Source organism: Marmota monax, unplaced genomic scaffold, assembly GCF_021218885.2.
Source record: "Marmota monax isolate L192 unplaced genomic scaffold, Marmota_monax_Labrador192_F-V1.1 WCK01_AAM20220418_F8-fsc00014, whole genome shotgun sequence".
NCBI classification, from domain to species: domain Eukaryota; kingdom Metazoa; phylum Chordata; class Mammalia; order Rodentia; family Sciuridae; genus Marmota; species Marmota monax.
In genome coordinates, this window is record NW_026695222.1 from 9327662 (window position 1) to 9783620 (window position 455959).

The 455959-nt window shown below is 42.7% G+C and overlaps 11 protein-coding genes, 1 long non-coding RNA gene, 1 other non-coding gene and 1 pseudogene across 33 annotated transcripts; 10 read left to right on the forward strand and 4 right to left on the reverse strand.

The window, feature by feature from the left end:
* Positions 1-471: 471 nt before the first annotated feature.
* Positions 472-4529, reverse strand: Ap5s1 (adaptor related protein complex 5 subunit sigma 1). Of its 2 annotated transcripts, none has more exons than XM_046433680.2 (3): positions 4313-4529; positions 2974-3165; positions 472-1568 (listed from the first exon to the last, which is right to left on the reverse strand). In XM_046433680.2, exons 2-3 carry the CDS (start codon positions 3147-3149, stop codon positions 1142-1144), a joined length of 603 nt encoding a protein of 200 aa, XP_046289636.1. In that variant the 5' UTR covers positions 3150-3165; positions 4313-4529; the 3' UTR covers positions 472-1141. The 2 variants fall into 2 exon arrangements, with proteins under 2 accessions (XP_046289636.1, XP_058431310.1); XM_058575327.1 differs by lacking the exon at positions 4313-4529 and adding an exon at positions 3848-4294.
* A 6674-nt stretch (positions 4530-11203) lies between these two features.
* On the reverse strand, positions 11204-33978 carry Cdc25b (cell division cycle 25B). Of its 4 annotated transcripts, XM_046433830.2 has the most exons (17): positions 25953-26275; positions 24954-25063; positions 24277-24328; positions 22487-22528; positions 22309-22345; positions 21969-22091; positions 21732-21854; positions 21437-21568; positions 20927-21007; positions 20663-20839; positions 20400-20495; positions 19811-19873; positions 19565-19663; positions 19223-19356; positions 18460-18571; positions 15019-18316; positions 11204-12096 (listed from the first exon to the last, which is right to left on the reverse strand). In XM_046433830.2, exons 1-16 carry the CDS (start codon positions 26150-26152, stop codon positions 18176-18178), a joined length of 1722 nt encoding a protein of 573 aa, XP_046289786.1. In that variant the 5' UTR covers positions 26153-26275; the 3' UTR covers positions 11204-12096; positions 15019-18175. The 4 variants fall into 4 exon arrangements, with proteins under 4 accessions (XP_046289786.1, XP_058431306.1, XP_046289785.1 ...); XM_058575323.1 differs by lacking the exon at positions 25953-26275 and adding an exon at positions 33791-33978 and having other exon boundaries at positions 21732-22091; XM_046433829.2 differs by having other exon boundaries at positions 21732-22091; positions 25953-26277.
* A 411-nt stretch (positions 33979-34389) lies between these two features.
* Positions 34390-37072, forward strand: Cenpb (centromere protein B). Its single transcript, XM_046433533.1, has one exon. The coding sequence runs from the start codon at positions 34440-34442 to the stop codon at positions 36264-36266; it is 1827 nt and encodes a 608-aa protein (XP_046289489.1). The 5' UTR covers positions 34390-34439; the 3' UTR covers positions 36267-37072.
* Positions 37073-37201: 129 nt separating this feature from the next.
* Spef1 (sperm flagellar 1) lies at positions 37202-43443 on the forward strand. Of its 3 annotated transcripts, XM_058575324.1 has the most exons (8): positions 37202-39757; positions 40928-41039; positions 41630-41786; positions 41986-42025; positions 42152-42207; positions 42404-42532; positions 42651-42754; positions 42979-43443. In XM_058575324.1, exons 1-8 carry the CDS (start codon positions 39649-39651, stop codon positions 43301-43303), a joined length of 1032 nt encoding a protein of 343 aa, XP_058431307.1. In that variant the 5' UTR covers positions 37202-39648; the 3' UTR covers positions 43304-43443. The 3 variants fall into 3 exon arrangements, with proteins under 3 accessions (XP_058431307.1, XP_058431309.1, XP_058431308.1); XM_058575326.1 differs by having other exon boundaries at positions 42651-43121; XM_058575325.1 differs by lacking the exon at positions 37202-39757 and having other exon boundaries at positions 40996-41133.
* A 7407-nt stretch (positions 43444-50850) lies between these two features.
* Adissp (adipose secreted signaling protein) lies at positions 50851-63337 on the forward strand. Its single transcript, XM_046433106.2, has 6 exons — positions 50851-51006; positions 56835-56951; positions 58308-58450; positions 61284-61422; positions 62360-62482; positions 62679-63337. Exons 2-6 carry the CDS (start codon positions 56933-56935, stop codon positions 62777-62779), a joined length of 525 nt encoding a protein of 174 aa, XP_046289062.1. The 5' UTR covers positions 50851-51006; positions 56835-56932; the 3' UTR covers positions 62780-63337.
* Positions 63338-63713: 376 nt separating this feature from the next.
* On the reverse strand, positions 63714-82356 carry Hspa12b (heat shock protein family A (Hsp70) member 12B). Of its 2 annotated transcripts, none has more exons than XM_046433104.2 (13): positions 82221-82356; positions 77114-77173; positions 75239-75336; positions 74104-74228; positions 71161-71347; positions 70740-70844; positions 70333-70449; positions 68264-68438; positions 67354-67440; positions 66872-66976; positions 66502-66760; positions 65878-65981; positions 63714-65271 (listed from the first exon to the last, which is right to left on the reverse strand). In XM_046433104.2, the coding sequence occupies exons 2-13, from the start codon at positions 77154-77156 to the stop codon at positions 64616-64618; spliced, it is 2061 nt and encodes a 686-aa protein (XP_046289060.1). In that variant the 5' UTR covers positions 77157-77173; positions 82221-82356; the 3' UTR covers positions 63714-64615. The 2 variants fall into 2 exon arrangements, with proteins under 2 accessions (XP_046289060.1, XP_046289061.1); XM_046433105.2 differs by lacking the exon at positions 82221-82356 and adding an exon at positions 82113-82195.
* Positions 69995-70101, forward strand: LOC124085984 (U6 spliceosomal RNA). The gene has a single exon (XR_006849660.1). It is a non-coding gene; the product is annotated as a U6 spliceosomal RNA (small nuclear RNA).
* An 11983-nt stretch (positions 82357-94339) lies between the features above and the next one.
* On the forward strand, positions 94340-120068 carry Siglec1 (sialic acid binding Ig like lectin 1). Of its 7 annotated transcripts, none has more exons than XM_046433584.2 (22): positions 94340-94494; positions 99698-99772; positions 100137-100496; positions 100814-101110; positions 102379-102645; positions 103000-103254; positions 106921-107220; positions 107839-108096; positions 109132-109467; positions 109982-110239; positions 110440-110742; positions 112267-112527; positions 112655-112966; positions 113401-113652; positions 113958-114227; positions 114317-114568; positions 114882-115184; positions 115738-115998; positions 116766-117068; positions 117328-117430; positions 117790-117862; positions 118516-120068. In XM_046433584.2, the coding sequence occupies exons 2-22, from the start codon at positions 99724-99726 to the stop codon at positions 118621-118623; spliced, it is 5181 nt and encodes a 1726-aa protein (XP_046289540.1). In that variant the 5' UTR covers positions 94340-94494; positions 99698-99723; the 3' UTR covers positions 118624-120068. The 7 variants fall into 7 exon arrangements, 4 of the variants coding, with proteins under 4 accessions (XP_046289540.1, XP_046289542.1, XP_046289543.1 ...); XM_046433586.2 differs by lacking the exon at positions 94340-94494 and adding an exon at positions 99449-99594 and having other exon boundaries at positions 118433-120068; XM_046433587.2 differs by lacking the exon at positions 94340-94494 and adding an exon at positions 99449-99594 and having other exon boundaries at positions 118452-120068.
* A 4895-nt stretch (positions 120069-124963) lies between these two features.
* On the forward strand, positions 124964-152298 carry Adam33 (ADAM metallopeptidase domain 33). 7 transcript variants are annotated; one of them, XM_058575317.1, is made up of 22 exons: positions 124964-125288; positions 127518-127597; positions 130017-130093; positions 131673-131751; positions 131949-132025; positions 132110-132299; positions 132540-132605; positions 132688-132759; positions 132896-133062; positions 133149-133233; positions 133318-133460; positions 133911-134088; positions 134202-134291; positions 134522-134717; positions 134865-134973; positions 135063-135261; positions 135371-135448; positions 135529-135637; positions 135723-135870; positions 137273-137364; positions 137465-137620; positions 152188-152298. In XM_058575317.1, exons 1-22 carry the CDS (start codon positions 125183-125185, stop codon positions 152226-152228), a joined length of 2538 nt encoding a protein of 845 aa, XP_058431300.1. In that variant the 5' UTR covers positions 124964-125182; the 3' UTR covers positions 152229-152298. The 7 variants fall into 7 exon arrangements, with proteins under 7 accessions (XP_058431300.1, XP_058431302.1, XP_058431301.1 ...); XM_058575319.1 differs by having other exon boundaries at positions 137547-137620; XM_058575318.1 differs by having other exon boundaries at positions 135529-135604.
* Positions 152299-152640: 342 nt separating this feature from the next.
* LOC124085356 (attractin-like) lies at positions 152641-236021 on the forward strand. Its single transcript, XM_058575329.1, is given in 25 exon segments — positions 152641-153005; positions 163905-163988; positions 165613-165726; positions 171362-171440; positions 171442-171491; positions 172544-172749; positions 173838-174006; positions 181578-181668; positions 182494-182737; positions 184252-184435; positions 185571-185725; positions 187610-187694; positions 195856-196076; positions 198393-198514; positions 199429-199567; positions 200972-201162; positions 203583-203814; positions 204929-205114; positions 205675-205908; positions 222917-223054; positions 224106-224199; positions 227456-227508; positions 228579-228673; positions 230760-230838; positions 232493-236021. Coding segments are annotated over 25 exon segments (3885 nt in total). The 5' UTR covers positions 152641-152643; the 3' UTR covers positions 232771-236021.
* Positions 210331-212236, forward strand: LOC124085875 (N-alpha-acetyltransferase 10-like; annotated as a pseudogene).
* Positions 236022-237891: 1870 nt separating the features above from the next.
* Positions 237892-251191, forward strand: LOC131423754 (uncharacterized). Its single transcript, XR_009225763.1, has 3 exons — positions 237892-238738; positions 246425-246487; positions 250360-251191. It is a non-coding gene; the product is annotated as an uncharacterized LOC131423754 (long non-coding RNA).
* A 1093-nt stretch (positions 251192-252284) lies between these two features.
* Positions 252285-417870, reverse strand: LOC124085877 (attractin). Of its 2 annotated transcripts, none has more exons than XM_058575316.1 (29): positions 417393-417870; positions 378914-378997; positions 377126-377239; positions 371583-371711; positions 370329-370534; positions 369083-369251; positions 353796-353886; positions 352454-352697; positions 351556-351739; positions 350312-350466; positions 346870-346954; positions 328906-329126; positions 326496-326617; positions 325439-325577; positions 323719-323909; positions 319774-319993; positions 318453-318638; positions 317630-317863; positions 313241-313378; positions 308488-308581; positions 306632-306684; positions 302388-302482; positions 299224-299302; positions 297420-297577; positions 286886-286947; positions 282226-282304; positions 277867-277974; positions 272624-272738; positions 252285-252539 (listed from the first exon to the last, which is right to left on the reverse strand). In XM_058575316.1, the coding sequence occupies exons 1-29, from the start codon at positions 417782-417784 to the stop codon at positions 252481-252483; spliced, it is 4206 nt and encodes a 1401-aa protein (XP_058431299.1). In that variant the 5' UTR covers positions 417785-417870; the 3' UTR covers positions 252285-252480. The 2 variants fall into 2 exon arrangements, with proteins under 2 accessions (XP_058431299.1, XP_046289851.1); XM_046433895.2 differs by lacking the exon at positions 252285-252539 and adding an exon at positions 265786-270160.
* Gfra4 (GDNF family receptor alpha 4) lies at positions 254471-258877 on the forward strand. Its single transcript, XM_046432981.1, has 7 exons — positions 254471-254531; positions 256476-256821; positions 256926-257035; positions 257129-257263; positions 257916-258007; positions 258175-258261; positions 258457-258877. The coding sequence occupies exons 1-7, from the start codon at positions 254471-254473 to the stop codon at positions 258577-258579; spliced, it is 954 nt and encodes a 317-aa protein (XP_046288937.1). The 3' UTR covers positions 258580-258877.
* Positions 417871-455959: the final 38089 nt, after the last annotated feature.

A 455959-nucleotide genomic window follows, 5' to 3' on the forward strand; every position in this document is an offset into this window, starting at 1 on the left:
CAGTCCATATATTTTTGGCAGGCAGGCTCAGCTTCACTCTCTGAGAGCAGAAAGAGCCGAGGAATTTACACACCCTGCGACAACAAGCAAAGACTAAAGCAAGTGGGCAAACACCCACGGCCCCCAACCCTCAGGTGAGGTAATTCAGAGGTGACTTACACACTGGCCCCCAGACTGAGCATGAAACTCCCCATCAAGTCACACCTGATCGGCTGCCTCTCCTTCCTATTGCCTAGGATTACCTCTCACATAAGCCACCTGCACATACTTGTCTCAGGCTCTGCTTCCCGGAGGCCCACACTGACCTGCCACCAGTGGAGGTTGCAGGCAAGGAGGCGGGCAAGATATAGAGACTGCCCAAGAAACCTCTTGGGAGACCCTTGAGCAGGAAGTAGACACCTAGCTCACAGGCCATCTGAAGAGGCACTCACTTGTAGAAGAATGTGTCTATCAAACTCACAAAGGGCGAGGTCACACAACCAGCACTTTTAATACAAAATGAGAAAGACAAGGTCAACCAGCGCAGACTTCCCAAATGCTGCATCTTAACCCTACCTGATCTGCTAGGGCTTGGCACACAAGGGGCTACAGGATGCCCTGCTGAACAGTGTTTCTGAACTGAGGTGGAGCTAGCTGGAGAGGATGCCCTTGCTAACAAAATCTCCAATGATGTTGCTTAAGTATTTGCAAAGGTAGGGGCCAGGGCCTGCCAGGTTGTGGGCCTAGCCGCCCCCACCATGAAGGGAGTCTGCAATGACTGAGGCTTTGGAAGGAGAAGGTGTGCTGTTTTAGGCAGCGCCCCCTAACCCCCCAGCACTAGTGGCTAGTGGGGCTTTAGGAAGGCAGAGTCTAGGTTAGGTCTGACATACATAATGCAGTGGTCTGAGTAAGTCACATGCTGGCAGTTCTAGGCTCAGGATGTTCTGTGATTCTGGTGACCTGAGAATAGACACAGTCCCACTTCTACCCTCACACTGGTCCCCTTGCTGCCAGCTTGTCCCATTCATGTGTCCTGGATATGGCAGCACATCAGAGCAAGAAACAGGTCAGGCAGGAGGCAAATGCCAAGCTTCCCCTGGCTGTGTGTGGAATCTCTATATTCCTTCCCTATCCCCTCAGCGAGCCCCATTCCAGTGAGGGGTCAGCGGGGCCAGGCAGCACTGAATTCCTTCTCCAGACCCTGGACAAAGTGGTCATTGAGGAAAAGCAGCTGACCATGGGGCAGAAAGCGGGTAAGGATGCCTTCAATGCGGTCAGCTCGCAGCAGGAGGTTGGAGCCAGGGGTCAGCAGGCGAAGGTGGTCCAGGAGCAGGCGGGCCAGAAGCCGGATGGTACTCTCGGCCAGCAGCAAGTTCTCATGGGCATCCAGCACCAGGGCAAAGCCCAACGAGAGCGCTCCCAGCCACACTACAGTTCTTGGCTCCTGGAAAGGGTCTCCTGCTGCCAGGCGGAAAGCACCTCGTGGAGCCTCCTGCAGGGGCACAGGCTCGTCTGAGGATGGAGACTGCAGGTCCGTTGGGGGTCGGCCAGATGCCTGCTGCTGCAGCTGGCACATTGACTCCACCTGCCTGGGAAGAAGTGACAGGTCTGGTGAGGCCCAACTTCTGTCATCCTCATGACTACTCTGGGAGCTACCATTAACCCCATATCTCAAGTGAGGAAACAGGTTCAGAGAGACTAAGTGACCTCCCCAGTGCCACAGAGCAAGGAAGTATGACGTCATCTTGGAATCCAGGCCTGGCCTTTGGGCCCTAGACCACTTTACTACATGTGGCCAAGAGAAGGCAGGTTCTAAAAACAGCTTTTTCAGCTAAAAAAGGGCCCCAGGGGAAGAAGAGGCTGTCCCACCCGCTTCATAGAGGCCTTGCTAAAGAAAATTAATGCCATCGCCCAACCTGGGCTACCCAACCTCTCTACCTTCATCCCATCGTGCAACCTTCTCCAAGTAAAAATAAAGTTTTCCATCTTTCCATTGAAAACTCCCTGTGATCCTTCCTAAATTGCCTTCTAATTTGAGTCATGCACAGCCTGGTTTTAAAGCATTTGTTGGGGCTGGGATATATCTAAGTGGCAAAGTATGTGCTTAACATGTGCAAGGCCCTGGGTTCAATCCCCAGCACCAAAATAATAAAATAGTGAAGATATTTGTTTGGTTTTCTGTGCTACAGGGAGGGAGGGGAAGTCAAGAACAAGAGGCTGGCAGGAATCAGTAAAAGTTGCCCAGAGTAATTTCCTACCCAGAATGCAGAGGGGGAAAACTCTGGTAACTAAGTCTGGGATGGGAAGGTTCAAGGATAGCCACTTTGGAACAGTGTTTTCCAAATTGTGCTCTGAATCCAAACATTCCGAAGGACCTTAGTATAAAGATGGCTGGGGTATACATATTCTTTCTTTCTTAGAGATACAGAAAGCCTACAGCACAATAAAAGCCCTGAGAAGTCCTGCACTACAAAGTATGTTGAATCTACACTCCAATCTCAGCTGTGTCACTTTCTAGCTGTATAACCCTGGCAGGTTAAGTTCCTTAAACACTGTGCACCTCATTGCCTCGTATGTAAGGGGGGGATAACTGTAGCTACCTCAAAAAACTATTATGACAATTAAATGAATTAATAATAAATGTGAAATGCTCAAAACATAAATGCTTAGCACATACAGACTCGATGAGTGCTCACTATAATCATGATTATAAAAGCATTAACATTATTTCCTTAAACTTTTCTTGCAGTGATGAGGTTTGAAGTCAGGGCTTTGAGCATGCCAGGCAAATGCTCTATGGCTGAGCTACAGTCCCCAGCCCTCTTCAACCCTCTTTCATATTAACACTATTAACACCTGTGGAAGACTCTGTAGGAAAAACCACTCCAAGATATCCTCCCTGCTTCTTAGTCCTCCTGTGTTGCTGCATGCCCCCAGAGCGCCTATCACAATCGGCCGCGTGCTCATTGAAGCCTGGAGTTGGACTGTGGTTACCTGGCTACCGCCAAAATCTGCTCCTTGCGGAGAAGCCTATCCCTCTCTGCACCATGTGGTCGAGGATCATCAGTTGACTTCTCAGCACCAAAGACACAGGAGTACAGCACTCGACAAAGGCCTGTGTCCTCCGCATTTGGGGCCCTCAAGGTGTGGATGAGGAAAGCGTGGACCATGGCTCTGAGGTGGGTGCTACAGAAAAGCCAAAGACCTGGGTGAGAGTGAAACCCCAGCTTGGGAAGCACCTGTGGGTGTGGCCCAGCAGCATCTGGGGTGGGTCCAGAGGCCAATGTGGCCGGACACTGAACCCCCTCACCCAGCCAACACCCACCCCAGCCTCTGTGATGCCTAGTCAGAGCATCTAGTGGTGAAGAAATCACAGACACCCTAAACCTAATTCTTCAAAACAACTGGCCAAGAATCTCCAAAAAAGTCAAGGTCTCAAGAGTCCAGGAAAACCTGAGGAGCCACTCTAGACTGAAGAAAACTAAAGAAACCTGACAGCTAAATGCAACATGGGCTCCTGAACTGGATCCTAGGCCAGGAAAAAGACAATTTCCACATAGGGAATTACTAGGACAACTGGAAACATTTAAATATGGACTATGGGTTAGAAGATAGTCTTGGTCAATGTTACCTGGTTTTGAATGTAGGAATATGTCCCTGTTTTCAGGGAAAAAAAAAATACATAGAGACATACCTTTAAGTACAGAGATAAAGAGGCACCAAATGCAGCTAAATCAAACCGGGAGGGGTGTGTGTGTGGCAGAATAGGTATACGGAGAAAAGAAGAAATGATAAAGGGGATAAAAGATGTGAAGACTGCCTAGTCTTATCAATGAATATACAGGAAACTGTGTGAGGTGGTACACACCTATAATCCCAGCAACTCAGGAGGCTGAGACAAGAGGATCACAAAGTCAAGGCCAACCTCAGCAATTTAGGGGGACCCTATCAAAATAAAAAATAAAAAGGGCTGGGGCTGTAACTCAGTAGTAGAGCGCCGCTGGGTTAAATCCCCAGTACCAAAACAAACAAACAAAAGTATATGGGAGTTGATTATTTCAAAATAAGTAATAATAATAATAATATCTGGTTAGTTCAGTGGCTGGCCTGAGGGTTGAAAGGCAACGTACAGTCAGCAGGTAGCCATCCTTAAGGCTAAATAGAAAGTCAGTTTGATGGCTGGAACTGTATATATCCCGAAGGCACTTGGAGACCCGAGCCCTTATTCCCTAGCGCTGACCTCGGGTGACCCGCCAGAGGCAACCAGAGCGCGTCATCAGCCGGCGTCCCCCAGCCCCCCACCAGAATAATGGTAGCTGCCGAGGAGCCTTACGTCACTACTTCCCGCAACCCTGCAGTGCAATGCACTTTGGGAATTGTAGTTTCTTATTCCGATCAGCCTGGCGTTGAGAGGGTTTTCAGTTCTGAACGTGCTGCCCCTGCAGCACTAGGACGCTGTTATCGAGGCGTAGCATTCAGCCTTCCCTCAGGGCGGCGGCCTTCGAAATGGGAGCCCAACACGGCAGTGAGCAAGCAATGGCGGCCTCACGATTCATGGGCGCCTGCGCACGCCGGCGGCAGGCACGCGCAAGAGCGCCGCGGGTCGGAGTAGGCGGGGCCCTTGCGTAGCGTGCGTTGCTCTGCGTTCCAGGTACTTTCCGACACTCAGGCCCGGGGCGCAAGCGGGCTTCAGTGTTCTCCACACGGGGATCTGAGTTCTCCGTGGAAGCCGTGCGGGTATGTGCTGCCAGGCTGGAAGCCCTGACCTAGCCCCGCCCCTGGCCACCGACCCGGGCGGCCGCGAGGGGGCGCGTCGCCCTGACGGCCACCAGTGCGCGTGCTTTCCCAGGAGGCGGAGAGTAGCCCGAGCGCGGAGTGCAGGCTCCCTGGCTGCCTGACAACCTAGTGCGGCTCGTGGCTATGCCTCAGGGCCTCGAGGTGGCTGGTTTACTTCCTAGACTGACCATTGTGTGAGGATCAAAGGCCCTGAAAAATTATGAATTTGCAGGGAAATAGGTATATATAGGCAATTTTGCCCATATATAGGGTTCCCTCAGCCGGCTAAGACTGGGGCTGAGTTTGGCATAGAAAGATTTGAACTTTGATCCCAATCCTGTTACAGCTGCGTGTTCCTGGCAGATCAACTTCCGCTGAGCCCCAGTGAAATCCCATAATATAATGACAGCAGGGGCCAGCGCTTAGTAGGGCTGACCTTTTTTTTTTCTTTCTTTCTTTCCATGTCCCACCTCTAGCAGGATCCCTGCTTGACTCCTTGGAGGGAGGCCATCATGAAGAGATTTATACATTAAACTTGAAATGGGCACTGTCAGGTACCAGCCTCCAGAGCCTTGTAAAGACCTCAACCTAGAGACATGGCCCAGAAATATTTGGGGTCTGCCTGGGCCTTACCGTCTGCCCTGCACTGTTCCCCGCAACTGAAGGTGTATACTCCTTCACTTCTTGGCAAGTGAACGGCTTGAGCCTCCCCAGGTATGTCCCAGTGTTCTATGCTGCAGAGCCCCTCTGTACTGGCTGTAGATACCCTTAGTCTGGAATCACCTCCCCTCCCCCTTCCAAATGTACTCAGACCCAAACTTTGGGGAAGGCTTCCTTCTCAGACTGCCCATTGGCCTCTTGAACCATTATGAAGGTCTCCCAGCAGCAGTGGTGTACACCTGTTCCCATGGAGTACACCTGGGTTGTGGCTTCCATCTTCACTTTCCAGGAGCAGACACAAGGCAGGACTGAAGGGACCTGAACACCCTTCCTGTGATAAGAAATGAAGGGCCAGGTGCAGTAACAGACCCCTATAATTCTAGCAGCTTTGGAGGCTGAGGCAGGAGGATCTTTAGTTCAAAGCCAGCCTCAGAAACTGCTAAGTGCTAAGCAACTCAGTGAGACCTTGTCTCTAAATAAAATACAAAATAGGGCTGGGGAGGTGGCTCAATGGTTGAGTGCCCCCAAGTTCGATCCCTGGTACCAAAAAAAAAAAAAAAGAAAAAGAAAAAGAAAAATGAAATGAGGATAGGGCACAGTGGCCCAAGCAGGGGTCCTGGAGTCAGAATCCCCTGAGAAAGTACACTCTGGGCCCTTTGGCCTAGGACCCTGGGGAGCAGTGCTGGCTAAGGTATGTGAGCATTTTGACCACAGGTATAACATTTAAATGTATTTGTAGGTGGAGGGATAGGCCCAAAGATAGTGCAGGGCCTCAGCCACTGAGCTGGTGAGTGATGTGGACTGATGTTGGCTGAGTTCCTGGTCCTCAGTTCTTATCACTCTCAGTCAGGCCTCATGTTTGCCAGCTGATTACAGCAACGAACTGGCAGAGGGCTTTATTTGGGGGCCCATCTAGCATCTGGAACACAGGTTTCTGACCTCTGTCTTCTCCTTAGGCAGTGAGTCTACACTAAGTTGCAGATCATAACAGGACTGACCTTGTATAGAGTTCATGGAGGAGACAGGCTGGCCTGAACCACTATTCTGGAGGACTGTGGAGAACCCAGAGGAGTGATATCATGGAGGGTTTCCTCAGCCTTCTGGGGAGTGGCCGTGGGGGTGGAAAGCAGCAGAGTGGGAAGTCTCACCTGATGGTTTTGCTGAGGGCTGCTTATGGGAGAGCCCTTCTCCTTGGCCACTGGCCTCTTCTATATCCAGGACACACTTCAGGACACACTTGGGCACCATGGAAATATCTACCCAGCCAGCAATACTTACTCAGCCAACCACACTGCTTTGTGATCTAGCAGTTCTACTCTTGATACATACCTGGGTGAAGTGGGAGTCATTAGTCACCAAAAGACATGTGAAATGTTCTCAGTAGCTTTATTCTTAATTGTTTCAAGCTGGAAACTATCCAAATACTTGTCAGTTATGAAATGAATAAATACATGTGTATTCTTGTTTGGTAGAATACTATATGACAATGAAATAAAACTACTGATATACATATGGATAACCTCACAGACATAATGTTGAGTGAAAAAAAAAAAACTAGTCACAAAAATGTAGACACAAGCAAGGTGCCACATGCTGCATGCCTGTAATCCCAGCAGCTTGGAAGGCTGACGCAGGAGGATCACAAGTTTGAGGCCAGTCTTAGCAATTTAGCAAGGCCCTAAGCAACTTAACAAGACTCTGTCTCAAAATAAAAAAAATAAATAAATAAAAAGGACTGGGGATATGGCTCCATCCGTGGTAAAGGGCCCTGGGTTCAATTACTGGTATAAAAAAAATAAGTAGACCCCATGTGATTTCTTTAGTAGAAAGGGTGTAAATTGGCCAGGTATGGTGGCATACAACTCTAATCCCAGCACTTTGGGAGACTGAGGCAGGAGGATGGCAAGATAGAGGCTAGCCTCAGCAACTTAGCAAGACCCTGTCTCAAAGCAAAAAAAAAAAGTGGGTGGCTGGGATGTAACTCAGTGGTAGAATGCCCCTGGTTTTAATCACCAGCAACACACACAAAAGAAAAAAGATAAAGGGAAAGTGTACAAATCTAAGCAAGCTGTTCTGCACAATTACAAGTCAGAATGGCAGTTATCCTTGAGAGATAAAGACTGGAAGGACATGAGGGAGCTTTGGGAGACAGTCACATTCTGTGCCTCAATCTGGGTGATGATTATATTGGCACATTCACCTTGCAAATATTAACCAAATTGGACACTTAAGATATGAACACTTTCCCATATATTTAATTCAACAGAAACTTCAGTAAAAATGAAAATTTCAGCCAGGTCCACTTCCCTCATACAGTCCTCATTTTTATGTGACTCATAGATGGTGACAATTTCATTAAAATATCTTCTTTGAAGTCTGATAGAATCCTTCCTCTGCACTAGAAGAATGCAGGCTTGAGTTAGGAATAGTGGAGATTTAAAATACGAATTTGTTTTTTCCATGTACTGGGGATAGAGCATGCTGGGCAAGAGCACTATCACTGAAGTGCATCTCCAGCACAATGAAAAGAAACTTTTAAGTACAGCCTCTCATTTAGCAGATGACTAAATGGCTCCTTGATGTGGCCCCCATCACACAGCAGAGTGCCCAGTGGAAAGCATTTATTTTAAGGCATGAACTCTGCTTCCCACAACAGCCAGCCTGCAGAAGAGAGGAAGAATTTGACCAAGATTGCAAAGGATAGTCATGGTCTGAAATAAAAGGAAGACATACATTTTATTCATTCGTGTGCTCATTTGCTCTTTCTGCTGGGTACATTGTCTGGGTACTCAAAGAGTTTCCAGGGCAGGCTCTGGGCAGACAGGTGGGACAGATAAAACGGAGACAGAGAGGTCCAAGAGGCTCAAGAATGGGAAGAAGCCTGGAGGAGCAGTCTGGGAATATTACTCAAAGGTAACATCTAAACTGGGCTTTCTGAAGAGGTAGGAAGGAGTTCAGAAGCTGCACCTGGCAGGAAGGGCATTTTGGACAAGAGGAGTAGGTCAGAACAAACCCAAAGTGGACCAGAGGTCAGTCAGAAATGCCTCCCAGAATTTTCCAGATAAGGAAGGAATATAATTTTGTGTGGGCTGGATTGTTTGTTTTGGGTTTTTTTTTTTAATGTGGTGGTATGAGGGATTAAACCAGGGACTGTCTACCACTGAACTGCATCCTCAGCCCTTTTTTATTTATTTATTTATTATTTTTTGGAAACAGGGTCTTGATAAGTTGCAGAATCTTGCTAAATTGCTAAGGATAACCTTGAACTTTCGATCTTCCTGCCTCATCTTCCCGAGTACCTGGAATTATATGCATGCGCCATCACACCCAGTTCATATGATACCATTCCTTGACCTTTTGTAGCACACAGTCAACTTGTGGCCCCTGAAGTCAAAAACACTATGCTGCAGGGCATGGTGGCACACACCTGTAATCCCAGTGGTTTAGGAGGCTGAGACAGGAGGATTGTGAGTTCAAAGCCAGCCTCAGCAATGGTGAGGCACTAAGCAACTCAGTGAGTCCTTGTCTCTAAATAAAATACATAAATAGGGCTGGAGATGTGGCTAAGTGGTCTAGTGCCCCTGAGTTCAATCGCCAGTAATAAAAAATAACATAAAAAACCCACTATGCTGAGGATAGTAAGGCAGGAAGGAACACGGGCCCCAGAGGTGCCACAGTCTTCTTGCTGAGCACACATATTTATGTAATGAAGCCACTGGTCTTAATGGGTACTCAGTAGATCAGTACATATTGACAACCCTTAATCCAGAGGCAGATAAGGGCATTGATTAGCATTGGAAAGACAGGTAGGCTTTTCTGGGTCTGGTAGCAGCTCAGAAGCAGGGGGCAGGAGAAGGATACAGGCTGGGAGTCCTGGGGTTACAAGACCCATCCTGAGGACAACACAGTGGAGACTGAGGGTCGTAGCAGTGGGCTACAGGTTCCTTTTAGAGTGGTTAGCCTAGAATCTGAGGCAAAGCCAGTATACAGGATCAGGTATACAGAGACAGAGAAGGTGAGAAGGAACAAAAGTACAATTTAATAAAGCATGCTGAGAAAAGAGGAGCTTGAAGGAAACAACCCCTCTGGGGCCCTTCCCTCCCTTGACAGTGAGCAGAGGCACCCACAACTTAGGTGCTCCCTTACCCAGCCCTGCTCTCTCAGTGGTTCTCTGAGTTGGGGAATTGCCTCAAGCCCCGCTCTTCCCCCAACCCCTTTCTCTATTCCCACACTCCACTGCCCTTCACCCATGTAGGGGTGAGACCGCAGGTGGCCTGGGGCTTTCCTATTTGAATCATACTTGGCACCCACTACTGAGCTGCTAGGATACCTATGCAGGGACTGAATTGACTCAATTGGGAAAATGAATTCTACTCTTCACCTACTCAAGCTAGGTCCTGATTAGCTGATAGACAGTCAGGCTTGATAATCTCTGCTGCCTTTCTCAGACATCAGAACCAACTTCCAGGTCCAGTTGGCTCATTTCTTTTTCTTTCTTTCTTTTTTTTTTTTTAGAGAGAGAGAGAGAGAACTTTTCAATATTTTTTTTTTTAGTTTTTGGTGGACACAATATCTTTATTTGCATGTGGTGCTGAGGATCGAACCCGGGCCGCATGCATGCCAGGCGAGCGCGCTACCGCTTGAGCCACATCCTCAGCCCCCAGTTGGCTCATTTCTACTCCCTCCTTTTTTTTTTTCCTAGTATTGAGAATTGAACCCAGGGGTACTTTTACCACTGAGTTACATCTCCCACCCTTTTTTATCTTTTATTTTGATTTTTTGGTTTGTTTTGGTACTGGGGATTGAATCCAAGGGTGCTTAATCACTAAGCCACATGCCTAACCCTTTTTATTTTTTATCTTGAGACAGGGTCTTGCTAAGTTGCCTAGGGGCTTTGCCAAGTTGGTGGGACTAGTTTTGAACTTGTGATCCTCCTGCCTTGGCTTCCCGAGTTGCTGCAATTACAGGTGTGCACCCCCACCTGGCAGCCCTGTTAGTTCTTTTTCTTTTTCTTTTTTTTGGTACTGGGGGTTGCACCCTGGCACTTGGCCACTGAGCCACATCCCCAGCCCTATTTTGTATTTTATTTAGAGACAGGGTTTCATTGAGTTGCTTAGCACCTTGCTGTTGCTAAAGCTGGCTTTGAACTTGCCATCCTCCTGTCTCAGCCTCCCGAGCCACTGGGACTACAAGTGTGCGCTGTCGTGCCTGGCCAGGCAGTAGACTTTTTGACTGACTCCGTGTTAAAGGTGACTAGCATTTCTCAAAGAGCAAGGCAGAAACTATGAGAAACTAAGAGGAGGAGGGGTGCTTTTTTGAGAATCAAGACAGGCTGAATATTGGGTGGATTTTGGCTGCCCAAAAGTCAGACAAGACTTGTCCCTCCCTCTACCCCACCTCCTTGAGCCATCTCAGAGTTGGCACCACCATGTGCTAAGAGCCTCCTACAGGTCTCTCACACAGTTTTCCCATCCTCTGTCTCCCCCAAACATCCATCCGTAGCTTCTACCCAGACTGGAGCCCACGCTGCCTGCCTCCTGCACACTATAGGTGGGCTTTCTCCTATAACCCATACCCAGGGACCTGTTCATGTGCAGGAAGGGGAGGGACCCTCCACAACAGCCCCTTTAATTAAATTAATTAGGCTGTTCCTTTTAACCATCCTGATTTCCTTTTAGTTTCTACACTGGCCCTTCGTGCGTAGTAACAGCTGTAGCAGACTCTCCTGTGGCACTTGTCGGCAGGCCCTGTTCTGAGTGCTTTACTTACACCAAATCATTAGATCCAGTTTGCAACCCTTTGAAATACAGTCTTTATTATCCCCATTTTACAGATGAGGAAGTAGGGGCCCAGTGAGATTAAGTAACTTTCCTGATATTGCACGTGGTATGTGGGACGTGTACATATCAATAGATTTCAGCCTGCCCCTTGCACTTCCCTTGTGTGTCTCCTTCTCCCATATCCGGTCATGGTTACCACAAATCTGACTCAGTCCCTTTCCCACAGATCTCTGGAAGGTCATTAACCCTTCCCCAACCCCAACTCAGCTAATTCTCTACAACTCAACCCTGGGAGCTGCCTTCCACTCCAGGATTGGATTGGATGGCCTTCTTTCCTGGTACTCCCATTTTCAACACAGGAACACCCCTCCTCCCCCATGCATCCCTCCTTTCAGGGAAGTGGCCTTGGCTGGGCCCCAGGAGGACTAGGCTATATGTGATTCGTCCTTTCAAACAGCCACGCTTCCTGCAGGGCTGACAGCCAGAGGCTCCACAAGGCAGTGTGGGCCCAGCCACGTGAGGCCCCTTTCCCTCCCCGCTGCCCCAGGCCCCACTGACTCAGAGCCTGGCAGCTGTGGTCACCCCCCTTGGGGGGTGCATGCCAATGCGGGTGGGGTGGGGCTGCCCTCCCTACACTCCTTGGCAGCCACACAGACTCCTGTGTGGGGAGGGTGGGGATGCTTCTTACCTTCTGTCCCATAATCAACTGTCTTCTTTGAGCACTACATTGTGAATACTCTCACATCATCCAACATTCTCTCCAGGCATGACTTTGACAGCTGCAAAGCAGCCACTTCTCCATCATTACTCAATTGTCCTTTCCTGATTAATTCCAGATTCTACGTGTCCATGGACCTTCCCATCTAAACTTCTTTCTTCACCACACCAACAGCTTTATTGCCTGTGGAAAGAAGGATGTCCTTCTGTTCAGTTTCAGGGATCAGGGATGAAGACCTTATAGAAATCATACTTTCTAGATTGTCATGGGCTGTTGTCAACAGAGGACTCAAGCCAGTTAACACAGAGCTAATTAACTCTAAAGAGTCACTGATTTTTTTTTCCTTTTTGTTGGAAAAAAATTTTTTTTGAAAAAAAAAAAACCAACATACTGAGCACATCCCCAGCCCTTTTAAAATTTTATTTAGCGACAGGGTCTCACTAAATTGCTTGGGGCCTTGCTAAATGGCTGAGGCTGGCTTTGAACTTGTGATTCTCTCAGCCTTCCAAGTTGCTGGAATTATAGGCATGTGCCACCACACCTGGCTAAGTCACTGATTCGGGTGTTTTTGTTTGTTTGTCTTTGCTTTTGTTTTTTGGTACTAGGGATTGAGCTCAGGGGCACTCAACCCCTGAGCTACATTCCCAGTTCTATTTTATATTTTATTTAGAGACAGGGACTCACGGAGTTGCTTAGTGCCTTACTTTTGCTGAGGCTGGCTTTGAACCCACCATCCTCCTGCCTCAGCCTCCTGAGCACCTGGGATTCCAGGCATGTACTACCATGTTCGGCTTAAATCACTGATGTTTAAAGAATCTGAATTGACAGAAAAAAATCAAAGCAAGTCATGGTGGCATAGGCCTGTAATCCCAGTTACTAGAGAGGCTGAGGCAGGAGGATTGCAAATTTGTGGCTAACTTCAGAAATTTAGTGAGACTCTGTCTTAAAAAAATAAAAAGGGGGCTTGGAATGTCACTCAGAGATAGAGCACCCTTGGATTCCATCCTCAGTATCTTCCAAAAAAAAAAAAAAAATCAAGACTACGGCAAATATTGTCTCATTTTTCAATATAGGAGTCAGAAAAAGACTGAATCTGCATCACTCAAACACCTGCTGAGGCCACATGATAGTATATGGGTTCAGCACTCAACATTTGCCAGAGTTCTTTGCTATATACAGAATCCACATTCTCTGTTAAGAGATAGAAATTACAATTTGCCAATTTTAAAATTTTTTTCTTTCTTTTTAAAATTTGTTTTTAAAAAAATTTGGTACCAGGGATTGAAACCAGGAACATTTAACCACTGAGCCACATTCCCAGCCCATTTTAATTTTTTATTTTGAAACAGGGTCTTGCTAAGTTGCTTAGAGCCTTACTAGGTTGCTGAGGCTGGCTTTGAACTTGTGATCATCCTACCTCAGCTTCCCAGGTCGCTGGGATTATAGGCATGCACCACTGTGCCCAGCTACAATTTGCCAATTTTGACAAGAATGTGGAACAAGATTCTTAGACATTGTTGGTGGGAAGGTGAGTTGGTGTAAGGACCTTGGAGAACTGTGTGGAAAGTACTGAAGCTGAACACCCTGTACTTCTTGGTATGCTCCCGGCACTATTTTCAATTTCCAATAGGGTAGGATGAATATGTTCCATATCTTTTTTTTTCCTCCCCCAAGTACTGGGGCGTTCTACATCTGCAGGGCTTTTTATTTTTAGTTTTGAGACAAGGATCCTCACTAAGTTGCCAAGGATCCTTCTGCCTCAGCCACCCAAATTGCTGGGATTACAGGAGTGCCCCACTGTGTTCTGTATATCCTGATTGTGGTAGTGAATACAGAACTGTATGGACTGGTCAAAACTTACAGAACTATCTGGGCACAGTGGCACACACCTGTAATCCCTATGACTCAGGAGGCTGAGGCAAGAGGATCACAAGTTTGAGGCCAGCCTCAGCAATTTAGCAAGGCTCTAAGCAACTTAGCAAAATCTCATTTCAAAATCAAATAAAAAGGACTGCAGATGTAGCTCAGTGGTAAATCACCTCTGGGTTTAATCCCCACTACCAAACAAACAAAAATACAAAAACAAACCTCACAGAACTATATGCTCAAAAGGGTGAATTTTACTACATATTAATCACTTTTTTTTCCCCCAGTACTGGGAATTGAACCTAGATGTTCTCTACCTCTGAGCTACATTTCAACTCTTTTTATTTTTCATTTTGTAACAAACTCATCCCTAAATTGCCAAGGGTAGCCTCAAACTGCCCATTGTCCTGTCTCAGCCTCCCAAATCACTGTGATTACTGATTATGGAGTGTGCCACTGTGCCCAGCTAATTTTTTTTTCTTTTTTTTTTTTTTAAGTTTATTTTGTTCATGGTTCTGGTCCAAGGTCAGTGGCCACATCTGGTGACAGTCTTCTTATTAGCAGAGTCCTGAGGCAGTGCTGGGCATCACATGGCAAAAGACAGGGAGTGTATGTGTGTGTTTGTGTTTCCTCCTCCTTCTCCTCCCCACTCCTCCTCCCTATTCTCTTTCCCCTCCTTCTCCTCCTCCTCTTCCTTTTTTTTAAATATTTGCTTTCTTTGAGATATGTCTATGTTGCCCAGGCCAGCCTTGAAACACTGGGCTCCAGCAATCCTTCCGCCTCAGCCTCCTGAGTAGCTTGGACTACAGGTACATGCCACTACATCAAGCTATACTCTAATTAAAAAAAAAAAAAAAAAAAAAAAAATTCAAAACAGAAGAGGTCTTGGGATATAGTTCAGTTGGTAGAGCACTTATCCAGCATGTGTGAGACCCTGGGTTGGATCCCCAGCCCCATAAATAAATAAATACAAAAGAAAAAAGAGTAGAATGAATTAATCCAATTAAAGGATACATATCCATATCATGAACTACTTACTCAGCAACAAATTCTCACTAAATGAGAACATGACGAACATCAAAATCATTAGGCCAAATGAAAAAAAAATCAGAAGAATACTAACTCTATGATTTCATTAAACCAAACTACCATGATAGAGGTCACAATAGGAATTACCTGTGGAGTGGGAGTCATGGGAAGAACATGAGGGACCTCCTAAAATTCTAGAAATAACCTTACCCCACATGGTGGTTGGTTCTTCAGGTCCAGAGTCTATGCTGATGATGTGTTATTTTGAGGAAATGCTGGATATTCTTCCTTTAAAAAAAAAAAAAAAGTGTCCTTAAACATTGTCATTGCAAAAAAAGTGACTGAGTGTGCAACTCAGACCATGAATCAGATGGAAATTCTTTCCCCCATGCCCACCCCCCTAGACCCCACTGGTGCCTGCTGCCTTGTCTGGGCCAGCACCGCCCAGCTCCCTGTGCTAGTGCCCAACTCCACACAGCTCTTTAACCCTGTGAATGCACAGCACGTGGCTGCTCCTGGGCTCCTGGCAGGCTGGAATTCCTGCCCCGCCCTGGCCCCAGCAAAACAACCTTCAAAACTGGCTGGCAGCCCAGGATTTTAAAGGCCTCCCTGCCTGATCTGTTTCTCTTTAAGAGCATCCAGGAAGAAAGTTAAAGCTTCCCTGCTGGGGGAAGGGGAGAAGGGGCACTCTTCCTGGTGTCCTGAAGTTTCCATAGGAAGCAGGTCCTGGCCTGAGTCAAAAGCCAAGAGGCAAACCCACAGCATCCTTTGCCCAGATCCAGGTCCCTGCCTCCCTCAAGGTGGATGCCAGAACTCACTTTGGCCTTCTCTTGGGGGACTTTTTCTCCTGACTTGACTAAGTGTCTCTCTGAGGCCACCTCCCACCTCTTTGGCAAAATGAGCTAAATGTCCTCTAGGGAGGCTGAAGAGGCTATAAGTCTAAAAGCGTTTGCATCATACTAAGTGTCTCATGACTGCCACTATGACTCTGTTGGTGGGACAGAAGTGGCACGGACATCAGCACCTGGCACAGGCCTGGGTGCTGTAGATATTGGGTCCATGCTCCATCCTGTTCAGGTGTCCTGATCTGGATAATGCAGGAAGAGGACATTCACAAGTGACACAGGTCAGGTCAGCCCTCCAGCCCCATTGGCTGCTAGGACCAAGGTGGGAGGTGAAGGGTGAGAATCCAGGGCAGGCTGGAATGCCTGCTCTGCTTATCTGCTATGCGACCTGCTTCCAGCTGCCTTCCTATGAAACCAGGGGGGAGGGTGGAGCAGGCAAGTCTCAGTATGATGATGCCCAGAGCTCTCAGCTTTTCATCTTGAGACAGGGTCTCACTTAGTTGCCCAGATTGGCCTCGAGTTTGGCAATCCTGCCACCACTTCTGAAGTCACTGGGATTACAGGTGTATGTCACTGTACCTGGTCCTGCTGACGATTTCTTTTTTTTTCCTCTGTACTGGGAATTGAATTTAGGGGTGCTTTACCAGAGCTACATCCCCAGCCCTTTTTGAGAAAGGGCCTCACTAAATTGCTGAAGCTGCTCTTAAACTTGTGATCCTCCTGCCTCTGCCTCTGGAGTAGCCAGGATTTCAGGTGTGTACCACCACGGACAATTTTTTTCTTGATATCAGGGATTGAACCAAGGGGTGTTTAACCACTGAACCCATCCCAGCCTTTTTTATTTTTAGACAGGATCTCATTGAATTGCTTAGGACCTCACTAAATTGCAGAGGCTGGCTTTGAATTTATGATCCTCCTGCCTTAGACTTCTAAGTCGCTGGGATTACAGGCATGCCCCATTGCACCTGGCTCCCATTGACAATGATTTTTTAAATTTTTATTTAGTTGTAGATGGACACAATACCTTTATTTCATCCACTTATTTTTTATGTGGCGCTGAGGATTGAACCCAGTACCTCACACATGCTAGGCAAGTGCTCCACCACTGAGCCACAACTCCAGCCCATCCCACTGACAGTTCTTGAGGCATGCTGGGGTCACTTACTCTTGCCATTGAGTGTAGGGTTTAGGGAAGGTAAGCTCGGAAATGCTTGGGTAGTCAGATGAGGGGAAAGTCCTGGCAGGAGTGTCTTTGATACAAGAAATGGAAGACTTCAAGAGAAGATGGAAAGGGAACCTGAGATACCTTAATAGAAAGCCTTCCAGCCTCTGCTGGCCTGCTCCCTGCCCCAGTCCCACCACTGTGGTCAGCTTTGGTTTTGTCAAGGGCTTCAGAGATCACAGTGCTGCTTTCTTAACTTGCTTAGTGCTTTATTGAACCAAGGCCTTAACAGATGTCTCATGGGGCCTTCAAGCACAACCCTTCCCCCACTTTGAGATTCAGAATCCAGAGGTTGCTCAGTCCTTGGTTTAGCTGCTTCCACATTTTTTCCTTGAACAATTTTTTTCTTGAATATTTCCAAACGAAGTGTAAAGACTTTTTGTTCACATATACATTCCTGCCACAGGCTAGCATGTTCACCAAAATGCTTCCACTCAATTTATATGCACATGTGTGTGCAAGGCACCATGCATCCATGGCCATCCACCCGCCCACGGTCCGTCCGTCCGTCCATCCATCCATCCATCCATCCATCCATCCGTGACAGGACAGCAGCAAGTTCTGACCAGTCAGGCCCTAGGATTCACAGCATTGGGGCCTCCAGTAGGCTCCTGATTCAGGCCTTAGCCCCTTCCTCAGGGACTTCCAAAGATAATAACATCCCTTTCTGGGGCAACAAAAGCCAGGACCAGGGAGTAACTGCTGTTTGAATCTCTAACCCCAACTGGACAGGGGGAGACTACAACCAGTGATTGTGTCCTGAGACAGGTAAAAGTTAGACAAACAAATCAAGCACGCAGGTAATACTGCAACAGGAAAGAGTAAGAGCTTATGTTTATACTGGAGGTGCTTGGACAGAGGGACAGGAAAAAGAAAGGGACAACATGCAGACACACCCATGATTCTTGCAGAGGCAGGGGCAGCCCTGGCCCATCCTCGTCCTCAGGGGCAAGGCTCTCCCAACAGCCTCAGCTGAAACATACATAAAGGGACTTTTCTGGACCAGAAAGACAAAAGAGTTGACCCAAACAGGAAGGAAGAAAAGCAAAAAGGTTCCTGCTGAACACAAAATATTTCCTCTGACCTGGTTTTAACCCACCAGGCTGGGGTCTTCCAGGGGTGGTGTTAGCACCAGGGTATGGAAAATGACTGGAGTGAGACAAGGGAAATCAGGGACAGGGGCGACAGACAGGACACCCATGCTGTCTTTCCCCTGGATAGCACCTGAGGCCTCTAGAAGGCCCATGGTACAATAGGCACCAGGACCTCACAGGGCCAGGATGGTGGCAGGACTGGCTCCTCACTGATCTTGTAGCCGGCTACAGAGCTCCCTCCGGCTTCGCTCCCCAGCCCAGCTGCGTGTCTTCAGGCGGAAGGTCCTCAGCTCCTCCTTGAAGGCCTCGTGATTCATGGGCCGGTAGTTCTGGGGTTCGCAGAAGTTCTAGGGCAGGATGGAAGGGGTCTGTCAATTTGGAGGAAAGGGGAAGCCAGCCCTTCCTTCTCCTTCTCTTAGGACTATGACCTGGCTAAGCCTTTTCCCTGCAGTCTGTCACCCAGAGGATGTAGCCACCCCCATTCATGTACCGGGTGCTGTGGGAAAAATTCCTTGTAGCCGCCTTTGAGGATATACATCTCCGGGTAGTACAGGCTGGGGTAGTCGTTGGCTGCGCGGTCTCGTTCCCTGATAAATCGGCACCTGGAACATTACAGTGGGGGGTGGGGGGATCAGAGCTGGCCATGTGGTGGGGTCTAGATGAGGACTTATTCCCTCATCTTTACACTTTGTTTGGAAATATTCAAGAAAAAATTGTTCCTTTGAAGGCCTTGGGAAAGCCACAGAAGGTTTTGTTTTTAAATTTTTGTAACCTTTATTTTATTTTTATGTGGTGCTAAGACTTGAACCCAGTGCCTCACACATGCTAGGCAAGTGGTCTGCCACTGAGCCCAAGCCCCAGCCCCATCCCCAGCCCCAGCCCACACACAAGTTTTTGAGCACAGGAATATCAGCCAGTAGAGGATAAGTCTGCTGGTCTTTACTGGGCAAAGAAGAGGCTGGGGTGATGGCAGGAGGGAGGTGCTGAGCTCTATTTCCAGAGAGCAGTTGCACAATATTCAGTAGAGAAATCTGTGGCCTAGCCTAGGAAAGAGGAAGCAGAGAGGTGATGAGTGGACATAATTCAAGAGATATATTCAGGGCTCCTGAAACAGACTAGCTAAGGACCAGAGACACAGCTGAAAGGCTTGGCTCACCGCTCTGGCCATTCCAACAGCTCCAGCAACTACAAGCCTGTGCAGGAAAGGCCAAGGGCAGGCACTAGCAGGCTGGGCAGACAAAGCTGGGACTCACATGCGGGGCCCACGCTCAGATGAGAATTCACAGTGGAAAATGAGGATGATTCTCTTGTCCAGGTTACAGGGCATGATGGGGTGTTGCAGCAGAAAGGTCTCAGCATCCCGTTCCAGAGGCAAATTCACAGCAGTCTGTCAAGAGATGCTAGAGGTGAGGCCACAGCCCTGCACCTGGGAGGCAGACCCCTCCCCCTCTTGTTCCCAGAGAGGTGACCCCATCTTTCTTGGGCAAGTTCCCTACCATGAGAAGGCACACATGGGCCCTCTACTGGTTGAGCCTTGCAGCAGGGTGCCTGAGCCACGTGGGGTCCTCAGGCCTTTGCCCAGTGTCCCACCTCACCTTGATGTGCCCTCCTTCATATTCATAGGGATATCTGCAGTCCACAATCACAAACTTCTCCACAATGTTGCTGAATTTTCCGGTCAACAGGGCTACCATCTGCAGGTGGCGCCATCAGAAGGTCAGGCTGGCAGCCAGGGACTGGCCTCTCCCTTTTGTTGGTCCATACATGTAGCCCAACCCCAGAGGTGGTCACAGCCAACAGTAGTCCAAAAGGCCCCTGGAAAATGACTCAACCCTGCTTACCGTTTCGGGTGAGATGTATTTGAGGTCTTGGTGTTTGCCATCCACAGTCTGTAGAAGGAAAGCCTAAAGGGAAGGGATAAAAGAAAAGAGAAAGTAAAATTGGTAAGAGCAGGAGCCTGAAAAGGAAGGAGCTTTGTTCCCAAGTCCAGAGGTCACACCTGCTTTGGCCTTCAAATTCAGCTCTGGTTCCCATAGCCACCAAGAGGCACCTCCTGGGGCTGATAACCAGGGAACAACCTTCCAAGGGGAAGTGAAGGAGGGAATAGAAAACATGAACTTTCTGCTTCCTGCCCCATAGGCCTACCATGTCCAGGAGTGAGGCAGGAGGAGGGGCGACATGGATATAAGGTGGGAAATGTTCTCCAAGGCTGAGGTACAATGAATGGATGCCTAGACAGATCTGGGTAAAGTCAGGAGACCAAGAAAAGCCAAAGGGAGAAGTCTGCATGGGAACATAGGATGCAAAGATAACAAAGGACAAAGAAAAAGAGTCCCTGGGGAGAGAGGAGGAACAGAAGTAGCTACAGGGGCAGGGGTCCCCAATTAGTAATAGGGTAAGTCTCCTGAGGGCCCCATGCTGTGCTGGTACCTTGGAGTAATCTCCGATTAGCCCACGATGGTCACTGTCCAGGATGTTTTCAATCTCATCATGGCACAGGGACTTTGAGCGGAGGACACGGGCTTTCTAAGAGGAAAGGCAGAAGGATGCAGGGGTCAAGGGTGAGGCTATCTGTTCTCTCAGTACTACCATGCCCAGAATACCAGCTGTACCCTCCCCTCTGCCATGAATGACCAAGTGAGTGGAACATCAAGGTGATAGTGACAGCCCAGTCTCAGGAGAAAGGCACTCACAGGTTCCTCAGGCTGCTGCTGCTCCTCCAGGGGGGTCACACTCCTCCTCCGCTTATTTTGGACAGGCATGTCCCTGTCCTGGGGCCGCTCTAGCCTCTTGAGGATGGGTCGGATCACACTGCAGGGCATGGATGGAGAGCGGAAGAGCCGCTGGCACTTGCTGAACATGATGAGGTCCTGGCAAGGGTGGCAGGTCAGGGGTCAGAACACTCAATCCCTAATCCCAAATTCTACCCAGAGGGCAGGGCCACCCCAGAGGCATACCTGTTCTTCTTCCTTATCCAAGGTCTTGACCAATGGGGCACTAATGAGGCTCTCCATGCCTGGGGGAACTGCTTCATCATCCTAAGGTCAAATCGGCAAGGACATGGTCATAACCACAGGCACAAGTCAAACCCCTCAGGCCTGAATCCTCCAGCACAGCTTTCTCTGTCCCCTCAGCAAACACCAGGCCAGCAGCCCTCCCAGACCCTGCTAAGCTTCTCTACCCAGAGCAGCGCCCCCACCCCAAACCCCCAGAACTGCAGGGACCTACTTGCTGTTGGGGCTTGTACTGAGCTGTGCACGTCCCTTCACCCTGCCCAGCTTCCCCTCCACTGTGGCACCAGTCACTTGCCCTTCTCTGATTGGCCAGAGATCAGACTGTGACTCAGTTACCTCAAATACTTCTTCTGACATTGAAATGAAGTCATGTCTTGCTGCTGGGGCTCAGAGCCTCTCTTTTGGGCCATCCCAGGGAGAGAGGTAGGGACCTAACTGGCCAAGACTGTTTACCTTTAAGTCACTCTCCAGAATGTCCACAAATCCATCATCTTCCTCAGTAGTTGCCTCAGCAGGGGTCAGAGAGCAGGACTGAGCCAAGGGGCTGGGCTCCTCTACTTCCATCTTATGCTCAGGGGTAAGACACTGCCAGAGTGACAAACACACACAGGCTACTCAGTGGTGGGGAGGACCAGAGTCAGTCCTCAACCCCTTCCTTCTCAGTGCCTAGGGGGGGTCCCACGCTACCCTTTCCTTCCCCCAAGCTACATCCTAAGGTCCCTCTAAAGGGTCAGCTCTCCTTATGTACCATCAGGTCAGGGGCTGAGCTTGGCCTCTGGGTAAAGGCCTCTCTGCGGCTGGCCCACTGTGTCAGAGTATGGGGAGGGCTGGGATGTGTGGGCTTCCATGGCATCTTGAAGACAAATCCATTCTGTGGGCGAGATGCAAGAGGAGGGGCATCACCGGATGCCAGTGAACCACCAGGCATGCATGCCCCCTTCTTTCCCTGGAGATTTCCCACTTGGGCCTTCCAGAAGCAGCTCACATTTTCTTTGTCTTCCCCAGGACTGCCGGCAGCTCTATCACCTGCCTCACTCTTCCTCCAGATTTCCAGTGTTTGGGAGTTGGTGATGTTCCGTAACACAGGGCTGTGGCCCAGCAGCCGTACCTAGGAAGCCAGGAAGGGCAGCAGATACTGAAGGCTGCATTTCTTGGCTACCAGCCTAGACTCTATTCTCTTCTGCCCCTCCTCCAACTCCCCTGGCCTGCTCAGCCACATATGAAACCCCATGTTCCCCAACCAACTGGGAGGTAGCCCTGGGATGCCTGTGCCCCTACCCAGTCAGCACCCCTATGTTTTCTGTTGGGTCTCAGAGGACACTTACCGGCAAGGACTGGAAACGCCTGATAGAAAACTGCTCACTGCAGAAGGAAACAGGGAAAGATCAGAGCTAAAAGTCCCTGGGGACAGGGACTAAAGGCAGGGAAGATATCCCTCCCCTAGATCCCTTGACATGCCTGGGGGCCAGCCTGTCATGGGCAGAGAGGGTCAGGGACACTTACTTTCGAATAACCCGGCTGGCTGCCTGGATGGCCTGCTCAAACCTAGAAGACAGAAGATGTGGCCCATCTTCCTCTACATCCCATCACCTACGCCCAGCACTAGGCCACAAATCATAAGACCCAAGGACCAGGGCTCAGGCCAGAGCAAAGGGAGGGGGAGGAAGAGGCTCCCTGTCAGTGGGGCCCAGGTATTGAGGAAGGGGAGATGAGAGGCAGCCTGGAATTTTAAAGGCTTCCCTGAATGGAAGAGGGCCCAAAGACAAGCAGTGAAGGAGACAGCTGGGGCAGGTCACAGGGTCATTGAGATATCACCAAGGCAACAGTCTCGCCAGCCTGCATGCAAGCCTTCCACCTGTATGCAAATCACCTAAGTGGGGCCATATGGCTGCCAGGGAAGGCATCCATCCACCCTGTGATGACGGCCATGGGCATCCAGCAATGTGAGTTTATTCAGGGGTGGATGCCAGCAAGGCTGGGCTCTCCTCCCCAAGTGAGGAGCTGATCTGGCTCCTTCCATGACAGGGGCCTGCTTTAATGGCCCCCTGGACCAGCCCCAGTCTGCCACAGCAGACCCCCTAGTGACAAATGTACAGGGTCACATCCTTTCCTCCCTCCTATGGAATTTTCCAGGACCCAGCCTCTGTTCCACCCCCTCCTCCTGCCTTAGAAGAGGCCAGCAGGCAAGGAATTCCAACAGATGTTCCTTTTGAAGCTAAAGCATAAGCTTCTGTATATAGGCCCCGCCCCCCAGCTATGTTACTGAAGACCACCTGCCATGGGGAACTCTTTGTGCATCTGTGCGTACACACTCACACACACACCAGCTTCTTTCTGAGAAACTATAACTGTCAAGGCAGGTGCGGGGGGTGGGGGGGTTGACTGGGCCAAAGTATCAAGGGGTGTCCCTGTCCCCTCAAGAGAGGGCTGTGCTCAGCCAAGTTGGCATCAGGATGACCAATTAATCGGCTTCATTTCCAATTTGCACCTAGTCCTTAGGGGTAAGGCAAGGGCAGCTCTGTGTTGCCCTCCACCCCCACTCAATTCTGTTTCCTGTTTGTGAACAAACCCTGTACCCCGCCCAGTCGGATCAAAAGCTAAGGGAGGAAACAGTCACTGCCCTAAACACAAAGCCACAGTCCCCCAGCTCAGGCTGGGGATACCCAGCTGCCCCTACTAATGGTTGGCAGCTGCTCCACCTGCCTGGGCCTTAACAGCTGGATGGGAACAGCTGTCCTCTGGAAGGCACTACTCACACCCCCTAACAAAGGGAGAGGTATTTGTCCAGAGCAGAGACCACCAGCTCTCTTGACTACCAGGGGTTGGCCAGAGAGTAAAGTGTGTCATGAAACTAGAGATTGCTAATGGGCCAAGGGCCAAATCAGTCTGTAGCCAACAGTGTGCAACTTGGCCTAAAGCAAATCAAAGTTTTGAATTAGTGGGACCATACTTTTAGGTTGGTATTTCTCAAACACACACATATAATATGTATGGGCAAACAAAGGGGACATATGGGCTTGGACTGAAAAACAGACTTGGCTAGTGGGAGCCATCCTCTGCTCCCAGGGAATGCTTTCCCTACCATTCCTGAGCCCACTCTCATCTGGTTTCCATAAGAGCAGACCCTTCCCTGAGACAGGGAGCAAGGTCTGGGAAGGTCAACTAGCCCCAGACAAATGTTGAGGGATCTGACTACTTTCCCTGGCCTCTCCACTGAGTTTAGTAGAACTAGGATTCCCAAAAGTAAGTGGTGAGTCCTTGGTAGTAGGGATCCACCCCCCTTCTCTACTCACGTCTGTTCTGCCATCTGGGGGTCCATAGGGCTGGGGGAATCCATGCAGAGACCTAAGGGGACAGAACACCTTGATCTGAAAGTAGTATTTTCTGTATACTTTCCCCACAGCATCCAAAGAAGAGAAAAAGAAACGTGTTTCTATTTTAAATCTGGACACATTTATTTTAAACAATGAAACAAAAACCTAGGCTCCGGAGGGTGACACACTATCTATCAAAAGGCACAGGGCTTGGCTCCCTGTTCGCTATGGAAACTCCTCTATGTATATTTTTCTAAGCATTTTTCTTAAATTGGTTTAAAATAATTTGGAAGACACAATAGCTTTTTAGAAAAACATTCCAGACTATAAGAGAATGCTCTAAAAGACCAACTTTCAACTGTAAATGCCTTCCAGGTGGGGCTGCGGTTTAGAGACTTTGGCGCCTTGTTTTAAATAGGTAAGATCTCACCTTCCGCAGAGGGCCCCACCCTCTTACCCTCTCCACAGAATGGATTGGGTGTGGTGAGCCTCATCAGAGGTATGTCTTCCAACTTTGTGGGCAGGTTAGGGGAGGCTGCTAAGCCTTTCAGGTTGTAGGAAGGATGTTAATCTGAAGGGCAGGGAAGTCAAGAGGCCCAAGCAGTTCCCCCACTCTCCTGGCACTTGGGGACCTCCCCAGGGACCCTGGGTCTCACCTGCGTCAGAAAATTCAGAGGACTCTGATGACAGGGAAGATTCAGATGCCCGCCTTGACAGGGATAGGTGTGTCAGCCGGCTTCGAAAGGGCAGACTCTTTGGGTTCTCGCTGGGGAGGGAGAAGGGACCCAGGAAAGGAGAAAGATAAATATGTAGAACTCAAGGGCTGGTCCGCCCCTGTTCCTGCATTCCACCACCTCTGAAGGGCCCATCCAGCCTCTACAATGTCCCACGGAGCCCCTTCACTGAGAGAACTTGTGGGAGGTGATCCCATCAGGTCTACCCCTCCTCTCAGATCAGCAAGGCTCAATCTATTAATTGTCTTGTCTGGATTGATTGTTTTAGGAAAAATTCTCCAAGGTGCAGGGAGAGATGAATCAATCCAGGGACAAGAGCAAGGAGGCTGGGCTTGGGGCCCAGAGGGGTCCGCAAAGTAGCTCCAGAGTAGCTTCCTCAGCTCTCAGACCCACACCCATTCATGCTCCTTCCAGGAAGAAGGGCCAAGACCTAGATCTCTATTGCTGCCGGCATCCCAACCAGCACCCTCCTGCCTCCCTACACACTGTCTTAGGGAGCAGGATCCTTCTTTAATCACTAACCCTGGGGGCAGAATGGGGTGGTGCAGGGAGCAGAGGGTCCAACCGGTGAGAACCTCAGCTAAGCCACCCTCAGGTTCCCCCTCTAGGCCCGGAATTAGATTCCCTGCCTGGGGCAAAATGGTGGCTGTTGGGGCAGTGATTAGGGAGACAGCGTGGTAGAGACGAAACGAGGGAGGGGGAGGGGAAAAGGGGTCCACATCAGGTCACCTGGAGGGTGTAAGCCACAGTCTCTGTCTCAATGCCCTTGCCCTGGACTCCTGAAGCAGGGGCAAGGGTGCCTCTGCTCTGTCGGGAAGCCTCCCCGCTCCACCTTTTAGATTCGGCTCCCGTGCCCAGTGTCCCAGGATCCTAGTCCTGGCCTCCTTCATTTCCACGCCCGGCTTTCTCAGGGCGTCCTACCTGCCGAGCCCGGCGAGATTGTGCATGGTCTGGGTCAGGGTGGTGACTGGAGACTTAGAGACCGCAAGCTCCGGGGACTCCAGGAGACCATGAGTCCCCAGCCAGAGGCCCGGGAGGTGGCCTGGACGCTGGGCGCTCTCGCGTACGCCGGCAGGATTGGGAGCCGAGCTTGGCGCAGGCTCGGGCTGGGGCACCTCCATCGCGGCAGGGCGGGCAAAAGGCTGGCTGCTGGGCCCGGCGCAAGGCGGCCAACAGAAGCCCAGCACAGCTGGCCGGGGCCAGGGAGGGAGCGGGCCGGGGTGGGAGTGAGGGAGGGAGGGAGGGAAGGAGGAAGAGCAACGGGACCGGGAGCGAGGGAGCCCAAGGGGAAAGGGATGCGGGGAGGGTGGGGAGGGGTGGAGGGACGCGGGACTCAGGCTGCAGCCGGGGAAACCTCTAGTTGCAGCTGCCACTTCCACCTCCTTATATATTCGAAAAATAACAGCGGCCGCGCCGCCCGACGCCACCAATGGGGGCGCCGGTCAGAGGAAGGCGGGACCGAGGGCGGGGCCCGCCGGGTGAGCATTGCCTAGACTGGTCAAGCCCAGCCCGCCCACTTTCCAGGCACAGGAATTGGGGGTTATGCCACGCCCACTCATCCCCAATCCCGGGCACCAGGATTCTAATTTCCAGAATTCCACCTCTTGGGACTTGGTTTGGAGCAACATACCCCAGAGGAAGCCAAGACCTCCTAAGGGGGGGCATCAGAAAGACCCCCAGAGGTGTAACATTGCCACGACCACCCGGTAGGGACCTTGAGATGCTCCACCTGGCTCCAGGAAGTTTGCCAAACACAGCTGTGCTGCGCGTCCGCGTTCCCTGAACTATTTTACCGACAGAAGCGTTGAGATATGGAGAAATTCATTAATTTTTTCAAGGTCACACGGTTGGGCAGGTGGAGCCAGGATATGCTCCCTTCCAGGAGCCTCTGACCCCAGTAATCTACCTGTCTACGCAACGCTCAGCTCAGCGCCAAGCAGCCGCAGAACGTAATTCACAGGCCCTGCCCCCTTTCCCCTGAGTTCTATTCCCGGTACCCGCCCCCCCTCCCCCCGCAAATGGTTACTTGGCACCACAAATTCCAGCGGAACTGAGGAGGGGAGGCCGCCAGGTTGGATGTGACCCAAGTTTTTCCTGGCAACGCCACAGATCGCCTAGGCATGGATTTCTTTCATTTTTTAAAATTTATTTATTTATTTCTTACATACATGACAGTAGTGGAGTGCATTACATTCATAAATACCAATCACAGTTTTCTTTTTTAAAAAAATATTTTGTATTTTAATTGTAGTTGGGCATAATACCTTTATTTTATTTATTTTTAGGTGGTGCTGAGGATTGAACCCAAGGCCTCACACGTGCTAGGCGAGTGCTCTACCTCTGAGCCACAGCCCCAGCCCCACAGTTTTTTGGGTTTTTTTGTTTGTTTGTTTGTTTGTTTGTTTTTCTTTATTGGTTTTGGTACCGGGGATTTAATCTAGGGACGCTTAATCATTGAACCACAACCCCAGCCCTTTTTATTTTTTTATTTTGAGGCAAGATCTCGCTATGTAGCTGAGGCTGGCTTTGAACTCACTATCCTCCTGCCTCAGCCTCCCCAGTAGCTGGGATTACAGGCGTGTGCAACCGAGCCAGTTTCGGCCTGGATTTCTGCATCTGGAATTTGGGGGGTTGTCAGCGACCAAAGAACTATCTCATTCCCACTGATGGCTTAGCTAATTTGGTGTCAATGACACCATATTGTTTAATTGGAGTTTCTTTGATGAGGAGGGAGGCTGAATTTGTCATTAGTTTACAATGATCATCTTCTAATTATCTAATCACCTTCCAGCTAAGCCTATTTCCCTGGAAGGAGCTGGGAGGGCTGCACCCAAAAGCTAGATTTTGCATCCCATGTCCCCAGGGAAGAGAGGCTCCTGGCTGGGAGGGGGCACAGCTCAGGAAAGCAGGAAAGCACTTTCCCTAGTAATCCCAACTGTTTGTCCTAGGACACTGGGTGGGGGTGACAAAAGGGAGGGCAGGCACCAGGTGGTCAGCAAATATGAGAGGAAAAGAGAAAGAACCTAGCCTGTGAGAGGAGCAACCGAGGTGGGAACTGGGAACTTCTCAATATCTTGCCCAGTTCCTATGCTGTGCCAGGAGCTATACTTTTGAGGCAGGCAGGGATAGCTGCCCCGGCCCCCTTCATTCTCCCTGGGTCTCAAGCTAGAAACCTAGCTTCTAGAAGCTAGCTCCTATCTACATTAATGGCCTTAGTTCCCCAAGTGGAGGGGAATGTGCCACTCTCTCAGACAGCTTCTACTCCAAAGACTTGCAGTATAACAGTTCTGAGGGTTGCAATTATAGAGTCAACACAGCAGGTCTCCACCTCCCCACCCCCTCCCACACAAATCCCCACAGGGTATTTGAGGAGGAAACCACCTGCTGTGTGGATTCTGAAAATCTCAGGAATCCTTTGCTATCCCACAGGTGGAGGTCCACACATCAGCTCTGTGTGTCCAGCTGAATCTCCTTTTGCCAATTAGATCATGGAGTATGTGCTCAGTTAAAACAAAAACCAGTCCATAAAATTAAGTTAAAAGAAATATTTTCAACCAGCATAGTAACAGGACCAAATCTAGCCATATTCTGTTCAGGACACCTGTGGACTATGGAAGGCTCCATCTCCCCATGGAAGCAAAAACCCTGGCACTAAGCACATCAAACTCTATACTCATTCAAGAGCATCTGATGTGACCCCTGGGGCCTGGGCAGAAGAGGAGCAAACATACTTCTTTTGTTGTTGTTTTAATTTGTAATGAATACTTTAATGCTATTAAATAAAGCATTTTTAAGCTTCACCTTTGTGGGACTTCCCCTCCCTGTCGATATTCTGTCATGGCTCATGGCATGTTTAATGTTTTGTTGTTGTTGTTGTTGTTGTGTGTGTTGGAGATCAAACCCAGGGTCTCCCACATGCTAGACAAGTGCTCTACCATCAAGTTACACCTCCAGCACTTCTTTTAATTAATTAATTAATTATTTTGGTACTGGAGATTGAACCCAGAGGGGATTTTACCACTGAGCCACATTCCCAGAGCTTTTTATTTATTTAATTTTTTTGAGACAGGGTCTTACTAAGTTACTTAAGGCCTTGCTAAGTTACTGAGGCTGGCCTCAAACTTGTGATCCTCCTTTCTCAGCCTCCTGAGTCACTTTTATTTTTAGACAGTCTTGCCAGTCCGGCCTCCCACTTGTGATATTTCTTCCTCAGGTTTCTGAGTTGCTGGGATTACAGGCATGGGCAGCCACACCCAGCTATGTTAATGGGTTTTAGGTAATCCTAGAGGCTCAGGAGACTGAGGCAGGAGGATTGAAAGTTCAAAGCCAGCCTCAGCAATGGGGAGGGGCTAAGCAACTCAGTGAGACTCTGTCTCTAAATAAAATACATAATAAGACTGAGAATACAGCTCAGTGGCTGAGAGCCCTTGAGTTCAATCCTGGGTATCCCTGCCCCTCCAAAATGATTACCATGGCACCACAAATTCAAACAAAGTTGAATATTTAAATGTTACAAAAAGGCAGTGAAGCAGGACCAATGTTCAGGACCCCTCCCCACAGGCAGCTACTATTATAAATGTGTTACATATTTTACAGAAGATAGTTTATAGCCAGTAGAAATGTAACAGCAGGCATGAATGTTAGCCACATATAGGATTTAAAATTTTCTAGTAATAACAACATTTAAAAAAAATAAAATAAAATGCTGGGCATGGTAGCCCATGCCTGTAATCCCAGCAGCTTGGGAGGCAGAGGTAGGAGGATCGAAAGTTCCAGGCCAGCTTCAGCAACTTAGAGAGGTCCTGTCTCAACATAAAATATAAAAAGGGTTGGGGAGGTAACTTAGTGCTTGAGTGCCCTGGGTCAATCCCTGCTACAAAACAAAAACAAACAAACAAAAAAAGGAAATAGGAGATATGGTTCAGTGGTAAAGTGCTTACCTAGCATGCCCAAGGCCTTGGGGTCAATCCTCAACATTGCAAAAAAATTAAATAAATAAAAAATAAAAAGAAACACAGGAGACAACTCTGAACATGGCAACATGTCAATAAAATTATTAATGAGATATTTTACATACTTTTTGACAGTTTCAAAATCCAATGGATAGCTTTAAAACCTGGATATCTTCAAAATCCAATGTGCATTTTACACTCACAGCATATCTCAACTTGAACTTGCCACATTTCAAGGACTTCATAGCCACATGGGTTAGTGAACAATGCAGGAATATACATTTACAAGCATGTGTACGCCTGTATTTTTAAAACTACAAAAACAATATATGAAACATTGTTCCATACATTTCTTTCTTCACTTTACTTAGAGATGGATCCATATTAGTACCATATGGCCTATGCTTACTCAAGTCCCTAATGCTGAACATTTAGGTTATTGGCTTTGACAATGATTAACAGCAAGTACATCTGTTGATGACTGGGTGTTGCCTATCTATAGAATAAATTCCTAAGATGGGGCTACTACTGAGAGAAACAGCATATGTATTAAAATCTCCTTTTCCATTTTCCTGCATCTTACTTATCTCCTTAAACTGAGTGAGCTACTGAAGAATAGGGACCAAGTCATTCACCTATTCCAGTCTCCAGGCATCTTGCATAGGTCAAGATCAAGGTTGGTCTCTGACCTTAATAATCCATTTGTAAAGATTTCATTTCAGAAGAGGATAAAAGTATACATGGAAGTATGTGTATTGAGTCATTGTGTTTCAATATGGAAGGTAGGTTCTCTGTATTTTCAATATCTGCAGGCTTTAAAGAGAATGGGCACTTCCAAGACTGAGGCAGGAGGATTGAAGTTCAAGGCCAGCCTTAGCAACTTAGAAAGACCCTAAAATAAAAATAACTGGAGGGGGTGCTGGGAATACAGCTTGGTTGGTAGAGTGCTTGTCTTGTATGCACAGGCCATGGGTTCAATCCCTAGTACAAAACAAAACAAAACAAAAAACAAAACAAAACAAAACAAAAAACAAAACAAAACAAAAAACAAAACAAAACAAAACAAAAAATCCACAAACAACTGAACAACTGAACTGGGGCTGTAGCTCAGTGGTAGAGCACCTCTGGGTTCAATCCTCAGTACTTAAAAGGCAGTTGAGCAGGGATGCTTGATGCGAGACATCTGATGGGCTCAATATGCAAAATGACAATTATTGGATGATTACATATTCGGCTCCTGAAAACGGCATTTAAAAAATTTTGAGGTTTTATTTATTCGGTACTGAGGATTGAACCTAAGGATGATCTACCACTGAACCACATCCCCAGCCCTTTTTAATTTTTTGGTACCGGGGATTAAACTCAGGGGCACTTGACCTCTGAGTCACGTCCCCAGCCCTATCATGCATTTTATTTAGAGACAGGGTATCACTGAGTTGCTTAGCACTTAGCAGTTGCTGAGGCTGGCTTTGAATCTGAGTTTCTCCTGCTCCAGCCTCCGAAACTGCTGGGATTACAGGCATGGTCTACCACTCCCAGCTTTACTTTTAATTTTAAGATAAGGTCTCACTAAGTCGCTTAGGGCCTTGCTAAATTGCTGAGGTTAGCCTCAAATTTGTGATCCTCCTTCCTCAGCCTCCCAAGTCGCTGAGACTACAGGCATGTGCCACCATACCTAGTTTGGAAAATGGTATTTTAAACAAAGTTTTCCTAGAGTAAAAGAAGCATGAAATTCACCTATGTTGATATTTGTTAACATGCAAATATGTTCACAATATGAGCTACAAAGTATTATACCAAATGTGTCCCATTAATAATAATATACAGCTGGGCACGGTGGCACACGCCTGTAATCCCAGTGGATCAGGAGGCTACGGCAGGAGCATCCCAAGTTCAAAACCAGCCTCTGCAACTGCAAAGTACTAAGCAACTCAGTGGGACCCTGTCTCTAAATAAAACACAAAATAGGGCTGGGGATGTGGCTCAGTGGCTGAGTGCCTGAGTTCAGTCCCCACTATCCCCCCAAACAAACAAACAAACAAACAAAACTACAAAACAATATACATAAACCAGGTGTGGTGACATAAACCTATAATCCCAGCAATTTAAGAGGCTGAGGCAGGAGGATCACAAATTCCAGGCCAGACAGACACTGTTTTACTATAAAAAATAAAAAGGGCTCTAAATATAGCCCAGTAGTAGAGTACTCCTGGATTTAATCCCAGGAGGGGAAAACAACAACAACTTATGTCAGAACATATGAAGAGCTCCTAAAAGTAAAGAAAAATGGCTGGGAGCATAGTTCAGTGGTACAATATGGGCTTAGCAATGCACAAGGCTCTGGGTTTAATTACTAGCACACACATGTACCTGCACACATAAAGAAAGAAGAAAAAGAAAAGAAAGATTGGGGGGCTGGGGATGTGGCTCAGCAGTAGAGTGATTGCCTAGCACATGCGAGGCCCTGGGTTCAATCCTCAGCACCACATAAAAATAATTAAACAAAATAAAGGTATTGTGTCGAACTACAACTAAAAAATAAAAAAGATTGGGGCTGGGATTACGGCTCAGAGGTAGAGTGCTTGCTTAGCATTCGTGAGGCACTGGGTTCAATTCTCAGCACCATATAAAAATAATAAAATAAAGTTATGTACACCTATAACTAAAAACTAAATGTTAAAAAAAGAAAAAGACAAACATAAGAAATATAGGCAAAGGATAGAACTAGAAAATTCACAGCTAGGCATGGTGGTGCACACCTATAATCCCAATAATTTGGGAAGCTGAGGCAGGATAATCATCAAGTTCAAGGCCAGTCTCAGCAATTTAGCAAGGCTCTGTCTCAAAATAAAAAATAAAAAAAGAAGGCTGGGGATATAGCTCAGTTGGTAGAGTGAGTGCTTGCTCTGCATGCACAAGGCCCTGGGTTCAATCCCCCCCACACACACACACAAAGGGGGGGCACAGCTGGGGATCCCTGGGTTAAATCCTCAGTTAAAAAAATTAAATTAAATTTTAAAAAATAAATTAATAAAAAAATTCACAAGACTCAAATCCTAATGAGTTGTATTTTCTTCCCTTGGTTTTCAGACCATTTCCCCCTGTGGCTTCAATGGCTCCTTATGCTTCTGTTGATGGTCCTTTCTTGCACCCCCTTAACCTTGTAGCACCCAGGGCACTGTCTTTGGTCCTCTTTTCTTCTTGTCTACACCCACTCACTGGAACCTTCATCCAGTCTCAGGTTCTCAACCTGTCTCCTTGGGTTCATGTTCTACCCCAGATTTTAAAACACTGCAATGAACTTGTTTTAAGAACTCATCATTTTTATGTATTTTGGTGCTGGAGGAGGAGGTTTCATGGATTTATGTGTGTAAATGCTTATGTATATTCAAGACATTATTTCTATAGGTGCAAAGGTACATGTATGGCTATATGCGTGGAAAAGCCCAGGCAGTGAAACACTGAGTTATTATCAGTATTTATCTTTACAGTGTGGGATTACTAGAACTTTTAAAATATCATTAGGCTCATCAAACAAAACTGTGGTGTTGTCTATACATATAACCTAAGTGTGTAACAATGGGTTACGTGTGTTAGTGCTCGTCCACACTTAGAACTATATACAACCGTTAGAAAAGCATGTTCGATATGGTAAAATTATCATCATTAGATTCTAGATAAAACAGTATGAGATGCCAGATATACGTTCTAGATAGCATGATGCGTTTTATCCATTAAAACAAAACAAAACAAACAAAAAAACTGTGCCTAGAGAAAAGATTTCAAGGAAATGTATCAAAATGTTACCTGCGCATCTCTCCAGGTGCTGGTGTGAAAAGAGATTTTAGCGATTTTTAGCTTCGCGTATTTTTCAATTTCCGAAAAAAAAAAATGAGGGTCATTTTCACCCTAAACCTAAGGCGACGGGAGGAGTTATTTTGCTTTTTATGCAGCAAATCGCTCTCCACCGAGAGCAGTGGCAGCGCAGAGCGTCACCGCCTGTGCGGTTACCGGCGGGTCACCCGGAGGCCCGAGCACTGGCCGGTCCCGCAGGCCGCAGCGCCCCCGGTGGCAGGTCCGGGGCGGCGGGAAGGGGATGGGCACGGAGGACCGGGAGGCGGCGCCGGGCGTCCCCGCGCTTCCCGCGAGATCCCGCTCCGTGTGCTCCGCCCCGATCGCCGCGCTCTCAGATCCCCGCGCCGCGGCACTTCCTGCCTTCCGCGCCCGCGCCTCCCACTCTCACCCGTGCCCGTCGCCTGCCACCAGCCGCCCGGCGCCGCCCCAGGAGGTGCCCCCGGCCCGGCCGGGTCACCGCCCCGCCCGCCGCCCCGCGAGCCGCTTTGTCTCGGGCGGGGCGCGCGGGAGAGGCCGCCAAGTGCCCCCCGCCGCGGGCCCGGGCCCCCCGCCCCGGGGCGGCTGCGGCGGTGCCGGGCCCCGGGGCGGGGGGCGCGCCGGGATGGGCCCCAAGCGGCGGCAGCTGACGTTCCGGGAGAAGTCGCGGATCATCCAGGAGGTGGAGGAGAACCCGGACCTGCGCAAGGGCGAGATCGCGCGGCGCTTCAACATCCCGCCGTCCACGCTGAGCACCATCCTGAAGAACAAGCGCGCCATCCTGGCGTCGGAGCGCAAGTACGGTGTGGCCTCCACCTGCCGCAAGACCAACAAGCTGTCCCCCTATGACAAGCTGGAGGGATTGCTCATAGCCTGGTTCCAGCAGATCCGCGCCGCTGGCCTGCCCGTCAAGGGCATCATCCTCAAGGAGAAGGCTCTGCGTATAGCCGAGGAGCTGGGCATGGACGACTTCACTGCCTCCAACGGTTGGCTGGACCGCTTCCGCCGGCGCCATGGTGTGGTGTCCTGCAGTGGTGTGGCCCGTGCCCGGGGACGAAACAGTGCTCCCCGGACCCCAGCAGCACCTGCCAGCCCTGCTGCTGTGCCCTCGGAGGGCAGCGGTGGGAGTACGCCTGGCTGGCGCGCCCGGGAGGAGCAACCGCCGTCTGTGGCCGAGGGATACGCCTCCCAGGACGTGTTCAGCGCCACCGAGACCAGTCTTTGGTATGACTTTCTGCCCGACCAGGCGGCGGGGCTGTGCGGAGGCGATGGAAGGGCGCGCCAAGCCACCCAGCGCTTAAGCGTCTTGCTGTGCGCCAATGCCGATGGCAGCGAGAAGCTACCCCCTTTGGTGGCCGGCAAATCAGCTAAGCCTCGTGCGGGACAAGGTGGCCTGCCCTGCGACTACACCGCCAACTCTAAGGGTGGTGTCACCACCCAGGCACTGGCCAAATACTTGAAAGCCCTGGACACCCGAATGGCTGCAGAGTCTCGCCGGGTCCTGCTGCTGGCAGGCCGCTTGGCTGCCCAGTCCCTGGACACTTCAGGCCTGAGGCACGTGCAGTTGGCCTTCTTTCCTCCGGGCACTGTGCATCCCTTGGAGCGAGGAGTGGTCCAACAGGTGAAAGGCCACTATCGCCAGGCTATGCTGCTGAAGGCCATGGCCGCCCTAGAGGGCCAGGATCGCTCAGGCCTGCAGCTGGGCCTCATGGAGGCCCTGCACTTTGTGGCTGCAGCGTGGCAGGCAGTGGAGCCTTCGGACATAGCCACCTGTTTTCGGGAGGCTGGTTTTGGAGGTGGCCCTAATGCCACCATCACCACTTCCCTCAAGAGTGAGGGAGAAGAAGAGGAAGAGGAGGAGGAGGAAGAAGAAGAGGAGGAAGAAGAAGAGGAGGAGGGTGAAGGGGAAGAGGAGGAGGAGGAAGAAGAAGAAGGGGAGGAGGAGGAGGAAGGAGGAGAAGGAGAGGAGTTGGGGGAGGAAGAGGAGGTGGAGGAGGAGGGTGATGTTGATGACAGTGATGAAGAAGAGGAGGAAGAGGAGGAAAGCTCTTCTGAGGGCTTGGAGGCCGAGGACTGGGCCCAGGGAGTAGTGGAGGCTGGAGGCAGCTTTGGGGGTTACAGCGCCCAGGAGGAGGCACAGTGCCCTACCCTCCATTTCTTGGAAGGTGGGGAGGACTCAGAGTCAGACAGTGAGGAAGAGGAGGAAGATGAGGATGAGGATGAGGATGATGAAGATGACGAAGATGATGATGAGGATAGTGATGAGGTGCCTGTACCCAGCTTTGGGGAGGCCATGGCTTACTTTGCCATGGTCAAGAGGTACCTGACCTCCTTCCCCATTGATGACCGTGTGCAGAGCCACATCCTCCACTTGGAACATGATCTGGTGCACGTGACTAGGAAGAACCACGCCAGGCAGGCGGGAGTTCGGGGTCTTGGACATCAAAGCTGAGCCCCTGGGCATAGCCATTGCCTGACCCAGAAGGGCAGCACCAGCCCTGGGGCAGAGAACTCTGTGCAACCACTGTGGATGGAGCCAGAAGGGGGGAGCCCCAGGGCCTTTAGTAATGTTTCCCTGGCCCTGAGATAGGCCCAGGGGCTGAGGTCTGCCTCACTGCCTGCTTATTGCCTCTTTCTCAAAATCCTTTCCTCCCCATTTGCCCCTGGGCTAGGGGACCAGGTGGGGTGAGTGGGGAGCTGTCCGGTGCTACCATACCGTGCCATCAGTGGACTAGACCATAGTGGCAGCCAGGGATGGGCCCTGGAAGCTCCCGGCCGGAGAGTGCCTCTCCCCCTGCCGTCCATACCAGGTCTTCGGTGGGGGGGACCTCAAAGCCATTCTGGGAAGGGCTCCAGAGGAAGGTCCAGCCTGGGTCCCCACAAGGCTGGCAGCCCCACCCCCACCCCTGGGCCGCCTCAAGAAGCACAGTCTAACTCATGGCAGGCTCCTAAGCTTGCCTCTGCCTGCTTTCCACCTCCCTAATCCCTTCCTTTGGCCCAGTCCTTGTGACTTTGGCCCTTGGTTTTCTTTTCAGATTGGAGGTTTCCAAGAGGCCCTTCAGGGGAGTGATACTGGGTACCTCCCCTGTGGGCAGCTGCAGGCCCTGTGCCTCTCATCCCTCTCTGGCAGGGCCCCATCCTGGGCAGAGGGGCCTGGGGCTGGGCCCAGAGTCCAGCCATCCAGCTGCTCCTTTCCCAGTTTGAATTCAATAAATCTGTCCACTCCCCTTTTGTGGGGGTGAACGTTTTAACAGCCAAGGGTGCATCCTTCATGGTCTGGGCTTGCGTCTGTCTTGGGGGACACATGCTTTCCCTCTTCCCTTTGGTCCTTGCTCTGGTGGGACATAGAAGCAAGGGTTGAGAGGGTGGGTGGCCCTGATTGGGGTGAGGGGCAGCAGGAGCTGTCAACATCCATGTCTAAGAGTTATTTATAGAGACTTGGGAAAGAAGGGGTCTTCAGTGTACCCATCTAAGGGTAGATTTGAGGAAGCCTACACCTGCACTGCTTTGGGGTTACAGAGAAGCTCTTGGTCACTTGGCTGGGGGCAGGAAAGAGGGAGCCAATAGTCTGTCGGGCTAAATCAGACAATATGCACCTGAGGGCTAGACCTACCAAGGCTGGTTAAAGAAGATCCTTGCAAGAATTGGACTAGAACAGAAAGTTTGTTGGGACAGCTCTTGTGGGTCAAATTGGAGTTTGGAGGAGCATATGGAGAACCCTTTGATTTGCCTTTGGTGCCTTAGAGAGATGTTTTTGTTTTTTGAGGTCTTTCTCAGGCTGCTCTCAAACTCCTGGTTCAAATGATCCTACTGCTATACTCTCCTGAGTAGTTGGGATATAGGCATGCTGGTGGTACCTGGTTAAGGCCTTTCATTGATGGCCCTCTGCAAACCTGGTGGCCACCTTTGCAGACAGTGGTAGGAGGAAGGTGAAATTTTCTAGGAGCAAATTGTACCACCAAGAAGTTGATGCAGTGCCCTCCAGGGGCTCCCCTGTCCAAAAGTGAGAACAAGCCCTTTTCTGTCCTACGCCTCCTGTTTTCAGGGCCCAGTACTTTTCTCCATAACCCTCCCTCATTGAAGCCCTCAGGCCCCAGAGGTTCCAGCCAGGGGAGGGCCTGAGCCTGAGTAGGGCAGGCAGCTCTGGGGCTCAAACCGGTTTTCCCACCCTGCCTGGGACTGGCACTTCACCTCTGGTTTCCTCCCAACCCCTCACCACCCTTTTGCTACCAAGTTCCTCTTCTCTCTACCCTGGAATGTTGGGTGGGGGATATTCTTTGCCTGCACTGGGTGTGGTTCCTCCCGGAAAGGCAAGGCCATTGTGCATCACTTTAAAACAAGAAGGTGGGGTGACTTCCACTTTTGGCCTTCTGCACTTTTGGCCTTCTGCACTTTTGGCACTCCCCTCCAGGCCTTGAAGGCTTTGAAACAAAGTGACAACAAAAAGGACTTGAGATTATCCGTTGGCATCACCCCCATTCCTTTATCTGAACTCTGGAGGAGGAGACCAGGGAGCCAAAATCAAGCCCAACCTACCCCCCCCACATCCCATGTGCTCTGGAGTGAGTAGGAGGGAACAGTGGTGTTCTCCCCAAGTGACCCTGGCCAACTCAGGTCCCTTACTTCAAGTACTAACTAGGCAAATCACTTCCAGCTGTTTTTTGTCAACAAGAACACCTCTTGCTGGAACTGAGATGATCTCATTAGTGATCATACTGCTGATACTAATAGGGCCTTACAGTGTATCAGGCTTTAAACACTTTCCAAAGTGCCCACAAGATAGGAAAAACCATGACAAATAGGCATAGAGAGGTTTGGTGATGTACCCAAAGCCACACTTGTGTTAGAAGGAAGCTTTATCCCCAGGCTGACCCTAGAAGTACTCCTTTACTGCTACCCTGTACCTATTAATTAATGAGGGATCCAGAAGTGGAGCTGTTTACTAAAATCAATTGCTAATGCAGATAGATTTAGCTCTTGCTTCTGTACCTATAACCAACTCCCATTACCCCCAATTACCATACAAATACAGGTCTTTTGTAAATGTTAACATCTTTCCATTTTGTAAGTTCTTTCCTATTTATTACCCCACGGGGACAAGTAGGTGAGAACTGTCCCCATTTCACAAAGGAGCAAATAGGGTGATGGAGTTGAATGACTTGCTTAAGGTACTGACTTTGAACTCTGTGCTTTCTCTGGGAGTTTTGGTTACCTATTAAATGTCCCTCCAGAACACTGGTGGGATGAGGAAGTGGCAGTGGCCCTTTGAGTACAGAACTTTGGGAGGGAGCCAGCAAGGAAGCACTGTCACACAGAAGCCAATCGCACAGCTCAGATGGGTAGCAGATTATTAACAGTACTCCCAAATGGAGGTGATTATTATTATGGCAATGCTTTCCTTCATTTAGGACTGACAGCTAAAGGGCACAGAAGGAGGATCCCAGCCCTGGGGATACTGGTGCCAGGGTTCTGGGGGCCTGTTCGGCTTTGGCAGATCTCAGAGTGGGTCAGCAGGTGGTATGGGTGTAGAGGTGATGCCTTTTTGGAGAAAAGGGAAGATAAGGACACCTAACGCTTTCCAACTCTGGAGCCCAGGAAAGGGTAGCTGCAAAAAACTACAACTCCCAGAAGGCCATGCTTCAAGGCCAGTCGGCAATGGTTGCCATGGTTTCAGAAAACAATATGGCTGCTCCCAGATGGGACGTAAGTTTTTGGGTTAGGGAGGCAGAGGCAGGTCTGGACGCCCGCAGTGGCGAGAGAGAAAGCGTTTGAGGGGTCGTGAGGCTGGGTCTGGACGCTGCACGATTGGAACGGCTTGACCTTGCTGGGCCCCAATGGCGAGCAGTGTGGATGAGGAAGCGCTACACCAGCTGTACCTATGGGTAGACAACATCCCTCTGTCCAGGCCCAAGAGAAACCTCTCCCGGGACTTCAGTGATGGAGGTGTGCGCTCCTGTGTGTTTCTGCATATTCTGACCTGTATGGACGTGTGTAAGGGATCTGTGTGCTTACTGTATTTTTGGTATTTGGGTAACTGTGGTGTGTGTGTGTGTGTGTGTATGGGTGAGATCTACCTCCTAGGACTTCAACTGTGGAAGAGTACCCTTGTGTGTGTTTTCTATTTATTTCTATATGTGAACAATGTGTGTCTATGTGTATGTCCACCTGTTCTATCTGGTGTGCACATAGTGTGTGTGTGTGTGTGTGTGTGAGTGTGTGTGTGACTCCCTCCAGGGACTTTGATGACTAAGATACGTATCTATGTATGTATTTGTGCAGTGTATGTGTTTCCATGAGACTATGTAGTCACAGTCACAGACATTATTAATCCCAGTAATGTCTTCTGGGGTTTCAGGATGGAATATGCATTTTATATGTACATATTTGAGGAGGCCATGTATATATGTGACTCTGTACTTACATGTATATTCTACATGTGCACCTATGTGTATCTGGCTTGTAGGGTTTTTGTTTTTGTTTTTTGCTTGTTTTTGGTTTTGTTTTGTTTTGTTCTGAGGGTTGAATCCAGAGGCACTTAACCACTGAGCCACATCCCTAGCCCTTTTTAATATTTTACTTAGAGATAGGGTCTCACTGAGTTGCTGAGGTTGGCTTTAACTCGTGATCCTCCTGCCTCAGCCTCCCAAGCTGCTAGAATTACAGGCGTGTGCCACTGCACTAGGCTGACTTGTGTTTTTGTCTTGCATGTCTATACATTCTGCCCTACATATATATCTGTAGTGGGATCTTATCATGTCTCTGCTTGTATGAGTCTGTGATTCTCTCTGGAACTTTGGTGTTACAGTATGTGTGTCCATGTGAATTCCTAGGATAAGGCGCCATCCTCCTTAAGAGCTCTTAAGAGACTTAGATTCTGAGTTTTCCTATGCCCTGAGTTAACGGAGAAGGAATGCAGCTGAATCTTAAGTCTGACTGATGATCTTTGTCTCTTCTTTGTTTCCCTCCCTATTATCCTTCCCTTTTCTGCATCTTCCTCCCCACTGGGCTCAATCACTCTGCTCTTTTTTCTGTCCCTCCCTTCTCTTCTCCCACCCTCTTCTCCCTTATTCATCCCCCCATCTTCCATGTCTGCTTTCACGGTTACTCCCACAGTCCTGGTGGCAGAGGTCATCAAATTTTATTTCCCAAAGATGGTGGAGATGCACAATTATGTCCCTGCAAACTCTCTCCAGCAGAAGCTCAGCAACTGGGGTCACCTGAACAGGTAAAACAATACTTGGATGCAGGAGTGGAACTCTTCAGCCCCAACCTGCCTGAGTTCCCAGGAAAGCTGCCCCAGCCTCTTCATCTCCTATGGGGTTTGTTGTTGTTGTTATTGTTTATGATCTCTGCACTTTTAATTTCTTTTAAAAATATATTTTAGTTGTTGATGGACCTTTATTTCGTTTGTTTGTTTGTTTATATGCGGTTCTAAGAATCGAACCCAGTGCCTCACACAAATGCTCTACCACTGAGCCACAAACCCAACCCTCACTTTTAATATCTTAAGAAGAATGTTCACTTACTATGGTCTTAACTGTCCAGGCTGGGACTGTTTTGACGGTAGGGTGGTGAGGGCCAACACGACAGAATTCATCTGATAATAAAATCAAGGAACTTTTCTAATGGGAAGGAGACAAAGAACCTCGGGACACCCAATCTCGGGCAGGGGAGGGTGAGGCTCAGATGGCAAGCCCTTCTACTCCCCCTGGGCTGCACACTCAGGACTAAGACAACCGTGCCCCGCCCCTTCTCCCCTACTTTGATTTCATTCCCCACAGGACCCAGTCCACCATCCCTATGTCTATCCTGTAGGAAGGTGCTAAACAAACTGAACTTTTCGGTACCAGACGAGGTAATGCGCAAGATTGCTCAGTGTGCCCCGGGTGTGGTGGAGTTGGTACTCATCCCGCTGAAGCAGCGACTGGAGGAGCGGCAAAGGCGCAGGAAGCAGGGCTCTGGTTCCTTACAGGTGGCACCCAGCTCAAATCTCTCCAAATGCTTTGGGGAGGAGAGGTTCCCAGGCAGGGAGAAGCATCGCCTTTGCGATGAGTGTGGGGGAGGGGTGCCTGGCTAAAAGACCCTGATCTGGGGAACTGCGGAAGGGCCTAGGGGGGCTTTTGGGGGATGGGTGAGCTGAGACTCACAGTGGACCACTGGGATTCTTTCAGGAGCTGCCTCCCGCTGATGGCAGTGGCTACTTGGATGTGGGTAAGGTGGCCTTTCCTCCTTTCTTCTCAGGAGGGCTTTCTTCCTGACCTTCCTATGGCTTGCAGAATCGGAGGGGAAACAAAATAGAGCTACAGCAATGTCACTCCTCCATTTGCCTTGTCTCAGATGTGTCCCAGAAGACACGAGGGGAAGGTGCACCAGAACCCCAAGGAGGAGAGCAGCTCAGGTAAAGAAGCTGGAAGCAGTGTGATCTCAACAGGCTGGGTAATCTCCCCAGTCGGGCTGGGGGAGGTGATTGGGTGTGGAAAGGTGGGGAGGGGGAAAAGAGGAGAAGGGGAATAGTGAACGCCCGGCCCAATACACTGGAAGGGTGAGGGTGGAGCCCGAGGTCCAGGCCTCCGCTAAAATGCTTCCTACCTCAGGGCGGGGCGGCTGCCGGCGCCCCGGCCTCCTGGGTATAGCCAGGCGCTGCAGGGCGACCCAAGCTTCGTCCTTCAGATTGCTGAAAAGGAGCAGGAGCTGTTGGCCTCGCAAGAGACTGTGCAGGTGAGGGCAGGAGACCGTGTAGGTGAGGGCGCACTGGGAAGCCTTAGGGGGTTAGGGGCTGCAGAGTCGGGGCAGGACAGCCAGTGGCTAGGTTTGATTTGTGTGCGACGCCGCTCAGGTCCTGCAGATGAAGGTGAGGCGCCTGGAGCACCTGCTTCAGCTCAAGAACGTGCGCATCGAGGACCTTTCCCGGAGGCTCCAGCAGGCGGAGCGCAAGCAGCGGTGAGCGGCGCCTGAATGTCCCACTACATCCCACTACGGGGCTGAGCCCAGACGTCGCGACCCACCCACCCAACAGCAGATGCAAGATTGGGAGGGCGGAGCCAGCTGCTCGGCCCCTGTGCCTCTCTCCCTGGGGATGGGAGTGAGCATAGGGGCGTTAGGACTGGAGCCCTAGGAACCAAAGTTCGCGACTGAGCCGCCTCCTTACACTCCACCCGGGCCAGGAGAATGGACCGCTTTCCAGAGCCCAGAAGCCATGTGCGGAGACCCAGCGTGCCCACAAAAGCAGTGCCCAACACCTGGGGTCCCGCCTTGGAACTCCAGGTGTTGGGCCCCAAGAAGCCGTCTCTTGGTTCAGTCCACACCCCCAGACCCAGGTCACCGCCCAGCTCTGAGGCCAGCGACATCTTCATCCAGACTAGTTCTCCATGGCCTCAGACACGCGGGAAATTGCCCCTGGAAACCGAGTGGCTCCCATGCCCCTCCTGGGTGCTCACCTGGGACCCATCTCGAGGCTGGAGACCGAAGCACCTGGAGAGGAAGGCGTGATGAGTGGGAATAGCCAGAAATAGGAGACACATCCGTGGGTGCCTATAGCAGTCTCCCTCCCAGCCCATTGGGTACTGTCGGGTGTGCCTGGGGTGTGTCTGTGACAGGGCTGCCCTCATTAAAGGTGATGTTGTGCTTTCTTTCCTGTGCCTGCTTTCTCTTTCTGCCTGGATCCCTGAAGGCAGCAAATCTCCGCCCCCACCTTGTCCTCCACTCTGCCACCCTCTATCCCCCTTCAGTGAAAGAGTGTCATGAACCCAGAATGGGTCTCATGGGTGGTGGATCCTGTGTACTCACTGCTTGGTATATTGAAGAGATCACCAAGGGTCAGTTTTTTTTTTTTTAAGAGAAAAATTTTTAATATTTATTTTTTAGTTTCGGTGGACTCAACATCTTTATTTTTGTGTGGTGCTGAGGATCGAACCCAGCGCCCTGCACATGCCAGGCGAGCACACTACCACTTGAGCCACATCCCCAGCCCAAGGGTCAGTTTTTGTGAACTATGACAGCCTGACTTCTAATCCTGGCTTAAATGGACCCCCAAATGTATACCTTCACAGTATCCTGCAACTTTGTCTAAACCCAACCCTAAACCCAAGCCTCAGATTCTCCCCAACTGTGGCCACACCCTTACCCTCAACTGCCCATGGACTGACCCTTATCTTGGCTTTCTGTATGATTCCTGACTGTGCACACACTGCTCAAGTTCTATGGACTGAGGCCAACTTTATTCCCAACACTGACCAAGACATCAGGGCCTTGGTATGACCTTAACTCTGATGATTTGCTGACTACGAATAATGTGGAACATTTGTAAATCCTGAGTTATAGCAATTCCATTCCTAGGCGCATCCCCAGGGGAAACTTAAAACTGTTGTGTTCTGTGTTCTGAGAGATAAGTTACAGCAATATTCATAGCAATGCTCCAATGGCAACAACAAAAAATAACCTGTATTAGTTATCACCATATAACAAATTGCCACTAAATTAGAGATTTAAAACAACACATTTATTTATTTTTTAAAGAGAGAAAATTTTTAAATATTTTTCTTTAATTTTTGGCGGACACAACATCTTTATTTGTATGTGAGCTAAGTATCAAACCCAGCGCCACGCACATGCCAGGCAAACGCACTACCGCTTGAGCCACATCTCCAGCCCAAAACAACACATTTATTATCTCACATTTTTCTGTGGGTTAAGAGTCTAGGCACAGCTTTGCTGGGTCCTCTGCTTCAGAGTTTCTTACAAGACTGTACTCCAGGTGTCAGACAGAAGTTTCAACTGGGGAAGGAGCCATGCTGTCTTGATTGTGGACAGAATCCAGTTCCTTGTAGGCTATTGGACTGAGCTTTTCAGTGTTTTGCTGGTTGCTGGTGGGTGGCTGCCCCCATTTCCTTGCCATGTGGCCATCTCTGGCATACTAGCTTACTTCATCAAAGCCAATAAGGGAGAGAGTAAAGAGTGAGCTAGTGGGATGGAAGTTACAATGTTATCTGATGTAACCAAGGGAGTGACACCTCATCATATTTTTTGCCTGACATCTGTTTATTAGATGCAAGACACTGGGTCCAGCTAACATTCAAGGGGAAGGGTACATATGGGTATGAACACCAGGCAGGGATCATTGGGAGCCAGATTTCCTCCTTGTGGTAATGAAGGGACAAAAATCAAGGATAGTGGTTCCCTCTAAGAGGAAGCAAAGGGAAGAGATGAAGCATAGGCATTGGTATAAGTTATTTGTAATAGTTTAACTCTTAGAGCAGGTTGATAGGTATTCACAGTTATTTATGGACAAACAGGAAGAATTTCATGAATCAGGATTATATTTAGCCAAATTCAGTAATATTAAGAACATTTAGGGCTGAAGTATAACTCAGTGGTAGAGCACTTCCCTGGCATGGGCAAGGCCCTAGGTTCCCCTCGCACTGAAAAAAAAAAATCAATGAATGAATGAAAATCAAAATTGGTGACTACTCCTTTGGTCTGAGCCCCATCCCTAAGCTCAGCAGGGACTTGGGTTCAAACACTGATTTTCTACCTAATCAAACCACTAGCTTCTCCCACACACTGACCACAGTTCTAACACTCTTTTTAGTCAACATTAGATTTCCAGAGTTCTATTCTCTAAAACTTCCATTCACTTAACCATATTATAGGCTCCTATATGTGATACTAGTAGTCATAGCTTATATGAAGAATCTGAGGAAACATCAGTTGGGCAGATTATGGTTCTGCCTAGCAGGAGCACAGTGGCCCTAGAATACAAGTTCGGTGACTGGGTTGTGCCCTAAAGAATCTGTTGGCCTCTCCATGATAAAGGTTGGGCTGGGTCTAGGAGGCTCTTCTTCCTTGAGACCACTCCACCCCTGTTATCAGATATACCAGAGACTGTACCAACCCACAGGCATATCTCCATGACCCACAAATCAAATCCCAGAAGCAATTGGAGGATTTTGCTAAATGTCTCTTGGGGATATTAAAGTAGATTACATCTTACATTATAGCTCTATAACTCTTCTTTAAATATCTCTCTCATTCTCAAAATTCCCTTTGACAGCCAATGCTCTCTCCCATTTCTGACCCCCAATAATTCTAATTTCCCTGGTTAATTCATTGATTGATTCACCAAATGTTTATTGAGTGCATATCATGTGCCAAATGCCAGGAACACCAAGAAAAGTATAAAATAGTGTTCACAATCCTGTGGGAGAGAAAGGCATGAAAAGAGTATCCAGAATTTGTTATTTAAGTTGAATGCAGTGGTACACACCTATAACCCCAATGACTCAGGAGGCTGAGACAGGAGGATTGCAGGTTTGAGGCTAGCAAGACCCTATCTCACGTGTCAAAATGCACGTATAACCAATCAGAACAAATTTTAAAAACAAAAAAAAGATTGTATCTCAAAATAAAAAAAATAAAAATGGCTGTGGTTGTAGGTCAGTGGTAGAGCATCCCCCTGGGTTGGGTTCAATCCTCAGTACCAAAAAAAAAAAAAAAAGTTCTATTGTCTATCCTAAATTTACTTTGTCAGTCCTCTACTTCAGAAAGCATTTATTTCCAGGCTTTTGTTATTAATAATAATGCAACAATGAATAATCTTATATATTAGTATATTTAGTATTGTACATGAGTATATATGTATGATAAATTCTAGAAACAGGATTGGTTGGTTAAAAATATATGCATTTGTAATCTTGATACTATGAGATTGTCCTGCAGAAGGACATGGCTCATAGTAGAGGCTGAAGACTGGTGGCCTGTTGCCATGCTTTGACTTGCATGGTGTAGTATTTTTATAAAATTAAATGCTAATTTTTATGTTGATGAAGATGTGAAGCAACTAGAACTCTCACACTCTTCTAATGGGAGTGTCAAGAATTACATTTCAGAAATGTTTGGCAGTTTCTACAGATGCCTATGCTATCATTTATGGTTTAATCAGTAGTAGAAGGGATTTCTTATAGGGATTTGACTAGATAATTGTGGAAGTTGTTTAAGAGTCTCCAATCTCTGTAACACTTTTGTTTTTGCACCTAATTCTGGAGCTTAAAGTCTACAAGAAGGCCGATGGGAAGATGAATATAATGCAGGGGACAGAAAGAACACACTGGAATCCACGAGCATAAGCTGGAAGGCTTGAGGACAAACTGGAACTCATGTCAGTTCTCACTGCCTCTAATCTGGATGTGAATAAACTGCAGAAGCAGCTGGCCCAGGAGTCAGAGAAGTGAAAGAGGACCCAGGGAAGGTGTAAGTTGCAGGCCTAACTGCTATCCCATGTCAATGAGGTAAGCTGCAGATCAGCAACAATGTGTGTGGGCTACAAAGCCCCAGCCTGGAGCTTGCAAATGTCAAATTCGGTATTTTTTTTTAATAAAAAATTTTTCAGTTTTTGGTGGACACAACATCTTTATTTTATTTTTATGTGGTGCTGAGGATCGAACCCAGCACCCTGCGCATGCCTGGCTAGCGGGTTACCGCTTGAGCCACATCCCCAGCCCCTCAAATTCGGTATTGTTGCTGCTTTCCTTTCATTCTTCAAATCTCATGCAAAAATGTCTGTCATGGCCCACATGGCCCACCTTAATTGGAAACATATATTAAAGAGAATTTCTGAAACAGTTTACTCTAGCTAAATTGACATATTATAAAACAACACAGTTATGTCCCAGCAATTCCATTTCTAGATAAATACGCAAGAGAAATGCACACATACATTCACTAAAAGACATGTACTAGGCTATACATTATTATTTTTTTTAACTTTTTAAAAAATATTTATTTTCTAGCTTTCGGTGGACACAACATCTTTATTTTATTTTTATGTGGTGCTGAGGATCAAACCCAGTGCCCCGCGCATGCCAGGCAAGCACGCTACCGCTTGAGCTATATCCCCAGCCCCATTATATTATTTTTTGTTCTTTTGTTCAATATTGTGAGAATTATCCCTGTTGTTGCACGTATTCAGTATGATGTTGTCACTGATAGGTAATATATCATTGTACAAATATAGTGCAATTTATCTATTCATTTTATTATTGATATATATTTGGTTATTTCTAGTCTGGGGCTATTATAAATGCAACCATATACATGTATTCTGGTATATAATTGAGAGGAATTACTGTGTAAAAGTGGGCATATATCAATTTTATTAGAATCTGCCAAGTAGCTTTCAAAAGAGGACACAGTTTTTTATTAAAAATAATAAGAGTCAGGCTGGGTATAAAGCTTAGTGATTGTTTTAGTCAGCTTTTTTGTTCTGTGACCAAAAGACCTGACAAGAACAATTTTAGAGGAGGAAAATTTATTTGATGCTCACAGTTTCAGAGGTCTTAGTCCATAGATGATTTATTCAATTCTTCAGAGCTTGGGATGAGGCAGAACACCGTGATGGAAGTGTGTGGCAAAGGAAAGCAGCTGGGAACATGGCACCAGGAAGCAGAGATAAAATTACAAAGGCACATCCCCAGGGGCCCACCTCCTTAAGCCACAACCTATCTGCCTACAGTCACCCCCAAGTTAATCCTATCAGGGGATTAATTAACTGATTAGGTTAAACCTCACATGTTCCAACCATTTAATCTCTAAATTCTCTTGCATTGTCTCACACATGAGCTTTTGGAGGATACCTAATATCTAAACCATAACAGTGAACAGTGATAGAATACTTGTCTAGCATGTGTGAGGCCCTGGGTTTGATTCCCCCCTCCCATAATCCAGAATTACTATTTGGAGCTGGAGTGGGTGTTTTCCATGTTCTTCATCTGTTCTTCTAACCTGGAGTTACTCCTAGTTCCTTCCCATACTGTCTCCATCTCCAGGGAGCCTGGTAGGGGCCTGTGGCTTTCCTTTTCAGAGTCATTTAGCTCAGTTAAGACTCTATGCACAGGAAGCCCTCAGACCTGGATACCACTCTGTTGGCAGGGCCTCTTTTGGTACACAGGCTCATTGGGCAGAGATGGTGCAGCCATGTAACTTCTACCCTAACTTCCTTCTGGCACCAAAAGTTTTGCTTTCTTCTGAAGACTTTCTGGAACTGTATGGCCTTCCCCAGGAGCATGTAGTATCTCCAGCATGGGCAAATCTGTATTGTAGATCCTCCAAGTTATCCAGACAGTTCAGGGTCTGGAAGTATGAGGATTGTTTGGCAGGAAAAGGAGACCACAGTTGTTTTTATGTGGTGTCCCTCCCCACTAAGCTGGGGATACCTTCCATTTCACAGAAGCTGGCACAGTAACTTGCCCATCATACATTCAGTAAATATTTGTTGAAAGGAGTTGACAATTAGGAAATGGCCCCAGGCAGTAGGGAGCAGCTAGTCTGTGTTTGAGAGAGTCTATACTAGATATGACTTTTCAGGTGGGAGAGTACCATAGGAGGGGAAGGATTCATGAAATCAAATGTCGGCACAGACCCAGGAGTTAAAATAAACATGAGAAATAGAGATTGATAGGATTTATGGTAAATTGATGTGTCCTAAAGTGGTAACTACCACTCAGCATCAGAATTTGGTGCCAGGCTGTAATGACTCCATATTATTATTTCAAAAAGAAGTCTGGAAATCAGATTCTTTTGCAAGAAAGGGAAGGAGGAAGGGGGAGGGGAGGAAGAATTATTTTTAAAGCCTCATGTAGGTTAAACAAAATACATCTGCAGACTACTCTGGGCCCACTGTCTGCCAAGTTGAAAAAAAAAAAAAAGAATACATTGCAGGGATGGGTGGGGGGTAGGTATTGGGAAGGAAGGGTGGGAATTGGTAGCGAGTGGGAAGGAATGGATGAGCTGAGATCACAATGTGGAAAACTCCCAAAGTCTGCGCTGGAAGACTGTGTTCTCAAAGGCCAGAAAGCTCACCCACGAAATCACCCAAAATGCTGAAGTTTGAAGCTCAGCTGGAGACAGTCCCGGAGGACGCAGCATTTTAGAGGAATGGGAGGACTCGATGGAAACAATAGTTCAGAAAGATTATTTTTCAAAAGTGTACGGATCAGAGACCAGGAAAGTTAGGGGCCACAGGGATCCAGCGGGAAGTGGCTTCTTTAAGATTCTTCAAAGGCCTTAGCCCTTCAGAAAGGAAGCTGGCCCTCAGTTGTTAAAGCCCTCTCCCCTAGTTACTTTGGAAGGAAAAGGCTGCGTGCTTTAGATGGTTCATTCACTGGTACTTTAGGGAACTTATTCACGTCAGCGGAAATGGGAATAGGGTGTTCAGAGATACGGCTAGAACCTCTGAGGACCCGGGGGCCACGCCTCCGGTTCCCCAGCGCTGTGGAGTCGCCCACATGCTACCCCCGCCAGGCTAAGCGAGGCGCATCCCGCTGCTATGGCGACCGCCTCCATGGAGACCGGGAGCAGAGGCTGCGGTCCCCGGGGGCGCCCGCAAAATCTCCCAACCCCCCATGCCGCGTGCCTTTGTTCTGAAGCTTATCTGGGCTGGGCCGGGCTCTCGGGACGCGTCTCCAGTCAGCTCGGGCGCGCTTCCTCCGAGGCAGGGGATGGGGTAGAAAGGGAAAAGCAGAAGCCTGGGGGTCGCAGAGCCGGACAGACGGCTGCTTAGCTACTAGAGAGCACTAGCGTGGGTCGTAACGGCTGATGGTGAGGACGTGGAAACTTGGAGGGAGAAAGGCCGCCTTTGGGCGCTCCACCTAGCAGGCAGCCCCGCCTTACGGTCACCAGAGGGAGCAAAGCCCAGGGGAAGCCCCGCCCAAGTCGAGGCCAAAGTGGGAAATACAAACCCCCACGCAGGGACGTGGGACAAAGGCGGAGTCTCTGAGGCGCCCCTCCTACCCTCTCTCCCTCGGGTCGCTTTCCAGTTCCCGGCTACGACCGGCGGCTTGGCAGCCTGGCAGTCTTCATCGCGAGAACTCGCCGGGTCCTGGGGCAACCGCTTTATCACAGGGCGCAGGCGCAGCGCCCCCTTCACGTGACGCTGGTGGCTAATCGCTCTTTGGCGGTTCCCTGAAGCTAGTTCATTGGTCTGAAGCGGCCCTCGCCCCACCCCCCAGCCAGCCAATGGGCGGAGGCGGGGGCGTGCCGTGAGGCGGGCGGCAGTGGCGCGGGGCTCTCTTCCTCGTGCTCAGCGTTGTGGCCCGGCTGCAGCCGCCGCTTGCTGCTGTCGCCACCGCCTGCTGCTGTCGCCACCGCAGCCACCACCGCGGTTGTCCCTGCCTGGCCCATCCCAGAGGTGCGCTTGCAAGGTGAGACTGTTCCTCCTCTCACAGCCTCCGGGGTCCGCCCATCTTGCCGAGGTTCTGCTCCCGGCAGGGTCCCTGACCTAGACAGTTGGTGCCTGGACCCCGCTCGGGGTGATAGGAGGGGTGGGGCCGGGGGACTCCGCTGACGGGGCCGGGCCTGGAGGACTTCCCAATACCTGAGTGGGGAGATGTTAGGTCTTCGGGTTGCGGGTGACCGTTAGCTGGTGGAGCAGGAATGTTTTCCCCGGGGCGCTGTCGCGGGGCACGAGTGACACAGTGAGGGCGGGGGCGTAATGAGGGGGTTGGTTAGCATCGCTTTCTGCCGCGTCCTCGCTGTCGCTACCATCTCGTAGTTTGACCTTGGGCGGGTAGCCTGTCTGCCTTCGGTGCTCTGAACCCTCGGGCAAGAGGCGGTAATGTCTGGGAGTGCGGACTCCGGAGACTCCTGCGTCAGCCGAGGTGAGGGCAAGGAGCACAGGCGATTATCTTGGTCACAACCGCTGCCTTGATGCTCGGGAAGGATATGATGGGGTACGTTCAGCTGCATTTGTTTCCCAAGAAGATGAGAATGGTGTGGGGCTGAGGGTGCCACACCCACAGGGATGGCGATAAGAAAGGAAACAAGAGTCCCACACTTGGTCCCCTAGCACCTTGGAGACTTAGTTTGGCCTCCCTGATATCATGTAGCTAGAGTGATTTGATTTAGATTTTGGATCAACGTTCCCAGGACCCTGTCAGACTGAAAAGGGCTTCTCAGCCTGTCTTTCCTGTTGAGTCTTGGCCTTGGGAAGTGGGGATAGGACATTATTCTACTCTAGGGAGCTGAGAAAGGTCAGAAGTATCTGTCATCCCCTGAATGCAGACTGGTCTCTGCTTCTTGGGTCTTTTAGGTCTCTAGGGCCAGGTCAGGGTGGGTCAGGCAGTCTGTAGACTAGAGGAGTCTCAGCACCCTCTAGCTGAGGGCAGGGGGAATGAGGAGAGAGAAAGCTGGGCAGGGGAGGGGAGCACTTGTCTGGGAAACAGGAAGGAGGGTGGGAGTCCCTTCCCAAATTCAACTCCTGCTTCACTGTGAGAGAAAACAAACAAACAAAAAATCCTTACTTAACCCTCACATCTTTGGCCTTCTGGAGGGAGGAGGAAATGAAGTTAGGTCAAGGCCGAGCTGATGGCTTCCTCCAGCATTGCCTTGCTGTAATGTAAGTATGTGGCCCTGCTATGTGCTCAGTCCTGGGTCACGTTCTAGGAAGTTGGCATTCATTCATTGTTGCCCAATTTCAAGGCCTTATTGTGTGTTCAGTTTACAGACTTGAGCTTTAATGGGAGGCTACCCTGAGTGCTTCAACCAGTACTGAGCCCCAGGATGGGTGTAGTGGAGGAAATGGTAGTAAGAGTGGAAGGTTGTTTGTCTCGCCTGGCACAGAGAAAGACCTTGGACCAGGTTGAGATTAGGGATTGAAGAGTTATTGAGAAACAAGGTCCTGAGAGATTGGGGACATACCCCTAGCCACACAGCAAAGATCTAGTTGGAGCTGGCCCTGTGATACCTGGGAGTTTGGGGGCTGCTTCTGGGGCAGGGAGGTTGCATGTATTGGGGACAAAAGGGTGCTGGGTTCAGGAGTTCTACTTTGCTACCAATAGACTGGTCTTTGGCCCTTTCTCCAGTTTGAAGCTTGGGCCATTGCATGGGACACCCTGAAGTGACAGCCAGCACTCTGTGGGGCAGAACTGGGTTCCTGAGTAACTGTCCAGCTGTCTGGTTACTTGCTAGTCCCTAGTAGCCTTAAAATAGCCTTTCTTTCCAAAACCAAGAGGGATCTGGGCTAGCAGCTCTCTGTCCCCCAATGGAAGTTTCCCCTGTTTGCCTGAGAACAACTGAAAGCCAAAGAAGCCCCAAAGGCCTTGTCCCATCTTTTCAGCCCTTCCCATCCTGTGACTGTCCAGAGTCTTACCCCTGACTTGCTGACAGCACCCAAGGTAGAGGCTGGGTCATTTGTTTTGCCATGGAAGGAGGGCAAAGATACACATTGTTCACATCTTTCTGAGCTCCTGTGATTTTTGGTGAGGGGTGGATAGGGGGCTTTCAGCCGCTTTCTTTCCATCCTTCCCTGGGGGCCTGACTGCCCTGGGAATAGAAGAAGGGAGGGGGGAGGTCCCCTTAACCCTTGAGCTGTTTTCCGAGAAGCTGAATTCCCTGGGGTCCTCTTGAAGGGCCACTCCTGGCTCCTCCAGGATTGACCTGAAGTGCCTCTCCTCCAAGTGCTTTTTTTTTTTTTTCCTAGTGAAATTGCTATTGCTTTAGAAACCAGGCCTTTGGGGTTTTACAGAGGTCCAGGGTGGGTGCATTTTCACAGATCTTAGGCACAGCTGTACCATACCCTGGGAGGAAGAGGCCACTCCTTATTCCTGCCTATTAGAGAAGTGATAGGAATATCCCATGCAGCCAGAAAGGGCAGAACCTCAATTTAAACCTGGACTGCTGTCTCTAGGAGACTGTGTGTCTTAGACCATAGTGAGGAATTGGCACAGGAGGAGACTGGAGGCAGGGCCACCCTAGGGGTTGCAAGGTGGCCTAGCACTTCTCTGTGAACATGGCTGCATCAGGGGAGGTCTGTTGCCCTCATTTCCTGATTCTAATGAGGAAATGGTGTGGATAAGAGTCTAGCTTCAAGGACAGCTGCTGGCAGGTTCTCTGTTGTGAAAGATGGTTTGGCTTTTCCAACCTTCTTTGGGCCCCTGAAGTCACTTGCCTCCCTGTTCTGTATTCTCACGGAGGGTTACAGGCAGTTGCCCAGTGACTGTCATGAGTTCTGGCACTGAAGATGTGGGTCCTGCCCTGAGCAGTCTTTCCATCTCAAGGTAGGCATGGGCAGGTAACCAGCCCACTGTGGCAAGGCCAGAGGAAGTCCAGGGGAGTGATGCCCTCAGGGTAGAGGTTTGCTCTGAGAGTTGAGAAGGGAGATACTGAGAGTTGCTGTCCCTGACCACACCATGTCTGCTTAGAGGGTCCAGCCAAGGCCTATACTTGGGCTCCCCTTAGAGATGTCATTCATTCATTCAACAAATATGAACTGAAGTCAGCAGCTCCCTGTCAGGTGCTGTGCTGGGGGCTCAGGACAAAACCACAGTCACTGCCCTTTTAAGGTGGAGAAGATAGATAACTTATGATCCCAGAAGTGAAAAGGGTGGGTCCTGCAAAAGGAGGCGGGGACCAGGCAGTGGGGTAGGGGAAGACAGGGAGGGGCCCTGCATATACTGGGTCTGTGTGTTTTGTGAAGAGGGCCTCTAGGAGCTTCTCATGAGCCATTGGTTAAGAGTTTTAGCAGGGTACTTGGGGGGCGGGGTAGGGGAGGCTTGTGGATATTGGGCTGTCACTACTTTATGGCTATAGAAGCATGGTTGGAGCAGCCTCTTTTAGGAAGGAAGGAGGCCTGGCACCCTTGCATTTGGCTATTTGTCACATGTTCTGAGTTATAGCTTCGGGGGTGGCTGGAGTAGGTGGGTTGGGACAGACTGCTTTTCAGGGCCAGGCTCCTTGGAGGAAAGCTGTCTCCAGAGCAGCCCTGGCTAGAGGTGAGTAGGGTATAGTTTGCCTCCTTGCAAGTTAGCCTGGGAGTTAGCCTCCAAGGAAGGGGCTGTTGCTGCTTTGACCTACCTTGCATTCCACAGGCCTGAACCTTGCCCTTCCCTGCATCTCTAGGCCTCCTACCACGGGACTCCTGGGACCCAAGCTGTGAAAACACAGCTTGGACCTGGGTGGACTTGTCTGGCTTAGCCCCCGAGGGATCTCAAAAGTCATGCCCTCAATAGGCCCAGCCCCTGACGTGGGGCCACCCCATGGTTTTTCTTCATTCTCTGGACTACCCAAGGTCATTCATGGGTCACTCATCTCTCAGCACTTCAGTGTGTTTCTCTGAGAAAATAAAGCCGTATACTTCTTTATGGAGTACAATTCTGATATCTCACCTAACAAAGTCATCTAATTTCTTAGTGTCTTCTACTATCCTATTCACTTACATTCCCCACTTAGCCCCCAAATGTCTTTTTATAGGGAGTTAAAAACCCCCTCCCCCATGTCCTTTTCTTTTTGTAGCTGATTCAGTGAAAAAACCAGGTCAGTTGTCCTGTAGATTTTTCTGTCCCTTAAGTGTGAGTTAATCTAGAACAGGGGTTGGCAAAACATTTCTATGAAGGGCTAGATGGTGAATATTTTAGACTTTGCGGCCATATGGTCTCTGTCACAACTGCTTGAAGTAGTTTTGTTTTAGTTCGAAAGCTGCCACAAACAATATGTAAATGAATGAGAACAGTTACATTCCAGTAAAACTTTATTTACAAAAGACAGGTGGTGGCCCAAGAGGCTGTAACTTGCCAATTCCCTATCTAGAACAATCTTTCTGTTTCTTTCTTCTTGCACCTTGAAAAAAACAGGTCAGTCATCCTGTGGAATACTTGGCCTTCTGGGTTTGTCTCATTGTCTGCTCAGGGCATCGTTTAATTTGTTCTGCTGTCCTCTGGTTTTTAGTAATTGAGGAGTTGGGGCTAGAGGCCCTGTCAGATCCAGGTTAAGCATCTTTGGCAGGGATCCCTTGTCAGTGGTGCTGTGACTTTTGGCTGCCTCACATCAGGAGGCATCAGTGTGTCAAGGCCATCTGTCCTGTGGTTAGTGAGGGGGACAGACCCATGTGTGGCCTTGTGATGTCACATCCCCCTATTGCAAACTTGTGTTAATCCCCATTAAGAACACTAGGTCATCCATTGGTGGCACTTGGGCATCTGTGTGTATCTACTTCCACCCGCCTTTCCTTGGTGGTTCAGCATCTTCTCACTGTTGTTGCCTCTGGCATTTGTTTCTTTAGGTGCTGCAGAATTACTTGACATTTGGTTGTTCCTTTGTTATTTATTAGTAAGGAATCTGTAGTGAAAAGGAGCTTTCCATTAACCACCAGGGCAGTTTGCTTACAAGAAAGGCTGAGGGACAGGTAGAATTATTTCTCTTTAAGGGGCACTGCTGCCATCAGTGGTGATACATGAGGGTTTGTGTTTGTTTTGCTTTCCTTGTTCTTCTTTTTTTGTAATCTCTGTGAATGCTCTGATTTTACGTATTCCATCTGTTTCCATCAGTTGTGCTTCTTATTCTTTTTGATGCTTAGATAGGACCAGCTCAGCCCATCAGAGGTATCCTTAGGGCACCTCACACTTGCTTCTGCACTGAGGCAGCCTTTGGAGAGCTGAGCCAGTGCAGGGTCTGGATGGTGGGTTCAGATGGGGTAACATCCTCTCCATGGGCCTCTGTTCTGTATGTGGCTCTGACTGACCACTAGGGGGAAAGCTCTAAGGATAGAGTTATCTCCTGTGGTCCCCTATTCTTTCCTATCTCCAAGCATGCTGTTGACTGACCAGCACACAGCTGCACTGGGTTTGTGACCTGAATAATATGTATGATCCCCTGGGTCTACCCTTCAAGGTCAGCAATGCCAGAACTGGCCCCTAAAAATTAATAAAGTTCCCTTTCTCTCCAGGCTGTTTCCTGCCAGTCTCAAGTGGGTTGGGCACTTGACCTATGTTGGCACTTTGGCACCAGAAACTTAGCATGTGCTGGCAGGACCCTGGGTTCAGTAGGGGGTCAGGAAGGGGTGAGGGCTCTTGATGTCTGTGGTCAGTGGCTGAAGGGGTCAGGCAGACAGACCCCTGTGCTAGGGGATGCAGGCCCCATTTGGGCTGCTGAAAGCAGCAGCAGTTTGAGTCTTTCCTAAGCAAAGCCCTCTGCTCTCTCCCAGTCATGGGCTCATGGGTGATCCTGACCACTGCCCTCTCCATCCCCCATCCTTCAGGTTCCTGCTTGTGTCCCTGGAGCATGGGAGGCTGCTGAGCTGGAGCGGAGGTATACAGCAGGAGCTGTGTGTTTCACTTGGTGGCAGGGAGGGCGTCCATGGCTGCAGCCAACAAGGGTGAGTGTCCTCCTGGCCTGTGGGTGTGCATGAGCTTTTAGATGGGCCCTGGGGTATGGGGCATTTTTGCTTGGGGGGCCTGCTTCAGCTGTGTGTGTGTGTTTATATGCATGGTGTATGAATTCCGAACATGTGAGTTGTGTGTGCCTGGTCCTGCGGGTCACCCAAGCCCTAGCAGAGGCCCCTGCTAGTTCCTTGGTTTGCTGTTTTCTGGAGGTGTGTGCTCCTATGTCTTGTGTGAGATAACCTATTGTGCTGCTAGTGGTCCAGCAACATGCAGGGCTTGTGTAAGTACTGAAACTGGGGAGATGGGCAGGGCCACAGCAGGCCATCTGGATTTCACTGAATCCAGAGGGCTATTGGAGAGTTTTAGGCAAGGGAGTTCTGGTAAAATCTTACAATCAGGTTAATGAAGTTCAACAAGGATTGTGGATATACCAGGCTGGCCCCCAGGGCTTTTGCTGAATGTCAAAGAACCCAGGCCAAGGCTGGCCCAGGCCTTCCCACCAAAAGGACTCCAGACAGGTTTCTTGGGAGGCCTAGGGCTGAAGTGTCAGAGAGGACTGGATTCATGCTCTTGGGGTCCCTCAGCCTGAGCGACCATTCAGACCAGCCACTTGGCTCCCCACCACTCTTCCCCTCTCAATCCCCTGATCTTTCAGGCCTCGGAGAACCAGACCCAGCTCAGGGACAGCCAAGGGCCTTGATGGGGGCTAAGCAGAGAGGAAAGGGCATGGGGAGGACGAGAAGGCTCCCCAGCTTCTTTCTTCTTGAACCTGCCAGTGATCAGTGAGCATTAATGACAGCTGCAGTCTCTCCTAAGTGGACGGAGTATGGTTTTTTAACCCTCTTCATTTCTCCCACCTCCAAGAAGGGCACCTCCTTCTATCTCTGGCCCCCAGGTTGGCTGAGGTCATCACAGGGAGTAGACTGGGGCCTCATGTACTGACAGACCTGTGAGAGAAGATGCCAGGGTTGGGGAGCTTGGCACTGTGAAGGAGAGTATGGGGCCAGGTGTGCCGAGACCTGGGCCAAGCCCTACAATGCTGTGTCTTCCTGTCTCTGGTGCCAGCCTTCTCCCTTCCAAGTAAGGGGGTAGTCGTATCAGCCAGTCCTGAGGGGTCCCATGACCATGTTGTGGGGATGACTTTTGTGGGACGACTGGGCAGGTAGGAGTGAGGTAGATAACCTCAAGCTTCTTGATTGCCAGTGGACTTAGTCCTGAAATTGGCCTGGCCAAGGGGGTGCTGGGTGATGTCAAGGGAAGTCTGGGGATGGGGAAGGAATAAGGGGGACATAGTTTTCTGGGGGTAGGAGAACGTAGCCACCCCTGGATTCTTCTCCCACTCTTCTTAGGCAATAAGCCCAGAGTCCGGAGTATCCGCTTTGCAGCAGGCCATGATGTCGAAGGCTCCCAGAGCCATGTCCACTTTGATGAGAAGCTACATGACTCAGTGGTCATGGTCACCCAGGAGGGTGACAGCAGCTTTCTGGTCAAGGTATGTTCATATTTCTCCAAGAATCAGCTTTATCTCCTCTCTGGCTCTACCTGGCTTTCTGGGACTGTCTTTCCTCTTTCCTCAGTGGCATTCACAGGCATGTCTTTGCCCCTCCTTGAACCTTGGTTTCCCATCTATAAAATGGTGGTGGTGGTGGGGGTCAATGAGATGAATGCATCACCAGGTGAGTAGAGCTGGTGTCATTGGCCTTACCCAGCCAGTAGCAGTGGAAGGCTGGTGTCAAGGCAGCTGTAGTGCTACAAGCCTGGATTCAGGTCTAGGCCTGCTATTTTGGCTCTATGACCTAAGGCAGGTCATCTCCATTTGTTTTCTCTCCAGTGGAGACAATTCACACCTTATAGAGTTGGTGAGAATGGAAGATGTAGGTATGTGATGCAGATATATGGTGATAACAAAGTGTGACTTTTTACCATGTTTTGGGCTCTTTGTAATGGTATTTATTACTCCATTTTTTTTTTTCTTTTTGCCCCTGGGGATGGATCCTAGGGCTTTGTGCATGCTAAACATACACTCTATTACTGAACTACATATCCTGCTTCACCCCACATTTTCTACTTGGTAGAGTACCCCTTTCTCATGGCCATACCTCACACATGGCTCCTCTAACTACCAGGAGACTGATAGGTCCCCTATTCACTTGGAAAGGCAGGAGGGAGTCTCTGCAGGGGCCAGATTGAGGACTTCAGGTTGGTCAATAAGCCCAGGATCCAGAGTTGAGCAGAAATGCCCTGTGGTGGGGGGCAGAGGTTTGGTTCCCTGGAGACTGCCCTGAAAAGGGGCTGCTCTTTTCAGAAGGGGCCCAGGTTTATATCCATTTCTGTCTAACCCTAATGTCTTCCTTCTTTCTCTTACAGCTGACAGTTTTCCCCTGGGGAAAAAAAGGAATGAACTAAAGCTTAAAAATCAAAAAAACATCAACAATGATGAGGAAAAAAAAAAAAAAAACAACCTAGTTAACAAAACCCAGTTCCCTTCCCTCATTGCAAAATCCATTCATATCTATGAGAAAAATATAAGGGGCTAGGGATATAGCTCAGCAGAAGAGCACTTGTCTAGTGTGCATGAGACACAGGGTTCACTCCCCAGCACTGCAAAAAATAAAAAGAAATTTAAAAGTAGCCACAGTTATATTATCCAGAAATAACCATGGTTAATATTTGGATATCTATCAGTCCAGGTTTCATTTTTTTAAGCTTTGTTTTTTTTTTGTTTTGTTTTTTTTTTAAAAGCCCAAAACCAAAAAACTGGCATCACAGTGGACAGGGTATATTTGCTTGCTTTTTTTGTGAACTGGCTCCTGCCTGTATCAGGAAATAATCTTCCATGAGATTTTATACCTGCCTGGTGTTTCATCATGTGTATCATCATTGATTTTGCTGCTTCCCTGTGCCTAGGTGCTACAGTTGTTTCTTTTCCTGTTATAAATAGGGTATCAATGACTATTGTTTTGCATATCTCTGAGCATTTCTCCTGGAAAATTCTGCAAGTGGTGCAGCTGGATCACAGAGTCACAGCAAGCAGGTACAGCCAGAAAGGCTTCTTGAGAAGTATGCCCACTACCAGCAGAGTGTGAGGGGATCACCTGGATTGAGCTTTATCATGTGGTGATGTAAGGCTGGTCCCATTGAAAGGCTAAAAGCTCCACACAACCATTTCCAAACTGCCCTGTATAACTGTGACCAGGATTCTCTGCCCACATGAGCTGGGGGTACTGCATCCCTCCTGTGTTTACTGGACTGGCACTTCCATCGGCCACTGTGCCCAACTGCCACTCTGGCTTGTAATTCTTCACATCACTGAGTTTCCAAGGATGGCATCTGTCCCAAAGGGACAATGTTGGTTGTCAAGCACTATGTATAAACAATGGATATTCAAGCAGGTGTGATGGCCCATACCTGTCATTCCATACAAGTAGGAGGCTGAGGCAGGAGGATTGCAAGTTGGAAGCCAGCCTCAGTACCTTATCAAGGTCCTAAGTAACTTGGTGAAACTCTGTCTCAAAATAAAAAAACAAAAAGTGCCAGGAATGTATTTCAGTGGTAGAGCACCCCTGGGTTTAATTCTTGGTACTAAACAACAACAAATTCCATGGGCCATGAATAGGGGCCTCTGAGTGAGCAGGTGGGTGTATCTGATGCCAGCGAGACAGGCAGAAGTCAGGTCTGTGGGCCAGCTGTGGACTTACACAGCTGGTCTAGAGTTTATTTTGGGTTTTAATTGGTGCTGTGGATCAAACCCAAAGCCTCACACATGCTAGGCATGAACTAACACTGAACTATACCCCTACTCCGTGATGTCCACTTACCTAATTTCATTCTATCCCTCATCCATAGTTTTGTGTTACCTGGTGTCTCCTTATTAGGGATTGGAGGACCCTGGGCTACTGGTTCTGAATAGGTGCTGGTAGTAGTGGGGACAGGTGGATGGTCTGTGTTGTGGGACTTGGAACCTCCATATGGCTCAAAGTAGTGGCTAGTGCCTTATGTGCCAATATGGCAAGAGTGGCCAAGAGATCTAGGGAAGACTTTTCCCTGGTCACATAATGTCATTTTCTGACTTCAATCTTCTTTATAAAATAGGCCACTAAGGAATGTGGGGTCCTTGACAGATGATGAGGATTGTGCTGGCCTTTAGGGGAAGGGATTCTGCCAGAGGGCCTGAAGCCACTGGACTAGGGGTCTAGCTAAAGTGATGGAAGGAGTTAGGCTTCCAGAGAAGCAGGATCCACAAGGATCATAGGCAGCATGGCCTGGATGGACTCTTAGGGAAGCAGTAACTGGAGGTGCCTGTCTTCTCACCCTTTCTGCTGCAGGTTGGCTTCCTGAAGATCCTGCACAGGTATGAGATTACCTTCACTCTGCCCCCAGTGCGCAGGCTGAGCAAGGACATCCGGGAGGCACCTGTTCCCAGCCTTCACCTCAAGCTCCTCAGCGTCATGCCCATCCCTGAAGGTGGGTCCCTTCCTGGGGTTCTGGAGGCTTGCCCTCCTCCAGTAGGTCCCAGATATGAGTGAGAGTGAGAATATGGGGTACTTCAAGTCAGTGACACATACCTCTTAAGAGCTTGCAGTGATAACTTGGTAGTTCGCATGTCCCAGGCCTCCCTTCTTCGACTGAAGCCAATGAACTCACACTGCAGGCCTGCATCTGCCCATTGCCTGATGGTTTCCTTACTGGGGGAGTTATCAAGATGGGAACCACCGGCTTTGGGTCTCCAACCCTCCCTCCTGCCTGCTCTAGAGAAAAACCTGCTGGAGCCTCAGAACTTTGTGTGGCCAACTTCTAGCACCCACCAGTCCCAGGCTCTGGGTTTTACACTGCTTCTCCCAACCCTGCTGGCCTCAGGCCCTGCTCCACCCGCTACCTTCAGCTTGGAAGAGGCTAGGATGTCAGTTTCTCCATGTGCTGCCCATAGACCCCAGCTTCAGTGTCATGTCCCCCTTTCTCTACCTTTTCATGACCTTGTCCTCCACTGGACTCCAAGCAACATGCCTTAGGCATTTGCCTTGCTCTTGCCACAGTCTGCTCACATTCCACCCTGCCTGCCTCCCTTGTTCTCCATCACCCCCTCACTGCCTGCCTTTGTGTTGAATACACAGGTCCTTCTTTTGGAAGCCTGAGTTTGAGTCTGCCTCACCTTGAGAGCCATGCTGGGGATGGCCTGCAGGCCAGAGGCACATTGAGCTCATTGAAGAAAGGGAAGCTTCCTAGGCCTGTAGGCACATCTTACCAATAGGGATGTGTGTCTGGGCTCTGAAGGGGCCATTCTTGCCCCATTCTCTGGGAGGCTTAGCATGTCATGTGGTAGGTGATAGCCATAAGTGTTGGGGACAGGATTGGGAAGCTGTGGGAGGTGGTGATGGCACACCTGTCCCCTGTCTCTGGGCAGGTTACAGCATCAAGTGCGAGTACTCTGCACACAAGGAGGGCGTCCTCAAAGAGGAGATGCTCCTAGCCTGCGAGGGTGGCACTGGTGCCTGTGTGCGGGTGACGGTACAGGCACGTGTCATGGGTGAGTGTGAGGCATAGATCTGGCTGGAAGGGAGCAGATGCAAGATTGGCCTCGGGGATCCTTATCCAATGGGGTCCCAACTTTTTAGCCCAGGTCCTCCCAGTGGCCCCCACTACCTGATCTCTAGGGGAGAGAGGACGCTTTGGGGTGGGGCCAGGGCACAGTGGACACACCAGCTTGCATGCCTGCTTTGCAGACCGACACCACGGCACACCCATGCTACTGGACGGTGTCAAGTGTGTGGGTGCAGAGCTGGAGTACGACTCTGAGCACAGTGACTGGCATGGCTTCGACTGAGGCCCGCACCCGGCCGACCTGTCTTGGGGCCCCTCAGCCTTAAACCCCACCTGGTCTCCCAACATGCTGCGTGATGATGTGGCTTCCTCACCCCATCCCCAGGTGGGCGAAGGGGTGGTGTTGGGGCCTCGCCCGCACCTTTCACCTCTGCCTTCATTCTGCCACTACCCTGCCTCTCCTGTGTTCTATTCTCCCACTTCCTCCTCTCCGTGTGCCTCAGTCTCCTGCCAGAAGAAATGGGTTGAGCCCCCAAGGAGGCTTTCTAAGGAGGGGAAGGGGAGATTCTGGGGTGGGTTCTACCCACTCTCCATCCCAAGCCATGTGGGCTCCAGTCAGGGTCTGGGAGAGGACTGAGTGGCTCTGTGACGCCAACACCCCATTACTGCTGCTGCTGCCTGGATGCCTCAGCCACCTCTCCCACCCCTGCCTCTTCCCCACTGCTACCCATGTGAGTAGGAGGGAGGCGCAGTTCCCAGATCCTACCCCTCAGGTCTGTGTTACTTGGTTTTTAAATGACTGGTTGGGTTAGAACCCATAAGAAATAAAGACTTAAATGGATACATGGCCATGGGTTTTTTGTTCTCTCTGGTCTCAAGATTGTCTAATGCCTCACAGATGGGCCAGGCAAGGACTTGGGTAACTCATCCTTTCAGGAGGCAAGAACAGCCAGTGGTATTGTAGCACCTTGGCCTCAGAAGAGCTATGCACAGGTGGTGGCATTTTAGGCCTGGGGCTAACTGGGGATGGGTATCTGCCCTGGCCAGGGAGAGGTCTTCAGGAGTGGGGAAGTATTTGGGATGTCTGACAGCAGCACCCCCTTATGGCCGGTTCCCTGCCTTGTGCACAGCTGAAAACTTCTTTCTCTATAACTCATGCTTTCTACAGTACTACCACTATTAGGGTCCCCACTTGTGTGGTACCAGCAGGCTGTGGCTTGCCCTTAAGCATAAATGCTTTATTGTCATCTTAGTGTAAGCTGCAGGGTGGGTGTTGCATGTCATGATTGAGAGAGATGCCTGACATTTCACATTTGGGGAAGCAGGCCTGTGGGTGCTCCGGGAATGTCCTAATGGCACATGGAGTCAGTGGCAGAGCTGGGACCATCCCTCAGTGCTCCCTCTGTCCTTCTTACCCTCCCTCAACTGCCCATCCAAGCAGGTGGTGGGGATGAAAGTGGGGTGGATCATTCACAAGCTGTCTTTAGGCTCCAGAGCATGTCGTCTCCACACCCCCCAAAGCTGCCTTCACTATAATAATGTGCCCTCCTCCCCACTAGTCAGCTACTGCCCTTTCTGTGGGTAAGAGTCATATTTAGGTGGTCAGCATATCCAGGAAGGTGTTATTAACACCTGTCCCTCCAATGTCCATTTGTCATTTTCCTGTGGTTTGGGGTTGCTCTGCCTGGCTCTCCCCTATGGCAGCAGCCCATCAATTAGTGAACTCTGGCCCTTCAGGCCCAGGCCCTGCACAACCTCCCTCCTGCAGTGGCACCTGGCAACCTATCTTGCTGCTGCTTCTCCCCCAACCCATGTTCAGGCCAGGGCTTAGTCTTCTGTTGCATTCTCTAAGGGATCACACACACCCTGCCAGTCTGGGCCCTCCCTCTTGCAAACCTTTCAGAAGTTCTTGGTTCTTGGCGGGGCCCTTCAGCCTTCCAATCAGCGGACCAAAGCCCAATCCCAAAGCGAGTCTTCATATGTCCCCTCCCTCCCTCCAGACTTCACCTCTCCAGGATGGAGGGCAGGGAAGGGGCGCTGACATCGGAACTGGCCAGTTCCTCAGCTCCCACCCCGCTCTCCAGACCCAGGGACCGAAAGAGCGCGGGGCTAGTAGCCCTCAGTTGGAAAGAAAGTCGATGGCGGCGCGCACGGAACGATTGGTGCTGACGTCCACAGCAGTGACCTTAATCTCGGTGTCGCCAAACTGCATGGCAGCGCGGATCTCGCGGCGGCCTGGGGCTGCGCCGGTGCTATCCCGGCCGCCGTCGGCCGGCTCGAGCTCGAGGCTGAGCGCGCCGCATTTGCGCACGCCGGGGTCCGTGATGAAGCGCGCGTCCTCGGCGGCGCAGCAGTACAGATTGATGAGCACGCGCCGTTGGCCAGGGCGCGCTGGACAATAACTACGCCGCACCTCCTCGCCAAGGGCCACCGACTGCTCTGCCGCAACGAAGCGCTCGAAGACATCGGTGCACCAGCGGCGACCGTCGCGCACTAGCAACTTGTCAGGAGGGTGGCGCCCATCCACAAAGCGATTGAGCACGCCCACACCGTAGGTGAGCGGCGAGCGGCGCACCCGCACCACGCCTGGGGCCTGGCCGAAGAGCACAGCGCCCTTGAGGATGGTGAGGCCCACGTCGTGCGGGACCACAACGCGCAGGCCACGGGCGCCCAGCGCTGCCTGCACTGCATGCTGTAGCACCGCAGACTCGGCAAAGCCGCCCACCAAAAACAGCAGTTTCACACCCTGCACCTCTGGCCGCGCCAGCAACGCCTCTGTGGGGCAGAACCAAGATGATGGATGAGGAAGAGGAAAGGGAAGGGGAGAGAAAGAGCCACTGAGGCCACAACTTCGTGCCAACTTGGTGCTTCCCCTCCCCTCCCCACCTGTACACTTTAGGCAATAAAAAACTAGCCATTTGAACTACATCCTGATAAAAACACTGAGCACTTTCACTGAGAGCTCTTGGCAGTCCTCATGGGCTTTGCCTCCCCAACACTCTATCTTCACCCCCTTCTTTCCCACCACCCCGTGGAGGGCAAGGGACCAGGACCTCTATTTACAGTATCAAATACCTATACTATGCAAGACCGTGTACCCACTCTCTAGACACTTCAGTTCATTTAATCCTTGTGATAGCATCTGGGGGAACTCAGTACTATCACCCCATTTTATAAATGGGGAAGCCAGGGTACCAGAGGTTCTTTAACCTGCTAGAGCTACACATCATCCGCCTAGTTCTTAATCACTGCCTCACTGCATGCTCCAGGTGTTTCAGATGATTCTGGGTCTCATCCCAGTGTATGGATGTGTGGTGGCTTCCAGGCACTGGTGAGGGGAATTATTCTCTAATGAGGGTGGAACAGAGACCAGGCACTCACCTATGTGCTGGATGATACCATTGACTGTGGGCTGAAAAAGCTCATTCATGGCCTCACAAGACATCCGGAGCATCCCCTGAGAGGACCACTTCACGAAGTTCACACTGTAAGCATGGGCACAGGCCCATGAGTCAGGGTCAGGCTGCTTGCCACAGTTTGGAATCTGTGGTCTTCACTCCCTACCCTTGCCGCCAGGGGGGATGTACCCGGCGCTGACTATGGGTCAAGGGTGAACCAGCTAGAAGTTGGCTTTTAATCCCCACCCCACTCTTCAGCCTTCTCCAGTCCTAGGCAAGAGCATCCCCTAGCCTAGGTGCAGAGAAGCCAAGGAACGGTACATTGGTTGGCTGCGAGGTGGGAGGTGGGCGGGAGAAGATACACATCCGACCCCCGCCCACCACCACCACCGCCCGCCCTTGATTCTCCCTCTTGACCAGTTTGGGCTGCGGATTCCTGGGCTGCTCCACTGGGTTCTCACGCCCCTCGCCCCTCGCCCCGTCGACATTTCCGTAATGCAACAGTCCACGCGGACAGCGACAGTCCTGTGGGGCCCACGACCGTCCCTTGAAGTGGCATTCCATTCCTCAACAGCAAATCCTGCCTGAGCCGGGGCCCTGGACCTACCTGCTTCTGCGCAGGGCCGTCTCCACGTTGTGGCCTCGCTGCTTGCGATAGAAGTCAATGAAGGAGAAGGGCAGTGAAATGTTGAGCGCCCCTGCACGGTGCGGACCCGCCGTGCGTTTGCGGGCCTCAAAGGCGATGGTGAGATCCACCCAGGCCGCTGGCCGTTGCCTTTTGAAGGTCGCAATGAAGTCCTCACCGAAGATGCGACAAAGCAGCTGCTCGAAGGCCAAGTCTACGCCCACAGCGCCATAGGGGCCGCCTACAGTGAGCCAGAGAGTGGAAGGGGTGTCAGCGCCCACCTGGCCACCAAGTACTATTGGCGGGCTATAGGTCCTGCGCTATGTAGCAAGGGTGCTGCCTGGCTACTCACCAGATGCCTTGTAGAGCTCCTTGAGGGTGCCATGGGGCTGCTCCAGTTGGTGCACCGTCAGGTCCACAGTGCCTCCCCCGCAATCGGCCACCATATAGCGGTCTCCTGTGACAGTCGGCAAAGGCAAACAGCATGGCCTGCCTTGAACCCTCAGTCCTGCATCCCCTCCAGCCTGTCCAGTCTCCAACCCTGCCCAAGGTCCCAAGCCTGCCACCCCAGGGTGTGGGGAGGGATGTGAGGAGCTTCAAGTACTTGAACTTCAGGCCACCAAATATGGGCACAGGGTATGGGAGAGAAATGGTTCCAGAAGTTCTGCAACTCCACTGACTCCTCCACACAGAACTCTGAAGAAGTGGGAGTTAGGGGCACAGCTGTGAGAGGGAAGGTGCTGGTGACTGAGGGGACTGCCAGGTTAGGTATGTCCTTCCTCCCATCAGTATATGGTTCCCTGAAAGATGTCCCTCCATCCCCCTCCATTGCACCTGCTTGCATTTCTGCCCACAGCTCTCCCACTCCTGACTCCACCAGAAATGTGCGGCTGTGGCGTGACCTTCGCAGCTGCTCACGGGCTAGGGGTTGTGGACAGCAGGAGAATGAGATCAGACTGTGCTACCATGTTCACCACCCCAACGCCCCTCCCCTCATCTTCCCAGCCAGGACCCTCCAGACCAGGAGCAGCCAGTGCTCCTGAAACTCCCACCCACCCCCAGTGGGAGAGTGCAATGCTGATCCCCTAAACCTAGGCACTGTATCCGAAACCGGGGAGGGGTGTAATATCTGGACACAGGACCTTTCTTTAATCCAGGAAGGGCCAGACCAGGCACAATCATACTTAGAAGAGTTTGGAGGAGCTGGGGTGGGGGGATCTGGGGATATCCTAGGGGAGCTCAAAACTTGGGGCCTCTTCCTATTGTGAGAGATGACATTTGGGAAGATGATCAATGTTATCCATAGCTGTCCTTGGCCTCAGTGCCTGGTTCTGGCAGCAGAAGCTTGGGGCGTGGGCAGTGGCTGTTTAAGGGAAAGCTCCTGAAGACAAGAGTGGGGGCAGACTTTGTTTTTGGCAGTGCCCACCTGAGCAGCTTGCCCCAGGGCAGGCTGTGCCTCCCCCAACCTCAGTCTCAGGCCTGAATGAGTCCTGCCCTCTTCAGACTATGTGCCCCTAGGCAAGGTGAAATCTCAATTCCCCCCACCTCCCAGACTAGGGGCCCCAAGAGCAGGGCTGCACTTCTCTCCATCAATTGAACTTCATCAGGGATGTTCCTGCTACCTCAAGATTAGAGCTCCTTCCGCTTCATCTTGAACATTCTGAGCCTGTGGCCTCAGTGACCTCAACACTCCAAGGGCAACTGCATCTTACCAGTCTTGGGCAAGGTCCCTGAGGCAGCTCACCATGACGGAAGCTGGAGTCAATGGAGCGGCGCTCACCCAAGCGCCCACCCCCCGGGGTCCGGCCACTAAGGTCCATGAGCTGGTGCAGGCGCAGCTTTCTGCAGTAGACAGAGGCAGCCTCAGGCTCCAGGGCAATGAGCAGTTGCTCTGCATCCTCTCGAGATACCAGGCCAGCCTGGATGGAAAGTGGGCAGGACCAGACAGTGCTATGGGCTGTCATATCTAGGATGACACCAGGGGGCTCCCACCTCCTCCCTGGTCACATCCCACCCATGCTAGGCCTCTCAGGCCCCTTCATGCTACATAAATGTGGAGCTCATGGCCACTTTATGACCAGGCCGGAGGCCATGGCCACGGCCAAAGGGACACAGGGGTGGCCCAGCAGGAAGATGACAGAACTGTAGCAAGGTTCCCCTTCGCAGGTGTAGCTGACCAGCTGAGCACTGGCTGGGGTGTTGGCAGAGACTATCTAGCACAGTATTTGGAGTGTGGTGGTGCAGAGGAAGTGGTAGGGGCTCCCTTGGGCTCACCGGGCTGGTGTCAGACACTTGGCCACAGGCTGCCCCACTCCCAGGAGAACTTTGTTCCCAGAGAATCTGATATAGCAGGAAGGAAACAGTGAAATTCCAGGCACCAAGATAGGCCAGTGGGGGGGGGGGGAGAAAAACACTTGAAATCTGTTATTTCCTGCATTAGGACAGGAGATTCCTTTGGGAAATACTGGATTTTGTAGGGGCTTTGGGGCTCCCCAGAATTCTGATCAGAAGGGGGGAGGAGGATACAGGTGGGGATGGAGACTTCCTGCCCAGAGCCAGCCCTTCCTGAGCTGGCAGCAGGGAACACTATGGGAGGAAGCAGGGTGATTAAATGGGCAGGGAGGCACTAAGGTGGGGAGTATTCTTTCAGGAGACAGCTTTGCTTCTGTCCTGATCCCTGTGGGGAGATGCCCCTTGTTCAGGGTTGACTTCCAGTGAGAAGCATAGATAGCTATAAACCTGGCCCCTGGGTCATGCCTGGCCCACAGGTATGGAGGTATTGGGGGCACTGATATCCCAGGGAGCCAATAGGCAAGATCCCTTTTTGGTGTCCTAGGGTCTGTCCCCCAAGACCCCAGGGGCAAGACCAAGCAATGAGTTTTGCTTTGTGAGGTTGGGGGTACCCTCTGTGTCCTCCCTGGAGAGAGTAGAGCCTCTGCACCCTCTTCTTTCTCCAGACCTTTGGACATCTCTGTGTATGAAGACTGGCATACATTGGGCAGAATCTCCTCCCTTCCTAGTTTCATAGTCCTTTCTCCTCTGCTCAAGAACCTACAGTGGCTGGGGCAGAGGCAGGGGTATTCCTGAAAGTACTGATGCCAGCTGAAGTGGATGTCTGTGGTTCCCTGTCTGCTGCTGTTGGCCTACAACTGCTACTTCTATGGACAGCTGTCCTCAACTGAATGGGAACAGCCTCCCTTGGACAGGAGTCCCTCCCATTTTCCCAGCAACATGTCACTGACGGACATGGACCCTTTCCTCACGGTGGCCAACTCAGTGCTATAATTCTCCCTCTGGAGCTCCCTGGGAGACCAAGCTGAGGCGGGGCTCCTGCAGGATCACATCCCTGTTCAGCTTTCTCCTGTCCTGCTTCCTCCCTTCCCTTTCTCCTGAGAGCCTGTTTTCAGTAGACAACAACATGAGACTCCCCATTTTGGGCTCTGCTTCTAGGAAACATGACTTAAGATGCTGTCTGGTGCTCACTTTGGCAGCACATATACTAAAATTGGACTGATACAGAGAAGATTAGCATGGACCCTGCGCAAGAGTGACATACAAAGTCGTGAAGCATTACATATTAAAAAAAAAAATGTTGTCTCTACTGGCCTGAGCTGTGCTTCTTGTCATTCTACTTCCTGTTTCCTCAGGCCCTTCCTTTCCTGGTGGCAATGGCCCTCCAAAATTCCCATTAGGGGAAGGTTGAGGTCTTTGAACAGTAACTCTGTGATCCCAGGGGTGGTGAGGAGATGAGGATATGGGGCCAACCCCCAGGCCTTCCCAAGCATTGTTCTCTGTTCTGCCTGCATTCCTCACCAGGTAGGCAGCCTCCCGCATGAACTGCTTGGCCGGCTGTTTCCAGATGGCAGGCACCGTCAACACCCAGCGCACAGTGTCCCTCTCTGGCAGAGACGGGCACTGCTCCCTCAGCTCCTGGAGGAATAGGGAGTGGAGAGGGGAACAGTTGGCTTGGGAGCATCTTCAGCCCTGTATGGGAGCTGGGGGAACTAACCAAATCTCAGGAAGGACTTCCAAGTTGAGTTGGAAGAATCTCCCTCTTCCACCTGTCTGATCAGATAGAAAGACAGGGGACTGGAGAAGATGGTCTATAATATCCGGCAATAACTTCACATCTGATGGATGGGGTGGGATTAAGGGAAAGGAAGGAATAGAAGAGCCTGGGAGTCCCTTCCCCAGTTGTCTGGAACGGGGCGGCAGCACACCTGAAGGGCGTGCTCCTTGAAAAAGCGAAGGGCATGGGCGAACACCTCCAGGGCTGGCATCTTCTTTCCGTTTACCGCCTCTAGCTGGGTCTTCAAGGTGAGATCCTGGCAGAGATACACAGAGGCTCTTGCCAGAGGCCAAAGCTCTGTCACCATTCCCTGATGACCTCTTTGACCTTCGCCTCACTCCCCCTCTAACTCCTCTTCATCCTCAGTCCCAGCTCACCTTGGCCCCGCCCGACCACCTACGAGCTCCGCCCACCTCCTGGACCAACTCTCTTCAGCCCCGCCCCTTAGTCATCCTTCCACCACTCTTCCTCATCTCTTTTAGTTGTGCCCCACCCTCCACTTATGCAGTCTTTTCCCCTCCTGGCCCCGCCTCCCTGGTCCCAGCCCTGCCCAGAGCCAGAACGTGGCTCACAGTGGTGCTGTGGATCTTCATCTTGAACTTCTCGAAGTAGAGCCAGTCCCGTGCCTCCTCAGGGTCTAGGTCGTGGTAGTAATCACGGGCAGTGTAGCCAAAACTGTGAAAGGCTCCCTCTGGGGTCAGCAGCAGGCAGGTAGGGGTCTTCTGGTGGGCCACGCCTGGATCCCCACCCTCCCATTTCCTGTGGAGGCACAGGGTGGTTATCAGTGGGTTCAGCGGCAACCCACCATTCATGGGGTTGGGTGCTGGCTCCGGGGCCAGCAGTGTGACCCCAGGCAGGACAAACTCTAAGCCTCAGTTTCTGTAAAATGGGAATAATGATGGTATCTACCTCTTAGGGTTCTTATGAAGAGGAAATGAGGGAAGATTTGTTCTTGGGAAGTACAGATGGCACACAATTAAATCTCCTTAAATGCTACCTATAGGTTCCACTGGTCCCATCTGACTCCTGTTTCTTCCATTAAGTCACACCCTTTGACCTCTCCTCTTTATATCCCTTACAAGCAGCAAAAAGCCACCATCTGTTGGGGTGGGTCTGATTTCCTGATGTGTTCTCTCTGGGACCCTGGAAGAAACCCAGGTCCCAGCCAGGGACCTTGCCCTCTTGAAGGCCATTCTCCAAGGCCAGGCTCCTTCCAAGTCTTTCAAGACCATTTCTATCTGACCCACCTCCACAGTCACACCTTAGGAGACTGCAACTCTGGCAGTTCCCAAAAACCTGAATGAGATTCTGAAACCCCCTGTCTACAAGGGCTTCTGGACCTCCACCCAGAACTACCCACTTTTTTGCCTGGCAAATCCTTTCCTCCCCCTCCTCTTCCTTCTCTGACATCCTGACTCCTTCAGGCCAACTTCGCCATTGCAGTCCTTTGTGGGAAGGAACTGGGAATCCAGGCAGAGAAGTATGCAAAAGGTTAGAGGTATGAAGAGCAGGGGAACCAATTCTAGATTGGCTCAATGTGCAGCAGGGAAAAAGAAATTACAGGAATTCTAGATAATGAAGAACTTTAAATGTCATACCAGAATTCTCTCTTGGTGGATTTTAAGTAGGGCAGCGAACAGACATGACTACATTTACCTTTGGAAAGGGAGGTCGCTGGTCTCCATGAAGAACAGATTGGAGGCAAGAGAAGATGCAGAAGCTACACCAGGAAGGAGGATGTTGCAGCAGTGCAAGTGAGAGAGGATGGAGGGTAAACTTAGGCTGGAGTGGTGGCCATGGAGAGAAGTGGATGGGTATACTAGAGATATTAGGGAGACATAGAAATGATGGGGCTTGGTGGTTGGTGGTGGTGAGAAGAGAAGGCTTGGGGAGGTCAAGATGTTCCTCAGTTTCTGTGACCATCACTTTCATGAGACAGTGTCTTTCATGTGTTCATGAAACCTGGTATAGCCTTAGCTGTGTATGCTGATCAGCTGGTATGCCCTATAGCTCCTAGAGGGCTCTAAGTGCCTTTGTGGCCTCCTATCATGGGGAGGGAGCAGAGATAGGGGAAAACCAGTCCAGGTTCACAGGAAGCTCATGTCTCATGTATCTTTGGGTCAGTTGCTTCTGTCTCTCCATTCACCCTTCCCAGGTCCTTAGGAAGCTCCCCTGTATCTCCCATACCCTTCTGGGTTGAGAGTTGTGGAGTCTTCTGTAGCTTCACCTACTGGCTGTGGCCCTAGTAAGATACATTCAAAGGATCAGGATCTTGAGATACAGAGGGAAGTTGCTATGGCTTGGTTATGATTTGAGTGTCCCCTAAGGTTTCATCTGTTGAAATGTAATCCCCATTGTGAGGTCCTAGGAGAGTGGAGATCCATTTATGGTGTTTAGAGGTGAGGCCTTTGGGAAGAGAGCATGACTAAAATAAGGTTTTTAGGGTGAAGAAACCATGACTGAATCCCAGCAGCTTTATAAGAAAGAGAGAACTGGCATCATAGCACATACCTATAATCCCAGAGACTCAGGAGGCTGAGGCAGGAGGATTGCAAGTTCAAAGCCAGCCTCAGCAACTTAGCAAGACCCTGACTCAAAAGGAAATTAAAAGGGTTGGATATGGCAGAGCACCCCTGGGTTCAATCCCCAGTACCACAAAAATAAATAAATACATAAATAAAATAAAGCAAGTTTTATTATAGATCACTTTTATCTTTAAAACACATATATTCAGGGCTGGGGTTGTAGCTCAGTGGTAGAGCGCTTGCCTTGCACGTAAGAGGAACTGAGTTCGATCCTTAGCACCACATGAAGATAAATAAATAAAATAAAGGTATTGTGTCTATCTACAACTAAAAATATTTTTAAAAAACACATATATGCATATATATATGTTTGTGTATAACCCAATAAAAAGGTATGTATGTTTTATTGCAAGTTTGTTATATCTCCACAAAAAATGTTAAATTAAAAATAAATTCCCCAGGGCTGGGGATGTGGCTCAAGCGGTAACGCGCTTGCCTGGCATGCACGGGGCGCTGGGTTTGATCCTCAGCACCACATAACATAAAAATAAAGACGTTGTGTCCACTGAAAACTGAAAAATAAATATTTTAAAAAATCTCTCTCTCTCTCTTAAAAAAAAACATCTAGTACTGCCCAAAACACACAAATAAACCCCTGAGCTGGGAGATGTTGCTCAGTTGTAGAGCACCTCGCATGTGCAAGGAAGGCCCTAGGCTCCATCACCAGCAGTGAAAAAGTAAATAAATACATAACAACTTAAAATAAAACTAAAGTTCCACATTTTAGGCAGAGGGTGAGAGTGCTCCACTTGAGGCCTGGACCCCAGATGTGAGGCCATCTTCCAACCTTTTGTCCCCACGGCGTGCCTAGACTAGGGATGGAAGCGGCTCTGAGATGACCCCATGTCTCAGTGACCATTTCTAGGATCAGGCCCATCCCAGAATTTGGGGATCCCCCTCCCCGCAATCTCCCATCCCAGCCACCATCACCTCATCATGTGGATGGCCTCAGGGTCACTGGCAAAGCTGAAGGCATAGCCACTGGATGTGGTGCCGAAGTCAATGGCCACCACCACTGAGAAGGAGGCCTGCTGGGGGGCTCGGGCCTCCGGCTTCTGTAAATCCAAGATTCAGAGTCAGCAACCAGCAGGGAAGTGCTCCCCTCTGCTAGCTGTGGTACAGAGCAGACCTGGCCCAGCTCCACCTGCCCACCTGCTGGCCAGGGCTCCCCTCTCCTCCCTGGCTCCAGGCTAAGACCTGGGCATACCAACTACTCAGAAAGTCTGAGGTTTTTCAGGTAGCCCTGTGGTTTTGGGCGACAGCAGCTGCTTTGCCACTTCCAATTCTTCACCCAGCTACTGCCTTGGTCCACCCCCATCTCGCACCATCTTCTCTCCCCACACCAGTCTCGGAATGGCTGGGAGCAATTTTGCTCCTCTGGGCAGTTTTATAGCTTTATATGGACCTGTGCATATTTTATTCCTTTACTCTTTTTTGTGGCCACAGTGACTCAAACCAGATTCTTTCCAATTCTGTGGCATAGAGGAGAGGCCCCATGCACATGCAGACTTGTCCCTGCCTTCTCCCAGTCCAAGCCTGGGGTCTCTGAGAACAAGAGGGTCCCCAGGCTGGATCATCAGGACAAGACTCTCAGGGAACTGGGGGTGAGAAGGCTATGTCCTGGAAACTTCAAGCTAGTAGTTTCCAAACTACTTTTTTGACAACACACACTTCCTCTCCTCCAGATATGTCTTGAAATAAGGTGGGACTGTGGTTGGCAGGAGGTGGAGCAACTCTGAGAGGCCCTAGTGCTGGGAGAACCTATAAAAACCACAGGCCTGCCCCACCACCTGCTGCAGCCAGCCCAGTGGCCCCTAGGTATCATCCTATAGCAGGGAAGGCTGGGAGTTAGTTATGTGGGGCTTACCTGCTTAGTAGCCCAAGGCCACCCAAGGCTAATCCTCCTGGGGGTGTGTGACTAGGGTGTACAGGGACAGGAGGCATGGCGGTATGCCCCTGCCCCTTCTTTCTTCCCAGCACAGGCCCTGCCATGGCTCTGCCAGGTTCCATCTCCTTCCACACCAACCCAGGCCTCCCATAACCCCAGACCCTGATCTGGGCTTACTGGAGACTGTGAGGGTGTGAGGGGGGCAATGCCACAGCTCTCCTGGGTCCTTGGGGAGCCAGGTGGGCTAGGTACTGGTGATCGCTCTGGGCTGGAACCTGCAGGGAAGAGAGAGCAGGTCATTCTGGCATGATCAGGACAGCAGGATCCCAGGTCTGGCACCAGGAGGTTCTCTATCAGTTCTACTGGGGAAGAGGGACTGGAAGGGAAGATCAGGAAGGACAGTCTTGAGGCGGGTGCAGAGGCTAAGGGCCTGTTATCAGTTAGAGGCAACCTTTCCCTGGAGGGTGATCTATGTATCACCTGGGCTCATTGACTCCCCCGGCACCCATCCGGCACACCCAGCTAGGGAGGAGGGGAGACAGAGATGCATCATATGGTGGGGAGAGAGTCCAGAAGTAGAAGGGGAGGAGAAGTGGGGCAGACGAGCTACTGGGGTAGGGGTGGAGGGTAGAGAAATCACAAAAGGAGGGGGAATAGCAGATTTAAGTGGCTGGGAGGTAGCCCCGCTGGCCCAGAAGTGGGACTGCTCCCCTCTGCAGTAACTTGGGCCACCTGTTTCTAATCAGGACTTGAGGAGCTCTCCCTCCCCCATCCTCAGGGCCACAGACAGCCCAACTGGCTGCCTAGGGAGGATCAGGAAGCGGGAGGCCAGCATCTCCCTCCAGTCCAGCTTTGAGCTTAGGCATGTCCACAGCACTGGGAAGTCAGATCACCCAACCCTTTAAACACACACCCCCATACACAAATGTACACCCCAGCTAGCATTTAGGGGCAGGAGATCTTGTTATCTTCTTTCTGAAACCCCTTTGCAGGCTCACGACTGAGCTGGATCTTAGGTAAGAGGTCACAGAGTAGCCCCCAGGAGGCAGCCCAAGGCTTTGCCTGAAGGATCAGGCAGCTCACTGGGCAAGAGGTCCTGCCTGGCTGAACACTCCCAGGTATGGGCTGGCAGCTGGTCACCATCAGACAGAGCTTTGCTAAGGGTCATGTGGGAGGTACTGGGGCCGTCCTGAGATCCATGGGTGGGGAAAAGGAGGTTGTCTAGAGAGGCAAAGAGGGACCTGGCATGAAGATTCATGGACAAATAGGCAGGTCTGTCATGCTGCATGCTGAGCGAGGGGAGGGACCTGTTCCTTCAACCACAGCCTTGCTATGTGACCCAAGAGAGGCCCCAGCCTTCATTGGCCTGGGGTAACCCAGGAACATGTGAGGGGTTGGGAATAAATGGAATTCTGGGAAATGCCTGAACAGGGCTGTAGTCTCTTTGGGTGCCAGAGGGGCAGGGACATGGTATTCACATTCTGAGGGCTCCCCTTTCTCAGGCATCCAAGCATAGGCTTAGCCCTGCCACCAGCTCCAGCTTGAGAGGCCAAGTTGCTGTGCTTTGAGCCTGGGAAGGGAGGCAGGAAGGAAGGGCCCAGCCCGCCAGGTCTTTGTGAATGGATTTCCTGAGGAGTGTCCCTTCTGCCTGCTGGCCTCCCACCCCTGCAGAGAGCCCAGAGTCTGCCTCCAGACCAGGCCACTTACATAGGCATGCACAGACTTCTGTATTCACATGCCCATCTTAGACTATACCCTACCCCCCACAGGTCCCATGCAGAGATCGACCCACAGACAGACGCACACTAACTCATACTCACACAAAGTCCTATGCACACACTATCTGAACAAAACACTTGCACATGCATATACCTGTGTGTGCACACACCCTCTCTGCACTCACACCCATATATACACAGAGGGGTTCTGTGACCAGATGGGTCATATGTATACACACACACAATGTGGACAACCTGCGGGTGAAGGGGTCTCAAGGCAGGGGTGAGTGGAGTGGTGGTCAAGGAAGAGGAGCCAGCAGTCGGGGGGTCTTACCAATGTACAGCCCCGGCAGGCCCATCTCCGGGACAGCCAGCATCCTTGAGGGACTTGTAGCTGTCAACAGGAACAGACAAGCAGAATGGGATTTACTTGTTCTTTTGTTCCTTCACTGACTGCTTATTTATTGTATTTATTTACTTTTGGCTGGAGTCCTTTGAAGCAAATCCCAGTCATCATGTTGCTTCACCTATAAACACTTCAACATGTCTCTCCAAAAGATAAAGACATTTTGAAAAACACCATTACAACACCATTATCATGTCTAACCAGATTTACAGCAATTCCTTCATCTCATGTAAAGCTCAGTCTCACAGGCCCCGTTTGTCTCAAAATGGCTTTGCTTTAAAGGGCTTGGGATCCTTCTCAGTGTTTCCTGGTGCCCACCTCTGTGCCAGGTGCTGGGGGCACATCAGTGATCTAGAGAGACTCCATCCCTAGGGATTCACAGCTTGGTGAGGGAGATGATCATAATCCGATAATCAGCATAAGTAATTTTGAGATTATAAACAATACTGGGCTGTGAATGTGGCAGCTGAACACAGCGAATGGGGGAGGGGTGGGCTTGCAGGCAGGCCCCTGTGGACCTTCCTTTAGGTTGAAAGATTTGAAGAGGCGTGATTTAGTTTGCATTTTGAGATGTCCCTCTGACTGCTTGGGGAGGTGGATTGCAGGAGACCATGGAAGCAGGAAATTAGCTGGGCTTGCAGCCTTCCAGGCTTTAGATGGTGGTGTCTGTGTGCCTTGAGACAGGTGGAGACATATAAAAGACAGTGGATGTCAAGGTGGCAGTGCCTGGCTCAAGCTAAGACAGATGATAAGCTAGGTAGTGAAGGGGCAGGATGGCAGGGAGAAGGGGCAGAATTTGGAACTAAGAGAACATGCCAACAAGCCAGATGATATGTGATCGGGAGGTCAGGAAGAAATCCAAGTTAGATACATGTGTTTGGGAGTCATGGTCATGGGAGGCCTGGCGGAAAGCAGAGGGAAGAGAGGAGAAGTGACTTAAAGTCTGAATAGGGGAAGATGGGCTGCCCGAGATATGGAGAAGCTTTCTGTGGTTTCATGAAGACTATGATGAGAAGAGGGTGAAGCTAGATGCCTTTAAGAGATCCTGAGACTCACTGGGCACGGTGACACATGTCTGTAATTCCAGCTACTTGGGTGGTTGAGGCAGGAAGATCTAAGTTCCAAGCAAGCTTGGATAATTTAGCAAGACCCTGTCTCCGAATAAAATAAAAAGGGCCAGGGATGTAGCTCAGAGGTAGAAGCCTCCCGTGTTCAATCCCTGGTGTAAAACAAAACAAAATAAAACAAAAATAAAAGAGTTGTAGCCCTAGAGAAGACTGTAAACACCTATCTTAATGGTTCATGACAGGTAAGTCCAAATATGGCCAACAGTGGAAGGTAACTGGGCTAAACCTCCTTAGAAGGCTGGCTGAGACCAGGAACAGCATAGTAGCTGGAGGGAGGTGAGGAAGAATATTTACTTTATTTTTTAAGATGGGAAGAACTTGGGCTGGGGTTGTGACTCAGTGGTAGAGCACTTGCCTAGCATGTGTGAGGCACTGGGTTCGATCCTCAGCACCGCATATGAAAAATAAAAGGTCCATCAATAACAACAACAACAACAACAGCAACAAAAGATGGGAAGAACTTGAGTTTGTGTCTGTGAAGTTCTGGGGGCCAGATTATAGGCACGACCCTCCAAATTCTCAACAGCATTGCTACTCAAAACATGGCAGCTTGGGCATCTTCCTGGGATCTCCAGGAGGCTTGTTAGAAATGTAGAAACTCAGGCCTCATCCCTGACCTGCTGAATCAGGACTTGTATGTTAAGGAGAGATGCCCAGGTGACTTTGAGAAGTGCTGCTAAGTGTCCCTGCAGTTCAACAGCAGGTCTTGGATGCTATTGGCTTTATCTGTGAGCCTGGTTCTCCCTCTAACAAAGGTGGGGGCTGCCCAGGGCCTACTCCCTCTCTGTACCCATTAACAGGATCAGGAAGTTTTGCTAACAGAACACAAGCCAACACAGAGCTGGCACTGGCACGCCCTTACACACATGTACACACCCTCGTTCATGCAGGGTTTACACAAACCCAGCCTAATTGTGGAGAGACACCCAGACTTCTACACCCTTTTGCATGTCAAGGATACTCCTACATGGCTAGCACTATGCAGTCTTGCTGTCCTCCATGTCACTGGAGGTACACAATTGGATACACAGGAATCTGAATCAGGAGAAGGACTGGGCTGGCTGTGGACACTTGCAAAGTAGTGGCCAGATGATGCCCAGAAAAGAGAAACCAATAAATGAGGTTGATAGGAATCTTGGTCACCAGGGACAGGAGCCCAGCTCAGAGTGACAGAGTGACATCCTAGAGCTGGGTCCCACAAGCTTTTCAGAGCTGAAACTGCGTCTCTTTTCTCAATTCTGCATTCATTGACATCATGGTAGTAGCTTGAAATCAGTTGTGGTGGGAATATTTACACTGTGGGAATTGGCAAACACTACAAAATCAGATTTTTCTCCCTCCCAGAGACTTGACTATAAAACATTTACGAGCATTCCACTGGATCCAGCTGCAATAAAGAAGCTGGCAGTCCTATTTGTATGTTCTTTGTTGTCACTGTTTGCAGTAGTAGGGATTAAACCCTGGGGTTTTCTACTACTGAGTTACATTTCTCAGCCATTTTTATTTATTATTTTGAGACAGAGTCTTGCTGAGTTGCCGAGGCTAGCCTTGAACTTGCCATCCTTCTGCATTAGTCTGGAGTTGCTGGGATTACAGACATGCACCATCATGTTTGGTTCTTCAACAAACACATATTAGTAATTTCTTTGTACCAGTCTCTGTGCTAAGTGTTGGGAACCACTTTCTTAGATGGATAGATGGGTGGATGGATGGATTAATGCTATTGGGTCTATAGAAACAACCAAAAACTTGGGAAAAAACACACTGAGTTGTCCATCACTCTAAACTGAATTTCATGCCCCAACCATGTGCCTATAATCTCTGTTCTGAAGCTTGTTATCTTCTTTCTTTGAGTGTGTCATACATGGAGTGCCCCTGCCCTGGGTTCTCAGGGATGGCAGGAGTTTGAGTACCTGAAGTGAGTATATCATGGCACCTGGCATGAGTCTATCATGTCACCTCTCTGCACCTCAATGTCCTTTCCTATAAAATGGGTGTCACAAGGAACTTCCGAGGATCAATAAATCCAGGTATGAAAGGTGTTGATAAAGGCAGAGAGTCAGGCATGTATGAGCAGTGTTCTTTCCTTCATAGTTTCATTTAAATTCTGAATTTTGGCTTTTTAGAAGTTTCTGGTCTTTCTGAGAATTTTATTTAGCCATCCTGAGTTTTTTGTCAAGGAGGTAGGAATCAAATCAATTTGTGCTAAAGGAGTTTCCTGCTGATTCCCTGAGAGTTGTAGGTAGAAGCAGGTAGCAGCTACAAAACACTCACACATGCCCCATGTCTTTGGAAACTCCCACCACCATGCAAATGCACCCAAAGACATTTAAGTGCAATGCTGACCAGGGAGCTCAAGACAACCTAGTTCCCCAAAGTTAGGTCTGGACAGAATTTACAGCTGAAAATGAGGGAGGCAGACCCCTATCGCAGGGGCCCACTAATTTCAAAGAGTGACATCTATGGGTTAGGGAATATTTTCCTGGGACAGTTTGATTTTATGCAAAAAGTAACTCCATTTCCTGGCTGACAGCATGTGTCAAATTCTGGCCCCAGCATGATCCCTACCCTACCCATAAGTAGATCCTTAACTCTGCCCATGGATTGACTCCTAACTTTTGGCCTCATATTGACCTCTAATCTTATGATTCTCCCTTACCCCTGGTCCTTATTTCTACCCAATAGGCATGCCCTATCAGTTCCTGGGAACCAGGACAGGGTGTGGCCAAGAAGGGACTTACACCAGAGACTTCCTAGAGAATGTTCCCGAACTTTTTTACTTAATGGAGAGAATTCTCTCAAGATCTCTTCCTATGTCAGGGGTGTTTGGGCTGGGCACTTATGGCCCTCGGAGCTCTGCAAGTGTGTGGTGCTACTAGATTTCAGGACTCCACACAATGTCCATGAGGACAACCACATCTTTACAGTTCCCCTCCTCCCTGGGACCCTGCCTCTCCTATCCACTGCTGCCTACTCAGCATACTGCAGGCCTTTCTAATGGAACAGGACTCTGTCAGCAAGCTAAGTGAGGCCACAAGCGTTTCTTCCAAGCCACAGAATGGGCCAACCAACCAGGGTCCAAGGGTCAGATCAGAAATGGCACCCAAAAGTCTGCCCCACCCTGAATCTGGAGAGAAGCCAGAAGGGAACTAGGGGGAGGCTGTGGGTGAAGGGGCTGCCCCCTCTTGTGCTGGGGCAAGGGTGACAGAAATGGTCTCCTATGGAGCCTTTCTGTCCTCATCTTTGCTTTCCATACATCCTGCCCCACGCCCTTAGATCCTCATCATGGGAGCAGCCAGTTCACAAACAACCTCTGTCCCCCAAGACCCATCAGTCTCCAATACCTCCCTCTCTTTCCATAACTCCTGGGTGGATCTGCTCCCTGGAGTCCTGGTTGAGAACTCCTTTCTTCCCATCTGTCCCCAGCACAAGTTTGCTCCACAGGCAGCTCCAGGACCCCTATGGGAGCCCAGATGCCGCCTCAGTAGAGAAACCAGAGGCCAGGACACCAGGACCCTGGCCACCCAACCACTCTCTTGCATCCCAGACCACAGGACCTGGGGCCTCTGAGGCAGCTCCCAAAACGCACATCTATTCAGCCTCCAGTCTCCATCCCAGGCACTGTGTCTCCACAACCACTTCCCCGAAGCAGGCCCCAACCCACACTGGCTCTCCTGCCAGCCCCCAGGCACAGGCAGCCAGGTGGAGCCTTAGCGCAACGGGTGTAGGGCCCCATAGCCCAAGTAGGAGTCCGCTCCCACGGCCTGGCTAAAGAGAGGGGCTTGCAGAACTGCCCTCACCAGAGTCAGGAGCGTTCTCGTGGGGTCTCCGCAGAGAGCCCGGGACGGCCAACCTCTGTGCCTCTCTCCGCTCCCAGAGTCCAGCAGCCCCCGCCCTAGAGAGCTCACCTCCGCCCTCCCGACAGCTCGACCCAGGTCCGGCCGCCTGGATCCCGGCCCGCAGCGGGCGGCGGTGCCTGCCGCAGCCCTCGACGTGCGCCCGGCCGGCGGCCTCCGACTCTGCTCTGGCCCGCGCCCCCTCCCCCAGGCCGGATGGCCGCGCTCCCGGCCCAGATGTGCGAGGCCGGGGCGGGGCCTGCCTGCGCGGGCCTCTGCGAGGGGCCCAGCCCCGCGGCGTCCAGGGCCCCTCCCTGCGCCCCTCCTGCGCTTAGCCGGCGGGGCGGAGGGGCCCCGGCGCCTCCCCTGCTCCCCCCGCAGCCCAGGGGGTGGGAGAAGGCCGAGGCGGGCGGAGGAGGGAGGCGAAGAGGAATTCCAGACCCCTCGTCGGCCTCCTGCGGCTCCCCCGCCCCGCCCCAACAGTCCACCTTGGGGCTCTGGCTTGGCCCGCCTTTCTGCATCTGCCAGGGCCTAGTCACCGCGGGAGGGAGTACCGCGCCCCAGACCCCTCCAGTCCCAGGACCCAGAACCCGACCCACTTTCACCTCCCCTTACTCTAGTTCCCTAGCTGGCTCTCCAATGTCAGAAGAGGCAGAATTGAGGGTGAGGGCAGGCCCTCAGGTCCCTGACTGGGACCCAACCCTGTCATTGCTCAAATCTGGGTCTTCAAGGCAGGGCTTCTCACCGACCAGAGCCCCACTCCTGGTCAGAGGACCGCTCAGAACTCAACCTGTCCTAGCAACCCTCAACACTCAGTCTCGAAATTTCAAGTGGGGCTCACAGCGGCCTTCTTGTCTTAACCCAGGTGTAAGGATACCAGAATGTGGTTTCTGAATAATGAGAACTGGTTCTGCTAGCCTTATAAGCAGCTGACTTACCCCTGCCCTACCCTCCTAGACCTGGCAGAGCCTAGACCCCTTGCCTCTTCCCGCTGGTGCCTGGCAGCCTCTCCACCCATGTCTCTTTGTGTCTGCTTCTCCTGTTCCATCAGCAAGGCCCCCACACTTCTGGGAACACCACTTGTGCTCTCCTCCACCCCAAACTTTGTCAGGGGCCATTTCACTTCCTGGATTGCTTTCCCTGGGCCTGCCCTAGCTACAGTATCACCTCCCCTAGCCTTTTTTACCTGATGGAGAGAATCCTTGCTGCCCTTATTATCAGGGCTACTGTTCCAGAGGACCTATATTTCCCCCTGGTAAAGGGGATCAAACCTAGGGCTTGACACATGCTAGGTAAGCACTATTCCACTGAGCTATATTCCCAGCCTTATTTATCTATCTATCTATCTATTTATTTATCTATTTATTTATTTGTTTGTTTGTTTTTGAGACAAGATCTCACTAAGTTGCCCAGGCTGGCCTCAAACTTGAGGTCCTCCTGCCTCAGCATCCTGAGTAGCTGGGATTACAAGCAGGCACCACAGCCCTCCCCCACATCTGAGGACCTTTGTCATGAAGTCAGGCTGGGGGTTGCTATGCACCCACAGTTCTGGATGTCAGACCTTGTCAGTGAGGCCAACAAAGTATCTAAAGAGCATCCTCCGCTGGCTGCCTGTGTGTATGTGTGTCACTGTGCTTTGTGTCTCTGTGTGTGCGTGTTTGTGAGTGTGTAACAGGAGTCCTTGATCAGGGGCTGGCAGGCCTTCATCTCATTTGAGACTGAGTCAAGCCAGAGAGGATTGAAGTCTGAGTGTATGGTCAGGGGATAAAGAGGATGGGCTCACATGTGTGCTCCCTGTTATTATTTTTCCCTTCCACTTCCATTCATTCCTCTTCTTGCATCCCAACCCTGAACTCCAAAGATAGGCTTGTCATTGTCAGCCGCAGCAGCAAGCTCCAAGCAGAACTTGAGGGTGCCCTCTTATTTGGAAGCTTCCTGCTTCCCCCAACTTCAGATTCCCTCAGTCTGATTTGGGAGCCACAGGCTCCACCCTTGGGCATCCTCCAATCTGACACAGAGAAGAAGGACAACAAATGACCCCAGTGAAACCTTGATCCATGTTAGAGGAAGTTCAATTGCCATAGAAAGTTTGGGCCTCACAGGGTCCTGCAGATCCCCTGCCCTTCACCTCTCTGTGGTCTCATGTCTCCCATTGTGGGCCCACCCACTGACCTCACCGAGCTTCCTCCCTCTATCCGGGTGGGGACAGCACAAACAAAGATCAGCCTGAGTGTGTTCTCCCAGCAGCAGCCTCTTGCCAGGCTGAACCTCCCTTCTCTGGGCCTCTGCCTAGGGCTTACTCCTCCCAGGGGATGCCCCAGCCCCAGCCCTGCCCCTTCAGGCTGTCTCTAGTGTGTAACTGGAGGAGGTTTTCAAAGGTGAAATCTGGCCCGTCATTTCACCACTCCAACACTTTCCCTGACTGCCCAGGACCTACAAGAGAAGATCCAAAAGATTCAGGGAATGGACTGTCCTTGGCTGACCCCTCAAACTCCCTTTCCCAGCCCTAACCATCAGTGTCCCTCCTGCCTTTCTGGCACAGCTTCTCTTCTGACCTTCTGAACTTTTTTCTACCTTGGCCAGTCCCCAGCTCTGTCCTGCTAGTCAGCATCCTTCCTTCTCTCAGGCCCTTGGGAGAAACTTGTTCCTTGAACCCTATTGTGGGTGCTGTGTCTGCTCAGAAAGTCCCTACCCTAGGAACTGTCAGCTGGGGATCCAAGGAGACCCTGGGTTTGGATGGCAGGAAGGCGTAGGCTCCCCTTTCCTGGTACCCATGACATGGCAGAGCAGCAGGTGGCTTTAGAGCAGAGGATGTAGTTAGTAGGACATGCCGTCCCACCTTCTAAGCCTTCTAAGCCTGTTGATGCTGGGGGGCTGTGGAGGGGACTTCAAAGTCTCCCATCCACCTCCTGCCTAAGGCTGGCAGCTTGTTGTGGCCCAGAACTTGGGACAGACACACACACACAAAGGGTGGGCAAGGCTTTCTTCACCAGTGGACCATATCAGCTGAACCTCATGGTGTGCCGGTGCCTCGCTGGAGACCTTCCTCTGCAGCCTCAGTTATCTTCACCGCACCCGTAGAAAGAAGGCCTCCGTGCTTCTCTCTCTCTGGATGAGAAAGCTGAGCGATAATGGGAAATCGCCCAGCCTTACTCAATAGGCCACCTCATGGCCTGTGCTCTTGCTGTGCCACAGTTGTAGGGGCTTGGTGATGGGATCTGGTACCTCAGCACCCCAGCTCAGGTGATGTACTCCCTAGCTGGCTGCCCAGCCCTGCCTGCTTGGTCCTGGATGGGACGTGGGCAGCTTCTGGGACAGAGACCTCTAGAATGTTCCTCTCCCAGATTCCTGAGGTATGAGCTTCCTTCCAGGAATTACTCTGCCTGCTCCCACCCAAATGGACTTCCTCTCCCTGGCCCACAGCCTCAGACCTCGGACAGCATCATTTTCCTCACTAGAAGTGGACTGTGGGAGACCCAATCCCTCCTCCATTGCTTGTGGTAGCCTGGTGGCCAGGAGATCTAGGCTAACCTTAGTGACTTCTGTTGTCATTGCTCTGTGGGCAGCCGACGCCTCCTTCTTTATAAAAAGAAAGACTTGGGGGTCCCAGCTTCCAGCTGCGCCTCCAATGCCCTGCCCCAAATGGTACCCAAAGGACCAGGATTGGCCTTTCCTCCAAAACTCTATACTGACACCTCCCACTTGCATACCCTTCTCTCAGTGCTTTGCCATAGGGACATTGAAAAGGCTTCTTGGAGGAGGTGGCCCTTGATCTGAGCCCCCCAAGGGTGACAAGAGTGAACCACATGGAGAAACAGAAAGGAGAACCATTCCAAGTGGAAGAAGCAGGCAGTGCAGAGGCGTGAGGGGCGGTGCCAGTCGAGGCAGAATGGAATCTAGGTAGTTGGCAGCCAGCCCAATGAAGGGCTGGGCTGTTTGTCCCTGCTGCTTTTGATGACAGACCCACCCTTGTTTCCAACCCCACAGGCTTGCTGGTCCTTTGCACAGAACCCCCCAATCCTACTTGCTCCACTTGGGTGTCTTCTGTTTGGGGTCTTCAGTCTCTGTTTGTGACCCTTGGAGTTTGTTTTCTGTGCCCAATTCTTAGATTAGGTGAGACTGTCCCCTTCCAGCCCCCGCCTCATAGAATTGCCCTTCTGTGAGGCTGGTGGTGGAGGAGGTACAAAAAGGAGCAAGACTAAGGGAAAAGGAAATACTAGAGAGGACAAGATTTTTCATGAGGAGATTGTAGGGCTGCGGGGTGGACAATGTTGGTGGCTTTCTACCCCAATATCAACTCTCTCTCTTTTTTTTTCCTTTTCTATTTTTCTCTTATAGCTGTGCTGGGAACAAACCCAGGGCTTTGCACATGGTAGGCAAGAGCTCTACCATTGAGCTGCATCTCCAGCTCTTCTCTCATTTTCGTTTTTGTCATGGTCACTCAGCATACAGAATATGCCCCCCAGCCTCCCTTGCTGCAAACCATGGCTACATGACTAAGTCTGGCTAATGAGATGTAAGCAGAACTATTTTGTGGCCTCTTCCAGAATCCTTCCTTGAAAATACTGGTGGGTGTCCATTGTTCCTTGTTCTTCCTCTGCTCCATCCTGTGGCCTGGAATGTCAATGGGATGACTGGAGCTTTAACCTCCACTTTGGATTATGAGGTTACAGGACAAACCAGAGCAACAGCAAAGCAGTGACCTTCAAGGAGACTGATCCCTGGAGCAGTATCCCTATGCTAGCCTCAGGCTGGGTACTTCCAGACTTTTAAATGTAAGAGAAACTCTTTTTGTTTAGGACACTGCATTTTGGTCTCTATTACTCACAGTGGAATGTAATCCTATCTAATTCAACACCACAGGGAAAATGTTGACTAGGCAGTTGGTACATGGAGCTGGAGCTTAAAGCAGAGTTTTGGGTTGTGGGTAGAAATTTGGCAGTCCTTCTCAAGGAGGTGGAAATTGAAGACATAAGGACAGATGAGCTCACTCAGACAGAGTGTGTAGTGTGAAAGAGAAAGGATGTGGGCTGTCCAGGAGGCCAGCCTGCTCCCCTCTGCCTGCTGCTCCATCTCTTTTTACCCATGAAAGAGGATTCTGGCTTTGTCCATTCAATGTCATCCACCAGCTTCTAATATTGCACAAGGAGGGTTTTGCCAGCTAGCGCTGGTAGTGCACACCTATAATTCCAGCTACTGGGGAGGCTGAGGCAGGAGAATTGCAAGTTCAATGCCAGCCTGGATACCTTAGCAAGACCTGGGGATGTGGCTCAGTGGTAGAGTACCCCTGGGTTCAATCCATAGTTTAAAAAGAAAAAAAAGTTTCTGTCTTCTCCAGAACATTTTTTTTTTTCATTTGGGATTAAATGGAGGGGATGGTATTGGGAGAACAAGAAGTGTATGAACTGGGTTGTATAAGGTGTTTTTTTTTTTGTTTTGTTTTTTTGGTATAGGATTAAACCCAGAGGCACTTTACCACTGAGCCACATCTCCAATCCTTCTCATTTTTTATTTGGGGACAGGATCTCACAAAGTTGCTTAGGGCCTTGCTAAGTTGTTGAAGCTGGCCTCAAACTTGAGATCCTCCTGCCTCCGCCTCCTGAGCTGCTGGGATTATAGGTGTGAACCACCACAACAGGTTCTAGACTTTATTTTAAAAAATAATTTTAGATATACAAAATTATGGAGTGTAGCATGTACAGTTTCCATAGATCTCTTCCCTCACAGTTTTCCCCTATTATTAACATCTTGGATTAATATGATACATATGTTACAATTAGTAAACCAATATTGATACATTGTTAACTGAAGTCTATAGCTTTTATTAATGACGTTCTCTCTCTCTTTTTAATACCTTTATTTATTTATTTTTGTTGGACACAATACCTTTATTTTATTTTTTTATTTTTATGTGGTACTGAGGATTAAACCCAGCACCTCACACATGCTAGGCGAGCGCTCTACCGCTGAGCCACAACCCCAACCCCAATACCTTTATTTTATTTGTTTATTTTTATATGATGCTGGGGATCAAACCCAGTGCCTCACCCATGCTAGGCAAGCGCTCTATCACTGAGCCACAACTCCAACTCTTGAATATCTTTTTTTAAAAAATTTTTTACATGCTGATGGACCTTTATTTTATTCATGTATTTTATTTTTGGTGCTGAGAATCAAACCCAGTGCCTCACACATGCTAGGCAAATGCTCTACCACTGAGCTGCAAACAAGCCCCTGAACATCTTTTTTAATGCTAATCTGCCACTTTCATATTTTCATTGGTAAGGTGTTGGTTCACATATTTTGCCCAGTTTTAAAACTATTATTATTGTTATCATCATCATCATCATTAGGTACTGGGGTTGAACTCAGGGGTGCTTTACCTCTGAGCTATTTCTCCAGCCCTTTTATAATTTTTATTTTGAAGCAGGGTCTCACTAAGTTGCCCAGGCTGACCTTGAACTTGAGTTCCTCCTGCCTTGGCCTCCTGAGTTGCTGGAAATACAGTCACTTGCCACCAAGCCTGGCTTTTGCCCAGTTTTAATAGTGGTTTTTGGATTTATTTGAGTTCTTTGTCTATTTTAGATAACGGTTCTTCGTCAGAGTTGTGTTTTGCAAATATGCCCTCCCCAAGTGTGACTGGTCCTCTCATTTTCTTAACAGATTTCATTTTTAAAAATTTATTTATTTTTTTCTTCTCTTTGAATAGAATCACTCCACATCTCCTGAATCAATTTGCCTGATTACAGCTACTCCCAGATCCCAAATACTGTCTCTTTGTCTCCAAAATTTCTGGGAGACTGTTTTTTGATTAGTTTGGTGAAGTGGGAAATGAGTTATGGCTGGATAGTGTGATGACATTATGCAGCTGGAAGAGAGTCTGGGAAATGGAAATCTAGTTTTCCAGCCTGTGCAGTACTGGAAGACAAACTAGAAGGAGGGGGAATGGGTCCTAAGTGTCTTTTTTGTTTTATTTATTTTCATTTTTCACTTACCAGTGCACATCCTTTATTACAATAAAGTTTTTCATATAAACAGAAGGGGTAGAGCCCTGTGGATGTGGTGTGCGATGGACGTAAAGACATTTAGCCAGTACAAAATGGGATGAAATGAAGAGCAAAATTTCCTACCCACAGCCTTACTCATCAGAACTCTGTCCTGGACTTTTAACATCATGGTTTTAAATATGCTTTCCTTCTGTTTCTTGATTTAGTATCTCAATTTGTGATACCTCATTATTTAAGCAAGAAATTTATTATTATTTTTTAAGAGACGGGTTTGCTTGTTGCCTAGGCTGGCCTTGAATCCCTGGATTCAAGTGATTCTCCTTCCTCAACCTCCCAAGTAGCAAGAACTACAGGTGAACACCCTCCAGTATGCCTGGAATTTAAATCACATCATTTCTCATCTCCCCGCAGGTCTACCTTCTCAGTTCTGTTTGCTGTATTATTGCAGTCCTATGTTGGTGCTATGTACAGTTTTAAACAATCTATAAAATTTAAAATTTGGTTCCTTGTCCTTCAACGTCAGATGGGAGTTACTTATTTATTTGTTTTTGCACCATTGGGGATTGAACTCAGGGCCTTACGCATGCTAGGCAGGTGCTCTGCCCCAGCCCTTCAGACAGAATTTCTTGAGCTTGATTGCTATGTAAGGAAAACAAACTCCCCATTTACCACCTGACACCCCTTTTCCCACCTCCTTCTAATTTCGGTTGGTTTTCTCTTTACATTGCCATGGTCAACATTTATAACATTTACATTCTATTCTGGAATTATAATGAAATTCTTCATGCTTCATCTTCAGATTGATTTGGAAAATTGAAAACCAACCAAAGCTGTGATTATATAACCATTATTTACCGCAGAACCAAGTAATGAGAGAGCTCCTTCGAGAAGGAAATCTAATTCCCTTTCTTCCACCCTGTGCTGCTTGGAGGAGAATATTTGCTGTTCCAAAGTCAAGGTCAATCAGATTCTCTTTTCTTATACTCCACTAATTGCTCAAAATCATGCCTCACATGTGTTGCTTCTTATTCGGTTCTTGGAATAGATTTTGTTGTTTCTGGTTTTCTAATTGCCTTTCATATATATATATATTTTTTTTCCTGAGAGAAGAAACAGATGTCATCTCATTGTGTCGCCAGAGAGCCTACTTGGCATGTGCACCTTCTCATGCCTGGGTCCTTTGTAAGTGAAGTGAGATGATGGAGCTGTTGTTGGGTTTACGCAGCATTCCGGACCCCCCCACCCCACCCCCACTTTTTTTTTTTTTTTTGGTGCTGGGAACCCAGGGTGCGGCTGTGCTGAGCACACACTGTACCACTGAGCTACACCTCCAGCCTTCTCTTCCCCTTTCTTTTGATGAACTGTCTAATAGTGTGATTTAGATATTTTTCTAGTCTAATAGTGTGATTTAGATATTTTTCACCAGTTGCAAATTTCCCCTCAATGGGGATTTTTTAACCAAGATCTGGCGGTTTATCTTGACGGTGGTTCCTCTGAGGGCTAGACACACAACTGAGGCAAGGACAATTTGAGTCCTTCTAATGGGATTTAATCAGTGGATATTAAGAGAAGCACTCACTCTTGTAGCTTCAGGTAAGGCTTGATCCAGGGACTCAATGATATTATTAAGAATCCAGGGTCCCTATGTACCTTTCTTCTGCCTTGTGTTGTCTTTGTCCCCTGCTCCTCCTAGTGGACTATCAGAGCAGCATGCTCCTTTTGTGTAGTAAATGGGGCAGGGGTTAATCCCACCCATCCCGAGGTTTGAGAATACAGGCGAGAAATCAGGTATTTTTTTTTTTTAACATTTTTGTTTTTCAGATCGGAAAAGAGTGAATTTATTTTGGAAACCCAAACCACGGATGTTCACACCCTTTTCTATTAAATTTCTTTTTATGTTATCAATTTTATTTTAAATTTCCAAGAAGTTTTTTGTTTTCTTTCATAACTGTCTCTTTTTGTTCTATGAATGTAATAGCATTAGAATCTTCCTATATAGTTCTCATATTTTCTCTAGGACTGGTTTGCTCACCTTTCTTCTAGTTATTAAGAAGATAGTAGGATTGAACATGAGAAGCCCTGGGTTCAATCCCTAGTACTACACAAACAAACAAGCAACAAGAAGGAGCAGCATAGTTGACTGATTCAGAGCACATCTCAGGAAACAGGCTTCCACATTCAAATTTGACCATCTCTTTGACCCTTAATAGTTGTGTAAACCTTGCTCAAGTTACTTTACCTACCTGTGACTCATTTTACTATAAATGGAACAGCCTTTCGTAAGTCCTTAATAGCTATCTGCTCTTCATTCTTAATCAATCTTTTGTTTTATTTTCTTTTTGCATCACCAGGAATGAATCCAGGAGAGTTCTACTACTGATCTTAGCCACGTGACTTACTCTGGTTACATCTCCAGCCATTTTTATTTTTTATTTTGAGACAGAGTCTTGCTAAATTGTGTAGGGCCTTGCTAAGTTGCTGAGGTTGACCTCAAACTTGTGATCCTCCTGCCTTAGTCTCCTGAGTTGTTGCAATTAAAGGTGTGTGCCACGCCCGCCCGGCTAGGACTGATGCTCTTAACCATCAAGCTATATGATCCCAGGCTGACTGGAGCATAGTCCTGAAGGACTCCCTAGGGCTACCATAGACTGAGCTTCACACATCAGTTACAAAGTGTGTGTGTGTGTGTGTGTGTGTGTGTGTGTCTGAAGACAGAGGAAGTAGAGGACTTTGACTCCCTCTGGAGGAAATAGGAGGTTCTGCAGTGATAATAGCAATGTTGGTGAGCAGAAACCTGGAACTGAACTCCAGGTAGGTTCAAGAAATGAATGACTTACGGGGTAAAAATGGGAGTCCATAATCCACTTGAATCAAATGTATGAAATATGATATGTTTTGTAATGTTCTGAACAACTAACGATAAAAAAAATTAAAAAGAAAAAGAAATGAATGACTTAGGATCCTTGTTGTTCCATATGACGCCAGGCCTTCATCTTCCCCAACTTCTCAATAATGAGTCCACAATACTTACCAGTGCACATCCTTTATTACAATAAAGTCATAAGACCTTGTGACGTAACTTCTGGTTGGTAGGATATAAACAAAAACGAAGCATACAATTTAACGAGTTATTGTAAGCAGGAAGCATGACCTCCTTTCCCCCTTTCTCTATCCTGCTGGAATGTAGATATAATGGCTGGAGCTCAAGCATCCATCTTGGATGAGTAGAAGCAGTCTACTGATAATGGCTCTCAAAAAGAAGGGGTCTAGTTTCATAATGATCATGAATTTGCCATATCAATATTTGATGTCAACATTAACTGGAGGGAAATGGAGGTATACTACTCTTTTATTTACACCACTGTTATTTTGGGGTTTTGGTACTTGTTGTCAAACTTATTTAGTTATTTATTTTGCCGTGTCTTGTGCATGCGAGGTAAGCACTACCAACTGAGCCCAAACTTTTTTTTTTTTTGCATCCAAAAAGTTTTGCCTTGGGCAAATTTCTTGACCTCCCTATATCTTGTCTTCAAATCTAGCATGAGAATAATAGTACCCACCTCACAGAGTGTGCTCATGAGGGGTGTGTATGTGTATATGTGAAATGTATGGTGTAGTAGTGTTATGGAGAAATCACCCTGTACTTAAAAAAATTTATTATTTATTGAGGTTGCTGCAGACTGAAAGACATTAGGAAAAGCAGTGGTCCCTGATTGGGCAAGGAGACAAGTCTCTTCACCCTACAGGAAGATAAGCAGTTTCTGTGCCTGTTGTTCTGGGACCATAAATTTGCTGATGCAGCTAAACGAGGGACCCAAAATTCCCAGGGGCACCCAACACTAAGCCCACACACATCTATAGGGTGGCTCAGGTCTGCTGACATAGACGGGGCCCAGCAGGGCTTCGTTCCAGGCCAGAGGTTTGGTTCTGGTCATCTTTGTGTGTCTGTCATCCTCTTGGGACCAGCCGGCTAGCTGGAGTCTGCCACATGCAGAGATGCACGTGCATCTCAAGACCTTGCTTATGTCTTGTCCACTTACCTCCTGTGGCCAGAGTAAGTCACATGGCTAAGACCAAAATCCAGGACCAGGGGAATATGCTTTCTCCATCATGAAGCAGTGGGGTAGATGTACCTATAGCCTCTGGAGGACTGAAGGATTAGTACCAATAGGTCACCATCCCATAGGCCTAGAGCTGGGGTCCCTGGACCAGCTGTTGAGGAAGGAAGCAATGGCATGAACCCCTGGGGTTCTGGTCAAAAGAGGAAATGACCCAAGTTTAGGAGTAGATGGAGGAACTGTAATGAAGGAAACAGTGACAGAAAATGACTCTCTGAGGATTTCAGTACAGAACATCACCAGACCTCGGCTCTGCACTTCCGTGGCCTGGAGTTCTGAATCCACTCTGACTTAGGGTTTCCTCTCCTTTTCTGCACATGCAAGTTCATGTCTCTGGACTGGGGCCCCATCTGCTATAGCTGGGCTTCCCACCAAGACAGGCAGGGGCTGAGTTGAATTGATTTTGAGAAATGAAAAAAAAAAGTATTGTCACTTGTATCTGAGATTGCTTGAAGGATTTAGCATTGATCCCATATTTCAGGTGTGCATAGTAAGCCCTCAAAAGAAAAATGGACTCATGTATTAGAACCAGCTGTGGAGAGGTCTTTCCTTGTCTGCATTCATGGAGTGAGGGTAAAAACCAGTAAAGGAGAGAGAGGAATCAGCCTATGCAGGGTCCTGGATGTTGGAGTCATCCGTGTCCGCCACAACCAGGGCCTGCTTTTTGGGAAGCTCTGAGAGGATCCAGGTGGCAGTGGGGTACACAGAGTCTCCCAAAGGGCTTGGAGAATAAATGCTCTGGTCTCGGTATCCTGTGATGCTCTCCAACCCCAGGCCAGGCTCGCTTCCTTCCCAGTCATCAGGGAAGAGCACTGTGCAGAGTGCTCCCCTTGGCCCCCTTCAAAGGCTCAATGACCCAGAGAGAGGGGTGTGGGCATGGCTGGTGAACAGGAAACACTACCCCCATTTTTTACTTTGCCTGGGAGGAGTCACCATGTGGCCCACAGTCCCCACTTCTGCTTGCTTATGTTTCTAGGTCCTGGGCCTAGGTCTTTCCTGTCCTGGTATTGTGCAAGGCCTGCAGCTGCCTCCCTGGCCAAACTCTGGGCTGGGGCGAAGAGCTGAGGCTTTGAGAAAGAGGAAGCAGCACCAGAGACTGGATCTTCCTCTCTTGGGGTGGCAGAACCCAGGGGAACCAGCTGCACCAAGAGCTCCTGGCTTTTCTTCCGTTTCTTCTTGGCAGGTCTGCTAGCCCCGCAGCCACTTCCTCCTGTGGAGCAGGTACTCCCCAACCCTGGGCCTGGAGGGCGGGGTGAGGGGAAGAGCGGAAGGTGGGGAGTAGGGGGAGGCTGAGACTTGCTGGGGGTCATCTGAGTGTGAGAGCTAGATCCCCAAACAACCCAAACCCAAGACACCAACCAGAGCTGTAATCAGAGCCTAAATTCCTCTACCACCCTAAATCTTCCCCAGTGCAGAGCACAGTCCCAATCGTAACCCTACCCTGTGTGGGCCCCAGTTCCTGTTCCAACCTGATCTCACTTGCGTGGTCACCCCAACCATCATAATCCCAGCCCCAACCCCGTCACCCTCATCCTAACCCAGTTCTGCCTTATCCTAACCTCACCTGCACCTTACCTGTCACCCTTGACCCAGACACCTTTCTCACTTCCATGGCAAACCCAATCCCAGCCCAGATTCCATTCCAAATCCCAACCATCACCCCCCATCTCAGTCCAAGCTCAGCCCAGCCTTAATCTCCTCTGTTCTCCCACTCCATCCATCCATCACTTTATCTGCCTGTGAGAGGGACCCTCAGTACTGTCTGTCGCAGCTCAGGGAGGGGTGGCTCCAGCTGGGGGCATTTAGAGCCAGTTTAAGGAATGAAACGTGAAATTTCTAATGTTGCCGTCAAAAGCCCCTCTATATTATACATGAATTCTGTGGCTTGCAGAATTAATGTTGGACCTGTGTTTGGGGCTTTCCTTTATTTTGAAAATAAGCTACTCCTGGAACTGCCCGCCTGTACCCTGACTTCCTTTATTAAGCCAGGGCCCTCCAGCTGGCCTTATCACCCTGTGTCCCTCCTTTTACAGCTCAAGAGGGAAGTTGGGGAGAAGCCCTGGTGTCAGGAAAGAGAAACCGAATCCTGCCTCTAGCAAAACTTCCTGGCCCTTTCTTCCTGGTCAGACTTGGCCTCTGGGATCAGAGGTCAGGGCTTTGGGGTCCCAGTCTGCCCTTCCCAAGATGTCCCAAGGCATTTGATCTTACATGCAGCAAACTTGGGTGCCATCCAACCTGCCACATGACAGTTCTGGGGATTTAAAACCCTGCCTTGGGACCACCCAAGACTTGGAGACACAGGATGAAGGCAGTGCTGTCCAAAAGAGTCATTGTCCAAGGGAAGGTTTTCTTCAGAGTGGCAGAGCTCTTTGTCCTCTAGTACATTCATGGCCCCCTGTCCAGGACTGAAAAGGTTCCTCCACCACCAGGGGCACTAGATGCTCACCAGCCCCAACCCAAGCTCAGGGAGTTCCTTCCCCTCCATACCAACCTTTCAAACAGGGATGAGGGTCTCTCTTTCTGGGGTTGTCCCTGCTCTCCCCCCTACCCTGGGACAGTTTTCTGGGTCAAGGCTGGTTTTGGGGATGGACCAGCTGATCTGGTCTTCAATGGGAATGATCCCTTTAGGGCTAAGCTAAGCACTGGTGACATCTGCAGAATGTGATCTAGGTGGGTCTAGAAAGGTCCTCCTACATGCTCCATATGTCCAAACCCACCATTCCTCTGTGAAGTTCAGTGTTATCCATTTTAGGACCCCAAATGGAAAGAACTAGGCAGCTGGGGATGTTACCTGCAGCAAGCCAAGGAATCTGCCCTGATTTCAGCTGACTAGACTCAGCCATCCACCTGCATAAGAATAAGCTGCTTCTCCGCAGTTTGATGAAACATCATTAAATTCATTTTTCATTTTTATATCATGTGCTGTTTTCCTATGTGGGCAGATGGCCAAGTCCAACCTGCTGGATCCAGGTAGCTTCCTTGGCTCGGCTGCCAGTAACAGGAACAACATGGACAAAGTTTGCTAATGTCCCCTGCTGCAGAGAAATGCCCCGACACTCTGCATAGGTCTGGGCCCCAAGGCCACACATACCCCAGGTTGCCTTTTCAACTTTGGGCCTCAGAGTCCCACTGGGGCCCATCTCCAATACAGGCTGTAGGGTTGTCTTCCCAGAAGGGAAGCAGGCCTAGGAGTGCCAAAAACTGAGGACGAGCTGCTAGGCCAGTGCAAATGACCAGATCTGTCTGCTGGAGCAACCCCAGGAAAGGCCTGGGTCCCTGGGGGAGCAGAGTTCCTGACCTGCCCATGCCCTTTGCTGTGCTCCCTTCCAGGACATCCCTTCTGCCTTCTGCACTGAGCTGAGTACTGCTTGGGCATCCTGATGGCAGCTCAGGTCTGGTCCAGGCCTGGTCCAAGCCTGGGTATCTGCTCAGCCCTCCCCAGGTGTGCCCCTGGACATAGCAGAGTCAGCAGCACACAACCCATGAGGCAGATGGGCTCGGGGGCTGGGAGAGGTCATGAGCTTCCTGTCCCCATGTCCAGCCTCCTCAGGCTCTTCTGTCACTTTGCAGAGTCAGCAGGAACCAGGGAGGATTGCAAAGTTGACAGCAGTGTATATGATAAAATATACATAATATAAAACTTAGTCATTGAGTGTACAATTCAGTGGCATTAAGTACAATGTTGTGTAACTATCACAACTATCTCTTTCTAGAACTTTCTCATCATCCACAAGAGAGACTCATTACCCATTAAATACTAACTACCCATTCCTTCCTCCCCTTAGTCTCTGGTAAACTCTATTTCATTTTCTACCTCTAGGAATTTATGTTTTCTAGAAGATTCATGTAAGCAGAACTATATAATATTTGTCCTTTAGTGTCTGGTTGATTTCACGCAACATAACGATTTCAAGTTTCACATGTGTTATAACAAATGTCAGAATTTCATTCCTTCTTACGATAGATTAATATTTCATTGTATGCACACACCACATTTTGTTTATGCATTCTTCTGTTGATGGGCACTTGGGAAGTTTCCACCTTTCGACTCTTGTACATAATGCCACTATAAACTTTGGTGTACAAGTACTGATTTGAGCCTCTGTTTTTAATACTTTTTTGGATACATGCCTAGGAATGGAGTTTCTGGGCCACATCATAACTCCAAACTGTTTTCCATACCATTAAATTCCCATCAAACAATAACGCACAAGGGGCCTGGCCCTTTGGTGCGCCCCTATAATCCCAGCAGCTTGGGAAGCTGAGGCAGGAGGATCGCAAATTCAAAGCCAGCCTCAGCAAATTAGTGAGACACTTAGCAATTCAGGGAGACCCTGTCTCTAAATAAAATATAAAAAGGGCTGGGGATGTGGCTCAGTGGTTAAATACCCCTGGGTTCAATCTCTGGTACCAAAAAAAAAAAAGCACGAGCGTACCAACTTCTTCACATCTTCACATACTCATCAACATTTTTCATTTTCTACTTTCTTTCTTTGTTCATTGATAGCCATTCTAAATGGATGTGAAGTGATAGCTCATTGTGGTTTTGGTTTGCATTTCTTTAATGGCTAATGATGAACATTTTTCCCTGTGTTTATTGACAGTGTGCTTATTTTCATTAGAGAAATGTCTATTCAAGTCATTTGTCTATTTTCTGAGGTAGTTTTTTTTCTTTTGGGTTGTAAGAATTCCTTATGTAGTCTGGATATTAATCCCTGAAATGATTTGCAAATATTTTCTCCCAATCTTTTTTTTTTGTTTTTACTTCATGGATATGCCTTTTGATACACAGAATTTTTTCTTTTTCTTTATTTTTTTCTTCTTTTTGTCTTTTTTGAGACAGAATCTTGCTATGTTGTCTAGGTTGAGCTCAAACTCCTCAGCTCAAGTGATCTTCCTGCCTCAGCCTCCCAGGTATCGGGGACAATAGCCACGATGCCCACCTCAAAATTTTTTCATTTTGATAAGGGTCAAGTTGTCCATTTTTTTCTATCTTCCTCTCTCTCTCTCTTCTTCCTCCTTCCCTTTCTTCCTTTCTCTCTTTTTCTTTTGAGATGGAGGTCTTGCTATGTTGCCCTGGCTGGCCTTGAACTCATGATCCTCTTGCCTCAGCCTCCAGAGGAACTTGGGATTAAAGGCACATACCATTATACCAGTTTCTGTTTCACTTTCCTGTGTTTTTCTGACATGCTCAAGGAAGCATTGCCTGATCTAAAGCCATGAAGATTTTCACCCATGTTATCCTCTAAGAGTTTTAGAGCTTCAGTAATTTCTGCTCTCTCTCCCCTTTGGATTTAACATCCATTGTACTCCATGGCGTTCCTTCCCCACCGAAGGCACTCCATGGCATGGGGTGCCTTCTTGTGCACAGTATACAGTAGGCATTTAACTCATACTTATGGGATATGTTGTAGGCCTTTGTACAACCTGTCACACCTAGACTTGCTCTGTCACCTCCCTGCCTCTACTCTGACCCACAGCCCTCTCTCACCAACTGAGGGGGACCCTGGTGTGCCTGGGGAGCTCTGTACTGCTGGGGCTCATATAGCCTCAGTCCTAGGCTTTCCAAAATGGAGGCCACCAAGAACAAGGCAAACACAGAGAGAGCGCTGGGGAGACTCCAAAGGAGAAGTTCCAGTGTAAAGTCCCACGTGCGCTGCACCTTGAAGGCAGAATAAGGTTTCAGCAGGCAAAGACCATTTATGGTAGAGACAGAGCTGGGTAGCTAGGGAGTGCTGAGCAGAAAGACTGGCCCCACAGTGGGTTGGTGGGGACAGGGAATGGGATGGAGCAGGGAGCAAGAAAGGGGTCCTTTCACATCTCACTGACAGTTGGGAGCCATAGAAGGGTTTTGAACAGAGGAGTGATTCTTAAAGGCAGCATTTAGGCTAAATTTAATCAAACCCCATTATGGCCTGTAGCTGGTAAGGCTGGTGACAGGGAGAAAACTCTCAAGTGGAAAAAACGAAAAAACAAAAAAACAAAACAAAAAAAAACAAACAAACAAAAAAAACCCACTGTCATTCTCACTGGGTGCCCTGGACCTCTCTGGGCTCCAGTTCCTGTTAATTTGGGTAGCAGGGATGGGGCAGGGGAGTAGGGGAGGAGGGAGAAACAGCTGCTCAGTTGCCAGTGACTGCCTTGGTTCTTGAGGGGCGGGGAAAAGCAGAACTTGAGTTTGGGCCAAGGGGAGCAGAAAGTTTTCTTGGACACGCCACCCAGTGAGGGCATTTCTGTGCAGAGCCTGGACAGGAAACGTGGGCTCCTGGCTCCCTGCTGGCGGCCACCCTAGACATCCTTAGGAACACGGTCCTCTCCTAGGTTGGCCAGAACAGCGGGTGGAGACACAGGGCTGGACCCTCAGTGCCTGGGGTAGCCCTAGGAGGCTCCTGCACGCTCAGCCACTCTGTGTACCACCTCTTAGGACTGGAACCCACCTGAGGACCTGCTATGGGCTTCCTGTTCTGGCTGCTCCTTCTGGCCTCATTCTTCCCACCAGGTAAACTTGTGTCACAGGACCCAGCCTCAGAAGATCCAGCTTTCTGCAGACTGGATATGCCTTGGTCAGGTTTGGCTGCTGTGGTCAAGGGGGGGTCAGAGGCAGACAGTGGCAGGATGCTGAGCAGGAGGCCAAGTTTCCTCTTGAAGCCACCCTGCCAGGCCTCTGAGCAGCCCCCAAGGGACATCCATACCGTACCGCTAGGACATCGAGCTAGCCTGAGCTAGGGGTGCGCTGTGAGGGTAGGGCAGGGCATGGTTTTTGGGATTTACCTGAGGCACCTTTTCTGGGGTGAATGGCAGGGTATGTGGTATCCCAAGGCTGTATCACCCTCCTGTATATCTCTCTCCCACCCTCTCACCAGGCCACACCTCATGGGGTGTCTCTAGTCCCAAGACTGTGCAGGGAGTGAAGGGGTCTTGCCTGCTCATCCCCTGCATCTTCAGCTTCCCTGCCAACGTGGAAGTGCCCGATGGCATCACAGCCATCTGGTACTATGAATACTCGGGCCAGCGGCAGGTGGTGACCCACTCTGAGAATCCCACACTGGTGGAGGCACGGTTCCGCGGCCGCGCCCAGCTGCTGGGGAATGTGCAACACAAAGTCTGCAACCTTTTGCTGAAGGACCTGCGGCCTGAGGACTCAGGCACCTACAACTTCCGCTTTGAGATCAGTGATACCAACCGCTGGGTTGATGTCAGAGGCACCTCCGTCTCTGTGACAGGTGAGGAATGGGGAGTCTCGCTACTGCCTGGAAAGAACTTCCAAGCTGCTTCTAGACCCACTGGCTGATAGCATCAGACTTTGTCCTAAACCTCACCCTGGTCCCTTCTCAACCTCAATTCCAGCCCCCCGCCACCCTCCCCCACTCTGAGCCCCAGCAAACCTGTGCATTCACCAAAGTGGGGCTGGAGGTTGAAAGTAGCCTCGCTTTGCCATTAAGTCCCCTGATCAGGTCTCCCCTTTCAGCTGGGGCTTCCAGGGCAAGAGGTCTCAGGTGTGGCAAAGGGCAGTCCTGAGCACACCTGTCTTTGTCCTCAGAGAAGCCCAGTGAGCCCATCATTGCCTCCCCCATGGAGCTGCGAGAGGGCATGGAAGTGAACTTCAACTGCTCCACACCCTACTCGTGCCTGGAGAAGCCAGTCAGCCTGACATGGCAGGGCCAGGACCCCACTCGCTCTGTCACCTCCAGCTTCCAGAAGCTTGAGCCCACCGGCGTCGGCCACCTGGAGACCCTTCACACGGTCCTGTCATGGCAGGACCATGACCGGACACTGCTCTGCGAGGTCTCAGTGTCCAGTTTCAGGAGTCAGCGCAAGATTCACCTCCAAGTCCAGTGTGAGTGTGCGAGGGGTCCTGCCCTCATTACTGAGCACCATGTCCGTGGCTCCCCAGTGGAGAGAGGGGAACAGAGACTATGTCCCTTAGGCAAAACCAGGCATACAGTCAGGGCAGTGCCGATGAAGAGGGAGTGTTATGCTCTAGGAGCCAAGTTGAATGGCTCTGTTCCAACTCTGTTGGCTTTAAAGGGTCAATCCTCAAGGCCAGAGAAGGAGAGACACAAAAGGTCAAGGAATAGGTAAGCCTCCAAGTAGCTTTGGGGGTTGGTGACAAGTGCCCTCTCCCTAGGTTGGTGACAAGTGCCCTCTCTGGAGGAGCTGGTGAGATGGAGTCTACCCCTTTTCTGCTTTAAGCTGCACATGGTCATAATGAACAGGGTATCACTGGGGCCTGGCCAAGTCAATGGGGAGAAAGCCCACTGGTTATGGGTTTCCATTGGTTATGCTTCATCCCATCTCAATAAAATGGGGCAGCTGTTCTAGAACAATTACTATCTACAGGCACCAGTCTGCTGGCCTCCATCCACTAGATGAATAAACACTGGGCTAGCCACTTGTTTCCCATCTGTTTTCTCATCTGCTTAGTAGAGCTAATGATTTCTCATTCCTATCTCAGAATTGAATGGAAATAAGGGGCTGGGGGTGTGGCTCCGTGGTAGAGCGCTTGCTTAGCACGATTGAGGCCCTAGGTTCGATTCTCAGCACCACATATAAAAAAAAAAAAAAAAAGGTACAATACCTTTGTGTCCAACTACAACTAAAAAAAATTTTTTTTTTAAATGAAAGGAATTGACACAGGTAAGGTAGTTAGAAGAGTGCTGGACACTTGGAAATATTAGCTTTTATTAGCATGTTTGTGTAGAAAGAGGCCTTGGAACAAGATTTAAAGAAATGTAGTTTCTTAGTATTGCCAGTTCCTTCCTTACAAACCCTTTGGCCCCTGCCATTAAGTGGCTGGTCCCTCACCAACAACCACCACAGGCCACTAAAGCAAGCAAAGTGGTGCCTGTGACCTTGTTCATGCAACTCACCCCCTGAAGCAGAAAACCACAGAAGGCTGCACAAGCTGGACGCCAGGCCAAGCATCGCATTATCAGAGCCTCAGTGGAAAAGGAAGGGGGCAGGAACGTGTCTGGGGTAGAGGAGGACAGGACAGAGGAACTCTTGGGACTGATGTTTGCTCTGAGTGCAAAGAGCAGAGTTTTGAAAGGAAATGAGAGGTGTGCTACCCCCTCCCTTACCCCACACCTGCATCATGACTTGCAGATGCCCCTAAAGGTGTGGAGGTCCTCCTCAGCCCCGAGGGGCGGAACATCCTTCCAGGTGATCTGGTCACATTCACCTGCCAAGTGAACAGCAGCTACCCTGGGATCAGTTCCGTGCAGTGGTTCAAGGACGGGGAGCTCCTGAAAGCCACTGGTCGTGTGCTACAGTTGTCCCAGGCAGCCTGGAGCGACGCGGGAGTCTACACCTGCCAAGCGGAGAATAGCGTTGGTTCTTCAGTCTCACCCCCAGTCAGCCTGCATGTGTTCAGTGAGTCCTGGGTGAGGCTGGATCTAGCCAGAGGGTGGGGTGGGGTCCAGGCCATGGGACTGAGGAGATCCGAGCCAGGGCAGAGCCAGAGGCTGGCATAGCTCTGTGCCTCTGGGATGCAGGTGTGGATCCCAGCTCTGCCTCACTGGGGGACACATGACAGAGTGGGATGTCCAGAGGACCCCTGTCAATAAGACAGAGATGCAGGGCAATTCCAAGAGCTTCCCTACATGGGGAGGGGTGCAGTAGAATTGAATAGAGATTGAAGCTGATTGGCTGCCATTTGGAACTCTGAGGGGTTGGGGCTCAAGTTGTCTGGGAGTCCCTCTAGTGTGCCCTATGCTTCCCTCATAGTGGCCGAGGTCAAGGTGAACCCAGCAGGCCCCATCCTGGAGAATCAGACTGTGACACTGTCCTGCGGCACTCCTAAAGAGGCGCCCAGTGAGCTCCGCTACAGCTGGTACAAGAACAATGTCCTGTTGGAGGAAGTGCACACCCCCACCCTTCAGCTGCCCTCAGCTACCAGGGCCGACACTGGCTTCTACTTCTGCGAGGTGCAGAACCCCCAGGGCAGCGAGCGCTCTGGCCCTGTCAGTGTGGTGGTCAAACGTAAGTGGCCAGGGTGGGGTGGCACTGGTACTGCCAGAGCAGAGCCTGAGGGTGGAGCCCCTGAGGGAGGCTTGGGGTTGCTGGCATGGGGCTGTGAGGCCACAGCTCACATCCCAGTTCTGCACACCTTGACTTTGGAAAGGCTTGGACCTCTCTGGGCCTCAGTTTCCTCCTACTTTTAAAAAGTCTTATTTGGAAATAAGTTCAAATTTATGAAGAGTAGCAAAAATGGTAGAAAGAATTATATATCTTTAACTTAGCGTCCCCACTTACTAACATTTTAGATGTTACTTTATCTTTTCTCTCTCTCTATGTGCATGCGCACACACACTTTCACATATGTTCATATGTATACACACATTTACTCTCTATGTAAACACATATGCCCTCCCCATGTACATGCACAGTGCACATATGTGTTATTTATCCACCTTCATACAAGTGCTCCTCAATTTATGATGGGGCTACATCTCAAACCTTTCGTCAATTGAAAATATCAAAATCAAGAATCTACTGAACAGTGTAGCTTAGCTTCACCAACCTTCAACCTACATGCTCAAAACAAATTAAACTACAGGTGGGCAAATGCATCTAACACAAAGCCTACTTTATAATATAAAGTGTTGACTAGTTCTTGGGAGTTATGGAATGCTGAATCACCAAAATGCTGGCCGCAAGGCATATGGTAGGGTGTCAGTAGCTTCCCCACATGGTCTGGGGGCTGCACTGCCCAACAACACGTGTGAGAAAGAATCATACCACGAAATTGCTAGCCTGGGAATGGATCAAAATTCAAAATTCAAAGCACAGTTTCTAATGAATGTGTATCATTTTCACACTGTTATAAAGTTGGACTAATTGTAAATTGAGGATCATCTTGATTCACATCGTTACAGTTGCAGACATGATGTCTCTTTACCCCTAACTTCCTCAAGTGAGTATTTCCTAAGATCAATCCCTTACATAGCCCCAGTACAAAGATCACACTCAGGATGTGTGACATTGATCCAAGATGATTATTTAACCTATATTCCGTATCCAAATTTTAGCAATTGACTCCACAATGTCTTTTAGAACAAATTTTTTTTGGGGGGAGGGTGGGTTCTGGGGATTGAACTCAGAGGCACTTAACCACTGAGCCACATCCTCAGCCCTATTTTGTATTTTATTTAGAGACGGGGTCTCACTGAGTTGCTTAGCACCTCACTGTTGCTGAGGCTGGCTTTTCTTTCTTTTTATTTGTTTGTTTGTTTGTTTAAGTTTTTTTAGTTGTAGATGGACCATGACTTTATTTTATTTATTTATTTTTATGTGGATTGAACCCAGTGCCCCACATGTGCCAGGTAAGTGCTCTACCATTGAGCTACAACCCCAGCCCTGGCTTTGTTTTTATTTTTAATTTTTATTTATTTGTTCTTTTTAGTTATACATGACAGCAGAATGTATTTTGACATATCATACATCCATGGAATATAACTTCCCATTCTTTTTTAAAAATTTTATTTACTTATTCATTTTATAGTAGAATGCATTTTGACATACTGTACACATATGGAGCACAACTTTTCATTCCTCTGGTGGTACGTGGTGTAATCATACATGTATTTTGGGTAATAATGTCACTACAGTAGTGTAATCATACATGTATATAGGGTAATAATGTCTCTCATTCTCACTCCCCTCTACCCAAACCAAAGTTCCTTCATTCTTCCCTATCCCCCCACCTCACTATGGATCAGCATCTGCTTATCAGAGAAAACATTTGGCTTTTGTTTTTTTGGAATTGGCTTTTTTCATTTAGCATGATATTCTCTAGTTTCATTCATTTACCTGCAAATGCCATAATTTCATTCTTCTTTGAGGCTGAGTAATGTTTTATTGTGTAACTTTACCACATTTTCTTCATCCATTCATCTGTTGAAGGGCATTTAGATTGGTTCCATAGTTTAGCTATTGTGAATTGAGGTGCTATAAACAATGATGTGGCTATGTCGCTGTAGTAGGCTGATTTTAAGTCCTTTAGGTATAACCTGAGGAGTGGGATAGCTGGGTCAAATGGTGGTTCCATTTAAATTCTTCTGAGGAATCTCCATTCTGCTTTCCATATTGGTTGTACCACTTTGCAGTCCCACCAGCAATGTATGAGTGTGCCTTTTCCCCACATCCTTGCCAACATTTATTATTGCTTGTATTCTTGATAACTGCCATTCTGGCTGGAGTGAGATGAAATCTCAGTGTAGTTTTGATTTGCATTTCTCTAATTGCTAGAGATGATGAACATTTTTTCATGTTTGCTGATTGATTGTATTTCTTCTTCTGTGAAGTGTCAGTTCAGTTCAGTTCCTTAGCCCATTTATTGATTGGGTTATTTGTTTTGTTTTGTTTTGTTTTGGTGTTAAGTTTTTTGAGTTCTTTACGTATCCTGGAGATTAGTACTTTATCTGATGTGTGTGTGGTAAAGATTTTTTCCCATTCTGTAGGCTCTCTCATCATGTTAGTGATTGTTTCCTTTGCTGAGAAGAAGCTTTTTAGTTTGAATCCATCCCATTTATTGATTCTTGATTTTACTTTTTGCACTTTAGGAGTCTTGTTCAGGAAGTCAGGTCCTAAGCCAACATGATGAAGATTTGGGCCTACTTTTTCTTCTTATTACGTGTAGGGTCTCTGTTGTAGTGTCTAAGTCTTCGATCCACTTTGAGTTGATTTTGTGCAGGGTGAGAGATAGGGGTTTAATTTCATTTTGCTACATATAGATTTCCAGTTTTCCCAGCACCATTTGTTGAATAGGCTGTCTTTTCTCCAATTTATGTTTTTGGCGCCTTTGTCTAGTATGAGATAACCATATTTATGTGGGTTTGTATCTGTGTCTTGTATTTTGTGGTCGACATGTCTAGTTTGGTACTAATGCCATGTTGTTGTTTTGTTATTATTGCTCTGTAGCATAGTTTAAGGTCTGGTATTGCAATGTTTCCTGCTTCAGTCTTCTTGCTAAGGACTCCTGAGGCTGGCTTTGAACTCATGATCCTCCTGCCTCAGCCTCCTGAGCTGCTGAGATTACAGGTGTGCATTATTGTGCTCAGCAGCACATTTTTTTCTGGTCCAAGATCTGGGCACACACATTGCATTTGGTTGTCATACATATCTCTTTATTCTTCTGTCTTCTGGGACAGTTCCTCAGTCTTTCTTAATTTTTCATGACATTGAAGCTTAAAGAGCATAGGTCAGTTGTTCTGTGCTATCCCTCAATTTACATTTATGAGACTCAAATAGCCTAAGACTCTGAGCTTGGGCAGGAAGGTTGCAGGTGTGATGCTGTGTCAACCCTGGTGCATCCTATTGGGAGGCATCTGGTGTCAGTTTGTTCCGTGGTGGTAATGTCCCTGTTGATGGCTTGGTTAAGGTGCTGTCCACCATCTGGTCTTTACCATTTTTTTTTCATCTTTAATGTGGGGCCCCATCCCTACTTGTAATTTTGCCATGAGGACCGACTGGGACAACAGAGTGATTTGCCTGGCCCAGGAGCAAAAGTGCATTTGACAGGTGCTCAGGAGCTTCTGGGGTTGCCCTCTGTCCCTGGGCACTATGGGGCAACAGGGTGCAGGGTCATAGGTTATAACAGGGCATCTCCATCTGAGGGTGACCGGTCCTCCTCTGGTCTCCACACAGACCCACCCCTTGCTCCAGACCTGACCGCCTTCCTAGAGACACAGTCCGGGCTCATGGGCATCCTTCACTGCTCCGTGGTCAGTGAGCCTGTGGCCACACTGGTGCTGTCACACGGTGGCCTCATCTTGGCCTCCAGCTCTGAGGAGAGGGATTACAGCCCACGCTTCAGTATCTCCTCTGCTCCTAACTCCCTGCGCCTGGAGATCCGAGACCTGCAACAAGCTGACAGTGGAGAGTATGAGTGCTCAGCCACCAACTCTCTTGGAAATTCGACCTCCACCTTGGACTTCCATGCCAATGGTAACACGGGCACAGATTGCAGGGGAGTGGATAGGGGAAACCCCCCCAAAGGAGGCATGCTCTGACCTCTTCCCTTTAAAAGTCCAGATGACTCAATGGAGAGGCTGAACTAGTTGGTTAGGTCATATTAAAGATCTGAGCTATCTGGTCATTCTAACCTCAGAAGTTCCTAGAAGCCAAGGCAAAAAGGGAAGTGTGGCAATGCACATCATTATTTTTGCAGATTATACTCGGACTCTGAACTTGGAGGGTCCTTTATAGACATTCGTTTATTTTTTATTTGTTAAACTTTTGGGCCAGCCTCTCTGCTAAGAGTCAGATGCAGGAAGTAAGGTCTTCCAACTGCTGCCCTTCCCTTCTGAGGCTATGGAAGATGTAGCTAATCCATCCAGCTAAGCTTTTGACAGGAACCTGGGCTCTGGCTCAGAGACCTTCTCAACTGTGCTGCAGTGGATCTGAATTAGCATCAAGGCCAAATCCTCCTGATCCACCATAAAGCTCAGACCTGCCCACAGTCATGTGGGGAGAGGAGAAACCTACAGGGTTTCCTTTGGCAGGTGACATGGAGGGTGGGGACTTCGCAGCCTCTTCAAGCCTCCTTTCTCCCCCTCCTGCCAGCGGCCCGCCTCATCATCAGTCCAGCAGCCAAGGTGGTGGAGGGGCAGGAGGTGACTCTGAGCTGCAGGAGCGGCCTGAGTTCGACTCTGGACACCCGTGTCTCCTGGTACCTCAATGGAGTCCTGTTTCACGAGGGACCCAGCAGCAACTTCCTGCTTCCTGCTGCCTCCAGCAGCAATGCCGGCTCTTACCACTGTCGGGCCCAGGACAGCCACAGCGCCAGCAGCCCCTCCTTGCCAGTCGTCCTCACCGTGCTCTGTGAGCAGCCTTGCCACCAGCCACTGCCTACTGGGGGAGGGTCAGCCCACTGGGACTGCCAGCTGTCCTCACTTCCTGCAGGCTCTCCTGGCCCAGTCCTCCTCTGGGGTCTACATCAGGAGGGTGGTCACAGGCCTGGCCACAGTGGCCCTGGCCACCCAGGGCTGGGGAAATGAGCCAGGGCTTCCTCTGCTCCCTGAGTTCTGCCCTCCAATCCCAGTCCCTCTGCCCCTAAGTCTCAGTGCCACCATGGCCCCATATCCAAACTGCCTGCAGGTGACTCAGGGATGCCGAACTCCTATACATGTGCACATACTCCAGAGGCTGAGCCCTCCCCAGATTCCTGGAGAGTCTAAGTCAGAACCTCTCAGTGCTCCTCAACAGCCCCTCTGCACTTTCCCAAGGGAGCATGCTCCATATTATCCAGAGGGGCTGAGTCATGTGTAGAGCATGCTTAAGTTCCAGAAAGTCTCCCCTGACAGTGTGCACAGGGGCATTGTCTCAGGGCTTGTGGTGAGGGCAGCTGCCTCATCTGGGGTTTTCTGAGTGAGATCATGTGGTGGACTTGACTGCTAGGTGCCTTTTGACCATCTCTCTTGAGAAACCTTTAGAAAGAGGCTTTTGAAGGCATTATTCAGTATCACAGGAGCTGGCTTTGAGGTCAGAGAGACAGGCAGGTAGGGCCCTGGGGCAAGCTCAATGGAACTGAGAGCAAGGCTCCAAGGGACTGCTATGAGGGTGCTGGGCTCAGGAGCAGATGGGATTTCTGTAGAGTGGCCTTTAGCTCATGTGGCATCTTTGCTGCAACTAGCAAATTGCTCTCCTTCTAGGAAGACTCAATGCAGTACCCGGGCACAGGTGAGAGCCAGGAGCATGGGCTGAATCCCACCCACCCTGGTCTGGTTACCCTTGTGCAGTGCACAAACTGCACAGCCGTTTGTGGTCAATCTAGGGACATGCCTTTTTTCAGTGTGTCCTGGGAGCCTAGCCAGCCTGTGGCCCTGGGATGAGTGGCCATGTTCTTCCTCCCCACAGACCCCCCACGCCAGCCCCTGTTCACCGCCCAGCTGGATCTCAATGCTGCCGGAGCTGAGGCTGAACGGCTTGGTGTCCTCCTGTGCCGGGTGGAAAGTGATCCTCCTGCTCAGCTAAGGCTGCTCCACAAGGACCATGTTATGGCTAGTTCTCTGTCACCAGCCAGTGGCTGCAGCACCTGTGGGGGCTGCTCCCAGCGTGCAAAAGTCACCAAAGCCCCCAACTCGCTACGTGTGGAGATTCGCAATCCAGTGGTGGAGGACGAGGGCTTGTACCTGTGTGAGGCCAGCAATGCCCTGGGCAACTCCTCAGCCTCGGCCATCTTCAATGCCCAGGGTGAGTGGGTGCAGGGGACCGGTGGGCTGGGGGCTAGGGGCTGGAGCTCCCGCCTCTGTCTCTCCTGTTCTGGGGAGGGCTGATCAGGCAAAAATACCCCTGTTCAGCAGTGGGAGGCAAAGCTGCTCCCAGTGACAGAGTGGGGTCCCCCTGGGTGACTTTTGACTATCTGTCTTGGGAAACCTCCACACTGAGGGAAGCCAAAGCTTCAGATCCTTCCTATGCTCAGTTTTGGTCAGGGACAGGCTTGGAACTGTGAGGCTGATCTCTGAGCAAAGGACAGTAGGGCTGTCTTGTCCTCTTTCTCCTTTACTATGCCCCCTCTCTGGCCTGGGTCTCCATGTCCTCTAGTACCCACTTCTCATGGGCTCTCCCATGAGCTCGTCTGCTGTCTTCCCTACATTGCGGGCAGCCCAAGGGGTCTCCTTCCCTCCCTGCTCCAGGCCCCTGGGTTGGGCAGGGGGTAGTCATAGTGGGGTCTGTCTCTCATGAGCCCATGCTGCCTGCTGTCCAGCCACAGTCCTGGTCATCACACCATCCAACACACTTTGGGAGGGCTCAGAGGCCAACCTGACTTGCAATGTGAGCCAGGAAGCCACAGGCAGCCCTGCCAACTTCTCCTGGTTCCGGAATGGGGCACTGTGGGCCCAGGGCCCCCTGGAAACTATGAGATTGCTGCCCGTGGCCAGAACCGATGCTGCCCTCTACGCCTGTCGCCTCCTCATGGAGGATGGTGCCCAGCTCTCTGCTCCTGTGATCCTGAGTGTGCTCTGTGAGTTCTGGCCAAGGGCAGCTGGGGATTGGAGGGTGGAGGGGCTCAGGGGCACAAAGGGCTCGGGAGGTAAGAGCCTGGACTGGTCATGGGCTACCTTGGGCTTGGGCTGTGCGTGTGCAGTGAGAAGGGGCCATGGCGTGGCACTTGGAATGTGGTGAGATGGGCTGCAGTATCCTGAGTTCTCCCTGTTCTTGCAGATCCTCCAGACCCACCAAAGCTGTCGGCCCTCCTGGACGTGGGCCAGGGCCACATGGCTCTGTTTGTTTGCACTGTGGACAGTCATCCCCTGGCTCAGTTAGCCCTATTCCATGAAGAGCGCCTCTTGGCTAGCAGTCTGGGACCCCAGCTCCCATCCCATGGCAGGCTGCAGGCCAAGGCCATGGCCAACTCCCTTCAGCTAGAGATTCGAGAACTGGGTCTTCGAGATTCTGGAAGCTACCGCTGTGAGGCCACAAATATTCTTGGATCAGCCAACACCTCGCTCTTCTTCCAGGCCCGAGGTGAGTGTCAGTGCTCTCATGGTGTGAAAGACACTGAAGCCCAGGGAGGCTACTTAGGTCAGACTTGGGGCTGGGGTGCCATCAATTTTGTGCAGAAATGTGAGTCTTTTAACATTGGTTAGGGGACAGTTTCCAACCAGTCAGCAGAATGCCTCCTGCTAGATTTTTGTTGTTTGTACAAAGGATTGAACTCAAGGCTGTACCCCCAGTTCTTTTTGAGACAGAATCTTGCTAAGTTGCTGAGGCTGGTGTCAAATTGCAATCCTCCTACCTCAATCTCCTTAATAGCTGGGATTGCGGGTATGTGCCTCCATGCCTGACTTCCACTAGATATTTTCACTTGTAATAACTATAGCAACCACTAAGAGGCAGCAGCAATTACACGAGATGTTTTGCTTGGTTCCAGCACTTTGTGGCATAACTTATTTTATAACACTATAATTCTGTTACATAGTAGGTATTCTCATACAAAACTGAATGTGTATGTATATTATGTATATATGCACATATACATATGTGTATATTCTTTCTTATTCATATTCTTCATTCATATTCATATATACATATTTATATAATATGTATGCATATGCATATATGTATATATTCTCTACAAAAATTATCCCTAAACAAATAAACAAAAAAGGAAAGATAATGTCTGCAAAGCAAAGGCCAAAGAAAAATAAACTTTTCTTTTCCCACAGTGACAAGCAACAGCAATTTGGGGCTTACTTTGGATTTTGGTTCTGTGTATATTTTCTTACTTATTATACCCATTTCACAGGCAGAGAAATTGAGGGTCAGAGTTTTAGGAGCTTGCTCATGGGCACATGATTCTGCTAACTCTGGATCAACTTGGTTCTGGTCCTGGTATGGCCTGTGCTCTCAGTTACCATCCCAGCTGTGCCTCCTCCCCACCTCCACCCTGGTCTCCTGCTCCAGAGCCAGGGGGTGGTATCAAGAAGCTGACCTTTGCTCACTGCCCAATACCTGGACTCTTTTGCCTGGAGCCTGAGTGCAGGACTGGGCTGGAGAGGGCTAGAAAGTACTCGAGGTCACACAGCTGCCAACCTCCCTTCAAGTCCTGGGCCACCCACATAGTCCCATTCACAGTCAACCAATAGCCCTCGCCATGACCTAACCCCCTCCTATTTCAGTGCTTCATGGGTCAATCCAACATTTGTCAAGAGCTAACACATGCAGGTGCTATACCTGGTGATGGGGCTACAGGTCACACAAGCCTGGTTCCCATAAAGCCTACCCACTGGTAGGCAAGATTGATTGACAGAGCAAAACCATAACTCCAGGTGGTGGGTGGTGAAAAACCAGGGTGGAGTCTATGCAGGCAAGTTGGGCAGGAAAGGCAGAGATGGAGCTAAAAGTGGATCCTGGGAAATGCTCTGGAGGAAAGCTGTGGCTCCTGGATATAGGGGCGGGGTTTTGCAGTCCTGGGCAGAGACACGTACAGTCCCAGACTGCAGGAGGGATGTTGGCAAGCCCCCACCTGCCCTTGGTTTCTCTTTGCAGGAGCCTGGGTCCAGGTCTCACCATCACCTGAGCTCCAGGAGGGCCAGGCTGTGGTCCTGAGCTGCCAGGTGCCCACGGGGGTCCCTGAAGGGACCTTATACCACTGGTATCGAGATGGCCAGCTCCTCCCGGAGTCGAACTCTGCCACACTCCGTTTTGCAGCCATAACTCTGAAGCAAGCTGGGGCCTACCATTGCCAAGCTCAGGCCCCAGGCTCAGCAACCACCAGCCTGGCAGCTCCAGTCAGCCTCCATGTGTCCTGTAAGAGTGTTTTCCCATTCACATGTGGGGGAGAGGATGTATTTCCTGGTCCTGGACTCTGCCACCATGACAGAGCCCTGGATGAGGGACCCTGGGCCACACCCTGACCATTCCCCACCTGGTGTAGACACTCCACGCCAAGTGACACTTACCACCCTGATGGACACAGGCCCAGGGCGACTGGGTCTCCTCCTATGCCGTGTGGACAGTGACCCTCCAGCACAGCTTCGGCTGCTTCATGGGGACCGCCTTGTGGCCTCCACCCTACAAGGTGTGACAGAACCTGCAAGCAACTCTCCTCGGCTGCAGGTAGCTGTGGCCCCCAATACACTGCGCCTGGAGATTCACAACGCAGTGCTGGAGGATGAGGGTGTCTACACCTGTGAGGCCACCAACACTCTAGGCCGGGCCTCTGCCTCAGCCAACTTCGATGCCCAGGGTCAGTGTGTGTGTGTGTGTGTGTGTGTGTGTGTGTGCGTGCGCACGCACACATGTGTCTCATAGAAGAGGGGAGAGAAGGTGGGAGAGGACCCTAGAAGCCTGGAAGCATAAGGACAGTCTCCATTCCCATGCTACCTTAGCCCAGTGGTCTTCAGGCTTAGGTTTCCCAGAAGAGCCTTTTTAAAACAGAATTTTTCTTGGATGTCCCAGTAGATAAAACTAATCAGGGGAAACCACCATAGTGTAGGGTTCATGGTGTTCACCCCATTTGCCTTCCACCAGGGGCAGGGAGGGGCTTGGAACCTTCTAGGACTCTGCAGAGCTCCATTTGGGACCATCCAAGAAACAGTGAGCCATTTCCTAAGCTCAGCCTCAAGACCTGCACAGCCTCAAGATGCTCACTGGTGTCCTCTGCCCTCCCTCTCTCCCCAGCTGTGAGTGTGCAGGTGTGGCCCAAGGCCGTGGTGCAGGAGGGGCAGCAGGTGAACCTGACCTGCCTTGTATGGGCCGCCAGCCTGGCCCAGCTCACCTACACGTGGTACCAGGATGGACAGCAGCGCCACGGTGCCCGCTCCATCTCCTTGCCCAATGTCACGGTCACAGATGCTGCCTCCTATCGCTGTGGTGTAGGGCTCCCTGGCCAGCCACCCCACCTCTCCAGACCTGCCACCCTGGACATCCTCTGTGAGTCTGGTTGGGTGCAGGATGGGGTTGAAAGGAATGACAGCAGCTCACAGGAATCAGGGAATGGCCAGAGTGTCACAGGCATTTAGCCCAAGGACTCAGCACCCAGCCAGCTGATGGAGCACTGGACAAGGGGCATTAGAGCTGGGGGCAATAGAGATAGATCTTTTCAGGGCAGAGGAGTAGTGCCCAAATTGGATAATTAGAGGGCCCATGGGGTGGGGAGCCAGTGCCCTCCTCAGTCCCTATGCACTGGCCTCTGCAAGACTTTCATCTAAATTTGTATGCCCTCCGGGTCTCCACAGATGCGCCCCGCAGCCTGCGTCTGACCTACCTCCTAGAGAGCCGCGGTGGGCAGCTGGCTCTGATACTGTGCACTGTGGACAGCCGCCCACCTGCCCAAATGATCCTCAGCCACGCTGGTCGCCTCCTGGCCTCTTCAACTGCTACCTCTGTCCCAAACACTTTGCGCCTGGAACTACAGGAGCCACAGCTGAGTGATGAGGGGCTCTACAGCTGCTCTGCCCACAGCCCCCTTGGCCAGGCCAACACATCCCTGGAGCTGAGGCTAGAGGGTGGGTGGGGGCCAGGTGGGGGGCCACAGGGGTGGGAATCAGCTGTGGTGTCTGGCTGGCCCCAGCAGACCCTGACCTTCTTGTCTCAGGTGTACGGGTGACACTCACTCCCTCGGCTACTGTATCTGAGGGGGACCCTATCACAGTGACATGTGAGGACACCGCAGCCCGCCCACCCAGCCTCTATACCTGGTACCACAATGGCCGTTGGCTGCAGGAGGGGCCAGGCACCTCACTTGAGTTCCCGGTGGCCACAAGGGCTCACGCAGGTGCCTACTCCTGCCAGGTGCAGGATGCCCAGGGCACACGCAGCTCCCGGCCTGCAGCCTTGAAAGTCCTCTGTGAGTGAGGGAGGCTGGTTGGGGCTGCTTGGGATGAGGGTGGTGGGAGGTGCTTCTGGGCTCAGTGAGGGAGGGCACGGGACTGCAATGGGCTCAGGAATGGGCATTTGGAGAAACAAGGACATAGGTTATGAGAAAAGACATCCTATGGCCTTACAAACCCTGCCTGGAGGACTCTGCCTACAGGACTCCTGAGATGTTTCTTCTAGAAAGTGACCATTTGTCCAGAGACTTTGGCCTCAACAGCATCAGGCAAGTGGTCAATGGGCAGTGCATAGGCAACACTCCCATCTGTGCCCTGCCCCACCCCTAGATGCCCCTCGAGATGCCGTCCTGTCCTCCTTCCGTGACTCGAGGGCCAGACCCATGACCGTGATGCAGTGCACTGTGGACAGCGAACCTCCTGCCGAGCTGACCCTGTCCCACAATGGCAAGGTGTTAGCTACCAGCAATCGGCTCCATGACTCAGCACCGAGGCAGGGCCATGTGCAGGTGGCCCGCAATGTGCTACGGCTGCAGGTGCAAGATGTGCATGCAGGTGATGACGACACCTATGTTTGCACAGCCCGCAACTTGCTGGGCTCCGTCAGCACTAGTGGGAAGTTGCAGGCAGAAGGTGAGTGAAAAAGGAGAGGCAAGAAGGGAGCTTGGGTTTGGGGTTCAGACACTGAGGCCAGAGTCCATGTGAGGGGCTGGGATTTCCACTAGAGGGGACTGTCTGTTCTGAAGGTGTATGAGAGAGCCCTGTCCTGAGAAGTCTATTCTGATGGAGAAGGTTGCCCATTCTGGTGGTGAACAGCAAGGGGGAGGTGTTGCGATGCCCAAGGGAAGTGGCGATGGAGAGGAGATAACCCCACCCTCATAGAGCCCAATCTGGGGTGGGGGTCCCAGACCTGCCCTGGAAAAGCCTGGAGCAGGGAGAGAGACAGCCTTACTCTCAGATTGGGGTGGAGATCCTCATCTCTCAGACGGCCTGTCTGTAAGGGAGGCATATTCCTGTCCTGGGAGCTCCAGAGTATGGATGTGGGACAGCCCTCTTCTTGCCCTCAATGTGAAGGGAGAGGCAGTCCCATCTTGCAAGGCACAGATCCCAAGACAGATTGAGACCTCCCTGCAATGCCCAGAGGCAGGTACAACTCACTGACCACCTTCCCATCCTTGGCCTGCAGGCATGCGTGTGGTAGCTGAGCCAGGCTTGGATGTGCCTGAGGGTGCAGCACTGAACTTGAGCTGCCACCTCCCTGGCGGCCCTGGGCTTGTGAGCAACGCCACCTTCACATGGTTCTGGAATGGCCGACCACTACACATGGAGCCTGTGTCCACTCTCACTTTCACGCACGTGGCCCGTGCCCAGGCTGGGCTATACCACTGCTTGGCCGACCTCCCCTCTGGGGCCACCACCTCTGCTCCAGTCATGCTCCGTGTGCTCTGTAAGTGTGAACCCTCTTCCACCAGCCTTGGTCTCCCCACATCCTCCATGACCCTCAGGTCTTCCTCCTCTGCTGTCTGCCAAGAGTAAAGGCTTTACAGGAATGGAATCCTGGGTTCTGCTGTCAACTGGTTGTATGCTCTTGTGCATCTGTCATGGTTTCCTCTTTTGTAAAATGGGGAATACATCTTCTTGGGAGAAATACAGGAGATAAAGCATTCTGAGTGCCTGGCATACAGGAGGCCTTTGTCAGCCTTGGTCTTCTGCTCCAGTCTTCCCTAGCACCCATGCTGCAGCAGTCAGCTATCGCTATGTAACAAGTTACCTCTGCAGCAGTCAGCTATTATTATGTAACAAGCTACCCCAAACTCACAATTCTATGGGTCAAAAATTTGGGCTAGGCTCAGTTGGGATCTCACTGCATGTGGCTGCCATTGTTTAGTGGCTCCACTGAGGCTGGATTGTCCAAGATGGTCTCATTCTTATGGCTGTGATTGGGCTACATGTGTTCAGCAGGCTGGCCTGGGCTTCCCACATGGTTGCATTTCAGGAAGCAGAGTGGAAGTTTCAAGACTTCTTGAGGTCTATCTCTGAAGTCCCTCAATGTCATTTTTGCCTTTAATTGGTTGAAGTGAATTACAGAGTCAAAAAGTGAGGAAATAGGCTTTATCCCTTCATGGGAGGGGTACCAGACAAGCTGCATGGGTGCAGGAAGGGTGGAATTTGTAGTCATTTCCTACAATCACCATACTCTTTTTCTCCCTACAGACCCTCCCAAGGTGCCCACCATGACAGTCTTTGTGGAGCCTGAGGGTGGCCTCCAGGGTATCCTGGACTGCCAAGTGGACAGTGAGCCCTTTGCCAGCCTGACCCTTCACCTTGGCAGCCGACTGGTGGCCTCCAGCAAGTCTCAGGGAGCTCCCACTGAGCCACACATCCATGTCTCGGCCTCCCCCAATGCCCTGAGGGTGGACATCAAGGAGCTGCGGCCCAGTGACCAGGGAGAATACGTGTGCTCTGCCTCCAATGCCTTGGGTTCTGCCTCTGCCTCCACCTACTTTGGGGTCAGAGGTGAGGAGAGGGGGCTCCCAGGCCACTCTGCACAAAGGCACAGATCTCAGGTCCAAAGGTTGTCTTCCCTGAGTCTGTTTGACTGTCTTTGTAGTCTAAAAGATTGCTTAGAGTGCTCTTGCATCGCGGGGGCCGGGGGTTTGGAAATGAAGGGAAAGTTAGAATAGAAGTCTTCATCTTGGGTGGGCCAAGGTGTTGGGGAGGGAGCACTGGGGGCCATGAGCCACAGCTGTCCCCTAAGCACTCCTCCATGTTCCAGCCCTGCACCGGCTACATGTGTTCCAGTGGCTCCTGTGGGTCCTGGGGCTGCTATTGGGCTGCCTGTGCCTGCTGTTGGGCCTGGGGGCCTGCTACAACTGGAGGTGGGCTGCCTTTCTATGCCCTTTTCCTCCAACATTGCCCCATATCCTTTAGGGGAACCTTCCTCTTCCCAAATTCACAAGCCACATACTTCCCAGCCCACCTCTTCCAAATTTGGGAATCCCTTCCAGAGTTGCCTCTCCATCCATCTTTCTGTAGCTTTCTTACTTTTCTTTTCCCTTCCCTGTTTGGGCTACAGAACGGGCCAGGGAGGAAAAAAAAAGATAAGGTATCCCATGGTGCACAGGGCTTCCCCTGCTCTGTATAGGGGGCAGTCTTGGGCCAGCATGTGGGTGGGGAGGGAGGTTGAGGGCAGGTGGTAGGGAGCAGGGAACCTCTCTGACTCCATTCCTGCATGTAGGAGGAGGCGTTTTCATAAACTGAATGTGGGCGAGAATTCTGTGGAGATGGCTCCTCAGAAAGACGCTACGCAGGTAATCACTCAGTCAACACACAGCCACATGCAGACATGAGGCCTGGCTACCCATAATGCCTGGCTGGCATCTAGAGGCCGCACTCATTGATAAGATGGTGCCTGGGACCAGGGGGTGGAATTTGTGGTCATTTCCTACAATCACAGGGAGTTGGGAAGGGAACTGGCATCACTTGGAAGATTGGGAGAGCAAGATTCTGAGACTGAGAGCAGCCACTGGGTGTTTGCTGGGGGACTGGCTCCCTGACTGTGGTAGATTTTTTGGTCTTAGCATCACCCGCACTTTCGAGATGTTTTGACTTTTATTTTGAGGTCTCTCTTCCCCTTTCCTGAGCCTGCCTGTCACCTAATCAAGGGTGAAAGTCTGTTACCCCTCCACTGGGATGTGCCTCTTCTCCTGATCACCCATCTGGTGTCAGTTTTAGTCATTCAAAACTCCTACCAATTCCCTTGGGACTCTTACCAAGGGCTGGGGGCTGGGGGCTGGGGGCTGGGGGCTGAGGGCTGGAGGTAGGGGGATGGCCCTCCTGTGCACCCAGAGTCCTGTGACCAGGATTTTCTTTGTGAGAAGCTCATTGATCCTGATGCAGCCACACGTGGAACTTCATCCTGTGCTCTGCCCCTGAGCTGACCAGTGGCATTACCTGCCCTCAGGAAGAGGAGGTTGCTGGCATCTGTGATGACTCTGGAAATGTGAAGGAGGCGGCGTTGGGTCTTACCTACCTCTGTGCAAGCAGCGCAGTGACATCTGACTTTCTATGACTGGCTCCAAGCCTCTCACCCCCAAGAAAAATGGGTGGTAAGAGGAGATGGTGAAACCCAGTCTACCCCGGGAGGGTGTGGCCTCTGCGGGATCCTGAAAAGAACTGAGCTGGTCCTGTTGTCCCCTTCTCTCTCTGTCTCTACCTTTTCTCTGGGTCTCTTCTTGTCTCTCCATTTCTCTTCCAAAGGAGGTACTGTTCCTTCATATCTTTCTTCTCAAAGCCCACCCTGGACTTTTTGGATGGATCAGAATAGTATCTGAGAACTCATAGAGTTGCCAAGAAACTTTGTACCAGGCAGAATACAACTCAAGCTGCTCTTATAAGAGATCAAATACAATGACATCAACATGATAGAATTTTGTTTTTCTCTTGCCTGCTAATCTGGGTATGCTATGGTGGTATAAAGTGTTGGGGCTCAAGATCCTTCTATTTTACTTTCCTCCATCCCAAAAAGGTGGTCTTTGATTGTGAGATTTAATATGGCTCCACCATGTCTGCAGCCCTCCAGTGAGAAGAGAAAGAGTGGAAATGGAAAGCACTTGTCAATCGAAACCAGAAGTAGCATATGTCAGTTGCCCTCCCTTCCCATTGGCTGGAATTTAGTCATATGGTCACTCCAAGTTGCAAGAAAGGTTGGGCAATGGAGTTTTTATTCTGAGTCCAAAATACATTTGGAACTTCTATTTCCAAAGAACTCCCAACTAATGACACATTCCTGGAACTTTTGACATTGATGGGAATGCCGGCAGCAGACTAGTTCTGTCTTGGTGACCCCAGCCATTCTGGTTATGGGCTTCCTGAAGGAGGTTGTCCCTCTCAGGACTTAGGACTGAGGAAATCAAGGTTTGGTGGTCCCTATGGTGAGGGCATGCCAGGCTGTGAGGGTGCCTGAGCAGACATCTTTGTATCAGATCTAGCCCCTGGAAAAGAGGTGCCTCCATTCCCACGTTTCCCCACCCAACCAGGCCCTGCTTAACTGGCTCTCTCAAGCACCAGGAGCAGACACAGATGTCATCAGCGTCATTGTTGCTGGCATCCCTCTCCTTGACTGAGTGAGCCCCTGTCCTTTTCCTGCAGGCCTGTGTACCACGTTGAAGGGAATGAGGGTTGCCAAGAAGGAATAAAGTGCTCCTGGGAAATTAGGAACTGAGGGGAGCCAGTTCTCAGGTGACTAGTGACCCCCCCCCGTAGCCTGGTAGCCCAGAGTGGGAGAAGTAAAGGGACTGATCTGGGCCTATGACTTGGGATAGGAAGCATGGTAAATAGGGGGGCATCAGCATAGGGGTTAACAGTTGAGAAGAAATTGGGTGCTAGGCAAGCTTTGTGCAGCTGATGTTTCACGCACCCTTATTCCAGACCCCATTTCTTTGTGCCCGATTGTCACACTCTTCCTGGGAGCCTGTCCAGCACGTCCTTTTGATAAACTTCCATCCCATGATGCAACTGGAGTGAGTTTCTTATAACTCAAAACTTCTGGGCTAGAACACAGAGGATTCCAATGTTGGTGGGTTTTATTCCTGGAGAATATTTGCAGAGGTGGCCAGGGAGTACACATCACATGACACTAACTGCCTTCTGCTGAAGTGATCTGTGTCCCTCCCTGCTCCTTGTGGCTCTGATTATGTGTTCACCCCCAGTGACCAGCACAGTGACTGGCATAATTTCTTCTGAATTGTTGTCAAGTAGGAGGGTGGAAAGAATGGGCTAAATCCAGAGGTGGGAGAGGAAGAGATAAAGCCAAATGCTGCCAGATGTTTGTGGGCTGTCTTAGGGGAGAGAGAGAGAGAGAGAGAGAGAGAGAGAGAGAGAGAGGAGAACCATAGATGGCAGCAGGAGGGGTGCCTACTGGGGTGTTTTGGGACATGTAACATGTCTTCATTTGCTTCTGTGTCCCTCCAAGAGGTGGACGTCCACCTTGGATTGGAAAGTGCTCAGAGGGTTCAGTTGGTTCCATCCAGGGATCTGAAGCCCCTCTTAGTGTTTTGAAATAAACTTGTAATTGAAGTGTAACATATACATGGAAAAATGCACACAGTATCAGTGCATACAGCTCCACGACTTTTCCAAAAGTGGACACACCCATGCCACCAATGTCAGATCAAGAAACAGAACATCACCCACACCACAGAGTCCTTCCACAGCCCCTCCCAATTGTACTCCCCAGGGGCAGCTACTATCTTGATTTCTACCACCATAAATTTGATTTGCCTATTTTTGAACTTTATATAAATGATATCATAGAGTGTGTACGACAACTTTGGAAAACAGTTTGAAAATATCTATTTAGGCTAATCCTATCCCTCCCATGACCTTAGCATTTCTCCCCTGGGTATTTACTCAAGAAAACGAGGGCTTATGTGACCATGAGACTTGTACTAGAATGTTCACAGAAACGCTACTCTCCGCCAGAAATTAAAAACAGTGAATGCACAACAGCTAAAAACATTGTGCTTTGTTCACACAATAGAATATTATAACAGTGAGCAGGAGCTACAGCTGCAGAAAACAAATGGGAGACGCTCTCAAACAAGGTTCAGTGGAAGGAGCCAGATGCTACTGTATGTACTAAACAGTATAGTCTCTGTGACCAAAATACCTGAGAAAAACAATTTAGATCCCAGTGGCTCAGGAGGCTGAGGCAGGAGGATTGCAAGTTCAAAGCCAGCCTCGGTAATTTAGCAAGGCCCTAAGAAACTTAGCGAGACCCTGTCTCAAAATAAAAAATAAAAAAAGGGCTGGGGATGTGGCTCAGTGGTTAAATGCCCCTGGATTAAATCCCCAGTATAAACAAAACAAAACAAACAGACAAACAAACATAAAAAGAACAAAACAAAACTTAGAGGAGGAAAGATTTATTTTGGCTCATGGTTTCAGAGTTTCAGTCCATGGTTGGTATTATGGTGTCCCCCTAAAGCTCAGATGTGAGACAATGCAAGAATTTTCAGAGGTGAAGTGATAAGATTATGAAAGGTATAACTGGATGAACCGGGCAGTCATTGTAGGTAAGTGAGGGCAGCAGGAGGGAATAGGTCATTGAGGGAGTGCCTTTGGGGTTCGTATTTTGGCCTTGGTGAGCAGAGCTCTCTCTGCTTCCTGGTTGCCACATCCTGAGCTGCTCTCCTTGCCATGCCCTTTCATCAAGGTGTTCTGCCTCCACCTCTGGCTCAGAGGTACACAGTCAACCATGAACCGAACCTCGGAAACCATGAGCCAAAATAAACTTTTCCTCCTTTAAGGTTGTTCTTGCTAAGTCTTTTGGTCACAACGATGCAAAACTAGAACATCACTAGATGTTCTGGTCACTAGAACAGCTGGCTAGCTCCATTGCTTTGGCCCTGAGGCAAAGTGGACATCATGACAAAAGGGTGTGGACGAGGAAAGCTGCTCAGCTCCTGGCCGACAGGAAGCAGAGAGAGGGCAAGGAGCCAGGGACAAGATAGTCTCCCAGGGCACACCCTCAAGGACTCACTGCTTCAACTATGTCCCCCTCCTGATAGTGTCTCCAATTATAAATCCTTAGATGAGGTTAGAGCTTTTGTGATCCAATCACTTCCCAGAAGCCCCACCTCTGAACAATACTGCACTGGGGACCAAGCCTTCAATACACAAATCTTTTTAAAAAAATATTTATTTTTTAGTGTTGTTGGACACAATACCTTTATTTTATTGATTTATATGTGGTGCTGAGCATTGAACCCAGGGCCCTGCAAGTGCCAGGCAAGCACTCTACCGCTGAGCCACAACCCCAGCCCCCATACATGAATCTTTGGAGCAGACATTGAAGATCTAAATCATAACACCATGTGATTCCATTTTTGTGAAATTAAATTAATGGTGATATAAGTCAAAATAGTGGTAAACAATGGGGAAAATGATTGAAATGGGCCATGAAAGAGCTTTTAGGGGGGCTGGGAATGTGCTCTGTCTTGGTCGGGATGCAGGTTATATGGGGGTATTCATTTTGTGAAAATTCATTGAGTTGCTTACTTTTCTGAATGTGTATTTCAGAAAGAAAGTATTTAAAAACTCTTCCACTTAGCTGGGCATGGTGGTGTGTACCTGTAGTTTCAGTTATTTGGGAGGCTAAGGTTGGAGGACTACTTGGACCCAGGAGTTTAAGGCCAGCCTGGGCAACACAGTGAGATCCCATTTTTTTCCTTTCTTTCTTTCTTTTTCTTTTCTTTTTTCTTTCTTGCTTTTCTTTTCTTTTCTTTTTTTTTTTTTGGTACTGGGGATTGAACCCAGGGGCACTTAAACAGTGAGCTACATCCCCAGAACTTCTTTATATTTTATTTAGAGACAAGGTCTCACTGAATTACTTAGGCCTTGCTAAGTTGCTGAGGCTGGCTTTGAACTTGCAATCCTTCTGTCTCATCCTCTGGAGTTGCTGGGATTACAGGCTTATGCTACCATGCCAGGAGAGACCCCATTTTTTAAAAAATATATTTTTAGTTATCAATGGACCTTTATTTTATTCATTTATTTATACTACTGAAAATCAAACCTACTTCCTCACACATGTGAGGCAAGTGCTCTGCCACTGTGCCACAACCCCAACCCCAAGACCCCATTTCTTAAAACAACAACAAAACCAACAACAACAAAAACCCCCACCACTACCACCACCGGAAACTTCCCATCTTTTATGCTTAATAATCAGAACCGTTTACCCAAATCAAAACCTGGCTGATGAAGGGTTCTAAGCAAACCCTTCACCTTATCAAGGGGCAACATGTTGCCCTTTGGATGTACCAGGCTGTCAGGGAGGGAGCCTTGACTGTGACTTTGAGATCCTCCATTCACACACATTACTTTTTTTGATCCACTCAACCACTGGCCTGGGATCTCCAGGTGCCATCCAGGACATGTGGGTAAGCTGGAGTTGGCAGTGACACCCTCTTCTGGATCACTCCTCAGGCTGAGTCCTGTTTAGTTGGTGAACATTGCACTTGATCTGTCTTATTTCCAGGACATTTCCCCATGCTGCTCAGAGAGAAATAACAATAAACCATTTGATAAATCATCTTTCCCTTAATATTACCTGACATGAATACTGGACTGATTGGTGACTTTCTAGGATCTATCACCCTCAACTTTGATCCAAAGGCTCCATTCCTTCCTCTACAAACTCAAAAGTAAATTAACAGTTGCTCAGAGATTTTGGCAGAAAAGTCCTCTGATGCCCTTGGACATAGCTCTTCTCAAAGCTCTGACATAAAAGTTGTACTAAGAAAATAAAACAAAATAAAACCAAGGTGAAGAAAAATATTAAGAAAAAATGTCTTTACTTCTTGGGTATGTATAAAAATAATCTAAAACCTGTGTAAGAAACTAACAGTAGCAGCTTCCTGTTGGGTGAGGAGGGTTGAAAGAATGGAGACTGAAGAGGTAGAAAGACTTTTTCTTAAGCATTTTATCATTCCTTAATTTTTATGTTTATTTATTGAGTTTTTTGAAACGGGTCTTGTTGTGTGTCCAGGCTGGCCCTGAACTCCTGGACTCAAGCAACCTCCTAAGTAGCTGCGACTACAGGTGGGAATCACTGAGTCAGGATCCATCATAATTTTTAATGCTGTAAATGTAGGTTGCTCTCGCAGCTGGAATTTTTACTACCCACATTCCTAATCCCAAATTCTCGGAAACAGATTCGCTTAAAAGTTAACATCCTTCGCTTTCTGAATATATACCTAATTCTCAAACCAACAAATCTTTCTATTAGAGCTACTGACACCAAAAGGACCGCCCCCCCCGCCAACACACACACACACACACACACACACACATTACTGACACCCCTCCTCCCCGCAGCCTGGGAGGTATAGCTTTGTACAATTCTGCCGTCTAGCCATGGCCTGAGACAAAGGACTGGGCCCCACCCAGCGCCTGTGCCATACGTCGCCTTTGCTCCGCACCATGGCACCCAAGACCACAGCCTCTGCACACTCCCCATCACCATCACCACCACCTGGGTGTGCGTCCTCGGCAGAGGCTGGCGGCCACTACGGTTCAGAGGCAGCTACACCTGACTGTCCCTCTCCTCTGGGAGGCACCCGGTGTGGATAGATGAACCCTCCTTCGGGTTCTCGCCTAGGCGCCTCTGGGCAGGACCCGTGTCTAACCACCGAGACCCGAGACGGGGACTGAGCAGCTACTGGCAGCCCGCATTCGCGGCCCCTGTTTACCACCCCACCCCGCTTTGGCCTCGAAGAACATTTCCCGCATTCCCGCCCCGTCCCCATCCTCCGCCCCCACGGGTAGGGATGCGGAGGGACCTCGCGGGCTGGATTCCTGCCTCCGCCCCGCGCCGCCCGGCTCTTGTCCCTCGACGGCCGCTGCTGCTTCCCCGGGTTGGTCGTCCGGGCTCCCCGGCACGCACGAGGTCGAGTCCTCGGGGCCTGCGTGGGGACGGATCCGCCGCGGTGGCTGTTCCCAGCCGGGTTGCGCCGGAGGGTGGGGAGGCGGCGGCCCGGCTGCGCGGGGCGTGGGTCGGCCTCTATCCAGCCGGGGCGGAGCCCGCAGCTGGCTGCCAGAGCTTAGAGGCCCAGACGTTCTCAGCCATGGGCAGGGGGTCTCCGAGAAAGCAGGGGTCGCTGCGGCTGCTGCTGCTTCTGCTGGTGCTGCTGCTGTCGCCTTGGCCAGTGCCCTGTGCCTTCGTGCTTCCAGGTGAGGATGTGGGCGCGGGTATGCCCCGAGGGCAGATGAGGTGATTGGTGGTTGAGGGGTCCAGCCCTGGTCAGCAGATGGAGGGTCTGAAACACTGGGACCACCTGGCCAAGAGGACAACGCAGGGTTTAGGCAGGTGTCTGTGAGACCTGTCTAGGGGGTTTGACTGCTTGGGGTGGCCTCAGGGCCTGAATTGCCCGCACATGGTGCCTTGCAAAGCAGAGGGGCAAGACACTTTCCTGCCTGTGCAGCTAGCTGCCAAGCCCCTCGACCCCGGTCGCCTGTATTTTCTTCTCTCAAAACCTTCCAGTCCCTAGCTGCTAGGGTGAACTGAGCGGCTTCTGTACCTCAGGGTCAGCAGGTCTCACTCCTCCAAGAAGCCTCCAGGCCCACGGGTCCCTAAAGTCCTGCTCTGCCCTTAGGACTAGCCATCTCATTGCACACCACCCTCCCCTTCCCCCTCCAGTCCCCGGCAGTGTGTATATTGTTGATGGAGTTGCCTTGTTTGGTTAGACAGGCAGGGACTTCTTCAAACAGAAGGTGTCTGACAGTGCCTAAGGAAGACTTCAGCTCTCTCTTCCCCGTGACCTCTGCAAGCTCCTTGTATGGCTGGGCTGTTAACAACAGCCCCTCCAAGAAGATGGACTTTTCAGAGCCTGTATAAGAGACTGAAAGGGCAACTGGAGCCGATGGGGGCACCAGGGTCTGGGCTGGGAAGCCTAGGAGTTTCAGACTCTACAGCTCTGTACTGAGGGACCCCAGATATATTGGCTCCTGCCCTGTTCCTGCCAGAAAGTAAGGGAACAACAGCTGTCATACCTTTGGGAACAAGCCCTAGGTATTGCACTATTGTCCACCTCCAGAGCTGTAGCCTGGGGCCAGGGGATGGTGATGGGACGAGAGAGAGAGAGAGAGAGAGAGAGAGAGAGAGAGAGAGAGAGAGAGAGAGAGAGAGACTGTATTCCTCAGCCCAGACATGATCCCTTGGTTTCTATTCCCATGCACCCAGGCACCCAGCTCCATCTTTGCTTCCTTTGCCAATGTGCCAGTGACCAGCAAGTATATACAGGCCATGCGGATAACACACCCATTTCCATCCATTGCATCTTCTGAGGCCTGGGACCAGAAGGCTTGGTTCTCCATACCCAGTTAAGCTCTCTCTGGGCTGAAAGATGGTCCCTCCCACTCAATGTCTCCCTACAGTTAGCTCCTTTAACCTCAGTTCTGAAATGGTCCTTCCCCAAACCTGCCATCTGCCTGATGGCAACTAGGTCATCAATTAAAGAAGTTTTCTTGAGAAAAGGTGACTCCTAGAGCTGCTGTCATTCCAGGTCTTTGATGAGGAAATGGAGACGAAGAAGTTGGGGTGGCCTGGGAGTAGCTGAGCCACCTACACAAACAACCATCAGCCTGAGAAGCAGGACTATGGCCAGGGCTGGGTGGTGAATTGGGTGCTGCTTTTCTGGGAGATGGGCTTGCCCTAGGGACTGAGGATCAGAGGGCTGGCTGCAGGCTCTGGGTGGAGCCTGGCTCCTGCAGGGTAGGTTGGGTGAGATTTGCTGTGGCCAGTTAGGGGGAGGAGAAGGAACATTCCAGGGGAGAATTCCAGGCACCCTTTGAGTAATGCTTGGCTCTGGGATTCCTCCTAGAGCCCCCTTAGGCACGCCGGCACAGGAGCACAGAGGTTCTGTTTCCTGGATTTCCACTTGAAAACAAAAACAGGGGGCTTCCGGGCCAGGGTCCTTGAGCCTGCCACCAGCACCAAGCCCCCAAAAGAACACTGGGCATGGTGGACCTTGCCAGACAACATCTGGATGTTGTTTTTCTCAGATGGTGGGGAGACACAGGCAGCCTCTTCTCATAGATCTCTCATACTAAAGGCATCTGCTGCCCAGTCTAAAAATACAGAGGCTGCCTCCTCCTCTTTTTTTCCCTTCCCCTCTATACTTCAAGCCTGAGCCTCTTCCTTGTGACCTCTGACCCAACCCCATCCCCAGGTCAGGCAGCTCCCAAATCCCCAGCTGAGCTGTTTCTTCCCAGGCTCCTCTGTCTCTCTCCTGCCATCTCCCTGGTGGCTCCTCAGTTCCAGGGTTGCCCCATGAGTGCCCACCATCCTTCTCTAGGCTGAGCTCAGGAGCATTGAAGATGGAGCCTGCCCCCTAGAACCTCCTCTCCCTCCTTCCCAGCCCCCCAAGGTCCCCCTCACTCTGTGCTCTGTCTTCATCCTAGGAAACACTCCTGGAGAGCCTGTTACTCCCCAGTGGGTCTTGGGTGGACGACCCTGGAGCAGAGTTACCCTGGAAGAGCCGGTCAGTGCTACAATACCCCATGCTCAGCATGGGCCCCTGTCTCCCAGCTCTTTGCCCTCCCCCCAGTTGCAGCTTGGCAGGTTTTCTGGGGTCCTCAGAACCACCAACTCACTGCTTTCTTAGCCCCTCCCCACCAGGCAGGCGGGGTGGGAGACATCTAGATGGCTGAGCCTGCACACATGGAAGTCATTTTCAGCTTTCTCCCCCGATCTTCCCCCTTCCCTCCCTCCTTGTATTATCCAGGCTACCCCCACCCCCACCCCCACCAGGCAGAGATGGGTCCAGAGTTTGTGGGGCCTGAAGCTTTTCAGGAACCTCTTTAAGAAGAAACCAAAATATCTTCCTTTGGCCAAATTTACCAGAACCTGTAACTCTGTAGACACACTGTTGTTTCTCCCAAGACCCTGCCATTGAGTGTCTGAAACTGTGGCCAAGGAGCAGTGGTCACTCTCCTGATACCCCCAGATGCAAGCCCATCCCATTTTACTTCTCTGGAACACTGTGTCCAGCCTCTTCCCAACTCCTGTCCATCATACTCTTCCAGAGTAACCATCTCCCATCTATTGCCACAATATCTGTATCACAAACAGGTTAGTAGCCTCAATATGCCCATTTTACAGAAGGGTAAAGTTAGAAAAGAGAAGTTAAAAAGTTACCCATGGTCAGACAGACCTTAGAACCTCAGAACAGCTAAGTTCTGAAAGACCTCAGAACACTGGTCACCCCCACCCAATCCTAGAGAGCACTGAGGTCTGAATTTCCAGGTAAGAAAGGTCAGCTCCACTGTGCAAGGAGAGAACTACCATGAGGGTTGGGGTTACCTGGAGGCCCATTGACTCCCAACTTAGGGTCTTCACTTGGGTCCCACAGACCTCTAGGGCCACCATTCAACTGGTTAAGCACAGTGCTGGCCTGCACTTTGGGATTGTTCTTGACAATACCAATACCTGGTGAAGGTGAAGGCTGGACACGTGCTGGGGTCACACCAACTGTGGGCTTCCTTCTCTGTCTGGTCTGGGCTATGACTAAGAGGAGGATCCCATAGGGGCCCTGCTTCAGCCACTTCTGGCCTCTGCCCCCAGGAAAGCCTAGGACAGGAGACTAAGCTTTGGCAGGATGTCCTCTCCAACAGTCAGGGTATACTCACGTTTTGGGGTGTAGATGGGGTGCATGGTGGGTGGGCAGTATCACCAGGAAGGCAACAAGCAAAGGCAGCAGGGGCTGTAGAGGGGCAGGGACCTCCAGTGTGTTCTTCCACATGGGCCACGGCCTTTCTCCCAGTGCAAACCTTTCCCCAATAAAGCAAGTGGCATTCCAGGCACATGAGCTCACGCTTGGGGCCTTGTGGAGCCTGTGGCTGGGGAAGTGAGGGCCGTCTGCTCCCCACCTGCAGGGAAAGAGCCCCCCTCCAAGACTCTGAGCTCCTTGGCCAGGGCCCCAGCCCAGTACATTTTAGGATAAAGGGGAGGGCCAGCAAGGGTGAGGGAACACTCTGAAAATACAACCCCCCAGGAATCTCCTGGGCTGCTTCCAACTCTGGGCCCCCAGCCAGGCTGAGCAGACAAGGGAGGGAATATGGGGTATTCCCAGGGGGTTCAAGAGGCAAAGAAGGTGAGGGGAAAGGGAGGAGGGCTAGCTGGCTGAGACCAGCCTCCCTGACATCTAGCTGAGAAAGTCAGAATTCTCTCTGCCTGGATGGAGTCCATGTTTACTTTGTGAGCTCAGGTGTGGGGCAGGCCTGCTGGAAGCCATGGAAAACTTTGGAAGGTAGGGCAGTTTGCCAGAGTTGGGGGTGGAGGAATAAAGTCTGAATTCTACAGAGAATGAGGGGCAGCCAGTCACAGAAACAAGGGACTGGGGGTGTAGGTTCTAGCATGCATAGAGTCCTAGGTTGAATATCCAGCATCCCCCCAAATTTACACACACACACACACACACACACACACACATATATATATATATATATATATTTTTTAAGAGACAGAAACAAACTCCCAGATAACACAGGGATCATGAGAAAGCTCAGTGACTGTGGCTACCCAATGCCTCTCATCTTCTTCCCCCACTGTCTTTCTTTGCTTTTCATGCTTCCTGGGAATGAAAGAGGGAAGACCAAGGGAAAGGCCCAATGACTGTGGGAAAAGCAGGGTACCCTTCTGGGATCCCTCATCTCTAGGGATGACATGGTATGCCCTGGAAGGTTTATGCACCTTTGAGTGGCTATTGTCACATCAAAAAACATCCGAGTTTGAGAATATCTTTGCATGTTCTCACTTCCATACCTTCCACACTGTCCATGATCCATGGGGCTCTACTGAACCCATGAGCTTGCTCACCAGCCAGCTCTACATCCTAACTGCTTCTTGGCAGGCAGGTGACCCAGAGGCATTCATCACAACCTGAACTCCTTTTTGTTCAGATCTTGAAACTCAACTCGGGGTTGGTGGTCTTGGAGGCTGAAGGCCAGGAGCTCCTGCTTGAGCTGGAGAAAAACCAGTGAGTACCTGACAGGGGTATGTGGGAGCCAGGAACACATCTGTCTCTGGAGGGGATCAGTCCTGGGGATAGAAACTAACTTGGAGGCTAGTTAGGGAGAGGGCCTCAGAAAGGGTACAGGTGATAGGGAGAGACTGAAGTGGACTGTTGAAGCTGAGTCAGTCCTGCTGTGGGCTTGCTGTGTGTCCCAACCTCAGGAGCTGCTGGTGATGGGTGAGCACCACCTAGTGGGCATTCCCAGGACATGGTGAGCTGGAGGAATCTTAGAATTCCACAAATGGACAGCATTCCAGGTAGAAGGGATGGCAGGAACAAAGGCACAATGGCTACAGGAGTCAAAGCACATTCAGGGGTGACAATTTGTCTGGATTCTCTGGAAGGCCTCCATCTATAAAGAAGAAAGCAGGGGGAAATGATGTGGGGAGTCTCAAGAGGGCCAATCACCAAAGGCAATTTCCTGCTGTGTTCTGGATATGTAGAGCCAAAAAATGGAAGCCGTTGAATGAGAAGGCGGAGAGAGGCTCAGGATGGTGCCCTTGGCTGAGTAGTGTGGGTATGCAAGATGGAGTACAGAATCTTGGACCCCCCATGTCTACACTATCAATAGGCATCACTTAGTGTGTAGTAGTTTCATTGCATGGTTTGTTCTGAGCACTCTACACATATTTTATTTTTCCCAATGGAGTCAGATGGACTGGGAACAAACTCTAGTTCCACCATGCCAAACCGCAGTTACCCTGGGGTTTAATGTCCCTACCCACTAAATGGTATGTGTGTGCACATGTGTGTGCTCATGTAATGGGTGAGCAAAGCTGGAAAATGTAGAGGAATGACTGGGAGCAGGAAAAGCAGGAATCACAGGTGTTTGGAGATGTCTGGAGGTAAAGAGGCTGGATGAGTCAAGGGTGTTCTTTAGAGAAGAATGATTGGTTATAGTTGATTTTTCCTCATGGAGTAGGGTCTGGAGAAGGTGGGGATGGGGATCCCTACTCAGGTGGTCAGGGCAGAAGCAGGTATAGACAGGTGGAATTTTGTTTTCTCTGGAAGCAGGGAGTGAGCATCACTGAGGGACAGATGGGAGACATGTGGAGTCTGGAGGCCTTTTGAGGAGAAGATTTGAAGGATTTAGGGTAGAGGGAGGCAAGAGGGCTGACTAGATTCCCAACAAGGTAGGCAGGGGCAGGGGCACTCAGGGGGGTTACCACATTTCTTTGGCTCCCAGTCCTACCTCTCAGCAGTGTCCCCAGAATTCTCCCCTTCTGACCTGAAGACCCAGCTGCCTGCTGCAGGCCCCACAGGACCACGAACCCTTCACCTTTGCTTGTCCCCCGCTGGTGCTTTCTATACTCTCACCTCCCACTTCTAAGCCACCGTGAAGCCTCTTTCCTGACTTTCACCTTTCTCCCTCTTGTTCAATGTTTTTCTGAGAGAGACAATGCACAACCTCTCCTGTGCCTTCCCTAAGACACACACTAGGTGCCCCCTGTAGAGCTGGTTAATTAGCATTCAGGGAGGATGGTGGAGGGCAACCTAGAAGAGGTGGGCTAATTTCCATGATTCCTAAAACATCCCCTCCCAGCAGGCTGTTGGCCCCGGGATACACAGAAACCCACTACAGCCCAGATGGGCAGCCAGTGGTGCTGGTCCCCAACCACACGGTGAGATGCTTCCAGGGGCTCTGAAGACAGGGTGCTGGGTGCTGGGGATGCACCCTGAAGGTAGCCCTCCTATGCCTACCTCATTCCCCAATTCCCATTCCTAAGGAAGATTGGAGCCAGTTTTCCTCTCTTCCCTCCCTTTGCTCCTCCTGCTTCAGCCCTGGCTGAAGTTTGGGGCTGGGTTCTTTCCTCTCCAGGATCATTGTCACTACCATGGGCATGTGAGAGGCTTCCCTCATTCTTGGGTAGTCCTCAGCACCTGCTCTGGGATGAGGTGAGCGGTACTGGGGAAGGGGTCTGGGATGGGGCTTAAGCAAGAGCTCCCTCATATCCCCCTCTGCACTTCTCTGTTTCCTAGGGGCCTAATCAGGCTCAGCAGCAATGCCAGCTATTATCTGCATCCTTGGCCATCTGAGGATTCTGAGGACCTCTCAACCCACAAGATCTTCCGCATGGATCAACTGCTCACTTGGAAAGGGGCCTGTGGCTACAGGGACCTCAAGGACAAACCAGAAATGGCCAGCCTTCTTCCTGCCCTCCAGAGCAGGGTCAGGGACACAGACATAGTTGGGAGTGGAAATGCAGTATCTGTAGTGCTCCAATTCAGAGGAGACAGGAATGAAGGCCCAGACCAGGACCACCTTTTAACTCAGATTTTAACTCATAGGCTGAAGAAACAAATTCTAGTGAATTTTAAAAACTCTTCTTTCTGGAAATTGGGGTTGGTGGTAAAAACTCAAGCCCAGCATCCTTTCTGTCACTTAGCTTCATTATTTGTACCTCTATAGGAGAGGCGAGAGTCCCACAGGAGTCCGAGGTACCTGGAGCTGTACATAGTGGCTGACCACACCCTGGTGAGGGGAGACCCAAGGATTTGGCAGGATCTGGGATGAGGCCAGCTCAGCCCCTCACTCCGGGGCAATTCTGTCCTTCCAGTTCTTGATCCAGCACCGGAACTTGAACCACACCAAACAGCGTCTTTTAGAGGTTGCCAGTTATGTGGAACAGGTTGGAGACTGCGGGGAGAGGGCAGGTTCTAGCATGGTAGAGGGGGAGGAGAAGGTCTCGGCCACCAAGAAACACTGGCACCGGTTCTGTGGGGCTCCTGGTTCACGGCCTCAGTCCCACCGCGTTCTGCCCTCAGATTCTTAGGACTCTGGACATTCAGTTGGTGCTGACTGGCCTGGAGGTGTGGACTGAGCAGGACCGCAGCAGCGTCACGCCTGATGCGAATGCCACGCTCTGGGCCTTCCTGCAGTGGCGCCGGGGGGTGTGGACTCGGCGGCCACACGACTCAGCACAGTTGCTCACGTGGGTGCCTTGGACCCTAATGCGGATCGCGGGCAGGAAGGTCCTGACTCACAGTCCCGCAGGGTCACGCCGCATTCCACCCCCAGGGGCCGCACCTTCCAGGGCACCACTGTGGGCCTGGCGCCAGTTAACGGCATGTGCCGCGTCGACAGCTCTGGAGGCGTGACCATGGTGAGCTCTGCCAGAGACGTGGGAGCAGAGTGGCTGGGAGAGGGGCTCGCGGTCCGCAATGACATCCCCATGCCCACCTCCCAGGACCACTCGGAGCTCCCCATTGGCCCTGCGGCCACCATGGCCCACGAGATAGGGCACAGCCTTGGCCTCAGCCATGACCCAGACGGCTGCTGCGTGGAGGCCATGGCAGACGAGGGCGGCTGCGTGATGGCGGAGGCCACTGGGTACGTGCGCAGGGCAGGGGCCACTGGACCTAGGCACGTTTCTCTCTGAGTTTCTGTGTTTATTCCTCAGTTTCCTCTGCTGTATAATGGGGATGATGATAACTACCTGCCCGTAGAGGTTATGAGGCCTAAGTGAAAAGCGGTTTCTCAAGAGTATATAAAGATCAATTTCGGAACAACCGAGCAAGGCTACTCCAACTCTGGAATAGCAACGCTGGCTCGCCATTCCACCTTGGGTCCTTGGCTTACCCACTCTTGGCGTCACATCCTCCAGAGTTGGGCTCCGGAATGGCTCAGGTGGCTTCCGTTCTCTGAGCTCAGCCTCTGGAGGATTCAGGCATCCCATTGATCAGGAGATGCTCTGGTGGCTGTGTGGCTAACTTCAGGGGTGAGAATCCAACACCAGCCGGGTTTTGGGGGTGATCCTCGAATGTCCTCCTCCGGCCGTAGGCACCCGTTCCCGCGCGTGTTCAGCGCCTGCAGCCGCCGCCAGCTGCGCGCCTTCTTCCGAAAGGGAGGTGGCGCGTGCCTTTCAAATGCCCCGGACCCTAGGCTCCTGTTGCCATCGGCGCGCTGCGGGAACGGCTTCGTGGAGGCCGGCGAAGAGTGCGACTGTGGCTCCAGCCAGGTGAAGTCCTCTTGCCCCACCTCTGGGGACCAAGGCTGGGCCCCGCTCGTCCCCTCCCCCGAGGTATGGAGCGCTGCGCCCTCACTGTTCCACTCTTGCCTTTCTGATGCCAGAAGTGCCCTGACCCCTGCTGCATCGCCCATGTCTGTTCACTGCGTGCGGGGGCCCAGTGCGCTCACGGGGGCTGTTGCTCCGGCTGCCTGGTGAGAGAATGGGAAGCCCAGGAATGACCACTTGGGGCGCTGGGGAGCGGGCCAGTAGATCTTGGCTAATTGGTGCCCTCTGCTTCCTCTACTGCGTGCAGAGGCCTTGGCTCTCTGTGTGGGTCCACTTGGATCTCCTGCTGGGTCCTCCACTCTAAGCCGAGCTCTTGGCGTGGACCTCTCACTGTCTAGTGTCTCTCTGCCCTTCCCTAACCGGGTTATCTACGCAGCTGAAGCCGGCAGGCACGCCATGTCGCCGGGCTGCAGGCGACTGTGACCTTCCCGAATTCTGCACGGGCACCTCCCCACACTGTCCCCCAGACATTTACCTACTGGATGGTTCGCCCTGCGCCAACGGCAGAGGCTACTGCCGGGACGGCGCATGTCCCACCCTGGAACAGCAGTGCCAGCAGCTCTGGGGGCCTGGTGAGACCACTGTGCGCCCTTTACCCTGACCCCTCCTTGTCTCTGCCTAGTTTTCTACTGTGGGGGAAGATACAGGGTTGGGGTTACTGGGGCCACCAAATTGCAGGCCCTGTCCTGGCTGCCCCAGTCCCGCCCATTCTTCTTCAGGGTCCCGCCCAGCCCCAGAGGCCTGTTTCCAGGTGGTGAACTCTGCTGGAGATGCCCATGGGAACTGTGGCCAGGACAGCGAGGGCGGCTTCCTGCCTTGTGCACAGAAGTGAGGAGTGGGATGGAGGAACCAAAGATGTGTAAATTGAGGGAAGAGGGACACTCCACGCTGCTGACCCTCCTCCACTTTCTCCCCAGGGATGCTCAGTGTGGGAAGCTGCAGTGCCAAGGTGGGGAGCCGAGTCCTTGGGTGCCATACATGGTGCCAGTGGACTCCATGGTTCCCTTAGAGGGTGGTGAGGTGGCCTGTCGTGGAGCCTTGGCGCTTCCAGAAGCCCAGCTGGATCTACTTGACTTGGGCCTGGTAGAGGCGGGGACCCAATGTGGACCTAAAATGGTGAGCCCTGTCCATTCCACCCCTTTTGGGCACATGAGTCCTGTAGCCCAAAGTCCCGTCCTGTATCCCCCCAATCTCCGTCACTGCCCAGCTGGTACACTGCCCATAGGTGTGCCAGGACAGGCGCTGCCAGAATGCTACCTTCCAGGAACTGGAGGGCTGCCTGACTGCCTGCCACAACCGGGGGGTGAGTAGCATGAGGGGTGGGGATGACCTGGGGGTCCCTGATCCCTGATGACCTTCCTTCATTCTTCTTCTCCTTTGCAGGTTTGCAATAGCAACCATAATTGCCACTGTGCTCCGGGCTGGGCCCCACCCTTCTGCGACAAGCCTGGTTTCGGTGGTAGTGTAGACAGTGGCCCTGTGCAGCCTGAAAGTGGGCCATTGGGATTGGGTGGGGCATCTAGACAGGGCCAGGAGTGGTGTACCTGCTCAGGACTCAGTGCCCTTGTCCTCTGCAGAGAAGGATGCCTTCCTGCTAGCCATGCTCTTCAGCTTTCTACTGCCTCTGCTCCCTGGGGCAGGCCTGGCCTGGTGCTGCTACCGGCTCCCAGGATTCCATCTCCAGCAATGCCCTTGGGGCTGCAGAAGGGATCTCTTGTTCAGTAGGTAGGCTCTTGAGTACCCAGCTCCTAAGGGTTCGATTCTTCCTCCTGAGCTTACTTCAGTGGTTCCTGCTCCTCAGAGTTCTGCTGGACCTATGGGTTGTTGGGGGCTGTGGGGAATTGGGCAGGGGCCTCAGCCTTGCCCACAGGTGCAGAGAGATACCTGAGGCAGTTGGAAAGAAATCTTGGCCTCCCAGGCAAGACCAGGGTGTGAATCCTTGCTCTCACCGGCACTCAGGGCATGACCCTCCCCATCCTCCCTCCATAGCAGCCTCTCTTGGTCACATCAGCTTCTCCCACCAGGTGGTTACCTTACCTTTGACTTTGTCCTGATGTGTCACCAGCTCCCACAGTTCATGCTCCCTTGTTTCCCTGGAGGCCTCTCCAGTTTCTCTGACCCCTGAGTTTTCAGCCCTCTACTCCTTCCTCTGCCCATATCACTTCTGTTACCCCCTTCAAATTCCCCAATGCTGGGCTAAGCACATGTTTGCACTCCATTCCACTGGTCAGCTATGGTGATGACTGCTCTTATGTCAGGAGACTGCCCCAAGCTCAGTTCTCTGTGATGTGGGAGGAGGGTCACATAACACTAAGCATGGTCCTCCTAGGGATGCCCATTTGCTGGGACCCAGTGTCATGTTGGATATAGCTTGGCCTTGAAATACTTTGGACCAGCAGAAGGAGAGAGCAGGATTTGACCTGGAGATAGGGGCAGAGGGCATCCCCAGCAGGGGCAGGGCACTAACTATGCCCCAGGTGCCAGTAGGGAGGGCCTTGGCACAAGGAGTAGTGATAGGGAGTCTGTGGAAGAGGAGAAATGTAGGCCAAGCTTGGCATGTCAGGAGCACTGCATAGGGGTGGCAGCTGCAGCTCATTGCCAGGGTAGAGTCTTGAGGGCAGTGGCTGACTATTCAGATGAGACATTAAAGGAAGTGGCAAGGGCTGGTGGTATAGCTCATCAGTAGAACACTTGCCTAGAACCACAAACAAAGTGGAAAGACCCTGGGAGATGGCTTAGGGTCATAAAGGCAGCAAGACCCTCAACAGTAAGGAGTGCAGGCACAGCTTCAACTGGGCAGGGGCAGGGAACATCCAGCCCTCAATGGAACATGAATGTTGCCAACATCTAGAAGGTGCCAGGAGGCTGGTATGGCACCAGAGCTTGGAAGAAACATCAGGACTGGAGGGAAGGGTCCCTGGAGAACATGGATCTCAAGTGAATCCTGGGGCCCAAGGGCTCCTCTCAGGAGTGGGCAAGAAGGAGCCAGAGAGAGTGACTTGGAGCAGAAGGGTGAACACAGTCAATGTGGAACTACAGCTGGGCACCATGCTGTGGGGAAGCAGTCCCTGGGACCCTTGCTTGGGGTCACTCTTCCAACCCCCTGGCTTCTGATTCTGGTGCTCAGGCCCAAAGATGGCTCATGCAAGGACAACCCCTTGGGCAGTGTTTACTCCATGGAGTTGGGCCCCACAGCCACTGGAGAGTCTCAGGCCCTGGGTGAGTGAGGCAGCAGAGGACGTGGGGAGGGAAGTGAAAGAGTGGGCTCCTGCTCTCTGCTTCTGTCTAGATGGGTCACCTCCTTCCATTTAATCCCCAGCCACCTTGAGTCCCTACCCCCCAAGCCACAGGGGCTCCTGCCAACTGTGCTCACAGCATTCATCCTCCACTATTGCTCCCAGACCCTGTGAACTCTGCCAGAGCCCAACAGCCACCCTGAGAAGCCTGTGCCCTATAGCTCTGCCTGATCCCCAAGGTAGGTGGGAATCCTGATGCTGAGCCCTCCCTTTCCCGTTGCTCAGCCACCTCCCTTTTTCTCCCCTTAGCTTGATGTTCCCTACTCAGGTTTTTGGGCTTGGGTTAACATGGAAAAGGGACAGATCTCTCAGAAAAGCTGCTGGCATGGATACCAGGATGCTGAAAGCCCCTGGGGTGGGGGAGGGAGAAGTTGTGGTTCTTCCTGGGTCAGGGGTCCTTACTGAGAGAGGACAAGGGTGTCTGTTTCATGATTTGCAGCCTGGGACCCCAGCCTTCAGGGAATAACCCCTAGTTCTTCCATTCCATTCTCGCAGGTTAAGTCTAGAAACCAAGTCCCTGTCTCTGGGGAGAGGTGGCATTCTGCTGTGATGAGAATTAAAGACAAGTGACCATTGACTCCAGAAACTTGGACTAAGGGCAGAGCCAGCACCTTCTGGCTGGCTCAGAGTGACTTGCTTTACCTTCTGCAGCTTTTTAGTTTCTTCCACCAGATGAGCTCTGCCCCTCCTACTCCAGGACCCTAAAGCCTTATCAGAAGTTACCTCTGCCATGTTGTCCCCAGCCCTGAAGACTAGGGTATCCTGGGTACATCCTCCACTCCAAGAATCCATCAGCAAAAGAGTAAAGGTCCTGCAGTCCCCAACCTCTCCCACATTGGGTACCCAGAGACTGTTGTCCTGGGAGCCTGACTGTGTCTCCCATTTTCCCCAGATGCAGCTCTGGGGAGGGCAGAAATTCCTCGAGCCCTGCCTTTCAGATTTTAGTCCACACTTTCCTAAAGCTTGGCCCTGCAAGAAAAGCAAGCAAACAAACAAGCACAATCGTTGGGACCTTCTTTCCTGTCTTCTCTGCCCTGTCTTATGCCCTGGACATTTCCTCAGTCCCCAACCCCATTTCTAGCTCACCACCAGAGGTTGTGGTGGGGTGTAAGACATGTAAGACATGCTGTCCTGAGGCCTTTTCAAAAGGTGACAAATGGTGGGTGGAACATTTGATGGCAGCCAATACCATAGGCACATATCTGAGCCTAGGAGTGTGTTGCCCGGCTTGAAGAACCCTTTTGGCCTGCCATTTTCTGCCCCCTCCAATGTCCTCATTCTTTTGTTATTTCTTTCAAGAATTGGCTTCTATATCAGGCAGCTGTTGCTACATAATAAAACTACCCCAAACTGAGGGTCTTAAAACAATAAGCAGCAAAAACAGATTTCAGAAGGAAATGAATTGGGAAAATTTTGCAACCTACCATCCCTTCAGTTAGAAGCTAAAAAAGTGACAGCCCCAGCCTATCTATAGATCTGTAATCATTCCAATAAACCACATAGTTCTTTTTATTTTTTGAAGAGTTTCACACAGGGTGATATGCAACTCTTCCCTACTTTGGGGTTCTTGACATGCTACAAGTGAAGGCAAGAACCACTTTGCCTTAATGAAGCCTGTATTGTTACCAGTGGCTTCTTGGATAATAAGAGTTGGTGTCAATGGCTTTGGCAGCAACCTAAGATGGGGACCTCTGTATAGGCATCAGAGGCCTTCATCATAACTCCAGCCATGGTCTGTGTTATGGGGTTAACACTAGGGTTAACACTAGAAAGAGTGCTTCTGGTGGTGCCAGGACAATGGGCTTTTGATGGGAATCATCTTAGAGAAAGGAAGGCTTTTCAGTGAGCCAAAGCAGAAAATGAGAGAATGAACCTCTTCCATGGGGTTGCCATATTGTCTCAGTGGTACTATCTCCTGCTAGGGTTTTGAGGTATAGGTAGGGACGCTTCCAAACTCTTGGTGCCTATATTAGTTTTCTTTCACTCTGAGACATCAAAATTTAGTGGTTTACAACAAAGACCTTCTATTATTCCCACATTTTCTGTGGTCCAGGAATTCATGTGTGACTTGACTAGGTGATTCCAGCTTAGGGTCTTTCCTGAGGTTGCTATCAAAATGTCAGCCCGGGCTGTACTCTTCTGAAGGCTTGACAGGGGCTGGAGGATCCACTTCCAAGTTGGTTCACACACATGCTTGGCAAGTTGGTTCTGACTCTTGGTAGGGGGCCTAGTTTCTCCCCACCCAAGCCTCTCCACTGGCTGTGTTGAGTGTCCTCATGTTATGGTGGCCTATTTCCCCCAAAGAAAGTGATGGGGAAGAAAAAAAAAAGTAGAAGTTATCCTTTGTAGGACCGTACTTCAGATGTCACACAGCAGAATGCCATCACATTGTATTTGTTAGACTGAGTTGATAATTCTGATATTACAGGGTGGGGGAATTAAACTCCAACTTCTAACGGGAGTGTCAAAGAATTTGAGAACTTGAAAAAAACCCCACAGTGCCTTTAGTTTAATAGCCAGCTATCACTTAGATTATGAAGTCTTTTCCAGCTTCCTTTCTATCCAACTTGCTCAATTTTCTTCTCATGTTAGAATATTTTAAAAAATGTATTGGTTATCTTTGGTTATATATGACAGCAGAATCCATTTGATATAATTATACAAGCATGGAATATATCTGATTCTAGTTAGGATTCCATTCTTATGGATGTACATGATGGTGCAATTCACTGTGATGTATTCATATATATAAGTGGGAAAATTACCTCAGATTCATCCCACTGTCTCTCCTTTTCCTAATTTCTTATATAATCAAATAAACAATTGGGATAGGAGAGTACTTTCCTAGCAGGTTTGAGCCCCTAGGTTTGACAGCCAGTACTAAATAAATAAATAGAAATAAGATAGAAATAGTCAATTATGGATAGAAGTAATTGGGATAAATATATATATATACACACACACACATATATATATGTATACGTGTGTATATATATATATCCCAACTGATTATTTTATATAGATAGATATAGATAGATAGATATAGATATATATAAAATCATGCACAATGGTGGTCCATAAACTTATATCATCTTGTGATGTAGCCATTTGAGTTGCTTTATGCCCAAAAGGACAGTAGCCACCACTAATTGGGTACATTCAGGCCATGCCCTTTTGGTCAGAAAAGTAAAAAGTAACCTTTGGGGGAGCAAATCCCATCAGGTCAGAACTTCCTCCACCTAAGAGCGGGGAGATGGTTAGCTGATTCTAGTATTCTAAAATATGAGGCTGTTCTCCTGGAGAGAGATGACTTTGTTGTGGGATTCTCACACAGAGAAACAGGGCACTGGGGGCATTCAGCATAAAGCAGCATTTATTAATGCTGGCACTGGCCTGGCAGATTTGTATCCAAAGACTGAACCCCAAGTGCAGCAGTGCATTGTTTTAATCCCCCTCCCATTGCATGTTAGTTCCTTTGTCTTCCTTATCTATTAACTTGCATGTTAATTACATATTCTGTGCATTAAAATTTCAACAAAATGGCAACAGTGTTATGCATAACAGAGTTTCCCCGGAGTCTGCCTGTGCACTGAATGTTCCATGCTGTCTCTCTTTGTTCTGAGGGTGCATGTGCACATAGCTATTCAGCATGTAATGTCGCTCTCTCCCTGTCCCTGAAGAACCCTTACCACAACTTAACACTCATAACTGATGCTGCCTAAACCCAGCTGAATTCTTAATTTGGGGAAAAACGCACAAACTCTACTGAGCACCACTGCATGGATCTAAGAGAATACCAAGCCAAGATCAGGCCCAACCTTAGGAAAATTCCCTTCTCAACAGGCCTTATAATCTTTGTAGATGGGTCCTCCTGAATTACTCAAGGAAAAAGACATAATGGATATTGTGTAGTAGATGGAATATAATAATTATTATAATAGAGTCAGGAAGGCTACCCAACAGGTGGTTCACCCAGACCTGTGAAGTACTTGCTCTTATCAAGCCCTAAAATTTCTGAAAGGAAAGAGGGAACTATCTACACAGATTTGAAATATGCCTTTGGAGTTGTCCACACTTTTGTAAAAATTTGGATTGAACACAGCTTAATTAATAGTAAGGGAAAAGATTTAATAAATAAAGAATTAGTTACTCAAGTATTGGAAAGCCTATTATTACCAGAAAAGATAGCTATTGAACTTATGCCAAGACATCAAAGGAGCTATAACATAGAGGCCAAGACTAGCAGATGAAGCAGTTAAAGAGGCTGCCCTCCAATCAGACACCTGTATTTTTCATTTCACCTGTGGACAGCACTGATTTGAATCATGGTCTGAGTTGTGCTTGGAAATGCCTGTGCAAAGGTGCAGGTCAAGATGGCCCAGTTGCTTGCTCAAGGAAACTCTTTGCAAAGGCTCAGAGTTATCAGTTAGAACTTTGAGTTCACCAACTCCCAGGGATAGAGGATTCTGAGAAAACAAGATGACCCTAATGTATCACCAGTCCTGCATCCTTCAGATTGCCTGCTTTGCTGAAACTTTCCCACAAATTACCTGTCAAGGAAACCTATACAATAAACGTGCTGAGCTAGTTCTGGGTCATTTATCCCTCATCAAGGGATGATGAAGCTGGCCCTACCCTTTTGTCTCTATGTGTGTCTGTTTGTCTTTTCTTCATCCCCCATTGACTCTCATCCGATATCTCCTTAATTAATGACTGCGACTAAGAGAGAGAGATGAGAGGGCTAATGCATTTACCCCTGTTTTATCCCCTTTCCCAATTATCCCAATATTCAGCCCACAGGAGGAGAAACAAAATAAAGCTGGGAGCCCCCAAAGCCCCCAAGGAAAATGGCTTTTATTCAATGGTAGAGAGATGCTCATAAAGCCTCTTATGAGGGAAATGATGCGTACCTTTTGATGCATAAAGGTAGTTCCTGAGACCTACAAGCCATGTTTGATGCTATATTAAGAATATATGGCTTCTTGGACCCTGCTAATATCAGAGCAAACACGAAACACCAAGAAGCCGAATTCCAGCTCCCGGAACTGAGCCCGCGGGGACTGCTTCTTGGAGCTTACACTTATAGGAGCTTACACCGAGCACAGAGCGGCCGAGTTCCGGCTCCCGGAACCGTCCCGGAACCGCCCTGGCTCAGGGCTGCGGAGCCCGCGGAGGCTGCTTCTTGGACCCTGCTACTATCAGAGCATACACCAAACACTAAGCGGCCGAATTCCGGCTCCCGGAACTGAGCCCGCGGGGGCTGCTTCTTGGAGCCTACACTTATAGGAGCTTACACCGAGCACGGAGCGGCCGAGTTCCGGCTCCCGGAACTTCCCTGGACCGGGGCTAGGAGCCCGCGGAAACTGTGTCTCGGTCCGGGTCCTGCTGAGGGCAGGTCAGGACTCACCCATTGCTTGGGTTGCCTGGCAAGGGGAACGAAATGCTGCCATTCGCATAGGATACCAACATGGCAGAGATCTGATGTCAGCAGAAAGCGGTGGAGGAGAGATCTTCATCAATACCAGCGGTGACATAAGCAGTTGGTCTTCTGGTAAGGGGGGTGAGGCTCAGTCACCCGAGTCTCCTCAATTTGTCCTCGAGCCGGAGGGAAGGAGCCGGGCCGCCGCCAGCCCCCGGAGCAGGCCCAGCGGCTCGCCAGCGTGGTGACCGCGTGACCCCAATTGGAGAGGGGGCGGAGCGGAGCCGCCACCCACACCCGCCAGGTGGGCAGACCCACGACCCAGTAGTACATGGGCGTGGTAGGAGGGGCAGGGCAGAGCCGCCCTTCGCGCTTGCAAGGTAAACAGACCTGTGACAGCCTGGCGGGTCAGGCCCAGTGGCCTGCCAGTGTGGTACACACGTCACCCCAACTCGAGTAGGGGCAGAGCAGATCCTTATCCCACGCCCGGATCAGGCCCTGCCGGTGTGGTGGTCACGTGACCCCAATTGGAGTGGGGGTGGAGCGGAACCGCCACCCGTGCCCGCAGGGTGAGCAGACCAGTGATCAACCTGCAGATCAGGCCCAGGGGTCCGCAGGCGTGGTAGGAGGGGCAGGGCAGATCCGCCGCCCGCGCCTTCAAGGTAGGCAGACCTACAACAGACCGGCGGATCAGGCCCAGGAGCCTGCCGGCGGGGTACAAACACCACCCTAATTGGAGTAGTGACAGAGCAGAGTCGCCTCCCTTGCCAGGAACAGACCCAGCATCCTGCAGGCGGGGTAGTCACGACACCCCAATTGGAGTAGGGGCAAAGCAGAGCCTCCACTCGTGCCCGAAAGGTGGGCAGATCTGCGACCGACCAGCAGGACAGGCCCAGTGGCCTGCTGGTACGACAGACACGTCACCCCAATTGGAGTAGGGGCAGAACAGAGCCGCCACCAGCTCCCAGAACAGGCCCAGTGACCTGCCGGCGTGGTAGCCACGACACCCCAGTTGGAATAAGGAGAGAGCAGAGCCGCCGCCCGCACCTGCAGGAAAGATACGCAAGCAGTATGAAAAAACAAGGAAAGAAAGGACCACAAGCAATGCAGGTCAACGCAACTTTAGAAGAGGTAACAGCTGCAGCAGATGGAATGTCAGATAAAGAATTCAGGATATACATGCTTCAGATGATCTGGAGTATCAAGGAAGACATTAAACAGCAAAATCAGACAATGAAAGATCACTTCGACAACGAATTACGCAAACAAATCCAGGAAGCAAAGGATCAACTATACAGGGAGATAGAGGTTATAAAAAACAAGCAATCAGAAATCCTAGAAATGCAGGAAGCAATAAACCAACTTAAAAACTCAATGGAGAATACTACCAACAGAGTAGAACACTTAGAAGATAGAACATCAGACAATGAAGACAAAGTATTTCAACTGGAAAAGAACATAGCTCAGCAAGACTGTTAAGAAACCATGAGCAGAACATCCAAGAAATATGGGATAACATTAAGAGACCAAACTTAAGAGTCATTGGGATACAGGAAGGTACAGAGCTCCAAACCAAAGGAATGAGCAGTCTATTCCATGAAATAATACAAGAAAACTTCCCAGACTTGAAGAATGAGACAGAATCCCAAATCCTAGAAGCCTACAGGACGCCGAATGTGCAAAATCATAAGAGATCCACACCTAGACACATTATAATGAAGATGCCCAACATACAGAATAAGGAGAGAATTTTAAAAGCTACAAGAGAAAGGAAGCAGATTACATTTAGGGGCAAGCCAATCAGGATAACAGCTGATCTTTCAACACAGACTCTGAAAGCTAGAAGATCCTGGAATAACATATTTCAAACACTGAAAGATAATGGGTTCCAACCAAGAATTGTGTATCCAGCGAAATTAAGCTTCAGGATGGAGAATGAAATTAAAACCTTCCACGATAAACAAAAGTTTAAAGAATTCGCAGCTAGAAAACCATCTCTTCAAAACATCCTAGCCAAAGTATTACAGGAAGAGGAAATGGAAAATAACAATGAAAACCAACAGTGGGAGGTAGGACAGTAAAGGGGGGGGGGAAACAATCAAAGAGGAAAACAAACAATGTTTAGTAACAGAAATAAACAAATATGGCTGGAAGAACAACCCATATCTCAATAATAACCCTAAATGTTAATGGCTTAAACTCACCAATTAAGAGACACAGGCTAGTAGAATGGATCACAAAACAAGACCCAACAATATGCTGCCTACAGGAGACGCATTTGATAGGAAAAGACATACATAGGCTGAAGGTGAAAGGTTGGGAAAAATCATATCACTCATATGGACTTCGGAAACAAGCAGGCGTGTCCATACTCATATCAAATAAAATAGATTTCAAGCCAAAGTTAATCAAAAGAGATAAAGAGGGACACTACATACTGCTTAAGGGAACCATACACCAACAAGACATAACAATCATAAATATTTATGCCCCAAACAATGGTGCAGCTATGTTCGTCAAACAAACTCTTCTCAAGTTCAAGAGTCTAATAGACCACCACACCATAATCATGGGAGACTTCAACACACCTCTCTCGCCACTGGACAGATCTTCCAAACAAAAGTTGAATAAGGAAACTATAGAACTCAATAACACTATTAATAACCTAGACCTAATTGACATATATAGAGTATACCACCCAACATCAAGCAGTTACACTTTTTTCTCAGCAGCACATGGATCCTTCTCAAAAATAGATCATATATTATGTCACAGGGCAACTCTTAGACAATATAAAGGAGTAGAGATATTACCATGCATCTTATCTGATCATAATGGAATGAAACTGAAAATCAACGATAAAAGAAGGAAGGAAAAAGCATACATCAATTGGAGAATGAACAATAGGTTACTGAATGATCAATGGGTTATAGAAGACATCAAGGAGGAAATTAAAAAATTCTTAGAGATAAATGAAAACACAGACACAACATATCGGAATCTATGGGACACATTGAAAGCAGTTCTAAGAGGAAAATTCATTGCTTGGAGTTCATTCCTTAAAAAAAGAAAAAACCAACAAATAAATGATCTCATACTTCATCTCAAAATCCTTGAAAAAGAAGAGCAAAACAACAGCAAAAGAAGTAGAAGGCAAGAAATAATTAAAATCAGAGCTGAAATTAATGAAATCGAAACAAAAGAAACAATTGAAAAAATTGACAAAACTAAAAGTTGGTTCTTTGAAAAAATAAACAAAATCGACAGACCCTTAGCGATGCTAGTGAAGAGAAGAAGAGAGAGAACTCAAATTACTAGCATACGGGATGAAAAAGGCAATATCACAACAGACACTTCAGAAATACAGAAGATAATCAAAAACTATTTTGAATCCTTATACTCCAATAAATTAGAAGATAGTGAAGGCATAGATAAATTTCTTAAGTCATATGATCTGCCCAGATTGAGTCAGGAGGATATAGACAACCTAAACAGACCAATATCAATTGAGGAGATAGAAGAAACCATAAAAAGACTACCAACTAAGAAAAGCCCAGGTCCCGATGGGTATACAGCAGAATTTTACAAAACCTTTAAAGAAGAACTAATACCAATACTTTTCAAGCTACTTCAGGAAATAGAAAAGGAGGGAGAACTTCCAAATTCATTCTATGAGGCCAACATCACCCTGATACCTAAACCAGACAAAGACACTTCAAAGAAAGAAAACTACAGACCAATATCTCTAATGAACCTAGATGCAAAAATCCTCAATAAAATTCTGGCGAATCGGATACAAAAACATATAAAAAAAATTGTACACCATGATCAAGTAGGATTCATCCCTGGGATGCAAGGCTGGTTCAATATACGGAAATCAATAAATGTTATTCACCACATCAATAGACTTAAAAATAAGAACCATATGATCATCTCGATAGATGCGGAAAAAGCATTTGACAAAGTACAGCATCCCTTTATGTTCAAAACTCTAGAAAAACTAGGGATAACAGGAACATACCTCAATATTGTAAAAGCAATCTATGCTAAGCCTCAGGCTAGCATTATTCTGAATGGAGAAAAACTGAAGGCATTCCCTCTAAAATCTGGAACAAGACAGGGATGCCCTCTCTCTCCACTTCTCTTCAACATAGTTCTCGAAACACTGGCCAGAGCAATTAGACAGACGAAAGAAATTAAAGGCATAAAAATAGGAAAAGAAGAAATTAAATTATCACTATTTGCAGATGATATGATTCTATATCTAGCAGACCCAAAAGGCTCTACAAAGAAACTATTAGAGCTAATAAATGAATTCAGCAAAGTGGCAGGATTTAAAATCAACACGCATAAATCAAAGGCATTCCTGTATATCAGCGACAAATCCTCTGAAATGGAAATGAGGACAACCACTCCATTCAAAATATCTTCAAAAAAATAAAATACTTGGGAATCAACCTAACAAAAGAGGTGAAAGACTTATACAATGAAAACTACAGAACCCTAAAGAGAGAAATAGAAGAAGATCTTAGAAGATGGAAAAATATACCCTGTTCATGGATAGGCAGAACTAACATCATCAAAATGGCGATATTACCAAAAGTTCTCTATAGGTTTAATGCAATGCCAATCAAAATCCCAATGGCATTTCTTGTAGAAATAGAGAAAGCAATCATGAAATTCATATGGAAAAATAAAAGACCCAGAATAGCAAAAACAATGCTAAGCAAGAAGTGTGAATCAGGCGGTATAGCGATACCAGACTTCAAACTATACTACAGAGCAATAGTAACAAAAACAGCATGGTACTGGTACCAAAACAGGCGTGTGGACCAATGGTACAGAATAGAGGACACAGAAACCAATCCACAAAACTACAACTATCTTATATTTGATAAAGGGGCTAAAAGCATGCAATGGAGGAAGGATAGCATCTTCAACAAATGGTGCTGGGAAAACTGGAAATCCTTATGCAACAAAATGAAACTGAATCCCTTTCTCTCGCCATGCACAAAAGTGAATTCAAAATGGATCAAGGAACTTGATATCAAATCAGAGACGCGCCGTCTGATAGAAGAAAAAGTTGGCTACGATCTACAGTCGGTGGGGTCGGGCTCCAAATTCCTCAATAGGACACCCATAGCACAAAAGTTAATAACTAGAATCAACAAATGGGACTTACTCAAACTAAGAAGTTTTTTCTCAGCAAAAGAAACAATAAGAGAGGTAAATAGGGAGCCTACATCCTGGGAACAAATCTTTACTCCTCACACTTCAGATAGAGCCCTAATATCCAGAGTATACAAAGAACTCAAAAAATTAGATAATAAGAGAACAAACAACCCAATCAACAAATGGGCCAAGGACCTGAACAGACACTTCACAGAGGAGGACATACAGTCAATCAACAAGTACATGAAAAAATGCTCAACATCTCTAGCTGTCAGAGAAATGCAAATCAAAACCACCCTAAGATACCATCTCACTCCAGTAAGATTGGCAGCCATTAGGAAGTCAAACAACAACAAGTGCTGGCGAGGATGTGGGGAAAAGGGTACACTTGTACATTGCTGGTGGGACTGCAGATTGGTGCAGCCAATTTGGAAAGCAGTATGGAGATTTCTTGGAAAGCTGGGAATGGAGCCACCATTTGACCCAGCTATTCCCCTTCTTGGTCTATTCCCTAAAGACCTAAAAAGAGCATGCTACAGGGACACTGTTACATCGATGTTCATAGCAGCACAGTTCACAATAGCAAGACTGTGGAACCAACCTAGATGCCCTTCATTAGACGAATGGATAAAAAAAATGTGGCATTTATACACAATGGAGTATTACTCTGCATTAAAAAATGACAAAATCATAGAATTTACAGGGAAATGGATGGCATTAGAGCAGATTATGCTAAGTGAAGCTAGCCAATCCCTAAAAAACAAATGCCAAATGTCTTCTTTGATATAAGGAAAGTAACTAAGAACAGAGTAGGGACGAAGAACAGGAGAAGAAGATTAACATTTAACAGGGATGAGAGGTGGGAGGGAAAGGGAGAGAGAAGGTAAATTGCACGGTAATGGAAGGAGACCCTCAGGGTTATACAGTGGAGGGGGTAGAGAGAGAGGAGGGGAGGGGAGGGGAGAGGTGGGGAGGGGGGAGGGTGGATGATGGGAAAGGCAGCGGAGCACAACAGACACTAGTATGGCAATTTGTAAATCAATGGATGTGTAACTGATGTGAATCTGCAATCTGTGTATGGGGTGAAGGTGGGAGTTCATAACCCACTAGAATCAAAGTGTGGAATATGATATGTCAAGAAATTTGTAATGTTTTGAACAACCCACAATAAAAAATTAAAAAAAAAAAAAAAAAAAAAAAGAATATATGGGGCTGAGACTGTGGCTCAGAGGTAGAACGCTTCCCTAGCATGTGTGAGGCACTGGGTTCAATCCTTAGCACCACATAAAAATAAATAAATAAAATAAAGGCATTCTGTCCATCTATAACTACACAAAACTTAAAATAAAAGAATATATGGGTGCATGGAATTTATTCTGTAGCCAAGTAAGTCAACAAAAGCTATATTACTTATATAAGAGCTAATGAACAGGCTTTGAGAAAACAGCCCCTAGGAGGGAGGAACCCTGGATTAAGACCTTTCCAAAGCATCCACATTGACTATACTGAAATGCCCAAAATAGACCATTTAAAATCCTTGTTGATAATAGTGGATCATTTTACCAATTGGGTAGAAGCTATCCCCCTGCCCAGTACTAATGCCAACAATGTGACCAAGGTCTTATCGGAATCTATAATCCCTCAGTTTGGTTTGATAGAAAAAATTGATTCAGATAATGGAAGCCACTTTAGGGTAACCATTATTAAAGAACGCATGACAATATTAAACATAAAATGGGAATATCACATTCGCTGGTACCCACCTTACTCAGGAAAGGTGGAAAAAATGATCCAAACTCTAAAGAGACAAATCACTAAGTTAATATTAGGAACAAAACTCCCCTGGACTAAGTGCCTCCCCATTGCTCTTCTTCAAATTAGAATGGCTCCATGAAAAGATGTAGGGTTAACCCCATATGAAGTGTTGTATGGGTTACCATATTTAGGAAAAACAATGGGTTTCCCCACCTTTGAAACAAAGGATCAATTTCTGAAAAATTGTATATTAGGTCTGTCTTCTACTTTATCATCCCTGCAATAACAGAGCCTCCTGGCATAGATACCACTTCTGGAATTCCCTGTACACCCACATTGACCAGGTGACTACATCCTGATCCAAGTTTAGATGGAAAACAAACTGGTCCCTGCTTGGGATGGGCCCTAGGAAGTCCTGCTCACGACTGATCCAGCTCTTCAGACCACAGAGCCAGGTTGTCCTCACTACACATGAGTAAAGGGAGCCTCCTCACCTTTTAATAGGGAGGAACACTGGTCCTCAGTCCAATATCTAGATTCCACCAAATTTGCTGTGAAAAGACTCTAATAATGTCCATAGTGATATGGAAAATGGCATCCTATAACTTGATCATTAATGTAATCCAGACTACCTCCCCTCTGGTTGTTACATTGGATGCCTGTGGAGATTTACACATTCAGGGGCAATTATCTGGGACAAACAGATACTGTTATTCAGCATATTCTAGAGAAATAAATCTCTGGAAATATGTTACCAAGGTTATTTTAGAAGTAAAGGATTTACAACAAACTCTTAAAATAGATTTTGAGTACCCTGAGACCAATGCCTGGGTGGAAGGGTTTAAATATTCTGTTTACACATTAAATAAAAGCAAATTTTAACGCTTGTGCAAGTTAACACAAGCTCAAGTGGTCCCATTCCCACTTGGCTGGACCTCAGACCTCTGGCCATGAGTTGTATGATATCCCTCTTTCAGGAAAAAGAGGGGAAACAGCTTGGGGAAATAACTCTTGCAAGACCTTGTGGTTGTTGTTCTCAGCAGTTAAGGGCTAAAGATTCCAACTTCTTTCCCTTGGAACCACTCATACCTCTTGTCTCTCTTGGGGGCACAGAGGGAGGAACAATTTGCCTTCTTGGGAAATACATCTGGATGCAATTAAAGTTGGTCCTTTGAGGAGATATCTAATCAAAAAGCACTTGCTATAGGCACAGCCAGTGTCTGGTGGTATTGTGGAGGGCTGTTACTTGAGACCTTATCTATCTGACAATTGGAATAGAACCTGAACTTTTATTCAATTGGCTATCCCTTTCCCCCAGCATTTCTCAGATCAAAGCAATCCCAGTTCTTTGAGAAGAAGAGAGATCTCTCTTCCCTGGGGTCACTTCCTTGAGAGGTTGGTTCCTAATGAGTTCAAAGACGGAAATCAGACAACAGCAAGTTTTGAAACAATTTTCTTTTGGTGGTCTTCTATAAATAAGAGGGTAAATTGGATTAATTACATTGATTATTATCAACAAAGGGTTATTATACAAGAGAATTTCTCAAAGAAATTACAAAAAATAGATGCTACTAATAGGATGATATGGAAAGAACTAATCACATTTATTATTATTGCATTGATTGTTGAATTGGGAGTAATGACTTACGGTTAGATATTGCCCAATTCCATGTATGGGAGGACTTGTTCAACCATTGACAGAGTTCTCACCAAACAAAGTCTAGTCATATATCAAAATAACCTTCCTATGTTAGATACAGTTCAACATGAAAGTCAAAAGATGTCATCCAAATTTGAAGAAAAGGATTTAGATGGATCATATAAGAGGGGGAAACTGTAAGATTTATGTTTTCTTTTCTATCAAAGTTAAACCTGTAATGCAACACAGGCGTGTTTACAGTAACTTGGAGGTTTCAAGGGTATGAAAGAGCCATCTTAAGTTAGAGAACCATGTGGTCAAAATGGAGCCATCTTAAATGAGAGAATCATGTAAGCAGAAGAGAGTCATCTTAAATTTGGGGATCATATGACCAGAATGGAGCCATTTTTAAAATTTTCTAACAGGTGCCCGATCACACTGTAGCCCTTTTCAGTGCCACCTATTTTTAAAATTAGCTAATCGAGTAATTGTATACTCCCACCCCAACTCTTCCCATCCGTTGCCAGGGGCAGCACCTCTGCTGCCCGCCCAGGGGTTGCATTGCGGGTTGGATCCCCTTTGGAGCGCACCCTTCTGCAGAAGTGCATTTGCGCCTTTTGGACCCACTTACGATTGATTGATTTCTTGTGGTTGTTATTTCTAACATTACCAAGGGCGAACAGGCTGTGTGTTTTCAGTCTGTTAGGTATTTATTGATATGCCAAGGTCTTAACCCACGCGTTATTTTGTCCCAATTTTAGAGACTCATATGCAGCACACTCTTCTACAGGACCGCACCTAGCACCACACCACGAAGCAGCCTTCCCGGGTACTTCTCGCCCGGCAACTGCAGTGGGTGCAGAGCGCTGATGGGCGCGGAGTGTCCACAAGGACAAAACTCAAAGAGGCTGACGTGGCTTCGGAGCAGACACGCGAAGGGGACACTTTGGGCCCCGTTTCCCCGCTTCTACCTGGTGCTATAGGCAAAGAGTCCAGAGGCAGGTAGCCTCAACAGCGAAGGGAGGGTCTCAACTATTTCTAGACTCTGGGTAGAGACCACTCACACTATCAGCCTCCTTTATCGCGCTTCCCGGGTCCCGCCCTCGGGATGGATCGCAAGAGCCACAGTCCGCACAGTCCCGCCCGCACCTCGTCCCCGCCCGGCCCGGGCGGTTGTTGTGTACAAGTTCTCCGGGTGCGGTCTCCAGCCCGGGAAGATGTTGGCTGCGGCTGCAGCAGCTGAGACGATGGCAGCGCCTGCGGGCAGCAAGAGATGGAGGCAGCGGGACCCGGACGTAACCGGGACCGGGAGACTGAGGTCTGGGTTCGGTCTCCCAAGGCTCCTGGTGGTGCTCCCGCCGCTGCTGCTGCTCCTGCTGCTCCCGCTGTTGCTACTCTTGCTGCTGCCCCGAGAGGCTGGGGCGGCGGCGGCGACAGGATCAGGCTCACTTGTATCCGAGGCCAAGAAATGTGATCAGCCCTGTGTCAACCGCGGCCGCTGTGACCCTGGCACCGGCCAGTGCATCTGCCCCGCCGGCTGGGTGGGCGAGCAATGCCAGCACTGCGGGGGCCGCCTCAAGTGAGTGGGGATGGTGTTGGAGGGTGGGGCGTGGTGGGGAGACTGGGGGCGAGAGGTGCTTAAGACTCCTACAGCCCAGAGGTGGATGCGGGACAGAAAGTCGGGAGAGGGGGTGCCCCAGCTCCATTTGATGGTCATTTGCTTCCGGGAAGATCACTATCTCTGGCTTGTTTTTTTCCTGTGGCGGAAGGTGAAAAGGTGCAAGGCAGTAGTGGTGGTGCCCCCAAAGTTTTTGGGTGCTGTGGGTTAAATTGGAAGAATGCTTTGGATTCCAAAGACTATCAGAGCTAGTTTTGGAAACAGCCTATTTTTTAAAAAATTTCTTTGGTTAGAGGTGGACACAACGTCATTATTTTACTTTATGTGGTGCTGAGGATCGAACCCAGTGCCCCACGCATGCTAGGCGAGTGCTTTGCCTCTGAGCCCCAGCCCCAGCCCAACAGCCTATTTTTGATAAATGAGATATCAAGAAAAAGGTGAGTGAGCCAGTTCTTAACCAAATACTTCATTTGAACCTTCCCTTTTTCTCTAGATCCTAATAAGTTCCCCAACTGCGGAGGTGTGGGATGCTCTGAGGAAGCGAGGCCCCTGGAGTGATGTATTGGTGGAGATATAAAGGAAAGGGTAGGCGTGAGATTTTAGGGATAGAAGACTAAGTGGTTGTTGACTGAAGGAAAGTGAAGAAGCTAGCCTTTGGAAGCTCACTGGCCAATGGCATATTAGAACAGGGTCTGTCCTGGAGAGGGGATGGAAAGCTGTTCCTGTTTACTTTGGTTTCTGAACATATGGAGTTCCTGCTGCCGCAGTCTGGCTGGGCACAAATGCCGCAGTCTGGCTGGGCACACAATCACGAGCCACCACACAGCTTGTAGATTCAAACAGCAACTCTTTATTCCCGAACTCACACCAGCCGTCTACAATCACGTTTTGGGGAAATCCACGTTCTCTGCCCAAATCCACCTCCACTGGGCTTCTATCTCCAAAATATACTGTCTGAATCCCGTGAGAACTCAAGGGGAACTCAGGCAGCAGGATACGCCCTATTCCCAGCAGGAATAATCTTAAACCTTAAACCTGGAACCTAAACTGGGAACGCCCTAAACAAGATTATCTTAAAACCGGGAACACCCTAATCTGCCTTGGTCCTTGAGCAAGGTTAAGTACATTCAATGTCACTGCAACATGGGGTACGCTGGCAAGGAAATTGTCATACTTACTTGGCTAATGGCTCCCAGCATCTCCCCCCTTCTGATTAATTAAACAACAAGCAATGTGGCTTAAGGACCGTGCCTGGTAGGTTGTCCAATTCAACATATGGTTCTTACCCGTCATCGGAAAACTGACCTTTAGGCGTCAGCCTCCTGTCTTAGGTTGATACCACTGCAATTGAATCATACCCGTCACTGACTACCGGTCCAGCATAAGCCATTGGCCCCCAAATTTTAGACCATCACTAGCAGAAGGGAGGAGGATACAGAAATGCCACGACACCAAGCCAATTGACGGCTCCTTGGGAAAAATTGCATCACTAGTGACACCATCAGCAAAGATATGCCAGCATTACCACAATTCACTGCACCAAACGATAGTTACATAGTCCAGGCAAGTTCTGCAAGCAGTTCAAAGCAGAGGAATCTATCAATATGTCCATTTCCTCCCCAAAATCTGTCTCCTCCCAAAGTAAGTTGACTCTTTGATTGAGCATTACTTGTTGAGTTTTTCACCGGCACTGGGATGGAGATAGGAATTCTGGCAATGATGCTAAAGAGACATTATCCTGAAAAGAATTATTAAATATAATGAAAAGGAAAGGTGAAAGTAAACAAACAGATCTGTTAACCTACTTTAAAAACAATCCTTAACAGCTTTTTACCTAATTTAAATTAGTAAACAAACAGATCTGTTAACCACCTTTAAAAACAATCCTTAACAGCTGTTTACATAATTTAAATTAAACCATTTAAATCACGTGAATAAAAAATAATAATAATTCGGATCCATTTTTTCATGAGCGCTCCTCATATAAGAAATATGGCCATACGCACATACAGACATACAACACAAAACACAAGAGTGTACACAAACGTACAACACATAAGAAAATAGTAAAGGCCTTGTAGCTTTACCTAGGTGAAATCTCCATTGCAATGTTTAAAAACTCCACAGTCAAAAAATAAAACTGATCAGAAAAACATTAACCTAGGTTTGTATGAGCTCAAAAAATAAAAATAGAACTTCATGTTATGGGGAAAACCAATAATAAAATAGCTATTGAAAAAAGCATCCTGGTTAATCACTGTCGCAGATGTAAGAATGGCCAAGCTGGAGTTCTGGATATCAGCTGTTATGGATTTGAGTCAAATCATCTTCTTTTCGATCTGTAGAAACTGTTTTAGTTAATCTCTCTGGAATCCAAATGGGCTGCTGTTCTCCCTGTGGAAAAACACAAACAGACCCCTGACTCCAGACAATCACTGGGTCAGGACCTTTCCATTGTCCTGTTAGAATATCTTTCCAAAGTACTTTAGGCTTATGTACATTTTTTGGATACATGTGTCTTTCCGCAGCACTAAGTTCTGAAGAATCCAAATTTAAAAAGTTTAGAGTAAAAAGGGTTATTTTAAGTTTATCTTTGGGGCATATATACCCCTTAAAGATCATCTTCTAGTTTTCCTTTAAGGTTAGTACATTCACCCTTAGTTGCTTTTTTTCCTCCTAGTTTTTTTTCTTCCTATTTTGTGGGTTTAAAATTCTTATCTTCCTACATCTTTTCTATCTTCCTACATCTTCTTTATCTTTTTTCTTTTTAACTTTCTATACTTCTGTGTTTAAAGTTTTTCACTTTAAATTTTTGATCTTTATCTAAATATCTTTTATCCTATTATCTTCCCATTTTTTTTAAGTAATGCTTTTAAGATTAACTAGGCTTTAAATGATGCAATAAAGCAATCTTTTTTCCGCCATGAAGGTATCTCGACCACCTTCAATTTAACCTTTTAAAGCCTTTTAATTATCATCTATACTGTACTTTTAAATGTACTTTTTCACCACCTACAGCTTCACTCTTTTAAACGAGGCTTAGATTCTGTTTAAATCGCTTCAATGTTAGTTTACATGGCTGCCCTTCAACCAAAGGCTTTTTTTTTTAACTCCATAGAGAAGCTCTGTCTCAATCTGCCATGTACAAATACCTTTTTCTTCTTTCTTCCTTTCTCAAGCTTTTAAAGTAAGTCTAGTTTCCTCAAAATCTTTTTAAATGGCATTTTACAACTTTTTACTTTACCACACAGAGATTATCTTATCTAGAAACATTTCTTTTTCCTTTAACCTTTTATATTAAAATATATTTCCACATCTTGAATCTTTTTCTATTTTTAACCGTTAACCCTTTTTATAAATTCACATTTTGAGACAACTCTTATAAAATTTCTGATTTGGACAAATTACTCCACTTTAATAAGATGAAAGACTTTCATGTTTTTTATGATACTATAACACTATAATTGAAACCCAACTGAAAATTTTTCTACTCTTTGTATATAAATTACACATGATAGAATCTTAACTCTTAGTAACCTTGTTTTAGCAAAGACACAGACACAAAGCAATATTAAACATTTTTCCATTTACCAATTTATGAAAACACACATAATGTTTAAATATATTACCTTATGGGACTTAATAAGTAAAGAGTGGTTGCTGTTTCAACATTTTAGCTTTGTAAATTAATCAGATGTCTGTAAAAACCAAGATCTTAGACAAATGTAGTAAACAGAACTAGTCATCTCTTTCTTGAAGAAAAATCCTTCTACAGGATACCATGATGGTCCCATTGATATACTTAATAACTTGTCTTTAAAAAGCCATGGGCTACATTTTTGTATTGTATCAACATATGCCCTAATTGTTCTTGGTCTCACTGGGGTGCCTCCTTCCTCTAACAATTTATCTTGCTCGGAGGCGAACAACTTCAAACCTTGAGTCAACCATTTTCCCCAGTTTGCCTGAGAAAGTTCTAAGAACAGGCAACTTGAAATAAAAACAAAATAAATCAAAACAATAACACATTGTTTTTTGAAATGTTCACCCATTCTTTCTCTCTTCCTCAAGGGTGAGAAATTTCACTTACCTCCAAGCTTCAGAAGTTCCCCGTACGGGCCACCAAATGCCGCAGTCTGGCTGGGCACAAATGCCGCAGTCTGGCTGGGCACACAATCACGAGCCACCACACAGCTTGTAGATTCAAACAGCAACTCTTTATTCCCGAACTCACACCAGCCGTCTACAATCACGTTTTGGGGAAATCCACGTTCTCTGCCCAAATCCACCTCCACTGGGCTTCTATCTCCAAAATATACTGTCTGAATCCCGTGAGAACTCAAGGGGAACTCAGGCAGCAGGATACGCCCTATTCCCAGCAGGAATAATCTTAAACCTTAAACCTGGAACCTAAACTGGGAACGCCCTAAACAAGATTATCTTAAAACCGGGAACACCCTAATCTGCCTTGGTCCTTGAGCAAGGTTAAGTACATTCAATGTCACTGCAACATGGGGTACGCTGGCAAGGAAATTGTCATACTTACTTGGCTAATGGCTCCCAGCACCTGCATTGGCTTGGATCGAGGCAGTACCCCTTGAAAGATCACTCACTAATTAATTAACAGTTGTGTATTATTTGTTTCAGTTGTGCAAGGATTTCTGGATATGACACACAAATAGAGTAGTCAGACTTTGGCCTAGTCCCCAAGGAGTTTGGAAATAGAAAGAGGAAGATCCATACATAAAAGTCATGAGAACTATAGTCATTCAAGCTTTTGGCAGCTATTTACTGAATACTTTCCCCATCTGACCTGAGGGAGTAAAGAACTGTGGTGAGCAAGACAGGGTTCTGCTCTCAAGGACCTTCCATTTTAATATGGATGACAAGCAGTTAACAAGTAAATAAACAAGTGAAAGAAATGACAAGGTTATTTCAGCTCCTGGTGAATGTTGTCACCAAAATAAAAACAGGTCGGTCTGATAGAGAATTATAACCATCCAGTGAGTTTAGAGGCTGCTCATTTGATATGCCATTTGATCTGAGACCTGAATGAGGCACTGGAGAACCTGTGAAAATTCAGGGGTGGAGGGGTTGTGACTAGCTGGGGCCTATAAGGAAGAGAGTCTTGAAGGAGGAGGTAATACTGGATTTGAGCATTTGAGGCTAAGTAGGATTTGGAAATGTGGAGCTAGGGGAAAAATTCCTAAATGAAAGGAAGGATGAAGACAGAGTTGTGGAGGCAAGATTTGCTGGTGCCTCTGTAGAAGAGAATCGTGAGGGAGAACTTTGGAATGATAAAATCATGGAATAACATCTTCTAGGGAACTCAGAGAATATGGAGCAGATGAGATCTTCAGTTTAATGGATACAGAAACCAAGTGACTTCAGGACCAGTGTGTAGTGGGCTGCTTTTATAACTTATTTAGGATGTTCTGATTTATGAATTCTGTTAATCTGCACATATTTGTTGAGGGCTCCTCCGTTTTCTCTCTCTCTCTCTCTCTCTCTCTCTCTCTCTCTCTCTCTCTCTCTCTTTCACCCAGGGGTACTTTACCACTGAGCTACATCCCCAGCCCTTTCTATTTTATTCTTTAATTTTGAGACAGTATCTTGCTGAGTTGCTTAGGTTGGCCCCTTAAATTTGGGATTGTCCTGCCTCAGCCTCCCAAGTAGCTGGGATTACAGGTATGTGCCACTACACCTGGTGGCTCCTCTGTTTTAGGTTGTGAGATAGAGTGGCAAACAAGTCAGATACAGTTCTGCTCTTGTGGAGCTTACCTTCCAGTTTGGGAATAAAAAAATTCAACAGTTAATCTATAGTAATTTTGCTTAAGGCTGTGGAGGTGAAGAGCAGGGGACCTCTGAGTTAGTTGGAAGGGGGTGAGGTTAGTCGCTGGGTAAATGAGAGTTGAAGGGTGAGGTGGTCCTACTACCTGAAGGGTGGGGTGCTGAGAGGTCACCATGTCCAGAGTCTTGGGGATGAGTGGGATCATGGCAATGTGACAAGATGACTGGAGCAGAGAGAGCAGAGGGGAGCATGACAAGACTAGACAGACTGCAGAGCCAGGCCTAGTGGAGACCTGTTAGTCAGGTTGAGAATTTTGACCTTTAGCTCCAGAACTGTGTGATGGCATAGTTCACTTTTGTTTTTGTGATATTATGGGCTATTAGATTATAGTTAGAGCAGGAATAGCTTTGAAGGTGAGGCCAGGGCATTTTGAATATGAGGTACTTCCAAGATCAAGTGAATGGTTGATTGAGTTCAATGAGGATCCTTAGAGTTCTGAAAATTTGGGACACTGTGGTAGGCAGTGGGATCCCCAGAGTGGGAAGGGACATTTGTAGCAAAGTCAATCTGTCTGTAATATTCAGAGTAGGTGGACTTACTGGGCATAAGAGGCTAAGTGGGTTTCTAAGTAGAGTCTGTTAGCATGAATCGGGACATCAGTATGAAAGACTGAGGTAGGCAGTCTGATTAGAGGCAGGGCTAGATGCTGTGTGGTGTTGCAGAGGTAAAATGGACAGGTCTTTTTTTGAAACTGGTTTTCTCTTGGGAAGAGGGAGGATTATGGTGAGGGAAACAAAACTAGATCCTTATCTTGAGTGATTCAGTGATATTATTAACAGACCTGGGGACCCAGGAGAGGCTGATTTTGAGATAAGTTAAATTTTGTACATACTGAGTTTGATGTACTCTCAGAATATGTACATGGCACACATAAGCATTGGAGTCATCTACCTATGAGGGGTATTACCAGGGAAAGAGACCCGTCTAGTGTCTACATGGACAGTCCAGAGGATTAGAGAAGAACTGCTTATAATGTGGAATAGACACTCTTGATGTTATTGTCTCAAATGGTATCAATGTAAGTGAAGGGCTTCCCTAGCTCCCTAGCTCTCCTTCGAGCTGGTTCTAGCTGATGTGAGTGCTTTTTCATGGGCAAATAATTTCAACTGGTCCTGATGATACCATTATATTAAATGCTTTCTGGAATTTACATTTTTAAAAATGAAAGCAGGAGGGATTTAAGTCTTAAGTCTTTAAAAAAGATCTTTTACTTGATATTTTGGAGTGGAGAGTTAAGTGTTGGTTTTGATTTAACTTATAAATTTCTTTGTTATTAAACTAACAGATGTTAAATGAATACACTTCTGGTTTACAATAGCATCAAGTCATTTTTCCAAAAATTTTTTTTAGTTGTAGATGGACACAATACCTTTTTTAAAAAAATTATTTAGTTTTATGTGGTGCTGAGAATTGAACTCAGTGCCTCACACAATCCCAGCCCAAGTCATTTGTCTTTTAAACTTTTAATTTGTATATATCCTGTGTTATAATTTCTGTTATAGCTGTTTCTTTTTTTTCCTCTTTTTTTTTTTTTTTTTTTTGTGGCACTGCAGATTGACCTGGGGGTTTCTCTACCCCTGAGTTACGTTCCCAGCTTCCCATTTTATTGTTGAACTTTAAGACTGGCCTTGAACTTGTGATCCTTTGACCTCAGGCTCTGAATAGCTGGGATTATAGGCATGTGCCAGATTTGGCAAGAGAAGTGAACCTACGGATTCAATAGTGTAGGTGAACCCCAAATAGTATAAATGCAAAGAAACAAATGCCAAGACACACCAGAGTCCCACTTCTGAAGACTAATGACAAAAAAAGTTTTGAAGTCAGTGAGAAAATACTGACACATTAATTACATGGACAAAGTGATTCAAATGACAACAGATTTCTCACACCAAACTATGGTTGCTAGAAGGAAGTGGCACAGCCTTCTTCAAACGCTGAAAGAAAAGAACAGTGTTTACGTCACGTTAGAATTCTGTGTCCAATGAAAATATCTTTAAATTTTTTTTTTAGTTGTAGATGGACACATACCTTTATTTTGTTTATTTATTTTTATGTGGTGCTGAGGATTGAACCCAGTGCCTCACACATGCGAGGCAAGTGCTCTACCACTGCGCCACAACCTCAGCCCCCTGAAAATATTTTTTAAGAAAGAAGATATTGGTGGCTCAAGCTTGCAATCCTAACTACTAGAGAGACTAAGGCAGGAGGATCATAAGTTTAAGACCAGTCTGGGCAATGTAGTGAGATCCTGTATCAAAATAAAATGAAAAAGCACTGTATATAGTTCAGTGGAAGTGCTTGCCTAGCACACGAAGAGGCATTGAGTGCAATCCCTTGTCCTGAAACAACAACAACAACAAAAAAAAAAAAGAAAGAAAAAAAAAAGAAAAGAAAAGAAAAAGAAAGAAAGAAAAGAAAAGAAAAAGAAAAAAGGAGCAAATATTCATATAATTAGAATTTTAGAGGAAAAGGAGAATGAGTATTTGAAAGAAATAATGGCAAAAGAAACCAACCTGAAGACATAAGGAGCTGTGAAAGCCCCATAAACGATAAAGCTCAGTGAAATCCATGCTAAGATGCATCATAATTAAACTATTAAATTATAAAGGCAAAGAAACTATCTTAAAAGCAGGCAGAAAGAAATGAAGCATTGCCTATAGGGAATACCAATTCAGATGACAGTAAATTTCTCATCTGAAATCAGGGGAGCCAGAAGGATGTGGGATAAGAGGTCAATCTCAAATTCTGTTTCTGTTGAAACTGTTGCTTAGGAGGTAAAGGGAAATAAAACATTCTTAGATGACGGAAAGGTAAAAGATTCGTTGCTAGCATACTCAACCATTAAAGATTACTAAAGGAAGTTTTTTAATCAGAAAGAAAATGATAAAGGAAGGAACAATGGAACAACCGAAAGGAAGATAGAACAATGGGGGAACAGAAATAAGAGTTTATTTAATAATAACAATAGGTTCTCCTTTCCTTCTAAGTCTTAGCAATCATATTTGATGATTGAATAAAAATACAAGACTATCGGGTACTAAAGATGATATTTATATGAAGACAAAGCACCTAAATAGAAGTTAAGTTTCCATACTTCACTCAAAGTGGTGAAATGTTACTAGTAAATAGATTATTATAAAGCACATGTTTACATTATAGTAATGATCTAAACAACTATGAAAAGAAGATAAAAACAATAAAAATAAATCAATATGGAATCTGTGATGGTTAGTTGTAATCAACCCAGAACATGACTGGGTTAAGTGATACCCAGAAGATATGATGATATAGTTCAGTGGTTGAGCTAGACTAAATAACGAAAATCTGACCTCACCTAGTGCAAGGGGAATTTTAATGCTTCCCTGGAGCTGGAAATCCATCTTCTTCTGCTCTTGAACATAGAACTCCAGATTCTCTGATCTTCAGATTCTAGGACTTGACAAGTTCCCCACCAGGTTTTCAGGTCTTTGGCCTTTGAGAGTTATTCCATCAGCTTTTCTGCTTTTCAGTTCTTTGGAGTTGAACTGAGCTATGCCACTGCTTCCCTGATTATCTAGCTTGTAGATAGCTTATCATGGCACTTCGCAGTTTCCATAGTTGCAAGAGCTAATTTCCCTAGAAAACTTATATTGGCACCCCGTTCTCCACAGAAAATCTTAACTAAGCTTCTCCAGAAATCTTCACCATAATTGGTTTTAGGACTATCAGCAAAAGGGTCTGTACAAAAGAGTTCAGTGTAGTTAAACTTCCTATTTCCTATTGCTCTGTCTTACTTGGCTACCAGTCTGGAAGAGTTCAGCACCTGGAGTGCTGAACGCCCCTTTACTAGTTTTTTACAGATATTTATCCAGTACAATAGTATGTAGAAGTGTGTTTGCAAATGCAAAGTGGGATTTTAAAAAAAGATCCTTTAACAAGGTCTCTGGCCTTGAGCTGGGCTTCACAGAGATGTCTACATTTCTAATATAAGAGAAGTTACCAATTGGGCTTCATGGTAACAGCTGGCAGGGGGAGGAAAGAAAGGGGAGAAAAAGCTCTCCTCTTCTCAGGCTATGTCCTTGAAGGGTTAACTTGCCCAGAACAGTGAAAGAAAAAGCTGCTTTTGTGTGAACTTCTGCAGACTGTGAACTTCGGAGCCCCTCCCTTACATGAAGGGTATAAAGTTCTGAAACTGCCTGAATTCAGGGTTCAGGGGGATTGATTGATTACAGAGAAAGCTTTGCCCACTGAACCTGGCTAGAGCTAAATAAACCTGCTTCCTGTTCCTATTTGGTGTCTTGCCTCGTCTGTCCCCTGCAACAGACTCACTCCACATATCCTATTGGTTCTATTTCTCTGTAGAACCCCAGTACAGAATCCTAAAAAAAATGTTCACATGATCTGTACAAAGGCAAAGAGAAACAGGAGGAGAATTTAAATTTTGACATTATAAATAGCTAACTAAATGTAAAAGAGCAAAATACAATAAACAAAAGAGATTGACCAGACCCCATGATACACACCTATAATACCAGCTACTTGGATGGCTGAGGTAGGAAGATTGCAAGTTTGAGACTAGCCTTGGTAAGTAAGTGAGACCCTTTCTCAAAATAAAGAAGATTTGGGAAGTAAGACATGTAGATCTCTGTATCAGACAGACAAGCATAGCAGAGGGAGAAAAGGGCAAGGAAGTTGAGAGATTTGGAGGATATGATTCTTGTGATGGACCATGGAATCTTAACAAGGTAAGTAAGAAAGTGAAATGTGTTCATGGTGAATGATTAACAGTGAAGAAGTGGTAGTTCCATGTATTGACAGTCCCTATGAGCTGAAGACACATTGGAAAGAGGAACTAAGACACATTTGAGGAACTAAGTAAATGAACTGGAGAGATAAGAGACAGTGCTTAAAATGCATATATAGTATGTATTAATGTACCCAGTCTGCTCAATTTGCATTGTATTGAGAATTAAGAAAGATATTAGTGTCTGAATTCCTGATAGATTGATTTTTTAAAATTTAAATTACAGGCTAACTGGAGCTTCTGGGTTTATAACAGATGGACCTGGTTATTATAAATATAAAATGAAGTGCACGTGGCTCATTGAAGGACAGTAAGTAGTAATGGCTGACTTCATTTTTTATTTTTATTTTTTAGAATAGAGCTCAGTGTGGCATTACTTTTCCAACAAACGACATTAACAAATTGTTGCTATTCTTTTTTCTTTTGTGGTGCTGGGGATTGAACCCAGGGCCTTGTGCATGCAAAGCAAGCACTCTACCAACTGAGCTATATCCCGAGACCCAGTAGCATAAATATTTAAAATATGTTTAATAGTTTTCATTTGGCAAATGATTCTGATTCTGATTTTTAAATTTTCTTTCTCTTGCACTAGGATTTAACCCAGGGCCTTGTATTGCTAGGCAAGCACTCTCTCAGCACCTTAATTTTTATCATTATTTTTTTTTTTAAATTTCAGATTGATTTAAATTGCTGCAAATAAATTGTATGCACTATAAAATTGTATATTTTCAACTGTAATAGTTAAAAACCTGTTAAACTATTTTTAACAGTTTGCTTAAAACTTTATAAATTATAATATTTTGTAATTTTTCTAAATATCTGTTTTTATCATGGCAGAAAAATCAGAATAACCACTCTTGCCTTATTGTCCCTTCTCTGGACTTCTGGGTCTCTCCAGCTTTTCCTTCCTTTTTCTCCTTTCCTTCATGCAAAGGAGTATTTATCATGGAAGAAGTATTTCTCCTGGGAAGCAGTATTTCTCAAACTTTTAGTCGCAGGATCTCCTGACACTTTTCAACTTTGAGGATTCCAAATAAATGTCACTTTTAAGGGGGAAAAATCTTTATATTTAAAGGAATTTTTGTGAAAAGAGTGGCATTTTTTCCCATTTTACAAATCTCTTCAATGGGTACATCAGGACTTTTATGTTTTGCTTTGTCAAATATGGGATACTAAGCAGATTTAAATGTGGATGGGAAAGTCCCATATAAGAGGGAAATATTAAATATTTGAGAGATGTAAGGAGAAATAGGTTTATCTGTTTTGGGAAATGGTAATTTCATGGATTTTTGTCTAGGTGCAAAGCATAAACAGGAAGGTGAAATTGGAAGGTTTGAAATAGTCCCTGAAAATTAGTGATTGTGGAGAGGGAGAGGGAGATAGTGGTAGGACTGCTGGCAGAATCCAAGTGTCACGTGAAGTGCTGAGCAGAGATGGGTACTGGAAGCAGTCGGCCTGGTGGCAGGACTTCTTCAGTACAGCTCAGTTTTCTTTGGATTCAATCTAAGTCAAAGTTGATAAATGTTTTCCTGTAGACTTTTGCCAGGCAGTGCCACGAAGAGGCAGAGGGCAGGCAAGTTTAGAGAACTGACAGGGGTGTTTGTGAAATGAAGAGTGTGGAATCTGAAGTTGAATAAGAAAGGAAGTGCGAAGTGGAAGGGCTAATGCATTGGTCAGAGGCTGTTAAACACTGGCTGTCCCAGACTGCTAAATGGACTGCAAAGCCCCAGGCGTCATGGATCACATCTGTTTTGTTTCCCATTGCATGTTTAATGCCCTCTTGGACATAGCAAGTACTAAGTGAGTCTTTGACAAATGGAGGAATACTGTGTATATACTATTAATTTCTTTTCTCCTTGTAAATTCTTAAAAAGTTTCTACAGTGCTTAATGGTTATGATGATTATTGTAAATTACTGTTTTTGTTCTTTTCAGGCCAAATAGAAAAATGAGACTTCGTTTCAATCATTTTGCTACAGAGTGTAGTTGGGACCATTTATATGTTTATGATGGGGACTCAATTTATGCACCACTAATTGCTGCCTTTAGGTAAGCTCAGTCATATAAATAGTTGGTCATCATTATTTTATTTTTGAATTTAAACCTATATCCTATATTACATTCTTACTGGATTCACAGTTAATATCACATAACACATTCACTTCATGGAATGAGTGGTTCTGCAGTCCACTTCTTGTGTGCTAGTCCTGACTGGGCTCCTTTGCCTACAGGGTCAGTTTCTGGGTGTAGTGCTTGATCTCTTCCATTTTGCTGATCTGTAAAGTTGTGACAGTATTATCAAGTTTACCTTCTCTTCATGGTGGGGGTGAAGTTTACCTTTTCAGAAAAAAAATGTTTGAGTAATATGTTAAATATAACATTTTTTTGTGAAAACTTAAATTGGAAACCATGCCCATCTTGTTCTTCTGTGTTATTACATAGGACTTCAAGATTTACTTGCTGAATTCACATATGATTGGTGGGTGGGTGTGTCAGTCTGCATTTGCATTTATGTATATGTATGTATATGTATTTATGTATGTGTTATAATGGATGAGGGAAACTTTGGAATGAAATAAATAAAATGAAAGTGGTTACCTGCTAAGAATGAGGAACAGACCAGTTATTTATTGCTTTTTTTTTCTAACAAGCACATTCTACATTAGTAGTTAAATGAAACAATTTCACCAACTATATGGGATGTTCTAAATTGCTCTGCAGCACTATGATTTTGTTGAGTATTCCACAGGACCACGTGTGGAGTGCCTTGTGACACAGCCATCTGCTAGAGTCTGTGGGTAGGAGATGCAGAGGTTTTTGTGGTTGATGGAGCTGGAGAGTGGTTTTCCTCCCTGAGAATATTCTTCAAAAGAACACTGTTCCTTTTAGAGTTTTTTTTTAAAATATTCATTTATTTATTTTTATGTATTTTTTATTTATATATGACAGCAGAATGCATTACAATTCTTATTACATATATAGAGCACAATTTTTCATATATCTGGTTATATATAGTATATTCACACCAATTCGTGTCTTCATACATGTATTTGGATAGTAATGATCATCACATTCCTCCATCATTAATTACCCCTCCCTTTCTTCCCCTCCAACCCCTCTGTCCTATCTAGAGTTTGTCTATTCCTCCCATGGTCCTGCTCCCTATCCCACTATGAATCAGCCTCCTTATATCAAAGAAAACATTCGGCATTTGTTTTTTTGGGATTGGCTAACTTCACTTAGCATTATCTTCTCTAACTCCATCCATTTACCTGCAAATGCCAAGATTTTATTCTCTTTTATTACTGAGTAATATTCCATTGTGTATATATGCCACATTTTTTTTAATCCATTCATCTATTGAAGAGCATCTGGGTTGGTTCCACAGTTTAGCTATTGTGAATTGTGCTGCTATAAACATTGATGTGGCTGTGTCCCTGTAGTATGCTATTTTTGAGTCCTTTGGGTATAGACCGAGGAGAGGGACAGCTGGGTCAAATGGTGATTCCATTTCCAATTTTCCAAGAAATCTCCATACTGCTTTCCGTATTGGCTGCACCAATTTGCAGTCCCACCAGTGGTGTATGAGTGTATCTTTTTCCCCACATCCTCACCAACACTATTGTTGTTTGTCTTCATAATAGCTGCCATTATGACTGGAGTGAGATGAAATCTTAGAGTGGTTTTAATTTGCATTTCTCTAATTGCTAGTGATGATGAACATTTTTTCATGTATTTGTTGATTGATTGTACATCATCTTCTAAGAAGTGTCTGTTATTTATTTTTGGAAACGAGGATTGAACTCAGGGGCTTTCAACCACTGAGCCACGTCCCCAGCCCTATTTAGTATTTTATTTAGAGACAGGGTCTCACTGAATTGCTTAGCACCTCACTGTTGCTGAGGTTGGCTTTGAACTTATGATCCTCCTGCCCCAGCTATCAAGATGACTGGCACCCCAACAGAGCAGGTTCCTGCCAAAGAGGTGTGAACTGCCTGGGAAAATTAAAAGTCTGAAATAATCAGTAAGAAATAAAGACAGAGCCAAAGATTAGATTTAGTGAAGTGCCTGATGGGCCTTTGAGTCCTGATAGGAGCTGGAAACTGAACAACTGAAAAAAGGCCCCATTCTTTATTTTAAGGCAGAGTACATCAAAGGCAGGGATAAGGTTTCAATGGGAGGAGTCTTGTTTCGATGGCTGGGGTCTTGCAGTAAAGAGGTTGATTGGGATATGACAAGCTACACCAAGAGGCTATTGGCTCCAGAGGGTCACTCCCATCTCAGGATTTCAGCTAGAACTTGAGCAGTGAGCTAGGCAGGGCACCACGTCTATCAGGCTTTCTCCAACCAGTGCATTCCTGCTGGGAGTTCCTCATAGGAGGCTTTCCTGCCTAATGGCTACAACATCACCCAGTTTACCCACCCCTCACTGATGGCTTCCAGCACTTAGCCTTTCAAGCCACTGGGATTACAGGCCTGCGCCATCAAGCCATAGCTAGAGTTATTATTTTTTAAAATCAAGTGAAATAGTGATGAGGCAGTTGTTAGACTGTGAACAAAGGATGCCTTATGAAAGCAGGGCTCAGTTTGTCTGCTTCTGTGATTTTCACAATTGGTTCTAAACAGTGATGGTCTGTGTTTAAAATATAAAATCATAAGCAACCTGAGGGCAGGCCATTTTTGATTTGCTCCAGTTTAACAAGTAGCTACAGCCCAGGCTGCACCTGCACTTACCGACTTCCCATTGGAGGCTGCTCAGGGTGACAGCTGGAGCAAGCCTGCAGCAACCCTTCCTCACCCACAGGCCTTCCTTTGTCTCATGTGCTGAAGGAGGCTGTGTTTGTTCATTTACTCTGTAAAAGTTTTTTTTGTCTTAAACCAGTTGTTTTGCTTTCACACTGGGAGAAATCCACACACTGCAAAGCTGTCACAATTTCAAGTTTTTGAAGCAAATAATAGCAGATTCCTAAGCCTCCCTGACAGTGGGAAAGCTGATCCACTTTCTCTAGTTGGTAAAGTTATTCATCCTGCATATTTAAATGTCCCCACCATATGAAGAAGGCCACCTGCTATCACTTACTGAGCACCTCCTAGTGGGAGGCTTAAGCCCTGCATATGCTCCACCAATTTGATCCTCATGATGTCACTATGAGCTGGACAGGATTCTTCCCATTGTGCATTTGGGGGAAACTGGGGCTCAGAGATGTCAGTAACATGCAGCAAGGATTGAAATCAAGTCTCTTTGATCCTGAAATTTGTGCTGGACTAACAGAGAATACAGGACCTCCCACTTGTGACTGTAGTCCCAGATTCTTTCTGGAATAGGCCTATATTTCTTATGGGAAGATTGCTTTTTAAAAAAAAAAAATCTTTAATTTTTTTCATTTTTTTAGTTCTGGATGGATAATGCCTTTATTTATTTATCTTTATGTGGTGCTGAGGCTCGAACCCAATGCCTCACACATGCTAGGCGATGTTCTACCACTGAGCCACAACCCCAGTCCTGGGAAGATTGCTTTTGACATATCTGTTTGTAAGAGGCTCTGCACTTGCAAGGCAAGTACTTATCCCTTCAACATACTGGTACAGATGGAGCATCCCTAATCCAGAAATCTGAAATGCTCCAAAACACAGAAGTTTTTGAATGCTGACATGATGCCACGAGTGGGAAGCTCTACACCATGGATCTTTGTTTTATGCACAAAATTATTAAAAATATTATATAAATAATTACCTTCAGATTATGTGTCTGGGGGTGTACATGCAATGTAAATCAATTTTCTGTTTGATGGTCTGTTTTTAAAATATAAAATCATAAGCAACCTGAGGGAAGGCCATTTTTCCAAGATATCTCATTATGTATATGCAAATATTGCCAAATCTGACAAAATCTGAGATTTGAAACACACGTGGTCCCAAGCATTTGGATAAAGGCTGCTTGACCTCTGTGTAAAGTGAATGAAAACGTGGTGATGGCAAAACTTTCACTTAAGATTCTGACCAAATGTCACGTCTTCTGAAAGCCCTCCCAACTGCCTTTCTAACCCAGTACCTCCTGTTCTCTTCTCTGCCCTGTTTCCCTTCATGGTATGATCTCTGCCTGGCCTGTGTGAATACACACTTGCATGTGAGGATGTGTCAGGGCTTATTTGTTTCTCTAACTGAACTCCTTGAGGGTAGGGACATTGTCTATTTCACTGTCGTTATCCTTATACCTAGAACAGAGCCTCCCATGTAGTAAGCACTTAGTAAATATTTGTTAGTTGAATACCTGGTAGAAAATATGTCAGTGTTTTCTGGCCCCCCTGGGGTGCCTTCTGAGTGTTAGGTTTCCTAGAGTTCTCTTTTCATATTAAAAATTAAATGGAAATCCCATGCCTTCTTGTCTTCATTCCACACTTATGTAGTCTTCCTGCACTTATATACGTTCAGGTAAATGTACCCATATTCTAGGCCCATCAGAATGCCAGGGTGAGCTTCTGATGCCCAAGGCCTCATTCAGCAGCTCCCTGTGGAGAGCACTTTGATGCTTTCAACCTGTTACCATCTGAGTGATGCTGCAGTTAGGATTCTTGTATATTTTCTTTTGTGAACGAGAGCAAGTATTTCCTCTACAAAGAAAGAGAATCACTAGGTCAGGGTGAATGGGCATTTAAGATGATTATGACTCTGAGGTGGGAGTTTACCTGGTGTGTGCTCTAGGAAGGGAATGGGGTTAAGAGTGAGTAAGTGAAGGGGAGAGTACTAGTTGATGTTCATTCATCAGTGGGAGTGTGTGCCGCAGATTCCATGGGAGTTGGTAAGGACCTAGGCACTGGCTGAATGTGATGGTCGGGGAGGTGAATTGATAGTGGGAAAGTCAGAGACGTGAAGAAATGCAAATGGCAAGTAGACATAGGAAAGTTGTTAACCTCAGGAGTAGAAAAGAATGCAAAACCACAATAAATCATGTATGAAATTAGCAAAGCTAACTTAGAACTGGTAATCCTTCTTGTTGGTGGTGTGAGGTGGTGTGATCAGACAATCTGGATTGATCAGACAGGATTTCAATTGAGCATCTCACTTCTGGAAAATAAGACCCTTCGATTCAGTCATTTTTTTCCTCACCTGGATTTATTGGCCCCAAAGCAGTACTTAGTTAGAATATTATGTGCTGGCCTCTGAGTGAGGTCCTTGGGAGAGCCTAGGGAGCTTTTAGTGACAGGGAAGGCCTATGGTATGCTATGTGTAAAATCGAACATAAAATGCCAGTGGTATCAATTAGGGAAAGAAAATGCATCAGAATGCCAATAGTGTCGGAGTTGTGGTTTTTTTTAGCTTCTTTATATTGTTATGTAAATAAATATTTTATTTAACAATATTTTATGTCTTTTAGTACTACATATTTACCATTTATCAACTCATAAAGTTTACTACTTTACAAGATTGTGGAGATTTAGAGAATTATTAAAAGGTGTATAAAAATAGAACCATTGATTTCAAATTTTATTAGAAATGGAACCCAGAATAAAGGAAACCTAGCAAAAGAAGGACAACTAATAGGGTAGCTGTGTGCTTCCATCACAGGAATTCACCCCTCTGCCTGCATGTGCTTTCTAAAGTTGTAAAGATGAACTTTTGAATTGTCTCTGCTACAGTTTAACACAGCTGGCATTGTGCTATAAGAAATGTGCTTCCATTTCAGTGGCCTCATTGTTCCTGAAAGAGATGGCAATGAGACGGTTCCCGAGGTGGTTGTCACATCAGGTTATGCCCTTCTGCATTTTTTTTAGCGATGCCGCTTATAATTTGACTGGATTTAATATCACTTACAAGTAAGATATTTAAATCTAATATTTGTGTTTTTATTTAAATGAAATGTTTTAATAATAATGATTTAATAGTATAATAATATTAAAATATTGAGGACTTACACTGTGCCAGGAATTTCAGTAAGCAGGTTACATGGGTTTCTCATTTAAAGTTTTTAAATATATTTTACAATTAAGGAAATGGGTGAAAAAATTAAATAAGTTGTTAATATAAGTGTTGTTGTTGGTGGTGCGGCCATAGTTTAAACCAGGTGTTGCTGCTGTTGAGCTTCTCCTGGAAGAGAGGGGCATTTCTTGCTAATGGATAAAACATTGTGATTTTTTTGGTAAGTACAATTTAATAAATATTAACAGTTGCCATGTACTCAGTAGTAGAACAAGTCTATGTTTTTGAAGTATCATGATAATTCATTTATCTGCCCCCTTTGTGTTATTTCTAAGCACTATCTATATTGTTATCTTAAGCCATGTTAATAAGAGATACATTATGGTTAAACTCACACACTGTTAAAATAACCCTGCTTCCATTCCATCTGAAATGGATCAGCTTACTAAATAATTCAAAATATAAGATTTTGGGCAATAATCTTAAGTTTTACAAATTTTCAGAGATGTTCAGAGGGCTACTGGTACTATGAGTGTAGTTGGAAGTTTATCCTCTTCCTTCCCACGCTTGCAAACATGAATTTGGCAGTTGTGTAGCGCCTGTCACTAGTGGGCTACCGAGAAGAATAGGATAGTTGTCCCAGACTTGAGGAGCTAAATCTGAACAAATATGATCAAATCTCTTCTCTCCTGGTGATTTCTTTAACTTTATGAGTTACTTGTTTTTTTGCCCTATTCTCATGAGCCTCCACCAGGGTGGGTTTGAGCTCACATGCCCAAGCTGTGCAGTGTGGAGGGACCCTTTTTGGGTTGAGTGGTAAACACTGCATTTATGCTTGTGAATGAACTGAAGAGACAGGGAGATCCTTAAGCCTTGTGTAGGAGGAAGTTCTGCCAAGTTCATTGGCGTGTTGGTTTGTGTTGACTTAGTTTTTTCACTGTCTTTATAGTTTTGACATGTGTCCGAATAATTGCTCAGGCCGAGGAGAATGTAAGACCAGCAACAGCAGTGGCAATGTGGAGTGTGAATGTTCTGAAAACTGGAAAGGTGACTCGTGTGACATTCCTTACTGTACAAACAACTGTGGTTTTCCTCATCGAGGCATCTGCAATTCAAGTGATATCCGAGGATGCTCCTGCTTCTCTGAATGGCAGGGTAGGAGCTTCTTTCTCTTGTTTTTCTTTCAGTTCACAAATTGTTTCTAGTTTAATACATTGTTCGTTAACCTTAGTCTTAGCATCTGTACAACTTATGTTCATTATATATCAGGGGTCATGTAAGCTTTCTCCTCCCTTTATGCGGTTTCCTACAAATCTTTTAATGTCTCACCTATGTGGTTGTGGTCTCCTTAGAATTGTGGAGAGGTTTTCCATTTTGCAGTTCATTTATGAAAGTTTTAAGAACTTGATCTCAGCCATAAGAGGACATAGCATAGAACCAAGTTTGGAGATGGGACAAGAGCTGACAATAATGCTATTTCCCCTAAAACTTTCTCCATGTTCTGAGAAAATTGATTATGCATTAGAATCTTAAAGCAGTCACCTAAAGTTATTATCTAGAGAAATAGCTTGTTGAAGGTGCTTTAGGGGATTCCATAAGGGCTAAGGGCAGTTGTTGATTTGATGACTTTGTTTATATACTTATTCCTTCCTCAGAACCTTTTCATTTTAAAAGTAAATATGTGTGTTTACATGCTTTCATCTGTTGGGTTTGGTGATACTAAGTAGTTAACAATTGGCATGTTTGAGTACCAATTTTTAACTACTTGCAAAGAGTGTAGCAGAAACCAGACCTTACATCTGTTATTGTATCTCACCTCTGTTGAGTTCTTTGCTTTACTAGAAGATGGGTAGTTTTTTTTTGTTGTTGTTGTTGTTGTTTGTTTGTTTTATTATCACTCCTAGGTCTAGTTGTTACATTTTAGGTTTTTCAATTTGAATTAATAATTTCTTTATGTAGTCTTCCCACCGGAAGCTGATAAAGTAGGACTTTTGATACTGAAATACCTACATTGGATATGGTCAAGTCATTATTAGAAAGTATATGATTTTGAATTTTATTAGGGATTCCTGGGATCAATACTGTGAGTGAATTAAAACCACAAAGAAATTTGTTTGAAATGTAGATGCTAAATTAGGGACTAAATATTCTTTACAAAAATTTCACATTTATATGCTTAAAACCTGAAGTACAGTAAACTTTCCAGGTGCATTTAGTGAAGCTAATTTATTATGTTTTATTAGGCCCTGGATGTTCAGTTCCTGTGCCAGCTAACCAGTCATTTTGGACTCGAGAGGAATATTCAAACTTAAAGCTGCCCAGAGCATCTCATTAAGCTGTGGTCAATGGAAACATAATGTGGATTGTTGGAGGATATATGTTCAACCACTCAGATTACAGCATGGTTCTAGCGTAAGTTATTTTTAAAAATTTTTGTAAGAAGTTTAGTTTTTCATTTTTCTAATTAAGCCTAAATAAGCGAAAGGAAAAGAAATCATCAGTCCTGCTACTAAAAAACTTCCTTTTCAGGTAATCTGAATCTTTGAAATTGAACACCACAATACATTGTTCGTTAACCTTATTCTTAGCAAAAAACTTTTTTAGTAGTTGTAGATGGACAGAATGCCTTCATTTTATTTGTTTATTTTTATGTGGTGCTAAAGATCAAACCCAGTTCCTCATACATGCTAGGCAAGCCACTGAGCTATATAGCCCCAGTCCCAGCCCCAGCCCCAAAGTATTCATTTTTAAGCCATGTGCTAATTTATCATTTTGAGATACTTTTTCTGGTATTTTACTTTATTTGTTTATAGTAGGCTATATATATAGGGGAGTATTTTATGTGTTAATTGAATTAATAGTTGTAGGGAGACTTTCTTTTAGAAGAAATTTGTGAATACTTACTCATTGTGATTTTGTGATGTGAAAGTTTATTTTAGGCCTTTTATGTTAATGAAGATTATAAAACACCAGCATCTATTTTTCAAGATAGAAATATGGCACTTGTGGTATAGTTTCTGAATCCTATGAAATACAGTCACTAGTACAGAACAAATAGGATAGCAAAATAAACACCTGAGTTCCTGGCATGGTGGTATGTGCATTATAAATGAGCCACTTGGGAGGCTGTGGAAGGAGGTTTTAAAGTTTGAGGCCAGCATGGCCAACTTTGTGAGACCCTGACTCAAAATAAAAAAAGTCTGGGGATGTACCTCAGTGGTAGGGTGCCTAGTACTGTGAAATAACCAAAAACAAAACAAAAACAGACAAATGAGCAACATCTGTAAGAAAATTTTGTCTGAAGGTTTACTCTCAACTGTGTGGGGCAGAACTGTTGATGGCTATAAGCCCTGCATGGGTCACCTTCTGTGCAGGAGTGAGTAGCACAGAAGAGCAGCAGTGGGAGGCCCGTGGCATTCAGAATGGCTGTAAGGTACTCACTCATGGGCTTAGCAGACCATGTTGAGAGCCACAGCTGGGACTGGAGGATGTTGTATATTCTAGTAGCTGAGTAAGTTCAAGGGATCCATAGTAGAATTTGAAGGGTCTGGAGCAGTTTGTGCTGTATTTATTCTCAAAGTGAACCAGCCAAAGTTTCTATCTTTCTTTAACTGCCCAGCCACAATTTCTTTGCAGGAGCAAGTCCATACTGAGGAGAAATGCTGAGAATAGAATTCATAATGAACAGGACAGGGATAGTGGAGACTAAGTGAGAGAAGGTTCAGTGAGAAGGGAACAGAGTGAGGTGTTCTCAACATGGGAACTGCCATCTGTGTGAACATTCCATTGCAACAGCAAAGAGTGAGCTCAAGAGCTGAGAAGGTAGAACTATCCTGCAGCTACCCAGTGAAAACACAGGGAGAAGCAGTTTTTTTTAAAAAAAAATTTTAGTTCTAGATGGACACAATTTCTTCGTTTTGTTTATTTTATGTAATGCTGAGGATAGAACTCAGTGCCTCACCTATTCGAGGTAAGCTCTCTACCACTGAGCTACAACCCCAGCTCCAGGGAGAAGCAATTTTACTTAAAAATATCAAGGTTAAATATCATGGAAAGTTCTTATCAGAAAAAAGAGAGTATGGAATAAAATAAGCCCATTCATACAGAAAGCATTAAATATAGAAAAATATAAAACTGATGAAAATTACAATATAGTATTCCAAAACAAGCTAAATATATAGTATGCAAGAACAATCTAATCTGAACTAGAAAAATTCAGAAATGTGATTGTTGGTTTGTTCGTTTGCTTTTTTTTCTTTTTTTAGTTCTTGGGATTGAACCCAGGGGTACTTTACCACTGAGCACATTCTGAGATATTTTTTTTTAAATTTTATTTATTTATTTTTAAATTTTGACACAAGGTCTCACTAAGTTGGTGAGATTGTTTTCTAACTTGCAGTCCTCCTCCTTCAGCCCCAGAAATTGCTGGGAGGATTATAGGCAGTCACTGTCATGCCTGGCTGGAAGTTAAGAATTTTATTTTTTAAATTAAAAAATATTTTTTAGAAGTTAAGTATTTTTAGAGATTCAAAAATAATTTTAGAATGGAAGACAAACCTGAAGGACACAGGGTTTATAAATGCTTTAGAAATAGAATATGAAAAGAGGGATTTTTGTTTTTAATCATAAAGAAATGAAGGTTATTTTCCCGTTTTTACAGTAAGTACAGTTAAAAATCCTGGACACTAAGACAAATATGGGACAAAAGAAATAAGAGGAAATCAAAAGACACGCTGAAATGAAGGAAAACGTAATTTGTTTCCAGTAGACTTTTCCTATAAAAGTAATAAAGGAAGGTCTCTAAACAGAAATCAATGAAAAAAGAAGGAGTCTCAGAACCTCAGGAACAGAAAATATGCTGGAAAATGTAATCAATTTTTTTCCTTCTCTTGAGTCTTTTTAATTAAATTTAATGACTAATAAAAGTATTATAGTGAAATAACCTTTTGCAACTTAGAAGAATAACTCACCAAAAATTTGTGAAAGGATGTGGAAAATGCACTGAACTATTGCTGCTATTTTTTCTCTTGTTTTTAACAGGAAATTTATTCTACCTAGTTGAGCAACTGCAGTCTCCGAGATTGTTTCCTCTCTGTAAAACGAGGAATGGTAGGATGAGGAGTGGAGTTCTTTTTTTTTTAATATATATTTTTTTTAGTTGTAGATGATCACAATATCTTTATTTTTATTTTATTTGTTTTTATATGGTGCTGGGGACTGAACCCAGGGCCTCACGCATGCAAGGCAAGTTCTCTACCACTGAGCCACAATCCCAGCAGGAGTGGTATTCTTTTCTGAGTTACTTTTAGCATCTTATACCAAAAAGATGTTCTCCTTACCCCCAAATCTGAAAATTAGATGGAACTTGCATCACACCTATTTAATATTCTCCCCTTAACCCTATTTGAAAGCATATTTCCTGTTTCCTTTAAGTGTTTTTCTTGGTTTAAAAAAATGCATACATTTTTATAGAAAACAAGCTCTTTCTTTCTTTCTAAAAAATATCTATTTATTTATTTTTATGTAGTGCTGAGGACCGAACCCAGTACCTCGCATGTGCTAGACAAGCACTCTACCGCTGAGCTACAATCCCAGCCCTGATGAGTGCTGCTTTTACAAAATACTACTTGGTTGTGAAATCAGCCAATTAAGTATTAAAGAGCTCAAGGAGAAGTCATGGTAGAATGACTGCGAGAAGATTGCCTGAGCTCAGACACAGATTCTGTAGTAAATATCTATGGAATTATAGAATGGAATGTGAATGTTATGAACATGTGGTGTCAATGTAACAAAAATAGGGAGAAGAAATGGGATTAGAAATGTTAATGCTAAGATTTTCAACTTTCAAAGCAGGAAGTTAGTAGAGTGCCCCAAAGTAAATTGTGTATACATTTAAAACTTGAGCAAACAACATTAGTAATAAAATAATTAATTAATAAAACTAAATAATTGGCCACTTAATGTATAATGATTAGATAACACTAAAGCTTAAATAATTTTTCATGTATTTTTAGAAAATGGACTATTCCAAAAATATACAAAGTAAATAGCCAATACTAATTTATGTGTTATTTGCATTTAATAGATGTCACCATGTTGTTATATTTGCTTCAGATCTTGTATAAAATATTTTAGTGAAAAGGAAAAGTTTAGATAAAATATAATGAATACTAATGCATTTAGCACCTATACTGGGAAATAAAACATTGTGAATACAATTGAGGACTCTGGTATGTTCTTCTCAAGTACCAGAGGTAGTGTCCTGATTTTGGTTTCAGTTGTTCACCTGCATTTCTTAAAAATATGTTGAAAGCCAGGCACAGTGGCATATGTCTGTAATCTCAGCAGCTTGGGAGATGGAGGCAGGAGGATTTCAAGTTCACAACCAGCCTCAGCAACTTAGTGAGGCTCTAAGCAACTCAGTGAGACCCTGTCTCTAAATAAAATACAAAATAGGGCTGGAGATGTGGCTTAGTGGTCAAGTGCCCCTGAGTTTAATCCCTGGTACCCCCCCCCCCAATAAAAAAGTTGTATTACTATATTTTCTGGTTGTAGTCTTCATAAAAAACAACATTTTGGCTGGGTATGATGGTGCAAAGGTGTAATCCCAGCTACTCAGGAGGCTGAAGGAGAAGAATTTGAGGCCAGCCTCAGCAACTTTTGTGAGACCCCGTTTTGAAATAATAAAAAGTCCTGGGACTATACTACCACAAGCAGTATACTGATTCAGTGCAATCCTCATCAAAATACCAAAGGCATTCTTCACAGAGCTAGAAAAAACAGTTCTAAAATTCACTTGAAAAAAAAAAGACTCAGAATAGTCAAAACAAATTTAAGGCAAAAAAGCAATGCTGGAGTCATCAGAGTACCTGTCTTCAAATTATACTGCAGAGCTATAGTAACAAAAACTGCATGGTACTGGCATACAAACAGACACAGAGACAAACCCACACATCTGCAGTCATTTCTTGACAAAAGTGCCAAAAAGATACATTGAAGAAAAGACAGCCTTTTTAAACAATGGTGTTGGGTAAACTGGTTATCCATATATAGAAGAATGAAACTAGACCTTATCTTTCACCTTGCATAAAAATCAGCTCACAATGAATCAAAGACCTGGGAGTTAGACCAGAAACTATGCAACTTCTACAAGAAAACATAGGGTCAACACTCCAACACATAGGCATAGGCAATGACTTCTCAATACCCATAAAGCTCAGGAAATAATGCCAGGAGTTAATAATGGGATGGCATCAAATTAAAAAGCTGCACAGCAAAGGAAACAATTAGGAGTGTAATGGGAACCTACAGAATAGGGAAAATCTTTGCTGGATAAGTAACTCTAAAGTATATAAAAAACTTTAAAAACTTTACACCAAAAATAATACAATTAATAAATGGGAAAATGAATTAAACAGACATTGCTCAAAAGAAGAAATACAAATGGCCAACAAATATATAAAGAAATGTTAAACATTATTAGTAATTAGAGAATGCAAATCAAAACTACACTGAGATTTCATTTTATACCAGTCAGAATGGCAGTCATCAAGAATACAAATGCTGGAAAGAATGTGGAGGAGAAGGAACATTATACTGTTGGTGGGATTGTAAATTAATACTACCACTATGGAAATCTATAGATTCCTCAAAAGATAGTCGTGGAACCACCAAATAACACAGTTATACACTCCTCAGTATTTTTCTTAAAGAATTACAATAATTACACTACAGTGATACGTGCATACCCATTTTTATAGTACCACAATTCATAATAGCCAAACTATGGAACCAGCCTAGGTGTCCATCAACAGAAGAATGGATAAAGAAAATGTGGGATATAAACACGATGGAGTTTTATTCAGCCATAGAGAAGAATGAAATTATGTCATTTGCAGAGAAATGGATGGAACTAGATACCATTATCATGTTAAGAGAAATAAGTCAAACTCAGAAGGTCAAGGGTGGTATATTTTCTCTCATAAGCAGAAGCTAGAGAGGAAAAGGAAGAGAAAGATGGGAGCAATCTCATGAAAATCAAAGGGAGTTCAGTAGAAGAAAGGGACCAAGGGGGTGGGAGATGGGGAGGAAGGAAAGAAGTGCTGGGGAGTGATACTGGCCAAATTATATTGTTATATTGTGTGCATGTATGAATACGCAACAAGATACCCATTGTTATGTACAACTATAACGTACTGATTTTGAAAAACATGGATAAAAAAGGCCTAGTAGTGTTAGCTCAGTGATCAAGTGCCTCTGAGTTCAGTTCCTAGTACTAGGGGAAAAACTAAAAACAATGTTCTGCATTTTTGTCCTTTATTTAACTTAACATTCTTTGAGATTTATGTTGCTATATATTGCTTGAGTTTCTCTCTAAATTATTTGGTTACATGGATATAATTTATTAATTAATTTTTAATTGATAGCTGTTTTCACTATGATGTTATGATAAAATTTTTTTAACATTTTCTTTTAAGAATGTTTTTGAGGGGCTGGGGTTGTGGCTTAGTGATAGAGCACTTGTCTAGCATGTGTAAGGCACTGGGTTCGAGCCTCAGCACCACATAAAAAAATAAGTAAACAAAATAAAAGTATTTTTTTAAAAAAGGAATGTTTTTGATAATTTTTTAAAAAGTTGGATTATCCAGGTATACTCTCAGAGAAATGAAACATTTACTTAAAGTACAAAAAGACGTTTGTTTTTTCTTTGGTTTTTTTTTTTTTTTTTGGCTGTTAATTCTAGAAAAGTTAAAATTAATACTTTTAGCTGTGTGGGGGTGCCACATACTTGCAATCCCAGCTATTTTGGAGGCTGAGGCAGGAGAGTAACAAGTTTGAGACTAGCCTGGGCAACTTAGCAAGATCCTGTTTCAAAATAAAATTTTACAAAGGGCTGTGGATGGGGCTGGGTTTGTGGCTCGGTGAGCGCTTGCTTAGCATGCATGTGCCCCTGGGTTTGATTCCCAGCATCACGTGAAAAACAACTAAATAAACAAAGGTATTGTATCCATCTACAACTAAAAATATTAAAAGGGGGGGGGGGGCTGTGGATGTAGCTTATTGGTAGAATGATCCTGGATTCACTCCCCAGTACCACCCCCATCCCACACAATGTTGCCTCCCGCCGTGCAAAAAAAATCAACATTTTAAAAGTATCATGTAAGGATTTATCCCTTTATATAAAATATTTTTGTTAATCTTTTTCCCCCTGTTTATGTGCATAGAAAGATAACTGGAATGTTGTTTACTCACTGTTAATAATATTTATTTCTAGGTAATAGAATGTGGGGTTGTGTTTTAAACTTTTAGCTGTTTTCTTCATAATGAATGTGTATGATTTATAATAGCAATTCAGTGATTTTTTTTCTCAAAACAAACAAAATACTCAAAATTAAATATGTTAAGATGTTGAATATGATTATTCAGTAATGCAAGGGTAAGTATAAATTGTATGACAAGAGTATTAAATTATTTTCATTTTGGCATGTTTGTATTTCAAAAGATCAGTATGTAAATTTATGGTATAATTGAAATGCTATAATATATTCAGCCTTCCTTAAAAGTATGACTAAAATCAATTAGGTGGAAGAAAAGGAAATTTTTCTAGTAATTTCCTTTTATTTATCTTCAGTTTTTTAGGATGGATTGAAGGAAAAGTTATTGTAATAAATTAAGTTTAAGTCCCTTTAGTATGATGCAATCTTCAAGTGATTTAGACTACAGAAGAGATTTTCAGAAGAGGCATTAGAAGCTTCCACCAGACTTTTATTTTCTTCTTGTCCCAGTGCTATGTAGTCTACCGTCCCTTCCTGAATTCTCAGATACCTAGTGGGCTCAGGTGTCGGTAGTGTTTGCCAGGGTAGCTGGTGCCTCCCTGTGTCCTTGATTTAATGAACATCTCAAAACTGGATTGTTACAAATAAAAGAGTACAAGATATTCTGTTTTGTCATTTGGATAAAAATTTGATCTGTTTGTTTTGTAGGTATGACCTTGCTTCTAGGGAATGGCTTCCACTAAACCATTCTGTGAACAATGTGGTTGTTAGATATGGTCATTCTTTGGCTTTATATCAGGTAAAAATACCCGCACTCTGTACTAAGCATGAAACTCGACTCTTCCTCAGTTAATTTATGTATTATGCAGTTGAAAAGCTATTGAATGTTGTTTTTTTAATTGGGGCAGACTTTCTTTTGGCGGTGGGAGTTATTTGATTGGCTAAGTTGTAAATGGAATTGAAGCTGCAATTTCTTGAACCCAAGAGATTTTAATGGATCTAACCATACTGAGATATTATTGATTGTGATACCAAGTGGTTAGAACTGTAGATTAAAAAATATTGATTAGCATTTATGCCATTCCAGGTTTAGCCAAGAATTGTCAAGCAACTAAATAATAATTTTCACCTCCCATTTTTGGAGGTATGTGATAGGATGAAGCAACTTTATTTTTTCAAGTTATTTTATTATGTAAAAGATCTCATAAGCAAGCCCAAGAAAATGACAAAGTTTTAGAGACATAAAATATGATTTGCTTATTTTTGTTCCTTTCTGCATCCTCTTCCTAATTATTCATGGAATGGCCCATTAATACTTTTTAAGCTGAGAACAATATTGAGGTTTTGAACTGGTCATTTTTTGTTCTCAGATTTGATATTTTTTTTTTTTTTTAGAGAGAGAGAGAGAGAGAGAGAGAGAGAGAGAGAAAGAATTTTTTAACATTTATTTTTTAGTTTTCGGTGGACACAACATCTTTATTTTTTTATTTTTATGTGGTGCTGAGGATTGAACCCAGTGCCCCGCACATGCCAGGCGAGCATGTTACCGCTTGAGCCACATCCCCGGCCCCTCAGATTTGAATTTTTAATGTTTTTTAAATCCTGTTTATGTTTTTTCCTCTAGGATAAAATTTACATGTATGGAGGAAAAATTGATTCAACAGGCAATGTGACCAATGAGTTGAGAGCGTTTCATATTCATAATGAATCATGGGTATTGTTGACCCCAAAAGCAAAGGAGCAGTATGCAGTGGTTGGACACTCAGCACTCATTGTAACACTGAAGAGTGGCCGGGTGGTCATGCTGGTCATCTTTGGTCACTGCCCTCTCTATGGATATATAAGCAATGTGCAGGAATATGACTTGGGTAGGTATATTTTTTTCCAGCGCACATGTTTTAAACATCAACTTAAAAACCTCTCCTTTCATTGTTAGGATGTTAAACAAGATTCAAGCTAACCTAGATCCAGTTCTTCATTTTGAAATGCAGATAACTTGGATGTATAAACAGTAAAATTCATGTTATTGATGCCCCTTTCTACTGTCAATTTTCGAGGAGATAAAGGAGGTACTGAATACTAAGGGTGTTAAAATAAGTAAAAGTAGTTCAAAACTACAAATGCTATGGAAAAATATGGATGGCCCTTTAGTGGTTGATTTAATGGAGTGTGAATTTCCTTTAATACATAATCTTTCCTTGGTTAAATTTTGTTTTATCTGTTGTTGTAAGTAGGTGTATCAGCTATAATTTATATTTTGAGATAGTAGGCCTATAAAGTACATCTGTATACTGATTACTAAAGATCATAGGGAATTGAATTCTCACTTGAGGGGAATCTGAGTCCTTTATTTTAAAACAGTTTTAAACCCCTGCATTTATAGCCAATTTATTCTTTTTTGTCTCTTTCCAAGCTTTTTGTTTATTCTTATTTTTTTATAGGTTCTTTTTAGTTATATGTGATAGTAGAATTGATTTTGATATAATTATATAAACATGGAATGTGTCTTATTCTATTTAGGACCCCATTCTTTTTGCAGGGAGGGTACCAAGGATTGAACTCAGGGACACTCAACCACTGAACCACATCCCCAGCCCTATTTAGTATTTTATTTAGAGACAAGGTCTCACTGAGTTATGTAGCAGCTCACTTTTGCTGAGGCTGGCTTTGAACTCGTGATCCTCCTGCCTCAGCCTCCTCAGCCGCTGAGATTACAGGCATATGCCACCATGCCCGGCTTGGACCCCATTCTTGTTGATGTACATGATGGTGGGATTTATTGTGGTATATTCATATATGTACCTATATATGAGTAGGAAAATTATTTTGGATTCATACCCCTGTCTTTCTTTTTCCTATCCTTTTTCTTCATTCCCCTTTGTCTATTATCTATTCTTCCCCTCTCCCTTGTTATTGTGGGTTAGCTTCCATATATCAGCAAAAACATTTGACCTTTGGTTTTTGGGAACTGGCTTATTTTACTTAGCATAATAGTCTCCAGATCCATCCATTTACTTGCAAATATCATAAAGTCTTTCTTCTTTATGGCTAAGTAATACTCCATTATGTATATATACCTAGTTTGGCTCCATATCTTAGTTATTGTGAATTGAGATGCTATAAACATTGATATGGCTGGAATCTGAATCAGTTTAATGAAATTCTTTTCCTGTATAGCATGTTAGAATATCAGAACACTTAACAGATTGGAGTTTGGCCATATGGGTTTGTTACAAGTTTTAGGTGGATTTTTTTTTAAGATAAAAGGATGAAATTATATGCATCAGCTCTTGTGAAATCCCTTCTCCATCCTTGAGATATTTTGATGTTGAATATTAGATAAAGGGAACCTGCATGCTTTTGACTGTTTTTCCCTTTCCAGAGAGGAACACCTGGAGTACTTTGCAAACCCAGGGTGCCCTTGTGCAAGGGGATTATGGCCACAGCAGTGTTTATGATCACAGGACCAAAGCCCTGTATGTCCACGGCGGTTACAAGGCTTTCAGTGCTGTTAAATACAGGCTCGAAGATGACCTCTACAGATACGATGTGGACACCCAGATGTGGTGGGTGCTTTTTCTTGAGCTTTTGCTTTAAACTGTGAATTCTCTAGATGCAATTGTTGGGAAAAAATTTTGCTGGTTTTTTTTTTTGTTTGTTTGTTTTGTTTTTGTTTTCAGGCCTGGTGTATAACTCTGTTCAGTGTTGTATATAAAGAAATTAGGAAAAAGCAAAGGGTAATAAATTAGCTGCATTTATTTTGTTGCATTATCCTACATTCTGTAATATAGTGGTTAGGAACTACTTGGTATTCTTGGGTTGATTTTCAGTTTTCATACACTCAGCCCTACTGTAATTTTTTTCCCTTTGGAATCCTAAGGAATAAAGCAGTAGTTGAGTTTGTACACACACTTATAATTAAGTAGACTATATTCTTTTTTTTTTTTTTTTTGGTGGTGTTTGAGATGGAACCTAGAGCTTCACACTTGCAAGGCAAGTTCTCTGCCACTGAGCTGTACCTCCAGGAAGATATATCCATTTTTGAACCTTGTCTTGGTAATCAAAGTGTCACCCCTGAGGTCAGCAATTGGCATAATCCAATATAATCATCAAACAGGATGCTCTCATACCTAATTGATAGAGCTCTGCTCATGCTGAATTACAGATCAGCCTGTAAAATGTATGCTCATTTTAACAAATATAAAGCTAATTTGAGTTATGAAATAATGTAATTTTAAAGCAATGTTTTCCCTTTTTTGGTATTTCATCACATATCTGAAAGACCATTCCCATAAATATGGTTTTACATTCAGTCTGGCATAAAAATCATCATTTTTATTAGCTTTGTAATACTCCATCTTGTGAGTGTACTGAGCCTGTGTGGTTGGAAGTTTTTATTTCTAGCTTTTGTCTTGTTAGTAAAGTATCGTGCATAAGAGTCTCTCTGTGTTTCATATGATTTCTTCCCAGAAAACAGAATTATAGCATCCTATGTTATGAACATTTTAAGGGTGTTAATATCTTTTGCCAAGATTCTCATAGGATTTTACATGTCTAGAGAGTTACTTACGTGTAAGGAAAGTGTGAATGTATTTGCACATTTGGGTTTGAAGCTAATAAAATGGCTAAGTTTGCATTAGCAGATAAATAACTATTCTTAAAAACTAACCTTACATTTATTATTTTTCAATAAACTCAAAGGACCATTCTTAAGGAAAGCCGATTTTTCCGTTACTTGCACACAGCTGTGATAGTGAGTGGAACCATGCTGGTGTTTGGAGGAAATACACACAATGACACATCCATGAGCCATGGTGCCAAATGTTTCTCTTCAGACTTCATGGCTTATGACATTGGTAAGTTTCCCAGAGCCATTTTTCTCTTCAGAAATGTTTTTGTATATAAAAGCAACATTTTAAAAAGAAACTGAAAATATCACTAGTTCAAATGGTCAGGCCACTTGAAAGAGGTCCAAATGGTAATTTTGTATTTATTTGACTAAGGTTATACATTTGTTAGAAAGCATTACTTCTACATATAGTTCTTCTGTAAGTCACTGTTGTTTATTGCTTAAATGTTAATTTTCGGGAATGTTATAAGGAGCTGCTTCAGAAAACACTCTTTTAAGTCGAAATTCAAATCAAAGAGAACTACCTGGCCAGGGATTGTCACTCACCCATAGAGACTGAAGCTCTGTAGGAGAACAGCAATTTCCGGGCCTGTGTCTTGAGAATTTAAGGATGAAAACTATAGCTCAGGGACTTTTCTTGGCATCATGTGAGTAAGCCAATCACAGAAACTAAAATAGTGGTTAGCGGGACCTTAGAGCCCTAAGCAGGACCGGAATTTTCCAGTTAGCAAGCAAGCAAGTTACAGAAGCTTAAAATAAAAGCAGTTAGCTTGTGCAACTTGAACAACCGCATCTTGGGTCCAAGCAGGGTTTGGACAACGGTATCCTGAGTTCAAGCAGGGGGTTAGTGGGGGCAAGAATCTATTTACATTTTGTGGGGTACAAAGCACAGAAAACAATTTTTTTTTAAAATCAGAAAACATCTTTCATTTCAGTTTCTCAGAAACAGTTCTTGTAACATCTTTTTTTTTTTTTTTTTAATAGAAGGCAGCAAAATGGAGTCTGAGGCCTGTCCATGACAGTTCTCACTTTATAATTGTCTTATCTCACTTCTCAAAATCTTAGATCTATAATCTCTATTTTTTACTAATCTATAACCTATATCTTACACTCTTACTGATTCTACTAATTAGTTTACACCACAACAGAGGATGAGTTGAGATATCTGGCCTTGGGCATATTTAAATGCTGTGGTGAAGGCCAAAGATGGCATGGAGTCCTGAAGGAAAGCGGGTACACACTGTGGAATCAAGGAAGGGACCTTTGAAGTGAGAGAAGAGGAAGGGATCTGCCCCAGTGGTTTTGGGGAAGGAAGCAAGGTGGGTAGGCAGGAAGCTGGGGGCAGTTGTGGCCTCTGTTCTCCATGTTGAGGAAGATGGGGTGGAGAAGACCGGGCAGGTTTGGGTCAAGGTTGAAGAAGCTCTTCTTGGGCAGTGTCCCTGGGAGTGAGGCAGTGAGCTTGTGGGTGGGGTGGTGCAGGAGCACCCTTGGTGTTCAGTCAGAGGGACGTTGCTAGCATAGGTCAGGGCAAAGGAGGCTCAGGAGATCTAGGAAAGAGCTTTAAATTTTTAAATAAAGTTTAATTTTTGAAATTTTAATTTCCACTTGCATTTTTCTACGGTAGCTACTAAGTTTGGGCAGATCAATATGGGAAAGAGTAGAAAACAATTGTGGAACTCAGAGTATACTCACTTAAGCTTTATAGAATATAAAATTTGCTTAAGTTAAAAAACATTCTTGGGGGCCAGAGATGTAGTCTAGTGGTAGAGTGCTTGCCTATCATGATGGGCAAGGTAATGGGTTGGATACCCAGCATGGCAAAAACCAAAACCAAAAACAAACATTCCAGGGTGTAAAACTGATAGATAGCAGGGTGAGTGATGTCATAAATGTCAGATGCTAATTGGAATTGCCATGTGACCCATCTTTCTTTTGTGCCCTACTGCTCCACTGTTGCTGGTTTTTACCCAGCAATCATAGCATGACTAATAGAGTTGAGAGGCATGTTTTACAAAGTTGTGTGAGTGTTACAGTCTTCTTCTTGAAGACTGTCAGTTTCTGTTGATTATGAATGGCAGTCCTCTCTGAAATGTGTTTTTCTTGCTTCTAGCTTGTGACCGCTGGTCAGTGCTTCCAAGACCTAATCTCCACCATGATGTCAACAGATTTGGCCATTCCGCAGTCTTACACAACAGGTAATTGGAGAAGTGCTTGCTTCTTTTCTTTTGTGCTTGAGATGGAAGTGAAATAAAACATGTAGAAGTGAAAATGAACTAATATTATTTGCAGGATTCTCTCATTCCATTAGTTTTTCACAGAGGACAAATTTCCTGATTGAGGGTTAAAATATTCGATGTGACTGTGAATTGCTTCAAATGCCATGTTTGTTGATCTGGTGGTGTTAGCACACAGGGACATGCTGTGTTTGGTGGTATTGGGATGTGTGGGGCAACAAAAGCTCCATGCATGTTACTGTGTTAGGTCTTATGTAATTCTCTTTGGTACTTAGGTTGTTGAGTTTCAAGTAGCTGTATCTGAACAGTAAAGAGAAGTTGGAAAAAAAAGCAGAGAGGGCCCTTTAGGTGAGAGATAAGGTAGGGAACAGAGATGCGGAGGTTGTGGAGCTTGACATAGGGCCAGTCTGTAGTCCTTGGATGATCTGAAGTCTGCACTGCATTTCACTGCATTGCTGAAAAACGCCTAAGTCAGCTATCCCTCATGAATAATTATATATATATATATAGTATTGATCTGTGTTGCTCAGCCGTAAGTTGGCTTTGCCTGACTTAGTTGTTCTGAGTGTGGTTTTGATTAATCATTATTAATCTTTTTTTATTTTTTTGGTTAGTGCTGCATATGGAACCCACGGCTTTGTGTATGCTGGATAATTGCTCTACCACAAACTACATTCCCAGACCTCTTAATCTGTTTTTAAATTTGCTGTTCTTTCCTCTGCCACTTCAAATCTGTTACTGAGTACCTCTAGTGAATTTTTCATTTTTCTTATTGTATTTCCAACTCCAGATTTTCCATTTATTCTTTATAATGTATCTCTCTCTCTCTCTCTCTCTCTCTCTCTTCTTTTTGGCATTTCAGGTGATTTTTTATTCTCTTTGAATCTCCAATTCCTAGTACAGTGCCAGAAACAGAGTGCATATTTTTTGAATAAAAAACTTAATTACCCTTTGACACTTGGTTCTCAGAATCCTCATGATGAGCTTGAAACTGTTATGTTGTTCTACAGACACAGGTAACAAGAAACAACAGCTTTTTCCAGGCATGTCCATGTGGGTGAAAAGCCAATAATCTCTCCACAGTCCAGGAAAAAATGTTTCTTTTTCCGTTCTATTTACATATTCTGTAAAGTCATCTATTACTGTGATCAACCTTAGAGTGAGTAAGAATATCCTTATAAAAAGTACTTCTCCCCGGCCAGGCACAGTGGTGCACATCTGTAATCCCAGCAGCTCAAGAGGCTGAGGCAAGAGGATCACAAGTTCAAAGCCAGCTTCAGCAAAAGTGAGGCCCTAAACAATTCATTGAGACTCTGTCTCTAAATAAAATATAAAATAGGGCTGGGAATGTGGCTCAGTGGTCGAGTGCCCCTAAGCCAATCCCAGTACCCCACTCCCCAAAAAGTACTTCTCTCCTACTGGAAATCAAATTCAGTTCTGATTTTAAAACCTACTAAAATACAAAAATAAGAAACATGTGAGTTCCATGTATGTCTCTTTATTGCTATTCTCTGTTAAGCTATTAATGTCATGCTTTCATTTAATTCTTTAGACAGTTTTTTTTTTTTTACTTCCTTAAATATATACTAGCTGTTTTGAAGCGTTGATCTCCTGAATTCAACATGTGGACCCTCTCAGAAATGTTTTTACTGTCTCTTGTTTCCTCTGTATTGGTCACATATTTTCCTTTGTTTGCATATTTTGTTGAAAATGTAACATCTTAAATAATATATTAAAATAAGTCTGGATCCGGATTCCTCTACCACCACCACCAGGGGTTGTTGCTGTTTATTTAGGGCTTTTGTATAATTTAATTTTATGGATTCTCTTCCTTCCACAGTGTGCCATTGCTGATTTTTATGCTCAGTTGTTTTCTCCTGTTTTTAATTTTAATTTTTATGCTCAGTTGTTTTCTCCTGTTTTTAATTTTAATTTTTATGCTCATTTGTTTTCTTCTGTTTTTAATTTTAATTTTAATCCCTTTGGATTGCTGCCAGATCAGTGTAGTTTAGTGTTCAGCCAATGTTTACTCAATGTTTGTGCTTAAACACTTGCAGCCATTAAGTATCCACTATTTACTGTTGTGTTTATTTGTGATTTGGGGGAATATATTCAAAGTTTTGGAAGTTTACAAATGTGGTCTAGCTTTTACTTTTTTTGCATTTTCAAGGTCTGACATTCAGTTGGGTGTGAATGGATAGACAGGGCTGCCTTCTCTGTTATCTTCTGCATGTTATTAAAGCCTTATGTAGACACTCAGCCATTACACTACTAGAGATGTGAAATCTTATTAAAGTGCACTATGATTGAGGTTGTATAGAAGAAATAATAGATGGGTAGAAAGGAGAGAAAATGAATGGAAAGAAAATCTGCAGCTTAAATATAAAAGCCCCGTGAATGGAGTTATTAATACTTTTCCTTCCAAGTCCTGCCCTTCTTCCTGGCCTGTCACTCCCAAATTCTTGAGAAATCTGTAAGTCTTAAAGTTACTGCCATTTCCCTCATCTGTGAAAATTGCCTTGCTTTAATGCTTATGTGCACTGTTAGCGGACTTACAGTGTCTTTCTAGATTAGACAACCAAAAGTGAGATGTATTATAAGAAACCTATCATTTGGATATAATCCAGACTTTACCTATTAATCAGAGAAGAGAGTGTCAATCTAGAAGATCCTGAAGCAGACCAGACCACTGTAAACGTCTTGAGATCCATCACCAAAAAATTGAATTCCCGAAGCTCACATGCCTTCCCATACCCATAAAATTTTTCTTTAAAAGAAGGACCCAAGACCCCCAAAAAGCATGTCTTAGTGTTCAGCCAATGTTTACTCAATGTTTGTGCTTAAACACTTGCAGCCATTAAGTATCCACTATTTGCTGTTGTGTTTATTTGTGATTCGGGGGAATATATTCAAAGCCCACACCCTGAGAATGTATACTTAAATTTCTGTAATAAATTTCCTTCTTTGCTACTGAGACTTCACTCATCTTTAAGTTCTTTTCCACAACAAGTCAAGAACATAGAAGGTCTGAGTAGAGGTCTTATTACCTCTGGAAATACCTTCTCTAACCCCCATATGGTAACATGATCACCATGTCCCTGAGGGAGATTTGGGCTTGATTTAAAAGCCCTAAAACCTTGATGTGAGCCTTTGGTGTTCAGTTCTGGGACTTTCTTTCACTGAAAGACAACTAAAAGATGTGCAGCAAAGACATAACAAGATACTGAGGAAACAAAGGGCAGAAACTAAGAGATGAATAAAGTTCAAGGAGGTAGACCAAGCTGCTTCAGCCTGAGATTTGGCTCATCCAGCTGGGGCAGCAGAGGTGGAACTGACCTTTGGGCAGCTCTCTAGGCTGAAGGACCAGGGGCCAAGGTATTTTTGTACAGAATGGATGCTCAATAGATATTTCTGAGTAAATGGATAGCATGATTTGAGCTTTGTTCTTTTTAGAGATAGATATTATAAATGATCATATAAATCATGATCTACCTTTAGACTGAAATAGAATTAAATGGAAGAGATCATACACAGGAAAGAATAGGCCCACTTGTAATATTAGTTAATGCTAGAAATGTAATGTAAACCTTGAAATAGAAGAGACTTAAGCAAAATTCTTTTTTCCCAAAAAGATTAAAACTTTTTGTTGTGAAAATTTGTTGTGAAAAGATATAAAAAAGTAGAGATAATAGCATAATTAAGCCCCATGTGCCCCTTACTCTGCATTAGCAGTCATCAACCTGTGGCCATCCTGAACCTGTCCATCTTATTTGGAAGCAGTTTTCTAGCACAATAGGATTTCACAAGTAAATATTTCAGATTACAGTTGGTTTTCATTATTCACAGTGGTTATGTTCTGTAAAGTACTGCACACAATGAATTAGTGAATATTGAATCTCTGCTCCTAGAGGATACGCAGGGTTAGGTTTCTGCGGGCCTTCTCAGCACAACATTTTCCTAAACCAGTCAATACATAATCCTGTTCAATGTGTGTTTCTCTTTAAACACAATATATTGCTGATTTCTTACCTTTGAGCTCGCGGTCAACAGCACTTTGACTCACGTCTAAATAAGGTTTATTTAATACACATATTTCCTCCACAAAGGCACATCACAGCTTAGAACAGGAGACAGCACTTGAGCACTGCACTAGGGGTCGTTGTAAACAATGAAATCACCAGCACAAAAACTCAAGAAGGGGACACTAAGTAAACCATGAAAGGGACACTTGTTACAGTATGAGAGCTGAGACAAGAAGTCAGAGCACTGCTTTGTTTGAGCTGAGCTGGAATATGTATGTTTCTCAATTCAAATGTTCTACCACTCTGCATGCACATGCCTGCAAGTGACCATAAATGGCTGCAAAGTATTGATTTTGGAGTTAGAAATAAATTTTAGAACACAGGTAAATTCACAAACACAGAATCTGCAAATAAGGAAAATTGACTCCATTTTTTGAAAGACTTTTAAAAACACAGCCACTACACACATCATATTTTTAAAGCTAATCATAATTCTTTAACATCATTCAATGTCCATTCAATATTCAATTTCCAAAATGTCTCATAATTTTTAAAAATTTTATTTGTTCAAATCAGCATCTAAACAAGATCTGTATGTTACATAAAATGTCTTTTAATTTCTCTTGATATACAGGCTCCCCGCTGTGATGTTTCCCTTTATTTGCTAGAGATTGTGTTTGCTAGAGAAACTCGAGAGTTTTTTTTTAATTTTTATTATTGGTTGTTCAAAACATTACATAGTTCTTGACATATCATATTTCATACATTTGATTCAAGTGGGTTATGAACTCCCATTTTTACCCCGTATACAGATTGCAGAATCACATCGGTTACCACATCCACTGTTTTACATATTGCCATACTAGTGTCTGATGTGTTCTGCTGCCTTTCCTAGAGTTTTCTCTCTCTCTCTCTCTCTCTCTCTCTTTTTATTTTTATTTTTTTGGTTCAAGGGATTTAACTCAGGGGTACTCAACCACTTAGCCAACACCCCTAGCCCTATTTTGTGTTTTATTTAGAGTCAGGGTTTCACTGAGTTGCTCTGTGCCTTGCTTTTGCTGAGGCTGGCTTTGAACTTGAGATCCTTCTGCCTCAGCCTCCCTAGCTGTTGGGATTATAGGCATGCACCACCATGCCCGGCCCTATAGAGTTTCTTATAGTTGAGATTTTGATGGTTACATCTGCATGCTTTCAAATATATATTGGTATTGTAGTGGTGCTTTTCCTCCACCAATGCATCTTAATTAAGCTTCTTCAGAGACCCTCACCATAATTGCTCTTATTAACAGAACATCAATAAAGATTTCTGCAAAAGAGCTCAGTGTAGTTAGAACTTTCTATTTCCTGTTCCTCTGTCTTGCAAAAGCTAAGTTTAACTGTGGACTTGATGATGTTATTCCTGCTTTTGTGGTAAAATGTGTAAACCTCTGACTGTTCTAAAAAACAAGACAAAAAGCACTTTCTGAGAACTCAAAGGAAAAAAATTACTTTTATGTAGAATCTAGCAAAAATGTGAACCTCCAATCCCACACCCACCTCTGGGTGTAAAGTTCAAAGAATTTCTAGGCTCCTGGTCTGGAGAGCGTTAGGCAATAGCCCCTCTGGACCCTGCAGCCAATAAATCTGCTTCCTGCTAATTCCTCAGGTGCCAGCCTCAGCTGACCTACATCAGTATCTCACCTGAACTTCCCGCAAATTAGCACAGTCAGATTCACTTCGTGATTATGGCAAGACCACTTCATAAGGTTGATTGTTTCTCTTTATTTACCAATTTTGAAAATAATGAACTGTTTTCTTTGCATTGTCCACACATGAAAAATGAAGTTTTATCTTTTGGGTTAGGAGATATGTATTATAGTGAACTCAAGGTTTAAAAAGAATCATATGCTTTGTAATTCCTCTTTTAAAAGTATATATATTTTTTTACTTTTATGTTTTTACCAGGGCATTATAGTCACACATAATAGTGGGGTTCATTTTGACATCCATGTTTGCATGTAACATAATTTGCTCCACTTCAATATGTCTCCCTTTCCTCTTCCTCCCTCCCTGGTCTCCTTCCTCTACTGGTCTTCCCTCTAGTTATCTATTTTTTATTGGTGCATTAAAATTATACATAAAAATGGAATTCATTGTGATACATTCATATGTGCACATAATTTGGTTAATTTCATTCTGAAGTTCCTTCCCTTTTCCATCCTTCCTCCCTCCCCATCAATCCCCTTCCTTTTCTCCACTGTTCACCCTTCTGTTTTCATGCGGTCCCCCTTTTTTATTCCTTTTTTCTCTCTAGCTTCCACAAATGAGAGAAAACATTCAACTTTTGACTTTCTGAATCTGGTTTATTTCACTTAGCGTGATGTTTTCCAGTTCTGTCTATTTACTAGTAAATAACATAATTGCCTTCTTCTTTATGGCTGAGTAAAATTCAATTATGTAGATATACCACATTTTCTTTATACATTTGTCTGTTAATAGGCTTCTAGGCATGACTTGGCTATTGTGAATTGTAATTATTATTCTTATTAAGTTTCAAATACTTCCCCTCTGCGGCCAGTGAGCACCTCTTCATGGTAGCTCTTGAGTCTTTGTGACACTACCTTAGTCTGTCTTTCTGGTCTAAGAAGATCTTACAAATTTCACTATGAGCATTTCTTTATCCAGACATGACATTAGATTTTTTTTCTAATTAGGGTGGGTCAAGGAGAATGGTTTTTAAATACCACAATCTAAGTCATGGTCATATTCAGTGCTACTGGGTTGGTTTTTTAAGACTACTTAAAGAGAAATTGTGTGGTTCTTATTTTTCTTTAAAAAAAAAAAAAAGAGGGATATGACTCAAGTAGTAGTGCGCTTGCCTAGCATGCGTGAGGCACTGGGTTCGATCCTCAGCACCACATAAAAATAAAATAAAGATATTGTGTCCACCTAAAGCTAAAAAATAAAAATTTAAAAAAGAGAGAATTCTATGTGCTTGTGTGTTTGATCCACTTCTTCCCTCAATAGATTAATGACCACATACTCTATATGCTATTCTCTGCATGGCTCCCCCTCCCCATATAATATATATTGAAGATCACTTCAGAAGGAATGTATAGAAATTTCCTCATTCCTTTTTACAGATGCCTAGTGTTTCATCATGTGGGTGTATCATAGCTTATTCTTCACATCCCAGTTGATAGACATTTTGGTTTGTTAGAATCTTTTCCTATTATTATTACAATCATTTAATGAATTGCTTCATGTGTCTGTCTTTCTTTCTTTCTTTTTTTTGCTATAATATCTTTGTAATAGACCTCTAGAAAAGTGATTTCAGGTTCAGAAGGTAAATGGTAATTTTGTTAGAAATTGACAAATTCCTCTCTGTAGGTTAGTACTATTTTACAAGCCCAACAGCAGAGTATGCATATGTCTGTTGGCCCACATCCTTACCCATCTTTGTGGTATTTTTCTTTGCAAATCTGATAGATGAAACATGCTACATAATTATAGTTTTAGTTTGAATTTCTCTTGTGACTAATATTGAGCATATCTCCTCTTAATGTGCTTAATGTAATTTTCTATTTTTTACCTATAAAGTTACTCAAGCACTCTCTATATTAATTCTCTCCTACCTTTTGGATTTTAAGTCATATGGAGGTTTTTCCTACTCTCAGGTTATAGAAAAGTTGCCCATTTTTTCTTCTAGAACTTATGTTATTTCTTTTTTCAGGTGAATCTCTGATCCCTTTGGAATTTATCCTGGTATATAGAGTGAGAAAGGGCTTCAGTTTTATCTTTTTCATATGTTTAGTTATCTTGAAACCATTTACTGAAAAGTCCATCTTTTCCCTACTAATTTAAGATGTAACATTCACTGTATACTAAATTGCCATGTGCAGCTTTTAGGTGGTTTATTGAAACTATTCTGACGATCACAGGTCAGGATGAAAAGGTAAAATTTGGTAGGTAAGAGAATTATACTGATTTCTAAACCTTGAAAAATAGTTTCTTAGAGGACTTTTGATATGTAAGATTTATCTGAAATTTGTCTGTAAAAGTGTATCATGCATTTGTAACATATGTTTTCAGTAAATTCATTCTCTCCCTTTTTCCCCCAGCACCATGTATTTGTTTGGTGGTTTCAACAGTCTCCTCCTCAGTGACATCCTGGTATTCACCTCAGAACAATGTGAAGCACATCAGAGTGAAGCTGCTTGTGTGGCAGCAGGACCCGGTGTCCGCTGTGTGTGGGACACAGGGTCATCTCAGTGCATCTCCTGGGAGCTGGCAACTGAAGAACAAGCAGAAAAGTTAAAATCAGAATGTTTTCCCCAAACAAGTGAGTTTTTCCTCTACTTAGAATTTAATTAGAAATCTCATTTGATCAGAATTATGAAGACACTTAGCATTTGTACACTTCTTATGTTCACCTTATTATCTATACTAGTTTAGTAATAACTTGTGCAAAGCCTGTTTGAATATTGGTTTTTGAATATTGGTGTTTGAATATTGGTTTGTAAACATCTTTACATATGTCATGTAGCTCCTAGAAGCTGTCTGTGAATGATAGGGACACAACCTTCTTGGCATGCCATAGGCTTTATCCAGCAGCTCCAAGACCTGACTGTAGTTGGTCCAAGGCAGTGCTATCCAATGGAACTTGTTTTGATAATGGAAATATTGCATACATGCCCTGTTCTAGTCTGGTAGCTACTTAGCCACATGGGAATCTCAGACACTGGAAAGGTGGCTAGTGTGCCTGAGGAGCTGAATTTTTATTTAGCTCCTGGCTACCATATTGGATTGTGGAGGTCTGACATTAAGGATGAGAATAGGAAGGCCAACCTAGAAAAGCCTATTGTAGATAGATAAAAAATATAAATAAGTAAAGTTTGTAGATAGAGGAGTTGCCATCCTCACCAACTATTTTCTAGCTCTTTTAATTGGATACAGCAGTGAGAACAAGACAGACAGTTGCTGAGGATGAACAATGATCCCCACTTCTAGAAGCTCCCCTCATGTTTTCTAAGCTGTTTTCTTCACCTTGTCTGCTTAGCTTCTTGCCCTTTTGCTCTGACATGCAGTACAGAACAGCAGTGAAGAAATGTGTGAGAAAGTCCTTTCTAAATAAGAAGGATGTCTCTGCAAAATATTTGTTCACATCAGTTAATATGTTGACTGAATTCCATGGCTAGCAGGATGGGTGTTGCCATTATTGTGACCATTAAGATGGAGAGAGGCAGCTTGTATTCTCCTGGGATGCTCCAAATTAATCTTGCAGCAACATAAATCCTTAGTAAGAACACCCAGGCAACCAAGTTCATTGATGGAGAACAGAATTACCAGAACACTGTGGGATTAGTCATTTTCTCCTAAAAAGGATAAAATCAGTGCAACAGTTATTTTTAACCAAAATTTTAAATGTTCAAATTAAATGTGGGCAAGTGTACATGGGAAATAATGTTGAATTATCTTAGATGATTCAGTATGCGCCCATTTCCTGTCATCTCATGTGCAGTATCAACTCCCTGTTTCACTCCACTCTGTGCAGAGGTGGTCGTAATCCTTTGATGATGACAAGAGAAGGAAGAGCAACCTAAGGGGTATACTGCTGGGGCCTTTGAGAGGGTGGGCCACGGACCCTCCCATTTACTCTTTTTATTTTACATATTTTTTTAGTTGTAGATGGACACAATACCTTTATTTATTTACTTATTTATATTTTTTATGTGGTGCTGAGGATCGAACCCAGTGCCTCACACATGCTAGGCAAGTGCTCTACCACTGAGCCACCACCCCAATGCCCCTCCATTTACACTTTCTGGGTTTCACCATGTGCGGTGTCTAATAGGTGGTTCAGCAGATGAGGCAGCATGGTGGTGCAGCTTCTCTTTTCTGGGGTCAACAGGAAGTGCACCAGGTCTGCAGTCACCCCAGCGTTCTGCAGCTTGCATTGTGGAAATCAGTGCAGCATGACTCAGTTCACACTTGCCTTGGGGTCCAGGCACTGCCTGCTGCCTGTGCTCAAAATGAGCTTTGGTGTTTGTAACTGGAGGAATGGATTAGTCTCCTTTGTAATTTTTTTTGGCTCCTGGGCAGTTTCTGGTGTTTATTCTATTCTAGTTGGTTTTTCTTAGGAAAAAAATATTCAAATGCCCAGATCTTATTTCCATTCTTAGACTTGTTAAATGAACTTATTTTTGCTTTTTACTTCCTGTTTAATCTTTTTAAGTGAAAAACAGCGTTTCTTCAGATTGTCTCAAGTCTTATTTATTTGTTTTTGTTTGTTTGTTTTGGGGAGTTACTAAGGATTGAATTCAGGGGCACTTGACCGCTGAGCTACATCTCCAGCCCTATTTTGTATTTTATTTAGAGATAGGGTCTCACCAAGTTGCCTAGTGCCTCGCTTTTGCTGAGGCTGGCTTTGAAATCTTGATCCTCCTGTCTCAGCCTCCCAAGACTCTGGGATTACAGGCATATGCCACTGTGCCTGGCTCTAAGTCCTATTTAACCAGAACATCCCAATACATTTTCTTTCCAGTTTCAGACTTTATTTTCTTTCCCAGACATTGTTAGGGTTTTTTTTTTTTTTTTTAACCCATTTCAGATTGTGCTTAGTAGAAGCTGTCACAGTTGATGTTTCTTCTCTTCCTAGCCCTTGACCATGACAGATGTGACCAGCACATGGATTGTTACAGCTGCACGGCCAACACCAATGACTGCCACTGGTGCAATGACCATTGTGTCCCTATTCATCTCAGCTGCATGGAAGACCAGGTCAGGGGTCATCTCTCAAGGATTTCAGAGGATAAAAATATTCTAATTGTGTTTAGGTGTAGGTTGAATATATGGCATATATAATGGCCCATATTGGTTTGTTTTCAATATTTTTTCTTTTATTAATACATTATAATTATACATAATAGTTGGGCTGGATTTTTTTTTTAATGGATGTAGATTTGGATTTTTGTTTTAGATCAGGTTTTCTATTAGGAAAGGATGCTGAATACATCCTGATTCAAGGGTCTCGCTAGCCCCGGGAATTTGTGTGTGGTGATTTAAAAGAAGGTAGGACTGTGGTCTGGGGACTATGTCCCTGGGTGTAGCTATGTTGAAGTACCCGATCCTTAGTCTGAGGCTTGTGACAACGAGCTCACTCAATCTGTGTGAGTTCTTGGGAGAAGGTTTGGGCTTCAGGCAGGTGTGTCGTGGTCCATATTGAATTGGGGAATGGATAGGCTTTGCAAATTCTCCTTTATTTATGTTATATCTTGGCTCAGCATAATTTCGGTGCTCCCCGTAAATGGTTTTAAAAATTTAGGTTACACTAAGACCAAAGAAGATAAGATGACCCAGCCTTTATACTTTTGTCAGTTTATTGCTGTTTATAAGCAAACTTTAGACTGTAGGAGGCATTTGAAAAGCAGTGTGTTCCACAGCCCCATTTTACCAATGAGCAATTTGAGGGATGCTGTTTAAAAGAGTAGGCTGCTTCCTTGCCAGTTAAAGGCATTTTCTTGAGCAGAACATTCTACTACAGTGTTTCCACCACAGAGCTGTTCATCTGCATTTTATTTATCTCTTTATTTGAAGTTTGCATCCTCAATTAGATTTAGTCTTTACAACTATTGGTCACCACCATGAGTTATCTCTATGAATATGTTCTACTTTGAATATGTTCTACTTTCTAGATTTCCATTTCTACATATGAGAATTGCCCCAAGGATAACCCTAAGTACAGTTGTGTCAAGAAGACCAGCTATAGGAGCTGTGACCTGGACCAGAAGTGCCAGTGGGATCCCCAGAATCAAGAGTGCATCTCCCTGCCTGGTAAGCCTTGCTAGGCACCTGGGGAATGGGTCCAGAACTTTGTCTGCTCCCTGAATCTTACGCAGACTGGGTTGTAACCTAACAGCGAGGAGGGGCCTATTCTATCAATTCATCCCTATCACCAGTGTTTTGTTTTGTTTTGTTTTAAAGAGAGAGAGAGAATTTTTAATATTTAATTTTTAGTTTTCGGCGGACACAACATCTTTTGTTTGTATGTGGTGCTGAGGATCAAACCCGGGCTGCACGCATGCCAGGCGAGCGCACTACGCTTGAGCCACATCCCCAGCCCAAGTGTTTTGTTTTTGTTTTTTAACCTAAAATTCAAGTCTTAAGTATACACTCTGACTGTTCTTGACATAAAGTCTAGCATCATCTGCTCCTCTGGAGAATGAAATGATTCTGGGTTCATGTCGGTGAACCTGCTCCCTCTCTTGACACCCACCTGGCTGTGATAACCGGGACTAGAATTCTGTAGTCTCAGCTGCCAGATTTCTGGGCACTGTATGGAAGAGTGTTACTGAACATGGGGATTTGGTTGTTGGCACCTCTTGGGGGGCTTCTCTGAGCAGAGGGAGAGGCAGATTTCTGTGTTAGCAGCAACTCTGAGGTGACCGCCAGTCCTGAGTACCTGTTTATGGCATCCTGAGGTTTAAGGTGATGACTTTGGGGTGGCCATCCATGACTGAAACCCTGATATATTTGCTCCAACCAGATGTCCAGGAATGGGGAGTTTTGTGGCACTGTGTAACAGCTGAGACATAAGCAGGCCACTTGAGCTGGACCAGGGCCCTTTTGAGTGTCCTTTGGAGTAATGCAGTTCAGCTTGCAGAATGGGCTTCTTGTTTGTTTACTCTTGTTCTGAGTCTCAGACATTCATGTATAGCAAAACCCCTGAGGATCTTTCCAAAAGGCATGTTCTGGTACAGGCCTGGGGTGGGGCCCTAGAGTCTTCATTTTAACTTGTACACGATGATATGAAAACAGTGCAGCATTTGAAGACTTTAGATTTATTCATTCCCAAACTCATTTCCATGTTTGCTGTTCTGTACTCCACCTTTCCATTGTCACATTCATCTGTCTGCTCTCCGCTCAGGAGTTAGTCTTTCTAATTGTTCTTCTAAAAGATCTGCCACCAAGTATTGACACTAAATGGGTTTTCCTCCAAGTGACTAGAGAGTTGACTTCAGAATATACTTCATGAGATCCAATAAATAAGACTGACAAACTTATCTCTTGCATTCTGTGTCTGGAAGTGAATAATGTGTCTCTTGCCCTTGCCACATTCTTAATGAAGCACCTAGAATTCAATCTCAAGGATCATTTAGATGTTCAGGAACTTGAACTAGGTATATAGTAGTTTTGTGTAATTTCTAAAGCTGTTTTTTCTCTCCCCCTTTGTTAAAGAAAATATCTGTGGCGTTGGCTGGCATTTGGTTGGAAACTCGTGTTTGAAAATTACTACTGCCAAGGGGAATTATGACAATGCTAAACTGTACTGTAGGAACCACAATGCCTTTTTGGCTTCCCTTACAACCCAGAAGAAAGTGGAATTTGTCCTTAAGCAGCTGCAAATAATGCAGCCATCACAGAGCATGGTGAGTGAATCCTCAGAACTTAAGTGTCTCGTACCCACTTTTCTGCTAAGGGCATGACCACAGCTGGTGCATGGAAGGCTGTGGGTGAGGACGTGCTGGGAAGAGGAGGAAGGCCAGGATGCGTGGCGTAGTAGATGTGGCATTAAAGGAAGGTCAGTCTCTTCCTTTAATGGTTTTTACCTGACCTTGAAACTTTTAATACTTCATACATTTTCATAAGTCATATTTAGTATAACATGAAAAGTAATATGTAAGATGAACAGTGATGTGTGTGTGTTTGTGCACATAGTCTGGTGACATCACTAGATAATTCCATACCTATTTTATCTCTAGATTCTGCTGGAGTAGAGAGCAATGGGATTACAGCTAATTAGGTGTCATATTTAAACACTTATGTCCTTTAGATTTAAGGTATTATTTTAGTATATGTTGTCACCACCACTAAGACATTTATATCTGTTTGGGTCTTTCTAGACCTGGCAGCCCAACAAAAGAGGGCATCTTCTTATGAAGGGTTTCTGAGCTCAGAAAGGCTCACGTTTTCTTCACTGGTAGAGTCAGCTCTGCCCATCATGCTGGGATTTCAACTGGTGACTGTCAAGTCCACCTCTGCGGGAGACTACGTGGGTAAAAAGGCTCCACTATGCCAGCTGGCCACAGATGTACCTCTGTTCCCTCTCTCCTCTTCTTCAAGTGTTTTATCCCTAACAGGTTCTGGGTGGCACTTTTCAAAAACAGAACCCCACACTCTTATGAAAAGGCTAACAGATAAAACAACTAGTGTAATGTGCTCCCCATAGGTTAAACTCCAGATGTGGCCCAGTCTGTAGAGCCCAGTTGTGTATGAAAAAAGCAAGATAGGATAGAGGCTGTCTGGTAGAGCTGGGAAGAGGTAACTCTGAAGGTGGGAAGGAATGGATGGAAAGGGAAGAAGGACGGGCTCCCTGTGCGCTGATACCCTCCCATACAAGGCATAGAGTTTGAGGGAATCGCTCACTGAGTGAGCTGCAGATTAGCTTGTGTGGCTGGGGCAGGTTGGATGGGAGAAAGATGCTGTAGCTGGGCTTCAAGAAGGGCCCACAGCCAAATCCAGAGATACCTTGTCCACAATGCTAATGGCCCTGCATTTTATCAGGAAAGCAAAAAGACATTATGAAAAGACTTATAAAGTGTATCTGTTAAAAATATGTTTCTTTTTTAAAAACACACATTTAAAAGAAATTTAGAAAATGCTAATAAAAGAGTAAGAAAACAAATAATGTTTGTTAATACCACTAAAAACTCTTTTGGAATGTATTTATTTATTTCAGGTCTTTTAATAGTATATGTATTTTTCCTCTCAAAAATGAAAATACATTGTATATTTTGTTTTTCAACTGCAAAAATTACGAATACCTTTCATTTCTGGGTTCAAAATTATACTTAATTAAAAAAAAATTTTTAAAGCACAATGGCAAGGAAATTTTAGGAGAATAGGAGACAAAAACCATCCTAGGTGTTCACTGCTCTTTTATTCTTTATAAAATCCTGTACCAAATGAAGCAATAGATTTAAAAAGGCAGTAAACACTGTCTGATCTGGGGATAGACAGAGGATTATGATTCATCCTTTCAAAAGAAGGAAATACTGTCATTAGCAACCACACAGATGGATGTGGAGGATCTTACACTGAGCGAAATAAGCTGGTCCCAGAGAGATAAATACAACATGACCCTGCTTATATGTAGAATCAAAAAATGTCTAATTCACAGAAGCAAAGAGCACAATGGTGGTTTCCAGGCCTTGAGAAGTGGGGTGAGAAATGGGAACATGGTGATCAAAATGTCCAAAGCCTTTTTTTACATAAGATGAATAAGTTCTAGAGATCTAATATATGCTATAGTGATAATAGTTAAGTATCATATACTTAATATTTGTTCAGGACATAGATGTTACATGTTCTCACTACATACACATACATATGGTCCTGCAATAGTAAATATGAGAGGTGATGGATATCAGTTAGTTGATAGTGGCAACCATCACACAATGCTTAGCTTCTGATCTGAGGATAGACATATAACCAATATTTTATAAATGTTGGGGAAATGACTTCATGTGTGAATGGGCATTTAAACCCAGTGTGGGGTGATGACCATTTCTTCATAGCATTTATCACAGAGCTTAGAAATTTTGGAACTTGATTATCACTTTGGATGTAGATCTCTATGAAAATTTTGATACCTCTTGTCTCTAAGCTTTATATTTGTCCTTTGTAAAATGGCCCATATTAGAAGTGGTGATCTATACCAATGCCTGAGTTTAGGGTATAAGGAGGCTTTCCTGTACCTGTGGGTGTACCTAACTTAGTGGGTTTTATCAAGTAGCCTGTTTGGTCGAGACATTGGTTGTTTTCATAATTGTGTCTGTTTTGCCCACAGTCCAAGCTCACCTTAACCCCATGGGTTGACCTTCGGAAGAGCAACATGACCCACTGGTTCTGGGAAGATATGACTCCATTTACAAATAGTTTACTACAGTGGATGCCATCTGAGCCCAGCGATGCTGGGTTCTGTGGAATCTTGTCAGAACCCACTGTTCGGGGATTAAAGGCTGCAACCTGCATCAACCCCCTCAATGGCAGCATCTGTGAACGGCCTGATAAGGACACTGGTGATAGGCTCCAGGAAGTTTCAGAAAGGAGGCAGGTTAAGTATTGACATGCATAAAATGATCTTGAAAACAGATGGAGAGCTAATTTCAGGCATATTTCAAGCAATACCTAGAATTTTAAAAGCAGAAGGAAATAGTCTGTGGCTCTACGTTGAGCCATAAGCAAAGCCAAAAATAAAATGTTACACAAAGAACCTAATATTCTGACTAGCATTGTGATTGATTGGTTTGTTGAGCACAAAGAATGTTTAGAATTGCTCTGAAGGGCAAATATCTTGGTGGCAGAAAAATGCTGTGGAAGGAAAATAAAAACCAAAGATGAGAAAAGCAAGCAAGTCACCATAAGACAGTATTCAGGAAGCTAGTGTCAGTGAGGAGGAAAATGAGGAGAGGTCTGTGACAGGAGACAGAAGCCAGTTAGAACCATGTAAGAGCTGTGGCTGAGTACTGAACCATCAAATGTTTTGAGCAGTTTCTCAGTTTGCATGTTTCTGGGGGCTAAGTTTAGGCTCCATGGTGGCAGATACAGGGGCAGCCTCTGTAGCACACAGATGGGGGCTTAACAGTAATAGGTAGAGTTGTTGGTGATTTAGTTAAAATCCTGTTCAGTTTTTGGAAGGTACTGTATTTGAGGAATGCAGAAGTATAGAAGATAATCCATAGCATTGTAGAAGTTATCTTAAAACAAGGTTTCTAAATTGTAGGTGAGCTTTTCAGCCTTTTTGAATGCAGAATGCTTTGATGAATTTAATGACTGCTGTGATCCTACTTACACTCAAATTCATAAACATAGGGTTTTACATGTTCAGGTGGATTGTAAAATTCCTTCAGGGTCCCCTTATGTAAGACTCTGCTTTTGTTGAAAGATTCTCTTGTTCTTTCACCTTTGTCCTCAATGCTCTCTGAATAGAAGGTCCATTTCCTCCCCGAGTGTGTTAATACCTTGACTAAGTAGTACATGATGGCTCCAATATGATCTGTTTTCACTGTGTCATGTAGTGCCTGAATTGAGTTCATGGCACACTGTTGGGCTACAAACCAATATTTGAAATGGCTCTGACCTTAGCTGACATAATGGGAGGTCTTAAATGTCCCTCTTGGGTTTAATTCCCAGCAAACCACAGTGCCAAGCAATGCCGGACGCCGTGTGCCTTGCGGACTGCGTGTGGGGAGTGCACCAGCAGCAGCTCTGAGTGCATGTGGTGCAGCAACATGAAGCAGTGTGTGGACTCCAACGCCTACGTGGCCTCCTTCCCTTTCGGCCAGTGTATGGAGTGGTATACCATGAGCAGCTGCCCCGGTGAGTGCAAAAGGGAGTTCTGGCACTCTTGAGTGCCTGGCATTGGTGACAATTGTGTTGACAACTGTGGCATGGGGCAGTGTTCATAATCTTTGAACATTTTATGGGCTAGTTGGATTTGACCTTCTACTCAAGTCATCTAGTCCTGCATGATGAGAACCTGCATACAGAATTGAACAGTGATAAATGTAAATAAATCAAGTAAATCTAGGATAGATCACAGAATACAGAAATTAACTCTTCAACTTCACAGTTATATTATTCAATCTGTGTAATGTCTCTGCCTCCTACTTTCCTAATTTATAAAATAATTGCTCTCTGGTAGAGGCCCTCTGAGGTTCCTTTTGCCTTCACCATCCTGGGATTAAGAGAGGAAAGAGGGACCCCTCTGATGTGTTGGGCAAATTATTGAGCTCTTTAAATTCATTATCTCACTTAAAATGGTCACTCTAGAGTAGTAATTTGGATTTAAGTTAGTCTGTTAAAAAAAAAGGTTATTTAAAGATAATAACTTTAGTTCTACCTGATAGTGAATTGTTTACTGTTTGTTCTTTTAATAGCTGAAGATTGTTCAGGCTATTGCACCTGCAGTCATTGCTTGGAGCAGCCAGGCTGTGGCTGGTGTACTGATCCCAACAACACTGGGAAAGGGAAATGCATGGAGGGATCCTACAAAGGACCAGTGAAGATGCCTCCACAGGCCTCTGCTGGAACTGCCTATCCACAGCCCCTTCTGAATTCCAGCATGTGTCTGGAGGACAGCAGATACAACTGGTCTTTCATTCACTGTCCAGGTAAGATGCCTGCATATCCAAATTCAAGTTATTCATTACCTGTTTACAAAGAATACAAACTTGAAAGCTACACCATTCATATAAATTTCCTTTAAGTAAAAAATATCAGTAGCATCATTTTAGGAGAAAAGAGTTTCATTTAAAAAATATTTTTAAAATATTTTTTTTTGTTGTAGTTGGACACAATACTTTTATTTTATTTATTTATTTTTATGTGATGCTGAGGATCGAACCCAGCGCCTTGTGTGTGCTAGGTGAATGCTCTACCGCTAAGCCACAACCCCAGCCCTAAAAAATATTTTTAATGTGAACAAAAATATTGAGAACTTCACATGAGTTATTTTACAAACTTTTCTCATAAGATAATATATTCTTTATAAAAATGTTACAGATATATATGAAATAAAAACTAGAGTTTCTCCTTTTCTCTCCAATTCTTTATAAACAACTTAATATAGATATTTCCAGACATATTATTTTATATATTTTAAATTAAAGAATACTGTGCTCTAAGTAGGTACATCACATATATTGCTCTGCAATTTGTGTTTTACTTAAAAACACATCATGGTAATTGTTGGAAAAAAAGTAAAAATGAAATCTCCTGCCAATCCAGAAATTTATCTTCACAAATAAAAAACTGTTTTCTTTTTAAATAAGCATTAAGCCATACTATTACACATCACAGGCACTCTACCTAGTGAGATGAAAATATGGAGGGAAATTTTAAAATGACAAAGCATATGTAAGCAATTATATACATGACCTCAAAACAAACAATAACTTGTCGTCATGAACTTTAATTCTTCCTGTAGCTATGATTCCTGCACCATTTTTTAAAAGACTGTTTTGTTTTTACCATTGAATTTTCTTGGCACGTTTGTGGAAAATTAGTTTACTGTGAACAAAACAATTTGATAAAATTCCGTGCTCCTTCATGATAAAAACCCCGAATAAACTAAATATAGAAGGATTATACTTCAATATAATAAAGGTTTATAAGACATACCCATTGCCAACATCAAAATGAGTGGGGAAAAACTTCTCTAAAATCAGAAATGAGACAAGGGTGTCTACTCTTACCACTTTTATTCAATATGGTACTGGAAACTAGCCAGAACAATCAGATAAGAGAAAGAAAAGGAATACCAGTAGGAAAGAAGGAAGTCACATTATCCCTGTTTGCAGATGATGTGATTCTATATCTAGAAAACCCTAACAAATCTGTCAGAAGTCTCTTAGAACTGATTAATTCAGTAAAGTAACAGGATACAAAATCAAGGTACATAAATTGGTAGCTTTCCTATACACCAACACGGAACTTAGTGAGAAAGAAATTAGGAAAAAATGTCACTCACATAGTCTCAAACAACAACAACAACAACACAATACCTAGGAATAAACCTAACTAAGGAGGTAAAAGATCTCTACCATGAAAATTATAAAACATAGAAAAAAGAAATTAAAGAAAACCCCAGAAGATGGAAAGTCATTGTTGGAGGCCACGATCAAGTCAAGATGGCGCCTGGCAGTTTGCCAGGAGGAGTGGTTTGTGAGGCAATGCCACTGAGCCATCAAGATGGTGGGGAGTCCTTATTGGCTGATTGCTGTCTGTAGGGGAGCAATGCTATGATTGGATGATGCTGATTGAGTCATGCTTTATGTAAATCAGTTAGATATATATACCTCAGCTGTTCCGCAATAAAGCAGTTCCCACTTCAACCTTCAAGTTGCTTGTCACCTCCGGGTTATTTTGCCCAGCTGGACTGCGGCAAGTGGTGGCCCATACGGGGAACTCTGGGACTCTTGGGGGTAAGTGACAAGGTAAGCTGCCTGTCCCTAGAAATAGATAGGACGGGAGGAAAGCTGCTAGCCCCTGAGGAGCAGATAGGGCGAGAGGATGGATGGCCTTTTCAAGAAAATAGAAAAATTGATACAGTGTGTTTTTGTTTTGTTTTGTTTTGTTTTTGTTTCATTTTATCTTAGTGTGTTGTCTTTGTTATGGAAATATGGGATCAGAAGTTACTAAAATTCAAACCGAAAGGGTGTTAAGTAAATTGCTAAAGGAAGGAGGCACCCCAGTAAAACCAAGAACAGTTTGGGCATACGTTGATAAAAGCCCAGGAACTCTAGTCAGAAAGAGGAAGAAAGTTCAGAAAAGGAAGGACTATCAGGGAAGGAGTTACAACAAAAGGCTGCTACTAACCCCTTTTGTCACCAGAGGGTGCATGAAGCAGCGTGGTGCAGCGGCCGCCGTGTTCGTGAGCTGGTCGCGGCGCAGCAGGGACTTTCCAGCCGGCGGCGGCTGTGGCCACTGGCCCTTCCCCGCCCCCCCGCCATGGGGCTGCCTGGGGACCAGGATGCTGTGGCCAGTAGTGGAGGATGCGCCTGGCGCCCCTGAAGTTTGGCCATTTCCAATGCCAATAACTAATGAATCATCAGTTTTCCCTATAATACTACAAATGCTACCACAGGACTCCCTGCTATTCCTGTGGATACAAATGTTCAGAAAGGTCAAACTCCGCCCAAGATGCCCTGCCCCCAGTGTAAAAAGGGATTTCATTTGGCAAAAGGATTATAAGTCCAAATTTGATATTGAGGGGAAACAACCGGGGGGGGGGGCGGCGGGGGGGGGGAGCAACCCGCCATTCTCAAGCCTTCTGAGCTTTATAAATGCAGGGTTAGCAATATCTGAAATCCATAACAGCTGTTATCCAGAACTCCAGTTTAGCTATCCTTACATCTGCGACAATGGTTCTCCCACACCTGGAGGCTAATGAATAATGAGCACCATTGAGGCCTATTTCAAATGTAAAAAACCTGGCCACCGACATGGTCAGGTTGCTTGGAACGAGGTTCCGCCGCCGTTACTTAACTCCTGGATTTACATTTACTCCTAGATTTAATACCTTTTCAAATGAAACATTTAAAGGAAACAATTTTACTTATTAAAATCCTAGTCAAGCCATTACACCAGACCCATTTAATATTTGGTCATTTTGTGGATATCTCACCTGTAGGATTTATAAAAGGAGGATCGATGTTTAATGGGTCTTACAATTATACTAGTACTACGTTTGAGACCAATGTACAAATAAATAAGACTAAATATATAGATTTCAAACCTACACCTGTTTGTTTACTTTCACCTTTCCTTTTCATTATATCTAATAATTCTGTTCAGGATAATGTACTAAATTGTTCAGAAAATTGTTTTCTTAGTGCCTGCTGGAATGCTACACAATTTTCTTTAGCCATCATTGCCAGAATTCCTACCTTCATTCCAGTGCCAGTGAAGATAAAAATAGAAGAATTTCCAGTATTACTGAGAACCAAACGAGACTTCGGAATTACAGCTGCCATCATCACAGCTGTTGCTGTTTCTGCTGCTGCTGCTACAGCTTCTGCGATAACTATCACACAAACTGTACAAACGGCTGCATCAATAAATAATGTAACTCAACAAGTAGCACAAGCTTTACAAACACAAAACATTATTAATGATCATCTTAGAAATGGAATTCTGATGCTCGACCAAAGAGTCGATTTACTTCAAGAAGGAATAGACATATTAATGGATTCCTCTGTTTTAAGCTGCTTACGGAACTTGCCTGGACTGTGTGTCACTTCTATGCATTATGATAATATTTCTCGAGCAGAAAATCTTTCCAGACAACTAGGAGCCATGCTTAATGGCACATGGAATGTAAAGTTTCAAAATTTAACTAATCTATTGAGACAACAAATTGTAACTCTTAATAGTACCAGGGTATCTTTGTCAACGGTGTCATTGGTGGTACAATTTTTCCAAGGGTTTCTCTCTTGGAGTCATCAATGGCTTAGTATCGTGGCATTTTGTATTCTCCTCCTTCTGCTTGTGGCAGGTTGTTTATGGTGTTTGTGTAGATTATACAGATCCACAAGTATGGCTAAATATGTTGGGCCGGTAGCCAAAGGTGGGTAAGATCCAATTACAATGGTACCAACCTAAACCAGGAGGCTGACGATTTGAGGTCAGACCATCCAATGATGGGTAAGAACCATATGTAGTATTAGACAACCCAAGATAGGCACGGTCCCTAAACCACATACTTGTTGTTGAATAAAACAAAAAGGGGGAGATGTTGGAGGCCACGACTAAGATGGTGCCTGGCAGTTTGCCAGGAGGAGTAGCTTGTGAGGCAACGCCACCGAGCCATCAAGATGGTAGGGACTCCTTATTGGCTGATTGCTGTGTCTGTAGGGGAGCGATGCTATGATTGGATGATGCTGATTGAGTCGTGCTTTATGTAAATCAGATATATATATACCTCAGCTGTTCTGCAATAAAGAAGTTCCCACTTCAACCTTCACAGTTGCTTGTCACCTCTCGGTTATTTTGCCCAGCTGGACTGCGGCAAGTCATCCCATGTTCATGGATTGGGAGAATTAATATTGTTAAAATGGCCATGCTATGGAAAACCATCTACGGATTCAATACAATCCCCATTAAAATGACATTCATTTGATAAAATGGACAAAACAATCATAAAATTCATATGGAAACATAAGGCTTAGAACTGCCGGGAGCAAAAGTAACAGCATGGGAGACTTCTGCCACCACGCCACCAGCAGTTCTTAGCTCAGCCCCAGTCCCAAAGCTGGCACTGGCAGCCTAGGCATCTGTGTGCACATTCATTACTTGCTAGACCCCAGGAGCCTCTCCAGGGTTATGAACATGCATGGCGTGAGGCCTGATGACCTGATAAATATGCAGCACTACAATCTCCTCTGCTGGCCCATGCACTACCAGATGAAATACCACTTCTACCAAGGCCTCTCCTGGCCCCAGCTCTCTTACATTGCTGAGGATGAGAATGGAAGATTGTGGGGTATGTTCTGGCCACAATGGAAGAGGACTCAGATGATGTGCTCCATGGACATACCACCTTGCTGGCTGTGAAGCAGTCCCACCAGCGCCTTGGCCTGGCTCTGAGGCTAACACACGAGGCTTCTCAAGCTATGGTAGAGAACTTCAGTGCCAAATATGTCCCCTGGGCCATCCTGTACCTCTATTCCAAGACTTTCAACTATCAGACAGCAAAGTGGAGCCCAAATACTCTGCAGGTAGGGAAGATGCATATTCAATGATGCAGGACCTCACCCAATGACTGATGAGCTGAGGTGGCACCTGGAGCTGAAGGAAAAGGCAGACACAGAGTACCAGGTCCATAGAGAACAAGGTGGAGAGCAAAGGCAATTCACTTCCAAGCTCAGGAGAGGCCTGTCTTGAGAAGCGCCTGGCTGCTGAGGATAGTGGTGGGGACAGCAAGGACCTCAGTGAGGTCAGCTAGACCTCAGAGAGCACAGTTGTTGAGGACAGCTCAGAGGCCTCTGACTCGGCCTCTTAGAACCTGCTCCATCCCAGCCTCACCCACAAACTTTCACAATAAACCTCAGCCATGGCCTTGGGGGAAAAGAAAAAAAAGAAAACAGTGTCAAAGGTATCATAATACCTGGATAAAAATATATTAGAGTCATTGTAACACAAACAGCTTGATATCCACATAAAAATAAGACACATAGTTCTATAGACCATGTGTCTACAGCCACCTGACCTTAGCAAAGGAGCCAAAAATATACATTGGAGAGAAGACTCTTCAGCAAGAGGTATTGGGAAAACTGGTTTTCCACCTTAGAAGATTGAAACCACATCCCTATCTCTGAACCTGCACAAAGATCTACTCAAAATGGATCAAAGAACTTTATGTAAGACCTGAAACTTTAAGAGTACCAGAGGAAAACATATGGGAAACACTTCAAGAGATAGGTATAGGCAGCAATTTCCTGAATAGGTCTCTAGTAGCTCCAGATAATAACAAGAATTGACAGATTAGATGATATCAAAATAAAAAGCTTCATACAGCAAGGGAAACAATCAACAGAGCAAGGAGACAGCCTATGGAATGGGAGAAAATCTTTGCCAGTTCTTCATCTGACAGAGGATTAATAATAATTAAAGAACTCAGGGAAATTGAACAACAACAAAAAAGCCCTCACATAATTCTTTTGCCCATCACATAAGAAATGGGCAAAAGAACCGAAGAGACACTTCTCAAAAGAAGTACAAATGGGAGTAGGGATCCAACATGGCGGCGAGAGGGGAGGCAGCGCTTTCAGTACCTCCTCAACAACGGGGTCAGAGAGACGCATGGATACGCTTAGATTCGACCTGCTGAGAAACTCCTAGCAAAATTCCACTAAAGAGAGACCGGCCGGGAATCGGTAGGATTTTTGGAGGTGACAGTTTGCGCTAGACGAGTGAATCTCCGCCACGCAGTGCAGAGGTCCAGACCTGCCAGCCGCTGCCAGCGCGACTAGGCGACTGTCGGCTGCCTGCACCGGCCCCCGCGTCAGGGCGGATAGCCTCCGAGACGCAGCACAGCAGGAGCGGTGCAGGGACTCTAGGAAGAGGTCTCTCGCCAAGCCTTCATGAAATAGCGAACCGGGAGCTGAAACCAACCAGAGACAGACCAGTCCCACCCCTCTCTTCGGACACTCCGGCAAGGAGCCTGGGGCCCGCCATAGCAGAGAGGTGACATCACCAGAGTTCCGCCGACAGAATTCCTTCCCAGCGGAATCCACGTTAGCAGGTGTGTGACTCCCACCCCCTCCAGATACAAGCAGCCAGGAAACCTCGGGAATCTCTCCGGGGGCGTGTCTGTAGGGAAGCAGAGGGGATTCCAGATCCCCACCTCCCCTTAACACCAGCAGCGACACCCAAGATCTTAGCCGCCAGTTTCTGGGGGCGTGCCCACCAAAGGGGTCCGGAAAAACTAAACTGTTGGTTCCCAGATCACCCCACCACAGCACTGGGGCTTAGATGAATGACAGAGGGGGTGTTCATCGTTCGGGATATAGGACACGCGGTGGGGCTGCAAGTGTAATCAGATCCTTGGGGAACCACCTCCGGTGAACAGGACCTGGCTGGCTGGCTGGGAGGAGGAACAGGGGGAGGGGCCGGATAAGTGAAAGGGCTCTGGACTAACAGGATTGAGAGACTCCCAGGAGCCACCTTACAGGGATTTCTGTCAGCACATAGAGGGCAGAAGCTCGGCTCAGAGGGCACAGCTCCACCTATTGGAAGAGAAGAAAATGGGATTCAGCCATAGAACAGGGGATGCCAGCATGACAGAGATCTGATGTCATCGGAGAGTGGCCGAGGAGAGAACTTCATCGGTGCCAGTGGCGACGGAAACAGTTGGTCCCCTGGTAGGGAGGGTGAGTCACAGATACCCGAGTCTCTCTCGCTTTGTCGTTGAGCCAGAGGGGAGGAGCGGGGCCGCCGCCCGCGCCCGCAAGGTAGGCAGGCCTGCGACCAACCTGCAGATCAGGCCCAGCGGTCTGCAGGCGTGGTAGGAGGGGCAGGGCAGAGCCGCCGCCCGCGCTGGCAAGGTAAGCAGACCTGCGACAGACCGGCGGATCAGGCCCAGCGGCCTGCCAGCGTGGTACACACTTCACCCCAACTGGAGTAGGGGCAGAGCACAGCCTTCGCCCGCGCCCAGATCAGGCCCAGCGGCCCGCCTGTGTGGTGGTCAAGTGACCCCAATTGGAGTGGGGGCGGAGCGGAACTGCCACCCATGCCCGCAAGGTGGGCAGACCGGCGACCAACCTGCAGATCAGGCCTAGCGGTCCCCGGGTGTGGTAGGAGGGGCAGGGCAGAGCCTTCGCCCCCACCTGCAAGGTAGGCAGACCTGCGACAGAACGGCGGATCAGGCCCAGGGGTCCGCGGGCATGGTAGACACCTCACACCAATTGGAAGAGGGGCAGAGCAGAGCCCCCGCCCACACCTGCAAGGGAGACTTTTCAACTATACAAGAGCAATATAAATATATAGGGGGGGAAAAAATTTCAAAAACACAACAGTTTCACCAAGAAGAAAGAAACGCAAGCAGTATGAAAAGACAAGGAAAGAAAGGACTACAAGCAATGCAGGTCAACTCAACTTTAGAAGAGGTAACAGCTGCAGCAGATGGAATGTCAGATAAAGAATTCAGGATATATATGCTTCAGATGATCTGGAGTATCAAGGAAGACATTAGACAGCAAAATCAGACAATGAAAGATCACTTCGACAAGGAATTACACAAACAAATCCAGGAAGCAAAGGATCAACTATACAGGGAGATAGAGGTTATAAAAAACAAACAAACAGAAATCCTAGAAATGCAGGAAGCAATAAACCAACTTAAAAACTCAATGGAGAATACTACCAGCAGAGTAGAACACTTAGAAGATAGAACATCAGACAATGAAGACAAAGTATTTCAACTTGAAAAGAACATAGACGGCTCAGCAAGACTGTTAAGAAACCATGAGCAGAACATCCAAGAAATATGGGATAACATTAAGAGACCAAACTTAAGAGTCATTGGGATACAGGAAGGTATAGAACTCCATACCAAAGGAATGAGCAATTTATTCAATGAAATAATACGAGAAAACTTCCCAGACTTGAAGAATGAGACAGAATCCCAAATTCTAGAAGCCTACAGGACGCCGAATGTGCAAAATTATAAGAGATCCACACCTAGACACATTATAATGAAGATGCCCAACATACAGAATAAGGAGAGAATTTTAAAAGCTACAAGAGAAAGGAAGCAGATTACATTTAGGGGTAAGCCAATCAGGATAACAGCTGATCTTTCAACACAGACTCTGAAAGCTAGAAGATCCTGGAATAACATATTTCAAACACTGAAAGAAAATGGGTTCCAACCAAGAATTGTGTATCCAGCGAAATTAAGCTTCAGGATGGAAGATGAAATTAAAACCTTCCACGACAAACAAAAGTTAAAAGAATATGCAGCTAGAAAACCATCTCTTCAAAACATCCTCGGCAAAACATTACAGGAAGAGGAAATGGAAAATAACAATGAAAACCAACAGTGGGAGGTAGGACAGTAAAGGGGGGGGAATAATCATAGAGGAAAACAAACCATGTTTAGTAACATAAATAAACAAATATGGCTGGAACAACAACCCATATCTCAATAATAACCCTAAATGTTAATGGCTTAAACTCACCAATTAAGAGACACAGGCTAGTAGAATGGATCACAAAACAAGACCCAACAATATGCTGCCTACAGGAGACGCATTTGATAGGAAAAGACATACATAGGCTGAAGGTGAAAGGTTGGGAAAAATCATATCACTCATATGGACTTCGGAAACAAGCAGGAGTGTCCATAATCATATCAAATAAAATAGATTTCAAGCCAAAGTTAATCAAAAGGGATAAAGAGGGACACTACATACTGCTTAAGGGAACCATACACCAACAAGACATAACAATCATAAATATATATGCCCCAAACAATGGTGCAGCTATGTTCATCAAACAAACTCTTCACAAGTTCAAGAGTCTAATAGACCACCATACAATAATCATGGGAGACTTCAACACACCTCTCTCGCCACTGGACAGATCTTCCAAACAAAAGTTGAATAAGGAAACTATAGAACTCAATAACACAATTAATAACCTAGACTTAATTGACATATATAGAATATACCACCCAACATCAAGCAGTTACACTTTTTTCTCAGCATCACATGGATCCTTCTCAAAAATAGATCATATATTATGTCACAGGGCAACTCTTAGACAATATAAAGGAGTAGAGATAATACCATGCATCCTATCTGATCATAATGGAATGAAACTGAAAATCAACGATAAAAGAAGGAAGGAAAAAGCATACATCACTTGGAGAATGAACAATAGGTTACTGAATGATCAATGGGTTATAGAAGACATCAAGGAGGAAATTAAAAAATTCTTAGAGATTAATGAAAACACAGACACAACATATCGGAATCTATGGGACACATTGAAAGCAGTTCTAAGAGGAAAATTCATTGCTTGGAGTTCATTCCTTAAAAAAAGAAAAAACCAACAAATAAATGATCTCATACTTCATCTCAAAATCCTAGAAAAAGAAGAGCAAAACAACAGCAAAAGAAGTAGAAGGCAAGAAATAATTAAAATCAGAGCTGAAATTAATGAAATCGAAACAAAAGAAACAATTGAAAAAATTGACAAAACTAAAAGTTGGTTCTTTGAAAAAATAAACAAAATCGACAGACCCTTAGCCATGCTAGCGAAGAGAAGAAGAGAGAGAACTCAAATTACTAGCATACGGGATGAAAAAGGCAATATCACAACAGACACTTCAGAAATACAGAAGATAATCAAAAATTATTTTGAATCCTTATACTCCAATAAATTAGAAGATAGTGAAGGCATAGATAAATTTCTTAAGTCATATGATCTGCCCAGATTGAGTCAGGAGGATATAGACAACCTAAACAGACCAATATCAATCGAGGAAATAGAAGAAACCATCAAAAGACTACCAACTAAGAAAAGCCCAGGACCGGATGGGTATACAGCAGAATTTTACAAAACCTTTAAAGAGGAACTAATACCAATACTTTTCAAGCTACTTCAGGAAATAGAAAAAGAGGGAGAACTTCCAAATTCATTCTATGAGGCCAAAATCACCCTGATACCTAAACCAGACAAAGACACTTCAAAGAAAGAAAACTTCAGACCAATATCTCTAATGAACCTAGATGCAAAAATCCTCAATAAAATTCTGGGGAATCGGATACAAAAACATATCAAAAAAATTGTGCACCATGATCAAGTAGGATTCATCCCTGGGATGCAAGGCTGGTTCAATATACGGAAATCAATAAATGTTATTCACCACATCAATAGACTTAAAAATAAGAACCATATGATCACCTCAATAGATGCGGAAAAAGCATTCGACAAAGTACAGCATCCCTTTATGTTCAAAACTCTAGAAAAACTAGGGATAACAGGAACATACCTCAATATTGTAAAAGCAATCTATGCTAAGCCTCAGGCTAGCATCATTCTGAATGGAGAAAAATTGAAGGCATTCCCTCTAAAATCTGGAACAAGACAGGGATGCCCTCTTTCACCACTTCTGTTCAACATAGTTCTCGAAACGCTGGCCAGAGCAATTAGACAGACGAAAGAAATTAAAGGCATAAAAATAGGAAAAGAAGAACTTAAATTATCACTATTTGCAGATGATATGATTCTATACCTAGCAGACCCAAAAGGCTCTACAAAGAAACTATTAGAGCTAATAAATGAATTCAGCAAAGTGGCAGGATATAAAATCAACATGCATAAATCAAAGGCATTCCTGTATATCAGCGACAAATCCTCTGAAATGGAAATGAGGACAACCACTCCATTCACAATATCTTCAAAAAAAATAAAATACTTGGGAATCAACCTAACAAAAGAGGTGAAAGACTTATACAATGAAAACTACAGAACCCTAAAGAGAGAAATAGAAGAAGATCTTAGAAGATGGAAAAATATACCCTGTTCATGGATAGGCAAAACTAACATCATCAAAAGGGTGATATTACCAAAAGTTCTCTATAGGTTTAATGCAATGCCAATCAAAATCCCAACGGCATTTCTTGTAGAAATAGAGAAAGCAATCATGAAATTCATATGGAAAAATAAAAGACCCAGAATAGCAAAAACAATGCTAAGCAGGAAGTGTGAATCAGGCGGTATAGCGATACCAGACTTCAAACTATACTACAGAGCAATAGTAACAAAAACAGCATGGTACTGGTACCAAAACAGGCGGGTGGACCAATGGTACAGAATAGAGGACACAGAAACCAATCCACAAAACTACAACTATCTTATATTTGATAAAGGGGCTAAAAGCATGCAATGGAGGAAGGATAGCATCTTCAACAAATGGTGCTGGGAAAACTGGAAATCCATATGCAACAAAATGAAACTGAATCCCTTTCTCTTGCCATGCACAAAAGTTAATTCAAAATGGATCAAGGAGCTTGATATCAAATCAGAGACACGCCGTCTGATAGAAGAAAAAGTTGGCTACGATCTACATACTGTGGGGTCGGGCTCCAAATTCCTCAATAGGACACCCATAGCACAAAAGTTAATAACTAGAATCAACAAATGGGACTTACTCAAACTAAAAAGTTTTTTCTCAGCTAAAGAAACAATAAGAGAGGTAAATAGAGAGCCTACATCCTGGGAACAAATCTTTACTCCTCACACTTCAGATAGAGCCCTAATATCCAGAGTATACAAAGAACTCCAAAAATTAGACAATAAGAGAACAAACAACCCAATCAACAAATGGGCCAAGGACCTGAACAGACACTTCTCAGAGGAGGACATACAATCAATCAACAAGTACATGAAAAAATGCTCACCATCTCTAGCTGTCAGAGAAATGCAAATCAAAACCACCCTAAGATACCATCTCACTCCAGTAAGATTGGCAGCCATTATGAAGTCAAACAACAACAAGTGCTGGCGAGGATGTGGGGAAAAGGGTACACTTGTACATTGCTGGTGGGACTGCAAATTGGTGCAGCCAATCTGGAAAGCAGTATGGAGATTTCTTGGAAAGCTGGGAATGGAGCCACCATTTGACCCAGCTATTCCCCTTCTTGGTCTATTCCCTAAAGACCTAAAAAGAGCATGCTACAGGGACACTGCTACATCGATGTTCATAGCAGCTCAATTCACAATAGCAAGACTGTGGAACCAACCCAGATGCCCTTCAATAGACGAATGGATTAAAAAAATGTGGCATTTATACACAATGGAGTATTATTCTGCATTAAAAAATGACAAAATCATAGAATTTGCAGCAAAATGGATGGCACTAGAGCAGATTATGCTAAGTGAAGCTAGCCAATCCCTAAAAAACAAATGCCAAACAAATGTCTTCTTTGATATAAGGAGAGTAACTAAGAACAGAGTAGGGACGAAGAGCATGAGAAGAAGATTAACATTAAACAGAGATGAGAGGTGGGAGGGAAAGGGAGAGAAAAGGGAAATTGCATGGAAATGGAAGGAGACCCTCAGGGTTATACAAAAGAACATACAAGAGGAAATGAGGGGAAAGGGAAGAATAATACAAGGGGGAGAAATGAAGGTCAGTAGAGGGGGTAGAGAGAGAAGAGGGGAGGGGAGGGGAGGGGAGGGGGGATAGTAGAGGATAGGAAAGGTAGCAGAACACGACAGTCACTAGTATGGCAATATGTAAATCAATGGATGTGTAATTGATGTGATTCTGCAATCTGTATATGGGCTAAAAATGGGAGTTCATAACCCACTTGAAGCAAAGTGTGAAAGACGATATATCAAGAACTATGTAATGTTTTGAACAACCAACAATAAAAAAAAAGAAGTACAAATGGCCAGTAAATCTATGAAAAAGTGCTCAACATCTTTAGCCATAAGGGAAATGCAAATCAAAACTACATTGAGATTCCATATCACCCCAATCACAACAGCTATCTTCAAGAAAGCAAACAAATAAATGCTAGCAAGGATGGGGTGGGGGAAGGAAACTTTATACACCGTTGGTGGGGGAATGTAAATTAGTATAGCCTCTTTAGAAATCAGCATGCTGATTCCTCAAAAACCTAAAAAAAAAAAATGAGGGAGGTAGAAGAAGTCAGGATAGGTAGAATAGAGACAAACAGAGACAGAAAGAGAGCCTGTATCTTTAAATCTAAAAACTCCATGAACACTCTCACCTTCACTGCCCCACCCCGAGGCCTGTTTTCTGTCAGGCCTAAATTCATAAAAGGTCTAATACATTTTAGACTACTGTAAATCTAGTTAATTTGTATCTTATGCCTACTTTGCATACAGAATTATTTTTAAACTAATTAAAAGGAGCCTAGAGAGAAATAATAAGACCCATGATACAGGTACTATCCGAATGCTATTAACTAGATAATGTCAACCTGAAGATTTTCAAAAGAACCAGAAAGGAATTGAGTTCTTTAGACTGATGCTACCTCTCATGCTTCTCATGTTCACCATGTACACGGTTTCCTTTAAAAGAGGTCTGAGACCCACCCCGCAAAGCACGTCTCATTCTCAATCATTTGCTCTCCCTGTCTCTTTGAATGCATATTCTGCTGTTTCTTATATCCCTGAATAAATCTCTACTGTTGCTGTAAGCTTAAAATTCTTTCTGTGTGGTGTAACTCAAGAACCTGCTAGGGCTGAGTTGAGGTCCCCTTGTCTAAGGACCTCCTCAAACCCCATTTCAGCAACAGAACTACCATATAATTCAGCTGTAACACTCCTGGGTATATGTCTGAAGGAATCAAAGGCAGCATACCATAGAGATATTTGCATACCCATGTTCATCCTGGCAGCATTCACAAGAGCCAAGTTATGGAATCCGCCCAAGTGCCCTTTAGCAGATGAATGGATAAATAACATGTGGTACATATACACAATGGAGTAGTATTTGTCATAAAGAGTAACAAAATTTTGTCCGTTTTGGGAAGATGGATGGAGCTAGAGATCATCATGCTAAGCAAAATAACTTAGAAAGACGAGGATCTCATGCTTTCTCTCATTTGTGGAACCTAGAAAAAAAAAAGAATGACATAAAAATAGAAGTGGGGCTAATAGGTGTTAGCAACACTGGGGTGCCATGAGGAATCAGACGTATACTTGGGAAGTAGCTCCACAAGGCAAAATTTACCTCTTAGGGAGGTGCTACTGAACGAAGTCTGGCAAGCAAGTACACTTGGGCGGGCAGTCCACTTGCTTTTCTCCCTAAGGTAGCACTGCCCCTTGCTCTGATAGGAGGAGCTTGGGTTACAATATATGTGAAGGGCTAATTTTAAAATTGGGGTGGACACAGGTTGGGAGCTCAAAATGGCTGTGATTGGATACAGGTTGGGGAGCTCAGAAAAGATAATTGGTTTCCATAGGCTATGGTGCTATTGTATCTTTCCATTCTATTCTGTTCCTCTGGCTGCCTTTCTTACATCCCAGTTTTACATTAAGTCTGAATACTGGATTCTGAAAATGGACCACCAGACTTCCCATTTCTCACATAGGGAAGAAGGGAACCAGGAAGAGGGGAGGGAAATAGGAAGAAAGGAGGAAGAAGGATATAAATGAAGTATATTCATTGTATGCAGGTATGATATTATCACAACGAAACCAGTGTGTTATATAATTAATATGCACTAATAATTGTAATAAAAATATGGAGAAGAAAAAGAGGAAAGTACTGGAAGGAAAGACACTAAATGTGAACACATTTTCTAAGTGGTGGGATAGTATATGATCTTTCTCCATCCCTGTATTTTTGAAAATCTACTATCATGAGCATATATTATGTTTTTACAACGGATAACAACAAAATTTATTTTTATATTGCTATGGATTTTTACCTCACTGTGATAATATTTCTAATTTTTATGGACTAATGTTTTTTTCTTTTCACATCTTTTATTGGTGCATTACAGTTTTACATAATATGTTGTACAGAAAATGTACATACAGTTGTACATTTGTTTTTGATGGTTTGATCTTATTTTTCAAATTAGTTTCTAGTGAGTCAGTTTTTTTTTTTAATTGAACTATATTCCATTCATTTATCCTTGAGGCTTCCACACATTAGAGGGCAAAAGAATCCGAAGGTTCCAGACTCAGAACTCTGATTCAGTGAGTCCGAGAAAGGCCAAAGAATTTCCATTTCTAATAAGCTACCAGGGGTGCTGATACAGAGGCTGCTGGTCCTGGAGCTAGACTTTGAGAACCACTGGTTTCACCACCTTTCTGTGAAGAGTATGAAAGCCTCAGACCTTTTCAGCTGATAGTGTTCTCAGCTTTTGGTAACCAGCATCCTGGCATTTAAATAAAGCATTGAACCTGCTCACTAAGATCCTGCCTTTTTAGATCTGCATTAGCTCACGAGCTCTAGGTTTCAACTAATAGATCTTCATGAACCATCAGCCTTCCTCCACCTTTTCCAACAGCTCTTCCTCTCAGGCTTCATTTGGCTTCCAGAGCAAACAGAGCCCACTGAACCCAAGAGATTCCAGTGAACCCTCTCAGGGTCCACTCCCTGAGGAAAGACTTGGAGAACGCAGCATGATTGTCATGTTTTGTTTATGTAGAGATTCCAGACTTTTCAACCCTCGTGCTTGGTATTAAACAGGATAACCCTCAAAGCAACAATGAATTAAAGAAATGTTTCTGTAACTCACTAGTTGCTCCTCTTTTCTCTCTTTGCATGCTCCTTAACTCTCACAGATGATCAGTCTTTCTTGATTTTAATTTTGGCAGGGGCCCTCTTTAAACATATTTTGTTCATGAAAATAGGAAATAAAAATTAACTTCATCCTGGTGTGTCTTTAACAGAGTTTCCTTCCTTTGGTAAGGATTAGCAGAGTAGGGTCATTTTTTTTCTTTTTTTTTTTAATATGTTCTTTTTAAGGGCTGGGGTTGTAGCTCAGAGGTACAGCGCTTGCCTAGCATGTGTGAGGCACTGGGTTCGATCCTCAGCATCACACAAATATAAATAAATCAAATAAAGGTATTGTGTCCAACTACGACTAAAAAATAAATGTTTAAAAATTTTGTTTAGATATACATGACAATAGAGTATATTTTGACATATTCCACATACATAGAGTATAACTTATTCTAATTAGGACACCATTTTTGTGGTTGTACATGATGTGGAGTTTCACTGGTCACGTATTTATATATGAACATAGGGAAGTTATGTCTGATTCATTCTACTGTCTTTCCTATTCCTATTCCCCCTCCCTTCCCTTCATTCCCCTTTGTCTAAACCAATGAACTTCTACTCTTCTCCCCAGCCCCTCAGTGAGTCAGTTCTGATGATTTTTTTTCTTGTTTTATTTTGATTTTGAGACAGGGTCTTGCTATATTGCCCAGGCTGGCCTCAAACTCCTGGGCTCATGACATCTTCCTACCTCAGCCTTCCCAGTAGCTGGCATGTTCCCCTATGCCCAGTTAGTTTGGTGGATTTTATTTTTAGAGACAATGAGATGCAAATAAATTTCATGGAACTCCCTGCACCCAGTTCTGCCATGATAGAGGCTCCTAAAATCCTTTTCCTTTCAGCTTGCCAGTGCAATGGCCACAGCAAGTGCATCAACTAGAGCATCTGTGAGAAGTGTGAGAACCTGACCACGGGCAAGCACTGCGAGACCTGCATATCTGGCTTCTATGGTGATCCCACCAATGGAGGCAAATGCCAGCGTAAGTAGTGTGGGTCAGACTTGCTGAGTGCAAGTCAGGTGGAACACAGGACTTCTCTGACTTGAGTACCTAGGAGGAGAAAAGCCACTTGGCTTTGGATGCTGCATTTCTTTTTAAGTCATATTGTCAGGAGCTCAGCTGAGTTGGAAGAGAAAGGTGAACTGTTGGACGTGAGAGTAGCCTGGTGAAGCAGCAGCTCAACAGTGAAAGAGTTAAACCCTTAACCACACTGAGCCATGGGATAAGCAAGGGGCCCAAACCAGAAAAATGCTGACTTCCCCATTTCCATCTTCCCTGTTGGAACAGTGCAGCAATGGAGAGTTGGAGGCTCAGCGCTGGTGGTCAGCGGCTCCCCATGGAGGGCACCTTCCCAGCAATATTGTAGACCCTGAGGCTGTGGGGAGGGAGGGAGTAAGGACTGGGAGTAGGGAAGTCCTGGGCACTGAGTCAGAGTGAAGAAAGTATTTTCAGACCCCCCCACCCCAGCCCCCTTAAATAGGCCTCAGCAGAGGCCCTGAAGCCAACCTGTGCTGGAGGCTTTGGAGGAAGACCTGTGGGAATGAAGGTGCACGTGAGGAGTGACTGGCTGGAGGCCCAAGTCCTTGACTACACCTCCTGCAGAGACTGAAATGCTTAGCTGTGCACTGAGTCTGCTGAGGGGAGGGCAGTTGTCCCTTGAGGCCACCAGGTCAAGCCCTTGCTGTGGCCTGTGGTTGGGCCTGAAAAACCACACATAAGTTTTTAATGGTGAACTGAGCTCAGCCCTTCTAGTATATTTTAACGAGTTCAATAGTCCCTGTTTCCTCATTCCTGGCAGATGGAAGCCTTGCTCTTGTTTTAGGCTGTCTTTCCTTCCAAATCCAATTCGGCTCAATTTTTTAAAAAAAAGCATTTGTTTTGGGGAAAGTCTCCAATAGTAATCACTCCAGTTTTTGGCAGGCACTGGGGTCCAATCCAGGGCCTTGCACATACAAGGCAAGCACTGCACCACTGAGCTACATCCTGACCTTAGTAAGCCAGATGTGTCCTGTGTTCCTTTTCCTTTTCCCAGCATGCAAGTGCAATGGGCATGCCTCGGTGTGCGATACCAACACGGGCAGGTGCTTCTGTGCCACCAAGGGCGTCAAGGGGGACCAGTGCCAGCTGTGAGTACCACATGCTCTGTACCACCAGTGAGGGCTGGGGCTAGGAGGCTGCATGAACCCTGCCCTGCGAGCTGCCCCTTCCTTCTGCCTTGTTGCCATGGACCCTGAGGGATTCCTGTGGTGATTAGTTTAAAATTTGCCCTTTCTACCTCTGACACGTCAACCCCCAACTTGAGGGGTCTTTAGATATTTGTTATATGTGATTGATACTGACATTTCCTAGATTGTTAATTTGGATTAGTCATTTTAACTTAGCAACTACTCGATTTTTGTCCCATCAGAATTTGCACTTTTTCTGAGGGATGGAGTTGGAGGAGCTGGTGTTGAACCAGTGCTGGTGTTTCTTTGGCATTCTGTGTGTCTGATAGTGAAGATGATCCTCTTGCCTTGCACACGTCCTTCCTGCTCTGCACTTCCTTGCTGAAGTGTGTTTATCATCTTCAAGGGGAGGGCTTCAAGTCTCTGTCCATAAGGATGCAGCTTAACGTCAAACAGCATTGGGTTTCAGACCTGGCTGTGCTTCCATTGAGCAGGATCTTTTGAGGCAGATCACAGAACCATGCCAAGACTCAGTTTCCCCATCTCCCAATAGGGGAAGTAGCAGTAATTGTTTTTAGTATCCTGGAGAGTTGCAACAAGAGAGATTTTCCCCAATTAACATATTCCTATCTGCTATAGTAGAAAACCTCATGAAACACGTAGCCAGGCTTATCCACTCTATCAGGAAGAGACTTAAGAGAGATGTGTTTAGTGTGAAAACCTTGAGCTGATATATGCAAATACATCATCATTGGCAAACTTCATTTTCCTTAAAGAATGTCACCAGTAACATGGATATTATTCAGCAGGGAATTCGTCTATGTACACTTTATAGATTGTATTATAGTTTATACAAATGTACTGGTTGTCAATTTCATGCTTCCCCAAAGCCAATATGTTAAGAAAAGTCTAATCAAAAATTAAATTTAAATTTCAGATCTAGGTTCCTTTTCACAGAAAAATTGAGAGCAAAATTAGTCACTGTTGCCCTCTATTGGGGGAAACAGCAAAGACATGATGTGGCATGCAGTGGAGGACTTTCAAGTGATTTCTAGAAGTTGTAGATAGAGACAAATGCCTGTCATCTCCCTGGATGAAAGGGCATCGTCCCTGGCTCATTTGACCTGGGAAAAGTGTTTCCCGCAGCTCTCCCTCCTTCCTGTGAACTTCATAGCCGCTTTGCTTGCTAGTTGGCTTTGTGGAGAGGGAGATGGGTTTTGTAAATGACATCTGTGGGGAAATGAATAGTTCTTTTTAAGTAGAACTTTTTTTTTTTCTCTCCGGACTGGCAAACACATGTTTAAGGGTGATAGTTTTTGTGTGTTTTTTAAGTGATTCTTGATAGTTATCTCTCCATTGTGTTTAAAGAACAGGCTCAGTTTACCCAGGGAGAGCAGGAAAGTGAGCAATGGATACTTGAAAAAGGTTTTAACTACAGTCTTTGAAGAATATGCAGTCCACACAAAAGTGAAAATGTGTTTTTCATGTTAATAAATACGACTTAGATTTTTTGCAGCTGGAATTATCTCCTGTGTCTTGATAAATTTCCATTGTTTTTTTTTATAATTGGTGGTGTGAAGTCCTTTCAGTGTGAAAGTTCATGCAGACTCTGATTATTTCCTGAATAATGGAAGATTACAATAATCATGACTCAAAACTACTTGTAAATCCAAAAAGCCAAGACCTTTGCATAGCTCAGTTGACTCCAGTGGGTCCCCATCCTTGACCCTAGGCAGCAGAAGAGGCTGGCAGGGCCTGGTCCTTATCAATATAGAAGGTTGCAAACACTTTTAACGGTTTTGTTTTTGTATCAGTGTTTGTACAGTGATGAATTCAATAGTTTCTCAGACTTGTAGTGAGCTGGTGGATGGCAGGCTGGGCTCTGCCACTGTCTGCCCCCACTGGACCAAGCCACAGCTAGGACTTCCCCAGGATTGCAAAGAAGGCAAGAAGAAAAGTGAAGAAAAGATGACCCTTGAAGCAAATAAAAATTTCACAGACTTGCAGCATAGCCATACACCTCAGCCTGTGAAAGGAATAATCCAGACCCCAGACTGACTCCTGACCTCACACAGCCCAGGATGTTTTTCCTATCAGTTATCACTGAAGGACACCAGGCTCGCCACCTGCTGCCCCACTCTGTCAGTTTTCTCTGGACCTCAGGACCCTGTGCAGGAGCACAATCTGTCTGGGTTTGCAGATAGGCAGACCTGCTGCTCTCCTATGGCCATCCTGAGTGGTGGTGGCCTGGGCAGTCAAGAGGGCAGGGCTCAGGGGACAAGAGTTGCAACTGTCTCACTCCCAGACTAGGAAACAAAAACTAAAGATGCCAGGCCTGAGAATAGAAGACAGGGACTCTCAGCCCTACCATCCCTGCTAAAGGGAACAGATCACACTGGGGACCTGGTTATAGAACCTGTGAATCAGATATCAGGAATGAGGGAATTGTGAGGGTCTTCACCAGAGCTGCAGTCTGACATTCCATACAGGGGATGGGTGGGAGCTATGGGAACTGAGGCTGCCTAGAAGCCCCTGCCTAAGATCCCCCCAGCTTCAGTCACCCCAGTTTAACCCCTTCCTAGCTCTCCTTGCTATTTATTGACCTAAAATAATAAACCTTACTACGGGGCAGGAAGGGCCCTCAGGGCCTCTGGCTTCACTTGGTTGAACCTGTGTGGCCAGGTGCTGAGGGGAGCCTCTCTATACCCCACCCATCATTTGCTTTCCCTCTTCTCCAAGAGACCCCAGGTTGGGCTTTTACCTATTCACAAATACCTCAAGCCAGGGGGGAAGGGGGGGCAAAGGATGGGGTCATGGCTGTTTTGTTTAATTGGAACTAGAAGAGGGATTATATCCTACCTAGTTTATACCCTTCCCAGAGATGGGGGCACATCAAGATTGCACCCCTATACTGGTCACCACTGTTGTCATTCATCATATTGAGTTACTTCCCTTTAGGGTTTGGATAAATTCGGGTTGAAGCTGGAGGTATGTAGCCCTCCAGTGTCATAGAAAAGCTACTCACCAACAACTGATCTCTCCATTCAGAAATGTACAGTGATGAGAAACTATTTTACTATCTTTTCATTAAAAGCTTTATTGAAAGAAAACAACAAAAACTACATGTTGACTGAATAAAAGGATCTTCTTGATTTTAAAATGAAGGTAGATTCTGTATTAAACAGTAATAGAAGATAATTTTATTTTTTTCTCTTAGATGTGAGGTAGAAAATCGATACCAGGGAAACCCTCTCAAAGGAACATGTTATTGTAAGTGTTTTTGTAATTCTCATATATAGAAGCAGAAGTTTGACAAAATTCCATTGTTCTTTAATATTTAATGTGGTTTGAGAATGGTAAGCACTGTAGCAACATAGCCATCACCATGGAATTGTCTCCCGACTTTATGGCTTTGCCTATGAACACAATTTGAAGCCTTTTTTTTTTTTTTTTTTTTTTTTTGGTACTTGGGATTGAACCCAGGGACACTTTACCACTGAACTACACCCCCAGCCCATTTTACTATTTATTTTGAGACAGGGTCTTGCTAAGTTTTTGAGGCTGACCTCAAACTTACTGTCCATTTGCCTCTACTGTGCCCAGCTTTTGAAGCAGTTTAAATGTGGCCATGTTTATGTCAGTGTTTTTATAGCAAATAGCAGGAGCCAATACAGAGTGATTTCTTTGTTCATGTTCAGGATATAGATCAAAACAGAATCCTTAAAATACAAATGAAGTTGCATCATTCTTTCTAGAGCTGATTTATGTTAACTCCAAAAATAAAAATATTTAGTACCTATAAGACCTTAAGGAAGTATCTAAACTCTGCTCTGGACCTTGGATTGTTCATCTGTAAAGTGACATAACAATATTTACTTCTATTTATTTCTTCTATTTATAAATATTGGTAAATATATACAATTTGGTAAATATTGTTATGTTATAAATAAATAGAAATTTATAGTTATAGATAAACAGAAATTGGGGCTCTGAGCCAGATGTTTTCCTAGTAAATGTGAACTCCAAGTGTTTACAAACAGCTGCCCAGGGGATCCTAGGAGTCTGGCTCCTCTGACACAGGTCCAAAGGTGTAAATCACCATGCTCTACTGGTTCAATTCCCACTACCAGAAGGAAAAAACAAGAAGAAAGTTTAGTGGGTAACTCAAATAAAATGATACTGCTGAGGGACTTGGTTTCCTTTGAAAAGCTGGGTAGAGGTGGATCAAAGTCCTTTCTTGGCTATTGAATTTATCAGAAATGCAATGGATATCTCCAGATACCTGGTCATTTTTGTTTTGTTTCAGTTTTAAATGCGTGTTTCTTTCTTTATGTCCATAGATACTCTTCTTATTGGCTATCAGTTAACTTTTACCCTCTCCCAGGAAGAGGATTGCTATTACACAGCCATCAATTTTGTGGCCACTCCTAAGGAAGTAAGATTTTTAAAACCTATTTTGTTTTGAATTGTGCGCCTCCTTCTCTTGGTCATCATGGGTAGAAGTACTGCCTTAGCAGTGGTCTCAGAGGGGAGCATAGAGGATGATGTTTAGAGGCACAGGAAAAAAATGTAAAGAGTCTACATTTTATCTCCTTTTCATCCAAAAGGCAAGAATGGTGTTATGGGATTTACCAGGGCCTGATCCACAGACTGACTTTGATACCACACATACATAATATTCCTGCCAGCCCACCACAGCTCCATTCAGAGATTGAAAGGGGAGTTCCATCATTCAAGGGCAGCTGGTGAAGGGACCAGTGGCTTCAAAATCACCCATAAAGAAATTGCTGTGTGAGAATAGTGGTACACCCCTGTAATCCCAACTACATGGGAGGCTGAGGCAGGAGGATCACAAGCTCAAGGCCAGCCTTAGTGACTTAGCAAGACCCTGTCTCAAAAAAAATAAAATCAAAGGAAGGGCTGTGGATGTAGCTCAAAGGCAGAGCACTATTGAGTTCCATCCCCAGTGCCACAAACAAACAAAAACCCGATTGAAATTAATTAATGTCATGATGCAAGCATAAGGGGGCAGCACAGGAGGTATTTGGTGACCTTCTGCTGCTGGAGGGATTTGAAGCCTCATTGGTAGGTAAAACAGAAAAAGTTTAGTTGGTCCAAAAAGACATTGACCAGAAACATTTTAAAATGGTTAGGATGACTGTTTAAAATATGCATTTATGTCTATTGTCGATAATTATAAAACCCATTATGTCTAAAGGCATTATATCCTGGTAGACAGGAGTCAACACAGCATGTTATTTAAAAGTAGAACGTTCCAAACATGAAGATACACTGTTCAATTTCTTTTCTTTCTTTTTTCTTGATGCTGGGGATTGAACCCAGGGTCTTCTTCCTACTAAGCTTGAGCTCTACCACTGAGCTAAACCCCCAGTCCAATGTCCTTAATGAAGTTTAAGGAAATTTTCCTCAACATGATGACAAGTTATTTAGTAAACTCCTTGGGGTTTCTACTCATGAACAAACACAAAGCCATTTACCATGACTAGATTCCTATCACAATCAACAAATTATACATGGGAAACAAGATGGCAATGAAGAAGTGTGTATTACTTTGTTATCAATAAACAATATATTTTTAAAAAGTAAAGAATGAAGTCCATGGTGTGCCATATTTATAAAAAAATGAAAGATTTGTTTTTAATATTCCATTTTGGTGATAAAACATTCTCAAAAGTTAATACCTTTGTGTGTGTGTGTGTGTGTGTGTGTGTGTTACTCAGGATTGAACCATGACCTCACATATGCTAGGCAAATGTGCTACCACTGAGCTACATCCCCTGTCCCAATATCTTGCTTTTTAAATTTGTGAGTGTGTGTGTGGTACTGGGGATTGAACTAGAGGTGCTCTAACTTTGAGCTACACCAACAGCCTTTTTTATTTTTATTTTAGGCTCTCATCAAGTTGTTTAGGTTTACCTTGAACTTGCCATCCTCCTACCTCAGCTTTCCAAATTGCTGGGATTACAGATGTGTACCATCATGTACTATATATGCTTTTAAAAAAAGCACTTCTGGTTTGTGAGGAAATTTATACCATATTATAACCTATGGTATACCCAGAATGACAAGATAGAAATATATAGAAATTGGAAATATATAGAAATTAGAACTCTGGATCAGATATTTTCCTAGCAAGTGAAAACACTGAATGTTTGGAAACAGCTGCCCTGAGGATCCTGGGGACTCTGGTTCCTCTACCTCAAGTCAGAAGAATAAATCATTGTGCTCAACAGGGCCTTTTTAAAAGGTACTTTTCCCATGCAGTTGGGCATCTGCTAAAGCATTGAATCCTATATATATTGCTGGGAGGAAAATAAGATTTTTATCTGAGTTATATTGCTTATATTAAGGAAAATTGGTTATAAATGTTCCTAACTCCTCTATAAACACAAGTTTCCCTTGAAACATTGCAAAATTTTCTGTTATAATATATATATCAAGAGCAGTAAAATCGAATTATCATTATAATTAATTTTCTACTTATTTGCACCTCTCGTCAGCAAAACAGGGATATGGACATGTTCATCAATGCCTCCAAAAACTTCAATCTCAACATCACCTGGGCTGCCAGCTTCTCAGGTAAAGACACACATAGCAAATACACTGTGAGTGGAGGCTCTGGGTAGAGAACTGTAATATAGGAATTGGAAAAAGGGGCTCTGGAGATAGACAAATGGATTTAAAACTCAGTTTTGACATGTATTATCCATGAGACCTTGAGTAAGTGTCCAAATCCCTCTCTGGATTGTTCATCAGTAAAGTGAGAATAGCAACATTTACCTCCTAGAACAATGTAGATTAAATGAGGTGATGGCTACCATGACCTACCATGGCTCAGGCTCAGTAGGGGGCTTCCCCCCTTCTCCCTGCCCACCCCCCACCACCACCACCACTCACACCCTTGCAGTGGTCACTGCTCTGCCACTGTTCTTAACATCCAGATCCATGCCTCAGAGGGGAAAAATATCAGTGACTCTGTTTCAAGAAATGGAAATGTTTAAATAAAATGAGATTTTAGTAGGTACAGAGAACCATACATTGGGAATTAAACCAAGCTCTGAAAGCATAGCCTTTGCTATCTGGTTTGCCTTAACTATGATTTACTAAAGATTTGATGACCCTGATGTAGTGGTTAGGACACATTACCACTGCATAACATGATAACTTGACAAATAGAGCTGAGTTCAATTCTGCCTATTATTTACTTGCACTGTGCTGTTGAAAGTAGCTTTCTGAGCCACTTTCCTTGTGTAGGAAATGGGACAGTAAAAACACCTTGTAGAGTATTGCAGGAATTACATGAGATGATAAAGGAAGTACTCAATGTAATGCTTGAACATGGGCAGTTGTCACAGAATGGTAGCTCAGTTTTGTCAACGTCTCTGCTGTTACAATACTCTTGTTTTTGACCACACAAAAACTAATCAGACTGGTATAATATAATATAGGAATATAATCTTTGCTGTCATTTGGGGGTTTATTAGGGCTTAAAAGATTTTCAGTGACCATCTCAATGAAAACATGACAGGCGGGGCTGTAGTCCCACAGTTTAACTCAACATGGAAAAGAGTGCATTTTGTGAGTCTTTATTCACACTGGCTGAGGGAGAATCTGGAATGAGGAAAAACCATCTGGGAACAAATGAGTTACAGGAGGATGGGGGACTTAATTACACTGGTAACTGGTAGCAGAAGGCAGGACTGAGTGGCAACTTAAGCACCTAATTCCCTGTGGAGATTTGAGGCCACTCCTGATGGGAAGTGAGAGGCAAACCAGTGTTTCTGGTACCTGGGTCTGGAGTATCACCACACAGATGTTAGGGGGAAATGCAAAGGAATCAAGGCATCGTTGCAGAGTGAGTGATAGCATATGCTAACAGGACTCTGCTAGTGTCTCTAATTTCCTGACCATGTGTTCCCAGTTTCAGGGGTGGTGGTGGGGAGTCACAGAGGTTCCTGGTAAAACCCTTCTGACTTGAGGCACAAGCTTGTGATTCATCCTCCCAAGAATCAAGCTGCATTCCTTGCAGCCTGAGGCAAGTTACTTAATTTCTTGGAACCTTAGTTTCTTAGTCTGTAAATAAGGATAATGGGGTTATGAGATTTAGGGAGACTGAACTCCTAAAGGCTATTCATAAGAAATTGTAAGTATTTAATAATGCTGTTCATTCTTATTAACAAGGCAAGTTCTGCCTCCTGCAAATCCATTATTTTATTTCATTTCTCCCTGACAGATGGAGCCCAGCCTGAGGAACAGATGCCTATTGTTTCAAAAACCAACATTAAGAAGTACAAAGACAGCTTCTCTAATGAAAAGTTTGATTTTCTAAACCACCCAAATGTCACTTTCTTTGTGTATGTCAGTAATTTCACCTGGCCCATCAAAATTCAGGTAAGGTATGCTTTTTGGTCTCGGGCATGCAAAGACGGTGAAATCTCTTCAGTAGAGCCTAGATTCAGTAATGTGGAATGTGGGGTAAATGAAATGGTCAGCATTGCTTTGCATTTGTAAGAACTACGGCAAAGGAGTGCTGGGGACATCATGTATCCCTTGTGAGAGACATTTAAAGACCCTTTTGGAAACAAGTTGGCACATAGCACATTTGATGATTATACATGCATTCATTTCTTTTCTTCCTTTTTTTTTTTTTTTTGGTGGTGCTGGGATTGAACCCAGGGTGGTGTGCATGCAAGGCAAGTGCTCTACCAGCTGAGCTATATCCCCAGCCCTATGTATTCATTTCTTCATTAATCAATTGCCTTGTAAGAGACTGCAGGGCCAAAGAATTTCAGTTCTGGAATGAACGATGTGAGTGTAAAGGAAGCAGACACACCTCTAACCAGCAAGAGCCAGAATGGGGGAAGTAATGTTGGAAAGTTTCCCAAAATGCAATCAGGATTTAAAGCAAGAGAGCTAGTTGTAGGAGAAGGCAGGGGGTGGTGGGGTATGAGAGCACAGGCCTTGCAGTGTGACGGATGTGGATTTGATTGGTGGCTCCTGTGCAAATTGTAGGGCCTCTCCAAGTCTTGGGTTCTTTGTACACATGACCCAAAGGGTACTACATGTCTGTGTGGCCTCATCCACCTGCTCTCAGAGGGCCACGGCCCTCCCTCCTGTCCAACACTCATGGCCCCATTTGAACTTTCCATGATCATGTTCCCCAAGCCCTGGCCTCAGTACTCCCTGCTCTTGCCTCCTTCATTTTGGGGTCAATGTGGAGGTCAGGGATGGGTTGACTTGGAAGGAATAGTTTGCCTTTAGCCCTGGAAGCGTGGTTGCTGGACAGGGGCTGGGGCTTTATCAGTGTTGGAAGCAGGTGGTGCAGTTGCCTGGGATGGGTTTGGAGCTACTTGTGGTGGTTGAATCTTCATGCCTTAGGGCTGTGACTGAAGGAGAGTTCATCTTTTCCTTTCTGGCATGTGGAGGATGGGAACGCTGTTGTGTTTTTGCTCACCACCCTCTCTGTTGCTTACCACCCTCCTGTCTGGTGGTCTGCACATGTGCCCATCTCTGATCTGCTTCTCCCTTGGCTCCTGCACACTCTCTGCTTCTCTCCTCAGCCAGTCTTTTTGTAAGCAAGGGCCGCAATCCCTATTTCTGTTTCTCATCTCTATTCATTTGTCATCCCCCAGCAGTCTGGCTTCTTCCCTGTCACACGGCATCCCAGTGACTGAATTCTTTAGGCTCCTTTTCTTTCTCATTGTCTGACTTGAGTCACTTTCCTTCTTGCCTCCCTGTTCCTTTCTTTCCCTTTTCTTGGGCCAGCCTCTTTAGGGAGTCCTCTTCTTTAAACACTGGTCCTCTTCTTTCTTTGCTGCACCCAGCTTCCCTGGGTAATTCTATCCCACTTTAGGACTTGTGCCATGTCTGTGCTGGGGTTCTCCATGCCATCTGCAGCCCAGCTATAGGTGGACTGCACAGCAGGATCCTTGGGTGCTGCTAGACATCTCAACTGGGATATTTACAAGTTCCCTGCACTGGACACTTAATTGCTCTCATGCTCTTAGCTGCAACTTGTCACTCTTTCTTTCTCAGTGAACAGCACTGCCAGTCACCCTGTGACTCCTGTGCAAATTGTAGGGCCTCTCCAAGTCTTGGGTTCTTTGTGCACATGACCCAAAGGTCACCCTGTTGCAGGAGCTAGGGCCTGGAAATAATTTACATTCCTGACATAAGCCCAATGTGGGCATGATGTACAATTTCCTTACTTTACACATAGCTGGGTTCAGTTTGCTAATATCTTGGTTAGAATTTTGCATCAATTTCATGAGTGAGAATATCTGATAATTTTGGTTTTATGTTCATGTCATTGTTCTGATATCAAGTTCAAATAAAACTAACTTTTAATAATTATAACTTGAGGAGTGTTCTTTCTCATCTCTGGAAGAGAAATCAGATTAGGATTACATGAATACCCACCCCCTATAAGGTCAATTGATTCTAGTGTTTTATTTGTGGAGATATTTTGTTCTGTATCAACTTCTGTAGGCTGTTTTAGATTTTCTCTTTCTATTTGAATCACTTTGGTAATTTTTTCTAGATATCAATTTTTTTACGGTGTTCACACTATTCTCTTATGCAATCTTGGCAACATCTGTGCCTAAATAATGCTTTTTTTGTATACAAGTTCATAACAGCATTATTCCCAATAGCCCAAAGCAGTAAACTACCCAAGTGTCCTTCAACAGATGAATGGATAAACAAAAATGTGGCATATATGTTCAATTTAATATTATTTAGCCTGAAAGAGGAATGAAGGGGCTGAGAGTGTGGCTCAGTAGTAGAGCAAATGATTACCATGCACAACACCCTTAGCACCAGGAACAAGAAAGAAAGAAGAAACGGAAAGGAAACTCTGACACTTGCTATAACAAGGGTGAACCTGGAAAGCATTATGCTAAGTGAAATAAGCCAGTCATTGGGGACAAAATATTATGTTTCCCCTTACAGGAAGTATCTAGAATACACAAATTCTTATAGAAAGGAAGGAGTTTAGAGGTTACCAGTGGCTTGGGAAATACAGAAAAGGGGGAGTTACTGCTTTAGGGTTATTATGGAATTTTTATCTGGGGTAATAAAAAAAAGCTTTGGAAGTAGATAAGAGTGTTTGTTGTACATAATTGTGACTGTTCTTATTGCCACTGAATCATACACTTAAAAATGGTTAAAATGGAGCCATGCACCCTTAATCCCAGCTAATCAGGAAGTTGAGTCAGGATTATAGCTTGAGTCTAAGAGTTCAAGGCTATCCTGGGTACCTAGTAAGACCCCATTGTTAGATCAGGACGAAAAGAAAAGACCACTGACTCCAATTAAAATTAAATTAAATTAAAGCAAGCTTGTTATTTCGACCAGCCAGGCTGCCTCTCCCAACAAAAACCGCAGGAACAAGACAGCACTGCAGCTTTCTTGCAGCCCAGCTTTATAGCCCAGAAAGTTACACAAAGGAGGGTTACAGATAACAAAACTCTGAGGAGCATAACACAAAGGCTAGTTTACATTTTTGCTGGCCCCCGACATCAGAATTTATGAAGGTTATTAGAGACTCAGAGAGGGTCGTTATCTGGCCAGGGAAAGCCAAGATTTATGAGGCGTCACTAAAGTTTCAGAGAGGGCTGCTATCTGGTTGGAGAGCCAGGCATGGGTGAGTTCAAGGCATGGGCAGACATTCCAAGCAGGTTCAGAATTTGCAGTAATTTGTAGTAAAACCAAAATTATCTTTTCATGGCTTTGTGGAGAGATGGCTCCCAATTTTAAGAGAAAACCAGGTTGGGTCTATCATCTTTCTAAAAAAAATGTTAAAATGGTAAATTTTATGTTAAAAATATCTTACCATAGTAAAAAAAAAGCTTTCAAAAAAAAAAACAAGATATTTTTGTAGATATAGACAAGTGTAATAGACAAATGTTCTGGAATAACTCTAATTCTTTTGGAAAGGAGGAAATAAATGTGAGGATCATTGTACCCCATGTTAAGACTTACTGTTGGGGTACAATATCAGAAGCACATAAAGATGTCCCAGCTGATTTTTTAAAATATTTATTTTTTAATTATAGGTGGACACAATATTTTTATTTTATTTTTATGTGGTGCTGAGGATAGAACCCAGTGCCTCATGCATGCTAGATGAGAACTCTTCCCTCTTAAGCCACAATCCCAGCCCCTCCAGCTGATTTTTAACAGGGATACAAAGGCAATTCCATGGAGAAAGGAAGGGCTTTCGACGAGTTGCACTAGAGCACTCGAACAACCTGAACCTCACATTTTATACAAAAGGTAACTCAATATGAGTTACAGATTTAAATGTAAAACATAAATCTATAAAACTGTTAGAAAAAAAAAAACCAAGATCTTTGTTTCCAAGGGCCTGGAAAAGGTTTTTAGGCTTGACACCAAAAATACAATCCATAAAAGGAAAAACTGATATTTTAATAGGACCACATCACAACTGAAAGATTTTGCTTGTGGAATCCTGTTAAGAAGGTGAATAAACGAGCTGTATACAGGGAAAAATATTTGCAAATCATGTGTCTGACAAAGCAATTGTATTTAGAATATTAAAGTTCTGGGAACTCAACCACAAAGAAACAAAACAGTTCAACTATAAAATAGTCAAACAAGGTTTGAGGATGTGACTCAGTGATAGAGCATTTACCAAGCATGTGCCAGGCCCTGAGTTTGATCTGTAGTGGCACAAAAATGAGGGTGGGGAGGAAGAGAGAAGAAAGAGAGAAGGGAAGGAAGGAGGGAGAACGAGATGGAAAGAAGGAAGTGAGGAAGCCAATGGGTAAACCATCTCAAAGAGATATTTTACCCAAGAGGATAGATATATAGCAACCCCATGAAAGAGGTTCAGCCCCCATAACCATTAAGAGACATGCACTTTAAAACCACAGTGAAGTATCACTATACACCTTCCAAAGTGGCTAAAATTTAGAATAGCTATAAGCCAAATCCTAGGATTGGAAGAAAATGGTTTATTCATATGTTTGTGGGAACGTACAATGGTCCAGTCACTCTGGAAAATAGTTTGGCATTTTAAAAACTAAGTCTGTACTTACTAGATAATTCAGCAATTGTATTCGTGGGCATTTATGCCTGAGGAATGAAAAGCAATAGTCACACAAATACCTGGTCACCAGTGTTTGTAGTAACAGTACAGCAGTAACTGACAGCTTTGTTCATAACAGACAAGAATTGGAGGCAACCCAAATATCCTTCAACGGGTGATTAGCTCCATAAATTATGCTGCATACACACTGGACTAATAATACACACTATGGGATAAGATAATATACAGCCATGAAAAGAAATGAACTGTTGATACACAATGACTTTGATAAACCCTGAGGATATTTTGCTGCCTGAAGAAAATATTCTTAGAAATTCACATTATTGTATGCTTCCATTTATATAACATTTAAAACTAAAAGTTTGAGATTAATATATATATATATATATATATATATATATATTTTATTCCATTCATTTATTTTTATGTGGTACTGAGGATCGAACCTAGTGCCCTGCGCATGCTAGGTGAGCACTTTACTGCTGAGCCACAATCCTAGCCCCAAGATTTTTATATGTATAATACACACACACACACACACACACATACACACTTAATACTGAATATGAATGCTAAACCTTCAGATTTCTCTCATGCCTTCTGGCTCTGACCTCTAAACCTTCTTTTTAAATGGCTCATCAGCTTAAGTCAGGTCCAACCATACAGGAGAACAGGAATACACAGGGTGTGTACCCCAGAGGTGGAAATCTGGAGGGGGGACCTCTTGAAGCCTCCGCGCCCTGTACTGCATTTGGACTAGCACTAGCGGGTTGTAGACTGCTTCTCTGATCTCAGGTAGGTTGAGCTCTACACTCCATCAGTAAAATTTCCTCCCTTTTCCTTTCCCTTTGTCTTTGCCTTTCTCTTTTCATTTCCCTTTCCCTTTCCAGTCCTTCCTGTGCTGAGGATTGAAGCTAGGTCCTCAGGCATGCTAAGCACACTCTACAACTGAGCCATGTCCTCAGGCCTCGGATACACCTTCAATTCAGTAATATATGACACTATCGAGTTATGGATCACGCACATTTGTTGGATTATCTTTGCGTAGCTTCCTTGATTTGGGATCTAGTAAGAAGACTGATTAACCTGTTTAAAGTTGAGATTGTTTTCTTACTGACATCGTCATAGTCCAGCTCCACTGGAACAGCAGGCTGTGTTGTTGTAGCTGGAAATGATCAGCATTTTTCAGTCTTAGTGAAAATCTTGTCTTGTGCCACGGATGTTTTCCCCGGTGGGAAAGAGGGCTCATGCATAGAAGCAGCTCTTGTGTGGAGGTAGCCCTGCCGTGGCCAATGCCAGCTCTAGTTTTTTCCTCCCAGTGGTCTGTTGCTCCACCCTCTGAAGTCCCTGACATGGTGTTAGAGCTGTCCTTCTAGAAGGAGATCTTCCCCACACTTGCTTTGGAAGGTAATAATTTTACGTTTAAGAATCAAAGAGATGTTGATTTCCTCCCATGTTTGGGTGCTTCTTCCCTGGGCTGGGCTGTTTCCACACTTGCGAAAACAAGTGATGGCTGCTCACCATTGAGTCAGCTAAGCTGTCCTTAAATGCAGGTAAGTTCTCTGGGAAACATGTCCTTTGCTCTCTGGTTCAAATGACTGCAGTGATTACAAACCGTGTGACTAGACCTCTGGCATCATGTGTTCTCTGCTTGCCAGAGTACAGTCGAAGCTGGCTGTCTGCACAGGGGACAGTCTAGCTGTGCGCTGTGTAGACGACTGAGCCATGTCCTTTGGGTGGACATGTTGTGTTTTCAACAAGAGGCTTGTTATTGCTCTACTTCCCCCAGAGCTGTAGCTTTTCTAGGTGTAAAACAGCACTTAATTGTTTGCATGTGCATACACACTCACATGCACATTCCCTCTCTCTCTCCCTCCCTCTCAGCAACAGTTCCAAGTCCATGAGAATGTGGAGACTTATTTAAGCAAGAGAGTGGGGAAATGTCTCAGTGGTGCAGCTTAGGTCATTCGCTTCAGTTTCAGTGTGACTTTCAGTGCAGGTGAAGACTTTGTGCCTTTGAGTCTCAGTTTTTAAAGCAAAGGAAATCTAATTCTTGACTCAGAAATTCATGTCAACATTAGTGCTTTATAAATGGTAATGCCAAACTTCAGTTCCTTCACTCTGGACTGATCGGGGTTCCTTTCCATAATTAGGAACAGATCAAAACCTATAACTGCTGAGGGAAGTTGGAACAAACTATAAAATCTTTGTAGATGCAGTTTAAAATTTTTTTTTCAAAACCCCAAATACTCAGACTGAAAAGACCTGTGTGTAGGAAAGTGGTGGGTGTGTTGGGGCCAGGGGTGCCTTTTCTGGCCAGTGGTTCCTGTGGGTGAGGTCCCTTCCCTCAGCCTGGTCTTTCTGAGAGCTTTCTTAGTTGTTTGCCCAGTGAGCAGAGGCTCAGCGGCTTCTGAAGTGCCCGCAGTGTGGAAGGGTAGGTGTTCAAGACATAGAAGGGACAGGCAGGCGTTGTGTGTGCAGTGAGGAGGTGGGTGGCGGGGCTGAGTTCTGGCTCGTCACTCACTCTGCAACAGAGGTTGTTATTGTAAAGTGGAACTAACATTAAAGCCCTCTCCATGCTGAGCATTTCATCTAAGAGGCCAGAGTCCACCAGGGAAGGCAACCCAGATTTGTTAGGAGAACTGGGTGCCCATTCAGATTTTACAGGGATGCTTCCAGGTGCTAACAAGATGGCTGTGCCAAGGGGTGTGTGAGACTTTTGTTCCTTCAAATACACTTTTTAAAGTAACAGCTTTATTGAATTAGAATTCACATCCTATACAACTTTTCCAGGTAAAGTGCATAGTTCTGTAGGGTTTAGTAGATTCCCAGAGCTGTGTAGCCATCACCACAGTTGCTTTTAGAACATTTTTATTACTTCCAGAAGAAGCCTGTTAGCAAACCCTCCCTATGTCTCCTTCCTCTGGCAACTACCTCCTGTTCTTCCCATCTCTTCATTTGCTCATTCTGGACATTTCATATAAATTAAATGATATACTGTGTGCTCGCTCTTGACTGGCTTCTTTCACTTAGCATAATTTTTCAAAGTTCTTGTTTAGGATGCTTCACTATTTCTTGTTAAAGCTGAATGAGAGTCCATGGTATGTCTGTGCACATTTGTTTATCCACTTATCTGTTGATGGATATCTGGGTTGTTTTCACCTTTGGTTATTCTGTGTAATATCAGATATATGTTTATTTATTTATTTATTTATTTATTTTGTGTGTGTGTGTGTGTGTGTGCAATGCTGGGGATCGAATCCAGGCCCTTGCACTTACTAGGCAAGTGCTCTATCACTGAGCGATATGCTTACCCCGAGATATACTTTCATTGTTGATATTTATTGTACAATGATAATGTAGTCATCTGACTCCTGGCACTAGTATCTGAACTTTAATAGTCTTAGGAAGTAAAAAGTTATGAAATACCTTTCAAACTAACCTGTGATGTATGAGTTTTTCTTTGTTTCAAACTACATTTAAAAGGTTCTTGTCCTGCTTTGTGGTTTTCATCATGTCTCTAAAATACAAAATAGGGCTGGGGATGTGGTTCAGTGGTTGAGTATCACTGAGTTCAATCCCTGGTAGCATCCCCTCCCCCCCAAAAAAAAAGTGTGCTTGTGTATTCCTGGGAGCCATGAGAAGGGAGCCAGTGCTCCCTGTGCCCTGAGTCTATGTGAGGAGAAGCCACACCAGAGCTGATTTCTAAGAAACCTGAGGCAAGGTAGTGGGGGTGTTTGAGGTGGGGAGAGAGTGACCAGTTGCTTTCAGAAACTTAGCAGGAAGGATGGTGCTTGTGAGTAAGGAGCTGAGAGCTGGTAGAGCCTCGTGAAGAGACTGCAGTTCCCTGAGGGGTGTGATCGTGGTGTGAAGACCGCTGGAAGGCATTGAAATGTTGTAAATCAAGAAGTGATATAGATGAGTGTTTAGAAAAACCCTGTGACAGCAGCTGGAGTGTGGGTTGGAAGGAGACAAGCCTGAGTCAATAAGTTCAAGTGGGATTCTTGGGTAGAAGCCCAGAATCCCCTGATGACCTTCAGGTACCCCCTATAGCAATTGCCCTGCACAGTGCCCACCATCATAGACTGGTTTCCTCACCATGTGAAGATTTCCTTATAGGAAACACTGTATTTTCTATTTCCCTGTTCTCAGTGTCATGGCATTGCACAGTTGTTGATACAACAGCTGTCAGGTAGGGATCAGAATTTTGTTCTTTTTCGTAGTTTTTAGCCACAGGTGGGCAGTCTGTGGAATGTTAGAGATGGGGTCAGAGCTCCTTCTCTCTCAGCCCGCCCCCCCACCCTGGTGAGGGTGGCAGAGGGAGCTTCCCAGGGAGCCAGCTGTCTTCACCCTCAAGCAGCAGCACCTTAGAAGTGTCAGGGCTCCTCCCTGAGGGCTGGGAGGCCTGGGAAGCTGCCCCTAGTGGGTCATGTTTGTATTTTCTCCTGTTCCGGCAGCTGTGTGTAACAGGCACATCCTCTTCCCACATAAAGGTGTTCTATCCATTTCCTGTCTGCTGGCATCTTCCCCCAGCATCACCCTGAGTAACAACACAGGTTCTGACTGACAGAGGCACTAAGCAGTGATCAGCCCTGATGGAGGGAGGGGACAGGCCATTGGCTTCAATTGCCTTCTCTTACAGTAGGAAGTCAGTAAAGGATACCTAAAATGGATGGGTTAAGAAAAACAATAAAAATTTAGTGATAATAAGGTAACTCCTAGAAGAACTGGGAAAACATAAAGGTGGAGGCCTCTGGAGACAAGCTGAAATAAGAGGAGAGAGGGGCCAAGGACCATTGCTTTTCATGACGAGTCTTTTGGTAGTTTTGATATTTCAACCAAGTATAAGTGGTTCCCTGATGATTTTTTAAATATGTAATAAACGTGATAAAATGGAAAAGGAATTCTACAGAATGGTGAAAGGGAATGGCTGGAAGAAAATTCAGGAAAGCAAGCACAGAGCAGGAATGATGTGGCAGAGGGAGCTTCACAGTTTTCATAGAGACTCATTTCATTCTCTCAGAGACATACAAAAACCTCTGGGCTTCATTGACCCCTGAGACTTGGGGATATTCCTCTGATCGGATCTTCATTTGTTGGCTGCTGCTCTGAGTGCCCTGGGCCCTCACTGTCCTGAGGGAAGTCATCCTCACTCATGTATGACAGACAGACATGGATGCAAAATAGTCACTGAGGTTCCAGAGCTTCCATAGACCCACCATGCAGACATTCCATCGTCCTATGCACTTTAAAAATGCTAAAGCATCCTCTGTTTCCTCCTGTTTTAGTCAGTTTCTGTGCTGCTATGAATAAAGGATCTGACCAGAATAACTACAGAGGAGGAAGAGTTTATTTGAGAGCTCACGGTGTCAGAGGTGTTAGTCCATAGAAGGCCAGCTCCATTTCTCAGGACTCAAGATGAGGCTGAACATTATGGTGGAGTGTGTGGCAGAGAGAAGCAGCTCACATCATGGTGACCAAGAAGCAGAGAGAGACTCCACTTGTCAGATACAAATTTATACACCAAAGCCACATCCCCATTTCTACCTCCTCCAGCCACACCCTACCAATTCAGTTAATCCTTAATTCACTGATCAGGCTAAGGCTATAATCCAATCATTTCTTCTCCAAACCTTCTTGCATTGTCTCATATGTGAGCTTTCGGGGGACACCTCACATCCAAACCACAATACCTTCCTTTCCCAGAGGTCATGTATGGGCCCTTTTGCTTCGAAACACTGTCGTCTATCCTATCTTTCCCCACCACCCTCACCTCCCTTCAGGGTTTTAACCTAAACAAGTGAGGATGATTAGTTTTGCAGTGCAGTTCCTAAACAACTAAAGATTTTGTTCAATGGCATAAGTATGGGAGGAGATTTTTTTTTTTAGTTCTTATTTCTGAGTTTCCCAAAGTGTGGCCTTTGGACACCAGGGCAGCTTCAGATACAGGAGTGGGAGTGGGGGGCCAGGGGTTCTACTACAGCAAGCTCTGCAGAGTTGGAACCAAGGTACTTTTGTAATACAATAGTATTTCTGTTCTTGTATGAGAGAGATGACCTTTACATTTTTCTCCTACAACAATTCAAAAGTCTGGAATTGCCAGGCATGATGGTGCATATCTATAATCCCAGCTACTCAGGAGGCTGAGGCAGAAGGATCCCAAGTTCAAGACCCTGTCTCAAAATAAAATTTAAAAAAGAGACTAGGGATGTAGCTCAGTAGTACAGTGCCTCTAGGTTTAATCCCCATTTAAAAAAAAAAAAAGTCAGGAATCAGTGTCTTCGTAGTGAACAATAGAGGAATCTTCTCCAGGACATCTTGTTGTCTTTTAATTCACAGCCGTAATAGAAGGTGGAATATAACCAGAAGGTAAACTGTCACATGCCCTGAAAGGGAAGTGAATCAAGCACCAAGAGATCCTAGAGCAGAGTGAGCCAGTTCCCATTGGTATTGGGTGAGGGAACAAGTGATAGGGCTGGGCCCTGAAGGACCAGGAGGACCCACTGTGGACTGGGAGGGAGGCTCTCTGGTGGCTGGTGTCAAGGATAGTAATTCAACACACTGAAAACATTTGTTTAACTTAAGCACAGAATTAGTGTGCAGGAAGTGCAGATCCACTGTATTTTTCTCAAATCCTTGGGACTAACTGGGCTTCTGAGTTTCTTGGAATTTGTCTGACACATCCAGAGGCTCTTGGGGCAAACATGCCATAAACAAGTACCTTGGTGAAAGTTGAGTTGGAAATCAGCTTGTGGAAATGTAGGGAGCACAGATTTTATGTTTCTTAGACTATGGATGTAACTACCTACTGTTGAAAAGGATGATGCTGTAAGTTGTTTATAAATAAGAATGAGATTTTCTTCTTTGTATTAAAATAGATGGTGATATAGGAAGTTCTCACTACCTTTGCAATCAGAAAATCCCCCCAATCCATTTCAGCACTTTCAGGAAAAAAAGTTTCAGATTTCAGAGCCTTTTGTATTTTGAATTTTTATCTTCAGGATGTTCACCTGGTAATGTCTAGACAAATATTCCCAGATTTTAAAAAAATTCAAAATCTGAAATACTAGTCCCAAGCATTTCCAGATGAGAGATACTAAACTGGTACCTTTGTCTCTCCAAGAGGGCTTGGCTTCCTAAAGAAAGAAGGGAAAACACCTTAACATTTGGCCAATAATAAATATGTTGTAGGTGATTCCAAGGTCACAGTTATTATTATAGACCTTTCTTCGTAATCTAAAAAAAAAAAAATTAGAAAATAAGAGAACAAACAACCCAGTCAACAAATGGGCCAAGGACCTGAACAGACACTTCTCAGAGGAGGACATACAGTCAATCAACAAGTACATGAAAAAATGCTCAACATCTCTAGCTGTCAGAGAAATGCAAATCAAAACCACCCTAAGATACCATCTCACTCCAGTAAGATTGGCAGCCATTATGAAGTCAAACAACAACAAGTGCTGGCGAGGATGTGGGGAAAAGGGTACACTTGTACATTGCTGGTGGGACTGCAGATTGGTGCAGCCAATTTGGAAAGCAGTATGGAGATTTCTTGGAAAGCTGGGAATGGAGCCACCATTTGACCCAGCTATTCCCCTTCTTGGTCTATTCCCTAAAGACCTAAAAAGAGCATGCTACAGGGACACTGCTACATCGATGTTCATAGCAGCACAGTTCACAATAGCAAGACTGTGGAACCAACCTAGATGCCCTTCAATAGACGAATGGATAAAAAAAATGTGGCATTTATACACAATGGAGTATTACTCTGCATTAAAAAATGACAAAATCATAGAATTTGCAGGGAAATGGATGGCATTAGAGCAGATTATGCTAAGTGAAGCTAGCCAATCCCTAAAAAACAAATGCCAAATGTCTTCTTTGATATAAGGAGAGTAACTAAGATCAGAGTAGGGACGAAGAGCAGGAGAAGAAGATTAACATTTAACAGGGATGAGAGGTGGGAGGGAAAGGGAGAGAGAAGGGAAATTGCATGGTAATGGAAGGAGACCCTCAGGGTTATACAGTGGAGAGGGTAGAGAGAGAGGAGGGGAGGGGAGGGGAGAGGTGGGGAGGGGGGAGGGTGGAGGATGGGAAAGGCAGCGGAGCACAACAGACACTAGTATGGCAATATGTAAATCAATGGATGTGTAATTGATGTGATTCTGCAATCTGTGTATGGGGTGAAGGTGGGAGTTCATAACCCACTTGAATCAAAGTGTGGAATATGATATGTCAAGAAATTTGTAATGTTTTGAACAACCCACAATAAAAAATTAAAAAATAAAATAAAATGCTGAAATCACAATGTATCTTATAGCCAATGATTTAAAATATATTACAGCTTTTTTAGGGGGGTCTAAAGACTGTTAACTATAGAGTAAAATTATTTTGAGTTCCAACTGATAACAAATTGTCAGATGGCAATGTAAAAAATTTGAGACAATTTCTTAAATAAAGTATCTTGAGGTGAGTACACATTGGGTACATAAATATTGAAGGAATAAGGGCTCAAACAGACCCTGCCCACCTAAGGTAGATCCAAGGATTAGTACTGGGATGGAACCAAGAGAACAGAAAAGAACACGTGTCCAAGGGAGGAGCAGCAGATCGATTTGCCTGTCACTGGGGTTTCAGTGTCACCAATGGGGTTTCAGGATAGGAATCTGAGGCGGCAGACTGAAGGAACTTCAGATCCAGTGCACAGTGCAGAGGAGGCTCCAGGAGGTTGTGTGGAAGCCTTAGAATATCATTTTTTAAATATTTATTATTTTTAGTAGTAGGTGGACACAATATCTTTATTTTATTTTTATGTGGTACTGAGGATCAGACTCAGTGCCTCATGTGTGACAGGTGAGCACCCTACCATTGAGCCACAACTCCAGCCCCTTGGAGTATGACTCTTGGGTTTACAACTCAACAGGGAAAGAAAGTAAAGGATGAAGGACCTTGCCCTAAGTGAAAAATTTTTTTCATTAACTTCTTTAAAATGTAAAAATCTGTCTTTCAGTTCAACTCTTGAAATGAGGAGGGCGAATCAATGGTGCTATTTTGTAGCCAATTAATCTGCCACCTCTTTTTCTGCCATAGATTGCCTTCTCTTAACACATCAACTTTATGGACCTGGTGCAGTTCTTCATGACTTTTCTTCAGGTAATTTCCTTCATATAAATCATACCTGTCCTTTTGATTAAGTCCTTAACTGCATAATCAGCTGTTAGCTCATAAAAGATAAAGGAATAGCCAGATGCGGTGGCACTCACTTATAATCCCAGCTTGAGACAAGAAGATTGCAAGTCAAATCAATTTGGTAATTTAGTGAAACCCTTTCTCAAAATTTAAAAGTGTGAAGGGCTGGGATACAGCTCAGTGCTAGAGCACCCCTGGGTTCAATCCCTAGTCCTATAAAAATTAAAATTAAAAAGATAAGATAATAATTCTATGTTTCCCAACAGACCAAAATTACTTTATATGTATCCTGAAAAATTGCGTATCAGTTACATTAATGTAAACTCAGTCTAAGTTGACAAAAGGGAAATATTTGATTTGCAGGTTCTGGCTTGGGGAGGCAGTTTTGCATGTACCCTATACTAAATTACAGATAATCTGAATCTTGGGAAGAATTTGGCACTAAATGTTAATAATGGTTACTGATGTGAGCTACATATATGCTTCCTCTTGGTTTAAGAGATAATTATGGGGCTGGGGATGTGGCTCAAGCGGTAGCGCGCTCGCCTGGCATGCGTGCAGCCCGGGTTCGATCCTCAGCACCACATACAAACAAAGATGTTGTGTCCGCCGAAAACTAAAATAAATAAATAAATAAATATTAAAAAAAAAGAGATAATTATTCCAGTAATTAATTATGCAGTTTTGAAGCTAAAAGTGATTTTTTTTAGCCCCTGGGATTCTCTCTTTTATTTTCATAGTATTTCTTATTTTAATTTTATTTTTCTGGAAATACTATTTAGAGACAATTGAAAAAGATTAAAATGTGCTACCATTCTTTATAAGAGAAAGTAACAGCAGCCTTCCTCACACCTTCCCACTCCCTTCTCTCCCAATTTAAATTGTTCTGGCTGTGTTTTACCTCTCTCCAGTTATCTCTTGATGTCCTCTAGAAGATGAGGGTTTACTCTTACATTGCCCCATCCAGCAACTCCCCCCACCCAGCAACACAAGTGGGAATAATTTCCCATTTCAGCCCCAGCCTAAATGTCTTTATTTTTATCCTCACAATTTGATTAAGAATTTGATTACTGGGGTTGGGGTTGTGGCTCAGCGGTAGAGCACTTGCTTCACATGTGTGAGGCTCTGGGTTCCATCCTCAGCACCACATAAAAATAAATAAACAAAATAAAGGTATTTTGTCCATTTACAACTGAAAAAAGTTAAAAAAAGAACTTGATCACTAAATTTTAGATTGGGATTAATTTCCCACTTAAGCTATTTTCAAATAAAAATTTAAGGTATTTTGCCACAGAACAGTTAAAAGAATAACAGAGATAGGTGCAGTGACATACACCTATAATCCCAGCTACTTGGGAGGCTGAGGCAGGAAGATCTTAAGTTTGAGGCCAGACTCAGCAACTTAGTGAGACCCTGTCCCATAGTTTTTAATAAAAGGGCTGTTAATGTAGCTCAGGACTAGAGTGCCCTAGGTTTAATCTCCAATACTGGAGGAAAAGAACAAAAGCATGTATTATTATAAAACACATTCCTCTCAATAAATTAGAAAAAAAGAAGTGCTCATTAAGCCTAAAGAAAGTAGCGGAGCAGGGAGTGGCCGTGCAAGCCTGTAATCCCAGTGACTTGGGAGGTTGAGGTAGGACGATAGCAAGTACAAGGTCAGCCTGGGCAATTTAGTGAGACCCTGAGCAACTTAGGAAGACCCTGCTTCAAAATAGAAAAACAAAAAAGGTTGGGCATGTATTTCATTGTTAAAGTGCTTCTGAGTGCAATCTCCTAGTGCGAAAAAAGTTAAAACTGAAAAAAAAAAAAGAAAGAAGAAGGAAGTGTGGAATGTAACTAAGTATAGAAATCAATGACCTAAGAACAAAAGTCCAGTAGACTGGATTAAAAGGACCATAACTTATTTTTTTTTTTTCTTTTTTGGTACCAGGGATTGCACCCAGCAGCACTTAACCACTGAGCCATATCCCCAGCCTTTTTTTTTTTTTTTTAAATTTCTAGATGGTCTTGCTAAATTGTTGAGGCTAGCCTTGAATTTGGAATCTCCTGCCTCAGCCTCAGAAGTTGCTGGGATTACAGGCATGCGCCACAGTGCCCAACTGCTAAATTGGATATTTGAAAAGAATAATATTATAAATACCAATGTTGGAAATAAAAAAGGGAAGATTACTCTAAATCCTACACTTTCCCCTCAGAAAAGTATTTAATAAACAACTGCATGTGAATAAATTTGAGAATATAAAAGATGGAACAGAAACATTTATAAAAAGGACTATTTACAACTTAACAAAACTGACCCAGAAGAAATAGAAAACCTGAATAATCCATGTTTATTTCAAAAAACAATACATAGTTTAAATTTTCCCACAGTGAAAACTGTCGGCCTTGTGGCTTCATTGGTAACATAGCCTTTTAAGAAAGAAATAATATCTGGGCTGGGGATATAGCTCAGCTGGTAGAGTGCTTGCCTTACATGCACAAGGCCCTCGGTTCAATCCACAGCACCACAAAAAAGAAAGAAAGAAATAATATCAATATAAGTAAATCTTGAGAAAGGATAAAGAAGGAGAGACTGCGATTTGTGTTACGATCTTAGCACAATCTGACAAGAATATCATAAGAAAGAAATTTACAAGTCACTCTCACTTAAGAATGAAGAAACAAAATCTGTCAATAATAAAAAATGCTAATAAATCATGACCCTGTGGGTTTATGTAGAAATGGCAAGATTGATTTAGCATCAGACAGGCAATCAGTATAATTCACATTAATTGCATAAAGGAGGAGAATAATAATGATCATCTTCATTGCTCAGGGAAAAATTTAATAAAAAGTTAATATCTCTTCATTTAAAAACCTCAGAAAACTAGGAATAGAAAGAAATTTCTTTAAATCTGATGAAAGATCTATAGAAAGTCAGCAGCAAAATACATTCTTAATGAAGAATGAGACAGATATCTGCTATCACTTCTATTCCACATTGTAATGGAGGTTCTAACCACTACCAAAATACACACAAAAAAGTAAGTAAGTACATAAATAAATAAAGGTTGAAAAGGATAAACATCATCATTACTCATGGCATAATTGTATTCCTAAAATTTCTAAAGAATCTACAGATAAAGCATTAAATATAATGAGATAGGGTAGAGATAGGGTAGGGGGGGAAATAGGTATGGAGGAAGGACTCCTGCAGACAGCCTGGGATCTGCCTCAGTCCCTGGCATCCTGCCACTAACCGATCGGGCAAAACCCGATTGGTCATAAAGATCAATCTTTATGACCAAAAGATGGCCTTGCTCTCCAAGCCAGCTCCCACTGGTTTCATACACGGGCACACCAGAAGAATCTCCTGACCAAACTTGACCTTTCTACTCATTTCGACTGATTACCATGTGTTGTCACCCACCCTTTAGCTGCATGATTTGATGCTAATGAAGTTGGGTAAGATTCCATGAAGAGTCTCCCAGAAAAGTTTCTCCATACTGAACCCCTGCTTCTGAATATTCACTCTCTTAAACATTATAAACCACATCCCACCTAAGAGGCAGCTCAGCTCCTAGGGTGTGTATCTTTTGCTTTCAAACAACCTCTTCCTCTGCTACTAAAACTTGAAGTGTCCTGAAATTCCTTTCTGTGACCATGGTCAAGAGCCTGGAGAGTTCAAATGAAGGTTTCCTCTGCTCTAAAGAGAGACCCCTGAGACCCCTAGCCAGTGACACTAATAAGTGAATTTAGTAAAGTCACTAGGCACAAAAGCAACGTAGCTCTCTTCCGGGTCTTATCATAAGGGTGATGCTGACATGAGAACCATGCAATTGTATTTCCCACAGCAAACCATCAGGTGGCCACCTCGAGGACCCTTTGTACCATGAAAGCAGAAATCTCTTCCTGGGTGATGCTGGGAGCTGATGGTCTTGAGTCAAGACTCATCCACATCTTGATGGACCCACTCTGCCTGATATGAGCTGACGAGATTGAAAAAGAGACCTATTGACAAGATCCAGCTTGACCCTCTTAATAAGTTTCACTTGAAATATGTTATTTGTACTTCAGTTGCTAATGCATTTTGTTCTCCTGAGTGCCGGAGACCAAGCGTTTTCTATAACCTTAATTAGCTTCTGTAAGCTGACTCTCCACCAGAAGCATGGTCGTGGCCCTCCAGTCTTGAAGAACTGAAAAAAAGACATTCAGTATTTCTAAAGAAAACAGTATTTCCATTTCTATAGTTCACCAGCAAAAATAAAATTCCCATGTTTTTGTTCCTCCAATAAATAAAATTATTTAAAGTTACAATGTATCTAGACCAAGAAAAAATTGGGGGTGGGGATAAAAGAGTCCACTGTGCCTCCCCCAAAGTGGACATTTTGTGAAGCTACAATGATCATTATGGCACTGGCACAAAATCAGATTAGCCAGTGGAATACCAGGCATAACTAAGGAAACAGATAAAGTTTAAAAGTCTCCGATTTGTGCTGGGCGTGGTGGGACATAGCTATAATCCCAGATATTTGAGAGACTAAAAGCAGGAGGATCGCAAGTTCAAGACCAGCCTTGGCAAATAGACAAGACCCTTTCTCAAAATCAAAAGGACTGAGGATGTAGCTCAGCAGTAGAGAGCTTGAAGAGCATGCAGGAGGCCCTGGTTTTGATACCCAAACACATACAGACACAAAGTAGAGAAAATAAAAAACCATGATTAATATATACCTGCCTCCTCTCTTGACCTTCAGGAAAAGGTATTCAAACTTCCTGGGACTCAAGCCACAAAGGACCCTAGGGGAAGCCAAACTCAGTGCTCTTGACTATTTCTTAAGAGAGCCGAGGACCGCTGCTTCCGCTCTTCCCACCAAATGGAGACTTCTGGAAGAGCCAGATGGGTTGAAAGAGGGCAGTGGGAGGAGAAATCCAAGTCTGAGGGGAGAGGCACATCTGAAGCCTGGGGGTCCCCTGGCTCAGGGTCGAGAACTTGAGGACTGAGACTTGGGAGAGCAGAGCTGGCACCAGGCTGAGAGCATAGAGGTACAGAAGTGGTTGCAAGACAGAGGGAGCCTTGGCAACCTAGAGCTGAGCAGGGGTGCTGAGGGGCAATGGACTTGAAGCTGGGGGGCACTGGCCCAACTCAACTACGACTTACTGTCTTTGGCCACCCACCTGCCAGATGCTCAGGTCTGCCCCTGGGGTGGGTGTCCTTCCTCTGACACTCCAGTATACAGTCATCTCTCACCCCCTTGACCCCCATCTTGAGCTCCTTACTTGAAAGAAAGGGAGTGTTCACACCTCTGAGTGGTTGTGGCCACCTACAAAGGTGGAGAGGTGGCTGCCCCGTGTAGTCCCACCTTGGTCTTGAGTGACCTTTCCTCATCTACTCTCCCCTTCCATGGGCCAGAAAGCAAGTAGATTTTGTAGAATTAAACACAACCCATTGCACCAGCATGATGGTTTGCACTACGCTTCAGGGGCCATGATCATCAGCTGCAGAAAGCTTACCGTAGCTTCCCAATTCATGAAGCAGATTACAGACAGCAAATTACTATAGCAGACCACAGATAGATGTGTTACCATGACCAGGGTGGACAGGCTGACTGTGATTCTTAGACTATACACTGAATGCTTGGGTTTCCTTTTTTTGGTTTGTTTGCTGTTGTTTTCAGTGCGAGGGATGAAACCCAGGCCTTTCACATGCTAGGCAAGTGCTTTACCACTGAGCTATATCCTCTGTCCTCGAATGCTTTGGTTTTAAAGATTAATAGAAACAACAAAAATCATGGAGAGAAAGAACTTCTATGTGGTCCTAAAGAGGGTCTTCTGGTGACAGAAATCTAACTCAAACGAGCTTTGGGGAAGGAGACACCTATGGGCTCACATCACAGATATTGTCAGCTTCTGCATTCTCTCGCTCTGCATCTTGACTTTTTCTCTCTTAGTTGGACTCTTGCTCAGGCAGGTTCTCCTCAAGATGTCCCTGGTAGCTTCAGGCTTCCTTTTCTCCAACCCAATGCAAAGATGGCACCTTTGATAGTCCCAGAATTAACTGATTAGTCCAGCCTGGATTACACATTCATTCATGAACCAATCACTATTGCTGTAATTCACTGTAGGGCCTGGGGTCATGGAGGATTGAGGTGACCAAGGCAGTACAGCCACAAAGATTGAGAGTGGAAAAGGAGTGGTTTGCACAAAAGAAGAGACAGACTTTATCACCAAAAGGAAGAATGCATGCCAGACAAAAATGTCTCTTGTGTGAAGTATTTGCTTCTAGGATGACTTTCAAGAGATTCCCTCACCGATTCCCCATTAATTCTCCAACTTCATCATCCTCCAAGCAAAAGCCTGCCATACCCAGTTGTCCAATAGGGACTTGGACCTATGCAAAACACAAAGATGAAGAGGGGGCTCCCAACAGATGTCAGTGTCAGCTTGCTTTGTAAAAATGTATCCATGCCAAACATAGATTCGTATGTTTTATAGAATGATAATAGCAATGACAGCCTGCTGTCAATGCAGGAGGCTAAGGCAGGAGGATCTCAAGTTCAAGGTCAGCCTGGGTAACTTAGTGAAACCCTATCTCAAAATTATATATATATATATATATATATATATATATATATATATATATATAGAGAGAGAGAGAGAGAGAGAGAGAGAGAGAGAGATAGCTCAGTCATAGAATTCTTGCCTAGCATATGAGGGGCCCTGGGTTCAATTCCTACTACTGTAAAAAATAAAATAAATAATATGTTATAGGAGAATGTCAGAGAAAATTTATAGGCTTTTATCTTGTCTGTGTTCTCTCTTTCATAATTTTTTAACTCACTGGGAGTTAAACTCTCTCTAGGAGATTAACACCCTCTTTACTCTTAAATAATCTCTTCCAAGAAGGAAGAATTGTTCATGGGCTCTTCTAATAAGGAATTTCATTCTGACCTGCACCTTGTTAGCTGAATTCTACTGTATTTGCCTTTATCACATTGTCCCAGAGGTGGAACACCTATAAAAACTTATATTGAGCAACAAATATGCTACTTTTGGTAAATTTGAAATAATATTTGAGTAGTTGAATAAGATTTGAAAATTTGGGACAATGGGTTAGAAGTCAAGATAGATGATATGATTTCTTTTTTGTGTTTTAAATCGCAATGTTGAAATTTTTAATATCAACATTTATTGATAAAATAACTTTTTGGTTAGTCAAAACAATGTTGCCTCATACAGATCAGAAGAAAACATTAAATAAACATTCTACAAAGCATGCCTTTTGAAGACCAGAGTTCTTCAAAAGCATCAAGGATAGTATTAAGGAAAGACCCAGAAACTCCTTCAGATGGGAGGAGACTAAGGAGAGACCACAACTAAATGCCATGTGGGAAACTAGATTGGATCTTGGAACAGAAAAAGAACTTTAGTGGGAAAATCAGGGGCTTCAAAATGGTCTATGATTTAACAGTATTGTACCAATGGTAATTTCCTAGCTCTAACAGTTGTACTCTGATTATGTAAGATGGTGAGATTATGGGAAGCTCGGTGAAAGTTATAAGGGGACAGCTAATATTTTCGCAAATTTTATTCAAGCCTAAAACTACTTAACAAAAGGTCAACAATAAAAGTATAAAGAAAAGGGGGAAAATTAGGAGGTTTTTAAAAGTTAAGTTTAGCAGAGTCTCCTTGGGTTATGTGGGTGTTGCTTTGAGGGTACAGGGGCACTAGTGCAATGGGTCTGTCATATTCAGGTGTTGGATTTCATGTCTCTGGATACACCTGGAGAGGCAGCCTGTTGGTGGGGACAGAGAGGGAGGAGGATCATTCCCTCTGCAAAGGCTCCTCCCAAAGGGAGCAGAGCGCATGGGTCAGAGCACACATCTGCGTGTCTGCTGCTTTTCTGCTTAGGGGCACTGCCCAGCTGGGACTCTGCCTGGAGCGGTCCTTCTCTGTTCATGGTCAAGCATGGCACACTGCTTGGGGCCTGTGCTGCTGCTGCTGCTGCTGCCACTACTACTACTACTGGGTGAGCACCTGTCTCCTCCCTTGGATCCTGAGCCCTGGCCTTCTGTCCTGCTTCTCAGAGGCAGTTCTGAAGGGTGAGAGAAAGATTCCAGGAAAAGCTGGAATACACAAAGGGGAGCCAGAGAAAAGCCTAGCAGTCTGCCCTGCTACGCATGCTATGTACACAATCTTTGGACCTAGCTGAAAAACACCCACCTCCTAAGTCCCATCTTGGTACCTCTGCCCCAGGTGCTTTCCTTTCCTATTGCCTCCCCTCCCCCAGCTGTCTTTCTGCCCCAGCCCAGTGCTCCGTTCCTAGTCTTGGAGATTCACACCGGCTCATTGCCCGGCATCTTCAGTGTCTCACTGCCTTTCATCTGCTGCACCCTCTAACTAGCCCTTCTCCACACAAAGGAGGGGTGACTTTTTGGGGCTTGGTGTGGTGTGAAGAATGGGGTCTGGTAAAGGTTTAAGGCATGGGATATCTTGAAGCTGAGGTGTGCTATTTTGAGAGTGGAGAGGAGGTAAGGGTGCTCCCAGAAAGGTAAGCAAAGGAACAGGTGGTTACAAGACCTCAGGTGGCACTAGGTGCTGTTGTGCATGGCTGAGGCCTGGGCATGTACCCAGCAAAGCAGGAGAGCAGGCTGCTCTGGGCCTCTGGGCCTCTGGGTGGGGCGGGGAAGAGGGCCCTCTCCCATCTGCCCCCTGCACTAGTGTACTTATTCCAAGCCTTCAGAGTCTGTCCTTCAAGCCTGAAGCCACAGCAAGAATCACCATGATCCAAGCCATCCAATCCACAATCTAGGAAGAAAGAGGTGGCAAGTGCCAGAGAATGGCCCTGCTCCCAGCCCTGAGTCAGCATGCCCCCCTCCCAGCAAGTCACACATAGCAAGACAGATGAGGGGCCAGGTTAGGCCCTTTATATTCAGACTGGGGAATGGTTTCAGCAAAGGGCTGGGAAAGGGGAAAGAGTCAGCTTGGTTTCAATGACTCAAGTCCTAGGATGGATCTGCCAAATCCTAACTTCAGGATACCATGGCTTGCCTGGATTCACAGGTGATGGATGGCACATGTGAGCACAGTTTGCTCTCTGTCTACTCCGTCTGTTTGATTCTACTGTGGCAGAAGCCCTCTCTGCTTCAAGCAGGGTATCACCTGTTACCAGGTCATACCTTCATGGAAACCCCTGATGACAAGGTCCTGTAGCTTGCCATCAGAGACTTCTCTGAAATCACACCCAGCAGCCAGGTCTAAGCGGTCTCTCCAATGGCCTGAGCCTTTTCAGGGAATCCTTTTGCCTGGCTGGTGGAGAGGCTGGGGAAGCCAGAGTCCAGATTGGGAAGGATGAGTTAGACCCCCTGAGGGCACATCTGGAAGGACTAGGGAGGGATAACACCTTCTGCCACAGAGGACATGAGGAGGTGCAGTAGGTGGTTAGGAAAGAGGGAGAACTAGGAACCTATAGAACCAAAGAGTCTCCATGTGGGGAAAGAGTGGAAGAAGAGGAAAGGTCAGGCGCTCTATTGTGCCAAAAAGAAAGGATGAGCGGCCACTGTCCTCAGTGTCATTTCGGATAAGTCACTATTAGCCAGGTCTTCAGGAAGCTTCACTGATTCCCCATTAGGGAGGGCCCGTGAGGGTGGGAAGCGTCAAGTGGATTCATCTCTAGATAAGTGCTGCAGTTGTGGGTGCGGGGGTACCTGGGGAGTTATGGGCCTTAGCTTCTGAAGAGGGTGCGGACCAGCCTCCAGGCATCCCATCTATCCCTAACTTGTTACAAAGGCTCGCAGAACCTGCCGCTGCCCATTCCGTGAACGAGGTCCGGCCGGTACCAATCAGCCACACTTTTGGTCCTCTCTCTGTCCCCGCTTGGGTCTTGAGCATCCCACAAATTCCGGGGATGTGGCGGGGTGAAAAGTGCACGTAGGGTGCACAGAGAACTGAAGCTTGCCCCCACCTCCACCAGGGTCTGCAAGCTCCGCTGGGGGGAACCGCTGCGTGGACGCTGCAGAAGCGTGTACAGCCAACGCGCTGTGCCAGCGGCTGCGCACCAAGTACGTGGCTCAGTGTCTGGGTCAGGTCGCACAAGGGAGCTGCCCCCGCTCCCGCTGCCACAGCGCCCTGCGCCGCTTCTTTTCCCTCGGTCCTCAGGCGCTCACCCACGCGCTGCTCTTCTGTCCATGTACGAGCCCCGCGTGCGCCGAGCGACGGCGCCAAACCTTCGTACCCGCCTGTGCCTTCTCGGGGCTGGGCCATGAGCCGCCCTCCTGCCTTGCAGCCTTGGACGCTTGCGAGAAGAGCCTGGTCTGCAGGTGCGCGGGGCGGGGTTGACTTGGGATGGGTTGGGCGGGTTTCCTGGGCTGAGCAGGGCGGATCCTCTTGCCAGCTCACCTCCCTTCCGCCCCACCCCGCGCAGGCCCCGGCTCCTGGCTTTTCAGGCCTCTTGCGCGTCGACCCCCAGCTCCCAAGACGGTTGCCTGCGGGACCAGGGCCCCCGTTGCCTGCGCGCCTACGCGGGCCTGGTGGGTACGCATGGTTGGGATCCGGGCGTCGGCCGGGGCTCTCCAGAAGATGCCTCTGCCAGTGTGGGCCGATGACCCCTCCTTTGGGATCCCCCAGGCACCGCGATCACCCCCAACTACGTGGACAACACGAGCGCGCGGGTGGCTCCCTGGTGCGACTGCAGAGCCAGCGGAAACCGGCATGAGGAGTGCGAAGCCTTCCGGGGGCTCTTTACAAGGAACCGCTGCTTGGGTGAGGGGCAGGGATGGCGCGAGAGCCCGGGTGACCGCCTGGCTGGCAGAGTCTCTTTTAGAGGGAAGGAAACTGAGGCTTCTTGAGGCAGCCACTCAAGCACATTCCCTCCTCTGCTATCTGTCATCGTACCCCTGTGGGAAACGTGCCCCGCTGTCTCTAGAGACCAGGTCACAGAATCCTAGTAGTGTCAAGGCAGAGGTCCCTAAGGTCGGGAGGGGGCAAGAGTTAAAACAAGTTGCTCAGGGCCTGGGATTGACCAAGGGGAGACTTCTACTTCCAGCACTTCCGATTCCTTTCTTATGTGCTACCTCCCTCCTCTGGTGAGCTCCTCTCATGGGGTCCTAATGTCTTAATGGTCTGAGAGTTAGGGATCCTGAGTTTGAAACCTGACTCTGCCACTTTCTAGCTGAAAGTTTGTTAATTCCTGTAAGCCTTTTTATGTTCATCTGTAAAATGGGGGTATAATTGTCACCTCCTATCGGGATGGAAGACTAGAGTAGTGAGTCACTCTGGGAACAGTCGTCCTTATTTTGTTATTCCTTAGCATGCACCTCCCATTTGTCCCAGAAGCCATTCCTTGAAGATGCCAGGGGAACTTGCTGTGCTTGGGGTTCCCAGTCAAGCTCACCCTGGACCCCTTCCTCCATAGATGGTGCCATACAATCCTTTGACAGCCAATGGCCCCCAATCCTGCAGGACCAGCTGGATTCCCACCACAACCCTGGGCAGCGCCTCTTACAGGTAGGTGCAGTCAGTTCCTGCACTGCCGCTTTCTGAGATTTCCCACCCAGACCTGCAGAGATGGAAGCCTGATTGGCTTGGGGATGGGGTGCAGGTAGAAAGCAATGCCAGGCTCCTATCTCCAGTCCTCACTCTGCTCCAACTCCTAAGGTGTCCTCCGCTGACAGGCCCCTGGAAGGGAGCTCCTTGCAGTCCATACTCCCTGTTCTGGCTCTCCAGTCCTTGCTCTAAGACAGCAGACCTTGGACCACAAGGTGACTACACATTACTGCCTGGGGTTCAGGACCATGTCTCTGGTTTATTGCCCCCTGAAAAGTGACTGGCTAGCCCTCCCACCTGCCCTTTGCCCATCTGGACACCTGTGTGCCCATGCCCTGGAGTGAGGGTTGGAGACTGGGGGCCTGACAGCAAAAACCCTGGTTTTCTGTCAATAGTCATCTTGGTTGTAGGTCCCTTTCTTCATAGACCTTGAGACAACTGGATTCTCTCACTGGGGAGGCACAGGAGAGGGTCACCTTTGCAGAGGCCTCACTAGCATCCCAAGATTACCATCTGGACTCCTGGAACTCTAAGAAACTGTGTCAGCCTCCCAGGCAGGTAGCACCCTAAGGAATGCATGGAAATAGACTCCCTCTAGCACTGCAGCCTTTGAGGGCATCCTCCCAGATAGGCAAAAACTGCACCCCAGAACTAATGTTGGCAGAGTGATTCCTGTCCATGATATGCTGCTTGGTGGGCACCCCCTGGAGTGAAAGAATCCAGTCCCTACCCTGCCCCTGCTTTGAACTGGCACTTGGTCATCCATTTTCCCCCATGGTTTCCCCAGCACTAGAAATAGTGCTGTGCTCAATAAACCCACATGCACTGAGACTGACGTTGTTTTCATGTTGTGTGTGTCCTCCAGAGCCTGGAGACCAGTTTGCTGTGGGGTGTGCCCCTCCTGTCCTATGTGACTTCAGATGTCCCCAGAACTTCTCTGGGCCCTATCAGGCTACCTACAGATGCTGAAATGAATTAACTCTCAGGCCCTATAGTCAGGGACTTTTTTGCTTTTGTCCCTTTTCTGCTAGTTTTCAGATAAGGAAACTATATTTTCCAACTTCCCTTACATCTGGGGTGGCCAGATGACACACTTTAAACTAGTGTGACCCACAAATGCTACAAACAATGTTAAATTGCAGTCCTGGGCTGGGCATGGTGAGGCATGCCTGTAATCCCAGTGACTTGGGAGGCTGAGGCAAGAGGATTGCAAATTTGAGGCCAGCTCCTGCAACTTAACAAGACACTGTCTCTAAATAAATACATAAGTAAAAAGACATGGAGATATAGCTCAGTGGAAGAACGCCTCTGAGTTCAATCCCCAGTATTTGGAAGAGGGGTGGGAATTATATTAGTTCCATACCCAGCACTGAAAAAAAAATTTGCGTTCTGCAAAGGAGTTTGGGGAGGGCTGTGTACAACACAAGGGTTTGGGTACTAATCCTCTGCCTGTTTCCTTCTTCCTGGGAAGCTTGGAGACTCCTGACGAGGAAAGGGTTACCAGGCTGCCCCTTCTGGGATCCTTCTGAAAACTCCAAATAAAAATTGAATACTGTATAGGAAAGCATAGGCATATACCTTCCAAAAGGATCCTTTTGCTGAAGTGGAGGCCGTTGGTGCCTTGCTCAGAGACCTCCTGGGCCTGGGCAACACATGCCCAGCTATGATGATGGTGTTGCTTACCCAACTCACAGCTGTCTCCTTCTCTAGAGAATCACTGCCCAGAAACACTTGTTAGGTTATATGCTGCTCCCGAGGTAGCTACAGTCCAGCACCGACTGAGGCAGAGGTATAAGGGCCTGGCCTGCCTGCCTCAGGGTGGGACAATTCTGTCTGCTGAAACCACCTCCTGGCTCAGCTCCTGCCCCTGCCCTCCTGCCTCCCTCATTTACAGGTTCCCCTAAGGCTTCATTGTGTGAGAATCCTGGTCTTGGGCTTAGCTCCTGGAGAGCCTGACGAAAGATGCAGTGGTTAAGTACAGACCATACCAAAACTTAGGCCTAGGGCTGTCCAGGCCAAAACAGCAGCTCTGGGAATGGGTGTGCACATTGCAACTCAAACCAAACCCACAGGCTGCTTGCTGAGACTGTCATTCAGCTCCCAGCTTCAGCCAGGATGCTCCTGATTATAACATTAATTCAAAGTGGTTTGAGCATGTGCCTGAGCAACCCAGGCTTTAGGCACAGCTGTCTCCAGGTTTAAATTATATTGCCTCGGTCAGTCTTCCTGGTGGCTTTCCTCTGCCATCAGACAGGCCCTTGCCAAGAGGTAGGTAGGATTCCAGTGTCCTAGGTTTACTAGCAGTCCCTACAGAGAAAAGTACCCTTTTCCCAGCATTCATGGGCTGTCCCAGGCAGCACTTTGATGGATCAAGCATGAGTTGTGGGTTTCTTTCTATGGCCTGGAGCATGATATTAGCCTAGGGTCATCTTGATGTTTTAAATAAACAGAAGGTGTTGGGCAGAGCAAAGCTGAGTTCAACCTGTTCTCCCCTCATAAAGAAGAGGGAGTTGGGTGCAGTGGTGCACAGCTATAATTGGGAGGCTGAGGCTGGAGGACTGCAAGTTCTAGGCCAGGTTCAGCAACTTAGTGAGACCCTGTCACAGAAGTGAAAAATAAAAAGGGCTAGGGATATAACATAATGGTAGAGCATCCCTGGATTCAATGGTCAATTCCCAGTACAGAACACACAAACAAAAAGGAGAAGAGGAGGGAATTCTCCCTTTCCACACACCTGCATGAGAATGGATACCTGTACCTGGATTGGGGAGACAGGGTGTGTTGGGGGATGGGATCGTGAAAGCATCACCCTGCTCTGTTCACTGCAATCACACGGTGGCCCAAATGAAGAATTAAACATCTGCTAATGATTTCCTTATGTGAAGGTGTGTGAAACCCTGCCCCATTTTCAACTTGGAGTAAAATGTAGACATTTTAAAAGAGTAGAAATTACTCCAAATAAAAGTAAAATACTGTATAGGAAAGCATAGGCATATACCATCCAAACAATTGGGCAGATGAAGCAAATAGAACCTATTTGAAAATTGTAAAAGTGGTTCCATGGCTGCCACCGGTCCCAAAGGTGCCCATGTCCTACTCCCCAAAAACCTGCAAATGTCACCAGAGAGGCAAAAGAGTGTTTAACCTTATATGGCAAAAGATGTGATTAAGTTATGGATCTTGAGAGGAGGGTCTTATCCTGGACCAGCCTAGTAGGCACTACATGCTATTCCACCTCTCCTAACAGCCATGCAGAGAGGGACTAGATACAGACAGAGGAACAGGCAAGGTGAAGCCATGCAGAGGTCAGAGGGATGCAGCCACAAGCCCATGGATGTAAGGAGCACCAGAACCTAGAGGCAAGGCATGGATTTTCCCCAGAGCCTCCAGAAGGAGCAAGTTCCTGCCAATACCTCAGTTTCAGATGTCTGACCTCCAGAATTGTTGAGAATAAATATCCATTGTTTTAAGTCATCAAAACTGTGGTAATTTGTTACAGTTGCCCTCAGGAAACCAGTAAAGTTGCCTAAACTTGTTAGAGTTTGGATTTTGTTACTTCTACCTAAAAAGGTTCTGGTTTGTGCACTGGTATTAAGTTTGGCTCAAAACCTCAAGGCTGATTCCAGCAGCGGCCCCCACCCCACATGTGAGCCACCATGTCCTGCCAGGCAGCTGTCACTGTCATGTACATACTGTCAGAGACTGAAGTCCTGACTAGGGACTATATCTGCACACCCGCCCCCAGGAACTGGGTCTCTATTACCTGTTGCCAATATTGATTCCCCAGCCAGCAGGTGACTGGAGCTGGGGCTGAGGCAGAAAGGCAGGTGCTGGAAGCTCTGTGGATTTGTTGGTGGAAACTTCATGCCTCATGAATGCCTTTCTGGCTTGAAGCCCAGCATCTAAGTGCACAGTTCATGTGGAAACCACTCACTGCCACTCCTCCCCAGGGGAGTCAGGCCAGGCCAAGCTCACATTTTTTGCAGGAAGCGTGAACACTGGCCAATGAAATTTCCAGAAGACCAGGTCAGAGACTGTGCAGGACTTCCTGAGTGGTCCCCCATGTAGACAGCAGCTTGCCATAAAACTTGGCATGCCCATAAATGTGGCAGGGACAGGGCCCCACTTTACTGGCCTGCAAAGGTCTGCAATGAAGGAGGTCTTGTGTGACTGTTCTGCCAGAGACATGTCAGTCCACACCCAAGTGAGCCTCCAGACAAAGGCAGAAGATACAGAGAGAAAAATTAGGATGAGTATCCACATAAAAATATAAAACACACAAATTCAAGGGACTGGAGATAAGGACAGGAATTAAGCAAAGAGCAGGAAAGGCTTACAAATGGCCCTGCAGCACAGCCAAGTCAGCACACTTAAGTCACTGGGATCATCTGGTCTAACCCTTTTCTTGTGTCGGGGACAAAGAGAAGAAGGAAATCTTACCAGGCATGTTACATAGCTCCTAATATACGGCTATGAGGTATGTGTTCAGATGTGACCTGTGCATCTGTGTGGGGATGTGGAGTCAAAATGCCATTGCTATTCTATTTTCCAAGAATAATGATCAGCTCTTGGTAAAGCTTTTAAGAAAACAAACTTCAGTATTCTCTTGATTTATAAGTAGTTTAGTTGTTTTTCTCAAAAACTGCAGATTAAACCAGCCCTCAAATACTTTGTGTATAGGTGTATTTATCTGTTTCTAAAATAATTAGAAATAGATATTTTTTCATCTTCACAAATAGCCAGCAAGACATTTGAAAGTTGGGCAAGAGGTGAGTGGGTCAATTCCTTGTTACATGGGAGAGTCTCACACCCATCACAGCCTGCCCACTAAATTACACTGGTACTTTCCTTGTCAGCAAGTCAAAACCACCACCTATATCTAAAAAGTCCCCTAGGGGCAGCTGCCTGGTGAGTACCTGGACCCACGAGGTATGCTGCCACTCAAGGCCCCTGCACCTGCTGCTCCCTGTTTGGAATGCTCTTCTATCAAACATCTGTACTCCCACTTCCTCCATTCAGCTCTCTGCTCAGCTGTCACCTTATCTGAATGGCCCTCCCCAGCCACAGTATGTTAAGTAGTAATTCCCCCAGCACTTTCTATACCAACCCTCCTTTTACCTCTTTTCACAGAACTTATCATTTGACTTTTTTTTTTTTTTTTTTTTGCGTGGGGAGGGTACTGGGGATTGAACTCAGTGGCACTCGACCACTGAGCCTCATCCCCAGCCCTGTTATGTATTTTATTTAGAGTCAGGGCCTCGCTGAGTTGCTTAGTGCCTTCCTTTTGCTGAGGATGGCTTTGAACTCAAGATCCTCCTGCCTCAGCTTCTTGAGCTGGTTTCATTTGATATTTTGTTTATCATCATCTGCCCCACTAGAATCTAAACTCTTCAAGGACAGGGAGTTTGTCCATTTTGTTCAGTGCAAAATATCTGGCCCTTTGTGCTCAGTATATAAAAAAATTCAATGACTTGATGAATAAATCTAGAGGAATAATTAACTAAAATGGGTAGGGAAAAAAAAAGATAACTGATTCCACTACTTTTAGTTGATAGTGCCATTCCACAAAGTCTTGAGGACTCCTTCCATCTTCCACATGAGCCCTTGATATTGATAATGAAAGAGATACATTCTGAAGAGCCCTGACAAGGAAGTGAACACATCATCGGCATAGACTTTTCACCTGGCCACACCCAGATGCCAGGAGCCTGGGCAGCACAAGTGAAGCTGGGGTCACAAGAAGAGGAAATGGGGTGGTAGCATCTAGCCAGTCTCTGGTGCAGTTTGCTATCCTGTCATCAAAACTCATTTTATTGTTCCTGCCTCACCATGAACACAGGCACCCCTCCTAGAGGGACAAGGTCCCATCCCATCCAGACCTAAAGGTGATGCAGTCTCTCTCATTAACTAACAACTTATCCATTTCACTTCCCAACAGGTAGGACTGAGGAGGCAGGGCACCCTCATAAACTACCTCAGGCAGGAAGGAGGGTGGCTGACAGAGCAATCACTGGTCTGCAGCACCTTTCAGATCCTTCTGGATCCTGCCCTTGGGTGGGGGTAAGTCCTTGCTCAGGCCCAGTTCTGCTCTCTGGGCCACATTTAGGATGGCATTGAGTTGTAAGCCCTCCCTGTATCCAACTTTCACAATTGTCTTCCTATCTTAACAGTGATTTTAAGATTTCCTCAATAGTCACAGGGTTTTGTTTTTGTTTTAAAGACTATACTAATGGTTTCTTAAACTTACTAGATGTGGGGGGTTTTGTTTGTTTTTTCAGTGCTGGGAAGAAAACCCAGGGCCTCAGGCATGCAAGGCAAATGCTCTACCATTGAGCTTCCTTATTCACCTATCTCTCCCTCAAGATGTTGGCCTGAGGTTAGCAGGCTTATGCTGGGGAGACTATGGCCTCCATCTACTTTTCACCACAAGGCCTAGTCACTGTGTTCAACTAAGTCTCATGAACTTTGTTGCTCAGCTGTTTGGAGACTAGCAGTTGGCTTTTCCTGCACTGTAAGGCCCTGGACTTCAGTGCTCTCTACCTCTTTTACATCCTGCTTATAAACTGGTTAATTTCTCCAGAACTCAACTCTTCCTTATGATGTCTCGCCCAAAGCAGCCAGTAACAATCCACACATGCCACATTTTTTTTTTCCCCTCAAACTGAAAACTCAGTAGACATTTGGTTTGCTTTCCAAATTACTTAACATAATAGCCTTCCTTAGTGTTATGGCAGTGACCTCTAGACTGTCCTGCCTATTGCATCTGTTTCTCACTGCACACTACCTGGTCACTAAACAAATGCCAAAAGGCTACAGTGCATCATACTTCAAGTACAGATCTGTGTCTTAGTAAGAAAAACAGTTGTAACAAAGGCCCTACTCTTGGTAGAAGTTTGCCTTTCAGTGATGGAAAGACCAGCATGGATCTTGCTGAGCAGGTGGTTTGCATCTAAGGAGGTGACTCAAGAACCCACGTTCATTCTAACATGTGACCTCCAGGGAGAGTTCCACATGGGAGCACTTCAAATGATGGAAATGGTGTTATCACTTCTTCCGACATTTTACCAGCCATGGCTCAGTTGGCCCCAACCAATTAGGATGGCCCTTGGAACTTGTGGGGAGGGCAGGTAGCTGCCAACAGTTTCTGACAGGATGAAAATCTGGCAGAAACAATACTGTATGTTCACCAAACCTGTCAGATTTTGCTCTTGTACCTACAGATTTAGCAGTCTGGAAAACCTAGAGAGCTACTGAGGTGCCCATGAGGAGATGGAGATGGAGAAAGGGGCAGCAGGAAGCAGCATGTGGGTAGCAGAGGGAATCAGCAAGGCCCGCACAGCTGGACTCCAGGAAGGTGACACTGACTGCTCAGGCCTGGCGGAGCTGCACTGCAGGCACGCACAAGCTGCTGCCTGGGGCTCCCCAAGTGCTGAATTTCACCCAGAAGCGCGAGAGGTGCCCCATTGTCAGTTTTACACGTCACCTTCATGACTGCCAAATGCTTCCTCGGAGGCAGTCTGAAAACTGGTAACATTTATTTTTTATTTTTATTTTTTAAAATTTTTATGTGGTGCTGAGGATCAAATCCAGGACCTCATACATGCTAGGCAAGTGCTGTACCACTGAGCCACATCCCCAGCTCCTGAAAACTGGTAACATTTTAAACATTTTTTTTTCTTAAGGTTCTCATGTCCAAAATGTCAATAAACAAAACCAAAACTAAACATTCAGAATAAAACTACATTTTTACCAGATCTACTTTTATTTCAGAAGGAAATTTGTATTATAGTATTTACTTTTGTTTATATACAGGTGCTTCACATTTGTGTTTAAAATGCACAGACCTCCCTTAATTCTCTTGTTCCTGCTTAAATTAGCTGTTATTTTACAATACAAAAAATACCAAAAAATTGCAGTCCTAAATGTATGTATAACACCCACAATCCCAGCAATGAAATAGTTTACAATACTTACTCCATATTTACATGAGTGCAATAGATGCTAAATTGTACATATTAACAAACTAAGCTTGAACTCAAACAAAACAGAAAAACAAAAACAAAAACAAAAACCGTAAATAACTATAAAACAAAACCATTTCTAGAGCCAGAATTAGTTCAACAAAACAGGCGTCACTAGTGTTCAGAATGTTTTGTGCACAGATTCAGTTTCTGAAAGTCGATTCCATTATTGCCTTTGGAAGAGAAATTGCCAGTTTTCCTCTGCACTCCCCAGCACCTTCCTGTAGGCATAGCAGTGGCTCTGCTTATCTGGAAGCCATTCTAGGCAACTGTTTGGTCAGTCAATGGGCAAATATTTCAGACTTTCACAGGGGAGCCAGGGAAGGCCCAAGGACAGGAAGCCTCTATTTTCTTCTGCCCTCAGGATGGCCAATTCTCACAGAAATGACCCAAAGAAAGATCTCCTGGGATGACAGAGCTATGAGGTGTTGATTTTTATAATTCTAAAGAGCTACTTTTCCATCTTGGTCACTGCCCTAGCATTAGGTTAGTATTTAGTAAATATTTGTTGAATGGGGGAACCTATGAAATGGAAGGATCAAAAAGTATTCATGAAAATGTCACTGTTACCCAAGGAAGTTAATCACCTCCCACCCCCAACTGCTCCACCAGTTGAAAGAGCAGGAAGGGTACTGGAAGGTACAATCTTTTTCTTACCCAGAGTGCTCTGGTCTTATTTGCCCAAATTTTCCAGTGCCTCTTAAATCTTGCCCCTTAGGCCTTACCCATGGATATTCCCATTCCCTTTTGCCAACAGTCTTCCTCCAGGTTAGCTCAGGGGAGTATGGGATGCTTTCTCTCCACTCCTCTTCCTACCTTGACAGGAGGCCCTCTGAGGGAAACAAAGGCCTTCCTCCAGACTGTGCACAGGGAGGGCAGGAGGTGGACGGGAGGCTAGGATGTATGAGGTCTCTGTAGGGAAATGCAGCCATTTATCAACAATCCAACCTCCTTACTCCTGCCTCCAGTTTTCAGTATAAAAGACCATGGTTCCGAGAATTAGTCATTAAAAATATAGACCAAGCCACAACAAAATGCAGCCTGGAGAACCCCTTTTTGGAAAGTCTTGATTTCCATAGGTTATATAGTCTTTGAACTCAAAGACTAGAGAAAACATTTCTTAGGATGAGTCTAGTCATCCCTCACTCCCCAGAGTACCAAAAGACTGCCAGAAGATTCCAAAGGAGCTTGCAGAACCAACAACAGTGACAGACATTCCTGCTTCCCGAGTCTCCTCTGGCACTGCCATGTGAACAGACTCGCTGACTGCCTCTCCGTAGGTATTCTGACAGACAAGGTACCAGATGCAAATGAACACATCAATGCCAAGGTGGTGCAGTTCTTGGCTTCATCATCAATGCATCAGGGCCTGATAAAAGGACCTCCTAGAATTGGATACCCAGTATATGGCACAGAAACATATTAGATGAAACTCAGATGTCATTACATTTAATAAAAATACATGATGATATTTTTCTGCTTTATGTACACTCCGAATGTCTGAACATTCTGGACACTATTATATAGTTATGTACAAGTGCAAGATCAACGTTTTAATGACAACTTTATGTACAGTTTCTCCTGTGACTCACAAAGTTACCAGACGATGACCCCAGTCCCTCCTGGTAACTGACCTAAGCTACACTCTCTTCCTTCCTGCCATTCCCTTCTTCCCCAAGCCAGGAGGAGCTGCTGACTGTCGGTTGCCAAGTAGAAGCAGGTGGATTCAGCTGTTCCTCCACTGTGGCACAGAATTAAATCTCACTTGCTTCTTCCTTTTTAAAAATAAACATTATCTTAAAAAAAAATAAAGACATAACCAGGTGGCTGGGGTCACGGTGCATGTTATTTCAAGGCATAGGATTAACATGGGGAAGAGACTTCTTTGGCCAAGGAAATTTGGTCCTTTGAACAAACAAGGAAGATCACCCTTGCAGGAGGCTGAGCCTCATCACCTCCCCGTTTCTTGGTAATACAGGGGCAAAGGGCCACACTGCTGCAGGCGTTCTGCAGGTGCTCTGTTCTGGTAAGGATGTGGGGAGCTCCTAAGAGGAAAGGTCTTTTCTAGAACTGTCCACTCTTTAACAATGATGTGAAAAAGAAGCTTTTTGAGAGGCGAGTCTCACAGTAGAGGTGTTTTGTGCAAAAGTGTTTTATGGTTCAACTTCCTTGGAAACATCTTTCCAGGAGCTTCTTCTTGGGAGTGGGGTTAGTGTTGTGTTAGAGAACATACTCCCTCTCTAGGCACTGCATTTAAAGGTGAAATGCCGCAGTTTTTGCTCTTCTGCGTGTTAATTTCTCTAAATTCACAAACTTGAGCACTGCCATCCAATGGTCCATCCCAATCAGGTAATGCCAGAGAGTCGCAGGCTTTGAAGCAGAAAGGAGATTGTGGGAGGCTGCTGCATAATGCCGGAATACAGAGCACCATAAATGGGGAAACGCAACATCCAGGCAGTGCCCTGTGGCAGAAGAGCAGGGGACTGTCCCGCCCCTCTAAAATTTGGTCATTTTCCATTTGGCAGAATGTTCCCTCCTTGTTCATTTTTCCCATGTGCTTTTCATCCTTATCAGCATTTGCTGCTCTCCTCACAGACACCAGTTCAGTCTGAAAGGAGGATGGGTGGGTCAATCCCTGCTGGCTAGAGAGAGGGCAGACAGCTCCAGGTCCTTCCCCAGGCTCCGGGCAGGTGATGCCCAACAGCAGGGGCTATCTTTCTCCTGGTGTCTACTGCACTCCCAGCCTGAGGATAGCTCACCAGTTCAGAGCAGGCTAAAAGAGGAACCCAGAGCTGCTCTTTGACCCAGGCTTCCCAGGTGCACTCAGTGTTGTTTTCTGCTTAAAGGAGACATGTGACATGAACAAGTCCCTTCCTTCCTCTGCGGTGCCCTGGCAGGAGGTGCATGGGAACTGTGCCTTCTTGACAGTGTCCTTTTGAGAACAATAAAAACAGGAGCTTTCACAGTTAGTTCATTTCTGCTTTCCTCAGTCTCTGCTGCTAGGTCAGATTCTTGGGGTGAGAAAATTCTTTTCTGGCTGCAAATTAGATTTTAGAAAAAGAGCAGACTGCCAATGGTAGCTATTCAGATTTTACAAGAATGTAGGAATGCAATTATGTAAAAACTTAGGCTTACTAACTTTCCAATTGCTAGATCTATTTAAAGTCTAGGCACTTAGTGTGTGTGTGTGTGTGTGTGTGTGTATGTGTGTGTGTGTGTGTGTGTCCGAGAGAGAGAGAGAGAGAGAGAGAGAGAGACAGAGAGAGACAGAGAGGAGGAAAGAGCATTTCCAATGGATTAAGACTAAATCAAGTTGCTATAGAAAACTACTACATTTGTTTACATTCTAAGTAACACTACCAACCTTGACAATTAAAATAGCCCCGTTCTATTCTAATTTGATATGATTCAAAAGAGATGGACCATTAATTCTGAACTAGAAAAAAGCTACTTCCTGGAAGAGAGATATCTGCCGAAATTGTGCAAGAGTAAACAGCACATCTTTTAAAAAGATAGCAGGCTTCAGATGAAACAAGTTAATTCATCTGACTAGTCTTTAAAAGACCAAGTTGAAGAACAACTGATAACGAAGGTCTGTGTGTAAACACTTCATCTTTCATTTTTTGCAGTTGAGACAGTCCCAAGAACAGTTCCACAAGTGAACCTGGGCATCATTCCTAGTTCTCTCACTGGCTCTATACCAGCCTCCTCCAGCAACAATCAGATTATCCCTGGACCTGTAATTAAATTGATTATTTCCTATGCAAAAGTAAAAGGTTAGATGCCGGACACAGATGGGAGAAACCATCAAAGAAAGCTTGTGATCATGCAGATGAGTCGGATACTTTGAGGGTTTCCAGTCTTCTGCCCCGCCCTGCACTGCTGCTTCCATGCCTGCGCCCTCCCCTGCAGACGGCTCTGGTGGGCCACATGCTCCTGTGTGCGCGGGAGAGTTCCTGGCCCCAGCATCAAATGCAGGTTCCAGGCTGTGCAGGGGGCTGCTGCTTCCGGTTTCTTACAGCTCCTGACTTCTCTTTGTACACTATTGGCATCTGCTGAGAAATGTCCACCAGGGCGCTGGCCACGGCAAGACCTTAGGAGAACCCGCAGAGGGGACACATGTCAAGGAGCAGCTTGCTTTTGTTTTTAATTTTTCTTTTTTACATTTCATGGTGGGAAAAAAAAGGTATACAGGGAAGAGTCTTACTTCTACACTACATACCCTCCACCCATTTCATGATAAATTATAAACTCTTCCATTAGTTTCATATTCTTTCAGGTTTTATTTATGCAAATGCAAAGACATATTTTCCTCCCCTCCCCAATTTTGCATAAAAGGTGCAGTTTGTCAGTAAACTACCTAAGAAAAGTGCTCTGCTTGGCAGTGGGAACTTATGAATTAAGACTGTAGCCATACTCAAGGTGTGTACCTTCTCCATCTACCTCCACAATGGTGGCAAAAAAAGGCACCCACATCACTCAGATTCATCCCACATCACTCAGTTTGTATGAATTGTTTTATGTCCACCAAGATACAGGGCAGAGCAGACTCTGGGACCAGGCTCTGGAAAAAGCAAGGTTCTTTAACCTACCCATGTCTCTGTTTCCTCATTTGTAAAATGGGGATGATAATAATAGCACAGGGCTGGGGGAAGGAGTCAATAAGGGAAATGATGTAAAGTCTCCATATCCAGTACATAGCAATGATTAGTAACCATAACCTTTTACTCTCAGTGCCTACCCATTTTGCGTTAGGGACTATGGTCCCAATTCTTATTTTTGTATTGATAACCAATAAACCTGGCATTCATTCAGAAAGAAGCATTCAGGAGAAGTTGAATTTATAACACTGGGGAAATGGCCAGCCCAAGCTCAGAGCTCTGCTGAGGTCACCCTTTAAGAGCTATTGGTAAAGTCTGTTATACTCTACCTCCACTGAGCGTATAAAGTGGGGTAGAGAGTGAGACAGCACTTAAATGCCTGGTTTAGTGCCTGGCACAGAGTAGGGGAATCTACACCAGTGATAACTATTATGGCAAAGGTAGAGCCAGGTGCTCTGGGAATTCAGAAAAAGGAACCACTTAAAATGGGGAGAGACTGGGGATATGGCTCAATGGTAGAGTGCCTGACTAGCATGTGCATGCCCCTAGGTTTGATCCCCAGAACCACCAAAAGAAAAAAAAAAAAAGGTATGGAAGGGTTGACAAAAATGGCCCTACTATTGGGGTAGGTCCCAAGCAGTGAGCAGGGCCTCATTGGGAAGTGTGTGTGGTGGGGAGGTATGGATGAAAGTTGGAATAGGAAAGGCTACAGTATTGCAAACCTGGTGCCTTCCCATGCTCATTCCATGTCCCTTCAGGAACATCTTCTAAAGTTTGCTGAGCCCAAGGATAGCAGGAGACAATCACTGCCCCAGAATCAACTTACAGAGGTACCTTGTTCTCAGTATTACTATCCACACTGGGTTAGGGGCTCAACTCCAGGGATTCTGAGATGAGATGAAGATAATGAACTGTTGCCTTGCCATACCTAATGCCTCCCTTTGTGAGGATACCACAGAACCCCACCATCCTACAAGCTGAGCTGGAGGTCCTTGTGGGTCTAAGGGTACAGTGATGGGATACAGAGCTCAGAGTGGACAGGAATCCTGGGCACACTTTCCTTCCAGACTCAAAATCTTCTTTGGCTAAGGCAAGCCTGATCCCCAGGATCACCACAACAGAAGGTTGTCTAAAACTGTTTATGTTGCTTGAGGCATCCCTGTAAATACTTCATGATTAATCAAGATATTTCCAAAACTGTATTCCAACTGCCTTCATGTTCATGTATATTATGATTCATGTATTTGATGGAAAAGTGTGAGACACTGGTAAAAAAGGTATCAAGTTATAAAAAATGTTAATGATAGATGAGAGAATAAAAATTACATCTATACAATCATTTTGGCTACTCTACTGGCAAGGGCTAGGAAGGAAATAATACTGAAAATTGGTGGGTGTTAGCATGTAGAACTGTGAGTACATTTTTAAAAAATCTCCTTTATATTGTTACAATTGTTATTAGGGGCTTATAGTTAAAAGAGCAAAAGAAACAGAGTAGAGCTAGAAATACCAAATTGAGCATCACCAGCTTTGAGGAGATGGTGAGATGCCAGGGGCAGGGAGAACATGACAAGGGAAGAGGATATGAGGCCCCAGGTGGGAAAAAGCCTAAATTCAGGGACGGAACAAGGAAAGAGACAGGAGAGAGCAGTAGAGCAAAGGTGGAACAGAAACAGTGAATAAAACAAAGTATAGCCTGAACCATCCCTGCCACTGAGAAGTCAAGGAAAACTGGGCACAGTGAGAGGGCCCTGAACTTCTCCCTAGAAAGGGAATGGTAACTTCAGGAAAACAGTTTGGGGAATAAATGAAAATGGGAATAAATAACCAAATCCTTGCCACAACCTGAAGGCACTACTCAGCATCCTTCACATCCCATTCTCTAGAAAGGGCAAGAATCCAAGGCTTAGCTTCTTGACCGTATAATAATATGTTTGTCACTGCCATCTACTCACCTGACTGCCCAGGAGGAGGGATTCCACCCAGGCCTCGAGGGAGCCTCACAAACACAGAGAGGACAGCAGCTTTGTTCCCAAAACATGGCTCCAGGGCAATGGGTTTAGGAACAGTCTGGCAAAAGAAAAACAAAGTGTTACCTAAATTGGTGCTCCTCAAGCTTTAATCTACCAGACACATCATGTTTATTGGTGCTTACAAGCACTGCCAACTTGAGGCACACATCATAGTAGATAACCCAAATGACAGAATGAACAGTAACAGGAATGGTACAGACTGCTATTTTTGACATCCCCCTGCCCCAAGGAGGCCTTAACTATAGGAAAGGGCCATGTCCAGTTGGCTTCCTTTGGGCTCTATACTTTCACTTAATTTGAAATCCTAATTCACACTTGTCAAAGGAAAGTGTTTGATAGATTTGTCAGATAGTTTTGCAAACCTGGCTCAAATATAGATCCTGAAATTATGGCTACTTCTTTTTTTTTTTTTTTTTTAAATTTCAAGCTTATTTCACTTGTCTTTCAGGTAGATAAGCCCCCTGGATATAAATTGTAATAGCTAAACAGCTCAACAAGTGGATCCTGGTCTACCTGCTGAATGCACTTGATTTTGGAGAACATACCTTCCTTTTCTGTTGCAGCCTTTAGATGTGATGTGTAAAAATGCTGCCTATATTAGTTTCTATTGCTATATAGCAAATTACTACAAAGTTTGTTGCTTAAAACAACATCCTTCTACTATCTCACAGTTTTATAGGTCAGAGGTCCATGAAAGCTCTGTAAGGTTCTCTGCTTAGAGATATAGGCCAATTCATGTCTCTGATCAGTTCTGGAAAATCCTCAGCTGTTCTCTCACAAAGGTCTGACAAGGCTGAAGTTGAGTTATTGGTGGGTATCCTCTGGGGAAGAATCCACTCCAAACTCATTTGGGCTATAGGTAGATTCAAGTTCCTTGTGACTGTATGTCTAGGGAATTCATTTCTTTGCTGACTGTGAGGGGCCACTCTCTTAGAAGCCATTACTATTCCATCCCACATGGCCCTCTCCACCTCAAACCAGGAAGGGTGCATCTAGTCATTTTCATGTTTCAAATCTCCCTGGTGTCCTCTTCTGCATCCAGCTAGAGAAACTCTCTGTATGTGAAAGCCAACCATATTGGGACTTTTATCACATCTGCAAAATTCCTTTATAGCAGTACCTAGAGTGCTGTTTGATTGAATGATTGTGGGACAGAAATCTTGGGGATCATCTTTAGAATTCTGTCTACCATATTCACAAATATATCATCAATTCCTTTAATCTGATTGAAGAAAATAATTTCTAATATTCCTGGCTATGACACAGGGTAGTGACTAGAAGGGTAAAATGCAAAGGTAGGGATTCAGTTATGAGGCAACTGCAAGAATACAAGGGAGAGATGACAGTGGCTTAGACCAAGATAGTGGCAGGGGGTGGGGCAGTGGTTGGGAAATGCTATATAAAATAGCATAAAATTGCTGATCGGCTGTCCAATGAGAGGACAAGAGAGCAAGAGTGAGTCAAGGACAATTCCACATTTTAGCCTGAACAACTAGAATAATGGGGTGATATTTGCTGAGTGGGAAAAAATGTGCCAGAGGAGCAGCCCTGGGGGATAATATCCAGACACTGGTTTGGATATGTTTAGTATGAGAAGCCTGTTAAAACACCCAAGTGGTCACACTGAGTGAAAAATTGAGTACATCAGTCAATTGGGAGAGTTCTGAGTTAAAGGAATCATGGGCTTTAAATCCATAAGATACCAAAGGGATGGTTGTAAAAGACATGATAAGAGGCTAAAAGATGAAGCCTGAGGCTATGCAACTGTTAAAAGTTGGACTACTAGTGTGGTAGAGCACTTGCCTAGAATGTGCATGGCCCTCTGAGCTATATCATCAACACTTTTACTTTTATTTTGATGTAGTTAAAGAGAACCAAATTTAAAAAAACACACACATACTTTTATTTTGATGTAGTTAAAGAGAACCAAATTAAAAAAAAAATTAGAGACAGAGTCTCAGTTGCCCAGGCTAGCCTCCAATTTGTCACCTTTACCAGCTCCATAATTTTTTTTAACCCTGCAAATTATTATTTTATCAGGACATTGTTTTAAGTTTACAAACATGCTTATGATTTTATTTACTCACTATTCCTTCTGACATTATAGGCCACTGTAATCCCTTATGAAATTTCTTTCTTTCTACCTTTTCTTTTATATATGTTTGTTGGTGATAGCAAATTCTGTTTTTCTTCTAATTTGAAGATGACTTTATTTCATGCTTGTTTTAAAAGGTAACTTACTGGGCATATTAGTCTAGGTTGGCAGTTCTTTTTCAGGATTTTGAAGGCAGTCTTTTCTACTTTTTTTTTTCTTTTTAGTGGTACTGGGGATTAAACCTCAGGGCTTTGAACATGCAAACTGTCTACCAATGAGTTATACCACCAGCCCCTTTACATTTTTTTCTACATTGAGATAGGGTTTCACCAAGTTGCCCAGGCTGGCCTTGAACATGCAATCCTCCTGGCTCAGCCTCCCAAGTAGCTAGGATTACAGGCATTCATGACCATGCCTGGCTTGTTCTTCTATTTTCCATTCTACTTTCTTTTAGCTTCTGGTGTTACTAGTGAGAAATTAGCTGTCCATTTGTCATTCCCTTGTAGGTAATCATTTCCCAATTTTTTTTCTTTGTTTTGATAGTGATGGGGATTAAACCCAGGGTGTCATTCATGCTAGTCAAGCATTCTACCACCGAATCATCCCTTACCAGCTTTTAAAAACCTGTGATATATGTATAAAATTTACTATCTAACCATGTAAAAGTGTATAAATCCATGGCATTAAATACATTCATATCTTATGCAACCATAACCATTATCCATGTCCAGAACTCCCATTCTCCTCTCCTTTTCACTCCTGGAAACCAACATTCTATTTTTTTCTCTATGAATTTGACTATTCTAGGCACTTCATGTAAGTGGAATCACATAGTATTTGGCATTTTGTAACTAGTTTATTTCACTTGGCACAATGTCCTCAGGTTTCATCCATGTTGTAGCATGTGTTAGAATTTCTTTCCTTCTTAAGGAGGAATAATGTTCATTTTAGGTATTCATTCATTGATGGACATTTAGTTGCTTTACTTTTGGGGTATTATGATTAATCCTGCTATGAAGATTGGTATATAAATATGTTTTGGATTCTGCTTTTGATTCTTTTAGTACATAGTCAGAAATATAATTGTTAGATCATATGGTAATTCTATTTTTAATTGAAAAACAGCAATACTGTTTTTTCAGTTTTATAGATGTATTATTTTATAATTCCACCAACAGCACAGGAGGGTCCTGATTTCTTTACACTGTAGATGACAGTTTTATCTCTGCATTAATTTTAACATGCTCTATTAGTCTTTGGAGTTCTGCAGTTTCGCTATGATAACCCAACCACAGTTTTCTGTTTGTCTTCCTTCTTGCTTGCTTTCTTTAATCCTCCTTATGATGTTTTGCTTCTGTAATCTGATATACATGTCATTTCCATCAGTTCTGGAAAATTCTCAGTCATTAAATCTTTGAATATTGCCTCTCTTCCATTCATTTGTTCTGGTACGGTGAAAAATACATACATGGTATATCCTTATCCTGGCCTCCATATTTGTATTAGTCCTCATATTTTCCATTCCCTTATTGTTATGTGCTAAAATTCTATATAATTTTTTCATATTTCTCCTTCAGTTCATAAGTTCTCACTTGTATCTAATGTGTTAATATAACAAATAAGATGAGTAACTTATTTTAAATGTTTCAACTACCATATTTTTCATTTCTGCAAGTTCCATTTGGTTCTTTTTTCAGATCTGTTTGGCTATTCTTGACTCTCATGGCTTCCTCACCTTTATGGTTCCAACTTTTATTCCTTTAAACACTTCATATGTAGTTATATTGCATTTTTTAATATGTTCATTCTAACATTCACAGTCCTAGCTAAATCCATTGTTTGTTGTTTCTATTCACTCATTCATGATAGCTGCATCTTCTCATACTTGGTAATTATTAATGGTTTGATCTTGATCTGTGAATCTTATAGTGACTGGGATATTTTCCTATGGAAAAGATTTACATCCACTTCAATGGGGAGTTGTGGTGTGTTCCCAGTCTGAAATCACTTTGGACAACTCATGGACCTGGTTCTGGTTCACAGTTTGTTCTTTCTTTGGGGAGAGAAGGGAGAATATTCTCTGAAGATTTTACCTACTTTATGTGAGCTCAGTTATGCTTTGATAATATATATTCTATTTGGGACATACAACTGTTTTCCCAAAATATCTGAAATATTTCATCATTTTACCTAAAGAAAAAAGTCTTACCACTTTCTTTATCATTTCCAGTGGAGTCAAAATATTTATTTTCCACAGAGTACATAGTGAGTTATCATTTTGAAGTGTTAAAAAATACCAAAATATCATTATAAAGAACAATGGGGAGCCAGGGGGAAGAAGCACATACCTATAATCCCAGCTACTTGGGAGGCTGAGGAAGTAGGATCACAAGTTTAATGCCAGTATAACTGACCAAGATCCTGTCTCAAAATAAAAATTAACAAAAAGGGGTGGAGGGCTTGGGGGTACATATAGTCAGTGGTAGAGAACATGCCTAGCAGGTGCAAAACCTTGGATTCAATCCCCATAGTGGGGAGGAAGAAAAATACAGAGTAATCACTTAACTATTTTCAAATAAAAAGTTTATAGTGCCACAGAATACTTAAAAGAATATCAGAGCTGGACACAGTGGCATATACCTGTAATCTCAACTACTGAGGAGGCCGCTGCAGGAGGATAGAAAGTTCAAGATCAGACTGGATAACTTAGGGAGATGCTGTCTCCAAATAAAATATTTTTAAATGGAATGTAGCTCAGTGGTAGAACACTAGCCTAGCATGCTCAAGGCCCTGGGATTAATCCCCCAGTACCACACACATTTAAAAAAAAGGAAAATAAAATTAGACACATAAATGTTAAAATCTCCTGAAGATATGACTGCTTAATGACATGAACCAATGCTGGTAAATGAAAGCAAGAGAATAGAGAACCTTGGTGTTTTCACATATTCTTAAACAAAAAAGAAAAATAAGAGGAAATAGGATAAGGCAATCTGCCTTCTCTGGTTTGCCAGACTCAGAAGCTTGAGTTTAGAAGTTAAGTTATAGGGATGTTGAACCACATTCTCACCTTTATACTCCCCCCAATAAGATCAGGAGGCTCTTCATCTGTTTCCAAGGCAACATTTACAGAGGCAAAGGGACGGCTGGCCATCTGCTGCATCTCTCGAAGAAGTTGCTAATGAACAATACAGCAAGCATTAATGCAATGAGTACTGAGGGGATTTTATTAATGAACACTGCAAATTAAAAATATCTTATTCTCTCTGATTCAAACAAATCAAACCCAAATGATACTTCTATAACAGCTGGGGAAAACTGGACATGAGCTAGGTGTTAGATGACATTAGGAATTATTAAATTTTGTTGGATGTGGTAACACTACTCTTGTTTTTAAAGTTCTTAACTATTAGAGATACATACTGAAGTACTGGTGAATATGATGCTATGATGTCTCTTTCAACACCTAAAATGATGGGTTCCACATTTCTATTATTAAAGTCAGTCCTTCTCTTTTCCTGCAGAAAACTGAACCAGGTATCCACACAATAGCAAAAAAACTGCCTTGTTCACAACAGACAGGAACTAAGAGCACTCTCCAGAGAGGTGTTGTAAGCTAAAAACGAGAAATTCTGCAGAGCAGAGGGATGAGCAAGGACTCTGGATTTAAGGTAAGGATGTGAATCCCTGCTCCAATGCTCTCCAGGTGTGCTACCTTAAAACAGATGTTTAAGAATCTCTGGGTTTCAGTTTCCTCCTCTCTGAAATTTGTTATCCTCCCTTAAGATTGTCATTGGCATTAGATAGCCATAGCACGGGGCCTAGCATATAGTGTGGTTATTTGTGTATCACTATGGATTTTGGAGATCTTCTGGCCATGTTCTTGAAGCCTTGTGGTTATGCTATGGAAGACAAATAGGCCTTGCTTTCATCTATCTCCTTGAAACTATCATAGGAGACAGAATTCTGGGCTGCACAGATGATGACTCTGTACTAAAAAGGCATTTTTTTTTACATAAACATTTTCTTAAAAACCAATAATAAATTCCTACATTTCATAATGCTGTTGGTCCATTTACTCAACAGATATATGCAGCAACCCCCTATTCTGGGTTTTGAGCTGTTCTAAGGACTGGGGTCACAATATGACAGTGTTCTTACCCTCCTGCAGTTCCCACTCTTCTACCCTTTGTGAAGAGTGTAAGAGCTAATATGAGTATAAGTACTTCAGGCAGGGCCTGGTATGTAGCAAGGACTTAAAGAGTGTTTTCACGGGAATAAATCATGACTGATATTCTAGAATGATAAAATATATATCCTGAACGATCAGGTTCAGAGTTACCAAGACACTCCAAATTATAGGTTAAAAGTTTAGTTTATTAGTTGATCATGTGTCTCAACAAGTTGAACCTGTCTCAATAAGTTGTTCATCTTCTTATTTTCTCTTTCAAGTATGTTGCAAATATTTTCCAATCGATTGTTTCTCTTCTGGGTTATTCACTTATTTATTTTTATATACTTTGTGTGTGGAGGAGGATATTGGAAATTGAACCCAGGGGTGCTCTACCACCAAGCTACATCCCAAACCCTTTTTATTTTTTATTTTGAGACAAGGTCTCACTAAGTTGCCTAGGCAGGCATCAAACTTGGTGATCCTCCTGCCTCAGCCTCCCTAGTACCTGAGTTTATAGGTGTATACCACTGTACCTGGCTATTTTCATAACTTACATACTGATTTTTATGCAGGCAAATCTCTACTATAATACCTCAATAACTTTATATAAAATAATTGTACTGCCTTTACAATAGTAACAAAACTTACTACTCTTTTAGTGCATAGTCTAGAACATCCAGAACAAAGTCAAGTGACTGTGGAAGCATAATGATTAGGAACATAGGCTATGAAAACTGAGTTTTCTGGGGATTGAACCCAAGGGTACTTTTTTTTTTTTTGAAACTTTCCTCTTTATAAGTTGATTATTTTAAGTATTTGTTTTATTAATGGAAAGGTGACTAACAGTTATCCAGATATTCTTCATAGTTAAACAAGTATTTTCGAGTTTACTAAGAATTTTGTTTTTAAATTAGCTCTATCTCTAGTCTTTTTTTAAAAATCATTTTTTATTTTGATACAAAGTCTCATTAGGTAGCTGAGGCTGGTGAGCTTGTGATCCTCTGGCCTCGGCTTCCCAAACTGCTGGGTTTACAGGCATGTACCACCAGGCATGAACCTTTACTCTTTGTAAGCTGATAATATATTAAGTGTTTGTAATAGTAATGGAAAGGTGACTTACAGAGTTACCTAGGTATTCTTCATAGAGTTAAGCAAGTATTTTTGAACTTGCTGAGAGTTTTGTTTTTAAATTGGGAATGGGTATTATATCTCAATTGATGACTAAATGATTACTTGGCTTCTAAGAATTCAGGTTTTATTTTTTTAATCCGGCTTCTAAGAATTCAGGTTTTATTTTTTTTAATCCACTGATAAGAAATATTATAATAGGTGTTTTGACATTAAATGATCCTTTTATCATTCTAGCAATAAGTCAGCTGAACATATATTTATTACACAATTGGCCTTTGTCTTTTGATGCTACCTTTGTTAGGTTTTATTATAAGGTTTTTTTTATTATAAGGTTTTTTTATTATTTTTTACTTTTTTTGGTACCAGGGATCAAACCCATGGGTGCTTTACCACTGAACTACATACTTTGCTTTTTTTCTTTGTTGTTGTTGTTGTTCATTGTTGTTTTTTGAGACAGGGTCTCACTAAGTTCTTAGGGCTTGCTAAGTTGATGAGATAGTCTTCAAACTCACAATCTTCCTGCCTCAGCCTCCGGGATTACAGATGCATGCAACCACACCCAGTTGGTATCAAGGTTTCTATGTATAAAATGAATTAGAAATCTTTTAATTGTTTTTTCCCCTTTGCTCTGAAACATTTTATAAATTTTTGGAAATATAATTCTCATAAGCTCCCAAAGAAGAATAGTTATTATCTCCATAAATCCATCTTAACTCTAAAAATTCCTGGATCTAATGCTCTTCTTTGAAAAAATAATACTTTGATAAATTTTCAATTCCTTTCTTTGTTAACTGGTTTACTGTAGCTATTCTACTTCTTTCTCCATTTTGATAACCTGATTTCCCCTCCCCACAGAACATTATATAATTCACTGTGATTTTTAAATGTGTCACTAACAAATGTATTTTTAAAATCTCTGATTGCTTGAGCCCATGAATTCAAGGCCAGCCTGGGTAACACAATAGGACCCCGTCTCAAAAAAACAAACATAAAAACCTCAAACAAAAAACCTTCTGAATATGTTATACCCTGAATTTAAAAAAATAATAAAAAGGATATAACAATACCTCTATGATGATGTTACCTTCATGTATGTCAGAAAAGGTGGTGCTATAGTATCATATATATCCCATATTCTGGAGCCTATCCTAACCCTATTACAGACAAATATAAATAGTGCCAGATGCTAGTGAATTGTGATTTTTTAGTACTCTCATCATCTTCTAAATCTCATCTATAAATAATTGGGGTTTTTCTTGGGGGGGTGGCAGTGTTGGGGATTGAATTTATAAACTTTCACACAGAAAAAGACACAAGTACATATAGAAATGCAAGGAATACATCCAAGACTAGATCTTATATATGAGCATTTCCATTAGCAAAATGTAACAGACATAATGATAACAGAGAGGAATGCTGCAATTGAAAGTTGTAATAAACAGGCTTTTATGTTGTGATTTTAAACTAAGTTTACTTATCTGAATTAGTCCATTGTGAATGTCTGTTTGACTTATTACTTTTGGAATGGTCTCCAGCAACAAATCAATACTCATTGAAAAATAAAACTCCAGGTAAAAATTCAGATATATTTTTAATTCTTTGACTAATAAAGAGATGCTTAAATGGCTATTTTTCATTCATTCTTTACACCTGGGGTAAGGAGTGCTGGGGATCTAACCCAGGGACTTGGGTTTTAAGCAAGCACTCTACCACTGAGCTGCATCCCCAGACCCTTTTCCCTCATTCTTATGAAGGATTCTTTTGATGACCATGCCATGATGTGCTGGCCATGGCCATGGCAGGAATTACTGATGCTTTATGTAACACTAATCTAAGTCTATAATGGTATATTCAAAACAATATGCTTCAGAAAGAATGGCACTCTTCTCTCTACAGATACTCTATCAATTATACACAATAGTTAAAACTGATTTGCTTAATCCATCATGTCCCTGAGTCCCATAGAGTGGAGAACTATAAATAAAACATCTATTACACAACCTCAAATTGTTGCTCAATTTAAGTTTTTATAGGTGTCCTACATATAGGATGCCGGGACATATGGGTTAAGGAAAAAAAAAATATCTTATGATGATTCTTCAGTTTGTATCCATTAGGTCTTACCTCTCTACGCCTGGAAGCCCAACAACTTTGTTTGATCTTCCAAACCACAGCAGCCACCAGGAGCAAAGACAGGAAACAACTGTGAGAAAGAAAATACTGAGTTATTATCTCAGGCCCAGAATCAGGACCACCACCACCCATACCTTAGGCCCAGAAATGAACATTTCCCCAAATCCCAACTCCAAGTTCCTTTCTGATGCTTCATCACAATGTTCTAGTTCACAGGAAGCAAAGTGTGAGCCGTGAGCTTCCTGTCCCTTATGTCTAGAAAAGATCTCCATTTCCTATTAGGTACTTAGAGAGTGTCCTGACATCTAATTTCATCAGAATGGCCCATCATGGCTTATCCCAAATAAGAAAAACAATTCTAAGATAATGACAGCAAATAATAAGCAAGCCATTTAATCAAAGTAACAAACATTTACTGATGAACTATAAGACAATGAGAAAAGTTGATTATTCAAGTAACAGCTTTTCATAAAAAAGAAATAAACAGAAGAAATGTACATGTAATGATTTATATTCATAATATTTTAAAAGTAAAAACATATTTTTCATAAAGTAAAATAAAATTTAATGCTGGGCATAGTGACCCATGGCTATAATCCCAGCAACTCAGGAAGCTGAGGCAGGAGGACTGCAAATCTGAGGCTAGTCTTAGCAACTTAGAGAGAGAGAGAGTCTCTCTCTCTCTCTCTCTCTCTCTCTCTCTCTCTCTCTCTATATATATATATATATATATATATATATATATATATATAAATAAATAAATGCTGGTAATATAGCTCAATATAGAATGCCCCTGGGTTCAACCCCCAGTCAAACAAACAACAACAAAAACCTACATTTAAGTAATCAAACTCAAGCCAACAACTCTCTTAAAAAAATATTATGAAAATGCAGCTGGGGTTATAGCTCAGTGGTAGAGTGCTTGCCTAGCACGTGTAAGGCCCTGTGTTCAATCCTCAGCACCACATAAAAATAAATAAATAAAATAAAGGTATTGTTTCCAACTACAAATAAAAAACAACTATTAAAAAATTAGGAAAAAAATAAATCCCAGTTATTTATAACTGCAAAGGGTTTCTATGTTATCTCATCTACAGACCAGGTATTGGATGGTTTTAAAAGTTACTGTGATGGCAAAGAAAATGACTAACTTGCTTTTAAAAAAAAAAAAGTGTGAGCCTACCAAACCAACCTCTTATATAACTGCTATAAATTTTAAAATTGGCATTAACTTTTAAAAGGAGCTTGCTGCAGAGTATTTTCCCAGAGTATTTTAAAGGCAGACATAAGATTCTCTATTCTGTTGCTGTCAGGTACCCCCTTGCAAGCTTCAGTGCATAAGGGATGAGGTCAACCTCATGCATGGCACTTTAGTGCACCCAAGTGCTGACACTGTGAAACTACCCTTTCACAAACAGAAACCTCCAGGTTTCTGTAGCCCTCCCCAGGAAGCACAATGGTTCAGAACCCTCCAAAAGGTGCCTTGACAAAAGAGAAGTGCCCTGAATCCCTCAGGATCATCCCAAGGGAGAGTCTTCAGCTCCTATTTTGCTGTCTTGCTGGGCCTGGACAGCCTACAGGGTTCTTTTAATCAATACTTCATTGGGATAGGTATTGTTCTTGGCCCATGGAATACATCAATGAACAGACAAAGATTTCTGGGCCTGTGGAGTTTCCATTTCACCAAGTAGAGACCACTGGTATACGACATAAAGAAGCAAATGCAGAAGCCTGCTGAAGGCAGCAAGGGCTACAGCCATAAAAATGCAAGGAAGGATAAGAACTTCTGGAACATTTGGCTTGGGGGAAGAGGGTGTGGCTCAATATCAAGAGTGCTTGCCTGGCCCACACAAGGCCCTGGGTTTGATCTCCAGGACAAAAAAAAATCAAAGGGGAGGGAAGCTACAATATATAGGCAGAGTGTGTAGGCCTTCTTTCCTGAGAAAGTGACAGTGGAAGCAGAGACTCAGAGGATTCTTATGAGGAAGTGCAAAGTGCCCTGGGCCAAAGGGATCAGTCGGTATTAAGCCTCAAGCAAGAAAATGTCTATGAAGGTTTAAGGAGCCACAGGAGGCCAGTAGTATTGCAATGGGCTGAGTTAGGCCAGAGAAAAAAGCTGAGTAAGGGGGTAAAAATGGAGGAGAGATCACATGGGGCCCTGTAGGCAGAATAATGGCATTGGATTTTAGAGTGGGACAAAGAGGCTAAACTGGTTTCTGAGCAGAAAAGGGTCATGATTTAACTTACAACCATTCGTATAGAAACTACAGGAGAGAAGCAGTGTAAGTTGAGAGCTGATGGTGGCTCAAACCAGGGTGATGGCAGCAAGGATGTGAAAAGTATAATCTGAAGGTAGAGACAACAGAAATTCCTGATGGGCTAGATGCAGGGTACAGAAGAAATACAACAGTCCAAATTTCTGGCCTGAGAGACTTACCATTAACCTAGAAGGGAAAAGCTCTGGGTGGAACAGGAAGGAAACAGCAAATCAAGAATCCCATTTTAGACATGCCAACACAAGACATCCCAGAAGATAAACAAGCCTGCAGGCTGGGTACCGGGTCTGCCTGGAGTCATCAGTATACATGTGGTGTTTGAAGCAATCAACCTGATAAGGTCACCAAGGGAAGAATACAGGTAGAGGAGAATGTGCTAACTGCCCAACATTGAGAAGTTGGGAAGAACAGGAAGGAGTAAAGGACTCTGAGAATAACCTTCTCTGTCTTTCTTGTTTCCACGCATAATGCTGCTGCTTGTTATTTTTATTCCTCTAGCTAAGCACAGGAGAGTGGAAGAAGCAGGCAGGCTCATTCTTGCTGTAGGAGAGTTAACTCAAGCAAATGCTTTTTGCAGCCATCTGGAAGTATTTTTAAATTTTGATACAGTGATTATAAGTCAGAAAACTATCCTGGAAAGACAATCACAGAAAAATAAAAAGATATATGCAACAAAAACTGAGGATAATCTACGACTCACATAAAAGAGGAATAATCAAATAAAACATGACACATTCATATTATGGGAAATGTTGTTTTAAAAAATGAGGTAATCACAGCTACTTAGGAGTAAGGCAGAAGGACGGCAAGTTCAGGGTCAACCTGGGTAACTTAGTGATATCCTATCTTAAATAAAAAAAAAAAAATCAAAAGTGTTAGGGATGTAACTCCGGGAAGAATACCCCTGGGTTCAATTCCCAATACCAAAAAGAAAAAAAATTTTTTCATTTTCAGTAGGGGAAGCTCACAGGAAAGTTACTGGCCATGCACTTTTTCTCAGGAACCTACTGAAAAATGTGCTTCAGTGAAAGGAGGGGATATATAGCAAGGTTATGACATGAGATCTGGAAACAGACTTCAACACAGGAGGAAGGCACAGGACATTCCTAACATGACAGTTGTGCAGCAGGTCTTGGACAACTTAGTGCACTTGAGGGCAAGAGGACAGAGGGTTCCAGGGCAAACGTCTCTCAGAGAACACCTGCTTGGGTTTCACAACAGTGACAGGTGTTTCATTTCTGTCAGAGTACAGGCATAAATCAGGGGTAGGTTTGTAAAAAAAATCAAACATTAAAAAGACAAAACAGGGAAAATATTAGATTTAGGATAAGCAGAAAATAATTTCCTATTCAGAAAACAGGGAGATACTAAGTTCAATTCAGCTGTGTATAAGAGTGTTAGGGATCATAATAACATAAATAGGGATCACTGATTTAGCTAAACTCTTGAGATATAACTGAATCAAATGAATGGGAAGAAGGAGATTTTGTATACATTTGTGGTATGGAGGGAGTTGCTGGATGGGGCAACGTAAGAGTAAATCCTCATCTTCTAGAGGACATCAAGAGATAACTGGAAAAATCAAGGATTAGTGTAGGTTCGGTGTGGTGGTGCACACCTGTAGTCCCAGTGACTCAGAAGGTTAAGACAGGAGAATTGCAAGTTCAAGACCAACTTCAGCAATTTAGTGAGACCCTCTCTCAAAATTAATTAATTAATTAATTAAATTGGTAAAGTGTCCCTGGGTTCAATCCCCAGTACCAAAAACAAAACAAACAACCATAAACAAGAATTAGTGTGAGTGTAGAATAGTAAAAAGCAGCTAGAAAAATTTAAATTGGGGGAGGAAGGGGTAGAAAGGTGTGAGACAGGATGCTGTTACTTTCACTTACAAGCATGGCAGCAAGTATTTGTCTTTTTCAATTGTTTTTATATAGCATTTTCAGATTAAATTAAGACTGTGAAAATAAAAGAGTGAATTCCTGAGGTCTAATTTCAGTTTAAACATTAGATAATACTGGAACTATCTCTTGAACAAGAGAAGCATATACATAGATCATGTCAGTAAATGTTATTAATATTTATTCCAAAATTCTCCCCATAAGAAGACCCAAATTATCTGTAATTTAATATAGGGTACATGCAAAGCTGTCCCCCAAATCTGAAATATACAAACCAGAGGTTTTAATTTTATCAGGTTTTACTGAACTTGCATTACTGAAACTGACATGCAACTTTTCAGGACACGTATAAAGTACATTTTGAATCTGTTGTGGAAATAGGATTATTATTTTTTCTTATAGAAGTTGAAACCTCAATTAGGGAATTATGGGCTTGAACTGAAAGAATAGGAATATTTATATGAGGAAAATTACCTGAAGAAAGTCACGAAGAACTGTACCAGGTCCATAAAATTGCTGTGCTGGGAGAAGGCAATCTGTGGTAGAAAAACAGGTGGCAAGTTATTTGGCTACAAAATAGCACCACTGACTCAGCCTCCTGAGTTGAGCTGAAAGACAGACTTCACATTTTAAAGAAGTTAGTGAAAAAAATTTTCACTTAGGGCAAGGTCCTTCATCCTTGACTTTCTTTCCCTATTGAGTTGCAAACCTCAAAATCATACTCTAACGCTTCCACACAACTTCCAACAGCCTCCTCTGCACTGCTCACTGGATCTGAAGTTCCTTCAATCTGATGCCTCAGATTCCTATCCTGAAACCCCAGTGGTGATGCTGAAACCCCAATGATGGGCAATCGATCTGCTCCCTCCCTCCCTCCCGGCTCCTCTCTTAAACACAATGCTTTTTCTGCTCTCTTGGTTCCATCCCAGTACTAATCCTTGGATCTACCTCAGGCAAGCAGCCTCTGTTTGAGCCCTTACCCTTCAACATTTATGTACCCAATGTGTACTCACCTCAAGATACTGACTTTAAAAAAATTGTGTTTCAAGTTTTGCTACACTGTCATCTGATAATCAATATGTTATTAGCTGGCACTTAAATAATTTTACTATATACTTAATAATCTTTATACCAAGAATATTAAATACCAAATCTAAGATACCAATGACCGAAAGAGGCAAAATTATTATGTGTACTATTAAGAAAAATCACTGCCAAAACTGCACATTATGACATGATGCTCTTTAAATCACTGACTGTAAAATACAAATGATTTCAGGGATCAGAATATTAATAATGTCTCAGAATTGACTAAGTATAATTGTGACCTTGTTATGTACTGACTGGTAACCAGATGCCAAGGTGTTACTCTCTGCTTTTTGTGGGGAATGTGGCCCCTACAAAGTTACAGGTTTAATATACCTCATCTGAAAATGCTTGGGACTAGAAATATTTCAGACTTTCTGATTTTTGTTTTGTTTTAGATTTGGCAGTATTTACCTAGACTTTACTAATTGAACATCCCTAGGGTAGAAATGTGAAATCTGAAATGCTAAGAAATCTAAAATTGTATGTGTATGTGTATTGCTAGGGATTGAGCCCAGGGACTCAAGCAGGCTAGCAAGCACTCCACCACTGAGCTCACCCCCTGTCCTTTTTAAAATTTTATTTTGAGACGGTCTCCATAAGTTGCCCAGACTGGCCTTGAATTTATGATCCTCTTGCCTCAGCTTCTCACTTGGGATTCCAAGCCTGCACCACTATGCCCTAGCATAAATACCTTTTTCTTTTTGCAGTGCTGTGGACTGAACCAAGGGGCCTTATGTACCCTAGCCAGGTGCTATACCACTGAGCTATATCCTTAGGACTAATCAGAAACTTCTTGAGTGTCAATTTGGGATTTCAGATTTTCAGAATAGAGTTATACCTATTCTAGGTGAAACAACTACTAAACAAGGAGAGTACCTATCTCACTACAGCCAATATGTATGATAGAAATCAGGAAAGTCAATGATTAGCATCTTGTTTTCCTAAGCCCACCACACCCTATCCCCACCCCATTTTTCTTTTGCAGTACCAGGGACTGAATCCAGAGCTTCAAGTATGCTAGGCAAAGTACTCTATCACTGAATCACATCCCCACACCTCTTGCACTCTTTTCACAGCCTGTTTGACAACTATAGAAGGGAGACTTCTGCTGTTGGCTTTTTTGCTATTCTTATTTGCTTTTTCACATTCCACAAATAAAGTTAAAAAACTACCTACTTGAGCTTCAGATACACAGGATTATGAAATCTCAAGTTTTTGTGTCCTCCCTCTAGCAACCATTGATAATCAGAAATACAAAGTAATACAGATTTCCTATAATATAATAAAGAAAAACCTACCTTCTATTCTTTTCCTTCATTTTTACAATAACCAGTCCCAAACAACAAGGGTCTGTAAATGAAGAAAAGCTATAGAACATGGGTCACGGTCCTCACCTTTTCTAGTAAAGAAGGTTCGTCTCCTTCTTTACTAGAAACTAAACCAAGTTAGCACTTTACTGAGCACTACACCCCCAGCTCTTTCTATTTTTTATTTTGGGACAGGAGGGTCTTGCTAAGTTGCCAGGCTGGCCTCAAACTTGTAATCTTCCTGCTTTAGCCTTCCAAGAAGCTGGAATTACTAGAATGTGTTACCATGTCCAGCTAAGCTTTTTAATAAGATTGGAAGACAACTACATAAACAAGGTCAATCAATATTGGTGAATGAAGATTCCAGATTAAACACATAAAGAGGGAGAAGAAAACAGATTCCGATTCCTCCCAGATCTGTTTACATTTGACTGTTATAAAACAGTGGCATACTCATAGTGCTTACACTTAAAGAATAATTGATGAACTAATTTTACACATTGCTAGGTACACAAAACTGCGGGTGCTAATGGTAGCCTTTCAGATACAGTCTAAGAAACATAAATTATATTTGTGCCCCTGTTTCAACAAGCTGATTCCAACTCAACTTTCACCAAGATGCTTGCTTATGGCATGTTTTCCCCAAGAGTCTCTGGATGTGTCAGACAAATTCTAAGAAACTCAGAAGCCCAGCTAACCCCAGGGATTTGAGCAAAATACAGGGGATCTGCACTTCCCACACACTAATTCTGTGTTCCATCAAACAAAAGTCTTTAGTGTGCTGTAGTCCTATCCTTGACACCAGGTATTCAGCCACCAGAGAGCCTCCTTGCCTGTCTGCAGTGGGTTGTCCTAGCCCTTTAGGTTCCAGCACTATCACTCCCTCCGTTACCCAGTCGCCAATGGGAACTGGCTCACTCTGTTCTAGGATCTCTGAGTACCTGATTGACTTCCCTTTCAGGGCATGAGAAAGTCTACCTTCTGGTCATATTCTACCTTCTGCTATGACTGAACATGGAGATCCTGGAGAAGTTCCTATATGGTTCATTTCGAAGACACCAATTCCTGCCTTTTATTATAGTTACTTGGGTTTTTATTGATATTTCTTCATCTATCCATTTTAGGCAATTTAGGTGGACAGCCTCTCCACTCCCTCCAGTAAAAGTTATATCACTGCTTAGAGCCAATGTCAGTACTCTGGTGTTTTTATTCTGACGGTGATGCTGAGGGAAAGATGTCAGCACACAAGAAGTGGATAGAACACCTCTAGATATAGGGAAAGCATGTGCCTGTCACCCACAAACAGCTGCTGGAGCAAGAGGCAATAGCTCACAGGTGAAAACAACCCAGATATCCTTTGATAACAGATAAACGGATAAACAAATGTGCACAGATATTCCATGGACTCTCATTCAGCTTTAAGAAGAAATGAAATAGTGAAACATTCTAAACAAGAACTTTGAAAGAAGCCAGTCATGAAGGACCACACATTATACATTAAATTTATATGAAATGTCCAGAATAGACAAATATCGATCAGGAAGAACAGGTAGGTGATTGCCAGAGAAAGAGACTTAGGGAGGGTTTGCTAACAGGCTTCTTCTGGAAGTAATAAAAATATTCTAAAAGCAACTGTGGTGATGGTTACACAGCTCTGGGAATCTACTAAACCCCACAGAACTATGCACTTTACCTGGAAAAGTTGTATAGGATGTGAATTCTAATTCAATAAAGCTGTTACTTTAAAAAGTGTATTTGAAGGAACAAAAGTCTCACACACCTCTTGGCACAGCCATCTTGTTAGCACCCAGAAGCATCCCTGTAAAATTTAAATGGGCACCCAGTTCTCCTAACAAATCTGGGTTGCCTTCCCTGGTGGACTCTGGCCTCTTAGATGAAATGCTCAGCATGGAGAGGGCTTTAATGTTAGTTCCACTTTACAATAACAACCTCTGTTGCAGAGTGAGTGACGAGCCAGAACTCAGCCCCGCCACCCACCTCCTCACTGCACACACAACGCCTGCCTGTCCCTTCTATGTCTTGAACACCTACCCTTCCACACTGCGGGCACTTCAGAAGCCGCTGAGCCTCTGCTCACTGGGCAAACAACTAAGAAAGCTCTCAGAAAGACCAGGCTGAGGGAAGGGACCTCACCCACAGGAACCACTGGCCAGAAAAGGCACCCCTGGCCCCAACACACCCACCACTTTCCTACACACAGGTCTTTTCAGTCTGAGTATTTGGGGTTTTGAAAAAAAATTTAAAATGCATCTACAAAGATTTTATAGTTTGTTCCAACTTCCCTCAGCAGTTATAGGTTTTGATCTGTTCCTAATTATGGAAAAAAAACCCGATCAGTCCAAAGTGAAGGAACTGAAGTTCGGCATTACCATTTATAAAGCACTAATGTTGACATGAATTTCTGAGTCAAGAATTAGATTTCCTTTGCTTTAAAAACTGAGACTCAAAGGCACAAAGTCTTCACCTGCACTGAAAGTCACACTGAAACTGAAGCGAATGACCTAAGCTGCACCACTGAGACATTTCCCCACTCTCTTGCTTAAATAAGTCTCCACATTCTCATGGACTTGGAACTGTTGCTGAGAGGGAGGGAGAGAGAGAGGGAATGTGCATGTGAGTGTGTATGCACATGCAAACAATTAAGTGCTGTTTTACACCTAGAAAAGCTACAGCTCTGGGGGAAGTAGAGCAATAACAAGCCTCTTGTTGAAAACACAACATGTCCACCCAAAGGACATGGCTCAGTCGTCTACACAGCGCACAGCTAGACTGTCCCCTGTGCAGACAGCCAGCTTCGACTGTACTCTGGCAAGCAGAGAACACATGATGCCAGAGGTCTAGTCACACGGTTTGTAATCACTGCAGTCATTTGAACCAGAGAGCAAAGGACATGTTTCCCAGAGAACTTACCTGCATTTAAGGACAGCTTAGCTGACTCAATGGTGAGCAGCCATCACTTGTTTTCGCAAGTGTGGAAACAGCCCAGCCCAGGGAAGAAGCACCCAAACATGGGAGGAAATCAACATCTCTTTGATTCTTAAACGTAAAATTATTACCTTCCAAAGCAAGTGTGGGGAAGATCTCCTTCTAGAAGGACAGCTCTAACACCATGTCAGGGACTTCAGAGGGTGGAGCAACAGACCACTGGGAGAAAAAAACTAGAGCTGGCATTGGCCACGGCAGGGCTACCTCCACACAAGAGCTGCTTCTGTGCATGAGCCCTCTTTCCCACCGGGGAAAACATCCATGGCGCAAGACAAGATTTTCACTAAGACTGAAAAATGCTGATCATTTCCAGCTACAACAACACAGCCTGCTGTTCCAGTGGAGCTGGACTATGACGATGTCAGTAAGAAAACAATCTCAACTTTAAACAGGTTAATCAGTCTTCTTACTAGATCCCAAATCAAGGAAGCTACGCAAAGATAATCCAACAAATGTGCGTGATCCATAACTCGATAGTGTCATATATTACTGAATTGAAGGTGTATCCGAGGCCTGGGGACATGGCTCAGTTGTAGAGTGTGCTTAGCATGCCTGAGGACCTAGCTTCAATCCTCAGCACAGGAAGGACTGGAAAGGGAAAGGGAAATGAAAAGAGAAAGGCAAAGACAAAGGGAAAGGAAAAGGGAGGAAATTTTACTGATGGAGTGTAGAGCTCAACCTACCTGAGATCAGAGAAGCAGTCTAAAACCCGCTAGTGCTAGTCCAAATGCAGTACAGGGCGTGGAGGTTTCAAGAGGTCCCCCCTAAAGATTCTCACCCCGTGTATTCCTCTTTTCCTGAGTGGCTGGGCCTGACCTAAGCTGATGAGCCATTTAAAAAGGTTTGGCAGTCAGAACCAGAAGGCATCAGAGAAATCTGAAGGTTTAGCATTCATATTCAGTATTAAGTGCGTGTATACACATATATACATATACACTTAAAGTCTCGATTTATTTTCAAATGTTACATAAATAGAATCTTCCAGTATGAGAATTTCTAAGATGTTTTTTTCTTCAGACAGCAAAATATCCTCAGGATTTATATCCTCAGTTGTGTATAATAGTTCATTTATTTTCACTACTGCGTATTATCGCACTGTGTGTATTATTATTCCAGTGTATATGCAGCCTAACTTATTGAGCCAATCACCTGTTGAAGCATAATTGGGTTGTTTCCAATTCTTGTCTATTATGAATAAATCCATAAAATATTGCTGTACTGGTGCTATAAACACTAATGACCAGGTATTTGTGTGACCACTGCTTTTCACATCTCTATCATAAATGCCCAGGAACACAACTAGTGGGTTGTCTAGTAAGTATGGATTTAGTTTTAGAAGAAAATGCCCAAGTATTCTCCAGACTGGTTGGACCATTAATAGATTCCTGCCAACAAAACATGAGTAATCCTTGTTCTCTCCAGGACTGGCTTTTCACTTTTTAATTTTAGCCATTTCAGTAGATATGTAGTGATTCTTCACTGTGGTTTTAAAGTGCATGTCTCTAATGGTTATCAGTGCTAAACATCTTTACATGTGATTCCTTTTTAAAAAATATTTTTAGAGTAGATGAACACAATACCTTTATTTTATTTTTATGTGGTTCTGAGGATTGAACCCAGTGCCTCACATGTGTTAGGCAAGTACTCTACCAACTGAGCTATAACCCCAGCCCTACATGTGATTCTTTGCCATACAAATATATACTCTTGGGTAAAATATCTCATGGAGTTGGTTTGCCTATTTGCTTCTTCCTGTCCTTTCCATCTCACCTTCCTTGCTTCCTTCCTTCCTCCCTTTCCTTTTCTTTCTTCTCTCCTCTTTCTCTGGTTTTTTTTTTTGGTGCTGTAGTTCAAATCCAAGACCTGGCACATGCTAAGTAAATGCTCTACACCGAGCCATGCCCCAACCCCTGGTTTCTCCATTTTCTAATTGAACTATTTCTTTGCTGGTTTTTATATTTTCAGATTCTTGGGATTAGGTACAGGGTGCTCTATCACTGAGCTATGTCCCCAAACCTTTTTATTTATGCACTAAGTTACCAAGGTTAGCCTTGAACTTGTGATCCTCATATTTGAATCTCCCAAGTACCTGGGATTACAAATGTGCATTACTGCACTTGGCTTACTTTTTCAGATACATGATTTGCAAATATTTTCTCCCAGTATATAGCTTTTTTTTTCCCTCCCATTTTCCTAACAAGATTTTTGACAAAACCAAAAAATTTGGCTTTTATATCCAATATATTCATTTTTCATGTTATGGATCATATTTGGGGGATCAAATCTAAAAACTTTTTGCCAAGCTCTAGAAGGAAAAGACTGTCTTGTACATTTTTTTCTAACTATTTTATGGTTTTATGTTTTACCTTTAAATCTTTGATCTACATTGAGCTAACTTTTGTATAAAATGTGGGGTTTATGTTGAAGTTTGTTTCTTTGCCTATGGTTGTCCAAATGCACCAGCCCTATCTGTTGAAAGGCTTTCCTTCCTCCATGCATTTGCCTTCGCATCCTTACTAAAAATCAGATAAACAGGTTTATATGCTTCTATATCTGGGTTCTATAGATCAGCCTGTGCCACTGATTGGACTGACTGTCTAAAAGCAGCCACAATATCTTGGTTACTATACCCAAACAGTAAGCCTTAACATGAAGTACAATGATCCTCACATTTTATTCCTCCTTTTCAAAACTGTTAGAGCCATTCTAGAACTTTTGTCTTTTCACATACTTTTATGATATGGAGGTTCAGATCTCCAAAACATTTTGTGGTTTAAAAAAATTTTCTTTTTTTTAAAGAGAAGGTCTCACTCTTTCCCAGGCAGACTCTCCTTCCTCAGCCTCTAGAATGGCTGGAACTACATGAGGCATTTTTAGACATTTTTAAGTGCACGATTCAGTAGCAATAATTACATTAATAATTTTGCTTAAAAAAAAAACTATAACAAATCTTTCATCACCCCAAAAAGAAATTTTAATTATCTTGAAAAGGTAACTTACAATTGCCCTTTTCCACCAGCCAATGATAACTTCTTATCTACTGCATGTCTGTACTGATTTTTGTACTCCAGGTACCTCATGAGAGTGGAGTCACACAACATTTGTCCTTTGTGACTGTCTTATTACACTTGCCATAATGTTTTTGTGGTTCACCCAGGTTATAGTATGTATCGGAATTTCATTACCTTTTCTTTTTTCTTAGGGACGCTGAGGATTGAACCCATAGCCTGTGTAAGGCTAAGCACTTGTTCTACTACTGAGCTACACTCCTAGCCCCTTCCCCTTCTCAAGTCTAAATAATAATTAATTGTACATATATACACATACCACACTTTGTGAATCAATTTATTTGTTGATGGACATTTAGATAGTTTCATCTTTTGGCTATTGGGAATAATGCTATTATAAACACTGGTATACAAAAAGGGTTATGTAAGCATAGATGTTGCAAAGATTACATAAGAGGACAGTGTTAATAGGTTTATTTCAATGCATTTGAAAACACATGAAATAAATTAATTTCTACAGAAAAATACCAAATGTAATTCAAGTAGAAAGAGGACATCCAGAACATCCTACAGAAGTTGATTTACTTGAAAATTCGAGGTAAGCTTTGGCAATTTACTGACATATCTCAAAATAAAAAGTAAAAAGGGCTGGAAGTATAACTCATGGGTTAAGTACCCTTTGGTTCAACTGGAGTATCAAAAAGTAAAGGAAGTGATTCAATACCAAAAAGAAAAAAAAAAAAAAAACCTCCTCAAATAAAATGCTAGAATCAAATGATCTCAAGAAGTGAATATTCAGGTAATCCTAATCTGGCTTCTCTTCCAGAGCTGAGGAAAAAAGAAAACTCCTCAGGTTATAATTATTAAACATTAATTTAACCTTGACATCAAAACTGTAACAAGGACATTCTTACTCATGAAATTGATGCAAAATTCTAACCAAGATATTAGCAAACTGAACCCAGTGATGTGTAAAATAAGGAAACTATATTTCATGCCCAATTGGGCTTATGTCAGGAATGTAAATGATTTCCAGGCCCTAACTCCTGCAACAGGGTGACTGGCAGTTTTGTTCACTTAGAAAGAAAGAGCGACAAGTTGCAGCTAAGAGCATGAGAGCAATTAAGTGTCCAGTGCAGGGAACTTGTAAATATCCCAGTTGAGATGTCTAGCAGCACCCAAGGATCCAGCTGTGCAGTCCACCTATAGCTGGGCTGCAGATGGCACTGAGAATCCCCAGCAGAGACATGGCACAAGTCTTAAAGTGGGATAGAATTACCCAGGGAAGCTGGGTGAAGCAAAGAAAGAAGAGGATCAGTGTTTAAAGAAGAGGACTCCCTAAAGAGGCTGGCCCAAGAAAAAGGGAAAGAAAGGAACAGGGAGGCAAGAAGGAAAGTGACTCAAGTCAGACAATGAGAAAGAAAAGGAGCCTAAAGAATTCAGTCACTGGGATGCCGTGTGACAGGGAAGAAGCCAGACTGCTGGGGGATGACAAATGAATAGAGATGAGAAACAGAAATAGGGATTGTGGCCCTTGCTTACAAAAAGACTGGCTGAGGAGAGAAGCAGAGAGTGTGCAGGAGCCAAGGGAGAAGCAGATCAGAGATGGGTACATGTGCAGACCACCGGACAGGAGGGTGGTAAGCAACAGAGAGGGTGGTGAGCAAAAACACAACAGCGTTCCCATCCTCCACATGCCAGAAAGGAAAAGATGAACTCTCCTTCAGTCACAGCCCTAAGGCATGAAGATACAACCACCACAAGTAGCTCCAAACCCATCCTAGGCAACTGCACCACCTGCTTCCAACACTGATAAAGCCCCAGCCCCTGTCCAGCAACCATGCTTCCAGGGCTAAAGGCAAACTGTTCCTTCCAAGTCAACCCATCCCTGACCTCCACATTGACCCCAAAATGAAGGAGGCAAGAGCAGGGAGTACTGAGGCCAGGACTTGGGGAACATGATCATGGAAAGTTCAAATGGGGCCATGAGTGTTGGACAGGAGGAAGGGCCCTGTGGATGAGGCCACGGACAGCAACACAGACACTTAGCACTACACTTTTGGTCATATCCACAAAAAACTCGAGACTTGGGGAGGCCCTATAATCTGCACAGGAGCCACAAGTCAAATCCACATCTGTCCCACTGCAAGGCCTGTGCTCTCACACCCCACTACCCCCTGCCTTCTACAACCACCCCTCCTGCTTTAAACCCTAATTACAGTTTGGGAAACTTTTCCAACATCACTTCCCCCACTCTGGCTCTTATTGGTTAGAGATGTGTCTGCTTCCTTTACATTCACATCGTTCATTCCAGAACTGAAGCTCTTTGGCCCCAGGCTCTTTCATGGAAGTGATTAATGAAAAAATGAATACATGTGTAATCACCAAATGTGCTATGTGCCAACTTGCTTCCAAAGGGCCTTTAAATGTCCCTCACAAGGGATACATGATGTCCAAGGTACTCCTTAGCTATAGTTCTTACAAACGCAAAGCAACACTGTCCATTTTGTTTATCACAAGTTCCACATTACTGAATCTAGTCTCCACTGAAGAGATTTCACCATCATTGCATACCTGAAACCAAAAAGCATATCTTACCTGAATTTTGATGGGCCAGGTGAAATTACTGACATAAACAAAGAAAGTGATATTTGGGTGGTTTCGAAAATCAAACTTTTCATTAGAGAAACTGTCTTTGTACTCCTTAATGTTGGTTTTTGAAACAACAGGCATCTCTTCTCCAGCCTGGGTTCCAGCTATTAAGGAGAAAATAATGAAAATTAGGGACTTTTTTGGCAAGAGGTGGGGGATAGAATTTGCTCTTGATAATAATAATAGTATTTACTGAATAATCATAAAGTCATAGGAATAACTTTTATAGATTCTATCTCCCTTAATCCTGAAAACAATCTCATTATCCGTATTTAAAGATTAAGAAACCAAAGTTCCAAGAAAATAAGTAATTTGCCTCAGGCTGATTGGCCAGCAAGGAGTGTAGGTGGGATTCGAGGCTGGGCAGGCTGATTCATAATCCTGTGCCCCAAATCAGAATGGTTTTGACCAGGAACCCCCTACCACCTACCAACCCTGAAACTGTGAAATTACAGACACTAGCAGAGTCCTATTAACACATGCTATCACTCAATCTGCAACAATGCCTCAATTCCTTTGCATTTCCCTTTAACATCTATGTGGCAACGTTCCAGGCATATGTACCAGGAAGACTGGTTCAATCCTCATTTTCTAACCAGCAGTGGCCTCAAGTCTCCACAAGGAATTAGATGCTCAAGGTGATGCCTTCTGCTACCAGTTACCAGTATAGTTAAGTCCCCCATCCTCCTGTAACTCATTTGTTCCCAGATGGTTTTTCCTCATTCCAGATTCTCCCTCAGCCAGGAACTCGAGTGTGAATAAAGACTCACAAAATGCACTCTTTTCCATGTTGAGTTAAAATGTGGGACTACAGCCCAGCCTGTCATGTTTTCATTGAGATGGTCACTGAAAATCTTTTAAGCCCTAATAAACCCCCAAATGACAGCAAAGATTATATTCCTATATTATATTATACCAGTCTGATTAGTTTTTGTGTGGTCAAAAACAAGAGTATTGTAACAGCAGAGACGTTGACAAAACTGAGCTACCATTCTGTGACAACTGCCCATGTTCAAGCATTACATTGAGTACTTCCTTTATCATCTCATGTAATTCCTGCAATACTCTACATGGCAAGGTGTTTTTACTGTCCCATTTCCTACACAAGGAAAGTGGCTCAGAAAGCTACTTTCAACAGCACAGTGCAAGTAAATAATAGGCAGAATTGAACTCAGCTCTATTTGTCAAGTTATCATGTTATGCAGTGGTAATGTGTCCTAATCACTACATCAGGGTCATCAAATCTTTAGTAAATCATAGTTAAGGCAAACCAGATAGCAACAGCTATGCTTTCAGAGTTTGGTTTAATTCCCAATGTATGGTTCTCTGTACCTATTAAAATCTCATTTTATTTAAACATTTCCATTTCTTGAAACTGAATCACTGATATTTTTCCCCTCTGAGTCATGGATCTGGATGTTGAGGACAGTGGCAGAGCAGTGACCACTGCAAGGGTGTGTGGGGGGGGGGAAGCCACCTACTGAGCCTGAGCCATGGTAGGTGATGGCAGCTCTCACTTCATTTAATCTACATTGTTCTAGGAGGTAAATGTTGCTATGCTCACTTTACTGATGAACAATCCAGAGAGGGATTTGGACACTTGCTCAAGGTCTCATGAATAGTATATGCCAAAACTGGGTTTTAAAAAAAATCCATCTGTCTGTCTCCAGAGCCTCTTTTCCCAACTCCTATGTTACAGTTCTCTACCCACAAACTCCACTCACAGTGTGTTTGCTAGATGTGTCTTTACCTGAGAAGCTGGCAGCCCAGGTGATATTGAGGTTGAAGTTTTTGGAGGCATTGATGAACATGTCCAGATCCCTGTTTTGCTGATGAGAGGTATAAATAAATAGATATATAATTCTACTATTCTTGACTTTCTCAACTACAGAATATTTTACAATGTTTCAAGAGAAATTTGTGCTTATAGAAGAGTTATAAAAATTCCTAAGCAATTTTCCTCAATATAAGCAACATACCCCATATAAAATTTCATTTCCCTCCCAGAAAAGAACACGGCATTCAATGCTTCTTTCAGATGCCTAACTGCATGAAAAAGTTCATTTTTAGAAGGGAGTTTTAAAATATGTTCTCATATGTAGAGAACAATAATTTATACCTTCTGACCTATGTCAGAGGAGCAAGACTCCTCAGGATCCTCTGGACAGCTGTTTCCAAATATCTGGAGCTCCCACTTACTAGGAAATACATGACCCAGTGCCTCAGTTTCAATGTATTTATTTATTTATAACTTAACCCATGTCTAAATTCATAAATTATAATACAGTACAAAATTTCTCCTATATGGAAATGGTCTTAAAAATTAGTATAAAACTGAAGCATACTAAACAATCATTTAATTATATTCATTCATGATATTATAACATTTTTCTTTTACTAAAAATATTATTTCAAGACAAATATGAATGAGTAAGCTTTCTTAACTTTGACAAACATCTTTACCCCTTAACAGATTCAGCATTTCAAGGGGCAGCCTAATTCATTTTGATTCTTAGTTTTAAATACTGAAAAACTTATCTATGAGGAATGTTGATCCAGATGGAAGAAGACAATGCTTGCTGTGCTACATAAATTCTAATACTAATTTTTAATTTTCACTGAAACTTGACTAGTAAACTTCTCAATCAGGGTCAATTCTTTCTGCAACCTCATTAGATGTTATATCTTACATTTTATACATTCTTAATTTTAAAAGATACTAAAACGGGTTGGAAAATTAAGGATGATGTTGTCTTAATATTTATTATAACACAAAACTAGAACAATGGAAATATATGCATATAATAATTTTTAAAATGTGATCTCCAAATAAGAGGTTTCTCTCACAAAGTAGTTACGTTTTCACTTATTGGGAAAACCTCACCTCCTGTTGCTGGCATCAATTGTTTCTTTCCATGATAAGGATCAAAAAAACTCAAAACCCTTGTGTTTTTGTAAAAGAGAGAACATATACATTTGGATATTTCTATTAAATATTCTGATATAACATAAATAGGGAAATGCAAAGAGGTTTGGTTTGACAAACTTTGACTGTCAAGGTCTCTTTCCACTTTATTTATTTAGAAGTATTACGAATATTCTTCCATATTTATTTTTTAAAAATCAAATTTACATCATCAATTGTATCATAAAAGGCTATGAGCATTTCTACCACTTGCTTATAAATATTAGGCAATAATAAATTTCATGTGTACCAGTTTTGCTGTAACTTTGTCCTAAAATGTTTTTTAAAAATTCCAGACAATACAGTTACTTAAATGACACACCTACACAGTTTTTCCAAAATGTCTTCATTTGTAGTCACCTATTACTTTTACTTAAAGGCCATTGACTGTTCTTCTTTTCATATTTTTATAATTTTTTTTAGTTGTCAATGGATCTTTATTTATTTATATATGGTGTGAGACTCGAACCCAAGTGCTCTTCCCCTGAGCTACAACCCCAGACATTGTTTTTATATTTTGAGATGGGGCCTTGCTACATTGCCCAGGATGGCCTGGAACACAATATTCTCCTGCGTCAGCCTCCTGAGTAGCTGGAACAACAGGCATACGCCATCTTGACCAACAGTCATTCACTCATCTTAATTTTATCATTGAAATGGAATATTTAAAACAAATCTTACTTTCACTTAATAGTAAATATACCATACTATGGACTTTGTTCTGCCTTTTTGTTTTTGAAATTAGTTATTAGTGATAACATGTTAAAAAAAAAAAAAGGAATACACATTTGTTTACAGTCACATTGTTTTCCATGTGTTACTTGTCACATTTATTGTGGCAGGATTTGTGATGGCAAATGGCTTTAGGTATGTCAGTGAGAAGAAACTTCCAAGGAATGACCTAAATAACTTAAGATCAAGTTTAATAAAATTTTCCCAAAGTATTAGAATGGGTATGGACTTTAGAGAGTTCATTAACAATACCACAGTTCAGTGGTAAAAGCTCATGCTTAGTAGGAACTGGCCCTGGGTTCAAGCCCTAGCATGAAAAGATGAAGAAAGAAATTGTACAGATGCATCTTCATGTTCTAGAAGGTTTGCTTTTAAATGTCATGCTGTGTTGGCTCCTTTCTATCAATAGGTAATGTCTTTGGGCAGGATAGACTTTATAATTAATGAGAGTAGATATAAATGCACATTTCAAATAGTTGTTTTAAACCATGTGAATTACTTTCTGGCCAACTTCTTATTGGACCAACTAAACTTTTTTCTGTTTTACCTCCCAATGAGGCTTAGAATTCCTTCTAGAAACAGAAGTAACACCTAGCACCCCCTGTGCTGTCTGCTTATTCTTGCACCATGGTGTTAACGGATTTCAATCGGGATTTTATTTTCCTGTTTTGGACCCAGTACTTTTCTACTGCTGAGCTAGAGCCCCAGCCTTTTATTTTATTTTTTATTTTCACACAGGGTATCACCAAGTTTCTGAGGCTGCCCTTGGACTTGTGATCCTCTGGTCTAGCCTCACAAGAATCTTAGATTACAGGTGTGGGCCACCATCCAAGTCAGCAATTTTTTACGACTGATTTTTAAGCCCCAGTCCCTTCTGTGAGTAAGTCTGGGCTCTGCCATCTGCTCCCTAATGATGGCACTCCCTTTGCAGTCTCCTCTGTCTGGGGCTGTGATGAGCAGAAATACTAAGTGTATGTGGTGTGAATGCCAGTCTGTGTATCAGATTCTGGTAAATCTTATAACACTACTGCTCTTACTTTCTGGATGGAAAGGAGATAAAATGTCAACTCGAAATTTTTTTTTCCTGCACTTCTAAACATGCTATATACTGTACTCTACTCTGAAACTACTGTTAAAGCAGTACTTTTAGACAGAATGACCAAGAAAAAAAATCCTAACAAATTCAAAATAAATGAGTCAACTTTTAAAAATCTTACTTCATCAGGAGTAGCTACAAAATTGATGGCTGTGTAATAACGATCATCTTCCTGGGAGAGGCTAAAAGTGAACTGATAGTCAATGAGAAGAGTATCTATGGAGAGAAAGAAATGCACATTTAAAATTAAAATAGAGCAAAAAAGAACAATTTGCTCAAGACACAGATTGCTGTTCTGAAAAACTCAATAGCCAAACTCTGACTTACCCATATCCAGGTTTTTCAAAGAAAACCAAGTCCTTCGGCAGCATCATTTTATTTGAGTTATCCATCAAACCCTCTTTATATAATGACCCTAGATGAGATTTGGCTTCAGCCTAACTCACTCACAAATGTAACTGAACATTTGTATGTGCTAAATTTTGCTTATGGATACAAAGACATAAGTTAATGGTGTGAAAGAAACTAAAACTCCATGGAAAATAGTTGCTTCCAGGTCTGGGCAAGGAATATGTGCCCTGGGTATTTTGTTGCAAAAGAGAAGAAAGCACTCAGAGACTAATGTGATATAGTTCAAAAAGAGTTTAATGCCCCAAACTGGTAATGTAATTTTAAAAATTTTAACAACTGAAACTTTATTTAATAATGGGCAAAGAACTTGAACAGACATTTCTCCAAAGAAGATACACAAATGGCCAATAAGCAGATGAAAAGATACTGAATAACACTGATCATTGGGAAAATGCAAATCAAAACCAAAATGAGATTACATCTCATCCCATTAGGATGGCTGCTATGAAAACAAAACAACAACAACAACAACAACAAAAAAAAAAAAACCCAAAAACAAAGAAAAAACCCCAGAAAATGACAAGTACTGGGGAGTGAAACTGGAATGCTCATGCATTGCTGATGAGAGTAAAAAACAGTGCAGTTTCTGTAGAAAAAAGTGCAGGGATTCCTCAAAAAAAATTAAACACAGTGCCAGCCTTGACTTCTATTTTTAGCTCTATATCCATAGATTTAACCATGTAATTTCTGTGGGATTTCAAGATAACCCAAATCCTAGAATTCTTCCTTCATTCTTCAATCAGTCTCTCTCTATCTCTATCTCTCTGAAAAGCATGATAAGATGTTGAGGGAGGAGGGCTGGGATTGTGGCTTAGCGGTACAGTGCTTACCCAGACGTTCGAGGCCCTGGGTTCGATTCTCAGTACCACATAAAAAATAAATAAATAAAATAAAGGTATTGTGTCCAACTACAACTAAAAAAATAAATATAAAAAAAGAAAAAAGATGTGAAGGGAGGAAAAGAAAACTGAGAGAATGGTTCTAAAGCCCTCAGTTAATAAGTGGTAATGGTCAGGAAGGTGGTATGTAAACAGACTTTAATATGGTGTCACTGGAAGATTACTGGTGATCTGGCCAGGGAAGAAACAAAAATCCAAATGTATTAGGTCATAGAAAGAAAAATGAGAGTCAATGAAATTAAAAACAAACAACAAAGAACACTTCATAACAAAATGGTTTCAATATTGCTAAAAATAAGAAACCCTGCCTTTTCTTTGGGTTTACTGGAATAGACAATAAGATGACACTTTCTAATAAGAATTTTGAATTTCTTATTCATTCTATAGGGCAGGTATTAGCATTACATGAGAAAATTTAATTTCAAAGGAAGATAGAAACTTCCCCAAGTTGGTAATAGATATGAATTCAAGTTTGCTTGAATAAAAGCAAAGTTATACTCTAAAAAAAAAATTAAGCACAGCATTACAGATGATCTAGCAGTTGCATTTCTGGATACACACCCAAAAGGACTGAAAGCAAGATCTCACATGGATATTTGTTTACCATGTTCATAGCAGCATTACTCACTATAGCCAAAAGATGGAAACAAGCCATGCTCACTAAGGAATAGATAAGCAAAATATGGAATGTACAATCAGATATTATTCAGCCATAAAAAGAAAAGGAAGTCTTACATACACTATAACATAGATGAACCATGAAGACCTCATATCAACTATAAGAAGTCAGCCCCAAAAAGAGAAATACTATGTTTCTACTTAGAGAAGATACCCAGAGAGGTCAAATTCATAGGAACAGAAAAGGACAGGTGGTGACTGGTGTCAGGGGGGAGGAGGAAATGGAGAGTTGTTGTTTATTTTTTAACTGTTTCAGAAACTGCCAAATGGCTTTCCAAAATGGCTATACCACTTAACATTCAATAAGCAATACATGAAGGTTCCTATTCTTCAACACCCTTGCTGAAATATGGTGTTAGCTTTTCTTCTCTCCAATGAGAAATAGATTCTAATTGCATGATCACAAAAATTTCAGTGATATGTCTCTGCTTCCAAATTTCAACCTTTAAGAAATGATTATAGGTCTGGGGTTGTTGCTAAGTGGTAGAGCGCTTGCCTAGTACATGTGAGGCACCAGGTTCAATCCTCTCCACCACAGAAAATAAATAAATAAAGATATTGTGTCCATCCACAATTTTAAAAATATTTTTTTAAAAGAAGAAATGAGGGGGCTGGGGTTGTGGCTCAGCGGTAGAGCGCTCGCCTAGCATATGCGAGGTTCTGGGTTCAATCCTCAGCAACACATAAAAATAAATAAATAAAATAAAGATATTGTGTCCAACTAAAAAAAATAAATATTAAAAAAAAAAAGAAATGAGGGCTGGGGTTGTGACTCAGAGGTAGAGTGCTCACCTAGCATGCGTGAGGCACTGGGTTCAATCCTCGGCACCACATACAAATAAAATAAAGATGCATGGTACTATCTCTACTTTTTTGTATTTGCTAAGAGTTGCTTTGTGGCATATTATATGGTCTATTTTAGAGAAGGATCCATGTGCTACTGAGAAGAAAGTGTATCTGGTTGATGCAGGTTGAAATATTCTGTAGGTGTCAGGTAAGTCTAAGTTATTGATTGTATTATTGAGTTCTATAGTTTCTTTTTTGTTTGGAGAGAAGTGTGTTAAAGTCACCCAAGATTATTGTGTTGTGGTCAATTTGACTCTTGAAGTTGAGAAGAATTTGTTTGATGGACATAGCTGCATCATTGTTTGGGGCATATATATTTATGATTATTATGTCTTCTTGGTGTATGGTTCCCTTGAGCAGTATGTAAAACCAAATGCCAAACAGTTTCTCTGATATAAGGAGGCTGATTCATAGTGGGGTAGGGAGGGGGAGCATGGGAGGAATAGATGAATTCTAGATAGGGTAGAGGAATGGGAGGGAAAGGAAGGGGGCAGGGTAGCAAGGATGGTGAAATGCGATAGACATCATTATTCAAAGTACATGTATGAAGACACGAATTGGTGTCAACATACTTTATTACAACCAGAGATATGAAAAATTGTGCTGTATATAATAATTGTGCTGTATAATAAGAATTGTAATGCATTCCACTGTCATTTATTTTTTAAAAATAAAAAAACAAATAAAATAAAGATATTGTATCTACCTATAACTAAAAAATAAATATTAAAAAAAATGAATAGTTCTGCAGTTTCAATGATATCAAAGGATACTATCCACAATGATCTGAAATGATTATTAAAATATTCCAACCCTTTTCCAGTCTGGTGAGGCCAGATTTGCAAATATTTTCTCTAGCCTATTTTGATTTGTTTTGAATGGTGTTTGTTTAAATAGAAGCCTGAAATTTGGATAAAGTCTCATTAATTAACTTTTTCTTTATGAATTATGACATTAGAGCTATTCGATCCAACAGAGCAGATACGTTAACTCCTTTTTCTGGATCCACAATCTGGCATACCAGATTGTATACCAGATATTGTGGATTGCCACAGGGGGAAAAAATCCATCTATCCATAAATGGTCACCTTGCCAGATTCACATTTCACTCTAAGATAATCATGTGATGTTTTATTTTAAAAACTTGTTCCTAAAGAAGTAGTTAACACAAATCAGCTCCAGAAAGAATGATGAAATTTCATCTATATTTTAAGAATTCTGTTTATTATCGATATTCTCAGATATGAAATGTTAGATATCCTCAACCAGGTGGTTGCAAATGAAGTAAGGTTTCGAGAACATAAACAAGGAAATCCAGGGGTGCATGACTCTGTATTGGCCTCTGCTATCTTCTACAAACATCACCATAAACGTGGCCACTTAAAAATAGCTTAAAATAGGCAAACCCACCAAGTCAGGGAACAATTGCATGGTGGTAGGGCTTACCATTCTCAAAACATGTTGTAGAAAATAATGGAGTTTTACAGAACTACTACTCCTTTTAGAAATTAAGAATTACAAAAATACTTACAATAACACGTTCCTTTGAGAGGATTTCCCTGGTATCGATTTTCTACCTCACATCTAGGAGGAAAAAAATGTAATTATTTTTTCTGTTATTTAATATGGAATCTACATTCATTTTAAATCAAGTAGATCCTTTTACATAGACCACAACCAGTTTTGAGTCCTGATAATTACAGTCTTCACCATTATTTATATCAGATGGATTAAGAGGAGTGTGCCTGAATTTTCATACAGATTGCCCATCAGTTCCACCACCACTATATAAAAACAATGAATAAACATTTGCCAACGCACAGGAGATAAATCCAAATGTCATAAACCTAGATCCTATTTATTATAATGAAAAGCACATTTTCACATTCCTGTGAACTTCATGTTCTTCTAAAAATGCAACTAAAACATTTTTCAAATATTCATTTCTTTCCTGTACTCCCTCGGTAAACTGACCCTGTTCTTTATACCCAAATGAGAAAAAACTAAATACCAAGGATCACTTAAAAAGTAACTAACACTCTTAAACAAGTACTGGCTAGCCTGGAGAGAATATAATTTCCTCTTAAAATGAATATTAATTTCTCCTTAGATGTCATTTACAAACTCAGCGAAACCCATCTCCCTCTCCACAAAGCCAACTAGCAAGCAAAGTGGCTATGAAGTTCACAGGAAGGAGGGAGAGCTGCGGGAAACACTTTTCCCAGGTCAAATGAGCCAGGGACGCTGCCCTTTCATCCAGGGAGATGACAGGCATTTGTCTCTATCTACAACTTCTAGAAATCCCTTGAAAGTCCTCCACTGCATGCCACATCATGTCTTTGCTGTTTCCCCCAATAGAGGGCAACAGTGACTAATTTTGCTCTCACATTTTTCTGTGAAAAGGAACCTAGATCTGAAATTTAAATTTAATCTTTGATTAGACTTTTCTTAACATATTGGCTTTGGGGAAGCATGAAATTGACAACCATGTACATTTATATAAACTATAATATAATCTATGAAGTGTTCATAGACCAATTCCTTGCTGAATAATATCCATGTTACTGGTGACATTCTTTAAGGAAAATGAAGTTTGCCAATGATGATGTATCTGCACATATCAGCTCAAGATTTTCACACTAAACACATCTCTCTTAAGTCTCTTCCTGAGAGAGTGGATAAGCCTGGCTACGTGTTTCATGAGGTTTTCTACTATAGCAGATAGGAATATGTTAATTGGGGGCAATCTCTCTTGTTGCAACTCTCCAGGATACTAAAAACAATTACTGCTACTTCCCCTATTGGGAGATGGGGAAACTGAGTCTTGGCATGGTTCTGTGATCTGCCTCAAAAGATCCTGCTCAATGGAAGCACAGCCAGGTCTGAAACCCAATGCTGTTTGACGTTAAGCCGCATCCTTATGGACAGAGACTTGAAGCCTTCCCCTTGAAGATGATAAACACACTTCACCAAAAGAAGGGCAGAACAGGAGGGATGTGTGCAAGGCAAGAGAATCACCCACTATCAGAGAAACAAAATGCCAAAGAAACACAAAGAAGCACTGGTTCAACACCAGTTCTTCCAACTCCATCCCTCAGAAAAAGTGCAAATTTCTAATGGTAGCTGCTAAGTTAAAGGATTAGCAATCCAGGAAATGTCAGTATCAAACACTTTTTTAAAAATGTGAATTAAAGAGTCTTTTAAGAATTGCTACTGAAAATCCCTAAGCTTGGGGGTTGACTTGTCAGAAGCAGAAAGGGCAAAATTTCAAACTAATCTCTGGAGGGATCACTCAGAATCCATGGCAACAAAGCACAGGGAAGGGGCAGCTCCCCAGGCTAGCTTCCTAGCCCCAGTGCCATCTTTGGTGGTAGAACAGATACTCACAGCTGGCATTCATCTCCCTTGACACCCTTGGTGGTACAGAAGCACTTGCCCGTGTTGGTATTGCACAGTGAGGCATGTCCATTGCACTTACATGCTGGAGAAAAGGAAAAAGCACACAGGATACATCTGGCTTACTATCAGAGACTTTTCCCAAAACAAATAATTTTATCTGAATCAGGATTGTAGGAAGTCACACTAAAAAAAGAATATTTAGTAAGTAAGATTCACAATTTTCAAGTAATGATTTAATTCTAATAATGTTCAACATTAAAGGAATTCAAGCAAAAGGACAGTAAGAAAGATAAAGCTGGTTCTGAACCACCACCAGCCGAGGCAATCTCTATTTTGACCTTAAAACTGACACTCTTTCTCAGTATTATGATTCTTTCATTTGTTCAGTGAATATTTATAATGCATTTCCAGCAAGCTGGGTGCTGGGTCCCTTCCCCCATGGAGATGCTCAGGTTGCTGATTGCCTTCTAGGAGGAGGTTGGCCAGACTGTCCTCTGCCTTAGCAGATGAATGTTCTCCAAGTGGGCCACATGTTAAAACCCTCAGGGACTCAGAAGTGAGGGACCCCCGATGGCAAGGGGAGCATTTAAGACCCTTCATCACTCATCAACCTTATCTTGCCTTTTCCTTTGCTTTTACAGAAAACAATCTTCCCATGTCCCTCCTACAGCCATCTCAGCACACCTCTGCCTAACTTTACCCAACAGTTAATTATGAGCTGTGACACATTTTATACTCCACTGAAATAAATGCAAAAGTCTCTGTGCCCAACAACTTTTCCCTTTACACCCTGATTTTCTGTAAATAAAGTAAAGAAATACTTTTTTTTTGGTGGGGGGGTACTGGGGATTAAACCCAGGGGCACTCAACCACTGAGCCATATCCCCAACCCTTTTTTGTATTTTATTTAGAAATAGGGTCTCACTGAGTTGTTTAGGACCTCGTTAAGTTGCTCAGGCTGGCTCTGAACTCACAATCCACCTGCCTCAGCCTCTCAAGCTACTAGAATTATAGGCATGTGCCACCATGCCTGACTAAAGGTGCAGTTTAAAAATAAATACAGCCAAGTTCAAAGCCAGCCTCAGCAACTTAAATGAAACCCTAAGCAACTCAGGGAGACCTTGTCTCTAAATAAAAACATAAAATAGGGCTGGGGATGTGGCTCAGTGGTTGAGTGCCCCCGAGTTCAACCCCATTACCAAATAAATAAATAAATAAATCCCAAGAAGTGGGGGGAAAAGAGAAAATCTGTAAAACAGAACAGTACAGAGTTTACTAGAATACATGGTGGAGCAGAAATTAAGTGTCGACTCTTGCTCTGCTGAGTGTGTAGGGCAGTGTGTTAGTGAAAAGCAGAGGCCTAATGTCTGTTTTCCTGAGTTTGAATCCACTGTCCTCCACCTTAGCCCTTCTGGAATTCTAGGTATGCTACTTAGCCTTTCTGAGTCTTCTTCCTTGTCTATATGATGAGGCTAATAATAGCACCTATCTAAAAGGGTTGCTGTGAGATCTTGGGCAGGCTATGTGACTTCGGGGATGACAAAGGTCCCTTTTTTCTCCAAAAACTGTCAGTACAAAGCTTTGTACACATTTACCTCTCAGAAGTGTTATGTTTTGATTACTATTAAATGGATAAAGTGTATGCCACCTGAAACATGACCTCAATACATCATAGCTGCTATCCTTAGCTAAGGACTACACCATTATAAGAGGAAATACACTGAAGACTTGGTATCATTCAGTATTTTAAAAACTATACTTGTATTGTATCTAGAAAATAAAGCAATCTCTAAGTTCTAGAAAAGTATACTAAAGCCCTATAGATGTCACAGAGGAAAATTTGATTTTTCTAGATAGCAGTTGCAGATATGGGGATGTTTGCTTGGAGATACAACCAAGTCAGTAGTTAAGGTCAGCACTACTGAATGAGGTTCCAGCTTATGCACATCTGTGAGATCTTGGGCAGGCTATGTAACCTTGGAGATGATAAAGATCCTTTTGTCTCCAAAGGCTGTCAGCACAAAGCTTTGTACACATTTACTCCTCAGAAATGTTATGTTTTGATTACTATCAAATAGATTAAGTGTATTCACCTATAAATGTTTTTACTGAACACTTTTAATCTGCACAAGACACTTTATTTAAGAGTAAAAGGGGGGCTGGGGTGTAGCTCAGTGGTACAGCATATGCCTAACATGCTGAGACACTGTGTTTGATCCTCAACACCACATCACAGCCACATCAATGTTTATAGCAGCACAATTCACAATAGCTAAACTGTGGAGCCAACCTAGATGTCCTTTAGCGGATGAATGGATAAAAAAAAAATGTGGCATTTATACATAATGGAATATTACTCAGCACTAAAAAAGAATAAGATCATGGCATTTTCAGGGAAATGGATAGCATTAGAGAAGATTATGCTAAGTGAAGTTAGCCAATCCCAAAAAACTAAATGCCGAATGTTTTCTCTGATATAAGGGGGGTGACTCAAAGTGGGGTAGGGAGGGAGAGCAGGGGAGGAAGATTACCTCTAGATAGGGAATAAGGGTGGGAGGGAAAGGGAGGGAGGGAGAAGGGGAATAGCAAGGATGGTGGAAGGAGACGGCCATCATTATACAAAATACATGTATGAAGATGTGAATTTGGTGTCAACATACCTTAGATACAAATAAATTTATACCAATAAATTGTGGTATAAAGGTGTATTAAGAATTGTAATGCAAAAAAAATCAATAAGAGAGCTCATGTATAATGACATAATTTGGCGTGAACATACTTTATATAACTCTGTATATAAAGCTGTGCTGAAAATGGATAATTATTATTATAATTATTATTGCACTATTGTCATGTACAAAAGAAATAAATAAAAAATAAATAAAGATATTGTGTCCAGGGGCTGGGGATGTGGCTCAAGCGGTAGCGCGCTCGCCTGTCATGCGTGCGGCCCGGGTTCGATCCTCAGCACCACATACAAACAAAGATGTTGTGTCCGCCGAGAACTAAAAAAATAAATAAATATTAAAAAAAAAAAAAAAAAAAAAAAAAAAAAAAAAAAGATATTGTGTCCATCTACAACTAAAAAAATATTTTTAAAAAAAGAGTAAAAGGAAATGACATTAGAATGGATATAGTAATTTCTCACATTACTGAGTATTAACTACGTGCCATGTACTGCTCTGATGGCTTTAATCTCAACACCACACTAAATTGCTGTTTTACAGATGAGAAAACTGGGCTGGGGATGTGGTTCAAGCGGTAGCGCGCCCGCCTGGCATGCGTGAGGCCCGGGTTCGATCCTCAGCACCACATACAAAGATGTTGTGTCTGCCAAAAACTAAAAATAAATATTAAAAATTTTCTCTCTCTCTCTCTTAAAAAAAAAAAAACAGATGAGAAAACTGAACTCCAGGGAGTTGAAGGGACAGACAAAATAGCTAGACTGCCACTCTATCTTGGCTGGCCTGGGATGAGATTCTGAAGTGTCATAAAAAGAAGCCTGGAGGTGGAATATGAGGAGAAAGTAGAGATGTCCTTTCTTATTTATTTTTCCCATTCAGAACTTGAGGATTCTTTCAACTAGAAGACTACTCTAATAGCCCGGTACAATGGTGCACGTCTGTAATTCCATCAACTCAGGAGGCAGAAGCCAAAAAACTGCAGTGTTAAGGCCAGTCTGGGCAATTCAGTGAGACTCTGTGTCAAAAACTAAAAATGGAGTTGTCATTCAAAGATAAGGCACCCCTGGGTTCAACCTCCAAAATCAGATGGCAAGGGGAAGAGGATAGTCTCGTAATAATTTTCAGTTGGAAACTAGAACAAATCCAAAATCAGTTCATTGATTATACATTTCCCTTTAAAAAACAATTTAGATTCTAACAATGAAATGGTTGTAATATTCCAACCATTTAGATTACCACTTGTATGCTTCATCTACCATGAATGAGGAAACATGGGACTACTGAAATCTTTAAAATACACTAGAAGGGCTGAGTGCAGCTCCTGGTTTAAAACCTGTGTGTGGTTTTTCAGGCCTAACCAGAGGCTTGACGTAGTGGCCTCGGGGGACAGCTGCCCTCCTCTCAGCAAACTCAGGGCACAGCCAAGTATTTCAGTCTCTGTAGGAGGTGCAGTCAAGGACTTGGGCCTCCAGCCAGTCACTCCTCACGTGCACCTTCATTCCCACAGGTCTTCCTCCAAAGCCTCCAGCACAGGTTGGCTTCAGGGCCTCTGCTGAGGCTTATTTAAGGGGGCTGGGGTTGGGGGTCTGAAAATACTTTCTTCACTCTGACTCAGAGCCCAGGACTTCCCCACTCCCAGTCCTTACTCCCTCCCTCCCCACAGCCTCAGGGTCTACAATATTGCTGGGAAGGTGCCCTCCATGGGGAGCCACTGACCACCAGCGCTGAGCCTCCGACTCTCCATTGCTGCACTGTTCCAACAGGGAAGATGGAAATGGGGAAGTCAGCATTTTTCTGGTTTGGGCCCCTTGCTTATCCCATGGCTCAGTGTGGTTAAGGGTTTAACTCTTTCACTGTTGAGCTGCTGCTTCACCAGGCTACTCTCACGTCCAACAGTTCACCTTTCTCTTCCAACTCAGCTGAGCTCCTGACAATATGACTTAAAAAGAAATGCAGCATCCAAAGCCAAGTGGCTTTTCTCCTCCTAGGTACTCAAGTCAGAGAAGTCCTGTGTTCCACCTGACTTGCACTCAGCAAGTCTGACCCACACTACTTACGCTGGCATTTGCCTCCATTGGTGGGATCACCATAGAAGCCAGATATGCAGGTCTCGCAGTGCTTGCCCGTGGTCAGGTTCTCACACTTCTCACAGATGCTCTGGTTGATGCACTTGCTGTGGCCATTGCACTGGCAAGCTGAAAGGAAAAGGATTTTAGGAGCCTCTATCATGGCAGAACTGGGTTCAGGGAGTTCCATGAAATTTATCTGCATCTGTAAGTTCCCAATGCCTCTAAAACTCAAATCATCAAACTAGCTGGGCATGGGGGTATTTGCCTATAATACCAGCTATTGGGAAGGCTGAGGCAGAAAGATCTCCTGAGCTCAGGAGCTTGAGGCCAGCCTGCACAACACAGCAAAACTTGTCTCAAAACAAAACAAATAACAAAAACAGAAAAAAATCATCAAAACTTACCCACCAGAAACTAATTTGAGAAATAAGACCAAACTGTCAAAACCAAGTTATTGCAGAAAAATGAGATATTAAGGCCCTCAATCTGTAATTTTCTTATATATTATGTCATTATCTGGTTTTGGTAGCAAGTTACACACTGGCTTTATAGGATGAATTTGGAAGAGTTCTTTCCCTTTTCATTTTATGAATTAGTTTGAGAAGTATTTGTATTAATTCTTCTTTAAAAGTCTGGTAAAATTCAACTGTGAATCATCTTGTCCTTGGCTTTTTTTGTTGTTGTTGTTGGGAGATTATTACTGCTTCAATCTCATTGCTTGTTATGTCTCTATTTATGATATTTACATATTTTGGTGCAATTTTGATAGGTAATACGTATCTACAAATTTGTCCATTTCTTCCAGATTTTTCAGTTTATTGGCGTATAGTTTTTTAAATAGTCCCTAATAATCCTCTGAATTTCAGTGGTATGTGTTATAACATCCCCTTTTTTGTTGCTAACTTTTTTTAGTTTGGGTCTTCTCTTTCTTTTGGTTAGTTTGGCTAAGGGTTTCTGAATTTGTTTATTTTTTTCAAAGAACCAACACTGTTTCACTGATCTTTTGTGTTATTCTTATATAATTTATTTCCATTCTGATCCTTATTATTTCTTTCCTTCCATTGAGTTTATATTGTTTGTTCGAATTTCTAAGTCCTTGAGGCGAATCATTAGGATGTTTATTTGAGATCGCTCTGTTTTTCTAATGTGGGACTTTACAACTATAAACTTCTCTCTTATAACTGCTTTTGCATTGTCCCATAGGTTCCATTTTCATTTTACCCTAGGAATTTAAACATTTCCCTTATGATTAATTCAATGTCCCGGTTTCCATTCAAAAGTATATTGGTTCATATCCATTTATTGTGTAATTTTTGCAGTTTCTCTTGCATTTGAATCATAATTTCATTTCATTATGATCTGATGTCAGCAATTAATTCATTTTTTAAAATTCATTAACATTTGCTTTACAACATAAAATGTGGACTATGTTGGAGAAGTTGTGTGTGCTGATTAAAAACAACATGTATTATGCAACTGTTAAATATTCTCCTTCCAGCATTTTTCTATACAATTTTGTAGTTTTGATATTAATATTCAATTTTGAGTTTTTAAACTTAGATCAAAATTATTTTACATTTAATCTATCATGAACAAAACTTGATGATGATTTTTATGAATTATAGCACTTATTTAACCATCCCCTCAAGTTCTAATATTTTGTTTGCTTTCAAATTAGAAAAATAACCAACTTTACATATAAGCATTTCCAGAGCAGAGATTACTAAGGCTCCTGATTGACATGGCATATAAACCCTGACCTCTCAAAGACTGCTTGAGACAGCTATGCAGGCTGTGTACTGCAGAACATGGGAATGTTCACATAAGGTACAACCTGCACCACTGTAACCACAATCTCTGATTCTTTAGATTTTGGTTCATCAACATGAGGTGGTTTTCTCACATCCTGAAAAATTTCTATATCCTTGCACATGTTCTATTTACTCACCTGTTAGCTACACCATCTATGTAGGTACTTGAGGTGTAAAACTTAAAATATTGTACCACAATTACTTAAGATATGTAGGATATGCATTTTGTTCCCATGAAGATGAGCAAAGGGTAAAGTACAACACATGTATAAAATTACCTAAAAATTATGTATGAAAAAAACCTCTATTCTGGTTCAAGAACAAAAGATACAGAAAATGCTTCCTTCTTCCTTTTCAAAATACCACTGAATTACATGGGGGAAAAAAGTGAAAAAGAGTGCTAAATCAGCGGAAGTGTGAAATAGAAGAGAAAGGTACTATTAGAAGTACTGAGAGACACTGCTGAAGTATTCAGGAATGTCTAGAAATTATAAAGCAGAATGGGCCAATCAGAAAGAAAAGAACTGAGACACCTGTATCTTAAGGTAAGAAAAGGAAGGTACTGCCAATCTGACTAGATGAACTTTACTAGTGGACACCTGAAAAACTCAGTGGAGGCTGGAAGCAAAGGAGGCCTCAGCAGACTGGTAGGCAACAGAAATGGCACATGACCTGCTCTGTATCAGTTCCTCAGCTGGCTGAGGTGTGGGTTCAGGGGCAATAGTGGGAAAGAATAGTTCTGGGTGGAACAGGGGTGAGAAAGAAGGAGAGTGTAGGGTCAGAAAAATATCAGGGCAATATATCAGCTATCTTTAGGTTGCCAGAACACCAAATGGTAGAGGCACGGGCACAACCATGATTGTGCCAAATGTATCCAGGCACCTGGGTCCACTGCTTCTGACCTGGGTCCACTGCTTCTGAGAGAGGAGCACAAACCATTCAACAGCTGTAAGAGCAGACCAGAGCTAAAAAGTCCCGAGGTTGGGCTGGGGTTGTAGCTCAGTGTAGAGCGCTTGCCTCACAAGTATGCACTGGGTTCAATCCTCAGCACCACATAAAGATAAATAAATAAAAATAAATATATTGTATCCATCTACAACTGGAAAAAAAAAAAAAAGTCCTGAGGTTGGGGATAGGGATGTAGCTCAGTGGTAGAGTGCCTGCCTAGCATGCATGAGGCACTGAATCCTCAGCACCACATAAAAACAAATAAATAAAATAAAAGTCCTGTGTCCATCTTAAAAAAAAAAAAAATGTCCTGAGGGTAGCTGGCTGCTCCCTTAGGAACTCATCCCACACCTTCACAACAGTTCAATAAACACCACTGCTAACCAATACTGATAAATTTACATGGTCAATTACAAATGCAAATCAATCTTAAGGATTCAAAATTTTAAGAAAATGCTCTAACCACATGCAACTGCAGGATAAATACTCAAAAAAATAATAATAAAATAACCCTGAAAGAGGGCTTAATGGAAGAAACAAAAGAGAATAAAAAATACTAATTTTAGTATATTTAAAGAGGCTTAAATAATTGAATCCACAAAAGAAATCAAGCTCTAAAAATACCCTCACAAAATTTAGAGCACTTATAAAAAGAAAAAGGATATGTGAAATAAAATTAGACATGTGAAAACAATCCTCAATAGATTATAAGGAGGATACACAAGGCTAACAAGTTGAGTGTAAGAAAATATTATGACCCATATTTCAACAAATTTGAAAACAGATGAAACTAACAAATTCTTTAAAAATCACAGGTATTAAAACTGACTCAAGAAGAAACAGAAATTCTGAATAGACTTATAACAAGTAAAGAGATTAAATAATTTAACATCTTAGCACAAAGAAAGGCCCAAGATTGGATGATTTCACTAGTGAATTCTATCAAAATTTAAAGAATTCTTGGCAATTAATTAACTCTTCCAGTAAAAAGAGTTGTTTTTTTAAAAATGTCCATGATGTGTTTTTATGTAAAAAGAAAATTATAAAGCAGTAAATATAATATCCCTAGTATAGTACATAAAAATATAAAAAGTATATTTTATATTAAAATATATAAATGAATATGTCTGGAAGTATCTATATTAAATTCTGAAAAAGTATTTATAAAGACCTGAGTGGGGGCTGGGGTTGTGGCTCATTCATAGAGTGCTCACCTAGTATGTGTGAGGTACTGGGTTTGATCCTCAGCCACACATAAAAAAATAAATAATACAAATAAAGGTATTGTGACCATCTACAACTAAAAAAAAAAAAAAATTAAAAAAAAACTGAGGAGAGGGGGACTCCAGGTTTTATTTTGTATACAGGTATAATATTTTTATAAAGCACATATTATTTTATAAGAAAAGTTAGTAAGATAACTTACATGAATTTCCTCAATATTTTTGTTAACTGACATTAAAACTATTTTTAAATGAAACTATCTTTTCTCCTAAAATGGTGTGTTAACTTATATTTTTCACTTAAAAGAAATTCATATGAATGGTGTAGCTTTCAAGTTTGTATTCTTTATAAACAGGTAATGAATAACTTGAATTTGGATATGCAGGCATCTTACCTGGACAGTGAATGAAAGACCAGTTGTATCTGCTGTCCTCTAGACACATGCTGGAATTCAGAAGGGGCTGTGGATAGGCAGTTCCAGCAGAGGCCTGTGGAGGCATCTTCACTGGTCCTTTGTAGGATCCCTCCATGCATTTCCCTTTCCCAGTGTTGCTGGGATCAGTACACCAGCCACAGCCTGGCTGCTCCAAGCAATGACTGCAGGTGCAATAGCCTGAACAATTTTCAGCTATTTAAAAACATACACACACACACACACACACAAAAAAAAAAAAAAAAAAAAAAAAAAAAACCTCAATCCACAGATATATCTGAATTCATTACATTTAAATAAACTTTTCTTTAACAGACTAACTTTAGTGAGTCCAAATCATAACTCTATAGTGACCATTTAAAGGAGACAACAAATTTAAAGAGCTCAATAATTTGCCCAACACATAACAGGTATCACTCCTTCCACTCTCAATCCCAAGATGCTGGAGGCAAAGGGAACTTCAGAAGGTCTTTACTGGAGAGCAATTACTTAATGAATTAGGTGAGCAAAAGGTAGAAACATTACATGGATTGAATAATATGACCTTGGAGTTGGAAAGCTAATTTCTGTATTCTGTGTGCCAGCTTAGATTTACTTGACTACATGTATCACTGTGCAATTCTGTATGCAGGTTCTCATCATGCAGGACTAGATGACTTGAGTAGAAGGTCAAATCCAACTAGTCTGAAAAACGTTCCATGCCATGCCAAGTATTGTTACCATGCCAAGAATTGTCACTACATGCCAGGCACTCAAGAGTGCCAGAACTCCCTTTTGCACTCACGGGGACAGCTGCTCATGGTATACCACTCCATACACTGGCCGAAAGGGAAGGAGGCCACGTAGGCGTTGGAGTCCACACACTGCTTCATGTTGCTGCACCACATGCACTCAGAGCTGCTGCTGGTGCACTCCCCACACGCAGTCCGCAAGGCACACGGCGTCCGGCATTGCTTGGCACTGTGGTTTGCTGGGAATTAAACCCAAGAGGGACATTTAAGACCTCCCATTATGTCAGCTAAGGTCAGAGCCATTTCAAATATTGGTTTGTAGCCCAACAGTGTGCCATGAACTCAATTCAGGCACTACATGACACAGTGAAAACAGATCATATTGGAGCCATCATGTACTACTTAGTCAAGGTATTAACACACTCGGGGAGGAAATGGACCTTCTATTCAGAGAGCATTGAGGACAAAGGTGAAAGAACAAGAGAATCTTTCAACAAAAGCAGAGTCTTACATAAGGGGACCCTGAAGGAATTTTACAATCCACCTGAACATGTAAAACCCTATGTTTATGAATTTGAGTGTAAGTAGGATCACAGCAGTCATTAAATTCATCAAAGCATTCTGCATTCAAAAAGGCTGAAAAGCTCACCTACAATTTAGAAACCTTGTTTTAAGATAACTTCTACAATGCTATGGATTATCTTCTATACTTCTGCATTCCTCAAATACAGTACCTTCCAAAAACTGAACAGGATTTTAACTAAATCACCAACAACTCTACCTATTACTGTTAAGCCCCCATCTGTGTGCTACAGAGGCTGCCCCTGTATCTGCCACCATGGAGCCTAAACTTAGCCCCCAGAAACATGCAAACTGAGAAACTGCTCAAAACATTTGATGGTTCAGTACTCAGCCACAGCTCTTACATGGTTCTAACTGGCTTCTGTCTCCTGTCACAGACCTCTCCTCATTTTCCTCCTCACTGACACTAGCTTCCTGAATACTGTCTTATGGTGACTTGCTTGCTTTTCTCATCTTTGGTTTTTATTTTCCTTTTTTTCCTTCCACAGCATTTTTCTGCCACCAAGATATTTGCCCTTCAGAGCAATTCTAAACATTCTTTGTGCTCAACAAACCAATCAATCACAATGCTAGTCAGAATATTAGGTTCTTTGTGTAACATTTTATTTTTGGCTTTGCTTATGGCTCAACGTAGAGCCACAGACTATTTCCTTCTGCTTTTAAAATTCTAGGTATTGCTTGAAATATGCCTGAAATTAGCTCTCCATCTGTTTTCAAGATCATTTTATGCATGTCAATACTTAACCTGCCTCCTTTCTGAAACTTCCTGGAGCCTATCACCAGTGTCCTTACCAGGCCGTTCACAGATGCTGCCATTGAGAGGGTTGATGCAGGTTGCAGCCTTTAATCCCCGAACAGTGGGTTCTGATAAGATTCCGCAGAACCCAGCATCGCTAGGCTCAGATGGCATCCACTGTAGTAAACTATTTGTAAATGGAGACATATCTTCCCAACACCAGTAGGAGACATTGATCTTCCGAAGGCCAACCCATGGGGTTAAGGTGAGCTTGGACTGTGGGCAAAAGAGACATAATTATGAAAACAATCAATGTCTTGACCAAACAAGCTACTTGATAAAACCCACTAAGTTAGGTATATTCACAGGTACAGGAAAGCCTTCCTATACTCTAAAGTAGGCCATTAGGATAGATCACCACTTCAATATGGCCATTTTACAAAGGACAAATTTATAGCTTAGAGAAAAGAAATATCAAAATTTTCACAGAGATCCATAACAAAGTAATAACTGAGTACCAAAATTTTTATACTCTGCATCAAATCCTACGAAGAGATGGTTATCCTAAACTGGCTTAAGTGCCATTCACACATGAAGTCATTTCACCAACATTCATAAAATATTGATAATGTATCCATCCTTAGAAAAGGAGCTAAGCCTGTATGATGCTTTTATTTTATTTTTTAAATTTTGGGGGTCTGGGGTTGTGGGTCAATAACAGAACACTTGCCTAGCATGTGTGAGGCACTGGGTTCAATCCTCAGCACCACATATAAATAAATAAAGAATAAAGGTACATCAACAACTAAAAAATATTTTTAAAAAAATTTTAATTTGTTCTAATTAGTTTACATGACAGCAGAATGCATTTTGACACATTGTACACAAATGGAGCACAACTTCTCATTCCTCTGGGTGTACATGGTGCAGTCACATCAGTAGTATAATTATACACATATGTAATAATGTCTGTCTCATTCTACAGTCCTTCCCATCACCACCACCCCACCCACTCCCACTCCCCTCTGAACAATCCAAAGTTTGTGTGATGCTTTTATAATTGTATACATTGTGAGATGGTTGACACTATCAAGTAATTGACATCCATTACCTCTCATATTTACCTTTGTATGACTGTATGTACATGTATGTGATGAGAACATGTAAAAACTATGTCCTTAAGAAATATTTAGTATACATACACCATTATTAACTACTATCACCATAGCATACATTAGATCTCTAGAACATCTTATTTAACTAAACTTTGAACAATTTGATCAGCATGTTCCCATTTCTCACCGCACCTCCCAAGGCCCTGAAAACCACCAGTGTACTCTCTGCTTCCCTGAGTTAGACATTTATAAATTCTACACATAAGCAAAGTCATGTATTTGTCTTTTTGTGACCAGCTTATTTCATTCAGTATAAGGTCCTCCAGGTCTATCCATGTGGTTGCAAATGACAGTATTTCCTTCTTTTTTAAGGCTGAATCATAATACTCTGTGGAGGAGGGGTGTGGGTGTGGGTATTTACTGTATTTTTTATTCTATTTCTCCACTTAGCAATGGATTTTATAAAGAATAAGAGCAATGAACAACCTTGGATGGTTTTCATCTCCCACTCCCTAAAATTTCCTTGCCATTTCACTTTTAAAAAAAATGTTTTTAATCAATTTATAATGTCTAACCCAGAAATGAAAGGTAGTGTTAATTTTGACAGTTGAAAAAAACATGTACAATGTATTTTCATTTTTGAGAAGGAAAAATATGCATGCCTATTAAAAGACCTGAAATAAATAAATTCTAAGAGTTTTTAGTGGTATTAACAAATGCTATTTGTTTTCTTACATTCTTTCATTAGAATTTTCTAATTTTCCTTTAAAAACAAACAAAATTATAACTAATATATTTTACAAGTCTTTTAATAATGTCTTTTTGCTTTCCTGATAAAATGCAGAGCCATTAGCATTGTAGACAAGGTATCTCTGATTTGGCTGTGGGCCCTTCTTGAAGCCCAGCTATAGCATCTTCCTCCCATCCAACCTGCCCCAGCCAAACAAACTAACCCGCAGCTCGCTCAGTGAGCCATTCCCTCAACCTCTACACCTTGTATGAGAGGGTACCAACATACAGGGAGCCCGTCCTTCTTCCCTTTCCACTTCACTCCTTCCCACCTTCAGGATTATCTCCTCCCAGCTCTACCAGACAGCCTCTACCCTATCTTGCTTTTTCATACATGGGCTCTACAGACTGGGCCACATCTGGAGATAAACCTATGGGGAACACATTACACTTTAGTTGTCTCATCTGTTTGTCTTATCTCAAGAGTGTGGGGTTCTGTTTAATTAAAGCTATCGTAGCAGACTAGACCACCCAGAACCTGGTAGGGCTGTAACACCTGAAGAAGAGAAGAAAGGGAACTGAGGTACATCTGTGCCCAGCTGGGATGATAGGAACTTTCTACACCAATTGTCTCACACAGAGGTGGACTTAATAGTCACCAGTAGAGAACCAGCACTATGGGCAAAGTTGTGAGCCTCCCGTTTCTTGAGGGAGTGAATGACCATAGATAGGTAAGGCTGGCTGACAGCCAAGGACAGAATGCTAGGAGAGGCCAACATCTGGGGAAGAGAAGAACAGAACCAACACAGACAATCTCTGATGGAGATTATAAAAATAGAAAAAGCTATCATAACATACCAATATGTTACAAATATCATAACATACCAAATGTGGTCCCTGAGGTAGGCATATTAAGCATGCGCTGCCAATATCTGAGAGTCCACACCATAACAAAGTTTCACTGGGAAAAAAGTCCTGAGAGAGAGTAAAACACAGGGCACCTCTTCCCTCCCTATCTCAGAATGCCCTTTTATGTGATACACAGAGCCAGGACCCAGGCCACATTCCATACTTTATTCACATTAGATAAAGCCAGTTTCACCCAGTGAAGTGGTACCCTGAGTTCCTCACTGCTTAACAAGAGAATATCACCCCCACACTTCTCCCTACCACAGTCTACCTAGCTGAGAGAGCTTTGTTCTCTGAATATCTGCTTAAGTGAAGGTATAATCACAGAGCCTGCACTTTGGACTAAAAATGGCAAAATGTGATTGTGGAACAACAACTAAAAGTCATCCAATCATCCAATAGCTTGGATGGACAGGAATAGAACGTGAGCCTTGCTGATCTCAGAAACCCTTCAAAAGAAGATGCCCTCTCTTGTTGGGCTGCCAGGTCTAGAGAGACCCAAACAGATGTATATTTCTTGGTGGTAGTGACAACATGTTCTGAATAATACCTTAAATCTAAAGGAAATAATGTCTAAATATGATGCCTAATTAGCTGTGACCCCTCGCTCCCTACCACAGGGATCATCCAGTGATGTCACCAGAGTATGTGCACAAACACACACATTACTATACATCTCATATATTATTTTTCATGTTATAATAAATATGACTAAGAAAATGTATGAAGTATTAAAAAGGTTTCAAAGTTAAAGGCATTTAAGGACAAGACTTCAGTTGGGGTTATAGCTCACTTGGTAGAGCGTTTGCCTAGCATGTGTGAGGCACAGGTTTGATCCTCAGCACCATATAAAAATACATAAATACTGGGGCTGGGGATGTGGCTCAAGTGGTAGCGCGCTCGCCTGGCATGCGTGCGGCCTGGGTTCGATCCTCAGCACCACATACAAACAAAGATGTTGTGTCCACCGAGAACTAAAAATAAATAAATAAATATTAAAAATTTTTTTAAAAAATACATAAATAAATAAAATAAAAGTATTATGTCTGTCTACAACTAAAAAAAATATTAAAAGAAAAAAAAAAGGAAGAGACTGACAGTGAGGCGCCATATCTACTACGCCACGCATCCTGGCATTCCTCCTCTTCCCAGCACATCTGTCACCCACAGCCTTCCATGCACCAGCTGTGGTCATGCCCTCAGCAGAAAGGTGGGTAAGAGACACTTAGGTTCTGAGGATTCACTCACCATGCTTTGTGATGGCTGCATTATTTGCAGCTGCTTAAGGACAAATTCCACTTTCTTCTGGGTTGTAAGGGAAGCCAAGAAGGCATTGTGGTTCCTACAGTACAGTTTAGCATTGTCATAATTCTCCTTGGCAGTAGTAATTTTCAAACACGAGTTTCCAACCAAATGCCAGCCAACGCCACAGATATTTTCTTTAACAAAGGGGGAGAGAAAAAACAGCTTTAGAAATTACACAAAACTACTGTATTCCTAGTTCAAGTTCCTGAACACCTAAATGATCCTTGAGATTGAATTCTAGATGCTTCATTAAGAATATGGCAAGGGCAAGAGACACATTATTCACTTCCAGACACAGAATGCAAGAGATAAGTTTGTCAGTCCTATCTACTGGGTCTCATGAAGTATATTCTGAAGTCAACTCTCCAGTCACTTGGAGGAAAATCCATTTAGTGTAAATGCTAGATTGATGGCAGAGCTTTTAGAAGAATAATTAGAAATAAGACTAACTCCTATGTGGAGAGCAGACAGATGAATATGCACATTAGAAAGGTGGAGTACAGAACTGCAAACATGGAAATGAGTTGGGAATGAATAAATCTAAAGTCTTCAAATGCTGCACTTTTCCTTATTTTCAGGTACAAGTTATACCCAAGCACACAAATTATACCAAAAAATGAGGAGGGTAAGATCTTAGGAAAAGTCCAAAGTCCACACAAGGCAAGTTTTGTAATCAGTTCCTTGTGATCAGGCTGAACCCACATTAAGATTCTGCATGGAAGCTGGGGACACTCCCGGTTCAACAGTGAATGAAACACCAACACCATCAGAACCAAAGTACCCTGGAGACACCATGAACAATATTCATTAGCAGAAACAGCCACTGAGATCATTGGGAGGTACCACAGGAAAGAGATCATTTGAGAGCACACAGACTGGCTCCTTGAAGCATGGAATGGACAAGTTAAAATGAAGACTCTAGGACCCCACCCCAGGCTTGTACAAGAACATGCCTTTTGGCAAGATCCCAGGGATTTTGCTATTCATGAATGTCTGAGACTCAGAACAATGAACAAGAAGCCCATTCTGAAAGATGAACTGCATTACTCCAAAGAACATTCAAAAGGGCCCTGGTTCAGCTCAAGTGGCCTGCTCATGCCTCAGATGTTGCATAGTGCCACAGAACTCCCCCTTCCTGGACATCCGGTTGGAGCAAATATATCAGGGGTTCAGTATGGCTGGCCACCCCAAAGTCATCACCTTAAACCTCAGGATTCCATAAACAGGTACTCAGGACTGGCGGTCACCTCAGAGTTGCTGCTAACACAGAAATCTGCCTCTCCCTCTGCTCAGAGAAGCCCCTCAAGAGGTGCCAACAACCAAATCCCCATGTTCAGTAACACTCTTCCATACAGTGCCCAGAAAATCGGCAGCTGAGACTACAGACTTCTAGTCTCAGTTATCACAGCCAGGTGGGTGTCAAGGGAAGGAGCAGGTCACTGACATGAACCCAGAATCATTTCATTCTCCAGAGGAACAGATAATGTTTGACTTATTTCAAAGAATAGAAGAGTACATACTTACAAATTGGATTTTAGTTAAATAAACAACAAATAAATGTGACAGATACATAGAATAAGGTCCTCCCCCCAATTAAGTTCAACCCAGGTTGCAAAAGATTAAGGGTTCTGGATCCATACTCCAGGTGCCTAGCAAGGCTTACCAGGCAGAGCAATACACTCCTGATTCCGAGGCTCCCACTGGCAGTTCTGGTCCAGGGCACAACTCCTACAGCTGGTCTTCTTGTTACAGTAGTACATGGGGTTATCCTTGGGACAATTCTCATACCTTGAAATGGAGATCTAGAACACAGTGGACAAAAGCTTTTGTTTTATATTCATAGAGATAATTCATGCTGAAGACCAACAGGACACTAAACACAATAATATCTAACCAAGAAAGCAAATAAATAGAGATAAATAAGATGCTAATGAAGTTGCAGTGCATCAGAAACACTGTAGTAAAATGTTCTGTTCATAGACATGCCTTTACCTGGCAAGAAAGCAGTCTACTCTTTTAAACAGCATGCCTCAACCTTCTCAGCAGTAAAATGGAAATATGGAACAGTCTATTTTGTAAACTGACAAAAATAATCTATTTTATAAACTGACAAAAAAAGGTCTTTTACATAAACTTTAAAAGCTTGGTCATCTTAATCTTATTTAATAAGTCTTTATTATAATCCAAATATTCAAAATCATATGTGATTTTGAAGCCCTAGAAAGAGACACTCTGAAGAAATACTTTTTCAGTAAAAAAAAAAAAAAGGGAAATGAAGAACACTGAATTTATGCTGATCCAAGATATAACAAAAGACAAGGAGATTGTGGCAAAGTCTATCATTTGCTCGGTCTACTAGAGAACACTACACACCTGCTTCAAATCCCAACTTTCTCCAACAATCTCACATGGGTGGAGTGAGCTTGCTGTTACAAGCCTCAGACCAAAGATCTAGTACTTAGCCACAACCATGCCCAGGGAAAATTGTCCTCAGGCACTAGTACTACCTCACCACAAACAAGGCCTGTGGCAACTGCTAATGTTGAACCAAATGTATACAGCAACCCTTCCAAAAAGAAAACCTGAACTATAATAAAATCCAAGTCTACATCCCATTTAAAAAAAATTTGGACCACTATTTATGGCCATACACTCAACCTACACCTAAACCCAATTACCATATTTTTATCCCCTGAAATCCTTAACAATTGGACCCTGACCTGGCCTTCTGTGCAGCTGTGGTTCATAGGGACACAATGGTCATTGCACCAGTGGCAGTCATTGGTGTTAGCCGTGCAGCTGTAACAATCCGTGTGCTGGTCACATCTGTCATGGTCAAGGGCTAAGAAGAGAAGAAACACTCGTCAACTGTGACAGCTTCTATTAAGCACAATCTGAGATGGGTTAAAAAAAGAAAATCCTAACAATGGCTGGGAAGTAAATTGAACAGTAAAACTGAAAGTAAAATATATTGGGATGTTCAGGTTAAAAAAGCCCTAGAAAGAGACACTCTGAGAAGAAACAGTATTTTCATTTAAAGAAAAAAAAAAAGGAAATGAAGAGCAAAGATAAGTTAATTTAACAAGTCTAACATATAATAGAACTGAGTCTTTGAATATTTTTTCCCCCAAGAAAAAACCAACTAGCAATAGAATAAACACCAGAAACTGCCCAGGAGCCAAAGAAAGTTACAAAGGAGACCAATCCATCCCTCCCAGTTACAAACACCAAAGCTCATTTTGAGCACAGGCAGCAGGCAGTGCCTGGACTCCAAGGCAAGTGTGAACTGAGTCATGCTGCATTGATTTCCACAATGCAAGCTGCAGAACCCTGGGGTGACTGCAGACCTGGTGCACTTCCTGTTGACCCCAGAAAAGAGAAGCTGCACCACCATGCTGCCTCATCTGCTGAACCACCTATTAGACACCGCACATGGTGAAACCCAGAAAGTGTAAATGGAGGGGCATTGGGGTGGTGGCTCAGTGGTAGAGAACTTGCCTAGCATGTGTGAGGCACTGGGTTTGATCCTCAGCACCACATAAAAATTATAAATAAGTAAATAAATAAAGGTGTTGTGTCCATCTACAACTAAAAAAATACTTAAAAAAAAAAAAGAGTAAATGGGAGGGTCCATGGCCCACCCTCTTAAAGGCCCCAGCAGTATACCCCTTAGGTTGCTCTTCCTTCTCTTGTCATCATCAAAGGATTATGACCACCTCTGCACAGAGTGGAGTGAAACAGGGAGTTGATACTGCACATGAGATGACAGGAAATGGGCTCATACTGAATCATCTAAGATAATTCAACATTATTTTCCATGTACACTTGCACATTTAATTTGAACTTTTAAAAATTTGATTAAAAATAACTGTTTCACTGATTTTTTTTATTAATTCTTTAGACTGTTTTTTTTTTATTGGTTGTTCAAAACATTACAAAGCTCATTTTATCCTTTTCAGGAGTCAATGACTAATCCCACAGTGTTCTGGTAATTCTGTTCTCCATCAATGAACTTGGTTGCCTGGGTGTTCTTACTAAGCAAGATTAATTTGGAGCATCCCAGAGAATAAAAGCTGCCTCTCTCTCCACCATAATGGCCACAGTAACTGCATCCTGCTAGCCATGGAATTCAGTCAACTACTTAACTTATGTGAACAAATACTTTGCAGAGGCATTCTTCTTACTTAGAAAGGACTTTCTCACACATTTCTTCACACCATATTGTTCTGTGCTTTTTTTTTTTTTTTTTTTGGTACTGAGGACTGAACACTCAGGGGAGCTTAACCACTGAACCACATACCCAGCCTTTTTTTAAAATTTATTTTATTTAGAGACAGAGTTACTAAGTGCCTTCTAAGTTGCTGAGGCTGACTTTGAACTCAGGATCCTCTTGCCTCAGCCTCCCAAGCCACTGGGATTACAGGTGCACTCTGCACTCAGCTGTTCTGTGCTATGTCAGAGCAAAAGGACAAGAAGCTAAATAGGAAGGGTAAAGAAAATAGCTTAGAAAATATGAGGGGAACTTCTAGAAGTGGGGATCACTGTTCATCCTCAGCAACTCTCTGTCTTGTTCTCACTGCTGTATCCAACTAGAAGAGCTAGAAGACAGTTGTGAGGATGGCAACTCCTCTATGTACAATAGGCTTTTCTAGGTTGGCCTTCCTAATCTCATCCTTAATGTCAGACCTCTGCAATCCAATATGGTAACCAGGATGTTAAAAATTCAGTTCCTAAAGGCACACGAACTACCTTTCCAGTGTCTGATATTCCCATGTGGCTAAGTAGCTACCAGACTAGAACAGGGCATGTATGCAATATTTCCAGTATCAAAACAAGTTCCATTGGATAGCACTGCCTTGGACCAACTGCAGCCAGGTGGACAAAGCGTATGGCATGCCAAGAAGATTTTGTCCCTATCATTCACAGACAGCTTCAAGGAGCCACACAACCTGTTCTCATCTGTTGTAAAGATATTTACAAACTAATTCTCAAACTCCGAGAAGGGCTTTGCACAAGTTATTACTAAACTAGTATGGATAATAAGGTGATTATAAGAAGTATACATATACTGTTTCTTAATAACTGATCAAATGAGATTTCTAATTAAATTCTAAGAAGAGAATAACATACTTCTTTTGGAAAAACATTCTGATTTTAACTTTTCTGCTTGTTCTTCAGTTGCCAACTCCCAGGAGATGCACTGAGACGACCCTGTGTCCCACACACAGCGGACACCAGGTCCTGCTGCCACACAAGCAGCTTCACTCTGATGTGCTTCACACTGTTCCGAGGTGAATACCAGGATGTCACTGAGGAGGAGACTGTTGAAACCACCAAACACATACATGGTGCTAGAGAAAAAAGGAAGATAATGAATTTGCTGAAAAATTATTTATAAATACATGATATACTTTGTAGACAACATTCAGACAAATCTTATATAACAAAATCCTCTAAGAAATTACTTCAAGGTCTCTAAAATTATAATTCCCTTCCCTCCCAAATTCCACCCTTTAATCCTGACCTTTGATCATCAAGAATAGTTCCAAAAATCACCCATGAAATTTGTACATGCAAAAGTGACATCTTGGGCTGGGGTTGTGGCTCAGTGGTAGAGCACTTGCCTCTCAGGCATGAGGCCCTGGGTTCGATCCTCAGCACCACATAAATAAATAAAAATAAAGATATTGTATCCATCTACAACTAAAAATTTTTTTAAATATTTAAATTAGTATTAAATTAGTGGGTAATTAAATTAATCTTAAATTAGTGGGTCTTTTCAGTAAATGGTATCAAGATAACTAAATATATGAAAAAAAAGGTTAAACTAAATCCCTTTCTCACTCTATGTACTAGAATAAATTCCAAATGGATCAGAGAATCATCCAAAAGAAGAAATCATATAAGTTCTAGAAGAAAGAATAGGCAATCTTTTCCATAACCTAAAAGTAGGAAAAACCTCCATATGACTTAAAAATGCAGAAGGCAGAAAAACAATTTTATATAGAGAGGACTTAAACCATGCATATGTCTTTAAGCATATGAAAAGATGATCAACTTTAGTCAAAAGAGAAAAACAAATTAATGCTCATAAGCTGGGCGTGATGTCACACACCTGTGATCTCAGCAGATCCAGAGGAGGCTGAGGCATAATGGTCATAAGTTCAAGGCCAGCCTGAGTAACTTATCGAGGCCCTAAGAAACTTAGTGAGAGCCTATCTCAAAATCAAAAGAAAAGGGCCGGGGGTGGGGAGGTTAGTGATGTCACTTAGTGGTCAAGCATCTCTTGGTTCAATCCCTGCTACAAAAAAAAATAAAATAAACCCCACACTTACGTAACAAAACTTGAGCAAAACATGGAAAGATGAAGCTATGGGGCAACAGGCACACTCACACACTGCTGGGCTTATAAAATAGCACAAGCCCACAGACAGGTAATTTAGCAATTTCTAATAAAACTACACATCAACCTTCTGAATCTGAAATCACATTCTAGAAGTCTATCACAAAGATTCAATAGCAAAAATACATGTGAGGTAATTAACTACATCATTAAAAAATAGGAAAAATATTCCGACACTCCAAAATCTATTGGGAATGTATTAAACTCTGATGCAACAACATGATGAAATACTACACAGATGTAAAAAGAAATGAGGAAGATTTCTGTATACTGCTACGGCATTATCTCCAACTGTTATGCGGGGAGGAAGCCATGCAGAAAAAAGTATGTACCCCATTTGAATCAAATGTATGATATGTCAAGACCATTGTAATGTTTTGAGCAACTAATAAAAAAGTTTTTTTAAAAAAAGTATGTAAAGTGTGTAGCAGTTTATCTATTGAGAGAAGGAAGAGCTCACACACAGAAACACAGTGTTTCTTTAACTGGTCTTCTTAAATGACCAACACAATAGTAATGATTAGGACTATGACTTAGACTGTGGTAATTAAAAACATTCATTCCCCTGCCGGTCCATATCAGAACTTTTTAGAGAAAAACCCAATGTGTGTCTGGGTCAGTAAATGTTCACAATGAATGTAGACAATATTTTCAGTATGAGAAAGACTATGTAGTGTCAGAAAGATTCAAGAGCTACCATGAAGGGATGCTCCCTGGCTACAGATAGAAAATGTTTGAAATTTAATAAGAATAAGAACTATAAAGGACTTGGTACAACACACCAAATATTTTTAAATCCTTAAATTCAATAACACATGCCCATGAACCCAACTGTCATCTTTGGACAATGCTGAGAAATCAGTCTATTATTTTGAAATTTTCAAATAAAGGAAAATAATCAATCTTATGAAGTAATCTTGTTGTAATCCTAAAGTGAATCTGACTGCATTAATTTGCAGGAAGGTCAGGAGAGATACCAACATGTATTTGAAAGCATGGGGATACAACCATCAAAATCTGGACTATAAGGGGCTGGGGATGTGGCTCAAGCAGTAGCGTGCTTGCCTGGCATGCGTGCGGCCCGGGTTCGATCCTCAGCACCACATACAAAACAAAGATGTTGTATCCGCCGATAACTAAAAAATAAATATTAAAATTCTCTCTCTCTCTCTCCTCTCTCTCTCTTTAAAAAAAAAAAATCTGGACTATAAGAAACTCTACAGGATACACAACACAGTGTCTAGCAAATAAATGGAAACATGACAGGCAAGGAGCCTGTAATTAAGAAAAAGAACATATTTTAATGGTTTTAATTTAGTGATTTAAGTTGGATCCTCATTTCAACAAGCTAAATTTTAAAAGAATTATAAGACAATTCAGAAACTTGAATATGAAATGAACACTGATTATGTTAAAGAACTATTAATTTTTAAGTGTTATAATTTTTAAGTATACTAGTTGTAGGGTTTTTTTGTTTGTTTGTTTTGGGGGGGGTTTATTTGTTTGTTTGTTTTGTTTTGGTTAGGGTTTTTTTCCTTCTTTTTTTCTGGGAAGGCGTACTGGAGAGTAAAACCCAGATGCTTTACCACTGAGCTATAACCCAAGTCTTTTCTATTACTTATTTTGAAACAGGGTCTAAGTTGCTTAGGGCCTTGCTAAAGCCACTGAGGTTAAACACAAACTTGCAATCCTCCTGTCTCAACCTCCACAGACCCTGGGATTACATGCATGCACCTCCAATCTCAGCAGTACTTATATGTTTTAAGAGTCTTTCATGAAAAATAGTCAATTCTCATTATTTGCAGATTCTGTATTTGTGAATTTACCTATGTGCTAAAATTTATTCCTAACTCCAAAATCAATACTTTGCAGCAGTTTATGGTCACTTGCAGGCATGTGCATGCAGAATGGTGAAACATTTGAATGGTGAAACATACATATTCCCAGCTCAGCTCAAACAAAGGAGTGCTCTGACTTCTTGTCTCAGCTCTCATACTGTAACAAGTGTCCCTTTCATGGTTTTAGTGCCCCCTTCTTGAGTTTTTGTGCTTTACTTTATGCTAGTGATTTCATTGTTTACAACCCCTAGTGCAGTGCTCAAGTGCTGTCTCCTGTTTTAAGCCGTGATGTGCCTTTGTGGAGGAAATATGTGTGTTAGATAAATTTTGTTTAGACGTGAGTCGAAGTGCTATTGACCGCAAGCTCAATGGTAAGAAATAGGCAATATATTGTGTTTAAAGAGAAACACACACTGAACAGGGTTAACATATTGACTAGTTTAGGAAAATGTGCTAAGGCGGCTTGCAGAAACCTAATGTCCCGTACGAGCAGAGAGTCAATATTCACTAATTCATTGTGTGCAGAACATAACCACTGTGAATAATGAAAACCAAGTGTAATCTAAAATATTTACTTGTGAAATCCTATTGTGCTAGAAAATTGCTTCCAAGTAAGATGGACAGGTTCAGGATAGCCACAGATTGATGACTGCTAATGTAGAGTAAGGGGCACATGGGGCTTAATTATGCTATTATCTCTACTTCTTTATATCTTTCAAATTTTCACAATAAAAAGTTTTAACATCCTTTTAGGAAAAAAAAATTTTGCTTAAATCTCTTCCATTTCAAGGATAACATTACATTTCTAATACTAATATTACAAATGGGCCCGTTCTTTTCTGCATATGATCTCTTCAGTTTAATTTTGTTTTTAGCCTAAAAACTTAATATGATTATTTATATTATCTGTCTCTAAAAAGAACAAGGCCCAAATCATGCTATCCATTTACTTATTCACTCAGAAATAACCATTTAGCATCTATTACAAACAAAAATACCTCTGGCCCCTGATCCTTCAGTCTGGAAATCAGCCCAAAATTCAGCTCCAGCTCTCTGCTGCCCCAGCTGGATGGGCAAAATCTCAGGCTGAAGCCCTCCTTGAATTTGATTCATCTCTTAGTTTCTGTCCAATGTTTCCTCATTATCTTTCCAGTTCTTGCTTTACACATTTCAGTGGGAGAAGCTCCAGAAGTGAAAGTCCTCCTGAAGTCAAGGGTCAAGGGCTTTTTTATTTTTTCAAGATAGGGTTCTATGTTGCCCGGGTTGGGCTTGATTTTGTAATTCTTCTGCCTAAGCCTCCAGAGCAGCTAGGATTATAGGAGTACACCAGTGCACCTGGCCAGAATCAAGGTTTTAAGAGTTTTAAATCGCTAGGGAAGATGGCGGCGAGGGGAGTGCATTACCCCCGTGTGCTGCTTCACTGTGTGGGAGTATGACAAGTCAGGACGGCTAAAGGATATCTTGTTAGGAATTTCCAGCAATAGTGGGGTGCGCCGGAACCTGGAGGAAGGATTTCCATCGCATGAGGATCGGCTACGGGGACTCAAACGCGAGAGGTTTGTCGCACGGAGGGTAACACTGCTTATTAAGCAAATCGCCCCGCGGCTAGAGTCTGCAAGGCGCGCTGGGATAGAGACGCAGGGTTACAGCGCTGCAGTTTCTGCCAGACGCGCAAGCACCGCACTCAGGGCTGAATTCTGGGTTCGAGACGGGGGAAGGAAGCGGTCCATCTCGGTTCTCCACACCGGTCAGACCACAGAGGAGGCCAGCAGCCACCATGTTGGTAAACTGACGTCACCACACCTGTTTTTGACTGACCGCAGCTCATTCAGCCATAGAACAGGTAATTTCAGGCTGCAATTCACCTGCGGCTTGCAGACAGATTGCTAGGGTTCAGCGCCTGGGGGCTTCTTAAAATCTGATCTTATCGGAGTGAACACGGAGCGCGGGGCGGCCGAGTTCCGGCTCCGGAACCGTCCCGGAACCGCCCTGGCTCAGGGCTGCGGAGCCTGCGGAGGCTGCTTCTTGGACCCTGCTCCTATCAGAGCAAACACGAAGCACCAAGAAGCCGAATTCCAGCTCCCGGAACTGAGCCCGCGGGGACTGCTTCTTGGAGCTTACACTTATAGGAGCTTACACCGAGCACAGAGCGGCCGAGTTCCGGCTCCCGGAACCGTCCCGGAACCGCCCTGGCTCAGGGCTGCGGAGCCCGCGGAGGCTGCTTCTTGGACCCTGCTACTATCAGAGCATACACCAAGCACTAAGCGGCCGAATTCCGGCTCCCGGAACTGAGCCCGCGGGGGCTGCTTCTTGGAGCTTACACTTATAGGAGCTTACACCGAGCACGGAGCGGCCGAGTTCCGGCTCCCGGAACTTCCCTGGACCGGGGCTAGGAGCCCGCGGAAACTGTGTCTCGGTCCGGGTCCTGCTGAGGGCAGGTCAGGACTCACCCATTGCTTGGGTTGCCCGGCAAGGGGAACGAAATGCTGCCATTCGCATAGGATACCAACATGGCAGAGATCTGATGTCAGCAGAAAGCGGTGGAGGAGAGATCTTCATCAATACCAGCGGTGACATAAGCAGTTGGTCTCCTGGTAAGGGGGGTAAGGCTCAGTCACCCGAGTCTCCTCAATTTGTCCTCGAGCCAGAGGGAAGGAGCCGGGCCGCCGCCAGCCCCCGGAGCAGGCCCAGCGGCTCGCCAGCGTGGTGACCGCGTGACCCCAATTGGAGAGGGGGCGGAGCGGAGCCGCCACCCACACCCGCCAGGTGGGCAGACCCACGACCCAGTAGTACATGGGCGTGGTAGGAGGGGCAGGGCAGAGCCGCCCTTCGCGCTTGCAAGGTAAACAGACCTGTGACAGCCTGGCGGGTCAGGCCCAGTGGCCTGCCAGTGTGGTACACACGTCACCCCAACTCGAGTAGGGGCAGAGCAGATCCTTATCCCACGCCCGGATCAGGCCCTGCCGGTGTGGTGGTCACGTGACCCCAATTGGAGTGGGGGTGGAGCGGAACCGCCACCCGTGCCCGCAGGGTGAGCAGACCAGTGATCAACCTGCAGATCAGGCCCAGGGGTCCGCAGGCGTGGTAGGAGGGACAGGGCAGATCCGCCGCCCGCGCCTTCAAGGTAGGCAGACCTACAACAGACCGGCGGATCAGGCCCAGGAGCCTGCCGGCGTGGTACAAACACCACCCTAATTGGAGTAGTGACAGAGCAGAGTCGCCTCCCTTGCCAGGAACAGACCCAGCATCCTGCAGGCGGGGTAGTCACGACACCCCAATTGGAGTAGGGGCAAAGCAGAGCCTCCACCCGTGCCCGAAAGGTGGGCAGATCTGCGACCGACCAGCGGGACAGGCCCAGTGGCCTGCTGGTACGACAGACACGTCACCCCAATTGGAGTAGGGGCAGAACAGAGCCGCCACCAGCTCCCAGAACAGGCCCAGTGACCTGCCGGCGTGGTAGCCACGACACCCCAATTGGAATAAGGAGAGAGCAGAGCCGCCGCCCGCACCTGCAGGAAAGATACGCAAGCAGTATGAAAAGACAAGGAAAGAAAGGACCACAAGCAATGCAGGTCAACGCAACTTTAGAAGAGGTAACAGCTGCAGCAGATGGAATGTCAGATAAAGAATTCAGGATATACATGCTTCAGATGATCTGGAGTATCAAGGAAGACATTAAACAGCAAAATCAGACAATGAAAGATCACTTCGACAACGAATTACGCAAACAAATCCAGGAAGCAAAGGATCAACTATACAGGGAGATAGAGGTTATAAAAAACAAGCAATCAGAAATCCTAGAAATGCAGGAAGCAATAAACCAACTTAAAAACTCAATGGAGAATACTACCAACAGAGTAGAACACTTAGAAGATAGAACATCAGACAATGAAGACAAAGTATTTCAACTGGAAAAGAACATAGACGGCTCAGCAAGACTGTTAAGAAACCATGAGCAGAACATCCAAGAAATATGGGATAACATTAAGAGACCAAACTTAAGAGTCATTGGGATACAGGAAGGTACAGAGCTCCAAACCAAAGGAATGAGCAGTCTATTCAATGAAATAATACAAGAAAACTTCCCAGACTTGAAGAATGAGACAGAATCCCAAATCCCAGAAGCCTACAGGACGCCGAATGTGCAAAATCATAAGAGATCCACACCTAGACACATTATAATGAAGATGCCCAACATACAGAATAAGGAGAGAATTTTAAAAGCTACAAGAGAAAGGAAGCAGATTACATTTAGGGGCAAGCCAATCAGGATAACAGCTGATCTTTCAACACAGACTCTGAAAGCTAGAAGATCCTGGAATAACATATTTCAAACACTGAAAGATAATGGGTTCCAACCAAGAATTGTGTATCCAGCGAAATTAAGCTTCAGGATGGAAGATGAAATTAAAACCTTCCACGATAAACAAAAGTTTAAAGAATTCGCAGCTAGAAAACCATCTCTTCAAAACATCCTCGCCAAGACATTACAGGAAGAGGAAATGGAAAATAACAATGAAAACCAACAGTGGGAGGTAGGACAGTAAAGGGGGGAAAAATAATCAAAGAGGAAAACAAACAATGTTTAGTAACAGAAATAAACAAATATGGCTGGAAGAACAACCCATATCTCAATAATAACCCTAAATGTTAATGGCTTAAACTCACCAATTAAGAGACACAGGCTAGTAGAATGGATCACAAAACAAGACCCAACAATATGCTGCCTACAGGAGACGCATTTGATAGGAAAAGACATACATAGGCTGAAGGTGAAAGGTTGGGAAAAATCATATCACTCATATGGACTTCGGAAACAAGCAGGCGTGTCCATACTCATATCAAATAAAATAGATTTCAAGCCAAAGTTAATCAAAAGAGATAAAGAGGGACACTACATACTGCTTAAGGGAACCATACACCAACAAGACATAACAATCATAAATATTTATGCCCCAAACAATGGTGCAGCTATGTTCGTCAAACAAACTCTTCTCAAGTTCAAGAGTCTAATAGACCACCACACCATAATCATGGGAGACTTCAACACACCTCTCTCGCCACTGGACAGATCTTCCAAACAAAAGTTGAATAAGGAAACTATAGAACTCAATAACACTATTAATAACCTAGACCTAATTGACATATATAGAGTATACCACCCAACATCAAGCAGTTACACTTTTTTCTCAGCAGCACATGGATCCTTCTCAAAAATAGATCATATATTATGTCACAGGGCAACTCTTAGACAATATAAAGGAGTAGAGATATTACCATGCATCTTATCTGATCATAATGGAATGAAACTGAAAATCAACGATAAAAGAAGGAAGGAAAAAGCATACATCAATTGGAGAATGAACAATAGGTTACTGAATGATCAATGGGTTATAGAAGACATCAAGGAGGAAATTAAAAAATTCTTAGAGATAAATGAAAACACAGACACAACATATCGGAATCTATGGGACACATTGAAAGCAGTTCTAAGAGGAAAATTCATTGCTTGGAGTTCATTCCTTAAAAAAAGAAAAAACCAACAAATAAATGATCTCATACTTCATCTCAAAATCCTTGAAAAAGAAGAGCAAAACAACAGCAAAAGAAGTAGAAGGCAAGAAATAATTAAAATCAGAGCTGAAATTAATGAAATCGAAACAAAAGAAACAATTGAAAAAATTGACAAAACTAAAAGTTGGTTCTTTGAAAAAATAAACAAAATCGACAGACCCTTAGCGATGCTAGTGAAGAGAAGAAGAGAGAGAACTCAAATTACTAGCATACGGGATGAAAAAGGCAATATCACAACAGACACTTCAGAAATACAGAAGATAATCAAAAACTATTTTGAATCCTTATACTCCAATAAATTAGAAGATAGTGAAGGCATAGATAAATTTCTTAAGTCATATGATCTGCCCAGATTGAGTCAGGAGGATATAGAAAACCTAAACAGACCAATATCAATTGAGGAGATAGAAGAAACCATCAAAAGACTACCAACTAAGAAAAGCCCAGGTCCCGATGGGTATACAGCAGAATTTTACAAAACCTTTAAAGAAGAACTAATACCAATACTTTTCAAGCTACTTCAGGAAATAGAAAAGGAGGGAGAACTTCCAAATTCATTCTATGAGGCCAACATCACCCTGATACCTAAACCAGACAAAGACACTTCAAAGAAAGAAAACTACAGACCAATATCTCTAATGAACCTAGATGCAAAAATCCTCAATAAAATTCTGGCGAATCGGATACAAAAACATATCAAAAAAATTGTACACCATGATCAAGTAGGATTCATCCCTGGGATGCAAGGCTGGTTCAATATACGGAAATCAATAAATGTTATTCACCACATCAATAGACTTAAAAATAAGAACCATATGATCATCTCGATAGATGCGGAAAAAGCATTTGACAAAGTACAGCATCCCTTTATGTTCAAAACTCTAGAAAAACTAGGGATAACAGGAACATACCTCAATATTGTAAAAGCAATCTATGCTAAGCCTCAGGCTAGCATATTCTGAATGGAGAAAAACTGAAGGCATTCCCTCTAAAATCTGGAACAAGACAGGGATGCCCTCTCTCTCCACTTCTCTTCAACATAGTTCTCGAAACACTGGCCAGAGCAATTAGACAGACGAAAGAAATTAAAGGCATAAAAATAGGAAAAGAAGAAATTAAATTATCACTATTTGCAGATGATATGATTCTATATCTAGCAGACCCAAAAGGCTCTACAAAGAAACTATTAGAGCTAATAAATGAATTCAGCAAAGTGGCAGGATTTAAAATCAACACGCATAAATCAAAGGCATTCCTGTATATCAGCGACAAATCCTCTGAAATGGAAATGAGGACAACCACTCCATTCAAAATATCTTCAAAAAAAATAAAATACTTGGGAATCAACCTAACAAAAGAGGTGAAAGACTTATACAATGAAAACTACAGAACCCTAAAGAGAGAAATAGAAGAAGATCTTAGAAGATGGAAAAATATACCCTGTTCATGGATAGGCAGAACTAACATCATCAAAATGGCGATATTACCAAAAGTTCTCTATAGGTTTAATGCAATGCCAATCAAAATCCCAATGGCATTTGTTGTAGAAATAGAGAAAGCAATCATGAAATTCATATGGAAAAATAAAAGACCCAGAATAGCAAAAACAATGCTAAGCAAGAAGTGTGAATCAGGCGGTATAGCGATACCAGACTTCAAACTATACTACAGAGCAATAGTAACAAAAACAGCATGGTACTGGTACCAAAACAGGCGGGTGGACCAATGGTACAGAATAGAGGACACAGAAACCAATCCACAAAACTACAACTATCTTATATTTGATAAAGGGGCTAAAAGCATGCAATGGAGGAAGGATAGCATCTTCAACAAATGGTGCTGGGAAAACTGGAAATCCATATGCAACAAAATGAAACTGAATCCCTTTCTCTCGCCATGCACAAAAGTGAATTCAAAATGGATCAAGGAACTTGATATCAAATCAGAGACGCGCCGTCTGATAGAAGAAAAAGTTGGCTACGATCTACAGTCGGTGGGGTCGGGCTCCAAATTCCTCAATAGGACACCCATAGCACAAAAGTTAATAACTAGAATCAACAAATGGGACTTACTCAAACTAAGAAGTTTTTTCTCAGCAAAAGAAACAATAAGAGAGGTAAATAGGGAGCCTACATCCTGGGAACAAATCTTTACTCCTCACACTTCAGATAGAGCCCTAATATCCAGAGTATACAAAGAACTCAAAAAATTAGACAATAAGAGAACAAACAACCCAATCAACAAATGGGCCAAGGACCTGAACAGACACTTCACAGAGGAGGACATACAGTCAATCAACAAGTACATGAAAAAATGCTCAACATCTCTAGCTGTCAGAGAAATGCAAATCAAAACCACCCTAAGATACCATCTCACTCCAGTAAGATTGGCAGCCATTAGGAAGTCAAACAACAACAAGTGCTGGCGAGGATGTGGGGAAAAGGGTACACTTGTACATTGCTGGTGGGACTGCAGATTGGTGCAGCCAATTTGGAAAGCAGTATGGAGATTTCTTGGAAAGCTGGGAATGGAGCCACCATTTGACCCAGCTATTCCCCTTCTTGGTCTATTCCCTAAAGACCTAAAAAGAGCATGCTACAGGGACACTGCTACATCGATGTTCATAGCAGCACAGTTCACAATAGCAAGACTGTGGAACCAACCTAGATGCCCTTCAATAGACGAATGGATAAAAAAAATGTGGCATTTATACACAATGGAGTATTACTCTGCATTAAAAAATGACAAAATCATAGAATTTACAGGGAAATGGATGGCATTAGAGCAGATTATGCTAAGTGAAGCTAGCCAATCCCTAAAAAACAAATGCCAAATGTCTTCTTTGATATAAGGAAAGTAACTAAGAACAGAGTAGGGACGAAGAACAGGAGAAGAAGATTAACATTTAACAGGGATGAGAGGTGGGAGGGAAAGGGAGAGAGAAGGTAAATTGCACGGTAATGGAAGGAGACCCTCAGGGTTATACAGTGGAGGGGGTAGAGAGAGAGGAGGGGAGGGGAGAGGAGGGGAGGGGAGGGGAGAGGTGGGGAGGGGGGAGGGTGGATGATGGGAAAGGCAGCGGAGCACAACAGACACTAGTATGGCAATTTGTAAATCAATGGATGTGTAACTGATGTGAATCTGCAATCTGTGTATGGGGTGAAGGTGGGAGTTCATAACCCACTAGAATCAAAGTGTGGAATATGATATGTCAAGAAATTTGTAATGTTTTGAACAACCCACAATAAAAAATTAAAAAAAAAAAAAAAGAGTTTTAAATCAAGCCCAATTCTCCTTCAGGGTGCTTTAATAAAATTTCACATCTCCAGTAGTACACGTCTACACAAGGCTTCAAGAACTTGCAGATAATAATGAAAAAGGCAGCACTAGCCATATAGTAAAAACCAGGGTAAACTTATAAACTTCTAGAACTTTGAATATTGGAGTCTTATTAGCTGAAAGCATTTAAGCATTTTAGCAAAACCATTGAGAAATCATTGGCTGAATACTAAGCTGATCTAGGGGCACTCCAGAGCAAGTTGGACCTTAATTTAAAAACAAGAAAAAACGACTAATCAGAGAAATTAGCAGTGGCACCCTGTTTGGGGAGACAGAACAGAACACACAGTACCTTATATAAACAGCAACAGTTGTCAGTGATGATGGTGACAAAAATCACAATCTGATCAGTTTTCTTACCATTTATTGTTTTAAGATATTTAGTTTTCAACAAAATATGCAAAAAAATTAAAACCTGTGACCCATACAGAAGAAAATTAAGTCAAAAAAACTACCTCTGTGGGGTTCCACATGTTTGTCTCAGGAGACAAAGATTTCAAAGTAGCTATTATGTATTTTTAAGGAACTTAAAAACTATGTCTAAAAAAATTAAATGAAAGTATGACATTAATGACTCAACAGATAGAGAATACCAATAAAGAGACATAAATTAAAATTATAAAGAATAAATGGAGGAGTTGGGATTGTGGCTCAGTGGCAGAGCGCTTACCTAGCATGTGTGAGGCTCTGGGTTCGATTCTCAGCACCACATATCAATAAATAAAATAAAGCTCTATTGACAACTAAAAAAATATTTTAAAAAAATAAAAGAATAAATAGAGGGCTGGGGTTGTAGTTCAGCAGCAGAGCACTTGCCTTGCATGTGGGAGGCATTGGGTTCAATCCTCAGCACCACATGAAAATGAATATATAAAATAAAGGTACTGTGTCCATCTACAATTAAAATTTTTTTAAATAAGGTATCATATCTATTTACAACTAAAAAATATTTTAAAAAAAATTAAATAAATGGAGCTGGGCACAGTGGTGCATGCCTATAATCCCAGTGGCTCTGGAGGCTGAAACAGGAGAATCATGAATTCGAAGACAACCTCAGCAATAGCGAGGTGCTAAGCAACTCAGTGAGACCCTGTCTCTAAATAAAATACAAAATAGGGCTGGGGAGTGGCACAGTAATTGAGTGTCCCTGAGTTCAATCACCAGTACGGAGAAGGAGAAGAAGAAATGGAAATCTTGGAATTGAAAATACAATTATGTAAAACAAAAATTCACTACAGTTACTCAACAACAGATTTGAGCTGGTAGAGGAAAAAAATAGCCATCTTAAAAATACATTACTAGGAGGCTGGAGATGTGGCTCAAGCGGTAGCGCACTCGCCTGGCATACGCGAGGTGCTGGGTTCGACCCTCAACACCACGTAAAAATAAAATAAATATATTAAAAAAAAATACATCAGTAGGGCTGGGGATGAAGCTTGTGGTAGTAGATCAATTGCCTAGCATGCCCAAACTAACATGCACAAAGCCCTGGGTTCCATCTTCAGCACCACATAAAAGAAAAAAGATAGATTAATTTAATGATATAATCTGAAGAAAAGAAAGGAATAAAATACTAAAAAAAAAGTTAACAAAGCCACGGGGACCTGTGGAATTATTTCAAGCATACCAATATCTACATAACAGAATTCCACAAGGAGGAGTAAGGAAAAAAAATACACTTAAAGAAATAATGTTTGAAAAATTTCCAAATTTTCAAAAGATAAGTCCATACATCCATAAAGTTCAATTCCTTCCAAGTAAGACAAACACAAAAAGACCCATATCTCAACACATCATAAACTGAAAGCTCAAAACTAAGAGACAATGTGAAGACAACAAAAGTAAAACAATTCATCAGATAAGAGAATGCCTTAAGATTATCAGTTAAGAAACAATGGAGAGGCTGGAATTGTGGCTCAGTGGTAGAGTGCTTGCCTCACATGTGTGAGGCTCTGAGTTTGATTCTCAGCACCACATATAAATAAATGATTAAAATAAAGGTCTATCAACAACTAAAAGAATATTTTAAAAAAAGACAATGGAGCTTAGAAGGCAAAGGAAGACATAGGGAAAGTGTAGAAAGCATCAATGCTCTGACAAAACTATCCTCCAAAAATGGAGCTAAAATAAAAATATTATCAGATAAACACTAAAAGACTTGTTAGCAGACCTGCCTTATAAGAAATACTACAAGAACAATAACTGTTGGAGACTTCAATATTCTACTCTCAATATTGGAGGACATAGCACTTGAGCAACATGGTTAACCAACTTGACCTCTTATCTAAACAACACTCCACCCAATAAAAGCAACATATGCAATCTCCCATGGAACATTCTCCAAGACAGATAATAAATATACTAGATCATAAAAAAATCCCAATAAATATTTATCAAAATAGAAAATAAAATGTGTTCTCTGACCACCATAATAGAATTCAACTAAAGATCAGATATCCACAAGCAAAAGAATGAAATTATACTCATGCAAAAAATCAACTCAAAATGCATTAAAAGACTTAAAGTCTTTTAAAATGTATTTTAAAAATCATGAAACTAATAAAAGAGCTGGTGGCACACTCCTGTAATCCCAGCAGCTCAGGAGGCTGAGGCATGAGGATCGCGAGTTCAAAGCCAGACTCAGTAAAAGTGGTGCTAAGCAACTCAGTGAGACCCTGTCTCTTAACTAAAATACATAATAGAGCTGAGGATGTGGCTCAGTGGTCAAGTGCCCATGAGTTCAATCCCTGGTACCAAAACAACAACAACAACAAAACCTACTAGAAGAAGGGCTGGAGCTGTGGCTCAGTGCCTAGCATGTGTTGAGACACTGGGTTCAATCCTCAGCACTACATAAAAATACATACATAAAATAAAGTTATTGTGTCCATCTACAACTTTAAAAAACCCACTGGAAGAAAACAGGGTGAAAGCTCCATGAAACTGGCCTAGGCAAGAACTTTTTTTTTTTTTTTTATGTGACACTAAAACCACAGGTAACAAAAGCAAAAATAGGCAAATGAGGTCACATCAAACTAAGAAGCTTCTGCACAGAAGGAGAGCAACCAATTGATTGATGACACAAGCTATGTAATGGGAGAAAATATTTCTGTTTAAATAACACATCTGATAATGGGTTCATATCCAAAACATATAAGGAATTCAAAGAACTCAAAAGCTAAGAAAAAATATTCTAATTTAAAAATGGGCAAAGGACTTGAACAGACATTTTTCAAAAGAAGACATACAAATGACCAACAGATTCATGAAAAAAGTTCAACATCATTAATGACCAGGGAAATGCAAGTTTAAAATACAATACGAGGGCTGGGGATATAGCTCAGTTGGTAGAGTGCTTGCCTTGCATGCACAAGATCCTGGGTTAAATCCCCAGCACCACAAAATAAATAAATAAATAAATAAATATCACCTCATACCTGTTAAAATAGTCATTAAAAAAAAAAGAAAATTTTGGCAAGGATATGGAAAATTGGGAACTCTTGTATATTACTGATGGAAACACAAACTATTGTAACCATTATAGAGTATGAAGGTTGCTCAAAAGTTTTTAAAAAGAACTACATATGGTTCAGCATCCCACTATTGAGTATATATCCAAAGACTCATCAGCACACTGAAGAGATATTTGTACATTTATGTTCATAGCAGCATAAAATAAGTATTTACTACCATATCTGAAAACTGCATATTTTAATACAAACAACAAAATGAACACTACATTCATTTCTTTTTTAAAAAAACATATTTTTTAGCTTTACTTTATTTATTTATATGTGGTGTTAAGAATCAAACCCAGTGCCTCACACATGCCAGGCAAGTGCACTACCGCTGAACCACACACAGCCCCAGCCCCAGCCCCACCACATTTCTAACCCCACTATTGGCTCACAGAGCATCACATGAGTCAGGCTGGATTCAACAAATTCTATTTGTTCAAATGAACTCCCTCCTCCACCCAGGAAGAGTTGGTGTTCTCAGCAATACTTAATTCCTCTGGTCACCTAGTGGCTCTGGGAAGGCAGGGAGAGGTCTTCAAAGAAATCTAGAGGGGCCAGGGTTGTGGCTCAGTGGCAGAGTGCTCACCCTGCATGTGCGAGGCCCTAGGTTCGATCCTCAGCACTACCACCACCACAACAACAAACAAACAAACAAAAAAAAAATAAAATAAAATGTTTATTTAAAAAAAAAGAAAAGAAAAGAAAATCCGGGAGCAGGTAATTGAGAAGAACAGCTAAGTCAACTAACTACACTTGACCCACTGCTGCTGACTTATAACACAAAGAAATGATGTGAGGGCTGGGGATGTGGCTCAAGCAATAGCGTGCTCACCTGGCATGTGCAGGGCACTGGGTTTGATCCTCAGCACCACATAAAAATAAAATAAAGATGTTATGTCCACCAAAAACTAAAAAAATAAATATTTTAAAAATTCTCTCTCTCTCTCTAAAAAAAAAAAAAAAGAAAGAAATTATGTGAATCAAAGTTTCTCTTTCACCATATTATTTCATAAAATTAAACTAAAACCACAGCCTTTTAGTAGATGGCCTCATTCATTATCTCCTGCCCCAGCCAACCCTGTCCAGTACTCACACTCACATATCAGGCTCAAACACACTATTGTATTACACAAAAACAGAAGCATCATCATCAAACAAGCCATTTCCAACTTTGATTCATGGTTAAACTACATTTTGTGATAAACAGTCAACTTCTTGTTGAGTTTGTATAAAACTCAAGAAGGTTTTAATAAAAGATTCATCTGTTTGATAGTTACCATCACAGTACGAATGATTGACATCTAGCAAATGCCTATTCCACTCCAAACTATGCGCCAGGAGAACTCCAGGAATGCCAAGATGAGGAGAACTGGGGCCAGGCAGCCACAGGCAAGGTAATGCCCAGGGCTGCCTCTGCTTTCTGGGGGGAAAACTTCAAGAGGCTAGTCTATCACTACCAAATGTTCTCACCATAAAATCTTACATATTGCTAAAAAAATTTAAATAACTGCTCTATAAAAGATAGCACTTGGACCAATACCTAGTGTCTAAATTCTATCAACTCTTCCTTACAATATCTCAAAAATGTTGCTTTCTTATTTTTCCTAATTCAAGTTAAATTACTCTCATCATTACAACAGAAATTTTTTAAAAGCCAAAGGTATCCTAACATAATGCAAATATTAAAGGCTTCAATAGTTACAGGGTCTATGTGACTTTGAATTTTAAAAGTAGAAACAGTAGTAATAACAGCAGAAACAGAATGAGAAAAACTAATGACATGAGTAGGCTGTTTAACTTCTTAAACATCTTTAAAGCTCAATGTAAGAAACAGGTAGGTAGAGTGGCCACTCAGAATCTCCTTTATTGGACAGAGTTTCTCCAGAGAAGATTTATGATGAGTTCTGGTAGCTGGCCCAGGCGATTTTAAGCAATGAAGAAAAACACATTGCAGACTTCAAAATATCCAAGGACTACAGACTGGCCTTATATTAAGATCCACAACCTCTCCATTTCTGTTCCCTACCTTATCTCTCACCTAAAGGGCTCTCTACTTTTTTCCAAAACTTTCTTTACTGTTCAGATACAGCTACTTGAAACTCAACAACGTAAGTACCAAAAAGAATTACATAAGACCTAACACAGTAACATGCATGGAGCTTTTGTTGCCCCACACATCCCAATACCACAAAACATAGAATGTCCCTGTGTGCTAACACCACCAGATCAGCAAACATGGCATTAGAAGCAATTTACAGTCACATCGAATATTTTAACCCTTAATCAGGAAATTTGTACTCTGTGAAAAACTAATGGAATGAGGGAATTCTACAAATAATATTAGTCCATTTTCACTTCTACATATTTTATTTCACTTCCATCTCAAGCACAAAAGAAAAGAAGCAAGCACTTCTCCAATTACCTGTTGTGTAAGACTGCGGAATGGCCAAATCTGTTGACATCATGGTGGAGATTAGGTCTGGGAAGCACTGACCAGCGGTCACAAGCTAGAAGCAAGAAAAACACATCAGAGAGGACTGCCATTCATAATCAACAGAAACTGACAGTTTTCAAGAAGACTGTAGGGCTGGGGCTGTAGCTCAGTGGTAGAGCGCTTACCTCGCACATGTGAGGCACTGGGTTCAATCCTCAGCACCACATAAAAATAAATTAACAAAGATATTGTGTTCATCTACAATTAAAAAAAAATTTTTTTTAAAAAAAGGAGAAGAAGACTGTAACACACACACAGCCTTGTAAAACATACCAGTCAACTCTATTAGTCATGCTATGATTGCTGGGTAATAACCAGCAGCAGTGGAGCAGTAGGGTACAAAAGATGGGCACAGGGGCACAAGACAGCAGCTCAGGAGGTTTATTCAAAGCCAGCCTCAGCAACTTACCAAGGCCCTAAGAAACTTACCAAGACCCTGACTCAAAATATAAAAAGTGCTGGGCATGGCTCAGTAATTAAGCACCCCTGGGATCAATCCCCAGTACCAAAAACAAGATGGGTCATATGGCAATTAGCATCTAACAGCCATGACATACAGGTCTTTCACCCTGCTATCCTTTTGATTGTACCCACAAGAATGTTTCTTCTTCTTTTCTTTCTTTTTTTTTTTTGGTAGTACTAGGGATCAAACACAGGAGGGCCTTATGTACAATGGGCAAGTGTTCTACCACTGAACCACACCCTAACTCAAGCCAAGATAATTTTTAACTTAAAGAAAATTTATTTTCTACAAAGCTGATGTAAGTAAAACGTGAGTTCCACAATTATGTTCCACTCTTCTCTATATTGATTCGCCCAAACTTAGTAGCTACAATGGAAAAATGTAGGTGAAAGTTAAAATTTTTTAAATTTAAACTCATCTAATATTTTAAGTCTTTTTCTAGATCCCCTAGATCTAGAAAAGCTTCCTTTGTCCTGACCTATGCTAATAACTTCTCTTCTGAATGAATAAGAGCAGGTGCTCCTGCACCATACCACCCACATGCTCACTGCCTCACCCTCTGAGAGCTACCTAAGCAGAGCTTGACCATAACCTACATAGTCTTCTCTTATCCAGCCTCTACCCCATCTTCTTCAGGGTGAAGTTCAAAGGCCACAACTGCCCCAGCTTTCTGCCTACCTTGCTTCCTTCCCCCAAACCAGTATGTCAGGATCTCTTCTTCTTCTCCCCTCCCAAAGTCCCTTCTCTGACTCAACGACATAGAACTTTTTTCCTTTGAGTCTCCACATTCATTTTGGTTTTCACCACAACATTTAAATATCCTCAAGATATCCCATCTTCCTCTCTCTCTCTTTTTCTTTCTCTAATGCCTCTCCTAGATATATCTCCCTCTGAGGCACTCAACTTGCCCTTTTCCTTCCCTTCACTAAAGTTTTTAAATAAAAGTCAATGTTCACCATGTATGCACTTCACCCCATGTTATTTCCCAGCTTCCTATAATCTACGTTACTCCTCTATGACTAGAAGGTAATAATAACTCTTGCTAAATCTGAAGGACTTTCAGGTCCTTATTTTACTTAACTATTCTGGAGGCATTAACCGATTCTTCTGAGATCATCCTTCTCGCCTATTTTCCTCCTACTTCCATAACACTATTCACAATCTTCACTCTCTTTTGGACTTCTCTATCCATCTGCCCTGGTGGCTGTTTTTCATTACAGAAGTTCACACCTCCTGAAGCTTCCTACCAGCTCTCTGAGTTGTTCTCTCTCAGATATCCTCAATTGGATATGGTCCAACATTTCCTTCACTCTCTTCTTCTCAGATTGTACTCATCCATGTTGATTCCCAATCTTGGCAATAGGTAATGGTTCACATCACATACCTGGGATTAAGGATGCTTTCATTTCTTTCAAAACACATCCCATCAAACCTCAAAGTTCCTGGGAGCTATCAAAGTATGTCTATCTCTTTATTCTCAGAGCCACATCTACCACCTTAGTTCAAACCTTCACCAAGACTTCAGCAAGTCTCCTAAATGCCAACATGCCCCCTTCCAAATACTACAAAACGCCACTAATGTGATATTCCTAAGATATACATACAATTCCATCACTTCCTCTGAAACATGCTTCAAAAATCCCACATTCCTCAACATAACATAAAGGGCTACTTAAGATCTGAAGGTCCTAGGCTGACACCTGTTTACTTTTCTAGTCTATTTTGGGGTCACTGCTACCTTTGGTATGATGAATAGGATAGTAATAACTCACAGGCCCTATATATGTGCCTTGGTCACTTCCTGTCTCTGTGTCACCACACATGGACTTCCTCTGTTTGGGAAGTACTAATAGTACGTGACTGATTCCCAGTGTTCCTCAGGACCCACAAGAAGGCCTTCCCTGCTGTTGCCCTTACCAGGACTTAGGAATACTTGGTTATGCTCAAATATATTGCTTTCAGTGGAAAAAAAATCTTGAATTGCAACTATATTGTCTGCTCATTTCTCTGTCTCCTCCACTTTTACTCTAAGGGCTATAACTTATTCATTTGATCATCCCCAATGCAGAAGTTCAGGAGCTAGCACATAAATGTCTGCTGAAAGTGAACTGTAGATTTATGTGTATACAATAAAGACAGTATAATGGTAGTTGCAAAGGATAGAGGGAAGGTGGAAATGTTGCCAAATGGATAGTTTCAGATTTATAAGATGAAGACAATTATGGAGATGAATTGTAGCGCTAAATGCATAGCATTATGATTATATTTAATTCTACCAACTATACACTTTTTTAAATAATTCTATTTATTTATTTATTTTTCTGTGGTGCTGAGGATCAAAACCAGTGCCTCACAGATTCTAGGTGAACACTACCACTGAGCCACAACCCTAGCCCCAAACTATATACTTTTAAAGATTAAGATAGTAGATTTTATGTTATGTGTATTTTACCACAATTAAAAAATATATTTTTAATGACCATCTAATATTTATACACAACACTGGTATTATTTATGAATGAGGAAATACTGCCCTCTGGTGGTCAAGTATATTATCACACCAAGAATACATGTGAGACTTGTTTCACAAGAAATAAAATAAAGCTAATCTTAACCCAGTGCTGGTAGTTACAAAATAACACTACTATGTAAAGCATTTCTAACAAAGAAGAGACTAGTTATCTCAACTCATCTTCAAAAATAAAAAAGAGTGACTTCTAAAAGAACTGAATGTAAAGTAATGCTTCTGAATAAATATATAACTTCAGTCAAATAAATACAAAATTACCATTTGGACCTCTTTCAAGTGACCTGACTGTTTGAACTAGTGATGTTTCCAGTTTCTTTTAAAATGCTGCTTATATAAAAAAACACTTCTGAAGAGAAAAATGGCTCTGGGAAACTTACCAATGTCATAAGCCATGAAGTCTGAAGAGAAGCATTTGGCACCATGGCTCATGGATGTGTCATTGTGTGTATTTCCTCCAAACACCAGCATGGTTCCACTCACTATCACAGCTGTGTGCAAGTAACGGAAAAATCGGCTGTCCTTAAGAATGGTCCTTTGAGTTTATTGAAAAATAATAAATGTAAGGTTAGTTTTTAAGAATAGTTATTTATCTGCTAATGCAAACTTAGCCATTTTATTAGCTTCAAACCCAAATGTGCAAATACTTGCAGAATTTTCCTTGTACTTAGCAGCTCTCTCTACAAACATGTAAAACTTTAGAAACTTATAAGAATTTTGGCAAAAGATATTAAGATCCTTAAAATGTTAATACCCCATGGTACTATGTCTCCACTTTCTGGGCAGAAATCATATGAAACAGAGAGGGACCTATGCAAAATACTAATAAGACAAAAGCTAGAAACCAAAACTTCCAATCACACAGGCTCAGTATACTCAGATGAAAAAGTATTATAAAGTCACTAAAAATGATGATTTTTATGACAAAATGTAAATACATTTTCATGGGCATGGTCTCAAATATGTGAGGAAATACAAAAAGAAGAAAAACATTGCTTTAAAATTACATGATTTCATAACTCAGACTAGCTTTACAGTTGTTAAAATCAGAGAACTTTTTATAAGCTGGTCTCTGGTTCAGAGTGAAGCGAGCTCTATCAATTAGGTATCAGCATCCTATTTGATTTTATTGGAATGATACCAGTAGCCGACCCCGAGGGTGACACTTGGATCATCAAGACAAAGTTCAAAACTGAATATACCTTACTGGAGGTACAGCTCAGTGGTAGAGCACTTGCCTCCCATGCATGGGTTCCATCTCAAACATCACCACCAGAAAAAGAGAATATAGTTTATTTGATTATAAATGTGTATACAAACTCAACTATGTAGTTCACTCCTTAGGATTCTGAAGGGAAAAAATTTTACTGTAGTGTTCAGTGTATGAAAACTGGAAATCAATGCCCTAAAACCAAGCAGTTTCATGTACAAAAATAGGATAATATAACAAAATAAACATCAGCTAATTTATTACCCTATGCTTTTTCCTAATTTCTTTATATACAATGCTAAACAGAATTACCTGCCCGGTCTGAAACCAAAAAAATTCAGCAAATATATTTTCCCAACAATTGCCTCTATAGAATTCACAATTTTAAGCAAAAGCTCAAGAAAAAGCACCCACCACATCTGGGTGTCCACATCGTATCTGTAGAGGTCATCTGCAAGCCGGTATTTATTGGCACTGAAAGCCTTGTAACCGCCGTGGACATACAGGGCTTTGGTCCTGTGATCATAAACACTACTGTGGCCATAACCCCCTTGCACAAGGGCACCCTGGGTTTGCAAAATACTCCAGGTGTTCCTCTCTGGAAAGGGAAAAACAGTCAAAAGCATGCAGGTTCCCCTTCTCTAAAATGCAACTTCAAAATATCTCACAGATGGAGAAGAGATTTCAAGAGGGTTAATACATATAATTTTATCTTTCTGTCTAAAAAAAGAAATCCACTTAAAACTTGTAACAAAGCCATATGGCCAACTCCAATCTGTTACATGTTTTGATGTTCTAACACTCTATATAGGAAAACAATTTCATTAAATTTAATAAGTGAGAATTTAATTCACTATGGCCTTTAAGTGACCAATATAGAGGTGTATATTATGGGCCAACTTTATCAAAATGTCAATTATGGCTGATACTCCCACTAAACAATAATAGATAAAATAAAATTTAACCAAAGGAAAGATTATATATTAAGGGAAATTCACACTCCATTAAACCAATCACTAAAGGGCCATACAAGTTCTTTTCCATAGTATTTGTAGTTCTGAACTATTTTCATTGATTTTTAACAACCAAACTATTCAGTGCCTTTTTTGGCTCCTTGCATTGACACTAGCACATACACACTACAAAGGGGCATCAATAGCCTAAATTTTACTGGTTATACCCGTGTAATCTGTGTTTCAAGATGAAGAACTGGATCTAGGTTAGCTTGAATATTGTTTAACATCCTAAAAATAAAGGGAGAGGTTTTTAAGTTGATGTTTAAAACATGTCTATTAGAAAAAAATATACCTACCCAAGTCATATTCCTGTACATTGCTTATATATCCATAGAGTGGGCAGTGACCAAAGATAACCAGCATGACCACCCGGCCACTCTTCAGTGTTACAATGTGTGCTGAGTGTCCAACCACTGCATACTGCTCCTTTGCCTTTGGGGTCAATAATATCCATGATTCGTTATGAATATGAAACACTCTCAACTCATTGGTCACATTGCCTGTTGAATCAATTTTTCCTCCATACATGTAAATATTATCCTAGAGGAAAAAACATAAACAGGATTTAAAAAACATTAAAAATTCAAATCTGAGGGGCTGGGATGTGGCTCAAGCGGTAATGCGCTCGCCTGGCATGCACGTGGCGCTGGTTTCCATCCTCAGCACCACATTAAAATTAAAAAAATAAAGATGTTATATCCACCGAAAACGAAAAAATAAATATTAAAAAAATTCTTTCTCTCTAAAAAAAAAAAAAAATTCAAATCTGAGAACAAAAAATAACCAGTTCAAAAACCTCAATATTGTTCTCAGCTTAAAAAGTATTAATGGGCCATTCCATGAATAATTAGGAAGAGGATGCAGAAAGGAACAAAAATAAGCAAATCTGAGGGGCCGGGGATGTGGCTCAAGCGGTAACATGCTCGCCTGGCATGTGCGGGGCACTGGGTTCAATCCTCAGCACCACATAAAAATAAAAAAATAAAGATGTTGTGTCCACCGAAAACTAAAAAATAAATGTTAAAAAATTCTTTCTCTCTCTCTCTAAAAAAAAAAAAAAATCAAATCTGAGAACAAAAAATGACCAGTTCAAAACCTCAATATTGTTCTCAGCTTAAAAAGTATTAATGGGCCATTCCATGAATAATTAGGAAGAGGATACAGAAAGGAACAAAAATAAGCAAACCATATTTTATGTCTCTAAAACTTTGTCATTTTCTTGGGCTTGCTTATGAGATCTTTTACATAATAAAATAACTTGAAAAAATAAAGTTGCTTCATCCTACCACATACCTCCAAAAATGGGAGGTGAAAATTATTATTTAGTTGCTTGACAATTCTTGGCTAAACCTGGAATGGCATAAATGCTAATCAATACTTTTTAATCTACAGTTCTAACCACTTGGTATCACAATCAATAATATCTCAGTATGGTTAGATCCATTAAAATCTCTTGGGTTCAAGAAATTGCAGCTTCAATTCCATTTACAACTTAGCCAATCAAATAACTCCCACCGCCAAAAGAAAGTCTGCCCCAATTAAAAAAACAACATTCAATAGCTTTTCAACTGCATAATGCATAAATTAACTGAGGAAGAGTCGAGTTTCATGCTTAGTACAGAGTGCGGGTATTTTTACCTGATATAAAGCCAAAGAATGACCATATCTAACAACCACATTGTTCACAGAATGGTTTAGTGGAAGCCATTCCCTAGAAGCAAGGTCATACCTACAAAACAAACAGATCAAATTTTTATCCAAATGACAAAACAGAATATCTTGTACTCTTTTATTTGTAACAATCCAGTTTTGAGATGTTCATTAAATCAAGGACACAGGGAGGCACCAGTTACCCTGGCAAACACTACCGACACCTGAGCCCACTAGGTATCTGAGAATTCAGGAAGGGAAGGTGGACTACATAGCACTGGGACAAGAAGGAAATAAAAGTCTGGTGGAAGCTTCTAATGCCTCTTCTGAAAATCTCTTCTGTAGTCTAAATCACTTGAAGATTGCATCATACTAAAGGGACTTAAACTTAATTTATTACAATAACTTTTCCTTCAATCCATCATAAAACACTGAAGATAAATAAAAGGAAATTACTAGAAAATTTCCCTTTTCTTTCATCTAATTGATTTTAGTCATACTTTTAAGGAAGGCTGAATATATTATAGCATTTCAATTATACTATAAATTTACATACTGATCTTCTGAAATACAAACATGCCAAAATGAAAATAATTTAATATTCTTGCCATACAATTTATACTTACCCTTGCATTACTAAATAATCATATTCAACATCTTAACATATTTAATTTTGAGTATTTTTTTTCGAGAAAAATATCACTGAGTTGCTATTATAAATCATACACATTCATTATGAAGAAAACAGCTAAAAGTTTAAAACACAACCCCACATTCTATTACCTAGAAATAAATATTATTAACAGTGAGTAAACAACATTCCAGTTATCTTTCTATGCACATAAACAGGGGGAAAAAGATTAACAAAAAAAATTTATATACAGGGATAAATCCTTAGATGATACTTTTAAAATGTTGATTTTTTTTTTTTTTTGCACGGCGGGAGGCAACATTGTGTGGGATGGGGGTGGTACTGGGGAGTGAATCCAGGATCACTCTACTAATAAGCTACATCCACAGCCCCCCCTTTTTTTTAATATTTTCAGTTGTAGATGGACACAATACCTTTGTTTATTTAGTTGTTGTTGTTTTTTACGTGATGCTGGGAATCAAACCCAGGGGCACATGCATGCTAAGCAAGCGCTCACCGAGCCACAAACCCAGCCCCATCCACAGCCCTTTTTAAAATTTTACTTTGAAACAGGATCTTGCTAAGTTGCCCAGGCTAGTCTCAAACTTGTTACCCTCCTACCTCAGCCTCCAAAGTAGTTGGGATTACAGGTATGTGGCACCCCCACACAGCTAAAAGTATTAATTCTAACTTTTCTAGAATTAATAGCCAAAAAAAAAAACAAAGGTCTTATTGTACTTTAAGTAAATGTTTCTTTTCTCTGAGAGTATACCTGTATAAACCAACTTTTTAAAAATTATCAAAAACATTCCTTTTTTAAAAAAAATACCTTTATTTTGTTTACTTATTTTTTTTAATGTGGTGCTGAGGCTCGAACCCAGTGCCTTACACATGCTAGGCAAGTGCTCTACCACTGAGCCAAAACCCCAGCCCCTCAAAAACATTCTTAAAAGAAAATGTTAGAAAAATTTTATCATAACATCATAGCGAAAACAGCTGTCTATCAATTAAAAATGAATTAACAAATTAATAAATCATATCCATGTAACCAAATAAACTCAAGCAATATATAGCAACAAAAATCTCAAAGAATGTTAAGCTAAATAAAGGACAAAAATGCAGAATATTATTTCTAGTTTTTCCCCCAGTACTAGGAATTGAACTCAGAGGCACTTGACCACTAAGCTATACTCCTAGGCCTTTTTTATCCATGTTTTTCAAAATCAGTACGTTATAGTTGTACATAACAATGGGTATCTTGTTGCGTATTCATACATGCACACAATATAACAATATAATTTGGCCAGTATCACTCCCCAGCACTTCTTTCCTTCCTCCCCATCTCCCACCCCCTTGGTTCCTTTCTTCTACTGAACTCCCTTTGATTTTCATGAGATTGCTCCCATCTTTCTTCTCCTTTTCCTCTCTAGCTTCTGCTTATGAGAGAAAATATACCACCCTTGACCTTCTGAGTTTGACTTATTTCTCTTAACATGATAATGGTATCTAGTTCCATCCATTTCTCTGCAAATGACATAATTTCATTCTTCTCTATGGCTGAATAAAACTCCATGCGTATATATCCCACATTTTCTTTATCCATTCTTCTGTTGATGGACACCTAGGCAGGTTCCACAGTTTGGCTATTATGAATTGTGCTGCTATAAAAATGGGTATGCACATATCACTGTAGTGTAATTATTGTAATTCTTTAAGAAAAATACTGAGGAGTGTATAACTGTGTTATATGGTGGTTCCATGACTACTCTTTTGAGGAATCTATAGATTTCCATAGTGGTAGTATTAATTTACAATCCCACCAACAGTATAATGTTCCTTCTCCTCCACATCCTTTCCAGCCTTTTTACTCTTGATGACTGCCATTCTGACTGGTGTAAAATAAAATCTCAGTGTAGTTTCGATTTGCATTCTATAATTACTAATAATGTTTAACATTTCTTTATATATTTGTTGGCCATTTGTATTTCTTCTTTTGAGCAATGTCTGTTTAATTCATTTTCCCATTTATTAATTGTATTATTTTTGGTGTAAAGTTTTTAAAGATTTTTTATATACTTTAGAGATACTTATCCAGCCAAGATTTTCCGTATTCTGTAGGTTCCCATTACACTCCTAATTGTTTCCTTTGCTGTGCAGTTTTTTAATTTGATGCCATCCCATTATTAACTCCTTGGCATTATTTCCTGAGCTTTATGGGTATTGAGAAGTCATTGCCTATGCCTATGTGTTGGAGCGTTGACCCTATGTTTTCTTGTAGAAGTTGCATAATTTCTGGTCTAACTCCCAGGTCTTTGATTCACTGTGAGCTGATTTTTATGCAAGGTGAAAGATAAGGTCTAGTTTCATTCTTCTATATATGGATAACCAGTTTACCCAACACCATTGGTTAAAAAGGCTGTCTTTTCTCCAATGTATCTTTTTGGCACTTTTGTCAAGAAATGACTGCAGATGTGTGGGTTTGTCTCTGTGTCTATTTGTATGCCAGTACCATGCAGTTTTTGTTACTATAGCTCTGCAGTATAATTTGAAGACAGGTACTCTGATGACTCCAGCATTGCTTTTTTGCCTTAAAATTGCTTTGGCTATTCTGGGTCTTTTTTTTTCTTCCAAATGAATTTTAGGACTGTTTTTTCTAGCTCTGTGAAGAATGCCATTGGTATTTTGATGAGGATTGCACTGAATCAGTATACTGCTTGTGGTAGTATGGTCCCAGGCCTTTTTATTATTTCAAAACAGGGTCTCACAAAAGTTGCTGAGACTGGCCTCAAACTTACAATTCTTCTGCTTCAGCCTCCTGAGTAGCTGGGATTATACCTTTGCACCATCATACCCAGCCAAAATGTTGTTTTTTATGAAGACTACATAAAAATATATAGTAATTCAACTTTTTTTTATTGGGGGGGGGGGGCGGTACCAGGGATTAAATTCAGGGGCACTTGACCACTGAGCCACATCTCCAGCTCTATTTTGTATTTTATTTAGAGACAGGGTGTCACTGAGTTGCTTAGAGCCTCACTAAGTTGCTGAGGCTGGCTGTAAACTTAAATCCTCCTGCCTCAGTCTCCCAAGCTGCTGAGATTACAGACATATGCCACTGTGCCTGGCTTTCAACATATTTTTAAGAAATGCAGGTGAACAACTGAAACCAAAATCAGGACACTACCTCTGGTACTTGAGAAGAACATACCAGAGTCCTCAATTGTATTCACAATGTTTTATTTCCCAGTATAGGTGCTAAATGCATTAGTATTCATTATATTTTATCTAAACTTTTCCTTTTCTCTAAAATATTTTGTACAAGATCTGAAGCAAATATAACAACATGGTGACATCTATTAAATGCAAATAACATATAAATTAGTATTGGCTATTTACTTTATATATTTTTGGAATAGTCCGTTTTTAAAAAATACATGAAAATTATTAAAGCTTTAGTGTTATTTAATCATTATCCATTAAGTAGCTAATTATTTAGTTTTATTAATCATTTTTTTAACTAATGTTGTTTGCTCAAGTTTTAAATGTTTACACAATTTACTTTTGGGCACTCTACTAGCTTCCTGCTTTGAAAGCTGAAAATCTTAGCATTAACATTTCTAATCCCATTTCTTCTCCCTATTTTTGTTATATTGACACTACATGTTCATAACATTCACATTCCATTCTATAATCCCATAGATATTAACTACAGAATCTGTGTCTGAGCTCAGGCAATCTTCTCGCAGTCATTCTACCATGACTTCTCCTTGAGCTCTTTAATACTTAATTGGCTGATTTCACAACCAAGTAGTATTTTGTAAAAGCAGCACTCATCAGGGCTGGGATTGTAGCTCAGCGGTAGAGTGCTTGTCTAGCATGTGCGAGGTACTGGGTTCGATCCTCAGCACCACATAAAATTAAGTAAATAAAATCAAGGTATGTGTCCAACTACTTCTAAAATAAATGAATGAATGAATGAATGAATGAATGTTTTTAATAAGCAGCACTCATATGCACTTCTTCACCTATTTGCATGCTAGCCTTACAAGTGAATGGCATGTTGGCTGGGTATAATATTTGAAGTCCTATCCTTCCTTTCTTCCAGAAAGTTGCAGATGGCTGCTCCCTTCAACATGGCTGAGTTTAAACATTGCCATGGAGGTATCTAAGGCCAGCTTGATTTTATTCCTATTATATGATTTGTTTTTCTGTATTTAAGTTATAATTCTCATTTTCTGTCTCTTTCTTCCTCTTCCTCTCTTGTCTGTCTGTATCAGATCTTCCTCTTTCTCTCCACCCCTACCCCACCCCCTGTGCCTTTTTTAGGACACAAGACTGTACTTTGTCAAAGTAGAAATAACTTAAATCTATTCAGGAAAATGTTTTTATGAAATTCATTGAATACCACTATAAAATGTTTGTAGAATTCTGGCTATGGAAGGTGTTTCATATAAACACATATACATTAAGTGGGAGTATAAGAGAAGAAATTTTTAAAAAGGAAGGAAAGAATTAACTCTCTAGATGCTCCAATTCACGAATCTTTCAAGTGTCACAGAGGGTGCTAATCTGTACCTTAATATGTTTTGTTCCTCCTTAAGTTGTCAGTCCAAGAGCTGACAGGTGCTGGCAGGTGCCCACAATCTGGCATAGGTGAATTCCCAAAGATCCTTACATAATAGGCTGTCAATTTTTTTCCACAACACAGGAAAATACAAGACAAGAACAATATTGATAAAATATAAGAAATTCTAAAGACCACATAAACTATTCTGGGAGCCAAGCCTAAGACAACTGAATATTAAATAACTAGTTCTAAGATACAAACAAGCAGATAAGTAAGACAAACTTCAGCAATTCATCTATAGGTATCTTTCACAGAACAGCCATCCCCTCACAAGCCCCTGCATTGTCTGGCAACCCAATGACCATCATGCTACAGTACACCAGTAACCCAATAGCAGCATCTGGGCTCCCCAAAGACCAAAGCAAAGGCACTGCAGAGATAGGACATGGCCCCAGGATCAATAGAAAGCAAAGAATGACCTAAGTCTTTCCAAACAACATTTTCTTCCTAAAGTTCAATAAAATGATCAAATCAGATCTTCTCATTGAGAAACTAGAAAATTTTCCTGAAAAAAGTTTATATTACTTCAATCCATTTATTCTGTTTATTAGGCTCTTTTCCTCAGTGACAATTATGTTTATAGTGGATCACTTCCTGTCTCTCCTATATTTTTACTTTTCTCTAATTTTTTCAATCTTTTCATCTGTATTCACTGAAATTATCTCATTAATCTGTCAGTGATTTGATTTCATTTCAGGTTTTGCTGGATCTAATTTATTTCTACTTCATTCAGTCTGTTTTTATTTTCTTATCTCTCACCTTATTTTTCTGAATTCAAATTCTAACTTAAGTTGATCTGTAGAACAAGCATTTGAAAGTAATCTTCTTGAAGTAACTTTTTTACATGATGGGTTCTTGTCAGAATTTATATGCTACATTCAATAATCCTCTTCACTTTTTTACATCATAGAATATTTGTATTAGCTATAATGCTGCTTCTTTCATCTTGTTTGTCCTTCGACATACCTTTCCTGACATTTTATTGACAAAGTATGGGTGGCTTCTTGTTTCTGTTTCCTAGACAAGTTTACTGGATTGCCATCCTACTTATCATGAAGCCTGGTACTTTATGTTCCATCCACTTCTCTGAAATCTCAGTAAATGTTTGGGCTTGGATGAAAGGGTGTAGACTGTCAGAATAAAATATTCTTCTCTTCTTTGAGAGCTTGTTCAAAAGTCCTACTCCAGGGTGAAAGTCTTACCACTATTGAAATGGAAGCCCTAACATCTGGGCAGCCAGCCACTTGTGGTCAATTTTCCCACTTTTCACTTGATCCTTAGCAACTAGTATCCTGCTCTTCAATTAAAAGAGATAATAATAATAATAATAATAATAATAATAATACCACCAATACCCACTCAATTTACTATTTTCTAGATTTGAGGCTACTGGGGACAATTCTCAGAATCTTCCCAGGGTGATTCCTGTGAGGTACAGAAGCATTCACACTTAAGGTACGCTGAGTCTGTTTTAAAGTTCACTGAATGAGGTGATAGTCTTTTCCTTATTTGGCTACATGTTGCTCCATTCTTCTTTTTTAAACTTTTTGTTAAGGATCTCTTTTTGTTCAAGGGAAAGCAATTGAGTAATGAAATTTTAACTGGCAATCTGAACCAAGATTAGAGGCCAAGACCACTGATTTTGCAAAAGGACCACAGAGTGACATAAAATAGGAACTGCTTTTTAATAAAACTTAAAATTTTAGATTAAAAAGCTTGTGGAAGAAATAGAGAGTAAGCCCAAATCCTGAAATACTTTTCTTATTTGAGAGTATAAATGACTATAAAATTTATAATTGAAGTTGCAGAAAATTTCCTTTTAAAAGGAATCACTATATTTACTTTCATGAAAGCTAATAAAACATTATTTGAAGCCATACTAGTATTTATAGGAAATATATGAAGCTGTAAAAATCATGTTTTGATCAAACCACAGCAGAAAAATAATGTTACAATCTAAAAGACAAATATGGCTCATGAATACACCAAATAAAAGAAACATTAATATGCCCAGGAATAAACATTTGTGAAGGAAAAAAATTTTAATTACTCCCCCATGAGTTTGATTAATACTTATTTGAGCACCTTCTACGAGCTAAGCCCTGAGATGAGTAAGCAAGGACCTCAAAGAACTTAAAAGGGAAAAAAAGGCAGAAAATGAGAGTACAATAATGAGCATAGACATAATTTAAAATAATCAATATTGTCATAAAGGAAATGAAAACTACAAAAAAGAAACACCGCAAGAATGTGTCTGAACTGATGATCATGGAAGATCTCAATGTGGGACAATTAAACTGAGAAAGAAAGGGTGAGAAGAAACCAGCCCTGATGTATAATTGGAGGAAGAGTCTAGACAGAGGAAACAGTAAATCAAAGTATCATGAAGTAAGGATGCACATGATGAGTTTGGGTGGAGGGGAAAAAAGAAGAAGAAGAAGAAGGCTTGTGGAGCAGTAGAGAGAATAAAGGCAGGAGAGGAAAAAAGCTGTGCCTGCGAAGGTTAACTATGGTCAGATCACATGACACTATTAAATTTAATGGGAAGACACCAGTGGATTTTAAAAAGGGGAATAATGATGATTTATACTTTTAAAATATCACCCAATTCATCTATAGAAAATAGATTAAAAGGAAGAAATGGAAACAAACATTTAATAGCAATCTACTGCTGAGGACTAGATAGAAAATAATGTCAGCCTGGACATAAAAGAGAACAAATATGGCTAGGCACAGTAGCACATGCCTATAATCCCAGTGGTTCAGGAGGCTGTGGCAGGAGGATCATGAATTCAAAGCCAGCCTCAGCAACAGCAATTCAGTGAGAACCTATCTATAAATAAAATACAAAACAGGGCTGGGGATGTGGCTCAGTGGTTGAGTGCCCCTGAGTTTATTCCCTAGTACCCCCCCCCAAAAAAAAAAAAAAGAAAAAATTCATCAGGCACTGTGGCATACACCTATAATCCCAGTGGCTCAGGAGGCTGAGACAGGAGCATCACGAGTTCAAAGTCAGCCTCATCAATTTAGCAAGGCCCTAAGCAATTCAGTGAGACCCTGCTTCTAAATAAAATACAAAAAGGGATGGTGATGTGGCTCAGTGGTTAAGTGCCCCCGAGTTCAATCCCTGGTATCAAAAAATAATAATAATAAATATGCCAGGCATAGTGATTCATGCTTGTAATCCCAAAGGCTGAGGAGGATGAGTCAGGAGGATTACAAATTCAAAGCCAGCCTCAACAATTTAGAGAGGCCCTAAGCAATTCAGAGAGACCCTGTCTCAAAATAAAAAATAAAGAGGCAGGGGTTGTATAGCTCAGTGGTAGAGCACTTGCCTAGCACATGTGAGGCACTGGGTTCAATCTTCAGCACTAGATAGATAGATAGATAAATGTATTGTGCTCACCTACAAATATATATATATATATAAACTAAAAAATAAAAAAGGTCTGGGGATATGGCTCAGGGGTTAAGTACCCTAGGTTTAATCTCTGGTAATAAAATATAGATGACAGAGTTGATGAAACTTAAGAAGAGTTTATGGTACAAGAAGGTGAAGTAGGGAGCATCAAAGCAACTCCCAGATTTCTTGCTGCAAGAGAGGGGAATGATGTCAGATGCAAGAATAAAACACATAAATGGTAACATATACAGCTCTTATAAATATCTAACATGACAGTGGAAGGGACAATCATTTTCACAAGTTTAACTTTACCCTTCCTTTTCATGGTGGCAACACTAGAAGTTAGACTTGGAGAATATTTTAAAAGCAGCACTAACAAGATTTGTTGACATTACGTGGCAAGCAGACACACGGGTTTATCCCCCTGGGATCCCTGCTTCCTCATGTTTACATCCAGCTATATAATCACCTCCCTTGCACAGTGAGCAGAATCACTGAATTGCTTCTAACCAAACCATATGGAAAACATGATGGGATGTGATTTCTGTGATCCACCCGGCTGGCAGACTCAGACAAGACCCTTTTGTGTCCTGATGAAGGAATAAGAAGCCATATCAATTAGGTCCAAGTGACGAGAAATTGAAGGTAGCTTCTAGGAGTTGAGGGCAGCTTCTAGCTGACAGTCAGCAGGAAGTTGGGACCCTCAGCCTTACAACCACTTGAAACTCATTCTGGCAGCAACCTGAAGAAGCTTAGAAGTGAATCTTCCTTCTTTAGATGAGTATGTAGGCCAGCTGACACCGTAAATGCACAGAACCTGACTTCAGACCAATGGAAATTGTCAGATAAGAAAACTGAGCTGTTTCAAGCTGTTAAATTTATGTTTTGTTGGGCAGGGGTACTAGGAGATTTGACCCTGGGGCATTTTACCACTAAGCAATATCCCCAGCCATTCATATTTTTTATTTGGAAACAGGGTCTCATTAAGTTGCTTAGGCCCTCACGAAACTGCTGAGGCTGATCTCAAACTTGTGATCCTCCTATCTCAGCCTTCCAAGTCACTGGGATTACAGGCATGCGAGTTTATGATAATTTGTTATGCAGCAAGAAAACAACATGTGTCAATATGCTGTGGGAAAGAACAAGAAGTCAAGGATAAGGCAAGGATTTCTGGATGAAGTGAACAGAAGGCTGGAGTACTCGTTAACTGAGACAGGGACATGGGGGCGGGGGGGGGGGGGGGGGTAGCAGGCTAGCCAGAAAGATCACTTGGGATATGTTGCATTTTCAGTTCCTATTACATAATAGATTGAGGTGTCAAGAGTTTAAGATATGGATTCAGGTGAAAAGTCTAAGCTGCAGCTATAAATTTGGGAGTCACCAGCATAAAGGCCAAGTTATCACATGATATCACCAAGAGAGTGAATACATAGCCAGAGGCAGAACAAGGGCTGTGCCCTGGGGTGTACCAGCATTCAGAAAACAGTCAGATCAAGAGGAACCAGCTCAAGAGTCTGTGAAGGAATAAATAATTAGAAAAAAAAATCAAGAGATTGTAGACAAAATACTGGTTAGAGATCTAACAAGACGAAGACTAAGAATGGGCAATCAAAACTTCAGCTACTGGGTCACACCAGTCACATTCTGAGTGCTTAATAACCACACGTAGCTGCAATATGACAGCAAATACACAACATTTCCATCAGGCTCCAAACTTCTATTGACCACCATTGATCTAAAAAAACAGAACAGAAAGAATAGATCAGTACAGATATAGTTGAAGGGAAAATGTGGTGGTGGGAGTTTGGGCAAATCCTCTTCTGAAGATCTCTATTTTTCAAGTCAGAAACGAAGCCAAGCCATTAGCTCGGAAAATAGGAGAAAAAGGCTGTGGAGATTTGAAATGTGAAAAGGAGGTGTGACAGCAGAACAGAAGACTAGAAGAGGGAGAGGGAGAGTCAATGGATTATGGACCCTTCTGAGGGTCAAAGATGGTTAGAGGCAGAGTACTCAAAGAAAAATCTGGAAAGATTAGAAAGTATATCAGGTCCGGTTCCCTGCAAGCAGAGAAATGGGATTCTTGGGCAAGTGACTCATCAAGGGAATGCTCTCTGGATAAACATGTCAGGAGTGAGATAATCAAGATACAGTGGAAAGAAAAGCGAGGCAGATATGCTCTCAGCTGAGATCTGGCTTTAGCATCATCTCAAGGGAACCACTGGAGCAGGAATGACACCACAGTCTTCCCAAGTAGAAGCAGGGATTGGCTCTTGAACATCCATGTCAATCAGTCATTGGCTGGGACTATGTTGACTACAACCCCAGTTTGCTCAGAACTGAGGAGTTTCCTGGGATGCAAGGTTTTTCAATGCTATACCTCGGAGAGTCCCAGGTGACCTGGAATGATCAGTCACTCTACTAGGGTCTGTACCAGCTACAGGGCATAGCCTTCCAGGTATTTCTGGGTAAGACGGCTCCAATCTGCTAGGTCCATTCTTCAGAGAAGGAGGCAGCTGTGAGCTGACAACAAACTTTCACCACTGCTGGTGACTGGGTGCACCAGTCAGGTAAGGGTATTGGAACTTGGGCACCAACTGTGTCTATCACAGAAGAGAGTGGCTGGAATGTAGAATACTTAGAATTACAATCATGTGGAGGGGCTGCAGTTACTGATAAAGACACAGTTTAGGAGGTCCCCACACTAAAGATGTGCTTGAGGAAGAGTGGGCTGCAGAGACAGGATTACCCCTGAATAACTATGGAGCTTTCTCTGGGTTGTCTGGCAAAGGGAGCAGAGACTAATCACTGTATTTCCCCGAGTGGGGAAGGAGGAACTCTGTATGATCAATCTCCTGAAAGATCTCTAAGTGCTATTTGCACTATTCCCAGTGCAGACAACTCTACTGAAGAAATACACATGAAATTGCTTTAAATCTGTGTTAAAAAAAATTAAAACCAAAAACAACTAAAATAAGAGGAGATTTTATATTCATATTTAGGAAATGTGTTCTAGGCAAAGAAAGTATTTTGTGTCTATGGTATGGAGAAAGAAGAGAATCTGGTGGGACAATAACCTCACCGGGCAATGGCAGGGCTCTGATCAGAAATTAAAGGGTTGAGTTAACACAGCAACCATGGAAACAGAGATTGGACCAGTTTTACTGAGAGACACTTTGAAAGTGTATCTGTTGGTCTTGACCTAGTACTCAAAGGGGAGAAAGAAATTAATGGAAAACTTCAGGATTTTAGCTTGACTAAGCAGCTGGGAGACAAGAGATATCATTAATATCAGGAATAAGAGCAAGAAAACATCCAAGGTAATTCAGAATATTCATTTTGGAGTTTTAGCATGATTAGTAGGGAAAGTGATTGTCTTTCAGAAAGAACGTTTTTTGGGGGGCTGGGATCGTGGCTCAGCAGTAGAGTGCTCACCTAGCATGTGCGAGGCCCTGGGTTCAATCCTCAGCACCACATAAAAATAAATAAATAAATAAAGATATTTTTTTTAAAAAAGAAAGAAAGAGCTTGCTTTCTATAAAAATGTATGCATTTTTTTAACCAAGAAAAACATTTAAAGAAAACAGGAAATATGCTTTCAAATAGTGTTAAGGGGAGAATATTAAATAGGTGTGATGCAAGTTCCATCTAATTTTCAGATTTGGAGGTAAGGAGATCATCTTTTTGGTATAAGATGCTAAAAGTAACTCAGAAAAGAATCCCACTCCTGTTGGGGTTGTGGCTCAGTGGTAGAGAACTTTCCTTGCATGCGTGAGGCCCTGGGTTCAGTCCCTAGCACCACATAAAAACAAATAAAATAAAAATAAAGATATTGTGATCATCTACAACTAAAAAAAATATATATTAAAAAAAAAAAGAACCCCACTCCTAAACCTACCATTCCTCATTTTACAAAGAGGAAACAATCTCAGAGACTGACAGTTGCTCAACTAGGTGGAATAAATTTGCTGTTAACAACAAGAGAAAAAATAGCAGCAATAGTTCAGTGCATTTTCCACATATCCTTTCACAAATTTTTGGTGAGTTATTCTTCTAAGTTGCAAAAGGTTATTTCACTATAATACTTTTATTAGTCATTAAATTTAATTAAAAAGACTCAAGAGAAGGAAAAAAATTGATTACATTTTCCAGCGTATTTGCTCTTTTCATTCTGTTCTGTTCCTGAGGTTTTGAGACTCCTTTTTTCATTTGATTTCTGTTTAGAGACCTTCCTTTATCACTGTTATAGGAAAAGTCTACTGGAAACAAATTACGTTTTCCTTCATTTTAGAGTGTCTTTTGATTTCCTCTTATTTCTTTTTTCCATGTTTGTTTCTCATGTCTTAGTGTCCAGGATTTTTAACTGTACTTACTGTAAAAACGGGAAAGTAACCTTCATTTCTTTATGATTAAAAACAAAAATCCCTCTTTTCATATTCTATTTCTAAAGCATTTATAAACCCTGTGTCCTTCAAGTTTGTCTTCAATTCTGAAATTATTCTGGAATCTAAAATTCTTAACTTCTAAACAATATTTTTTAATTTAAAAAATAAAATTCTTAACTTCCAGCCAGGCATGACAGTGACTGCCTATAATCCTCCCAGCAATTTCTGGGGCTGAAGGAGGAGGACTGCAAGTTAGAACCAATCTCACCAACTTAGTGAGACCTTGTGTCAAAATTTTAAAAATAAATAAATAAATTTTTTAAAAAAAGATCTCAGAATGTGCTCAGTGGTAAAGTACCCCTGGGTTCAATCCCAAGAACTAAAAAAAGAAAAAAAAGCAAACAAACAAACCAACAATCAAATTTCTGAATTTTTCTAGTTCTGATTAGATTGTTCTTGCATACTATATATTTAGCTTGTTTTGGAATACTATATTGTAATTTTCATCAGTTTTATATTTTTCTATATTTAATGCTTTCTGTATGAATGGGCTTATTTTATTCCATACTCTCTTTTTTCTGATAAGAACTTTCCATGATATTTAACCTTGATATTTTTAAATAAAATTGCTTCTCCCTGGAGCTGGGGTTGTAGCTCAGTGGTAGAGAGCTTACCTCCCATAGGTGACGCACTGAGTTCTATCCTCAGCATTACATAAAATAAACAAAACAAAGAAATTGTGTCCATCTAGAACTAAAAATTTTTTTTAAAAAAAAACTGCTTCTCCCTGTGTTTTCACTGGGTAGCTGCAGGATAGTTCTACCTTCTCAGCTCTTGAGCTCACTCTTTGCTGTTGCAATGGAATGTTCACACAGATGGCAGTTCCCATGTTGAGAACACCTCACTCTGTTCCCTTCTCACTGAACCTTCTCTCACTTAGTCTCCACTATCCCTGTCCTGTTCATTATGAATTCTATTCTCAGCATTTCTCCTCAGTATGGACTTGCTCCTGCAAAGAAATTGTGGCTGGGCAGTTAAAGAAAGATAGAAACTTTGGCTGGTTCACTTTGAGAATAAATACAGCACAAACTGCTCCAGACCCTTCAAATTCTACTATGGATCCCTTGAACTTACTCAGCTACTAGAATATACAACATCCTCCAGTCCCAGCTGTGGCTCTCAACATGGTCTGCTAAGCCCATGAGTGAGTACCTTACAGCCATTCTGAATGCCACGGGCCTCCCACTGCTGCTCTTCTGTGCTACTCACTCCTGCACAGAAGGTGACCCATGCAGGGCTTATAGCCATCAACAGTTCTGCCCCACACAGTTGAGAGTAAACCTTCAGACAAAATTTTCTTACAGATGTTGCTCATTTGTCTGTTTTTGTTTTGTTTCTGGTTATTTCACAGTACTAGGCACCCTACCACTGAGGTACATCCCCAGACTTTTTTTATTTTGAGTCAGGGTCTCACAAAGTTGGCCATGCTGGCCTCAAACTTTAAAACCTCCTTCCACAGCCTCCCAAGTGGCTCATTTATAATGCACATACCACCATGCCAGGAACTCAGGTGTTTATTTTGCTATCCTATTTGTTCTGTACTAGTGACTGTATTTCATAGGATTCAGAAACTATACCACAAGTGCCATATTTCTATCTTGAAAAATAGATGCTGGTGTTTTATAATCTTCATTAACACAAAAGGCCTAAAATAAACTTTCACATCACAAAATCACAATGAGTAAGTATTCACAAATTTCTTCTAAAAGAAAGTCTCCCTACAACTATTAATTCAATTAACACATAAAATACTCCCCTATATATATAGCCTACTATAAACAAATAAAGTAAAATACCAGAAAAAGTATCTCAAAATGATAAATTAGCACATGGCTTAAAAATGAATACTTTGGGGCTGGGGCTGGGGCTATATAGCTCAGTGGCTTGCCTAGCATGTGTGAGGAACTGGGTTTGATCTTTAGCACCACATAAAAATAAACAAATAAAATGAAGGCATTCTGTCCATCTACAACTACTAAAAAAGTTTTTTTGCTAAGAATAGGTTAACGAACAACGTATTGTGGTGCTCAATTTCAAAGATTCAGTATATCTAAAAAGGCTTGGAAGATTTTTTAGTAACAGGACTGATGATTTCTTTTCCTTTTGCTTATTTAGGCTTAATTAGAAAAATGAAAAACTAAACTTCTTACAAAAAAATTTAAAATAACTTACGCTAGAACCATGCTGTAATCTGAGTGGTTGAACATATATCCTCCAACAATCCACATTATGTTTCCATTGACCACAGCTTTATGAGATGCTCTGGGCAGCTTTAAGTTTGAATATTCTTCTCGAGTCCAAAATGACTGGTTAGCTGGCACAGGAACCGAACATCCAGGGCCTAATGAAACATAATAAATTAGCTTCACTGAATGCACCTGGAAAGTTTACTGCACTTCATTTTAAACATATAAATGCGAAATTTTTCTAAAGAATATTTAGTCTCTAATTTAGCATCTGTATTTCAAACAAATTTCTTTGTGGTTTTAATTCACTCACAGTATTGATCCCAGGAATCCCTAATAAAATTCAAAATCATATACTTTCTAATAATGACTTGACCATATCCAATGTAGGTATTTCAGTATCAAAAGTCCTACTTTATCAGCTTCCGGTGGGAAGACTACACAAAGAAATTATTAATTCAAATTGAAAAACCTAAAATGTAACAACTAGACCTAGGAATGATAATAAAACAAACAAACAACAACAACAAAAAACTACCCATCTTTTAGTAAAGCAAAGAACTCAACAGAGGTAAGATACAATAACAGATGTAAGGTCTGGCTTCTGCTACACTCTTTGCAAGTAGTTAAAAATTGGTACTCAAACATGCCAATTGTTAACTACTTAGTATCACCAAACCCAACAGATGAAAGCATGTAAACACACATATTTCCTTTTAAAATGAAAAGGTTCTGAGGAAGGAATAAGTATATAAACAAAGTCATCAAATCAACAACTGCCCTTAGCCCTTATGGAATCCCCTAAAGCACCTTTAACAAGCTATTTCTCTAGATAATAACTTTAGGTGACTGCTTTAAGATTCTAATGCATAATCAATTTTCTCAGAACATGGAGAAAGTTTTAGGGGAAATAGCATTATTGTCAGCTCTTGTCCCATCTCCAAACTTGGTTCTATGCTATGTCCTCTTATGGCTGAGACCAAGTTCTTAAAACTTTCATAAATGAACTGCAAAATGGAAAACCTCTCCACAATTCTAAGGAAACCACAACCACATAGGTGAGACATTAAAAGATTTGTAGGAAACCGCATAAAGGGAGGAGAAAGCTTACATGACCCCTGATATATGATGAACATAAGTTGTACAGATGCTAAGAATAAGGTTAACGAACAATGTATTAAACTAGAAACAATTTGTGAACGGAAAGAAAAACAAGAGAAAGAAGCTCCTACCCTGCCATTCAGAGAAGCAGGAGCATCCTCGGACATCACTTGAATTGCAGATGCCTCGATGAGGAAAACCACAGTTGTTTGTACAGTAAGGAATGTCACACGAGTCACCTTTCCAGTTTTCAGAACATTCACACTCCACATTGCCACTGCTGTTGCTGGTCTTACATTCTCCTCGGCCTGAGCAATTATTCGGACACATGTCAAAACTATAAAGACAGTGAAAAAACTAAGTCAACACAAACCAACACGCCAATGAACTTGGCAGAACTTCCTCCTACACAAGGCTTAAGGATCTCCCTGTCTCTTCAGTTCATTCACAAGCATAAATGCAGTGTTTACCACTCAACCCAAAAAGGGTCCCTCCACACTGCACAGCTTGGGCATGTGAGCTCAAACCCACCCTGGTGGAGGCTCATGAGAATAGGGCAAAAAAACAAGTAACTCATAAAGTTAAAGAAATCACAAGGAGAGAAGAGATTTGATCACATTTGTGCAGATTTAGCTCCTCAAGTCTGGGACAACTATCCTATTCTTCTCGGTAGCCCACTAGTGACAGGCGCTATACAACTGCCAAATTCATGTTTGCAAGCGTGGGAAGGAAGAGGATAAACTTCCAACTACACTCATAGTACCAGTAGCCCTCTGAACATCTCTGAAAATTTGTAAAACTTAAGATTATTGCCCAAAATCTTATATTTTAAATTATTTAGTAAGCTGACCCATTTCAGATGGAATGGACGCAGGTTTATTTTAACAATGTGTGAGTTTAACCATAATATATCTCTTATTAACATGGCTTAAGATAACTATATAGATAGTGCTTAGAAATAACACAAAGGGGGCAGATAAATGAATTATCATGATACTCCAAAAACATAGACTTGTTCTACTACTGAGTACATGGCAACTGTTAATATTTATTAAATTGTACTTACCAAAAAAAAACCAGTGTTTTTATCTATAAGCAAGAAATGCCCCTCTCTTCCAGGAGAAGCTCAACAGTAGCAACACCTGGGTTTAAACTATAGCCCCACCACTACCACTTATGTTAACAACTTATTTAATCTTTTCACCCATTTCCTTAATTGTAAAATATATTAAAAAACTTTAAATGAGAAACCCATGTAATCTGCTTACTGAAATTCCTGGCACAGTGTAAGTCCTCAATATTTTAATATTATTATACTATTATAACATAATTATTAAAACATTTCATTTAAATACAATCACAAATATTAGATTTAAATATCTTACTTGTAAGTGATATTAAATCCAGTCAAATTATAAGCGGCATCGCTAAAAAAATGCAGAAGGGCATAACCTGATGTGACAACCACCTCGGGAACCGTCTCATTGCCATCTCTTTCAGGAACAATGAGGCCACTGAAATGGAAGCACATTTCTTATAGCACAATGTCAGCTGTGTTAAACTATAGCAGAGACAAGTCAAAAGCTCTTCTTTACAACTTTAGAAAGCACATGCAGGCAGAGGGGTGAATTCCTGTGATGGAAGCACACAGCTACCCTATTAGTTGTCCTTCTTTTACTAGGTTTCCTTTATTCTGGGTTCCATTTCTATAAAATTTGAAATCAATGGTTCTATTTTTATACACCTTTTAAAAATTCTCTAAATCTCCACAATCTTGTAAAGTAGTAAACTTTATGAGTTAATAAATGGTAAATATGTAGTACTAAAAGACACAAAATATTGTTAAATAAAATATTTATTTACATAACAATATAAAGAAGCTAGAAAAACCCACAACTCCGACACTATTGGCATTCTGATGCATTTTCTTTCCCTAATTGATACCACTGGCATTTTATGTTCGATTTTACACATAGCATACCATAGGTCTTCCCTGTCACTAAAAGCTCCCTAGGCTCTCCCAAGGACCTCACTCAGAGGCCAGCACATAATATTCTAACTAAGTACTGCTTTGGGGCCAATAAATCCAGGTGAGGAAAAAAATGACTGAATCGAAGGGTCTTATTTTCCAGAAGTGAGATGCTCAATTGAAATCCTGTCTGATCAATCCAGATTGTCTGATCACACCACCTCACACCACCAACAAGAAGGATTACCAGTTCTAAGTTAGCTTTGCTAATTTAATACATGACTTTTTGTGGTTCTGCATTCTTTTCTACTCCTGAGGTTAACAACTTTCCTATGTCTACTTGCCATTTGCATTTCTTCACGTGCTCTGACTTTCCCACTATCAATTCACCTCCCCCACCATCACATTCAGCCAGTGCCTAGGTCCTTACCAACTCCCATGGAATCTGCTGCACACGCTCCCACTGATGAATGAACATCAACTAGTACTCTCCCCTTCACTTACTCACTCTTAACCCCATTCCCTTCCTAGAGCACACACCAGGTAAACTCCCACCTCAGAGTCATAATCATCTTAAATGCCCATTCACCCTGACCTAGTGATTCTCTTTCTTTGTAGAGGACATACTTGCTCTCCTTCACAAAAGAAAATATACAAGAATCCTAATTGCAGCATCACTCAGATGGTAACACGTTGAAAGCATCAAAGTGCTCATCCACAGGGAGCTGCTGAATGAGGCCTTGGGCATCAGGAGCTCACCCTGGCATTCTGATGGGGCAGGAAGGTGCAAAACAACAGGCCTAGATGATGGATACCATTTACCTGAATAAGTGCAAGAAGACTACATAAGTGTGGAATGAAGACAAGAGGGCATGGGATTTCCATTTAATTTTTAATATGAAAAGAGAACTCTAGGAAACCTAACACTCAGAAGGCACCCCAGGGGTGTCCAGAAAACACTGACATATTTTCTACCAGGTATTCAACTAACAAATATTTACTAAGTGCTTACTACATGGGAGACTCTGTTCTAGGTATAAGGATAACGACAGTGAAACAGACAATGTCCCTACCTCAAGGAGTTCAGTTAGAGAAACAAATAAGCCCTGACACATCCTCACATGCAAGTGTGTATTCACACAGGCCAGGCAGAGATCATACCATGAAGGGAAACAGGGCAGAGAAGAGAACAGGAGGTACTGGGTTAGAAAGGCAGTTGGGAGGGCATTCAGAAGACGTGACATTTGGTCAGAATCTTAAGTGAAAGTTTTGCCATCACCACGTTTTCATTCACTTTACACAGAGGTCGAGCAGCCTTTATCCAAAAGCTTGGGACCACGTGTGTTTTGAATCTCAGATTTTGTCAGATTTGGCAATATCTGCATATACATAATGAAATATCTTGGAGAAAGGACACAAACAGAAACAGAAAACTGATTTACATTACATGTAAACCCTCCAGACATATAACCTTAAGGTGATTATTTATATAATATCTTTAATAATTTTGTGCATAAAACAAAGTTCCATGGTGTGGAACTTCCCACTCGTGGCATCATGTCAGCATTCAAAAACTTCTGTGATTTGGAACATTTCAGATTTCTGAATTAGGGATGCTCCATCTGTACCAGAATGTTGAAGGGATAAGTACTTGCAAGAGCAGGGCTTCTTACAAACAGGTATGTCAAAAGCAATCTTCCCATAAGAAATATAGGCACATTCCAGAAAAGATCTGGGACTGCAGTCACAAGTGGGAGGTCCTTGCACTCTCTGTTAGTCCAGCATGAATTTCAGGATCAAAGTTACTTGAGCTCCAATCCTTGCTTCATGTCACTAACATCTTTAAGCTCCAATTTCCTCAAATGCACATAGGAGGAATCCTGTCCAGCTCACAGTGACATCATGAGGATGAAATTGGTGGAGCATATGCAGGGCTTAAGCCTCCCACTAGGAGGTGCTCAGTAAGTGATATCTGGTGGCCTTCTTCATTTGGTGGGGACATTTAAATATGCAGGATGAATGACTTTACCAACTAGAGAAAGTGGATCAGCTTTCCCACTGTCAGGGAGGCTTAGGAATTTGCTACTATTTGCTTCAAAAATTTGAAATTGTGACAGCTTTGCAGTGTGTGGATTTCTCCCAGTGTGAAAGCAAAACTGGTTTAAGACAAAAATAAACTTTTACAGAGTAAATGAACAAACACAGCCTCCTTCAGCACATGAGACAAAGGAAGGCCTGTGGGTGAGGAAGGGATGCTACAGGCTTGCCCCAGCTGTTACCCTGAGCAGCCTCCAATGGGAAGTTGGTAAGTGCAGGTGCAGCCTGGGCTGTAACTACTTATTAAACTGGAGCAAATCAAAAATGGCCTGCCCTCAGGTTGCTCAGGATTTTATATTTTAAACACAGACCATCATTGTTTAGAATCAATTGTAAAAAATCATAGAAGTAGATAGACTTGGCCTGTTTTCAGAAGGTATTCTCTGTTCACAGTCTTAACAATTGAATCATCACAATTTTACTTGCTTCAAAAAATAATAATTCTAAGGCTGGGGTTGTGGCTCAGCGGTAGCACACTTGTCTGGCATGTGTGAGGCACTGGGTTCAATTCTCAGCACTACATATAAATAAATAAAATAAAGGTCTATCAACAACTAAAAATATATTAAAATAATAATAATAACTCTAAAAGGAACAGTGTTCTTTTGAAGAATGTTCTCAGGGAGGAAAATCACTGTCCTGCTGAATCACCACAACCACCTTTGCATCTCCTACCTATATACCCTAGCAGAATGCCTGCACCACAAGGTACTCATGCACCTGTGGAATACCCAACAAATCATAGTGCTACAGGACTGCAAGAGTCTTAAATTGCTTTAGTGGTTCTCATATTTGTATGGTAATGCAATTCTGTTAAAGTGATTTTATTTAGAAATCCAATATATAAAAGATAAATGTGATCTACTGGTTTGAAGTCAAATGAAACATAGTTTACAATAAGCCCAGAGAGAATACAGGTTAAACTAACACAATAAAACAACTTCATTTTCGGTTTCGGAAGCTGCGTTCTAGAGCATTTGAATGATGTACTCAAGAGATTTGGGCAGACACATTTTCTGAATCTTGCTTAGTTTTTTTTCTTTTTGTTGTTTCTTGGTCCTGCCTGAACATCCTACTGCCAGCCTCCCTCTACTCTGGACCCTCAGCATATCACCAATTGGTTGAATCCTCTACCCAAAGTCCTCTTGTCCCAACTGTACTCCATTCCTATACAAATCATCTTGTGGAGAGACTCTTATTTGAAATTGTTTTGCTCACCAGTGCTTTAAGGGTTTTGTGTTTCAGGTAAATTCCAATTGTTTGCATACTGTTTTATTTTAATTTTAGGAAATTAATAGTCAAATATGCCATAGGTTAAATTTTAATCAGTATCACTTAAACAACTCTCTGTACATATACTTCAGCTTCTCTTAAATACCACTGATTAGAACAAGCACTGCTTCCTATTAGTTTACTTGTTTCTATTTCAATTCACATGTCTGCTCATTGAATACACAGTTTGGGGAAACCATGAAATTACACACATCTACTTGGCACATGTTCCTACAAGGGATACTGACAAGCTAATTCAAAATGCCTGGCACATAATAAGGCTCCATGAATTCTAGTTAACAAATTAAGTAACACATGAATCCACAGCAAGTACTATGTTCTCCTAACAGCATACTTAAGTTTTTATGCTTTGCTAAAGTTTGAGATGTCTCTTGCTATAATACAAGGCATATTTCAAAGGCTGACATAAATATATATGGGCCCAACACTTGCTCTTAGTCAACAGCAGGTAAACTTGGTAGTATCATCACGACTTAAATGCGTAGCAGACCTATCCAAGGTCTGTTCTTTGGCCCTGTACATGAACCTGTAAATATCCAAACATAGCTGGGTATGGTGGTATACTTCTGTAATACCAGCCAATCTAGAGACTGAGGTAAGAAGATAACAAGTTTGAGGTCAAGCAGCAACTTCATGAGGCCCAGTCTCAAAGTAAAAAGTAAAAAAGGCTGCAGATGTAGTAAAGCACCCCTGGGTTAAAATCTCCCAGTACCAATAAAATAAAATAAATACCAGAAAATAGCCTACAGTCTCAGCTCAAAGTTATATCCAGAAAGCTTTCTAAGCAAAAAGCGTGGAGAAGTACAAAGGCACATCAGTCCCCTAACCTCTTGGCCGTTCACTCCTTATGTACTCCTTATTGCCTCTCTTACTCATGTGAGACATCAACTGGACTAACACCAAATAAAGAACACCAAAAAAATTGTTGGTTTTTTTAAAGTCAAGAAAATAAAATCTTTCAAGGAACAAAATCTACAAAGTCAGCTTCACATGTAAAACTAAGCACTATAGTTCCATAAGGGATATACATTTTAGAAAAATATATTTTTAGAAGAATACACTTATACATGAGAGGATCTTAAAAGTTTTCCTCACCCATACAGAAATACAGGTACACACGCACATGCACAAAATTATAACCAGACTTTAATTCAACAAATAATTCCTATGAACCTATGCAATGAGAAAAACACAAGAACAAGATGGGCATGGTTTCTGAGTTAAAGTTTTCACATAAATATTCAGTATATTACTCACATTTATACATTTTTTAAAAAAGTAAACTTCGCCCCCACCATGAAGAGCAGATAAACTTGATAATACTATCATAACTTTACAGATTAGGAAACTGAAGAGAGATCAAGCAATATGCCCAGAAACCAATCGAGAAGCCCAAGAACCAAGTCAGGACTAGCACATAAACGAATGGACTCCAAACTTAGTATTCATTCCATCAAATGAATGTATTAGGTGATATTACAGTGAATCCTATAAGAAAGCAATGCAAGACAGAGATTTAAATTCAGAAATAATATAATGATAACCGATTATTTATATGACTGAGCTTACCTAAAGGCAGCAATTAGTGGTGCATAAATTGAGTCCCCATCATAAACATATAAATGGTCCCAACTACACTCTGTAGCAAAATGATTGAAACGAAGTCTCATTATCCTATTTGGCCTGAAAAAAAACAAAAACGAAAATAGTAATTGATAATTATCATAACTATTAAACATTGGAGAAAAAAAAGACTAAGAATTTACAAGAAAAGAAATAGTTATAAACAGCATTCCTCCATTTGTCAAAGACTCACTTAGTACTTACTATGTGCAAGAGGGCATTAAACATGCAATGGGAAACAAAACAGATGTGGTCCATGACGCCTGGGGCTTTGCAGTCCATTTAGCAGTCTGGGACAGCCAGTGTTTAACAGCCTCTGACCAATGCATTAGCCCTTCCACTTCGCACTTCCTTTCTTATTCAACTTCAGATTCCACACTCTTCATTTCACAAACACACCTATCAGTTCTCTAAACTTGCCTGCCCTCTGCCTCTTCATGGCACTGCCTGGCAAAAGCCCTCGTCTACAGGAAAACATTTATCAGTTTTGACTTAGATTGAATCCAAAGAAAACTGAGCTGTACTGAAGAAGTCCTGCCACCAGGCAGACTGCTTCCAGTACCCATCTCTGCTCAGCACTTCACATGACACTTGGATTCTGCCCGCAGTCCTACCACTATCTCCCTCTCCCTCTCCACAATCACTAATTTTCAGGGACTATTTCAAACCTTCCAATTTCACCTTCCTGTTTATGCTTTGCACCTAGACAAAAATCCATGAAATTCCCATTTCCTAAAACAGATAAACCTATTTCTACCTACATCTCTCAAATATTTAATATTTCCCTCTCATGGGAAAATATTAAGCAGATTTAAATCTGCTTAGTATCCCATATTTAACAAAGCAAAACACAAAAGTTCTGATGAGAATGAGTTCATTGAAGAGATTAGTAAAATGGAAAACAATGTCACTCTTCTCACAAAAGTTTCTTGAAATATAAGAAGTTGTTTTTCCCCCCCATTAATGTGGCATTTAGCTACCAGGTACTGCGTTTTTAGCTGTTACTTTTAAATAAATTCTTAAATAGTATTTTTCACATAAATATTCAGTAATATTACTCACAAAACATAAACAGATATAGATATAACCCATATAAACTAAAGTTATTTGGAATCCTCAAAGGTAAAGAGTATGAAGAGGTTCACAGACTAAAAAAGTCTAAGAAATATGCCATAACAGTCTACCATGAAGAGAAGGAAAAAAAGGAAGCAAAAGCTGGAGGGATACATGAGGTCCAGAGAATGGGCATTTATGTAAGAATGGTTAGTCTGATTTTTTTCATCACAATAACAAAATAGGTATTTAGGAAAAAACACAATATTATAATATCATAAGGCACTAAGCAAACAGTTAAAAAATATTCTAGCAGTTTTTAACCATTGCCATTGAAAATATATAAATTTCTGTTGTGTACAATTCATTTCTGTTAAATGTACTTGAAGCTTTTTTTAAATTAACAAGGAAAATTAAGGTGCTAGAATATATACATCAGTTGTAGAGAGCTTTCTTAGCCTACACAAGGTCTTGCATTCGATCTCCAGCATTGCCAAGAAAAAAATTTTAAAAAAATTTTTAAACATCAAAAATCACTTGTCAAATGAAAAGTTATCAAATAAGAAATATTTTAAGTACTTTATGGTACAAATTACTAATTTCATTTGTAGGAAAAGTAATGTCATATTGAGCTCTATCCTAAAAATAAACTTAAAAATAAAGTCAGCCATTACTACTTACTGTCCTTCAATGAGCCACGTGCACTTCGTTTTATATTTATAATTTCCAGGTCCATCTGTTACAAACCCCGAAGATCCAGTCAGTCTGTAATTCAAATTAAAAACAAAAAGTCTGTCAGAATTTCATACATTAATAATTTATTAGTTCTCAAAATATTACAAATTAAGTAGATTGGGCACACCAATGCATGTTATAGTAGAAAATGACTAGACGGTTATATTCAGATTGAACAAATTTTGCCACACACTTTTAAAAAAGGATACATAAACATTATAATCAAAGAGATGAACAACAATGAAAAAAAACTGCTTAAATCTTTTTGAGACATGGAAGTCCTACTTTGTACCATTAAAAAGGGCCACCAGAACTTATTTATAAATATGAAAAATACTGCATAGTTACAGTTAGAAGTAAAACAGTAACACTTAAGACAGCATAATTGTAAGGGCAAGACACAAACCCCAAGACACAATGAACCCAGCCACCTACCCATCAAGGCCATTTAGCTGCTGCTTCTGAAGTGGCCATCTACCATTCTTCCATAAGCAGAGTACCCCCTGTCTTCCCATACTTGTGCCATGCCTTAGTTTTTTTTAATAGTTTTAGATCTTGCCAATATGATAGGCAGACCCTGTTATCTAATTCTTTTGACTGCTATTAATCCTAATGTCTGAATATCTTCTCATGTTTTGGCTATCTGCATTTCCTCCTTTGTGAACTAAGATTTCATATTCTTTGCTTACTTTGCTACTAAGCTGTTTTTTTTTTTTTTCAAATTAATGTTTAGGAGCTCCTTTTATGTATTATGTCACATATACAATATTTTCTATAAAAATATTTTCCTACTTCACTTTTTCTTTTATGCTTTGTATTCTAGAGTCTCTAGCTACACAGAAATTTTTAATATATAAGAAGGATGCTATTTCTTTTCTCAAAGCTATTTCCAGATCATTTTCCCTCCCTCTTCTATCAACAATGTCAGCCTCTCTGAAACAGCCAATCTCTTCTGGATCTGCCTCCCTTATTTTCTGGGTCAGCTACTGACATCTCAGTCACTCCTCCTCAGACACTGAAAATATTAACAAACCATTCATTGTCTTCCATTCATCTGCATCAAAATCCAAGATTCTTTCCAAAATCCAGCCTATTTCATTTTTTTATTAGAGCATTATAGTTATATATAATACTTGAGTTCATTTTGACAAAATCATACATTCATGAAATTTGATTTCAATTCCCAATCCTCCACCCCGAAAATTTTAAGATGATTTTTCTTGGCCTTCCCCTTTCAAATCTCTCTGACCTTACACTAATCATTTGGCTATTCACTAAAAAAAGGGAATTTCAAGTTAAAAACTGGCAAAATTTAAAAGGGAAAAAAAAAAACACCTATAGTTCATGAGGGGATGTGAATAGCATATTCTCAAACATTGTTGGCTAAATTGTGAATTGTTACAGCCTTCTGGAAAAATCACTGACAACGTGGTTAACAATGAAAATTAGTTTAAGTTGCAGAGGACACAACATCTTTATTTATTTATTTTTACGTGGTGCTGAGGATAGAACCCAGTGCCTCATATGTTCGAGGCAAGCACTCTACCACTGAGCCACAATTAGTATTTCTTTTTGGCCCAGTAATTAAGGCATTTCAACAATATGAGGCCAGGAATATCAATAATAAATAAACTCCTTGCCACTACCAGTTTTTCAGATCAAAAATACACTCAGGATAATGCTACAGTAGAAACAACAGGGAAACCTTCCAGGAGGCAGGTTTCAAAGGAATCAACATAATTATTTTTTTCTAATTTATTTGTATTTTTACACAATAATGTGCCCTATGAAATTTTTCAACTGTTAAGATTTTCCTTCTAATCAAGTACCTTGAACACTGACAAACTTTAAGCAAAGTTCTTTGGACATTAAAAAAAAGAGAGGGAAAGAAAGGAAGGAAGGAAGGAAAGGAAGGAAGGGAAATCTGCCGGGTGGCACATGCCTGAAATCCTAGCAACTTGGGAGGCTGAGGCAGGAGGGCAGAAAGTTCAAGACCAGTCTCAGCAACTTAGGGAAATCCTGACTCAAAATAAAAAAATAAAAGGGGCTGGGGATGTGGCTCAGTTGTTATGCACCCTTGGATTCAATCCCTAGTACCAAAAAAAAAAAAAAAAAAAAAAGCTATTGCAGGAATCTATAACACTATTTCCACTATTCCTTTATATAAACATAGTTAATTAAAAACACTATTCTCTTATAATATACTCTTATTATTTTATCTACTAGATATAATTCTGTAAAACTATTTTTTCTTTAGTGGTCCTAGGGATTAAACCCAGAGCCTCCCCCATACTAGACCAATGTTCCACCACTGATTTAAATCCCCAACCCTTTGTACATTTTATTTTGAGAGAGCATCTTGCTAAATTGCCAAGGCTTACTTCAAACTTGTGATCATCCTGGCTCAGCCTATACTTAGTAGTTGAGATTATGGGCCTGTGCCACCAACCATGAGTCCTGAAAACATATACGACTACTCTCACATTTCTCACATTATTTTTGCTTAATGGATTTCTTTATTTGGCCATCTAAGCTTATAACTATTAGACTCTCAAAAGATGTCCCTTTTATCATGGTTAATACCTGCTTAGTTTGATGCTTAAATACCAACTTATCTAACATTATTAATGATTACATAATTTTGTTGTTATTTGTCTGTGCCTTCGATCTTTATCCAACTTTTTTATTTTTATTTTTTCCAGTACCATGGGTATTTTATCACTGAGTCTCATGTTCCACCCCCAACCAACTTTCTTTTTTTTCAAACAGGGTCTTACTATGTTGCCAAGGCAATCCTCAACCTTGTGCTCTTCCTGCCTCACTCAGCCACCTGGGTAGATGGGATTACAGGTTATATGCCACCATGCCCAACAGATCTTTACCCAACTCTTTCACATTTATTAACAAGTTTTCAAGTTTGTTTGTTCTAAATATGACCTGGTTAGGTTTTGTTTCTTATCTTAGTCTAACAGTGTTTTACTGGCATGTTATCTATTCATATTTAATACAATGGCCACTGTACTGATTTGATTACTTCAATCAAATATTTTAATAAACCTTAAATGAGGAGTAATTCACATATAACAAAATGTGACCACTTAAAATGTACAATTTGATAAGTTTTGATAAGTGTATACATATGTAACCTTCCTCATATGATACAAAGCAGTTCCATTACCCCCCAAGTTCCCTCATACCCCACTGAAGGTAATCCTTCCCAACTGCTGTCTCAAGCACTGACCACATTTCTGTGACAACAGATTAGTTTTACAGAACTTGATTTAACAGAATCATAGAGGCATTTTTGTGTCTCACTACTTTTGGTCAGCATGTCTGAATACTGTATGCATCAATAGTTTGTTCTTTCATATTGCTGGGTAGTTAGTACTCTACTGTATGAATATGCCACAAATTCTTTATCCATTCTCTTAATGAACAATGACCACTCAGATTATGTAGTTTTAGGCTGTCATAAATAAAGCTACTATGAAATATACAAGTATTTGTGTGGACATGTGTGTTTATTTCTCTTGGACAAATATAAAAAATGAAATTTCTGGGTCAAAGTATATTATGTACTTAAATTTATAAGAATTGCCAAACTGGGCTAGGGTTGTGGCTCAGTGGTACAGCACTTGTCTGATATGTGTAAGGCACTGGGTTCAATTCTCAGCACTATATATAAACAAAAATAAAGGTCCATTGAGAACTAAAAAAAAAAAAAAATTGCCAAACTATTTCCTAGTAGTGATGCCATCTTATACTCCCACCATCAAAGTATGAGAGCTCAATTTACTCCATGTTGATGCCCACACTTGTTATAATTAGACTTTTCATTGTCCATTCCAGTAGGTGTTGTGGTACCTCATGGTTTAAATTTGTATTTCTCTGGTAATTAGAGATTTTTAGTATCTTTCAGATGTTTATGGTTCATTTCCACATATTATCTTATGACATTTGTTCTTATCTTTGCCAATTTTTGGCTTTTCTTTTTAGTGATACATAATAGTAAAATCTTTATATGACAGTAAAATCTATCACACACACACATAAGCATGGACTATATCATATATGGTGTTTTGTCTTCTATTTCTGAGTTATAAGTTCTTCATATATTCTAGATGCTAGTCCTTTACCAGACATATATTTTGCAAATATTTTGTGAATCTACATCTCACCTTTTTGTTTCCTAAAAGGTGGAAAAGATTTTAATTTTGACTAAGTCCAATTTTTCCATTTTATGGTTAGTGCTTTCTGAATCTTAAAACAAATCTTTGCCTATACCAAGGGAGGAAAGATTTTTGTCTCCCATTTTCTGTACTAGTTTTAGCTTTTACACTTAAATCTTTAGTTCAATTTGGGTTAATTTTTGTGGATGGTATGAAACACAGTTCAAGATTCACTTCTTTTTTATATGAACATATAGGTGTTTCAGTATCATTTGCTGAAAAGGCTATTCTTTCCTCATTCAGTACCTACTTTGTTAAAAAAAAAAAACAATTAGCTATGAATATGTGGGTCTATTTCTGGACTTTCTCTTCTATATGAGACTCATCTTCATGCGTATCACAATATTTGATTACTCTCATTTTATAGTCTTGAAACAAAGTAATATAATTCCTCCAAATCTGTTCTTTTCAAGGTTATTTAGATTTTAATTGGCTAATCTAGGCCCTTCGCAATCCAATATATTTTTTGTCCAAATCTACAAACAAAAAAGTTTGCAAGGATTTTGATAAGTATTGTATTTAATCCATAGATTAAATTTGGGGAGAATAAATATCCTTAGATTCCATAAGTATGTATATCCCTACATTTACATAAAACTTCTTTCAATATTTCTAACCAATGTTTTTTCACTTTTTAGAGTACAAGCTTGGTATATCTTTTATCCTCATTTTATACCTTTAAAAATTTGCTTTGATTTTATTTTCCAACTGTTTCTTGCTAATAATAGAAATATAATTGATTATAGAATATCTTATTATCTAACAACCTTAATACATTCACTTAATAGTTTAATACAGTCATTATAATTATCTTTCTACTTTATCATGTCATCTAAATATTTGTCACAAGGTGAATTTCTGCTCTGCCATATATCCGCCACCATGATATGTTGCCTCGCTGTAGGCACAAAAGACATAGGATCAACTGATCATGGACTGAAATCTCAACTGTGAGCCAACATAACCCTTTTGTCTTTATAAGTTGATTACCTCAGGCATGTACTATAGTAATGGGAAGCTGACTAACTTACTGAGCAATGTGTGTAGCCACCTCAATTTACAGATGAGGTAACTGAGGCCAGGAGAGCTTCAATATCTTGCTGAGGTCCCACAGCTGTGGTGCCTGGTGATCACAGGGTGTGTGCTAGCTTCAAAGCATGTGGGATTTTGTACACCACCTCTCATGAGGTAAGGAGTCAGAGGTGGATAGAGTTGTACTCCATATTTTCCCCCAGTCTGGCTGCTTTTTGTTTATTCTTCCTGACTTATTGCATTTGTTATGTCCTCTATTCAATGTTGAATAGAAAACATGAGAATGGGCATTCTTGCCTGTTTTCAGTGTTACAAAGAATGAATTTAAAATTCCACCAGTTAGTTGTAGGGTTTTTAAAGATGCTTGGATATGTGCATGTCCCAGGGCCTTGTACTGTGTGCTCTACCAGTGAGCTACATCCCCAGCCCTGTAGGTGCTTTTCTTTTTTTAACAACTGAGCCATATCCCAAGTCCTTTTTATTTTTCATTTTGAGACAGGGCCTTACTAAATTTCTTAGGACCTTGGTAAATTACTAAGGCTAGCTTTGAACTTGGAATCCTCCTGTCTCAGCCTTCCAAATCTCTGAGATTACAGGCTAGCACCACCACACCCAGCCTTATAGGTACTTTTTAATTAGTCTGTAGGCATTCCCTTTTATTCCTTGTTTACTCAGCATTTTTATCATGAATGACTGATTCATTCCATGAAATGCTTCTTCTGCTTCATTTAAATAATCCCATGACTTTTCTCCTTTATTCTGTTAATGTGGCTAATTATATTGATTAACAGTGGATGACTGATTTTTCAGTGTTATACCAGTTTTGCACTGGAAAAAACTCACTTGAGCCCAATGAATTATTGTTAAAAATTTTTGAATTTGTGTCCAGGACAGACATTAATTTGTAGTCTTCATTTTTGTTTTGTTGTTATTGGGATTTTTGTTTGTTTGTTTGTTTGTGCTGGGGATTGAACCCAGGGCCTTGTGCATGGGAAGCAAGCACTCTCTGGACTGAGCTATATACAGTCCTGTAGTTTTCTTTTCTCACAAAGTCTTTCTTATTTTGCTTTCTTATTAGGCTAATGCTGGCCTCATGAAATAAAATTCGGAAATATTTGTCTTCATTCATTTACTGAAAAAAAAATTGTGTAATATTTCTTCCCCCCATGTCTGACATAATTTACTAATGATGCCATCCAGGCCTGGAATTTTCTTTGTAGAAATATTTTCAATAATGAATAGAATGTACTTGCTTTAGGGCTATTCAAGTTTTCTATTTCTTTTCATGTATTTTTCTTCTTCTTCTTCTTCTTAGTACTGGGGATTGGACACAGCAGGGCTTTACCATCTAGCTACATCCCCAATTCTATGTATGTATGTAAGAATATATGTACTTTATTTTATTTTATTTTGAGAGGGTCTCCCTAAGTCGTTGAGGCTGACCTCAAACTTGCAATCCTCCTGCCTAAACTTTGGGAGTCACTGGGATTACAGGCATTTGCCACCACAACTGTCTTCTTATGCCATTTTTTAAAATATTTTTTTAGTTGTAGATGGACACAATGCCTTTATTTTTATTTATTTTTATGTAGTGCTGAGGATCGAACCCAGTGTCTCACATATGCTAGGCAGACACTCTACCACTGAGCTACAACCCCAGCCCTAAATTATCAAATTGATTGACATAAAGCATGTTCTCTATATGTCAATTAGATCTAGTGTTTTCAAATCTTTTTCTTTTATGAATTAGTGAAAAAAATGTGAAGATTATTTGTCATCATCAGCTGATATTACAAAGTAGGAGGAGTCAGGGCACACACTTGTAATTCCAGCAACTCAAGAGGCTGAGGCAAGAGGATTGAAAGTTCAAAGCCAGCCTTGGCACCTTATCGAAACCCTGGCTCAAAATAAAAAATAAAAGGGGTGGGGGTGTGGCTTAGAGGTTAAATGTCCCTAGGTTCAATTCCCAGTACTAAAAAATACATAGATTAATTAATTATTTAAAAAAATTTTAAAGGTACATCAATTTGCTTTTATCATTTTTTCGTCTTCCATACACACTTTGTGTGTGTGTGTGTGTGTGTGTGTGTGTGTGTGTGTGTGAGAGAGAGAGAGAGAGAGAGAGAGAGAGAGAGAGAGAGAGAGATTTTCCCTTGAACCATTTGAGGGGGAGTTTTATATTTATTCACAGATCTTGACCCTAAATACTTTAGTATATATTTTCAAAGAATAGAGATATTTTTAAGAGATTGAAATCTTATCTTTTCTAAATGACTGGGTCTCACTATATTGTCCAGGCTAACCCAGAATTCCCAGGCTCAAGTAATCCTATTTCAGTCTCCCAAACAGCTGATGGCTAAGTATACACTTCACTGTGCCTGGCAAAGACTTTATTTATTTATTTATTTATTTATTTATTTATTTGGACCAGGGATTAAACTCAGGGACACTCAACTACTGAGCCACATCCCCAGCCCTATTTTGTATTTTATTTAGAGACAGGGTCTCACTGAGTTGCACAGCACCTGGCTGTTGCTGAGGTTGGCTTTGAACTCGTGATCCTCCTGCCTCAGCCTGCCAAACCACTGGGATTACAGGAGTGCAGCATCACACCAAAGACTTAATTCTTAAACCACAGTTTTCATCTTCAATAAATTAACACTATATAATACTTTAATCTACTACTTGCACTCCATTTTGTTAAGTAATCCAAAATGTACTTTATATAATTTTCCCCCTCCAGCAGAGGAACTAGTCTGTGACTCGGTATTGCATCTAACTATCATGTCTTTTTAACCTGCTTTAATCAAAAAGATAGATAAGCAAATCTTTTCTGTAAAGAACCAGATGATATACATTTTCAGCTTTGTCTATTATAGATCTCTGTCACAACTACTCATCCTGCTGTTGTAGCAAGAAGCAGTCAATGACAATAAGTGAATGAAAGAGTGTGGCCATACCCCAATAAAATTTTATTTATATAAGTAAGCAGCAGGTTTCATCTGTACTAATGACTGTAGTCTGCTCTGCTCTAGAATTTTTCTACTGCTTTTTTTAGTTGAATTTGAAATGACTTTCCTATAAACAGCATTTATTTGGGTCACATTTTCATCCATTCTGCCAGTCAATGCCTTTTATATTAGTGTCTTTAGACCACTTATATTTGTAATCATTGATAATGCTAAAGCTTAAGTTCTCCCGTTTCTCTCTTTTTGCCTTCCTATGGATCATATGATCATTCTTTAAGGGTTCTTCAAAGAGACAGAACCAAGAGGATATAGAGTAGATTTTTAGGGGAATTGGTTTTTATAATTATGGAGGGTGAGAAGTCCCATAATAGAACATCTGCAAGCTGGATAACCAGGGAAGCCAGTGGCATAGCTGAGTCCAACTCTAAAGGATTGAGAAGGAGTGGAGTTGATAGTGTAGCTCTCAATCCAAGACCAAAGATCTGAGAATCAAGAGAGGAACTGGTACAAATTCCAGAGTCTGAAAGGCAGGGAAATGTAGAGTTTAGATGCCCAAGAGCAATAGAAGATGGGTTTCCCAGCTCCAAATAAGAAATTAAATTCACCTTTCACTGGCTGAGGCTGGAATTTCCTTGTTCTGTCCCCCAACCTGACATAGCCAGAAACAACGCTTTAATATGTGCTAGGATGAAACCCTAGCACATGCTAGCACCTTACCATTGAGCTGTATCCCCAGGCCTTCTGGGTATCTCTTAACCCAATCAAATTGACAACTAAAACTAACCATCAGAAATTCCATCTTGATTTATTTATATTGTTGTTGAGTTTATCTGTTTATATAGTTTTTAAGTGATTACTACAAAATAAATATGTGACTTACTCACTAAAAACATTTGAGTGAAGTGTAGAAACTTCACTTCATTTAGGTCCTTTATCTTCATATTAATATCATCATTTTTATTATCAGTTGGTCTTATATATTTGATTCATTCATCAAATATGACTGCTAAAACTCAGAAGGGAAAAAGAGAACCAATTATTATACTCATATTTCTGCTCTCTCCAATCTTCCTAATATTTAATGCTCCCATACTCCTTCCTTTACCATCTCTTTGTGTTTAAAGAACTTCTTTTAGATAATCTTTAAGGTAAGTCTACTAGCAACAAATTCTTTTAGTTTTCCATCATCTAAGAATGTTTTCTATTTCCCTTCAACTCCTGAGGGACAGTTTCAACAGAAACAAATTTGAGACTGACAATTCTTTTATTTGGCACTTGAAAAATAATGTGCCACTTCCTTCTGGCCCCCGTGGTTTCAGAGGAGAAATCTACTGTCATTTGAATCGGTGTTCCCTACAAGTAATGCATCTTGCTGCTTTCAAGACTTTTTCTTTTACCTTTAGATTTCAAGAGTTTAGTTATGATGCATGCTTAGCATACATTTCCTTGGGTTTAACCTGGTCAAGTCTGTATGGCTTCTTGGGTCTTTAGATTGGTTTCCTTTGCCAAATAGGGTAAGTTTCAGTCTTTTTTTTTTTTTTCAAATACACTTTGAGTCCCACTCTCATTCTCTCTCCCCTGTAAAATTATATGAATGTTAGCTCCTTTTTTTGTGTGTGATGGTACAAGAAATTAAACCCAGACCTTCACACATGCTAGACAAGCTATATCCCCATCCTTCATTTGTTTGGTTTGTGTTGGTACTGGGGACTCTTCCTATTTTGAGACAAGGCCTCACTAAGTTGACCAGACTGGTCTCGAACTTGCCATCATCCTGCCTCAATCTCCTGAGCAGCTGGGCTTACAGGTATGCATGACTACAAACAGGGTATTAACTCCTTTATTACTGCCTGACTGGTCATTTTTTTCTAGTCTGCTTTCCTGTTGTTCAGATGAAGTAAATTCTACTGTTGTCCTCAAGCTTACTGATTCTATCTTCTGTCATTTTGCTATTGATAAATAGCCATTTTGCTATTGAGCCAATCCAAGGGTGTTTTCTTTCCCATTACTATTTTTCAGTTCTAAAATTTCTGTTTGGTTCTTCTTAATTTCATCCTAATTTGGTTCTAATTAATTTCTTTTGGTTCTTTACTGAGGTTTTTGCATTTTAAAGATTTGTTTAAAAATAATTTTTAATTAATTTTAAAGCATTTTATGATGGCTGCTTTAAAATCCTTGTCAGGGGGCTGGGGATGTAGTTTAGTGAAAGAGCAATTGCCTAGCATGCATAAGGTCATGGGTTCAATCCCCAACAAAAAACACATATAGGCACACACACAAATTCTGTCAGAAAATTCCAACACCTGACTTATCTTGTGTTGGTTGGTTATCTGTTATCTTATTCAAATTATAGTTGGTATCATAGTTCTCTGTTGTTGGTATCATAAGTGATTTTCTATCATATTTTGAAAATTTTGCCTATTATTAGGAGTCTCTTACATAGGTTTTGATTAAATCTTTTATTTTATTATTAAATCATCCTTCTTAGTTTTGTATGTGGGTCTTGGTCTTCTTGTCTGAGCTACTATTTCAATGGTATATTAGTTTTCATAGCCTTTGCAATGTTATTTGACCTGCTTTGTTTATCTGGTAACATTTAATTCCTATTGGTCCCTGCTGGAGCTGCCATAGGAAGCAAAGGAGTTTCCCCAAACTAGGCCGTCAGTATCTCTTAATGAAGGAGAAGTGTATTGGTGCTAGATTACTCCACCCCTACTAGTTTCTCCAGCAAGGCAAGCCTTGAGCCCATAGAGACAAAGAAGCTTCCCAGAACTGGCCACTTGCTATAGATAGGTCCTCTTGTTAGCTGCACCCACTAGCCCTTGTCTCTGAGTAGGGAAGAGGAAGATGGGGGCCACATGGCCAAAGAGACTTCTTAGATCAGGCCTTTTTTTTTTTTTTTTTTTTTTTTTTTTTGTGGCCAGGTGCTTTTTGCAGATAATGCCCACCCTAGTGTCAAGAGGCTAGAAAGGGAAGTCTGAAGTTCATATGAACAAAGAGATTTCTTAGACTAAATTGCTTACTCTAGATGGGTTTGTTTTGCCAGCTCTGCCAACCTGCAGAGCTGGTATCTCTCTATGGACGTGAAGAAGGACAGTGCTTTTTTCTCACCACTTATACAGATAGGGTTAGAGTTCCCAGCTGATGCCCTTGTCAATGTCTTCAGACTTGCTTAATGCTTTCAGAGGGACTCCCATTTGATTTGAGGGAGGAATAAGCCCACCTGGACCATGTTTTGTAGCTTGATCAGTGGGTCAGGAAATACCAAGTGTAGGTGACCTTCTTTTGTGTGCGGGCAGGAACAGGGGAAATTCAAGATGTTCTGTGACTCTGATGTTCTTCTAGTACTGTGGTCCCAAACCAGCTCACCTTCTTACAGGTTGTCCTTCAGGAGTGTTCCTTTGGTTATCTTCTGTACCAATTCTAAGATTTACAGCAATACTTAGCAGGGAAAAATGGGTCTACACCATCTCACTTGTACTAAAATTCTCTGTATGAGGTTGTTTCAATTATCTGTTTTCTCTCTTGATTTTTAGTCAATTATTTTGTTTTTATGTATCTGATTATTTTTACTCAATGCCAGACTAAATTTTATAACTATATAACTATATAATATTCACACATTAATAACATGATATATAGTTAGAAGCTACATATTATCACAAAATACATTTAAAAAATCTATACAGATAACATGAATAAATACTTGATGTTGTCTTCCCCTACAGATTTACATTTGCTTCTAGCAAGCATAAAGCCAGGAGTAGAGTTCTTTAATCCAATCAGGGATTGGGGTGATTTGAGAGCTAGGCTTTAACCTCTGTGACAGCTGATCTATTTTGAGTTCACCTTTAAGCACAGAGTATAGCCCATTCTTCAGGTTTCCTAACTAAAATCATGAATAGTTTCTTATGTATTTTGTGATAGTATGTAGCATTTAACTATCATGATATTAACATGTGAATATTATATCATACATTTTATATAGTTATTTAGAGTCCTTTTTTCTTTGTAGGGCCAAAACTTCCAATTTTATTTCCCCACCCCTGTATAACTATCAAAACCGCTTAGAATTTAAGCTCTACCACAATATTCTGCTCAATCTCTTGCTATATACATTTCAAATCAGCCAGTCAATTATCCAAGAGAAAACTAAAAACTAGCTTCACAGGCACTTGTGATCCCAGTATCTCAGAAGAATGAGGCAAAAAGATCACAAGTTCAAGTCCACCTGGGCAACACAGCAAGACCCTATCTTTAAAAAAAAAAAAAGAATAGTTGGCTTCTCATCTCTGACCTTAATTACTTCCTCTCCAAAACTTTGGTTTCTCTCAAGTCCTTTTTCTGCTTGGTCTCCAAAACCTTCAAACAGGTTTTTAAAAGTATTTTGCAGCTTTTCTAGTTCTTCCCGGTTGGAGTATTAGCTTAGAAAAAGCTCTTTCACCACAGAAACATATGTGTCCCCCAAATCTGTTTTCTGATATGAAAAGATGTTCCAGGAGGCTGAGGCAGGAGGATCGCAAGTTCAAAGCCAGCCTCACAAAAATTAAGGCACTAAGCAACTCAGTGAGACCCTGTCTCTAAATAAAATACAAAATAGGGCTGGGGTATGACGCTCAGTGGTCAAGTGCTCCAGAGTTCAATCCCCTGGTACCCCACCTCCCAAAAAAAAGATGTTCCAGGATCATATTATAGAATTCCTGGCCCAAACCTGAAATAAACCATTTTCCCAAATTACCCTAAAGTTCTTGTAGTACAAATTATGATTTAGAGAACACAGTCTAGCACTAGAAGTGTTGCGCGTACCTACGTGGGTTTCTAGGATTTTTCAATAGAGAAATCTAGGAAATAACAATTGTTTAAAAGAAAAATGCATCGTGAATTCTCACTGATATCTCCAACTTAAATTTAGGATTCCAAGGTTCTTATCCAACTTCTTTCATCTCTTTTCTAAATCAAAATCCAGGACCAAATCCAATACACTTATCCACTTGCTTTACAGAACGCATCTTCTGAATAGCAATATCAAAAATAATGTCAATTATATAATTACTAAAAACAGCTGAGTTTTTTGTCCTTGGGAATATATCCCACTCCAGAAATGTACATTACAATGTTTTAGAGACACTTGAAATATTTTGTGTGCTCAACCTTAAACCTGATACACATTTAGGTTTACTTCATTATACATTGGATTTTTTTTTAGTTGTAGATGGACACAATATGTTTATTTACTTATTTTATGTAATGCTGAGGATTGAACCCAGTGCCTCACACATGCTAGACAAAGCACTCTACCACTGAGCTACAACTCCAGCCCAATGCACTCATTTTTTTTTCTTTTTTTCGTTGTATATGGACTCAATGCCTTTATTTGTTTTTATGTGGTGCTAGGATCGAACCCAGTGCCTCACACTTGCAAGGCAAGTACTCAACCACTGAGCTACAACTCCAGCCCTGCATTGAATTTTTTAATTAAGTTGTCTTTTTTTCTTTTTTCTTTTTTTTTAATGTGGTGGTTGTGCTGGCAATCAAACCTGGGGCCTCATGCATGCTAGGCAAATGGTCTACCAACTGAGCTACATCCCTATTCTCTGCATTTGATTTTTAAGAATTGTCTTTTTCTCTAATTTTAATTTCTTTTTTATAATATGGTAAAGCATTTGCAATTTCAAAAGCCTAATCCACAAAACAAAATACATTCAGAAATTTAGCTTACAATCCTGTTTCTTCTACCCTATTCCTTCATTCTTCTTAAAATAACCATTCTTAGTTTGGGGGTTATCATTCTGATGGGGTATGTATGTATGCACACAATGTTTATATGTTTGTAGAAACTTTTTCTTTAAAATGATGGTAAAAAATACCACTAATTTTTTAAAATATTTTTATTATTTATTGATGGACCTTTATTTATTTATTTGTTTTATATGTGGTGCTGAGAATTGAACCCAGTGCCTCACCCATGCTAGGCCAGTGCTCTACCCCTGAGCCACAGCCACAGCCCACCACTAATTTTTTTTTATTTAACAATTTATTTTCAAGATGATCCTACAGCAGAATATTCCTTGTTCCTTTTTATAGATGCACAGTACTCCATTGCATGAGCACACCAAATATTCTTTAGCCAGCGCTCTAATGATATGATCCCAGACTAAACTGCTATCAAAATTTCTTTTACAACTTAAATTCACACAACTCAAAAGGCTTAAGTAGGAGGGTCACAAGTTCAAGGCCAACCTGACAACTTAGCAAGATCATGTCTCAGAATGAAAATATAAAAAGGTTTGGTGAGTATAGCTCATGGTAGACAGCCCCTGGGTTCAATCCCCAGTACCATACTAACATATTTATCATATAAATATATATTCATATATACTTTTATATGTATATATAATTTAAATTCACATTAAAAAATCAAACCATCTCACTGTGATGGCCAGATCAACTATCTCGCTGGTATTTTGGCATTTTCTGCTTTAAGCAGAAAAATTACCTCACATCAACAACATGGGAGGTAAGCACCCTACCACTGAGCCACAATCCCAGCACCCCCCCCCCATATTTTTTATGTAACAGACTTAATACAAAGCTGCGATAATTAAAACTGTGACCAAAGTACTGGCATAAAGATAGAAAATTTAAGTCATTAAGTCCCCTTCTTTTCCCATTTCTTTTTTCTTTAATCATTATGTTATTACCCACTCTATCTTCCAAAACTTTATCTTACCCTATTAGACCTGTAAACTACTTTTACTTTTGTCCTTCTTCCATCCCCATCACTAATGCCAATGCCTTTATTCAAATTCTCCTCTTCCTGGCCTAGTACCCTTCAAAGGCCTTTAAAATTGGTGGCTCAACCCAGCTCTACAATCTGGCCAGTTCTCTACAGAACCAGCTGTCTTCCTCTTCAAATGCCAATTTGATCATGTCAAAAACCTGCCTGAAAATTTTTGCTAGCTTTAGCACAGCATAGCATGCAAAGTCCATCAAAATTCAAATCCGACTTGCCTCTCCTGCTCCATCTTTGGCCTCTGCTACCCAGATAAGTAGACCACATTGCAGCAATAGTGAATGTAACTCTCCTTCCTCAACTCATCTAGAATAACTTCCCTTTTTCCCTTCCTCTTGCTTCTCCACCCTTTCAGATCTAGGTTCAAATGTTTCTTGGAGCTCTGGGAATCTAGGTCCAATGTTTTTGGGGCTGAGCTGATGGATGCCTTCTCAATGGTTAAAATTACCAAGTGATCTGAATGCTATTGATACAAAAGATATCCCTGTAGTTAGACTACCTTGATTCTAAATTTGAGGCCAAAGAAGGAATACTTTGCCAATGAGTTTTTATACCACAAAAAGGGAGTGGGAGACAATGGAGTTTCTGAAGTATAGAAGCACATTTTTCTAAAAAATCAAGCAATAAAATGTTACTTACATAGTAAGACAAGAGTGAAATAACCACTGAATTTGCTAACCTGAGCCAGCTGCTGCTCCTATAAATTCTCAGAATAAGTTAAAAAAGAAAACTGGGAGCAAAGAAACAAGACGTAGAAAAGGGGTCATTAATTTCATTTTGGGGAGTTCTGAAGCAAAGAGAAACAGAAGTGAGGCAACATTTGAAGGAGTCATGGGATTGAGGGGATCTTCCCCAGATATTTTAATCTACAGATAATTATTAGAATCAATAAAGGAGTTTGGGAAAGGTGCAGAACAGAAAAGTGATACACAATAAGTCTACTATGTCTCCTTATTCCAGTAACAATTTAAAAATAAAATTTTAAAAAATTTTTGTAGTTGTAGATGGACAGCATGCCTTTATTTTATTTATTTTTATGTGGGTTGAACCCTGTGCCTCACAAGTACTAGGCAAGAGCTCTGTCACTGAGCTACAACCCCAACCCTTTAAAATGAAATTTTAAAAAATTATTTACAACAGCATCAAAAATATCAAATAGAGGGCTGAGACTGTTGCTCAGTGGCAGAGCATTTGCCTGGCATGTGTCAGGCACTGAGTTCAATCCTCAGCATCACGTATAAATAAATAAAAAATAAAGGTACATCAACAACTAAAAAATATTTTTAAAAAATCAAATAGAAAGGTATATATAAGTATATATAAGTCTTCTGCACTGAAAATCATAAAAATTTATTTAAACAAAGAATACCTTAAAAAATGAAGGTATGTACCATGTTCATAGTCTGGAAGACTCAATATTTAAGGGGTTATCAATTCTTACTGAAATAAGCTATAGGTGGCTGGGGTTGTATTTCAGTTGTAGAGTACTTGCCTAGCATGTATGAGGCTCTGGATTCGATCCTCAGCACCACATTAAAAAAAAAAAATTAAAGAAAGGTATTATGTTCATCTACAACTTAAAAAAAAATTAAAGAAAGAAGCTATAGGTGAAGTACTACCCTAAACATTATTTTGGTCATAATTGGGAAAGGTAATTCTAAAATCTATGTGGAAATGGCTCAGAACAAGAACAGTCAAAACTAACTTTAAGAACAAGAAGAATAAAGTAGGAAGACTTAATACAAAGCTACAGTAATTAAAACTGTGACAGAAGTACTGGTATAAGGATAAAAAAACAGAAAATGGAATAGGATAAGGTCTAGAAAAAGGTCATACATATATAAACAACTGATTGATAACAAAGGTAGCACTGCAGAACAGTGAGAAAAGAAAATTCTTGTCAATAAATGAAACTAGATAAATGAATAAAAATAAAATAAAATAAAAGCTGTCGAGTCAGGCACGGTGGCTCATACCTGTAATTCCAGTGGCTCAGGAGGCTGATGCAGGAGGATTGCACATTCAAAGCCAGCCTCAGCATCTTAGCAAGGCACTTAGCAACTCGGCAAAAACCTATCTCTCAATAAAATATTTAAAAGGGCTGGAGGGCTGGGGTTGTGGCTCAGTAATAGAGCGCTTGTCTAGCATGTACTGGGTTCAATTCTCAGCACCGCATATAAATAAGTAAATAAAATAAAGGTCCATGAACAATAAAACTATTTTTTAAAAAAAGAAAAAAAAAGTCTGGGGATGTGGCTCAGTTGATAAATGCCCCTGGGTTCAATCCCTGATACCAAAAACAAACAAAAGACAAAGCTGTCCAGAAGAAAATACAGAAAAATATCTATCTCTATTTCTCTTTCTCTCTCTCTCTCTCATTCATATATATATATATATATATATATATATATATATATATATATATATATATATATATATATATCTCCCTCTCTCTAAGACTTTTAAGTAGGAAAATATTTTTTTCAATGTGACATATAAAGCATTATACACGATGGGAGAAAAATAATGCATTTGAGGGCTGGGGTTGTGGCTCAGTGGTAGAGCATTTGTTTAGCACATATGAGGCACTGGGTTTGATCCATAACACCACATAAAAATAAATATATAAAGGCATTGTGTCCATCTACAACTAAAAATAATATTTTAAAAAAATAATGCATTTGACTACATTAAAATCAAGAACTAGCTGGGTATGATGGTACACACCTATAACCCCAGTGACTTGGGAAGCTTGAGGCAGGAGATCACCAGTTTGAAGCCAGCCTCAGCAACTTAGTTAAACCCTCAACAATTTAACAAAACACTGTTGCAAAATTAAAAAATAGTAAGGGCTGGGAGTATGGTTCAGTGGTTAAGCACCCATAGGTTTAATCCCTAGTACCAAAAATAAAATAAAGAACTAAATGCAAAAGGCACTATAATACCATTTTAACTACACAATTGAACCTAAAAAGAAAAAAAGTAAGGAAACCACTAAGGGCAAAAAAAATAAAGTGAGACCTGGAAAATCAGAGCAGGGATGCAGCATGTTAGCCAACTCAATAGGTGCCCTGTGAAAGGTTGTCATTCCCTATGATTCAGGAGATTATCAGTTTCCAAAAACTCAAAATCTGGACCCAAACATCCACAAGAAAGACACTGATGTTAGAACCATGCAGGTTAAGCAAGGAGTTGGAGCTGAGATCCCTTAAAGGAAAAACCCTAAAAAAACTAGAAAAAAAAAAAAAAAACATAACTCCTAGGCATAGAAATGCAACAAAGAAGCTACTTCAGCTTGTCTTCAGGGTAGGATAAAATATCCCTCTAAGAATTTACAACCACGGGTCTCATGCCCCAGGGGTTCCAATACATACTCACTTCAAGATCACAAGAAGATAAAAGTAACATAAAAAGTTGCCCCAGGTCAGAGATTCCCTAAGGATACCTAGTAGAAGTAAGCACAAATTCTCTATAGTCTTATTCATTGAAAATAAATTCAAAATCAAAGTTTATATATACCTGGAATAATGCATCATGAACAAAATTTAGAAGACTAAATCAACAATATTATTAGACCCTGCAGAGTTTAGATACTAGAACAGAGAATATGAAATGAATTTGAAATACATAAAAAAAGCAAAATATGATCAAAAGTACCAAAAAAGAAAAGGACATTATGAAAATGAGCAAACAGTTTTTAAAAGCTAGAACCTCTAAAAATTAAAAATCATTGAGGCCTGGGCAACTCAGCAAGACCCTGTCTCAAAAATAAAAAGGGCTGAAGATGTAGATCTTTGGTTAAAAAAAAAAAAAAAAAAAAATCCTTAAGGTTAAATCCCCAGTATGGGCGTGGGGGAGAAAAACATGTGTGTGTATGTGTGTGTGTGTATGTGTGTGTGTGTGTGTATAAAATCACTGAAAATAAAATTAACAGTAAGTTAGATATAGCTAAAATGAGAATCTGAGAACTAGAAAAAAGATTTGAAGAAATTAACCTAACTAGAAAACAGGTAAATAAAGAGGAGTCTGAGAAGTAGAAGGCAAAAGAGAATAAAAAATAGGCAATATGTATTTTAAAGTACTACCAAAAGGATATTGAGACAATAGAGGGGAAACTTTAAAGATATAATATCTGAGAATTTCCCAGAAATGACAACAAATTTGAATCCACAAATGAGGGAAGCACATACATTGAGCAAAAAAAGTAAAAATAAATCCACATTTGGGTACTTACAGTAATATAAAACCTCAACCAAAAGAGAAAAAAAAAAAAAGAGGGGAAAAAGCATGAGAGTAAGTAAAAGCATTTATGAAAAATCGGAATGATACAAAAGACACCTGAGATTTGCTTCAAATCAAACTATGCTAGTTGGTCAAGAGAAGGGAGAATTTAAGAAAGGAGTAGTGGTAAAAGTAAAAAAGCTGTGACTTGAAAATGCTGACGCTCGTGACAAAAACCGTTTACCTGAAATTTTTCAAAATAAGAAGCCTAAAAAGACCTGGGGCTGGGTGTGGTGTGGACCTGTAATCCTGGCAGTTTAGGAGGCTAAGGCAGGAGGATCACCAATTCAAAACCAGCCTCAGCAACTTATCGAGGCACTTAGCAACTCAGTGAGATCCTGTCTCTAAATAACATATAAAAAAGGCCTGGGAATGTGGCTCAGTGGTTCAGCATCCCTGGGTTCAATCCTCAGTAACAACAACAACAAAAAAAGACCTAGGGGTGTTGATCTGTGATAGAACACTTGCCTAGAATGTGAGAGGCCCTGAATTCAGTCCCCAGAACTGGGACAGAGGTTGGGGGAAAGCAACAACAGCTTAAAAAGAGAGTAAAAAGAAAGAAAATGATCTATGAATGAATGAGTTAGACAGACAGCTATTTGAAACATTAGTAATAAAAATTAGAAGACAATGAGAAAATATAGAGTACTGAGAGAAAACAATGGTTAATCTTAAATCCTGCCCCCAGTTGTATCAGCATTCAAAGGTAAAGACCAGGGCTGGGGATGTGGCTCAAGCGGTAGCGCGCTCGCCTGGCATGTGTGCGGCCCGGGTTCGATCCTCAGCAACACATACAAACAAAGATGTTTGTCCGCCAATAACTAAAAATAAATATTAAAATTCTCTCTAAAAAAAAAAAAAAAGGTAAAGACCAAAACAAAGCCTGATTCCCTTTCCAAAAGAGAAACTCATGAGCATCATTCAAAAATTCAAGGCAGGAAAGTCATTCTAAGAAACCAGTATCACCCTAATACCAAAACTAGACAAAGACACATCAAAGAAAGAAAACTTCAGATCAATTTCCTTGATGAATATAGATGCAAAAATTCTTAATATTGGCAAACCACATACAAAAATATATTAAAAAGATAGTGCACCATGATCAAGTGGGTTTCCTCCCAGAGATTCAAGGCTGGTTCAACAGACAGAAAACAATAAATATAATGTGCCATAGAAACAGACTTAAGGATAAGAATCACATGACTATCTCAGTAGATGAAGAAAAAGCATTTGACAAAATACAGCACCCATTCATGTTTAAAACACCAGAAAAACTAGGGACAGAAGGAACTTCCCCCAACATTATTAAGGATGGATATATATATATATATGACAAACCCAAGGCCAACATTATTCTGACTGGAGAAAAACTGAAAGCATTTTCTCTAAAAACAGGAAGAAGACAAGGATGCCCACTTTCACTACTCCTATTCAACAGTCCTTGAAACTCCAATTAGAGCAATCAGGCAAGAGAAGGAAATTAAAGGGATACAAATAGGATAAGAAGAGCTCAAATTATCTGTTTGCCAATGACATGATCCTAAATTTAGAAGACCCCAAAAACTTTACCAGAAGACTTCCAGAGCTCACAAATGAATTCAGCAAAGTAGCAAAATAAAAGATTAACACTCATAAATCAAGCACATTCCAATACTCGAATGATTAATCTGCTGAAAAAGAAATTAGGAAACTACCCATTCACAGTAGCCTCAAAAAAAATAAAATATTTGGAAGTCAATATAACAAAAAAGAGGTGAAGAACCTCTACAATGAAAACTATAAAACACTAAAGAAAGAAATTGAAGAAGACCTTAGAAGATGGAAAAACCTCCTATGTTCTTGGATAGGCAGAGTTAATATTGTCAAAATGGTCGCATTACCAAAAGCACTATACAGATTGAACACAATTCCCATCAAAACACCCACCACTAAGGTCACCATAACAAATCATTCAAAGAAATAAGATACAGTAGATAAAAGATCAGAATTGTGAAAAAGCAAATTTTTTTCTAATTCTGAGGATGTAAAATAAAGAAGACTATCTCTACAAGGTCAATAAAGAAAAAAGAACTTTTAAGTATAACACAAAAAGCACAAGTTGTAGAGGAAAAGAATGATCAAAACTACTTCATTAAGGGCTGGGGTTGTAACTTAGTTGCAGAGTGCTTGCTTGCCTTGCATGTGTGAGATACTGGGTTAGATCCTTTGTTTATTTACCACATAAACAAAATAACATTTAAAAAAAAAAAACCTACTACATTAAGATTTGAGCCTGGTGCAGAGTGCACGTGGAGGCTAAGCCTGAAACACTGAGCAACTCAGTGAGACCCTATCTTTAAATAAAATACAAAAGAGTGCTGGGGATGTGGCTCAGTGGTTGAGTGCCCCTGAGTTCAATCCTTGGTACAACAACAACAAAAAAAAAAACTTTAAACTTCTGGGCTGGGGACGTAGCTCAGTTTTACAGTGTTTGCCTATCATGTGGGAGACCCTGGATTCATTCCCAGTATGACACATAAACAAGGATTCTGAAATTTCTGTTTAAAAGCAGCTGAAGTTAAAGACAGATACGGTTCTCACTGATGCTGTTAATGAAAACTGGAACAATCCCTGCAGAAAGCTATTTAGTAATAGGCGACAAAAATTTAGATGCATATATCCCCTTTTGTAGCAATTTCACTTCTGAGAATTTAATCCTAAAGGCAGATCTGACCCACAAATTGTAATATGATTCCTGTGCAAGCTTACTCAAAATTTTTAAGTAAATTAAGGTATACCCATATCATGGAATACCAAATACAACTGCTTTAGAAAGAATACACACTGTTGGGGCTGGGGATGTGGCTCAAGCGGTATCGTGCTCGCCTGGCATGCGTGCAGTCCGGGTTCGATCCTCAGCACCACATACAAACAAAGATGTTGTGTCCGCCGAAAACTAAAAAATAAATATTAAAATTCTCTCTCTCTCTCTCTTCTCTCTCTTTAAAAAAAAAAAAAAAAAAAAAAACTATCTTCAAACTACACTATTCAAAGCAGGTGGAGAGGGGGAAACAAGGTATAGGTCATTGATTAAAGTATTCCATTTATTTGAAAACAGGAAGGAGAGGATATAACATATATAATTGCTAGACACAGCTAACATGCCCAGAAAGGTACCTAGGAAATTGGAAACACTGACTACTCCCAGAAAGAGAAAAAAGGAAGTTAATCACCATATACCTTTCTGTACATTTTAACTATACTACATATTTTTTAAAATGTTTTTTTTTTGCAGTACTGATGATTAAACCCAGGGGCACCCCACCACTAAGCCACACACCCAGCCCTTTTTATTCTTATTTATTTTGATAAAGAGTCTCAGTAAGTTTTCCAACCTAGCCTCAAATTTGCAACCCTCCTCTTGAGTAGCTGGAATTACAAGTGTGCGGCACCATGCCTACCTCAACTGCATCTTAGATCAAAAAAAACAAGGAAAAGTTCTTAATAAACTTTTCATTTTGAAATACAATTTCAGACTTAAAGAAAAAGTTGAAAAGATGATTCTGAGATTTGTCACATACCTTCACAAAGTTTCCCCTAATGCTAGTATTTTAGATCACCATGGTACATTTGCCAGACCAAGAAACTAATATTGGTACATTTCTATTCCCTAAATTCCAAACCTTATTCAGAATTACATAATTTTTATGCTAATACACTTTCTGATTCGATAGCAAATGACATTTATTCATCACATCTCCTTAGTGTCTGTGAGAATTTTTCACAACCTTGACAGTTTTAAGTACTATCCAGTGTTTTGTAACATGTCCCTCAATAGGAGTTTGATGTTTTTCTCCTGATTAGAGTGGGGCTATGAGTTTTGGGAAAATACCACAAAGGTGACATTCCTTCCTAATCACATCATATCAGCAGGCACCTCATATCAACTTGTCATCATTGCAACATTATCCCTGATTTTTCAAGTAAGGTGGTGTTTAACAGTATCCACTATCTTACCCTTTTCTATATTCTCTCCTTGCATAAGAGTCACCAAACACAGTGGATACTTCAGGGAAGGTGAAGGAGAGAAATTAAGCTCCACTCCTGAAAAGTGGAGTATTCTCCTTATATTATTCAAAATTCTTCAGTAAGGAAAACTAGTCTTTTTTCAACACTTATTTGGCCAATCACTTATAGATAAAATATTAGAAAAAAAAATCATTGCTGCACATATAATCCCAGGACTAACATCCAGAATATATGAAGAATGCATATAAACCAATTTAAAAAAAAAAAAAAATGACATAAAAGAAAAATGGGCAAAAGAAAAAGCAATACAAAAAAAAAGAAAATCAATGACCTCTAAACATGAAAAGTCACTAATCTTTGCTAGTAATAAAGGTAATGCAAAATCAAACAACCATATGTCATTCCAAACCATCAGAATAACATGAAGAAACATAACTAGATCACCCAAACATGAGTGATGGGAATAAAACACTGCAACAATTTTTTTTTAAGAACAATTTAGCACTATCTAAAATTTACGTGCTTTGTCCCAGAAATTTTTTTAAATATTGTTTAGTTATCAATGGACTTTTATTTTATATATTTATATGTGGTGCCTCACACATGCAAGGCAAGCACTCTACCACTGAGCCACAGCCACAGCCCCTGTCCCAGCAATTTTACTCCAAGGGATATACCCCAAAGAATAGCCTTCAACTGACTTGGGTTAATATGTGAAAAGTTTTCAAGAAATACAAGGTCTGAATCACTAGAATTGAATAAATTTCTAAACAATATCTTCCACTCACTCTCTTTCCTAGAGTTAATCTGCCTGAGGAAAAGTACGTGATATTTCTGGTCTCTTCTCAGGAACTTATTGAAGACCTTCCACCTAGCAAAAGCAAAGGAATGGATTCAAACACTTGAGAGACAATACCATGATAAAATTTCTTCCATCTAGATATACTTATTTATTTTAATAAGGTTTCTCAGATTTGCATTTACTCCCACCCCACAAAAAGGAGTAAGATTTACGCAAACCCTGTCTCATTCTAGCAATAAATTCCATCATCCACAGACTTTCTAGAAATACCATGCAACCATCCATCTCAGTAAGAAATGTTTTCCCACTAAAAATTTACTTATAGTGTTTAAAAATTACTTATAAAAATGTATATTACATTTATAGGACTTTCTCCATGTATACAAAAATAACCACAGTAGATGGGCGCTGAGGCTCACACATAAAATTCTGGGAGGCTGAGGTAGAAGGATCATGTGGTCGAGGTCAGGCTGGTCAACTTAACAAGACCTTATCTCAAAATAAAAAATAAAAGGGATGGGGACGTAGCTCTGTGGTAGAGCATCCTAGTCTGGCATAAATAAATAACTAACTATGGTAATTGGTTAATCCAAAAGAAAATCTTCAACACATAGAGTCTAATTTTCACAGGAAAATTTTTCATTTGCATATAAACCCTTGTATTAGAGAAGTATGATAGGATGCTCAATAAACTATCTTCAAGGGGCTGGGGCTGTAGCTCAGTGGCAGAATGCTTGCCTAGTATGTATGAGGCACTGGTTCAATCCTCAGCACCACATAAAAAATAAATTAATAAGCAAAGACATTGTGTGTCCCTCTACAAGTAGGAAAAAAATTAAAAATAAACTATCTTTAAGCATAGAAATATATTAGAATAAAATTCTATGGGAGGATATTATACACAAACACATAAACTAAGACATGTGAAACAAGTGAAATCTGAATAAGGCTGATGGAGTACATCAATTTATGACTGTAATCTTGAACTATAGTAATACAAGATGTTACCACTGAGGGCTGGGGATGTGGCTCAAGCGGTAGCGCGCCCGCCTGGCATGCGTGCGGCCTGGGTTCAATCCTTAGCACCACATACAAAGATGTTGTGTCCGCTAAAAAATAAATGTTAAAATTCTCTCTCTCTCCTCTCTCTCCCCTCTCTCAAAAAAAAAAAAAAAATGTTACCACTGAGGGAAATGGATGAAAGGTACAGAAGTTCTCTGTATTACTTCTTACATCTGTATGCAAATCTATAATTATCACAAAATTAAACATTTTTTAACTATGTGGAAAGATTTTAAAACTTATTACAAAGCTACAGTAATCAATACAGGGTGATTCTGACAAAACAAGTAACATACAGGTCAATGGACTATAACTGAGAGTCCAGAACAAAACCTATATATATCTAGAGTCAATAGTTTTTTGACAAGAGTACCAAGATCATTCAATAATAGGGAAACAATAGTCTATTCTGCAAATGATTCTGGAACTACTGAATAGCCACATGTGAAAGAAGAAAGTTGGACCTCATATCATGTATTAACTTAAAATGAATCTAAGATCTATATTTAAGAGCTGAACCTAGAAAAGTCTTGAAAATGTACACATAAATCATCTGGACTTTTACATGGTATCCAAAACAATGAGACAGAATTGATAATCCCAAGGGAGTTACAATGAAAATAAGAATTTAACAGGGAAAAGAAACCCACACAAAAATTGCTAAAGATGCCCTTACTCTTGTATTTTTAAATTATTGAAAATGGTTATCAAACTGCTATGGAATATAGATTCCACTCAATACATTTTTTAAAAAAATAATATTATGGGATTTTTTTAGTAACTCTATAATACACAGAAATTCTATCCTTGCAATCATATAAATCCATTTTTTTGAAACATAATATATGTCAATGACATGTCAACCTAAAACCAGCAAGGAAATAATTTTTGAAATACGTATGCACCTGTAGTCCCAGCTACTAGGGAGGCTAAGGCAGGAAGATCAGATCACTTGAGCCCAGGAATTTGCAGTCATACAGGCAACATAATGAGACCACACCTCCAAAAGAAGATAACAAAAAAGTTATTTTGAAGGTGCTTCAAAAGTTTGAAAATCACTGCCCTCTAGCAAAATAAAACACAGGTAAATGAATAAATATGTAAGGAATGTTAATTGTAGCATTATTTGGGACAGCAAAAGTTTGAAAAATCCTGAATACCCATCAGCAGCAGAATGGGTAAATAAATTGGAATTCTTCTGTAAAAATTACAGAACATATAACTATCAATCAACTCGAGTACATTTATCAACAAAAAATGTCAAAAATATTATTAGATTTAAAAAAATAAACACACAGCCCGGGCGCTATGGTGCACACCTGTAATCCCAGCATCTCAGGAGGCTGAGACAGGAGAATTATGAGTTCAAATCCAGCCTCAGCCAACAGCAAGGTGCTAAGCAACTCAGTGAAAATAGTCCTTGGGATGTGGCTCAATGGTCGAGTGCCCGTTCAATCCCCGGTACCAAAAAATTAAAATAAAATAAACAAACAAACATACGAAAGGCATGTTTTGGTTTGTAGTAACAGAGAATGAACCCAGTAGAACTCTACCACTAAGCTACACCCCAAGCCCTTTTTTGTTGTTGTTTATTTTTTAGTTTTAAAAAAGGGTCTCACTAACTTGCCAAAACTGGTGTCAAACTTGCATTTCTCCTGCTTCAGCCTCCCCAGGGCTTACAGTCCTGTACCATCAAAATTTTTAAATCATTTAATCTTGAAAACAAGACTTTGTGAGTAGAAAGGTGTGTGTGTGTGTGTTTTCACACAGTGAAAGTAGAAACATGCAAGGGAGATAACAAACATTAATTTCACCATACTAGTTACCTCTGGAGAGAAAGCAAGGTGAACAGAATTAGAAAGGGGTAACATGAGGACTTAGATTAGTATCTGTAATATTTTATTACTCACATCAATGTGAAGGAAATTAAGCAAAGCTAGGTGGCAGATACACAGATGTTCATTTATTATTCTTTGCATCTCTTCCATATGCTTGAAATATTAAATATTAAACAGAAGTAAAAGTGGGGCTGTGGTTGTGGCTCAGCAGTAGAGAGAGCTCACCTACACGTGCAAGGTGCTGGGTTTGATCCTCAGCACCACATAAAAAAAAAAAGGATAAATAAGGGCTGGGGTTGTGGCTCGGTGGCAGAGCGCTAGCTTAGCACATGTGAGGCACTGGGTTCGATCCTCAGCACCACGTAAAAATGAAATAAAGATATTGTGTGTCCACCTACAACTAAAAAATAAATACTTTAAAAAAAGGATAAATAAAATAAAGGTATTGTGTCCAACTACAACTAAAAAATATTTAAAAAAAAAAAAAAAAAAGAGGACAAAGTAAGCTCAGCCTCCCCAGGGCTTACAGTGGCTGAACCAACACCAAATATCTTTAAAGCAATCCATTATTTTCTGTCAGTGTTGTTCAGTGTTTCTCAACCAGTGGTCCAAATACTGTTCTAACTGGAAGACAGTAATGGCATCTATTAAAAGAGAGAGACATTCCAGGCACAATAGTACATGTCTGTAATCCTAGCAACTTGGGAAGCTAAGACAATAGGATCACAAGTTCAAGACCAGCTTCAGCAACTTAGCAAGACCCTGTCTGAAAATAAGAAGAACCGGGATGTACCTCAGTGGATTTGATCCCTGGGGGTGGGGGGTGGGGGGGGACACGACATGACACAATGACATTAATCTAATTCTGAAAATCAGCATCATAATCTATCACCTTTGCCAAGCCTTCTAATCAAAATCTTTCTATGGTTTTGTAAAACCTAGTTCAAAAACCAATGTTAAAAAGAGAAAATTAAATGAAACTTATAACCATTCTGGCCTTTTCACTCATAGAAAAAAACTATCCATACAAGAAATGTTCATAAATGACTTAAAACCACTATCATTTTGTCATTTAAAATCAAAACACACAAAAAAAGATTCTAAAAACTAATTTTTAAAGCATAAATGAATACCAAATATCAGGACAGGAAAACTATCTATATTATAGTATAAAGAGTCAAATTCAATTTTAATTTTCAATATATATTTATCCTATAATCCCAGAGGCTCCAGAGGCTGAGGCTGGAGGATCGCAAGTTTAAAACCAGCCTCAGCAAAAGTGAGGCACTAAGTAACTCAGTGAGACCCTGTTTCTAAATAAAATACAAAATAGGGCTAGGAATACGGCTCAGTGGTCGAGTGCCTCTGAATTCAATCTCTGTGGTACCAAAAAAAAAAAAAATTTGTAAGGATGTAATCAAACAATGATCAAATGATTTTTAAAAAGCAGTTAAAGAGATCTGACACAAATAAATTGAGAAGAAAAAAAAATCAAGAGAAATACAAGAAAGCAAACCCAAGAAGGAAAAATTACAAAAAGTCAGGTTAATAATAAAGAATCAGGGGCTGAGGCTCAGTGGTAGAGTGCTTGCCTAGAACACATAAGACACTGGGTTCCATCCTTAGTACCACATAAAAATAAACAAATAGGCATGCTATCCATTTACACTACAAATTTTTTTATTTTTAATTTTTTTAGTTGTAGATGGACACAATACCTTTATTTGTTTATTTTATGTGGTGCCAGGGATCGAACTCAGTGCCTCACACATGCTAGGCAAGTGCTCTGCCCCCTGAGCCACAACTCCAGCCCCCTGAAAAAATTTTTTTTAATATTTATTTTTTTAGTTGTAGATGAACATAACACAATACCTTTATTTTTATGTGGTGCTGAGGATCAAACCCGGGGCCCCACACGTGCTAGGCGAGCGCTCTCAGGCTGAGCCACAATCTCAGCCCCTCAAAAAATTTTTTTAATAATAATAATAAAGGATCAGTTTGGAAGCTAAGAGATAAAAAAAAAAAAAAAGGAAAATGGAAAGAAGAAAGTAATAGTAAAATAGTATATAGTCTATAGAAGGAAATCATTTTTGCCAAAATCCATTTGGGAAATCCCATAAAATGGTAGAGTATTATTTAAGTGAAAGACAAGTTACATAATAGGTTAGTGGCAGCTGGGTGTGATGGTACATTCCAGTAATCTCTGTGACTCAAAATAAAATAAAAAACAAAAACGGCTGGGGAAGTACTCAATGGTAAAGCACCCATGGGGTACCCCCCCAAAAAAAATTGATTAATGGCTGATAAATTTTCAGACAAAATTATTTTAAAACGTACAACTACAGGGGCTGGGGTTGTGTGATTCAGGGATAGAGCACTCGCCTAGCCAGTGCAAGGCGCTGGATTCCGGCATGATGGCACAAGTCTGTAATCCCAGCAAATTAGGAGACTGAGGCAAGAGATTCACAAATTCAAAGCCAGCCTTAGCAGTTTACTGAGGCCCTCAGCAACTTGGCGAGACCCCATCTCAAAATAAAAAATAAAAAGGGCCTGGGATGGGGCGCTGGCATTATGGCTCAGTATTGGAGCATTTGCCTAGCATGTGTGAGGCCCTGAGTTCAATTCTCAGCACCACATATAAATAAATAAAATAAAAGTCTGTGGACAACTAAAAAAATATTAAAAAAAAAAAAAAAAAAGGCTGGAGATACAGTCTGGCACCTGGATTCAATCCCTTGTACCCAAAAAAAAAAAAAAAAAAAAAAAGTGCAACTATGGTTTTTCATTTCAGTTTGGGAAACAGGATTGTGTTAAAAAGAAAAAACAATGTAAAATTTCTATTCGATCATAGCACTAGGTGCCTACTTTGACATTTAATTCTCAAGATAAAGACAACCTACATATGTATTTAATCACTTAGTCATATTTAGTAAAAATCTGTTTTGTTCATAATCATACTCTACTTCTCCATTCACACACACTTTTTTTTTTTTTTGGGGGGGGGGGGTTGGCAATGCTGAGGATTGAACTCAGGACCTCACACATGCCAGGCAAATGCTCTATCACTAAGCCACATCCACAGTCCTTTATATTTATTTGTACGTACTCTGCTACATTGTGGCAAATAAAAAGTATTTGCCTATCTTGGAAACCTTTCACATAGGTAAAATTTGTGATAATTTGTTATAGTAGCCAGAGCTGAGTAATCCTAGTGAGCTATCTTCCTCCATGTGTCAGGAACTATTTTATAATAAGTAACAGAATATCAACTTGTCAGGAACTATTTTATTATAAGTAACAGAATATCAACTTGAACAGGAAAAAATATGGACTGTGGTACCTCACAAACCTAAGGAGTACATCTTTAAGCAAAGCTTGATCCAGAGATTCAGAAAGTCATCAAGTTTCTAGCTCCATTTTCTCTGCTATCCTACCTCTTCTTGAAGTGCTCTGATCACAGGTAGATTCCTCTTTGAACAGCAATACTACCTATAATAATTCCAGACCTTTCAGCATCAACACACAAAAAAAGATGATGAATTTTCTGCTTCATAAACACAGGCAGCAAGAAGTCCCCAGCAAAAGTCCTGAGATTCTCTCTGATTGATTCAGCTTAATTAACAGGTCTATCTCAAAACAATCACTACAGGCAGAAATTGGAATGCCTTGATGGTTCACTTTAGGCAAGGATGCACTATGAAGTTGAAGGTAGTCTCACCCTCTGCCACTGTACCCCTCACAAGTTTTGCTCCAATCATGTCCATTGATGTTTCAGTTCTCTAAATGTTATGGGATGAACTGTGTCTCCCCAAAAGATATCTTAAAGTCCTAGCCCTGGGTACCTGTGAATAGGACCTTTTTTATTAACTGGGGATTTTGGCAGATACAATCAGGTTAGTATTAGGTCATACATGTACGTCATTATGACCGGTGACCTAAAAGAAAAGACCCATAGGGAGAGTGCCATGTGAAATTGAATGAATGGTGGCAGAGACTAAAGTTCATCTACAAGCCAACAAATGTCAAGGAGAAGCTAAGAGAAGCTAAGAGAAAGGCATGGAACAGATTCTCCCTTAGAGTCTTTACAGACAACAGAGCCCTACATTTACCTTAATTTCAGGCATGTAGTTTCCAGAATTGAGAAAAGCAATTTCTGTTGTTATAAGCCATCAGTACCCTTGTTATAACAATCCTAGGAAATTAATATACTAGACCTTTGTCTTCACATAAACTCTTTATTCCTTCTGGAATGCCTTTCTCCCTCAGAGTCTATTCATAGTCAACCTCTGAGATCTACCCAGAAGTCCTCTCTTCTGTGATACCTTCCAACAAAGCCCCCAAGACTTTTCATCACATACATACTAGTCTAGCACCACTTATTACCTGTATTTTTATCATGAAATTCTAATTGCCTATGCACACATATTCCCTTCAGAATTATCAGTTCTCTGAGGGGAGAACAAGACCTAATTTTTACTCACCTTCATATCCTCAAGGCAGGGTCTAGTACCTAACACTTAATAATCATTTAGAAGACATTTATGAATTGAACAGGTTGATGACTCACAGCAAAAGAGGTTAATGGCTATAATTGGGAGAACTGCCTATTCTAGATTATAGAGAACTGAAGATGGGGTTTGGAATGTAGAACCTAGGACAGAGAAAAAAAAAGAATGCAGGGATGGTGAGAACAGAGAATGTTGAATTTAGCAAAGAGGCAGAAAAACTACAAAGTTAAAGGATTTGGTTAGGGCAAATGGGATGTGTGTAATGGAGTGGGAATCTTCTGCTAAGATTCATTTTATGGTAATAAGAGAATTTTTTTTTAGTTATAGTTGGACACAATATCTTTAATTTATTTATTCATTTTTATGTGGTGCTGAGGATCGAATCCAGGGCCTCACCTGTGCTAAATGAGTGCTCTACCACTGAGCCACAACCCCACCCTAAGAGGAGTTTTTAAAAGAAAGGTTTCTACTGGGCATAGTGGCACACTCTTGTGATCCCAGTGACTCAGGAGGCTGAGGGAGGAGGATCACAAGTTCACAGCCTGGGCAATTTAGCAAGACCCTGTCTCAAAATAAAAATTAAGGGCTGGGGTGGTTCAGTAGCAGAGCACTCACCCAGCACATGTGAAGCATTGGGTTGGCTCCTCAAAACATAAAAATAAATAAACAAAATAAAGGGATTGTGTCCATCTAGAACAAAAAAAGAATAAAAAATAAAATAAAAAGTGCTGGGGATGTAGCTCAGTAGTAAAGTACCCCTGGGTTCAATCCCCTGTACCACCAGAACAACAACAAAAAAAGGAAAAAAGTTTCTGAGCAAAATAGTGACTTTTTTTAATATTTATTTTTTTAGTTTTTTAGGTGGACACAATATCTTTATTTTATTTTTATGTGGTGCTGAGGATTGAACCCAATGCCTCACGCATGCCAGGCGAGTGCGCTACCACTTGAGCCACATCCTCAGCCTCAAAATAGTGACACTTTTGGGGGGAGATTTACATGACAAAGCGTGGAATGGAATCTACAGGTATAAGAAACCAGGTAGATTGCAACTGAGGCAGGTCAGCAAAGGCGTAAAAGTCCAGGTAAACTAGGCAGCAAGAGGAATGGAAAGGAGGAAACTTACAAGAGTTTCAATAGAATAAACAGGTAGAAAGAGCCAAGGCTTGCTCATAACTTTGAGCTTTGGTTAGCTAAAATAGGATTTGCCACTGAAATACAAGAGTGCAAAGGAAGAGACTATTATTTCCAATGAGGTTAAGAAACCTCACAAGAGACATGGTTCAATATGAATTGACAGCAAAAATCCCAAGAAAGATGCCAAGGCAAGCAATAGAAGACAAGACAGAGAAGTTCAGGAGAAATATGATGATGAAACTCATATACAGCAGTAATATGGGTACAGATGACTTTTTAAAGGGTCATAAGAAATATGCTGTAGAATTTCATTCCTTCATTGAACAAACGTTTATTAAGCACCTGTAGTCTAAACACTATTCCAAGCTCTGAAAAGATAACACTGAACAAAATGGTTAAAAATCCCTGACCTCTCGGAATTTAAGAGTCTCCTGGGAGAAATAGGCAACACTTAGTAATCACAATAAGGGAAAATTTTTACCTTTTTCTTCAAATTTCACTTCCAAAATTTTCATTTCACTAGTTAGAAAGGTACTTATACCCTCAGACCAGCAGCAAACAGATTTAAACAAATTAAGATATTTTTTGTGCTATCTTTCCTAATGTAAAAAATCTATTTTCCTTTCTTTGTTTTTCAGACTGTTAGAATTAGGTCAACCCTTCCAAAGAACACTCATAAAGGGTGACTGGATTCAGGAAAAAAATGAAAGGCCAAATGGTACAGCATGGACAACAGGTTTGGGAATTAGATAAGATCTAAGTTCAAATTCCAATTTTGCACAAGTTGTTTGTCCTTGGGCAAGTTCTTCACTATCTTCAAGCTTCTGGCTAGGAGTGAAGCTCAGTGGTAGGATATTTGCCTAGCAATGCACAAAGCCATGGATTCTATCCTCAACACCAAAAAATAATAATAATACAACCTTCAGTTTACTTATCAATGAAATGGGAATCACTTCACTCTAATGATTAGAGGAGGTAAATTAAAAAATTAAAAAATTTAAAAAAAAAACACTTGGCATAATGCCTGGGGAAAAATGAGAAATGCTAGCTAGAGAAATGATAGAAGCTGCTACTATGATCAGCACTACTACTATTACTGCATGTGAAGATTACAAAATGGATGCCCAATAAATGCTTCCTTTTTCTTCTACAGAAGGTATGTCTTAACAGCATGGGTACTGAAAAGGTCCTAATTCACTAGATTTATTCTCTCCCATCCTTACAAAACTTTTACATAGCAGGAACTTTTTAAAAAATTAAATGCATATTAATTTCATTTAATTTTCATTAATCTTATTAATGTACTTAATTAATGCCCTTACTTTTAACGTAACAGAATGTACTTATCATCTACCGGAAATTTTTTTTTACTTGTAGATGGACTCAATACCTTTATTTTGTTTATTTAGTTTTTTTAAATATGGTACTGGGGAATCGAACCCAGTGCCTTAAGCATGCTAGGCAAGCACTCTACCACTGAGCCACAACCCCAACCCCCACAGGAAATTTTTGATGGTGATACCACAAGTAGAAAAAAATGGCCACTAATTTATGAAGACTCACATAAAAATGAAAGTGGTTACTGCCTTAGAAATCACTCATCAAAGACTCTATATTTATTTTTATGAAATTAACATTATTAACCTTGTCCTCTATAATATTCTTTTTTCTTTTTTGTGGACTGGAGATTGAACCCAGGGGCACTTTACCACTGAGTACCTCCCCACTCTTTTTTATTTCTTTAATTTTGATACAGGGTCTCACTAAGTTGCTGACAGACTAGCCTTGAATTTGTGCCATAGCTTTAGCCTACCAAGCCCCTGGGATTACAGGCATGTGCCACCATTAATTACCCAGGTGTAATTAATCATTTCCATATCTTTCTTTTTTCTTTTTTCCTTTTTTTAAATTTATTTATCTATTTTTTTATACCTTTATTTATTTATTTTTATGTAGCGCTGAGGATCGAACCCAGGGCCTTGCACATAGCTTGGCAAGCGCTCTACAGCTGAGCCACAACTCCAGCCCCCATAGCATCTTTCATTTGGGAAAAAAAATTAAGAGACTGATCACAATCATACAATAATTCAAATTTTATACAACATACTCAAGACTTTGAGGATTAAATGGTACTGTGTATATAAAAATTGATGGCCAAGGTGCTGGCACACACTATATGCTCACTGATAATTTTAGTGAAATCTAATCGTTTTATTATCCTACATTCCTTTCAGTTGATGAAAAAAACTTACAACAGCAATAACATCAGAGTATTTACAAAATAAAAAGCTTAAAGAACACACCCTGACTTGATGCTATTCTAAACCAGAAAGGTATTATTTAAAATCTTTTAGTTTAATAACAAAAAGATTTGTAAGTTAAATCAAGACAGATATCATTCTAATCCAAACCAACATTTAATTCTTCTCCCCCAAAAAATCTTAATCCCAAAGTTTTTATAAAAGACTAAAAACATAACTTCCTCCTACTTTCATCTTTAAAAAATGCAAATTCCAGAAGGCATTTAATACAATGGTATCATCAGGATCAGTCATAATTGTTTGCCCACAAAAGAGCACTGACATCATCAGTTAGTATCTGCTCAGAGTATCCTCAACAGCTAGAAGAGCCCCTTGACTTACATGTGATACCATATGAGAGTGTCAAGAATGTCTGTTCCAGAAGGTGCGCAATGTCGCACACCTATAATCCCAGCAGTAGGGGAGGCTGAGGCAGAAGGACTGTGAGTTCAAAGCCAGTCTCAGCAAATGCAAGGTGCTAAGTAACTCAGCGAGGCCCTGTCTCTAAATAAAATACAAAATAGAGCTGGGGATGTGGTTCAGTGGTCAAGTGCCCAGGAGTTCAATCCCTAGTACTAAAAAAAAAAAAAAAAAAAAGAGTGTCTGTTCCCCATTATAAGAGGCTCTTCTCTAATCCTCTGGTCTGTCCATGTAGACACTAGACAAGTCTAACTCCCTGATATTATCCCGCATAAGTAGATGACTCCAACACTTAATGTGTGCCATGTACATACCTGGGACCACCCCCAAAACTCAGTATGTACAAATTCAACTTAGATTAGCTTTTCCTGGGTCCCAAGGTCTGTTAATAATATCACTGAATCACTCAAGGTAGAATCTAGTTTTTTCCCTCACTATAATCCGCCTCCTTCCCAAGAGCAAACCAGTTTCAAAGAAAGACCTGTTCATTTTACCTCTGCAACACCACACAGCATCTAGCCCTGCCTCTATTCAGACTGCCTACCTCAGACTCTCATTACTGATGCCCTGACTCATGCTAACAAACCCCACTTAGAAACCCATTTGGACCCTCATGCCCAGTAAGTCCATCTACTCTGAAAATTACAGATACACTGACTTTGCTACAAATGCCCCTTCTTACTCTGGGGGTCCCACTGCCCACTATAGTGGCCCAGATTTTCAGAACATTAAGGACCTTCATTGGACTCAATCAACCATTCACTTGATCTTGGAAGTTCCTCAAATTCAGAATGCTCTGGCCTCACCTATTCCTGCTATTCCTGCTCTAACTATAACCTAATAGCCTTAACATCATGAAAATAAGAGTGAACTATGCCATCACACTGTTCTTGGGTTAAAGGTCAAAATTCTCAATCTGACCAACAGGTCTCCACTATACTTGGACCACCAGTCTGTCCAGTCTTGTCATGCTCCCCTCTGCTCTCTCTGCTCCAGTCATCTTGCCACCTTGCCATGATCCCACTCATCCCCAAGTCTCTGGACATGATGGCCTTTAAGCACCCCACCCTTCAGGTAGTAGGACCATCTTACTCTTCAGATCTCAACTCATTTACCCACTGACTAACCTCACCCCATTCCAAACTAAGTCAAGTCCTCTGTCCCCTGCTCTTTACCTCCACAGCCTTAAAAAAAATTACTATAGATTGTTGGATTGTTTTATTCCCAAACTGGAAGGAAGGTAAGCTCCATAAGAACAGAACTTTGTCTTGTTTACCACTATATCTCACAACTGAAAAAGAGGAGTCAACAAGCACAGTGGCACATGCCTATAACCCGAGCTATTCTGATGACTGAGGGAAGATGATCAGAAAGATTCAAGGCCAGTTTTGATGACTTAGTGAGAATCTGTCCCAAAATAAAAAACAAAAAGGGCTGGGAATGTACTTCAGTTGTACAATCCCCAGTATAAGAAAGAAAGAAAGGGAGAGAAAGAACTATCAAACCTGAGGAACTCTCAACAAATATATGCAGATTAACAATTCATAAATCAGAACATCCTAAATATGTTACAAGACTAGCCCACTATACACTGGACCTGAAGACACTTGGTTTCTCCACATATAAAACTAAAGAGTTCATCTGTTCAATGTTCTCAAGAGTTCCCTAGAAGATCTATAATTTTATTATTCCAAAGTTCTCCCTCACAACTCTGTTCTACAGAGGCATCAGCAAATCTTGCCTCCAGAACTCATCTTCATCCTTCCTTCAGTCTGGGATTTTTTCCCCCCAGTTCCCATTTCCAAATCCTACTTAGCCTCAAATGCTCAAATCCAATGTTACCTCCTCTTCCAAGTCTTTCTTCCTTGCAGGCCCCAGCTACTCACAAACCCTCCAACTCTGAATTTTCACAGGTTCTCCAGTGCCTCATTCAGGTCTCAGATCAAATGGCACTTCAAATGACTGGCTGGTTATAATTCTCTATCAGATCAACCTGTTTTTATTTTGGTAACTATAGTCATTACTAGCTAGAATTATATTGTCATTTCTTTCACTTATTTCTTAACTGCTTGTCACCCACACAAGAATAGAGGATCCCTGAAAGCAGGACCCTATCTGTCTTGTTCACCACATTCCACCACTCCCTAAAGTCAGATGCAGGAGGTATTCAGAAAATATCTGCCTAAATCTTGAATGACTCTGTGTTTCTTGTGACTAGAGTTTTGTGTACATATCTTCCTCTTGCTATATTCCAAACTCCTGTGGACTAGGCCAAAGTCTGGCTAATCTATGTGTAGTATCCAGAAATCCTTGCACAACTGAAGCAAATAATACACAACTGCTAATCAATTAATGAGTGATCTGTCCAAAGGATACTGCCCCAAACCAAGCCAACTCAGAACTCCATATGTACAGATACCAGGGCAAACAGGAAGGGCTTTCCAATTCCTCTCCAGGACAGAACCTGCTCTGTATTTCACTAGCCAGTGAGCTTCTAAAGGCTAGCTTTCTCACTTTCCTTTAGCCAACAACCACCTGGTGTTCTATCCCTAAAATCTCTCACGCCTACCCTTTCCTTTATATCTCCACCAAAAAAATCACTTCCAGGGCCCTGCTTCTTCAGAACATCCCAGACCTTCTACATTTGGGAAACTCATTAGGATCTAGGGCAAAGGGGGATATTAAAATGAAATGTTTGGTAAGAACTGGCTCCCTCACCTTTTTCTTGAAACCTCCTTTATCCGAAATAGGCCCAGTTTCTGAAACTGGCTTTGACAGTTTTTAGAATCCAAAGCATTCTTCTAATTTAGCACCCAAATACCTTTGGGATACCTCACTCCTGCCTCGCACCTTTTCACCTTCTGCCACAGGAAACCCCCAAACCAGAGATGGTGATCTCCCCAGAAGCAAATGGCCATCAAATAGAGTGGGGCAACCCTTCCCTCCCCACTTTATGTCCTGCATTCGCTTCTAAGTCAGAACTGTCTCAAGCACCCCTCACCCCAGCCTCCCCCTGGCGCGACCCTCCAACACCACCCCCACTCACCTGAAGCGGCCCCCGCAGTGCTGGCATTGCTCGCCCACCCAGCCGGCGGGACAGACGCACTGGCCAGTGCCAGGGTTGCAGCGGCCGCCGTTGACACAGGGCCGGTCACATTCCTTGGCCTCTGCTGCGGCTGAGCCCGACACTGCCGCGGCCGCCGCTGCGGCCTCGGCCTCCCAGGGCAGCAGTAGCGACGGGAGCACCAGCAGCAGCAGCGGCGGTAGTGACGGCGACAGCAGCCCAGGGAGACGCAGCCTGGCCCCCGGTCCCGGCCTCCCAGCCCCGGTCACGTCCCAGTCCCAATGCCGCCCGCCCTTCCAGCCAGAAGGCGCTGTCGTCGCCGCCGTCCTCCTCCTCCTCAGCCTCGCCTCAGTCGCCGCCGCGGCCGCCACCATCTTCCCGGGGCTGAGACGGCGCCCCGCGAACACATACACTCACACACCGCACGGCCGGCTCCGCTTCGCCTGGCCCTGCGGGGCGGGGCTGTGCAGACGGTGGCTCGGGCGGCCAATCCAAAGGGAGGGACCAGAGCCGCGCTGTAGGCGGGGCTAATGTGCGTGCGTGCGTGCGTGGGCGGGGCGCGCAAGCGGAGGTCCTAGAGCGAGCGCTGTAGGTCGTAGAGCGAAACGCAGGTCTACGTCCACCCCAGGGTTGGAGACCGGAGATCCTCACTTCCCAACCGAGTGGCCCCAGCGCTCTACTTTTCGCCCTTCTCACCGGGTGGTGGCGGCGGCGGCGGCGGCGGAGTAACAGCTACAGAGTCCCTAGTGGTGGACTATGTAGCCGCGCCGGCCGCCTTGAGTATTATCCTCTTGAACGACCGGGGCCCATCAGCGCTCTGCCCCGACCCCTGCCGCCAGGCGAAAAGGACCTCGAAGGCTGTATTGTGGTGTTGTTGGTGTTAGGTGCAATCCTATAGAAAAGGGAGTGCTGCATTCGAGTTTCTAGAATAGTCTCTAAAATAGTCTCTAGAATAATGAAGTTGATCATATTATATTATGTGCATGTACGAATGAATATGTAGCAGTGAATCCCACTATTATGTATAATTAAAATATACCAATAAAAATAGGGATAATGAAATAACACGTGGGTTGAGAACCTGGCATATACAGCCTCGGCAACTTAACGAAGGCCCTGTCTCAAAATAAAAAATAAACGGATGGCACTCAGTGGTTGAGCACCCTTGGAATCCTTGTACCAAAAAAGAATAAAAATAAAAGAACCTGGCATATAAATACATGCCTAACAAGACTGAAGACACCTCCAGGTCTCCTTGATAACCTGATGATTCAGTGGCAGACCAGACTACCCACCTCTAATTCTGTGGGAGAAGTTTAGGGGTTACCTTGCACCCCACTATTTGCTTTCTAACCGTATTATCTAAAGAGAAGGCAGCCAAGAATTAAGAATCAGGAGAACCTTAACTTGAATAAGTGAGCCCCAGAGCCCTTCTTATTATCTTCAATGCCCCATGAGAAAACACAGCTCCCATCAGTATAACCATCTTGTATGGGCCTCAGCCCTGGAATCTGGACTGAGCCTAACACCATTTAACCAACAGAAGAGTGTGGTGGAAGTGATAAATGTGTCAGCTCCAGCTCTGAGCTTTAAAAAAGACCTGAATTTGAGCTCTTGGTAGTACCAAGATGCTCTCCCTCCCCCACCTGTGGGGAAAAAAAACAAACATGGAAAGGGAGAGACCCCAGACCTGGGAACCTGGTTTGCCCTCCTATTTGAGGGAATTAGTCATCAAGTGACTAGGTCATCTGGGTTATTGGAGCTATTTGAGCTGTTCCACATTATCTAGAACAGAGATGAGTCTTTCCTACTATGCCTTATCCAAAATCCCAAGAAATGATAAAGTCATTTCTGTTTTAAGCCTCTGGTTTTAAAAGAGTCTTGTTACTCAGCAACAAATAACCAGAACATTGTCTCACATAACCCTTGTGCTGTGAAGCATAGTCCTAGGGCAGCTACCTAAGAGTTAGGCACCTGGGAGTCCCTGGAAATCAAAGAAAACCCCTTATTAACCGAGGGAAACTCTCAGTTTTGCCTCAGAGCACAGATTCTTAGATTCTAGGATGTACCCCACATCCTGACCTTCCTCATTCAGCATCCTCTTCAAGCCTGGCATAGCTCAACTTCAACAAAGCCTCACCCCTAACCCACCCACACATCCTGCCCACTCCTGCAGATCTATTGTTTGGCCTGGGCCCCAGCACTGCCATTCTGGTTTGCAGGTTATATCTGCTGCAATGTCTCTCTAATTTCATATCATTACTTTCTGTATCTTTGCTTGTGTTGTGATCATGGACATGGATGGATTTTATAATTGTTGGCTTTTACTCATGCAATGACCTGGGACAATGCTATGGTTTGAATATACTGTGTCCCTACCAAAACTCGTGTTGAGGCTTGTTTCCCTGTGAGGCAGTGTTGGGAAGAGGAGCCTGGCAGAAGATGTTTGGGTCTTGGGGGCAGAGTGCATAGGAATGTATTAATGCCTTTGTTCTTTCTCTCATGATTGGATTATTCACTAGGACAGCAGATCATTATAAAGTGTGTTCAGTTTTCTTGCTTTTCTTTTGATCTCTTCTGGACACTCTCACTTGTCCTTCTGCTTTCCACCCTGAGTTGAAGCAGCATGAGGTTCTTTCTGGTACCACACTCTTGGACTTTCCAGTCTCCAGAACCATGAAACAAAATAAATCTCTTTCCTTATCAATTTTCAGGTCTTAGGTATTTTGTTATAGCATTAGAAAATGGACCAAGACAGTTTCCCTAGAAGCAGAGCCTGAAGCAAAATTTTAGTACATAATGTATTAGCACAGTTCTCTCAGAAGAAACACAGTGAAGGAAGAAAAATCAGGAAAGGGAGATGAGCAAGGATGTGATCTTGTCTGAAGGTGAGCTTCAGATCACAATGAAGAACCCTGGAGCATCAATTGTACCAAAGAGTTGAAACTACCTTGAAGTAAGAGAGCAGCATTTTGAACACATCTCATCCTCATTTAGCAGATAACACTCACCGCTGTAACAAAGATCTGGTAGGGCTGGGTTTAGAACTCAGTGGTAGAGCATTTGCTTACCATGCACAAGACCCTGGGTTCAATCCCCAGCACCACACACGTGTGTAAAAAAAAAAAAAAAAAAAAAACACAGTAAAGAAAAGTTGGGGGGCTGGGATTGTGACTGAGTGGTAGAGCGCTTGCCTAGCACATGCGAGGCCCCGGATTCGATCCTCAGCACCACATAAAAATAAAGAAAGAAAAGTTGGGGGAAGTACCAGTAGTATATTTTTTGTGTGCATCTACTACATTTAACACCTACTATGTAACAAAGATTGAACGCTACCTCCATAAGATCTATCTGGCCATCTGACTTCCCCCAAATAGCACCAGATCTCATTCTGTACTCTCTGAAACATCAACATGTTTTAGTATGCCCAATGGTCTCCTTATACTTTAGTCTACATGAAACCATCCAAATCTCTGATTATTTTTTAAAAATATTTGGGGTTTTTAGTTGTAATTGGACACAATACCTTTATTTCACTTATTTATTTTTATGTGGTACTGAGGATGGAATCCAGGGTCTCGCACACGCCAGGCCAGCACTCTACCGCTGAGCCACATCCCCAGCCCCTAAATCTCTGATTATTGATGTCAAGATCTCACCTAGCAGGTTAGATATTATGTTGCCTGTGAAAGAGGTTGATCCTGAAAGTTTGCAACAAACACCACTGGGAGGGTTCTAGGTAGAAATGAAGCTCCATACAAGAGAAAGATCCCATCTTGTCCTTTGCAGGATTTTTTTAAATTGATTTTTTAAAATAAATGACAGCGGAATGCATTACAATTCATGTTACACATATAGAGCAAAATTTTTCACACCTCTGGTTGTATATAAAGTATGTTCACACCAATTTGTGTCTTCATACATGTACTTTGGATAATGATGTCCATCACATTCCACCATCATTGCTAACCCCCTGCCCTCTCTCTTCCCACCCCCACCCCCATCCCCGTTGCAGGTTATAAGGTGGAGATTTTAGGAGTCCTTGATCTGACAACACAGAGTTAGCCCCTGAGCTGTTGGCGGAGCTCCCAGTGGCCTCCATAGATAATCCCACAAGTACAGGAAATGGCCTTTTTATCAGCTCAAGGGAAACAACCAAGCACTGTGTTCATCAATTTAGAGTAGGAGGACTTGAAATTTCAATTGGATGAACTGGACTCCTGCCTCCTTCTACAAATTTCTACAGTAGAGAACAAAATGTTTTCCTGTATATAGATAAGACACCATGAAAACAGTAATATTCTTACAAAGTAAATGACCTTGCTAAATATGGTCATGAAGAAGGATTAAAAAATTAAAAGCCCCCAAACTGAAGCCATTCTTTTGGATTACCTGCCACCCAGAGTTTCTCATAACCGCAGATAAACATACAGTATACTTTACAAAAGAGCTCAGTGATAGAGTGCTTGCCTGACATGTACAAGGGAAACATAGTCAGCCCCCAGTACCAAAAGCATGCGCACACAAACGCCCATACATATACAGCCTAATGAATATTCATGAAGTAAACACAACCAAAGGAACCGCACTAGCCATTCACGGTGGCACATACTATAATCCCAGTGGCTAAGGAGGCTGTGCAGGACAATTGCAAGTTCAAAGCTAGCCTCAGCAAAAGCAAGGCACTAAGTAACCCAGTGAGACCCTGTCTCTAAATCAAAATACAAAATAGGGCAGGGATCGACAAAGTACAGCACATCTTCATGTTCAAAACATTAGGAAAAAACTAGGAATAACAGGAGCATATCTCAACATTGTAAAAGCTATCTAAGCTAAGCCCCAGGCCAACATCATTCTAAATGGAGAAAAATTGAAAGCATTCCCTCTAAAAACTGGAACAAGATAGGGATGCCCTCTTTTGCCACTTCTATTTAACATAGTTCTTGAAACTCTAGCAATTAGACAGATGGAAGAAATTAAAGGGCTATAGATAGGAAAAAGAAGAACTCAAATTAGCACTATTTGTGATGATATGATTGTATACCTAGAAGACCCAAAAAAAATTCTACCAGAAAACTTCTAGAACTAGTAAATGAATTCAGCAAAGTAGCATGATACAAAATCAACACCCATAAATCAAAAGCATTCCTTTCTATATCAGTGACAAATCCTCTGAAAGGGAAACTAGGAAAACTACCCGATTTATAATAGCCTCCAAAAAAATAAAATACTTGGGAAGCAACCTAACAATAAAAGAGGTGAAAACTACAACTACTTTACATCGAAAACTACAGAATGCTAAAGAAAGAAATTAAAGAAGACCTTAGAAGATGGAAAGATCTCCCATGTTCTTGGATAGGCAGAATTAATATTGTCAGAATGATCATACTACCAAAAGCATTATACAGATTTAATGCAATTCCAATCAAAATCCCAATGGCATTCCTCATAGAAATAGAAAAAGCAGTCATGAAATTCATCTGGAAAAATAAGAGACCCAGAATAGATAAAGCAGTCCTTAGCAAGAAGAGTGAAGCAGGTGGCATCACTATACCAGACCTTAAACTATACTACAGAGCAATAGTAACAAAAACAGCATGCATTCTACTGTCATGTATGACTAAAAAAAATAAATAAATAAAAATTTTTAAAAAAAACCAGCATGGTATTGGCACCAAAATGGACTGGTAGACTAATGGTATAGATTAGAGGACACAGAGACTAACCCACTTAATTACAGTTATCTTATATTATACAAAGGCATCAAAAACATACTTTGGAGAAAAGATATCCTCTTCAATAAATGGTGCTGGGAAAACTGGAAACCCATATGCAACAAAATGAAATTAAGCCCCTATCTCTCACCATGCACAAAACTCAACTCAAAGTGGATCAAGGACCTAGGTATTAAACCAGAGACCTTTTGTCTAATAGAAGAAAAAGTGGGCCAAAATCTCCATCATATTGGGTTAGGCCCCTACTTCCTTAATAAGAGTCCTATAGCGCAAGAATTAAAATCAAGAATTAATAAATGGGATAGATTCAAACTAAAAAGCTTCTCCTCAACAAAAGAAACAATCAGTGAGGTGAATAGAGAGCCTACAGCTTGGGAGCAAATTTTTACCACTTGCACATCAGATAGAGCACTAATCTCTAGGATATATAAAGATCTCAAATAGCTAAACACCAATAATAATAGTAATAATAATAACCCAATCAATAAATGGACCAAGGAACTGAACAGACCCTTCTCAGAAAGTGATATACAATCAGTCAACAAATATATGAAAAAATGTCCCACATCTCTAGCAATTAGAGAAATGCAAATCAAAACTACTCTAAGATTTCATCTCACTCCAGTCAGAATGGCAGCTATTAAGAATACAAACAACAGTAAGTGTTGGCAAGGATGTGGGGGAAAAGTCACACTCATACATTGCTGGTGGGACTGCAAAATGGTGCAGCCAATAAGGAAAGCAGCATAGAGATTCCTTGGAAAACTGGGAATGGAACCACCTTTTGATCCAGCTATCCCACTCCTTGGTCTATACACAAAGGACTTAAAAACAGCATACTACAGGGACACAGCCACATCAATGTTTATTGCAGCACAATTCACTATAACAAAACTGTGGAACCAACCTAGATGCCCTTTCAGTAGATGAATGGATAAAGCAAATGTGGTATATATACACAATGGAATATTACTCAGCAATAAAAGAGAATAAAATCATGGCATTTATAGGTAAATGGGTGGAGTTGGAGAATATAATGCTAAGCAAAGTTAGCCAATCCCAAAACAACAAATGCCAAATGTTTTCTCTGATATAGGGAGGCTGATTCATAGTGGGGTTGGGAGGGAGAGCATGGGAAGATTAAACAAACTCTAGATAGGACAAAGGGGTGAGAGGGGAAGGGATGGAGCATAGGGGTAGAAATGAGTGTGGAATGAGATGGACATCATTACCCTAAGTACATATATGAAGACATGAATGGTGTGAATATACTTTGTGTACAACCAGAGATATGAAAAATTATGCTTTATATGTGTAATATGAATTGTAATGCATTCTGCTGTAATATATAACAAACTAGAATAAAAAATTAAAACAAAACAAAATAGGGCTGGGCATGTGGCTCAGTGATTGAATGTCCCTAAGTTCAATCCCAGGTACCCACCTCCCCCCACCCCACCCCCAAAAAAAAAAAACAAAAAACAAAGGAGCAACACCCAGGTCAAGAAATAGGACATTATCAGAACTCCTCTGCCCTTCTCACTCTCACTACCTCCACAAGAGAATCACTCTCTTGACTTCTTGTACAATTGATTGGTTTTATCAGTTTTGGGAGTTTTTTTGTTTGTTTGTTTGTTTGTTTTTGCTTTGTATAAATGGAACCCTATAGTATGGATTCTTTTGTGTATGGCTTCTTTTACTCAGCATTATATTTGTGAGAGTCCTTCATATTGTTGTATATAGTAGGTTTTTATTTTCATTGTTATATTCTATCATATAAAAATATGTACACCATCGTCGGGAGCCACTCTGGACAGGAGCTATGTACACACCTTTCGGTCCTGAGTAAAGAGGTACTAAACAGGTATTGCACCCATTGCAATGCATTTGAACTTTTCGTCCACTAGGATAAGAGAGGTGCAACTCCAGGAGTGGGCTTCACCCGATGGGGTTGGATTACACCCACTTGTTTTTTGTAACCCTACTCCTTGCCTCATTTGAATGGCTTCTCCCCAATAAAACCCAGGTTCAAGGTATGCTCCTTCTCTTTCTTGCCTGCCTTGCCCCCCTTGTGGGAGTTGTGGCTGAGGAGCGGTCACTGAACCCCAAAAGGTACTTTCTGTGTCTCTGAGAAACAGACACATATCATATCACATCATGATATGATGAATTGTTGATCTATTCTGCTGGTGGACATGTAGGCAATTTCCAGTTTGGGGATACTATGAATAATGATCCTATCAACAGTCTGGGAATCTAATATAGGTCTCTTGCTGAGCATTTCTGTTGGGTACAGACCAGAGGTATGCTGATAGATGTTTAACAACTAGCTCACTGGGAACAGAAAAGCCCTCATGCATGGCATTAGTTGATTTCTATGGTGTAAATATTCCCACCATGACCTATGTCAAGATACCAACATGTCACTGAGAACAGAATTGGGAAGAGAGACAAAGACTGCTCTCCCAAGCCATAGGAACCGGTGCCAGAACTGAGTGTACCAGGGAGGTCCACTGAGAAACAGATGCCAGAACAGAATTAGACATGCAGGAGATTCATTAGGGGAAACTTCTGTGAAGGATAAAGGGGAAGGAAGCCAGAAAAGGCAAGGGGAGGACTCAGACTGGAATAAAAATCTGACAGCTGTGAGGAAAGGGAGAAGGAAGGAAGTAGTGTATACATGTAATTTCAGCTCCTCAGGAAATTGAGTCAGGAGGTTTGCAAGTTCAAGGCCAGACTGGGCAACTTAGTAAGACCTTATTTCAAAATAAAATTTAAAAAAAAAATTTGTAGTTGTAGATGGCAGAATGTCTTTATTTTGTTTATTATTATTTTTTTTTAATGTGGTGCTAAGGATCAAACCCAGTGCCTCACAAATGCTAGAAAGTGCTCTGCCACTAAGCTCTAGCCCCAGCCCTCAAAATAAAAATTTTAAAAGGACAGAGAATGTAACTTGGTAGTAGACCACTCACCTAACATGCGCGAGGCCCTGTGTTCAAAACCCAGTACCACATATGCACGTACAAAGTCTCAGACCTTAGTGAAGGCCCAAGAAATTCTCTCCCAGGCCAATGGGGGAGTCCTAGAACCAAGTTGTCAGTTAAAGCAGTCCTGTATCTAAGAAATCAGCCTGCATTAGCAGAAATGCAGTGGTAGAATCAGAGCAGCTGCAGCTGATTCTGCCAATCAATTAAGCTCCCACAGCAGGAGATCTGAGCAATGCATTTCACATTGCCATGATGCCTAACAATATCACCCTCTCTTTGCAGACATGAGATCACATCTCAGTGGTCCTTCTAGATCCTACTTTTCACAAGTTAGATGTACAACCCTGGCTTGACTGACTTGTTTTCAAGGTGACCTGGCCACTTGAGATGGAATAAGTCCCAGGTTTCTTGGATAATCAGTAGAGAAAAAGGGACTCAAGGAAGACACTGGAATTCTTCCTAAGAAACACAGTTAAGTCTTCTAATTTTAATTAAAGAAATAGGAATTGACCATACTACAGACATGCTTGTTAACAACGTGCTTGTTAACGATGAGGATACCTTCTGAGAAATACATGGTTAGCCAATTTTTTTTAATTGTGCAAACATCACAGTGTGCACTTACACCAATTAAGATAGCTACAATATCAGTAGGTGATATAATCTTATGGGAACACCATCATATATGTGGTATGTGACTGTATATTTCCAATTGAAGGTTCCTATTTTATTTCCTTTGTTTGCTTGTTTGTTTGCAGTGCTGGATATTGAAATTAGGACCTCATGCGTGGTAGTCAAGTGCACTTCTGCTAAGCTACACCTCTAACCTGATGGTTCCTATCTTATTGATTATATAAGAAGAAAATAGAAAAGTAGAACAAGTTGGTTAGAAATAGAACCTGGAAAAAGATCTCAAAATCCAAATTATAGTTACTTATTGCACTTAAAGCATTGAGGTACTTTAAAAAAAGTGTTCACAAATTATCTGATTCTCCCTTTAAAAGTTGAAGTTTAATTCCTCTCCCCTATAATACATGTCAGACTTAGTAACTCACTCTAATACAATGTGGTGGCATTCTGCTGTGTGACCTCTGAAGTAAGATCCTACAAAGAATAACTTCTACTTCTCTTTCTCTTCCCCATCACTTTCTTTGGGGGAAATGGGCCACCATGACATGAGGACACTCAACACAGTCTGGAAAAGACTCAGGTAGGAAGGAACTGAGGACCACCCCCCCCACACACACACACCAAAAATCAGAAACAATTTGCCACACAAGTGTGCCAACTAACTTGGAAGTAGGTCTTCCAGCCCCAGTCAAGCCTTCAGATGAGTGCAGCCTTGACCAACGTCTTGATGGCAACATCATGAAAGGGCCAAAATCACTCAGCCAAGCTGTCTATGAGTTCTTGACCAAAAACTGCAGTTGACAGAAACTGCAACAATAACAAACTACTATTATTTCTGTATACCACTAAATTTTGATGTCTCACAGTGAAAAGAGAACTAATACAGGCACCAAGAATTTGGAAGTCCCCCTACCCACGCCCCAATTATCACTGAGACAATATAGCAACCCCGTGGGAGGTGTTCATTCCCTCATTTCTTTCTTTGGCTCACTGAAAGGACATCCCCTCTCCAAGATGATTCCCAAAAAGCCCATAGTCCTGGTGCCACTGTTTCTAATGGTAGCCTAAGACCCAAGCACAGTGGCCCCTGCCTGTAATCCCGGCTACTAGGGAGCCTGAGGCAGAATGATGACAAATTCAAGCCTAGCCTAGGCAATTCAGCAAGAACCCTGTCTCAAAGTTAAAAATACAAACAACTAGGGATGTAACTCAGTGGCAGACACCCCTGGGTTCAATCTTCAGTATTGGGGGAAAAAAAAGGTGGGGGAGCAGCCTGCTTCTGGGGTTGTGAAAGTTTCTGATGTCTATACAGCGGTCCCCATCTCAAGTTGCTGCCAGAGCCACTGGCACCAATTCTTATTATCTGAGAAGCTACTGGCAGCGATGCAGCCTTTCTTATGGCAAAATGTTTTTTGCCTTCACTGTGACAAGAACCCCAAAATGGGGGAGGGTTGCAGGTAACCTTGTGTGCAGAATGAGCTGACTCAAAGCCTGACTAGTGACTACAGGTATGACCCAGATTGCAGCGTTTACCAGATTAAACAGGCAGAAACCAGATCAGTGTATCAAAAATGTCTCAAGAAACAAGGGTGTTTAGCTATGAACCTGAGCAAGCCAGAGCCAAGGACATTGATTGTGGACAAGGTTCAAAGAGGACAAAAAGAAAGCAGACTTGAAGGCGGTCTGTGAGCCATAGTGCCTGGCTTGGACAGCTTTGAAATCTGTGCCTGTGACCTGGTCTGCTTTACCCACCACCCCTACCATGGAGCCCTGTCTTTCATATGCATTTCAAGGGAAACTAGTTTTTTTGTTTTTTTAAATGTGGAAAGTTCTCACAGATTTATCAGTCAGATGCTGGCGTGGAAGCTTGAACAATTTTATGTTAGTTTAGGTTCCCTGTAAGAAGGTCCTATGGCAAGGATTCAGAGTAAAGTGAGATGAGATTGAAGGAAGAAGGAGAAAAAGTAAAAAATTGAGACAGGGAAGGTAGGGCAGGAAGTCAATATAGGATAAGTCTAGGAAACGGTGTGGGTGAAAAGGGGCTGGAGTACTTGTAGTATGCTCATATGTTTGATATCAAAGTGTTATAGATGGGCTGGGGTTGTGGCTCAGTGGTAGAGCACTCACCTGTCATGTGTGAGGCACTGGGTTCCATCCTCAGCACCACATAAAAATAAAATAAAGATACTGTGTCCATCTAAAAAAAAAACTAAAAAACAAGTATTTTAAAAAAATAAAGGTATTGTGACCATCTACAACTAAAAAAATTAATTTAAAAAGAAAATGCTGTAGGACATGCCTTCTACCAGTCCAATTGCCTCTTGTTTTGAACCTCTAGCCTGACCTTATTTGAAAATCGACCCCAATTGCTCCCTTGCCACTGGAGCTCCTGCACCTGTGCTGGCTCCTACAAATACCAAGAGTGCAAATGAGGACAGAGGTGTAATTCAGGGTATAGTACTTGCCTAGAGTCCATGGCCCTGGGTTCAATCCCCAGCACTGCAGGGGCAAAAGGGGCTGGGTGTGGAGACATAGAGCGATGTGTACAAACCTGGATCTTTTTATACAACCCTGACCGGTTTGCTACCTTCCTTTTCCTATGAAATATAAGAATGAACAAAAGTCTTTGACCCTCCTGGCGCAGTGGTGCAAGCCTGGAATCCCAGCAGCTCCTGAGGCTGAGGCAGGAGGATCACAAGTTCAAAGCCAGCCTCAGCAAAAACGAGGCACTAAGCAACTCAGTGAGACCCTGTCTCTAAATAAAATACAAAATAGGGCTGAGGATGTGGCTCAGTGGTTGAGTACCCCTAAGTTCAATCCCCAGTACCCAAAAATGAAATAAAATAAGTCTTTTATTTGAAAATTAAATCAATAAGTATAGATAGTATTTACATATGACCCATGCGTATCCTCCCGAATACTTTAAATCTTCTCTAGATCACTCATAATACCTAATATAATGTAAAGGCTATGCAAATAGTTGTTATTTTGTATTGTTTAGGGAACGATGACAAGAAAAATGTCTGTGCATGTTCAGTGCAGATGTTTTTTGGTTTTTTGTTTTTGTTATGCAACCCAGGGCCTCATACATGTCAAGCTAGTACTTTATCACTGAGCTATATTCCAGCCTATAGATATATTTGATCTGTTGCAGTTGGTTCATTCTGTAAATGTAGAACCTATAGATATGGCTGACTATATTTATATACTAACTCCAGTTAGTTATTGTTGGAGGCTACTAAGCCAGAGGAGATTAATTACTATGGGGGTCAACACAGAGATTAGGATCCTGATTGACCAAATTTTTAAAAAAGATACAGGGTCACACTATGTTGCCCAGTCTGACCCCAAACTCCTGAGCTTAAGGAATCCTCCTGCCTCACCCTCTTGAGTAGCTGGGACTATAGGTACATACTACCATACCCAGCTTCTGGTTGATTAATCTTTTATTTGTTTACTGGCCATTTGGATATCCCTTCTGTGAATTGTATATTTATATCCTTGGCCCATATTCTATGGGTTTATTTTTTCCTTATTGATTTATAGGAGTTTCTTATATATTCAGATACTAATCTTTTCTTCATTATATGGGTAACCAATATATTTTTCCAGATTGAGGTATATCTTATCACTTTATTTATGGTATTAAGAAATGAATAGTCCTTTTAAAAAGATAATTTATCTATCTCTTCTTGGGTTTTTTTGTTTATTTGTTGTTTTTTGTTTTTTGCCATACTTTGAGATTGATCCCAGGACCTTGTGCATGCTAGAAAAGCACTCTACCACTGAACTACATCTCTAGCCTTTTTATTTTATTTTGAGACAGAATCTCACAAATTTGCCCAGGCTGGCCTTAAATTTGTGATTCTCCTGCCTTAGCCTCACAAATAGCCAGGGTTACAGGCATGTGCCACCGTGCCTGGCTTATGGCTTGTTTTTAGTCTCTCGTTTAAGAATTCTTTTTCTGTCTTGAGGTAACCCAGATAATAATTTACTAGTCATTTTAAAATTTAAACCACCTGGAAATTATTTACATAATAATGCCATATAGCAACCCAATATTTAATTTTTATCGTAGAAAATGTCCAACACATACAAAAATAGAAGAGTACAATGAACTCACCACTCAGCTTCAACAATTAACTTGTTTTAGCAAATCCAAACAGTAATAAACCTTTTTCCATCTCACATACTTTCTGCGGGTCTTCTGGCAGGAGTGCTTAGCTGGATGGTTCTGGCCTAGGATGTCTCATGAGGCTGCCGTCAAGTGGCCTGCAGTCATGTCCTGCTGCAGTCATCTGAAGCCTGAAGTGAGGGTAAAGAATCTGTTTCTAGGTGGCTCACACCCATGGCTCGTGAGTTATTGGCAGGAGGTATCAGTTTCTTGTCACATAAACCTCTCCACTGAGTTGTGGAATATCTTTCCCCCAAAGCAAATCTGACAGAGGAAGGTGGACATTGCCAAACCTTCTATGACCTAGACTTGGGAGACACAAAGACCACTTCCATGACATGGTATCCATTAGAAATGAATCACTAGGGCTGGGGCTGTAGCTCAGTGGCAAAGTGTGAGGCACTGGGTTTGGTCCTCAGCACCACATAAAAATTAACAAATAAAATAAAGGCATTCTGTCCATTTACAACTACAAATTTTTTTTTAAAGTAAGAAATGAATCACTAAGTCCCACTGCATCTAAGGGGAGGGAAATTAGATCCTACTTTTTTGGGAAAAAAAAGAGGGGGGGAGCTGGGGTTGAAACTCAGCAGTAGAGCACTCACCTAGCATAGGTGAGGCCCTGGGTTTGATCCTCAGCACCACATAAAAATAAATTAATTAATTAAAGATATGTAATTAAATCAATTAATTAAAGATATCCAACTAAAGCTAAAAAATAAATATTAAAAAAGGGATGTCAAAAGTTAGTGGATATATTTAAACCAGGACATAACATGGCCCATCTTGTTTCAAGTATGACTTCATCCACTCTCCTCTACCAACTAGATTATATGAAGAAAAGTCTAGACTTCATATCATTCATGTGTATGTACTTCTGTATGAATTTCTAAAAGATAAGAACTCTCTCTCTTTTTGTTTTTTCTTTTCTTTCTTTCTTTCTTCTTTTTTTTTTTTTTGGTTTGTTTTGGTGTTGGGGATTGAAGCCAGGGTCTTGCTCAGCTAAGAACACACTGTACCACTGAGTGACTTCCCCAGCCCCACTTAACACTTTGACAAATGGGGGATGAAAATACCTTCTAAATGTTTCCTCCTTTCATTTACAGACCAATACTCTGAGAAGCAGTATAAGCATCTTTTAAGAAAGTCCTTTGGGATTAGGAATCACCCTTAGTGGTGGTCAGTGTCATCATGCTTCTCTGTGTTGATTTTCCTTGTCTCCCTGTTGTACTCACAATCCCTCACTCCTGTTCTCTGAGATCACAATCTTCAATAAAGTCTTTGCATATAGCCTTTGAATTGAATAATACTTTCTGGAGAACCCAGACTAAGACACTTCATAAACAAGGTCCACACTTCGATTTTGATTGATCTGTCTTTTTAGGTCTCTGATCCATGTTTTCCATGCCTTTCATCTTTTCCCTTACAATTATTTGGTAAATAAATTGTATTGTTTGTTGTAAGGAGTTTACCACATTTTAGATTTTGCTGATTTTTTCTGCTGTGGTGTTACTGTGTTCCTCTGTTTTCTATATTTTTCTACATTAATAATTACATCTAGAAGCCTATCAAGTTTGATTTTTTTTTTGGCAAGAATACTTCATGGAGCTAGGAGCAGTACTGCATACCTATAATTCCAGCACTTGGGAGGCTAAGGGAAGACAATCAAAAGTTCGAGGCCAGCCTCAGCAACTTAGCAAGACCCTGTCTAAAAAAAAGCGGTGGGGGTGGGGTGGGGTGGGGAGTGGATGCTAGGAATATAGCTCAGTGATATAGCACCCCTATATTCAACCTCTAGTACCAGAAAGGAGAAAGAGAGAAAAAGAGAGAAGGTAGAAAAGGAAAAAAAATAGGGATATTTCATGGGTGTTATTTTCACTTTCTATTGTTTCGTATCAGAAGACATCAGTTTCCATCTCTTTTGTAATTTTAAGATAGATTAGTAAGTATGGAGGTAGTCATTCTGATCCATCCATTATAAACTTTCCTACCTATCATTCACCTAATGATTTTCTCAGACAAAAGTAACTGTGTTCTAGAAATTGCACTGTTGGATATAATAGCAATTTTCATGTGGTTATCTAAATTTAAATTAAATAAGATTAAATAAAATTTTAAGTTCAGGTCCTCAGTCATACTAGCCACATTTCAGTAGTTCAATAGCTGCTACTACAGTGGCTTCTGTATAGAAAAATGCAAATATAGACCATTTTCATCATTACAGAAAGTTCTATTAGAACTGGTCTAAAATCTTTATTCCATTTTATTTCTAGTATTTGTAGTTTGGGAATTTCATACTATCATCCTTTATGTGTTTATTAGCTGGAAATGTTCTTTAAAGAATAACATTTCCCCATCAGCTACTCTGCAATATGGTTCATACCGGAAAAGCATGATTAAGTGCTTGTTTGCCTTTATTTATCAGCATTCAAAATAATGAGGTAATTCTTGGCATCCTCTGAAGTTGATCAAAGCATTTTGTTGTTGTGCATATCATTATGAATTCATGAACATTTTGATGTCTTTCAGTTCATTGAAGTTACTATTCTTTTTGATGTTTTGATGTACAAATTGTAGATTGGCTCCTACAGTAATATTATATAGTTGTTGTTGGGGTTTTTTTTAGTTTCTAGTATAGCAAGATTTTTCAGGTTCATTTTGTACATTTTCTGCCCCAGACATGGAATTCGACGCTCATTTAAGTAGATATGCCTCCTTTTTGCAGAAAACCGGTATTTAAGAACCAAAATTTGGGTGCTAGAGAGGTTCTCATTTCTGACTTGGTGATTGTTTTGGAGTTTGGGGGGTTTTGTTTGTCTGTTTGTTTTTAGTACATAAAACAGAAAACAATCTTTTTTTGGGGGGAGGGGTTCCGGGGATTGACCTCAGGGGCACTCATCCACTGAGCCACATCCCTACCCTTTTTATGTATTTTATTTAGAGACAGGGTGTCACTGAGTTGCTTAGCACCACTGTTGCTGAGGTTGGCTTTGAACTCACAATCTTCCTGCCTCAGCCTCCCAAGCCACAGGATTATAGGCATGCACCACCACACCTAGCTCTTTATTTTTTTTTTAAATAAAATATATCTTAAATTCCAAATTCAAACTTAGGTTAGGACTAGAAAGTTTTACTTCTTGGATTTTATATATATATATATATATATATATATATATATATATAAAATGTGTGTGTATGTATGAGTATATATATATGTGTGTGTGTATGAGTACATATATATATATATATATATATATATACATACACACACTCTCAAATGCATATACATATACATATCTCAGTATGAGAATGTTGGCTTCTACTATTATCAATATAAGTACTCATTTTCTTTATAATACCTGTAGTAATTTTTGATTGAGCTTTGCTAATGTATTGATAGTTAAATATCTTGAATATCATCCCTTACCTTATGACCTTCAAATTCTTTTTTTTTTTTAAGTGTAATCCTGGTGGCTTGGGAGGCTGAGGCAGGAGGATCCCAAGTTCAAAGCCAGTTTCAGCAATTTAGGGAGGCACTTAGCAATTCAGCAATACCCTGTCTCTAAAAAAAATTTTAAAAAGAGCTGAGTACGTGGCTCAGTGGTTAAGCACCTCAGGTTCAATCCCCAGTACCAGAGAGAGAGAGAGAGAGAGAGAGAATTTAACCTCCTTTTTTTTTTTTTTTTTTTTTTTTTGGTGTGGAGCCAAGGATGGAACCCAGTGCCTCACCTGTGCTAGGCAATCGCTCTACCACTAAGCTACAACCCAACCCATGACCTTCAAATTCTACGAATTGTTTTCTGTCTGCAAGTTTTTAAAAACCTGGGTCTCACTATGTTGCCCCCATTGGCCTTGAACTCCTGAACTCAAGCAGTCTTCCACCTCAGCCTCCTGGGTGTCTGGGATATACAGGCGTGTCCTATTGTGCCCAGCAGCTGCCTGCATTTCTTCATTTTGAGGAATTGCTGTTCTCCTACCATCCATGATTTAGTAAACCTGTCAGTCAAGGAACTTGGCCTCCCCTTCTATAGAAGTGGAAAAGAATCCCAGGCCATGAGGAAGTTAACATCTCATGAGTGAACTTTGACAGGTACAAGATAGAGACAGAAAGGAACATAATATTTCTCTTTCTCCCCCAGTATTCCAAATAATATTTTTCTTTCTCCCCCAGTATTCCAAGACATGATGAGTTTATATAACTTCTTAAGACAACTTTTGTGTAACCAAGCAACCAGCTATATTTTCTTACTAAGTTGTGGTCAGCTCAGTAATATACAACCTTGATCTTTCCTTTCTTCCCCTGTCCTTAACTTTGCTACTCTGAAAGTGTGTCTTTCATTAAGGCTTTACCATGAAACCTTTGCTTCTTGCTCTGTTCTTTAGGGAATCCAGGCAAAGACAATTTCCCAGGATCGTCTTTAGAGGAGCCAAGCAACAATGCTGGGAATTTATGTATTTAATAAGCATCCCAAGTGAGTCATGATCAGGCTAGTATGGCTGACATACCTTAAGGCATCCTCAGACCTCAGATCTTGCATCAACAGGAAATGAACTGCAAATGCTGTGCAGAAGTCAGAAGAGGGGTCCATCCCAGGAACCCTTTAGATGTGGCCATGGAGGACAATGGATAAGGGGAATCAGCACAAAGAGCAACCCAGAGGCAGAGAGATGAACTGACTAAGGAACATTGTCTGCTGCCATGTCCAAGAGCACTTGAAAGCACTTGCTGCTCCTGTCTTGCAGGGAGCTGACACGTGAACTGGAAACTACTTTTTGATGCTCTCCTTCTTTCCAAATCCACATATGAATTTTAAGTAGGTTCTTCCATCCCCCTCCCAACAACTGGATTTTTTTTTTGAGAGTATTATTTATGTTGCTAGACTATGAGGAGCCACATCTGGAACTAAATTAGAAGAATGCAGCTAGCTCACAACTGAAGAAAACCAGCCAGACACACACACATACTCCCTCCTCCAGAAGACATAACTTGAGCTATTTCTGTTTGGGGAGGGAAGGTTTTAGTTTGGGTGCTGCCAGAAGCATATTGTGAAGCCACTGCAGATTGTTGATTTGGGAGGAAAACAAAAACCTGGAGGAGAGTGGAGAACTAAGACAGAGAAAATAAGGAAACCAATATAGGATGCATTATCAGGCATTACTATTGTGTACAATTGGAGCTTAATCCTGCAGGAAACTTTGGAAGCCAATGCAGAACACACCACAGTTATCCCAATATAAGGAATGAGGGAGTCGAAATGTTCATATACCAATTCCCATCAGTTCTCCCCATAGCTCCTGGGGAGGGAGAACGTTAATTCCTCTGCAGTTGTGGCCTGCTGTGCATGTGGCAAAATAGGCAACAGTCAGAGAAAGCCCTTAGGCAAAGAAGTGCACATGCTGGCAGCTGAAAGTCAGGCCAGTATGCTTTAAAGTGGTTAAGGACAAAGGGACATGAGCAAGGCAATGACTGCATCTAATGCAAAAAACAGGAGGGTCTTTCTCCATTTGTGAGCTAACTCATTATCTCAAATGAGGGCATTCAATAAATTTGTAGACTCACACATGTGAGAGCTGGGCAGTCAGAGAAATGAAATACACACAATGTCTGTGCTTTTCAGAATTGCCCTATTTCATTCCCTAGGATTTTGGTGGAACTGACATTTAAATCATCAGGGAAATGCACATTAAAACCACAATGAGATATCACCTCATCCCTGTTACAGTGGTTATTATCAAAAGACAAATAACAGGAGTTGGCCAGGGTGTGGAGAAAAGGAACCTGTTTACACTGTTGGTGGGAAAGTAGATTGCTATGGCCATTGTGAAAAACAGTATGGAGATTCCTAAGGAAATTAAAAATAGAACTCCCATATGACTCAGCAATCCCTCTTCTGGGTATGTACCCAGAGGAAATTAAATCACCACCTCCTAAAAATACCTGCATTCCCATGTTACTCCCAGTGTTATGCACAATATCCAAGTAACTATGCTGCCCAGGCTAGCCTTGAACTCCTGCCTCGGCCTCTACAGAATTGGAATTACAAGTGTGCACCACCACACCTGACTTACAAAAATTTTGTTTATAAGGGCCACTTCCTCAGTCATAGGGTAAACAAATGATCCTAGCTGACCAATCATGCTAATTCATTGTAAGAGACCCATTGAAGGCCAGCCAGATCCCTTTTACTGGCCCATCCCCCTCATCATTCAGGTGGGTGTTTTGCTGTTAGAAGCTCACTGATGTACCTTCTTCTGAGAATTGCCCAGGGAGGAAGGAGGTGGGAACGACTCCATAGGGCAAAGGAGGTAGAATCTCTTTGCCTGGGAGATTATCTCCCCTAGGGGGCATTGCACATCCTAAACTAAGGGAGTATAAAAGACAGGTGTTTGCCTCCTTCCCAATTATGCAGTGCAATTTATGCTTCAGAGGTCTCCTAAGGACCAGGCTGAAGCCAGATTCAACCAGCCCTTCAACTTTGCCTATCTCCTTTGAACATTTTTCATAATGGTAAAATGTGCAAAAGTCTAATAAAATAAAATAATTCTAAATTTGTGGGCACATAATGATGTGATGATCCCCACATAAAAAGCAAAATTGACAGAATAGAAATTGATATGCTGGCATTATAGTAAGACTTTCTTGGGAGGAGTACTGGTAATTAAATCAAGGGGTGCTTTACATCTGAATTATATTCCCAGTCCCCCCTTTTCTTAGTTACTGATGGACACAACACCTTTCTTTATTTTATATGGTGCTGAGACTTGAATCTAGTGCATCACGCGTGCTAGGCAAGCACTCTGCCACTGAGCTACAGCCCCAGCCCTCCTGGCCCTTTTTATTTTGAAACAGGGTCTTGAATTTGTAATCCTCCTGCCTCAGCTTCCTCAGTAGCTGAGATTACAGGCACACCCCTGGCATAATAAAACATTTTAACATAGTTCTCTCCGAAACTGACAGAAGCAAACAAAATAGATCTGTGAGCCTATTGTTTGTTTCTTCTTGTTCTCCTCCTCCTCTTCTTCCTTCTTTGGAATTCGGAAACAGGGATACATTGTCACTTACAGACCATAACTAAATAAAAGTATAGAGGGTGTATTTCAGGTGGCCATGGAAATGTGATTGATTCAGTGTGGGTCACATGCCCACCCATGGGACTCAATCCATAGAGAAGTCACCTCTATCCAAAGTAGAGGCACTTCAGTTTCTCCCACGTTACTCATAATGTTATAGATGTGCTTTTTCCCAGAGTCCATATCAATACCTTTACCACTCCCTACAGATAGTTTCTAGGCTTTTCATTTATTTCTTTAAATATATTGATCATACTTTTTATAACCTGGCGATTCTAATATTTGAAGTCTGTGTGAGTCTCCTTCTGGAGTTGGTGATTTCTCCTGTTCATTCTCATGTTGTCCTATTGTCTTATGTACCTAGTTATCTTTGACTTCCGGCTGGCCATCATCCTTGAGAACTTATTTTAAGGGACTGGGAGATGTAGCTCAGTTGGAGCACTTGCCTAGCATGTACAAGGCTCTTGGTTCAATCCCCAGCACTGAAAAAATCTGTTTATGTACTATTCTTTAAGGCCCAGAATGAACATATCTAATACCAAAGAAACCTTTTATTTGCTTCTGTTACATCAGTCAGTGACTTCCTCAAAAACGAGTTCAGTTTTCATTCCAGTTCAAGTATCGTACACCTGGGTGCACATCAAGACTGATCTGGATCCATAGATCTTGACAAATGTTATTGTTACCTTTTTTTTCCTCTTTGTTAACCATGAATATAACCTTCTCTTAAGTTCCTTGGGGCAAGGAAAGGGAGTTTAATGAAAAAAGTTTAATGCTGGTTCACATTCACTTCAGGGGTATAGGGCTTTGGGAATCCAGTTTAATTTGAACAGGATTTTCTTTAGGACCACCCACCATAAGCAAGCCCCAAGCTTCTTACATTTGTCTCTTGACACATCCTCCCAACAATGCTGAACAAAAGCCCAAGTGTGCAGTATTGGCAAGACAGAAGCAGCCCTAGTGCTCTAATATTATGCTGAAAACATAGAACTACATTAACTGGAATCTGTTTTCTCATCTGAATATTGATACAAAGGGGAATTGGACCTCCCAGCCAGTTTTTTTAATTATCTTATTATTTCTCTTCTATTTTTCATCTCTTTATTGCTCTTCCTTTTCAGGGAAATATTTTCAATGCTATCTTCCAATTCTTTGATTTTTTAGAAATTTTCTGCAATAATATTTTAATTTCCAAAATGTCTTTTCATGTTCTTTGAAAATATCTATATATACATCTGTATCTAAATCTATATCTGTAATTGTATCTAACTATATATACATCATCCTGATCTTGTTTCATAGATGCAAAATCTTCTCTAAATATTTCAGAATATTAATTATAGTAGGTTTTTAAAGGGTTTTGTCTCCCCCTGCTCCTTGTCATAAACTATTTTTGTTTGCTTTGCTTTATATGTTAGCAACTTTACTGTCTGGTGACCTGCAACCTCTGTTTATATATATATGAACTGGAGCTTTGTGTTTATAGGTAGAGTTTATTGATCGCAGTCTCCTAAGATGGATAAGGAACTGGCAGTTTATTGGTGGGACCCCCACCAACTGTTTCTGTAGCTATTTCTCTCTGGTCTGGCCAGTTTGTCTAGATAAGTCTCTTCTTATCTTTTGCCTGGTGAGAGGTGGTATAAATATAAATGAAAGGGGATGGGTGGTAGATAGTGCTGGAATTTTCCTGGCTTTGAGCTGGGGATTAATGCCAAGGTCTCTGTTTAAAACATATGTTCACTCAGTTGCCCAATGTCCACTCCATTAGGCTTTCCTTCACCTTTATCTGATATCCCTAAGTCTGGAGTTTTGGGGTCCAACCTCTCCAGATGGCAAACTCTAATTTTCTGTTCAAACAGAGGGGCACCAAAAATTAGAACTGTGACCTGTTATTCCAGCACCAGCCCTTCCCTATGACATCAGAATTATGTAATATTTCCTATTTCTGAGCCTTTCTGGAGTACTGCTGTAATACAAATTGATTTTCCTCTTGTGGTTTCACCCCCATCTCCTTGGCAGAACTGAGAAAATGAAAAGCAATGTGATATTATTTTATTTATTTATTTATTTATTTATTTATTTATTTATTTATATGGGTGCTGAGAATTGAACCCAGTGCCTCACACATGCTAGGCAGGCGCTCTACCACTGAGCCACAACTCCAGCACTGGAAAGCAATGTTTAAAGCAAAATTCTGGAACCAAGAGATTGTGAATATCTATCAAAAATTAATTTAACTCATTAAGGAAGAAGTCAGCAGGTAGACAAAAGAAACTAGTTTAACCAAGTTTGAAAAACAATGTGTGTGTGTATGTGTGGGCGAGTAGACACACACACCACCCATGAACAAACACAGATTTAAAGTTAATGAAAGGAATTCCAAGGGCATTTGCTAGGCATGATTCAAGACTTATTAACTTTCTACAAGGCAATAAAATCCTTGCATTTAACTATACAACCAGTCTATAAAATCATAGAACTTATTAGTTTCTAAAGTTGGACTGTTACTTTATAGAATCATAAAACTGTCTGCTATGTCAATCACTCTGGATTAATTAGATAATTGTGGCAATGAAATTGGATTCCTCAGGATTGTCAAATGGAGGTAAATTTCCCAGGGTACAAGGTTCTGATTTTGTTCAGAATTTGAGGAGGTGTACCCTCAAAATCTCAGGAATCAGGCAATCATCATTTTGTCATTTTTCAGAGTGTGGAATCATTTTCCCTTTCTCCCCTATGTCAGGGGAGTACATCTAAAATATTTATTTTTGACATCACTCATCTAGACTTGCCTCAGTGCCTACTCATTTTCTCTTTGTAGTTTTTGTCCGTTTTTATTTTTATTTTTTTCTAACAGTGTTGTTTGAATGAGGTTTGGGGAGGAGGCAGGAATAAACAGATAAAGTCATCTCCCCTTTTCTCTCTTTCTCTCTCCTCCTCCTCCTCCTCCTCCTCCTCCTCCTTGTGAGGGGAGTAGAGAAGATTGAACCCAGAGCCTCACTCATGCAGGATAAATGCTCTGCCACAGAGCTACACCCTTAGCCCTCAATTCTCCTTTTCTGATCATATATTTCCTTCTGTTCTCTATCAATCAGGACTTTTAAAAAATGCCTGGCCCATTGTTTTTCAGGTTGTGTTGCTGCTATAGATTTGTTATTTTCCTTCTTTCATGTCTTCTCTGACTTGCATTGGGAGTTTTCAGCAAGAGCGAGTATGAACTCAGGGGTTCTAGTCACCATCTTGATTGGCTTTTGCCCGGCACTCTGGCACGCACCTGTAATCCCAGCAATTTGGAAGGCTGAGGCAGGAGGACTTCAAGCTCAGGTCAGCTTCACCAATTTAGTATAAAGCAACTTTAGTATAAATTTATACTAATTCCTGAATCCCAGGAGGCTGGGATTCAGCCTCCTGAGTTGCTGGGATTACATTTATACTTAATGAGACCCTGTCTCAGAGTAAAAAATAGAAGAGTTAGGGATGTAGCTCAATGGCAAAGCAGCCCTAGGTTCAATCCACAGTAGGATTTTTCCTGATACACCAATGCTTAACTCCAAATAAAAAGAGCTCCTCACCTTTTGGGATGGAAGCAAATGGTTCACATTATGGGGAAAAAAAAAGTTGTTGTGATGTTTTAAGAATTAGTAGTTACCTTGTCTACTATAATCTTCCAACAGGGGTGAACCAAGAATCTTGGGATGGGGGTGTGGCTCAGTGGTATAGCACTTTCCTAGCACACACAAGGACTCAGGTTCAATCCCCAGGAATGGGAGGTTAAAAAAATAGAATAATAAAACCACACTCCAACCATATTGTTCAAGATGGTGATCTGAGGGAAAATAATAATAAGCATTTCACCGGGGCTGGGTTTGTGGCTCAGCGGTAGAGTGCTCCCCTAGCATAGGTGAGGCCCTGGGTTCGATCCTCAGCACCACATAAAAATAAATAAATTAACTAAAGATATTTTATCCAACTACAACTAAAAAATAAATATTAAAAAAATTAATAAGCATTTTATTTATTATTTTGTTTTTGGTACTAGAGATTGAACTCAGGGGCACTTAACCATTGAACCATATCCCCAGCTCATTGTTTTTTTTTTTATTTATTTATTCATTTCAATTTTTTTTAGTTGTAGATAGACACAATACCTTTATTTTATTTTTTTTTTAATGTGGTACTGAGGAGCTAATCCAGTGCCTCACACATGCTAGACAAGTGCTCTACCACTAAGCTACAAATCCAGTCCCTTTCTATGTTTTATTTTAAGACAGGGTCTCAAAATAAGTCCTTAAGTCCTCGCTAACTTGCTGAAGTTGGTTTAGAAATTGCAATCCTCCTGCTTCAACCTCCTGAGTTGCTGGGATTACAGGCATGTGCCACTGTGCCTGGTTTAATCATTTAATTTCTGACCCTAATCTTTCTGTGTCATTGCCTGCAGAAGACAGACCTTCTTTGGCTGGTATTCTGGCCTCCTTATCTCAGAGGAGTAGGCTTTTCAAGTCTTAGCTATACTGCCTGGCAGTGTTCAGACCATTCTTAACATAAACTCTACAGAAGGGCCTTCAAAAGGGCTTTGCCTCAGCTTTTCAAATTTTAATGGATATAAGCAGCACTAGAGGGAGCCAGTTTTAAATGCAGAACCTTCTACTCCACTTCCCAAAAGAGGGAGAAAGTACTTTGAAATCTATATTTTATAGAGGGTCCCATGTCAATCTGGGACAATGTGAGTCTCAAATGAATCATGTAGGAATGGATTACAAGTTGATTGTTCCTTATTCATAATACTTGGGACCAGAAGTGTTTCAAATCTCAGATGTTTTTCACATTTGGGAATATTTACATGTACGTAATGAGATATCTTGGGGACAGATCAAAGTCCAAACACCAAATTCATTTATGTTGTGCAGACATCTTACACAGGTAGCCTGAAGATTTTTATATGCTATTTTAAATTATTTTGCATGAAACGAAATTTTAAGAACAGACTTTTCTACATATGTCATATGTCCTGCAGGGAAGTTTTGAATTTGGAGCATTTCAGTTTTCAGATTTTCAGATTAGGGATGCCCAAGCTGTATAATACATTTAATAAAAAGGATCCCATGTGCCTTTATTGATTAACATTAAAAAAATTAAGGGGGAGAGTAGAAAAGAAATCTCTTCTTTATAGAAAAATGATGAGTAGTTAATGTAGAAGGAATGATAGAAATGGAAAAATTATCATTTTATAAAACCATTGAAAAGAAAGGGGCTGGGAAAAGAGTTATGCACAAGGTCTGGAACTATCACATTGTAGACTAGTAATTGCAAAGTGGTAAATATCATTACCACAGAGAGATCTGGTGGCTGCCACCTTGATGAAGGTGACAAACTTATGTGATACACAGAAGAGGATACAATATCACTTAATATTTCTACCATATTTATTTTTAAGAAAATCAAGTCAGAGCTGGGCATGGTGCTTTATTCCTGTAATTCCAGTGACTTGGGAGGCTGAGGTAAGAGGATCAAAAGTTCAAGGCCAACCTCAGCAAATTAGTGAGGTTCTCAACAACCCATCGAGACTTTGTGTCAAAAAAGAAAAAGGGCTAGGGATGTGGCTCAGTAGTAAAGCACCCCTGGATTCAAACCTTAGTATCTTCCCTACCCCAAATCAAGTCAAATTGGGGGCCTGTGCCTTCTGATGTTATAGTGATTTTAAATACAAAGGTTAGTCAATGGACATAATGAACATTTTGAAATTTTCAGTTCTCTTATATACCCGAGTCTTCTATATGTTCTAGAAGTAGCTAGGAAGACTCCCATGTATTTCTCTCAGCATCATCCCTTCTCCTCCTGGAATGGGGTCATCTTCCAGGCTTCTATAATATAAAAAGGATGAGCATGGGTTCTGCCCCATTTCTGTGTCTATGAAGTGCCAGAGTCACTCTGTGTTGAAGGTGGTGAAATATACTTCAGGGCCACTTTCTTACATTATGGTCCCAAAGGGACCAAGGCAGACTTTCAGCATCTCACCAAGAATTCACAAACACTCACTTTTCACATTAGCCCCTCTTTCCCTAGGACTAAGAAGTGGGTCCAAGGTGGCCTGCCAAGGGAAAGTGGCTAAGTCTGTATCGTGTTGCCAGACTTGCTCTCTGGGGCTTCTGATTCCAACCACTTGCCAATGGTCATCCAGCTCATTCTGGAATTCTCTCATCAGGCCGCTTGACATCTTGGAGTTTTATATGACAAAGAAGTGTTTCACTGGACAGGCCAGAGACCTGTGGACCAAATACCTACCAAAGCAGAGAAGAGTGGGGTGACAGGTTTAGGAGGCAGCAGCCTCCCTTATCCTCACACTCCTCTTTGCTCCTCCAGAAGCAGCTTCTTTTCTTTGCTCAGGTCTTGAGAAACAGGCCTATGCTCCCCCTGCTCCTTTTAGTTATCCAAACTGTACCTTTCAACTTTCTGTTTATGCAGACATGCATCATTTTGTAACAGGGATACACTCTGAGGAATGTGTCATCAGGGAATTTAATCATTATACAAACATCATAAAATTTATGTATTTGCACAAATCCACATGGCCTGTCCTGCTACAGACCTACATTATATGCAGTTTTTTCTTTTCTTTTTTCTTTTTTTTTTTTTGTGTGTGTGTGGTACTGGGGATTGAACTCAGGTGCACTGAATTACATCTGCAACCTGAAAGAAAAGTGACCACAACACTCAGAGCAACCAAGAGATCTTTATTGCAGCAGTGCAACAGAGGAGAAGAGAGAGAGAGAGAGAGAGGAGAGAGGAGAGAGCACGCACACAAAGGAGACAGAGCAAGAGAGAAGAGAGAGAGGGGCCCGGCAGGAGGGAGTTTTTATACCCAAATCTAATGGGGTCTCTGGGTCTGCAAGCTGCCTTGTTGGCACACAAGGGGGTTAAGTGCTCGGCTTTGAGCAGGGGGTTGAGTGTTCAGCCTTGAGCAGGGGGGGCGAAGCGCTCAGCCTTGAGCGAGGGCTTGGGCGTTTGGGCTTGAAGCAAACAGGTGATAAAGAATCAGACAGAGGGTTTGAGCGGCCAGGTCATCCTGTAGCTAACTTTGTTGGCATGCCCTGCAGACAGCTTACTCAGCCTGTCCTGCACCTAACACAACCCTTTTAATTTTGTATTTTGAGACACGGTTTTACTAAGTCACCCAGAATGATCCTCCTGTCCCAGCCTCCCATCACAGGGATCATAGGTATGTGCTACCACACAGCAAACTACTTCTTTTTTGTTTGTTTGTTTGTTTTAATAAGGAGTACCCTCCAAAATAAAAACAAACAGTATAGTATTCATTATACATAAACCATTAACATTATCATTATCAAGTGTTATATACTGTACATAACTATTTGAGTTATACTTTTATACAATTGTCAGGACAGTGGGTTTCTTTATACCAGTGTTATCACCAACAGGTAATACATCATGCTCTGATGTTATAATGAATACTATGTCACTAGATGATAAGAATTTTACTGCTCCATTATAATCTCATGAGACCATTTTTATCTCTGCAGCCCATCATTACTGAACTGTCATTATGTAGCACATGCCTCTGCTAATGACAGAAGGCCAGGTACATTGTTTTCCATCTTGCTTTTTTTCATTTAATGATGTAACTCAAAGATCATTTCACATCAATACATATAGACATTCCTTATTCATCTTTTTCATTGAATGAGTGTACATTCATATTAGTTTAAGCCTGTCCTCTGTTAATGGACATTTAAATTGTTTTCAATTTTACTGGTATTAAAGATAATAAAAATCTTTTGATTTAGTGAGGATTGCATTTGACTGAAGGTAAAAGAAAATCCAACTTAAAAAGTAAACAGGGTATAGTTTTCTCTGACAGCAAAGAGCCTAGAGGAAAGAATTCCAAAACATAGGCCCCACTTCCTAAAAGTTTCTACCACTTGCCAATAGCACCATGGCTTAGACACCAAGCTTTCAACACATGAACTCTTGGAGGACATTCAAGATCCAAACTACAGCCATGCACTTGTGCTTTTGCAATTGGCTTACTTTTTTTAAAAAAATGTTTTAGTTGTAGGTGTATGCAATAACCTTTATTTTATTTTTATGTGGTGCCGAGGATTGAACCCAGAGCCTCACGTGTGCTAGGTGAGAGCTTTACCATTGAGCCACAGTCCCAGCCCCTGTAATTGGCTTATTTTATTTAGCATAAATGTCCTCAAGTTTTATCCATGTTGTAGCATGTGTCAGAATTTCTTTCTTTTTGGAGACTGAATAATATTTCATTGTCTGTATGAGGACCATTGTGTTCAGCCCTAAGTATTCATGCCACAGGTTGTGTTCTCTGGATTCAGATACTGGGATGAAGTTTGGGTTACAACCCATTTATTTATTATGGAAAAGAAGGCAGCAGAAGCCAAATTAATGAGAGGAATTTGGGGACTTCAAACTAATGCTTTGACCAATCCAGCGGGAGTTTTTGAGCGAGAATTGCCCATTAGTGTATTCCACATTGATCCCCAACTAGCTAGGCTTTTCTTCCTGATTTGTTCATCAAATGTAGGCTGCCTTAGAAAGTCATAACCTTGGAAGAGGCAGCTCTCTGCAGCTCAGAAAGACTCCAAGGAACTGATGGATGGAGGTTGTCTGATGACCACACTCCGCAGCTGGGGAGGAAGTCCTTCCTTGGAGGAGTATTTGAATAGCATGTCTTCACAATTCATCCATCCTGCTGGGATTGTAGAAAGGATTCCACATATTGCAGAATATAAGCAAAGAGGAATTCTTTTTTTCAGCTTTGGACATTCAAAATTGGGTTTTAGTCAAGCACACCTATAATCTCAGCTACTTGGGAGGCTGAGGCAGGAGAATCTAACGTTGGGGGCTAGCCTGGGCAACTTATCAAGATACTATCTCAAAAGATAAGAAGGACTAGGGATGTAGGTCAGTAGTAGAATGCTTTTCTAGCATGCATGAGGTCCTGAATTCATGTTCCAGGGCAGGGATTCCTAAGCTTGTAATAATATCCCGGATGTTTTTCCAGGAAGTACATGTCAGGAAGTGAGACAAAGATAAAAAGAGGAAGGAAAAGGAGCAGGAATGAATAATGTATTAGGGAGGGTTGAAATGTGATCTTAGCTGGAATCTGGTGTGATCCTGTAAGAGACTGGAGTGAGAATTATACTACAGAGTTGTTCCCCATGGAAATTTTTGATCTCTATATCTGTAAGTCATGCGCTGCCTCCTTCTCCCTCAGAATGTTTATAATTGCCCAGATCTTTCTTTTTTTTTTTTTCTTTTGGTACTAGGGATTAAACCTGGAGGTGCTTAACCACTGGGCCACATCCACTGTCCCTTTTACATTTTATTTTGAAACAGAGTTTCCCTAAGTTGCTGAGGATCTGGCTAAATTGCTGAAGCTGGCCTCGAACTTGTGATCCTTCTGCCTCAGCCTCCCCAGTCACTATAATTGCAGGCACGTGTCACTATGCTGGCAGCCCAGGCACTTCTTTGTGAGCAGGCAGCTGTAGGCCAAGTGCAATTCTCTGGAGAAAGTAGAAGCCATGATTGAAGAAACTCACAACAGCTGGGGGCTGGGTACACCACCTGCTTGAGGGGATTTAGATAGGTGATCAACAGCATCTTCCATATGGCTTATGAAAGACCGGATCAAAATTAGAGTATTGCCAGGCACTGTGGCTCAAGCCTGTAATCCCAGTAGCAAGGCGCTAAGCAACTCAGTGAGACCCTCTCTCTAAATAAAATACAAAATAGGGCTGGGGATGAGGCTCAGTGGTTGAGTACTCCTGAGTTCAATCTCTGGTACCCCCCCCCCCGCCAAAGTATTATGTTTTTTTTTTTTTTTTAATGTTGAAAAAAATGTTATTTAGAATTAACCAGCTAGACTCTGCTTAAATCCCAATTTTGTTGGCAACATCCAAAGTATCATACTCAGGAGTGCCAGTGGAACATATGCCTTCTCTCTGTCAGGGTTGATCAGAGTGTTGACCTTGGCCACATTAAAGTCAGAGAGCTTCTTGACAGCCTGTTCGATCTGGTATTTGTTGGCCTTGACATCCACAATGAACACAAGCCTGTCATTGTCTTCTGTCTTCTTCAGAGCCCACTTAGTGGTTAGGGAACTTTGAAGGCATAGGCATCAAGCTTGTTTCCCCTGGGGCACTCTTCCCAGGGTATTTGGGCTGCCAGAAAGTGGGTGACCTATGGGTCTTCTTTCTGTGGCTGTAGATGCCTTTCAACCCTGCCTTTGCTTTGACTCCAGCTTTGGAAGGTATAGGAGCTTCCTGCTTTGTTTTTGGCATCATCTTGCTGGAAAAGGTAATCACTGTTTTCTTTACAAATCCATAGCAAATACTGCTATTTATTTCCTAATACACATCCTCTTCTATTTCTTTTACCAAAAAGAAAAACAGGATTTTTTTTATCCAGAATAAAAACTACATTTCTCAGATTTCCTTCTAACAATGCATGGCCACAGGTAATCAGCTTCGGGATACCAGATGAACATAGAAAAATCATATGGAAACTTCTGGGGATCTTCCTTAAGAGATAGCTGGTGTCACTTTTTTTTTTTTTAATTTAGAGATGGTAGAGACGGGGTCTCCCTGAATTGCTTAGGGCCTAGCTAAATTGCTGAGGCTGGCTTTGAACTAACTCACAATCCTCCTGCCTCAGCCTCCCCACCACTGGGATTACAGGTGTGTGCCACTGCAACTGGCTGGTGTCACTTTTTGTTCTTTCTTTGCCCTTTCCTTCATCCTGCTGGCTTGAATGCATATATGATGACTAGAGCTGAAACAGACATCTAGGACTATGAGCTGATCCAGGGAAGGAAGGCTAGCAGGGCCACAGTTAGAAAATGGCTCTGATTCCAGATGTTTCAATGAACCACAGTGACCACACTTTTAGCATATGGAGGTTTAACCTACCTGGGTCAAACTAGTGTTTATTAACTTTTACAGGGTACAACCTATGCACAGAATAATTTAATCTTAATCCAACATTCCAAGTCAACTTGAAAATAAACTTGAGAATCTGCTGCATATATTTTGCCAAAACACCCTCCAGCAAGAGTATACTCATTTTTGCTTCATTCAGAAGATATCAGTGTTCATTTTTCCGCACTAGTTATTATTTTTAGGGCAGAGATGTAGCTCAGTGAGGTCCTGGGTTCAATTTCCAGTACTGCAAAAACATTTTTTTAAAAAATCATAACCCATAGGCAGGTTCAGTGGTGCACACTAATAATCTCAGTGATTCGGGAGGCTGAGGCAGGAGGATATCAAGTTTGAGGTCAGACTGGGCAATTTAGTGAGATCCAGTCTCAATAAATAAAAAGGGATGGGAATGTTGCTCAGTGGTAGAGTACCTGTCTAGCAGCCCAAAGACCTGGGTTCAATCCCTAATTCCAAAAGAGAGAAAAAAAAATTTATGTGGCTAAATTTAATAGGTAAAAAGAAAGTTTAATGTTGTTTCCATTTTCCTTTGCCAGGTTTCTGGTCAATTTGAATGTATTTTCATCTCTTCATGAGCCATTTGAATTTCTTTGTAAATTAGCTGTATCATTTTTCCATTCTCTTTAAGGGTACTTAGATTTTTGTAGTGATTTGGAGGTGCTCCTAATTTATTTGGAAAAAAATAAATGTTAATTTTTTTGATAAAAACAAAAGTTAATATAATAAATAGCTGAATACCAATTGCCCAATGAACAGATGTTGAAATTTTGTTATGTTTGCTGTTGGAAGCTGCCATATGGGAACCCAGCGCCCCTTAGCTTTGAACGATGAGTGTGTGGAGATGTGGTAAGCCTGCCATGGGCTGTGTGTGTGAACTATGAGCATTGAGCGCACAGGGTGGACTGAACTGATGTTGCCCCTTTGTTTGGGCAGAGGATCTATGCCATGTATGCATCTTTTTGCTGGTTCTGCCTATGATCTGCACACAGCACATGAGATGGGCATGGCCTTCCTAAATGTCAGTCAACCTGCTGACAGCAAGACATCACGCAGCTAGACTCAACCTTCTGAAATCTGACCCTTTGCTTCAGTGGAATGGCTTCTCCCCAATAAAACGGCTTAGGGCTTAGCACATGCTCCTTGCTCCCTTTCTTGCAGGCCTTGCCCCCCCCCCCCCTTGTGGGAGCTGAACCCAAAGAAAAGGTACTTTTGGTGTCTGTGTCTTTATTTAGTCATCAAATTCACTTGGAGTGACCCTGACTGGTTTAGTCGTGTGATTCGACAGTTTGCATCAATTGCATTAATTAATTAATTAATTTGGTGGTACTGGGGATCGAAACCTGGGCACTCTAACACTAAACTATAGCCCCACTCTTTTTTTTTAGTTTTTATTTTGATTCAGGGTCTCATCAATTTGCCCAGGCTGGCCTCAAACTTGCAATCTACTAAGTAGCTGTGATTACAGGCATGCACCACTGCATTTGGCTAAGATTTATAGCAAATAAATTGTAAGTTTTTAAATTAAATATTTCTTTCCTTAATTATATTTTATGACCAATTTAGTTAGCCATTTCTTATAATTTACTTATAAAATTCCTTGTAGAAGAATGGAAAGTTATACTCCATGTATGTATGTCAAAATACATTATATCATCATGTATAACTAAAAAGAACAAATATAAAAATAAAAAAGATTCCTTGTTAATATAACTATGTTCATTTCCATTGTAACATCCCTTCAACGGTGGTTACATCTTATTTCATTGTTTTTATCCATTGAATATTTTGTCAGAAAAATCTGCTCAACATTAGTGTAATGAGCCAGTATATTGTACATGTCCTAAAATAAAGTTATTAACTCTGAGAATTCCTGTTCAAATTTGGTTTGTTGAAGCAAATCTCTCTCATGGCATGACTTGCATTTCCATTTTTTGAGATGATGTTGCCTCTCTCGCTCTCAAAATTGTGGTGGCTCTCTACCCTGAGCTGCATCCCTGAGCCCTTTTTTTTTTTTATTTTTTTCAATTTTGAGACAGGTTTTTGCTAAATTACTGAGGCTGGTCTAGAACGTAAGGTCATCCTATCTGAATCTCCCAAGTAGCTGAGATTACAGATGTGTGCCCCTCCATGATGCATCTATTGATCAGTAAGTGTAAATAGGGACATAGCTCAGTGGTAGAGCACTTGACTAGCATGTGCAATGCTCTGAGTCCAATCCCTAGAACGGGTGGGTGGGGAAAACAAAACCAAAAACACATGAAAAAAAAAATGCTGTCTAGCTGGCTGGGAGAAGTTGCCCCAACACCTTGCCTTCCCATCTTTACCCCCCTCTCCCACCTCCTCCTTCTCTTTTCTCTTCCTCCTTCTTCTGTAGTACCAGAGGCAGAACCCAGCACATGCTAAGCAGGTTGTTATAGTTTGCATGTGAGGTGTCACCCAAAAGCTCATGTGTGAGACAATGCAACAAGGCTTAGAGGAGAAATGACTGGGCTATGAAAGCCTTAACCCAATCAGTGAATTAATCACCTGATGTGATTGAGTGGTAATTGAAGGTAGGAGGGGTGTGGCTGGAAGAGGTGGGGCATGGGGGGGCATGACTTTGGTGTATATATTTGTATTTGGCAAGTGGAGATCTCTCTCTCTGCTGTCTGATCATCATCATGAGCTGCCTCCTTCCACCACATTCCTCTGCCACAATGTTCAGCCGCCCCTACAGCCCCAAGGATTGGAGCAAGAATGGAGCTGGCTGTCTGTGGACTGAGACCTCTGAGAATCATGAGCCCTCAAATAAAATTTTCCTTCTCTACAATTGTCATGGCCGGGTCTTTCAGTCATAGCAGTGAAAAAGCTGACTAAAACACAGGCACATTACCACTGACCTACATCCCCAGGCTCCTTCCTTCCAATTTTGACTCCTGTTTCTGAAAACCCCTCCTGACACAATGATGAATGTGGAGGTCAAAGCCTTGAGTCTCTCCATGATCTAACTGTTATAGGGATCCACATACCAGTGCCATAGGGGGATGTCAAATGCAGATGTCATTGTCCTCCCTCTCCTCCAGAACTGGTAGAAGGAGGAAGGATTCTGTTGGCCTGAATTAGATGTCTTTACCATCTAAGTGCTTTCTCTGTGATGTGGTTTACAGTGTGATGAGAAATAAAAAGAAGACCAGATCCCTTAAAGAAAATGCCATCCATTTTATCATCAATTTTTATTCTTTTCCTATTCAACATTGAACTTAATAATTTAACTTGTTCCCATGTTAGAAGGGTATTTAGTAATATTTGTGTAAAAAAATAAAATTCTTGGGACTGGGAATGTAGCTTAACAGTAGAGCACTTACCTAGCACATGCTTGGCCCTGGGTTTGATTCCCAGCACTGCATAAATAAATAAGATTCTTTATGGAATAATAAAACTCATCTTTAAAAGTGGTCATGAAAAGTGCTATATTAATTATCCACATCAAGTCAGAATTTCTTCTTGTTCATAAATAATATTGTCTCTTTATTTTAATTTTTGGGGGGTACCGGGGATTGAACTCAGGGGCACTGGCCACTGAGCCACATCCCGAGCCTTATTTTGTATTTTATTTAGAGACAGGGTCTCACTGAGTTGCTGAGGCTGGTTTTGAACTCACAATCCCCTTGTTTCAGTCTCCCAAGCTGCTGTGATTACAGGTGTGAGCCACTGCGCCCAGCCATAAATAATATTGTCTCTTTAAAGAACAGTCTTGACAAAGGGATACATTTTTTTCATTGATTATTTCTTTAATGCATTCACAATTCCTCAAGCAATCGAATACTTCAATACACTGTTTGCTCTTTTTTCAGTTTATGTAATCCTATTACTAATAATATATTGTTGTCAACAAACAGGAAACAAATAGGTTTATTTCAATTTCAATTAATTATTTTAAAATTCAATAAGAATTTTGGGGGTCTTTTTTTTTAGAGTTTCAGATAAACTGTTGATTCTCTATACTCCATATATTAAAGAAAACTAAGAAATTTTGTGTTTGTTTGTTTGTTCATACTAGGCATTAAACCTAAGGGTGCTCAACCATTGAGTTACACACAGCAGCCCTTTTTATTTTTTATTTTGAGACAGGGCCTCTCTAAATTGCTTAAATTTATGATCCTCCTGTCTCAGCTTCCAGAACCACTGAGATTACAGGCATATGCCACATGCTCAACTTTAATAGGTTTTTGAATGCAACAGAATCAAAGAATGCCAATGCCAACCAAATCACAAAAATATTTTAATTGTTCAATTCAAACAATATAAATGTTGATGTAAGAGAATAATTTCATGACAATTCCTTCACAATCAACAGAAAGAACACCAGATTGTTTCAGAGCAACAGTATTCAGAATGTGAGCAAGACATTCAGTTTCCATAGGATCGCTTCTCGGCCTTTTGGCTAAGATCAAGTGCAGTTTCCATAGGATTATTCCAGCTTTACTCCAACTTTGAATAAACATGTGAATACCTACTGAAATATTATGTGTTATCTCAATCAAAAACAGTACAATTTTTCTTATTAATTCCCAATTCCATAGGAGAATATCTTGTTTCTGAAATCTCATCTGGAAGGAATTTTGCTCAAAATAGTCTTACAAGCAAGTCTTTTTCATAAGAAAGATATTATATAAGGGGCAATTTTTCTGCATTGTGATTACTTGTATCTTTGGCTATTCTATAAAAAGGTGAGGCATTTAGACCTTTATAATTAACTGCAGCAGTGAATGGAGTTATTACAGTTTTCATTACTGCAATATATTTTGTCCTGGCATCTGAAAATTTGCTTGTAGTCTTGGAAATAGAAAGTACTTCTGGTTGCCAGATGCAGTGATGCATACCTGTAATCCCAGGGGCTCAGTAGGCTGAGGCAGGAGGATTCCAAGTTCAAAAGCCAGCCTTAGTAAATTAGTGAGGCCTCAAGCAACTTAGTGAGACCCTGTTTCAAAATAAAAAATAAAAAGGGTTGGGGATGTGGCTCAGTGGTTAAGGCCCCTGGATTCAAGACCCAGTACCAAAAAACAAATAAACAAACAACAAACTTCTGGTAACAGTGCATTCAAAGGATTGTTTGAGCCAAAAGACTGATGACAAGAATAATGTGGGAAGCCATTACAACTTCTGCTGTGATTATTTTACCTTCATTGGAATCTCAAAAAAATTTTTGTTGTTTTAGGCTGGGTGCAGTGGTGCACATCTGTAATCTCAGTGGCTTCGGAGGCTGAGGCAGGAGGATGATAAGTTCAAAGCTAGCCTCATCAATTTAGTGAGGCTAAGCAACTCAGCAAGACCCTGTCTCTAAATAAAATATAAAAAGTGCTGGGGATGTGGCTCAGTGGTTAAGTGCTCCTGGGTTCAATCCCTGGTACAAGAAAAAAAAAATGTTTTTATGTTTTCCTTTGGTACAAGTTGAAGGAATCCCATATCTTTCATGCTTAGCTGTTAGCATATGCTGCTCTATATCTGTCTTTCTGCCATTTTCAATATTGACTGAACACTTGCATGCTGCAGAAATAATTGAAAGTGAATATTTCCATTATTCGAAAGTACACTATTTAGAAAATTCATCATGAGCCAAGTGTGATAGTACACACCTGTAATTCCAGTGACTTGGGAAGCTGAGGCAAAAGGATTATAAATTTGAGGCCAGTCTCAGTAACTTGGTGAGACCCTGTCTCAAGATTAAAAGAAAAGGCAGGTGCTGGGAATGTAGCTCAGTGGTAGAATACCCTGGGTTCAATTCCTAGTATGAGGAAAAAAAAAAAGAACAAAAGAAAAAGAAAATTCATCATGAAATTGACTTTTCAACAAGTGTACCAACACAATTCAATAAGAAAGAATAGTTTGGTCAACAAATTGTGCTGAGATAACTGGATAGCCATAATCAAAAGAATGAAATTGGATCCCTTTCTCACACCATATAAAAATTAATTCCATATGAATCTAAGACTTAAATGTAGGAACCAAAATTAATATACCCAGAAGAAACATAGGATTAAGTTCTCATGACCTTGGATTAGGCAATAGTTTCTTAGTTAAGATGCATAAAACAAAATAACAAAAATAAAAACAAATAAAAAAGAAAAGTTAGATATTTAAAAGTTTTGTTCTTAAAAGGACATAAGAATGTGAAAAAAGGGGCTGGGCTGGTATTGTGGCTCAGTGGCAGAGTTTTTGAGGCACTGGGCTCAATCCTTAGCACCTCATTAAAAAAATAAACAAATATAACGAAGGCATGCTGTCCATCTACAGCTTAAAAAAAAAAAAGAACATGAAAAGAGCAGGGCATGGTGGTGCACACTCCCAACAACTCAAGAGGCGGAGGCAGAAGAATTGCAAGTTCAAGACCAGCCTCAGTAAATTAGTGAGGACCTAAGCAACTTAGTGAGACCCTGCCTCAAAATAAAAAATAAAAAAGGCCTATGAATGTAGCTAAGTGGTAAAGCATCCCTGGGTTCAATCCCCAATACCAAAACCAACCAACTAACCAACAAAAAATAAAATGGGCTAGTACTGTAACTCAGTGATAGCTCATCTCTGAGTTCAATCCCCAGCACTGGGGGATCAGGAGAAAGAAATGAAAAGACAACCCACAGAATGGGAGAAAATTTTCACAAATCATATACCTGATTAGGGATTTGTATTTAGAATATATAAGGAGCTATTACAACTTAATAATAAAATAACAGATAATACAATAAAAATGGACAAAAGATTTGAAAAGACGGTTCTCCAAGTAAGATAAAACTAGCCAACAAGGTCTTGCATGCCTGAAATCCCAGGGCTTGGGAGGTTGAGGCAGGAGGATCTGAATTCAAAGCCAGCCTCAGCAACAGTGAGGCATTAAGAAACTCAGTGAAACGCTGTCTCTAAATAAACTACAAAAAAAAGTTCTGGGGGATCTGGCTCAATGGTTGAGTGTCCTTGAGTTCAATCCCAGGTACAAAAAAAAAAAAAA

Coding starts and splice junctions, on each gene's coding strand:
- Adissp (XM_046433106.2), top strand. Junction 58,451..61,283: donor ACAGCAGCTTTCTGGTCAAG/GTATGTTCATAT, acceptor TTTCTGCTGCAG/GTTGGCTTCCTGAAGATCCT. Junction 61,423..62,359: donor CGTCATGCCCATCCCTGAAG/GTGGGTCCCTTC, acceptor GTCTCTGGGCAG/GTTACAGCATCAAGTGCGAG.
- Gfra4 (XM_046432981.1), top strand. CDS start 254,471: ATGGCACACTGCTTGGGGCCTGTGCTGCTGCTGCTGCTGCTGCCACTA. Junction 257,264..257,915: donor TACAAGGAACCGCTGCTTGG/GTGAGGGGCAGG, acceptor CTTCCTCCATAG/ATGGTGCCATACAATCCTTT. Junction 258,262..258,456: donor AGCAGACCTTGGACCACAAG/GTGACTACACAT, acceptor TCTTGGTTGTAG/GTCCCTTTCTTCATAGACCT.
- Adam33 (XM_058575317.1), top strand. CDS start 125,183: ATGGGCAGGGGGTCTCCGAGAAAGCAGGGGTCGCTGCGGCTGCTGCTG. Junction 125,289..127,517: donor CTGTGCCTTCGTGCTTCCAG/GTGAGGATGTGG, acceptor TCTTCATCCTAG/GAAACACTCCTGGAGAGCCT. Junction 137,621..152,187: donor AGCTCTGCCTGATCCCCAAG/GTAGGTGGGAAT, acceptor TCCCAATTTTAG/AGACTCATATGCAGCACACT.
- Cdc25b (XM_046433829.2), bottom strand. CDS start 26,152: ATGGAGGTGCCCCAGCCCGAGCCTGCGCCAAGCTCGGCTCCCAATCCT. Junction 24,329..24,953: donor CTCTGAATTTTCTGACGCAG/GTGAGACCCAGG, acceptor CTGTCCCCTTAG/GTCTCTGCATGGATTCCCCC. Junction 21,008..21,436: donor TTCTGGAGAGTGACTTAAAG/GTAAACAGTCTT, acceptor ATTTGACCTTAG/GATGATGAAGCAGTTCCCCC.
- Spef1 (XM_058575324.1), top strand. CDS start 39,649: ATGGCGAGCAGTGTGGATGAGGAAGCGCTACACCAGCTGTACCTATGG. Junction 39,758..40,927: donor CCGGGACTTCAGTGATGGAG/GTGTGCGCTCCT, acceptor TTACTCCCACAG/TCCTGGTGGCAGAGGTCATC. Junction 42,533..42,650: donor CCTCGCAAGAGACTGTGCAG/GTGAGGGCAGGA, acceptor GACGCCGCTCAG/GTCCTGCAGATGAAGGTGAG.
- LOC124085877 (XM_046433895.2), bottom strand. CDS start 417,784: ATGGTGGCGGCCGCGGCGGCGACTGAGGCGAGGCTGAGGAGGAGGAGG. Junction 313,379..317,629: donor GTCTTTCATTCACTGTCCAG/GTAAGATGCCTG, acceptor TTTTCCTTTCAG/CTTGCCAGTGCAATGGCCAC. Junction 302,483..306,631: donor TCTCAAAGGAACGTGTTATT/GTAAGTATTTTT, acceptor TTCTCTCCATAG/ATACTCTTCTCATTGACTAT.
- Hspa12b (XM_046433104.2), bottom strand. CDS start 77,156: ATGCTGGCTGTCCCGGAGATGGGCCTGCCGGGGCTGTACATTG. Junction 70,845..71,160: donor TGAAGATCCACAGCACCACT/GTGAGCCACGTT, acceptor TATCTCTGCCAG/GATCTCACCTTGAAGACCCA. Junction 67,441..68,263: donor TGACTCCAGCTTCCGTCATG/GTGAGCTGCCTC, acceptor CACAACCCCTAG/CCCGTGAGCAGCTGCGAAGG.
- Siglec1 (XM_046433584.2), top strand. CDS start 99,724: ATGGGCTTCCTGTTCTGGCTGCTCCTTCTGGCCTCATTCTTCCCACCA. Junction 100,497..100,813: donor CACCTCCGTCTCTGTGACAG/GTGAGGAATGGG, acceptor CTTTGTCCTCAG/AGAAGCCCAGTGAGCCCATC. Junction 112,967..113,400: donor AGCCAACTTCGATGCCCAGG/GTCAGTGTGTGT, acceptor CTCTCTCCCCAG/CTGTGAGTGTGCAGGTGTGG.
- Cenpb (XM_046433533.1), top strand. CDS start 34,440: ATGGGCCCCAAGCGGCGGCAGCTGACGTTCCGGGAGAAGTCGCGGATC.
- Ap5s1 (XM_046433680.2), bottom strand. CDS start 3,149: ATGGTCCACGCTTTCCTCATCCACACCTTGAGGGCCCCAAATGCGGAG. Junction 1,569..2,973: donor CAGATTTTGGCGGTAGCCAG/GTAACCACAGTC, acceptor ACTTCTTCCCAG/GCAGGTGGAGTCAATGTGCC.